The sequence below is a fragment of the Oncorhynchus nerka genome, linkage group LG2 (genome assembly GCF_034236695.1).
Source record: "Oncorhynchus nerka isolate Pitt River linkage group LG2, Oner_Uvic_2.0, whole genome shotgun sequence".
Classification (NCBI taxonomy): Eukaryota; Metazoa; Chordata; class Actinopteri; order Salmoniformes; family Salmonidae; genus Oncorhynchus; species Oncorhynchus nerka.
The window spans coordinates 43,860,757-44,427,619 of NC_088397.1; the positions used below are offsets into that span (position 1 = coordinate 43,860,757).

Genomic DNA, 566,863 nt, shown 5'->3' on the forward strand with positions numbered 1-566,863 from the left:
ATTTATATTGTTTTTTGTTTACTTTACTTTTATTTGTGGTTGATGCAGCTTGTTTGCCATTTGCCAATCAGCATTTCTCAACGAGTTTAAAGCATGTGAATGCACCCAACTTGTATTTATAACTTCACAACTGGTAGTTTCTACCTTCCCACTTGATTATGAATGCAGCAGAAAACCAGGCAAGTGTGAGGGCGGCAAAGCGCCTGCCTTCTGAAAGCATACAGGGTTCAGTTAGCTCCTAGCAGAACTCGGCAAGGTAAAGAAAATGTCTTTGCCTCCCATACACCCTTAAAAGAACTTCGATTGAAAAATAAGAAAAAATCTGCAATATTACTGTTTGTCCCTCTTGTGACACCATAGCAACAACATATTCCTCAAAATGGTCAGAATTAATCAAAGAGGGGGAGGTCTTAGATGCGCAATGTTATATCTAAGATGTTTGGTGCAGAATTTCTTAAGTGAAAAAATGTGCATGAAAACTTGTCATCTTTTGTTGTTTGACAAGAAACACTTCATTGAAGAATCCCGCTCCTACTAGGAGTAGTACTGTTGTCCAGTCACAGACAAATGGGCCTTGACTTCGGCTACCAAACGTTGACTTGCCTCAAGAAAAAGGGTGTGTTTGAGTGGAAAAGCTAAAGCAAACGACTGTAGACGAAAGTTGAGAAGTGAAGTTAGGGGAAGTGTATTAGCGACAGCCAAAAGTCAGACACTAATGTGGTTTTACAACAGCAAGGCTCAGATCAACATGACAGTGTTGCCATTGTTTATAGAAGATTCTCTATAATGTCGAAATAAACATGTCTCCAACACACATATCACACACTCACAAACTGAAATTATATTTACATTTTACAATCAATTAGTGAGAGAGAGCTTCAAATATCACAATTATTTGTATATATTTGCGGTACACATGAATCGAAGCAAATTGGTGTCTTTGGTCAGGTTTGCTTGGGTTAAACAAAAAAAACTAATAATTGGTTGACAATAGAACCTTGCACAATGCAGTCAACTGCAGTCAAAACAACATGACCTTTGATCACATGATTTTTGTAAAGTTCATATAGGCGGAAGTCTGATATTTTTTCCCCCCAGAATGCAACACATCCTGAAAGGCAGGGACTTGGCAAAAGTGATCCGCTCAAACGGATCACAAGCAATTGATAAAAAATGGCTGAAGTGCAAAATTAACAAAAATGTCACAAATGTTAAATGTTGACATAATATATGCGGAAACTGTTTGGATTGGGAAGCATGCCACAGGCTTAATCAGGTCCATCTTTCAAGGTTTTGTCTAGAAGGGATAAAGCTTTTGTCAAAATTTACTTTTTGTAGCAGGTTCAGGAGAACTTATGCAGCAGGTTAGGATAATTAACTTAGGGTAATTAGGTTAAGGTAATTAGGTTAAGGTTAGGAAAGAGCTAGCTAAAATGCTAAATAAAAAATGTATACTTTTGACCTCAATTTGATCAAAGCTGTATCCCATCTACATGACCATCTTACAAGCCCTGAGGTGAACACACCAACAATTCCCGTCTGGATTACTGCAACTCGCTGTTGGCTGGGCTCCCTGCCTGTGCCATTAAACCCCTACAACTCATCCAGAACGCCGCAGCCCGTCTGGTGTTCAACCTTCCCAAGTTCTCTCACGTCACCCCGCTCCTCCGCTCTCTCCACTGGCTTCCAGTTGAAGCTCGCATCCGCTACAAGACCATGGTGCTTGCCTACGGAGCTGTGAGGGGAACGGCACCTCAGTACCTCCAGGCTCTGATCAGGCCCTACACCCAAACAAGGGCACTGCGTTCATCCACCTCTGGCCTGCTCGCCTCCCTACCACTGAGGAAGTACAGTTCCCGCTCAGCCCAGTCAAAACTGTTCGCTGCTCTGGCCCCCCAATGGTGGAACAAACTCCCTCACGACGCCAGGACAGCGGAGTCAATCACCACCTTCCGGAGACACCTGAAACCCCACCTCTTTAAGGAATACCTAGGATAGGATAAAGTAATCCTTCTCAAATGCCTTGCACGATCAAATGCCTTGTGGTTAGATAGATCACAGACTATCAATTATATTGTCCAGATACTCTAGTGGCCACTCTAACAATGAAAATAAATATCTGAAAAAATGGAAGGCATTTGAAGAAGGATCCAGCCCCGACCTCATCTCTCACACCAGTCAACCCTCAGGAAAAGTGGGGGTTTCAAAAGGAGTGGACGTTTTGAAAGGAACCATATAAGGAGGTGTTTTTTAAAAATGGTGTCACTCAAGACATCGTTTGGGTTATCGGACGTTAGTCATGGTCTGTAGAGATGACTGTAAGGAATTTCAGTTATGAAAAAAAGTATATTCACACACTGTGAGCTGTGTCTTTGAACGTTACCTACCGGTAGCCATGTATGTAACATTACGTTTTTCGTAAATGTAAATGCCAGCTAACGTTGACGTTAAAAGGCTCCTTTCAAAATCCCTATTTCTCCTTATATGGTTCCTTTCTAAACGTTAATTTCTTCTTATATGGTTCCTTTCTAAACCTTCACTTCTCCTTATATGGTTCCTTTCTAAACCCCCACGTCTCCTTATATGATTCCTTTCTAAACCCTCACTTCTCCTTAAATGGTTCATTTCTAAACCCCCGCTTCTCTTTATATGGTTCCTTTCTAAAAACCCACTCCTTTCGACTCCCCCACTTTTCCTGAGAGACGCACTGCGAGATGACATATTAGTAGGTAGCAGCATAGAGACCCTGAGGGATGACGGCACAGCTGGACCCGATTGGGCAGTCGGGAGGGAGCAAGTTGAGTTGGAACCATTCTAGCCAATGAGAGGGTAGATATGCGTGTGAACAACTGGTACAATGGTTTCCACATCCACAAAGTCAAAATTGGATATCGTGAAAATTCATGAAAACAACAATTTACTTTTTGGTCTTATTTTAAGGTTAGGGTTAGGCATAAGATTAGTGCCTGTTGGGCACTGTTTTCCCGCAGTTCTGTTGAAGACAGCGAGGGCAGGTGTTCGGCATGCGGGAGCGTAGTCTGCTAGCTTAGTCAGATAGTCCTAAGGAGGACCAGTACTCAGCCGGAAGTGACACCATGTGCTAGCTAGATAACTCGCAAGCACGTGGTGTCGCTAACTACCAAGCTAGCTAGTCGCCCCAGCTGTGCTACTGGCACTGTTTTCCTGCAGTTCTGTTAACGGTGAGTAGGCGGGAGCGAAACACACTGTCTACCGGTGTCCAGTGCTTAATTTTAGTGGTATCCTGCAGGAAGCTAGCTAATGTGAAAACGTGCCTGATATTTTAATAATTGATTCTTGTTGGGCCGGCAGGGTTTGTGCAACAGGCTACAATGTTGTGCAACAGCCTATAGGCTACAATGTTGCACAAACCCTGCCGGCCCAACATGAATCAATTCTTAAAATATAGACCAACGCTTTAGCCATTGCTGTGTTGCGAGAGAGAGAAGCACGCCTGTATCTCTCAGAACTAAAATGAGTTTCACTTTCTATGATCTCTCTACCTCTCTGTGTTGTTATAGACATACGCCTGCAACTCTCATCTCTCCAGCATTGCACTTCATCATTTATTTCCTTATAGAATAATAGCTGCTGGAAGTGTGCTGGAGGTGCTGCAGCTCTCTGCTGCCTGTTCTGAAAGAAATAATTCAGAATACTGAACCAGGAGTAAGCCAATAGTTTAGCCACAGAGGATCAATAGCTAATTTAAAAAAAATAGCCTAGCTGTGGATTGTGTGTAACCAAATCACAAGGCATGCCTCCGGAACGTGTAGCAAATCTGTCAGTAAACAACATGCAGCCAAAACGCAATATTTTGCATGCAATCGTGGGAAAACACAGTCTGGAAAGCAAATGGACCCTGCTGAAAATAAAATTCTAATCTGTCTGTATGTTGCCAAGTTATCAACTTCCAAATAGGCCTATTGAGTGAACAGCATTGTTTTACAAAGTAAAGCAAGAAAGAGATAAGCTTTTGGCAGGTGAGTGAGCTGCGCATCATTGGGTGAGACAGTGAAACTGGAAAACTTTTTCACTATAATTTCCTCCTCATATTGAAAAATATGTTTTCTCCGCACACCTAGGCCTAGCCTAAAGACATCTCAGGTTCTCAGTTTGTCAAAGTCAAAGCAGCCTGACATTTTTATAATTTGTGAGGTATTAAAAGAGATTCTGCGAAAGGCCACATTTTTCGAGGACTCCAGGCTACAAAACAATGTCTCCATGTGTGCAACTTCTGCAAACAGCTCCACACCACTGCTCTATGCCAGTACGCCAAATCGATGATAACACATGCAATGCTTTAATATAAAGGTGATTTTTTTTCTTCTCAAGCATTCCAGTACCTCAGAACACCCTAGGTCACCCTCCCCTTGGGCCCACTTTTGTTCTGAAACCTCACCAATTTACAAATTAAGCACTGCCGGTGTTGCTCCCGCTAGCTAGCAAGGAGAACTCTGCTACACAGTAGGCGGGAGCGACACCATGTGCTAGCTAGCTAACTAACTATCAAGCTAGCTAACACATGGTGTCACTAACTTTCAAGCTAGCTAGTTCACAGTGTCGCCGAAGCCTCCCGCCTCGTGTACGGGACGACCGGTAGACAGGGTCCTTTGCCCCTGTCTGTCGGGCATGGTTGTCTCCAGACACATTAGGTGGGGTGCGGGGGGTAACTAACTAGCAAGCTAGCACACAGTGTCACTGATTAGAAAGCTAGTTAGCTAACACATGGGAGGTGGTGCGACCTGTAAACAGTGTCCTTCGCCCTGCCTGTTGAGCACTGTTTTCCCACAGTTTTGTTAAAAATGGTGAGGGAAGGCGGGAGCGAAGGACTGTCTACTGGTGCCGCTCCCTCTAGCTAGCAAGGATTACTCTAGTAGGCAGGGGCGAAAACTCAGATAGTTTTATTTTCCTTTAAACCCACATTCAAAAGTGTCACACAAGCATGAAGAGGTCTGCTCAGGCAGGGACTTAGCGCTCATTCACGAAGCACAAATATACACTGAGTGTACAAAACACCCCCCTTTCCGTCAGAACAGCCTCAGTTCGTCAGGGCATTGTCATGCCCTGACCTTAGATATCTCTGTTTTCTATATACAGTGGGCAAAAAAGTATTTAGTCAGCCACCAATTGTGCAAGTTCTCCCACTTAAAAAAGATGAGAGGCCTGTAATTTATCATAGGTACACTTCAACTATGATAGACAAAATGAGAAAAGAAATCCAGAAAATCACATTGTAGGATTTTTTATGAATTTATTTGCAAATTATGGTGGAAAATAAGTATTTGTTCAATAACAAAAGTTTATCTCAATACTTTGTTATATACCCTTTGTTGGCAATGACAGAGGTCAAACGTTTTCTGTAAGTCTTCACAAGGTTTTCACACACTGTTGCTGGTATTTTGCCCCATTCCTCCATGCAGATCTCCTCTAGAGCAGTGATGTTTTGGGGCTGTTGCTGGGCAACACGGACTTTCAACTCCCTCCAAAGATTTTCTATGGGGTTGAGATCTGGAGACTGGCTAGGCCACTCCAGGACCTTGAAATGCTTCTTATGAAGCCACTCCTTCGTTGCCCGGGTGGGGTGTTTGGGATCATTGTCATGCTGAAAGACCCAGCCACGTTTAATCTTCAATGCCCTTGCTGATGAAAGGAGATTTTCACTCAAAATCTCACGATACAAGGCCCCATTCATTCTTTCCTTTACATGGATCAGTCGTCCTGGTCCCTTTGCATAAAAACAGCCCCAAAGCATGATGTTTCCACCCCCATGCTTCACAGTAGGTATTGTGTTCTTTGGATGCAACTCAGCATTCTTTGTCCTCCAAACACGACGAGTTGAGTTTTTACCAAAAAGTTCTATTTTGGTTTCATATGACCATATGACATTCTCCCAATCTTCTTCTGGATCATGCAAATGCTCTCTAGCAAACTTCAGACGGGCCTGGACATGTACTGGCTTAAGCAGGGGGACACGTCTGGCACTGCATGATTTGAGTCCCTGGCGGCGTAGTGTGTTACTGATGGTAGGCTTTGTTACTTTGGTCCCAGCTCTCTGCAGGTCATTCACTAGGTCCCCCCGTGTTGTTCTGGGATTTTTGCTCACCGTTCTTGTGATCATTTTGACCCCACAGGGTGAGATCTTACATTTACATTACATTTAAGTCATTTAGCAGACGCTCTTATCCAGAGCGACTTACAAATTGGTGCGTTCACCTTAAGACATCCAGTGGAACAGCCACTTTACAATAGTGCATCTAAATCTTTTAAGGGGGGTGAGAAGGATTACTTTATCCTATCCTAGGTATTCCTGAAAGAGGTGGGGTTTCAGGTGTCTCCGGAAGGTGGTGATTGACTCCGCTGTCCTGGCGTCGTGAGGGAGTTTGTTCCACCATTGGGGGGCCAGAGCAGCGAACAGTTTTGACTGGGCTGCGCGGGAACTGTACTTCCTCAGTGGTAGGGAGGCGAGCAGGCCAGAGGTGGATGAACGCAGTGCCCTTGTTTGGGTGTAGGGCCTGATCAGAGCCTGGAGGTACTGAGGTGCCGTTCCCCTCACAGCTCCGTAGGCAAGCACCATGGTCTTGTAGCGGATGCGAGCTTCAACTGGAAGCCAGTGGAGAGAGCGGAGGAGCGGGGTGACGTGAGAGAACTTGGGAAGGTTGAACACCAGACGGGCTGCGGCGTTCTGGATGAGTTGTAGGGGTTTAATGGCACAGGCAGGGAGCCCAGCCAACAGCCAGTTGCAGTAATCCAGACGGGAGATGACAAGTGCCTGGATTAGGACCTGCGCTGCTTCCTGTGTGAGGCAGGGTCGTACTCTGCGGATGTTGTAGAGCATGAACCTACAAGAACGGGCCACCGCCTTGATGTTAGTTGAGAACGACAGGGTGTTGTCCAGGATCACGCCAAGGTTCTTAGCGCTCTGGGAGGAGGACACAATGGAGTTGTCAACCGTGATGGCGAGATGATGGAATGGGCAGTCCTTCCCCGGGAGGAAGAGCAGCTCCGTCTTGCCGAGGTTCAGCTTGAGGTGGTGATCCGTCATCCACACTGATATGTCTGCCAGACATGCAGAGATGCGATTCGCCACCTCGTCATCAGAAGGGGATCTTGCGTAGCCCCAGATCGAGGGAGATTATCAGTGGTCTTGTATGTCTTCCATTTCCTAATAATTGCTCCCACAGTTGATTTCTTCAAACCAAGCTGCTTACCTATTGCAGATTCAGTCTTCCCAGCCGGGTGCAGGTCTACAATTTTGTTTCTGGTGTCCTTTGACAGCTCTTTGGTCTTGGCCATAGTGGAGTTTGGAGTGTGACTGTTTGAGGTTGTGGACAGGTGTCTTTTATACTGATAGCAAGTTCAAACAGGTGCCATTAATACAGGTAACGAGTGGAGGACAGAGGAGCCTCTTAAAGAAGAAGTTACAGATCTGTGAGAGACAGAAATCTTGCTTGTTTGTAGGTGACCAAATACTTATTTTCCACCATAATTTGCAAATCAATTCATTAAAAATCCTATCATGTGATTTTCTGGATTTTTTTTCTCATTTTGTCTGTCATAGTTGAAGTGTACCTATGATGAAAATTACAGGCCTCTCTCATCTTTTTAAGTAGGAGAACTTGCACAATTGGTGGCTGACTAAATACTTTTTTGCCCCACTGTATTTTGGTTAGGTCAGGGTGTGACGAGGATGGGTACTCTAGTGTTGTATGTCTAGGGTTTTGTATGTCTAGAGTTTTGTATGTCTAGGGTTGTTGTAGGTCTAGGGGTTTTCTATTTGTATGTTGGCCTGATATGGTTCCCAATCAGAGACAGCTGTATGACGTTGTCTCTGATTGGGGATCATATTTAGGCAGCCCTGTTTCCCACTTTCTGTTGTGGGATCTTGTCTATGTGTAGTTGCCTGTCAGCACTCATTTGTATAGCTTCACGGTTCGTTTTGTTAATTTGTTCAGTGTTCATTCTTTTAATAAATAAGTATGTACGCATCCCACGCTGCGCCTTGGTCCGATCCTTATAACGAACGTGACAGAAGATCCCACCATTTAAGGACCAAGCAGCGTGGTCAGGAGGAATGGACCTGGGAGGAGATTTTGGATGGATCAGGACCCTGGACACAGGCTGGGGAGTATCGCCTTCCGAGGGAGGAAATTGAGGCAGCGAAAGTGGAACGGTGACTTTACGAGGAGTTGTACCAACGAAACAAGCACGAGAGGCAGCCCCCAAAAAGTTTTGGGAAGGGGCACACGGAGTGGTCGGTGGAGCCGAGGGCCGAACCAGAGCCAGTCAGGGAGTCGTGTGAGGAGCTTGATGCAAGATTCCGGAGAGAAGTGCTGGCATTGAGAGCATTGTAGAGCGGGCGTGCTGAGGAGCGTGTGACTGGTCAGGGACCGTGTTATGTTGTGATGTGCACAGTGTCTCCAGTTCGCATTCATAGCCCGGTGTGCTCTATTCCAGCTTCCCGCATTGGCCGGGCTAGAATGGGCATCCAGCCAGGATGGATGGTGCCGGCTCAGCGCTCCTGGTTTCCAGTACACCTCCTTGGACCAGGATATCCTGTGCCGGTTCTGTGCACTGTGTCTCCGGTACGTCTGCACAGCCCAGTGCGTCCTGTGCCAGCGCCCCGCATTTGCAGGGCGAAAATAAACATCCAGCCAGGACGGGTTGTGCCAACTCTACGCTCCAGACCTCCAGTGCGTCTCCACAGTCCAGTACGTCCTGTGCCTCCTCCTCGCACTCGCCCTGAGGTGCTGTCATCAGCCTGGTGCCACCTGTACCGGTCCCACGCATCAGTTCTCCAGTGCGCCTCCACAGTCCGGCGGACGGTTCCCAGTCCGGGGTTTTGTATTTCTATGTTGGCCTGATATGGTTCCCAATCAGAGACAGCTGTTTATCGTTGTCTCTGATTGGGGATCATATTTAGGCAGCCCTGTTGCCCACTTTCTGTTGTGGGATCTTGCCTATGTGTAGTTGCCTGTCAGCACTCGTATAGCTTCACGTTTAGTGTATGTTAATTTGTTCAGTGTTCATTCTTTTAATAAATAATAATGTACGCATCCCACACTGCGCCTTGGTCCGATCCTTATAACGAACGTGACAGGCATGGACTCTACAAGGTGTCAAAAGCGTTCCACAGGGATGCTGGCCAATGTAGACTCCAATGCTTCCCTCAGTTGTGTCAAGTTGGCTGGATGTCCTTTGGGTGGTGGACCATTCTTGATACTATTGAGTGGGATAAACCCAGCAGCATTGCAGTTCTTGACCCACTCAAACCGGGTGGCGCCTGGCACCTACTACCATACCCCATTTAAAGGCACTTAAAATATTTGTCTTGCCCATTCACCCTCTGAATGTGACACATACACAATCCATGTCTAGTCAAATGGCTACCCAGACTACCCCCCCCATACCACTGCCACTCTCTTTTGTCATCAATGTATAGTATTTTTACTGCTCCTCTTTAATTACGTGTTACTTTTAACCCTTATTCTTATTTTTTGAAACTGTACTGTCGGTTATGGGCTCGTACGTAAGCATTTCACTGTAAATCTACACCTGTTGTATTCGGTGCATGTGACTAATACAATTTTTTTTATTTTATTTGATGTCCCAAACGTCTCAAGGCTTGAGAATCCTTCTTTAACCTGTTTTATCCCCTTCATATACACTGATTGAAGTGGATTTAACAAGTGACATCAACACGGGATCATAGCCTTCAACTGGATTCACCTGGTCAGTCTATGTCATGGAAAGAGCAGGTGTATTATGGTCTTATGTATGATTGGCAACATGTATATATGTTGCATGCGACAGTTTGGTCAATCCCAATAATTTGTGGCGCACGCAAATCCTAGAATCTCAATTTCCGCAGAATTTAGTAAGACATTTATGCACGGTTGATAAATGAGGACTTAAGCCTAAATATAATGTGCATGTCGAAAACATAGCGATTAATTGTCTATTTAGGTTTTCCAAAATGATCATCTAACATATGTATTGAGGCAGCCGAAGCAATTGTGTCTCACGTGTTTATTGTAAAGCTTCCTGCGCGTGACGATGCGCTGCGTCTGCCACACCGCTTTTGAGTAAAATCCTTATACATATTCAACGTTTGCAGGATTTGGGCATAACTCCAAAACAATTAAACTCAGTGAATGTTAAGTCTGAAATGAAGTGAAGGCTATGTAGCAGGTGGTCGAATCTACGTAGCCTAAATCAAAAAGAATATCAGCACCATTAAGTGCATGGCGCACTCTTTCTCGGCATGTGGTGTAACTGGTGTGCGATTGTTAAATATTTGTGATTTTTATCCCGTTCTCAGCAGCGGCATTGAAACAGAATTGATAACAATGGTTTTACCACAACAATATGTGCATTTTGCTGCTTAGCATTATGATCAAATTAATTCAGTGGGCGCTGAGTGCACTCCATCGATTCGAGGGTGCTGTCTCCATTCCGCGGGCGTGCAATGTTTGCTTCTCAGTCATCTTTATTATTAGGACATGTCAGTATATGTTCTTTGAAGTTAATAAGTGACTGTAGCATAACCGCTACTAAATCCGCTGGTCAATTCGATGTATCGGCAATTAGCAGCAGGCAACGAAAGTTAGGCGAGTCCAGACTTTCAGCTCCACTTTCCACTGGACAGCGCTCGAGCAGTTTTGGAATCGAGACAGCAAACGCATGGATTTCTTTGGGATATTTCAAACGATGTAAGGAGTTTTTTGGAAGTGAGGTGGAGGACATTCTTCAAGTGGCGTAATCTACACCCTATTACCAACAGGAACAACATTTTTGTTTATTCTCACATCAACATGTTCGTGAATTGGATATGGGTCAGTTCACACCGAGAGGATTCTACCAGAGAAGGATAAAGGGGTGAGTAGCCATAAAATGGGTCAACTTTGAAATGCAAAGATAACGTAGATGATAGACAAAGGAATTCATACGAATTGATGTAAATGTACTTATTTATTGTACGCCCACGCTGTGATTGGATTAAATTAACTGAACACAATCATTTCGACAAACGGAAGTATTGTAGCGAGTTTCTGTAATGATTTGTACTATAATGACAAAATTGCTAAATATAGGCACAAATGCACATAAACGTCGAAATATTATTATGTGGTGTATATGTATCCATAGAAGTGCAACGCCTTGAACATTGTAGGCAAACATTGATTGTTTTATGCATAAAGGCGCAGCATGTGTGTGCAGGTCTGTGTCCTCACCCGTAGCCTACCACATGGAAATTATCTAGACTGCAGAGCCAACGATAAAAAAAAAAAACGTTGACGATGTGAAAAAAAATAATTACATTGCTTTATGCATGCCTTTGTGGGATAAAGAATAACAAATCAGTGTATACTTTTGACCCACTATGAAATTCTATGAGCAGCTGACTCTTCTATTCAGCCGAGTTTGAATAGCACAGGAGACTATGTGAGGTGCCTTCTAAAGAGCACTATATCCTGATCAAATGCATCCAGGATTCCGCGGGGACGCAAACAGTGTTTGAATTATTTTTCAGTGTAGATGTTCTACAGCTGTGATGTACGGCATCCTCTTGGCAATACGAAATGTATGTGGACACCCTTTCAAATTTGTGGATTCTGCAATTTCACCCACACCGGTTTCTGACAAGTGTACAAAATCCAGCATACAGCCATGCAATCTCCATACACAAACATTGGAAGTAGAATGTCCTTACAGAATAGCTCAGTGACTTTCAATGTGGCACCGTCATAGGATGCCACCTTTCCAACAAGTCAGTTCATCAAATTTATGCCCTGCTAGAGCTGCCCCGGTCAACTGTAAGTGCTGTTATTGTGAAGTGGAAATGTCTAGGAGCAACAACGAGTCGGCTGCAAAGTGGTAAGTCACACAAGCTCACAGAACTGGACAGCCAAGTACTGAAGCCTGTCCTCGGTTGCAACACTCACTACTGAGTTCCAAACTTCCTCTGGATGCAACGTCAGCACAACAACTGTTTGTTTCTATAGCCGAGCAGCTGCACACAAGCCTAAGATCACCATGCGCAAATTCCAAGCGTCAACTGGAGTGGTGTAAAGCCAGCCCCCATTGGACTCTGGAGCAGTGCAAATATGTTCTCTGGAGTGATAAATTGTGCTTCACCAATAGGCTGTCCGAAGGACGAATCCTGGTTTGGCAGATGCCAGTAGGAACTCTACCTGTCCCAATGCATGGTGCCAGCTGTAAAGTTTGGGGGAGGAGGAATAATGGTCTGGGGCTGTTTTTCATGGTTATGAAAATATTATTTTGGGAGTTAAAACAACACTAATTTGATTAAATATTAAACTCTCAGAGTTGCTTACATTTAACTCCAATTGACAATGTATTTGTTTGTCGTTTTTAATCAACACTGTTGTCATTTTGCACTTTTCTATGTATTTGTTTGTCGTTTTTAATCAACACCGTTGTCATTTTGCACTTTTCTATGTTTTTGAATTAACAATCAACTACAGCAGAGGACATTTCTCTTTCAGTGTACTTCCTTTGAGTTAAAAGGGTGCAAAGACATTTGAATATTTCTTAGTGTCACATTATGGTGGTTTGCAATGTGATATCAAACTTCTGTTGGAAGCTAATTTACAGGATGATATCCAGCACTTTTACATCACTCATATTGTACATTTACATTGCCTGTCAGAGTAGGGAAGAAAATACTGTAGATGAAGATTACCTACACTATTAACAGTGCCTTCGAAAAGTATTCAGACCCCTTGACTTGTTCCACATTTTGTTACGTTACAGCCTTATTCTAAAATGGATAAATAAAAATCCTCAGCAATACACACACAATACCCCATAGTGACAAGGCGAAAACAGGTTTTTGTAAATTTTTTGCATAGTTATTAAAAACACAACACATATAACCTTATTTACGTAAGTATTTAGACCCTTTGCTATGAGACACAAAATTGAGCTCGGGTGCATCATGTTTCCATTGATCATCCTTGAGATGTTTCAACAACTTGATTGGAGTCCACCTGTGGTAAATTCAATTGATTGGACATGATTTGGAAAGGTAGACACCTGTCTATATAAGGTCCCACACTTGACAGTGGATGTCAAAGTAAAAACCAAGCCATGAGGTCAAAGGAATTGTCCGTAGAGCTCTGAGACAGGATTGTGTCAAGGCACAGATTTGGGGAAGGGTACCAAAAGATTTTGGCAGCATTGAAGGTCCCCAAGAACACAGTGGCCTCCATCAGTCTTAAATGGAAGAACTTTGGAACTACTAAGGCTCTTCCTAGAGTTGGCCGCCCAGCCAAACTGAGCAATTGGGGGAGAAAGGCCTTGGTCAAGGGAGGTGACCAAGAACCGAATGATCACTTTGACAGAGCTCTAGAGTTCCTATGAGGAGATTGGAGAACTTTCCAGAAGGACAACCATCTCTGCAGCACTCCACCAATCAGGCCTTTATTGTAGAGTGGCCAGGCAGAAGAGACTCCTCAGTAAAAAAACAGATGACAGCCCGTTTGGAGTTTGCCAAAAGGCACCTAAAGGACTCACAGACCATGATAAACAAGATTATTTGGTTTGATGAAACCAAGATTGAACTCTTTGGCCTGAATGCCAAGCGTCACGTCTGGAGGAAACCAGGCACTGCTCATCACCTGGCCAATACCATCCCTACGGTGAAGCGTGGTGGCAGCATCATGCTGTGAGGATGTTTTTCAGAAAGCTGAACGGAGCAAAGTAAAGAGATCCTTGATGAAAACCTGCTGCAGAGCGCTCAGGACCTCAGACTGGTGCGACGGTTCACTTCCCAAGAGCACAACGACTTTAAGCACACAGCCAAGACCACGCAGGAGTGGCTTCGGGACAAGTCTCTGAATGTCCTTGAGTGTCCCAGCCAGAGCCCGGACTTGAACCCGATCGAACATCTCTGGAGATACTTTATAATAGCTGTGCAGCGACGCTCCCCATCCAACCTGACAGAGCTTGTGAGGATCAACGGAGAAGAATGGGAGAAACTCCCCTAATACAGGTGGGCCAAGCTTGTAAGTGTCATACCCAACAATGATGCTACAAGCAATTACTTGAGGCTGTAATTGCTGCCAAAGGTGCTTCAACAAGTATTGAGTAAAGGGTCTAAATAGTTATGGAAAAAAATGTTGGGTTGCTAAAATGTCTATTGTATGTAGACTGATGAGAGGGATTAAAAAAAAGAAGAAGCATTTTAGAATAAGGCTGTAATGTAAAAAAAAAAGTGGAAAAAGTGAAGGGGTCTGAATATTTTCAGAAAGCACTGTAAACTTGATCAACTATCTCACTAATGGGGTTGATATAAATTAAAACACTTACATATTAGATTTGTTTAGAAAAATGTATGTTCATCTTTTGTAGCATAAAATAAAAAAACAATCATTGCAGATGCGAAAACACAGATATTGAAACAAACAGAATATTCAGGAAAATATGACAGAGGCCCCTCCCACATTTGTGGATCACTCCATACATTTAACTCCCTGGGTGTTTCTCAAAATGTGTACTACTGTGCTCCGAGCATGCAAATTGAAGCACGGGAGGGTTGTAGAATGAGTCCAAATCAAAGGAGCACAGAGGGCACTTCTCAAATGCGTACTCCTTTTGTTCATATTTTGAAGCATGCATCGATGCAAGCTTCAGTGGACAGTATGCAAAGAATTATGACGCAACCACATACAGCGGCTATTATCTTAGCTAAAGCGAGAGAAAATGCACTCCTACTTCGGAATGAAATGTTGCCTATTCCCATCTCATATGTTGCATGACTACAATATTTTAACTGGGTAATAAATACATGCTATGTTAATTTTGCCATGGTTACCTGCCTACAAGGTCGCAAGCCCATAGTAAGTCTATAGAGCTTACTGGCTAGCTAATACTATAGATAGCCACAAAGAATTGACATCTACCTTGGATAACATTGGTTTTTAGGTCATTTTTGCCTTTTATACTATCTGGTTGGCTACATTATTCCGATTCACACATAGCTAGCTGATAGTTATGAAGTAAAATGTTTGCTTTGTATTTAGTCTCCATTGACATTGTCCTGGCAAGATGAAGGAAGGTTCAGTGACTGGGTAAGTCCATTGTCAATAGGGCTAACTGGCTAGCAAACTTGCCACAAAAAATTGTTAGCTGAATTGAAATCTATTGTACCTTGCATAACATTAGTTTTAGGTAATTTTTTCCTGTTTTAACGATTACAACGATTCACATATATGTACCTGATAATTCTGAAGTAAAACGTTTGCTTGGTGTGTATCTTGTTTCGTCTCTATTGGTGAAGTTGTCCTGGCTGGAAGAAGGTTCAGTGAATGGGGAGATGCAGCGTGAGGTAATACAATAGGGGGAGTATGAGTGCTTCTCAAATGTAATGTTTTATGCATTCTCCACACTCTCCTCCTCACAAGAACTCAAGAGAACGTCCTCTGAGAATGCACTTGGAGCATGAGTGTGGAGCACATTAGTATGCATATTGTGCATATTGAGAAACACCCTGTCTCTGGTTACTCTAAATGGAGTTTATTTCATCTTTATTTAACTAGGCAAGTCGGTTAAAATTTCTTCAGGATCGGTGTCCCTTCCACGGGACGGTTGAGCTAACGTAGGCTAATGCGATTAGCGTGAGGTTGTAATTAACAAGAACATTTCCCAGGACATAGACATATCTGATCTTGACAGAAAGCTTAACTTCTTGTTAATCTAACTGCACTGTCCAATTTACAGTAGTTATTACAGTGAAATAATATCATGCTATTGTTTGAGGAGAGTGCACAGTTTTTGTCACGTCCTGACCTTAGTTCCCTTTTTATGTCTCTATTTCAGTTTGGTCAGGGCGTGAGTTGGGGTGGGCATTCTATGTTTTGTATTTCTGGTTTTGGCCTGGTATGGTTCCCAATCAGAGGCAGCTGTCAATCGTGGTCTCTGATTGAGAACCTTACTTAGACAGCCTGTTTTCCCACTATGGGTTGTGGATAGTTATTTTCTGTTTAGTGTGTTTTGCACCTGACGGAGCTGTTTCGGTTGTTTCTTGTGTTCCTTGTTGTATTTAGTGTTCAGTTTATTAAAATAATGATGAACACTTACCACGCTGCATCTTGGTCCTCACCTTCTTCCACCAACGGTCGTTAGTTTTGAACATGAAAAGTAATTAATAAACAAATTAGGCACATTTGGGCAGTCTTGATACAAAAGTTTGAACATAAATGCAATGGTTCATTGGATCAGTCTAAAACTTTGCACACACACTGCTGCCATCTATTGGCCAAATTCTAAATTGCAACTGGGCTGGAATAATACATTATGGCCTCTCTTGTATTTCAAAGATGGCTGGTACAAAAAAAATACAAAATAACATTATTTTTTCCTTTGTATTATCTTTTACAGATCTATTGTGCTATATTCTCCTACATTCCCTTCACATTTACACAAACTTCGAAGTGTTTCCTTTCAAATGGTACCAAGAATATGCATATCCTTGCTTCAGGGCCTGAGTTACAGGCAGTTAGATTTGGGTATGTAATTTTAGGCAAAAATTGAAAAAAGGGGCGGATCCTTATTATTAAGAATAAATTCTTATTTACAATGACAGCCTACCCTGGTCAAACCCTAACCAGGACGACACTGGGCCAATTGTGCGCCGTCCTATGGGACTCGCAATCAGAGCCGGCTCCAGGCATAAGCAGTCACTTAGGACCCGCTTTTTATTTTTATTTTAGGAACTCAGTGGGGCTCAAGTTACTGTTGAGAGTTAGAATAGAGAATACACAAGGTGCACGTTAGAAATTTGGTTGTGTATCAGCAGTTTTCCTCTTGATTTGTCAGTCACTGGCAGTCACTCAATTAGCCATGTCAGTTAACAATTTTTAGATTGGTAAGTTAGTCTAGCCAATTATCTAAACTTGTAGTAATTATGGCCGAATACCGACCTGGTGAAATGTGTAGAATTGAAGGAAATTGTCTCTGCTCCATGGCAAAATTTGTAGAATTGGGGGGCCTCCCAACCAAATCTCACCTAGGACCCACAAAAGGCTAGAGTCAGCCCTGCCAGTTATCACCACTAACTCCAGGAAGAGTACCACTCTCTTGACGGTTTAGATAACTCCCAGTAGAGTCAATTTAACCCAATTTTTTTTTCCAACACTGTGATTTCAACTCCCGTTGTTTTACTGTGTAGTCATAAAAAACACCACCGTCTGCTGCACCATGCAAAAGCATTTAGAAGTTTAGTTATTTTGTTATAGAACATTTTTGCACATTGGTTTTGCACATTAATTTGCTTATCAACATCATCCTATGATAATGCCAATGTTCAGTGGAAATCAGCCTTTTTAAAACCAAGTATTCTTAAAAACAGCTGCAGTGGACCTTTGTCAATATCAAATATTTTCTCTGTAACAACCTTACTTAGACTGTTTTCAATTAAAATAGTCAAAAAGGAACAAATAGATCAAAAAGCAATTTCTCAACCAATAATTTTGCTAGGAATGTCTGGGAGCGGTCTGAGTGAGGGGCCTAATTGGAGGGATATGCAACCTGAAAACTAGCTGTTATTGGCAGAGAGATTCACTTATCCCGCCTTGCGGTCCAAAACCCCTACCATGCTAAATTAGCTGAAATATCAGGTGGTCTTTTCAAACAGCTCTTACACAAAGGATATTATCATAATTTTCACAGTATTATTCTAACCAGTTTATTAGATACGTTCACGAAAATGGTTTGCTCCTACAGACAGTGAGTCACGTGGCCGTGGCCTACTATATAAAGCGGGCAGACAGGCATTCGGTTACTGTTTGATTGAACGTCAAAATGGGCAAAACGGTCTGTGCCAGGCATGACGGTTCCAAAATCTCAAACGGCCAGCCTCCTGGGGTTTTCACGCACGACAGTGTCTAGGGTTATCCCGAGAATGTTGCGAATGGTGCAAAAAACATCCAGTCAGCGGCCGTCCTGTGGGCGAAAACAGCTCGTTTATGAGAGCTGGAAAGAGAATGGCAAGAATGGTGCAAGCTAACAGACGGGCCACAAAAAAGAAAATAACGGTGCAGTACAATAGTGGTGTGCAGAGCAGCGTCTGGGAACTCACAACTCGTCGGTCCCTGCCACGGATGGGCTATTGCAGCAGACGACCACACGAGTTTCACTCCTATTAGCTAAAAACAAGAAAAAGCCGCTCCAGTGGGCACGCAATCACCAACACTGGACAATTGAGGAGTGGAAAAACATTGCCTGGTCCGACAAATCCTTGTTCCTGTTGCTTCATGCTGATGGCAGAGTCAGGATTCGGCCAAAGCAGCATGAATCCATGGCCCCATCCTTCCCGGTGTCAACGGTACAGGCTGGTGGCGTGTTGTAATGGTATAGGGAATGTTTTTCTGGCATGCGTGTTAGGTCCCTTTATACCAATTGAGCAACATTTCCATGCCCCAAATAATTCAAGGTGATCTATAGGCAAAGGGGGGTCTGACTCGGTACCTAAATAAATTGGACAATTGTGTTTTTGGTTGCACTGCCCCTTTAATATTTTTTTTCTAAATAAGATAGTGACAGGCATACACTTGAAAATGAATGGCCATGTCTTAAGGAAGATATGGTAAACGCCACAACACACTGGTTTTTGCAGAGGTGTCGCTGCAGTATGATCTCTGGAGAAATGAACCCTGCCTTAAAAGTCAGAGTACAGTAATGACGTACACACACCATGATATTAATAATGCTGCTTCCATTTGCAGGATATCTATACCCCAGGCCTCCCTCTGTCTAAGGGCATAAGATAAGCTCTGTTGTATCCTCGTCTCAACTTGCCTTCAAACTGAAGAGCTGACACAATGGGATTTTTTCCCCTTTTTGACAATGTACAGCCGAGAAGGAAAAGTACTCTGCATATCACTGGGTTAATTATCTAAAGAGACTTACTAAGCACAAAAAAAAATATTTAGTTTCAATTTCGTCCAGTCTCTGAGGTTCCCATGGATAGATTTTATGTCTGCCATTATTGGGTTATTTCTAATGGCATGTTCTTCTTTGGGATGCAATCCCGTTAACGGGATGATATGACAACAGCCAGTGAAAGTGCAGGGCGCCAAATTCAAAACAGAAATCTCTTAATTAAAATTCCTCAAACATACATGTATCTTATACCGTTTTAAATGTAGTCTTGTTGTTAATCCCACCACAGTGTCCGATTTCAAATAGGCTCTACGGCGAAAGCACCACCAATGATTTTGTTAGGTCAGAGCCAAGTCACAGAAAAACACAGCCATTTTTCCAGCCAAAGAGAGGAGTCACAAAAAGCACAACTATAGATAAAATTAATCACTAACATTTGATGATCTTCATCAGATGACACTCATAGGACTTCATGTTACACAGTACATGTATGTTTTGTTTGATAAAGTTCATATTTATAAAAAATAAATCTGAGTTTACATTGGCGCGTTACATTCACCAGTTCCAAAAACATCCAGTGAATTTTGCAGAGCCACATCGATTCAACAGAAATACTCATCATAAATGTAGATGATAATACAAGTTATACACATGGAATTATAGATATACCTCTCCTTAATGCAACTGCTGTGTAAGATTTAAAAAAAACTTCACGGAAAAAGCAAACCATGCAATTCTCTGAGACAGCGCTCAGAACAATTGTCAAATTAGCCGCCATGTTGGAGTCAACATAAACCATAAATTACATGATAAATGTTCCCTTTGATGATCTTCATCAAAATGCACTCCCAGGAATCGCAGGTCCACAATAAATGTTTGTTTTGTTCGATAATGTCTGTTATTTATGTCCAAATACCTCCTTTTGTTACCGCGTTTGGTATACATATCCAAACGCTCGTTCTGGTCGAGCGTTACTTCGGATGAAAACTTCAAGAAGTTATATTACAGGTCGAAGAAACATTTCAAACTAAGTACAGAATCAATCATTAGGATTTTTAAAAATCATATATCTTCAATAACGTTCCAACCGGAGAATTCCTTTTGTGTCTTCAGGAGAAACGGAAATCATGTGGAATGCGCGTGACCAGAAAATGGCTGACTGCCAGACACCTGTTCATTCTGTTCTTATTCAGTCCCACAACACAGTAGAAGCCTTATTCAAATTTCTATAGACTGTTGACATCTAGTGGAAGCCCTAGGAAGTGCAACTTCATTTAAATCTCAAGGGGATTTCAATGGGAACTGTGTTGAAAACATACCAACCTCAGATTTCTCACTTCCTGTTTGGATTTCTCCTCAGGTTTTTGCCTGCCATATGAGTTCTGTTATACTCACAGACATCATTCAAATAGTTGTAGAAACTTCAGAGTGTTTTCTATCAAATACTAATAATAATATGCATATATTAGTAACTGGGACTGAGGAGCAGGCCGTTTACTCTGGGCACCTTTCATCCAAGCTACTCAATACTGCCCCTGAAGCCATAAGAAGATTTAACGAACACGGCCACTGGTATGGTGCTCGATAGATACAGGGCACGTGGTGTGAGCAGGTCCCAGTAGGAGACAGCTTGTGTAGGCTACTGTATCAAGCAACACGCTGCATGAAAAAGAGGTGCAAGGCTCAATCAAATAGCCTTAGAGATAAGGTACCTCCCTCTGTTGTTTTAACAACACTGTAAAAAAAAAAGTTGTTTCAAATAATTATTATTAAGTAACTAGTTCCACAGCCTTTTTTTCTTTCTTTTCTCAACTTTTGGGTCCAAGTATTACATGCATGTTTACAGTGTGCATGTTTATTTATACAGTAATTACTATTCAACATGTCCTCACCTGGCATTTGCATCTCAAAGTAAATCTCAGCTTGAGGAAAAACTATTTTATTAAAAGAACATTAAAACAGAACCAACATTTTCTGAAATAAATAAATCACATCAAGGATGAGAGAATACTCAGATTAACTGATAATTGACACAGACATGGTGGCGTAGCAGGAAGATTGGAATCCCATGAACCAAGCAGTTGTGAATTCAAATCCCAGGGGAGGACATGTTGAATAATATTTCTGTATAAATGAACATGCCCAATGTAATCATGTATGTCAACGTTTGTCAAATACGTAAGTTGAAAACATTGTATGTTAAAACCACTGTTTGTTTAATCAGTTTCACAGCCTTTTTTAGTTAAGATGCCAAAATAGTAATATATAGTTGAATGAACATAAGTTGAGCAAACACATTTTAAATTGACAAAACTGTTGCCTAAGTTTTTTTTCAAGTTGGAGCTCAGTTTGGGATAACTATTTTTTTTTGGTCATGTAACACTTGGACTGAAAAGTTGGGTAAAAAAAAGGCTGCAGAACCAGTTACGTAAAGGCCCAGTGAAGTCAAAAACTTGATTTCCCTGTGTTTTATATATACTAAACAAAAATATAGTGTTCCCAGGTCCCATGTTTCATGCTGAAATAAAAGATCCCAGAAATGTTCCATATGCACAAAAAGCTTATTTCTCTAAAATGTTGAGCACACATTTGTTTACATCCTTGTTAGTGAGCATTTCTCCTTTGCCAAGATAATCCATCCACCTGACAGGTGTGGCATAACAAGAAGCTGATTTAACAGCATGATCATTACACAGGTACATATTTTGCTGGGGACAATAAAAGGCCATTCTAAAATATCCAGTTTGTTCTCACAACACAATGCCACAGATGTCTCAAGTTTTGAGGGAGCATGCAATTGGCATGCTGATTGCAGGAATGTTCACCAGAACTGTAGCCTGAGAATTGAATGTTCATTTTTCTACCATAAGCCGCCTCATTTTTTTGGCAGTACGTCCAACCTGCCTCACAGCTGCAGAACATGTATAACTACGCCAGCCCAGGATCTGTTTGGCATCGTAACAGACTTCAATGGGTATATGCTCACCTTCGATGGTCACTTGCATGCTGGAGAAGTGTGCTCTTCATGGATGAATCCAGGTGTTAACTGTACCGGGCAGATGGCAGACATGGCGTCGTGTGGACGAGTGGTTTGCTGATGTCAACGTTGGGAACAGAGTGCCTCATGGTGGTGATGGGGTTATGGTATGGGCTGGCATAAGCTACGTACAACAAACACAATTGCGTTTTACCGATGGCAATTTGAATGCACAGAGATGCTGTGATGAGATCCTGAGCCCCATTGCTGCGTCATTCATCCCCCGCCATCACCTCATGTTTCAGCATGGTAATGCACGGCCCCATGTCACAAAGATCTGTACACAATTTCTGAAAGCTGAAAATGTCCCAGTTCTTCCATGGCCTGAATACTCACCAGACATGTCACCCATTGAGCATGTTTGGGTTGCTCTGGATCGATGTGTACGACAGCGTGTTCCAGTTCCCGCCAATATCCAGCAACTCGCACAGCCATTGAAGAGGAGTGGGACACCATTCAACAGGCCACAATCAGCAGCCTGATCAACTGTATGGGAAGGAGATGCGTCGCTCTTCATGAGGTAAATGGTGGTCACACCAGATACTGACTGGTTTTCTTATCCATGCATGCCCCTACCTTTTTTTTTAAAGGTTTCTGACTGTGACCAACAGATGCAAATCTGTATTCCCAGTCAAGTGAAATCTATAAATTAGCACCTAATTCATTTATTTCAATTGACTGATTTCCTTATGTGGCCTGTAACTCAGTCAATCTTTTAAATTGTTGCATGTTGCGTTTATCAGTGTATATTTCCACAAGGTTAGAATAATACTGTGAAATTGTGAAAATGATAATGCCCGTTTATTGTAAGAGCTGTTTGAAAACACCACCTGAAATTTCTGCCTGTTTTAGTGGGATGGAGTTTTGGCCTATGTGGTGACATCACCACGCAGTAAAATCGTTGACAGACCAATAAGAAAGAAAGTTCCAAAACTCTCTGCCAATAACAGCTAGTTTTCAGTTTCCTCCTTTCCACTCAGATCACTCCCAGACAGTCGTAGCAACTGTTTTGATTGAGAAATATATCTTCGCTAAGAAGCTATTGTTTCCTTTTGACCTTTTCATTGAAAACAATCACAGTAAGGTACTTAATTGTTACCCAAAAATGATCTGATATTGAGATTAAAATGGCTGCATTGGACCTATAATAATAATTAGTTGCACACTCAGCAAGAGCCCTCTGGTAAACCCGCTGTTAAGTTCCATTAATATACCATGCGGCAGAGTATAAGCAGCTATGGAGTACTTTTTACCCAGTTAATAATTGCTAAATGCATAACATAGTATACTGGCTCTTAATAGAGGGTGTTATTTCTGTTTGACATTTCAATCTGGTTCGGAGTGGTCATGTGTCGAAAACATCCATTTATTTGAAGTGAGTAAATTGCATTAATCAACATTTACCATATGAATAAAATACCAAGCAAAAACAATGGTAGCGCATTTCTCAACGGATACTCCAGGTTTTCTAGTTGCCTACGCTTTGGATTTTAATAAAAGATACAACAAAATTGTCCTTGTGTTTTCGTGGGGCTCATAGATTTTGCCTAAGCTAGCTTGTGAGGATCTCAAAGAAGAAAAGAATACCATAAACAAATTTGTGGATAAAAAAAAATAAAAAAAACAGGCCCAGGACTTCCCCTGGAGCGACGTTGTTCCGTCCATAAAGAGTTGGGCTGGGAAGGAAGGGGATTTCCATTGCCTATCACGAGCCCAGGTTCCACCTTCACTCTGCTCCCGGCAGATACCATCTGCTCCTTGGAGGCCCAGTCCAAGCAGCTCTGTGGGGAAGGGGGGGGAGGAGAGAGAGCGATGCGTGCAACACTGCACTAGACTGACTCATAAACCTTGTGGTCATATCTGTGGGGTGGACTGGTTTAGGGTCATTAAATATTGTGTGGAAAAAGGGCTGAGGGGTTGAAAAAGAGAAGCAAAACCTTAAACCTATAAATGTATCATTCTTGTGCAATTTATGTGGGCTACATTGATGTTTTTCTTTCATTATTGTAAGGCAATTTGTTATTGGTGCATAAGCCTAAACTTGGTGCATAAACCTCTTAACTGTACGCGTGCCAAATATCCTACACAGCCAAACGCCAAATAATGCTTTTGAGAACTGGCAGAAAAAGTGAACGTCAATCCACGGAGACAAAAAGGACATTGTTGAAGATTAATTCAATAAGACAAAAGCTGCGAAAGGAGAGTTGAAAACAAAGAGAAGGGATGGCCAGAAAAGTAATGTTTGGAAAAGATTTGGTGACGTGGTAAAAGATAATGATAGCAGTGACGGCTATGTTATGTGTGATGATTGTGAGGCACTATACAAATTCGACAGTCACAAGACGGGACTTCAAATAGGCCTATGGCATGTCAAGGCCTACTGTTTAGATCGGTTAAATGGAAACTGAAATCTACACACTTGACTGTAGGTCTATAACCTCTCACATAGCCTTAATAATAACTCCTGCAGAATTAAGCATTTCTTGCAGTAAAAGTAGGCAACATTTTGACTCGGGAACGGGGGTGGAGAAATATGATCTCTTTCTTTCTGCATCTTGAGAGAATGCAATGCTCAGATACCATCTGTAGAGGGGATGTCTTCATCATAAAAGCTGTTAGTATTTCAACCACAAAATATGCATCGAAGCCGAACTGAAATCTTATCAGAAACATGTTGGGTCATTTCACGTTTTCCTTACAACTGACGTTATTTGGACATTTTGCAATTTTTTTGGGGGGTGTTATTGTATTTTCTCCCCATTCCCTAAAAGTCTTTGGTCCACGAAGGATGAGAGAGAACTTTACTGATGTCAACTAGAAGCATTCATTCTATCAATCTATTACATTATTCTGTTGAGCAAGGGTTTATTTAGTCTTCAAAGGCAACATTTTATGACAAAAGAGAAACTCATTATAGACGAGCTGACTAACAAATAGGCTACCAAAATGTCGGAGATTTTAAACAAAAACATACTGCCTTGTTTGACTGTAGCCTTTAGCTCATATTCTATATTAGCAGGTTAGGGTTGGGTGCAGGCCTCATATTTTTACTTTATCACATATAGTCGGGTTGTTGCGGATGGGTTATTGCAGGCTGGTGTAGGTGAACAAACAACTGACCTGCGCACCACTAGTCTGTATGTGTCCCTTGTAAGTTCCGTGACCATACCATTCATTTCAAAGTGAGTTGGAGTTGGTTTTTCTGTGGGCATCTACTACTAAAAACACTTTGACCATTCCATATTGCCACCCAAGTGAGGTTTGTAGAATGCAACCCGCCTAAGTGCAGTCTTGCTCTCTGTCTACACCATCTGTGACGTAGAGTGACTTGCCCCTTCACTATAAACTAGGCAGAATGTCCTGACTCCTGAGAGAGGATTCATTCATACTAACGGTGGCTAAAGAAACAGGTCCTAAAACATCCGCAGGAAGGAATGTTAAAGAGTATTTCCTGAGGCATTGTACATGAAGCATTCTCCTAGGACTGACAGGTGTGAAATGGACTGTGAAACGAGTGCACTTAACGTCCCCTAACTCGCTGGATTATACACATTGCACAAGAATAAGTCATCACCTGGCATCTGACTCTCAACACTTCCCCAAATCCCATTCACCTTTTAATACCATCAAATAAACATTCCCGAGCACGTCGGCGCCAAGCAAAATACATTTCCTTTGATAACCCAGCTCAAACATCTAAATGACGAATGGAGACTTGTATTTGTTTGTTGAATTAACTATAACCACAACATCAGGTCACAACACATTAACACACACACACTGACACCGGTTGGATGTAAAAAAGATAATAATAATAAGATAATATGTATTCATAAGTTGCTCTGGCAATTGAAAAATAGGACTTTCCCGATAACAACAAAGGGTGTCTTCTCAAAGGAACAGACGTCCTGAAATGGAGTAGCTTTATCACAGGAAAAATGATTATGCCAAAGAATAGGAGCTAAAATGAGAGCCTTGGCTAAGGCACTGATCGTATCAGACCAGTTCTGGGTATTCCCTGCGTGTCACACTGTCCTTTATGATTTGTCTATCTCTTCATTGTAACACGGTCTGTGACATGGATTCAAATTGGCTTGTTTCTTCTGCAATGCATGAAGTTCATACTATTGAAAACCTTGTTATTATTCTGTCCTTGCAGTACTGAAAAAACATGCAATAACTCAATAAATAACCCACAGAGGAGTCTTATTCATGGACACTAAGAATAATAACTCAATCTAATATTTTCGGATTATTTTATTTTATTTCTGCTGTCTAAAGAGTAATTAATGAAATTCCAACCCGAGTTAAATGGCAATCCACAGTTAAAACAATAGCAAAGAGGACACCCTGCCACTGTTTCAGTAAACAACTGAGGGATGGGGCTGGTAATTTAACCATCTCAAATGAATAGACTGAGTTATGAATGACAAGACTGACCATCCATGATATCAAAATAAATGTTTTAACCAATTAGTGACTCATAGATAAAATACCTCACGATAAGCTGCAAACCTTTTTATCTACCAAGGGAGTTCTCATCAGTAATTATCACGGCTGTCTTTACATCCCTCCACAAGCCAACACCACTTTGGCACTCAACAAAATGTATGGGGCCATAAACAAACAAGTAACCCAGAGGAAGCATTTCTAGTGTGGAGACTTTTTTTGGTGGGAAGACTTTAATGAGGGAGACTTAAAACGGTTCTACTTCACTTCTACCAACACGTTTCCTGCACCACTAAACCTCTAGACCACTTTTATTCTACTCGCTGAAACGCATCCAAGACCCTCCCTCGCCTATTCTTTGATAAATCAGACCACGAATCCTCCGGCTTCCTGTTTACAAACAAAAGCTTAAACCGTGATGCTCTCAATATGGAAATTGTCAGATGAATTAGACGGGAGGCTACAAGACAGTTTTGCTAGCACAGACTGGGATATGTTCAGTGATTCATCAAAATGGCATTGAGGAGTTTACCACATCAGTCACAGGCTTCATCAATAAGTGCATAGACAACGTCGTTCAAATAGTGACTATAAGAACCTATCCAAACCAAAAACCATGGATTACAGCCAGTATCCGCGCTGGGCTAAAGGCTAGAGCTACCGCTTACAAGGAACGGGACACATACAAGAAGGCCTGCTACATCCTCTGACTAGACATCAAACACGAAAAATATTTTCTGTGAGAAGCCCAGGGACGCAGAACTCCCAAACGAGCTAAATGCCTTTTTATTCTCGCTTTGAGGAAAATAACAGGGTCTTGCATGAAAGCCCCGGTTGTTCCGAATGACTGTGTGATCTCGCTTTCTGAGGACAATGTTTAGTAAACTTTTAAACAGTTTAACAATCTCAAGGCCGCAGACGGATGACCTGGACGCGTTCTCCGAGCATGCGCAGACCAGCTAGCAAATTCTGTTATTTTCAATCTCTTCTTGGACCAGTTTCTAATCCCAACATGTTTCAAGCTGATCACCATTGTCCCTGTTCCCAATCATTCCAAGGTAACCTGCCTAAATGACTATCACCCTGTAGCACTCACATCTGTAATTATGATGTGCTTTGAAAGGCTGGTCACGACACATAGACACCATCATCCCAGACAATCTGGACCCACTCCAATTCGCATACCGCCCCAACAGATCCACAGATGACGCAATCTCTATTGCACTCCACACTGCCCTCTCCCACCTGGATAAGAGAGGAAATAACTGTGAGAATGCTGTTCATAGAGTACAGCTCAGATTTCATCACCCTAGTCCCATCCAAGTGCATCATGAAGCTCAGGACCCTGGACTTAACACCGCCCTCTGCAACTGGATCCTGGATTTTCTGACGGTTCGGCCCCAGATTGTGAGGGTAGGCAACAACATGACAGTCCTTTTTCTTTTTTTTCCCTTTTCTTCTTAATTAAACGGGTAAAATTCAGATGCAAGTGTCATGGGCCATGACAGTCTTCTTCATCATATAATTTTTGCTGAAGGATCCAGAAACACTGATCACTGACCGCGGTGAGACAGCCTACAGGGAGGAGGTCAGAGACTTGACCAGCAGCCTCTCGCTCAACGTCAGTAAGACCAGCAGCCTCTCGCTCAACGTCAGTAAGACCAAGGAGCTGATTGTGGACTACAGGAGAAAGGGGAGAGATCATGCCCCCATCCACATTGACAGGGCTGGATTGGTGTGGGCAGTGTCAAGTTCCTTGGCATCCACATTACCAGGGACTTAACATCGTTCACACACACCCGCACAGTAGTGAAGAAGGTGTGACAGCGCCTCTTCCCCCTCGAGGCTTAAAAGAAATGGCATGGGCCCTCGGATCCTCAAATTTCTACAGCTGCACTATAGAGAGCATCTTGACTGGCTGCATCATCACTTGGTATGGCATATGCACCACCCTCGACCACAAAGCGTTACAGAGGGTGGTGCAGACGGCCCAGTACCTCAGTGGGCCGAGCTCCCTCCCATCCAGGACTTCTATATTAGGTGGTGTTAGAGGATGGCCCGAAAATTGCCAAAGACTTTAGTCCAGCTCTCTGAGCAACAGGCTATTTAGCCATATGACTGCTAAATAATTAATTGATGGTTACCAGATCTGCACTGATACAATCTTAAACTGACTCTTTGCATACTCACAAACACACAAGTTTGTGCAAATGAATTGAAAATAAAATATTCTACATTGTGGAATAATAAAGACTTCAAAACTATGAAATAGCATATTGAATAATGTAGTAACCAAAAATATGTTTCAAAGTAGCCACCATTTGCTTTGATGACAGCTTTGCACACCCTTGGCATTCTCTCAACCAGCTTCACCTGGAATGCTTTTCCAACAGTCTTGAAGGAGTTCCCACATATGCTGAGCACTTGCTGGCTGTATTTCCTTCACTCTGCAGTCCAACTCATCCCAAACCATCTCAACTGAGTTGAGTTCGGGTGATTGTGGAAGCCAGGTCATCTGATGCAGCACTCCATTTCTCTCCATGGTCAAATAGCCCTTACACAGCCTGGTGTGTTTTGGGTCATTGTCCTGTTGAAAAACAAATGGGATGGTGTATCGTTGCAGAATATTGTGGGGGCCATGCTGGTTAAGAGTGCCTTGAATTCTAAATAAATCACTGACCGTGTCACCAGTAAAGCACCCCCATGCCATCACACCTCCTCCATGCTTCATGCTGGTAACCACATATGCAGAGATCAACCGCTCACCTACTCTGCGTCTCACAAAGACACGGCGGTTGGAACCAATTTTTTAAAATTTGGACTCATCAGACCAAATGACAGATTTCCACTGGTCTAATGTCCATTGCTCGTGTTTCTTGGCCCAAGCAAGTCTATTCTTCTTATTGGTGTCCTTTAGTAGTGGTTTCTTTGCCGCAATTTGACCACGAAGGCCTATTTACACAGTCTCCTCTGAACAGTACATGTTGAGATGTGTCTGTTACTTGAACTCCGTGAAGCATTTATTTGGGCTGCAATTTCTGAAGCTGGTAACTCTAATGAACTTATCTTCTGCGGCAGAGGTAACTCTGATTTTCTTTCCTGTGGTCGTCCTCATGAGAGCCAGTTTCATCACATCGCTTTATGGTTTTTGTGACTGCACTTGAAGAAACGTTCAAAGTTATTGAAATTTTCCGTGTTGACTGACCTTCATATCTTAAAGTAATGATAAACTTGTTTTCTTTGCTTGTTTGAGCTGTTCTACTTAATATGAAGTTGCTCTTTTACCAAATACGGCTATCTTCTGTATATCAATCCTACCTTGTCACAACACAACTGATTGGCTCAAACGCATTAAGAAGGAAAGAAATTCCACAAATGAACTTTTAACAAGGCACATATGTTAATTGAAATGAATTCCAGTTGACTACCTCATGAAGCTGGTTGAGAGAATGCCAAGTGTGCAAAGCTGTCATTAAGGCAAAGGGTGGCTACTTTAAAGAATCTCAAATATAATATACAGTTTAAGTCGAAAGTTTACATACACTTAGGTTGCAGTTATTAAAACTAATTTTTCAACCACTCCACAAATGTATTGTAAACAAACTATAGTTTTGGCAAGTCGGTTAGGACATCTACTTTGTGCATGACAATTAATTTTTCCAACAATTGTTTATAAACAGATTATTTAACTTATAATTCACTATCATAATTCCAGTGCGTCAGACGTTTACATTCACTAAGTTGACTGTGCCTTTAAACAGCTTGGAAAATTCCAGAAATTTATGTCATGGCTTAGAAGCTTCTGATAGTCTAATTGACATAATTTAAGTCAATTGGAGGTGTACCTGTGGATGTATTTCAAGGCCTACCTTCAAACCTAGTGCCTCTTTGCTTGGCATCATTGTAGACCTGGTCAATTCTTGGGAGCAATTTCCAAATGCCTGAAGGTACCATGCTCATCTGTACAAACAATAGTACGCAAGTATAAACACCATGGGACCACGCAGCCGTCATACCGCTCTGGAAGGAGACGCGTTCTGTCTCCTAGAGAATAGCGTACTTTGGTGCGAAATGTGAAAATCAATCCCAGAACAACAGCAAAGGACATTGTAAAGATGCTGGATGAAACGGTTACAAAAGTGTCCATATCCACATTAAAATGAGTCCTATGTCGCATAACCTGAAAATCCGCTCAGCAAGGAAGAAGCCACTGCTCCAAAACTGCCACTAGAGTTTTCAACTGCACATGGGGACAAAGATCGTACTTTTTGGAGAAATGTCCTCTGGTCTGATGAAACAAAAATAGAACTGCTTGGTGATTATGACCATCGTTATGTTTGGAGGAAAAGGGGGAGGCTTGCAACCCGAAGAACACCATCCCAACTGTGACGGACGGGGGGTGGCAGCATCATGTTGTGGGGCTGCTTTGCTGCAGGAGGGACTGGTGCACTTCACAAAATAGATGACATCATGAGGTAGGACAATTATGTGGATATATTGAAACAAACATCTCAAAACATCAGTCAGGAAGTTAAAGTTTGGTCGCAAATGGGTCTTCCAAATGGACAATCACCCAAAGCATACTTCCAAAGTTTTCGCAAAATGCCTTAAGGCTAACAAAGTCAAGGTATTAGAGTGGCCATCACAAAGCCCTGACCTCAATCCCATTGAAAATGTGTGGGCAGAACTGAAAAAGCATGTGCGAGCAAGGAGTGCTACAAACCTGACTCACTTACACCAGCTCTGTCAGGAGGAATGGGCCAAAATTCACCCAACTTATTGTGGGAAGCTTGTGGAAGGCTACCTGTAACATTTGACCCAAGTTAAACAATTGAAAGGAAATGCTACCAAATACTAATTGAGTGAGTGTATGTAAACTTCTGACCCACTGGGAATGCGATGAAAAAAAAAAAGCTGAAGTAAATCATTCCCGCTACTATTATTTTGACATTTCACATTCTTAAAATAAAGTGGTAATCCTAACTGACCTAAAACAGGGATTTTTAAAAGGATTCAATGTCAGGAATTGTGAAAAACGGAGTTTAAATGTATTTGGCTAAGGTTTATGTAAACTTCTGACTTTAACTGTATATTTTGATTTGTTTAACACTTTTTTTTGGTTACTACATTGTTCTACATGTGTTATTTAATAGTTTTGATGTATTCACTATTATTCTACAATGTAGAAAATTCAAAAAATAAAGAAAAACCCTTGAATGAGTCGTTGTTTCCAAACTTTTGACTAGTACTGTCAGTATTCACACCCCAGAGTCAATACATGTCAGAATCCCCTTTGGCAGCAATTACAGCAGTCTTTCTGTGTAAGACTCTAAGCTTTGCAAACCTGGATTGTACAATATTTACACATTATTCCTTTTAAAATATTTGAAGCTCTGTCAAGTTGGTTGTTGATCCTTGCTTGACAGCCATTTTCAAGTCTTGCCATAGGCCACTTAGGAAGATTCAATGTCATGTTGGTAAGCAACGCCAGCGTATATTTGGCCTTGCATTTTAGGTTATTGTCCTGCTGAAAGGTGAATTTGTCTCCCAGTGTCTGTTGGAAAGCAACCTGAACCACGGTTTCTTCTATGATATTACCTGTGCTTAGCTATTTTCCGTTTATTTTTATCCTATTTATCCTATCCTATTGTTAGTACTTGCCGATGACAAACATACCCATAACATGATCGCAGCCACCACCATGCTTGAAAATATGAAGTGTTGTTGGACTAACGCTTGCCACATTATTTGCAGTTTTACTTTAGTGTCTTGTTGCAAACACGAAGCGTGTTTTGGATTTAAAAAAAATTCTGTACAGGCTTCCTCCTTTTCACTCTGTCATTTAGCCTACTATTGTGGAGTAACTACTTGTTGATCCATCCTCAGTTTTTGAACAGCTGAAAATCCGGTTACCTTTGTCAAATGGTTGTTATATTTCAGTTTCCTGTGATGTATATGAAGTGTAATATTGGGATACAATCTCAAAATGGAATACCTTTCAACTTTATATCTGACATGGTACAGGTGTCTTCTTTAAAAAAATTTTTTTTTTAAACATAGCCATGTGTGTGAGGTGTAAGCTTTGGATCCAGAGTTCTGTAGATTTGTTTAAAACTACCAAGTACACTGTGTGACCCTGATTTAGCCCACTGCAGTAAAAGGTTCAACACTATTGTTGCGCACAGTGAGTCCATGTAATTTATTATGTGACTTTTTAATGCAAATCTTTACTCCTGAACTTTATTTAGGCTTGCCGTAAGAAAGGGGTTGAGTACTTATTGACACAAGACATTTCGGCTTTTAATATTTAACTGGTTTGTACAAATTTCTAAAAACATCATTCTTCTTTGACATTATGGGCTATTGTGTGTAGGCCAGTGATACAAAATCTCAATTTAATCCATTTTAAATTCAGACTATGTGTAAAAAGTCAAGGGGTTTGAATACTTTCTGAAGGCGATGTATAAGTAATATTCTTCAAGAATCAATGGGGGGGGGTATATTTAATTTAAAATGTCCAAAAATGTATGTAGCAATTGCAGGTTAAGAGTAAAGTAAGTTTAGGTTCTCGTTTAGCAACAGTGTCTGTCACCCAGAATAATTTGACACTCTCGCTCTCTCTCTCCCTCTCTAACAATAATTATTATCTCAGACGTCAGGATTACATTACCTGGGGAGGGGAAAAGATGCTCACGCATGGGCGGGTTATATGATGGTGGTTGGAGACTTTATAACCGCCATGTCTGAGAGGAGTAGCACAGCATAATTGAGGCCAGGGTGAGGTTTAGATTTGTCCGATGCCCTCTGATGATTCATTGAATTATGTGAGCAGCAACTGATTAGATTGTATTGCTCCTTCCCTTTACCGTGGATGACAGCTTCGGAATGAGGCCGTATTCAGATTTGAACTGGGCTTTCTCAGCACACATACAGATGTAGGATCTTAATTTGATCACCCGGTTGCAGGAACACTTGTGGTGTATTTGAGGTTCAAAAAGGCTTCTAAAGTTTGTAATTTCCACTTTGAAATTTCAGATTTGATTTGACAAAAAAATGCATCAACCCCTACAAAAAATGGCCATTAATTATAATCCACATAATGTTTCATATTTCCTGTTGGTGCAGGATTCAGTTGTACAACTGACTAGGTATTTCCCTTTCTCACACACGCATACACGCACACGTCCCTGTCCCCCAGCTACACTGGCCTGTCCATTCCATACAACAGGGGTGTCAAACTCAAATACCCAGTGGGCCAAAATGTAAAACCTGAACAAAGTCACGGGCCAACATTGAACAAATTAACCTTTTAATATGGACCCAAACAAGTTTTGCTTTAACATTGAATATGGAACAAGCATCGCTTATTACCATACAATATATAATTTAATAGTGGAGACATGCAAAATCGAATTTCAAATGAAAAAACACATCAATGGCATTCATTTATTAAATAAATAAAATTTAAATAAAAATTGTATGCCTCTTTTCTATTTGCAGCCTTCTGATTTAAATACCAAAATAAAAATTTTCCACTGGCTAATAATTTTACAAATAAAATGATAATAAATCAATCAACCATTCAAGCCCATGCCTTGTAGCAAGAAAAAGTGCATAAAGAAAACGTTAATTATTGCACACTGGTCTAATCTGATGTGCCCAAGCCAGATACCTGGCATCTCTTCTTGGATGCTAGTTCATCAATGTCTGGGCTCAAGCTCTGAGCTGAAGAAATCCTCAGTATCGAGCGAAGATGTTCATCAGTCAGACGTCTCCTGTGAGTTGTTTTGGTCTTCTTCATCGAGGAGAAAAGTTGCTCGCATAGATAAGTGCTGCCGAACATGGAGAGCATCTGAGCAGCTTGGGTGCGGAGCTGAGGCATTGTGTCAGGGATGAACCGTGGAAACTGTGCGGCGCCCACAGCATCATACTTTGACTTCAGCGTGTCGTTGCACTGGAGTTCAATCAGCTCCATTTGGATGTTGGTTGGTGCATTTTCCACATCAACTGCGAAGGGATTACTAAGCAGTTCAAACTTGCATTTCTGGGCATCGAAGTCGGCAAATCGCCGGCTAAACTCAGCGGCGAGAACACTGAGTTTTTCAGCAAACTGTGCGCATGGGAACACGGCGGTAGAGATCTGCGCTTTTATGGATTGGCAGCAGGGAAAATGGCAAGGGTTTCCTTGCAGCATCTGATTCTCCCACAGGCACAGTTTAGTTTTGAAGGCCTTCACTGCAGCGTACATGTCTGTGATGATGCGCCCCCGCCCCTGAAGCTGCAGGTTCAGCGCATCGAGATGGCTCGAGATGTCACAGAGGAAGGCCAGCTCACACAGGAACTTTTGCTCCCGGAGCTCTGCTGTATCCTTCCCTTTGGTTTCCAGGAATTGACATATTTCCTCACGCAGCTCGAAACATCTGTTCAGTACTTTTCCTCTGCTTAGCCATCTCACCTCTGTGTGATACGGCACGTCTGCGTATTCCGAACCACACTCCTCCAGAAAAGATTTAAACTGGCGGTGATTTAGACCTTTGGCTCTTATAAAGTTAACTACCTGTGTTACTGTGGTCATAACATGTTCCATCTTTAGGGCTTTGGCACACAGTGCTTCCTGATGTATGATGCAGTGGTAAACAGGTTAGCTCACCTGCACAGTTCTCTTCCCGCATCTTCTCCCGAACCATGCCCACCAGTCCACTCTTTTTACCGCACATCGCTGGCGCACCATCTGTCGTTAATCCAACGAGTTTATCCCACGGCAGCTTTATTTCAGTTACACATTTGGAAACCTCCTCAAAGATTTCCTTTCCTGTGGTTGTGCCATGCATTGATTTGAATCCTAATAGCTCCTCCGTAACACACAGATTTGAGTCCACTCCACGGATGAAGACTGACAGCTGAGCAGTATCAGATGCGTCGCAGCTCTCATCCACAGTGAGGGAGAACGCAACAAAATCTTTTCCCTTTTCCATCAGCTGGTCATACAGATTGGTGGCAAGATCACATGTGCGATCAGCTACTGTGTTCCTGCTCAGGCTCACGTTTGAAAATGCTTGTTTTTTCTCTGGGCATACGAGGTCACAAACCTTCATCATGCACTTTTTCATGAACTCTCCCTCATTAACCTCTTCCTCCTACCCTCTACTTTTTCGAACATTCTGTTAAAAATCGCGCAAAATTTCAGCGCCCTGCTACTCATGCCAGGAATATAGTACATGCATATGATTAGTATGTGTGGATAGAAAACACTCAGACGTTTCTAAAACTGGTTAAATCACGACTGTGGCTATAACATAACGTGCGTTTCATCGGAAAGCGCAGGAAAACCTGATCACAGAAAATGGAAATAAATATCCTTGCGCCACTTCCAGCAATTGTTAACAGTGAACCGAATTACATAAGACCGAGGTTTCAACGCCCACAGCTTCCACACGTTGTCTAGAGTCTTGTCTTTTGATTCAGCTTTGATTCTTGGTTGAACCGAATCAAGGGAACCACTTACCTCCAGTCTCCGCCCAGATAATTTGGTAGAACTCTCTCCTGAATTTTTTTTCAAGACGACAGCTAATGATTTTACATCGCCTCCTGATGAATTTTATCGCTTATTAACGTGTACTAATACCTAAAGTTGCATTACAAAAGTATTTCGAAGTGTTTTGTGAAAGTTTATCGTCGACTTTTTGAATTTAAAAAAATGACGTTACGTTATGAAACGCTGTTTTTTTCCGTTGATCACACAGTCTACATATAACGATATCTAGGCTATATATGGACCGATTTAATCGAAAAAAAGACCCAATAGTGATTATGGGACATCGAAGAGTGCCAACAAAGAAGATGGTCAAAGGTAATGAATGTTTTCTATTTTATTGTGCGGTTTGTGTAGCGCCGAATATGCTAATTATTTTGTTTACGTCCCCTGCGGGTCTTTTGTGGTGTTACATGCTATCAGATAATAGCTTCTCATGCTTTCGCCGAAAAGCATTTTAAAAATCTGACTTGTTGCCTGGATTCACAACGAGTGTAGCGTTAATTCAATACCCTGCATGTGTATTTTAATGAACTTTGAGTTTTAACTAATACTATTAGCATTTAGCGTAGCGCATTTGCATTTCCAGAGCTCTAGATGGGACGCAAGCGTCTCAGTAGGAGCAAGAGGTTAAAGGGCCGGGCTGATTTTGCGATCTCTGCTGCCACTATATAACTAGCCTTTACAGCAGCCTCGCTTTGTGATGTGGCTTTTTTAAACATATTCTGTTGTGAAACCAAACTTCTTTTCATCTCCTCTACTTTCTGGCTCCTTTGAGTCATGTCCAGGTCCTTGTATTTGTCATGGTGTTTCGTTTCATAGTGTCGTCTAATGTTGTACTCCTTACTTACAGCCACGTTGACTCCACAAACAAGACAAACAGGTTTGTCTTTTACATATGTAAACAGATATTCTGCCTCCCACTTGTCCAGAAAGCTCCTGTTTTCTGCCTTTCTTTTCGCCATTTTTGGGAAGGGTTAGCTCGCTGACAGTTGTAGCGTCTATGTTGCTATGACTACTGTCACAGAGGAGAGAGCGTTTCTGGGTCCTGTCCTGATTGGCGCGCGAAAACAGCAGAGCATTATGGGATTCGTAGTATTAGTGGTGAATGCGCTGTATAATACCGGCGGGCCAGCTCTAGTAGTAATTTGGTATTGTCTCGCGGGCCAAATATAATTACCCCGCGGGCCAAATTTGGCCCACGGGCCAGAGTTTGACACCCATGCCCAGGACATAAACACTCAACTCAGCCGCAAATACACGGTCGTGCTCACGGTTCTCCTCTGCTGTGATTCACTCAGTCACTAGTCACTGTGTTGCATAACACTCCACAACCAGTGGTCTACTTTACAGTGATATACAGTGCAATATAGACACATATGTTGTTTAAACTGTAGTAGGACTGCATGACTGAACCAACCACACAGCCTTTGCCATCTGTCTATTCAATTGATATAGTTGTGTTGGATGTCAATACATTACTTTTATAGAGGACAGAGTTCTGGAGTTTAATGGTTAATATTGATCAGGACCTTATTTTTGATGATTCTGTTAAATCATTGTCACAGAAATGGTTTAGAAATAATAATTTGAGGATTCCTATGAAATACTATTCAGGAACAGCATGTGTTGTATCCTTTAAGCCGTAGCCTAATACGTGGGTGTCATCATAAGGGGAAATTTATTCAAAGCCTTTAAATTGATCATGTAGATCTTCAGAGAAGGCCTGTACAACCATAGAACATGCACATTAAAGCAAGGCCAATGTTAAAGTTCTGTGAATATCTGTCTCAAACACAGCCACCCACACTCGCACTCTCTCTCTCTCTCTTGCTCACACACACACACGCGCACAAATGCACACACTTAGGGGGGATGGGACTGCGAGAGCGAGAGTAATGTTTGAAAGCTTGGATCCTTCTATCCCACCGTGGGTGTTCTCTGTCTTTTCCCTAAGGGATGTGTCTTGTTTTTGCGGAGGCAGGTTCAGCTCCAGGATTAATGAAAGCTAAATCTTAGTAATAAAAATAGCATTTTCATGATCTATTTAACATCATGCATACCAACAACTCACATTATAGGCACTGTTGATTTATGCTTGCCTACAGCAGTGTTTTCTGATGCATTCAGTGCTACACTACTGATGCATTCAGTGCTACTGACGTGATCTCCTTTGGTCGGATCTATACCCCCCTCCACAGCCCTGTGTCTGGCGTTTCTCTCATTCTCAATTTAAAGAACACAATGGGAAGTCAGAAAAGAGTGTCAGGAAAGCCTTTTCATCATTAGGTTTCAAATTGATTCTGGGGTGTTTATTCGCTTTTTTCTAAATCGCGTACAAGTATTTTTTTGGAAACATGTTTTTTTTTAAAGCAGAGTTCAGAAGACACAGAACTCTGTGGCCTTTTTCAAAACGGTAAATGCATTTTCCAAAATGATATTATACATTAAAAATTGCAAATGGATTCATCAAAAGTACATGACTGCCTACAAAAAGATGAACGCAGCCTTATCTTGAGTCCAGGCAGACAAAACTTAAAGTTACTTGCGTAACCCCGGTTCTCTGATAATGAGTGAGATCCCCAAAACAGTACCCAAGAGGTCAACTCCTCTGTAGGAGAGGGCCCTTCCAGGCCCCTCGGAAGGCTATCACCCTTGCCATTATAAATCAATATAATGGTCCCCATAATCCGTCAGGATATAGTTGAAAAGAGAGGGGCTGGTTGCCCAAAGGACAAAGAGCATGACACCCTTGCCCGAACCAACCTGCAAGTAAAGTAGGTGCGAACCACACGTACTGGACAACGATGGGGTTGCCTTTCTAGGGAAGGCCACAGGCAAAAAGCCATAGGCTCCAAGGTGCGACAATGGAGAAAAAGTCGACCCAAATATGGGGTTACTGTAGGTACATTAACCTGAAAACCCCTGGGCAGACTGTGGGCGTGAACAGTGGCTGTTAGAGCACAGTCCACCCATACACTTAGGTATGATAAGGGCAGTAGTAAAGCAAAAGATGGAGGAATATGACGTTTACACGTGTTTCATCTGTCTTAAAAATAAAATTACAATAGTCACATCCCAGGGTAAGCTAAAAACTTAGTCTGTGCATAAGGGACATGGCCCCCTTAGAGACTACTCCACTGTTGGGGATAAACTGTATCCATGTCGGGACCTTGGCAGGCCGAGAAAGCAACAAAAGGACCTTAACAAGATTAACCTTCTCTCTGTCAAAAACATCCTACAAGGAACATAGGACCGTGGAAAACAGAGTGTAGGGAGGAACAATCTGTATAGTCGCACCACTTCTCCTCGACAGAAACTGTAAGAACAGAGAGTGTGCATAAGAGGCTGGCACTCTTTTCCAAGAGGCCTGTCTCTTTCCCTTGGAACCTTTTTTGTCTATCATTGCTGCATTCATGTGCTAGTCGGAACTAGGGTTAGAATAGTAGAGTACACAAGATGCAAGTTTTGACATTTGCATTAGCAGTTTTTCTCTTGTTATGTCAGTCACTGACAGTCACTCAATTAGCCATGTCATCTAATAACTTTTAGATTGGTAAATTTAGTCTAGCCAGTTATCTAAACTTATACTAATCATGGTCGAATACCGACCGGACATGCAGAACATGTGCCCAAGGGCCCTGACCTCCACGGGGCAGAAATTGATTGTGTTAGTTGCTCTGTCAGATATCATTACCATGGTGAAAAGTAATGGTGAAATGGATAGAATTGCAGGAAATTTGCTTGAAAACTGCAACAAAAATCTCTCTGTCCCATGACAAAATGAGTAGAATTGCATTAAATGCGTAAAATAATTGCAACTTTCTCTCCACGCCATGGCAAAATGTGTAAATCTGCAGGAAATTTACTGAAAACTATACATTTTTCTCTCTACCATCAAAGATGGGGGCCACAAAACATATTGCTTAGGCCCCCCAAAAGGCTGTACACGTGCTGAGGTGCTATTGGAGCCAGCAGCATACCACCCTGCATACCACTGCTGGCTTGTTTTTGAAGCTAAGCAGGTTTGGTCCTGGTCAGTCCCTGGATGGGAGACCAGATGCTGCTGGAAGTGGTGTTGGAGGGCCAGTAGGAGGCACTTTTTCCTCTGGTCTAAAAAAAAAAGTATCCCAATGCCCCAAGGCAGTGATTGACACTGCCCTGTGTAGGGTGCAGTCTTTTGGATGGGACGTTAAACGGGTGTCCTGACTCTCTGTGGTGATTAAAGATCCCATGGCACTTATCGTAAGAGTAGGGGTGTTAACCCTGGTGTCCTGGCTAAAATCATAATCTGGCCCTCAAATCATCACGGTCACCTAATAATCCCCAGTTTACAATTGGCTCATTCATCCCCCTCCTCTCCCCTGTAACTATTCCCCAGGTCGTTGTTGTAACTGAGAAGATGTTCTCAGTCAACTTACCTGGTAAAATAACGGATAGAAATAAATAAAAAATACTTCAGACTAGTAAGTGAATGCGGCATTAGCCCTCAAGGCTAAAGCATCTGGGTGAAGATCTATAATTGCAGCATTTGATATGGTATAAGCCAGGACATGTAACTGCCGACCGGAAAAATCACTGGTCATCGAGGGGCTCAAAGATGATGTGGGAAAGCATACGGCATCACCCACTTCTCCTGGGTGTGTCAGTACTTCCACCCCAAACGGTGTGGACATGGCAGCGTGTTATGCGATGGGGTCTCCCTGGGCCCTATAGGATCGTCGCTTCTACTAGGCTGCAGTAAATTAGTCTAAGCGGGCTCTCTTGGGGCAGAACAGCCAGTGCCATGATGTAAGACGTCAGGCAATATAGCTGAAGGAAGAAGGAAACAACTGCAGCGCCGTATTCCTAATCCAGGGCAGTAGGACAGCTACATAACTGGTATGTCTTGGCCCTGCTCAATGTAGGAGGGTTGTCAAGAGCAAAGATAGTTCCTCAGTTACTCGCTCTGTGAGATGCAGAGCAGGCAGTGGCCTGGTTGCGAGATCCAATAGCAGTAAAAACAGGACGAGGAAAAGCAGAAGCTTTGTGGACTCAGGAGCACAAGATAGCGGTCTGGGGCTCTGACGCCTGTGAGGGAGGGAGCCCTAGAGGGAGAGCCTGAGGGAGGTGTCTCCTCCATTTCTCATGTGAGCACGGTCACGAAAGTGAGCTGCTACACAGAGAATAGGGTTTTGTCTTAACACAGCCCTGCCTTTCCACTGCTACGAAACTCTGGGAGGGGTAAGAGCAACCCAAAGAGAGAAGTTAGGGCAGAGAGCCGGAGACCTTGCGTACTATCCTAATCAGTCGCCAGTGCTGCGCCCTACGTTGGCCGACTTTCTTATCTCCTCTAGGAGGTGCTTTCCTACAAGTTTGGCCTAGCCTGAGTCTTGGCAGACTGCTGCATCACCAGGGACCTCAGTCCCCCAAGGCCAGCTGTGAGGCTGGGGCGAGATACAGGAATCAACGGGCTGTCATAAGGCCTGGGTCTGCAGGACAGGCAGATGTTGAAGGCTTCACCTTCCTTTTTGCACATATCACACTTCTGGCAGAGACAGTGGACCCGAACAACTCCTTGGGTATCCAGGATGTCCACTTTATTTGTCTGGTAAGCTGGTTGAGCTCAGCTAAAGTGCCTTTTCTCCCACCACTGCTAGTCTTATGGTTTGACCACAGCCTTGAATGGCACTAAGGGAGGCACGGAGGCTCAGTTCTGTAATCATACAGATGCCCTCCAAAGCATCTGGGTCTAGGGTCTCTTAGTCAAGTTGTTTTCCCACCTCCTCCAGCAACTCAGCCTGATATGCCAACAATAAAGTACTCACGTTTAGAGTTCTATTCGCTTAGCCTGAGGCATTGTATGTTTTCTGAAAATTGGAGGCAGTACTGTAATCCACCTTCCCAAAAACAAATCAAATCAAATGTTATTGGTTACATACACATGGTTTGCAGATGTTAATGTGAGTGTAGCGAAATGCTTGTGCTTCTAGTTCTGACAGTGCAGTAATATCTAACAAGTAATCTAACAATTCCCCAACAACTACCTAATACACACAAATCAAAGGGGTGAATGAGAATATGTACATGTAAGTATATGTATGAGAGATGGCTGAGCGGCATAGGAAAGTTGCAATAGATGGTATAAAATAGAGTATGTGAAATGAGTAATGTAAGATATGTAAACATGATTAAAGTGGCATTATTTAGAGTGGCATTGTACTAAGTGACTAGTGATCAATTTATTGGTACTAGGGGGCAGTATTTTCATTTTTGGAAAAAAAACGTTCCCGTTTTAAACGTGATATTTTGCCAGGACAAGATGCTAGAATATGCATTGTAATTGAATAGAAAACACTCTAACGTTTCCAAAACTGTAAAGATGTTGTCTGTGAGTATAACAGAACTGATGTTGCAGGCGAAAGCCTGAATCCGGAAGTGCCCCAGGTTTTGAAAGAGCTGCGTTCCAATGACTCCCTATTCAGCTGTGAATGTGCCATCAACGAGCTTACGCTTTCTACATATTCCCCAAGGTGTCTACAGCATTGTGACGTAGTTTTACGCATTTCTGTTGAAGAATAGCTGTAGGCGGACACATTGCGTAAGTGGTCACATGGTGGCTCCGAGAGAGATTCTCACGTAAAATACAGAGGTAGCCATTACTCTAATCGGTCCTACTGAAAAACGAATTGTTCCGACGGCTATATTATCGAATAGATATTAGAAAAACACCTTGAGGATTGATTATAAACAACGTTTGCCATGTTTCTGTCGATATTATGGAGCTAATTTGGCGTTGTGGTGACCGCAATTTCCGGGCGATTTCTCAGCCAAACGTGAAGAACAAACGGAGCTATTTCGCCTACAAAAATAATATTTTGGGAAAAAAAATGAACTTTTGCTATCTACCTGGGAGTCTCGTGAGTGAAAACATCCGAAGTTCATCAAAGGTAAATTATTTAATTTGATTGCTTTTCTGATTTTTGTGACAAGGTTGCCTGCTGCTAGCAAGGCATAATGCTATGATCAACTTACACAAATGCTTGTCTAGCGTTGGCTGTAAAGCATATTTTGAAAATCTGAGATGACAGGGTGATTAACAAAAGGCTAAGCTGTGTTCCAATATATTTCACTTGTGATTTTCATGAATAGGAAGATTTTCTAGGAAGATTTATGTCCGTTGCGTTATGCTAATTAGAGTCAGGCGATGATTACGCTCCCGGATCCGGGTTTGAGAGTCACAAGAAGAGTGGCCAGTGATTGGGTCTCAATGTAGGCAGCAGCCTTTTGTTGACGTTGAGTGAGAGGTTGCTTTCCTGACACCACACTCCGAGTGACCTCACCTCCTCCCTGTAGACTGTCTCGTCGTTGTTGGTAATCAAGCCCACTACTGTTGTCATATGCAGACTTGATGATTGAGTTGGAGGCATGCATGACCGCTCAGTCGTGGGTGAACAGGGAGTACAGGAGAGGGCTGAGCATGCACCCTTATGGGGCCCCAGTGTTGAGGGTCAGCGAAGTGTTTCCAACCTTCACCACCTGGGGGCGGCCAGTCAGAAAGTCCAGGACCCAATTGCACAGGGCGGTGTTGAGACCCAGGGCCTTCAGCTTGATAATGAGCTTGGAGGGTATTATGGTGTTGAATGCTGAGCTGTAGTCAAAGAACAGCATTCTTACATAAGTATTCCTTTTGTCCAGATGGGATAGGGCAGTGTGATGGCGATTGCGTCGTCTGTGGACCTTGCGTCGTCTGTGGACCGTTTAGGCAGTATGCAAACTGAACTGGGTCTAGGGTGGCCGGTAAGGTGGAGGTGATATGATCTTTGACTAGACTCTCAAAGCACTTCATGATGACAGAAGTGAGTGCTACGCGGGGCGGTAGTCATTTAGTTCAGTTATCTTTGCCTTCTTGGGTACAGGAACAGTGTTAGCCATCTTGAAGCATGTGAGGACAACAGACTGGGATAGGGAGTGAATGAATATGTCCATAAACACACCAGCCAGCTCGTCTGTGCATGCTCCGAGTACGCGGCTAGGGATGCCATCTGGGCCAGCAGCCTTGTGAGCAGTAACACGTTTAAATGTTTTTCTCATGTCCGCCACAGAGAAGGAGAGGGGCACAGTCCTTGTTAGCAGGCTGCGACGGTGGCACTGTATTATCCTCAAAGCGGGCAAAGGTGTTTAGTTTGTCTGGAAGCTTGCTGTCGGTGTCCGTGACGTGGCTGGTTTTCTTTTTGTATTGCGAATCCACCTTGTCCCTGTACCGGCATTTCACTTGTTTGATTGCCTTGCGGAGGGAATAACTACACTGTATGTAGTCATATTCCCAGATCTCTTTCCATGGTTAAATGCGGTGGATCATGCTTTCAATTTTGCGTGAATGCCGCCATCCATCCACAGTTTCGGGTTAGGGTAGATTTTAATAGTCACAGTGGATACAACATCTCCATAAACGCACTCACCGAGTCAGCGTATAGGTCAATGTTGTTCTCTGACGCTGACCCGAACATATTCCAGTCCGCGTGATCAAAACAATCTTGAAGCGTGGCTTCCGATTGGTCGGACCAGCGTTGAATGGTTCTCGTCACTGGTACATCATGTTTGAGTTTTCTGCCTATAAGACCGTAGGAGCACGATGGCGTCCCTGGGAGTGAGGTGCTGATGTCTTTAGTAATACAGCGCAAGGGGCTGAGGAGGTGAGCCAGTGACGGCTCCACCGTGAGAGTGTTGCCAAACCCGGATTCCTCCATACCTTGTCTTGTGAGTGTGCATATAGTCAGTGCAAGATAGGGTCAGTACAGATAGTCCAGGTAACCATTTAATTAACTTTTTTAGCAGTCTTATGGCTTGGGGGTAGAAGCTGCCTCTGAGCCTGTTGGTCTGAGAGCCGATGCTCCGGTACCACTTGTCGGACGGTAGCAGAGTGAACTGTCTATGGATTGGGTGGCTGGAGTCTTTAGCAATTTTTCGGGCCTTTCTCCACCTGATATAGAGGGCCTGGATGGCAGAGAGCTTGGCCCCAGTGATGTACTTGGATGTCTGCACCACCCTTTGCGGTTGAGGTGTAAGAGAGAAATGATTTACTTACCTGATTTGTTTGATATTAGTAGTTAGCAATTAACACTTATCAAATGGGAAGACATTTCTGTCCTAATTAGTGTCTGTTTTTATGGTCTCCACTCTAGTTTCCTGCAGCTAATCTGGGCGTATGGTCACGAGATGGTTTGAGCTAACAATGAGTTAAAGATTACATTACATAGACAAGATGTGGTGGGTGTAACTGAGGTACAGAGCCTGGAAGAGTTTAGAACTATCCCTCATTGTCTCAAAATCATCCTTGCATCTGGGAAACTAAGCCATGTTGGGGTTAAGACAACAACCCCGTGCAGATAATGACCGGATGAACACAGAGTAGTTTATGATGCCCCAATCTGCATGGGAGGGGTTGAACCAACAATGACTACGCATTCTGAGTGTCAGCTATATATAGTACTCTGCATTTTTGTAAAGGTTAGGTCACTCTGTCCAACACTCAAGGGTGTGGGGTCGACCAGCCTCATTATTGCAATAATTAATCGATATTGAATAAAGATGATTGTTTGAAGAAATGACAGTCTCTCTCATTTGATTAGAATATTCCACGACAGAGGGCAGTGCATTTGACATACCAAGTGGTGATGCAGCCAGTCGAGATGCTCTTGATGGTGCAGCTGTAGAAGTGTTTGGTGATCTGAGTGCCCATGCCAAATATTTTCAGCCTCCTGAGGGAGAAGAGGTGCTATGGAAACCCTTCAAACCCCGAGCTGACAAGGTACAAATCTGTCGTTCTGCCCCTGAACAGGCAGGTAACCCACTGTTCCTAGGCAGTCATTGAAAATAAGAATTTGTTCTTAACTGACTTTCCTAGTTAAATAAAGGTAAAAAAACTGGAAAAAAAGGTCTTAGTGATGTGGACACCAAGGAACTTGAAGCTCACAACCACTCCACTACAGCTCTGTTGATGTGGATGGTGCTCTCCCCTTTTTCGCCTGTAGTCCAAAATCAGCTCTTTGATCTTACTGATGTTGAGGTTGTTGTCCTGTCACTACACTGTTAAGTCTCTGACCTCCACCTCAGGCCAACCATTGTCGTGTCATCAGCAAATTTAATGATGGTGTTGGAGTCGTGGCCACGCAGTCGTGGCTGAACAAGGAGTACAAGAGGGGACTAAGCACACACCCATGAGGGTCATCCCATGTTGAGGGTCAGCATGGTGGAGGTGTTGTTGCCTATCCTCGCCACCTGGGGCCGGCCCATCAGGAAGTCCAGGATTCAGTTGCAGAGAGAGGTGTTCAGTCCCACGGTCCCCAGCTTGATGATGAGCTTGGAGGGGATTAAGTCATTTAAGCAGGTAAACAGGAATACAGCCGATCTGAGGAGAGCTAATGACACTCCATGAGGCAGAGAAGCAAGAATAACTAGAAGTTAGGAGAGTTTCTCCTTTTATGGAAGTGAGGGTCTCCTCTCATTCGCCAATCTACACGTCTGTCTCCAACAGACACTTTTGAGAGAGTAGGCGGTCCTAGTGAACCTGCACATGATACATTGAAAAGAGTATTTGAAAGAGAACAGAGTTATTTTGTCTTTTAAAAATCCCAGTAGTTCAGTACATCCGTCACTAAATAATGACGATCAAAATTGGAAGGACAACTATACAAAGGTGCAGAATTATGGCCAATTATTATTCTACTTTTCTGAATATTTCCTCAAACAATTTCATACACTTCAAATACAATATTATTCCTTATATATTTTAAATAAGCACATTGTGTTCAGGATTCATTCATCGGCATCATCACAATCCAAGTAGGAAGTAGAGGGGGCTATTAAATATTATAAATGTCTATTGGGGTGGGGGCAGAGTAGATGCCTATTGAGAAGGGGGGGGGTTCAATTGGGGGAGCAGGTACAATGGTTCTTTCTTTAAAAGTTTTGAGCTTATGCCAAGACCGTTAGTGGTAGATGGTGACACTAATTGGACCACACAAGGGGCAGTTAGAACGATGATCTATCGGTAGTCTAAACTGTGGCACAAATTGACAATCTTTTCGTAAATTAATGGATGTGTTTTCAGTCTGAGAGTCTCTTCTCTGGCATTAAAGTCCTGCATCAGGCAACAACAACAAAAAACTGTCAGTGATCCTGGAGTTGAGAGAACGTGGGCAAATACAATGGGGGAATTACACTTGACATGTGAGCTGACTATTTTCGAAAAATAGGCACAGTGGCCTTTTGTTTCTCTCCCTCTAAAAACAAGTTATTTTTTATATAGTTTTCCCTTTATTCAGATTTCAACCACTCACTTTCGGTTATTTGAAAACGAAATAATCTCAAATATCATAATTTTTTAACCAAGCCGTAGAAAGTTGGTTGAAATGTATTTAATCCCCCAGAAAAGACAGAACAAATAATGTGGTTAAACTCAAATATACTAAGTGATTAAAAAAACTATCAATTGGTACCTTTTATCAAGTGGAAGGGGGAAAAAGTAAGGAACTTGTCTGTCGGCCCTGCATTAAAGACCAAAATTGGTTAAATAAAAATATATACGAGTTTCATTTAAGGACCAAAAAACAGCTGTGACAGCTGTGCCATATAGATTGCAAAATAGTTGAAGAGATTTTCGATGTACCGATTCCATGGTCTATGAACAAACACACAAGTTTTTGTTTATTATAACCTACTGCAGGCCTAAAACCTATGGGTAAAACCTTCTGAATTAATGATTATATTGAAGATAGAAGCCACCTCTTAATGAGTTCCTTGAGCTGATCTGTTATCCAGGGATTATTACTATACTGCACTATAATTATATAAAATGCCCTTACAAGGAACATCTAAGGTTTAACATTTCTAAATCAATATCACAGACCAGATTAGCCCTAACGAAAAAATGCCCCTTTGGAGGATTCTAAATTAATATCAATCTTCTAAATTTTATTCGATCTACAGGGACATTTTACTGATCTGCAAGTATTTTCAATTAGAAGCCGCCTCTTAATGAGTTCCGGGAGCCGTGTCATACCAATTATTATTGGATTATTCACCATGGCAACCACGTGTTAGTATAACTTCGGAAAATATGTGCATTATACATTTTTTACCGAATTCAGTAGTGACGGACAGCTGGGGGCAATTTGTTTTTCCAAAGCGTAGCAGGCTGTGAATTCTGCAAACAACGTTTCCATGATGGGCTATCAGCAGGACAATATACTTTTCAAACTTTACAAAAGGATAGTCTAATAGTTTGGCTACTGTAGGTGTGAAAAACTATCCCCCAAACCTGCAATGTATAAAGTTATTTTTTTCTGTTAAATTTTACCCTTTTTCCTCCCCAATTTTGTGGTATCCAATTGTTAGTAGCTACTATCTTGTCTTATCGCTACAACTCCCGTACGGGCTCGGGAGAGACGAAGGTTGAAAGTCATGCGTCCTCCGATACACAACCCACCCAAGCCGCACTGCTTCTTAACACAGAGCACATCCAACCCGGAAGCCAGCCACACCAATGTGTCGGAGGAAACACTGTGCACCTGGCAACCTTAGTTAGCGGCCCTCCACAGGAGACGCTGGTGCGCGATGAGACAAGGATATACATTTACATTTAAGTCATTTAGCAGACGCTCTTATCCAGAGCGACTTACAAATTGGTGCGTTCACCTTAAGACATCCAGTGGAACAGCCACTTTACAATAGTGCATCTAAATCTTTCAACGGGGGGGGGGGGGGTGAGAAGGATTACTTTATCCTATCCTAGGTATTCCTACCGGCCAAACCCTCCCTAACCCGGACGATGCTAACCGGTCGCGGCCGGTTACGACAGAGCCTGGGCGCGAATCCAGAGTCTCTGGTGGCACAGCTGGCGCTGCAGTACAGCACCCTTAAACACTGCGCCACCCGGGAAAAAGTTTTACATTTCTAATTCCAAACCTCATGCAACCACAAAATGTTGGATCAAGCATATACTGTACAGTATTTGTTCATCAACATCTTTATGCTTTCGTTAATAAAATAAGGATAAAATACCTTTTCAAAATGCAGATCTTTATTTCAACTATCCGCAGGACAATAGGGAATAAATATCACTGAATGACAGAGCATGGGGACTGATCTTGATAAATCAATCAGATTTTTTGCTCTTCACTCGCAGTCACTTAGTAGCTTAGGCCTACTTCCGACACGTCCCGTTGTGCAGCGACATATTTTCCTAATGGAAACACTTAGGTCTATATCGGCTAGAGTAAGAAATGCAATTAAGCTACAAAAAGAGATACATTCTCTGAGGGCGAAAGCTGATGCATTGGTCCAGAGCCAGGTGGTATTGGCGGAGAATCACTCGTCATTGGCAGAGAGTCAGTCGGCATTAGCGGGAGTCAGGAGGAGAATGATGCGTTGAGGAGGGTGAAGACCAAGATAGAATCACAATCCATGCCAGGCACACCTGTGAGCTCTGGAACTCCACCTCCTGTTTGTGAACTCTACGAACAATATGTCCTTGATGGGCCAGAAGCCATCCACCCTTGATAGGCTATTAGCAGGACAATAGACTCTTGCCGAGTTTAGGGACTTTACATGTATACTATGAATGGATGTTTGCAAGGCATGTCAATTCTCCCATATCTTTTGCATAGCCCACCAAATGCACTGTTTTCGAACCTTTTGATCTGTATGGATCCATAACAAAATACTATGGGAATAAGTATCACTGAATGACAGAGCATGGGGACTGGTCTTTATAAATCAATCAGATTTTTATGTGGAAATGTAAGGATTATTTTGCTCTTCACTCGCAGTCACTAAGTAGGCTAGACCTACTCCCGACCGGTCACATTGTACAGTGCCATATTTTCCTAATATTAAAAGCAAGTCATACATTCCTGAATTCAATCGCTTTAGCCGACATGTTGAGGTTTATTCATTGTTTAAATATTCAAGGCTCACTTTATTTCATTTTATAAATAAAATGCTTGAATGTATTTAAAGAAATGTATGACTTGTATGCTGTTTGATGACCTGCACAAATGAATTAATTATTGATATACTGTATATTGAAGTAGGCCTGTATACCAATAAGTAAGTTACGCTGAAACAGCTACAGTAAACAGGACTCTACAGCTCCATGACATTTCAAAAACTTAACTTCTCAAAGATGCCCTCTGTTGGTCAGACTAGCATTATTGGCAACAATGGCTGACACTTAAATAACATGCCATAGAATTCTGCGGCACCCCACAAGCTGTGCTGCTGTATGACGCAACTTTTAAAGGGAGAACCACTGTAACTGACTAGTGGTGTCTCTTCAGCACTCTGATGGTCTGGGGGTAGAAGCTATTGGCCATTCTGTTACTTTTAGCCATGATGCTCCTGTACTGCCCGCATATGAGTGATGGAAGTAGGGAGAACAGGCCGTGGCTCGGTTTAGTGCATCATGTCGGGGGATCGCATGGGAGCAAAGGCCCCATGATGATGAACTTCATCCATGGAAATCTAGGAAATCAGCCCCCAAACAAACCCCACCTCTCTGCCACCCCAATCACACACAAAGCCCTTGAAGAAATCTATGGCTTCTCAGGATGTCAGCTAGCATTACCGTAACCCCCTTACGCTTGCGATCAGGGCCCAGCCATGCTGGCAGGCAAATGGGTCCAGAGTGGAGACACTCATTCACAGCGGTGCATAGAGATGGGAGAGGAGAGGAAGGGCAGTCATCTCTGCCACGTTGACCTTTTGAGGGCCTTTTGAAGACTGGAGGAACAGAACTGAGCAGGCAATGAATGGGCAAATATGCTGAGTGACTGTGAAAGTCAGTGGCGATTTTAGCATTTAAATCTTGGTGAGGCAAAAAAAAATGTGGGATGCATGCCAGCAAAGCCACTACACAACACAACACTTAACAATACGTGAATTTCCCTATAACAGTGACAAACGATGCCTACAAACTGTTAGGGCCTACATAAAACTGTCCCAACAGCAGTCCCAACACCTTACCACTTCTACACCTGGCTATCAGTGGAGCCTTGTCTGGCAGCGAAACAGTTCATTCAGCCTCATTTACTGCCTTTTAAAAAAACATAGCAGATATGGCTGACTTGCTTAAACAAATGTGGTTTCTACTGACAATTGAGATGTACAAACTATGGCATGAGGGAACGACTAACAGATTAGAGGCAATGCGTAGTTTAGATTAAGACATTAAAGAGCGAGCTAGGACGGACGTAGTCAATAACTTTGTTAATCACTTTTGAAATGTACAGCAATAGAATTCAGAACATGGGCCGTTCTTAGTGTTCACCCTGTAAACCAAGTCAGAACCGTAGGATAAATAAAGGGGGCGTAAAGCAGACAATGAAAGCTCTTACAATATTCAATGATTACATTTATCAAAAATAGGTTATAGGCTACATGTGCACCATCAAGTCAGAATACTAGGCGAAATTAAGAGGTGAAAATATACCAAATTATTAGGGTGAGGCACATGGGCTACTAACAGCTTACAACACAACATACAATTAGTATTACTTTCTTAGCTACAGTATACATATCTCCCTGGCATATTACATAATTCATGCAGCAGCATACAAGACATTTTTGGACTCACCTTGTTGTGCTATGCTCACTTGAACAGGAAGGTGGCGCGGTGGTCCTTCATCGGCAAATTTTGTCTTCAAATTTTGTCATCAAAGTCTGGCATTTTCTGGATTTATGGTGCTTTCAAGACAACTGGGAACTCGAGAGAAGAAAAACAAGTTTGAATCATGATGACGTCAGTGATCTTCATAGTTCATAGCTCTGGAAAGAGGCCTAGTTCCCGATTTACAATTCTGAGTTGGATGAAAGTTCAAAACGTATTTTCACAGTTTCGTTAGCTCGTTTTTCCTCGAGTTCCCAGTTGTCTTGAACTCAGTTTGCCACTGATTCCTTCCAAACTACTCATTATTGATTGATTTCCAACTTGTGTAATATTTATGGACGATGAGCACCGATACGTTTCATCTATATTTTCTCTTCATTATTTATCTTCATATGGATTAAAAAGGATTTGCCAGTAGATTGTCAACTTGATTCATGATGATGACTGCTAGCTAAGATTTTGAAAGTATGATGTTGACATGATCAGTCCAATTAAAGCTACAATAGATATAACGTGATTTGACGTCATTTTATCTGTGACCAATGACCTTGAGCCTTCTTGGATGGGCACTTCTAATGTGACTCTATGGGGTCTCAACCCTTAGACTTGGCGGTGACGTAGTGTCCCCATGAGTCCCCATGAGTGACAGAACACTGAGCCAATCACAGCGAAACGCTCCGTATTTTTAGCTGGCTTGCCCCACCATCACAGAAAGCACTAAGCTATGCTGAAACACCTGCATTTTGTAGCTCCTTTACTCAAGAAAACAAAAATAGACTATGTTTGTACGTGGCTTTATTAACTCAATGATATATATTTTGTTTACATTGTTTGCAAACTGATTCGTGACACGTATTAATGCCAAAATAACATGCAAAACAGGCAAGAAAGTAATGCCCTGATTCATGTCTGGGCAGAAAACGTAGCATGAGGACTTGCGACCACGGAACCAAACGTTATTCAGGATCCAGACACACATGTCACTCAAAAAATGTTTAAAGGAAGAATGGCTGGAACACCCATTGGTGCTACTGTCTGTGGCTTTCACGTCTGTGCACTTGTCCATCCTTTTCCTGTTCTTTTTCAAGGTCTGGAACAACGTTCATTTAAAAAAAAAGGGCAGAGCTGCAAATTCCAGGTGGCAGCTGAGCAGAGGTCCCCTAAGGCGAACTAAGGGCCTCGACCTGTCACACTCTCACTGTTGCTGACCGGGTGATGATGTACACCTTTCATTAACAGCCTTCACCAGATGGTGTGTGTAATGAGACTATCATCATGTCCTGAATTTCTAAGTCTTTCAGTACAAATGCGGCACAGGCCATGTTTCATGTTAATGTAAGTTTAACACACTCTCAACCTCTGAGGAAATATTCAATGTTGTGGCAGTTACTCGGTACACATGACAGGCTTTCAATATTCATTGGGGATGTCACATCACTCATATTTGGTAAAAAGACAATCGCTCCATAGTAATTTGTATCTACTGTAATCAAATGTCACAGGATGGACTCAGTTTGCTGGAAAAAGCTGATTTGCGTATATTTCTGCCAACCTAATGACGCACAGAGCACAACAAGAGAGGTGGCTGTAGTGCTTTGAGTCAGACGTCACTTGAAATCAATGTGATGAATCAAATAGCCTTTCTCAGTGATAGGCAATGTTAACCATACCTCCACCGTTAACACCTGCTCATAATAATTGGGCTTGGCTTAATCACGATGCCACAGACATCATTAGTCTCCCACAGGAGGATGTGACAGACCAATGGGACACTGAAAACCTCACTAACTAGGTTTCCATCCAATTGGTGAGGGAATGTCATTCGAATATTCAAAAATCTGCATAAAACAAATGTTTGCATTTTCCCACCAGAGATTGATTTGTTGCAGATTAAAGGCTGTGGGCACGTATACCTTACATCAGGGATCATGAACTAGATTCAGCCGTGGGCCAATTTCTTTTATTGAGTGGATGGTCAGGGGCCCGGAACATAATCATTTGTATACTGCAAGAAGCCCAAACAGATATAATATTTGACTAAAACATAATCATTTCAAACCTTGCTTACATTTGTATACGATCACGTGTCTCTTTATTATGAGTCATGACGTTGGCCCGGGGGTAGGTTTATGAGTCATAAATACCTCTCCCCCACTTTTTCCTCTCTCGACCCTACTGATGTGACATTTGGAAATAATATGAGATTCTGGGAACCACAGAAGGTGGGGGGAAATGAACTATATTCTGGTAATCTGACCAATTGAACATGTGCGGTGGTACTTAATGAACATGATGTCAGTTCGGTTGTCATCTGGGACATTCTCATCAATGATAGGATGACAAACTCTACAGTGGAAAGTCTGCACAGTGGAAAGTCTGCACATTGTAGTTATCGGAGTCACATGGAATTGTTGTTCAATTTAAATGTTTGAATATAAAATTATTGGTGAAGAGATTAAATGTAATTTTAGCTTCCAAATGAGAGATTTGGGTTTTCATAAGGTTAGGGCTCAATCAGTGGCCCGCCCCTGTGAAGAGACATGGGTTATAAAACTTTTCAAACACACCCTTCTCGCTCCACAAAAAAAGCCTTGATGAAAATGTAACCTCCTGTTCCAAGTACGTGAGGTCTGCAAGCTCTGCATTAAAAGGACTAACATGTCAACTACAGAACTAAGCCAACCTCAGTGTGAGCTTTGGTTGTGAATGTTATGAACTTTGAAATCTTATTCACTACAGAGGTGATACCTCCTAGCCGTTGAGTTAACAACAGCAGCTGCAAACGCAGGCTAGGAAAGAACAGACAGAGTATCCCATCTACCACACAACGACGGTACTACAACGTATACATTTGACCAACAGAGACATTCTTCAAAGGAATCGGTTTGGCAACACGGCCTTCCATCTACCACCAACCTACCGAAGCGCAGCTCAGAGTAAATATTTATTGCATTTTCCTTTTCCAAATGGGCGGTAATTTAGAATGCATAAGATACTGTATTTACGATAACACAGCTTCTCCCTTTGTTCCTCAGTCTTCCCGCTCTTTCAATCAAACACAGCCCCTTTTCTTTTGTGTAACCAGCTGTCATATCTGTTCCGCCCGCTAGGGACGCTTTCCTTTATGACGTAATTTGTAATCAAGGTATAATTAATTCTGTGTAGATGTAATTCTGTGTGATTAGTTAGGTATTTAGTAAATAAATCATTAAACCCAATTTTGTATTGCTGATTCAACTTGTTTGCCAGGGTTCGTGAAGATAACCAAGAATTTACAACTTTCAGATGAGACTGAATTAAGGTGACGATTAATATTGACTGCTATTGATGTAAAATATTTATATAAAATAATTACTAGGTCTTTAAGAGTTTATTCGGGAAAGATAACAGCTCTATAAATATTATTTTGTGGTGCCCCGACTCTCTAGTTAATTACATCTACATGATTAGCTCAATCAGGTAATATTAATTACGGAGAAAGGATTTTATAGAATAGCATGTCATATCACTTAATCCGGCATAGCCAAAGACACGACATATGCATGTGAATACTTGGAATTGTCTAAAATAAAAATCCCTCGGAGCTGATTTCCTGGTGTTTTTACAGTCTTTTATGCCCAGAAAACATGGGGGCAAATTAAACCACCTGTGGGCTTGCCAGTTGGAGAACCCTGCCTTGCATGATGAGATTATTAACTTTAAAATGCTATTTGGAGAACAGCAAAAACAATCAAAAATTACCCCAGCCATTAACACCTTGGCTGCTGTAGGTTCATTCACTGCAGTCCATCCACAAACACATAGCCTATTAGCTATACAATCATAACATTATACACCTGAAAGAGGGTAAATATAATAAATTATTCACACGGACACATCAGTTTTAATGATGAATTGCATCAAATCCTCAAGTCTTTACATAGATATCTCTTTTCTCAAATTACACAGCTATCACATTTTGTATTCCAAGGCATCACAAACAGATATCAATGGCGCAATGAATGTGATCGTATTATCACATTCACATGAATTATTAGAATATGTCTTAGGATTTTCTAATATAAATAATGTAGTGGTAAGAAAAAGGTGGATAATGGGTAAACTATAAACTCCAGTGGGCGATCGCGATGAGACAAACAGTATTTTGTGCATTTTAATTGCATTTTAATGTAGAGTCGTGGACAAATTGTTTTGAGAATGACACAAATATGAATTTCCACAAAGTTTGCTGCTTCAGTATCTTTAAATATTTTTGTCAGATGTTACTATGGAATACTGAAGTACAATTACAAGCATTTCATAAGTTTCAAAGGCTTTTATTGACAATTACATGAAGTTGATGCAAAGAGTCAATATTTGCAGTGTTGACCCTTCTTTTTCAAGACCTCTGCAATCCACCTTGGCATGCTGTCAATTAACTTCTGGGCAACATCCTGACTGATGGCAGCCCATTCTTGCATACTCAATGCTTGGAGTTTGTCAGAATTTTTTGTTTGTCCACCCGCCTCTTGAGGATTGACCACAAGTTCTCAATGGGATTAAAGTCTGGGGAGTTTCCTGGCCATGGATCCAACATATCGATGTTATGTTCCCCGAGCCACTTAGTTATCACTTTTGCCTGATGGCAAGGTGCTCCATCATGCTGGAAAAGGCATTGTTCGTCACCAAACTGTTCCTGGATGGTTGGGAGAAGTTGCTCTCGGAGGATGTGTTGGTACCATTCTTGGCTGTGTTCTTAGGCAAAATTGTGAGTGAGCCCACTCCCTTGGCTGAGAAGCAACCCCACACATGAATGGTCTCATGATGCTTTACTGTTGGCATGACACAGGACTGATGGTAGCGCTCACCTTGTCTTCTCCGGACAAGCTTTTTTTCCGGATGCCCAAACATTCGGAAAGGGGATTCATCAGAGAAAATGACTTTACCCCAGTCTTTGCCTCACTGTGCATGCAGATGCACTCACACCTGTCTGCTGCCATTCCTGATCAAGCTCTGTACTGTTGGTGCACTGATCCCGCAGCTGAATCAACTTTAGGAGACGGTCCTGGTGCTTGCTGGACTTTCTTGGGCACCCTGAAGCCTTCTTCACAACAATTGAACCACTCTCCTTGATGTTCTTGCTGATCCCATAAGTGCTTGATTTAGGTGCAATCTTACTGGCAGCAATATCCTTTCCTGTAAAGCCCTTTTTGTGTAAAGCAATTAGGACGGCACGTGTTTCCTTGCAGGTAACCATGGTTGACAGAGGAAGAACAATGATTCCAAGCACCACCCTCCTTTTGAAGCTTCCAGTCTGTTATTTGAACTCAATCAGCATGACAGAGTGATCTCCAGCCTTGTCCTCGGCAACACTCACACCTGTGTTAACGAGAGAATCACTGACATGATTTCAGCTGGTCCTTTTGTGGCAGGGCTGAAATGCAGTGGAAATGTTATTTTTTGCGATTCAGTTAATTTGCATGGCAAAGAGGGACTTTGCAATTAATTGCAATTCATCTGATCACTCTTCATAACATTCTATATGTACCGTAATTTCTGGACTATTAAGCGCAGCTGAATATAAACCGCACCCACTGAATATGTATTTTGTACATAAATAAGCCGCACATGTCTAAGCTGCAGGTGCCTACCGGTACATTGAAACAAATGAACTTTACACAGCCTTTAAACGAAACACGGCTTGTAACAAAAATAAATAGGCTTTAACGAAACATGGCTTGTAACAAAAATAAAAAAAATAGCAGTAAACAGTAGCCTACCAAGAAAGTCATTGGTCACTATCTTCCTCCTGTGCACTGAAACCACTGAAGTCATCTCCTTCGGTGTCGGAGTTGAATAGCCTCAGAATTGCTTCATCCGATGTTGGATCGCTGCCCTCTTCAACACGCAGTAGTCCAGCCTTTCGAAACCCGTTGATGATAGTGGATTTTTTGACAATGCTCCACGCTGTCAGCAGCTCTATTTCCTTTTCCAACAGCCAGATCGATCGCCTTCAACTTGAAAGCTGCATCATATGCATTTCTCCGTGTCTTTGCCATGAGGGTGACAAAATGACTACCGTAATCAGAATGATGGGAAGTTTGAGCGCGCTCGATTTACGTCACATTATGTGACGGTGCTCAGTTTTTTGGCGGCATGAATCTTGTGAAAGCGGGAAAAATCAATAAATTAGCCACGTCGTTGTATAAACCGCAAGGTTCAAAGCGTCGGAAAAAAGTGGCGGCTTATAGTCCGGAAATTACGGTATATGCAAATTGCCATCATACAAACTGAGGCAGCAGACTTTGAAAATATCTATAAGCTACTATATACCATTCTCAGAGTCGGTTTTTGTTTGTTCTGCGGATGCCTGTAGACACACCAGGAGTCGCAGGCGGGTTTTAAAATGGCCTTTTGTCTGGCATCTCGCAAACACACTGTCAGCATCGTCTCTAGTTGCCCACTTGAGCCGACTCCAAGCTGGGGTCGTTTTTTCACATCAGGCCCTCAACCGCCCAGCGAGAGGGTTTAGAGGAGCCTTTTGAGAGAGTAGTGAATGTCAAATCAAATCAAAGTTTATTTATCACGTGCACCGAATACAACAGGTAGACCTTACAGTGAAATGCTTATTTACAGGCTCTAACCAAATGCAAAACGTGTTAGGTGAACAATAGGTGAACAATAGGTAAGTAAAGAAATAAAACAACAGTAAAAAGAAAGGCTATATACAGTAGAGGCTATAGAAGTAGCGAGGCTACATACAGACACCGGTTAATCAGGCTGATTGAGGCAGTATGTACATGTAGATATGGTTAAAGTGACTGCATATATGATGAACAGAGAGTAGCAGTAGCGTAAAAGAGGATATTGGTGGGTGGTGGGACACAATGCAGATAGCCTGGTTAGCCAATGTGCGGGAGCACTGGTTGGTCGGCCCAATTGAGGTAGTATGTCCATGAATGTGTAGTTAAAGTGACTATGCATATATGATAAACAGACTAGACTTGGCACTCCGGTACCGCTTGCCATGCGGTAGTAGAGAGAACAGACAATGACTGGGGTAGCTAGGGTCTTTGAACATTTTTAGGGCTTCCTCTGACACCGCCTGGTGTAGAGGTCCTTGATGGCAGGCAGCTTAGCTCCAGTGATGTACTGGGCTGTACGCACTACCCTCTGTAGTGCCTTGCGGGCAGAGGCTGAGTAATTGCCAGGCAACCAGTCAGGATGCTCTCAATGTTTCAGCTGTGGAAACTTTTGAGGATCTCATGACCCATGCCAAATCTTTTTTGTTTCCTGAGTGGGAATAGGCTTTCTTGCCCTCTTTACGTCTGTCTTGGTGTGTTTGGACCATTCTAGTTTGTTGTTGATGTGGACACCAAGGAACTTGAAGCTATCAACCTGCTCCGTTACAGCCCCGTTGATGAGAATGGGGGCGTGCTCGGTCCTCCTTTTCCTGTAGTCCACAATCATCTCCTCAGACTTACGATAAAGGAATAGCTTGTTATTCTGGCACCACCCAGCCAGGTCTCTTACCTCCTCCCTATAGGCTATCTCGTCGTTGTCGGTGATCAGGCCTACCACTGTTGTTGTCTGCAAACTTAATGATGGTGTTGGAGTCGTGCCTGGCCATGCAGTCGTGGGTGAACAGGGAGTACAGGAGGGGACTGAGCATGCACCCCTGTGGAGCTCCAGTGTTGCTACCTACTCTCACCACCTGGGAGCGGCCCGTCAGGAAGTCCAGGATCCAGTTGCAGAGGGGGGTGTTTAGTCGCAGGATCCTTAGCTTAGTGATGAGCTTTGAGGGTTCTATGGTGTTGAACGCTGAGCTGTAGTCAATGAGTAGCATTCTCACATAAGTGTTCATTTTGTCCAGGTGTGAAAGGGCAGTGTGGAGTCCAATAGAGATTGCATCATCTGTGGATCTGTATGGGCCACATAAGACGAGTGTCGGGGACAGTGTAGTATGATTCAATCTTAGCACTGTATTAACGCTTTGCCTGTTTGATGGTTCGTCGTAGCGCATAGCAGGATTTCTTGTAAGCTGCTAAAACGGCAAATCCAGGAGTCAAAACCGGGGAAGGCAACTAACATACAGAATGAACCACTGTTCATGATTCCACTCATTCGCAAAGAGGCAGGCTTGATTAAAACTCAGTCAGATCAAGAATATAAGCACTCTGAGCTTTGATCAATGCTCAGTTTTCATTATCATTGTAAAGCCCCAGTTATTTTGATTCCTTTTAAGGTAAAAAAACATGTCCCTGGCATTTTAAGGTCAACCCTGTTACGAGTATTGAGCTCTCATTTTAATATAATGAAATGATTTTTTTCCCCAATAATATTTTCAAAAGAGACATTGAACATCTAAAAGTCAAATCATAGTATATGCAGGTGAGCTCGTTTTACTCTTTTTGGCCATTTTCTGGTGTTGTGTGATGTGTGGAAACTGAGTGTGTCGAGAAGGGACATTCTCCAGGCAAAAGCGGCATAAGCGGTCGCTTAGGGCTTGGCAAGAGGCAAAATACCTTTTGTGGATAATGGAGAAGAGGCACGTACAGTTGAAGGCAGAAGTTTACATACACCTCAGCCAAATACTTTACATTTAAACTCAGATTTTCACAATTCCTGACATTTAATCCTAATGAAAATTCCCTGTCTTAGGTCAGTTATTCCCCGTTTTATTTTAAGAATGTGAAATGTCTGAATATTAGTAGAGAGAATTATTTATTTCAGCTTTTATTTCTTTCATCACACTCCCAGTGCGTCAGAAGTTGTACATACACTGAATTAGTATTTGGTAGCATTGCCTTTAAATTGTTTAACTTGGGTCAAACATTTCAGGTAGACTTCCAAAAGCTTCTCACAATAAGTTGGGTGAATTTTGGCCCATTCCTCCTGACAGAGCTGATGTAACTGAGTCAGGTCTGTAGGCCTCCTTGCTCGAACATGTTTTTTCAGTTCTGCCCACAAATTTCTATTGGATTGAAGTCAGGGCTTTGTGATGGCTACTCCAATTCCTTGACTTTGTTGTCCTTAAGCCATTTTGCCACAACTTTGAAAGTATGCTTGGAGTCATTGTCCATTCGGAAGACCCATTTGTGACAAGTTTTAACTTCCTGACTGATGTCTTGAGATGTTGCTTCAATATATCCACATAATTTTCCATCCTAATGATATCATCTAGTTTGAAGTGCATCAGTCTCTCCTGCAGCAAAGCATAACATGATGCTTGCCAACCCCGTACTTCACGGTTCGGATGGTGTTCTTCGGTTTGCAAGCCTCCCCCTTTTTCCTCCAAACATAACGATGGTCATTATGGCCAAACAGTTCTGTTTTTGTTTCCTCAGACCAGAGGACATTTCTCCAAAAAGTACGATCTTTGTCCCAATGTGCAGTTGAAAACCGTTGTCTGGCTTTTTTATGGCGGTTTTGGAGCAGTGGCTTCTTCCTTGCTGAGTGGCCTTTCAGGTTATGTTGATATAGGACTCGTTTTACTGTGGATATAGATACTTTTGTACCCGTTTCCTCCCACATCTTCACAAGGTCCTTTGCTGTTGTTCTGGGATTGATTAGCACTTTTTGCGCCAAAGTGTGTTCATCTCTAGGAGACAGAACGCATCTTCTTCCTGAGTGGAATGACGGCTGCGTGGTTCCATGGGGTTTATACTTGCATACTATTGTTTGTACAGATGAACGTGGTACCTTCAGGCATTTGTAAATTACTCCCAAGGATGAACCAGACTTGTGGAGGTCTAACAATTTTTTCTGAGGTATTGGCTGATTTATTTTGATTTTCCCATGTTGTCAAGCAAGGAGACACTGAGTTTGAAGGTAGGCCTTGAAATACATTCACAGGCACACCTCCAATTGACTCAAATTATGTCAATTATCAGAAGCTTCTGAAGCCATGACATAATTTTCTGGAATTTTCCAAGCTGTTTAATCTTGGAACTACCCATCCCGGATCCGGGAGAATTGTCATCAACTGACACTAATTAGCATAACGCAACAGACAAAAATATATATATTACTAGAAAATATTAATATTCATGAAATCACAAGTGAAATATAGTGAAACACGGTTTAGCCTTTTGTTAATCACCATGTCATCTCAGATTTTGAAATTATGCTTTACAGCCAAAGCAAGACAAGCATTTGTGTAAGTTTATCGATAGCGTAGCATACTATGTTCATTTTGTCCATAAAGAATATTTTTATAGCCAAAATTCCTCCGTTTGTTCTTCACGTTTGGTTGAGAAATCCACCAGAATCTGTGGTCACGACAACGCTGAAAAATATTCAAAATTAGATCCATAATATCGACAGAAACATGGCAAATGTTTTTTATAATCAATCCTCAAGGTGTTTTTCAAATATCTATTCGATAATATATCAACCGGGTCAGTTGGCTTCTTAATAGGAGCGAGAGAAACAATGGCCACGTTTGTCTATTACGCACATATCACTCTGAGAGCCAACAGCTGACCACTGACGCAATGTTGTCGCTCACGCTCATTTTTCAAAATAAAAGCCTGAAACTATGTCCTGTGACACTAGACACATTAGGGAAGCCATAGAAAAAGGAATCTGGTTGATAGCCCTTTCACTGCTCAGTAGGGACGCATAGGAACACAGGTTTCTAAATAAGAGTCACTTCCTGATTGGATTTTTTCAGGCTTTCGCCTGCAATATCAGTTCTGTTATACTCACAGACAATATTTTTTACAGTTTTGGAAACTTTAGAGTTCTCTATCATAAGCTGTGAATTATATGCATCTTCTATTATCTGGTCCTGAAAAATAGCCCGTTTACTTTGGGAATGTTATTTTTCCAAAAATGAAAATAGTGCCCCCTAGTTTCAAGGTTAAAGGCACAGTCAACTTAGTGTATGTAAACTTCTGACCCACTGTAATTGTGATACAGTGAATTATAAGTGAAATGATCTGTCTGTAAACAATTGTTGGAAAAATTACTTTGTGTCATGCGCAAAGTAGATGTCCTAACCAACTTGCCAAAACTATAGTTTGTTAACAAGAACTTTGTGGAGTGGTTGAAAAACTAGTTTTAATGACTCCAACCTAAGTGTATGTAAACTTCCGACTTCAACTGTATATTGCATTCAGAAAGTATTCAGACCCCTTTCCTTTTTCCACATTTTGTTACGTTACAGCCTTATTATAAAATGGATTACATTTTTTCCCCCACATCAATCTGCACAAAATACCCCATAATGTCAAAGCGAAAACAGTTTTTTAGGAATTTTTGGAAATGTATTAAAAATAAAAACAGATACCTTATATACATAAGTATTCAGAACCTTTGCTACGAGACTTGAAATTGAGCTCAGGTGCATCCTGTTTTCATTGATCATCCTTGAAATATTTCTATCCACCTTTGGCAAATTTAAATTGATTGGACATGATTTGTCCGTAGAGTCCGTAGAAGTCCGATACATGATTGTGTCAAGGCACAGATCTGGGGAAGGGTACAATAACATTTCTGCAGCATTGAAGGTTTCCAAGAACACAGTGGCTTCCACATTCTTAAATGGAAGACCGTTTGGATCTTCCAAGACTCATTCTAGAGCCCTAGCTTGGCCAAACAGAGCAATCAGAGGAGAAGGGCCTTGGTGACCAAGAACCCGGTGGCACTCTGACAGAGCTCCAGAGTTCCTCTGTGGAGATGGGAAAACCTTCCAAAAGGACAACCATCTCTGCAGCATTCCACCAATCAGGCCTTTATGGTAGAGTGGCCAGATGGAAGCCACTCCTCAATAAAAGGCACATGACAGCCCGAATGGACTTTGCCAAAATGCACCTAAAGGACTCTCGGACCATGAGAAACAAGATTCTCTGATCTGATGAAACCAAGATTGAACTTTTTGGCCTGAATGCCAAGCGTCACGTCTGGAGCAAACCTGGCGCCATCCCTACGGTGAAGCATGGTGGTGGCAGCATCATGCTGTGGGAATGTTTTTCAGTGCCAGGGACTAGGAGACTAGTCAGGATTGTGGGAAAGATTAATGGAGCAAAGTACATAGAGATCCTTGATGTGAACCTGCTCCAGAGCACTCAGGACCTCAGACTGGGGGCACACAGCCAAGACAATGCCGGAGTCTCTCTGAATGTCCTTGAGTGGCCCAGCCAGAGCTCGGACTTGAACCCGATCAAACATCTCTGGAGAGACCTGAAGGTAGCTGTGCCGCTACGCACCCTGTCCAACCTGAAAGAACTTGAGAGGATCTGCAGAGAAGAATGGGAGAAACTCCCCAAATACAGGTGTGACAAGCTTGTAGCTTCATACCCATGAAGACTTGAGGCTGTAATTGCTTCGAAATTAGCTTCAACAAAGTGCTGAGTAAAGGGTCTGAATATTTATGTGATATTTCTAAACTTTTTTTTTTGCTTCGTCATTATGGGGTATTGTGTGTAGATTGATCGGCATTTATTGGAATAATAATGTAACAAAATGTGGAAAATGTCAACCGCTCTGAATATTTTCCGAATGCACTTTACAGTGCCTTGCGAAAGTATTCGGCCCCCTTGAACTTTGACCTTTTGCCACATTTCAGGCTTCAAACATAAAGATATAAAACTGTATTTTTTTGTGAAGAATCAACAACAAGTGGGACACAATCATGAAGTGGAACGACATTTATTGGATATTTCAAACTTTTTTAACAAATCAAAAACTGAAAAATTGGGCGTGCAAAATTATTCAGCCCCCTTAAGTTAATACTTTGTAGTGCCACCTTTTGCTGCGATTACAGCTGTAAGTCGCTTGGGGTATGTCTCTATCAGTTTTGCACATCGAGAGACTGAATTTTTTTCCCATTCCTCCTTGCAAAACAGCTCGAGCTCAGTGAGGTTGGATGGAGAGCATTTGTGAACAGCAGTTTTCAGTTCTTTCCACAGATTCTCGATTGGATTCAGGTCTGGACTTTGACTTGGCCATTCTAACACCTGGATATGTTTATTTTTGAACCATTCCATTGTAGATTTTGCTTTATGTTTTGGATCATTGTCTTGTTGGAAGACAAATCTCCGTCCCAGTCTCAGGTCTTTTGCAGACTCCATCAGGTTTTCTTCCAGAATGGTCCTGTATTTGGCTCCATCCATCTTCCCATCAATTTTAACCATCTTCCCTGTCCCTGCTGAAGAAAAGCAGGCCCAAACCATGATGCTGCCACCACCATGTTTGACAGTGGGGATGGTATGTTCAGGGTGATGAGCTGTGTTGCTTTTACGCCAAACATAACGTTTTGCATTGTTGCCAAAAAGTTCAATTTTGGTTTCATCTGACCAGAGCACCTTCTTCCACATGTTTGGTGTGTCTCCCAGGTGGCTTGTGGCAAACTTTAAACAACACTTTTTATGGATATCTTTAAGAAATGGCTTTCTTCTTGCCACTCTTCCATAAAGGCCAGATTTGTGCTGATTGTTGTCCTATGGACAGTCTCCCACCTCAGCTGTAGATCTCTGCAGTTCATCCAGAGTGATCATGGGCCTATTGGCTGCATCTCTGATCAGTCTTCTCCTTGTATGAGCTGAAAGTTTAGAGGGACGGCCAGGTCTTGGTAGATTTGCAGTGGTCTGATACTCCTTCCATTTCAATATTATCGCTTGCACAGTGCTCCTTGGGATGTTTAAAGCTTGGGAAATCTTTTTGTATCCAAATCTGGCTTTAAACTTCTTCACAACAGTATCTCGGACCTGCCTGGTGTGTTCCTTGTTCTTCATGATGCTCTCTGCGCTTTTAACGGACCTCTGAGACTATCACAGTGCAGGTGCATTTATACGGAGACTTGATTACACACAGGTGGATTGTATTTATCATCATTAGTCATTTAGGTCAACATTGGATCATTCAGAGATCGTCACTGAACTTCTGGAGAGAGTTTGCTGCACTGAAAGTAAAGGTGCTGAATAATTTTGCACGCCCAATTTTTCAGTTTTTGATTTGTTAAAAAAGTTTGAAATAAACAATAAATGTCGTTCCACTTCATGATTGTGTCCCACTTGTTGTTGATTCTTCACAAAAAAATACAGTTTTATACCTTTATGTTTGAAGCATGAAATGTGGCAAAAGGTCGCAAAGTTCAAGGGGGCCGAATACTTTCGCAAGGCACTGTATATGGTCACATTATTAGACAGTAGGATGACACGGGAGAATGATGAGCCACAACAGACAGCGCATCTCAGTATCCAAAGTAAAAAAAATACAGCCAGACTGGCCTGCTGCTGTTAACTTTTTAGACCTTAAAACGGTTGAGAGTAGACCCACAACTGATCCAAATGTAATGAAACATTCAAATCGCAGGGCTTTCGCATTGTTATTCAAATGACATTTTCACTGCAGCCTAGAGTATAATTTTGTACTCACTTGACAACAATAATGCTATTCTTCATGGCATTGTTGTGTTGTAGGCTAGTCTAGTTAGGATAATTGTACTGTCCCCAACCAATATCAATAGGGGAGCTTTTTGAGCTGCGTCTGTCTCATGTCTTCACTGTTCTTTCATGTGCAACTATGCACCTGGCCTCTCTGCTGCCTATCACCAATTCATATTTATTCATATTAAAAATGTATGCAGCTTTGAATGCTTTTACTTGTGGCATGATTTCTACACTAAACAAAAAAAAAATAAACACAACATGTAAAGTGTTGGTCCCATGTGTCATGAGCTGAAATAAATTATGTCTTACATTTTCCTTATGCACCAAAAGCCTATTTCTATAAAATGTTGGTCACAAATGTGTTTACATTAGCATTTCTCCTTTGCCAAGACAATCTATCCACCTGACAGGTGTGGCATATCAAGAAGCTGTTTAAACAGCATCATCATTACACAGTAAACGGCCCCTCTAAAATGTGCAGTTTTGTCACACAACACAATGTCACAGATGTCTCAAGTTTTGAGTGAGCGTGCAATTGGCATACTGACAGCAGGAATGTCCACCAGAGCTGTTGCCAGAGAATGTTAATTTCTCTACCATAAGCCGCCTCTCACATCATTTTAGAAAACTTGGCAGTACTTTAAACCGGTCTTACAACCACAGACCATGTGTAACCACACCAGATCAGGACCTCCACATCCGGCTTCTTCACCTGCAGGATCGTCTGAGACCAGACACCCGGACAGCTGATGAAACTATGGGTTTGCACAACCGAAGAATTTCTGTACAAACTGTCAGAAACCGTCTCAGGGAAGCTCATCTGCATGCTTGTCATCCTCACTAGGGTTTGACCTTACTGCAGTTTGGCATCATAACTGACTTCAGTTGGCAAATGCTCACCTTCCAGTGTGCCAGTGGCCATCGAGAAGTGTGCTTTTCATATCTATATTCCCATTCATGTGAAATCCATAGATTAGGGCCTAATTAATTTCCTTATATGAACTGTAACTCAGTAAAATCTTTAAAATTGCTATATGTTGAGTTTATGGACAAACGATCCACCTACCACTATTGTCATTATGAATGGTGGATAGAGGGCAGGATAGACAGACTTGTAGACTACACTGAGTATACCAAACATTAGGAACACTTTCCTAATATTGATAGTGTCGACAGCGTTCCACAGGGATGCTGGCCCATGTTTACTCCAATGCTTCTCAAAGTTGTGTCAAGTTGTCTGGATTACCTTTTGATGATGGACCAACCTGTTGCGCTTGAAAAACCAAGCAGCTTTAGAGTTCTTGACACAAACCTTAGCACCTGGCACCTACTACCATACCCTGTTCAACAGCACTTCAATATTTTGTCTTGCCTATTCACCCTCTGAATGGCGCACATACAGTACACAATCCATGTCTCAATCGTCTCAAGGCTTAAAACTCCTTCTTTAAGCTTTCTCCTCCATCTACACTGAAGTGGATTCAACAGGTGACATCAATAAGGGATCAAAGCTTTTACCTGGATTCACCTGGTCAGTTTATGTCATGGAAAGAGAGGTAGTCTTAATGTTTTGTATAGTAAAAGTTAGTGCATGGGGGGGAAAAAAAAGTTTTATTTGTAATAATGGCAATTACAACAATACTGAATTAACACTTATTTTAACTTAATATAAAATATCAATAAAATCAATTTAGCCGCAAATAAATAATGAAACATGTTCAATTTGGTTTAAATAATGCAAAAACAAAGTGATATGTGCCATGTAAAAATGTGTGCCATGTAAAATATGTGCCATGTAAAAAAGCTAACGTTTAAGTTCCTTGCTCAGAACATGAGAACATATGAAAGTTGGTGGTTCCTTTTAACACTGAGACTTCAATATTCCAAGGTAAGAGGTTTTAGGTTGTAGTTAATATAGTATTTATAGGACTATTTCTCTCTATACCATTTGTATTTCATATACCTTTGACTATTGGATGTTCTTATAGGCACTATAGTATTGCCAGTGTAACAGTATAGCTTCCGTCCCCCCCCTCGCCCCTACCTGGGCTCGAACCAGGAACACATCGACAACAGCCACACTCGAAACATCGTTACCCATCGCTCCACAAAAGCCGCGGCGCTTGCAGCGCAAGGGGAATATCTACTCCAAATCTAAAAGCGAGTGAAGTTTGAAACAGTATTAGCGCACACCCAGCTAACTAGCTCGCCATTTCACATCGGTTACACCAGCCATTAGGCTGATAGACTTGAAGTCATAAACAGGCCTGTGCTTGCGAAGAGTTGCTGGCAAAACGCACGAAAGTGCTGTTTGAATGAATGATTACGGGCCTGCTGCTGCTCAGTCAGACTGCTCTACCAAATCAGACTTAATTATAACATAACACACAGAAATACGAGCCTTTGGTCATTAATATAATCAAATCCGGAAACTATCATTTCGAAAACAAAACGTTTATTATTTCAGTGAAATACTGAACCGTTTGGTGGCATCCCTTAGTCTAAATATTCTTATTACATTGCACAACCTTCAATGTATGTCATAATTACGTAAAATTCTGGCAAATTAGTACGCAATGAGCCAGGCAGCCCAAACTGTTGCATATACCCTGACTGCGTGCAATGAACGCAAGAGAAATGACACAATTTCACCTGGTTAATATTGCCTGCTAAACTGGATCAATAGTTATAACTAGTGATTATGATTGCTTGTTTTTTTTTTAAAGATAAGTTTAATGCTAGCTCGCAATTTGCGTAACAGGCAGGCTACTCGTGGAGTGCAATGGTTAGAGCGTTGGACTAGTTAACTGTGCGGTTGCAAGATTGGATCCCCTGAGCTGACACGGTGAAAATCTGTCCTTCTGCCCCTGAACAAGGCAGTTAACCCACAGTTCCTAGGCAGTCATTGAAAATAAGAATGTGTTCTTAACTGACTTGCCTAGTTAAATAATAAATATATATATTTTTTTAAATAATCGGAAATCGGCGTTCAATTTACCGATTTCCGATTTGTTTTGAATGCTTGAAATCAGTCATTCCGATTAATCGGTCGACCTCTAGAAGAAATATAGTAAAACCTGCAAAAGATGGAATGTAAAACCAGGGAAAGATCTCACTAACCTCCCCTGTGCCCAATAAAAAAAACACAAAACCCTCCCTAAAGCAAAAAAAAAAAGTTAGACGTAACAAATCAAATCAAATGTATTTATATAGCCCTTCGTACATCAGCTGATATCTCAAAGTGCTGTACAGAAACCCAGCTTAAAACCCCAAACAGCAAGCAATGCAGGTGTAGAAGCACGGTGGCTAGGAAAAACTCCCTAGAAAGGCCAAAACCTAGGAAGAAACCTAGAGAGGAACCAGGCTATGTGGGGTGGTCAGTCCTCTTCTGGCTGTGCCGGGTAGAGATTATAACAGAACATGGCCAAGATGTTCATAAATGACCAGCATGGTCGAATAATAATAAGGCAGAACAGTTGAAACTGGAGCAGCAGCACAGTCAGGTGGACTGGGGACAGCAAGGAGTCATCATGTCAGTTAGGGGCACGGTCCTAGGGCTCAGGTCCTCCGAGAGAGAGAAAGAAAGAGAGAATTAGAGAGAGCATATGTGGGGTGGCCAGTCCTCTTCTGGCTGTGCCGGAAGAGTGGGGTAGCAAGTCCACCCTGTTACTCATAGATAGACACTAGAAATGTTTTAACAATTTATTTATTTTGGTGAAGCTTGCATTTGTATTAATTGCCCCTCCATGTTACACACAACAAGCTTCCATTCACCCTGCCACAAGGTGAATTATAGCTGATTGAAGATGAAATCGTCAACCCTGTTACATTATTTTGCATTTAATAGCCACTTACTATTCATTTTTAAAGTTAACCTCTTGAGATGGGAATGTGCTCATCATGACAGAGAGTTACACTACCCAAAAGAGACACATTTAGTGGAACCCAGATTAATTTACATGGCATTGTTCACAGAGGAGAGACACAGCTCTCATACACACATCCATCCATGCACCAATCATTATAGGTCACTGGGCAGATGGCCACCATCTGACATGTCTACTACTTTCTAGTATCCCCATGACAGCTGCAATCTATGCTCTCCTTTTTGGTCGATACACATATAACACTTCAGAAGTTGAAATACTGTATGCCATTGTATATTTAAAACTTCAGCAGTCCCCTATAGCCATACACACAATTCTCCAGCCATGTTGTGTCAGACTGTTCTTAAGTTGGAGACATTGGATTGGATTTTTCTACATTGCTTGTCTGAAAAGATTGGGAGTGGGGGCAGGTTTACATTAAATTATTATACAGTATGACACTTTATGGTGTATGTAGGCTTCTCCTGCATGGATCTAGCTTGGCTACACTAGGTTCTCAGGTAACTGAGCGGTACATCCCAAATCCTTCCACTGACCATCGAAAGGAAGCAAGAAATGAACAAATAATTGAAGCAATGAAACAATTGTTTGGCAGAACCACCCGTTATATTGGAATTACCATTTGAATACAATTTGAGGTGTTGCCATGAGATCATGAATATTTACAGACAGAGAGCTTACTTGAAGAACATATGATGAATGATGAACATAATCAGCCCAGCGTATGTTATACATTCATCATGAGCAGCTCACTGTTCATGTTCTTCTATTTGTTCAGCTGTTCTTCCCTTCTTCCATTCCTTGAAACGCATAACCTTGAGGTGAGATGGCATGGTGAAGATTTTTCCATTTGTGTCCACATACAACTGGTGGTGCAGGAACAATATATTCATCTTCAGCAGCAACCCTTTCCATCCTTCCCACTGCACATGACTAGCAACAAGCCAAATTTGGACCAAATTGGTTTTTATCTTGCAATTAGGTTTCCTGATTGTGCATGATTCGTTAGTAATAATACACAGATTCCCCTGAATATGGGGAAGGAAAGTAGGCCTTAAATGGGATCCGTGGTGTTTTAATAAGACGCTGATTAAGTGGGAGACAGTGACGTTGGTAACAAGAAGACATGGATGAAGGTGGGGGTTAATGAGGATGTCAACACTATAAGTCAGATGAAGTGAAGTGAGGAGGCTCTCTGTCCATGAACTAACCCCTAGTCCCTACCCCATACACTGGCCCTGTCACGCCTGCTCCCGCTCTCCCTCACTGGTGCTCGAGGGCACCAGGCTGCCCAGAACTACGCACTCCTGCCGCAATCATTACGCACACCTGATCCCCTCATCACGCGCATCAGCGATTTAATTGCACTCACCTGGACTCGGTCACCTGTGTTACTTCCTCCCATATATCTGTCTGTTCCCCAGCTCTGTTCTCCGCAGTAGGCCTACTACCAAATTGTGTGAAGCTAATTGAGATCTTCATAAAGTGACTAGTCGTCTATAGGTTAATTCAGCTAGGCTAGGGGCTAGTAGCTAGGAGAAATGGGCTAGTAGCTAATAGCTAGGAGTTAGTTCAGCTAGGGGGCTAGTAGCTAGGGGCTAGGAATTGTTTCTGGACGAGGCCCTCTTGACTAATGGGATGGGTTTAGTCAAAGCATGTTTACAAATCTTAAATCAGTTTGGTGGTAGTGAGAAGATTAAATCACCCTAAAGCACCTCTTTTGACCCATTCCTATTGTCTGGACTTTCCTCTTAGCTGTGAGAAATTCATCATGATGGTGTGAAATAATCAGCATTATTGGGTTGATTTGTACGCAGTAAGAAGAGTAAGTAAGTCTTAATGAGGTGCTTTGTCATGCCATTTCTTTGAGGAGATGATTGGAGGTCCTCATTAGGAGTCAGGCTTGGTTCTCTGTGTGAAATTGTCAATGCATTACTTCTTTCTGGCCTCCGAAGGCTTGTTATAAAGTGTGAGTGCCGAGCAGCTCACAGTACGTATCAAATCAAAACTCAATGTTTGAGTGATTTCTCACGAAACTAGAACCCAAAATGATCATGCCTTTTTTTGATTTTCACAAAATGTAATCTGTAAAAGGGTCCTTTGGAGGAAGGATTGTTTACATATATTTGACATTTGTATTGTAAAACATAATTAAGAAATAATCAATTGAATATTACCCAGGCCTCCTTTAAGACTCCATAATCTCTAGGTGCTACAAACCAAAAGTCATATGAAGCTTTACCACATGCTCTGTAATATGAGTAGTATTTGTAATTCAATTAAAACATTCTTACATACATTTATGAATATTGAATAATACAAACATGAATATTGAAAGTATTTTTGATTTAGCTAATATTACAATATATTTTTGAACATAATATACTCTACGAGCATTTCAAAGTTTCAGAGTGGGATATCTGCTACCTTTTTAAAGTTCTAATCCAATTTATAAGCATTACCATCAGAGTGAGTCAAAATGGTTGCCCTCTGCTGTTGTTTTGCAGTATGTGCAATGATTACAAGTAAAGAAGGGCTATGATTGGAAGTCGGGTCTAGTCTGTGGATAAATCAATGCCGCCTGACAGGTAGCAGTCCTCACTATTGACTATGTAGCTACCTCCTTCCGTCAAATACCACAGAGTGAAGGCTCCTGTGGTCGATCTTGTATTCAGTATACTAGCTCCAATATGGCAGTAGACTGCAGGCCTACTAAAGGCACTTGTGGTTTGCATGATGAAGAAGTGTGAAAAAGCTCCTTCTGACCCACTATGTTGAGTATGTAAGGGATCATTAGCACCTACCACAACTCCGAGTCAACAGGTGAGAAGAGATGCCTCACCCCATGCCATCCTCTCTGGACCATTACCCAAACCTGCTGAGAGAGCAACCTTAACTGCCCATGACTCGCAGGGATCTGGACATTTTGTAAATTGATATGGCATATTGAATCTTCAGAGTCCAGTTCTATCTGCTATTGCACCTTCTTCACCACACTTTGTGTGGGTGGACCATTTCAGATTGTTGGTGATGTGTACGCCGAGGAACTTGAAGCTTTCCACCTCCACTGCGGTCCCTTCGATGTGGATAGGGGCATGCTCCCTCTGCTGTTTCCTGACATCCACGATCAGCTCCTTTTGTTTTGTTAACGTTGAGAGGTTATTTTCCCTGCACCACTCTCCTACGGCCCTCACCTCCTCCCTGTAGGCTGTCTCGTCATTGTTGGTCGTCAGGCCTACTACTATTGTGTCGCCTTCAAACTTGATGATTAAGTTGGAGGCATGCGTGGCCACACAGTCATGGGTGAACAGGGAGTACAGGAGAGGGCTGAGCACGCACCCTTGTGGGGCCCCTGTGTTGAGGATCAGCGAAGTGGTGGTGTTGTTTCCTAACTTCACCAACAGGGGTGGCCCATCATGAAGTCCATGACCCAGTTTCACAGGGCGGGGTTCAGACCCAAGGCCCCGAGCCTAATGATGAGCTTTGAGGGTACTATGGTGTTGAATGCTAACCTATAGTCAATGAACAGCATTCTTACATAAGTATTCATCTTGTCCAGATGGGATAGGGCACTGTGCAATGAAATGGTGATTGCATCGTCTGTGGATCTATTCAGGTGGTAAGCAAATTGAAGTGGGTCTAGGGTGTCAGGCAAGGTAGAGGGGATATGATCCTTAACTAGCCTCTCAGAGCACTTTATGATGACAGAATTGAGTGCTACAGGGTGATAGTAATTTAGTTCAGTTACCTTTGATTTCTTGGGTACATGATCAATGGTGGACATCTTGAGGCAAATGCGGACAGCAGACTGGGATTCCATTGTCAACTAAGTAAAATACATTTAAACACAGTAGAAAATATCCTGATGAAAAATCAGGTTCTTTCAATCACATCTCTCTACGCCTTTCTGCCTCCCTTTCGATGTGTCTTGACTTGAGTTGTCACTTGTGAAGTGCAACATTGAATCAACTCCGCAGGTTGCATGCTCCCTCAACCACAGGAGCCTGGTGGCACCTTCATTGGGGAGGAGGGCTTGTGGTAATGGCTGGGGTGGAATCAGTTAACTGGTATCAAATACATCACGGTTTGATGCCATTCCATTTGAGCCGTTCCAGCCCTTACTATAAGCCGTCCTCCTCTCAGGAGCCTCCACTGCCATCAACGTGATCAGGACAGAGAAAACAGACACATGGTCATTGCTCACATGGAGGACTCCAAATAAAAGACAATGAAAACATTTACAATACTCCTAAATGATGGTTATGAAATAAACCAAAACTAGTTTCTCACAAGTGGAGCAGGTTGTGAACTCAACCAACAATGTTTAACGTAACCATTTGACGAGGGTTAACGGTACATTTACTAGGCCTACTGGTTGCATTTAGTACCATTCAAAAGTTTGGACACACCTACTCATTCAAGGGTTTTTCTTTATTTTTACTATTGTTCTACATTGTAGAAAAATAGTGAAGACATCAAAACTATAAAATAACACATATGGAATCATGTAGTAACCAAAAAAGTGTTAAGCAAATCAAAATATACACTGCTCAAAAAAATAAAGGGAACACTAAAATAACACATCATAGATCTGAATGAATGAAATATTCTTATTAAATACATTTTTCTTTACATAGTTGAATGTGCTGACAGCAAAATCACACAACAATTATCAATGGAAATCTAATTTATCAACCCATGGAGGTCTGGATTTGGAGTCACACTCAAAATTAAAGTGGAAAACCACACTACAGGCTGATCCAACTTTGATGTAATGTCCTTAAAACAAGTCAAAATGAGGCTCAGTAGTGTGTGTGGCCTCCACGTGCCTGTATGACCTCCCTACAATGCCTGGGCATGCTCCTGATGAGGTGGCGGATGGTCTCCTGAGGGATCTCCTCCCAGACCTGGACTAAAGCATCCGCCAACTCCTGGACAGTCTGTGGTGCAACGTGGCGTTGGTGGATGGAGCGAGACATGATGTGCTCAATTGGATTCAGGTCTGGGGAACAGGCCAGTTCATAGCATCAATGCCTTCCTCTTGCAGGAACTGCTGACACACTCCAGCCACATGAGGTCTAGCATTGTCTTGCATTAGGAGGAACCCAGGGCCAACCGCACCAGCATATGTTCTCACAAGGGGTCTGAGGATCTCATCTCGGTAACTAATGGCAGTCAGGCTACCTCTGGCGAGCACATGGAGGGCTGTGCGGCCCCCCAAAGAAATGCCACCCCACACCATGACTGACCCACCGCCAAACCGGTCAACCTGGAGGATGTTGCAGGCAGCAGAACGTTCTCCACGGCGTCTCCAGACTCTGTCACGTCTGTTACATGTGCTCAGTGTGAACCTGCTTTCTTCTGTGAAGAGCACAGGGCGCCAGTGGCGAATTTGCCAATCTTGGTGTTCTCTGGCAAATGTCAAATGTCCTGCACGGTGTTGGGTTGTAAGCACAACCCCCACCTGTGGACGTCGGGCCCTCATACCACCCTCATGGAGTCTGTTTCTGACCGTTTGAGCAGACACATGCACATTTGTGGCCTGCTGGAGGTCATTTTGCAGGACTCTGGCAGTGCTCCTCCTTGCACAAAGGCGGAGGTAGCGGTGCTGCTGCTGGGTTGTTGCCGTCCTACGGCCTCCTCCACGTCTCCTGATAGCGCCTCCATGCTCTGGACACTACGCTGACAGACACAGCAAACCTTCTTGCCACAGCTCGCATTGATGTGCCATCCTGGATGAGCTGCACTACCTGAGCCACTTGTGTGGGTTGTAGACTCCGTCTCATACTACCACTAGAGTGAAAGCACCGCCAGCATTCAAAAGTGACCAAAACATCAGCCAGGAAGCATAGGAACTGAGAAGTGGTCTGTGGTACCACCTGCAGAACCACTCCTTTATTGGGGGTGTCTTGTTAATTGCCTATAATTTCCACCTGTTGTCTATTCCATTTGCACAACAGCATGTGCAATTTATTGTCAATCAGTGTTGCTTCCTAAGTGGACAGTTTGATTTCACAGAAGTGTGATTGACTTGGAGTTACATTGTGTTGTTTAAGTGTTCCCTTTATTTTTTTGAGCACTGTATAATTTTGAGATTGTTCAAAGTAGCCACCCTTTGTTTTATTGACAGCTTTGCACACTTGGCATTCTCTCAACCAGATTCATGATGTAGTCACCTGGAATGCAATTCAATTAACAGGTGTGCCTTGTTAAAAGTTCTTTTGCAGAATATCTTTCCTTCTTAATGCGTTTGAGTCAGTTGTGTTGTGACAAGGTAGGGGTGGTATACAGAAGATAGCCCTATTTGGTTACAGACCAAGTCCATATTATGACAAGAACAGCACAAATAAGCAAAGAGAAAACGACAGTCCATCAATTTAAGACATGAAGGTCAGTCAATCCGGAACATTTGAAGAACTTTGAAAGTTTCTTCAAGTAGTGTCGCAAAAACCATCAAGCACTATGATGAAACTGGATCTCATGAGGACCACCACAGGAAAGGAAGACCCAGTTACCTCTGCTGCAGAGGATAAGTTCATTAGAGTTACCAGCAGCAGAAATTGCAGCCCAAATAACAGCTTCACAGAGTTCAAGTAACAGACACATCTCAACATCAACTATTCAGAGACTGTGTGATTCAGGCCTTCATGGTTGAATTGCTGCAAAGAAACCACTCCTGAAGGACACCAATAATAAGAAGACTTGCTTGGGCCAAGAGACAACCACTGTGTCTCTGTGAGACACAGAGTAGGTGAGCAGATGATCTCCACATGTGTGGTTCCCACCGTGAAGCATGGAGGAGGAAGTGTGATGGTGTGGGGATGCTTTGCTGGTGAAATTGTCTGTGATTTATTTAGAATTCAAGGCACACTTAGCCAGCATGGCTATCGTAGCATTCTACAGCAATACACCATCTCATCTGGTTTGCACTTAGTCCCACTAGCATTTGTTTTTTCAACAAAAAATTGACCCCACACCTCCAGACTGTGTACGGGCTATTTGACCAAGAAGGAGAGTGATGAAGTGCTGCATCAGATGACCTGGCCTCCACGATTTCCCAACCTCAACCCAATTGAGATGGTTTGGGCTGAGTTGGACTGCAGAGTGAAGGAAAAGCAGCCGACAAGTGCTCAGCATATGTGGGAACTCCTTCAAGACTGTTGGAAAAGCATTCCAGGTGAAGCTGGTTGAGAGACTGCCAAGAGTGTGCAAAGCTGTCAATAAAACAAAGGGTGGCTGCTTTGAAGAATCTAAAGTCTAAAATATATTTTTATTTGTTTTAACACTTTTTTGTTTACTACATGATTCCATATGTGTTTTTTAATAGTTCTGATGTCTTCAATATTATTCTACAATGTAGAAAATAGTAAAAATAAAGAAAAACCCTTGAATGAGTAGGTGTTTCCAAACTTTTGACTGGTACTGTACATGTTATTCAATAATTTCATCCAAACTGCTTGCAAGCGTCTACATAGCTAGGAGCTAAAATAGAACTTGGTTCTATTTTTGACGCATGACACACTGCAAGTCCCATCTCCTCCTTGGTTATTTGGAGCATATACCCACGTGGGTGATTGAAAGGTGAACTGAGGTCCACATTTCAGTCCAGTTGTTTGTCAACCTCCATATAAAGTCCAAAGAAGAAGAAGACGGAAATTGAACGAGGAGAGATTACTAGAAAGTAACGTGGTTGACTTTTTTAAATCCGTTGATTAATTGTGGAGTAGAGGACCGTATGCATTTCAGGTAAATCCGCCACCTCATCCGCCACCTCATCAGGAGCATGCCCAGGCGTTGTAGGGAGGTCATACAGGCACGTGGAGGCCACACACACTACTGAGCCTCATTTTGACTTGTTTTAAGGACATTACATCAAAGTTGGATCAGCCTGTAGTGTGGTTTTCCACTTTAATTTTGAGTGCGACTCCAAATCCAGACCTCCATGGGTTGATAAATTTGATTTCCATTGATCATTTGTGTGATTTTGTTGTCAGCACATTCAACTATGTAAAGAAACAATTATTTAATAAGAATATTTCATTAATTCAGATTTAGGATGTGTTATTTTAGTGTTCCCTTTATTTCTTTTAGCAGTGTAGTTGGTTCAGAGTACGTTTTGATATTTCAACCTGCTTGTCCTGATCGCATCCGATGTGGATGGACAAAATCAACATGCGCGCCAGGTCTAATCAGAATGTTAGGTCTATTGCCACGCACGCGGCCCAAATCGTGGCTTCCCAAATCAGCATAAGCCTATGCACTTGTGATTTGAAACAATCCACAGCTATTTTTTAAAGAAGCTTATGATCCTCAGTGGCTAAATCATGCTCTCTGGTGAAGTATTTTGAATTATCTTATTTAGACAGGTCTAATTTATATAATTTTTGCAAATGACTTTCGGGGAATCCAGCATCTGAACCGTGCACTATGCACCCGCTAACTTTCCTTTCCAAATCGCAAGTGACTTGAACCAGAGATCTATATATAGTAACAAGATGCTCATGTCTCCGAGTCTTTGTCCCAAAAGCGGGATTGCAGGCGACAAGCTTAGATCTGCATATTACGCCCATAAAAACGCATTGGGCTTATTCAGAACAGGTTTTTGTGAGAGTGAGCCCTCTCGTTTCATCTCTTCTGCTTACACTAGCGAGTTAAACAGTGCCCCTCTGTCTTACTATATGTAGGCCATGTACCTGATGCTGTCTGGCCAGAAAGAAATAATGACATGCCAATGACATGGTCCAGACAACATCCGATATATGGTCTACACATACGGAAGGGGCACTGTTTCGCTCGCTCGGATGCTTTATCTTTCTGAGTCTTTCTGTCGCGCGTCTCGGTAAAATAAATGATCAATATTTCAAAATTCTATTTGGACTGGCAAGGAGGAACGGGGCAGCCTATAACACCGGTCCTGATATAGGCTTAGAATGGAGAAAATGTTTCTCATTTCTGAAAGGAAAGACTGCGCAAGAAAAAATTAACTGAAAAAAAAGGATATAAAGGAGGTTTGAAGTGGGATAGTCATGACAGATGGAGCCAGTAATGGGTACTTAGCAAGCTTCCACATTACCACTCTTTTGGGCTATCTATCCTCCTATCATTCCTTTCTCCATCCCTCTCTCTGTGCTTTTATTCCATCCCTCTCTTAATGCAATGTGATGCATCCATTCTACAGCACTCTTAGGGTGAGTGAAGTCTGGGTTAGTTCTCACATTTCAGACCATTTTATCTTCCACCAGACGCCGTTAAATGAATCTATCCCTCCATTACAGGGGAAAGCATTCTGAGAGTAAACAGAACATTTAGAAAGGGCCCTCTTTCAGTCAGTCATTTCCTTTTTCCCACCCTCAATGTCCTCTTTGTAGGATAAGTCTGCACTAAAAACAACCCCATTACATTGTGCGCCATAAATACTTGTTTCAAATTCAGTCGTTTTTAATAGGCTTTCCTGTAATGCATTTGGAGAAAACAATATCTTCCATGTACAGCACATAACTGGAACTCCTCTCTGGTGTGGCTGTCATAAAGTTGTTGTTTTCTGAGACAAATCGTGCCAGTGTTTCCTAAGGGTTTCCCATCAAACGACCACAAGAGTCAGCTGATGCATAATGTCATATCTTCCTGACGTTTAACACATTTTCCAGGCTCTAAATAAATCATAACTGTCACTGGATCTACTGCTCCGCTTGCTGTGTATGTGTGTGCAACGAAGAACAGGGATTTTCTGGGAATGGACAGAAGCTCTACTGAAAAGGCTGTCATTCATTCGCTGTTTGATGCTCGTCTCCGGGTAGAAGTTGCCCTCAGGCACATATCTAGGATCAGCTTACCCTCACCAAATCATGACCTTTACCATTAGAGTGAAAATGTAGAAACTGATCTTAGATCAGTGTCTCTGAAAACCTTTATTTATACTCTGTTTAGGATCACCAACATGCCAACATACATATTGGCCCTTTTACGAAAGCTGATGCCCACTTTACATAGAATTTGTGGTTGTTTGGTTGTACAGTGTATCAGTCATGATGAAAAAATAACTGCGTACGCCCAATGCCTGTATCTAGACGGTGCATATTGCTTCACTGTCATTGGCCAACAATATAATGATGGTTGAGAAACTACTGTGCAATAACAATCAACCCAAATGTTAAAGATGTGTTAAAGGATGTGTCGACATTGTCTGATACAAGCAGTTGCCAAGCAGTGACCTTGTTCACCAAACATTCATCATATTCTGTTGTCAAGACCATATCAAGTTATAAACCATTCACCTATATGCAACCTCTGACCCTCACTCCACATTTCCAACTGTCCACCAAGAAAAAGTCGAAACCAGCCCTGCAGGCTCTTAAACCGATCATATCATCCAGATTGAAAATATCATAGTAGCATGTTACAATCTCTCCAACCCTTCATGTGCAGCCATGCTCTTTCCCTCCATCCATTCACTTCTTCCTTTAGGGCAGCAGTCTCATACCTTCCTATTGATCGGCTGTTGGAGCATCAACATTCTGGAGTGAGTGTCAATTAGACAGCTCCTCCTGCCGTCTGTCTCTGTCTCTGTCCAGAGGAACTACAGCACATCCTAAAGAGGCTCTCACTGGCTGCTTGCTATCCTCATACACCCATTTCCCCCATTTCCCTTCTATAAAAGCTACATGGCTTTTAGAGAAGGGAGAGGGAACTAATACAACAAAAATATAGATTTTTTTTCAAGTGGCTCCCTGTCGCCATTTATGGATTTTCTATACCGCATGCCAAACCGTTTGGACTGGCCTGCTGAAACATCTTCCTTTTGAAGTGTAAGTTGGTATGAAAGTTTTTTTTTTTTCTTGTTTTTTTGAGGGGACGGTCTGAAGTACACGTTCTGTTTGTGAGAAATACAGATACTTCAAAGAAAACACATGCGGGTACTTTGAAGTTTAGTGCATTTTCTAAAGCAGACAGATTGAGAAAAGTGTTGAGGAGGAATGTTTTTTTTTTCCATTCCATGGTCTATACGTCTCTAACCAATTCTATAAGAGGGAAATGTTTTTGTGATTGGATATTTCCTTCTGAAAAATGTAGTCAAGGGGTAAAGGTCCTCCCACGGAGCAACCCCCCTCCCATAATACAGCTGTGGCATTGCATGTCAATATCTAAAGTGGAATTCAAAAACACACCATTATGCCTAGATAATGGTGATCAGCATCACAGGAAGAGTAGCTAATGGGAATCGAAATAAACAAATAAACACTATCCAACAGGCCATTCTTGTCAGCTCAGCCAGGCATGAGGTGTTGAATGCTCAATCACCTTTATTAGTTATGTGGCCGTATGCAATAGCAGACTTGCTACTCTTGCCTAAAGGTTATTTTGTGCCCTTTTCAAATGAATCCAGTCTATATTACAAACATTGCCTCTAAACTTGAGTAAAGGTTATTCTTTTGATATGAATCCCACATAATTCCCACAGCGGTCTGTGACATTTTGTGGCTATGATACATCTGTTGTTTTACTCAATATACTATTTAGCAGAGCATATTTACTGCTCTAACTTCGGGAATCTGCAAATATTGACACATTTTGTTCACCTCAAACAGTCTTCGTCTCAGCCTTCTCAGTGTGGGAGACTGATTCGTCTGAGCATAATACCACCTCATTAGTAAACCAAAACCATACCGGAGATGTACTGTAAACACATGGTAATAACATTCAAAGCATCTTATCTTAATGTTAACATCAGAATATCATAATAACAGCTATTGTATTTACATTTACATTTACATTTAAGTCATTTAGCAGACGCTCTTATCCAGAGCGACTTACAAATTGGTGCGTTCACCTTAAGACATCCAGTGGAACAGCCACTTTACAATAGTGCATCTAAATCTTTTAAGGGGGGGGTGAGAAGGATTACTTTATCCTATCCTAGGTATTCCTGAAAGAGGTGGGGTTTCAGGTGTCTCCGGAAGGTGGTGATTGACTCCGCTGTCCTGGCGTCGTGAGGGAGTTTGTTCCACCATTGGGGGGCCAGAGCAGCGAACAGTTTTGACTGGGCTGCGCGGGAACTGTACTTCCTCAGTGGTAGGGAGGCGAGCAGGCCAGAGGTGGATGAACGCAGTGCCCTTGTTTGGGTGTAGGGCCTGATCAGAGCCTGGAGGTACTGAGGTGCCGTTCCCCTCACAGCTCCGTAGGCAAGCACCATGGTCTTGTAGCGGATGCGAGCTTCAACTGGAAGCCAGTGGAGAGAGCGGAGGAGCGGGGTGACGTGAGAGAACTTGGGAAGGTTGAACACCAGACGGGCTGCGGCGTTCTGGATGAGTTGTAGGGTTTAATGGCACAGGCAGGGAGCCCAGCCAACAGCGAGTTGCAGTAATCCAGACGGGAGATGACAAGTGCCTGGATTAGGACCTGCGCTGCTTCCTGTGTGAGGCAGGGTCGTACTCTGCGGATGTTGTAGAGCATGAACCTACAAGAACGGGACACCGCCTTGATGTTAGTTGAGAACGACAGGGTGTTGTCCAGGATCACGCCAAGGTTCTTAGCGCTCTGGGAGGAGGACACAATGGAGTTGTCAACCGTGATGGCGAGATCATGGAACGGGCAGTCCTTCCCGGGAGGAAGAGCAGCTCCGTCTTGCCGAGGTTCAGCTTGAGGTGGTGATCCGTCATCCACACTGATATGTCTGCCAGACATGCAGAGATGCGATTCGCCACCTGGTCATCAGAAGGGGGAAAGGAGAAGATTAATTGTGTGTCGTCTGCATAGCAATGATAGGAGAGACCATGTGAGGTTATGACAGAGCCAAGTGACTTGGTGTATAGCGAGAATAGGAGAGGGCCTAGAACAGAGCCCTGGGGGACGCCAGTGGTGAGAGCGCGTGGTGAGGAGACAGATTCTCGCCACGCCACCTGGTAGGAGCGACCTGTCAGGTAGGACGCAATCCAAGCGTGGGCCGCGCCGGAGATGCCCAACTCGGAGAGGGTGGAGAGGAGGATCTGATGGTTCACAGTATCGAAGGCAGCCGATAGGTCTAGAAGGATGAGAGCAGAGGAGAGAGAGTTAGCTTTAGCAGTGCGGAGGGCCTCCGTGATACAGAGAAGAGCAGTCTCAGTTGAATGACTAGTCTTGAAACCTGACTGATTTGGATCAAGAAGGTCATTCTGAGAGAGATAGCGGGAGAGCTGGCCAAGGACGGCACGTTCGAGAGTTTTGGAGAGAAAAGAAAGAAGGGATACTGGTCTGTAGTTGTTGACATCGGAGGGATCGAGTGTAGGTTTTTTCAGAAGGGGTGCAACTCTCGCTCTCTTGAAGACAGAAGGGACGTAGCCAGCGGTCAGGGATGAGTTGATGAGCGAGGTGAGGTAAGGGAGAAGGTCTCCGGAAATGGTCTGGAGAAGAGAGGAGGGAATAGGGTCAAGCGGGCAGGTTGTTGGGCGGCCGGCCATCACAAGACGCGAGATTTCATCTGGAGAGAGAGGGGAGAAAGAGGTCAGAGCACAGGGTAGGGCAGTGTGAGCAGAACCAGCGGTGTCGTTTGACTTAGCAATTGTACACAGCTCATACCATTTAAGAATATGGTAATCGTATTAAATATGCCAATTTCTAATATTCTCATTCCAGTTTACCATTGTTTATACGGTTTGATTCAAATTTTTCGTTCCATAATCCCACTGGCCTGTGATTATCCCAATCCCTGACGGATGATTGACATGGGATTTTTCCTGGTCTCTGGCGACCTGTGACGGTGGGTTGATATTAAGAGGGTTCAGAGATACAGACATTCAAGGCCAGGCCAAGTGAAACAGACCTGACTGTCAAAACTGCAGACTGTGAGTGTGGAACACTCTCACCACAATCACATTGGGATTATTACTTGATATGCATCTTAGCCTGGGAGACAACAAAGGGCAATTGTGATGTCGACAATATTGATTGATGCACTCTCGTGTTCCCAAAGCTAATTTTAAACCCAATGCTGTGATTTTGTTGAGTGACTAAACAAGTTAACATCATATGATCTAAAGGTTTTTCAGATGAAGTTGTTATTGAGTGATTGAAATTGTTGCCATATTGCTTTGTCTTTTGCAGGGAAATATGACCATATAAATATGACCACCTCTTAATTTTGCAAATTACAAATGGAGAATATCTGTTATATTTGTACCTCCTTTAGAGACCTGCCCTTTAAAACAATACCAGATACCAGAAGCATTGCTTACCACAATAACATGAATCTTCCTCAGGACCTTCTCTTATTGCTCTCCAAATACTATATCATTTATCTATATTATAGGTAAAAAGCTGTTTGAATTTTTAGAATTCTATTCCGTTATTATCTTTATTTAGTTTTAGTTAGGTGTCCTGTGCTGTGGATGTGTGGTTGGCCTTTGGGGGGAGGTTACAGTCAGTTGGTGGTCGGGCTTCCTGGGCTCTCCCTCCCTTCTCTTTCTGCTGCATTTAAAGGGAATCTGCGGTGAATGAACTCTGCGAAATTACTTCACTCGGTAGCAGATAGTTCAGTGTATTCATAGGACCTTTCCATTATACTCACAGTGAACCTTGGTCCTTGGTGCAGCAGTCCATCGTCTGACTAACACACTCCTTTGGCAAAACCAGCACATTCACCTATATTGTATGCTGGGAGATTGTTCCTTCAGATCCCATTACTGCTCCTGCTGCCAAGACTGAACAGTGTCAGGAACATACAGGACAGCAACCATTTGCAAGTAAGTAAGTAGCATTGAACAAGGCTTCAAGTATACCCCCTGGACAGGACACAAGTCTATCGCAGAGCCTTGCCCCCAATCTATCTCCTTCATGCTAAGTGCCAAACAGAGATGCATTGCGGCACAGTTTTATAGTCTTTGGTATGACTCAGCCAGGGATCAAACTCCCAACCTTCCAAACTCAAGGCAGACACTCTAACCGCAAGGTTAGTTGGTAGCATAGGCTAAAAGCTGGTGAAATAAAAAATCCTATCAAACCTGATGTCAATTTGCAGATGCGTTTTATAATTTAGTTTGTCTCTCTCGATACAAGAACTATCTATTTGAAACAGCACAGTGTTGCATTGTTCAGCAGAGCGTACAGTTGTAGTAATTATCTACAGTGCTTTCGGAAAGTATTCAGACCCCTTGACTTTTTTCCACATTTTGTTACGTTACAGCCTTATTCTAAAATGTATTAAATACATAAAAATCCTCATCAATCTACACACAATATCCCATAATGACGAAGCGGAAAATGTTTTTGTTTGTAAATATAAAAAAAACACCATATTTACATAAGTATTCAGACGTTTTGCTGTGAGACTCGAAATTGAGCTCAGGTGCATACTGTTTCCATTGATCATCCTTGATGTTTCTGCAACTTGATTGGAGTCCACCAGTGGTAAATTCAATTGATCTATATAAGGTCCCACAGTTGACAGTGCATGTCAGAGCAAAAACCAAGACATGATGTCTAAGGAATTGTCCGTTGTGCTCCGAGACAGGATTGTGTCGAGGCACAGATCTGAGGAAGGGTACCAAACTGAGCAATCGGGGGAGAAGGGAGGTGACCAAGAACCCGATGTTCACTCTAACAGAGAGTGACAATCGGGAGAACCTGCCAGAAGAACCTACCAGAAGGACAACCATCTCTGCAGCACTCCACCAATCAGGCCCTTATGGTAGTGGCCAGGCGGAGGTCACTCTCCAGTAAAAGGCACATGACAGCACACTTGGAGATTGCCAAAAGGCACCTAAAGACTCTCAGACCATGAGAAACGAGATTCTCTGATCTGATGAAACCAAGATTGAACTCTTTGGCCTGAATGCCATCGTCACGTCTGGAGGAAACCTGGCACCATCCCCATGGTCAGTGGTGGAAAAAGTACCCAATCCTTGAGTAAAATTATAGATACGTTAATAGAAAGTTACTCAAGAAAAAGTGAAAGTCACCCAGTAAAACACTACTTGAGTAAGTCTAAAATGATTTGGATGTAAGTATCAAAAGTAAATGTAATTGCTAAAATATTCTTCAGTATCAAAAGTGAAAGTATAAATAATTTATTAAGCAAAGCAGAAGGCACCATTTTCCATTTAATAAAAAAAAAATGGATAGTCAGGGGTACAATCCAAGACTAATAATAATTTACATATGATGCATTTACATTTAGTGAATCTGCCAGATCAGAGGTGGTAGGGATGACCACGTGTTCTCTTGATAAGTGGGTGAATTGGACAATATTCCTGTCCTGCTAAGCAACAAATACTTTAGGGTGTCAGGGAAATGTATGGCGTAAAAAGTACATTATTTAGGAATGTAGTGAAGTAAAAGTTGTCAAATATAAATAGTAGAATACACACCCCCAAAAATGACTTAAGTAGTAATTTTAAGTATTTTTACTTTACACCACTGCCTACGTTGAAGCAAGGTGGTGGCAGCATCATAATGTGGGGATGTTTTTCAGCGGCAGGGACTGGGAGACTAGTCAGGATCGAGGCAAAGATGAACGGAGCAAAGTACAGAGAGCTCCATGATGAAAACATGCTCAGGACCTCAGACTGGGGTGAAGGTTCACCTTCCAACAGGACAATGACCCTAAGTACGCAGCCAAGACAACGCAGGAGTGGCTTCGGGACAAGTCTTTGAATGTCCTTGAGTGGCCCAGCCAGAGCCCTGACTTGAACCCAATCGAAACTCTCTGGAGAGACCTGACAATAGCTGTGCAGCAATGCTCCCCATCCAACCTAACAGAGCTTGAGAGGATCTGCAGAGAAGAATGGGAAAAACTCCACAAATACAGGTGTGCCAAGCTTGTAGCGTCATACCCAAGAAGACTCGATGCTGTAATCGCTGCCAAAAGTGCTTCAGCAAAGTACAGAGTGAATGGTCTGAATACTTATGTAAATGTGATATTTCAGTTAGTTTTTTAATAAATTTGCAAAAATTTTACAAACCAGTTTTTGCTTTGTCATTATGGGATATTTTGTGTTGATTGAGGAAGTAAAACAATTTAAGATATTTTAGAATAACGGTGTAACGTAACGAAATGTGGAAAAATAAACGAGGTCTGAATACTTTCTGAATGCACTGTATGCATCTGTTGGTAACAGATACCTTAAAAAAGGTAGAGGCGTGGATCAGAAAACCAGTCAGTATCTGTTTTGACCACCCGTTACCTCATGCAGTGTGACATATCTCCTTCTAATAGAGATGATCAGGCTGTTGATTGTGGCCTGTGGAATGTACAGATCCTTGTGCCGTGCATTATCATGCTGAAACATAAGGTGATGGAGGCAGATGATTGGCTCAACAATTGGCCTCAGGGCCTCGTCACAGTATCTCTATTAAATGCAAAATTGGGTTCATTGTCCATAGCTTATGCTTGTCCATACCATAACCCCACCGCCACCATGGGGCACTCTGTTCACAACGTTGACATCAGCCATATACGTGGTCTGCGCTTGTAAGGCCGGTTGGACATACTGCCAAATTCTCTAAAGTTACGTTGGAGGTGGTTTATGGTAGAGAAATTAACGTAAACTTTTCTGGCAATAGCTCTAGAGGACATGCCTACAGTCAGCATACCTCCCTCAACTTCAGACATCTGTGGCACTGTGTTACAAAACTGCACAGTTTAGTGGCCTTTTATTGTCCCCAGCACAAGATGCACCTGTGTAATGATCATGCTGCCTAATTAGCTTCTTGTCAGGTGGATGGATTATCTTGGCAAAGGATAAATGCTCACTAACAGGGATGTAAACAAATGTGTGCTCACAATTTGAGAGAAATAAGCTATTTGTGGGTATGGAAAATATCTGCGTTCTTTTATTTCAGCTCATGAAACACTTTACATGTTGCGTTTTTATATTTTTGTTCAGTGTAGATGATTGTTGAGTTGTGAATGTCAGTGAAATGTAGAGAGGCAAAACCAGGCATGTCGCAATATCGCCTATGATATTAAAGCTTTTCTTCTACGTATCCTAAGTAATGCCATGGATTCATCGTTTTTTGGGGCCAAAATAGTGAACTTGGAGGCAAAAAAGGGATGCATAATGTAAGATGCAAACCTCATATTTTAAATGAGTATTAGATTTCAAAACCTTTGACTAACCGCTACGCCATGGAGTTTTGATTAACAATGTGGGAGAAACTTCTATATTAGGGATGGGAAACCTTGATGGGGATTAGGGTCACAAAAAATCTGAACTCATCATGACAGGCCGCAGTGGCACTCGGGTCTGCGTACCCCCATCCATACCCACAAATCCAGTCAGAGACAGCTCTAGCCTTTTGGGGGCCCTAAGTGAAATGTTTTAATTGTACCTTGTGTATTCTACTATTTTAACTCCCAACAGTAAGTTGAGACCTCGACTAAGTTCAATATTGGGAAATTGATCCAATTGAGCCGACTACATCCCTGTGCTATATAAACACCAGCCGCTGCTATTTATTACTGACCAGCAGATGCCCTTAATATGCATTGTGCTTAAAGCTCTAAGTAATGAACCGTTACAGGTACTCAAGTCCTTCTGTTCACCTGATTTAGAATTCCTCACAATCAAATGTCGACCGCATTATCTTCCAAGGGAATTCTCTTCGATTAAAATCACAGCCAATATATATTCCCCCCCAAGCAGACACATCGATGGCTCTGAACGAACTTTATTTGACTCTTTGCAAACTGGAATCCATTTATCCGGAGGCTGCATTCATTGTAGCTGGGGATTTTAACAAGGCTAATCTGAAAACAAGACTCCCTAAATTTGATCAACATATCGATTGCGCAACCAGGGCTGGAAAAACCTTGGATCACTGCTATTCTAACTTCCGCGACGCATATAAGGCCCTGCCCCGCCCTCCTTTTGGAAAAGCTGACCACGACTCCATTTTGTTGATCCCTGCCTACAGACAGAAACTAAAACAAGAAGCTCCCGCGCTGAGGTCTGTTCAACGCTGGTCCGACCAATCTGATTCCACACTCCAAGACTGCTTCCATCACGTGGACTGGGATATGTTTCGTATTGCGTCAGACAACAACATTGACGAATACGCTGATTCGGTGAGCGAGTTCATTAGAACGTGCGTTGAAGATGTCGTTCCCATAGCAACGATTAAAACATTCCCAAACCAGAAACCGTGGATTGATGGCAGCATTCGAGTGAAACTGAAAGCCCGAACCACTGCTTTTAATCAGGGCAAGGTGACCGGAAACATGACCGAATATAAACCGTGTAACTATTCCCTCCGCAAGGCAATCAAACAAGCTAAGCGTAAGTATAGAGACAAAGTAGAATCTCAATTCAACGGCTCAGACACGAGGTATGTGGCAGGGTCTACAGTCAATCACGGATTACAAAAAGAAAACAAGCCCAGTCACGGACCAGGATGTCTTTCTCCCAGGCAGACTAAATAACTTTTTTGCCCGCTTTGAGGACAATACAGTGCCACTGACACGGCCCGCAACTAAAACATGCGGACTCTCCTTCACTGCAGCCGACATGAGGAAAACATTTAAACGTGTCAACCCTCGCAAGGCTGTAGGCCCAGACGGCATCCCCAGCCGCACCCTCAGAGCATGCGCAGACCAGCTGGCTGGTGTGTTTACGGACATATTCAATCAATCCCTATCCCAGTCTGTTGTTCCCACATGCTTCAAGAGGGCCACCATTGTTCCTGTTCCCAAGAAAGCTAAGGTAACTGAGCTAAACGACTACCACCCCGTAGCACTCACTTCCGTCATCATGAAGTGCTTTGAGAGACTAGTCAAGGACCATATCACCTCCACCCTACCTGACACCCTAGACCCACTCCAATTTGCTTACCGCCCAAATAGGTCCACAGACGATGCAATCTCAACCACACTGCACACTGCCCTAACCCATCTGGACAAGAGGAATACCTATGTGAGAATGCTGTTCATCGACTACAGCTCGGCATTTAACCCCATAGTGCCCTCTAAGCTCGTCATCAAGCTTGAGACCCTGGGTCTCGAACCCGCCCTGTGCAACTGGGTACTGGACTTCCTGACGGGCCGCCCCCAGGTGGTGAGGGTAGGCAACAACATTTCCACCCCGCTGATCCTCAACACTGGGGCCCCACAAGGGTGCGTTCTGAGCCCTCTCCTGTACTCCCTGTTCACCCACGACTGAGTGGCCATGCACGCCTCCAACTCAATCATCAAGTCATCAAGTTTGCGGACGACACAACAGTGGTATGCTTGATTACCAACAACGACGAGACGGCCTACAGGGAGGAGGTGAGGGCCCTCGGAGTGTGGTGTCAGGAAAATAACCTCACACTCAACATCAACAAAACTAAGGAGATGATTGTGGACTTCAGGAAACAGCAGAGGGAACACCCCCCTATCCACATTGATGGGACAGTAGTGGAGAGGTTAGTAAGTTTTAAGTTCCTTGGCGTACACATCACAGACAAACTGAATTGGTCCACCCACGCAGACAGCATCGTGAAGAAGGCGCAGCAGCGCCTCTTCAACCTCAGGAGGCTGAAGAAATTTGGCTTGTCACCAAAAGCACTCACAAACTTCTACAGATGCACAATCGAGAGCATCCTGTCAGGCTGTATCACCGCCTGGTACGGCAACTGCTCCGCCCACAACCGTAAGGCTCTCCAGAGGGTAGTGAGGTCTGCACAACGCATCACCAGGGGCAAACTACCTGCCCTCCAGGACACCTACACCACCCGATGTCACAGGAAGGCCATAAAGATCATCAAGGACAACAACCACCCGAGCCACTGCCTGTTCACCCCGCTATCATCCAGAAGTCGAGGTCAGTACAGGTGCATCAAAGCTGGGACCGAGAGACTGAAAAACAGCTTCTATCTCCATGCCATCAGGCTGTTAAACAGCCACCACTAACATTGAGTGGCTGCTGCCAACACACTGACTCAACTCCAGCCACTTTAATAATGGGAATTGATGGGAAATGATGTAAAATATATCACTAGCCACTTTAAACAATGCTACCTAATATAATGTTTACATACCCTACATTATTCATCTCATATGTATATGTATATACTGTACTCTATATTATCTACTCCATCTTTATGTAATACATGTATCACTAGCCACTTTAACAATGCCACTTTGTTTACATACTCATCTCATATGTATATACTGCACTCAATACCATCTACTGTATCTTGCCTATGCCGCTCTGTACCATCACTCACTCATATATCTTTATATTCTTATCCCCTTACACTTGTCTATAAGGTAGTAGTTTTGGAATTGTTAGCTAGATTACTTGTTGGTTATTACTGCATTGCCAGAACTAGAAGCACAAGCATTTCGCTACACTCGCATTAACATCTGCTAACCATGTGTATGTGACAAATAAAATGTGATTTGATTTGATTTTTCGACACAATTTGGTGAAAGACCCAGATTCTTCAGAAAGCCTTGTTTTCCCATCAGAAGTTGTTTCACAAGCAGTTCTCCAGAACATCATAATGAAATCATCATCAAGCTTTGATGATTTTAATCAGCTGTGTAGGACTATGCCAGAAAACTAAATGTGCACCCGTTGGGGTCCCCAGAACTGAGTTTGGGAAACGCTGCTCCAGATCAATGAATAGAGGTTATTCTACTTGTCCAATGACACTCTTATTCTACACTGTCCTTCAGTAGGATTTGTGGAATTGAATCCCATCTGGGCTAGCTTGGGACTCTTTCTTCACACAAGTGACTGTGGGCGTGTAGAGTTAAAGAACCATGTCACACTATGGGTTTAACTATGAAACGCTAGTTCTCCTGAGGACATTTCCCCTCTTACCTACTCCTGTATCAAAGCAGCTTTCCTTCTGTAGTAATGTCATCATTACAATTTCACAGTCTCTTCAGAGAAACCATCCCTACGGTTTTATGCCGTCCAAGGCGCAGTCTCAGATATGCCAGCGTTGTGGGTGTAGGGAAGAATGGAGTGGGAAATGGGCTGATGGAAGAATAGAAAAGGAGGAGAATGTGTGATGATTCATCCAATATCTGCCTCCTCTGTGATATGTCATCCAACAGAAGGGATATTGTGTCAATAGCATGGTGAATTTGTATAAAAGACACTCCCAACTTAACATGTTGGTCTGTTTTTGCCTTTTAGTGTCATCTTTGAATACAGGGAAATGTTATAATCAATAGAATTGTATGGATGAGAGAGTCACCAACAAAAAATATCTCATTCAAATCAGCCCTCCAGCTATTTTTGAGCATTTACTGTTGAAAAACAATATCCCAAGTGTAAATACACGCATGTACACTTTAGGGTAAAAAAAACAAAACGCATTGAGCAAAATAGTGTTTTTTGTTGTTGACAAAACTGCAAACTTCAAGGAGTAGGCCATTCAAGGAGTTGGTCTGATGTGATGTAATCGGCCTCCCCTCATTATTGCGGGAACAATAGAGGAGCAATAGATGGAAAAAGAGCTAATCATTGAAGTGAAAGGAGACTGGAGTGCCACTTTAGCGCCCCACTGTAAGTTCCTAGAGAGATCTTGGACATGTAATCAAGACATGAGATAACATTTTGTGTATGATGTGTAGCAACCTAACAATGGTAGGCACATTAGTACAGTAGGCAGCGTTTCTTACTGAGTATGTTGAAAAGAGGAGTTTGGGAGCTGACTTTCATGCCTTTCGACCTTGGGAGTCCATGGCAACCCTTTTAAATTCAATATGGAGAGGTGAGTAGGGAGGGAGAAGAGGGAGGAGGGAGAGAGAGAGCGTGTGAGATTGAGAGAAAAAAAATCATCTCATCATTCCACACATGATTGCAGCAAAAGGAGTTGAGACAGAAAAAGAAAGCAGTGAAAATCTCAAACCAACACGAATCCCTTCTCTCATATCTAGCCCCTCTGTCACTGTGTGGTGTGTCTCATCGCTTCTACTTTGCTTTATCTTGCAGGAATTCACTCAGCAGCCCGGAGACCTGAGCGGCCTGAACCCCCCCTGTGAGGGATCTCCATAGGCAGGGTGGTGAGTTACAGTGTGCCGAGGAGCACAGTGGGCAGAGGAGTGCATACCACGTTGGTCAGACCATGGAGTGAGGAGGAAAGAAGGAGATGCATATGTAAGAAAGGAAGAGGAGATATCCTTTGAAGAGCCATCTAAATGAATGCTCCTATTATAATTGAGTGCTTCTAAGAGCAAAGCAACATGAGAGGACGCCTGTTCTGTGCCCACTGCTTCAAGAGGTATTATTAAGATTAACCCTCTGGATATAGAGTAGACTAGTGTTCTTTGTGATCCTGATTCCGCTGGTTTCTAGAGTGTGTCTTGATTTGTGTCTGGGCTGTGGTCATGGTGTCTCAGCCCCAGGGGTGTGCTCTGCATCGGACTGGCAGGATCTGTCACAGAGGCAGCCTGATCAGGCTCTTACTCCTTCTTTACTGCTCTCTCACGGCCGCCCAAGCCGCTAAACCCAAAGTCCCGAGCGGCACACACCTCAACTCCATCCGCATCGACGGGGATATCTCCCTGGGAGGCCTGTTCCCCGTGCACTCCAGGGGCAACGAAGGCAAGGCCTGCGGGGAGCTGAAGAAGGAGAAGGGGATCCATCGTCTGGAGGCCATGCTGTTCGCCCTGGACCGTATCAACAACGACCATTCCCTGCTTCCCAATATCACGCTGGGGGCGCGCATCCTAGACACGTGTTCCCGGGATACCCACGCCCTGGAGCAGTCACTCACCTTCGTCCAGGCTCTCATCGAGAAGGATGGGACGGACGTCAAGTGTCTCGGCGGGGGGGCACCCATCATCACCAAGCCTGAGAGGGTGGTGGGAGTCATCGGAGCCTCGTCCAGCTCTGTGTCAATCATGGTGGCCAACATACTGCGGCTCTTCAAGGTAAGGACCACACCTTGGTGGTGATTTACTACTTGTGTGTGGTTGTGGTTTGTTTGCAGTGTTAGTGAGTATCTGATGTATGTATACTGTGGTGTTTGTTCTGTGTTAGATCTAGTTGGGAATGTTATCCTCATTCCTGGGAAAACATTCTATTCGAGCACAATTTGGTTCGTTGATATTTGGAAAGAAGAGCATGAATAAATAATGACTGAGACATGTAGCTCAGTTTGCAGATTATGGTGCTTGTAACGCCAGGGTTGTACGTTCGATTCCCACAGGGAACCAGTATGAAAATAGGTATGAAAATATATGCACTCTACTGTAAGTGACTCTGGATAAGAGTGTCTGCTAAATGACAAAAAAAAAAAATATTGAGAAAAAAATCTCTGCCTCCACACCATAGTTCCCATAATCCTAAAGTAATGCCATTGGCCATCTCAATCTGAGGACTGCTAAATTGTCACAATTATTGCCTCTAACCCAAAGAGTTGGATAGATGGCACACATGCAAAGATAGGCGATGCACTCTGGTACATCTCTATGCTCTCAACATACTAAATAACAGGATGCAACATTAGTTCATTTCATTGTCTGCTCATAAATTTCTCTTTCGACCTGGATTCCGTTCTTTGATCGACCCTGTGATAGGAAAAGTCATTTTCATCCACATGCTGTCCTTGTTCATAGCACATACCAATCCCGTGGTTTCACTGATTTATAAGCCCCGTCCACCCAGCCCTAGAAATAACTTCTTAAATGCTGATCTGTTTATGCTGCGTCTTCTGTTGCTCTGGTTTGATCGGTGGTGTTGGCTCATTGAGTCATTTCTTCCTTTTGATAAGAAATGTGTTGCCTTTACTCTCTTGGAAGGCATGCATTCAGGCTGTGTTTTAAGACCAATTGGATATTTTGCTTATCTATTACTAAACATCTCACTAACTCGTTTCAGGAAACTAGGAATATGTTGCGGGGTCACTACTTCACAGGAGAGCCATCTGAATGCAGACTGTTTAAATGAAATCAAAATGTTTTTTTTTCGGAAAATGCGTTTTCCTTGAACATGCAAACTTTAATGTGCCTTAATAACAAACTTGTATGCATCTGTAAATACGATTCAAATTGTTAAATTACGTGCCTAGTTTGTTTAGTTACAGAAAAAGGCCGCCAGTCATGATTGGCTGAGATAATGAGTGTGCTGGACATGCCTAGAGATGAGTTTGGATTGGTCTGCCATATAGCACACTTCTGTCTATTTTAGCTGGTTAGTATGTGTTGGTAATCCTGTCTAACGCATCTTAAAAAAAAAAACTATATCTCCGAGTAGAACTGCTTAAGTATTGCTCTCCAGTTTCTGGAGGACCGAGTTTTGAAATCAGTGGAATTAGAGTATGATAGCTAATGAGATGGGGAAAACACCTGTCTCCAGATTACATCTTCAAACTAAGGGCAACCGTGACAGGGAGAAGCATCCATCCATGATGTATACGGTAAGATAGTCTACACCCTAAAAGTAAAGGTTCCTGGAGTATCCTTTAGGGGTTTTTACAAATTTAAACTGTGGGGGAACCCCTATAAGTCTAAGTTCTTCGAATAACCTCTTTTAATGGATCCTTAAATAACCTTTTGTGGTTAATTTTTTAACTAACCCACCTCCCCTATTATTATTATTATTATTATTATTATTAATAATAACACAATATTTTAGTCCTCAGTATTTATTATGATCTTAATGGCAAAGCAGAATTAAAAATATAAATATAAGGTAAACTCCCATCAGAGCCTCAAGTCCAATGGGTATATCCTGTCCCTTGTTGATGTTCTCCTTATCCATAGCCAGAATGATTTTGCAGGGCATTTGATATGCCTCCTTGTCTGTATACCTGCAGACATAGACACAAAAAGTGAGCAGTTCAGTAATCTGCACCCAATACAGCTAGCCTTCAACATATTCTTAAAGCCTACATATTCTTACCTTATTGTTGATTGATATCCATTGAATTTTGTCCATTTTCTGTTTTAGAAACATTTGCACAAATATGAAAAGAGATGGTATAATCATAGAATAATGTCAATTTATATCATACAAGGGACAAACCTTAACTTAAATTGAGGAGATCCTCACATTCTTTACAAGTGGTTCAGTTGGGCAGCTTGGTTTCTGCATGAACCCTCACCAACTAAGGAGGTTCCTCGATGAACCCCACCTCCTATGGGCTTCTTGGAAGAACCTTTTGGGGGCAATTTTTAGTGCCAAGAAGCCTAAGGTTCTTCTAGGAACCTCCGTAGTTGGTTCTTAGAAGAATCTTAGAACCTTTGCTAAACCCCTCATTTTTAGAGTGTAGAGTTACATTTACAGATATTACACGTTTCTAATTGACAGAAAGTCGTTTTCATGTCAAGTTAAAATGTAAATGCTAGCTAACGTTATGTGTATGGTCTTATTTCATATCTCAGAGCCATTTGCTTTGCTAACATTGAACCTGGTTGGTTAGCTACCTGCAGATTCATGCAAGGTAGTAACATCATGAGTTGGGACTATGGTTCATTGTTTACCTAGCTACCTATGAATGTGCGAGAGCGCTGAATAACTGACAAATTTACGAACGCTCAACACCCGATTGCTATGGCTAGCGTCAGTAAACGTTGGCAAAAAGAGTAAATTGTTGCCAGCAGCACAGTTGCAGTCACCAACACTCTGGATAACATAAAAACAGCCTAACCAGCTCTGCTAGGGCGAGTAAAATGGTCAGTAAGCTGTTCTCTACTTTGTGTCTAGAAGTAGCTAGCAAGCTAGCCAGCTTTAGCCAGTTAGTTTGGGTGCTTGACCCTTTAAGACAGGGGTGTCAAAGTCAAATGGACGGAGGGCCAAATAAAAAAATCAGCTACAAGACGAGGGCCGGACTGTTCGAATGTTCATTGAAAAATTTTTAAATGACGCATATAGTCTAGTGAACCTAATTGAACCTACTGAAAACCTAACAAATATATTACAATATGATCAGATAAATAAAGCAATATTTTCTTATGGCTCTGTCAGTAATCTTTAATTTTCAACAGACACAAAAGACAAATTTCCTTTATATAAATATCCCCATAACATGAACATTAAATGAAAGAAACCGGTATTCAAGGCACCATCAGTAGACTATATTTTCTATTTTAGCAAAAGTGGGCTAAATTTACTTCAAAGAAAAAACAATAATAGCAATTTTCTATCATCCACTCAACTGAAATATTTTTAAAATATAATTGGATTGAAATACAAAAAATAAAGTGCAAAAATCTATTAATCAAAAACAACACTTTGTTTAAGGAGAAGTAACATGCAGTGAAAACAAATATTAAATTTTAACTTTTAAACTTGAACTGAGTAAAAACTCTAAATATGTGATTGCACAGTAATGTTCACTTGTTTGAGGTTGAGGGTGATACTTGGTGGTGTCCCATCTTTTCCACAAGTTCATCAATGTTCGGGGTAAGGCTCTGAGCTGAAGAAATCCTCAGAATTGAGTGGAGGTGTTCAGCAGTAAGTCGACTTCTGTGTGATGTTTTGTTCAGGTTCATCAAAGAAAACAGTTGTTCACACAGGTATGTGCTGCCAAACATAGACAACGTTTGAGCAGCCTGGATGCGCAGCTGGGGCATTGTGCCGGGAGGAAACGGGCGAACTCCGCAGCACCCACTGCCGCATATTTTGCCCTCAGTGCATCATTGCATTGGAGGTCAATCAACTCCATTTGGAGGTTTGGTGGTGAGCTTTCCACGTCAACAGCAAATGGGTTACCGAGCAGTTCCAACCTGCTTTTTGTGCTTCAAAGTCAGCAAATCGGCGTCGAAAGTCAGCGGCAAGCATACCTATTTTATCAGCCAACTGTGTGCTCGGGAACGCACTGGTAGAGAGCTTCTCTTTCATGGTCTGGCAGCTGGGAAAGTGGCTCAAATTTTCTTTCCGCATCTGCGTCTCCCACAGAGTCAGTTTGGTTTTAAATGCCTTCACTGTACTGTACATATCAGAGATGACACGATCCCGACCCTGCAGCTGCAAGTTTATTGCATTCAGATGACTCGTAATGTCACACAGAAAAGCCATTTCACACAGAAACATTTCGTCTCGGAGTTGTGTTGTGTCTTTCCCTTTGCTGTCCAAGAACAGACAAATCTCCTCACGAAGCTCGAAACATCTTTGAAGCACCTTTCCCTGGCTTAGCCATCGCACCTCTGTGTGATAAGGCAAATCACCATGCTCCGTTTCTAACTCCGTCAGAAATGCCTTGAACTGGCGGTGATTCAAACCTTTGGCTCTGATAAAGTTAACTGTGCGCGTGATGATGCTCATTACATGCTCCATTTTCAAGGCTTTACCGCACAACGCTTCCTGGTGTATGATACAATGATAAGCTGTCAGCTCACCTGTCGCGTTTTCCTCTTGCAACTTTTCCCGTATCTTCGCCACCAGTCCGCTCCTGTGTCCACACATCGCAGGTGCTCCGTCGGTTGTCAAACCCACGAGTTTTTCCCAAGGCAGCTCCATCTCATTTACACATCTTGACACCTCTTCATACAAATCATGCCCCGTAGTTGTGCCATGCATAGGACGTAAAGCCAAAAACTCCTCTGTCACGCTTAGGTTGGAGTCCACTCCGCGGATGAAAATTGACAACTGGGCAATGTCAGAAATGTCGGTGCTCTCATCCTCAACAGCCAAGGAATATGCAATAAAATCTTTTCCCTTTTTCACAAGCTGCTCTTTTAGATTGATGGACAACTGGTCTACTCTCTCGGCAATGGTGTTTCTGCTCAGACTCACATTTAAAAAGAGTTGCCTTTTTTCTGGGCAAACTTCGTCACAAACTTTAATCATGCAGTTTTTGATGAAATCCCCCTCCGTAAATGGCCGGGCTGATTTAGCGATCTCTTCTGCCAAAATAAAACTGGCCTTGACAGCAGCCTGGCCTTGTGATTTGGCTTTTTTGAACAGAGCCTGTCGAGATTTGAGGCCTCGTTTTAATTCCTCTGCCTTTTGTAGCCTTTGTTCCATGTCCATATTCTTGTTTTTGTCCGCGTGTTTCGTTTCATAATGTCGTCTCAGATTATACTCTTTCAGTACCGCCACACTTTCTCCACACAGAAGACACACAGGTTTTCCAGCTACCTTCGTGAACATATACTCCGACTCCCACCTTGTTTGAAACCCCCGGTTCTCAGTATCCACCTTCCGTTTTGCCATTTTTGATGGGTATCTGAAAGTTAATTTTACTGTGATGCTGACGACTGCTGTGCCAATAAATATTGAAATGAAGCAGCCTACTGCTCGGTGCGTCACCTTTGCATTGTGGGAAATGTAGTATTGGTGCGTGTAAAAGATCTGCGGGCTGCCGGCTTGCTGCGGGCCGGTTCTAATAATAAATCAAGATCATCCCAGGGGCCGTAAAAAACCTTCTTGCGGGCCGGATGTGGCCCGCGGGCCTTGACTCTGACATATGTGCTTTAAGAGATGGGTGTGAACGATGCTGAATGGGTGTAGACAAAGAAGAGCTCTCCAATAGGGACCAAAACATTCAAAGGCCCTTTTCTCAAAAGAGAGGTTACAAGTTTGTCAACTTTCAAAGCAGAATTACTTTTCCATCTTACCTCAAATGCAGTGTATGATATACCATTTTGTAGCTTTCTGTCTCTGATTTGATCCAATGTAAAAAACACAATTTCAAATTTTGCAACATAAGACCGAATCAAGGCGGTCGGTCACAATTGTGATCATTGTATTACATAAACTCTCCTCGCTCTCCATTTGGCAAATGAGCTGCCCAGTGACGTGAGTTTACCAGATGAGCTAAATGCCTTCGGTTCTCACTTTCGAGGCAAGCAACACTGAAACATGCTTGAGAGCACCAGCTTTTCCAGTCGACTGTGTGATTACGCTCTCCGTAGCCATTGTAAGACCTTTAAACAGGTTAACATTCACAAGGCCGCAGGGCCAGACGGATTACCAGGACTTGTACTCAGAGCATGCGCTGATCAGCTGGCAAGTGTCTTCAGATTTTCAACTTCTCCCTAACCCAGTCTGCAATACCTACATGTTTCAAGAAGACCACCATAGTCCCTGTGCCCAAGAACACCAATGTAACCTGCCTAAATGACTACTGCCCCATAGCATCCAAATCTTTATCCATTAAATGCTTTGAATGGCAGGTCATGGCTCACATCAACACCATCATCCCAGAAACCCTGGACCCACACCAATTTGCATACCGCTCAAACAGATCCACAGATGATGCAATATCTATTGCACTCCACACTACCCTTTCACACCTGTACTCCGTTCACCCACGACTGCGTGGCCACGTAGGACTCCAACACCATTATTAGGTTTGCCGACAACATGAAGGTGGTATGCCTGATCATCAATGACCATGAGACAGCCTATAGGGAGGATGTCAGAGACCTGGCGGTGTGGTGCCAGGACAACGACCTCTCCCTCAACGCGAGCAAGACAAGGGAGCTGATCGTGGACTACAGGAAAAGGAGGGGAGAGCACGCCTCCATTTACATCGACGGGGCTGTAGTGGAGCGGGTCGAGACCTTCAAGTTCCTTGGTGTCCACATCACTAAGGACCTTTAATGGTCCAAAAACACCAACACAGTAAAGAGGAGGTCATAACAATGCCCATTCCCCCTCAGGAGGCTGAAAAGATTTGGCATGGGAGCACACATCCTCAAAACATTGTACAGCTGCACCATTGAGAGCATCCTGACTGGCTGCATCACCTCTTGCTATGGCAACTGCTCAACATCCAACCTCAAGGCACTACAGAGGGTAGTGCTTATGACCCAGTACAAGTCTGGGACCAAAGGTCTCCTTAACAGCTTCTACGCTTAAGCCATAAGACTGCTGAACATTTGATCAAATGGCTACCTGGACTATTTGCATTGACACCCTTATTTTATTTGTATATATATATATATATATATATATATATATATAGAATTGCACCAACTCTGTTACCCAGGCTAACTGGATTCTAACCACAGATTCACACGTACTACACTGACAGTCCAACACACACACACACTACACACACACAAACACACACATTAACATTCCCTCCCACTCTTCATATATGTTGGATGCTACTCTTTGTTATTATCTATGCCTAATCACTTTACCCCTACCTACATGTTACCTCAATTACCTCAACTACCCTGTACCCCTGCATGTTGACTCAGTACCGGTACCCCTTGTATATAGCCTTGTTATTGCTATTTTATTGTTACTATTTTTCCCTTTCCCTTTAGGTTAGCAAAAAATAAACTTAAGGGCTGTTAAACATTTATTTAGTAAGGTTTACATTTAGTAAGGTTTACTACACCTGTTGTATTTGGTGCATATGGCAAATAATAATTTATGAAAAATAAGATAAGACAGCCACTTCCAACAATATCTCAGATCCCTCCCTAAACTGTAGTTGCATGTATCACCATGAAGACTGGTGGCTCAGTTACGAATGGGTATTTACACAAACAAAGTGGCAGAGGGCTGTGATCAAAGCAAGCTCCTGTGGATGTGGCAGGGAGCATGAGGGGACGTGGCTGTGACTGTCCTGGGGCTTATGTGCTGCCATAGGCAGTACCAACCAGGAAGGGTGTATACTCCATTCTCCATCCTCCTCAGCCTGGCTGCAAGCATAGACCTGAGTGAGCCAAGCATGATGGGATACACACACACACACACACACACACACACACACACACACTTCTTACACGTAATGTGCAGCAATGAACATCTCCAACAGCAGTCTCTGATCCCATTCGCACAGGGAAGCCTTTTGGAAGTCCTGCATCATTAACACTCTTCCACTGTTCATTACCGTATATAGGAGGTAGCTCTACATATTTAATTTGTCTCACTCTGATCTCTTCTCCCCTTACCCCCCTTTATAGGAGGTAGCCCTACATATTTAATTTGTCTCACTCTGATCTCTTCTCCCTCTACCCCCTTTACTCTCCTACATGACCCCCATCAACCTAACCGCATAATCAAACAGTCGTGTGATGTAGGTACAGTGATGTAGGTACAGTGTTGAGGGACCTGAAGTTGGCCACATGTTGAGTCAACACTCTCCTCATTCATAGGGATGACTACAGTACAGTGCCTGCTTTCTTACGTCCGCATGCTTACCAGCCGAAACAATTCCGTAGAGTTCGTGCATATATTATGATGACGTTTTGATTTCTGTTTGTTTTTTTTGGGCTGTTCAGGCACACAATTATTTTCTGGAGGCAAGCCGAAGTTCAGAGCCAAAGTCTGTTGCTTAGTCGGTGATTGGTCAACAGTAGGGATTCTTCAATAAAGTCTTTGTTGTCATTCTTTGAGAGACGACTCGTTTTCATGCACATTTTGTCATTGAGAAATACTGCACAAAACATATACAATTGTGCTAACCTGCTTATTGAAATGCTTACTGACTGTACACTGTAAAGTTACCGCATGATTATAGTGTGTTTACTAACGCGTTAGTCAACATAGCTAAAATAACTATGATGTTACTGTAAGGCGTGCGTACTGGCGGTGGAGAAGTCAGGCGCAGGAGAGCAAAGACAGTTACAACGGCTCAGTTTTAATGATAAAAATCACATTGAACAAAAACAATATATACAATGGGACAAAAACAAACAGACATAACGTGCACAAGCACTTACAATACCAGACAAGTACATGTGGGGAACCGAGGGTTAAGTAAACACCATGTAATTGATGGAATTGAAACCAGGTGTGTTGGAAGAATAGACAAAACAAATGGAAAATGAAAGGTGGATCGGCGATGGCTAGAAGACCGGTGACGTCGACCGCCGAACGTTGCCCGAACAAGGAGAGCGACCGACTTCGGAGGAAGTCGTAACAGTTACTTTAGCTAATGGTGACAACGATTTAGGCTGTGTCTAGCAGTTATGATATGGTTTGTCTTGGAGAGGTTTTTCGCCTGGTCACATACAGCTGATGTATTGTGCATTGAAGTCCACAAGCGAGAGGGGAAAAGGTGAGGGGGACGAGAGCAAATAGATGCGAGAAGGAATACAACATGGCTGCTATGAAAGTGAACTGTGTTTAGGAGCGATCGGGGGTGTATTCATTCCACTATTTCTATTGTAAAAAAACAGAAGCAAATGCAACGAAACGGGAATAAATATACCTGGATTTGTCCAATAGAAACTAGAGGTCGACCGATTAATCGGAATGGCCAATTAATTAGGGCCGATTTCAAGTTTTCATAACAATCGCAAAACTGTATTTTTTTGGGCGCCGATTTAAATAAAATACAACTTTTAAATTTTTTTTTTTACACACCTTTTATTTAATCTTTATTTAACTTGGCAAGTCAGTTAAGAACACATTCTTATTTTCAATAAGGGCCTAGAAACGGTGGGTTAACTGCCTTGTTCAGCGGCAGAACAACAGATTTTTACCTCGTCAGCTCGGGGATTCATCTTGCAACTTTTCGGTTACTAGTCCAACGCTCTAACCTCTAGGCTACCTGCCACCCCACATAACAGCAGCATGGGGCGAGCTGCAGCTCAAGAACATCTCTATGTAGCCTGTTCCTCATTACTACGGAGCTACTGTGACAGGCAGCTGAGCAAAGGAGAATTCATGTTGAGAGACCAGCCATGCTGTGTGATTTCATAATTTATTTGCAAAGCAGATGCCCTCACCCAGGCGACACGCGTCACCTACACATTTCACAACCAGGCGGTTGCCGCGGTGGCATGTTTATCAGAGTACACAGCAGTAAAAGCATCATGGGAGATAAGGTATAGTACCAACCGAACATGCCTTGGTCAACAAAGCCGAGATAGGCTAAGTAGAGAATCGTCATCACATTTGGTTGTGTGGAAAGTTACGTTCTCTGGCATGATGTTATACACAAGCCGTAAACTTTCTCAACATGCTTTATGTAATATTGATACCCCCACTGTGGCGTGCCATCACCGTGCATAGTGTTCATTGCTTGTTCTTCTTTCTCCGAGTTTTTTTCCAAACAGATAGTAAAAGGGATCTTTTCTGGCATGCTCTCAGGAGTAATTTTATGCATGAGGCCATAATAAATCCTACTATTTACATTCTGGCATTAGTATGAATAATGCAACGCTGTTAGGGATAATAAAAAGTTCAAAGAAAATTAGCATTTAGGAATAAACTACAGGATTGTTCAACTCCTGCTGCTATGTACATTTTTTTGGATTCATTTAAATGAACTCAAGCGCCTGAGTTGCTGACTGACAGGCATGCGTTGAATGTGGCTAAGCTTCTTAGCCTTTTTTTACAAGTTTTGTTGACCCATTGTGTTTTGGCTGGAGAGGCGTGTTGTGACAGGAGTACAGCTATATTGGGGTTAAAGGAAATGTGTTTGTGATGGTCCGCTTCAGTCTGCTTCCTGCCAGTGAATGTCTCCCATTTACAGGTCAATCAATAGAGAGACGGAGGAAAAAAGGGAACCGGGACACAAGTATGCTATCCCATAGGTGTTTGACAGCCCTAAAGGGGACGGCTCGGTTGCTCACCTCTCAAGCCTCTGTTCCAATCTAGCATACGCCATAGGTCTAGACCAGGGGTGTCAAACCAATTATTGCCCCGGGGGGCTGCATTCAGTCTTCAACGAGGGCCGGAGGGCTGCATTCAGTCGTCAACGAGGTCCAGGGGGCTGCAGTGAAAATATGTAATATTTCCTCGGGAAAGTATCTCTGATGGCAGGACTTGAAAGACAACAGGTCGGTTGGTTAAATTCTGTTTCTTCTATTGTAAATAAACTGCCAACTTCAAACACCCAATTCCTTATCTTTAGATGTTACGACAGAGACGTGATATTGCTACACTCATTTACTTTCCTCCTGGCATGTCTTGATCCACAAAAAATGCATTTCCACCGTTATCTGTGAAATTACAATTAAAGTAGGAAGTAAGTAAACATTGAAGAAAACATTGTGCAAAACACGATGGAAAAGTTCCTTTGTGACCAGGAGCAATGAGATCTATTATAAAACTTTTTTAAACAGAAGGAAATTTCTTAATGGACTTGCTAGTCAGCAATCAAGTTTTCAAGATATGGAACTTTCAAAATACATAAATCATCCCTGTATGATGTCTAATATGATTGTGTTTTACATCATAACAAAAACCTAATTGCTGACAAGGAAAACATTGAGACGATGTCAAGAATGGACTATTGAAACAAATTCCAAAATACTGTTTTTGGGTGGAGTTTTCCGTCAAAGTGGCAATCCTCGGGAAAGTTTGTGAGCAACCGAGCCGTTGAAACAATAACAAAGCATACTCTCCGCCACTGTTTAGATGATAAAGTGAGTAATGGGGCTGGAGAAATGTAACCACTCTCAAATTCATAGACAGAGCTATGGATGCAAGGACTGACCATCATATGATATTACAACTATAGTTTTAACATGATTTTAGGCTATACAGTGTTTGATTACATTTACTTTGTTTGCAAATATCGGAGTAAAACAAGCTTATATTTTGGGGTTCTGATGGGGTACGAGAGTTGAACTAAGATCACGAAGCATTAATAAAAGTTATATTCTTCAAGAATCAATTGGTACATCTTAATTTATAAGTCCCAAAAATGGATGTAGCAACTGCTGATTGCCCCCTTTAACAGCAGCGCTCCAGGCGTCATGTCTTGCTGTTTGCTTTTCTTTTTCCACACTTGGCTCTGAGCCAGTGGGACAGTGTTCAACTGAAATGAAACTGTTATTGCAGTAGTCTCTCCCTGCAAGTCCATTAGGGATGTTTTGTTAAATCGCCAAGTTATCCTTCTACTTAAAAAAAGGGACCGCAGTGTAAGCATGGCAGGCTTGGTTGAGTTCATTTACTTTTTGAATCTCTACGGCAGAGTGAACAAGACTCACGAAACAAACCCTAATAATGGTGATAGGGATTACAGTGATGGACCTTAATAAAAACGTTTGTAAAAACGTGTGTAATTTGCCTAGTTCAAAAGGTAACTCCAGCATGAGTATTCTTTAGTTCACTATCCTTTACCTGTGTTTTCTCTTAATTTGATTGAATTGGCACCTTGGTCTCAGTCATAGCTAGCACCGTTATTCAGGTACTCTAGCAGAGCCATGCTGAGGCCTTGTCTCCCATTATATTTCTTGTCTCCCATTATATTAAATATGACACACACATATCACATGACCACAGTAGCTGATTGCCCAAACAGCTGTAAGACTGGATTCTGATATATTCCAATCCAAATGTATTTTACTCTGAACTGAAATGACCTTGGACCAAATTCAATAAAAGGTTCTGTAACACACCTTAGGCTTAGTTTATGCAGTTTTTCATGAATACCTATCTGCATGATCAAATAAACAGTGTTGATTAGCTGAATCAGGGTTCTTAGTGCTGGGCTGCAATAAAACATGTGTACCTGACTCCAATGGGTTCCCAGGTCCAAGATCCGGGGGGGGGTTCTAAGTAGTCTGTTTGTAACCCTGTCAACACACTGCAGGGTGAAACACTGACATCTGAAGTGGTCTCAGGAAATGTCAGCATCCACACCTTCCCTTCCGGCTCCTTGCGTTTATGCTCCTTTTCTATTCCCCTGTAAACCTGCGAGTGACACCATGGGATGAGGACCCATGTCTGAATTGATTTAACACTTCATTTATGAGATGACAGCTGAATCAAGATGAACAGCGCTGCTCAATATCAGCCTGTCACGGCTCCTACCCAATGCATTCATTCCAGGGTGATAGACCAAACAGGCCTGTGTAGCTCTTTACACCTAAATACATTCTCTTCATGGCAAGTTTCTTTTCTCACTCGTTAACATATTTTTGGTAAGACTGGGCAATGACATTTTTCTTACCGTCCAAACGGTTTGGCCTACTAACTAATATGACCCCTCAATGAAAAGATATGACTCTTACAAACACGGTGTTATTTTCCTACGACCTGCAGATGCCCCAAGATCCTCGTCTGAAGGTAACCTGGTATCGGTAAAAAAATATAGTACAAAAATACAGGTATGGAGGTAGTTTTGTGCCAAGAAAATGGGTTAAATATGTGTACATTTTATATATATATACATACATACAGTGGGGCAAAAAAGTATCTAGTCAGCCACCAATTGTGCAAGTTCTCCCACTTAAAAAGATGAGAGGCCTGCAATTTTCATCATAGGAACACTTTTTTTCTCTAGAAAATCACATTGTAGGATTTTTAATGAATTTATTTGCAAATTATGGTGGAAAATAAGTATTTGGTCACCTACAAACAAGTAAGAATTCTGGCTCTCACAGACCTGTAACTTATTTTTAAGAGGCTCCTCTGTCCTCCACTCATTACCTGTATTAATGGCACCTGTTTGAACTTGTTATCAGTATAAAACACACCTGTCCACAACCTCAAACAGTCACACTCCAAACTCCACTATGACCAAGACCAAAGAGCTGTCAAAGGACACCGGAAACAAAATTGTAGACCTGCACCAGGCTGGGAAGACTGAATCTGCAATAGGTAAGCAGCTTGGTTTGAAGAAATCAACTGTGGGAGCAATTATTAGGAAATGCAAGACATACAAGACCACTGATAATCTCCCTCGATCTGGGGCTCCACGCAAGATCTCACCCCGTGGGGTCAAAATGATCACAAGAACGGTGAGCAAAAATCCCAGAACCACACGGGGGGACCTAGTGAATGACCTGCATAGAGCTGGGACCAAAGTAACAAAGCCTACCATCGGTAACACACTACGCCGCCAGGGACTCAAATCCTGCAGTGCCAGACGTGCCCCTCTGCTTAAGCTAAGACATGTCCAGGCCCGTCTGAAGTTTGCTAGAGAGCACATGGATGATCCAGAAGAAGATTGAGATAATGTCATATGTTCAGATGAAACCAAAATAGAACTTTTTGGTAAAAACTCAACTCGTCGTGTTTGGAGGACAAAGAATGCAGAGTTGCATCCAAAGAACACCATACCTACTGTGAATCATGGGGGTGGAAACATCATGCTTTGGGGCTGTTTTTCTGCAAAGGGACCAGGACGACTGATCCGTGTAAAGGAAAGAATGAATGGGGCCATGTATTGTGAGATTTTGAGTGAAAACCTCCTTCCATCAGCAAGGGCATTGAAGATGAAACGTGGCTGGGTCTTTCAGCATGACAATGATCCCAAACACACCGCCCGGGCAATGAAGGAGTGGCTTCGTAAGAAGCATTTCAAGGTCCTGTAGTGGCCTAGCCAGTCTCCAGATCTCAACCCCATAGAAAATCTTTGGAGGGAGTTGAAAGTCCGTGTTGCCCAGGAACAGCCCCAAAACATCACTGTTCTAGAGGAGATCTGCAGGGAGGAATGGGCCAAAATACCAGCAACAGTGTGTGAAAACCTTGTGAAGACCTACAGAAAATGTTTGACCTCTGTCATTGCCAAAAAAGGGTATATAACAAAGTATTGAGAAACTTTTGTAATTGACCAAATACTTATTTTCCACCATAATTTGCAAATAAATCCTACAAAATCCTACAATGTGATTTTCTGGATTTGGTTTTCTCATTTTGTCTGTCATAGTTGAAGTGTACCTATGATGAAAATTACAGGCCTCTCTCATATTTTTAAGTGGGAGAACTTGCACAATTGGTGGCTGACTAAATACTTTTTTGCCCCACTGTGTGTGTATGTATATATGTAACACAGCGAGAAAAAAAAATCACACGGTTTTGAAGTCTGTCCCGATATCTAGGAGATCTAAGAAAGCTCAGTATATATGTGTGTATATATATATATATATCCTGAGCTTTCTTAGATCTCCTAGATATCGGGACAGACTTCAAAACCGTGTGATTTTTTTTTCTCGCTGTGTTTTGCCACTTGAGTGTTATTCAAAGGGCTTCTATTGGCTATTAAAAATGTAATATTTGATCAGATTAGTTTTGTAAAAATGTTTTTTTTTAAATATACCGACAGAGGTCCTCAAATTCAAATTGCTAAATGATCCATTGTATGACGATCTTAAAACAATTCCGTATTTTAGCTTAGTAGAACCCATTCAGGGATTTCACCATGAGGCCAATGGGGACTTTCTAACACTTAGAGTTTAATGGTTGGATAGGAGAGAACTGAGGATGGATCAACATTGTAGTTAGTCCACAGTACTAACCTAATTGACAAAGTGAAAAGTCTGTACAGAAAAAAAAATATTCCAAAACATGCATCCTATTTGCAACGAGGCACTAAAGTAATTCTACAAACAAATGTGGCAAAGCAATTCACTTTTTGTCCTGAATACAAAGTGTTATTTTTGGGGCCAATCCAATACAACACATTACTGAGAACCACTCTCCATATTTTCAAGCATAGCTATGCTTGCAATCGGTAAGGACAGGGGTTTTTCTGGATAAAAAAAAACAAAAACAGAATCGAGATAAGCAGAGGAAAATCCTAGAGGAAAACCTGGTTCAGCATTCCACATTTCAGCTGGACAATAACCTAAAAACAAGGAAAATCTACACTGAAGTAGCTTACCAAGAAAACAGTGAATGTTTGTGAGTGACAGTCATAGTTTTGGCTTCAATAGGCTTGAAAATGGTTATCTAGCAATGATCGACAACCAATTGTACAGAACTTAAAGAATTTTGAAAAGAATAATGTGCAAGTATTGCACAATACAAGTGTGGAAAACTCTTAGAAACTTACCCAGAAAGACACACAGCTCCAATCACTGCCAAAAGTGTTTCTAATGTATTGACTCAGGGGGTTCAATACTTATGTAATTAATATGTCAGATTTAGGTATTTTATTTGACAAATGTTAGAACTTTTGTTCCACTTTGACATTTGAGAATTTAGCTCAGATCATTGACACAAAAATTACAGTAGAATTGAATCCCACTTTATAGGTAAATGTTAATTGCCTAGGCAACAGGATAGATCATAGACAGTAGCAGCAGCATGTGTGAATGTGTGCGTGCGTGTGTGTGTGTGTGTATGCATGTGTGCGCAAGCTAGCTTATGTGTGGGCGTATGTAATGTTTGTGTGTGTTGGGGTGTAAGTGTGTGGGTAGGGTCAGCTCAAAAAATGATCAATGCAGGTAGTTCGGGTAGCCATTTGATTAGCTACACTATATAGATACACAAAAGTATTTGGAGACCCCTTCAAATTAGTGGATTTGGCTATTTTAGCCATTCCCATTGCTGGCAGGTGTATAAAATTGAGCACATAGCCTTACAATCTCCATAGACAAACATTGGCAGTAGAATGGCCTTACCGAAGAGCTCAGTGACTAGGATGCCACCTTTCCAACAAGTCAGTTCGTCAAATTTATTCCTTGCTAGGGCTTCCCCGGGAGGCTGTGTGTGCTGTTTTTAAATGTACCGTAATTGCTGGACTATTAAGCGCACCTGAATATAAACCGCACCAACTGATAAAATGTTTTTAAAAGTATTTTGTACATAAATAAGCTGTGTGCAGTGCCTACCGGTACATAAGCCGCAGGTGCCTACCGGTACATTGAAACAAATTACCTTTACACAGCCTTTAAACGAAACACGGCTTGTAACAAAAATAAATATGCTTTAACGAAATACGGCTTGTAACAAAAATAAATAGGCTTTAACGAAACACGGCTTGTAACAAAAGTTAAACAGTAGCCTACCAGTAAAGTCATTGGTCACTATCTTCCTCCTCCTGTGCACTGAAACCACTGAAGTCATCTCCTTCGGTGTCGGAGTTGAATAGCCTCAGAATTGCTTCATCCGATGTTGGATCGTTTTCATTTCACTTTCATCCGGAGGCAAATTCCCCACTGAACTGCCCTCAACAACACGCAGCAGTCCAGCCTTTCGAAACCCGTTGATGATAGTGGATTTTTTGACAATGCTCCACGCTGTCAGGACCCACTGGCAGACTTGACCATAAGTGGCTCTTCGCATGCGGCCCGTTTTAGTGAAGGATTTCTCCCCACTTGTCATCCAAGCCTCCCACTGAACACAGAGCGCCACCTTAAATGCACGATTTACACTGATGTCCAGTGGCTGCAAATACTTTGTTGTGCCCCCAGGAATCACAGCTGGAATTGAGTTTGTCCTCTTGATGGCTTCTTTCACAGAATCTTTTATGATGGCCCTCATGCTGTCCAACACGAGCAATGCCTTGTTCTTGTGAAAGAATCCTCCCGGTCGCTTGCCGTAACACTCCGTATGCCATTCATGCATTAGGCCTTCCGTCATCCATCCTTTCTTGTTGACTTTCATAACAATTCCTCTCTGGAATTTTTCTTTAGGCATCGTCATGCGTTTAAAAATCAACATCGGTGGAAGCTTTTCTCCCGATTGCCGTGCAGCTCAGAACACAGGTGAAGTGCGTTTTTTCATGCCCAGTTGTTTTCAGTGTGACGGATGATTCGCCTTTCCTGTTGACAGTCCGAGTGAGAGGCAGGTCAAACGTCAGAGGAACCTCATCCATATTTATGATGTCGTGCGGGCCGATGGAATGCTCCTCTATCTTTGCATCAGTGAATTTGCGGAAGTTTAAAACTTTTTCCTCGTAGTCGGGAGGGAGCTGCGGACACAGACTCGTCCGTACCCTGATGGACAGGCCCTTACGTCTCATAAATCTTAGACACCACGATGGTCCACCTCTAAAATCCTCAAACTTCATTGCGGTGGCGATTGTTTTGGCTTTCAGTCGGATCTGCACAGTTGAAACACCTCGGCCGTCTGCTCTCTGTGTGTTGACCCAGTCTTCAAGCTCATTTTCTAGTTTGGGCCATCTGCTTTTCTTCCCTCTGAAAGCTTTTGTTGTCTTTTTGCACTGAGTCAGTTCCTCACGCTGCTGTTTCCAACGTCTTATCATTGACTCATTAAGGCCAAGCTCCCGTGCAACAGCTCTATTCCCTTTTCCAACAGCCAGATCGATCGCCTTCAACTTGAAAGCTGCATCATATGCATTTCTCCGTGTCTTTGCCATGATGAGGGTGACAAAATTACTACCATAATCAGAATGATGGGAAGTTTGAGTGCGCTCGATTTACGTCACATTATGTGACGGTGCTCAGTTTTTTGGCGGCATGAATCTTGTGAAAGCGGGAAAAATCCATAAATTAGCCGCGTCATTGTATAAACCGCGAGGTTCAAAGTGTGGGAAAAAAGTAGCGGCTTATAGTCCAGCAATTACGGTATGTAGTATGAATGTAGTAAAGCTTGGCGGCAAGCTTTACACCACTCCAGCTGACGCTTGGCATTGAGCATGGTGATCTTAGGCTTGTGTGGGGCTGCTCGGCCATTGATATCCATTTTATGAAGCTCATGTCGAGCAGTTCTTGTGCTGACGTTGCTTCCAGAAGCAGTTTGGAACTCGGTTGTGAGTGTTCCAACCGAGGACAGACCATTTTTACTCGCTTACAGTACTCGGCGGTCCTGTTCTGTGATCTTGTGTGGCCTACCACTTCGTGGCTGAGCCGTTTGTAGTTCCTAGATGTTTCCACTTCACAATAATAGCACTTCCAGTTGACCGGGGCAGAAATTTTATGAACGGACTTGTTGGAAAGGTGTCATCCTATCAGGGTGCCACATTGAAATTCACTTAGCTCATTCTACTGCCAATGTTTGTTTATGGAGATTACATGGCTGTGGGCTCGATTTTATACACCGGTTAGCAACAGGTGTGGCTGAAATAGCCGAATCCACTCATTTGAGGGGGTGTCCACATACTTTTGTACATATAGTGTACTTTATGATCAGTCACTGTAAAATTACCAAACTATTTTTATTTTTTAAAGTGTTTGCATTGTTTCTATGAAATAGCTTGCCAGACAAATGTTGTTGAATTTGCATGAATTATTGTAAAACTCAATCTGTAATGGAAGTGATGGAAGAAAATACTTTGTCATTATTTTAACTTCTTGCGTCAAGCCATCCCGGATCCGGTATCGTGACTACAGCCTCAAGCTCATTACCATAACGCAACGTTAACTATTCATGAAAATCGCAAATGAAATGAAATTAATCTATTTGCTCTCAAGCTTAGCCTTTTGTTAACAACACTGTCATCTCAGATTTTCAAAATATGCTTCTCAACCATTGCAAAACAAGCATTTGTGTAACAGTATTGATAGCTAACGTAGCATTTAGCGTAGCATTTAGCATTAGCATTCAGCAGGCAACATTTTCCACAAAAAACAGAAAAAGCATTCAAATAAAATCATTTACTTTTGAAGAACTTCGGATGTTTTCAATGAGGAGACTCTCAGATAGCAAATGTTCAGTTTTTCCTGAAAGATGATTTGTTTAGGACAAATCGCTCCGTTTTCTGCGTCACGTTTAGCTACGAAAAAAAACCTGTATCCAAGATTGTGTAAATCTATCCGCAAGCTCATTAGCATAACACAACGTTAACTATTCATGAAAATCGCAAATTAAATGAAATTAATCTATTTGCTCTCAAGCTTAGCCTTTTGTTAACAACACTGTCATCTCAGATTTTCAAAATATGCTTTTGAACCATAGCTAAACAAGCATTTGTGTAAGAGTATTGATAGCCTAGCATTGCATTAAGCCTAGCATTCAGCATGCAACATTTTCCACAAAAAACAGAAAATAATTCAAATAAAATAATTTACCTTTGAAGAACTTCAGATGTTTTCAATGAGGAGACTCTGTTAGATAGCAAATGTTCCGTTTTATTTTAAATATTATTTGTGTCGACTAATCGCTCCATTTTGTTCATCACATTGGGGAGGGGAAAAAAAAATATATTAAGTCATTAAAACGCGAACTTTTTTCCAAATTAACTCTATAATATCGACAGAAACATGGCAAACCGATGTTTAGAATCAATCCTCAAGGTGTTTTTCACATATCTATCGACGATAAAATCCATCGTGGCAGTTTACTTTCTCTTCTGAAGAAATGGAACGCGCATGGACCTACAGATTACGCACACAGGACACCGGGCGGGACAGCAGGTAAATGTAGTCTCTTATGGTCAATCTTCCAATGATATGCCTACAAACACGTCACAATGCTGCAGACACCTCGGGGAATAGACAGAAACCGCAGGCTCATTCCTGGCGCATTCACAGCCATATAAGGAGACATTGGAACACAGCGCCTTCAGAATCTGGGGAATTTCCTGTATGAAACTTCATCTTGGTTTCGCCTGTTGCATTAGTTCTGGGGCACGCACAGATAATATCTTTGCAGTTTTGGAGACGTCAGAGTTTTGTCTTTCCAAGGCTGTCAATTCCATGCATAGTCGAGCATCTTTTCGTCACAAAATATCGCGCTTAAAACGGGCACTTCTTTTTATCCAATAATGACATAGCGCACCCATAGATTGAAGAGGTTAATTTCTTGTCATTAAAAATAAATAAAAAATCCTTCACCCCTTGTGATTTTCATTATTTACCAAGGACTTTCCCCTTTCATTCAATTTTCATTTCCTTTGTGCCTATTCAACTGCTGTCAACTTCAATGGCTGTTTTTCTGTTGAGTGACATTCTCTCACACAGTTCATGCAGTGCCTCTAACATTTTGTAACGTCCACGTCTTTGATGATGCAAATCAGAGACACGATATCTACCAGTTTTTAGGAGCCTGCATCCCAGAATCCTTGTACCATCTGTTCCTTACAGGTAATCATAGTACAATATGTCAAAAACCATATGTTTTCATTAAAATGATCAAAACAAACCTGAAATAAAACGTTCTGTATCCACCCCCTTCATATGTCACAACATACTATGAACAAAAATCCACTTTTAATTGCTTTGGTTTGGGCAGCCCCAATTCAACATATCACGACAATAGCTCTATCGGAGAGGACTAGACGTTGGTTAATCATGTCTTCCCATTACAATTTGGCATATCTTCTCAAACAGCAACAACAATACACACATTCACACATGAAGTCTACTCTAGATTTGGGCTTGGGATGGAACAATTGTGGTACAACGGAGCTTGTGGTCATGTATGTGTGTGTGTGGGGGGGGAGGGGGGGGTTGAGATGTGTGTGTGTGTGTGTTTGTGCGCATGCATCGCACATTGTTGCTATGGGGTAATGAAGTTAGGGATAGTATTATTCTACAATTAAGAAAATAGTACAAATAAAGAAAAATCCTTGAACGTTTCACCGGTAGTGTATGTATATTTGAATAACTATATACAGTACAATCGAGGCGAATGCATTAGAAATGCCGTTGGCTGCTAATCTAGTTATGTTCTGTAGGTGGCACTGTGTGCTCCTTTAAAAGGATGGGTCCCAATCTCTCAAAGGTCCTAGGATCCATGTCCCATACTGAAGAGCTCAGTGACTTTCAACGTGGCACCGTCACAGGAAGCCACCATTCCTACAAGTCAGTTCATCAAATTTCTGCCCTGCTGGAGCTGCCCCGGTCAATTGTAAGTGCTATTATTGTGAAGTGGAAACGTCTAGGAGCAACAGCGTCTCAGTCGCGATGTGGTAGGCCACACAAGCTCACAGAATGGGCTACAAGTGCTGAAGCGCATAACAATGGACTGTCGCAACCCTCACTACCAAGTTCCAAACTACCTCAAAGTAAGGTCAGTACAAAAACTGTTCGTCGGTAGCTTCATGAAATGGATTACCATGGTTGAGCAGTCGCCCACAAGCCAGAGTGGTGGAAAACGGTGGAAAGCTGGGAAGCGTTCTCTGGAGTGATGAATCACGCTTCCCAATCTGGCAGTCCGACAGACAAATCTGGGTTTGATGGAAGCTAGGAGAACGCTACCTGCCCCAATGTGTTTGGTGGAGGAAGAATAATGGTCTCGGGCTGTTTTTCATGCTACAGCATACAAAAACATTCCAGACGATTCTGGCAACAGTTTGGGGAAGGCCTTTTCCTGTTTCAGCATAACAATGCCCCCATGCACAAAGCATGGTCCATACAGAATGGTTTGTCGAGATTGGTGTGAAAGAACTTGACTGGTCTACACAGAGCCCTGATCTCAACCCCATCAAACACCTTTGGGATGAATTGGAACGCCAACTGCGAGCCAGGCCTAATCGCCCAGCATCAGTGCTCGACCTCACTAATGCTCGTGGCTGAATGGAAGCAAGTCCCTGCAGCAATGTTCCAACATCTAGTGGAAAGCCTTCCCAGAAGAGTGGAGGTTGTTATTGCAGCAAAAAGGGGGGACCAACTCCATATTAATGCCCATGATTTTGGAATGAGATGTTCGACGAGCAGATGTCCACATACTTTTATTCATGTAGTGTATCATTAATGATCAATAAAACACAAGTGGAAAAACACTTCAAGTAATTTCAACACCAACTCCAAGTATAAAATGTATATTATATCTTGTCATTCTTATCTATTCATAACATAAAGCCAAAAATGTAATTTTTACAGGCTAGTGTATATTGTGCACACATACTACTGGCATTTCAAATCACATTACCAGTTTTAATGAAGCCATTTCATACCACATCAAGCTGTTTGAGACCTATATTGAATGCATTTCACACATTATCTTGTGCCCCTAATTTTAATTGCTTGAGGAATGTCAATGGATGGCATGACTTCATACAATTGCATGACTTCATTCTGAACTGCTACAGACATATCTATCCTACCCTGCCTTTCTAAGGTCTTCGAAAGCCAAGTCAACCAACAGATTACCGACCATTTCGAATCCCACCATACCTTCTCCGCTATGAAATCTGGTTTCAGATTGCAGTCTAGGAGGAGGAACTCCTATTTGGGAGCTCTATTTCCTAGCTCTATTTGGGTTATAACTCTGAGTTGTAACTCCTAAAAAGGAGCACAAGATGCGGTCAGACCATATGTCGCCTGTAATGGACACTGATGGTCGGCTCTGAAGCTTTTCTGTGATAGTGTCCTTTACCTTCCCAACCAACACTGGGATGTGTTTCTTGTTTATGGTACTTCTTCCAATGGGGGTGTATTTGTTGTCCAACACTTTTAGAGGGTGCTTGAAGTGGTCATTTTCCACGATCGATAATGGCAGAGTGCAGCCAGTTATTAAATCGTTAATGATGGTCAGGTGAATTTCTTGTTGTCTTGGAGAATTTGGATTGTAACAGCTGCCACACTTGTTCAGTATCTGGTGCCTGCTGTCCTGCCTTGTACTCCCTGAATCAGAAAGAAAGAAAATCAATCTTCTATAAGATCCCTGGTAATATTAACATAAAATCTATGAACTTAAACTAATCAAAGTGGCAGCACCAATTTAATCCAACAAATATTGCAACTGTGTTGCATTTGTTGCAATAAACTGTTAAAATCACATTATGATTAACACAGGGTTGGGGAAACTGTAATCCGTTATGTTCCCAGCAAAACATATTGTAATCACATTACCGATACTTTAGAAAAAGGAGATCATTGCTTCTAGGTTTACTTTCAAATTTAGAGGGGATGTTTGCAGAACTAAAGAAATGTCCATGAAACAATGTTTTTTTTAAAATACCTTTCATATTAACGTCAGTCATTAACCAAAGAGGTGCAGAGAGCTGGTTTCAAGCGCATGGCGCAGCAGGTGTTTATTTGTAAAGGACCACAGGAGGAGGCCGGTATCTGGGTCCAGGGGCAGAAGGTCATACACAAGTGGTCCAAAAAGAGCAACAGTACAGACAGGGAGAAGGCTAATAATGTAGTCCGGGAGATCAGGCAAGATGTTGATGACAGGAAAACCGATAGGCAAAAGTACAGGCAGGGAATAGGCAAAATGCCAAAACTACGGTACACAGGCGGACTAATACAGGAAACCCCAGAGCTCAGAATAGAGGTGTGTATCAAAACAAATATCCCAAATACCTCACAATGATGGGGTGCAAAGAACTTAAGTAAATAGTGTGTGTAAATGACATACATGTGTGTGAACAGGTGATCAGAATTCAGGTGATTGGGATCTAGAGAGTGAGCTGTGTTCAGGGGATCTACGCGTTTGAGAGTGTGAGTTGGAAGCACCTTATGCCGCCACGGTGGCTGCCCATGCCGCCCATACCTAAATCCACCACTGAGTGAGTGCATACATGTTCGTACTTTTATATACTGGATAAGTGTTTAGCACCATCCATGTTACAGTGTTAGTTAAGCCCTTACTTATACCTTGTTTTAACATGTATTATTTGTCCTGCACATTGTGTTTGTGCCCACATTTTTAGACAGGTGTACACGATGAAAAGACGCATTGTGGTCACTGATGACTGATCAGATCTTATCGGTGTAAATGGACTAGATCAGGATGAAGAACGCATGTCAGATGCAGGTTTACAGGACTTAAATACATTGTCACAATATTTTGTGATGTGTTCTAATGTGGCTCTGCTTAGTGGCTCAAACGTCCTGCAATAAATGTTGTTAAATTTGTAATAATCTTTTACGGGTGAAGTAATCCAAAAGTAACTGACAGTAATCCGATTACGTTACTGAAGTTTATGTAATCGAAAAGTTATGTTACTGATTACAATTTTAGACAGTTAACTAGTAACTAACAGATTACATTTAAAAAGTAACCTACCTGACCCTGTTAACACATTCCACGAGAAGCAACGTCATAAGTTTTATTTTAAAAAATGCACATCTCTGGGTCTGAGGCAGAGATGGCAGAATAATTTTTATTTTGTTGATTGACTTAGATGTTTATACTTATTTCCAACTTTTTGGTAGGCTATTTGTTAGTCAACTTGTCTATGATTTGATACATGCAGCTTCTCTTGTCATTACTTTTTGCCCCAGGAGACTAAATAAACCCTTGCTCACCGGAATGTCATAAATCGATAGAATTAATGCTTCAATCTAGTTGACAAAGGCAAAGTTCTCTTTTACCTCTATTGTTCCCAAATGCTTGTTGGCTTTCTGCCAAAATGTATTCGCTTTTGGCAGGTGTTTTGGCAGGTGCCATCTATTAGCTAGCTAGTCATATTTTCTCTAACAGTAGTTAGCTAGGTAACATTACCACAAATTACGATGGCCAACTAACTAAGTACATCTTTGCGTGTACTGTCTACTGCAGAATCCATCATAGATAGCAGTGGCTGGTGCTAACATAAGCTAACCGGCACACTAGTTTAGACTATTTTATGCTAGCTAGTAGCTAGCTACTAGTAGTTACCTAACTAGCTTCTAAACTTACCTCTCCATGTGTTTCCTCTCCACATGACGGGAAAAGTTCGAATTGGTCCCAGCCGTCTCGGTGGTTGAAGTTGTGCAATATTTGCACGCACAATTGTTTATGGTTGTCATAGGCGAAACGGATGATTTCACTGACATGAGATCGAGCTCAGAAGAATGAATTGAGTGCACATTACTTATTGGCGGGTATTTTACCCCCAAATTGAGCCACAGTCAATGGCTGCTAATGCCAGGGCAAGAACAGGAGCAGAGTGTAATTGAGCAGATTAAAAATAAAAATTGGCCTTCTCTCCAGCTCCTATTTTGCTCTGGTACTGCTCAGCCACAAGCTTTGGCCATGCTCTAACTGGAATATTTTGTTTCCATGATCACTATTATTTTAATTAGGCCTATTCAGTTGTAATTATTTTGCCTACCCCACCTACATCTAGTGTATATTCTACTTTCTAACATCAGGATATGTACTTTCTATTTTGAAGGACTACAAATGCATTAGGCAAATGTACATTGCATTTTTGTTTTTCTTGGAATAGAAACACCATATCATAAATAAAGGCCAGTGTCAGATTATTTTCATAAATTAAAGGTAGTGCTGGAAAATGTACCCAAGTGTCGTACTTGAGTGAAAGTAAAGATACCTTAATTGAAAATGACTCAAGTAAAAGTCACCCAGTAAAATACTACTTGAGTAAAAGTATCAAGGCACAAGGCGAGACCCACATGCAGACACAGAGGAGGCAGATGGTTGGGGTCTTACAATGTTTATTCATCCAAAGGGGTAGGCAAGAGAATGGTTGTGGACAGACAAAAAGGTCAAAAAACAGATTAGAGTCCAGGAGGTAGAGTGGCAGACAGGCTCGTGGTCAAGGCAGGCAGAAAGGTCAATCAGGCGGGTACAAAGTCCAGAAACAGGCAAGGGTCAAAACCGAGAGGACTAGAAAAAGGAGAATGCAAAAAGTAGGAGAAACAGGAAAACTGCTGGTTGACTTGGAAGCTTACAAGACAAACTGGCACAGAGAGACAGGAAACACAGGGATAAATACACTGAGGAAAATAAGTGACACCTGGACAGGGTGGAGACAATCAGAAGGACAGGTGAAACAGATCAGGGCATGACAAAATGCACTGAACAAAAATGTAAACACAACAATTTCAACCATTTTACTGAGTTACACTTCATACAAGAAAATCAGTCAATTTAAATAAATTAATTAGGCCCAAATGTGTGGAGTTCACATGCCTGGGAATACAGACATGCACCTGTTGGTCACAGATACCTTAAAAAAGGTATGGGTGTGGATCAGAAAACCAGTCAGTGTCTGGTGTGACCACCATTTGCCTCATGACACATCTCCTTCACATAGAGTTGATCAGGCTGTTGATTGTGGCCTGTGGAATGTTGTCCCACTACTCTTCAAATGCTGTGCAAAGTTGCTAGATATTGGCGGGAACTGGAACATGCCGTTGTACACATCGATCCAGAGCATCCCAAACGTGCTCGATGGGTTACATGTCTGAGTATGCAGGCCATAGAAAAGCTAGGACATTTTCAGATTCCAAAAATGATATACAGACTCTTTCAACATGGGGCCGTAGATTATTATGCTAAAACATGAGGTGATGGCAGAGGATGAATGACACGACAATGGATCTCAGGATCTCATCACTGTGCATTCAAATTGCCATCGATAAAATGCAATTGTGTTCATTGTCTATAGATTATGCCTGCCCATACCATAATCACACCACCACCATGGGGCACTCTGTTCACAACACTGACATCAGTAAACTGCTTGCCCAACCGATAGCCTCATACGCTGTCTGCCATCTGCCCGGTATTCATCCATAAAGAGCACACTTCTCCAGCGTGCCAGTGGCCATCGAAGTCAGTTACGACGCCGAACTGCAGTCAGGTCAAGACCCTGGTGAGGACGACGGGCATGCAGATGAGCTTCCCTGAGACGGTTTCTGACAGTTTATGCAGAAACTCTTGGGTTGTGCAAACCCACAGTTTCATCAGCTGTCCGGGTGGCTGGTCTCGGACATTCCAACTAGCATGGTTACACATGGTCTGCAGTTGTGAGGCCAGTTGGAAGTAGTGCCAAATTCTCTAAAATGATGTTGGAGGTGTCTTGTGGCAGAGAAATTAACATTAAATTATCTGGCAACAGCTCTGGTGGACATTCCTGATGACAGCATGCCAATTGCATGCTCCCTCAAACCTGAGACGTGTGACAAAACTGCACATTTTAGAATGGCCTTTTATTGTCCCCAGGACAATTTGCACCTGTGTAATAATCATGGTGTTAAATCAGCTTCTTGATATGCCACAACTGTCAGGTGGATGGATTGTCTTGGTAAAAGAAAAATGCTCACTAACAGGGATGTAAACAAATTTGTGCACAAAATTTGAGAGAAATAAGCTTTTTGTTTGTTTGGACATTTTCTGGGATCTTTTGTTTCAGCTTATGAAACATGGGACCAACACTTTACATGTTGCGTTTATATTTTTCATCTGTATATATGACTGTTGAGTTGCAAATGTCAGTGAAATGTAGAGAGGCCCAGCCAGGCATATCGCAATATTTCAAAATACTTTCACGAGAAAAAACAGAGTGTGGAAAGCAAATGGCTATTGCTGTAAAGAGAACACAATGAAAATACTCTAATCTGTCTTTTAGTTTTCAGAATTGTCAACTTAATTGAGCGAACAACTGTAGGCATATAGCCTATCTTATTGTCACCAGTGGAGAGCATCAGCCATATCCCCGGTGAGTTCTCGCAAATAATTTCATAGCTAAGTTCGAGCTTATTTATTCCCTTTTATGTATGAATATAAGTTGATGCTGGCCTTTATTATTTAAGATTTATTTAAGATAATTTGGCTTAATTAAATCGATTTATATTGCGTTATTATTTCAAGAAAAACAAGTGTATTGCCTATCTAAAGCATCCCTTTAATACATTTTAAGTTTTTCAAAATAGAATCTACATATCCTAATGTTATAAATTAGAATGTAAACTAGATATAGGCTACTGTGGGTGGGGTAGGCTAAATAATGACAACTGAACGGGCATAATTAAAAGTTATAGTTATAATGGAAACAAAATATTCTAGGCAGAGCATGCCCAAAGCTTGTGGCTGAGCAGTACCAGAGCGAAGTTGGAGTTGGAGAGAAGGCCGACAACAGTTTTATGGCTGCAATCCCGGGAGTGAAATGACAACAGCCAGTCAAAGTGTAGGGCGCCATTTTCAAAACATCAACATTTTCATAATGAACAATCCTCAAACAATCATGTATCTCATACCATTGTAAAGCTATTCTTTACATTTTTATTTATTTAATATTTCTTTTTACCCCTTTTTCTCCCCAATTTCGTGGTATCCAATTGTTAGTAGCTACTATCTTGTCTCATCGCTACAACTCCCGTACAGGCTCGGGAGAGACAAAGGTTGAAAGTCATGCGTCCTCCGATACACAACCTAACTAAGCCGCACTGCTTCTTAACACAGCGCGCATCCAACCCGGAAGCCAACCGCACCAATGAGTTGGAGCCGTGCACCTGGCACCTGGCAACCTTGGTTAGCGTGCACTGCGCCCGGCCCGCCACAGAAGTCGCTGGTGCGCGATGAGAGAAGGATATCCCTACCGGCCAAACCCTCCCTAACCCGGACGACACAAGGCCAATTGTGCGTTGCCCCACGGACCTCCCGGTCGCGGCCGGTTACGACAGAGCCTGGGCGCGAACCCAGAGTCTCTGGTGGCACAGCTGGCGCTGCAGTACAGCGAGTACAGGAGGGGGCTAAGCACACACCCCTGAGGGGCTCCATTGTTGAGGATCAGCATAGTAGACGTGTTGTTGCCTACCCTTACCACCTGGGGAAACCCATCAGGAAGTCCAGGATCCAATTGCAGAGGGAGGTGTTTAGTCCCAGGGTCCTTAGCTTAGTGATGAACTATGGTGTTGAACGCTGAGCTGTAGTCAAAGAATAGCATTCTCACATAGGTGTTCCTTTTGTCCTGGTGGGAAAGGGCAGTGTGGAGTGCGATTGAGATTTGTGTCATCTTTGGATCTGTTTGGAAGGTATGCAAATTGGAGTGGGTCTAGGGTATCTGTTGATGTGATCCATGACCAGCCTTTCAAAGCACTTCATATGACTACCGACATGAGTGCTACGTGGTGGTAATAATTTAGGCAGGTTACCTTTGCTTCCTTGGGCACAGGGACTATGGTGGTCTGCTTGAAACATGTAGGTATTACAGACTCGGTCAGGGGGAGGTTGAAAATGTCAGTGAAGACACTTGCCAGTTGGTCCGCGCAGGCTTTGAGCAGCCTTTGAGTACACATCCTGGTAATCCGTCTGACCCTGCGGCTTTGTGAATGTTGACCTGTTTAAAGGTCTTGCTCACATCGGCTACCGAGAGCATTATCACACAGTCGTCCAGAACAGCTGGTGCTCTCATGCATGCTTCAGTGTGCTTGCCTCGAAGCGAGCATTAAAGGCATTTAGCTTGTCTGGTAGGCTTGCGTCACTGGGCAGCTCATGGCTGGGTTTCCCATTGTAGTACGTAATAGTTTTCATGCCCTGCCACATTCTACGAGCTTCAGAGCCGGTGTAGTGGGATTCAATCTTAATCCTGCATTGACACTTGGATTGTATGATGGTTCATCTGCGAGCATAGCGGGATTTCTTATAAGCGTCCAGATTAGTGTCCCACTTCTTGAATGTGGCTCGATGCGAATGTTGCCTGTAATACATGGCTTCTGGTTGGGATATATACGTACGGTCACTGTGAGGATGATGTTGTTGATGCACTTATTGATGAAGACGATGACTGAGGTCATATACTCCTCAGTGCCATTTTATGAATACCGGAACATATTCCAGTCTGTGCTAGCAAAACAGTCCTGTAACTTAGCATTCACATCATCGGACCATGTCCGTATTGAGCAGGAATCGTGAGGAAAGAATTATGGTCAGATTTGCCAATTGGAGGGCGGGGGAGAACTTTGTGTTTCTTCGTGTTTTTCCCCCCTCTGGTTGCAGATGTGACATGCTCATAGAAATTAGGTAAAACGGATTTGAGTTTGCATGCATTAAAGTCTCCGGGCAATAGAGGCACAGCTTCTGGATGAGTATTTTCTTGTTTGCTTATGGCCTTATACAGCTGGTTGATTGTGGTCTTAGTGCCAGCATCGATTTGTGGTGGTAAATCGACAGCTACGAATAATATAGATTGGAACTCTCTTGGTAGATAGCGTGTTCTACAGTTTATCATAAGGTACTCGGACCATCAATACCTCGAGACTTCTTTAATATTAGACATTACACACCAGCTGTTATTGACAAATAGACACACTCCCCCGCCCCTCGTCTTACCAGATGTAGTTTCTCTGTCCTGCTGGTGCATGGAAAATCCCTCCAGCTCTATATTATCCATGTCGTCGTCCAGCCACGACTCTGTTAAACATAAGATATTCCCGTTTTCAATGTCCTGTTGGTAGCATAATCTTGGTCGTAGGTCATCCATTTTATTTTCCAATGATTGCACATTGGCCAATAGAATGTATGGCAGTGGGAGTTTACTCACTCGCCTACAAATTCTCAGAAGGCAGCCCAACCTCCACCCCCTTTTTCTCCGTATTTTCTTCATGCAAATGACAGGGATTTGGTCCCGTTCCGAGAAATCAGTATATCCATCACGTCGGACTCATTAAAGAAATAATATTCCTCCAGTTCGAGGTGGGTAATCGTTGTTCTGATGTCCGGAAGTTATTTTCATCGTAAGAAACAGTAGCAGCAACATTATGTACAAAATAAGTTAAAAAAAAAAAAGTTACAAACAACGTGAAAAAACTAATAAAATAGCACAGTTGTTTAGGAGTTGGTTAGCATGTAAAACGTCAGCCATCCCCTCTGGCACCATTCTAACATCTGCATTCTATCTTAGCTTCTGGGCCTGAGTAACAGGCAGTTTACTATGGGCACGCTTTTCATCTGGACGTCAAAATACTGCCCCCTAGCCTTATGAAGTTAAAGCAGATGTACCCCCTAAAAAAACACACACGCAAAAAAACACTGATCTACACAAACACTGGTCACTTTAGTTCGGGGCTTCTCTCTACTGTTAGTAATAGGTTCATTGCTGTGGTGAGGATACTGACATTTAGAAAAGTGGCGATCCCTCAAGTGACGTTATAGGAGAGACTGGGCAATGAACCGTTAAGAATGGCCAGAGACAATTCGATCCTGAGGTAAAGGAAAATCTCTCAGCTGTAGTTACTTGAGCAAGTAAACAACCCTATATGATACCACATTGATAAATGAATGCTGCAAATGGACATATTTAGAATATGTCAACATCCTGCCTGTAGCTAGTAAAATGTTCTCTAGTCTGGCTTGTGCTAATGTCCCTGTGAGAATGCATTACACGGGTGAACATAGATTCCATATCGAGTCAGTCATGGCTGATTAACTGTTGTAATGCTTATGTGTTTGGACCAGTGAGCTGTTTAATTGTATGGTGATGATGGCTGCCTAACATGAAGACAAACATTTACGTTTCTGTGCTGTACATAGATATATCCTGGAAGACGTTAGATGGATCAAATGTATTTGGTCTCCTTTGTGTGTGTATAAAACTTCAATGTAATTTCTAAATTGGATTCAAAGGTTGAGATTGTTAGACATTTTCTGTTGAAGGGATGGCTCTCTACTCTATTTCCCACTATCAGCTGACAGATACGAGGTCATTGTGCTATTATTATTGAACAAGATGCTATATTGATCCCTGATGGACAATGTTATCTATGGTGGGTTAGGTATGCTGTGTACGGGTGATTACTACCATATCTGCTATGGTCACTGTGCTATAGTCTGTAGAGGAAAGAATAGACCTCAGACTGGCTTGAACAATGTAATCATCTGTCTTAAAGGAGTCTGAAAACTTCTTAGCCAGCGTAGTGGAGGAACACATCAATTGTCCAGATGGATGCAGTTATGTTAAAGTGGCAAGAGTGGAATATAGGTTGGAGCATATTACAGTACATTGACTAGTGGTGGCATCTGCCTTCCTGTGAAACTAGACCCATTGTAACCATTCTAAAGATGAAACGTACACCCGGATAGTATACTTTCCCATATGATGAGAGATGAGCAGTGGTGAATGATTAATCATTAACCAGGTGTATTTTACAGCTACTTTGGACAGATTTAGACGCCTTTGGACATGGCCAACTACTCTGTTGGGCTGAGTGGGACAAGAACTCTATCACTGGACTGTGGAACAGTATAACCTTTCCAAGCCAGACAGAGACAAATGTCAAATACAAAATACAGTTTGGAAATGTGTGTGTGTGCGTGTGTGTTTGTGTGAGTGGGGCGCAGGTCAGCTTTTTGTTCACCTGCACCTACAACTGCTAATAACCGATCCGCAACTGCCCAACTAGATGTGATTAAGTGAAATTCTGAGGCCCGCACATGACCCTATCACTCAAATATCGAAAAAGTACTGTAGGCTACATTCAGAAACGGTGTAACAATTTTTTGACAGGGGGTGGAGGATTTGTTGGGGGGGCCTAATTTAAATATAATTTCCGACATTTTGGTAGGCTATTTGTTAGTCAACTTGTCTATAATTAGATAGATGCAACTTCTGTTCTGTCATTATTTGTTGCCCCTATAAGAGTAAATAAACCCTTGCTCATCAGAATAATGTCATAAATCGATATAATGAATGCTTCAATCTGTAAAAATGTCTCTGTCATCTCGGCTTCTTTTGGGACCTGGGAGAAAATGCTGTAACCCAACCCCCCAAAAATTGGAAAGATTTTCTGTGCTAAATTTCCTAAGAAAATCCATTTGACCGGTTGTAAGAAAATAGGATTATGTAAAAATGTCCCAACATGATAAGATTTCAGTTCGGCTTGGATGCATATTTTATGTGGTTGAAATACTATCAGCTTCTATGATGCTGATAAAGATAGCACTTCTATAGATGCTAAAAGAAAGAAATCACATTTCTCCACTCCTGTTCCCATGTCAAAATGTACATTTGGTGTATCATTTTACTGCAAGAATTGGTTAACTCTGCAGGAGTTAATATTAAGCCTATGTGAGAGGTTATAGACCTACAGTCATTGTCCAGGTTTCAGTTTCCATTTAATCTATCTGAACACTAGGCAACAGTTCCCTTCACGTGCCAAAGGCCTATTTGAAGTCCCTGTCTTGTGACTGAAATTTGTATAGCGGCTCACAATAATCACACATACCATAAGCACTGTCATCCTCTTTTACCACTTCACCAAATGTTTCCCAAACATGACTTTTCTTTCCCGCCATTCGGTTTGTTTTCAACTCTCCATTTCACAGCTTTTCTCTTATTGAACTAAACTCAGACATTGTCCTTTTTGACTCAGTGAATCAAAGTTATTAACTTCCCAAAAGTATTTGACGATTGGCCATGCGTACAGTTAGGCCCTAAAGCTTCGGTTGTTGCACTAATGCCAGATGGCCTAAAAATAATGGAAGAAAAACTTCAATGTAGCCTATACAGCGAGTACAGAATGTATTAACACCCCATGATTTTTTTCACATTTTGCTGTGATACAGCCTGAATTTAAAATGGATTAAATGTAGATTTTGTGTGACTGGCCTACACACAATACCCCAAAATTTCAAAGTGGAATTATGAAAAGCTAAAATGTCTTGAGTCAATAAGTATTCAACCCCTCTGTTAGGGCAAGCCAAAATGAGTTCAGGAGTAAACATTTGCTTACTCAAGGCACATAATAAGTTGCATGGACTCACTCTTTGTGCGATAATACTGTGTAACATGCTTTTTAATGACTACTTCACTCTGTACCCACACATACAATTTTCTGTAAGATCCCTCAGTTGAGCAGTGCATTTCAAACACAGATTCAACCACAATGACCACAGAAGTTTCCAATACCTCGCAAACAACTGAACCTGTTGGTAGATTAGGTAAAATATAAAAAAGCAGACATTGAATATCCATTTGAGCATGGTGAAGTTATTAATTACACGTTGGATGGCGTATCAATACACCCAGTCACTACAAAGATACAGGCATCCTTCCTAACTCAGTTTTCGGAGAGGAAGGAAACCACTCAGGGATTTCACCATGAAGGCCAATGGTGACTTTAAAACAGTTACATAGTTTAATGGCCATGATAGGAGAAAACTGAGGATGGATCAACAACATTTGAGTTATTGGGGAATACTAAACTAAATGACAGAATGAAAAGGAAGCTTGTACAGAATAACAATATTCCAAAACATACATCCTGTTTGCAATAAGGCACTAAAGTAAAACTCCCCCAAAAATGGCAAAGAAATGAACTATATCCTGAATACAAAGTAATATGTTTGCTGCAAATCCAATACAACACATCACTGAGTACCACTCTTCATATTTTCAAGCACGGTGGTGGCTGAATCATGTTATGGGTATGCTTGTCATCGGCAAGGACTAGTCAGTTTTTTAGGATACAAATATATTGAATAGAGCTAAGCACAGGCAAAATCCTATAGGAAAACATGGTTTCAAAAACCTGGTTCAGGTTGCTTTCCAACAGACACTGGGAGACAAATTAAACTTTCAGCAGGACAATCATCTAAAACACAAGGACAAATATGAACTGGAGTTTCTTAACAAGACAACATCGAATGTTCCTGGGTGGCCTTGTTACAGTCAAAACAGACTTCAGTCTATGGCAAGACTTGAAAATGACTGTCTGGCAATCATCAACAACCAACTTGACAGAGCTTGAATAATTAAATAATGGGGAAATATTGCGCAATCCAGGTGTACAAAGCTCTTAGAGACTTACCCAGAACGACTCACAGCTGTAATAGCTGCCAAAGGTGATTCTAACATGGATTGACTCATGGGGTTGAATACTTCTGTAATCAAGATATATTTGTGTTTTATTTTTTGTATGTTTTTAAAAAAAAAATTTTTTTTTACAAATGTTAGAAATGTTCTTCCACTTTCGATATTGCAGAGTATTTTGTGTAGGTCATTGACCAAAAATGATTATTAAATCAATTTTTAGTCCAACCGTGTAACAAAAGTTTTTGGGGAAATAGTCAAGGGGTGTGAATGCTTTCTGAAGGCACTGTAAATATAAATTGCACAAGAATGATACATTTATGGATTTTTTAAGCATATTGTTTTTGATTTATTAAACCTGACCACCAACCACCCGCCCTTTTATCCACACAATATTACATGACCCTAAACCCGCCGCCCTACGGATATTGCCGTGGAGACTGCAGGTTATGAGTCAACCTAGTGTGTGTGTCTGTGTCTGTGCCAGTGTGATTGCGTGTGGGGTAAAAGGCCACCAATCCTACTGGGAAACTCTGTACTCTGTTTGTTTGTCATCCCTATTAAGGCGCTGTGTGTGCAATTCTGTGTGTAGTTCTCCCTGGGCTGGAGCCTGGGCACTGAGGCATGGCAGGGACCATTACATACATGCTTGGCACTCTGTGCCTGAATGATAACGAGATCTCAGATGGTGCATCTCCTCTCAGCCCATCCTTTCATCCTCACAGCCCCTGGCTAAAATAAAATGTCTAGTTGATACAGGCCAAAACCCAGCCCTGCCATGTTCTGTAGACATAACAAACACTCTGTCTCATCAGTATTGATTGGGTGACTTTGAAGTTTGGATTACACCCTCAGCTAGGTCCGAGGAGCTTCCAAAACTCGTCAACTTTGCAGAAATCATAATCATTGCACTAGATGTCCCTGTTTGATCTACCAATTTTGATCTACCCACCTGTTCATATGTTGACAGTTCCTCTTCTACTCCTAATAATTAAGATCACTAGTCAGGAAGGATTAGATAATGCACTGGGGAACTCATTTTACCCCTTTGTCTTCAGCCTAACCCAACCATGTAAACAAAACATGATAATCAGAGTCTGATACTGACACGTGGAAATTAGACGCAACAACTTGAAAGTGTCAATCTTTGGAGTATCGGTGTGTGCCAAACCTGCAAGTCCTGAGATATCCCCTTTTCTTACCAATTTTCTCACCATATTGTTCAAGTTCATATCTTCTTGAACCTAACAAGACAGCTCACTCAACTGAGACCGCTCTCCTCTGCGTCACAGAGGCTTTCCACTCTCCAAAGCTGACTCTCTCTCCTCTGTTCTTATCCTCTCCCTCCTCTGTTCTTATCCTCTCCACCAATCTCAAGGCTGGGCATCTCAGGCTCTGCATACTCCTGGATTGCATTCTACCTGGCAGGTTGCTCCTACCAGGTGACATGGAGAGGATCTGTGTCTGCACAATGTGCTCTCACTACTGGTGTCCCCCAGGGCTTGGTTCTAGGCCCTCTCCTATTTTCTCTATACACCAAGTCACTTAGCTCCGTCATATCCTCACAATCAACTACTTTTCTCCTTCCCCCTTCTGAGACCCAGGTGGTGACATGCATCTTTGCGTGCCTGGCAGACAGACATCTCAGCTTGGATGTTGGCCCACCAGCTCAACCTCGGAGCAGCTCTTCCCCTTGGAAAAGACCAAGACCTTTCCATCACTGTTGACAACTCCAGTGTCCACCTTCCAGAGTGAAAAAAACCTTGGCATGACCGGGGACAACAGCCTGTCGTCCACTCCAAACCTCAAAGCAGTGACATGCTCCTGCTCAGCCCAGTCAAATCTCTTCTCTGTCCTGGCACTGCAATGGTGAAACGAGCTTCCCACTGATGCTAGTACAACAGAGTCCCTTCCCATCTTCCGAAAATGTCTGTAACCCTATCTCTTCAAAGAGTATCTTAAATAAGACATAACAAAAAAAACATATTTTCCTACTACCACTGACTTTGCTGATTACTTCTTTATTGAGGAAGGGGACATGGATCCCCCCATGTTGATCGGCTCCGTGCAGATGCATGCCCCACTAAATCACATCTGAGTGAGATGTTGTGGTGAGGAAGAATATTTATTCTAGTCCCTTCTTGGACTGGCAACTTTTCCCCATCAGTGTCAATGATCCGGTGTGGGAATAATATCTTTCCCTACCACCTCTCAAGGCCTGTATAGACTATAAAGTACTCAGTCAGTTTTACTACTGGTTTAAGTCAAAATGAACTCTCTCTCCCAGATTTCTGATGGTTAAGCTCCTTTAAGTAATCAATTTCTATAATGAATTATATCTGACCTCTTAATGTTTACATTCTCTGGCCATTGGATATATTATGTTGTTAAAAGTGATTATGACTTCATGTGTCTGATGATAATGAATATGTCAGGGAAGAATTGTAATAAGTGTTTTTGACATGTCTTTTGTAAAAAAAAAAAAAAATGAGCTCAGAGGCGAGTACAAGATGAGATTAATGTTCCGTCTAAACTTTTATGTATTTGTTCAAGTAAGAAAACTGTAGCTAAGGATTCGATTTCCGGTAGGCTATAGAGCAGGAAAAATAGATTTAATTCCTGAAATTATGATCTTTGTCTTCAGCTCTCTTTGTTCTGTTTCAGCTGATGTTTTTGCATCATCACTCCTTGTTGGAAATAGTTTAATTGAAATGCTATTCCCAGAGCACTTTCACTCGTTCTCTCTGTTTACTGCTATTTTCCCGCCCTATTGTGGATACACTGCAGTGTCTTAATGAGATCTCCCACTAGCTGTCTCTCTGCCAGTCTCCTTATCCCCTTTCTGTCCTCTGACTGTGTCCCTTACAACACGTGTTTTAATGGGGGGCAGAAGGCTGCAGGAGACCACCACATGTCGCAGATGGATAGCCTATGGTGAACTACTGCTTTTCCTTTGGAATAAAAAGTCGCCCACATAGTCTTTAAACAAACTACAACTTAGAAGGTGAGGCAGTTGCTTAGAAATGATTTGTGAAGCATTCCTTATGAAGGGCTTATGAAGGCTTAATTAAGCCTCCATTGGTTATACACTACATGACTAAAAATATGTGGACACCTGCTCATCGAACATCTCATTCCAAAATCATGGGCATTATTATGGAGTTGGTCCCCCTTTGCTGCTATAACAGCCTCCACTCTTCTGGGAAGGTGTTCCACTAGATGTTGGAACATTGCTGCAGGAACTTTCTTTCATTCAGCCACAAGAACATTAGTGTTGTCGCGCAATGATGTTGGTCAATGAGACCTGGCTCGCAGTCGGCATATAAATTCATCCCAAATGTGTTTGATGGGGTTGAGGGCAGGGCTCTGTGTAGGCCAGTCAAGTTCTTCCACACCGATCTCAACAAATTATTTCTGTATGGACCTCACTTTGTACACGGGGACATTGTCATGCTGAAACAGGAAAGGGCCTTCCCCAAACAGTTGCCACAAAGTTGGAAGCACAAAATCATCTACAATGTCATTGTATGCTGTAGCGTTAAGATTTCCATTAACTGTAAACAAAGGGCCGAGTCCGAACCATGAATAACGGCCCCAGAACATTATTCCTCCACCACCAAACTTTACAGTTTGGACTATGCATCGGGGCAGGTAGCGTTCTGGCATCCTCCAAACCCAGATTTGTTATTCAGACTACCAGATGGTGAAGTGTGATTAACCACTCCAGAGAACGAATTTCCACTACTCCAGAGTCCAATGGCGGCGAGCTTTACATTACTCCAGCTGACGCTTGGCATTGTGCATGGTGATCTTAGGCTTGTGTGTTGACGTTGCTTCCAGAGGCAGTTTGGAACTCTGTAGTGACTGTTCCAACCGAGGACCAACGATTTTTGCGCGCTACCAGCTTCAGCACTCGGCAGTCCCATTCATTGATCTTGTATGGCCTAACACTTCGCGGCTGAGCTGTTGTTGCTCCTAGAATTTTCCACTTCACAGCAACAGTTGACTGGGGCTGCTCAAGTAGGGCAGCCATCTGACGTACTGATTTGTTGGAAAGGTGGCATCCTATGACGTTGCCACGTTGAAAGTCACTGAGCTCTTCATTAAGGCCATTCTACTGCCATTGTTTGTCTATGGAGACTGCATGGCTGTGTGCTCGATTTTAAACACCTGTCATCAGTGGGATTGGTTGAAATTGCCGAATCCACAAATTTGAAGCGGTGTCCACATACACTACGTTCAAACGTTTTGGAACACCTACTAATTCAAGGGTTTTTCTTTATTTTTACAATTTTCTACATTGTAGAATAATAATGAAACTAAACTATGAAATAACACATGATATCAGGTATTAACCAAAAACGTGTTATACAAATCAAAATATATTTTATACTTTAGATTTTTCAAATAGCCACCCTTTGCATTGTAGATAGCTTTGCACACTCTTGGCATTCTCTTAACCAACTTCATGAGGTAGTCACCTGGAATGCATTTCAATTAACAGATGTCACAACACATTAACTTTTAAGAATGCACAAGGTAGGTGGGGTATACAGAAGATAGCCCTATTTGGTAAAAGACCAAGTCCATATTATTATCCAAATAAAGATAAGACCCAGATGCAGACCCTGTCGAAGTAACAATGTTTATTACAGCAACAGGGGCAAATGTAGAGGACGGCAGGCAGGCTCAGGGCCAGGTCAGGCAGATGTCAGTAATCCAGAGGTGGGGCAAAGGTGCAGGCAGGGTCAGGTGCAGGCAGAGTGGTCAGGCAGGCGGGCTCAAGGCCAGGACAGGCAAGGGTCAAAACCAGGAGAACGAGAAAAGAGAGACTGGGGAAAAGCTGGAGGTCATACAAAAAACTCTGGTTGACTTGACAAACAAGACGAACTGGCAACAGACAAACAGAGAACACAGGTACAAATACACAGGGGATAATAGGGAGAATGGGAGACACCTGGAGGTGTTGCACAAACACAGGTGAAACAGTTCATGGTGTGACAATTATGGCAAGAACAGCTGAAATAAGCAAAGAGAAATGACAGGCCATTACTTTTTGACATGAAGGTCAGTCAATATGGAACATTTCAGAAACTTTGAAAGTTTCTTCAAGTGCATTCGCAAAAACCATCAAGTGCTATTATGAAACTGGCTCTCATGAGGACAGCCACAGGAATGGAAGACCCAGAGTTACCTCTGCTGCAGAAGATAAGTTCATCAGAGTTACCAGCCTCAGAAATTGCAGCCCAAATAAATTCTTCAGAGTTCAAGTAACAGACACATCTCAACATCAACTGATCTGAGGAGACTGTGAATCAGGCCTTCATGGTCGAATTGCTGCAAAGAAACCACTACTAAAGGAGACCGATAAGAAGAAGAGAGTTGCTTGGGCCAAGAAACACGAGCAATGGACACTAGACAGGTGGAAATGTGTCCTTTGGTCTGGAGTCCAAATTGTAGATATTTGGTTCCAACCGCCATGTCTTTGTGAGACGCAGAGTAGGTGAACGGATGAACTCTGCATGTGTATTTCCCACCGTAAAGCATGGAGGAGGTGGTGTTATGGTGTGGGGGTACTTTGCTGGTGACACTGTGATTTATTTCGAATTCAGGGCACACTTAACCAGCATTGCTACCACAGCATTCTGCAGCGATACGCCATCTGGTTTGGGTTTAGTGGGTTCTACCATTTGTTTTTCAACAAGACAATGACCCAAACACCTCCAGGCTGTGTAAGGAGAGTGATGGAGTGCTGTATCAGATGACCTGGCCTCCACAATCACCCAACCTCAACCAAATTGAGATGGTTTGGGATGAGTCGGATCTGCAGAGTGAGGGAAAAGCAGCCAACAAGTGTGGGAACTCCTTCAAGACTGTTGGGAAAGCATTCCAGGTGTAGCTGGTTGATAGAATGCCAAGAGTGTGCAAAGTTGTCACCAAGGCAAAATGTGGCTATTTGAAGAATATCAAATATAAAACATATTTTGATTTGTGGAACAGTGTTTTGGTTACTACATGTGTTCTAAAACTTTTGACATGTAGTTTACTTTAAGATATTTATGCATTTAAATGTTCAATAAGTGCTGGACTGGGGAGGTGTGAATGTATGTTGTTCTTTTAATTCATATGGCCTTCTTTTAAATGTTTTTCCTCTTCTGTCATGCCTATTCTTCTCACATCACCTTTTTCAGGGGGCAGTGCCATTTTCTATTTGATCCTCTGTAGCTCAGTTAGTAGAGCATGGTGCTTGCAACACCAGGATAGTGGGTTAGATTCCCGGGACCATCCATATGTAAAATGTATGCATGCATGACTGTAAGTCACCTTGTATAAAAGCATCTGCTGAATGGCATATACAGTGCCTTCAGAAAGTGTTCACGCCCTTTGACATGTTCCACATGTTGTTGTATTACAGCCTGAATTTAAAATGGTTTAAATTGAGATTTTGTGTCACTGGCCTACACACCATACCCCATAATGTCAAAGTGGATTTTTTTAACAAATTAATAAAAAAATTAAAAGAAGTATTGAGTCAATAAGTATTCAACACCTTTGTTATGGCAAGCCTTCAGGAGTGAAAATGTGCTTAAATAGTCCCATAATTAGTTGCACGGACTCACTCTGTGTGCAATAATGGGGTTTAACGTGATTTTTTAATGACTACCTCATCTCTGTACCCCACACATACAATATCTGTAAGGACCCTCATTTGTGAAGTGAATTTCTAACACAGATTCAACCACACAGACCAAGAAGGTTTTCCAATGACTCGCAAAGAAGGGCACCTATTGATAGATGGATTTTTTTTAAAGCAGACATTGAATATCTGGTTGACAACCAGTGTCATAACACGGTATAATATGTCATAACCTGCATTAACATAGTCATAACACCCATATATTTACATCTGACATGTATTGCATTATTTTATGACTGGTTATGAAACCTACATAAGAGTGACAAAACCCTCATTTATTACAATCATTTTATTTCCTGCCAAGAAGTTTCCTTTCGTTTTAAAGTTTGTTTCTTTAATCCCTTTTGTTGTTGTTGTTGTTGTACTTAATTAATTATTTACAGCAGCGGTCACCAACCTTTGGATCGACTGGTCGATCTTCTAGGCCTTCCTTGTTAATATTTCTGTAATTCTATAATAATAATTCTATAATTCTATAATTTTTTAATGGTTAAAAATTTGAACACTTTGTGTGCCGGGTAGGCAAAGTATTCTCATTTTTAACCATTGCATTTGTCTGAAGGGACAAACTCCGCCTACCCGGTGGAGCAGGGGAGCTGTGGCTTATTCAAGTGTGCCTACTGCACTCTTCGATCAGATACCTCGAATCACCGTGCACGAGTACAGGTTCCACGACACCACAGCCAAGTTTGATATTAGCCACGTGAGATGTTATAACTTTTAAAACCAGAGAGAAACGGTCAAAGAACGCAGCTGACGAGCTGCTGTTTTTATGAGTGAGTTCATGTTTAAGTTCTTCTTTTACAAAACCTAAAACGCGCTTCTCCCTACTTCTCGTTCTGCTGCTGCAATGAGTTAGTAGTGTATAGATGGCATACATTTTTATTGTTAGCAGTTCCTCCTGTCTATTTTAATATCAAGTAATATTTCATTTTCTCTGGTCATAGCTACAACATGAATTTGTGCATGAGGCAGAAATAATGCAGTGCGACGCAAGTTTCACCATCAGTGGGAGAAGGTGGACCCTCTCTCTGGTCAGTGTCACCGGAGGAAAGGAGAAAGCAGGGACCTTGAGAGGCAGACCCTCTGCTGCTCTCTCCTTTCCTCCGGTGACACTGACACTCCAATGCAGGTGCCATCAGTCCAGTAAAATAAAAAAGTGAAAGTGATCTCGACTCAGAGGTAGGTGACCACATCTTGACAGTAATGGTTTTTTCATCATATTTGAAATAACTTATGACAGTGACATGGAGTGTTATGGCTCATCCTGTGTCACTTCACTTGGACTAAGAAAGTACACTTTATGACACTGTCAAGAAACATTATGACCGTCATAATCATGTAAGCCAGATAGGCATATCACATATACATGCCCTTATATTAAGTCATCAGTCAAAAAGAGTCTTCTTGTCCTTCTCTGGAAATCTGCTCCTGCATTCTCCCCAGTTATCTGCAACAGAGCAGTGGTAGGTGCATGTCTGACATCAATGTGTGCGCAATTACAATGATAATTTAATATAGTAAATTGTTTAAGAAAAATCTATAACATAAGCATACTGTTAACACGTAGGCTATGGTGCAATGGAATGTTTTGCCTTGTGTGGTAGGTTTTGTGAGTTTTGCCACTTTTATGTAGGTGTCATAACCAACCATAAAATAATGCAATATAAGTCACAACAGATCTAAATATATGTCATGTCAGCTGTTATGACATAATTATGACATGGTTATGACACTGGGTGTCAAGTAAAATGTTACCGAATATCCATTTGAGCATGGTGAAGTTATTAATTACACTTTGGATGATGTATCAGTACACCCAGTCACTACAAAGATTCAGGCGTCCTTCCTAACTTAGTTGCCGGAGAGGAAGAAAACCACTCAGGTATTCAGAGGCCAATGGTGACTTTAAAACAGTTACAGAGTTTAATGGCTGTGGTAGGAGAAAACTGAGGCTGGATCAACAATATTGTAGTTACTCCACAACACTATCGTTAATGGCAGAGTGAAAATTAGGAAGCCTGTACTATCACAACTCAGGATATGACCCAGATGCAGACACAGGAGGCGGATAGTACAGATCTCAGATGATTTATTGTAAACACGGGGCAGGCAAAGGGCAGGTCGAGGACAGGCAGGGGTCCGTGATCAGGTCTGAGTCAGGCAGGTACAGGACGCCAGGCAGGTTCGGGGTCAGGGCAGGCAGAGGTTTGTAATTTGATCAGAGTCAGGCAGGCAGGTTGGGGGTCAGGGCAGGCAGAAGTCAGAACTGGGAAAACTAGGAAACAGAACTTGAGATAAAGGAAGATGGGAAAGCACGCTGGGACAGTGCTTTGCAAAAGTATTCTTCCCCCTATTTTGTTGCATTACAACCTGTTATTTAGATGGATTTTTATTTGGATTTCATGTAATGAATATACACAAAATAGTCCAAAGTGTTGAAGTGAAATACAAAAATAAAAAAATAAAAACAACAGAAAAGTGGTGCGTGCATACAGTTGAAGTCGTAAGTTTACATACACTCGTTTTTCAACCACTCCACAAATTTCTTGTTAACAAACTATAGTTTTGGCATGTCGGTTAGGACATCTACTTTGTGCATGACACAATAAATTTTTCCAACAATTGTTTACAGATTATTTATCTTATAATTCACTGTATCACAATTCCAGTGGGTCAGAAGTTTACATACAATACACTAAATTGACTGTGCCTTTAAACAGCTTTGAAAATTCCAGAAAATTGTCATGGCTTAGAAGCTTCTGATAGGCTAATTGACATCATTTGAGACAATTGGAGGCGTACCTGTGGATGTATTTCAAGGCCTACCTTCAAACTTGCTTGACATCATGACATCATGCTTGACATCATGGGAAAGTCGTTGAATGTCATTGAGACAACAGAGGTGTTCGAATTTTTTCCCCCAGGGGTCTCTCTTCTCTGGCACTAGACTGGCAGGTAGGCCCGGAATTGATTGAGAACTTAGGTAAATACACTGGCTTAATTATACTAGACATGTGGACTGACGATTTAAAAAAAAATAGGCATGGTGGGCTTTTAGTTTCTCTCCTTCTAAAAACAGACAGAAATCATTCTAAATAACAAACTGGCTTTATTTACCACAGTGTGAAAGAGTGATAGCCACTCTATATAAAGTGAGTTTTTATTTGCTGATGTGAAGAAGAAACTGAATGAAAGAGAGTCCAGCGAGGATAGGGAGGGGAAAAACGTTGCCCATATTTTCAAGACCTGAGCTACTTCATTCATTTATGAAAGGTACTAGTTTATTTCGGCAATTTAATACATTTGTTTAGGCTTGGCCTGTTTAGTAGGCTATGTCACAGCATAAAGCTATATTTGTCACCATAAAGCTCAGCAACTCACTCATTTGTGGCTTTGGATGAAAATAAAGAAGTACCAACATTCTTTCTGATAGTCTTTAATAAAGTATGCTTTAATTAATTCAACACCTGTGATTACTGTATGCCTCGCTGTATGTCTCTCTCAAATGTCAATATGCCTTGTATACTGTTGCTCAGGTTAGTTATCATTGTTTTAGTTCACAATGGAGCCCCTAGTCCCACTCCTCATACCCCTGATACCTCCTTTGTCCCACCTCCCACATATGCGGTGACCTCACCCATTACAACCAGCATGTCCAGAGATAAAACCTCTCTCATCATCACCCAGTGCCTGGGCTTACCTCCGCCGTACCCGCACCCCACCATACCCCTGTCTGTGCATTATGCCCTGAATATATTCTACCATGCCCAGAAACCTGCTCCTCTTATTCTCTGTCCCCAACGCTCTAGGCGACCAGTTTTGATAGCCCTTAGCCTTACCCTCATACTACTCCTTCTCTGTTCCGCGGGTGATGTGGAGGTAAACCCAGGCCCTGCATGTCCCCAGGCACCCTCATTTGTTGACTTCTGTGATCGAAAAAGCCTTGGTTTCATGCATGTCAACATCAGAAGCCTCCCCCCTAAGTTTGTTTTACTCACTGCTTTAGCACACTCTGCTAACCCTGATGTCCTTGCCGTGTCTGAATCCTGGCTCAGGAAGGCCACCAAAAATTCTGAGATTTCCATACCCAACTATAACATTTTCCGTCAAGATAGAACTGCCAAAGGGGGAGGAGTCGCAGTCTACTGCAGAGATAGCCTGCAAAGTAATGTCATACTTTCCAGTTCCAGGTCCATACCCAAACAGTTCGAACTACTAATTCTGAAAATTACTCTCTCCAGAAATAAGTCTCTCACTGTTGCCGCCTGCTACCGACCCCCCTCAGCTCCCAGCTGTGCCCTGGACACCATTTGTGAATTGATTGCCCCCCATCTAGCTTCAGAGTTTGTTCTGTTAGGTGACCTAAACTGGGATATGCTTAACACCCCGGCAGTCCTACAATCTAAGCTAGATGCCCTCAATCTCACACAAATCATCAAGGAACCCACCAGGTACAACCCTAACTCTGTAAGCAAGGGCACCCTCATAGACGTCATCCTGACCAACTGGCCCTCCAAATACACCTCCGCTGTCTTCAACCAGGATCTCAGCGACCACTGCCTCATTGCCTGTATCCGCTACGGTGCCGCAGTCAAACGACCACCCCTCATCACTGTCAAACGTTCCCTAAAACACTTCTGTGAGCAGGCCTTTATAATCGACCTGGCCCGGGTATCCTGGAAGGACATTGACCTCATCCCGTCAGTTGAGGATGCCTGGTCATTCTTTAAGAGTAACTTCCTCACCATTTTAGATAAGCATGCTCCGTTCAAAAAATGCAGAACTAAGAACAGATACAGCCCTTGGTTCACTCCAGACCTGACTGCCCTCGACCAGCACAAAAACATCCTGTGGCGGACTGCAATAACATCGAACAGTCCCCGCGATATGCAACTGTTCAGGGAAGTCAGGAACCAATACACGCAGTCAGTCAGGAAAGCTAAGGCCAGCTTCTTCAGGCAGAAGTTTGCATCCTGTAGCTCCAACTCCAAAAAGTTCTGGGACACTGTGAAGTCCATGGAGAACAAGAGCACCTCCTCCCAGCTGCCCACTGCACTGAGGCTAGGGAACACAAATCCATGATTATCGAAAACTTCAACAAGCATTTCTCAACGGCTAGCCAGGCCTTCGGCCTGGCTACTCCTTCCTCGGCCAACAGCTCCGGCCCCCCCGCAGCTCCTCGCCCAAGCCTCTCCAGGTTCTCCTTTACCCAAATCCAGATAGCCCTGCCTATCTAAGGTCTTCGAAAGCCAAGTCAACAAACAGGTCACTGACCATCTCGAATCCCACCGTACCTTCTCCGCTATGCAATCTGGTTTCCGAGCCGGTCACGGGTGCACCTCAGCCACACTCAAGGTACTAAACGACATCATAACCGCCATCGATAAAAGACAGTACTGTGCAGCCGTCTTCATCGACCTTGCCAAGGCTTTCGACTCTGTCAATCACCATATTCTTATCGGCAGACTCAGTAGCCTCGGTTTTTCGGATGACTGCCTTGCCTGGTTCACCAATTACTTTGCAGACAGAGTTCAGTGTGTCAAATCGGAGGGCATGTTGTCCGGTCCTCTGGCAGTCTCTATGGGAATGCCACAGGGTTCAATTCTCGGGCCGACTCTTTTCTCTGTATATATCAATGATGTTGCTCTTGCTGCGGGCGATTCCCTGATCCACCTCTACGCAGACGACACCATTCTATACACTTTCGGCCCGTCATTGGACACTGTGCTATCTAACCTCCAATCGAGCTTCAATGCCATACAACACTCCTTCCGTGGCCTCCAACTGCTCTTAAACGCTAGTAAAACCAAATGCATGCTTTTCAACCGATCGCTGCCTGCACCCGCATGCCCGACTAGCATCACCACACTGGATGGTTCCGACCTTGAATATGTGGACACCTATAAGTACCTAGGTGTCTGGCTAGACTGCAAACTCTCCTTCCAGACTCATATCAAACATCTCCAATCGAAAATCAAATCAAGAGTCGGCTTTCTATTCCGCAACAAAGCCTCCTTCACTCACGCTGCCAAGCTTACCCTAGTAAAACTGACTATCCTACCGATCCTCGACTTCGGCGATGTCATCTACAAAATTGCTTCCAACACTCTTCTCAGCAAACTGGATGCAGTTTATCACAGTGCCATCCGTTTTGTCACTAAAGCACCTTATACTACCCACCACTGCGACTTGTATGCTCTAGTCGGCTGGCCCTCGCTACATATTCGTCGCCAGACCCACTGGCTCCAGGTCATCTACAAGGCCATGCTAGGCAAAGCTCCGCCTTATCTCAGCTCACTGGTCACGATGGCAACACCCATCCGTAGCACGCGCTCCAGCAGGTGTATCTCATTGATCATCCCTAAAGCCAACACCTCATTCGGCCGCCTTTCGTTCCAGTACTCTGCTGCCTGTGACTGGAACGAATTGCAAAAATCACTGAAGTTGGAGAATTTTATCTCCCTCACCAACTTTAAACATCAGCTATCTGAGCAGCTAACCAATCGCTGCAGCTGTACATAATCTATTGGTAAATAGCCCACCCATTTTCACCTACCTCATCCCCACAGTTTTTATTTATTTACTTTTCTGCTCTTTTGCACACCAATATCTCTACCTGTACATGATCATCTGATCATTTATCACTCCAGTGTTAATCTGCAATATTGTAATTATTCGCCTACCTCCTCATGCCTTTTGCACACATTGTATATAGACTCCCCTTTTTTTCTCTACTGTGTTATTGACTTGTTAATTGTTTACTCCATGTGTAACTCTGTGTTGTCTGTTCACACTGCTATGCTTTATCTTGGCCAGGTCGCAGTTGCAAATGAGAACCTGTTCTCAACTAGCCTACCTGGTTAAATAAAGGTGAAATAAAAAAATAAAAAAAATAAATGTTTTGACCAAGTTAATCTGCTCATATGTGTTTTTAATTATTTGTGACATGGTGGTTACAATGAAGAATGTAAACTAAATAAATCTAAAAAAAATTAGACAATACAAAACATACACATACAAATGACAACTACAGAAGACCTGCCCAGACCCACCTGCTCACACCCCCATCTCCAGCGCCCGCATCACTCTCCTCAAACTTCACCATTTTGTCTCTATCCATCGCCCACATGCACTTTCAACATTTGGATAATAAAGCATTTAAAGGCTGACATTGGTTGATTTTTCAGTTTCTAAGTGTTTCTAAGTTTTTTCAAGATTGACGAGAAAAGTATCGTACAATTTATCTCACTGCACCCTTATATGCCATGTCTTGAAATGTGCAGACAGACAGATTAAAAGTACATTTCCAATGTAATACTTCTGAAAGCCAAATATCTAACTCCACCAATAACTTTTGGACTTTATAACACCCCGAGGAAGGCACAGTGATGCCGAAACATTGGTAAATACCCATGAAATTGCTGGGAGATTATACATGGAGTGTGCGACTTTCTTTTCTTTTTGATAGTTTATTCGCCATTCGTCAACACCTCCACACAAACTATTATTCTGGGTGTGCGCCAGCTCGTTTAAAAAATAAATAATGTATTTACAGACTTTATGACATGGCTTGGATTATTACAACCTAGTGAAAAATGAACCTGGTAACCTAATTTAATTTCCTGCAGGCCTAAGACCTATGGGTTTAACTTTCTGAAGATAGAACCCACCTCTTAATGAGTTCCGAGAGCCAATCCGTTACCCAACAAAATAATGTCCATTTATTTAGCCTAATTGTTTTTATGACTACAGAGAGTAGGCTATTATTGTCACACCCTGACCTTAGAGAGCCTTGTCTATTCTCTATTTGGTTAGGTCAGGGTGTAACTTGGATGGGCAAATCTATGTTTCTATTTCTTTGTTGTTCTATTTCTCTATTTCTTTGTTCCTTTTTTTCCCACCTTAGATTGTGGGATCTTGTTGGTGTGTAGTTGCTTTCTGCACTGCATGTAGCTTTTATGTTCGTTTTTGTATTTTGTTGGTTTTTCGGTGTCATTTTAAATAAAAGCGAAATGTACGCCTACCACGCTGCACCTTGGTCCGCTCATTTCGACGAGTGTTACAATTATTGTTATTTTCCTGCATTAATTAATTTGTCTGCATGTCTATTCAACATTTGGCTAAAAAGAAACCATGCCATGAGTTAAGAACATATATTTATTTTTCCACAATGCAATGTGGCACATTGACAACTCCAATCGTTTTAAAGAGCCAACAAATAAATATATTAAAACAATAACTTCAAAAACAGTCCATTCATAACTGGCTTTCTTCAAATTGCAAGAAAAGAATGTGCAGCTAGCTTCTTTCTGAAACCTCGCATCCCATCTGAAGGTAACGCTTTATCCTTTGGTACCACACAATTACCAGGGGGACAAGGGGCCTTTTGAAGGAAAATAGGAAATCAACTAAATCCACAAGTATTCTTTCACAAAAGCTGGCCTTATGTTATCTGCAGTTTTGAGCTCCACTGTCCCACTCCATGGTGGATAACATCCACTCTCCGTTTATGTAATGGACTGTAAGGCACAAGTATCATATTTTTCAAAAATTGTCAGTCCACATGTCAAGTGTAATTGTGCCATTTTATTTACCCAAGTTCTCTCAACTCCAGGCATCAGAATTTTTGTTGTTGTTGCTTGATGCAGGACTCTAGTGCGATAGGAGAGAGACTGGCGAACATTCACACTTCCATTATTTTAGAAAAGGATAGTCTAATAGCTCACCTAGGTGTGAAAAATCTCCCAATTTGTGCCACAGTTCAGACTACCGACAGATGCTGTGGTCAGTCAGAGTTGAGTCTTATTGTAAAGTGTAGCCTAATGGCTAAAAAAGGGCAAACTTGCAATATATTTGATGCTTGAGTACTCAAGTTTTAAATTTCTAGCTCAATGTCACAGACCAGATTTACCCTAACAAAAAAACGAATCAACCCCTACAAATACATACATTTATTATAATCCACATAATAATTCAAATGAAATCTGATGTAGCAAAATGGAGATTGCATGCTAAAGACAATCAGAAAGAATGTGTCTTTAACCCTGCATTATATTTAAGTTATTTTGAACGAAACCAAAGAATGAGTGAGTCACTCAGCCCTATGCTGTTTCTGCTTCTGTTGCCTATTTGAGTGTTTGTTTAATATCCTACTATCACTAAGCCTCATGCAATCGCAAAATGTTGGAAAAGCAATTTAGAATATAAAATATTTCAATTTTTTTTAGACTTTTTTTCGTTACTATATGATTCCGTGTGTTATTTCATAGTTTTGATATCTTCACTATTATTCTACAATCTAGAAAATAGTAAAAATAAAGAAAAACCCTTGAATGAGTAAGTGTTATTAAACTTTTGACCTGTAGTGTATATCCACTAGGCTAATACATAATCACATTTTCCTTTTGATTAGTTAATTTACCAATATCATGTTATATCAAGTTGTCCCTTTAGAGCACATGCAAAGTGATTTGGAGTTGTTGAACGGGAGTGACAAAATGTATTACAATTGAATTTGAATGAACTGAATGATGAGGAAGAAGAAGAGAGTGACTGAATTTAGAACAAAAGTGTAAGAATTGCTCTTCCTCTTTCCCGTGCTCACACACACAAAAAAAATTGTTTCTACTTTGTCAGAAGATGCTGTAAATGGACCGTAACTTATTACTTACTAAAACTGTTCTTACACTAAGGTTTTTATTCTAAGAAAACAAAATTGGTATGTTATATTCCATTATATTCTTAAAATATATGTGTTGACAATATACGCAAATGATGTCTGCTAAATGATCAAATTGAAGGCGAAGCCTTAAAGCCTCCGCTAGCTAATAAGCACAAAAAAGGTTCCACATATTTGAAAGGCCTGAGCTATTTAATGTAGGTGTTTTACGTATTACATTTACTTGTGGAATGTTACCAAATAGATGACAACAATAGACATAATAATCTGATGGCATTGGTAGAGAGTCAGGCGGAGAATGGAGTGAAAGTGCACTGTACTGTAAGTAGGCAACAATGCTGTGGGCCAGGTGTAAATAGTTTAGCAGCCTTTCCAAGGAATTGGAATACAAAGGAAGCCATCCACCCTTGATGGGCTATCAGCAGGACAATAGACTCTTGCAAACATACATGAATACATTTAAAGCCCCTAAACTCTGCAAGGCATGTCACTTCACCCATCTCTTTGCATAGCCCACCACATACACTGTTTTCTAAAGCAGCAAATGGGGAACCAACTCCAAATTAATTCCCATGATTTCGGAATGAGATGTTTGACAAGCAGATGTCCACATATACTGTACTTTTGGTCATGTAGTGTCTCTGTTCACTCGCGTCATATTACCTGAAGACACCCACATGATCGCCTCTCCTCACACCTTTTCAGTTATCACAAGCAACTACTGTAGTTTAAACACTAACCACAAGCAGACAACTACTGACCACAACCACACAACTACTGAACCACACAACTACTGAACCACACAACTATTGAACCACACAACTATTGAACCACAACTACATAATTAATGATCACACAACTACTGACCACAACACAACTACAGACCATAACTACTGACCACAACTAGAAAACACAACTCCTGACCACAACCACACATCTGCAGACAACAACCAATCAACTACTGACCACAACTATAACAGTTTGTAGGTCAAATCGTTCACTACAGACGTTCGCTACAAACCGCTACAGACGTTTTTGTTTTTGTGAGAAGACATATTTTCTGTATGTCTCATGGTCTTACAAACATCGCTCTAGCTCAACCTCACACCGCAGAAGTGCGACACTGGCGGTTGTTTTGTACTGTATTGAGATGCAACCTATGCAAATAAACAGATATCTAGCTTAAACTGACAGATTTGGATGGGGATTTTTTTATTATGTAACTTAGATTGACGCACTGGTGTGTCAATCGACTCTAGGGGGTTAAAGAAGGATATTTAAGCCTTGGGACAATTGAGATATGGATTGAGTATGTGTGCCATTCAGAGGGTGAATGGGCAAGACATATACAGTGCATTCAGAAAATATTCAGACCCTTTGACTTTTTCCACAATTGATACATTTTAGAATAAGGCTGAAATGTATTAAATATGGTAGAGCGGCCGGACAGAAGCCAGTCCTCAGTAAAAGGCACATGACAGCCTGCTTGGAGTTTGCCAAAAGGCACCTATAGAATTTCACACCATGAGAAACATGATTCTCTGGTCTGATGAAACCAAGATTGAACTATTTGGCCTGAATGCCAAGCATCACGTCTGGAGGAAACCTGGCACTATCCCTATGGTGAAGCATGGTGGTGGCAGCAATCATGCTGTGGGGCTATTTTTCAGCAGCAGGTACTGGGAGACCAGTCAAGATCAAGGGAAAGATGAATGGAGCAAAGTACAGAGAGATCCTTGATGAAAACCTGCTCCAGAGCGTGCAGGATCTCAGAATGGGGTGAAGGTTCACCTATAAACAGGACAACAACCCCTAAGCACACAGCCAAGACAACACAGAAGTGGCTTCGGGACAAATCTCTGAATGTCCTTGAGTGGCCCAGCCAGAGCCCCGACTTCAACCCGATCTAATATCTCTGGAGATACCATCCAACCTGAAAGAGCTTGAGAGGATCTGCAGAGAAGAGAAACCCCCCGTGCCAAGCATGTAGAGTCACACCCAAGAAGACTTGAGGCTGTAAACGCTGCCAAATATGCTTCAACAAAGTACTGAATAATGGGTCTGAATACTAATATAAATGTGATATTTTAGTTTTTTTAAATGATTAATGAATTTGCAAAAATGCCAAAAAAAAACAGTTTTTGCATGGTCATTATGGGTTATTGTGTGTAGATTAATAAGGGAAAAAACGATGTAATCAATTTTAGAAGAAGTCTGTAACGTAACAAAATGTGGAAAAAGTCCAGGGGTCTGAACAATTTTCAAATGGACTGACCTGCATGCACAATAGCAGTATTTGCAAAACAGAAGACCACCCGATTTTATAGAAATTATTATTATGATATATACAGTACCAGTCAAAAGCTTAGACACAGCTACTCAATTCAAGGGTTTTACTTATTTAAAAAAAAAAAAATTCTGCAATGTAGAATAATAGTGAAGACATCAACACTATGAAATAACATGTAGTAACCAAAAAGTGTTAAACAAATCAAAATGTATTTTAGATTTTAGATTCCTCCCTTTGCCTTGATGACAGCTTTACACACTCTTGGCATTCTCTCAACACGCTTCATGAGGAACACTTTTCTAACAGGAGTTCCCACGTATGCTCAGCACTTGTTGGCTGCTTTTCCTTCACTCTGCATTCCAACTCATCCCAAACCATCTCAATTGGGTTGAGGCCGGCTGATTGTGGAGGCCAGGTCATCTGATGCAGCACTCCATCACTCTCCTTGGTCATATAGCCCTTACATTGCCTAGGGGTGTGTTTTGGGTCATTGTCCCGTAAAAAAAAAAGATAGTCGCTCAAAACAGATGGGATGGCGTATCGCTGCAGAATGCTGTGGTAGCCATGCTGGTTAAGTGTGCGTTGAATTCTAAATAAACAACCAACAGTGTCACCAGCAAAGCACCCCCACACCATCACACTTCCTCCTCCATGCTTCACGGTGGCAACCACACATGCGAAGATAATCCGCTCACCTACTCTGCGTCTCACAATGACACAGCGGTTGGAACCAAAAATCTACAATTTGGACCCATTAGACCAAATGACACCGGTCTAATGTCCATTTCTCGTGTTTCTTGGCCCAAGCAAGTTTCTTCTTCTTATTGGTCTCCTTTAGTTGTGGTTTCTTCGCAGTAATTCGTAATGATGGACTGTCATTTCTCTTTGCTGTGAGCGGACCAAGTAATTTGGTGTTACTCTAAAGCGGAAAGGTTGAATAAACAAGTCAGGAGTAGGTTTTCTTAATTGAACAAAGTTCTCTATTGAGGGATTTCTTTCAACTGAAACACTCCAACACAATCAATGATGATCTCCCAAGGAAAACATAAATCTTCTTCTTTACACGAAAAAGTAACTCAAGACGAGTATCTTTAAACTATAACATAAATTACGGATCTGTCACCGTCTTAATGGTTCGTTCGGGGATAGCTCCCCTCTCTTGGTGGCCATGCCACAGAGGTAGTTCGTCTTCTTCTTCTTCTTTTTGCCTTCCGAAAGGTATGTCTTCTACTTTGGAGGAGAAAACACTCTATTCTTTCTTTTCCCCCTATCACTGCCGTTTCCCTCCTAGGTCATTAGTACCGTCAGCTGTGCTTAATTGCCTCTGATCACCTTGACTCACATTTCTGGCTGAGAGCCCAGCCTGCCCTCTGGTGGTGCTTCCATATTGCTTATTTGTGCTGTTCTTGCCATAATATATATTTTTTTTACCAAATAGGGCTTCTGTATATCACCACTACCATGTCACAACACAACTGAAGAAGGAAATCATTTCCAAAAATTTACTTTTCACAAGGCACACCTGTTAATTGACTGTGACTGCCTCATGAAGCTGGTTGAGAGAAGGCCAAGAGTGTGCAAAGCTGTCATCAAGGCAAAGGGTGACTACTTTGAAGAATCTAAAATATACACCACCGTTCAAAAGTTTGGAAGAAAATAAGTGTTTTTTTGTCTATTAAAATAACATCAAATTGTTCAGAAATACAGTGTAGACATTGTTAATGTTGTAAATTACTATTGTAGCTGGAAACGGCTGGTGTTTAATGGAATATCTACATAGGCATACAGAGGTCCATTATCAGCAACCATCACTCCTGTGTTTCAATGGCAAGTTGTGTTAGCTAATCCAAGTTTAGTTTTTTAAAAGGCTAATTGATCATTAGAAAACACTTTTGCAAGCATGTTATCACAGCTGAAAACTGTTGTTCTGATTAAAGAAGCAATACAACTGTCCTTCTTTAGTTGAGTTGAGTATCTGGAGCATCAGCATTTGTGGGTTCGATTACAGGCTCAAAATGGCCAGAAACAAGACCTTTCTTCTGAAACTCATCGGTCTATTCTTGTTCTGAGAAATGAAGGCTATTCCATGTGAGAAATTGCCACGAAAGATCTCGTACAATGCTGTGTACTACTCCCTTCACAGAACAGTGCAAACTGTTTCTCACCAGAATAGAAAGAGGAGTGGGAGGCCCCAGTGCACAACTGAGCAGGTGGACAAGCACATTAGAGTGTCTTGTTTGAGAAACAGATGCCTCACAAGTCCTCAACTGGCAGCTTCATTAAATAGTACCTGCAATACACCAGTCGTCAACAGGGAAGAGGTGAAGATTAAGATGGGCGAAAGAACACAGACACTGGACAAAGAAACTCTGCCTATAAGGTCAGCATCCCGGAGTCACCTCTTTACTGTTGATGTTGAGAACGGTGTTTTGCGGGTACTATTTGATCAATTAGTCTTTTTAAAATGATAAACCTGGATTTGCTAACACAACGTGCCATCGGAACACAGGAGTGATGGTTGCTGATAATGGGCCTCTGTACGTCTATGTAGATATTCCATAAAAATTACACTGGATTTCTGATCAATTTGATGTTATTTTAATGGACAAAAAATGTGTTTTTCTTCAAAAAACAAGGACATTTCAATGTGACCCCAAACTTTGAACAGTAGGGTATTTTGTTTAATTTAACACTTTTTTTTGGTTTCTCCATGATTCCATATGTGTTATTTCAATGTTTGGATGTCTTCACTATCATTCTACAATGTAGAAAATAGTAAAAATAAAGAAAAACCCTTGAATGAGTAGGTGTGTCCAAACCTTTGACTGGTACTGTTATTTTGCCAGGTAAGCCTACTTTGCAGTTAAGATATAATTTGGAAAGTTTTATGAGAAAGCCTTTACAAATGACTGTTTCTGCATCGCTAACTGGCTACACAAAGTGGTAGACACAGGCATTCCCATGGCGTTGCCCCTTCAGAAAGTTGCAAGAAATACAAATCACTGATGCCGTTCTTTAATATTCTTTACACGTAGGCTTTGGATTGAATTAATCTGCTCTCGCTTTTTTTCCTCTACAGCCTATTATTACAATTATTATCTGTGTACAACAATTATTATCTGTGTACAACAATTATTATCTGTGTACAACAATTATTATCTGTGCGATTTTTTTTTTCTTCCCCCCCTGGTTACACGGGTGTTTCCAAGATACAATGTCAGTTTGCACAGCAAAATACTGTATCTATGAGCATATTCAACCAAAACAGTCACACTTTATAGCCCCTGGTGGTAATCATTTAGACTTGCTATGTCCTCTCATGTCTTCAAACATAAAAATCTCCTCTTGAACAGATTCAATAATACACATAGATTTCTCTGCTAATAATCAAGGGCTTCTGTCAAATCAAATAGTTGTATAATGCATACATTATTTTCAGACCTTGATTATGTAACATGGGAGATATATTCTATGTAGCGGAGGCTGGCTTCTCTCCATCGCTTAGATTCGTTTTAGTTTTTTGTAACACTGTGCAAGAATCAGCAAATGATCCACGTTTAGATACATTCAGTGTACCAGTACATGTGTACCTGGTGTGACAGACTGGTGAGCTGTGGCTAGTGTGGTAATTCAATCATCCAGAGGAGTGCTTTCATTTATCTCATTCAACCTCCTTTATTAACCTATAATTACTATGCAGTCGCTCGCGTCGTTAAGCTTGACCTTTAGCGCTTGACCCCTGACATTGGCTATTCAAGACGAGCGTCTGTAATGAAAGTTGACCATGTGTGTCTGACGAGTAATAAATTGATTCCCATGACATTCCTGTTGTCAGTGTGTGTGTGTGTGTGTGTGTGTGTGTTATTACTGTGACGACACTGCATGTTGGACTGATAAGGATAGGGCAGAGCGGTTGCATACATGAAAGACAGAACGACAGGTAACTAACAGCTCTGTGTAAGTCATCTGTTTCTATCCAACACTGATAGTCATGGTCTGTTTTAACCAGCCAAGCCCTACCGAACTGATAACATGTTTGGCCCCAGAATGACACCAGAGGAAATGGGGAAAGGGAGGAGATTTGGGGCTGGAGAGATATTCTCCCAGTCTGGTTTTATCAAAGCATGTACATTTATTTCCTCAGCATTTTTATGATATCAGTTAGGAAATGTTGATGCTTGTGAGTTGACCAGGAAAAAAACATGGGGAATAGTCACCTCATAGTCAGCTATCAATCCCTCCAATCCAGTCTTGACTTCAACCCAGACCTCAATGCCACATTATGGCATGATGTGGTAGATCCATAAGGTTTATGTGTAAAACCCTGGTAGAGACTGATGCTCAGGGTGCGGAAATATATTCTTCCCCTACAGTTCTCAATTTTATCCTTTGTAATTCAAATCAAACTAATCACTCTTGGAACCTATTTGTCTGGTGCTGCTACCCTTTTCCATTTATCTCATGTCCAAAGCGGCCCAGATAATGAAATTTGAGATGTCCCACTTGTGACTCATGCCTTTGCCATGAAAGCATTAGAAGGTCACATTAGATGGGAATTTCAGGCCATCTACCCTGCTGCTATTCACAATACGGCGATCCACCCTTCTATTTATCTCTTACGTAGAATGTCAGAATGGTACATACCTGCTAGAGCCCTCTTGCAAATTCAATATAGACCTCATGATAGAGAATGCAGTGACGGCCCATTGGGCAGAGACGTCAGTTCATCTTCTAGATTTGATTTATATTTGGTTCAGTTGTCAACTAATGTGAATTCAACATGAAATCAACAAAAATCAACAAAACAAAATTCGATTTAGGTTAAACGGTTGGGAGAAAACAATACGAAATTCCCTTACGTTTCTAACTTTTTTCCAAGTTGACTCAACGTCATCACATTACATTTTTTGGTTGAAATGACGTGGAAACCACGTTTTCATCCAGTGGGGCGAAACGACTGCTTCATGACGACTGATTGTGCTTGGTAAGTGTTGCACCTAAAACTGTTATATGGGACAGGTGAAAGCGTCTAATTGAAACAGGAACCTGAGAAAGCAATCAATGACTTACACTGGTGCTGAGAGCCCTGCATGCCTCGCAAGGTTCCTATTATTCAATTTCATATAATCTGATAACCCTGATTCATCTTATCCATTTCAAATGTTCAGGCTTGGATCAATAGCTCTGCCTCCCACACATCGCTGTGGAAACTGGGGAGGGAGATCACAGCCACTGACATTCCCCTTCCATCAACACATGCCCAGTCTTGTAATGTACTGAATTATCTAACATGACTAAAACACTTACTGCAAGACTAGCAGCGACACAAAATGTCTGTTTTCGCCAATGCTTGTGAGTGCTGTTCTTCTTTGGTTTTCCTGGCAGTTACCTTCAAAAATACCATCCTTCCTCTCTGGTGCGAGTGACAGTGTGTCATAATTTAGGGTGACTTTAAAAGACATGGAATCAACTGTATTGATTTCACCTTTAACCTCTTCAGTCGACCCTCTACTTTTTTGAACATTTTGTTAAAAATCGCGCAACATTTCAGTGCCCTGCTACTCATGCCAGGAATATAGTACGTTCATATGGTTAGAATGTGTGTATAGGAAACCCTCTGACGTTTTTAAAACTGGTTAAATCACGACTGTGGCTATTACATAACGTGCGTTACATCGGAAAGCGCAGGAAAACCTGATCACAGAAAATGGAAATAAATATCCTTGCGCCACTACCGCAATTGTTAACAGTGAGCCGAATTAGATAAGACCGAGCATTCAACTCCCACAGCATCCCCATGTTGTCGAGTATCTTGTGAATTTAATCATCTTTGATTCTTGGTTGAACCGAAAGAGGGGCACCGCTTACCTCCGGTCTCCGCCCAGATCATTCCGGAAGAGCTCTCTCCTGAAATGTTTTCCAAGACGACAGCTAATGATATCTACATCGCCTACGGATGATTTTTATCGCTTATTAACGTTTACTAATACCTAAAGTAGCATTACAAACGTATTTCGAAGTGTTTTGTGAAAGTTTATCGTCTACTAATTGAATTTTAAAAAATGACGTTACGTTGTGAAATCGCTGTTTTTTTCGTTTATCACACAGTCTACATATAACGATATCTTGGCTTTATATGGCCCGATTTAATCGAAATAAAGACCCAATAGTGTTTATGGGACATCTAGGAGTGCCAACAAAGAAGATGGTGAAAGGTAATGACTGTTTTCTATTTTATTGTGTGGTTTGTGTAACGCCGAAATGCTAATTATTTTGTTTACGTCCCCTGCTGTGCTTTTCTGTTGTAGTGTATTGGTGCATGCTATCAGATAATAGCTTCTCATGCTGTCGCCGAAAAGCATTTTAAAAATCTGACTTGTTGCCTGGATTCACAACGAGTGTAGCTTTAATTTGATACCCTGCATGTGTATTTTAATGAACTTTTGAGTTTTAACTAATACTATTAGCATTTAGCGTAGCGCATTTGCATTTCCAGAGCTCTAGTTGGGACGCAAGCGTCCCAGGTAGAGGTAAGAGGTTAATTGTGTCAAAATGGCCCAGAAGGATTGTGGTATAGTAGTCATATGATCCAACCTACTCTGCAGTATTGTTGTGAAGGAAGGGGAATGTAAAGTGGAGCTAGAGAAGTTAATAAACAGGGCAAAGTGGATGTAGCTATGAACCAAAAGCTGGGGTGCTATTCAGTAATGAGACCCCCAAAAAATCAAGGCAACAACATTGTAGAAACAAGGAAAGTGAAAAATCATAATTTAGCCCCTTTCAAATCAAATCAAATGGTATTGGTTACATACACATATTTAGCAGGTGTTATGGAGGGTCTAGCGAAAATCTTGTGTTCCTAGCTCCAACAGTGCAGTAGTCTCTAACAACTCACAATAATACACACAAATCTAAAGTAAAAGAATGGAATCTAAGGTACATGGTTGAGTAAACGTGTGGTAGCCAGCTAGGGATGGCTATTTAACAGTCTGATGGCCTTGAGATAGAAGCTGTTTTTCAGTCTCTTGGCCCCAACTTTGATGCACCTGTACTGAAATCGCCATCTGATAACGGGGTGAACAGGCCGTGGTTCGGGTGGTTGATGTCCTTGATGATCTTTTTGTCATTCCTGTGAATTAAGGGGCTGTAGGAACAGGAGGGGACTAAGCACGCACCCCTGAGTGGACCCGTGTTGAGAATCAGCGTGGCGGATGATTTGCTGCCTACCCTGACCACGTGGGGGCGGCCCGTCAGGAAGTCCAGGATCCAGTTGCAGAGGGAGGTGTTTAATCCCAGGGTCCTTAGCTTAGTGATGAGCTTTGAGGGCACTATGGTGTTGAACGCTGAGCTGTAGTCAATTAACAGCATTCTCAAGAATTCCTAATGCCCAGGGCATTGCTGAGTGCAATAGAGATGGCATCATCTGTGGATCTGTTGGGGGGGCCTGCAAATTTGAGTGGGTCTCGGGTTTCTGGGATGATGGTGTTGATGTGGTCCATGACCATCCTTTCAAATCACTTCATGTGAGTGCTACGGATCTGTAGTCATTTAGGCAGGTTACCTTGGTGTTCTTGGTCACATGAACTTTGGTGGTCTGCTTGAAACGTGTAGGTATTACAGACTCAGATAGGGACAGGTTGAAAATGTCAGTGAAGTCACTTTCCAGTTCGTCAGCGCATGCTTGGAATACACATATAGGTAATGTTGGCCTGTTTAAAGGTCTTACTCACATCGGCTATGGCGAGCGTGATTACACAGTCATACCCATCTCTGTGTGTGTAGTAAAGGTGGTTTGGAGTTGTATTCCCTCTTGTTGCACATGTAACATGCTAGTAGAAATGAGGTAAAACGGATGTAAGGTTCCCTGCATTAAAGTCCCCAGCCACTAGGAGTGCTGTCTCTGGATGAGCATGCCAGAGAGTGCCAGCATCGGTTTGTGGTGGTAAATGGTGGTGGTAAATGGTGGTGGTAAAAAAAAAACACTCTTGGTAAATAGTATAGTCTACAGCTTATCATGAGATACTCTACCTCAGGCGAGCAAAACCTCAAGACTTCATTAATATTTGATTTTGTGCACTAGCTGTTATTTACAAACAGACATAGACCGCCACCCCTTGTCTTACTGGAGGCAGCAGTTCTGTCATGCCGATGCACAGAAAAACCAGCCAACTGTATATTATCCATGTCATCGTTCAGCCACGAAACATAAGATATTACAGTTTTTAATGTCCTGTTGGTAGTTTATTCTCCAATGATTTCTACTTGTCCTATAAGACGGATGGTAGAGGCGGGTTACCCACTCGCCAACAAATTCTTGCAAGGCACCCGGAACTTTGTTCCCTGTATCGGCATCTTCTCATGAACAAGTACATGCCGGTTGTATGGCACCCACAAGCCTCAATAGACAAAAAATGTATGGAAGTGAATAGGGCATTTCTGCGTCAAAGGTCATTACATCGCAATTCTAAAAAAATATAATAATCCTGAGCGTTCTTATATCTGTCAGATGTAGGACAGACACTTCAAAACATATTTCCTTTTGATACATTTGTTTTACTATCTGTTTTATCATACAGTATATGAATGTGTTTGTTATTAAATGTGTTTATATGGGCTAATAGTCAAATTCAATGATTTATAAACATTTACATTTACATTTAAGTCATTTAGCAGACGCTCTTATCCAGAGCGACTTACAAATTGGTGCGTTCACCTTATGACATCCAGTGGAACAGCCACTTTACAATAGTGCATCTAAATCTTTTAAGGGGGGTGAGAAGGATTACTTTATCCTATCCTAGGTATTCCTTAAAGAGGTGGGGTTTCAGGTGTCTCCGGAAGGTGGTGATTGACTCCGCTGTCCTGGCGTCGTGAGGGAGTTTGTTCCACCATTGGGGGGCCAGAGCAGCGAACAGTTTTGACTGGGCTGAGCGGGAACTGTACTTCCTCAGTGGTAGGGAGGCGAGCAGGCCAGAGGTGGATGAACGCAGTGCCCTTGTTTGGGTGTAGGGCCTGATCAGAGCCTGGAGGTACTGAGGTGCCGTTCCCCTCACAGCTCCGTAGGCAAGCACCATGGTCTTGTAGCGGATGTGAGCTTCAACTGGAAGCCAGTGGAGAGAGCGGAGGAGCGGGGTGACGTGAGAGTACTTGGGAAGGTTGAACACCAGACGGGCTGCGGCGTTCTGGATGAGTTGTAGGGTTTAATGGCACAGGCAGGGAGCCCAGCCAACAGCGAGTTGCAGTAATCCAGACGGGAGATGACAAGTGCCTGGATTAGGACCTGCGCCGCTTCCTGTGTGAGGCAGGGTCGTACTCTGCGGATGTTGTAGAGCATGAACCTACAGGAACGGGCCACCGCCTTGATGTTAGTTGAGAACGACAGGGTGTTGTCCAGGATCACGCCAAGGTTCTTAGCGCTCTGGGAGGAGGACACAATGGAGTTGTCAACCGTGATGGCGAGATCATGGAACGGGCAGTCCTTCCCGGGAGGAAGAGCAGCTCCGTCTTGCCGAGGTTCAGCTTGAGGTGGTGATCCGTCATCCACACTGATATGTCTGCCAGACATGCAGAGATGCGATTCGCCACCTGGTCATCAGAAGGGGAAAGGAGAAGATTAATTGTGTGTCGTCTGCATAGCAATGATAGGAGAGACCATGTGAGGTTATGACAGAGCCAAGTGACTTGGTGTATAGCGAGAATAGGAGAGGGCCTAGAACAGAGCCCTGGGGGACGCCAGTGGTGAGAGCGCGTGGTGAGGAGACAGATTCTCGCCACGCCACCTGGTAGGAGCGACCTGTCAGGTAGGACGCAATCCAAGCGTGGGCCGCGCCGGAGATGCCCAACTCGGAGAGGGTGGAGAGGAGGATCTGATGGTTCACAGTATTGAAGGCAGCCGATAGGTCTAGAAGGATGAGAGCAGAGGAGAGAGAGTTAGCTTTAGCAGTGCGGAGCGCCTCCGTGATACAGAGAAGAGCAGTCATAAAGAGCATAAAGATGTTTTTACGTACCTACAGGGGTCCCAAAATTCTAAATAAAATAGCTAAATGATCCGTTGTATGACCACCTTAAAACAATTCTATATGTTAGCTTAGTGGAACCCCCACTGTCCCCTCCCATTATATTTTATTTAATTGAAGTAGCACACAAGCGAAGATTCCATGATGTTGACAAAGATTTAAGTCAACAAGTCATCATTTTAGTCAAAGTATGATCTATTTGGGCTTGAAGTGGGAAAATCGAAAGTGGGAATTTTGTGAAATCTCCGTATCATGCCGTGTGTTTTCCCGATAAAATGATGTGTAAGTTAAATCTTGACAAAGTGTCAGTTACTAGGGATGGCTTTAGTTAACTTGGAAGCTCCTACAAAAATGCTACACGTGTGGGCTCCTTACATCCTATTTACCACCTGTTGCTACTGTGGCTTACTGCTGTCTGCAATGCACTTTGACCTGTTGGATGGGCTGAGGGTGAAACGGTGAGGTAAAAAAATATCTTTCTGACAAGTGGATGAAGTGGATAGGTGAAATATCAACACAGCGGCACTTCAGTAGCAGCAATAGTGTGGTAGCAGTTGCTCGCTTACTATAGAAGTTTGGCTAGCCAGCTAAAGCATAGCAAACTGTGCGGTGAAGTAAATCCATTGGAAGTAAGTTAATATATAGCTCAGTGAGTAAATCACTGTGTTACCAGTACTAATGCTACCACACCACCTTTTGTTACCAATTGCAAAGCTGTCTCTAATAAACCTCGCTGCCAAAGGAAATGTGCTTGCTGACCAGTGTGATGTAAAATGCTGCAAAGTAATATAGAAACGTGCAAACTACAGTTCAGTAAAAGTTGTAAGAAGTTGCAATTCTGTGTATAGCAGAGTATCATTCTGTCTCCAGGCACCAAATGTGAGAAGTAATATTGTTGTTGATGTACACAGACTGGGTAACGACCCGACAACTGAGAACAGCAAAATGGTAATGTGGTGGACTGAATACGTGATAGACATAACGACAAATTTAACAACCTACACCGGGGCAAAAAGTATTTAGTCAGCCACCAATTGTGCAAGTTCTCCCACTTAAAAAGATGAGAGGCCTGTAATTTTCATCATAGGTACACTTCAACTATGACAGACAAAATGAGGGAAAAAAATCCAGAAAATCACATTGTAGGATTTTTAATGAATTTATTTGCAAATTATGGTGGAAAATAAGTATTTGGTCAATAACAAAAGTTTATCTCAATCCTTGTGATTATTATATTTGTACAATGTTTATAGATGTATTTGATAGAGAATATGAATTATGAATTTACCAAGTGACAGCCTTATTCTAAGGGCATTTGCCCATCACAACAGTGTGCAAGACGTTGGCCTATTGTATTGGCCTATTGCTAAATGTATAGTACCACATTCTAGCTAGTGTCCATCACTGACACAGGCAAGAGTTGTTTTCCTTGGCTCCCAACAAAAAGCTTTCGGGCCAACTGTTATATTGGTTGTCTAGTCGCCAGCTAGTGGGGATACTTGTAAACAAAACAGCTAGGTCGTTAGAGCTACCGTATGAAAAAAATTGCAGTCAGAGTACAGCATAACGGAAGTACAGTGTAGTATAACTGTAGTTAGATTGCAGTATAACTGCAGTTATTCTGCAATTACTGTGTCCAAAATATCACAGTCGACTGCAGTTACTGCACTTTTACGGCAGTCTTTTTTTGTAAGTGCTGTTGTGTTGTTACGTTAGCTAGCCAGGTAGCAAAAAAGGTAGCAACATTTTGAGTACGGTAGCTAGTTAGCTAGCTACTAACTTCCTAACTTTTACTGTTCAGATAATGAGGTTATCAGAAAACAGCTGAATTGTAGATAACATAGTTAAAACTGTGCTTGAAACAACTTCGGAACCAAATATCCACAGTTGCTAACAGTTATGGTAGCTACCTGGCTAGCTATCTTTATTGGTCCAGGGGGATACTTGTAAACAAAACAGCTAGGTCGTTAGAGCTCCCTTATGAGAAAAATTGCATAACAGTAGTACACTGTAGTATAACTGTAGTTAGATAGGCTCCAGCTTTGCCGGTAAAACTCCAGTATTACCGCTAAACTCAGTATTAATGCTTGATCATTCAATTCTATTGCGGAAGAGGGAGGAGGAAAGTGGATGATCCTCCGCCGTGTCATAACTGGCTGTGCTATGCTCCGTAACAATTAGCAAAGCTACCCTGACTGACTGTTGCCGAAGTGCTCAGGTCCGGTGCTCATAGTTTGTTTACAACTAGCTGAGTGTGGGGTGTGTCAGAGACTGTTTAGGCTGTGCACATGAAGGAAGGAGGAGATATGCACGCCCAATTTATCAATTGTCACACTGAGCTATACGTCAGTGTTTGGAGGGTGGAACTAAACAAGCATTATTGATTAACATATTTCTTGTTGAAGCTGACATCCCTCGATGTCGGCTCTTCCTATCATTGTGAAGCAGAATTCACCAAGCGTTGGATTGTTCACCCACTAATAGGGAACGTGAGCTGGTGTTAGACCGTCGTGAGACAAGTTAGTTTTACCCTACTGATGATGTGTTGTTGCAATAGTGAACCTATATGATCACGAATGACCTGATGGAAATCCAAAGTTCCAGACAGGAATTGCTTTCAATACTTATTTATCGTAACCAGAGCGGAGTTATGATTTGAAATGAAATGTGCAGATACATACCCACTTCACGTTTTCAGTAAAAAAAAAAAGTGTAATGGCTAAGATAACTGCCATAGCGAGGCTATTCAATCTCTCTCCTCTCGCTGTCCCTCTCTCTCTGTCACACTCTCTCTCTTTTCACTCTCACTCTCTTTCTCTCTCGCTCTTTCTGGCATGGTAATCATCTAAATACAACTTGTTTTTTAATTGGGGCTATGTTAGTCTATTACAAATCAGTCTGACAGTACTTTTGACAGTAATTCAGTCAAGTATGTTAACCAAAATGCATCAGAAAGTCATTGGGAAGTTCGGAAGATCATCAGGCAATACTGTTGTAGGATCTTCTATATAGAAAAGAGCATTATCATTGATAATAATTTTTCCTCCAGTCTGATTGAATGTCTTATCATGTCCCCTCTGATCTAATGAGTCATGTGCAGCTTGTGGGCATTGTAGAGAGAAACAGAAGACACATCCCTGGGCACTAGGGTTGAATGGCGGGAACCCGGTTACTGATATTTACCCGAAACCACTTCCCTTTCCCAGGATAAATAACTGTGAGAAACAGGTCAATTATAATAAATTATTTATATGAACAGCATAGTGTGAAATGTAACTGTTAAATTATATGCAATATCTAAATCCTAAATCTGTCTTCGCTATGGCCTTTGCACGATGAATCATCAAGCTCACAGTGTGGACAGATAGCCCATCTCAGTATGGAGCGCAGTTCAAAATTAAAGTAGACCTATTATCTCATCATGGTATTTATTTTTTAAATGTGACAGCTAGGCCTGCATTTGCTGCAGCATAGTATAGTTGATTTGTTAAGATCATTGCCTCTTCGCTGACCCAGTCAATCAGTAAACAAAACCAAGACATTCTAAGGCAGGTCCATTAAACCTCCTTGTCATTCAGAGGAGGTGGGACACAGCTAGCAAAGTAGATCTGGACCGGTTGAGAGTTGGGGTACTTGGCTGAGAGTCAGATTCTGCTGACGTCATGTGGCCTAAATCTGGGCCGACTTCGGCAGTATTACTTATGGCTAGGATGCAGGGATTAAGCGCTGGCCGATTCCGGTGTGAATTATCTGGCCCAAATGTATTACTTGGGGCTCGGGGCGATGGGGGCTATTCTCTGGCAGATGATTACACAGCCTGCTTTATATAATTAACATTACATGTTTTATTTTTCCATATTTTCTAATTGTTTCTATGATCAAAAAATACAATTAACATTTAAATTAAATTCTTTAAGATTCCTGTTTACGTAGTATTTTGGTATTGCGATACTTTGTGCAAGGCAATTGATAAGCATAAAATACTTTGTGGATGGAGCCTCCCGTGTGGTGCAGTGGTCTAAGACACTGCATCGCAGTGAAAATTGCGTTGTTACAGATGTTGCCTCGATACCCATGCCGGCCGTGGCCGGGAGACCCATGAGGCGACGCACAATTGGCCCAGCGTCGTCCGAGTTAGGGGAGGGTTTGGCCGGCCAGGATGGCCTTGTCCCAACGCGCTGTAGCGACTCCGGTGGCGGGCCAGGCAGATGCACACTGATACAGTCACCAGGTGTACGGTGTTTCCTCCGACACAATTTTCTTTTGTGGATGGGTATAATTTGGGTGTTTAAAATGTATAATAGTAATATTTAAAATGACAAAATTTGATAATTTGATATACATTTATTTAAATTTGCATTTGGAGGATTCTGGGGGGATTCTGGTAAGATGCCGGCAAAGTCAGCTGAATTCTGGTAGACAGAAACGGCCTGATGTACTTGGGCCGATTCTGGGCAGTCATTCATTTTGATTCTGGGCAGAGTCCGACATCTGATTCAGGGCCGATTCAACCAGTTCCGGCCCCCCGGAAGAGGGTCGCTTCTGGGACGTTTCCTCGTTGCTAGCTGGGGACTAAAAATCCAAATTTGGCGGGATGCGGGAGAGATGTAAAGGGATGCTGAATAGAGTGCCATGATACAAAGCCTGCAGAACAAAGACACAACAAAAATATAAATAATGTGACTTACCCGAAATCCGCAGAGTTTACTGGAGAACGGGAGAGACTTTGTGTAATTCTATTCTCATTCTTCGGTCGGTGCTTTAAGTGGAGCGAGAGACCATCAAAGTTTTGCTGGGGCACAGAGATTGGCTAGCTTGCTAATGGCACTAGGGCTGGAGAGACTTCAACTACAGAGGCGAGTTATTAGCAGCATGGGATCAGAACCAGCAAAGTCGAAGATCGGGACACTGAATAGCGCGAGAAGTTACAGTTCGAGGAAAGCGGTAGTTGAACATCAGAAAAGGGAAGTAAAAACTTTCACTATTGAATTTAGGCTCAACGTCATTCATAGAACGGGATAGTAGCAGTGTGAACGAACAGTGATGGTGTGAAATTGGCAAGAATAATGATTAGCCACAGTAGCAGACAGTTCAGCTAACGCAAATACAGCTATTCTGGAAACTCATGAGCTGGAGCATATCACTAGCTCTGACTATAGAAGCAGATTATTTCTGTACAGCACTTTGAGATATCAGCTGATGTACGAAGGGCTATATAAATAAATTTGATTTGATTTGATTACTAACTCGTTCTAGGTTCAGATCATTCATTTGGTAACTGATATGAGAGAAGCAGACTTGTGATTTCACAGTGACTGTAAGAAAAATAACATTATTCTATCATGGTAGAAATGAGTTCCATGAAGGGAGCTGAATGGACATTACCATTGAAGACAGTTTAGCTCTTGAGTTGCTGGTTTATTTAGTTAAACGGGACTTAGTTGAAACAAAATCAACTTTATTATTTTATTTTAGTGACATTTTTAATTGTGACTTACTTTCATGTTATCTGATAATCAAGTTAATAATAAATCAACTTTATAATAATCAACTTTCAGGTTATCTGATAATCAATCACGTTTTTCTGGACTCACCGCGTGGATTGATTGATAGAGACCATACTATTGCACTCTTACATATGCACCTGTGCTCCGCTGGCCTCTCTCCTTAAAAAATGCTCCTTAGCTCTTGGAGTCCCATGCAGGAAAAGCTAGAATAGAATAGCTTGCTGGACATTTTTGTTTTGTTTTTTTGCCTGAATTTTAAACACACCTGCCAATAGAACTCACAGGTAGTTTGAAAGAAGAGTGACGCGTGATGGTGGGAGGCTATAGCAGTTATTTATTCAGACCCATAACCATTCAATATTCGTGAAGAGAGCCTTCTGCATCTAATTCTAGTCCTATGTTATTCAAAGATGTCATTAGAATGATGAAGATAAGGACAACAAAACTTTTTTAATTTAACTGTTGAAAGCAAGGAAGGAATGAAGTAACAATATGGACGCAATTCCAGTCCATATAAACCCGTAAAATACAATACTGTTCAGTAATACAGTTCACATTTAAAATAATGTGCCTACTTGAACTAGTTTCATTTATTTACCCAAGAGAGCATATAGCTAGCTAGATCTATGGGTTTTTATGTTTTTCTGTCATTCATAATGTGCAGAAGCCTATATGATATATGTGTTGGATAACGGCACAATCATTTGTTTTTTGGAGGGGTTTGCCTCATTAAATGTCTTTCATTTAGGGCTCATAAAATGTATTGAATGTATGGCTCATCAGGTTCAGGTAGCATCAGGCTTTAATGTTCGATCAAAGCTCTATTCAAATCCAGACATAGGCCTATTGATATGCTTTATAATGCTTTTGAAAGACACTTAAGGTTTTGATTGGAAATGCTGGGTTACCGGGGAGAAAAGTGATTTATTCTCGGGATGGAATATTCTTCAAATACAGTGAAAATATACAACCCTACTGGGTACACCACACCACGTCATTTCAACATTAAAATGTGGTTAATATTTGGTTGAGACGTTGATCAATAAGACTTCAACCTTTTATTCACTCACTCAAAAAGACAGCCAGAAGTTTGTTCAATTTCCAATGTGTTATCACTATGCTTTCAACCATCTAAAAGCACAACCAAATTCCAATGTAAAAACAATGTCATATTTTGTTTAGTTGTCAGCTAACCCTAGTCATAACCTTACGTTTTGACCACATCGAATTGAGGGTAATTACACATCCTTTTTACCTCAGATTAGTGATTTTAGTATAAAAGTTAGTAATACAATGACACAATCTAGTGCTTAAAACAGATCAATATCATTGGTTTTACCTTTGATTTTGTCATACATGCTGGCGGTCTTAGGGCTTCTACTATCATTTTCAAACTCAAATGACAGGGAAAATTTGGGTCACTCTCTGTATAAAAGCTGCTGGCCTTTATACCAATACACAGTGTTGGAGAAAGTACCCAGTTGTCATACTTGAGTAAAAGTAAAGATACCTTAATCGAAAATGACTCAAGTAAAAGAGAAAGTCATCCAGTAAAATACTACTTAAGTAAAAGTCTAAACGTATTTGGTTTTAAATATACTTAAGTATCAAAAGTAAATGTAATTGCCAAAATATACTTAAATATCAAAAGTGAAAGTATAAATCATTTCACATTCCTCATATTAAGCAAAACAGACGGCACGGTTTTCTTGTATTTTTATTTATGGATAGCCAGGGGCACACTCCAACACTCAAAAATAATTTACAAACTAAGCATTTGTGTTTAGGGAGTCCGCCAGATCAGAGGTAGTAGGGATGACCAGGGATGTTCTCTTGATAAGTGTGTGAATTGGACAATTTTCCTGGCCTGCCAAGCATTCAAAATGTGACCAGTACTTTTGGGTGTCAGGGAAAATGTATGGAGTAAAAAGTAGATTATTTTCTTTAGGAATGTAGTGGAGTAAAAGTAAAAGTAGTCAAACATTAAATAGTAAAGTCAAGTACAGATTCCCCAGAAAAACGACTTAAGCAGTACTTTAAAGTATTTTTACACCACTGCCTATAAATGGATTTGAGAGTCAACTATCACTCACATAACAGCCAACCCTTGTCACTGTTGATATGCTATAGCGGGTCGTGATTCGTTGAAGTTAAATAACAAAGCAACTGATTTGTTTCCTTCCCCATTTCAGCAGCCTCAAAACATTATTTTTAGATGACTGTCTGCAGCAAATGATCTTCTAACCAGTGATAAGAAAATTAGTGTCAGATTCAGTTTGGCCTTTGAATAGTGATATTTAAACAGTGCACACACCCCAAATGTTTGCACCGACTCTATTGATTTCAAATTTATGTCAATATAAGTGATTAACAGAATAGTGTTGTGTTTACCTTTCCACGTTGACAACCCACAAAATGCAACAATCCAAAATGGCTGTCTTCTACTTCAACTTGTTCTCTAACCAGTGTTATACAGTGCCATCGGAAAGTATTCAGACTTTTTCCACATTGTCACATTACAGCCATGTTCTAAAATGGATGCTAAAAATAAAATCCTCAGCAATCTACACATAATACCCCATAATGACGAAGCCCAAAACAGTTTTTTAGAAATCTTTGCACCTTATCTTTGCACCTTATTTACATAAATATTCAGACCCTTTGCTATGAAACTCAAAATTGAGATCAGGTGCATCCTGTTTCCAATGACCATTCTTCAGATGTTTCTAGAACTTGATTAGGGTGCACCTGTGGTAAATTAAATTGATAGGACATGATTTGGAAAGGCGCAAAAACTAAGCCATGAGGTCGAAGGAGTTGTTCGTAGAGCTCCAAGATAGGATTGTGTCGAGGCACAGATCTGGGGAAGGGTACCAGAAAACGTCTGCAGCATTGAAGGTATCCAAGTACACAGTGACTGACCTCCATCATTCTTAAATGGAAGAAGTTTGGAACCACCAAGACTCTTCTTAGAGCTGGCCACCCGGCCAAAGAGAGCAATCGGGATAGAAGGGCCTTGCTCAGGGAGGTGACCAAGAACCCGAATGTCACTCTGACAGAGCTCTATAGTTCCTCTGTGGAGATGGGAGAACCTTCCAGAAGAACAACCCTCTCTGCAGCATTCCACCTATCAGGCCTTTATGGTATACTTATGTAAATGTGATATTACATTTTTTATTTATTTATTTATTAGCAAACATTTCTAAAAAACAGTTTTGGCCTTGTCATATTATGCGGTATTGCGTGTAGATTGATGAAAAAAACAACAACAATTGACAACATTTTAGAATAACCCTGTAACCTAACAAAATGTGGGAAAAGCTAGGGGGTCTGAATACTTTCCGAAGGCACTGTACATTATTATTCCCAGATTCCATCTGTTTTCTTAGTTAGTTTGAACAGGACATGCTACCCGACTCCCCCATCTCGTTCTATTGATTTCAGCATGATAGCAATATGAGTGATTGACAAATAAGTGTTGGTTTTCTCTTTCCTGTTTTGGCGACAAATCAAAATGCATCACTCCAAAATGTAGCTGGTTGTCTTCATCAGTCTTCTAACAAGTGAATATTTCCAGTTTGAGTTGTGTTATTTTCAAGAGCACAACCTGATTTCCCCACTAATCAATATGAGTGATTAATTGCCAATTGTCAAAACAACAACAACCAGTTTTTTGTTGTTGTTGTGCATATTCAGCTTAAAAGGTGCTTGTTTAAAACAAAAAATTATAATATGATCACTTTTGTGGCACATGTGCACTACTGTTCAAAAGTTTGGAGTCACTTAGAAATATCCTTATTTTTGAACGAAAAGCACACTTTTTGTCCATTAAAATAACATCAAATTGATCAGAAATACAGTGTAGACATTGTTAATGTTGTAAATGACTATTGTAGCTGGAAACAGCAGATTTATTTATGGAATATCTACAAAAGCATGGAGGCCCATTATCAGCAACCATCACTCCTGTGTTCCAATGGCACGTTGTGTTAGCTAATCCAAGTTTATAATTTTAAAAGGCTAATTGATCATTAGAAAACCTTTTTGCAAGTATGTTAGCACAGCTGAAAACTGTTGTTTTGATTAAAACAAGTCAAAATGAGGCTCAGTAGTGTGTGTGGCCTCCACGTGCCTGTATGACCTCCCTACAATGCCTGGGCATGCTCCTGATGAGGTGGCGGATGGTCTCCTGAGGGATCTCCTCCCAGACCTGGACTAAAGCATCCGCCAACTCCTGGACAGTCTGTGGTGCAACGTGGCGTTGGTGGATGGAGCGAGACATGATGTCCCAGATGTGCTCAATTGGATTCAGGTCTGGGGAACGGGCGGGCCAGTCCATAGCATCAATAGCTTCTTCTTGCAGGAACTGCTGACACACTCCAGCCACATGAGGTCTAGCATTGTCTTGCATTAGGAGGAACCCAGGGCCAACCGCACCAGCATATGGTCTCACAAGGGGTCTGAGGATCTCATCTCGGTACCTAATGGCAGTCAGGCTACCTCTGACGAGCACATGGAGGGCTGTGCGGCCCCCCAAAGAAATGCCACCCCACACCATGACTGACCCTTCGCCAAACCGGTCATGCTGGAGGATGTTGCAGGCAGCAGAACGTTCCCCACGGCGTCTCCAGACTCTGTCACGTCTGTCACATGTGCTCAGTGTGAACCTGCTTTCGTCTGTGAAGAGCACAGGGCGCCAGTGGCGAATTTGCCAATCTTCTCTGGCAAATGCCAAATGTCCTGCACGGTGTTGGGCTGTGGACCTGTGGACGTTGTGCCCTCATACCACCCGCATGGAGTCTGTTTCTGACCGTTTGAGCAGACACATGCACATTTATGGCCTGCTGGAGGTCATTTTGCAGGGCTCTGGCAGTGCTCCTCCTTGCACAAAGGCGGAGGTAGCGGTCCTGCTGCTGGGTTGTTGCCCTCCTACGGCCTCCTCCACGTCTCCTGATGTACTGGCCTGTCTCCTGGTAGCGCCTCCATGCTCTGGACACTACGCTGACAGACACAGCAAACCTTCTTGCCACAGCTCGCATTGATGTGCCATCCTGGATGAGCTGCACTACCTGAGCCACTTGTGTGGGTTGTAGACTCCGTCTCATACTACCACTAGAGTGAAAGCACCGCCAGCATTCAAAAGTGACCAAAACATCAGCCAGGAAGCATAGAAACTGAGAAGTGGTCTGTGGTACCACCTGCAGAACCACTCCTTTATTGGGGTGTCTTGTTAATTGCCTATAATTTCCACCTGTTGTCTATTCCATTTGCACAACAGCATGTGAAATTTATTGTCAATCAGTGTTGCTTCCTAAGTGGACAGTTTGATTTCACAGAAGTGTGATTGACTTGGAGTTACATTGTGTTGTTTATGTGTTCCCTTTATTTTTTTGAGCAGTGTAGTTTGGGTGGCCATTTGATTAGATATTCAGGAGTCTACACTGGAATGAGTGGATGTTGAATTGTGTTTGGTTGTCAACGCAACTAAATACATGCATTTGAAAGAGATGTATATTCTGCTTGGATAGTTCCATCTGTGCCACTGACTTAGTCTGGATTTAATTCCAGTTTGTCAACAAATTAATAGGGCCGGGAAAACGGTATCGCAACATTTCTTCCACGTCAAAAATTAAAACACCAAGCAGACCAAACCTTTAAAAACCTGCTGTATGTAAAATAATGTGTGCTATAGCTTGGAAAATAAATGTGACTCTGGATGACAACATAATGATGCTCGTTTCCAACATTAGGGCTGTTTTCCTCAAGAAGTGAAATCCGATTCGTATTTTGTTTCCTTGTCACGTCTACATCTCAACTCAAAAATGTTTGTTAAAGAATAGGACTAAATCAAATCAAACTTCAAATGCATTTTAAATCAAGTTTGATTTGATTTAGTTCTACTCAACTTTGAATCTTTGTTGAGCTGGAGACGTGAATCCAACAAATCAATTATTGATTTGGAGACAAACTGGAATTAAAGCCAGACTAAGTCAGTGACACAAAATATACATCTCCTTCAAATATTGACATTTGGTTGCATTGTCAACCAAACTCAATTCAATAATACTTGTCAAAGACTCCAGCCACCCTAGTCATAGACTATTCTCTCTGCTACCGCACGACAAGCAGTAGGCAAGCATCCCGGAGTCGCCTCTTCACTGTTGACGTTGAGACTGGTGTTTTGCGGGTACTATTTAATGAAGCTGCCAGTTGAGGATTTGTGTTTGAGAAACAGACGCCTTACTCTAATGTACTTGTCCTCTTGCTCAGTTGTGCACTGGGGCCTCCCACTCTTCTTTCTATTCTGGTGAGAGACAGTTTGCACTGTTCTGTGAAGGGAGTAGTACACAGCGTTGTACCAGATCTTCAGTTTCTTGGCAATTTGTCACATGGAATAGCCTTCATTTCTCAGAACAAGAATAGACTGACGAGTTTCAGAAGAAAGGTCTTTGTTTCTGGCCATTTTGAGCCTGTAATCAAACCCACAAATGCTGATCCTCCAGATACTCAACTAGTCTAAAGAAGGCCAGTTTTATTTCTTCTTTAAGGACATTACATCAAAGTTGGATCAGCCTGTAGTGTGGTTTTCCACTTTAATTTTGAGTGTGACTCCAAATCCAGACCTCCATGGGTTGATACATTTGATTTCCATTGATCATTTTTGTGTGATTTTGTTGTCAGCACATTCAACTATGTAAAGAAAAAAGTATTTAAAAAGAATATTTAATTAATTCAGATCTAGGATGTGTTATTTTAGTGTTCCCTTTATTTTTTTGAGCAGTGTATTTGCATTGCTCTTTAATTACTTGCTATTTTTTTAAACTGCGTTGTTGGTTTGGGCTCATAACTAAGCATTTCACTGTTGTGTTTGGCTCATGTGATTAATACAATTTGATTTGAGTTTGACTATGACTTAATAATTTATATGTTGGATTCAGGTATCCATCTCAATAAAACATTTACTTTAAATAATAGGACTAAATCGAATGTAATGCACATTTAAATGCACTTTGCATAAACTTTGACTTTGTCCTATTCTTTCACTTAGATTTTCGGTTGAGATGGAAATGTGATTACCTTGAAGATTAGATTTGAAGCCTAGGCCTATCTGTATTCTCTATTTTTAGTTGAATGCTGGGTTGAATTAAAACAATAGGTGTTGATGATAAATGACTTATAAAGTATGATTACATTACACCTGTTAAACCTTCGCTAGCAACAGTGAATATATTTAGTTATTAAGAGATCTGTCAATAATTCTTACGATAGCACAGTGGTAGGAGTCAGTGACAAATATCAAAGCTGGGCTTGGTTAAAACCCTGGATAGGAGACCAAATGAATAGCTCTAGACAGAGAACTCTCCAGAAGAAGGTGCTGCCCTGCCTATTGTTTCTTTTTCTGATAGTGATAGCCATATATAGCCATATAATGTTGAAGATCTGACGTTGTTTCAAAGGTACAAATATGTCAACATATTTGATTTATTTTCATACATTTTCTATGTTGAAAATGGGTTACATTGATGACATAGTCCATAAAGCACATAATCCTATGGTTGAAATTTCACTCTCAAAACAACAGTTTACGTTGTCTACTTTTTTCAAAACCAATATATTTTCCACATAGATTCCACATCACAATATGTTGACAAATGAAGTTGAAATGTTTGTGACTAGTGGGATATGTGTTCAATATTTTGTATCTTAAACCATTCAAAAGATAGGCACAGTTGTAGTCATAAAACAGAAACCGCTCTGTTTATTGCATCTATGGACTACCGGAGGTTACTGATGTTCTATTTCAGAGTTTCTCTCGCGACCCCATTTTCAAATCAGGGGACCCCACATGGGAAACGCTGCATTATTGCTTTCCCAAAGCAATCACAGGGAAGGTATGACCGCTACGTTTGAAAGATTAGGATACATTTATTCTCTGGGAAATATATACTTTTGCTATAACCTACTGGTTTTGTCTGCATGAGGAAGTCATTTCCATGGTTTCCCAATGCAATCTACAGTTGCTATGCCCTTTAGCAACTATTTTGTCATCGTAGTTAATGGACTAGAATAGGCCATGTGAATTATAGCGATTTCTGGATTTGACTGATTCCACTGCAACACGTCAGATTCAATATTCATTCCACTGTAGTGATCATGAATAGATGACATTCTAACTCCCTTTCGACTGCCTGTCATAACCGATTATCCCCAGTGTATCTCTTTGATTTGATCTGGTGGTTTTCAGGAGCAGAGCAGCCCCGCAGCAGTTGGTGACAAAGTGTTTAAAGCTGCCCTGTCGGCCTGTTTAAGCTGAGGCACTCAACCCCCCAAGGCAAGTTATGGACTGTTACTCCCCCTTATTCGGCAAGATGCCCCGTATAAAAGATACACCACCACATTTCACAGTACGTGTGGTGTTATTTTCTGCCCATGCATTCTCATTTCAACACCACTGGTGTGCGTGGCAAAAGAGCTCTATTTTCATGTAATTTGACCAAAGCACCGGTTTCAAATCAAAGTGCCAATGCCATTTAGTAAATTCCAGGCATTTACATTTAAAGGATTACGTGAAAATAGAGCTCTTTGGCCACGCACACCAGTGGTGAAATGAGAATGCATGGGCAGAAAATAACACCACACCTACTGTGAAATGTGGTGATGTATCGTTGGGGCTACAGTATCTTGCTTTCACTGGTCCTGGGGCCGTTCTTAAGGTCAACGTCATCATGAACTTTAACCAGTACATTTTTAGCCAAGACACCTGGTTGCTTCTGCCAGGAGTTTGAATCTTGCCCGCAAGTGGATCTTCCAGAAAGACAATAACCATAAGCACACGTCAAAATCCACAAAGAAATAGTTAATTGGCCACAAAATCAACATTTTTTCAATGGCCATCTCAGTCTCCTGACTTCAAACCCACATGTGGTTTGAATTGAAGAGGGCAGTGTACTGTATAAGCACAGACGAGGGATATCGAGGATCTGTAAGGATTCTGTATGGAGGAATGGTCTATGATCCCTCTCAATGGACTAAGATCCCCCTGTGTTCTCAAAAACATTTTTAGAAAAAGATCAGTGGCATTACACTCGCAAGGTAAGGTATTGAAAACCGGTATGAATAAGACTTGTTTTATTACTTGTTAAACGTAATATTTTTATCTGCATAATTGTATTAGTTTTCTTTAGCATACAATATAGTATTTTAATTAATTATTTCATAGAGTCATTTTTGCTCATCTTTATGAAGGCTGTCAACAATTTCGAACCCCACTGTATATTTAGGAAATATGAAAAAATGCCAGGACATCATATGCCAACGCCAGAGACCTGTGATAATAATTACATTGTGAATCTTGACAGACTTTTGATAGTGACAAAACGCCTTCATTAGGGAGGGAGGTACCGCATTTCCTTGACAGGGAAAGGAACATGTCATGCAGGAAGCTCTGCTGAAAGAACCTCCATTTCCAAGGACCACATTTACATGCACACCAATATCCCAATATTATTAAGGATACTCAAGAATTCTGTTTATGATTTGACACATATGGACATCTTAACCCGCTTACAATTACCACGGAAAAGATTGTATCTCAGTCACGAGGATAAGATGCCTGGGATAGGCTGATCTAAGATGAGACACTGTGGCATGTAAACATTGTATCCCGTTTACTGTTGTTTTTGCGGTATCAAATCAAATGTTATTAGTCACATGCGCCGAATACAACAGGTATTCGACCTTACAGTGAAATGCTTACTTTACGAGGCCCTAACCAACAGTGCAGTTTCAAAAACTAAGGATTAGAATAAGAGATAAAAGTAACAAGAAATGAAAGAGCAGCAGTAAAAAATAACAATATATAAGGGGGGTGCCATTACAGAGTCAATGTGCGGTGGTGCACCGGTTAGTTGAAGTAGTTTGTACATGTAGGTAGAGTTAAGTGACTATGCATAGATGACAACAGAGAGTGGCGGTGGTGGGGGGGGGGCAATGCAAATAGTCTGGGTAACCATTTGATGTTCAAGTTGTTTAGAAGCCTCTTGGACCTAGACTTGGCGCTCTGGTACTGCTTGCCATGTGGTAGCAGAGAGAACAGTATATGACTAGGATGACTGGAGTCTTTGACAATTTTTAGGGCCTTCCCCTGACACCGCCTGGTATAGAGGTCCTGGATGGCAGGAAGCTTGGCCCCAGTGATGTACTGGGCCATTCGCACTACGCTCTGTAGTGCCTTGTGGTCGGAGACCGAGCAGTTGCCATACCAGGCAGTGATGCAACCACATGCTCTCGATGGTGCAGCTGTAGAACCTTTTGAGGATCTGAGGACCCATGCCAAATCTTTTCAGTCTCCTGAGGGGGAATAGGCTTTGTCATGCCAGCTTCACGACCATCATGGTGTGCTTGGACCATGTTTGTTAGTTTGGTGATGTGGACACCAAGGAACTTGAAGCTCTCAACCTGCTTCAATGCAGCTCCGTCAATGAGAATGGGGGCATGCTCAGTCCTCTTTTTCCTGTAGTCCACAATTGTCTCCTTTGTCTTGATCATGTTGAGGGAGAGGTTGTTGTCGTGGCACCACACTGCCAGGTCTCTAACCTCCTCCCTATAGTCTGTCTCGTTGTTGTCGGTGATCAGGCCTACCGCTGTTGTGTCATCTGCAAATTTAATGATGGTTTTGCAGTCGTGCCTGACCGTGCAGTCATGGGTCCTTAGCTTATTGATTAGCTTTGAGGGCACTATGGTGTTGTACGCTGGGCTGTAATCAATGAATAGCATTCCCACATAGGTGTTCCTTTTGTCCAGGTGGGAAAGGGCAGTGTGGAGTGAATCTGTTGAGGTGGTATGCAAATTGGAGTGGGTCTAGAGTTTCTGGGATGATGGTGTTGATGTGAGCCATGACCAGCCTTTCAAAGCACTTCATGGCTACAAACATGAGTGCAACGGTTCGGTAGTCATTTAGGCAGGTTACCTTATTGTTCTTTGGCGCAGGCACTATTGTGGTCTGCTTAAAACATGTAGGTATTACAGACTCGGGCAGGGAGGGATTGAACATGTCAGTGAAGACACTTGCTAGTTGGTCAGCGCATGCTCACAGTACTCATCCTGGTAATCCGTCTGGCCCTGCGGCTCTGCGGCTTTGTACACAGTATTCCGGTAGAGCTGGTGCTCTCATGCATGTTTCAGTGTTATTTGCCTCGAAGCGAGCATAGAAGTAGTTTAGCTTGTCCGGTAGGCTTGTGGTACTGGGCAGCTCTCAGCTGTGCTTCCCTTTGTAGTCTGTAATGGTTTGCAGGCCATGCCACATCCAATGAGCATCAGAGCCGGTTTAGTACAACTCGTATTAACGCTTTGCATGTTTGATGGTTCATCGGAGGGCATAGCGGGATTTTTTACAAGCTTCCGGGTTAAAGTCAAGCTCCTTGAAAGTGGCAGCTCTAGCCTTTAGCTCAGTGCGGATGCTGCCTGTAATCCATGGCTTCTAGTTGGGGTATGTACGTACGGTCACTGTGGGGAAGACATCATCGGTGTACTTATTGTGTACTCCTCAATTCCATTGGAGGAATCCCGGAATATATTCCAGTTTGTGCTAGCAAAACAGTCCTGTAGCTTAGCATCTGCTTCATCTGACCACTTATTTATTGGTCTGGTGATTAAACCAAAATATAACTTTTTGGTAAAAACTCAACTCGTCGTGTTTGGAGGACAAAAAATGCTGAGTTGCATCAAAAGAACACCATACCTACTGTGAAGCATGGGGGTGGAAACATCATGCTCTGGGGCTGTTTTTCTGCAAAGGGACCAGGACGACTGATCCGTGTAAAGGAAAGAATGAATGGGGCCATGTATCGTGAGATTTTGAGTGAAAACCTCCTTCCATCAGCAAGGGCATTGAAGATGAAACGTGGCTGGGTCTTTCAGCATGACAATGATCCCAAACACACCGCCCGGGCAACGAAGGAGTGGCTTCATAAGAAGCATTTCAAGGTCCTAGAGTGGCCTAGCCAGTCTCCAGATCTCAACCCCATAGGAAATCTTTGGAGGGAGTTGAAAGTCTGTGTTGCCCAGCAACAGCTCCAAAATATCACTGCTCTAGAGGAGATCTGCATGAAGGAATGGCCAAAATACCAGCAACAGTGTGTGAAAACCTTGTGAAGACTCACAGAAAATATGTGACCTCTGTCATTGTCAACAAAGGGTATATAACAAAGTATTGAGATAAACTTTTGTTATTGACCAAATACTTATTTTCCACCAACATTTGCAAATACATTCATTAAATAGCCTACAATGTGATTTTCTGGATTTTTTTTCTCATTTTGTCTGTCATAGTTGAAGTGTACCTATGATGAAAATTACAGGCCTCTCTCATCCTTTTAAGTGGGAGAACTTGCACAATTGGTGGCTGACTAAATACTTTTTTGCCCCACTGTAGATGAAAACTCTCTTGGTAGGTAATGTGGTCTGCAGCTTATCATGAAAAACTCTACATCAGGCGAGCAATAGCTCGAATCTTCCTTAGATATCGTGCACCAGCTGTTGTTTACAAAAATACATAGACCGCCGCCCCTTGTCTTACCAGACACCACTGTTCTATCCTGCCAGTACATCGTATTACCAGCCAGCTGTATGTTGATCTTGTCGTCATTCAGCCACAACTCCGTGAAGCATAAGATTTGACAGTTTTTAATGTCTTGTTGGTAGTTTAATCTATCCAATAACTCGTCCATTTTATTGTCCAAAGATTGCAAGTTTGCTAGCAGAATTGAGGGAAGTGGGGGTTTATTCGATATCCTACGACTTCTTAGCAGGCAACCCGCTCTCTTTCGCCGCCTCCTCTCCACGCAGATCACGGGGCTCGGGGCCTGTTCCCGAGGGAGCCGTATATTCTTAGTCTCGGGCTTGTAAGAGTCGTGAAAGAAGAAAAAGGATTCTGCTAGTCCGTGGTGAGTAATCGCAATCCTGATGTCTAGAAGTTATTTTCAGTCATAAGAGATGGTAGCGGCAACATTATGTATAAAAAGAGTAAAATAAGAAGTTAAAAACAACACAGATAATTGGACAAAAAAAACACAATCAGTTGAGAGCACGTAAAATGGCTGCCTTCTGCTCCGACGCCATCTTACGTTATCATGCGTATTATATGTTATATTTTCATCTGATTGTCAAACAAATGACTTAGAAAAGTAGGCTACCTGCTCAGTTCGAGCCATCATAATATTTCCATAATAATTTAGCCTCTAATGAATGTACTATAATTTACTTTTGGCGACTTTCAAACACTAATTTAGACAGGTTTCTGTTTATAATTTCCAATATTTAGTAGGTCATTTGTCAACAATAGTTTGATTCATGCAGCTTCTTTGTCATAACTTGTTGCCCCATAAATAAAGTAGCGCTCACCAGAATGTCTTACATCGATAGAATGAATGCATTAGTAATCTAGTTATCACCAGTAAAGTTATCTGTTTTGTTTGGGGACGGGGTACAAAACGCAATAACTCCAAAAACAGTGGAAAGATTGGTCCTGTGCAAAATGTCCAAATGTCATCAGTTTTTCCGGTTTTAATGAAATGAAAGGCTGAGAAAACGACATAACACATTTCTGATAAGAGTTGAGTTCATCTTGGCCTCATATTTTATGTGGTGGAAATACTGTCTGCTTGCATAACAGTGTCAAAGATAACACATTACACACACATTCACTTTTTCTCAAGAGGTGCTGAAGGAAATAAATCAAATTTCTCCTCCCCTGTTCCCGACACAAAATTAACATTTGTTGTATAATTTCACTGCAAGAAATGCATAATTCTACAGGAGTTAATATTATATTACTCAACATGTGAGAGGTTATAGGTCTACAGTCATTTAACCCATATACTTACGTTTGGAATATTCTGTTTATTCTTGTGTATAGGGATACTCATGAGCGGGATATCAAAGGTGCATCTCGAATAAGACCTTAAGTGGGACATAGGCTATTATCTGGAATACTGTGCACATGTAAACATTCATGACTTGCTGTGACCAAGCACATTTTCTCCAGCTGTTGCTGTGCTTGGGCTCATTCATTGGGACTGGGAAGACTATTTACTCACTTGCCGATGAAATGTCTGCTGCCGTCAATTGGTTTCACTTTATCTACCCTAAACAAGCCTGACTTCATGGCTCTTCCTTTATGTTTTCATTGCAGTTTAAGATGGCTTCTCTTCTTTCATTAAAATGTAGACATGAATTAGTGAAAATGCACGGTCAAGAGTTTTTAGCAAAATCACACCAGAAGGGGAGGTCATCTTGTAACAGTAAAACCTAATATATCCTACCTTCTTGAATAGAAACGTAGAAAATACGTTTCATGGCAGTTATCTGTGATAAGATTTGGTTTATTCATCGACCATCTATTTGTTTGAGGATGAAAACATACCTTGTACAGTTTCAGATTGGACTCTAACCTTGTTCAAGATCTTGATGAATTCCAAAATATTCTATGACATGACATGAAAGCACACCGACGGTGTGTTTACTTGTGTGATAGAGAAGGTCCAAAGATGCCACATCTCTCCCAAGGCAGAGATGAGGGTAGAAATGTGTAATTCAGATCATTTTCTGAGCTTGTCGCAATCTTGCGTTGCACCTCCACAAACAATTAAAAAAAATATAGATGACTGAACCCCACTTGGAGAATTGGTCTGAAAGAGACCAATTGAAAGCTCATGTTACAGAGGCTAAAGCAATCAAAGGACTGTGTTTCAACTCAAAGAGGGTCATGCCAAATTGCACTGTACACAGCCTGATAAATCCAAGACCCTCAAATCGCTCCTTGGCTCCTTCCAAGGTGTTTAAGTGTTGTTTTTGTGTGTCCTGGGTTGATTTTTCAGCCTCTGCAAATGAAAGATTGAGTTTTTTTCTGCTTGGGCAGTGGGGCCCGATGTGTCATAAGAGAGTAAACATGCATTGTTGCCTTGGTGGCACCCCAATCTAATTACCTGTCAAATCTGCTAGAGCCTGATGCAGCCTGATGCATACTGTAATGCAGTTTGGTGACAAAAATCGAATAACCTGAAAATACAGACCCTAGCTTCCGGCCAACAAACTGTGGGACTAAAAGTATTTAAGGCATTTATTCTGACTCGGTTTACATTTGGGATGAAATGTGGTCACAGTGTCATAAAAAGGAGATGTTCAAAAATATTAATAGAAAATGTTTAAAAGTTCTGAGGGGCAACAGAATATCACATACCGATATTTGTTTACTTGTTTACTTAGAATCCAGGAAGAAGAGAGATTGTGTGGGCTGAACTGAGAAATATATACGGTGCATTCGGAAAGTATTCAGACCCCTTTGTTGTTATGTTACAAACTTATTCTAAAATTGGTAAAATTGTTTTTTCCCTCATCAAACTATACACAATATGCCATAATGACAAAGCAAAAACGGGTTTTTAGAAATTGTTGCAAACTTTTACATAAGTACCATTTACCCAGTACTTTGTTACATAAATACAATTTACCCAGTACTTTGTTGAAACACTTTTGGCAGAAATTACAGCCTGAAGTCTTCTTGGGTATGACGCTACAACCTTTATTTGGGGAGTTTCTCCCATTCTTCTCTGCAGATACTGTCAATGCCGCACAGCTATTTTCAGGTCTCTACAGAGATGTTCAATCGGGTTCAAGTCCGAGCTCTGGCTAGGCCACTCAAGGACATTCCTGCGTTGTCTTGGCTGTGTGCTTAGGGTCATTGTCCTGTTGGAAGGTGAACCATCGACCCAGTCTGAGGTCCTGAGCGCTCTGGAGCAGGTTTTCATCAAGGATCTCTCTGTTCTTTGCTCTGTTCATCTTTAACCTTGTCTGGCCACTCTACAATAAAGGCCTGATTGGTGGAGTGCTGCAGAGATGGTTGTCCTTCTGGAAGGTTTTCCCATCTCCACCGAGGAACTCTGGAGCTCTGTCAGAGTGACGATCGGGTTCTTGGTCGTCTCCCTGACCAAGGCCCTTCTACCTCGATTGCTCAGCTTTGCCGGGCAGCTAGCTCTAGGAAGAGTCTTTGTGGTTGCAAACTTCTTCCGTTTAAGAAGATGGAGGCCACTGTGTTCTTGGGGACCTTCAATGCTGCAGAATTTACTTGGTACCCTTCCCCAGATCTGTGCCTTGACACAATCCTGTCTCGGAGCTATACGGACAATTACTTCAACCTAATTGCTTGGTTTTTGCTCTGACATGCACTGACATGCACTGACATGCACCTTATATAGACAGATGTATGTATTACCAAATCATGTCCAATCAATTGAATTTACCACAGATGGACTCCAATCAAGTTGTATAAACATCTCAAGGATGAAAAATGGAAACAGGATGCACCTAAACTCAATTTCAAGTCTCATCGCATAGGGTCCTGAATTATTATATAAATAAGGTATTTCTGTTTTTTAATAAACGTGCAAAAATGTCTATAAACCTGTTTTCACGTTGTCATTATGTGGTATTGTGTGTAGATTGATGATCAAAAACATGTTTTAAACATGTTTCAGCTAAATGGCTGAAACGTAAATCTAAGCCAAATTTGACATATGTTTCTACCAGACAGTTCTGGGACATTAACTGTTCTAGAATTAAACCGTCATTCATATATTCAAGTCACTGCATAGCCATGATTCTGTGTGGTGAGATGCGTTTTCTCCTCTCACACCTTTTCTCTGGCTCAAAACAGATCTGCAGCTATTGATTCTCTCCCATTAAGGACTTCAGGTCCTCTGACATCACAAACTGGGAGGGGAGGTAAATCAGTAGGTGCCCATGTGACGTGGTAAGGTTGGACCCAGGTGCAGAGACGAGACCAGATGAGGAATCAGTGGTTAAGGAAAAACATGATACTTTATTGAGATACGGTAGCCGCGGGATTACAGTACACTTGAAAAACCAACAAACACTAAACACAATTCAAGCTTCTGCAAAGGACCACAGAAAACACACCTATTTTAACAAGGATACAGTTATGAAGTAATAAGACACACCTGAGTCCAATTAAAGTCTCTAGGGCGCCCACTGGTGCCAAGAGGAACCACGACAGCCCAATTATAATCACCACAATTAAGGAGGAGGTCTTCTTTTCTGACGATACATCACCCACATTATCTAAAGCACAGCTTTCAACCACAGGCACATTTGAATAATTAATGGTCCTGGGGATCATCAATAATGTAGTCGTTTATTAATTGAACAACAGAGGGCGAGCAACAGGGGAAATGTCATTGAAGAAGCCTCTTTCCAAGTTTGTTCCAAGGAATAATGGGAAAACAGGATGGTCTTTGTGAATGGATTTACCAAGGAGAAAGGGACAGTTCATATTGATGTCAATGTGTAACTTCCTGTGCGCTACTTACAGTTTCCTTAGGGACAGATCAAAATGTATTGGGGGGGAGGGGCTGGTCCAACTCAAGGTGTTATTTAAAAAAATGCGCCCCCCCCCCCCCCCTCCAATGTTACACATGTTTTCCCATTACCTTCCCCTTGTACTGTAAAATACATTGAACACCGTCCTCTCATAGCATGAACTCAAAATAATATTTACGACCACACATAGAGGTAGCTGTAGAGACCCTGTTTATAAACGTGGATATTGACTTTGCCATGTCAGCATGCAGGGCTATGGTCCAGAAGGTTGAGGGTTAGCCGACCACCACAGACGAGCTCACTACTCTCCCAGCCTGGTTCATTACAGTACGATCAGAGCCGGCTGCAGACAATGATCAGCAAGGGGAAATCAGATTTTCAACATTTTGATGCCATATTTATAATTATATCAAATCCATGCAGTACATTTTCCACCAACAGGTTTCTGTCCCAATGCACCACACAACTTTCCTAAAACAATAGTTGTCCACCTCACGGTTCAACTGTCAGAGATTTGATCACTAAATGTACAGTATCAGGGCATTGCATGCATAGGCCTATAGGCTTAGGTGTCCACTGTATGGTATTAATATTTTAATAAATATATATATATATATATATATATATTTATAGTGTATATACAGTGCATTCAGGAAAGTATTCAGACCCCTCGACTTTTTCCCCATTTTGTTACGCTACAGCCTTATTCTAAAATGGATGAAATTGTTTCCCCCCTCATCAATCTACACACAATACCCTATAATGACAAAACAAAAACAGCTGTTTAGAAATGTTTGCAAATGTATAATTAAATCCAATGGCATTGAGGAGTATACCATACCACCTCTGTCACCGGCTTCATCAATAAGTGCATCGATGACCTTGTCCCCACATTGACCGTATGTACATATCCCAACCAGAAGCCATGGATTACAGGCAACATCCGCACTGAGCTAAAGGCTAGAGCTGCCGCTTTCAAGGAGCGGGACACTAATCCGGACACTTATAAGAAATACCACTATGCCCTCAGACGAACCATCAAACATGCAAAGCATCAATACAGGACTAAGATTGAATCCTAATACACCAGCTCTGACACTCGTTGGGTGTGGCAGGGCTTGCAAACTATCACAGTATACAAAGGGAAAGCCGCGAGCTGCCCAGTGAAGCGAGCCTACCAGACAGGCTAAATGTCTTTTATGCTCGCTTCGAGGCAAGCAGCACTGAAGCATGCATGAAAGCACCAGCTGTTCCGGACGACCGTGTGATCATGCTCTCCGCAGCTGATGTGAGCAAGATCTTTACACAGGTCAACATTCACAAGGCTACTGGGCCAGACGGATTACCAGGACATGTACTCAGAGCATTTCCAGACCAACTGGCAAGTGTCTTCACTGACATTTTCAACCTCTATCTGACCAAGTCTGTAATACCTATGTGTTTCAAGCAGACCACCAAAATTCCTGTGCCCAAGAAATTGAAGGTAAACCTGCCGAAATGACTACTGCCCCATAGCACTCACGTCGGTAGCCATGAAGTGCTTTGAAAGGCTGGTCATGGCTCACATCAACAGCATCCTCACGGATACCCGAGACCCACTCCAATTCACTGCCCCAACAGATCCACAGATGATGCAATCTCAATTGCACTCCACACTGCCCTTTGCTACCTGGACAAAAGGAACATCTATGTGAGAATGCTATTCATTGACTACAGCTCAGCATTCAACACCATAGTGCCCACAAAGCTCATCACTAAGCTAAGGACCCTGGGACTAAACACCTCCCTCTGCAACTGGATCCTGGACTTTCTGACGGGCACCCCCAGGTGGTAATGGTAGGCAACCATACATCTGCCACGCTGATCCTCAACCCTCAGGGGTGCGTGCTCAGTCCCCTCCTTTACTCCCTGTTCACCCACGACTGCATGGCCAAGCACGACTCCAACACCATCATTAAGTTTGCTGACGACACAACTTTGGTAGGCCTGATCACTGACAACAATGAGACAGCCTGTAGGGAGGAAATGAGATGCCTGCCTGTGAGGTGCCAGGATAACAATTTCTCCCTCAATGTGAGCAAGACCAAGGAGATTATTGTGGACTACAGGAAAAGGAGGACTGTAAACGCCCCCCTTCACATCGACCGGACTGTAGTGGAGCCTGTTGAGAGTTTGAAGATCCTTGGTGTCCACATCACCAACAACCTATCGTGGTCCAAACACACCAAGAAAGCTGCGAAGAGGGCATGACAATGCCCTTTCCCCCTCAGGAGACTGAAAATATTTGGTATGGGTCCCCAGATCCTCAAAAAGTTATACAGCTGCACCATCGAGAGCATCCTGACTGGTTGCATCATCGCCTGGTATGGCAACTGGTCGGTATCTGACCATAAGGCTCTACAGAGGGTAATGCGTACAGCCCAGTACATCACTGGGGCCAAGCTTCCTGCTATCCAGGACCTATATACCAGGCGGTGTCAGAGGAAGGCCCAACATTTTTGGAAAGATTCCAGTCACCCAAGTCGTGGACTGTTCTCTCTGCTACCACACGGCAAGCTTTACCGGAGCACCAAGTCTAGGTCCAAAAGGCTCCTTAACAGCTCATAGCTCCAAACAATAAGACTGCTGAACAATTAATCAAAATGCCACCCAGGCTATTTACAATATCCCCGCCCATTATCTCGGTACCCCCTGTATATAGCATCATTATGTCACGTCCTGACCTTAGTTCCTTTTGTATGTTTCTATTTTAGGTTGGTCAGGGCGTGAGTTGGGGTAGGCATTCTATGTTTTTGTTCTATGATTGGTATTTCTATGTGTTTGGCCTGGTATGGTTCCCAATCAGAGGCAGCTGTCAATCGTTGTCTCTGATTGAGAACCATACTTAGGTAGCCTGTTTATCCACTCTTGTTTGTGGGTGGTTGTTTTCTGTTTAGTGTATGTCACCTTGCAGAACTGTTTCGTTTCTTCCATTCACTTCGTTATTTTGTTTTTGTGTGTTCAGTTAATAAATTAACATGGACACTTACTACGCTGCGTATTGGTCCAATAATTCATACTCGGCGTCAGACGACGAAGAGATCCGTTACACATTATTTTATTCTGTTTCTATTTTATTTTCTTCTCCATATATTGTAATTTTTTATTGTTACTTTTTTGATTACATTTTTTATTTTTTATTCTTCTTATTTTTTAAACTTTAGTTTATTTAGTATATGTTTTCTTAAAATTGCATTGTTGGTTAAGGGCTTGTAAGTAAGCATTTCACGGTAAGGTCTATTCGACTCAAGTAACAAATAAAATGTTATTTGATTTGAACTATGGTAGCCCTAAAACATTCTTCCTCACCTCAAGTTCAACTGTCAGAGTCAGTTGCAGCACTGTGGCGCACTGCATTCATATCATAAGCCTGCAGGAGCTTAATAATAGCCACACCATACCAAACCTTCACAATAGTTTCTAAACTTTATTAGGGTAATATCAAAAGTAAGTCCAGCCATTGTTTATAGTGACAATACAAGCAGAAGAGAGAATGTAAACCAGGGAAAAAACTACCCTCCCCTGTGCCCAATAAAAAAAACACACAACCCTCCCTAAAGTGAAACAAATAAGTTTGACAACTCTCCCCTATTTAGGACGACCCCTCCCCGCTATTACATTTCGATGAATAATCTACATTAAGATGGATGTCAGAAATTAAATATGCTCAATCAGCAATTCAAATTGGATTCTTCATTAGTAGTAGGTGAGTTATCATATAAGGAATGAAGATGCTATTAGCTCCAAATTAGGCAGCAGATTAAACCCAAACGTCGCTTGACATTAAAATACAAGAGCTTGTCATCCTTATTAGTTCATTTCAATAAAGGAACATTGTTAGCACAGGCAAATGTTCATGATCAAATGAACCTTAGTTATAGAAGATGCTTAATATTTCAAGTTGGAAAAAGTGACATTTTGGTGTCCCCTGTTCTTTCCAAACAATACTATAATCCTGCATAGTGCCAAACCATTGCCTATTCCCATGCAGGAATTGGGAATTATTGAGTCACTTGAGGTTTTAAAGACATTCATAACACCTCATAACCATGGCAAAGGGGCCACAAAATGCACACATTTCCATACTCTAGTCATGTATAGTGAAGTTATAAAATCAGAGACAACCCCCTAAGATACACCAAAGCCTTTGTTACGGACAGCCCATTAGTGTGTTTAGTATGTCTTTCGGAGCATATTCTTAGGCCTAGCCATCTCCATGGGGATGTCGTTAAACAAAGAGGAATCTGCTGCCATCAGCACTCTGGGTTATTGTAAAAGGCTCTGAGGCCAAGGTTGGGATCAATTAAAAAAATACTTTATAAACAGCTATGGCCTTTAAACGGAGAGGGTGTAACTTGTTTTATTTTTTATTTAACCTTTATTTAACCAGGAAAGGCCTTTTTTTCAAGGGAGACCTGCCCAAGAAGGCAGCAACAATCAATACATTACATCATTAAAACATACAACAATACAACAACATGATCCAGTCTTAAAAAAAAGCATATACACTCCTCTGTAACAGAGTCTCCCATCAATATTTGAAATTCATTTCAGTGGCACTAACACATCTAGATGTAGCATGGATTATAGATTATTCTATGCGTCTGGTGCACAAGGAGAGAAGGCAGTCTTGCCTAATACTGTGAATGTCCTGGGGACTTTAAGTAGCAACCCCCTAGCAGACTGGGTATGGTAACTGCTGGTGGTGAAGGAGACCAGACTACAGAGGTAAAGAGGGTGTTTACCCAAAAGGGCTTTGTAGATGAACACATACAAATGTATCTTTCTGCACATATAAAGTGAGGTCCAACCTACCATTTGGCACAATGTGCAATGGTGGGGGAGCGACTTGGTATTTGTAATAAAGTGCAAGGATGCATGATAAACAGAGTCCAGTCTCTGTAAGATGGAGGAGGTTGCATGCATATACAACAAGTCACCATAATCAATTACAGAGAGAAAAGTGGCCTGAAAAAGCTTATACCTAATGCCTTTACCTTTACACCCAATTACAACTTCAGACCTTCATGAGGAGCCTTATTTCAGGTTTATTGCGGCTTTACTACGTTCAAATATAGTCTTCCCCGTTCCCTAAATGATGTGCAAATCCAATTGGACACCCCATCCGCCTAGAGAAAGGTACTGAGTGAAACACTGCAACAATGACGTAAAGCGCACAGGGAGGGTGGGAGTGTCTCTTCTCATTCATTCCAGACGACCACATCAAGCGATCACGTTCACTAGACCAGTGTCAGACTGTGAGCTTGCAAACAGCAGGTATGAGAAAAAAACAAAATGAATACCTGGGACAGATTCCATTGGTTGGAAACAAGCAGGATAACACAGCCACTACAGGGAGATCTCAGCGTGACTAATAGCTGAGATGATTTATGCCTGTATCCCACATCCCAAAGCAACACATAGCTAATGGACACATTAGCTATGTGTTGATGTGGGATACAGTGCTCCCTACCAGACATTCTATTGGCCTTCAACATGGGTCCTGTCCAGGGGGTGTACTTGTACATCAAGCTGCCTCACGCTACAGAAACAGGATGCCGCTATGGGCCATTCTGGCCCGGACAAGGGTCACAAACACGGTAGACCCTGATGAGCCATCAACTCCGGTCGTGACCCCACTCTCCCCGAGGGTGTCTCAGGGGGGAGTTGGGATATGCAAAAAACACATGCAGCTAATACACACTTGTACATGTGTGAAATAGGAACCATCTAATTATTATTATAATAATTAATGTTTCTCCCATTGTAATATTCACGTTTAAGATCATCAGTTTTTCCTGACTCTGGGCCCCTATCCTTCACCATGACAGATCTCTGGAGAGAAGTGTCATTATACAGATTCAGTCCAGTTCACAAAGATTGAGACAGTTTTACTACAGTTATTTACTGCAGCTGAGGGAGCCCATGCTAGTTGTTACTTGAAATTATCTGCATTATTGGACCATAGTGTGATGTCAGTCTCTTTGGGAGCTGAAGGGATGGGCTAGACGTTATTGGCACTGCCATTTGTCTCAATGCAATGGAGTGCCAAAACTTTGAAGGTCAAATTTGAGAGATGGAAATATTATGAAAAGGTCTAATGCACGGTTTGAGAATGTATTATCAGTTTCAAACTTGCCAGACAGTGGTGCAATGAATGTCTCAATCTGAATTGTAAAATAAATAGTAGTAAAACTTTTACTCTCAAACTCGAAATCTCTATTCTATCTCTAATTTGACATTGATGCTGATAGCTGTACTCCACCTGAGCTATGGCAACTGTAGCAAAAAAAAACAAAAAAACGTAATCTTCTCTGTTTTATTTCAATTTGACTATGATACTTTTATAGCGGCACTTCGTCGGTGCCGTGACATCTGAATGATGCATCAAAGTGACGAGAGTTTGTCATTTAAAAAAATAATTAACAAGATGTCACCTCAATCCATCATATGTCATCAAATGATGCGAAGTGGGGATACACCTCTCCGTCTCTGTCACAGATCCACTCGGTTGGTATATGCTCCTTCCGTGAGCGGTGGCAATTTGTTTTGCTCTGTCATTATGCAGACCCTTTGTTTTCCTATTCCTCAGGCTCAGCCATTTGCTGCTCCACTTAGGCTGTGAGTAACAAAGTGAAACTTTCATCCTGTCTTAGTGTCAACACCAGCTGATACCAATTGACGGGATGCATTGGATACAGAACTGGGGCAGTTCACGCAAATTAGTTTACTGGCTGAAAACTTTGAGAACTTCTAGTTACTAGATAGAAAACAATCTGTTTCGGATCTTAAAGGTGAGACAAATTCAATTATTCGGTAAATATTTACTTTGACTACATATTCATAACGCATTCATTACACATCTACCAGCATTTAAGGCCCCAACCACATTATTAAGGGTTAATTAAATAAATCCATAGCATATCTGTAGTGCATTCATGTCATGCTATGCAAGAGCTCATATTTAGGTATCTTAATAAATGTATCATTAAACTACAGCATAGTGTCATAATTATGGCTGTTCTCGAAAGTGTGCTTCTGCCATACCAGTATTGGTGAATATGCCAAAAGGCCAGTATAGGCCAGGTACTTATCTTCTTCTTCTCACTGAGATCAATGGTGCATGAAGATCCCCACATTGTAGACTCATAGCTAGGAATAACTATTTTAGTGAGTAAAACATACTAACACAGGGTGGTAAAGCAAGCTACTGTTTGGAGAGCCTTTACGCACAAAATACTGTATATTGAAAGCTGTCATATTCAAGTTCAATCCGTGAAATATTGGAAGGTAGAAGAAAAGGTCTAATTGGGGTTAATTACACAATAATCCTATAAATCTACTCTAGTTCTCACTAATCATTGAACTGTTTGACAACAGTCCAGTCGTCGGGAACCGTGTGCCAAGCTCCTGATTTGGTCTGAGTTCCATAATGATTCAAATATGGCTACATGTCTCAAATTATTGCACAACGTTAGCCTAATTATGATCCAGTAATGCTAGCGACCGTCCGGAACAATTTACAAAGACGTGACAGAGAAAAGAAAGGTAAACGGAATGGAATGACGCAAAAAAAAATGCAAGTATGTTAGTATTACTGATGGTGGCTCCTGATAGTGGATAATATTTAACATGATACAAATTGTAAAATAAAACGGAGAAAATCCCAGGCATATAATCAATACATTCTAAAGCGCATCCCATCAACTCGTCAGGTTCAGCCCGACAGAAGCCTATAGCTTGGGTTTTTATAAATTTCACCCACACAAATTATGAGGGCACACAATTAGAATTCTGAATAACGGCAACAGCTATTTATATCCTACTTCACTGTGGAAAAGGGGCCGCAATACATGCCATGTAGATATCATTTTCACTTTGCTTCCATATGGCTGGTTTCACATTCGTCCCCAGGGATCATCTAGAAAAATAATCACAAACAATTGTTATGTGTACAGTATTTACAATCCCTATCTCCAAACGGGTGACTCATTTGCTTACCTACAAAAAACATTCAAAAAACGAACAAATTAAACATTTAGTTAACCTTTTTGTAAACTATTTAATGACTGAATGTACATGTTTGTGCATTTAAATGAACATAAATAGCTAATAAGAAGCCAGAAGTACGCTGGGTTTGTAATGAACACGAGGGGAGCACTGCTCTTCGAGACCGTACCCCTCCCAGTCGACCAGGTACTCAAGAGACCCCCCACGACGCTGTGAGTCCAACAGACTGCGGACAGAGTACGCCGGGGCCCCCTCGATGTCCAAGGGAGGGGGGGGGGGTGCGTTGTGGGGAGAGATGCATGAAATGCCTGAAGAGAGATGCATGAAATGAGGGTGAGATACAGTAGTTGACGGGGAGCTGTAATCTGTACGCCACCTCATTGACTCTCCTCAGGACTTTGAATGGCCCCACAAACCGCGGGCTCAGCTTCCGGCAGGGCTGGGGCAGGTCCTTCGTAGAAAGCCAGACCCTGTCACCGGGGTGAAAGACCTGAGGCTTCTGGAGACGGGTGTGCCCTGCATTCCATACCTCCTCGGCAGGGCTGGAACCAATCGTCCACCGCAGGAGCTCTGTCTCCTGTGTCAGGGTGCCAGGGCCGGCTGATAGCCTAGAACACACTGAAAGGGTGTGAGGTTAGTGGAGGAGTGACGGAGGGAGTTTTGTGCGTATTCTGCCCAAGGCAGAAATTCAGCCCACTCCCACGGCCGGTCCTGACAGTAACTACGGAGGTACATACCCAGTTCTAGATTGACCCTTTCCACCTGCCCATTAAATTGGGAACGGTACCTGGAGGTGAGGCTGACCATGACCCCCAGTCGTTCCATGAAGGCCTTCCAGACACGGGAGGTGAACTGAGGACCACGGTCAGACACGATGTCCTCCGGGATCCCGTTGTGCCGGAAGACGTGAGAGAAGAGAGCCTCCATGGTCTGCATGGCCGTAGGGAGGTCAGGCAGAGGAATCAAACGACCAGCTTTGGAAAACCGGTCCACAACGACCAGGATGGTGGTGTGCCCCTCCAAGGGGCAAAGGTCTGTGACAAAGTCCACAGAGAAATGGGACCAGGGATGTTTTGTAACCGGGAGCGGGTGGAGTTTGCCATAGGGGAGGAGTCTCGGTCTCTTGCTCTGTGCTCAGGTATAGCAGGAAGAAACATAAACCCGGGCATTCTGGGCCAAGGTGGGCCACCAGTACTTAGTCAATAGTAAGGGCTATACCTGGGGGCTCTGACACAGGTGTTGTGTGTGCCCAGGTGAGGAAACGGTCCCCCATATCAGAGGGCATGTAGGTACACCCCTCGGGACTGTGGGCCGGTGAGGGCTCCCGTGGCAGGGCTCAATGGATGTCAGCGTTCACATTCTACACGACAGGAGCCACAATACGGGACAGGGGAATAATTGGTGTCACTTTCTCCCTCCGATCCACTGTGTCGTGCACCCGGGACAACTCATTGGCCTTGACGTTCTTAGATAGGAGAGGGTAACGTCAAACTTGGTGAGGAATAGGGCCCACCTGACCTGATGCGGGTTCAGCCTCTTCGCTGCTCGAATTTACTCTAGGTTCCGGTGGTCTGTCAAAACAGCCCCTACTCCAACCTAGGAGGTGACCACCGCCACGATGAAGGGCATAGACGGGTGATGAGGCAGAACAGGTGCATTTGTAAAACATTCCTTGAGCGCACGGAAGGCTTTGTTGGCCTCAGTCAAACACAGCTGTCTAGGACCTCCCTTCAGGAGGTAGGTGAGAGGGCCCACCCCTGTGCTGAAACCCCTAATGAAGCACCTGAAATAGTTGGCAAAACCTAGGAAGCGCTGCACCGACTTTATTTTGGATGGAACCGGCCACAACTGTACTGCACTGACCCTCTGCTCTTCCATCTCCACTCCCACAGTGGATATCCGATGGAGACCGTCTGCTGGAAGAAAAGGCACTTCTCCGCCCTGGCGTAGAGGTGATGCCCTATCAGCCTCTCCAAAACTAACCTGACATGAGACATGTTTCTCGCCTGTAGTGCAGTACACCGAGATGTCGTCTATGTACACCACTACACAGTGACTCAACATGTGTCTAAACATCTCGTTAATGAAGGGTTGAAAAACGAAGGGTGCATTTGTAAAGCCGTAGGGCATTACCCTGTATTCGCAGTGCTGGTGCCGAAGGCAGTATTCCATTAATCCCCCTCTCTGATGCGCACCAGGTTGTAGGCATTGCGTAAATCCAATTTGGTAAAGTACTGAGCAACGTGCATCTGTTCGATCACAGTGGGTATGAGAGGCAGGGATAACTGCATTTAACAGTTGCCTTATTCAGTGTCTGGTAGTCAATACAGGGGCGGAGACATCAGTCCTTCTTCATGAAAAATAATTTGAAGGAGGTGGACGGGCGGAGGAATCCTTGGGCCAGCGCCTCCTGGACGTAGACCTCCATGGTTTGGTCGCTGCATGCGAGAGAGGATAGAACCAGGCAGTTGGTTGATAGTGCAGTCCCATGGGCGATGAGGGGACAGGGACGTGGCACGAGTCTTCGAAAAACCCACCTGTAGGTCCCCGTATTCCTCCGGGTTAGGAATGTGGTGTGACAGGAAGAAAGGAAGAGGCGTGGTGAGAGGATTTCCTCCGCCCAAAATCTGTCCGTGTGTGATAAGCCCTTTTTTGTATGGAAGTCTATGAAAGAGTTTTAAATTATGCTTATTTGGTTGTATAGAAGTTTCATAATGTTTAGACTGTTACAAAAGTACTGATATAAGTCGATGCACATTGCATTATGGCAACTTTGAGGAAAAACTACTTACTTGTGCCTTTTGTTAAAATAAATATCTGCCTTCTCATTGGCTACAATGGTCCCACCTGAACTCACTTGCCTTCATTCATTGAGGAGATGTATTTCCATTGTTAATGCGGTCATTTTGTCAATATAATAAATCTTTGTCTGAGGTCAAAATGAACTCAACTGGTTTCTGTCGGCCTCTTAATTTGTCCTTTATTAAAAAGGTTTGCGATGTGCAAAAGTACAATGCAAATAATAAAATAGCTGCCGTTGTTAACTAAATGTTTAATGAGTTTTATCACAACTTTGGTGGTAAAACATATTGACCCTGTGCCATGGGTTTAGCTAACTTAGCTAACTAAAGTTACATTAGTGAATAAGGGGAAATGCTAGCAAGCTTTACCAGCCTGTGTTAGTACGTTTTACTCATTATAATAATTATTGCTAGCTGTGAGTCTAAAATGGGGAATTTAATTGGAATCTTCTAACCAATGGTCCAAACCTCATGTCTCCATCATAATCCATTCAAAAGTTATTGTAGTTTTTACCCTTGTAGGATGGCCAGAATTCAAATACAATTTTATTAGTCACATGCTTCGTAAACAACAGGTGTAGACTAAAGGTGAAATGCTTACTTACGGGCCCTTCTCAACAATGCAGAGAGAAAGAAAGTAGAGAAATAATAGAAAAGTACAACACAAAATAATGAAGTAATAATAAATACACAATGAATAATGATAACTTGGCTATATACATGGGGTACCAGTATAGAGTCGATGTGCAGACGTTCGAGGTATTTGAGTTAGATATGTACATTAGAGGTATTCAATTCCGAGATCCGACCTGGGACCCGAGCGGGTCCTCAATTCTGACATTTCTCGGATCTGGGTCTGATATAATTGCCACGGGTCTCGGGTATGTGCAATTTAAAATGAACCGACTGAACCCGATCGGACCAATCCTCTGTTGATTTTTAATGTGTGAGGTGATGAGAACAGCGCAAAGTCATCTGTGTAAGGCAATTGTGACTCAATTAAATGTATAGCTTATGTCCAGCTGAAACTGGTTCCGGCTGCTCACCTCACACGCGCCTGCTGCTGAGGAGAGCGAGAGAGCGAGTGAAAGGAGCCTTGGCCTAGGCTACTGTTGAATGCAAAGATGATATTTTTCATTTAAGTCAAATGAAAGCTAGAGTAGAAAGAGCATAGTGAAAAGACGCCGGCAAGGGGAATGTCTGTGTTTTAATATTCTGGTGGACAAAGATGAGAAGGTTGGCACGGACAAATGTACTGTGTGCAACTCGCTATTCAGGTTTGATACAACTTTCTAACTTATTTTCAATTATTTTCTGAAGGCATACAGAAGGAGGCTAAGTCGTTCTCAATCATAATATTTTTATAAAGATAAGCATAATATTGTTCGATTAAAAGAGTACTGTAACTCTGATAGGCCTAAAACATTCTTCCTTGCCGATATAGCCTGAATTTAAAATTGATGACATTTAAAAAATTGGTTACTGGCCTACACACAATTACCCATAATGTCAAAATGGAATTATGTTTTTATTTTTTTACTAATTAAAAGTGAAAAGCTGAAATGTCTTGAGTCAGTAAGGATTCATCCCCTTCGTTATAGCAAGCCTAAATGAGTTCAGGAGTGAAAATATGCTTAAGAAATCACATAGTAAGTTGCATGGACTTATTGTAAACAAATATAGTGTTTACCATGATTTTTTAATGCCTACCTCATCTCTGTACCCCACACATACAATGCATTATATATAATGTCCCTTAGTCAAGCAGTGAATTTCAAACACAGATTCAACCACAAAGACCAGGAAGGTTTTCCAATCCATGCAAAGAAGAGCACCCATTGGTAGAATGAACACCATCATGTTCGCGAGAGTCTCATCTTTCCATAGAGGGGTCATAATAGTTTCTAGACCAAACTGTTCGGACGCTACGGATGATTTTGTGAGAAGACCGATTTTCGCGATGTCTCATGGTCTGACAAACAGCACTACAGCTCTGTCACCTTTCACTGCAGATGCAGAAGTGCGACAGAGATGGATGCGGTGGATTGAGAAGTATCCAATGCAAAAAATATATATATCTCTAGCTAAAATGTCAGGATTTTGTATTATGCTAATTAGATTTCAGCGGGGGCGTGGACATTGAACTTAGTTAATGAGTTAATGGGCTCCCGAGTGGCGGTCTAAGGCACTGCATCTCAGTGTAAGAGGCATCACTACAGTCCATGGTTCGAATCCAGGCAGTATCACATCCGGATGTGATTGAGAGTCCCAAAGGGCTGCACACTATTAGCCCAGCGTCGTCAGGGTTTGGCGAAGGCCGTCATTGTAAATAAGAATTGGATCTAACTGACCTGCCCAGTTAAATAAATGTTAAATAAAATAAAAAAGGTCAAATGTACCATGAGGATTCAACCCTGTGGGAATCTTCATGTATCATTAACAAGGTGAGAAGAAAAATAAAGTAGGTCATGGGTCTATAACTGCCAGTGGGGGAAATGGAGCTGGTACAGGCTATGTATCAGCATAATTTTCTAAATGTGGTTTGGCCTTTCGGCATTCTTCACTAACACTGGTATGGCAGAAGCAACTTCCGGCGCCGACAGAGATGGCCGCCTCGCTTCGCGTTCCTAGGAAACTATGCAGTTTTTAGTTTTTTTACGTGTTATTTCTTACATTAGTACCCCAGGTCATCTTAGGTTTCATTACATACAGTCGAGAAGAACTACTGAATATAAGATCAGCGTCAACTCACCATCAGTACGACCAAGAATATGTTTTCCGCGACGCGGATCCTGTGTTCTGCCTTACAAACAGGACAACGGAATGGATCGCATGCAGCGACCCAAGAAAACGACTCCGAAAAAGAGGGAAACGTAGCGGTCTTCTGGTCAGACTCCGGACAAGGGCACATCGCGCACCACTCCCCAGCATTCTTCTTGCCAATGTCCAGTCTCTTGACAACAAGGTTGATGAAATCCGAGCAAGGGTAGCATTCCAGAGGGACATCAGAGACTGCAATGTTCTCTGCTTCACGGAAACATGGCTTACTGGGAAGACGCTATCCGATGCGGTGCAGCCAACGGGTTTCTCCACGCATCGCGCCGACAGAAACAAACATCTTTCTGGTAAGAAGAGCGGCGGGGGCGTATGCCTCATGACTAACGAGACATGGTGTGATAAAGGAAACATACAGGAACTCAAATCCTTCTGTTCACCTGATTTAGAATTCCTCACAATCAAATGTAGACCGCATTATCTTCCAAGAGAATTCTCTTCGATTATAATCACAGCCGTATATATCCCCCCCCAAGCAGACACATCGATGGCTCTGAACGAACTTTATTTAACTCTTTGCAAACTGGAAACCATTTATCCGGAGGCTGCATTCATTGTAGCTGGTGATTTTAACAAAGCTAATCTGAAAACAAGACTCCCTAAATTTTATCAGCATATCGATTGCGCAACCAGGGGTGGTAAAACCTTGGATCATTGTTACTCTAACTTCCATGACGCATATAAGGCCCTGCCCCGCCCCCTTTCGGAAAAGCTGACCACGACTCCATTTTGTTGATCCCTGCCTACAGGCAGAAACTTAAACAAGAGGCTCCCACGCTGAGGTCTGTCCAACGCTGGTCAGACCAAGCTGACTCCACACTCCAAGACTGCTTCCATCACGTGGACTGGGACATGTTTCGTATTGCGTCAGATGAAAATATTGACGAATACGCTGATTCGGTGTGCGAGTTCATTTGAACGTGCGTCGAAGATGTCGTTCCCATAGCAACGATAAAAACATTCCCAAACCAGAAACCGTGGATTGATGGCAGCATTCGCGTGAAACTGAAAGCGCGAACCACTGCTTTTAATCAGGGCAAGGTGTCTGGTAACATGTCCGAATATAAACAATGCAGCTATTCCCTCCGCAAGGCTATTAAACAAGCTAAGCGTCAGTACAGAGACAAAGTGGAATCTCAATTCAATGGCTCAGACACAAGAGGCATGTGGCAGGGTCTACAGTCAATCACGGACTACAAGAAGAAACCCAGCCCAGTCACGGACCAGGATGTCTTGCTCCCAGGCAGACTAAATAACTTTTTTGCCCGCTTTGAGGACAATACAGTGCCACTGACACGGCCTGCAACGAAAACATGCGGTCTCTCCTTCACTGCAGCCGAGGTGAGTAAGACATTTAAACGTGTTAACCCTCGCAAGGCTGCAGGCCCAGACGGCATCCCCAGCCGCGCCCTCAGAGCATGCGCAGACCAGCTGGCCGGTGTGTTTACGGACATATTCAATCAATCCCTATACCAGTCTGCTGTTCCCACATGCTTCAAGAGGGCCACCATTGTTCCTGTTCCCAAGAAAGCTAAGGTAACTGAGCTAAACGACTACCGCCCCGTAGCACTCACTTCCGTCATCATGAAGTGCTTTGAGAGACTAGTCAAGGACCATATCACCTCCACCCTACCTGACACCCTAGACCCACTCCAATTTGCTTACCGCCCAAATAGGTCCACAGACGATGCAATCTCAACCACACTGCACACTGCCCTAACCCACCTGGACAAGAGGAATACCTATGTGAGAATGCTGTTCATCGACTACAGCTCGGCATTCAACACCATAGTACCCTCCAAGCTCGTCATCAAGCTCGAGACCCTGGGTCTCGACCCCACCCTGTGCAACTGGGTACTGGACTTCCTGACGGGCCGCCCCCAGGTGGTGAGGGTAGGCAACAACATCTCCTCCCCGCTGATCCTCAACACGGGGCCCCACAAGGGTGCGTTCTGAGCCCTCTCCTGTACTCCCTGTTCACCCACGACTGCGTGGCCACGCACGCCTCCAACTCAATCATCAAGTTTGCGGACGACACAACAGTGGTAGGCTTGATTACCAACAACGACGAGACGGCCTACAGGGAGGAGGTGAGGGCCCTCGGAGTGTGGTGTCAGGAAAATAACCTCACACTCAACGTCAACAAAACTAAGGAGATGATTGTGGACTTCAGGAAACAGCAGAGGAACACCCCCTATCCACATCGATGGAACAGTAGCGGAGAGGGTAGCAAGTTTTAAGTTCCTCGGCATACACATCACAGACAAACTGAAATGGTCCACTCACACTGACAGCGTCGTGAAGAAGGCGCAGCAGCGCCTCTTCAACCTCAGGAGGCTGAAGAAATTCGGCTTGTCACCAAAAGCACTCACAAACTTCTACAGATGCACAATCGAGAGCATCCTGGCGGGCTGTATCACCGCCTGGTACGGCAACTGCTCCGCCCTCAACCGTAAGGCTCTCCAGAGGGTAGTGAGGTCTGCACAACGCATCACCGGGGGCAAACTACCTGCCCTCCAGGACACCTACACCACCCGATGTTACAGGAAGGCCATAAAGATCATCAAGGACATCAACCACCCGAACCACTGCCTGTTCACCCCGCTATCATCCAGAAGGCGAGGTCAGTACAGGTGCATCAAAGCTGGGACTGAGAGACTGAAAAACAGCTTCTATCTCAAGGCTATCAGACTGTTAAACAGCCACCATTGAGTGGCTGCTGCCAACACACTGTCATTGACACTGACCCAACTCCAGCCACTTTAATAATGGGAATTGATGGGAAATGATGTAAATATATCACTAGCCACTTTAAACAATGCTACCTTATATAATGTTACTTACCCTACATTATTCATCTCATATGCATACGTATATACTGTACTCTACATCATCGACTGCATCCTTATGTAATACATGTATCACTAGCCACTTTAACTATGCCACTTTGTTTACTTTGTCCACATACTCATCTCATATGTATATACTGTACTCGATACCATCTACTGTATGCTGCTCTGTACCATCACTCACTCATATATCCTTATGTACATATTCTTTATCCCCTTACACTGTGTATAAGACAGTAGTTTTAGAATTGTTAGTTAGATTACTTGTTGGTTATCACTGCATTGTCGGAACTAGAAGCACAAGCATTTCGCTACACTCGCATTAACATCTGCTAACCATGTGTATGTGACAAATAAAATTGGATTTGATTTGATTTGATTTGAGCATACTTTTGAGAACAGCCATAATGAAGCCACTACACTGTCATTGTAATGATGCAACTACTAAGATACCTAAATATGAGGTCTTGCATAGCATTACATGAATGCGTAATAGATATGCTATGGATATGTTTCATTAACGTAATGGGGTTAGGACCTGTTATAACACGTTCATGAAATGCTTAAAGATGTGTAGTAATTGTGCTATGGATATGTAGTCAAAGTTACCAATGAGTCTACTGCATTGGGATGAATACTGTGGATCTATATTATAAAATTAACATTTAGAATTCTGGACACGTGATATAGATGCATAAAAACATATAACAATGTAATATTGCTTGTGACTTACATTGTTGTATGTATTTATGCACTCTATGTGGTCATGTTGTGCTGTTGAGTTTGAGATGCAAGACACAATTCCCAAAAGGGACACAATAAAGAAAAATATATATTATATGTATTATAATTATTTATATATATATACAGTACCAGTCAAAAGTTTGGACACACCAACTCATTCAAGTGTTTTTCTTTATTTTTACTATTTTCTACAATGTAGAATAATAGTGAAGACATCAAACCTATGAAATAACATATATGGAATCATGTAGTAACCAAAAAAGTGTTAAACGTATCAAAATATATTTTATATTCTTCAAACTCGATAACAGCTTTGGACAATCTTGCCATTTTCTCAACCAGCTTCACCTGGAATGCTGTTCCAACGGCCTTGAAGGAGTTCCCAAATATGCTGATTGGTTGGCTACTTTGAATTTATTTTTATTTAACACTTCTTTTTCACGTGTTATTTCATTGTTTTGATGTCTTCACTATTATTTGGATAAAGTAATCCTTCTCACCCCCCCCCCCTTAAAAGATTTAGATGCACTATTGTAAAGTGGCTGCTCCACTGGATGTCATAAGGTGAATGCACCAATTTGTAAGTCGCTCTGGATAAGAGCGTCTGCTAAATGACTTAAATGTAAATGTAAATGTATTTTACAATGTGGAAAATACAAATAATAAAGTAAAAAAACTGAATATAAACTCAGCAAAAAAAGAAACTTACATTTTTCAGGACCCTGCCTTTCAAAGACAATTTGTAAGAATCCAAAAACTGAACATATCTTTATTCTAAAGAGTTTCAACACTGTTTCCCATGCCTGTTCAATGAACCATAAACAATTAATGAACATGCACCTGTGGAACGGTCGTTAAGACACTAACAGCTTTACAGACGGTTGGCAATTTAGGTCACTGTTATGAAAACGTAGGACACTAAGGAGGCCTTTCTATTGACTCTGAAAAACACCAAAAGAAAGATGCCCAGGGTCCCTGCTCATCTGCGTGAATGTGCCTTAGTCATGCTGCAAGGAGGCATGAGGACTGCGATGTGGCCAGGGCAAAAAATTGCAATGTCCATACTGTGAGACGCCTAAGACGGCGATACAGGGAGACAGGACAAACAGCTGATCGTCCTCGCAGTGGCAGACCACGGGTAACACCTGCACAGGATCGGTACATCCGAACATCACACCTGCGGGACAGGTACAGGATGGCAACAACAACTGCCTGACTTACCCCAGGAATGCACAATCCCTCCATCTGTGCTCAGACTGTCCGCAATAGGCTGAGAGAGGCTGGACTGAGGGCTTGTAGGCCTGTTGTAAGGCAGGTCCTCACCAGACATCATCGGCAACAAGTTTGCCTATGTGCACAAACCCACCATCGATGGACCAGACAGGACCAGAAAGAAGTGCTCTTCACTGACGAGTCGTGGTTTTGTCTCACCAGGGGTGATGGTTGGACTCGCGTTTATCGTCAAAGGAATGAGCGTTACACCGAGGCCTGTACTCTGGAGCGGGATCGATTTGGAGGTGTAGGGTCCGTCATGGTCTGGGGCGGTGTGTCACAGCATCATCGGACTGAGCTTGTTGTCATTGCAGGCAATCTCAACGTTGTGCGTTACAGGGAAGACATCCTCCTCCCTCATGTGCTACCCTACCTGCAGGCTAATCCTGACATGACCCTCCAGCATGACAATGCCCCCAGCCTCACTGCTCGTTCTGTGTGTGTTTTCCTGCAAGACAGAAATGTCAGTGTTCTGGCATGGCCAGCGAAGAGCCCGGATCTCAATCCAATTGAGCACGTCTGGGACCTGTTGGATCAGAGGGTGAGGGCTAGGGCCATCCCCCCCAGAAATGTCCGGGAACTTGCAGGTGCCTTGCTGGAAGAGTGGGATAACAACTCACAGCAAGAACGGGCAAATCTGTTGCAGTCCATGAGGAGGAGATGCACTGCAGTACTTAATGCAGCTGGTGGCCACACCAGATACTAACTGTTACTTTGATTTTACCCCCTCCCTTTGTTCAGAGACACATTATTCAATTTCTGTTCGTCACATGTCTGTGGAACTTGTTCAGTTTGTCTCAGTTGTTGAATCTTATGTTCATACAAATATTTAAACATGTTAAGTTTGCTGACAAAAACGCAGTTGACAGTGAGAGGACGTTTCTTTTTTTGCTGACTTTATGTATATGTTTGATGGGGTTGAAGTCAGCGCTTTGTGCAGGCAAGTCAAGTTCTTCCATACTGATTTTGAGAAATCATTTCTGTATGGACCTCACTTTGTGCACAGGGGTATTGTCATGCAGAAGCCGGAAAGAGCCTTCTCCAAACTGTTGCCACAAAGTTGGAAGCACAGAATCATCTAATATGTCATTGTATGCTGTAGCTTTAAGTTGCATTAAGCACTATGCATTGGGGCAGGTAGCATTCTCCTGGCATCCACCAAACCCAGATTCTTCTGTCGGACTGCCAGATTGTGAGGCGTGATTCATTCCTCCAGACAACGTGGTTCCAATGCTCCAAAGTCCAGTGGTGGCAAACTTTACACTACTCCAACCGATGCTTGGCATTGAGTATGGTGATCTTAGGGTTATGTGTGGCTGCTTGGCCATGTAAACCCATTTCACGAAGCTCCTGACGAACAGTTAATGTGCTGATGTTGCTTCCAGAGGCAGTTTGGAACTCGGTAGTGAGTGTTGCAATCAAGGACAGGCGATTTTTATGTGCTTCAGCACTCGGCGGTCCCGTTTTGTGAGCTTGTGTGGCCTACCACTTCGAGTCTGAGCTGTTGTTGCTCCTAGGCGTTTCCACTTTACAATAACAGCACTCACAGTCCACATACTTTTAGCCATGTGGTGTTTATATATACAGTGGGGCAAAAAAGTATTTAGTCAGCCACCAATTGTGCAAGTTCTCCCACTTAAAAATATGAGAGGGCCTGTAATTTTCATCATAGGTACATCATTATTCATCATTATGACAGACGAAATGAGAAAAAAAATCCAGAAAATCACATTGTAGGATTTGTAATTTATTTATTTGTGTAACGGCTTTCTAATGGTGAAGGAGAGTCGGACCAAACTGCAGCGTTTCGATTGCGATTCATGTTTATTAAACAAACGTAAAACACGACTAAACACGAACACTACAAAACAATAAACGAAACGGAAACCGAAAACAGCCTATACATGTGTCAACTAACATCTAACAAGGACATCAAGACACTCAGGACAATCACCCACAATACAACCAAAGAATATGGCTGCCTAAATATGGTTCCCAATCAGAGACAACGATAAACACCTGCCTCTGATTGAGAACCACTTCAGACAGCCATAGACTTTCCTAGAACACCCCACTAAGCTACAATCCCACTAACATACACACCAAAACCCCAAGACAAAACACACCACAATACAAAAACTCCATGCCACACCATGGCCTGACCCAATACATGAAGAAAAACACAAAATACTTAGACCAGGGCGTGACAATTTGCAAATTATGGTGGAAAATAAGTATTTGGTCACTTACAAACAAGCAAGATTTCTGGCTCTCACAGACTTCTTCTTTAAGAGGCTCCTCTGTCCTCCACTCGTTACCTGTATTAATGGCACGCGTTTGAACTTATCAGTATAAAAGACACCTGTCCACAACCTCAAACAGTCACACTCCAAACTCCACTATGGCCAAGACCAAAGAGCTGTCAAAGGACACCAGAAACAAAATTGTAGACCTGCACCTGGCTGGGAAGACTGAATCTGCAATAGGTAAGCAGCTTGGTTTGAAGAAATCAACTGTGGGAGCAATTATTAGGAAATGGAAGACATACAAGACCACTGATAATCTCCCTCGATCTGGGGCTCCACGCAAGATCTCACCCCGTGGGGTCAAACTGATCACAAGAACGGTGAGCAAAAATCCCAGAACCACACGGGGGGACCTAGTGAATGACCTGCAGAGAGCTGGGACCAAAGTAACAAAGCCTCTACCATCAGTAACACACTACGCCACCAGGGACTCAAATCCTGCAGTGCCAGTACATGTCCAGGCCCGTCTGAAGTTTGCTAGAGAGCATTTGGATGATCCAGAAGAAGATTGGGAGAATGTCATATGGTCAGATGAAAGCAAAATATAACTTTTTGGTAAAAACTCAACTCGTCGTGTTTGGAGGACAAAGAATGCTGAGTTGCATCCAAAGAATACCATACCTACTGTGAAGCATGGTGGTGAAAACATCATGCTTTGGGGCTGCTTTACACGACTGATCCGTGTAAAGGAAATAATGAATGGGGCCATGTATCGTGAGATTTTGAGTGAAAACCTCCTTCCATCTGCAAGGGCATTGAAGATGAAACGTGACTGGGTCTTTCAGCATGACAATGATCCCAAACACACCGTCCGGGCAATGAAGGAGTGGCTTCATAAGAAGCATTTCAAGGTCCTGGAGTGGCCTAGCCAGTCTCCAGATCTCAACCCCATAGAAAATCTTTGGAGGGAGTTGAAAGTCCGTGTTGCCCAGCAACAGCCCCAAAACATCACTGCTCTAGAGGAGATCTACATGGAGGAATGGGCCAAAATACCAGCAACAGTATGTGAAAACCTTGTGAAGACTTACAGAAAACGTTTGACCTCTGTCATTGCCAACAAAGGGTATATAACAAACTATTGAGATAAACTTTTGTTATTGACCAAATACTTATTTTCCACCATAATTTGCAAATAAATTCATAAAAAATCCTACAATGGGATTTTCTGGATTTTTATTTCTCATTTTGTCTGTCATAGTTGAAGTGTACCTATGATGAAAATTACAGGCCTCATCTTTTTAAGTGGGAGAACTTGCACAATTGGTGGCTGACTAAATACTTTTTTGCCCCACTGTATACTCACCACAACCCAATGAATCTGTTAAAGTACTAATGTAATATTTCTCTATTCTATGATGGAAATAGAAAAGTAACAATAGAATGTTTTTTTTTTTGTCAAGTGGTGTTACTGTATATTTCCCCTCTGTTGTCTGTCTCTCACAACTGTACGTAGTATATAGGCTAGCTAGAGTGTAACCTCTACAGCCAAAACGCTATGCATCCTAAATTAAATCAACATGAAACTGGAGTGAAAAACTACAGACTTTACATTGCTATACTAGAATGCTAGTGGAATGCAGGCTTTGCTTGACAACAGTCAGCAGGGTAGCAGTTGTGGAAGGGTTTACAGTTGTGGAGGAAGGTAATATGATTTACAGTATTTTGCCTGTAAAAGTAATTTGGCAATGTTTATATGACATTCTTACAAACAGACCACATTATTTCCTGCATACGCTTTTTATACCGGTATGGAGATGTGGGTTGGCGTCTATTTTTTATAAATATACACCATAAAAAAAGTAATCCATCATTAATTTGTTTAGGCAGGTACTAAGAAACATTATAAGACTAATAAAATGTATTTTCTAAATAGAATAGAATAGCATATTTTGAGTTTAATTAGGCCTTAAGATACTGCTCTGTGCAGCCATGGCTGCGCCATTCAAATTAAATCAATAGTTTGTCATTTTGTTCATTACACAGACAAGACACACCTCCCAATCACAGTCAACGGACATATATTTTAATGTAAGAATATAATGGAATATAAAATAAACCATATTTCTCCTACACAACTTGTCACAGGAACGTGTGGAACCAATATCATAAAAAATTGTTATTTCGAAACAGAGCCCAAGCCCATGTTTTTTTTATCCACGTTTCATCCCTTTCCTACCCTCACTCCACTTTGTTAGGGAGCAGGCATAGGGTCTCATCTGCAACATGATACCAATAGAAAATAATAGCAATCCTATCTTCAAAAGCATGTGAGTCAATATTTCACAACCTCCGCAGGCTTTTGGAGTTGCCTATACGCGAACGCCAAAACACTACGTCTACTTTTGATTTAGCCTACATTCTTGCATGCTAGATGTTTCAGTGATAGATGACCAAACACATAGATTAGCTCTGCCACCTCCAGTTATTTGTACAACTAGAAACCAATCAAACAAATAGCTTATAGCCTACAGACAGAGATTCAGTGAAACAAAATCACATTGATTGATTATCAGAGTCAGTGAAGTAACAGGCTTTTGGTCGGGAGTAGGCCTAAGCTACTGACTGCGAGTGAAGAGCATAATAATCCACTTGTTAAACTACATAACATGGCAAAATGTTCAAATAAGTGAGCCAACTAGGCAAGATGATCATGAGCAACACTCACCTCAACTTAGCTAACATTTCCCCAGCCTAATTCTAAATACTGAACTGTATCGTATGCTCATACAAATGAGGCAATTACTGTGATGTGACTTAATGTGAAGACTGCTATTTATTGAATAATTATCGACTATGTTTAATTATTACTCTATTATTAGAATTAATCATGTAACATTTAACTCATTAGAAATTTGGGGCACCACGGTAACAGTTGTTTACCGAGTTACTATCTCCCGACTTAAACTCTAAAGATGACCTAAATATCTCTTACATGAATGACAGTCAATTATTAATTAACTCATCGGTCTCTTTTTGAACGCCTCATAATCCTTGGATATACGCAAGAACCCTAACCTAAGTGATGAATTTGACGATACACAAATTGGCTTAATTAATAATTTACTAACTAACTAAATCATCACACAGAATACGTAAACACACACAGCATAGGTTATTGATTACATACAAAATACAATGAAAACCGGTCCCTAGTGGACTAACCTTTTGGTTAAGCAATGGAAAGGGGAGGAGTATGTAAGGAGAAGGAGAGACAAAGAGTCAACTTCTCGTACATACATTTGGGAGCTACGCTCACGGGAATATGAATACTTTGCACATGAACGACCGCTCATTCGGAAAATAAATGCAATATATATTTACATGTAGATGTCTGTCTCTGTCGTCTTTCTGGTGAAACCACTCGATACTTCTATGGGAAGTGGTTTGATGTAAGTCTCTGGTTGTCCACCAGAGGTCACAATGTCCTTCTTAGTTGTAGGCTTCTTTTGTTCTGGAGTGTCCGTTAGCATAGATACATCTGGTGTACCACACTGTGTTCAGAGGGATCTGTCTTCCCTCTCATCTTTGGTCAAACGTTCTAGACTACTTTACACGCACAGCTGCAGATGGTGCATGTTTTGGTCTGGTTTACAAAGTTTCTCACCATTTCAACGTGCGGACCACGGCCTCACGTTCTCTGGTCTCATTGGTTGATTATTCAGGGTACAGCTAGGACCACTGTACACACCAGCAGCAACCTGGCATGTTTTGGTCATGTAAATTTTGTTAATAAGTCCTTTTGAACACTCTGGTATTAGGGGCATTCCAACACGCCGACACAATGTCTGTGCTCGTGTGGGCATGGTTACTGACTGGAATGTGTACACCCTCAGAAATACAGTTATTTAGTTAAGCCATCCTTAATGATATCACAAAATAATAATCACTTGACAGGATTGTTCTTTAAATCCCCACCGACCATTTCCCATTTTGGACGTTGGAGTTTTGGCGGCAAAGTCTCTCTGTGTAACAAAGTATTTTCACCTCTCGGCTGTCCAGTCATAAAACCAGCCCAACTCCCCCCTCTGGGGGGAGAGAGGGTGTTCTGGCTATCTGTCAGCCATGTGCCGAGCTGATCTGGCACCTTTGATCCTCACCTAGGAGAGAGAGTCATGTATATTATATTGTATTACTTTATTATTGATACAATTGCTCAGAGAAAACTTTTGTTTTATTAACAAGTCATCTTTTTTCTCTCAAAAAGGTAGAGGTCAAAATGATTGACATTCCTGTTTTCAATACCTCACCTCGTGAGGAAAATGGCACTGATTATTTTTTCTAAAATATTTTATGAGATTGGAGAACACATTGGAGGGATCTTAGACCATATGTCCATACAGAATCTTCCCAGATCCTTGGCATCCTTCATCTGCGCTGTACTCTTCAATTCAAACCATAGGTTTCCGATGGTGTTCAAGTCCGGAGACTGAGATAGCCATTGCAAAAATTTTGATTTTGTGGCCAAATAACAAATTCTTTGTGAATTTTGATGTGCTCTTGGGGTTATTGTTTTGCTGGAAGATCCACTTGCGGCCAAGTTTCATCTTCCTGGCAGAGACAACCAGGTTTTTGGCCAAAATGTCCGGGTACTGGGTAAAGTTCATGATGTCGTTGACCTTAACAAGGGCCCAAGGGCCAGTGGAAGCAAAATAGCCCCAAAACATCAAATATCCACCACCATATGGGGCTATTTTCTGAATATGCATCTTTCTTTTGACGCAAAACCCACAACTGGTGTGTGTGGCCAAAGAGCTCTATTTTCATGTCATCTGACCATAGCACCGGTTCCAATCCATGTGCCCTTTAGCAAACTCCAGGCGTTTAAATTTGTTGTATGACATGATAGTAGAGCTCTTTGGCCATGCACACCAGTGGTGGGATTGGCATCGAACTGAGAATGCATAACCAGAAAATAACACCATACCTACTGTGATGGGGGAGGGTGGGTGAAATCGATACAGTTACATATCGCAATATTATTTTTGGACACTGTTATAGCAAAGTATCGGCTGTACCTGTGCCAAAACTCTGGTATTTTTCATCCTATATCTTGTTCTTCATTTTCTTTTGAACCTCTTGAAGCTAGGGGGCACTATTTTTATGTTTGGAAAAATAACGTTCCCAAAGTAAACAGCCTATTTCTCAGGACCAGATGCTAGAATATGCATATAATTGACGTATTAGGATAGAAAACACTCTAAAGTTTCCAAAACTGTCAAAATATTGTCTGAGTATAACAGAACTGATATTGCAGGCGAAACCCTGTGAAAAATCAAACCAGGAAGTGGCTTCTATTTTGAAAACTCCATGTTCCATAGCCTCCCATTGCTCCATTTTAAGGGATATCAACCATATTCCTTTTCCTATCGCTTCCTCAAGGTGTCACCAGTCTTCAGACATAGTTTCAGGCTTTTATTTTGAAAAATGAGCCAGAAAGATAACATTACGTCAGGTGGTCACACGAGTTTTGCTCACGCAACATAATTTGGATAGCTATTGTTTTTCCCTCCTACTGATAAAGACATTTGCGGTTGATATATTATCGATTATATATTTTAAAAACAACCTGAGGATTGATTATAAAAAAGTTTGACATGTTTCTGTGGACATTTCGGATATTATTTGGAATTTGTCTGCGTTGTTGTGACCGCTCTTTCCTGTAGATTTCTGAACATAATGTGCCAAACAAACGGAGGTGTTTTGGATATAAAAATAATCTTTATGGAACAAAAGGAACATTTGTTGTGTAACTGGGAGTCTCGTGAGTGAAAACATCCAAAGATCATCAAAGGTAAACGATTAATTTGATTGCTTCTCTGATTTGTGACCAAGCTACCTGATGCTAAGTGTACTTAATGTTTTGTCATGCGATCGGTACATTTACACAAACGCTTGGATTGCTTTCGCTGTGAAGCATAATTTCAAAATCTGAGACAACAGAAACCTCTGGGGGCAGTATTTCATTTTTGGATGAAAAACGTTCCCGTTTTAAAGTAGATATTTTGTCACGAAAAGATGCTCGAGTATGCATATAATTGACAGCTTTGGAAAGAAAACACTCTGATGTTTCCAAAACTGCAAAGATATTGTCTGTGAGTGCCACAGAACTAATGCTACAGGCGAAACCAAGATGACATTTCATACAGGAAGCGCTGTGTTCCAATGTCTCCTTATATGGCTGTGAATGCGCAAGGAATGAGCCTACACTTTCTGTCGTTTCCCCAAGTTGTTTGCAGCATTGTGATATATTTGTAGGCATATCATTGGAAAATTGACCATAAGAGACTACATTTACCAGGTGTCCGCTCGGTGTCCTCCGTCGAAACTATTGCGTAATCTCCAGGTGCGTGCATTTTTCCATTTTGAACAGAGGAGAAACCAAACTGCAACGAGTGATTTATCATCGAATAGATATGTGAAAAACACCTTGAGGATTGATTCTAAACAACGTTTGCCATGTTTCTGTCGATATTATGGAGTTAATTTGGAAAAAAGTTCACGCTGTAATGACTGAATTTCCGGGTTTTTTTCTTAGCCAAACGTGATGAACAAAATGGAGCGATTTCTCCTACACAAATAATATTTTGGAAAAACTGAACATTTGCTATCTAACTGAGAGTCTCCTCATTGAAAACATCCGATGTTCTTCAAAGTTATTTTATTTGAATGCTTTTCTTGTTTTTGTGAAAATGTTGCCTGCTGAATGCTAGGCTTAATGCTATGCTAGCTATCAATACTCTTACACAAATGCTTGTGTAGCTATGGTTGAAAAGCATTTTTTGAAAATCTGAGATGACAGTGTTGTTAAAATGGTGGATAATACTTGTATGTTTGAGGAATTTTAACTATGGGATTTCAGTTGTTTTGAATTTGGCGCCCTGCAATTTCACTGGCTGTTGTCGATGTGGGACGCTAGCGCACTCCCAGGAATCCCAGTTCCACAATTAATGTTTGTTTTGTTCGATAAAGTCCATCATTTAAATGCAAATACCTCCTTTTTGCTCGCACGTTTAGCCCAGTAATCCAAATGCACAATGTGCAAGCAATTAGTTCAGATGAAAAGTAAAAAAAGTTATATTACAGTTTGTAGAAACATGTCAAACGAGGTATAGAATCAATCTTTAGGATGTTTTTATCATAAATCTTTAATAATGTTTCAACTTGACAATTCCTTTGTCTTTAGAAATGAAAAGGAATGCAGCTTGCTTTCATGGCCACGTGCCTGTCTTAGCTCATGACATTCTGCCAGACCTCTTAGTCAAACAGCTCTTATTCTCTCCCACTTCATAGTAGAAGCCTGAAACAAGGTTCTAAAGACTGTTGACATCTAGTGAAAGCCTTAGGAAGTGCAATATGTCCCCATAGACACTGTATATTGGATAGGCAAAAACTTGAAAACCTACAAACCTCAGATTTCCCACTTCCTGGTTGGATTTTTTTCTCAGGTTTTTGCCTGCCATATACGTTCTGTTATACACACAGACATCATTCAAACAGTTTTAGAGTTTCAGAGTGTTTTCTATCCACATCTACTAATTATATGCATATTATTGCTTTTGGGCCTGAGTAGCAGGCAGTTTACTCTGGGCACCTTATTCATCCAAAGTACTCAATACTGCCCCCGTTCCCAAAGAAGTTTTAAGTATCATGATAATATTGTATCGTGATGTCCCTGGCAATTCCCTGCTCTAATACCTACTGTAAAATGTGGTGGATATTTGATGTTTTGGAGCTATTTTGCTTCCACTGGTCCTGGGGCCCTTGTTAATTAAGGTCAATGGCATTATTAACTTTACCCAGTACCAAGACATTTTAAGTACCAAGATGTAATGTCATGTGCACAAGTACAGTGAATGCCTTTCTTGCAAGCTCTAAACCCAGCAATGCAGTAATCAATAACAATACAAATCAACAAATAACATAAGGTAGAACAAAAACACACAAATAAAAATAGGTCACATAAGCATGGGCTCCCTCTGTGTGCAATAATAATGTTTATGTCATGTGGACTGGAACAGGTGAACCCAAGAGCAGACTCAGACGAGGAGACAGGGATGAGGTAACCAAGGTATTTATTGAAACACAGGGGGAAGATTGAGTGCAGGCCAGGGGAAGCTCAGGCGGGTTGCAGAAAACCAGGTGCGGAGGTTGAGGCTGGACCGAGTGGTGTTAGGACAGGGTGAGCAAGTCCGGAGGGGAATCCTAGGGAGCTGTAGAGTGGGGGATCCAGGACAGATTAGCAGGACTGACGAGATGTAGGACTGGAGACAGGGACCAGAGTCAGAGCGGGCAGAACTGTAGCGGAGAGGAAAACAGCATCAGGCCCAACAGGAACCAAACAGGAACAAATTGCTAGAAGCATAGACTGACTGAGTAGATATTTTGATCTGGCAGTGTGGAAGTGGCAGGACTGAGTATTTGTAGAGGTCTTGATTATAGAGCAGGTTGCAGCTGGTGGGGATCTGTTCTGACTCCAGCACATCTGTCTCCTTTCACACAGTCACACACACACAGAGGGAGGGGGAGAGAGCACTAGAGGAGTGGTGGCAGGTCAAGGAGACACAGGATGAGCACTAGAGGGCGTGGCAGGAGCAGATGTGACATCCCATACCTGGGATATAAACTGGGGTCCTCTGTCAGAAACGATGTCAGTGGCAATGCCATGCAGCCGATATACATGGGATACCAGCAAATCAGCAGTCTCCCTGGCGAATGGAAGCTTGGAGAGGGGAATGAAGTGAGCCGCTTTGGAAAATCTGTCAATTATGGTGAGAATGACTGAGTTACCGTTGGATGGGCGAAGGCCAGTGACGAAGTCCAGAGCTATGTGTGACCAGGGGCGACTGGGTATGCGAATAGGGAGAAGCAGACCGGAAGTGGGTTTGGTGGAGGTTTTGTTCCAGGCACAGACCGAGCAGGCTGAGACGAACTCCTGGACGTCTCTCTCTATGGTCGGCCACCAAAAGCGCTGACGCAGGATGGCTGTCTGGTTCAGGCCAGGGTGACAGGTGAGGGGAGTAGAATGGGCCCACTGAAGAACCTCAGAGTGAACTGAATCTGGAACAAACAGGGCCTTTCTTGGCCCGTTGCCTGGGTCAGGCTGGTTCTGCTGAGCCTGGCGAATACGGGACTCGATCCAGGTTGAGGCTGGAGTGAGAGGTGTTGGGACAGGGTGTGCAAGTTCGGAGAGGAATCCAAGGGAGCCGTCCGTAGAGTGGGAGATCCAGGACAGAATAGCAGGACGAGAAATAGGATTGGAGTAAGGGACCAGAGTCAGAGCGGGCAGAACTGTAGCGGAGAGGAAAATAGCATCAGGCAAAGGAAAACAGACACAACAGGACAACAGTCTCCAAAAACGAAAAAGCTGCTAGAAGCATAGACAGACTGAGCAGAGATTACGATCTGGCAGCATGGAAGTGGCAGGACTGAGTATTTGTAGAGGTCTTGATTATGGAACAGGTTGCAGCTGGCGGGGTCTGCTCTGACTCCAGCACACCTGTCTCTGCCCCCCCCCCCCACACACACACACAGAGAGAGAGAGACAGAGAGCACTGGGGGAGTGGCGACAGGTCAAGGAGACACAGGATGAGCACTAGAGGGAGTGGCAGGAGTAGATGTGAGTTTAACATGACCTTTGAATGACTACCTCATCTCTGTATCCCACACATACAATTATCTGTAAGATCCCTCAGTCGAGCAATGAATTTCAAACAGAGATTTAACCATAAAGACCACAGAGTTTTTGCAATGCCTCACAAAGAAGGGCCCCATTGGTAGATGGTTAAATAAAAAAAGCAGACATTGAATATCTCTTTGAGCATGGTGAAGTTATTAAATATACTTTGGATGGTGTATCAATACACCCAGTCTCTACAAAGATACAGGCATTTTTCCTAATTATGGGCCTAATTAATTTCATTAAATTGACTGATTTCCATATGTAAAATCTTTGAAATTGTTGCATGTTGCGTTTATATTTTTGTTCAGCTGTTCAGGAGGCTGTTGGTGTTAGACTTGATGTACCCATGCCGCAGAGAGAAGAATCTATGGCATGAGTGGCTGAAGTCTAACGATTTTCCGGGCTTTCCTTTCACACCGCCTGATTTAGAGGTCCTGGATGACAGATGGTGATGTTGAGGTAGAGGTTGGTGTTACGGCACTACACTGCCAGGTCACGGACCTCCTCTCTGTAAGCTGTCTCATCGTCGCCGGTGATCAGGCCTACCACCGTCGTGTCGTCAGCAAATTTGATGTGTGGACAGGGAGTACAAGAGTGGACTAAGCACATACCCCTGCAGTTCCCCCATGGGGTCGGCCCGTCAGGGAGTCAAGGATCCAGTTACAGAGGGAGATGTTCAGTCCCAGGCTCCTAAGCTTGGTGACAAGCTTGGAAGGGACGATGGTGTTGAACGCTGAGCTGTAGTCAAGGACATGCATTCTTACATAGGTATTCCTCTCATTTTAGCCAAAAACCTGGTTGCTTCTGACAGGAGTCTGAAACTTGATGGCAAGTGGATCTTCCATCAAGACAATAACCCCAAGCAAACATCAAAATCCACAAAGAAATGGTTAATTGGCCATCTGTCTATTTGTATTAGCTGCCCCTCACCTCCACTGGATGCCAGATGAAAGGGTATTTTCAGACCAATGGGTAAATGTGAAAGCATCACAAGTAGAATGATGCTGCACAATAAGTGCATGCCTTGCTTAAGGTTTGGATGACTCTGGATGTAATATAAGGACATTTACACATTTTATAATTAAATGTCTTCATTTCATAGGGCAATATTTGAATTGTAAATTAGACATTTGAGAATCAATTTGATAACCAGAGAAGGTCCCGATGGAATAGCTAAAGCCCTCTCCCCAAATATGTGCTTTCGTCTGTAGTCTAATCTATATTAGTGTAGCTAAAATAATTGGTGAGACAATTAATTCTAATTAAGTGTCAAGATTGCCTTGTAATTTCAGTGTAATTCAGCAAAACCAAAGCACAGGGGAGAGGCTTTGCAAGGTAATTGCTCTTTGTGTTTGCTAATAAACATTAGTGTTAAAACAAGTTATTCAGGATCATTATTGGGAGAGTGATTTACTAGTCATTAATTGACAAAGTGAGTTTCATCTCAGCTGATGAGCAGTTCTCTAACATATGTAGTGCAACAGGAGGGATAGGAAATAATCACTCGGCAAACACATTGCACAGATTCTCCAATAACAGCATGTGATGAATACTGTTTATTTAAAGAACCTAATTCACACTGGTATTTTGATGCATGGCTATTTGTGTCCCATAAATGGTAATGTTTTCAGTAACAGATTAACAGGGCTGAAATTCTTCTTCTTACAGAGATCCTGCTATTTCTGGAGGTGTTATTTAGTAGCTGTACAGTCACAGTAATAATAACGCTTGGAAGTAAATACGTATCAGCCTTGCATATGTTTGCTTTCACACTTTGTGTGTGAAGTGACGTCATAGCGCTTAGCCAGGTTGATAAAAACAGAGCAAAAAAAACACATGATGGTTTAGTCACTCAATAACTGTCTTTCAGCTTTAACTAAGTGTGATCACTTTTTCCCCAACCTCATTATTATTTCAAAAAGTGCTTGATAAAATGCAGACCTGTGAATTTCAAGTTCTTGACATGCTAATTGTGCTTACAGTTCTTAACTCCTTATCTCAAGTATTCAATTGCAATTTGGATTCTACCAACATAACAGACAGTCTAATGGAGGGTTCTCCAACTGGCGGCCGCGAGCCAGCAATATTATTTGGCCCCCCAAATTAATTATATCAACATATATCTAATAATAAAAAATCTCAGACCCGAGATGCAAAAACTCCAAAATGCAATTTCCCAAGAAGGAAGTTACCCTTACCTAAATAATGCAGAAGTTACATTTTAACTTCATTCATGAGGAGAGAGAATGCAGGAGACAAATAAAGCAGGCAGCGGACCATTTTGTGGTGCTGAGACGTAAAGCTTCAACCGCAGCGCAATCAATAGGAGGTGAACAGCGCCTGGTGCTGAAAATATATCTAACCTGTTATGCAAGTTGCACAGCAACATATGGAGAAAACCTACCCCCAGTTGAGTAATTCATTCAACAGTTATTCATTTTAATTTGACTTTACAAATAATGAGAGAGCTTAAATGAGTCTTTCTTCTGAGCCTAAGCCTATATAAAATAAAATAACTGGCTGAGGTAGGCTACGAGGCTTAACAGCATCTTTCACAATAAAAAAATATATGTCTTAATATGAGTGATTTTTTTTATTAGGCCTGTTTACAATTACAACTGGCCAAAACTGTAGCATCCTAATTTAAAGAAAAAATGGCAATGTCTGTATCTGAATGTCTGTATCGGGATAGCCTGCTCCTGTAACGACAGAACAAACAGAAAATATTGTCAGCTTAAGACCTACATATCCCTAGATAAGCACTCACAATAATATTAGTATTGAATAAATACAGTCGTATAGGCTACTAAGTTACTTACTCAATGGGAAAAGTTGCATTTCCCCTCGGACACAGTCTTGATGATGTCCGGTGAGGTGGATGTGATTTTGATGCACAGGTAGTCCTCGATTGACTTATGTGAAAACCAGTTCCTGTCGTGAAGCTATACTGCGTTCGTAGAGGAAAATGAGGACTCTATCCGTTCATTGTTAGCACCTAAAATGCAAGTTTGTTCATTGTGCTTTATTCCTCACATAAGGACTTGGCACTCCTGAGTGCATCCCTGAGAAGGCTCGATGTCTGGAATTCAATCAACTCAGTTTGAATTGCGGCCTCGTCCAGCGAGGGTATTGTTTTCTTAGCAAGGGAGGAGAATCTTCCATCTGGGCGGACTGTGAGAGGGTCACGTACTAACGCAACGATATCCTTGGGCATGCTGTAGTCTTCCAATCTTGTGGAGAAGTTGTCTGGTTCCTCTGCCTGTCGTTCTTCAGTGTACTGAATTGCAGTAGCCTTCCAGATGACAAGTCCAAATTGAACAACTCAAGCTTCCTAGTCAGGGCCTCAAGTTTCTCCACCATGTCCACAATAGTTTTTCCTCTTCCTTGTAACTGCATATTTAACTCGTTTAAGTGACAGAATTTGTCAGCCTGAAAAGCTGTGTGTGTGTTTAACACTTCAATGTTTCTGCGTCGGGCATCTGTCTGTGGCGGGAAAGTCATTTTGAAAGTTCCATGCTTAGGTTCACAATGAAGTCTGAGATTGAATTATTTGCAAACTGCGACATTTTCATTGCAAATAAGACCCACTGGCTTGGCATTGGGAAAATAAGGTAATATGAACACATCTCTCTCTGTACATTCTTCCCCGAAACTTCGATTTTCATTTATCCACCTTTGTTTTGATATTTTTTGAGAGTGACATTTTCTCTTGCTATCAAGCTAATTATTCTGAATGAATGTTGATGTTAAAAACAATAGTGTAGCCTCCAGTAGGCTACATAGAACTGTTTTTCCCCACCAATCAATGCACAGAGAAATGGACAAAAATAATAATTGAATAGAGACACGTTGATTTTATGAGCATAATCAGATCGAAATGATTGTACTAATCAGAGAGTGTTAAACGTTTTGTTTAATTTGTTGTGTAGGCCAATTCATTGTGCTAATATTATATACTAATTATGTTCTGGCTCACCAACTATTAGCTCAGAAAAAAATGGACCCAAGGCCAAACCTACTGTAGTTGACGAACCCCGGTCTAATGCTTCAGAGTGTGAGAATTTCGCAGGAATGGCACCCAAAGGAAAATATTGTCATGTATTGTCATATTATGTCTTGTTCCTGTTCTTTCTCTTCACTCCGTCTCCCCCTGCTGGTCGTATTAGGTTACCTTCTCTTCCTTTCCTTCCCCCAGCTGTTCCTCATCTTCTCTAACTACCTCGTTCACCCTTTTCCCACCTGTTCCCTTTTTCCCTCTGATTAGGTCTCTATTTCTCTCTCTGTTCCTGCTTCTGTCTTTGTCAGATTCTCGTTTGAGTTTCTCATGCCAGAACCAAACTATCGTCTCGTTTGCTTCACCCTTGTCTCGTCCTGTCGGAATCTGCCTGTTCATCTGATGCTACGTGTGATCAGGTACCCCTGTCCTCTACAACCCGCGCCTACCCAGAGAGACCAGCAGTCTGTCGCCGCTAACCCTGCTATTCTCCTCTGCTACTAAGAAGGGGACTCTTCTGTAAATATCAGAAGGACTTTATGATTTATTTGTCGCCCTCTCTGCGGGTTGTCTATTTTGCCATTCTATACATCTGAAGAGGATCTATGTCTTCCCTGTGTTAAACCGCTTTTGGGTCCTCACTCACCTGCATAACAGAAGAATCTGACCAAGAATGGACCCAGCGACTTCGGATCCTCTCCACTCAGCCGTCGAGATCCAGGGAGCGATGCAAGGCAGACACGAGCAGGAATTGTCTGCTGCTCGACATGCCGTTGAGACCCTGGCCGGCCAAGTCTCCGACCTCACAAAACAGATTCACCATCTCCGCCTCGATCCACCGGCCACTTCCAGGGCTTCCGAATCTCCAGAGCCCAGAATCAATAACCCGCCGTGTTACTCTGGGGAGCCCACTGAATGCCGCTCGTTCATCACCCAGTGTGATATTGTGTTTTCTCTCCAGCCCAACACTTACTCCAGGAGCACAGCTCGTATCGCCTACGTCATATCTCTCCTTACTGGACGGGCTCGTGAGTGGGGCACGGCAATCTGGGAGGCGAGGGCTCAGTGTACTAACCAGTATCAGGACTTTAAGGAGGAGATGATATGGGTTTTTGATCGTTCTGTTTTTGGGGAGGAAGCTTCCAGGGTCCTGTCTTCCCTATGTCAAGGTAATCGATCCATAACAGATTACTCTATTGAGTTTCGCACTCTTGCTGCCTCCAGTGACTGGAACGAGCCGGCTTTGCTCGCTCGTTTTCTGGAGGGTCTCCGCGCGGAGGTAAAGGATGAGATTCTCTCCCGGGAGGTGCCTTCCAGCGTGGATTACTTGATTGAACTCGCTATTCGCATAGAGCGACGGGTTGATCTTCGTCACCAAGCTCGTGGAAAGGAGCTCGCGTTCTCCGTTGCCCCCCTCTCCGCATCACTACTATCTTCCTCCGCCGGCTCGGGTGCTGAGCCTATGCAGCTGGGGGGTATCCGCATCTCGACTAAGGAGAGGGAACGGAGAATCACCAACCGCCTCTGTCTCTATTGCGGTTCCGCTGGTAATTTTGTCACTTCATGTCCAGTAAAAGCCAGAGCTCATCAGTAAGCGGAGGGCTACTGGTGAGCGCTACTACTCTGGTCTCTCCTTCAAGATCCTGCACTACCTTGTCGGTCCATCTACGCTGGACCGGTTCGTCAGCTTCCTGCAATGCCTTGATAGACTCTGGGGCGGAGGGCTGTTTTATGGACGAGACCTGGGCTCGGGAACATGACATTCCTCTCAGACAGTTAGGGGAGCCCACGGCCTTGTTCGCTTTGGATGGTAGTCCTCTCCCCAGGATTCAGCGTGAAACGCTACCTTTAACCCTCACTGTCTCTGGTAATCATAGCGAAACCATTTCTTTTTTAATTTTTCGTTCACCTTTTACACCTGTTGTTTTGGGCCATCCCTGGCTAGTTTGTCATAATCCTTCTATTAATTGGTCTAGTAATTCTATCCTCTCCTGGAACGTCTCTTGTCATGTGAAATGATTAATGTCTGCTATCCCTCCTGTTTCCTGTCTCTTCTTCACAGGAGGAGCCTGGTGATTTGACGGGGGTGCCGGAGGAATATCACGATCTGCGCACGGTGTTCAGTCGGTCCAGGGCCACCTCTCTTCCTCCGCACCGGTCATATGATTGTAGTATTGATCTCCTTCCGGGAACCACTCCCCCCCGGGGTAGACTATACTCTCTGTCGGCTCCTGAACGTAAGGCTCTCGAAGATTTTTTGTCTGTAGCTCTCGACGCTGGTACCATAGTCCCCTCCTCCTCTCCCGCCGGAGCGGGGTTTTTTTTTGTTAAGAAGAAGGACGGGTCCCTGCGCCCCTGCATAGATTATCGAGGGCTGAATGACATAACAGTTAAGAATCGTTATCCGCTTCCTCTTATGTCTTCAGCCTTCGAGATCCTGCAGGGAGCCAGGTTTTTCACTAAGTTGGACCTTCTTAACGCTTACCATCTCGTGCGCATCAGGGAGGGGGACGAGTGGAAAACGGTGTTTAACACTCCGTTAGGGCACTTTGAATACCGGGTTCTTCCTTTCGGCCTCGCTAACGCTCCAGCTGTCTTTCAGGCATTAGTGAATGACGTCCTGAGAGACATGCTGAACATCTTTGTTTTCGTTTACCTTGACGATATCCTGATTTTTTTCACCGTCACTCCAGATTCATGTTCAGCACGTTCGACGTGTCCTCCAGCGCCTTTTAGAGAATTGTCTTTATGTAAAGGCTGAGAAGTGCTCTTTTCATGCCTCCTCCGTCACATTTCTCGGTTCTGTTATTTCCGCTGAAGGCATTAAGATGGATCCCGCTAAGGTCCAAGCTGTCATCGATTGGCCCGCCCCTAAGTCACGCGTCGAGCTGCAGCGCTTTCTCGGCTTCGCAAATTTCTATCGTCGTTTCATCCGTAATTTCGGTCAGGTGGCAGCTCCTCTCACAGCCCTTACTTCTGTCAAGACGTGCTTTAAGTGGTCCGTTTCCGCCCAGGGAGCTTTTGATCTCCTCAAGAATCGTTTTACATCCGTACCTATCCTTGTTACACCTGACGTCTCTAGACAGTTCGTTGTCGAGGTTGACGCGTCAGAGGTGGGCGTGGGAGCCATTCTTTCTCAGCGCTCCCTTTCTGACGACAAGGTCCACCCTTGCGCGTATTTTTCTCATCGCCTGTCGCCGTCAGAACGTAACTATGATGTGGGAAACCGCGAACTGCTCGCCATCCGCTTAGCCTTAGGCGAATGGCGACAGTGGTTGGAGGGGGCGACCGTTCCTTTTGTCGTTTGGACTGACCATAGGAACCTTGAGTACATCCGTTCTGCCAAATGACTTAATGCGCGTCAGGCTCGTTGGGCTCTGTTTTTCGCTCGTTTCGAGTTCGTAATTTCTTATCGTCCGGGCTCTAAGAACACCAAGCCTGATGCTTTATCTCGTCTCTTCAGTTCTTCAGTAGCCTCCACCGACCCCGAGGGGATTCTCCCTGAGGGGCGTGTTGTCGGGTTGACTGTCTGGGGAATTGAGAGGCAGGTAAAGCAAGCACTCACTCACACTCCGTCGCCGCGCGCTTGTCCTAGGAACCTTCTTTTCGTTCCCGTTCCTACTCGTCTGGCCGTTCTTCAGTGGGCTCACTCTGCCAAGTTAGCCGGCCACCCCTGCGTTCGGGGTACGCTTGCTTCCATTCGCCAGCGTTTTTGGTGGCCCACTCGGGAGCGTGACACGCGTCGTTTCGTGGCTGCTTGTTCGGTCTGCGCGCAGACTAAGTCCGGTAACTCCCCTCCTGCCGGCCGTCTCAGACCGCTTCCCATTCCCTCTCGACCGTGGTCTCACATCGCCTTAGACTTTATCACCGGACTGCCTTCGTCAGCGGGGAAGACTGTTATTCTTACGGTTGTCGATAGGTTCTCTAAGGCAGCTCATTTTATTCCCCTCGCTAAGCTTCCTTCTGCTAAAGAAACGGCACAAATCATCATCGAGAATGTTTTCAGAATTCATGGCCTTCCGTCAGACGTCGTTTCGGACAGGGGTCCGCAATTCACGTCTCAATTTTGGAGGGAGTTTTGCCGTTTGATTGGGGCTTCTGTCAGTCTCTCTTCCGGCTTTCACCCCCAGTCTAACGGTCAAGCAGAACGGGCCAATCAGACTATTGGTCGCATCTTACGCAGTCTTTCTTTTCGTAACCCTGCGTCTTGGTCAGAACAGCTCCCCTGGGCAGAATACGCCCACAACTCGCTTCCTTCATCTGCGACCGGGCTATCTCCTTTTCAGAGTAGCCTCGGGTACCAGCCTTCGCTGTTCTCGTCTCAGCTCGCCGAGTCCAGCGTCCCCTCCGCTCAGGCTTTTGTCCAACGTTGTGAGCACACCTGGAAGAGGGTCAGGTCTGCACTTTGCCGTTATAGGGCGCAGACTGTGAGAGCCGCTAATAAGCGTAGAACTAAGAGTCCTAGATATTGTCGCGGTCAGAGAGTATGGCTCTCCACTCAAAACCTTCCCCTTAAGACAGCTTCTCGCAAGTTGACCCCGCGGTTCATTGGTCCGTTCCGTATTTCTCAGATCATTAATCTTGTCGCAGTGCGACTTCTTCTCCCGCGATATCTTCGTCGCGTCCACCCGGTCTTCCATGTCTCCTGTGTTAAGCCCGTTCTTCGCGCCCCGCTCGTCCCCCCCATCCTTGTCGAGGGCGCACCTATCTACAGGGTCCGTAAGATTTTGGACATGCGTCCTCGGGGCCGTGGTCATCAGTACCTAGTGGATTGGGAGGGGTACGGTCCTGAGGAAAGGAGTTGGGTTCCCTCTCGGGACGTGCTGGACCGTTCGCTGATCGATGATTTCCTCCGTTGCCGCCAGGTTTCCTCCTCGAGTGCGCCAGGAGGCGCTCGGTGAGTGGGGGGGTACTGTCATGTATTGTCATATTATGTCTTGTTTCTGTTCTTTCTCTTCACTCCGTCTCCCCCTGCTGGTCGTATTAGGTTACCTTCCTTTCCTTCCCCCAGCTGTTCCTCATCTTCTCTAACTACCTCGTTCACCCTTTTCCCACCTGTTCCCTTTTTCCCTCTGATTAGGTCTCTATTTCTCTCTCTGTTCCTGCTTCTGTCTTTGTCAGATTCTCGTTTGAGTTTCTCATGCCAGAACCAAACTATCGTCTCGTTTGCTTCACCCTTGTCTCGTCCTGTCGGAATCTGCCTGTTCATCTGATGCTACGTGTGATCAGGTACCTCTGTCCTCTACAACCCGCGCCTACCCAGAGAGACCAGCAGTCTGTCGCCGCTAACCCTGCTATTCTCCTCTGCTACTAAGAAGGGGACTCTTCTGTAAATATCAGAAGGACTTTATGATTTATTTATCGCCCTCTCTGCGGGTTGTCTATTTTGCCATTCTATACATCTGAAGAGGATCTATGTCTTCCCTGTGTTTTGACATTAAAGGACTCTGTTTTTGTTAAACCGCTTTTGGGTCCTCACTCACCTGCATAACAAATATGGTTAACAATTGTAATACACAATAATCACCCTTTCAAATCTGTTTCCAGTTTTAACACCGAAGACCCCATCAGCTCAATACCTACATGGCCTATACAGACACATCTTGGCTTATTTGGGAGGGATTACAACACTTTCAAATGTTTTGAGCATCTCAAATGAGATATTCCTGACTATAGAATTTGAAGTAGCTAAGTGCTTTTAATGGTTCCATTTAAACGGTCAATGCTATCCCTATGTCCTCTTTTGTTGACCTAGTCCTGTTAAATCGCTTTAGAATGTATATTGTCCAATCACAGTCCCTGCAAGGCAATCTCACTGCCATTAACAGACATTTTAAGTGTATTAAACCTGCTGTGCCTTAATTTTGTAGGTGCACTCTATAACAATTACATGTGAATTCTATGGATACAAATGCATTTCTTAAGAGAGAGATTTCTTAGAACATGAATTACTCTCATCTAATTTCGCTGGTTTAATCATTTGTGACCATTAGCTTTCTTGCTTTACTATACTGTATGTTGGTAAGACATAATAGAAAGTAACAAAACAGTAGGCTTGTGCTGCCGATCAGGACATTGGCTTCCTCTGGTCTGGGCAAGAAAAGCTGTTTCATTCACTAATTAGCTGTCCTCCTTTAATTACAACAACATCACAGGCAGTCAACCCCCTAGCGCGAGGTTAATAGCATCCAACAAAGCATTAGAGGCATTTAAAATGGATCCCTGTTCTTGGGCCTGGAACTAACTCTACTCGGCACCCTACAGACGCCATGAAATTCAGCTGAGAATACTGCTGGCACCCTAAGTAGCAATTCTGTATTTGCTCCTACAATTAGTATGTACTGGGTAAAGGCATAATTCAACTATCTAGTGTGAAACATTTCCCTTTCCCTTGTTTTTTTGGTGAACCCTTTATTGATGCTAACTACTACAGTAGCAGTGAAGTGTTTCAACTATCAACTCTACTTCCTGACTCTACCCATATCCAGCACAGTACTGTGGGCAACACAGGTGTATTATTGTGTACTTCATTTCAAGGCCACTACTACAACAGAGAAATAGGGCCAACGCATCTTTTGGTTCGTGCTGGAGCACTTCAGGGACTCTGCCCTCTACATCGGTCTCTTTGGATACTTTTCAAACAGGACTGGTTGTGGTGTGTGATGGCCAACACCATCGACCTACTGTAGCTACTACACTACAGGCTAGCAAACGGGCAAATAAAGAGAGAGAGGGGAAAAAAGAGGAGTATGTTTTCTTCACTGCACTGTGCAGTAGCTTTTTGCCCACCCGTATCTTACTTTATCTGAGCATAGATTTAAAGGGTTATCCAAATGCTGAAATGTATTTGTGCGTGTTCCTGTGCTGCTGCATACAGATCAAGAACAGTAACATCCACTGACCAGGACCATCGCTAAATTACAGCAATGCGTTGTCTGGGGCACAGATTGCACATGTCAGGCTTTCAAAGGGTGAAATTAGTGCTGAACTGGTGTCATAACAAATTGTCTCATTGTTTTTTTTATAAAGTGTGGTAGGAAAATGTGTGTCAAAAAAAAAATCATGATTGAAATGAAAAGTTGTTATTTATAGAACTCTAATAACAGTGATTTGATGAAAATCACCGGTAATTGTGTTTCCAGAATGGCCCATAGGGCAGGAGCCCATCTCCTGTTTCTGTAGCGCGTGAGGAATGTACCCAGGACTTTTTAGAGTCTTTGGTATGACTCGACTGGGGATCGAAACCCCAAACCTTCTAATCTCAGGACGGACACTAACGACAAGGCCACTGCACTAACAATGCTAGTCATCTTCGAATTCATCTTCCACTCAACATTGGTAAAACATGATGGATCCAGAAAGGACGTGGTGCCAACAGATAGGGAGACACAATACTGAGTCGGGGACTCCGTAGTCCAATGGCTGCCCAGATAGGTTTGGTATGGGTCTGTGGTGGGTGTTAACTTGGCAGAAGGATGGCAATGGGTCAGATTGAGTGTGCCTCTGAGCTTGCTGCCCATCATAATGAACCACCTAGCTGTGGATCCAGCGGGAAATCAGAGCTGTTTTTAGTATCAGGGTTCCCTTCCCGTAGTGTCACAACCACAAAAATAGGACGATAAGTCATCAATCACTGCAACCACTTTATCACACCCAGGAAAACAGCTCTGCCAGTTGCACTGCGTGCTATATCAATATAGGACACATTGAGATATTTTCATGAGCACATTTGAGATATATCTGAAACTCATAGGATATCTTACAGTCAGCTGTAAATAAACAGTGTATTCTGCCCTTGAGTTGCGTTCCCATGCAAAACTAGACAGATAGCTAACAACTAAGTCTTCAATAAAACTCCCAAGGCGTGACTTTTCTTGAATGAATATATTGAAAACGTTTATGTTGTGAAACTGCAAAATACAGAAAAGAATATACTTTAGTGTTTTTTCACACCGACATACTGTAGCTATACATTAAGTACAAGTTGCATAAATAAAAAAAACACGCGCTAAGGTACCATGCATCTGGCATGATGCCAAACCATATAGCTAATTGTTAACCATATGGTAATTGCTCCTTTCATTACTCTAATAATGTATAACCATCTATGTAGAATAACAAAGCATATTACACTAGAAACAGTAACAAAACTACAGTATTGTATATTTTACAATTCGTTTGCATGACGCATGAGCAAAGTAATACAGCTAACGACATACATTAAAGGCGTTGCAATTTGTGAGTAAATGCAACCAACATTGATATGTAAGAAACTCTATCAATAACAAGATTATCATCATTAGCTAAATGCTTGAATCGAACTTACAAACAAATATTTTTCCAAGGCTGAAGCGTGACAAGAAATAACTACATTGAAAGACCTGCACCGTAGCGTTGTTTGTAGCTGCTTCTATGCATGCAAAACAAATTCTGAACTTCCCGTTTGCGTTGTCTTTCTAAGTACCAGAAAGCGCCACTAGGGGGCAAATAACACCATTGAACACAATGAAAATCCAATTTAACCATTGTAATACCTTCTAACAGGATGGCAGCACACAGTGTAAACAAAGTACTACAAAATGATAGATGAATGAATAAATGAATGAATATGACTACTCAGGACCTGAAAATCTGCACAGAATGAATGAGCATGTATATGAAAAGCCTCTCAAACAGTGTTATTGCCCTTGGCTTCATCCCCCTGCTTGTGTGTTGGTTGCCGATCCCCGTGCAGAAGCCTGACACGCTCATCTTCTCACTGAGTAATCACCCCCCCCCCCCCCAGTTGTCTGAAGGAGACCACCTGTGGTCTAAAGGAGACCCCATGTGGTGAACGGTATGAGCCAGCCATAGCTGGCAGGATGGAATAATTTTTCATTTCCCCTGAGACTTAGAGACTGATTGCTGATCCGCTCTCCCTCTGTCCCCACCCCCTTCCTGCTATGACTTCTTTGCCTCTTCTCCATCTTAACTCATCCCTTCTTCCCTCTCTCCTCAGATCCCCCAGGTGAGTTATGCCTCCACGGCACCGGAGCTGAGCGACAACACACGTTACGACTTTTTCTCGCGCGTGGTGCCCCCGGACACCTACCAGGCACAGGCCATGGTGGATATCGTCAAGGCCATGCGCTGGAACTTTGTCTCCACCGTGGCGTCCGAGGGGAACTATGGAGAGAGCGGTGTGGATGCCTTCATACATAAGTCTCGAGAGGACGGTGAGTGGGTTCTCTGTGGTTTCGTTCTGTTCATTCATCATTCCTCTTGCCATATGATCTGAAGATGACTCAATAGAAGATGGCCCTGAGTGGTACAACTGGCCTATTTCCCTGGGTTTGTCTTCTGTATGTATAAAATCCATATAAATTCCACCCAAAACAACAACTTGCACAAATACATTAACAGATAAAGGATAATACAGTAGTGTTTCTCAAAAACATTTGTGTGAATCTAACTTCAGATATGGAATATACGCTATATACAGTTGAAGTCAGAAGTTAACATACACTTAGGTAACTTGTTTTTCAACCACTCCACAAATTTCTTGTTAACAAACTATAGTTTTGGCAAGTCGGTTAGGACATCTACTTTGTGCATGACACAAGTCATTTTTCCAACAATTGTTTACAGACAGATTATTTCACTTATAATTCACTGTATCACAATTCCAGTGGGTCAGAAGTTCACATATACTAAGTTGACTGTGCCTTTAAACAGCTTGGAAAATTCCAGAAAATTATGTCATGGCTTTAGAAGCTTCTGATAGATGACATCATTTGAGTCAATTGGAGGTGTACCTGTGGATGTATTTCAAGGCATACCATCAAACTCAGTGCCTCTTTGCTTGACATCATGGGAAAATCAAAAGAAATCAGCCAAGACCTCAGAAAAATATTGCAGACCTCCACAAGTCCGGTTCATCCTTTGGAGCAATTTCCAAATGCCTGAAGATACCACGTTCATCTGTATAAACAATAGTACACAAGTATAAACACCATTGGACCACGCAGCTGTCATACCGGTCAGGAAGTAGACATGTTCTGTCTCCTAGAGATGAACATACTTTGGTGCGAAAAGTGGAAATCAATCCCAGAACAATAGCAAAGGACCTTGTGAAGATGCTGGAGGAAACAGGTACAAAAGTATCTATAGCCACAGTAAAAATGAGTCCTATATTGACATAACCTGAAAGGGCGTCCTGCAAGAAGCCACTGCGCCAGAACCGCCATAAAAAAGCCAGACTACGGTTTGCAACTGCACATGGGGACAAAGATCGTACTTTTTGGAGAAATGTCCTCTGGTCTGATGAAACAAAAATAGAACTGTTTGGCCATAATGACCATCGTTATGTTTGGAGGTAAAAGGAGGAGGCTTGCAAGCCGAAGAACACCATCCCAATTGTGAAGCTTGGGGGTGGCAGCATCATGTTGTGAGGGTGCTTTGTTGCAGGAGGGACAGGTGCACTTCACAAAATAGATGGCATCATGAGGAGAGGAAAATTATGTGGATATATTGAAGCAACATCTCAAGACATCAGTCAGGAAGTTAAAGCTTGGTCGCAAATGGATCTTCCACATGGACAATGACCCCAAGCATACTTCCAAAGTTGTGGCAAAATGGCTTAAGGGCAACAAAGTCAAGGTATTGGAGTGGCCATCACAAAGCCCCGACTTCAATCCTATAGAAAATTTGTTGGCAGAACTGAAATAGCGTGTGTGAGCAAGGAGGCCTTCAAACCTGACTCAGTTACACCAGCTGTCAGGAGGAATGGGCCACAATTCATCAAATTTATTGTGGGAAGCTTTTGGAAGGCTAACTGAAACGTTTGACCCAAGTTAAACAATTTAAAGGCAATGCTACCAAATACTATGTATGTATGTAAAGTTAGTAGTTCCAAGGAATACCTAGGATAGGATAAAGTAATCCTCCCCCTCCCTCCCCCCTTAAAAGACCTAGATGCACTATTGTAAAGTGGCTGTTCCACTGGATGTCATAAGGTGAAAGCACCAATTTGTAAGTCGCTCTGGATAAGAGCGTCTGCTAAATGACGTAAATGTAAATGTAAAAACTTCTGACCCACTGGGAGTGTGATGGAAGAAATTAAAGCTGAAATAAAATATTCTCTCTAATATTATTCTGACATTTCACATTCTTAAAATAAAATATTGATCCTAACTGGCCTAAGATAGGGAATTTTTTACAAGGATTAAATGTCAGGAATTGTGAAACTGAGTTTAAATGTATTTGGCTAAGGTGTATGTAAACTTCCGACTTAAACTTCCAACTTCCGATCTGTATACACAACAGAATATGGACACCATTTCAAATTTGTGGATTCAGGTATTTTCAGCCACACCTGTTGCGGACAGATGTATAAAATCAAGCACACAGCCATGCAATCTCCATGGACAAAACATTGGCAGTAGAATGGTCTTAATGAAGAGCTCAGTGACATTCAACGTGACACCGTCATAGGATGCCACCTTTCCAACAAGTCAGTTCATCAAATTTCTGCCCAGATAGAGCTGCCCTGGTCAACTGTAAGTGTTGCTATTGTGAAGTGGAAACGTCTAGGAGCAACAACAGCTCAGCCGCGAAGTGGTAGGCCACACAATCTCACAGAATGGGACAGCCGAGTTCTGAAACGCATAGTGCCTAAAAATCGTCTGTCCTTGGTTGAAACACACACTACCGAGTTCCAGATTGCATCTGGAAGCAACGTCAGCACAGTAACTGTTTGTCAAGAAAATCATGAAAAGAGTTTCAAGGCCAGGCAGCCACACACAAGCCTAAGATCACCATGCGCAATGCCAAGCGTCAGCTGGAGTGGTGCAAAGCTCGCCGCCATTGGACTCTGGAGCAGTGGAAATGCATTCTCTGGAGTTACCATCTGTCAGTCTGACAAACTAATCTGGGTTTGGCGGATGCCAGGAGAATGCTACCTGCAATGCATAGTTCCAATTAAGGGAAATATTAATGCTACAGCATACAATGACATTCTAGATGATTCTGTGCTTCCAACTTTGTGGAAACAGTTTGGGGAAGGCCCTTTACTATTTCAGCATGACAAGGCCCCCATGCACAAAGCAAGGTCCATACAGAAATGGTTTGCCGAGATCGGTGTGGAAGAACTTGACTGGCCTGCACAGAGCCCTGACCTCAATCCCATCACACACCTTTGGGATGAATTGGAATGAGCCAGGCCTAATTGCCCAACATCAGTGCCCGACCTCAGTAATGCTCTTGTGGGTGAATGGAAGCAAGTCCCCACATAAATGTTCCAACATCTAGTAGAAAGCCTTCCCAAAAGAGTGGGGGCTGTTATAGCAGCAAAGAGGGTACCGACTCAATATTAATGCCCTTGATTTTGGAATGAGATGTTCGACGATCAGGTGTCCCCATACTTTTGGGCATGTAGTATATCATAACTTTAATCCTAACTTGAGATATGCATTATGGCTCCTTTTACATTTCAATTTCCTTCTGCATTTAAATTCCCCTTAGGTGATGGAAATATGAGTGTTTCGCTGAATTCAATTCTTGATGTTTGACATGGTACGTACAGGGCCGTCAGAAAGTATTCATAACCCCTTGACTTATTCCACATTTTTTTTGTTACAGCCTGAATTCTAATAGGATTAATAATAAATAAATAAATAAAAGATCAACCAATCTACACACAATATGCCATAATGATGAAGTGGAAACATGTTTTTAGAAATTGTTGCAAATCTATTGAGAATGAAATAGAGAAATATCTTATTACATAAGTATTCACACCCATGAGTCAATACATGTTAGAATCGCTTTTGGCAGCATTTCTGGGTAAGTCTTTAAGAGCTTTATACACCTGGATTGTACAATATTTGCAGATTATTCTTTAAAAAATGATTCAAGTTCTGTCAAGTTGGTGGCTGGTCATTGCTAGACCGGCATTCTGCGCAATCCACAATGGCACGAAAGCCAAAACACACAGCACAGGTACTCACAAGCACCAACGGACATAGTAACAATAATGGACTCCCCCCCCGATGCGCTGCTTGAGACGCCGGCCTCGAGGACGATCATAGGAACGCAGTGCGGGTCGATCAGGACCCGATGCAGCTGCCGAAGTTGCGTCGTTGTCGGACAGGCCAGTTGCCGCTGCCAAAGTTGCGGCGGCGTCGGACTGACCAGTGGTGGCGGTGTTGGTCGGGCCAGTTGTAGCTGCTGAAGTTGCGTCGTCGGACGGACCCGTTGTGGCAACATCGGACGACACAGATGCAGCTGCTGAAGATGCGGCGGCGCCGGACGGACCAGTCTCAGCGTCGTCGGACGGGCCATTCCCACTGTCTCCCTTAATGGACCATTATTCTATCACGCTGGTATAAGTGATTCGGGAGACAGGCGCAGGAATGCTTATTAGTTTTTTTTACTAAGTCCAAATTACAGAGTGTTTTGTAAAGGCACGGGGACGAAGACCAGACAAACACGTAATAAAACGCAGGGTAGAAACCCAAAACAAAGGAGCGAAGAGTACCTCGAATAAATAACACAAGCGTACAATGATTAAGCCTTTAAGAGCTTTATACACATAGATTGCACATTATTATAAAAAATACAAAAAGAAAGTTCTGTTGATCGTTGCTAGACCGCCATTTTCAAGTCTTGCCATATATTTTCAAGTCAAAACTGTAACTAGACCACTCAGGAACATTCATTGTCGTCTTAGTAAACAACTCCAGTGTATATTTGGCCTTGTGTTTTAGGTTATTGTCCTGCTCAAACGTGAATTTGTCTCCCAGTTTATGTTGGAAAGCAGACTGAACCAGGTTTTCCTCGAGGATTTTGCCTGTGCTTAGCTCTATTCCGTTTTTTTTTATACAAAAGAAATCTATACTCCTTGCCGATGAAAAGCATACCATGATGCAACCACCACCATGTTAAAAAATATGAAGAACGGTGCTCAGTGATGTGTTATATTGGATTTGCCCCAAACATAACGTTTTGTATTCAGGACATAAAGTTCAGTTCTTTGCCACATTTTTAGCAGTTTCACTTTAGTGCCTTATTGCAAACATGAAGCATGTTTTAGAATATTTTTTATTCTGCACAGGCTTCCTTGTTTTCACTCTGTCATCTCCTATCACAGCCATTTAATGTCACCATTTGCCTCATGGTGAAATCCCTGAGTGTTTTCCTTCGTCTCTGGCAACTGAGTTAGGTAGGACCGTATCTGTCTAGTGAGTGGGTATATTGATACACCATCCAACGTGTAATTAATAACTTCACCATGCTCAAAGGGATATTCAATGTCTGCTTTAAAAAAAAATGTCCCATCTTCTAATAGGTGCCCTTCTTTGCGAGGCATTGGAAAACCTCCTTTGTCTTTTTGGTTGAATCTGTGTTTGAAATTTACTGCTCGACTGAGGGATCTTACAGATAATTGTATATGTGGGGTACAGAGATGACATAGTCATTAAAAAATCATATTAAACACAATTATTGCACACAGACTGAGTCCATACGACTTACCATGTGACTTGTTAAGCAAATTCTTACTCCTGAACTTATTTAGGCTTGCCATAACAAATGGGTTGAATACTTATTGACTCAGCTTTTCATTTTTAATTAAGTTGTACAAATTTCTATAGACATGATTCCACTTTGACATTAAGGTGTATTGTGTGTAGGCCAGTGATACAAAATCTCAATTTCATCCATTTTAAATTCAGGCTGGAACACAACACGTGGACAAATATCAAGGGGTGTGAATACTTTCTGAAGGCAATGTATATCTTCGGCTACCAGGGGATTTGCAGGGAAGTGCACAATAAAACTGTCCAGTGAGATAAATCAGTTGCATCGTAGGAATGTGGACTCAATATAGAAATTAATACTATAAGTCGGTAATAATTGATGGTCCATTTATAGCCTCAAGTGGGTTTTGAATCATTTGTGACCACAATGAGCTCTAAAGTTGGTTTGTCATGTTTATTAGTAGGGACGAGGCTAAAGGGTATTTTGAGAATCCCTTCCTTGTACTCAGAAATTCTGAGCAAGAGCACGACGCTGTCTGTTTCACTACTCTTTTATAACTCCATCTTTTTTTGTTCGAGGAGCTTAGTGTGTCAAGTGCCCTGTCTCCTCCATCTTACACAACTGCCAAACAGCAGCTTCCTGTTTTTTCCTCTTGTTTTTATCAATATGTGACTGAAAAAGCACAAATATGTTGTTTTGGTGTTAAAGTCAATCACATCAGCCTCAGTGTATGATGAACTACTCCACACCTGTAATTCCATTGGTACTAAAAACTCCCATCAGATCTTTGTCTACCGTCAACACCGTCAGTCAGAGTGCTGAAAGATCTGAGAATGGTCCTGTCTCATTGGGGATTTTCAAATGAACCATTTTCCATATTTTACAAATGTTTGTTTCAAACTTATTTTTAGAGGGCAAAAATATATCTGTTTTGAGTATCTGTTGTCAAATCAATCAGTGGTTTGACAACTCCGTCAGTAGCTAGGTTTCCATCCAATTAGGACAGATTTTCATGTGAATATGTGAATATAAAAATCAACATAAAAACTATTATGCGCATTTTCCCCACCAGAGATGTGTTTCCATCAAATTGACTTGGTGCAGATACAATTCTGTGCACGATGACATAGTACACATAAAAATAAGTTTTGTGGTTAAATTCCCAAGTACCGAATAACAAATACAAGTTAAATGGGTTTCGATCGCATACTGATGGTATTCTCACCAAAAAATAGTGTGTAATATACGGTAGCGAGTGTGCCCACTCCAGTATTCGCATGTGCACTCTAGCCAACAGCGAGAAGATACTGTATCTATGCGCTGTTGGCTAAAGAGTACATGTAGCGTACATGAGATTATTTTTATTTGTCAAACGGTAGTCAAGCATCGATTATCATGTCATCAGAATAAGACCCTCAATTTCTATTGGAATGGAGCATATAGCTCATCACCTTGCACATTCACCACCTTGTGAAGTTCATCATAGTTTATTTCATCTGTAGCCTAAAAAAACTTTATGCTTTCCCGAAGAGTCATAGTGTTAGGACCACACAATATGCCATCGTGTGACTCCATGTTTACTTCGATATGATGGTTATGATATTAATATTTGCATATAAAAGTGTGTCTGCTGTCATTTCTCACATAATTCATTTTACCGAACACAAAAAGCTCCCACCTTGTGTAACGTGTTTTGTTTTGTTGATATTTGGAAAGTTTACCAGGCCTGTCATTTCATTTTTCTTTATACGACATGTACTTTGCTCACCTAAAAAGGTTGGCTGGAAACCTGGTTACTGATGGAGTACATTTTTTTGTCAATATTCCAAAAATATATTTTAATTCTAATTTAATACTATTCTGTATGGATGCTTAAACAATTGAGGTATTTGCGGTGCTAGACTTAAGGGATAATGTTTGCTTTATAAATGTTGGATTATGTTTTAAATCTAGAAAAACATGCCAACTTCCTAACGAAATTAGCCCTGGAGCATTTACTAGTGCTATAAAACAATACAAAAAGAAGTTTGGAGATTATTCAAAAATATAATCTAATCTTAGAATTTAACACTCAATGCCATTAAACACAATAATTATGAAAATCAAATGCCTGTTATGGTAAAATAGCATGAGATTAGCTATAATACTGAAAGGTTATTCTCTGCTCTATGAAAAAATAATACATATTATTGTTAGGGGGTGAGGCTTGATCTAAATTTGCACCTAAACCCACTTTACATTTGGTCATAGTTCTTCCCTCACAGTCATCAAGGAATTCAGATTTAGTGGTGTGCTTATTGACAAACATTGTAATGTAATTACACAATCTGTCATTATACAATGGGTGGGTTTAATCCTGGATGCTGATTTGATTAAAACCGCATTCCAGCCGGTGTCTATTCCACAAGTTACCACCAGCTAAAGCTATGACGTTGAAATGCCTATTTATCTGTTCCATCTCACTGTGCAATCCACTGTCTCATCAGCCCAACCAGACAATTTATAAACTTGATCACCACTATAAAAAGCAGCTAGACATTATCTCACATTTCTTTTAGAGTAACATTTGTTTTTCAACAGAGGAGATTTGTATAAACCTTGCTGTCTGTCTCTCCAACATTTGTAACATTGTTTCAATATTGAAATTCGATCTCAACCTGTCCCATAGTAACGAACGTGTCGGGACGAGACAGACAGGCAGACAGCTTTTCTTAGCCAGTCTAAATCATAAATCAGCTGGCATAATTTGTATGGATATATTCAAAGAAATGTCAATAGTAAACAGGTATAACAAAACGAAATGCAGCTAGTTTGCAGTCTTTTCAGCTTCAGTTTGAAGTGATTGTGTTAGCGCTAGCTCCTCTGAACAACAGTGCCCTGACGAGAGAGCACATTTTCCATGTCAGGCGAAATCGCACATCATTAGATCATTGTTATGGATGTATCCAAATAAATGTCACTAGAAAACAGCTTAAATAAATACAAATGCAGCTACTTTGCTGTTATTCTGGCTGCACTGTTTGATGTGACTGTAAGTTAGCCGTAGTTGGCTAGCTAGCAAGCAAGGGATAAGAAAATTGCCAGCCAGTATGGCAATGGATAATTTAGAAGTAATGACTGGATCACGTCCATAGATACAGAACAATCGGCTTGGGTAGCAACCCTAGATTTGTGACGGGACCATATCTCGTGGAAGGATGAAATAGTATGAATAAATTCATCAAAATATATATTTTTAATGAAAATCTGTAAATCATTATTTGCAATATATCCTACAAACTCTCTAAAACCCAAAACATAACGCTCTCTCTTTAGGCTTTTTTCCCAGGCATGTGGGTGTTTCTGCATTCAGGTAGGCGGTAACAAAACTGGCAACATTGCACACGGCTGCCTGTTTACAAATGCTACCTGTCAGTCTGTCCAACGTTCATTTAGCAATATGTCACTAGTGCATAGCGACAACACATATCGAGGTACGACATTTTATATTGACCTTTCAACTGCTACAAGCTCTGTAAATTCTACAAGCTGCATTGTTTCCTGACCATCCATTGTAACATCTGAATATCTCTGTATGACAGTGCAGTGAATTAGAAACTGCGGGAGTTAGAATCCATAAACTAGGTTTAATTTGTGGAGAGGGAACAAGGGAGCAGGAAATCAGTAAAATATCAATTGGTGTGTCCTAACACATTAGGCGTTTCAGTACACCACAACCAGGTGCTTAACCAACAGCAGATGTGATTATAAGAGTAAGGTAAATTATGCCAAAAGGTATATTATGTTATTATATTATCATATTTAGGTAATAATAAATCATAATACATTACATATGCATGTACAACGTGCTTTTCTAAAATCCAAAGTAGAGGTTTTACAATATTGCAGCAATAAGGTAATGGGTTTTACGTACTGTAGGTTCATCATGTTCCTGTGATGCTGGCATAAATGATTTGGGAGACAGGTGCAGGAATGCGTAATAGAGGCTAATATTTAGCCCAAATTACGGAGTGCCATGTAAAGGCACGGGGACGAAGACCAAACAAACACGTAACAAAACAGAGGGTAGAAAACAAAAGAGCGAGGAGTACCTCAAATAAATAACACAAGCGCACAATGATTAACACACGGGACGAGACCCATAATCATCTGCGTAATACACAATGGCAATAAGCCAAAACACACAGCACAGGTACTCACATGCACCAACGGACATAGTAACATTAATAGACAGCCCAATGGAAACCAACGGGCACACTTATACAAGTACTAATCAGTGGGAATAGGGGACAGGTGTGCGTAATGAAAGTTCACCCCCCCACCCCCCTGATGCACTGTACCAGCAGCGCAACGACACTGGCCTCGAGGACGATCACAGGAATGCAGTGCGGGTCGATCAGGACCTGATGTAGCTGCCGAAGTTGCGTCGTCGTTGGACGGGCCAGTTGCCGCTGCCAAAGTTGCGGCGGCGTCGGACGGACCACTAGCAGTGGTGTCAGATGACCGGTTGTGGCGTCGTCGGACGGGCCAGTTGTAGCTGCTGAAGTTGCGTCATTGGACAGGCCTGTTGTGGCGACGTCGGACGACCCAGTTGCAGCTGCCGAAGTTGCAGCAGCGCTGGACTGAGCAGTCGCACTGTCGACGGACAGGCCTTTCCCGCTGTCTCCCTTAAGTCCATTATTCTGTCACGCTGACAAAAAGGATTCGGGAGACAGGTGCAGGAATGCGTAATAGTTTTATAAATTAAGCCTAAGTAATGGCGTGCTGTGTAAAGGCACGGGGACGAAGGCCAAACAAACACGTAACAAAACACAGGGTAGAAACCCAAAACAAAAGAGCGAGGAATACCTTGAATAAATAACACAAGCGCACAATCATTAACACACGGGACGAGACCCATAATCATCTGCGCAATCCACAATGGTACAGGTACTCACACGCACAATAATGGACAGCAATGGAAACCAACTGGCACACTTATACAAGTACTAATCAGTGGGAATAGGGGACAGGTGTGCGTAATGAAAGTTCCGGAGGTATCCGTGACAATTCCAGATGATTTTACAGTAACAATACATTTCACTATGACTAGCTGTCACACTAGAATGGTACCATTTTCAAATCAAATCAAATGTTATTTGTCACATACACGTGTTTAGCAGATGTTATTGCGGGTGTAGGGAAATGATGTGCCACAGAATGCTGCAGCAGCATGCAGGGTGTGCCGCTGCATGACAGCCACATGGCAAAATAAAATGAGTTCCAGACTATGTTTGGAATATTTATTTCTCGCACAGAATAGGTCGACTTTTGTACTATGGGAGACAGTAGATTGATATAGACTAGTGCTTTTGCTGTTTGTTAGGCCTACTCATCTTGTTGGTTGATGAAAAGTTAATGTGGACAGTTCTTCCAATATGCACCTCGTAATTGGATAAGGACGCGTGCAGTTGCGTCCCCGAAGTGTCTGTTTTCATTTGTAGCCTGTGAGAAAGACCCGATCAAGTGACCAGAGAGCCATGTGAGTGAAAGGGCTTCTGATTGTGCAGCTCACACAGGGAGAAGGACACAACGCAGCACTGCCGGCCACAAATGGCATGGATTCTTTTAGGGTGCATTACGGCCACAAAGGGGATGCCGCGGTGAAATTCGAGGCATTATCAAGTGCTTGTCAAATTGTGAATGAGACTATTGGAGTGTGTACTGTACAGCCTATGCAACAAAAACAGGCTGCATCGTCACCTTGTACGGCAACTGCACCATCCTCAACCGCATGGCTCTTCAGAGGGAAGATCATTAAGGACCTCAGCCACCTGGGCCACTGACTTTTCATTCTGCTACTGACGGTACAAGTGCATTAGATCTGTAACCAAGTGGTTTGGAAACAGCTTCTATCACCAGGCCATCAGACTGTTGAACAGCCATCACTAGTCGTCTCCCTGCCCGGTGCTCTGTCCTGCAACCTAGAGACTTTTTGCACACATACTCCCACACACTCACATGCTCACACACACACATGCTCACACACACACCTCATACACACGCAAATTCCTGCACTCACATTTACACGCACACCATGTGTAACCACACAATCACACGTACATACGCAAACACTCACACAGCCAATGCTGCTATCCCATGTTTATAAAGACATTTAACATGGGATACTTTCTATTTCTTGAACAAAAATATAAATGCAACATGTAAGGTGTTGGTCCCATGTTTCATGAGCTGAAATAAAATAACCTTGAAATTTTCCATACGCACAAAAACATTTTGTCTCAAATTTGGTGCACAAATTTGTTACATCCCTGTTAGTGATAATTTCTCCTTTGCCAAGAGAATCCATCCACCTGACAGGTGTGGAATATCAATAAGCTGATTAAACAGCATGATCATTACACAGGTGCACCTTGGGCTGGGGACAATAAAAGACCACTCTATAATGTGCTCTTTTGTTACACAACTCAATGCCACAGATGTTTAAATTTTTGATGGAGCATGCAATTCGACATGATGACTGCAGGAATGTCCACCAGAGCGTTTGTCAGAGAATATCATGTTAATTTCTCTACCATAAGCCACCTCTAACCTCATTTTAGAGAATTTGGCAGTACGTCCAAACGGCCTCACAACCGCAGACCATGTATAACCACACCAGCCCAGGACATCCACATCCAGCATCTTCACCTGCGGGATCATCTGAGACCAGTCACCCGGACAGCTGATGAAACCAAGTAGTATTTCTGTCTTTAATATAGCCCCTTTGTGAGGAAAAACAAATTCTGATTGGCTGGGCCTGGCTCCCCAGTGGGTGGTCCTATGCCCACGCATCTCCCAGTCCCTGCCATTGAAGAAAAACAAAAACACAGCATGATGCTGCCACCGCCATGCTTCACTGTAGGGATTGTGCCAGGTTTCCTCCAGATGTGACGCTTGGCATTCAGGCCAAAGAGTTCAATCTTGGTTTCATGAGACCAAAGAATCTTGTTTCTCATGGTCTGAGTCCTTTAGGTGCCGAATGGAAAACTCCAAGCGGGCTGTCATGTGCCTTTTACTGAGGAGTGGCTTCCGTCTGGCCACTCTACCATAAAGGCCTGTTGGTGGAGTTCTGCAAAGATGGTTGTCCTTCTGGAAAGTTCTCCCGTCTCCACATAGGAACTCTGGAACTCTGTCAGAGTGACCAACGGGTTTTCGGTCACCTCCGTGACTAATGCCCTTCTCCCCCGATTGCTCAGTTTGATCGGGCAGCCAGCTCTAGGTAGATTCTTGGTGGTTCCAAACTTCTTACATCTAAGAATGATGGAGGACACCATTTTATTGGGGACCTTCAATGCTGCAGGAATGTTTTGGTACCCTTCACCAGATTTGTGCCTCGACACAATTCTGTCTCGGAGCTCTACGGACAATTCCTTCAACCGCATGCCTTGTTTTTTAAAAATCTGACATGCACTGTCAACTGCGGGACCTTAGACGGGTGTGTGCCTTTCCAAACCATGTTCAATCAATTAAATTTACCACAGGTGGACTCTAATCAAGTTGCAGAAACATCACAACTACCTTATATACTTGTGTTTAAGGTAGTTGTTGTGAAATTGTTAGATTACTTGTTAGATATTACTGCACAGTCGGAGCTAGAAGCACAAGCATTTCACTACACTCGCATTAACATCTGCTAACCATGTGTATGTGACCAATAAAATGTGATTTGATTTGATGATCAATGGAAACCGGATGCACCTGAGCTAAATTTTGGTATTTCAGTTTTTTAAATTTGTAATAAATGTGCAAAAATGTTTGAAAACCTGTTGGTTCTTTGTCATTATGGGGTTTTGTGTGTAGATTGATGAGGATTTTATTTTATTTTATCCATTTTAGAATAAGGCTGTAACGTAACAAAGTCAAGGGGTCTGAATACTTTCCTAATGCAGTGTATCTACTACTGTATATTGCGTTTTTATTACACTGTTTATACACAACGCATATTTATATACTGGATTCTTGACATAGCTCACTCTGATGTAGTGTTAATTGGGTTGTTAATTGGATTCATTCTGACATTTCTTGATTTCTTGTTAGCGATTATTTCTGTACTTGTTTGACATTTTACTGCACTGTTAGGTGCTACAGAAGTAACACAAGCATTTTGTTGCACCCGCAATAACATCTGCTTAACTGAGTACATGTGTAATAGCCATCATATGCTGATGGGGTAAAAGTTGTAGTAGGACAGGAGCAATGCTAAGAGTTATCGCTGGGGTTTGGTGCAGGGATATGGATGACAATCTGTTACTTTAGTTGCTGATTCATGTGTAGTTGGGACTTTAAGCAGACATCTCTGTTCAGATACAGTACATTATAACATAATGATCTCATATTTTAGATACCTCTCACTCTGCACAACGTCTCGTTCTTTTCAATTAAACATTAACCTTTACAACGGTTAGCCAGAGGTTATTCTAATACACTTCCCAGAGAGTGAGCAGAACAAGCTAATCATCGGAGTCAGCTACCACAGCAGCCACCTGCTTGGACCAAAACTACTTTTACCCCTGAAGGAAGACAGAAAATTACTTTGGAGCTGAATACATTCTAAAGATAGCAGATGAGAAGTAAGTACGCATGGCAGGTAGGTGATTGTTGTCGATGTGGCCTGGGTGTACCCCCAGTAAACAGTCTGGTGAAGGATTTTTAGTGTCCCTCAGCCTCCCCTTGTTTGGCAAAGGCCAGTCTGGGTGAGCAGCTGCTCGTCACCCACACACATTGACCCTGGACTTGACTTCACATACTGGGAAAGGGGGTGGGCATAGGAGGAAAGAGATTGAGGGACATCAAACATTCAGATATCAATAAATATTATCAGTTCAGGATTTAAGGATTCATACCCAGTTTGGATTCCTTTGATAAACCTCACGTTGCAATTTAGATGATATTTGAGAATTTATGACATGAGCTAATGTAATTCCGTTTTCACCGTCTGAGCTGAATCTGTGTGAAATGGTTTCTGGGAAACTGAAAGACATGGTTGGGTAATAACGTAAGTCTGGAAGTAACAGCAAATAGCAATAGAAAGTGTAGTATAGATACTGGTACACAACCTCATGAGCCCTCCACTGTGGGACCTGCAAAAATGTGTGTTTGCACCTGCATGTGCCTGGGTGGCAGTGAGCGTTGCTTTTGAGAAAGGGTTCTTAAATAAATGTATAAAATACTGGCAAGTTGGAACACAGGCAGGGCACAGCAGTGGTAGTAAAGTGTAGGCTATTAGGGCCAAACCTCTGGAGAGTCATCTTTGACTGCAGACATGACACCCCTCTTTGGTGCAGAGCTCTTGATTACTGTTGAACCATGCCTTAAGAGATATAATCGATCAAGTTAATGAAACACAATGTCAATAAAGGCCCTAACGAGATTCGAGCTAGCCAATAGGCTGTCTGACATCAACATGAGAAACTCTCCTAACATTGTCACTGTCTACGTGTTTGCAGAATCACTCATGTTGCGCACAGGGCTGTTTCAGAACATGTTCAGACTCTAAATGGGAACAGAAATAAGCAACTGAAGCTATGATGGAGGTCATTATATGATAGAGGTCAGGCTTCTCTAAGGCACAGTGAATGACTGTGTCTTGACAGATTATATGCAAGTAGAGACAAGCCAAGTACAGAAAGCTCCAAAAGTATCGGGACAGTGACATATATTGGCTCTGTACTACAACACTTTAAATTATACAATGACTATGAGGTTAAAGTGCAGACTGTCAGCTTTAATTTGAGCGTATTTTCATCCATATCGGGTGAACCGTTTAGAAGTTACAGCATTTTTTTGACAAAGTCCTGCCATTTTAGGGTACCAAAAACATTGGGACAAATTCACTTATATGTATAGTCAAATTTTTATATGAGTAGTCAAATGTTTAGTATTTGGTCCCTTATTTCTGGCGTCAAGCGTGTGACTCTACAAACTTGTTCGATGAATTTGCTGTTTGTTTTGGTTGTGTTTCAGATTATTTTGTGCCCAAAAGAAATTAACAGTAAATAATTATATTTGTGCATCTGTAACTTTTTCACTCATTATTCACAATTCAATCAGGATTATCTGTACAACAAAAGTGACTCTAAAATGACAAAATACATTATTTACCATTAATTTCTACTTGGCACAAAATAATCTGAAACCGAAACAAAACAACAAATGTATCCAACAAGGGTACCCAAGGAGGCAGTACAAACTGACCACAAAAGACGCTGTGAATTGCTATAGATAGGGTAATCATTAGCCAGGGCCGTGCATATACCTTTCAGATATATGGTTAGCTGGCTAGTGGCTTGTGTGGATATTTTAGTATATGGTGGCTAGCAAGAGAATAAACTACCTTTGTTCCTGCCGCAGAATGAGAAAAGGATGGAGTTGGGTTGGAACGAGGGTCGTTGATGCAGGTGCTCCTCTCTGTCTTTCCGCCTCTCTCTGCTGCACGTCTCAGCCAACCAGGCTGAATATTGATGATGTCAATCAAGTGTTAATCAGATGTTATGCTGCTGTGACAGTACTGTAGATATTTAAACTATGTAGCTAGCTACACACAATCACCGACCTGTGACCACATCTCAAGCCATGCATGTTTGGATACCGGGCGTGTGCAATCTCTGTACAGGGCAGACTGGGGGGGGGGGGGGGGGAGGCAAAAACCTGGGTGTGTGAGCTCTGTACAGGGCAGACCAAAAGGCGTAACTTGACAACGGCATGACAATTTGCGGGCAATGGGTTCAGAACAACAACAACAAAACTTTAAACCCAAAATGTATAATACCAACACCCAAAAGGGCGTTTGGCCATTAGGAGGGCAAAAGGACATGCACTTGGCACAGTTTGCCTCCTATTTGTGCACATCTCTGGCGTCAGTTAACCTAATATATGACTAGAATTGTTGGCTGGCTGTGGAAGAGATCCACAGTAAGTGGGCCCCCAATCACTCGGCTGCTTCGTCATGTGCCCAGGAATGCAGTTTCGATTCGACTTGTGGGTATTAAATTGCAATTACCAACAGGAGAGACAATCAATTTGGAGGGGAAGAAAAAGCCAAAGAGCAGAAAATGAAACATATTAGTGTTGAAAATTCAGCGACAATTGGACAATCCAAACATGGAATGGTGATACGACTCTGAACGTCCTGACCACTGGGACAATGATAATGTAAACAAGACTTGGTGTAGCGTGTGTGCATTTGTACAATATGCATGCATGGATACGCGTGTGTGTGTGCTGGTTTTATATTTTAAAAAATCCAGGCACACTTGTGTGGGTGGCTTGTAGGCAGAAGTTTTTTTTTTAATCTCTCCATTGCAATAAAAATGTATTAAGGAAAGGAAAGGGTTTTTGTGAAACAGAATCAGAAGATTATGGAAATTGACCAGCTCATGCAACTAATCTGGATTACAATTCCACTGTTACCAACTCATCATTAGAACACATTGATAGCGCTTTTGTAAAGGGGATCTGATATAGAGCTTACACTAATCATGTTTGAATGTCTTTATATTGTTAATTAAGCAGGACAGTTCTGATATTATTATACTGAACAGAAATTTTAACTCAACATACAACATTTTCAAAGATTTTACTGAGTTACAATTCATCTAAGGAAAATCATTACATTTAAATACATTCATTAGGCCCTGATCTATGGATTTCACTGGGAATACAGATATGCATCACAGATACCTTAAAAAAAAATAGGGGGGTAAATCAAAAAAACTGTCAATATCTGGTGTGACTGCCATTTGCCTCATGCAGTGCGACATCTCCTTCGCATAGAGTAGATCGGGCTGTATTGTGGCCTATGGAATGTTGTCCCACTCCTCTGCAATGGCTTTGCAAAGTTGCTGGTTATTGGCAGGAACTGGAACACACTGTCGTACACGGCGATCCAGAGCATACCAAGCATGCTCAATGGGTAACATGTCTGGTGATTATACAGGCCATGGAAGAACTGGGACATTTGCAGCTTCCAGGAATTATGTACAGATCCTTGCAACATGGGGCTGTGCATTATCATGCTGAAGCACGAGGTGATGGCGGCGGATAAATGGCACCAGAATGGCCATCTCATCACGGTATCACTGTGCATTCAAATTGCCGTTGATAAGATGCAATTGTGTTTGTTGTCCGTAGCTTTTGCCTTCCCATACCATAACCCCACCGCCACCATGGGGCACTTAGTTAACAACGCTGACATCAGCAAACCGCTCACCCACACCACATCATACACGGTCTGCCATCTGCCCGGTACAGTTGAAACCGGGATTCATCCATAAAAGAGCACACTTTTCCAGTGTGCCAGTGGCCATCAAAAGGTAAGCATTTGCCCATCTGAAGTCAGTTGCGAAGCCAAACTGCAGTCAGGTGAAGACCCTGGTGTGGGCGATGAGCACGCAGATGAGCTTCCCTGAGAGGGTTTCTGACAGTTTATGCAAAAATTATTCAGTTGTGCAAACCAACAGTTTCATCAGCTGTCCGAGTGGCTGGACCATGACTATCCCACAGTTGAAATAGCCGGATGTGGAGGTCCTAGGCTGGTGTGGTTACACGTGGTCTGCGGTTCTGAGGCCGGTTGGACATACTGCCAAATTCTGTAAAATGACGTTGAAGGCGGCTTATGGTAGAGAAATGAATGTAAACAAATTTGTGCACAGAATTTGAGAGAAATACAATTTGTGTACGAATGGTACATTTCTGGGATGTTTTATTTCAGCTATGAAACATGGGAGCAACACTCTATAACAACATACACTCTTCTGGGAAGGATTTCCACTAGATGTTGGAACATTGCTGTGGGGATTCGCTTCCATTTAGCCACAAGAGCATTAGTGAGGTTGGGCACTGATGTTGGGTGTTTAGGCCTGGCTCACAAACAGCGTTCCAATTTGTCCCAAATGTGTTTGAAGGAGTTGAGGTCAGGGCTCTGTACAGGCCAGTCAAGTTCTTCCATACAGATCTCGACAAACCATTTCTGTATGGACTTCACTTTGTGCTCAGGTGCATTGTCATGCTGAAACAGGAAAGGACCTTCCCCAAACTCTTTCCATAAAGTTGGAAGCATCTAGAATGTCACTGTATGCTATAGCGTTAAGATTTACCTTCACTGGAACTAAGGGGCTTAGCCCGAACCATGAAAAACAGCCCCAGACCATTATTCCCCATCCACCAAACTTTACCAAACTTTCTTAGAGTGGTCCGAGGAGAAGGAGGAGGGTTGCAGCTTGTTGATGAGGGCACACTGGGGGAAAAACGCCCGATAGGTGACCGACTCTCCATTGAAGGGGGATTCCCGGGGAAGTGGCGCTGCTAACAGCCAGGTTACTGAGAGGCTGGGAGGTTACCGTCGTAGGCTGCCTAACAGACAACACGCGGAATTGCTCCAGCAATGTGTTCTACGCTCAGTCATGTTGTTCGGTCAAGGTCGGGAACCCTTCCACGAGACCACAAAGCAACTCCTCGTACCTTCCGATGGTGGCTCCTTGGGAGGGGATGGCATTGCGGAGCTGGTTAGATGGTTCCAGCGTGGGAATGAAAGCAGTGTAGACAGACGGTTACTTGGAGAGAATAACCGGGTGGTCATTCTTGAATTGACCGTCTTAGATTACAGATACAGCTACTCAACCATAGCATTGATTGTTAAGAGGTTAATCTGTCTTCTTCAACCTCGTGTTGCATTTTTGGGTCACGACTAGTCGTGCTCCTCAACCACAGCTCGCGGTCAACTTAGTCTGTATGTAAATTCTTAACTCACATGTTTTATACCCCAGAGTAGAAATGGCGTGTCAGTCTTTATGACAAGTTCTCTGGGGCGTATCTAGTTATGAGGCATCAGGAATTTTACTTTGATCCAGTTTAGACAACTAAATTCATAGTTCATCTTTACAGAAAAAAATTTGATCTGGACATTTTCACACAACGCACAGTACGCAAACATCATGTACAAATTATGAAAACTCCTCAAGTTATCGTTATAACGTCGTCATTTGTTTATTGTTTATTGTTTACTCCATGTGTAACTTTGTTGTTGTCTGTTCACACTGCTATGCTTTATCTTGGCCAGGTCACAGTTGTAAATGAGAACTTGTTCTCAACTAGCCTACCTGGTTAAATAAAGGTGAAATAAATCAAAAATAAACTATGAATAAAATAACAAAAACAACATTCATTTTAATATTCCATCTATCGTTGTTACCACCATTTTGGGTGATGAAATATATTGTCCCAAAGTCCATTTGTTGCATGTTTCTGTTCTGAGGTATTCTCCACAGGGCCCATACAAACATTCCAATCCTCCACACTGAGAGGACAAAGGATTTTGTCTGCTGCCTTAAGATTTACAATGGGCGTGAGGTGTCATAAACCCCTCCATCAATCCTCTATTCCTCTCCCCCTCTGGCAGGAGTAACAGATGTCTCTGCGGGACTATGATCCACGGTAAACCTGACCCGAACAGGCCAGTCATGACTGAACAGAACGGCAAGCAGTCTCAGGTCAGGGCAGGCAGAGGTCAATAATCCAGTGTGGCGTGACAAGGTACAGAACGGCCGGCAGGCTTAGGGCAGGCAGAATGGTCAAAACCGGGAATACTAGAAAATCGCTTTGATCGCTTGACGGAAACAGACAAACAGAGAACACAGATATAAATACACTGGGGATAATGAGGAGGATGGGCGACACCTGGAGGAGGGTTGAGACAAGCACAAAGACAGGTGAAACAGATCAGGGTGCGACACTTTGGTGGCATGCTTTTTAGGGTATGTATGGGTATACGAGCTGTGTGCTAGTAGTTCTCAACAGACACATCGGTGCATTCAGCCTGTCAACACTTCTTACAAAAACAAGTAGTGATGAAGTCAATCTCTCCTCCACTTTGAGTCATGAGAGATGTACATGCATATTATTAATATTAGCTCTCCATCTACATTTTAGGGCCAGCCGTGCTGCCCTGTTCTGCGCCAATTGTAATTTTACGAGGTCCTTCTTTGTAGCACCTGACCACATGACTGAACAGTAGTCCAGGTGTGACAAAACTAAGGCCTGTAGGACCTGCCTTGTTGATAGTGCTGTTAAGAAGGCAGAGCACCACTTTATTATGGACAGACTTCTCCCCATCTTAGCTACTGTTGTATCAACATGTTTTGACCATGACTGTTTACAATACAGGGTTACTCCAAGCAGTTTAGTCACCTCAACTTGCTCAATTTCCACATGATTTATTACAACATTTAGTTGAGGTGTATGGTTTAGTGAAGGATTTGTCCCAAATACAATGCTTTTAGTTTACTAACTTATTCCTTGCCACCCATTCTGAAACAAACTGCAGCTCTTTGTTAAGAGTTGCAGTGATTTCACTTGCTGTAGAAACTGTCTGTTAGACAGGTGTCTCTTTATCCACAATATAGCAGGGTTTGTAAAGCCATTACAAGCCATTACAAGTGTTTCCATCAGCAGACTATGATCAATAATGTCAAAATCCACACTGAAGTCAAACAATACAGCTACCACAATCTTTTTATCATCAATTTCTCTCAGCCCATCATCAGTCATTTGTGTAAGTGATGTGCTTGTTGAATGTCCTTCCATATGAGCATGCTGAAAGTCTGTTGACAATTTGTTTACGGTAAAATAGCATTGTATCTAGTCATTCACAATTTTTTCAAAACGTTTACTCGAGGTTGGTAACAGGCTGATTGGTCGGCTATTTGAGCCAGTAAAGACGGCTTTACTATTTTTGGGTAGCGGAATGACTTTTGCTTCCCTCCAGGCCTGAGGGCACACACTCTCTAGTAGGCTTAGATTGAATATATGATTGAATATATGGCAAATAGGAGTGGCAATATCATCTGCTATTATCCTCAGTCATTTTCTATTCAAGTTGTCAGACCCCGGTGGCTTGTCATTTTTGATAGACAACATTTTTTTCACACAAGTTGTCCCAACAGCAGAGCTTTCTTTACAGCACCATTGAGTGAATCCTTACCACCGCTACACCTGGCTATCAGCGGAGACTTGTCTGGCAGCAAAACAGTTCATTCAGCCTTATTTACTGCCTTTGTAAAACGCATAGCTGAAATGGCTGACTTGCTAAAACCAATGTGGTTTCTACTGACAATTGAGCTGTACTAAGCGCAAACCAGATTGGATGGCACATCGCTGCAGAATGCTATGGTAGCCATGCTGGTTAAGTGTGCCTAAATAAATCACAGACAGTGTCACCAGCAAATCACCCCCACACCATCACGGTGGAACTTCACGGTGGAACCATGCTTCACGGAACTACACATGCAGAGATCATCCGTTCACCTGCTCGGGGTCTCACAAAGACACGGTGGTTGGAACCAAAAATCGCACATTTGGACTTATCAGACCAAAGGACAGATTTCCACCGGGCTAATGTCCATTGTTCGTGTTTCTTGGCCGAAGCAAGTCTGTTTCTTTTATTGGTGTCCTTTAGTAGTGGTTTCTTTGCAGAAATTCGACCATGAAGGCCTGATTCACCTTGTCTCCTCTAAACAGTTGATTTTGAGATGTGTCTGTTACTTGAACTCTGTGAAGCATTTCTTTGGGCTGCAATCTGCAATTCTGCAGAAGAGGTAACTCTGGGTCTTCCTTTCCTGTGGCAGTCCTAATGAGAGACAGTTTCATCATAGTGCTTGATGGTTTTTGTGACTGCACTTGAAAAAACGTTCAAGTTTCTTGAAATTATCTGTATTGACTGACATTCATGTCTTAAAGTAATGATGGATTGTCATTTCTCTTTGCTTATTTGAGCTGTTCTTGCCATAATATGGACTTGGTCTTTTACCAAATAGGGCTATCTTCTGTATACCAGCCCTACCTTGTCACACACAACTGATCGGCTCAAACGCATTAAGAAGGAAAGGTAACTTTTTAAATAGGCATACCTGTTAATTGAAATGCTTTCCAGGTGACTACCTCATGATGCTGGTTGAGAGAATGACGAGTGTGCAAAGCTGTCAAGGAGGCAAAGGGTGGCTACTTTGAAGAAACTCAAATATAAAATATACTTTGATTTGTTTACTACCTGATTCCATGTGTTATTTCATAGTTTTGATGTCTTCACTATTATTCCATAATGTAGAAAATGCAAAAATTCAAGAAAAACCCTCAAATGTTTAGCTGTGTCCACACTTTTGACTAGTACTGTATATGCCAGGCGCACCGTTTTGAGTGTGTCAAGAACTGCAACACTGCTGGGTTTTTCACGCTCAACAATTGCACTGCTTACTGTATGTAGCCTATGCTATTTAATAAACTGTAGTATCAATCCAAAATAGACTAGGACGAGAATATTCCGTGCCCCCAGATTAATTGAGTTGATGACAACGCAAAGACCATCAATAACTTTCCGAACTTAGGACAAACGCATGCCGTATTAAGCCATGGAACCCCTTGATTGGCCAGTGAGTGGCCAAGCCCTCCTCACACCTACAACATGTCTTTCGCACCACAGTCAGCTATTGCGCTCATCATAATGTCTACGAAAATAGCAAAAGTATTTCTGACATATCCCTGGACCTATAGCGGCACTGTGTCACACCCTGGCCATAGAGAGGCTTTTATTCTCTATTTTGGTAAGGCCAGGGTGTGACTAGGGTGGGCATTCTAGTTTCTTTATTTCTATGTTTTGGCCGGGTATGGTTCTCAATCAGGGGACAGCTGTCTATCGTTGTCTCTGATTGGAAATCATACTTAGGCAGCCTTTTTCCCACCTGTGTTTTGTGGGTAGTTATTTTATGTTTAGCTGTTTAGTTGCCTGACAGAACTGTGCGCTTTCGTTTTTCTACTTTGTTAATTTGTTGCGGTGTTCAGTTTAATAAATATCATGAACGCCTACCACGCTGCACCTTGGTCTCCTTCAACCCACGAGAGTTGTGACACACTGCCAGCGTATAGATTTACCGTTGTGTTGAGTTTGTTAAAATAGAACCCTTAAAGTTAATATTTAATAGTTCATTACAATAACTCTGTTTCCGTTGGGTTGTTTAAAATGGTCATTCAACATTTTCAAATCAGTACAGAAACTACTTGACCAGTTTCCTCAAGGCTGGGATCCTAGTGGTCAGGTTACTGGTAGCATCCAGCTGTCCATAAGTATAATATAATACATCCCTGTAGGTCTGTCAACTCCAGACTGTGACCATTTAGTTGCATTTTGCGACCATTTTACTTGGCTGTGCAAGTTCCATTTTAATTGGTCACACTGGTGCGAACTGCACATTCTACCTGGTCACCTCAATCAAAACGTCCTATTTTGGGGGAAAATAAAACCATGCATTTGTTAAACAGTAAAGTGCATTATCCTAGGATTCCTGTAATATGTGCCTGCCCTGCCGCTGTACCTGCCTTTTTTGGTGGCGCTGGCTACTGTAATAAGCAGGCCTCTCACACTCTCTCTCCCCCATCTTTTGCCCCTTGTGATTGTATAACATTTCAAAATGCAGTTGCGGGAAGAAAAAAGCCTCTGTTTTACTATCAATATATCTGGTGTCTCACTGGGCACAAACGGTTTGAATCAATGTTGTTTCCAAATAATTTGAATGAAATTACGTTGAACCAATATGGAATAGACATTGAATTGACATTTGTGCCCAGTGGGATGGCTTTGAAATTAGGAGTGTATGAAAATGTGCATCGGCCATCGTCATTGCAACGATTTTTTTAGCACATTACATTTACTGTTTGATTAATACATGGCTACTAGCAGTAGGTGTTAAGTTTAGAGTTGGCGTATGTTTGAGTTTCCATTTCCTCAGCTGGTGAACTAACACCAATTGAATTAGGCCTACATACTATACATACTATATTAGTGCACATAAAGAAACAAAGGCAAATTCATATATTGAAAAGTATATAGAATCTGGAGGCCTATTTTGACAGTAAAATATAACAAAAATTGCCTAAATGTAAACAAAACATTTTTTTCATTTTTTTTTTTACAAATTAATCAAATCTGAAATGTCTTGAGTCAATAAGTATTCGACCTCTGTGTTATGGCAAGCCTAAATAAATTCAGGAGTAAACAATGTGCTTAACAAGTCACATAATAAGTTGCGTGGTCTCACTCTGTGCAATAATAGTGTTTAACATACTTTTTTGAATGACTTGCGCATCTCTGTACTCTACACATAAAATGATCTGTAAGGTTCTTCAGTCGATCAGTGAATTTCAAACACAAGTTCTATAATGGCACCAGGTGAGACCCAAATGCAGGCACAGGAGGCAGATGGTTGATATTTATTATAACAAAAGGCAGGTCAGGTACAGGCGAGAGTACATAAACCAGGTCAGAGTCCAAACAGTACCATGCGATAGGCAGGCTCGAGCGGCGTCAGGACAGGCAGGGGTTCGGGAACCAGGTCAGAGTCCAAATGGTACAAGACGATAGGCAGGCACGAGGTCAGGCAGGCGCGCTCAGAGTCAGGACAGGTAAGGGTCAAAACCAGGAGGGCGGGAAAAGAGATACTGGGAAAAGCAGGCGCTGAGACAAAAACGCTGGTTGACTTGACCAACAAGACGAAATGGCACAGAGAGACAGGAAACACAGGGATAAATACACTGGGGATAATAAGAGACACCTGGAAGGTGTGGAGACAAGCACAAAGACAGGTGAAACAGATCAGGGCATTGCAGATTCAACCACACAGAACAGGGAGGTTTTCCAATGCTTCACAAAGAAGGGCACTTGTTGGTAGATGGGTAAAAACAAAAACAGCAGACATTGAAAATCCCTTTGAGCATGGTGAAGTTGTTAATTACACTTTGGATGGCATATCAATACATGCTGTCACTATAAAGATACAGGCATTGTTCCTAACTCAGTTGCTGGAGAGGAAGGAACCCGCTCAGGGATATCAACATCAGGCCAATGGTGACTTTAAAACAGTTACAGAATTTAATGGCTGCGATAGGAGAAAACTGAGGATGGATCAAAAACATTGTAGTTACTCCACAATACTAACTTAATTGACAGAGTGAAAAGATAGAAGCCTGTACAGAATACAAATATTCAAAAATATGCATCAAGGCAATAAAGTAATACTACAAAACATGTGGCAAAATTGTTATGTTTGGGGCAATTCCAATACAACACGTTACCACTCTCCATGTTTTCATTTGTAGTGGTGGCTGCATCATGTTATGGCTATGCTTGTAATCAATAAGGATTGGAGAGTTTTTCAGAATTAAAAAAAAATGTAATGGAGCTAAGCACAGGCAAAATCCTAGAGAAAAACTTGGTTCGGCCTGCTTTCCACCAGACACCGGGGAGATGAATTCACTTTTCAGCAGGACAATAACCTAAAACTCAAAGCCAAATCTACACTGGAGCTGCTTACCAAGAAGACAGTGAATGTTTTTGAGGGCCTAGTTACAATTTGGACTTAATTCTGCTCGAAAACCTATGGAAAATTATTGTCTAGCAATGATCAACAACCAATTTGACAGAGCTTGAAGAATTTTGAAAAGACTAATGGGCAAATATTGTACAATCCAGAAGTGCAAAGCTCTTAAGAGACTTACCCATAAAGACTCACATATATAATTGTATTATATGCATGTGACTCAGTAGTTTGAACACTTACAGTTGAAGTCGGAAGTTTACATGCACCTTAGCCAAATACATTTAAACTTTTCACAATTCCTGACATTTAATCCTAGTATAAATTCCCTGTCATAGGTCAGTTAGGATCACCACTTTATTTTAAGAATGTGGCATGTCAGAATAATAACAGAGAGATGTAATGCCCGGGGTGTAGTGGAGGAAGAAGTCAGGCGCAGGAAGCAGAGAGTTCAGGGTAGTGATACTTTTAATACACCACACTGGTGAAAACGACGCCAACCCAAACAAATGCCCCAAACACGGGGAACTAAAAAGTTCAGCAAAACACACAAACACGGATAACCGTGACTTACAGCCATGTACAACCATACACTGAAAATAATCTCGCACAACCAGCAGGCGGGCCGGCTGGTAAATAAAGCCCAACCAATTAACCTAACTAAACACAGGTGCAGCTAATAAACAGACAAGGGGGGGAAAAGGATCAGTGGCAGTTAGTAGGCCGGTGACGACTAACCGAACAGGAAGGGGAGCCACCTTCGGTAGGAGTTGTGACAGTACCCCCCTGACGCGCGGCTCCCGCAGCGCGCCGACACCGCCCTCAACATTGACGGATCCAAGATGTCCCCCACCGGTACCCAGCACCTCTCCTCCGGACCGTACCTCTCCCAGTCCTCGAGGTACTGCAGACCCCTCACCCGGAGTCTCGAGTCCAGAATGGCCCATATCGTGTACGCCGGGGACCCCTCGATGTCCAGATGGGGAGGAGGGACCTCCGGCACCTCACCGTCCTGCAGGGGACCAGCTACCACCGGCCTGAGGAGAGACACATGAAACGAGGGGTTAATACGTTAATAGGAAGGGAGTTGTAATCGATAACACACCTCGTTTATCCTCCTCAGGACTTTGAAGGGCCCCACACACTGCGGCCCCATCTTCCGGCAGGGCAGGCGGAGGGGGCGGTTTTGGGTCGAGAGCCAGACCCTGTCCCTCAGTACAAACACAGGGGCCTCACTGCGGTGGCGGTCAGCACTCCTCTTCTGCTGTCCACTGGCTTGTTTGAGGGATTCCTGGACGGCCCTCCAGGTCACCTTGGAGCGCTGCACCCACTCCTCCACCGCAGGAGCCTCTGTCTGACTCGGATGCCAAGGTGCCAGGACCGGCTGGTAGCCCAACACAAACTGGAACGGAGATAGGTTTGTCTAGAAGTGAAGGAGTGAGTTTGGGCCAACTCCACCCATGGGACGTGCCTAGACCACTCCCTGGGCTGGTCCTGGAAATACGACCGCAGAAACCTACCCACCTCCTGGATCACTCTCTCCACCTGCCCATTACTCTCAGGGTGATAACAGGAGGTCAGGCTGACCGAGACCCCCAGACGCTCCATGAATGCCCTCCATACCGGGACGTGAACTGGGGACCCTGATCAGAGACGATGTCCTCCGGCACCCCGTAGTGCCGGAAGACGTGGGTGAATAACGCCTCCGCAGTCTGTAGGGATATATAGGGAGACCGGGCAACGGGAGGAGACGGCAGGACTTAGAAAACCGATCCACAACCACCAAAACCGTAGTGTTCCCCTGAGACGGGGGGAGATCCGTCAGGAAATCCACTGATAAGTGAGACCATGGCCGTTGTGGAAAGGGGAGGGGTTGTAACTTCCCTCTGGGAAGGTGCCTAGGAGCCTTACTCTGGGCGCACACCGAACAGGAAGAGACATAAACCCTAACCTCCCTAGCCAAGGTGGGCCACACCCTCCCCTCCCCAGGATGACCCGAGGAGGGTAGGGTGTGAGCCCACCGAATCAGTTGGTCCCGAACATCAAGCGGAACGTACTTACGCCCATCCGGACACTGAGGTGGCACAGGCTCTGCCCGTATCGCCCGCTCGATGTCTGAGTCCACCTCCCATACCACTGGTGCCATCAGCCCGATGCTGGAAGGATGGGAGTAGGCTCGGTGGACCGATCCTCCGTATCATAAAGACGGGGCAGCGCGTCGGGGAGCCTGGTCTATAAGACAGACTAAACATGAATCTGGTGAAGAACATGGCCCACATTGCCTGACGTGGATTCAGTCTCCTAGCTGGCCGAATATACTCCAGATTCTGGTGGTTGGTCCAGATGAGAAAGGAGTGCTTAGCCCCCTCAAGCCAATGTCTCCACACCCTCAGGGCCTTGACCACCGCAAACAACTCCCGGTCCCCCACATCATAGTTACGCTCCGCCGGACTGAGCTTCCTCGAAAAGAAAGCGCAGGGGCGGAGTTTTGGTGGTGTACCCGAGCACTGTGATAGCACGTCACCCACCCCAGCCTCAGCCGCATCCACCTCCACTATGAATGCTAGAGAGGGGTCCGGGTGCGCCAACACGGGTGCATCCGTGAACAGTGCCTTCAATCTATTGAAGGCTCTGTCCGCCTCTGCCGACCACCGCAAACGCACCGCCCCCCCCCTTCGGCAGTGAGGTAATGGGGGCCGCTACCTGGCCAAAACCCCGGATAAAGCTCCGGTAGTAATTGGCAAACCCCAAAAACTGCTGCACCTCCTTCACTGTGGTAGGAGTCGGCCAATTACGCACATCCTTAATCAAATCAAATCAAATGTATTTACATAGCCCTTCGTACATCAGCTGATATCTCAAAGTGCTGTACAGAAACCCAGCCTAAAACCACAAACAGCAAGCAATGCAGGTGTAGAAGCACGGTGGCTAGGAAAAACTCCCTAGAAATGCCAAAACCTAGGAAGAAACCTAGAGAGGAACCAGGCTATGTGGGGTGGCCAGTCCTCTTCTGGCTGTGCCGGGTGGAGATTATAACAGAACATGACCAAGATGTTCAAATGTTCATAAATGACCAGCATGGTCCAATAATAATAAGACAGAACAGTTGAAACTGGAGCAGCAGCACGGCCAGGTGGACTGGGGACAGCAAGGAGTCATCATGTCAGGTAGTCCTGAGGCATGGTCCTAGGGCTCAGGTCCTACGAGAGAGAGAAAGAAAGAATTAGAGAGAGCACACTTAAATTCACACATAGGACACCGAATAGGACAGGAGAAGTACTCCAGATATAACAAACTGACCCTAGCCCCCCGACACATAAACTACTGCAGCATAAATACTGGAGGCTTAATGCGGTCACACTCCATCACCACCCCCGAGGTGGAAATGCGATAACCCAGGAAGGAGACGGCTTGTTTGGAGAACACACACTTCTCAGCCTTGACGTATAGGTCATGCTCCAGCAGTCTACCAAGCACCTTGCGTACCAGAGACACATGCGCGGGTGGCGGAACAGATCACAATATCATCGATATAAACGACCACGCCCTGCCTGTGCAGGTCCCTGAGAATCTCATCTACAAAGGATTGAAAGATGGCTGGAGCATTCTTTAACTCATACAGCATGACGAGGTACTCATAGTGGCCCGATGTGGTACTAAACGCGTTTTTCCACTCGTCTCCATCCGAATACGCACTAGACTATACGCGCTCCTGAGATCCAGTTTTGTGAAAAACTGTGCTCCGTGAAATGATTCCACCGCCGTAGCGATGAGATGTAGTGGGTAACTAAACCCCACTGTGATGGCATTTAGACATCTATAATCAATGCACGGACGCAGACCTCCCTCCTTTTTCTTCACAAAAAAGAAACTTGAGGAGACGGGTGAGATGGCTGAATGTACTCCTGTCCCAGAGATTCCGTGACATATGTCTCCATAGCCAACGTCACCTCCTGGGACAATGGGTACACATGACTCTTGGGAAGCGCAGTGTTTACCTGGAGATTTATCGCACAACCCCCCCCCCCCCCCCCCTCGGTCAATGAGGTGGTAATTTAGTCGCTCTCTTCTTACTGAAAGCTATTGCCAAGGGCATATTCGGAGGGGATGCGCACCGTGGAACCCTGGTCTGGACTCTCCACCGACGTGGCACCGATGGAAACTTCCAGACATATTCCAGAACACTCCTCTGACCACCCCTGGAGAACCCCGCGTCTCCACAAAATCTTAGGATTGTGACTAGCCAGCCAGGGAATCCCCAGCACCACTGGAAACGCAGGCAAATCGATAATGAAGAAACTAATACGCTCCCTATGATTCCCCTGCGTCACCATGTCCAGTGGAACCGTGGCCTCCCTGACCAACCCTGACCCTAATTGCCGGCTATCTAGGGAGTGCACGGGGATCGGAGAATCTATCGGTACAAGCGGTACACCCAGCTTGATGGCGAGTCCGCGATCCATAAAGTTCCCAGCTGCACCTGAATCGACTAGCGCCTTATGCTGGGAAGAGGGTGGGGGGGGAATCAAGACAAACGTGTGACCAACAGGGGGTTCTGGGTGAGTTTGGTTCTGACTCACCTGGGGTGACCGAGAAGCGTTCCGCCTGCCATCTCGATTCCCAGGCGGGCCCCCCCCCAGCACCGATCGGCCATGTGTCTTCTCCGACCACAGCTGGGTCAGGGGGAGCCTCCTCCTCCGGTACCCCTCGGCACGACTCCCCCCAACTCCATAGGAATGGGAGCGGGGGCGTTGGGTGGTGGAACGAACAGGACCCTCTCCGAACGCCCGCAGGCAGCCAGCAGATTGTCCAGTCAGATAGACATGTCGATAAATTAAACAAGGGAGAGTTCGGTGTCCCAACACGCTAGCTCCCTGCAGACGTCCTCCCGGAGACTACACCGGTAGTGGTCTATCAGGGCCACTACCCAGACCCAGCGGCCAAGGTCCGGAACTCCAAGACGTAATCCTGGGCGCTCTTCTTCGCCGAGCCTGGGCCATTCCAGACCGCGTTTGCCCACTCCAGAGCACGAGGGAGTGGGCCTCACGGTCGCCAGGTACAGTTCCAGTTGGAGCAAGAACCCCTGACACCCCGCCGCCGCTCTATCATAGTCCCTCGGGAGCACAAGATGGAGAGCGCTGGAGCCGGGGGATGGGGAGAGAGGAGAAGGGGGATCCAGAGCTGGGGGAACCGAAGGTGGAGAGAGGAGACCACTCCTCTCCCATCGGTCCATTTTCTCCATCATCTGGTCCATCGTGGATCCGATCCGATGGAGGACAGTGGTGTGGTGGAGGACATGTTCCTCCATTGATGGGAGGGGTTTGGCAGTTGCTCCTGCTGACTCCATTCTTAGATGTGCGAGATTCTGTAATGCCTGGGGTGTAGTGGAGGAAGAAGTCAGGCGCAGGAAGCAGAGAGTTCAGGGTAGCGATACTTTTAATACACCACACCGGCGAAAACGACGGCAACCCAAACAAATGCCCCAAACACGGGGAACTAAACAAACTAAACACACACACGGATAACCGTGACTGAAAATAATCCTGCACAACCAGCAGGCCGTCGGTTGGTAAATAAAGCCCAACCAATTAACCTAACAAGGGGGAAAAAAAGGATCAGTGGCAGCTACTAGGCCGTTGACGACGACCGCCGAGCACCACCCGAACAGGAAGGGGAGACACCTTCAGTAGGAGTCGTGACAAGAGAATGATTTATTTCAGCTATTATTTATTTAATCACATTCCCAGTTTGTCTGAAGTTTACATACACTCAATTAGCATTGCCTTTAAATTGTTTAACTTGGGTCAAACGTTTCGGGTAGCCTTCCACAAGCTTCCCACAATAAGTTGTGTGAATTTTGGCCCATTCGTCCTGACAGAGCTGGTGTAACTGACTCAGGTTTGTAGGCTTCCTTGCTCGCACACGCTTTTTCAGTTCTGCCAACAAATTTTGTTTGAGGTCAGGGCTTTGGATTGAGGTCAGGGCTTTGTGATGGCCACTCAAATACCTTGACTTTGTTGTCCTTAAGCCATTCTTCCACAACTTTAGAAGTATGTTTGGGGTCATTGTCCATTTGGAAGAACCATTTGCAACCAAGCTTTAACTTCCTGACTGATGTACGTTCCAAAGTACGTTCATCTCTTCATCTCCTTCCAGAGCAGTATGACGGCTGCTTGGTCCCATGAAGTTTATACTTGCAGATGAACATGTTACCTTCAGGCGTTTGGAAATTGCTCGCAAGGATGAACTTGTAGAGATCACATTTTTTTCAGAGGCTGATTTCTTTTGATTTTCCTATGATGTCAAGCAAAGAGGCGCTGAGTTTGAAGGTAGGCCTTGAAATACATCCTTCGGCAAACCTCCAATTGACTCAAATTATGTCAATTAGCCTACCAGAAGCTTCTAACGCCATTGATATACTTTTCTGGAATTTTCCAAGCTGTTTAAAGGCACAGTCAACTTAGTGTATGGAAACCAACTGGAATTGTGATACAGTGAATTATAGGTGAAATAATCTGTCTTTAAAGAATTGTTGGAAAAATTACTTGTGTCATGCACAAAGTAGATGTCGTAACCGACTTGCCAAAACTATAGTTTGTTAACCTGTTGCTTCTACTCGGGACGCTTGCGTCCCAACTAGAGCTCTGGAAATGCAAATGCGCTACGCTAAATGCTAATAGTATTAGTTAAAACTCAAAAGTTCATTAAAATACACATGCAGGGTATCGAATTAAAGCTACACTCGTTGTGAATCCAGGCAACAAGTCAGATTTTTAAAATGCTTTTCGGCGAAAGCATGAGAAGCTATTATCTGATAGCATGCAACACCCCAAAAGACCCACAGGGGACGTAAACAAAATAATTAGCATTTCGGCGTTACACAAACCGCACAATAAAATAGAAAACATTCATTACCTTTCACCATCTTCTTTGTTGGCACTCCTAGATGTCCCATAAACACTATTTGGGTCTTTATTTCGATTAAATCGGTCCATATAAAGCCTAGATATCGTTATATGTAGACTGTGTGATAAACGAAAAAAACATAGTTTCAAAACGTAACGTCATTTTTTAAAATTCAAAAAGTCGACGATAAACTTTCACAAAACACTTCGAAATACGTTTGTAATGCAACTTTAGCTATTAGTAAACGTTAATAAGCGATAAAATTCATCAGGAGGCGATGTAAAGATCATTAGCTGTCCGTCTGGAAAAATGTCCGGCTAGAAACTCAAGGAAAATATCCGGTCCTAGACCGGATTTAGATACGGTGTCCTGCATGTGTTTGACCAAGAAAAAACTCGAAGGGAAATGACAAGACTCTAGACACCGTGTGGAAGCTGTAGGTACTGCAACCTCAGTCAATTAATTGTGGTTCACCTTTATCAATGGGTTCAAGTAGCGCATGGATATATTTTCCCATTTTCAGTGATCAGTTTTTCCTGTGCTTTTCGATGTAAATGCCGTTCTGGTAAAGCCACAGCAGTGATTTAACCAGTTTTTTAAACGTCTGAGTGTTTTCTATCCACACAGACTAAGCAAATGCATATACTATATTCCTGGCATGAGTAGCAGGGCGCTGAAATGTTGCGCGATTTTTAACAGAATGTTCAAAAAAGTAGAGGGTCGACTGAAGAGGTTAACAAGAAATTTGTGGAGTGGTTGAAAAACAAGTTTAAAGGACTCCAACCTAAGTGTATGTAAACTTCGACTTCAACTGTATGTCAATTACATATTTAATTTTCAATACTTTAGCAAACATTTCTTTGTTATCAACATATTTTCATTAATTAAACGTTTTATTTTTATTAATTTATTCATAATATTTCATTATTTCACGAGATATAGTCTATTGGTTACATTGCCAGAGACGCAACCCAATCGTGAAGTATTTTCTTTCAAATCCACGTGTTTAGCAGATGCTTGTGTTTCTAGGTCTAACAGTAATATCTAAAAGTAATATTTAACAATTCCACAACAATACACACAAATCTCAAGTAAAGGATTGGAATTAGCAATATTGGTCGAGCAATGTCAGTGCGGCATAAACTTCTGTATCTGTCGTTTGTTCTAAATGTTCCATTGCCACCTTAGCTGGCAACGTTCTTATCCCTTGCTTGCTAGCTAGCCAACTACGGCTAACACAGTCACATCAAACAGCAAAGTAGCTGTTTTTTAGTGACATTTATTTGGATAAATCCAATAACAACGAGCTATTGATGCGCTATTTCGCCTGGCATAGAACATGTGCTCTCTCGTCAGGACACTGTTCAGACAAAAGAAAGACAATCCATAACCTTCATTTTAACTGATTTTAATAAATGAAACCATCCATTCTCTTTGTTGTATACCACAGCTGAGTTAGCTAGCTACTTTTTGTATGTTACATTTATTTGCATATCCCCCTGAGTGGTGCATTGGATTAAATATATGTGGGGGTCTGTGCTACTACCAGTACTGCTGCTTTGCTTCAGCCTTTTGGGTGTTGATGATGCTGTGGTGCTCTCTTTATTTTTGGCGAGGATGTTGCTCCAGCGTTTTTTGTCTGCCAGTGAAGGACGCCAGTAAGTCTGGAGCGAACTTTTCCACTGATGCCCACTCACTGACAATCTCCCTCGCTTATAAACCAGCATTGGCCAGTTTCTGGATTGTAGTGTTCCTGATGTTGTGATTTGTGTATTTAGTTGTTCCCACTGCCCTACAGATCTTGGGTAGCAGTGCTGCCAGATAGTTCCACGCCAATCGGTTCTGACGTGTACCAGAGACCCGATACACTCTCCTCTCCTTGGATGGAGATGAAACGCAGGGGCATTCTCTGGGCATTTCGATAGATATTTCTCCAGTCATTCTGCCAACAAAGATCAAGAGAAATGTTCCACTCATCCATTTTTCGTTTTCGCAACAAAGTATCGATGTAGCCAGTCAACTGAAAGTTTTTTGTATGTTGCAATGACAACCAGGTCAACTTTCTGTCTGTCTCGCTCGGACACATCATTCACTTTCTATGGGCCAGTGGAGATCGCAATTCAATTTTGAAACCATATGCAAAGTTTGGAGAGACAGAAAGCAAGGTTTATAAACCTCCGCTGTTGCTAGTCTAAAAGCAAATGGAGATAATAGTAAATAGGCATTTCAACATAATAGCCTTAGTCAGTGGTAACTTGTGGAATAGATACCGGCTGGAACGCGGCTTCGTCCCATCCGTTGTATAATTATTATTGGAAACGGGGAGGTTAGAGCCTTAAATGCTGATTGTCTGAAAGCTGTGGTATATCAGACCGTACAGTATACCAAGTGTATGAAAAACACTTATTTATACTGCTCTAATAACATTAGTAACCAGTTTATTATAACAATAAGGCACCTCGGGCATAAGAACAGCCCTTAGCCATGGTACATTGGACATACACCACACCTCCTAGGGCCATATTGCTTAAATAAAGTATTCTGAATAACTTTGATTACTTTTTTGGGGGTGTCGACCAAATCATGGGCTGGTGCTAGAGTTAGTGGTACCAGTGCCACCAGGGGGAAATGTTAGTCTGGAACCCTGCTGGCACGTGTTCAGTAGCAACATGTTCTCTATGCTGAGGTTGAAGAGGAGCCTAAGGATATACACATCCTCTCTTGCTTTCCCTTCGGGTACGGGCTAAGAGCCTCCCACAGAATTGCCATACATTACCTTGGAACAAAGACTCTTAGTCGACACAACAAGGTCTTATTGAAGACAAATGGCACTTTCCCATTCATGAAATTAATGTCAATGCATCTCCTGAATGGAATGAACTGAAATGCGATTGACCCTAACCCTGCTACATAAATCCCTACATGGCGAAAGTACATTCCGCATCTTCTACTTCCACACACATTGTGTGAAAAAACCTCCACTATGTTGTGAATGGGCATTGAAGGTCTGAGAGGGGTGCATTGGATTATAAAAACATGTCACACAAATGTCTAGAATGGGATCCTAAGTGCTTCTGCCATGCCCGTAACCATACGTTCCCAATCTCCTTTTATCAAGTATGGGTTTAAGTGGAGAAGAATAAGTGAAAAGATCAGGACCTCGTTGTGCAGCAACACAAATGGAATGAATGTGAGCACCTGAAGCCCACTGTGGTTGAGCACATGAATCAGTGTTCCCAGTAGACTATCTGGAGGGAAATGCTCACGCCTCCACTAAGAGACCTTGTTGCAGGTACTTGGCCCTTTGCGTCAATGGAAACCCGACCTTTCGGCTAATTTACAAAATCATTACATTATTCTGCAGTGTTCAACACTGTCAGACAGTTTCAACTATTTTAAGCCCCCCCACCATGCTTCTTGTAGTGGACGAACATTTAATTCTGTTTCGGCACGATGACCTTGAAGAGTCCATTTTAAAATGGCATGGAAGATGGGCTGTTCCCCTATTAGAGGCAGGGGAGACAGGCTGATGTCACATGTGACACACGGGACAGATTTTAGCCTGATGCCACGAAAAAACATCACCAAACATGACTTGGGGAATGAGCAATCTTCCAGTACAGCCATCGGAAATCACTCAAACTACAGAAACTGGATTCAAATGGGAAAAACACGTTCACATTAAATGCAGAAAAATGAATACGATTTCCATGAGGTAATATGTTGAACACTGAGATACAAATAGGATTGTAATAGGCCTTTTAGTGCGGATGACATTGGTCTGAAATTTGGACTGATGGCTCAACTGTGAGGATTGATTGAACGGGGTGTAGAAAAATAAACAATTTTTGTTTAGCACCGTCTGTGAGGGTTCCCCCTTTCACCTTCATTGGAAGAACCCTGACTACATGGAACTCTCTGCCACCCCAGGTAACTCAAGCTAGCAATGAAACCAGTTTAAAAAAAACAGATAAAAGATCACCTTACTGCCTACAGTGGGGAGAACAAGTATTTGATAACTTGCAAAATCGGCAGTGTTTCCTACTTACAAAGCATGTAGAGGTCTGTAATTTTTATCATAGGTACACTTCAACTGCGAGAGACGGAATCTAAAACAAAAATCCATAAAATTACAGTGATTTTTAAGTAATTAATTAAAATTGTATTGCATGACATAAGTATTTGAACACCTTCCAACCAGTAAGAATTCCGGCTCTCACAGATCTGTTAGCTTTTCTTTAAGAACCCTCCTGTTCTCCAGTCATTACCTGTATTAACTGCACCTGTTTGAACTCGTTACCTGTATAAAAGACACCTGTCCACACACTCAATCAAACAGACTCCAACCTCTCCACAATGGCCAAGACCAGAGAGCTGTGTAAGGACATCAGGGATAAAATTGTAGACCTGCACAAGGCTGGGATGGGCCAATAGGCAAGCAGCTTGATGAGAAGGCAACAATTGTTGGCGCAATTATTAGAAAATGGAAGAAGTTCAAGATGACGGTCAATCACCCTCGGTCTGGGGCTCCATGCAAGATCTCACCTCGTGGGGCATCAATGATCATGAGGAAGGTGAGGGATCAGCCAAGAACTACACGGCAGGACCTGGTCAATGACCTGAAGAGAGCTGGGACCACAGTCTCAAAGAAAACCATTAGTAACACACTACGCCATCATTGATTAAAATCCTGCAGCGCACGCAAGGTCCCCCTGCTCAAGCCAGCGCATGTCCAGGCCCGTCTGAAGTTTGCCAATGACCATCTGGATGATCCAGAGGAGGAATGGGAGAAGGTCATGTGGTCTGATGAGACAAAAATAGAGCTTTTTGGTTTAAACTCCACTCGCCGTGTTTGGAGGAAGAAGCAGGATGAGTACAACCCCAAGAATACATTCCCAACCGTGAAGCATGGTGGGGATGCTTTTCTGCAAAGGGGACAGGACGACTGCACCGTATTGAGGGGAGGATGGATGGGGCCATGTATCACGAGATCTTGGCCAACAACCTCATTCCCTCAGTAAGAGCATTGAAGATGGGCCGTGGCTGGGTCTTCCAGCATGACGACGACCCGAAACACACAGCCAGGGCAACTAAGGAGTGGCTCCGTAAGAAGCATCTCAAGGTCCTGGAGGGGCCTAGCCAGTCTCCAGACCTGAACCCAATAGAAAATCTTTGGAGGGAGCTGAAAGTCCGTATTGCCCAGCGACAGCCCCGAAACCTGAAGGATCTGGAGAAGGTATGTGTGTGCAAACCTGGTCAAGAACTACAGGAAACGTATGGTCTCTGTAATTGCAAACAAAGGTTTCTGTACCAAATATTAAGTTCTGATTTTCTGATGTATCAAATGCCTATGTCATGCAATAAAATGCAAATGAATGACTTAAAAATCATACAATGTGATTTTCTGGATTTTTGTTTTAGATTCCGTCTCTCACAGTTGAAGTGTACCAATGATAAATATTACAGATTTCTACGTGCTTTGTAAGTAGGAAAACCTGAAAAATCGTCAGTGTATCAAATACTTGTTCTCCCCACTGTATATATCTTCTATTGTAATTTGCACTGTACTATGTATTAGACCTAGATATGTGTGTATGTACTGATATGTAGGCTGTGACTAATAAAATACTATGTATTTTATCATGTTTCATGTGGACTCAGGAAGAGTAGCTGATGCTTATGCAGTGGCTAATGGGGATCCTAATAAATACAAAATACCCTGCACTAAAATTCCAAACAATTCTTTCGATTTTATGAAAATTATGAATCTGAAAGAAAAGACCAATTATTCTTACTTATGCAATATTCTATTCACGGTTGACGGGTTAGGAGTTGATGGATTTCAGCGTCACAACAAAAGCAGTCAAGGTAGATCGTTCCTCTTTTGATGAAAAAGTAAACAAATAAGATACTTAAGTCAACAGCGTTGAATTGAGCATCTTGTTGATGGAATTCTTTTCCGTTCCTTTTCTACAGTAGCAATCATCGTCCTTATGTTAGACTAGCTGTGTGGAGTTGCAGCCAACTTGACACCCACGCATTTCTGATAGTTCCTCTTTGGCTTTACACATCACAGTTTCATTTATTCAGCTACAACAGATACACATAAACAGTGGACCTCTCACTGTTTCATGGGAATGTTTTGCTATCTATCAGCTTCCTAGACAAGCAGCGGGAGGCTGAGCCAGTATAGTGAGGCACAGCTATTTCAGTGGCAACCTTTCATTTGTTTGTTGCTGTTTAAAAGTTTAGCATAATCCTCCTGTTCTCTTTGACCGAATTGAAACTCAGTCAAAGCAATAGCAAGCAGCTAAAGAGGTTTCTGCAAAACTAATCTGAATGTCTGGCTTGGGGTCTATATAAGTGTTATTGGAGACATTATGCTGGAGTCTTCTAGAGTTATGGAGGCTTTGCAAGAGTTCCAATTTGATTTTGAATGAGGTACACAGCAAAAGTGATTGAGTCTGACAGGAATCACAGGATACAATTTTGACATAATGTCACTTTCACTCAGGGCGTGTCATATCCATTCCAAATGACAATGTGCCAAACAGAACCTGCTAAAAAGGAGAGGGAGATGGGTGGGAAGTTAGAGAGAAAGAGAGAGTCATTGCAAGTAGGGCTGTGAAGGTCATAGAGTTTTGGATGACAGTTATTTCTCAGCCAAATGACCACAGTCACCGCTATAACCATTTGAATATCATTTAAATAGATACAAATATATAATGTCACATCTTCTCCCGCTTCTTCCCTCCAGCGTTTGACGTTGCCCGTTTACTGACCACCGGTCCTGGCAACCATCATTAAGCACACCTGGCATCAATCATTACGCACACCTGCACTTCATCATGGGGCAGCAGGGTAGCCTAGTGGTTAGAGTGTTGGACTAGTAATCGAAAGGTTGCTAGTTCGACTCCCTGAGCTGACAAGGTACAAATCTGTTGTTCTGCCCCTGAACAAGGCAGCTAACCCACTGTTCCTAGGTCGTCATTGAAAATAAGAATTTGTTCTTAATAACTGACCTGCCTAGGTAAATAAAGGTAAAGTCATGAGGCCCACCTGGACTTCATTACCTCCCCTTTATCTGGCACTCCTTAGGTTCATTCCTCAGGCAGTATTGTTTCAAGGCAAGACTCTACTCCTATGTTGTATCGTTCCATGTTCTTTGTTATATTAAACTTCGGCTCCCAGCTACATATGTGGGCACTCCTTCAAGATTATTGGAGAAGCATTCCAGGTGAAGCTGGTTGAGAGGATGCCAAAAGTGTGCAAAGCTGTCAAGGTGGCTACTTTGAAGAATCTCATATCAAATATATTTAGATTAACACTTTTTGGTTACTACATGATTCCATGTGTGTTATGTCATAGTTTTGATGTATTCACTATTATTCTACAATGTAGAAAATAATAAAAAGGAAGAAACATCCTTGAATAAGTAGGTGTGTCCAAACTTTTGACTGGTACTTTACCTGTTGAAGGAAATTGATAAAACTACCAGTATTCTAGCTAGTTTGAGATAGTGTAAATGAGACAGGACAGCTCTCTGTAGTAGTCTACCAATTAATGTAAATCAGTAAACAAAAAATAAACATGCTAGATTCCATTTTTAAAATATAGATTGGAAATTGTAATTTGATGGCAGTTGTAGCTAGGCATGCCAACATAGAAGAAAAATAGCAATGTCAGGGTACAGAAACAATTAGCTAGATTGCATTGCCCAAAGAGTTTATTACTACTAAATAACCTAACCTGTTTTTGGCAAGCTGTGTTGTATGTAAACATGTCATTCCTTTAACATTATCACTGCAATTATAAAACAAACAATTACAATAAAATGTTTCTCAACTATTATTATTATTACCTTTCTGTCAAGCATGGAACTGATAAATAAAATATTTGCCTGGACCCACGGGCCAATGCCATGTGCGATTCTAGCCAAAGTAACTAGCTAAATAGTTAGTTGGACAACAAGCTAAAATCATAGCTTTCATCCAACTGTCTAGATCAATGTTTAAAACAATTGTACCTAACAAAATAAGTTAGCGTATGACAACCTACTTATCAAATCAACTTTGACTAGCTATCTAAATACTTTAAAACAATCTTACCAAATTCTTTGTGGACTGTTTGGCGGTGAATTCCTATCTGGTATCTGAAAAGTAATTGACTCAGTATAACAATGACTACCATCCTCAACAAATACAGCTCACCTAGTACATTCAAGTTCAAACATAAAACATGACATAGCTAACTAGCACTACCTTCAAGATTAATTTCACTGTTTTCATCATTTGAATTTAAGCTAGCTAACATGGCTAAAACTATGTATCCCCTGCCATCAATGCTTGGAAATGTTTAGCTGGATATCAAGTAGCTAGCCCACCAACTAGCTGACTTGCTGCCAGAGCTAGTTTGCTAACCAAGTAATTGATGGGATAAACTTACATGGCCCAAGCTGAAACTAGAACACAATTTGACTGGTTTCAAATTGAGCTGTCTGGCTGTCTAAGAACGGGTGTGATAAACATGTTCCGCCATCATAAATGTTGTCTAGCTACCAAAAGAGGTCTGGCTAACATCATTAGGGAGCTAGCTAACGTTGGCTAGCATAGTTAAAAAAATAACACATGCCCGATCACTAGCTACAACTGCTAGTTGGTGTCTTCAGCCTAGCCTACTCAACCAAACATAAACGAGTAAATCACAATAACCTAGCAAGGCATCGCATTATACAAATATGCTTATGTAAAAATGCAAAGACATTCCACATTTGAATCGAAGCTTCACCTTTCACATCAAACTTTCTCAGGGGGGAAAAAAGATGGCATCGTCTCAACACTGACATTTTCTGAAACTGGCGACGTCATATCTTGTGCATTCGAGTAGCAACTATACCACGCAATGTTGAAAGCACTGTGATTCAAGCAACACTTCATTTATTTACCATTGTCAATTTCAATCCCATTGCTTTAAATATCACTAGAATCAACACAAGCAGATAACACACACAACATTATTTACAGTGCATTCAGAATGTATTCAGATGACTTTTCCCAAATTTTGTTATGTTACAGCCTTATTCTAAAATTAATTAAATCAATTCCTCATCAATCTACACACGATACCCATAATGACAATGCATAAAACTGTTTTAAAAAATGTTTGCAAATGTAATAAAAAGAAAAAACAGATACCTTATTTACATAAGTATTCAGACCCTTTGTTATGAGACTCGAAATTGAGCTCAGGTTCATCCTGTTTCCATAACTTGATTGGATTCCAACAGTGGTAAATTCAATTGATTGGAAATTATTTGGAAAGGCATGGTGTGTACCTGTTTATATAAGGTCCCACAGTTGACAGTGCATGTCAGAGCAAAATGGAAGAAGTTTGGGACCACCAAGGCTTCCAAAAACTGTCCGCCTGGCCAAACTGAGAAAACGTGGGAGAAGGGCCATGGTCAGGTAGGTGACCAAGAACCCGACGGTCACTCTGACCGAGCTGCAGAGTTCCTCTGTGAAGATGGGAGAACCTTCCTTGAAGGACAACCATCTCTGCAGGCGAACGTTACCAGCTGTGCCAAGCTGATTACTTCACACAATGGCTACCATGGCTATTTGGATAAGTGAACATCATTAGCTCATCACAAAGCTTGAATAGCTCTTCATTTTATCGTGAGCCCAACAGCCCCTGGTTGAAGTTCATTGGAGACAGCAGTAAGCCAGTAGCAACAGGAAGTCCACATGGGACATTTTTCAGGTGGTTCCCACATTAACAAAACCCAGCCCGAAAAGAAACATAGTCGGGGAAACACACAGTATTGAAAAGGAAAAAAGTTTCCACTTCGAATTTCCTACTTCAAGCCTAAATGTATCATATTTTGTGGTCATCATCCACCACCACCATCCAGAGATGGCAGACTTCATTATGCTGGACAGAGTTGTGTAACAGGTCTATACTGTTTCACTCTCTTCGGAATAAAAAAGGCAAGGCTAAATGTTTTTCTGTTGTTTGAGGAAGCTCTGCTTAGTTTATCTCCTCCTCATTGACTTTTCAGTGCTTTTCACTAACCAATTAGAGTTGAAGGACCTTGGCTTGGCCCGATGATACCTTATCTGGTTCAGGGATTATCCCTACTTTACTAGGGCTCTGCCAGCTACTCCACTCCCGACCAACAGACATGTAGAAGGGGCAGTCCTGCTTGACACGTCCTGTTCTACAGGGTCTGGAGCTTGAGCGTAGATTACTGTGTTTGGGTTGGCTGTGTCGAGGAGTGAGGAGTCAGGACATGACTGGTATAACAAAGAGCTCTGACTGATCCCTTCCCTATAACTTCTCTGTTTCCTTTACTTTCAGAGCGCTATATAGTATACACAAAGAGGCCTTAGTTTGGCACTACCTGACAAGACTTTCAGTTTGGTATAATGTGTAAAGTGTTTTTGTTATTCCTTCTGCTGGTACGGTATCAATTGGTGTCTCTGCATTGCCTCTTTTACTCGTGGCATATATTTTTGAAGAGTTTAAGTCTGACGCAGCACCCAAAGTAACATAGCTAATTTCTCTATAGAGAAATAGAGCACAGCCTCTAAAAAGTCATTTAGCCCAAGCCAAACATGTCATACAGTCCTTTGTTATCCATTGTATGGTTGGCCTGGACTCCCCTGTCAAGTGCTCATTTATTTTGGAAGTGTGAGCTGAACAATGTGCGCACTCTTCTATGAAATCTCTTCTGGGGCCTAATTTATATAAAACTTTAGATAAAGCTGGCACTGAACAGTGCCATTGTCACGTGTGCTCCCTCTCTGGCCTCTAGGTCACCAGGCTGCTCGTTATGGCACACCTGTCACCATCATTACGCGCACCTGCATGTCATCAGACTCACTTGGAGTCCATCACTTCCCTGATTACCTTCCCTATATATGTCAATCCCTTTGGTTCCTTCCCCGGGCGTTGTTTCTGTGCGTTGTTCGTGTTTCTTACTTTGTATTATGTTGTGTTTATTTATTAAAACCCTCACTCCCTGAACTTGCTTCCCGACTCTCAGCGCACATCGTTACAGCCATCTTCCAAGTTTCTTTTATAACTGTAAAAGTAAAATAACATTACCCTCCTACATTATGGAAAATATTACATGGGAATCTTATGTATCCTATTTGTTGATTTAAGGCACCCAAATTATGAAAATATAGTCATTTCCCTTTGCGAGTAGTCTCCGGGTATGCAGCTAAGCTGACATATGAACTTGTTTAAACATGGTCATACTATGGATCATTTCATTTAGAAGGACCCCTTTTTTAGATGTAAACAATTATTTGATAAAATATATATTTTGGCTTTTGTATTTGCATTTATTATGTATCCCCATTACCTGCTACCAAGGCACTCTTCCTGGCGTCCAACAATGTTAAGGCAGTTATACAATTTGAAAAACATTATAATACATTCATAACACATTAAGTGTGTGCCCTCAGGCCCTACCACATACAACACAAAATCAATGTGTGTGTATAGTGTGTATGTTATCATGTGTTTGTATGCATGTGTCTGAGCCTGTGTTTGTGTTGCTTCACAGTCCCTGATGTTTTTACTGCTTACAGGGTAGCCTAGTGGTTAGAGTGTTGGACTAGTAACCGAAAGGTTTCCCCGAGCTGACAAGGTACAAATCTGCCGTTCTGCCCCTGAACAGGCAGTTAACCCACTGTTCCTAGGCCGTCATTGAAAATAAGAATTTGTTCTTAACTGACTTGCCTAGTTAAATAAAGGTAAAATAAAAAAATAAAATAAAAAATACTTGATGTGGAATAGAGTTCCATGTAGTCATTGCTCTATGCAGTACTGTGCACCTCCCATAGGCTGTTCTGGACTTGGGGACTGTCAAAAAGACCCGGTGGTATGCATGGGTGTCTGAGCTGTGTGGCAGTAGTTCAAACAGACAACTCGGTATGTTGAACATGTCAATACCTCTCACAAATACAAGTAGTGATGAAGTCAATCTCTCCTCCACTTTGAGCCAGGCGAGATTTACATGCATATAATTCATGTTAGCTCTCTGTGTTATCTAAGGGCCAGCCTTGCTTCCCTCTTCTGAGCCAATTGCAATTTTCCTAAGTCCCTCTTTCTGGCACATGACAACACGACTGAACAGTAGTCCAGGTGTGACAAAACTCAGACTTGCCTTATTGATAGTGTTGGTAAGAAGGCAGAACATTGCTTTATTATGGATTTACTTCTCCCCATCTTAGGTTCTATTGTATCAATATGTTTTGACCATGACAGTTTACGATCCAGGGTTACTCCAAGCAGTTTAGTCACCTCAACTTTCTCAATTTCCACATTATTCATTACAATATTTAGTTGAGGTTTAGGGTTTAGTGAATGATTTGTCCCAAATAGAATGCTTTTAGTTTATGAAACCATTTAGGACAAACTTATTCCTTGCCATCCATTCCGGAACTGCAGCTCGTTGTGTTGCAGTCGTTTCAGTCACTGTAGTAGCTAACGTGTACAGTGCTGAGTCATCCACTTACATGGACACTGGCTTTACTCAAGCCCAGTGGAATGTCATTACTGAAGATTTGAAAAATGTGAGAGGCCTAGACAGAGTTTCAAAGAAAAACCCATATCTCTGGCCAATAAAAATAAAAGATTAAGATGGACAAAAGAACACAGACACTGGACAGAGGAACTCTGCCTAGAAGGCCAACATACCTGAGTCACCTCATTACCGTTCACTTTGAGACTGGTGTTTTGTGGGTACTATTTAATGAAGCTGCCAGTTGAGGACTTGTGAGGCGTCTGTTTCTCAAACTAGACACTCTAATGTACTTGTCCTCTTGCCCAGTTGTAGACCGGGGCCTCCCACTACTCTCTCGTTTCTGGTTAGAGCCATTTTGCACTGTTCTGTGAAGGGAGTAGTACACAGTGTTGTAAGAGATATTCAGTTTCTTGGCAATTTCTCACATGGAATAGCCTTCATTTCTCAGAACAAGAATAGACAGATGAGTTTCAGAAGAAAGGCCTTTTCTGGCCATTTTGAGCCTGTAATCGAACCCACAAATGCTGATGCTCCAGATTCTCAACTAGTCTAAAGAAGGCCAGATGTATTGCTTCTTTTATAAGCACAACAGTTCTCAGCTGTGCTAACATAATTGCAAAAGGGTTTTCTAATGATTAATTAGCCAACACAACGTGCCATTAGAACACAGGAGTGATGGTTGCTGATAATGGGCCCCTGTATGCGTATCTAAGTATTCCATTAAAAAAATCTGCCGTTTCCAGCTACAATAGTCATTTACAACATTAACAATGTTTACACTGTATTTCTGATCAATTTTATGTTATTTTAATGGCCAAAAAATTTGCCTTTCTTCCAATAACAAGTAAAATTCTAAGTGACCCCAAACCTTTGAACGGTAGTGTAACTCTTTATCCACAATTTAGCAGGTGGTGTAAAGCCATAATATATACGCTTTTCCAGCAGCAGTCTGATCGATAATGTCAAAAGCCACACTGAAGTCTAACAAAAAAATCCCCCACGATATTTCTATCATCAATTTATCTCAGCCAATCATCAGTCCTTTGCGTAAGTGCTGTGCTTGTTGAATGTCCTTCCCTATAAGCATGCTGAAAGTCTGTTGTCAATTTTTTTTGCTGTAAATATTGTATCTGGTCAAACACTATTCTTTTCAAAAGTTTACTAAGGGTTGGTAACAGGCAGATTGGTCAGCTATTTGAGACTGTAAAGGGTGCTTTACGATTCTAGCAAAGAGAGAGCACACCCCTATCACATCGACGGGACGGCAGTGGAGAAGGTGGAAAGTTTTAAGTTCCTCTGGCGAACACATCACGGACAAACTGAAATGGTCCACCCACACAGACAGTGTGGTGAAGGCGTAACAGCGCCTCTTCAACCTCAGGAGTCTGAAGAAATGTGGCTTATCTCTTAAAACCCACAAACTTTTACAGATGCACAATGGAGAGAATCCTGTCGGGCTGTATCGCCGCCTGGTACGGCAACTGCACCGCCCACAACCACAGGGCTCTTCAGAGGGTGGTGCTGTCTGCACAGTGCATCACCGGGGGCAAACTACCTGCCCTCCAGGACACCTACAGCACCTGTTGTCACAGGAAGACCAAAAGATCATCAAGGACAACAACTACCCGAGCCTCGGCCTGTTCACCCCGCTACCATCCAGAAGGCAAGGTCAGTACAGGTGCATCAAAGCTGGGACCGAGAGACAGAAGCTATTTTTCTCTCTCAAGGCCATCAGACTGTTCAACAGCCATCAATAACACAGAGAGGCTGCAGCCTACATACAGACTTGAAATCATTGGCCACTTTAACAATAAATGGATCACTAGTCACTTTAATAATGTTTACATATCTTGCATTAGTCATCCCATATGTATATACTGTATTTTTATACCATCTATTGCATCTTGCCTATGCCGCTCGGTCATATCTCATCCATATATTTATATATTCTTATTCCATCCCTTTATTTAGATTTGTGTGGAATTTTAGATTACTTGTTAGATATTTCTGCACTGTCGGAAGTAGAAGCACAATGTAACATTGTACGCTGAGAGTCGGAAAGCAAGTTCAGGGAGTGAAAATCTATAATAAATAAATGAACAAAACAAGAAACACGAACAGTGCATCGACATGGAACAGGAACAATGACGACTGGGGAAGAAACTAAAGGTAGTGGCATATAGGGGAGGTAATCAAGCAGGTGATGGAGTCCAGGTGAGTGTCATACAAAGATACGCGCAACGCTGGTGTCAGGTGCGCAATAATGTGCAGCCTGGTGACCTAGAGTTCGGAACACTCGCAATAACATCTGCTAACCATGTGTATGTGATAAATACAATTTTATTTGATTTAAACTAAAACTAAATACTGGAGAAATGTAAATGTCTTTGTTTAACAACTAACGCAAAAGGGTATATAAACTATGGCTTCCAGTACACAGTAAAGTCATAATTGATTTTTGTATACGTGGCATCATCAGTCAGCCATCATTATTATCTCTTCTCCAGACCATTTCCGGAGACCTTCTCCCTTACCTCACCTCGCTCATCAACTCATCCCTGACCGCTGACTACGTCCCTTCTGTCTTCAAGAGAGCGAGAGTTGCACCACTTCTGAAAAAACCTACACTCGATCCCTCCGATGTCAACAACTACAGACCAGTATCCCTTCTTTCTTTTCTCTCCAAAACTCTTGAACGTGCCGTCCTTGGCCAGCTCTCCCGCTATCTCTCTCAGAATGACCTTCTTGATCCAAATCAGTCAGGTTTCAAGACTAGTCATTCAACTGAGACTGCTCTTCTCTGTATCACGGAGGCCCTCCGCACTGCTAAAGCTAACTCTCTCTCTCCTCTGCTCTCATCCTTCTAGACCTATCGGCTGCCTTCGATACTGTGAACCATCAGATCCTCCTCTCCACCCTCTCCGAGTTGGGCATCTCCGGCGCGGCCCACGCTTGGATTGCGTCCTACCTGACAGGTCGCTCCTACCAGGTGGCGTGGCGAGAATCTGTCTCCTCACCACGCGCTCTCACCACTGGCGTCTCCCAGGGCTCTGTTCTAGGCCCTCTCCTATTCTCGCTATACACCAAGTCACTTGGCTCTGTCATAACCTCACATGGTCTCTCCTATCATTGCTATGCAGACGACACACAATTAATCTTCTCCTTTCCCCCTTCTGATGACCAGGTGGCGAATCGCATCTCTGCATGTCTGGCAGACATATCAGTGTGGATGACGGATCACCACCTCAAGCTGAACCTCGGCAAGACGGAGCTGCTCTTCCTCCCGGGGAAGGACTGCCCGTTCCATGATCTCACCATCACGGTTGACAACTCCATTGTGTCCTCCTCCCAGAGCGCTAAGAACCTTGGCGTGATCCTGGACAACACCCTGTCGTTCTCAACTAACATCAAGGCGGTGGCCCGTTCTTGTAGGTTCATGCTCTACAACATCCGCAGAGTACGACCCTGCCTCACACAGGAAGCAGCGCAGGTCCTAATCCAGGCACTTGTCATCTCCCGTCTGGATTACTGCAACTCGCTGTTGGCTGGGCTCCCTGCCTGTGCCATTAAACCCTACAACTCATCCAGAACGCCGCAGCCCGTCTGGTGTTCAACCTTCCCAAGTTCTCTCACGTCACCCCGCTCCTCCGCTCTCTCCACTGGCTTCCAGTTGAAGCTCGCATCCGCTACAAGACCATGGTGCTTGCCTACGGAGCTGTGAGGGGAACGGCACCTCAGTACCTCCAGGCTCTGATCAGGCCCTACACCCAAACAAGGGCACTGCGTTCATCCACCTCTGGCCTGCTCGCCTCCCTACCACTGAGGAAGTACAGTTCCCGCGCAGCCCAGTCAAAACTGTTCGCTGCTCTGGCCCCCCAATGGTGGAACAAACTCCCTCACGACGCCAGGACAGCGGAGTCAATCACCACCTTCCGGAGACACCTGAAACCCCACCTCTTTCAGGAATACCTAGGATAGGATAAAGTAATCCTTCTCACCCCCCTTAAAAGATTTAGATGCACTATTGTAAAGTGGCTGTTCCACTGGATGTCTTAAGGTGAACGCACCAATTTGTAAGTCGCTCTGGATAAGAGCGTCTGCTAAATGACTTAAATGTAAATGTAAATTAGCATGGCACGGAACCCAAACCGGCTGCGCGCGTGCGCCGTCCCGTACACCAAACACGATCATGACACGTAGGTTAAAATATCAAAACAAACTCTGAACCAATGACATTCATTTGGGGACAGGTCCAAAAGCATTAAACATGTATGGCAATTTAGCTAGTTAGCTTACACTTGCTAGCTAATTTGTCCTATTTAGCTAGCTTGCTGTTGCTAGCTAATTTGTCCTGGAATATAAATATTGAGTTGTTATTTTACCTAAAATGCACAAGGTCCTCTACTCAATTAATCCACACATAAAACGGCCAACCGAATCGTTTCTAGTCATCTCTCCTCCTTCCAGGCTTTTTCATCTTTGAACTTATATGGTGATTGGCATCTACACTTTTACCACGACAACCGGCAAAACATTTTATCTTTCAATCACCCACGTGGGTATAACCAATGAGGAGATGGCAGGTGGATACCTGCTTCTATAAACCAATGAGGAGATGGGAGAGGCAGGAATTTCAGCGCGATCTGTGTCAGAAATAGAAAGGAGTTCTATTTTAGCCCTTGGCATCGCAGACGCCTGTTGGCGCGCGCGAGCAGTGTGGGTGCAATAATTGAATAACATGGATTTCTAAATTTATTTTGAGACGCTCGCGCACGCGACGTGTCCGGTCTGGTCAGCATGTTAGATAGATAAACAATGGAATTGCACTTTCTGATTGCAGTACACTTATGACAAGTATAGCTGTGTGAAATACACACAGCTTTTTGTAAAAAGCGCACAGAGGCTCCAAGACTTGTACCCAGCACTTAATTTCAAGACATTCAAATGAAATAAGCATTAAGAGGACCCAGCCAGAGTAATGTTTTCTTCTAACCACATACCAGTAAATGCATCCCCCCCAAAAAGTCCAAACTAAGACCAACACATCCATAAAGAAAACATTGCTCTATTATATTCCAGCATAAAACTATTTATGTATGACTTCAGTCGTCAGGTGCCCCAATTGTTCCATTCCAGCTCTTTTCACAGTGTTTTTATGCAAATCTCTTCTGTTTGATTAGAACTTGTACCACTCTGAGTAATAAATGGCTAGACTGTTGTGGGCCTATTTGTTGTGGGCCTATTTGTTGTGGGCCTATTCAGCCCATATCTGTGCATTGGTGATTTCAGTTTTCTGGGGGACCTGGCAACTTAAGGGCTTGTATTTTCCTCTTCTGAAGCCACTCTGCTTCCCGAGCAACGGGTCTCCCTAATATTGAGAAATTCTGCTTGTGGCATGTCAGTTATAAGGGGTAAAGAGTCTGGAATAAATTTGCGATTCATACAGTAGCTGGGGGTACAGCATTTTCTTCGGTTAACATGTTCTCCGTTGCAACTGCATTTTCCTTCCTGCTCAACTGAAAGCCTTCTCATTAGAAGTCCATGAACAGTAATAATTGTGAATTGTTAAACAAACATGAGGGACAGTTAGGTTGTGTAACATGTACGCTGGGAGTTGGGAAGCAAGTACAGGGAGTGAATAACTGAATAAAGAAATGGAACATGATCCAAAACAAGAAACAGGAAAGTACAGACATGAAACCGAAACAGAGTCAATAACGCCTAGGGAAAGAACCAAAGGGAGTGAGAGATGTAGGGAAGGTAATCAGGAAGTTGACTCTGATGAGGCGCTGGTGCGCGTAACGATGGTGACAGGTATGCGTATGCGTAATAAGCAGACTGGCGAACTCGAGTGCCGGAGAATACATGACCTAATTGACCCCAGATAATTTGAATAATGACTAATAACTTTCCCTGCATCAAACAAGCTGTCTGCTATCAACCTTATTCCAAACCTGAATCATAACAAATTACACTTTACAGATTTTTTTCTAGATACTGTGTCTAGAGAGAAAACAGTAAATAGAGATAAATAGAACAAACAGCTGAATTATATAACTAGAGTCGATTTCCGTGTCCCCCATAAAAATCTGTCAGTTTAAGCTATAGATATTTTTTGCTTTGGATGCATCTCAATCCACCACAACCGCCGATGTTGCACTTCCGTATCTGCGATGGAAGGTGACAGAGCTAGAGCTGAAAGGTGACAGAGCTAGATCGGTGATTGTCAGACCATGAGACATCCCGAAAATCGGTCTTCTCAGAAAATGTTCTATAGCATCAGAACGGTTTGGCCTAAAATCTATTATGACCCCTCTATGGAAATATAAGACTCCCACAAACACGATGGTGTTCTTCAATTTGAGACTTGTCTGAAGTCGGTACAGTCGATCTGCCATCTTCTGTCTGTTGTGCCCAGACAGTTTGGGATACACACTGTGAAAAGGTAAGTTGGTTGTTTTGCTCTAGGACGCCCACAGGCCTCAAAAAGCTCGTCTGAACGTCCCCCGGTACCAGCTGAATCTTTTTTATTGAAGTAATGTATATAGGGTGATTGTTTAGTGCCCAAAATTAGGGGTTAAATACATGTCACATTTTTTTATGTTTCAGATATAGAACAGACCAGTCGTAACAAACTGCTTTCTCTATATATATATTTTTTAACCTTTATTTAACTAGGCAAGTCAGTTAAGAACAAATTCTTATTTTCAATGACAGCCTAGGAACATAAAGATTTTTACTTTGTCATTTCAGGGATTTGATCTTCCAACCTTTCGGTTACAAGTCCAACACTCTAACCACTAGGCTATCTTGGGGGGCAACTCTATGTTGTTCCATGTAGTGAATCTTTTATTCAATGCATTTATATGGGCTACATTTTTCATCAAATAATTTTGATTATTTATTACAATTTAAAATCAAATAGCTGAATTATCCTTCTTTAAAACAATTCCATATAGCTCAATATAACCTCTATTTAGCCTGTGCAGCTTCACAGAGGGGATTAAACATTCTAAATTCTCACCTTTTGGGTGGGTGGACTGGTACATTTGATCAAGTAGTTTTTCCTGGTTGTTGCCTTTTTGGTTGTGTGGTCATTCATAGCATTTTGTCTACTTGATCCTCTTGAGTCACTTTAGAACCGGACCATGCATCATGCCATTTCTCCCCTCAAGCAATGTTTAGCTCACTCCACAAGTCGTCATTAAGTCAGTGTGTGTGTGTTGATAGCACACACTCCAGTAACTCAACCTCAACGCTCTGACTGAATAAATGTTTTTCCTGTACAATACAGTATTTACCATAATTGTTTTGACACAGTAGTAAATGAATGTGCTTAATTTCACACAAAAAAATCACAAAAAATGATTAGCAAAATATATGTCTGTTCATTTCATGTAAACAATTACACCCCCCCTAATAACCAGTTAACTATATTTTTTGGACATAGCGGCAGATGCGCTTGATTTCCCTCCCTTTTATTTTACATAGTCATTAGCATAATATCATAGCAATAGATATATGCTGCGTGTCATGGTGGTTTAAAAATGCTTGGGATCTGCATTGGATTAGGTGCACCACTAACTGCCAATTGAACCACTTGCACTCCTATATTGATGTTGTATCAAAATATAGATATGTGTGATTAAGAGCATATTATTTGTATTTGTATTTATTATGGATCCTCATTAGCAGCAGCTAGTCTTCCTGGGTACCAGCAAAATTAAGGCAGTTAATACAATTTTACAATTTCAATGCGACATTACAATACATTCACAGATTATTGTGGCCTCGAGTAAGCTTATGATGTTACTTTACACACTAGGGTAGCGTACTGTGTATCACATAGACAACTGTAGGTTACTCTGAACCATAAATTAAACTGACCAGAGCCTTTGAACTCTGTGCACACCACTAGAGGAGTGGCCCAAACCTGACAGACTGAGAAAATCTCCTGCATAAAGGGACCAAGCTGAGTTGGGTGGCAGAGGTTTCAAGCAAAACAGTTGACTTCCTCCTGACCTCAATCAAACTTCAACAAGGCAGAGCTGCCTTGGCAGACTGCCTGTCCCCTGTGCAGTATTATGCAATATATGTGCACAACAAGCCTTTAGAATGGGAGAGCTGGGAATTCTTCAAATCTTTTGTTGTTTGATTATATTTGTTGCCGTATTAGTACACTTTCAGAAAATAGGGTTCCAAAATGATTCTTCGGCTGTACCCATACGACAACCCTTTTTGGTTCCATGTAGAACTGTCTGTGGAAAGGATTATACCTGGAACCCAAAAGGGTTATCCTATGGGGACGGCGAAAGTACCCTTTTAGGTTCCAGATAGCACCCTTTTTTTAACAGTGTAAAGTACATAGACAATGTCTGCCATATTTTGAGTAATTTACAGACAAGCCGATTTGTAAATCAGCCATTTTCTTCAGTCTCACATCAGGCTTGATATAAAACTAAGGTAGTAGAAAACTAGCTGCATGTTTAGAGCAAAACACAACTCACATATAACTGCCTATGTATCAAGCACAGCTCCCTTTGACTACCTTCTCTCTAGCAAGCTGATAGGGTCACGGACCATGTGGAAACCGAGGTCATTGATGCATCGCAATACAATGTTTGCTTGTTGAGCTCAAGTCAAGTTATTTTTTTTGTGCGTAAACATGTCTCAGGAACTGCCATTCCTGACATTTAGTCCTAGTAAAAATTCCTTGTCTTAGGTCAGTTGGGATCACCACTTCATTTTAAGAATGTGAAATGTCAGAATAGTAGTAGAGAGAATAATTTTTCATCACATTCCCAGTGGGTCAGAAGTTTGCATACTAAATTAGTATTTGTAAGCATTGCCTTTAAATTGTTTAACTTGAGTCAAACATTTCGGGTGGCCTTCCACAAGTTTCCCACAATAAGTTGGGTGAATTTTGACCCATTCTTCCTGACAGAGCTGGTGTAACTGAGTCAGGTTTGTAGGCCTCCTTGCTCGCACACGTTTTTTTCAGTTCTGCCCACACATTTTCTATAGGATTGAGGTCAGGGCTTTGTGATGGCCACTCCAATACCTTGGAAGACCCAATTAGACCAAGCTTTAACTTCCTGACTGATGTCTTGAGATGTTGATTCAATATATCCATATATTTTCCACCCTCATGATGCCATCTATTTTGTAAAGTGCACCAGTCCCTCCTGCAGCAAAGCACCCAAAGCACCCCCACAACATGATGCTACCACCCCTGTGCTTCACGGTTGGGATGGTGTTCTTCGGGTTGCAAGCTTCCCCCTTTTCCCTCCAAACATAACAATGGTCATTATGACCAAACAGTTCTATTTTTCTTTCATCAGACCAGAGGACATTTCTCCAAAAAGAATGATCTTTGTTCCCATGTGCAGTTGCAAACCGTAGTCTGGCTTTTTTATGGTGGTTTTGGAGCAATGGCTTCTTCCTTGCTGAGCGGCCTTTCAGGGCGATATAATACTCTTTTTTACTGTGAATATAGATACTTTTGTACCTGTTTCCTTCAGCATCTTCACCAAGGTCCTTTGCTGTTTTTCTGGGATTGATTTGCACTTTTCGCACCAAAGTACGTTCATCTCTAGGAGACAGAATGCTTCTCCTTCCTGAGCGGTATGATGGCTGTGTGGTCCCGCGGTGTTTATACTTCCTATTGTTTGTACAGATGAACATGGTACCTTCAGGCGTTTGGAAATTGCTCCCAAGGATGAACCAGACTTGTGGAGGTCTACACATTTTTTTCTGAGGTCTTGGCTGTTGTCTTTTGATTTTCCCATGATGTCAAGGAAAGAGGCATTGAGTTTGAAAGTAGGCCTTGAAATATATTCACAGGTACACCTCCAATTGACTCAAATTATGTCAATTAGCCTATTAGAAGCTTCTGAAGCTATAACATCACTTGCTGGAATTTTCTAAGCTGTTTAAAGACACAGTCAACTTAGTGTATGTAAACTTCTTACCCACTGGAATTGTGATACAGTGAATTATAAGTGAAATAATCTGTCTGTAAACAATTGTTGGAAACATCAATTGTGTCATGCACAAAGTAGATGTCCTAAATGACTTGCCAAAACTATAGTTTGTAAACAAGAAATTTGTGGAGTGGTTGAAAAAGAAGTTTTAATGACTCCAACCTAAGTGTATGTAAACTTCCCACTTCAACTGTACTTTACACAGTCTGCACTTGGGTCTTACTTGATACCTGATAATTATGTGTGTGAATAGGACAACCCATGCCAGTTAATAAATCTGGACAGCCTATGTTTGACCTGTCCTTACAGAAAAAGGGACCGTCATTTCTTTCTACTGGTGTTATTTAAAAGGCAGGGGAGACTGCCTGACAGCGGGATCCTAGAAATCTGGTAAGTCACTCCTCTGCCTTCGTATGTCACTGTGGATACGGGGTCATCCAGAATGATAAGGTGTCTGCAAGTAGTCAGGAAGTACTGGGCCTTGCTGTGCCAATGAAACGTTTGGTCAGAACCAAAATAATACAAAAAACATGTTCTTCTTCTACCTTTGGACGGCGTGTGCTTTTAGTTTTCCTATTGTATAATATTGTAGTAACATTTCAAAGGAAGTCATTTTTTTATTAATCCTCTACAGGATCAGTGGGTCCCCCGCGGGACGATTGAGCTAACGTAAGCTAATGCAATCAGCATGAGGTTGTCAGTAACAAGAACATTTCCCAGAACATAGACATATCTGATATTGGCAGAAAGCTTAAATTATTGTTAATCTAACTGCACTGTCCAATTTACAGTAGCTATTACGGTGAAAGAATACCATGCTATTGTTTGAGGAGAGTGCACAGTTCTGAACTTGAAAATGCTTTAATAAACCAATTAGGCACATTTGGGCAGTACAACATTTTGAACTGAAATGCAATGGTTCATTGGATCAGTCTAAAACGTTGCACATACACTGCTGCCATCTAGTGGGCAAAATCTAAGTTGCGCCTGGGATGGAATAATACATTATGGCCTTTCTCTTGCATTTCAAAGATGATGGTACAATGCTTTTTACCAAAAACGCATGTTTTTTTCTTTGCATTATCTTTTACCAGGTCTAATGTGTTTTATTCTCCTACATTCATTTCACATTTCCACAAAGTTTCCCTTCAAATGGTATCAGTAATATGCACATCCTTGCTTCAGGTCGTGAGCTACAGGCAGTTAGATTTGAGTATGTCATTTTAGGTGAAAATTTAAAAAAGGGGCACATAAAAATATCAGAGAAAATGTCAGCTGCCCCTTTAAGGGCAGGAGTTTATCATGGTTTACCAATGGGGCCACTCGAGTCCAGTCACTTGTGTGTGAGATTTGAGATCTGACTAGGGTGTCTCTTTGCTATCAGTTGAAGCAGCAGACTCAAACTAACGTTGAAAAACAACCGAGCTTGTGAACTGAACAAGGTAAATAGCCAAGAAACATGAGGACAAAGTCTCACTTTGTAGACTTTAGAGTATGTCTTTTTATGTCTGTGCGCAGCGCCTCCAAAAATGTATCTATCAGCACATCACTCAATGAGCTCAGCTCCTCTGCCAGGCAGTGTCGCGGGATATAGGATTAGTATTTATTTGTGCAATTAACAGCTTTGAAACAAAACAGGAGAAATACTTTGAAAACAGCAACTGCAGCATTTTTCTAACTCTAATGTGTTATACTTGACTTTTGACTATTTTTATTTGCGAATGTAATGCTCGCACTGTAGAGCTCTGTAAATTGACCACCCACCAACATGGCTAGTGAAGAAGATATTCTTACCCACCAAGGTTGGTGGCACCTTAATTGGGGAGGACGGGCTCGTGTCAATGGCTGGAGCAGAATGAGTGGAATGGTATCAAATACTGTACATCAAACATGTGTTTGATGTCATTTCATTTGCTCCGTTCTAGCCATTATAATGAGCCGTCCTCCCCTCAGCAGTCTCTTATTTCAAACAGTCTCTGTTCTCCTCGCAGTTTAAGTGTCTGGATGAAAGTTATCCTTGGTAAGGACATGTTCAAAATGAACGTGGTTCAAGTGATGTCCACTGCATTAGGTTTTGTGTCTACCCCCCACTGGGAAGTTACATAAGAGTCGCAGCAGGTGAATTTAAAGGTAATTATTAAAGGGGTAAACTGCAGTTCAAAGAACCCCAAAGAGCACCCCACCACTGTTTTTGTAAACAACTGAGGGATGGGGCTGGTGAAATATAACCACTCTCAAATGTATAGACAGAGCAATGTATGGAAGGACTGATCATTCATGAGATCAAAATGATAGTTTTAACCATCTTTTGATTCCAATCTCTTTCAAAAATCAGGTGGAAAAGGTAACTCAATTTTTTTTAAATCAAACTAGCTAATTTCTGATACAGAATTGTTTGACTACAGAGGCAGCAAAAGAGCTTCCCATGTCTGGAACAACAGATTTCTACCTTGTCAGCTCAGGGATTCGATCCTGCAGCCTTTTGGTTACTGGCCCAATGCTTTAACCACTAGGCTACCTGCCACCCCCATGTTGTTCTGTGTTTGCTTATTGTCTGCATTGTCATTTTCTGAGTTTTTAATAACCTGCCCAGTTGACTGCAGTCGAAGATTTGTTGGCTGGCTAAATCCTGCACTTTTACTGAAATGTTTATTAATGTGCACTGTCCTTGTCAAAATAGACTTAAAGGCTATACAGTGTTTGGATTATATTTTCTTGCTTCTGATGGGTTTTAGATATTTGAACTAAGCTCATGAGGCATTTAAAAGTTATTTTCTTTAAGAAGTAATGGCTATATGTCATTAATTTAAAAGTCCATGGATGTTGCAAATGCAGATTGCCCCCTTAAGAGTGAAGCCAAAGGATTCATGCTCAGTCACAAACCTCAGAGCAGAATGTTGTTGAGAGCTCTGCTCTTATTGGTGATCTACTGATAGCTCAAGTTGAGCATCTGTAAAATGTGAAAACCTGGACTTAAACTGCCACTCAACTACTGTGTGTTTCCTCTGTCTTTGTTGTAGGAGGTGTGTGTATCTCTCAGTCGGTCAAGATTCCCCGGGAGCCAAAGCCTGGAGAGTTTGGAAAGGTCATCCGCCGACTAAGAGAAAACCCAAACGCAAGGGTGGTCATCATTTTCGCCAATGAGGATGATATTAGGTAAGGGTATTATCATAGCATTGACATGCTGAATATGAAATATACTAAAATAATAATCTTAAGAAACATGCATGGAAGATTATTAATTAAAGGGAGAAGAGTCAATCGGCAGAAATAAAAAGCTTGACATTTAAATTATGCACTGTAGAATACTTTAAAATGTTATTGGTCAAGCGCTATCATAATTATCCCTTTTAGACTCGATTGGTAACTCATGTTAATATGTGACTTCCCACCTGGATTCGGTCTTATGTAGCAAAATAAGATTTTTTTTTTTTGCATTGGATAAAAGTAGAGACTCAGAGCTACAAAATGGTATACCATACACCACATTTTTGAGGAACAATGGGAAAATGTCAACTCACTTTTGAAAAAAGGGCCTTTGAATGTTCTGGTATCGACTAGAGCTCTCCTTTGTCTACACCCATTCAGCATTGTTCACACCCTCTTAATTAAGCCAGCCCCACCCATATCTTTAATGATTCACCTGAGGTGATGTGCTAAAGACTACAAGTGGCAGTAGCCTACAATAAGGAAATATTCCAGGTAAACAGAAAGTGTCCAGATAATTTTATAGAAACAAGATGCAACACCGACCAATCCAAACTCATCTCTCGGCATGTCCAGCCCCCTCATTATCTCAGCCAATCATGGCTAGCGGGAGGTTGATGACTTTTTCTTTGTCTAAACCAACTAGGCTCGTAATTTAAGAATTTTATTTATATTTACAGATGACATACAAATTTGATATTACTGCACATGAAAGTTCACATGTTCGAGAAGGCATTTCTGCCAAAAAACGTATTTTGATGAAGAAATATTTGTATGTGAAGTCGTGACTTGCGACATACGCCTAATTTCCCGAATCGGGTCACATATGCTTCCTTACTTTATCTTAGTGACACTGGATACATTTGGAAATAATCTTATTCATTTAGCCCTCTGTTGTCCTGACATTAGTGAATGTTACCTGCCGCTGTGCAATCATTTTGCTTTAGCAAACTAAGGTGACAAACTAAAAACCCGGAGAAATATTTGCTATTGATCTATTGTTAACATTAGTTCGTAAAAAATGTGGATGATTTCACTGGGTATACAACACACCAGACCATACACATCACTTTGTTTATAGTGTAGGCCAGCCAGACCAATACAATGGAATCCAAATGAGTTTGTACCTTCAAGTTGAATCATGAACACTGTGTACTACAGTATATCAGTGACTATTGTGTAGTTATTTTGCAGTACTGCTCAAACAGATTGCTCATAGAAAGTGTTACCAAAATATCAAATACATTATTCGTAGCTAAATGTGTTTATCCACTTGTGCCAGGCGGCTACTCCAAGCAGCCAAGAAGGCCAACCAGACTGGCCATTTCATCTGGGTGGGCTCAGACAGCTGGGGCTCAAAGATATCTCCAGTGTTACACCAAGAGGAGATGGCAGAGGGAGCTGTCACCATCCTGCCCAAACGCCAGTCCATCAGAGGTGAGGGTGAACAGAGACATGTTCTAGGTTGCTGTGATCAACTTTGTAATTGGCTAATTGATTGATTGATTGCTCAATGTACAAGGATAAAGTGATTGAGATTAGTCATGCCATTGTAGATTATATTACAGAATATTGGAAAACATTACATTTAGTTTACAAACTTAGACATGGATCAGTAGTGCGTTATTGTGTCAGCAGCTATTCCCCTTCACATAGAGATATCTCTGGTAGAGCTAGAATCCTTAACTGAAACAATAACAAAGCAACTGTTTCGCTAAAAAGCTGAGGAATGGGGCTGGAGAAATGTAACCACTCTCAAATTCATAGCCAGAGCTATGGATGCAAGGAATGACCATCCATGATATCAAATGTATAGTTGAACCATGTTTTGAGGCTATAGCGGGATTGTTTAGATTTGAATTGTTTAGAAACATTGGATTAAAACAAGCTTACATTTTGGGTTCTGATGGGGTACAACAGTTGAATTGAGCTCATAACGCATTTATAAGTTATCTTTTTTAAGAATCAATGGGTGTGTTTATAAATTTATAAGTCAAGAAATTGGTAGTGTACTGTAGCAACTAAGTACTCCTGCTTTAAATATCAAGAGATCCTGTTCCTGTTAACACAGAACACTTCTAAGTCCTGATAAGCTATTGTAAAAGATAAGGCATTTACTGTCCCGCACTCTTAGAAAAAAGGGATATTCGGGTGTCCCCATAGGATAACCCTTTTTGGTTCCAGGTAGAACCCTTTTGGGTTCCATGTAGAACCCTCTGTAGAAATGGTTCTACATGGAACCCAAACGAGTTTTACCTGGAACCAATAAGGGTTCTCCTATGGGGACGGCCGAATAACTCTTTAAGGTTCTAGATAGCACTTTTTTTTTTCTAAAAGTGTGTGTCATTACCCACTCAGTCTGCCAGCCAAGCCAAAACTCTGGTCTATAACATAATCAGCCATTATCAATACATTCACTGTTAAAGCAATGCTCACCCTGTCAGAAAATGTAGTTTAAGAGTTACCCAAAAGCATAATTACAGAGCATGTCACTACATTCCCCCACATGTCAATACCCATGTTAGCACTGACACTGTTGCCAGAGCCAGTGCACTTCAATGACAATCTGATCAATCTCTTCCAGGGTTTGATCGTTACTTCATCAGCCGCACACTGGAGAACAACAGGAGAAATATCTGGTTTGCTGAATTCTGGGAGAACAACTTCGCCTGCAAGCTGAGCCGACACGCTTTGAAGAAAGGTTCCGGGCTGAAGAAATGCACAAGTAAGACAATTCTCCTTTCCTTTCACACCATTGCAGCTTTACTGATCTTAACTACCATTGGAAAAGTGTTATGTTTCACAGGTAAGGACAGTGAAAGCCTGTCCTTATCTTAGAACATAACAGCTTTGGCACATGGCTAAAGTGTGTACACCAGCTAAAGCTAGAGAGGTACAACATTAGCTGGATTCAAAATGTATCTCCATGTGATGAGGTATTACGAGAGCCATGTGTTTCTGCTGAGTAGACTGTTCGACTGTCCTCCCAGATGGCAACAGAACGATGTAATAGCAGGTCTGCATGGTTAAACATCTCCACCTCCAGGCTCACTGCCATATGCTATCCAGCTGTGTCCCGGAGTGTTCTGTCTTCGTGTGCTGGAGATTGTTTGATCATCACAAATTCACTCGAGCCTTTCAATCTGGACTTGGAGCTAAAGACCTCTCTAGCTGTTCTAAGAATCTATCTGTACATGAGAGAAGACGTGCAGGCCAGTAGTATATTGATGGTTTGAAACAGTTCATTTCACAGTGAAAATATTGTCTCGTTAATTACCTATTGGTTTAAAATGAAATGAAGCCTGTTGCTATTGCAGTTGTCAAATTGTTTGATTTTCTTATGTGGGAAACTTGCCATCATGGTGGTGCAATAATAGCTATCACTGTGTCAAAGTGTGGAAAGAACAATTAGAAAATACGGAACACCAAAAATCATATAATAGGCATTCACTTGCATTCAAAATGCATGTAGCAAATGGAAATCCTCAGAATTCATGAAGCAAGCATAATTCATAGTCATGTTGGAATTGGCTTTCAATAAAAGCCAATAATGGTAATACTTTGTAAGTGTGTTTGTTTAACCACACTGCTCCATAGAATTGCAACTAAGTTCTCATAATATACTACAAAACTGGCGAACGCTGCACTAATAGCAGAATTTCATCCCTTTGTTCTCTGTTGTGTGGGTTTTAGGTCCTTTAGGGTAGTACTGCTGTCTTAATGGGAGTGCAGCAAGGCATTCAACTGAAAACTATAAGTTGATTAGAGGCCATCTCTCTTCACCCACACCAGTAATAAAAAAATCCACAATTAAAAATAGACATGTCAAGATTTAAACAGATTAATGTTGTCCGTCTATACAGAAGACTAATGCCAGTCACATCCTTTCAGTGCAGCTGTCTACTGCACCACTCTTTCATGGATTAACTAGCTCTGTGTGAATGACCAATCTGGGAGAAGAAAAAACACTGTCAGGATATATGTCTATAGCTACCCACAAAATAATTGACTCATATGATGACAAGTTAGCAATGAGCTGAATGATCTGAGTAAAGGTTGGAGAAATGGGACCTGGAGGAGGAAGTGTTGGGGGACTGAGACATCATCAGCTCATTGACTCATCAACTCAACCATGCATGATCGTTACACACTGAGATAGATTGGTTTCAATGCATTCTGACACAGCTGCTCTGGACTAATGTGGCAACAACTCAAAAGATGTTTGTGTGAGGAGGTGAATCATATGTGCCTGAATGTTATTTTTTGGGCACTTCTTGACATCCATATTGCTCTTTGTGGCTGAAGCCTTCGCCAATCTAAAAGCTTGAACTCACATGGGGTACAAAACAAGACATTTGGAAGCCTGCCCGGACTTTTCTTTAAAATGGAACAATACGCTTGGAAATGGGAGATGACATGCAATGTGAAAAAGTAATCATTGTTGGAGACACTGTCATGTTTGCTAGCAAACAGATTTTCTGAATTTAACGTTAAATAATTAAATCATTTTGCCTCACAGTTAGTGCAACATGATTATCCAGCTAGCTAAAATTGCTTACAGTTAGTTAGCGATCGCTTGTCTGCCTCACTATTCTGCTAGATACAGTAGCACTACCTTGTAATAATGTCCTGTGTTGCTCAGTTGGTAGAGAATTGGTATTGATCCTTGCAATGCCAGTGTTGTGGGTTCAATTCTCACAGGGGACCAGTATGCAAAAATGTATGCAGTCATTACTGTATGTTGCATGGAAAAGAGCATCTGCTAAATAAAAAAAAATGTATACTGAACAAAAATATTAATGCAATCATTTTACTGAGTAACAGTTCATAAAAGGAAATCAGTCAATTAAAATAAATGTATTACGCTCTAATCTATGGATTTCACATGACTGGGAGGGCAAAGGCCTTGCGAAAGTATTCACCCCCCTTGGCATTTTTCTTATTTTGTTGCCTTACAACCTGGAATTAAAATGTATTTTTTGGGGGGTTGTATCATTTGATTTACACAACATACCTACCACTTTGAATATGTAAAACAAACAAGAAATACGACAAACAATTCACCCCCCCCCAAAGTCAATACTTTGTAGAGCCACCTTTTGCAGCAATTACAGCTGCAAGTCTCTTGGGGTGTGTCTCTATTAGCTTGACACATCACGCTACTGGGATTTATGCCCATTCTTCAAGGCAAAACTGCTCCAGCTCCTTCAAGTTGGATGGGTTCTGCTTGTGTACATCAATCTTTAACCTGTTAGTACTATAGGGGCAGTATTTCATTTTTGGATAAAAAGACGTGCCCGTTTTAAGCGCAATATTTTGTCACGAAAAGATGCTCGAATATGCTTGGAATTGATAGTTTTGGAAAGAAGACACTCTTACGTTTCCAGAACTGCAAAGATTTTCACTGTGAGTCCCCTAGAACAAATGCTTCGGGCAAAACCAAGATGTTTGACCGACCAGGAAATGAACAGGATTTCTGAGGCTACGTTTTCCATGATCGCCTTATATGGCTGTGAATGCGACAGGAATGAACGGACACTTTATCTTGTTTCCCCAAGGTCTCTGCAGCATTGTGACGTATTTGTAGGCATATCATTGGAAGATTGACCATAAGAGACTACAATTGCCAAGTGTCCCGCTTGGTGTCTGCGTGGCAATTGGTGCGCAAAAGTCAGGTCCCAGTATTTTTCCATTCGAATCAGAGAACAAAGCTTGCTTCAAGGACTGGGCTTTCAATGGAGAGATATATGCCAAACCACCTTCAGGATTGATTCAAACAACGTTTTCCATGTTTCAGTCGATATTATGGAGTTATTTCGGAAAAAAGTTCGACGTGTAGGTGACTGAATTTTCGGTTAGTTTCGGTAGCCAAATGCATAGTAACAAAAGAGGAACGATGTGTCCTACACAAGAATCTTTCAGGAAAAACTGGACATCTGCTATGTAACTGAGAGTCTCCTCATTGAAACATCTGAAGTTCTTCAAAGGTAAATTATTTTATTTGATTCCTTGGCTGGTTTTTGTGAATATGTTGCGTGATAAATGCTAACGCTAATTGCTAAGCTAGCTATCACCACTCTTACACAAATTATTGATTTTCTCTGGTTCAAAAGCATATTTTGAAAATCTGAGACGACAGGATTGTTAAGAAAAGGATAAGCTTGAGAGCAGGCATATTTATTTCATTTCATTTGCGATTTTTAGAAATCGCTAACGTTGCGTTATGGTAATGAGCTTGAGGCTGTAGTAACGATACCGCATGCGGGATGGGGCGGACTATGAGGTGTCATACTACAGATTCTCAATTGGATTGAGGTCTGGGCTTTGACTAGGCCATTCCAAGACATTTAAATGTTTCCCCTTAAACCACTCGAGAGTTGCTTTAGCAGTTTTCTTAGGGTCCTTGTACTGCTGGAAGGTGAACCCTCGTCCCAGACTCAAATCTCTGGAAGACTGAAACAAGTTTCCCTCAAGAATTTCCCTGTATTTAGCACCATCCACCAGTACCTGCCAATCAAAAACATCCCCACAGCATAATGCTGCCACCACCATGCTTCACTGTAGGGATGGTGTTCTCGGGGTGATGAGAGGTGTTGGGTTTGTGCCAGACATAGCGTTTTCCTTGATGGCCAAAAAGCTCAATTTTAGTGTCATCTGACCAGAGTACCTTCTTCCATATGCCTTTTGGCGAACACCAAAGATGTTTGGCCGGCCCTCTCTTGGCAGGTTTGTTGTGGTGCCATATTCTTTCCATTTTTTAATAATGGATTTAATGGGATTAAAATTTTCGGATATTTTTTAATAACCCAACCCTGATCTGTACTGGGTCTGAAGACGTGGGGGGGGGTTTATGGCCCCACACCCCTTGTAAATCTCAGGCCACAGACAAATTCCTTTGTCCTGTCACTATGGAGAACCAACATCAGAACATTAAACATGAAATAAAGGGACTTTGGAACAATGGTTTCCGTCAGCCACAATGGTGGTCATGATGATAGGTGGACTATGAAAATGTATGTCATCGAGCCTTGCCTCATTAACTTGGTACGCCCAGAGAATTGCCCTAAAGGCGGTTACGTCCACTTCTGACCCAAGGGTATAAAACCTGTGAGTATAGAATTTACGACAAGACTACGTGACCCCAGCTGCAGCAGGGTCTGAAAAGTCAAACAACCCAGAACACAACGCAAGTTTGAGGACAAAGAAATCCTTTTCTACCCAAGCTACGGATGAGTAGCTGTGTCTAAGCGGGTGAATTCAAGTCAAACCACCTAGCCTCCATCTCCCATTGAATCGTGGTATCTAAAGGGTTTCATTCCTATGCTGTGAGCTCTGAGCTACAGAGTTGTCTGTCCTCAGAAGACCCCTTCCAGAGAAAGGGGTGAGGTAACAGACTCCTAAGCCACAAAGGACACGGACACAGGGAGGACGAGCAACGAGGTGCGCAGGAGAAGTGCGTCATCGAACAACGGAACGGTCCACCCAGAGAATCCCCGGAGATCACCTCCCACGTAATTACATCATTATATATTCGGACTCATAAGGGCGGCAGTTTGAGGCAAGGCTAGGGTTTGAATAGCATAGCTGACAAATTCACTCAAATGTATATTTCTCGTGTACTTTTTCTCTCTCTTCTGAAATTCCCATTGTGTGTTGGCCTGTTATACTAAGTTCTAATCAATAGCATATAATGTGTTTTGTCTATGTGTATCTTTTATCATCATTTTAGCTTTTTAGTAAATAAATATTCAATTAAGATTGGTGTGGTACAGACTCAAGGGCTATACACGACGATCAGATTATGAGACTGATAGATGCAACTGGTTAATTAGCGGCTGTTGTAAAATCGATATTCTGATATTCTTTGAGTTAATTTGGGAAATTGAAACTCAATAAAAACTAGTTTTCCCATGGTGCCCCAGGTTAATGAGTTAATAATTGCTTGATTCAGTTAATCACTTAATTAAAACCTGTTATTATTCTATGAGCAACAGTCGTCACATTAACCAATACAACGTCACGTCATATATATATAAATACACACAGTGCCTTCGGAATGTAGTCAGCCCTTAGACTTTTTTCACATTTTGTTACGTTATTCTAAAACGTATTAAATAAATAAAAATAAAAATCCTCAGCAAAACACACAATACCCCACAATGACAAAGTGAAAACAGGTTTAGACATTTTTACAAATCTATTCGAAATAAAAACAGAAATACCTTACTTACGTAAGTATTCAAACCCTTTGATACGAGACTCGAAGTTTTGCTCAGGTGCATCCTGTTTCCATTGATTATCCTTGAGGTGATTGGAGTCCACTAATCATAAATCCAATTGATTGGACATGATTTGGAAAGGCACAAACCTGTCTAAATAAGGTCCCACAGTTGACAGTGCATGTCAGAGCAAAATCCAATCCATGAGGTCGAAGGAATTGTCCATAGAGCTCCGAGACAGGATTGTGTCAAGGCACAGATCTGGGGAAGGGTACCAACACATTTCTGCAGCATTTAAGGTCCCCAATAACACAGTGGCCCCCATCATTTTTAAATTGAAGAAGTTTGGAACCACCAAGATTCTTCCCGGACTTGGCTGCCTGGCCAAACTGACCAGTCGGGTGAGAAGGCACTTGGTCAGGTAGGTGCTGTCACTCTGACAGAGCTCCAGAGATCCTCTGTAGAGATGGCAGAACCTTCCAGAAGAACCATTTTTGCATCACTCCACCAATCAGGCCTTTATGGTAGAGTGGCCAGACGGAAGCCAATCCCCAGTAAAAGGCACATGACAGCCCGCTTGGAGTTTGCCAAAAGGCACCTAAAGACTCTCAGACCATGAACAACAAGATTCTCTGGTCTGATGAAACCACGATTTAACTCTTTGGCCTGAATGCCAAGCGTCACATCTGGAGGAAACCTGGCACCTACGTTGAAGCATGATGGTGACAGCATCATGCCGTGGCGATGTTTTTCACCGGCAGGCACTGGGAAACTAGTCAGGATCCAGTGGAAAGTTGAATGGAGCTAAGTACAGAGATATCCTTGATAAAAACCTGCTCCAGAGTGCTCAGGACCCCTGGCTGGGGCAAAGGTTCACCTTCCAACAGGATGATGTCCCTAATCACACAGCTAATACAACGCAAGAGTGGCTTCGGGACAAGTCACTGAATGTCCTTGAGTGGCCAAGCCAGAGCCCAGACTTGAACCAGATTGAACATCTCTGGAGAGACCTGAAAATAGTTGTGCAGCGACGCTCCCCATTCAACCTGACAGAGCTTGAGAGGATCTGCCAAGCTTGTAGTGTCATACCCAAGAAGAATTGATGCTGTAATCGCTGCCAAAGGTGCATCAACAAAGCACAGAGTAAAGGGTCTGAATACTTATGTACATGTGATTTCCGGTGGGATTTTTATACATTTGCAAAAATGTACAAAAAAATAGTTATTCATTATGGGATATTGTGTGTAGTTTGATGAGGTAATTTTTTTAAATACAATTCTGAATAAGGCTGTAAAAATTGAAAAAGTTCAAGGGGTCTGAATACTTTCCGAATGTACTGTATATATAATTTATAAGTCCAGAAATGGATATAGCAACTACAGATTGCCCCTTTAAGTCTATTCCAAGTGTGCGAGTTTGAGCATGTGTCCATTAGGCCTATGTGGGTTTTTTAAAATTTTTATCAGCATGAATTAGATTGAGCAATAAAAGCCCCACTTTTATTCCATAAACTGGGATCCGCAATATGCAGTTGCTGCAAGAGCGCATTTTTCACTGGCTGTCAATTGGTTTCAAAAACAATTATTGATAGGCAGCTTAAACTTCTTGAATTCAACCATGATTGGGTTCAATGGTGAACAGCCATCCACAACAACCACAAAGGCGCAAGTAGCGAAATGAGAGAGCAGCAGTGTAGATATCAATAATAAGTGATATCTGTATCGCTGTAGACTACACCACTGTTGTCATCCTTACCTCCCAAGCGTTTACTCAAGTTGGATAATCTTTTGGAAGACATAGCTTTGACTCTATCCTACAAAAGCCTTTTCCTGCTCTTTTCCCACGAACCATCTAACATGTTTGGTGTGTCATCATAGTGGTCTCTGACTTGTGGTCAGACTTTTTTTATATACATTTTGTATTTTTTTTTTTTTTCAGATTTATTTAACCAGGTTGGCCAATTGAGAACAAGATCTAATTTACAACTGCGACCTGGCCAAGATAAAGCAAAGCAGTGTGACAAAAACAACAACACAGAGTTACACATAAACAACCATACAGTCAATAACACAATAGAACAATCTATGTACAGTGTGTGCAAATGTAGAAGAGTAGGGAGGTAAGGCAATAAATAGACCATAGAGGCAAAATAATTCAAATTTAGCATTAACACTGGAGTGATAGATGTGCAGATGATGATGTGCAAGTAGAGATACTGGGGTGAAAAAGAGCAAGAGGATAAGTAACAATATGGGGATGAGGTAGTTGGGTGTGCTATTTACAGATTGGCTGTGTACAGGTACAGTGATCGGTAAACTGCTCTGACAGCAGATGTTTAAAGAGAGGGAGATATAAGATTCCAGCTTCAGTGATTTCTGCTATTCGTTCCAGTCATTGGCAGCAGAGAACGGTAAGGAAAGGCGGCCAAAGTAAGTGTTGGCTTTGGGGATGACCAGTGAAGTATACCTGGTGGAGCACAGTGAGGGCCAGCCAATGAGAGCATACAGGTCGCAGTGATGGGTAGTATATGAGGCTTTGGTGACAAAACGGATGGCACTGTGGTAGACTACATCCAGTTTGCTGAGTAGAGTGTTGGAGGCATCGCCAAAGTCAAGGATAGTCAGTTTTACGAGGGTATGTTTGGCCATATGAGTAAAGGATGCTTTGTTGTGAAATAGGAAGCTGATTCTAGATTTATTTTTGGATTGGTGATGCTTAATGTGAGTCTGGAAGGAGAGTTTACAGTCTAACCAGACACCTAGGTATTTGGAGTTATCCACATATTCTAAGTCAGAACCGTCCAGAGTAGTGATGCTAGTCGGGCGGGAGGGTGCTGGCAGCAATCGGTTGAGGACCATGCACTTAGTTTTACTAGCATTTAAAAGCACTTGGAGGCCACGGAAGGAGTGTTGTAAGGCATTGAAGCTCATTTGGAGGTTTGTTAGCACAGTGCAAACATCTCCAATCCAAAGTCAAATCTAAAATTGGCTTCCTATTTCGCAACAAAGCATCCTTCACTCATGCTGCCAAACATACCCTTGTAAAACTGACCATCCTATCGATCCTCGACTTCGGCGATGTCATTTACAAAATAGCCTCCAATACCCTACTCAATAAATTGGATGCAGTCTATCACAGTGCCCAAAGCCCCATATACTACCCACCACTGCAACCATATACTGCAACCATATACTACCCACCACTGCAACCTGTACGCTCTCATTGGCTGGCCCTCGCTTCATACTCGTCGCCAAACCCACTGGCTCCATGTCATCTACAAGACCCTGCTAGGTAAAGTCCCCCCTTATCTCAGCTTGCTGGTCACCATAGCAACACCCACCTTTAGCAAGCGCTCCAGCAGGTATATCTCTCTGGTCACCCCCAAAACCAAATCTTCCGTTGGCCGCCTCTCCTTCCAGTTCTCTGCTGCCAATGACTGGAACGAACAACAAAAATCTCTGCAACTGGAAACACTGAAATCTCCCTCACTAGCTTTAAAAACCAGCTGTCAGAGCAGCTCACAGATTACTGCATCTGTACATAGCCCATCTATAATTTAGCCCAAACAACTACCTCTCCCCCTACTGTATTTATTTATTTATTTTGCTCCTTTGCACCCCATTATTTCTATCTCTACCTTGCTCAATCTTCCACTGCAAATCTACCATTCTAGTGTTTTACTTGCTATATTGTATTTACTTCGCCACCATGGCCTTTTTTTGCCTTTACCTCTCTTATCTCACCTCATTTTTCTACTGTATTATTGACTGTATGTTTGTTTTACTCCATGTGTAACTTTGTGTTGTTGTATGTGTCGAACTGCTTTGCTTTATCTTGGTCAGGTCGCAATTCTAAATGAGAACTTGTTCTCAACTTGCCTACCTGGTTAAATAAAGGTGAAATTAAAAAAAAATTGGTTCCTGAATTGGTTCCTGACTAATTCGAATGTCATTGAGAAAACTAAGACGTGTCAAAACATTTTTTTTCATAACATTTACATTTACATTTAAGTCATTTAGCAGACGCTCTTATCCAGAGCGACTTACAAATTGGTGCATTCACCTTATGACATCCAGTGGAACAGTAGTGCATCTAAATCTTTTAAGGGGATTACATTTTTGTGGGCATTCATAACATCTGAATGCCCACAAAAGACCGCCTTTGAATATAAAAGTAATCCTCGATGTAACATCTAGTTTCTCAAAAGTACCTGTAATCTGATTACAATATTTTTTTCTGGTAATATAATGGATTACAGTTAATGTTTTTCGTTGTTGTAATCTGTTACTCCCCAACCATGTTAGTCACAGATAGAAAAAAATAAAAGTAGGGGCGTTGATCAGAAAACCAGTCCGTATCTGGTGTGACCACCAATAGCCTCACACTGTGCAACACATCTCCTTCGCATAGAGTTGATTGTGGCCTGTGGAATGTTGTCCCACTCCTCTTATATGCTGTGCGAAGTTGCTGGATATTGATATTGAACTGGAACACGCTGTCGTACACCTCGATCCAAAGCCTCCCAAACATGCTCAATGGTTGACATGTCTGGTGAGTATGCAGGCCATGGAAGAACTGGGAAATTTTCGGTTACCAGGAATTGTGTACAGATCCTTGCGACACGGGGTCGTGCATTGTCATGCTGAAACATGAGGTGATGGAAGCTGATGAATGCCACAACAACTGGCCTCGATCTCATCACAGCGTCTCTGTGCATTCAAATTGCCATCGATAAAATGTTATTTTGTCAAGAAATTTGTGCACAACATTTGAGAGAAATAAGCTTTATGTGGGTACGGAACATTTCCGGGATCTTTCATTTCAGCTCATGAAACATGGGACCAACATGATACATGTTGCATTCATAATTTAGCTCAGAATACATTTCTGAAGGACCTATCAACATTCCACTCCCTCCTCTCTAACCTATATTCTTCTGTATCCACAGTTAAAGCCACCTTCTTGCCTTTGCCTCCAACGCTGGGAAACTCTTTGCCACCTTCTACTCCCTCCGTAATCCTCCACATCCTCTCCCTCCCTCCTCCCTCTAGAGGACAACTTTGTCAACCACTTTGAAAAGATGGTTGATGACATTCGGTCCTCATTCACTCAGCCTTTTGAGTCCAGTCGTCCCACTGACACAGAACTACTCCAGGCTTTGACCTCTTTCTCTGGAGACCATCTCTCACTTCCCTCATCAACTCATCCCTGACCACTGGCTGCATTCCCTCTGACTTCAAGATGGACAGTCTCTTCCTTCCTCAAGAAACCAACAAGCGACCCCTCAGACGTCAAAAACGTCAGACCGGTATCCCTTCTTTTCATTCCAAAACACTTGAGCACGCTCTCTCTGACTAACTCTCTCATGATCTCTCTCAGAACAATCCTCTTGACCCTAACCAGTCTGGCTTCAAGACGGGTCATTCAACCGAGATCTCCCTGTGTCATGGAGCCCCCATGATTTCCAAAGCTGACTGTCAGCCTCCTAGATATATCCGCTGCCTTCAACACAATGAGACCCTCAGATCCTCCTCTCCACCCACTCAGGTCTGAGCATCTTAGGCTCTGCACACTCCTGGATTGCATCCTACCTGGCAGATTACTCCTACCAGGTTGCGTGGAGGTCTGTGTCTGCACCACGTGATCTCACTACTGGTGTCCCCCAGGCATTTGTGATTTTTGCTTGTAAATCTTAGTGGGGCAAAAAAAAATTGGGATGCATGCCAGCAAAGCTACTACACAACACAATACTAAACAATACATTAATTGCACTATAACGGTGACGAACGGTGCCCACAAAATGTTAGGGCCTACATAAAGGAGTCCCAACAGCAGTCCCAACACCTTACCACTGCTACACCTGGCTTTCAGCGAAGCCCTGTCTAGCAGCGAAACAGTTAGTTCAGCCTCATTTACTGCCTTATAAAAAAAACATAGCTAATATGGATGACTTGCTTAACCAAATGTGGTTTCTACTGACAATTGAGATGTACAAAGTATGGCATAAGGGGACGACAAGCGGATAAGCCTCAATCCGTAATTTTGATTAAGACATTAATGAGCGAGCGACTACAGACATCGTCAATTTCTATTTGTTCAGCACTTTTGAAATGTACAGCGACAGAATTCAGAACATGGGCCAGTCAGAACTGTAGGATAAATAAAGAGGGCATATAAACAGACAATGAAAGTTCTTACAATATTCGATGATTACGTTTCTCTAAAACAGGCTATAGGCTACATGTGCACCATGAAGTTATAATAGTAGGCGAAATGAAGAGGTGAAATTAGATTAATTATTAGGGCGAGGCTTATTGAACGCCGTTTGAGTCTTTGCATGTCAAAAAAAGATACACGTCATATAACACTACTTGACAAGTTCAATAAGCTTTTAATTTGACACGTCAAAAAACACAATTATACTAGGGAATGTTGTGTGTGCTGAATTTGCACGTGCAAGCCGAGCGTCACCACTGACAGGGTGATTCTCACCCATCTTTAAAAAGACTTGCATCAACAAATGTCCTTTTTAGGCATTAATAACAAGGTCTGAAGTGTTTGTGAGCATTAATTTAAAAACACCTTTTTTAAACATATTTTACAAAACATGCCTTTAAAAATCTCATTAACTGCAATCGTCTGAAATCGTCAAGCCCGTTAGGAAAGCTAACACATTTTCACATTTTAAAAATGTATTATTAACAGTCATGCACAGTTCCTTGAAACTCTGAAATAATATATTTTTTTAATTACATTTTTTATTTGATTTTGACTGATTTCTCTCATTACCGCAACACCTTCCGTATTCTACAACCTAATACTTTTGATATTTCATTGAAACCTGACATATTTTCAAAATTATGTAGAAATCCTGCATTTAAAAGCAAACTACTATTTTTCCTTTCATTAAATTGAAATAAAATGAACGCCTGTTGCGGTAATGATACATAGCTTTCAGAAATGATAATAAGTGTACTAAGACTGCGGTATGGTTTAAAACATAACATTTAATGTAGAAAATAAATGAGATAATGTTGGCACAATCATGGATTCAAGTTTAATCAGTATAATTTTGCAGTGCTTCAAAAGTACATAACATACATAGGCTAAAAACAGAGAACACATTAAAAAATATATATATATACAAAAACAGAACAGCACATGTCATCGTCACTACACATACTGGCCTGTACAGTGTCCCTTGGGGATGATGTTTCTATGACCCCAAGCTGGTGCAGCTTCTTTTGTCTTCAAGCCAAAGTTTTCATGCGTTTTGAAAGCACATGTTTCTCTGTCTGTGACTCTTCGCTGGCCAATCCAAAATGACTTGAATTTAAAGAATTGAGCCTTGGAAAGGTTGTGCCTTGGATTCTCAGACATACATTTTATATGAAGATTTGCCATAGTGTCTGTTAAGGCTCCCTTACAGAATATCTGTCCCTTTTCCGAATTTCTCTGGATTTCCCATTTCTTACAGTGGAGAATTCATCTTGATGAACGAAGCGGCTAACAAGTTTGCACATTGGTCTTCTCTGGCTGTTATTGAGTAATATTCTCTGATGACCTCTCTTTGTAGCCTTCCATGTTGACAATTACCTGCTTCCTCTTTGCCACCATCTCAGGTCTTTTCAGTCTTTTCTTTAGGTTGACCATCTCTTTGGTCCTCTCCAGCAGCTTCTCTTCTGTGTAGCGTAACTTTGACCTCCATTTTTGATGGTGTTTTCTTTCTTCTGTTCCTCTTTTTGGGTGATTCCTTAAGGGTAGATGTCTTCATTGGCCCTGGTGTCTGTAGAGATGTCTCTCTTCTTTTTTGGAGTTGAGTTGATGGCAGGGACATTTACCCGCTGAGGTGAGAAAGTCTGTTCTCCTGGGGAGGCTGTGTCTTCTTGAAGATTTTAAGGACTTCTTTCTTTTGCTTCTTGAACATGTTGAAGTGTATCATCTTCCTCGCCTGATGGTGTCATGTCCAAAACAGCTTTTAGCTGTTTCTTTCATTCGTAATAACTTTTTGAGTTTTCCCGCCACTGTTTTTTCTTCTTTCATGTTGCTTCTTTGTCAGATCTTGATTTTATAATTTTGCCTTCGTTTATGATATCTGGAAATGGAAAGGAAGCATGACATGAAATGAGCATGTCTCAAAACATGGGAAAAATCGTACTGTTATGGACACGTCATCCTTTAGCAGAGACTGAATGGCTTACTGACCATTTGTGTGTGTATCCTATAGAAGGGACTGAAAGGCTTACATACTGTGTGTTTGTGTGTGTCTGTCTGTCTACACATCCTATAGTAGGGACTGAATGGCTTACACATCCTATAGTATAAACTAAATGGCTTACTGAGTGTGTGTGGTGGATGTGTTAGCGTGCATGTGTAAACTTCCTAACACTGTAGGGTATTGACTTCCTATAGAAACTGTGTGAGGGCATATGCGTGCGTCCGTCCGTCCTTCCGTCCGTCCGTCCGTCCGTCAGTCCGTCAGTCCGCCAGTCCGTCAATCTGTCTACATCCTATAGTAGGGACTGAATGGCTTACACTTAGACTGTGTGTGGATATCCTATAGTATAAACTAAATGGCTTACTGAGTGTGTGTGGTGGATGTGTTAGCGTAAATGTGTAGACTTCCTAACACTGTAAGGTATTAACTTCCTATAGAAACTGTGTGAGGGCATAGGCTTCCTATAGACTATATATATGCTAATTACGCTTGCTGTAACCTCTCCAACCCCTAACCTCTCTCCGTCCTTCCTTCTGTACTCTTCCAGCAGTTCTGGGTTGGTGTAAACCTTTTCTCCAAATTTTGTCAGCCTTCGCTAAAGCTTTCTATTTGTCAGTTGCTGACTGTCTGTAATTAAACAGGACATAAAGCAAAATATCAACAGTTAGTAAATGATATGTTAATTAATAGTTCATTATATTTAAAAAATGTAGTTTGTATGATTAAATTCTCATTATCGAAACAGAAGTTCTCTCTACCGCAACTGGCCTTAAATTGCAGCGGTAAGTGAGAATGGTGTTGCGAAGGATGAGCATGTTTCGCTAACAATGGAGAAGACATGATGACTAAGCAAATTTTTACTCAATGTACATAATTAGACATTAATGAAGTATATTTTCATATACATTTTTTAAATCTAATGTTTTTCTATATGTGTATCGGTAATGATAATCAATACCGTTGTTCATGCAGTCTGACAAGAGAATGTTTAACTTTTAACTGGAGAAATATAAATAGATCTGCTCACCTGGTAGCCATCTTGAAGGTACTGGCAGATGTGTGGCTTCATTCAAAATCAAACTTTATTTAGAATTCTCTGTGTGAGTGTAAACAGTCCTTCAAAAATGTTGCGGAGGATGAGAACATCAGTCATGGACACTTCATTTTTCCAATATTTTTTCCTTATTATATTACATGAATATTCAGTTCATATTTTTTCTGTCATTTGAAAACATCTAGTATAAAAACAGAGCTGGACGTGTTGCGGTAATGAGAATTTCAGCAGCACAAAAATAATGAATTCCTATGTTGAAATGACTCTTTGTGCAAGGTAGAGAACACTTATCATTATTATGATATATTACTAAATTACATGTTTTATATTTAAAATCATTACTGCCATGGTATTTTAATGGTTTCATGAGAATGACCCAATATCAGTAGCACTGTCAAAGCTGTACAAACAAAGTTGGCAAACAAGCACACACCGGCCTCGAATAAAGTATTGACAATACCACGTTGGTGAAAATAGACCTAATTATTAGGGTGAGGCACATGAGCTACTAACATCTTACTACACAACATACACTTAGTATTACTTTCTTAGCTACAGTATACATACCTCCCTTGCATATTACATCATTTATGCAGCAGCATACAAGACATTTTTGGACTCACCTTGTGAAGGTGGCGTGGTGGTCCTCTGTGGGCCTTCTCTGGATTTATGGTGGGAACTCAGAAAAAAACACACAGCCACTCCATTGAACAGCAGGCTAACGTTAGTGGTTGTTTTGCAATGCTTTCAGTTAGCTTCTGATTCCTTCCAAACGACTCATCGTTGAATTTGCGATTTCCAACTTGCTGTGTTATCTTTATGGCCGATGAGCACCGATACCGTTTTATCTATAATTTATCTTCATTATTTCTCTTCATATGACAAGGATTAAAAAGGATTTGCCAGTAGATTGTCGAATTGATTCATGATGATGCTAGCTACGAATTTGAAAGCAAGATGTTGATCAGTCCAATCAAAGCTACTGTACATACAGCGGGGCAAAAAAAAGTATTTAGTCAGCCACCAGTTGTGCAAGTTCTCCCACTTAAAAAGATGAGAGAGGCCTGTAAACTTTCATCACAGGTACACTTCCAAATGAGAAAAAAAATCCAGAACATCACATTGTAGGATTTTTAATGAATATATTTGCAAATTATGGTGGAAAATAAGTATTTGGTCAAAAACAAAAGTTTATCTCAATACTTTGTTATATACCCTTTGTTGGCAGTGACAGAGGTCAAAAGTTTTCTGTAAGTCTTCACAAGGTTTTCACACACTGTTGCTGGTATTTTGGCCCATTCCTCCATGCAGATCTCCTCTAGAGCAGTGATGTGTTTTGGGATCATTGTCACGCTGAAAGACCCAGCCACGTTTCATCTTCAATGCCCTTGCTGATGGAAGGAGGTTTTCACTCAAAATCTCACAATACATGGCCCCATTCATTCTTTCCTTTACACGGATCAGTCGTCCTGGTCCCTTTGCAAAAAAACAGCCCCAAAGCATGATGTTTCCACCCCCATGCTTCACAGTAGGTATGGTGTTCTTTGGACGCAACTCAGCATTCTTTGTCCTCCAAACACGACGAGTTGAGTTTTTACCAAAAAGTTATATTTTTGTTTAATCTGACCATATGACATTCTCCCAATCTTCTTCTGGATCATCCAAATGCTTTCTAGCAAACTTCAGACGGGCCTGGACATGTACTGGCTTAAGCAGGGGGACACGTCTGGCACTGCAGGATTTGAGTCGTAGTGTGTGTTACTGATGATAGGCTTTGTTACTTTGGTCCCAGCTCTCTGCAGGTCATTCACTAGGTCCCCCCGTGTGGTTCTGGGATTTTTTTTGTGATCATTTTGACCCCACGGGGTGAGATCTTGCGTGGAGCCCCAGATCGAGGGAGATTATCAGTGGTCTTGTATGTCTTCCATTTCCTAATAATTGCTCCCACAGTTGATTTCTTCAAACCAAGCTGCTTACCTATTGCAGATTCAGTCTTCCCGGCCTGGTGCAGGTCTACAATTTTGTTTCTGGTGTCCTTTGACAGCTCTTTGGTCTTGGCCATAGTGGAGTTTGGAGTGTGACTGTTTGAGGTTGTGGACAGGTGTCTTTTATACTGATAACAAGTTCAAACAGGTGCCATTAATACAGGTAACGAGTGGAGGACAGAGGAGACTCTTAAAGAAGAGTTTCTGAGAGCCAGAAATCTTGCTTGTTTGTAGGTGACCAAATACTTATTTTCCACCATAATTTGCAAATAAATTAATTAAAAATCCTACAATGTGATTTTCTGGATTTTCTTTTCTCATTTTGTCTGTCATAGTTGAAGTGTACCTATGATGAAAATTACAGGCCTCTCTCAACTTTTTAAGTGGGAGAACTTGCACAATTGGTGGCTGACTAAATACTTTTTTGCCCCACTGTATAACGTTATTTGACGTCATTTTATCTGTGGACAATGACATTTATGGCAGGACCAAAGGGATACAATTTTGGATGTCTAACCTTACTAAGGACTTAAACTTGGCAATGACGTACAGTCCCCATGAGTGACAGAACACTGAGCCAATCACAGCGCAATGCTCCTATTTTCTGCTGGCTCGCCCCACCATTGAAGAAAGCATTGAGCTAGGATGAAACACCTGCATTTTGGAGCTGCCCTACTCAAGACAACAGAAAGAGAACATGTGTGTATGCAGATTTATTAACTGAATGATATACAGTTGGGTCAGAAGTTTACATTCACTCAATTAGTATTTGGTAGCATTGCCTTTCAGGTAGCCTTTCACAAGCTTCCCACAAAAGGTTGGGTGAATTTTGGCCCATTCCTCTTGACAGAGCTACTGTAACTGAGTCAGGTTTGTTGGCCTCCTTGCTCGCACACGCTTTTTCAGTTCTGCCCACAAATGTTCTATAGGATTGAGGTCAGGGCTTTTTGATGGCCACTCCAATTCTTTTACTTTGTTGTGCTTAAGCCATTTTGCCACAACTTTGAAAGTAGGTTTGGGGTCATTGTCCATTTGGAAGACCCTTTTGCAACCAAGCGTTAACTTCTTGACTGATGTCTTGAGATGTTGCTTCAATATGTCCACACAATTTTCCTCCCTCATGCTGCCATCTATTTTGTGAAGTGCACCAGTCCCTCCTGCAGCAAAGCATCCCCACAACATGATGCTGCAACCCCCATGCTCACGGTTGGGATGGTGTTCTTCGGCTTGCAAGCCTCCCTCTTTTCCCTTCAAACATAACAATGATCATTATGGATAAACCATTTTTGTTATCCATAATGATTTTTTTGTATTTTTGTTTCATCAGACCAGAGGACATTTCTCCAAAAAGTACGAAATTTGTCCCTATGTGCAGTTGCAAACCTTAGTCTGGCTTTTTATGGTGGTTTTGGAGCAGTGGCTTCTTCCTTGCTGATTATGTTGATATAGGATCTCGTTTTACTCTGGATATAGATACCTTGGTACCTGTTTCCTCCAGCATCTTCACAAGGTCCTTTGCTGTTGTTCTGGGATTGATTTGCATTTTTTGCACCAAAGTACGTTCATCTCTGCGTGGTCCTATGTTATTTACACTTGCGTACTATTGTTTGTACAGATGAACGTGGTACCTTCAGGCATTTGGAAATTGCTCCCAAGGTTGAACCAGACTTGTGGACGTCTACACTTTTTTTCTAAAGTCTTGGCTGATTTATTTTCATTTTCCCATGATGTCAAGCAAAGAGGCATTGAGTTTGAAGGTAGGCCTTGAAATACATCCACAGGTACACCTCCAATTCACTCAAATTATGTAAATTAGCCTATCAGAAGCTTCTAAAGCCATGACATCATTTTCTGGAATTTTCCAAGCTGTTTAAACGCTCAGTCAATTTAGTGTATGTAAACGTCTGACCCACTGGAATTGTGATACAGTGAATTATAAGTGAAATAATCTGTCCGTAAACAATTGTTGGAAAAATTACTTGTGTCATGCACAAAGTAGATATCCTAACTGACTTGCCAAAACTGTAGTTTGTTAACAAGAGGTAGGATGAAGAGTGGTTAAAAAACGAGTTTTAACGACTCCGACCCAAGTGTATGTGAACTTCCGACTTCACCTGTATATATATTTTTACATTGTTTGCAAATTAATATGTGACACGTATTAATGCAAAAAAAATAACATTCAAAACAGGCAAGCCCACATTTGTTAGTTTATATATATCATTATTATTATATATATATATTTTTTTTGCTAGAAATGTCGGTCTCAAGAGTCCCACCTGCCCTGAATGACGGGTCGCCACTGCCCCAAGGGCTCGGTTCTAGGCCGTCTCCTCTTACTTCTCTACACCAAGTCACTCTGCTCCTTCATATCCTCACATGGTCTCTCTTATCATTGCTATGCGGATTACATTGAGCTACTTTTTCAATTTTCCCCTTCTGACACACCCAGGTGGCAACACACATCTCTGCGTGCCTGGCAGACATCTCAGCTCGGTTGTCGGCCCACCACCTCAAGCTAGACTTTGACAAGACTTAACTGCTCTTCCTCTCAGGGAAGGGCTGCCCGCTCCAAGACCTCCATTCCGGTCAACAACTCAACTGTGTCCTCCTCCCAGAGTGCAAATAAACTTTGCGTGACCCTGAACAACATCCTGTCATTCTCTGCAAACATCAAAGCAGTGACTCGCTCCTGCAAGTTCATGCTCTACAACATCCGTAGAGTACAACCTCTCCTCACACAGGAATCGGTGCAGGCCCTAATCCAGGCATTTGTCATCTCCCATCTGGACTACGGTACTTCAACTCTCTGTTGGCTGGGTTCCCCGCTTGTGCTGTCAAACCTCTGCAACTTATCCAGAATACTGCATCCCACCTGGTGTTCAACCTTCCCAAGTTCTCCCATGTCATCCTGATCCTCCGCACACATGGTGCACACATGGTGCTTGCCTACGAGCCAGCAAGGGGAACTGCCCCTCCTTACGTTTAGGCTATGCTTTTGGCGACAGGTAGCCTAGTGGTTAGAGCGTTGGGCCAGTAACTGAAAGGATGCTAGGTTGAATCCCCAAGCTGACAAGGTCGTTCTGCCCCTGAACAAGGCAGTTAACCCACTGTTCCTTGGCCGTCATCGTAAATAAGACGTTTTTCTTAACTGACTTGCCTAGTTAAATGAGGTAAATATATTTATATATGCTAGAGCCATATACCCCAACCCAAGCACTCCATTCTGTCGCATCCGGACACTTGGCCGTCCCACCCCTACTGAAGGTCGGTTCCTGCTCAGCCTAGTCAAAGCTCTTCTCTGTCCTGGCACCCCAGTGATGGACCCAGATTCCCCCTGCCCATCTTCCCGAAAACTTCTGAAACCTTACACGCCCCCCACACACACAAAAAATGTAATAAATAAATTGCACTTGTGTTTACCTACTACCATTAACTTTTCTGATAACTTCTTTATTGGGGAAAACATTTACTTACTACGACTGTGATATGTGGTTGTCTCACCTAGTTAAAAGCGTCTGTTAAATGACTAAAATGTAAACGATAGAATGATCTTTGTACCTATTGCTTGGGGAGTGGGATGCTAAAATTGCAAAATGTGCAAAGGAGAATGCTGTTCAGACAAAGATGAAGCTCTGATGAAGGGCTTTGACATGTGAAGAGGCTGTGGAGTATTTATTTGAGTGACAGTGTGAGTTGAATACAAGGTCACAGCTCTGTTTGCTGAAAATATGGTGCAGTGTTGTTTTTCTAAGGCTGTGTGGAAGTTTGTTGACGTAGCAGAAAGTTATTTTGGCTTTGCAATCCACTCTCCCTTTTGTCTAAGGGAAGGATGCCACTCAGGAAGCACGTTTCAGGGCCACATGCAATTCTCCAGAGTCCCCTAGTGGTGCTGGTGAAGGCTTTGTACCTCCCTTCAAGCAGACCACATGAGGTATGGGTGAGGAATAATCAATGTCCTGAGAGGGCTCTGTGTGTTCACAGTGATCAAAGAGAGAGCGAGTGTGCGAGTGAGTTGGAGACAGAGCGAGACTAGTCTTGTATCTGTGAATGACTGAGACACACAGCTGATATTGATTAAGGTGGAGATGAGCAGGAAGGTAGAATGGGGGCCCAGCTCCTTCTCCTGGGGTTTGGTGATTCCAGCTAATTTATACAGGGGAGAACAGCATGCAGCAGAGCAACACAGACACAATGGCTGAATCTTTTCTCCATGATCATGTCTATTACCATAATGAAAAGAGTTATGGATTTAATGTACCAAACTGATGATATCATAGGAGAGCAAGAATAATCTCATGTGTGTCTAGTGAACAGTTTGAAAAATGTTTTGATCATCCTGTTTCATCCATTTTTTTCAGCTTGGCGATTTTGAGTTGGAAAAGTCAGGACATTATAAATTGGGAATGTTCCATGATGGGGCGTCAACCGAAATGTGCTACATATTCCCTAAGGCACACATAAGGAGATGTTCTCATATGAAGGAATTGATGAAGACAGGCTATGGATGAAGCCCAAGTTCTCTGAACGATGAAGGGAAACATGGTCTGTGGCCAAACCCAAACATGCAGAGTTTAACAGGGTTAGAGCCAACCCAATCTGTTACAAACTCCCTTCTGTGGCACCCTGGTAAAGGGAGACACCCTCGCTGTGCTGCTACTCCTAATCTGAATGGATTTCTCTGAAGCCAGAGAGCCAGCCTCGGGTGTGCGTGGGCGTGCTCTGACTCCCAATGAGATGAGAGAGGCTTTGCTGGGAAAGAGAGGCAATACCAAGTTTGTGTGTGTGGGCCGCCATGCCTCAGCCTCAGAGAGATATATCACTCCCTCTCTCGCTCCCGGGCTGCCCTACAGCCCAACCGTGTCAGCCAAACCGCAACAAATTTTGTCTGTCCAATATGGGTGCCTGTGGCGCTCAATTACCACAGTCGTAACCTGTCTTTTTAATTCATGCATTTCAAAGTTGCATGGACTAATCAGAGATGTTAAATTGCCTTTAGTTTAGGCTGTAGCAGAGATACACTACCATTCAAAGTTTGGGGTCACTTAGAAATGTCCTTGTTTTTGAAAGAAAAGCACATTTTCTGTCTATTAAAATAACATAAAATTGATCAGAAATACAGTGTAGACATTGTTAATGTCGTAAATGACTATTGTAGCTGGAAACAGCAGTCTTTTAAGATGGAATATCTACATAGGTGTACAGAGGCCCATTATCAGCAGCCATCACTCCTGTGTTCCAATGGCACGTTGTGTCAGCTAATACAAGTTTAGCTTTTTAAAAGGGTAATTGATCATTAAAAAAACTTTTGCAATTATGTTAGCACAGCTGAAAACTGTTGTTCTGATTAAATAAGCAATACAACTGGCCTTCTTTAGACTAGTTAAGCATCTGGAGTTTCAGCATTTGTGGGTTCGATTACAGGCTCAAAATGGTGAGAAACAAATAACTTATGAAACGCGTCTATTCTTGTTCTGAGCAATGAAGGCTATTCCATGTGAGAAATTGCCAAGAAACTGAAGATCTCGTACAACGCTGTGTACTACTCCCTTCACTGAACAGCGCAAACTGGCTCTAACCAGAATAGAAAGAGTAGTGGGAAGCACCTGAGCACAACTGAGCAAGAGGACAAGTACATTAGAGTGTCTAGTTTGAATGCAAAACAATTTATAACATTTTTGACATTCGTTTTTCTGGATTTTTTTGTTGTTATTCTATCTCACTGTTCAAATAAATCTACAATTAAAATTATAGATTGATCATTTCTTTGTCAGTGGGCAAACATACAAAATCAGCATGGGATCAAATACTTTTTTCCCCCTCACTGTAACTATTCACCCCCCCAAAGTCAAAACTTTGTAGAGCCACCTTTTTCAGCATCTACAGCTGCAAGTCTCTTGGGGTGTGTCTCTATAATCTTGGCACATCTATCCACTGGGGTTTTTGCCCATTCTTCAAGGCAAAACTGCTCCAGCTCCTTCAAGTTTGATGGGTTCCGCTGGTGGACAGCAATCTTTATGTCATACTACAGATTCTCAATTTGATTGAGGTCTGGGCATTGAATAGGCCATTCTAAGACATTTAAATGTTTCCCCTTAATCCAGTCGATGGTTGCTTTAGCAGTATGCTTAGGGTCATTGTCCTGCTGGAAGGTGAACCTCCGTCCCAGTCTCAAATCTCTGGAAGACTGAAACAGGTTTCCCTCAAGAATTTCCCTGTATTTAGCGCCATCCGTCATTCCTTCAATTCTGACCATCCCTGCCAATGAAAAAGATCCCAGCAGGATGATGCTTCCCCCACCATGCTTCACTGTTGGGATGGTGTTCTTGGGGTGTTGGGTTTGTGCCAGACATAGCATTTTCCTTGATGGCCAAAAAGCTCAATTTTAGTCTAATCTGACCAGAGTACCTTCTTCCATATGTTTGGGGAGTCGACCCACATGCCTTTTGGCGAACACCAAACGTGTTTGCTTATTTTTTTCTTTAAACAACATATTTGTCTGGCCACTCTTCTATAAAGCCCAGCTCTGTGGAGTGTACAGCTTAAAGTGGTCCTATGGACAGATACTCTAATCTCTGCTGCGGAGCTTTGCAACTCCTTCAGGCTTATCTTTGGGTGTGCGGCCCTCTCTTGGCAGGTTTGTTGTGGTGCCATATTCTTTCCATTTTTAAAAATATTGGATTTAATGGTTCTCCGTGGGATGTTCAAAGTTTCTGATCTTTTTTTATAACCCAACCTTGATATGTACTTCTCCACAACTTTGTCGCTATTCTGTTTGGAGAGCTCCTTGGTCTTCATTGTGCTGCTTGCTTGGGGGTGCCCCTTGCTTAGTGGTGTTGCAGACTATGGGGCCTTTCAAAACTGGTGTATATATATACTGAGATCATGTGACACTTAGATTGCACACAGGTGGACTTTATTTAACTAATTATGCGACTTCTGAAGGTAATTGGTTGAACCAGATCTTATTTAGGGGCTTCATAGCAAAGGGGGTGAAAACATATGCACGCACCACTTTTCTGTTTAAAAAAAATATATATAATATATATGACTTCACCAATTTGGACTATTTTGTGTATGTCCATTACATGATATCCAAATAAAAATATATTTCAATTACATGTTGTAATGCAACAAAATAGGAAAAACGCCAATGGGGGTGAATACTTTTGCAAGGCACTGTAGAACAAATGTTCCTTATGCAGCATTTACGTACATTATATGCCGCTTATGCAAAGCATTACTTGTTTCTTAAACAGCATATTACTTATACTTCGCTTATGAGAAATAAGACTTATATGTTGTATATTTGACAACTTATTTATGATTCATATATAACATATATATCAACCAACATATCACTGGACATCAACGTCACTGGACATCGACAAACAGAACGTTTTAGTAAAAATGGTTTCAGTTTACTAATGTGATTTCTCTGAGAAGAAGACCTTACACTCCTCATATTGGAATCGTTTGGCTCCTCTGCAGTGGTCTAACTAAACATTTATCTTCTAGCTAATTGTGAGAGGCAGTCAGTGCATGAAGGCCTAGACGCTAAACTAATGGAGAGTAATGCATTTTGCTCGATGCCTTCTGGCCCTCTGCCACGACTTCCATTAAAAGGTCTTACTCTTTTTAAGTGGGTCAAACAGAACTGGCTTAGCTGCGTACTGTACTTTGCTGACTTACTTTACACTGAGTTCGTAACATTTCAGATTGACAAGGAACTGGTATTGTGACTGTGGACCTGGCATTGTGAGAGTATACAGTGTCCAGTTGGTGGTGATTAAATAGACATGGGTTGTGTCCCAAATAGCACCCTAATCCCTATGTAGTGCTTTACATTTAACCAGGGCTCTGGTAAAACTTAATGCACTATATAGGGAATAGGGTGCCATTTGAGAAATAGGCATAGAGTAACTTCCAAACATTACCTTCTTTCTATTCTTCTCATCAGCTCTCTTCATATCGGAGTAACCATAGGTCATACAGCTCACAAAACCAATGACAGTCTTAAGTATCGGGGTCCCGAGTGGCTCAGCGGTCTAATGCAATGCATATCAGTCCCTTAGAATATGTTCATAAAAACCTCTTAGGGATCCCCTACTGCTAGAATCCCGTTAACGGGATCGATTTGACAACATCCGGTAAATTGCAGAGCGCGAAATTCAAAAATACTACATTCGTAATATTAAACATTCATGACGATACAAGTGTCTTACATCATTTAAAAGATAAACCTCTTGTTAATCCAGCCTCTTTGTCAGATTTCAAAAAGGCTTTACGGCGAAAGTATACCATGCGATTATCTGAGGACAGCGCCCCGCATACAAAAGCATGTAAAACATTTTCCAACCTAACAGAAGCATCACGAAAGTCAGAAATAGCGATAAAATAAATTGCTTACCTTTGAAGATCTTCATCTTTTTGCAATCCCAAAGGTCTCTGTTACACAATGAATGGTCGTTCTGTTCGATAACGTCCTTCTTCATATCCCAAAAATGTATGTTTATTTGGCGCGTTTGATTCCAACTCACCCAACATGCCTACAAAGGATCTAATAAGTTACCTCTAAACTTGGTCCAAACATTTCAAACAATGTTTCTAATCCAACCTCAGGTACCCTAAAATGTAAATAATCTATCAAATTTAAGATGGAATAAACTGTTTCCAATACCGGAGAAAAACAACGAGGAGCGCGCTCTCATTCACGTGCACCAAAAGACTAGAGTCCACCTGAGTGACACTTAGAAAGAATACGACTACTTCTTAATAAAAAAAAAATTAAAAAACATTGAACAATTTCTAAAGACTGTTGACATCTAGCGGAAGCCATTAGGAACTGCAAATCAGTTCGCCTCCCAAATCAGTTCTGTTATACTCACAGACATATGCATATGCATATCCTAGCTTCTGGGCCTGAGTACCAGGCAGTTTACTTTGGGCACCTCAGTCGTCCAAACTTCAGAATACTCCCCCCTAGCCTTAAGAAGTTTTTAACCGACTTGCCTGGTAAAATAAAAAGTAGATAATTGTAAGACTTTTCCCCCACAAACTAAGGTTCCACCCCTTTTTTTAAATGTTTGCCTAAAATGACATACACAAATCTAACTACCTTTAGCTCAGAACCTGAAGCAAGGATATGCATATTCTTAATACCATTTGAAAGGAAACACTTTGAGGTTTGTGGAAATGTGAAAGGAATGTAGGAGAATATAACACATTAGATCTGGTAAAAGATAACAACAAAAAAAATGTTTTTTTTGTACCATCATCTTTGAAATGCAAGAGAAAGGCCATAATGAATTTATCTAGCCCAGGCAGAATTTAGACTTTGGCGTCTAGATTGCAGCACTGTAGGTGCAAAGTTTTAGAGTGATCCAATGAACTATTGCACATCTGTTCAAAATGTTGTATCAAGACTGCCCAAATGTGCCTAATTTGTTGATTCATACATTTTCAATTGTGTACTCTACTCAAACAATAGCATGGTATTCTTCCACTGTTATAGCTACTGTAAATTGGACAGTGCAGTTAGATTAACAAGAACGTAAGCTTTATGCCCATGTCAGATATGTCTATGTCCTGGTATTTTTTTTTGTTTATTACAACCTCATGCTAATCACATTAGCCTACGTTATCTCAACCGATAGGACACCGATCCTGAAGAAGTTTTTAAAGTGGACTCTTATGTTTGATATGGCACCGCAGCTGATGGAGTAAGAATCTGAAATTATTTAGTGCCAGATTGATGAGCATTGCAAATACACATTTTAAAGATCAAATTCAATATGGGTGCAATGATTGCCTCGTAGCAGTCACACTAGTGTGGCCTTGAATTAACACTTGCTTGACAAGGCTATCAATGGAGAAATTGAGTACCAGCAAAAGGATGTTATTTCCTTTCTTGATTTGTAACTCCAAAAATCATCACAGCATGGAGGCTAATCGCTACCTGCGTGTAATAATCACCCACTGTTAGGATCAACACAATAGAAATTCGATACACACATACAATGTAATTTGACATAATATTCAAAGACATGTAGGTCTGTCTACCTGATACTGCATTGCTGTATTATTTCTCATTTTATTTTTTTGAACATAATGTGAACTATCACATGTAATACTCTTCATATGATTCGGATCCACTTTTCTATGAAGCAAAAGATGATACTGGGGTTGGTAACCAATGCTATAACGTATTGCATTTCTCAGATACCTAACTTGGTTCTCTCTCTCTGCTCTACAGATCAGGAGCGGATAGGGAAGGACTCCAACTACGAACAAGAGGGGAAGGTGCAGTTTGTGATCGATGCAGTCTATTCCATGGCCCACGCGCTGCACAACATGCACAGGGAGCTCTGTCCAGGGAAGGTGGGCCTTTGCTCTAGGATGGATCCCATCAACGGCACTCTGCTGCTCAAACACATCCGGATGCTTAACTTTGCAGGTCAGTCACTTTCTTGGTGCACACACCCACATCCACAGGCTCGTATGTACTGTATGTACACACACGCAAATAGGACATCCAGACATTTTTATTTATTTTATTTCGCCTTTATTTAACCAGGTAGGCAAGTTGAGAAGTTCTCATTTACAATTGCGACCTGGCCAAGATAAAGCAAAGCAGTTCGACACATACAACAACACATGGAGTAAAACAAGCATACAGTCAATAATACAGTAGAAAAATAAGTTTATATACAATGTGAGCAAGTGAGGTGAGATAAGGAAGTAAATAAAAATATAAGTAAAACAAGTAAGTAAAACGAACCGGAAGGAATCCTCAACTTTGGCGATGTCATTTACAAAATAGCCTCCAATACCCTACTCAACAAATTGGATGCAGTCTATCACAGTGCAATCCGTTTTGTCACCAAAGCCCCATATACTACCCACCATTGCAACCTGTACGCTCTCGTTGGCTGGCCCTCGCTTCATACTCGTCGCTAAACCCACTGGCTCCATATCATCTACAAGACCCTGCTAGGTAAAGTCCCCCCTTATCTCAGCTCACTGGTCACCATAGCATCTCCCACCTGTAGCACACGCTCCAGCAGGTATATCTCTCTAGTCACCCCCAAAACCAATTCTTTCTTTGGCCGCCTCTCCTTCCAGTTCTCTGCCGCCAATGACTGGAACAAACTACAAAAATCTCTGGAACTGGAAACACTTATCTCCCTCACTAGCTTTAAGCATCAACTGTCAAAGCAGCTCACAGATTACTGCACCTGTACATAGCCCACCTATAATTTAGCCAAAACAACTACCTTTTTCCCTACTGTATTTAATTTATTTATTTATTTTGCTCCTTTGCACCCCATTATTTTTATTTCTACTTTGCACATTCTTCCATTGCAAATCTACCATTCCAGTGTTTTACTTGCTATATTGTATTTCCTTTGCCACCATGGCCTTTTTTTTGCCTTTACCTCCCTTCTCACCTCATTTGCTCACATCGTATATAGACTTGTTTATACTGTATTATTGACTGTATGTTTGTTTTACTCCATTGTGTAACTCTGTGTCGTTGTATCTGTCGAACTGCTTTGCTTTATCTTGGCCAGGTCGCAATTGTAAATGAGAACTTGTTCTCAACTTGCCTACCTGGTTAAATAAAGGTGAAATAAATAAAAAAATAAGGGTGCCTGTGTTTACAGCTTTGGGGTGGTACCTGGTAGGTTCATTGATAATTTGTGTGAGATTGAGGGCATCAAGCTTAGATTGTAGGGTGGCTGGGGTGTTAAGCATGTTCCAGTTTAGGTTGCCTAGTAGCACAAGCTCTGAAGATAGATGGGGGGCAATCAGTTTACATATGGTGTCCAGAGCACAGCTGGGGGCGGAAGGCGGTCTATAGCGGGCGGAAACGGTGAGAGACTTGTTATTAGAGAGGTTGATTTTTAAAAGTAGAAGTTCAAATTGTTTGGGTACAGACCTGGATAGTAAGCCTGCAGAGGTATGTCCATCTTTGCAGTAGATTGCAACACTGCCCCCTTTGGCCATTCTATCTTGTCTGAAAATGTTGTAGTTAGGGATGAAAATTTCAGAATTGTTGGTAATCTTCCTAAACCAGGATTCAGACACGGCTAGAACATCCGGGTTGGCAGAGTGTGCTAAAGCAGTGCATAAAACAAACTTAGGGAGGAGGCTTCTAATGTTAACATGCATGAAACCAAGGCTATTACGGTTACAGAAGTCATTAAAAGAGAGCGCCTGGGGAATAGGAGGGGATTCACCTCTACATCACCAGAGGAACAGAGGAGGAGTGGGATAAGAGTACGGATAAAAGCTATGAGAATTGGTCATCTAGAAAGTCTGGAACCGAGAGTAAAAGGTGTTTTCTGGGGGCGATTAAAATAGCTTCAAGGTATAATGTACAGACAAAGGTATGGTAGGATGTGAATACAGTGGAGGTAAACCTAGGTATTGAGTGATGGTGAGAGAGATATTGTCTCTAGAAACATCATTGAAACCAGGTGATGTCATCGCATGTGTGGGTGGTGGAACTGAAAGGTTGGATAAGGTATAGTGAGCAGGGCTCTACAGTGAAATAAGCCAATAAACACTAACCAGAACAGCAATGGACAAGGCATATTGACATTAAGGAGAGACATGCTTAGTCGAGTGAACATAAGGGTCCAGTGAGTAGTGAGGTTGGTTGGGGTTACGGCAATTCAGACAGCTAGCCGGGCCATCGGTAGCAAGCTAGCATAGGATGGAGGTCTGTTTTTAGCCACCTCGTGCGTTTCCATCGGTAGATTAGTGGGGTTCCGTGTGGTAGAGGGGATCAATTCAATTGGCAAAATAGATATAGTTATAGTGACCCAAGAACAATTGGACATGTATGCACAAACACAAGCATACACTATGTAAAGCAATAATTTCCTCACTATTTCATCAGATTGTGGTATTTTTCTATGATTATTTCATAAAGTGAGATTATTTACATGATGTGAAATATTTACCCTAGGTTGAAGACATATATCTAAACAGAGAGGAGGCGAGGAAGAGACTAAAAACCTCACATAAAAACACTGTTTTCTGATTCCTTCCAAGTAACAAAATGTCAAGAGAGGGCCTCTTGAACAAATAGAGGAAATATCTTTCTAGGTATTACAGAGATTAGTTTCAAATCGATTAAATGGAGAGAAGAAAATGCTGCTCTCTGGAGAGCACAGAAAAGCCCTTGAAGGGGGGCAGCCCCTTGAAATACATAATCCTAGTGAAACGTATTTAATAAATGTTTGGCAAAAAACACTTATGGGGGCTGTTTATTACATTTATTACAAAAGACCCCATTGTACTGTATATGTGAGAAGCATGTATCACCTAAGGGGAGATAAATCAAAACAGCAACTGCATGTGTTTGCTAGACTTATTTGAAGACACCATCTAGGGAAACGACACTAACTACACTAACAACTAGACCAATCTGGATGTAGATGCTGTGCCACCAAGTGGGTTGCTTCTGGGTTACACGCAACGTCATCATCTTGCATCATCAGCAGCACACATCAGTATGTTTAACATGGCCTCGTACAACCAACAACCTGGGCGATGGGGATTGCACACTGGGGGGCAATTTCAAAAACCAATATTTATCTTCTTCTCATCAGATAAGTATTTACAACCAAAACACACAACAACAAAAAAACATTTTGTCTGTTTGTTGACTTTGTGTTCGGTTTTCGGTGGGTTTCCGTTGAAATGTAATTATTACCCAGTCTGAGTTTTAACCGTAGAGCTTTCATACAGGGTGTAATGTGTCACTCCTTTTAAACAATGTCATGTTTTAAGCATCCAGGATCAAGTACAAATGACAAAAAGGTCAATCGACAACAGCCTCCCAAGCAAAGCATTGTGGTAATGTAATTACTCATAGTGTGGCGGCCATATCTCTGGCGGGCCGACAATCATCAACAATCTTATCTTGGAATATCGGTGGACTTCCACTCTGGACTATCTATATACAGTTCAAGTCGGAAGTTTACATACACCTTAGACAAATACATTTAAACTCAGTTTTTAACAATTCCTGACATTTAATCCTAATAAATACTCCCTGTTTTAGGTCAGTTAGGATTGCCACTTTATTTTAAGAATGTGAAATGTCAGAATAATAGCAGAGAGAATGATTTATTTCAGATTTTATTTCTTTCATCACATTCCCAGTGGGTCAGAAGTTTGCATGAACTCAATTAGTATTTGGTAGCATTGCCTTTCAATTGTTTAACTTGGGTCAAACGTTTCAGGTAGCCTTCCACAAGCTTCCCACAATAAGTTGGGTGAATTTTGGCCCATTCCTCCTGACAGAGCTGGTGTAACTGAGTCAGGTTTGTAGGCCTCCTTGCTCGCACACGCTTTTTCAGTTCTGCGCACACATTTTCTATGGGATTTTGGTCAGGGCTTTGTGATGGCCACTCCAATACCTTGACTTTGTTGTCCTTAAGCCATTTTGCCACAACTTTGGAAGTATGCTTGGGGTCATTGTCCATTTGGAAGACCCATTTGCGACCAAGCATTAACTTCCTGACTGATGTCTTGAGATGTTGCTTCAATATAACCACATCATTTTCATCCCTCATACTGCCATCTATTTTGTGAAGTTACTAGTCCAACATTCTAACTACTAGGGTAACTGCCGCCTGTCAATTAGCCTATCAGAAGCTTCTAAAGCCATGACATACTTTTCTGGAATTTTCCAAGCTGTTTAAAGGCACATTCAACTTAGTGTATGCACATTTCTGACCCACTGGAATTGTGATACAGTGAATTATAAGTGAAATAATCTGTCTGTAAACAATTGTTGGAATAATTACTTGTGTCATGCACGAAGTAGATGTCCTAACCGACTTGCCAAAATTATAGTTTGTTTAACAATACATTTGTGGAGTGGTTGGAAAACGAGTTTTAATGACTCCAACCTATGTGTTTGTAAACTTACGACTTCAACTGTATCTCAACACACACAGTAGGAGAGAGAACTCCTCTTTTTTTCAAGTGTGAGGATGCTTATCCTTCTGTCATTTCAATAAGTATGTACTAAGTAGGTTCTTTGATGTCTTGCTGTTATTATCTTTCTAGAAACACCACTTATCAAATGTCTCATTTTGGCTCACTCAGCAGCCAAGGCAGAGGAATCATAGTTTCCAACCTCACTCTAGCCCCTGGTCCCAACCCCTCCTAGCACCTCCTCCCATCTTGTGCCTATCTCTCCCTTTTCATGCTCTAAAGACTAGCTTGACATTTCAATGGGCTGCGATTGAATGAAGATTTCTATCACTGTTCTGCATCTGAGAAACATTTGTTGTATGTTTTTTATTTATTATTTGTACCTCTTATTTGTACCTGCAGACAGAATGCAGTGGCCTTTTCGACTGTCAGTCTCCACAGACACTGCAGTAATGACTATGGAACAATGACAAAGCACTGTGTGCTTCTTTTTCCATCTTCTCAGTGAAGTGCACAAAAACATATTAGGTTGTTTGTTTTACCCATTTGCTGGGTCACTTCGTTGGGTTGTTTCTTTAAAAACTGCTGGGTTATTGGTGCTGGGTTATTGAGATCAGAGGACTGGAGGCATAGTAGGGTGCAGCTTTCAGACAGTTGTTTTTAGCCACCCATGAGAGTAAATGCCATTCCTGTTCATCTGTTCTGTTATCACATGTTAAGGTTGAACATTTTTGTATCTTCAATAACACTTACAAAAGTGTATTAGTTCCATAAAAGACCATGTAAATCTCATTGTTGGGATGGTGGTATACCTTATTATAATAAATAAACAATGCTATATAAGTTGCATTTGCAGTATACAAACTTAACATCATGGACAGCAATGGCATTTGTGCTCATGGGTGGCCAATAAGATCTAGCTGAAAGACATGCCCCTACGAAGCCAGACCTCTTGAAAATAACCTAAGTATTATATTAAAAAAGACCCAGGTTCTAAATCAACCGAGCATTAGATTAAGAAATACCCAACTGATGGTTAAATTAGCCCATGTTTGGGTAATCCCAACAACCCAATGTGTTATTCACACAACCCAAATGGCTGGGTCAAAATAACCCAACGTGTTCTGTCCATTATTTAACCAGGTTTTTGTTTTTTCTTTTGACTTAAGACAAGAGGTGTGGGGAGTTCATTACTAATTAGTGATCTTAATTCATCAATCAAATACAAAAGGAGGAGTGAAAACCCACTTCCACTCGGTCCTCTGTGGAATGAGTTTGACAAACTTAGAACCAATGCCAATATGGGGCACTTTCCTCTTTAGATTTTATGTTAAATTAATTACTAAACTTCTTTTTAAGCCCATGTTTCATCATTATTAATTAAAAAGATCTGTCAGCGGTATTTTGCGGAGTAAGCACACTGACTGGATCAGGCTCCTATGTCCCTAGTAAGTTGTCCCTTCAAAGGTGCACCACAGAGCAAAGATATGCAAGGCAGGACCTGCAAATAGTACCACCAGTGGAGAACGAGTGTGTCGAGTGACGCACACAGCATTTGATTTGATTTGAGCTTCCAGTGATGGGCAGGACTCACATGAGGTATGTTTGTGAATTAATTTGATCAAGCTTTGTAGCCGATGAGTCCTTTTTCTCTGTAATAATTGCCACCTAGCAATTTATGAAGTTGGCTTTAGCTAACCATCTCTCAACCTCATAACTAGCTCCAAAGCCATTTAAGGCTATCAATCAAGTTAGAGTTCCTTGTCTAACTATCATAGCTGGCATGCCTGCTGGCAAGGTTTCTAGACTTTAGGAGCCAACTCAAATTGATTGCTCTAATACTTATGATACTTTATACCACAGCATTGTTGAATACTCGTTTCTGATTGGCTAGAAGACACAGTCAGTGTTGTTGAGTGTCCTGATGAGAAGACAAACTAATATAGCTATGCCAGGCAAAATTATACATAAATCAGGTCATTGTTATGGATGTATTCATATGAATGTCAATAGAAAATTGCTACTTGCTGTTATTTTGGCTGCAGAGGTTTTGACTGTTAGCCTCAGCTATCTGGCTAGCTAGCAAGCAAGGGATAAGAACGATGCCAGCGAGCATGGCAACGGAACATAAAGAACGAATGAGTCCATGAATATCAAACTAATCGAATGAGTGAGTTTAAATACATTTTTACAGGGACAGTGCACATTAATCCATGTTGCAGCAAGTGCCGGTTTTAGAGCCGGTTTCAACCGCATCAATGGGCAGGTTAATAAAAACAACTAAAATAACAATACAGACCAAGAATGATCAGTCAGCACATGCAGAGCAACATAGGACAAGCAACACGTAGCACACAGACGGAGCAATAGCACAAAAAGCAACCTAACAAAATACATAAAAGCAACAAACAGAATTTCCACACCTCAAACTGCAGACAATGGATAACATGGAAAGTGGCAATACACATCTATGGATTATTTTCACAAGTCTGATTGTCCTTTTTCAATGTCTATATGTTTTTTGTGAAGGTGTGATAGCTGGTGCAGTTGTGCATGTCTGATGGCAGTGTGTTCCAGACATGGGAAGCTCTCACAGAGAAAGCAGATTGACTAGAGGTGTTTTTCCTTAAGGCAGAATCACCTCTCATGGCAGACCTTGTGGATCTGCTGCTATTGGTTTGGGTTTTCTGTTTGACAAAAGTACTAAGTGGAGGGTAAGATAGGCCATTTAGGATCTTAAATACAAGATATGCGTCGGTCTATTGCATAAGATTCTCCCAACGCAGGAGCTCATGCTTGAGGATGTAACAGTGATGAGGGCTATTGGGCCCAAGCACATAGAGAGCCTGTTTGTAGACATACTGAATGGGTTTTAATGGTATACAGCAAGCTTGGGACCAACTAGTCAAGCAGTATGTTGTGGGTGAGTATCATAGCATTTAAGTACAGTTTTGCTGTCTGTGTTGTCAAACAGTTCAGAATGTTTTGGAAATGAGCTAGTGTCACGAACCGGCTCGAAGACCGTAACAAAAAAAGAAGACAACGTAGAGATCAAGGAATAGCAAAAAATATTTATTAACTGAAGTAACCTGAATACAATTAACAATGGTGTCAGTAGTCAGTAGTGTAAGTGAGTAGTTGCATGCATAGATGTGATAATGGGGGGGGGGGGGGGGGTGTTGAATGGTGCTAAAGCAAACAAACAAAACGGCCACAAAATGCCACAACCAAAATCCAACAGTGTGTCTGCATGGAGAGAATCTCCATGAAATGGGGGAAAGGTGTATTTATCCCGGGACACACCCGGGCCCAGGTGTGTCCCATTTCGCTGACAACCCTCCCTGCTCCGCCCAACAACATCCTATTAAGGAAAACAAGAGCAAAGAGAAAGAATTTGGCAGACAGAGTAGGTTGTCACATTAGGTTGAATTTGATTATTTTATAGGTACCTTTTTCACCTGCTTTTTAAAAAGAGAGGTTGGAATCAAGTCTGATGCCAAGGAACTTAAAAACGGATACAACTGGAGCGATTGGGTTGTACGGACCATCAGCGTTTATCCCTTACATGTGGCAGTTCTACTAAACTAAGGCATAAAAGTGCATCATTAATTAAAATGACAATGGAACATGTTAAGAGGAATGCTTAGATTATAATGGATCTAGATTGCAATAAAAATCTGTTTCAGGTGATTTAAAAGTGATACATTTCCTAGGGCGGCCAGCCCCGATCCGGACCCGGCCTCTCTCCCCTGTCCAGCCTCACGTATTTTGTATCCTTACGCATTTTGTACCCTCTCGAAAATAATAGGTGTGACACCCCTTCAGAAGTCAGATTTGCTAGTTTTTCACAAGAACTTGAAGATCTAGCCTTCACGTCAGCCAATGACTTTACACTAAAAGTGTGATGATATTCAGTTCCCTAGTTTGGTTTCATGGAGCGTTTGTGAGAATTTTACAAAATAAGTTCTCCTTTCACAACACCTGAAAATAACTGTTCCAAAATGCAATTTGCGATACGCACATTCTACATGACGTTAGCAAGCTAGCTTGTTTACAACGGGCTAAAGTTTCCATGCGACTGTCGCTGCTGCATTACAATACCTAGTACTCTGGTCCTAAAATGTATATCCGCTACTCACACAGGTCTAGGATTCAATTCAGCCAGGGTTAATTTGCGTAGAGCTCCAAGACAGGATTGTGTCAAGGCACAGATCTGGCGAAGGGTTCGAACACATTTCTGCAGCATTGAAGGTCCCCAAGAACACAGTTGCCTCCATCATTCTTAAATTAAAGAACTTTTGAACCACAAAGACTCTTCCTAGAGCTGCTCGTCAGAGAGGTGACCAAAAACCCGATGGTCAATCTGACAGAGCTCTAGAGCTCATCTGTGGAGATGGGAAAACCTGTCATGTATTGTCATGTTATGTCTTGTTCCTGTTCTTTCTCTTCACTTCGTTTCCCCCTGCTGGTCGTATTTGGTTACCTTCTCCCCTTTCCTTCCCCCAGCTGTTCCTCATCTCCTCTAACTACCTCGTTTACTCTCTCCCACCTGTTCCCTTTTTTCCCTCTGATTAGGTTTCTATTTCTCTCTCTGTTTCTGCTTCTGTCTTTGTCAGATTCTCGTTTGCTTCACCCTTGTCCCGTCCTGTCGTAATCTGCCTCTTCATCAGATGCTACGTGTGATCAGGTACCTCTGTCCTCTACAACCCGCGCCTACCCGGAGAGACCAGCAGTCTGTTGCCGCTAACCCTGCTATTCTCCTCTGCTGCTAGAAGGGGACTCTCCTGTAAAGATCAGAGGACTTTATGATTTATTTGTCGCCCTCTCTGCGGGTTGTCTATTTTGTCAACCAATACATCTGAAGAGGATTTATGTCTTCCCTGTGTTTGGACATTAAAAGACTCTGTTTCTGTTAAACCGCTTTTGGGTCCTCACTCACCTGCATAACAAAACCTTCCAGAAGGACAACCATCTCTGCAACACCACCAATCAGGCCTTTATGGTAGAGTGGCCAGACTGAGGCCACTCCACAGTAAAAGGCACATGACAGCCTGCTTGGCGTTTGCCAAAAGGCACCTAAGGACTCTCAGACCAGGAGAAACAAAATTCTCTGGCCTGAAGAAACCAATATTGAATGCCAAATATCACGTCTGGAGGACGTGAACCTGAAGCAAGGTGGTGACAGCATCATGCTGTGGAGATGTTTTTCCTCTGCAGGGACTGGGAGACTAATCAGGTCAAAGCAAAGATGAACGGAGTAAAGTACAGAGAGCTCCCTGATGATAACCTGCTCCAGGACCTCAGACTGAGGCGAAGGTTCACCATCCAACAGGACAACGACTAAGCACACAGCCAAATCAATGCAGGAGTGGCTTCGGGACAAGTCACTGAATGTCCTTGAGTAGCCCAGCCAGAGCCCGAACTTGAACCCGATCGAACATCTAACTAGCTGTGCAGCGTTGCTCCCCATCCAACCTAACAAAGCTTGAGGAACTGCAGAGAAGAATGAGAGGAATGCCCCAAATACAGGTGTGCCTAGCATTTAGCGTCATACTGAAGAAGACTTGAGGGTGTAATTGCTGCCAAAGGTCCTTCAACAAAGTACAGAGTAAAGGGTCTGAATAGTTACAGTATGTAAATGTGACATTGCAGTTTTTAAATTTGAATATATTTGCAAACATGTCTAAACCTGTTTTTGCTTTGTCATAATGATGTAGAGTGAAGAACATTTTAGTCAATATTAGAATGAGGCTGTAAAATCATTTTTTGGGGAAAAAGTAAAGGGTCTGAATAGGCACTGTATACCCCTGTATAGTTATTCTGCATTTTGTTGTGTCACAGCTTCAATTCAACATGTATTCAATGTATTTATTTTTTCTCACCCATCTACACACAATACCCATAATGACAAGCACTGTAAATTGTATATTTTTTCAAATGTAATCTCAAGTAGTTCCTACTTCACATTGTTTCTTAATTACGTGTACACATACAGGATAGCAAATTACAGTAAATAGTGTATCATAAATTCATTAGTACAAAACATTTAGATGGTAAAAGGTGTACTCTGAGGCCATTAACCAAGGTCCTCTTCTCATGAGTCTGGTCGCTGCGTATTACAACCCAGCTGGAGAGCACTTGTACAAGTTTAATTTACTGAAATGGAGTAATCATGCAGACAGAATGAAGGTGAGAGCGAGAGAGAGAGAGAAGGAGAGTGAGAGAGAGCGTATGCGAGAGTGCTTGCGAGAGAGCAGGAGAGCACAGTGTAGTGGAGGATATGTGTGTATTTCTTTCTGCACATGGGCCTCATGATGTACATTTCATTAGGTATTAATGACTAGTGTGTTGTGGCGAGCTGCGCTGCCTTCTATCCACCAAGGTGTCGCACCTGCAAGGTCATGCAAAACAAGCACCTGTTGGATTAATGATCATAACTCTAACCATAATCATCACCTTAAACTAGAAACAGTAGTCAGTGGACCGAATAGACCCGAGTTACAGCTTACTGCATGATCACTCCATCTCTCTAGTGTAGCCTTCTGTGTGCTTGTCTGTATGTGCACCAGCGGAGGTCGCTAAGGGCCTCGTTAGGTGCCATGGTCACAGATGTGATGATTCATAGAATTACTTAATCAGAGAATTAATAATGAGTTTGAAAATGTGGAAAATAGAGAGTGAATGGAAAAGTACTGTAATTTAACACGGAGCACACATGAGCACATGGCAGTGCTGATGTGAAACACTAAGGAAAGAGAGACAGGGATAGGACACAATGTTTTGTTCTTTGAATTCCAATGTTTAGTTTGTAAACAAACAGAATCCCCCATTGAAATATTTTCTTAACCTTTGCACGGAATACCATTGGGGCATTGTGAACATTACAATCACACAAGACTCACATACCTCTATCAAGTTGAATCAGGTTATCGTGTCTATCGAACCTGACATTTAACTCATGATTGTTGGTATATAGCCTACTGTATATTGTTTCTGCTCTCCAGAGAGACTCAACTGTAGTATTCAGACAAGTGACATACTATTCATGTACAGATTAATGAGAGGTTGAATCACGAGGGCCAAAGCAACTATAAAATAGCAGGAAAAATACCCTGATTAATGATTGCTGAAATTCTCTGCAGCTAATATCACAAATGGAATGTGAGTGAGTCCACAGGCTAAGTATGTGGAAGTATGCTGCAAGGAGGCATGAGGACTGCAGATGTGGCCAGGGCAATAAATTGCAATGTCTGTACTGTGAGACGCCTATGACAGCGCTACAGGGAGAAAGGACGGACAGCTAATCGTGGCAGACAACGTGAAACAACACCTGCACAGGATCGGTACATCCGAACATCACACCTGTGGGACAGGTACAGGATGGCAACAACAACTGCCCGAGTTACACCAGGAACGCACAGTCCCTCCATCAGTGCTCAGACTGTCTGCAATAGGCTGACAGAGGCTGGCCTGAGGGCTTGTAGGCCTGTTGTAAGGCAGGTCCTCCAGACATCACCGGCAACAACGTCGCCTATGGGCACAAACCCACCGTCACTGGACCAGACAGGATTGGCTAAAAGTGCTCTTCACTGACGAGTCGTGGTTTTGTCTCACCAGGCAGGGGTGACGGTCGGATTCGCGTTTATCGTCGAAAGAATGAGTGTTACACCGAGGCCTGTACTCTGGAGCGGGATCGTTTTGGAGGTGGAGGATCCGTCATGGTCTTGGGCGGTGTGTCACAGCATCATCGGACTGAGCTTGTTGTCATTGCAGGCAATCAACGCTGTGCGTTACAGGGAAGACATCCTCCTCCCTCATGTGGTACCCTTCCTGCAGGCTCATCCTGACATGACCCTCCAGCATGACAATGCCACCAGCCATACTGCTTGTTCTGTGCGTGATTTCCTGCAAGACAGGAATGTCAGTGTTCTGCCATGGCCAGCGAAGAGTTGTTCAATCTTGTTATGTTCATACAATTATTTACACATCAAATCAAAGTTTATTTGTCACTTGCGCCGAATACAACAAGTGTAGACCTTACAGTGAAATGCTTACTTACAGGCTCTAACCAATAGTGCAGAGAGAAAAAAAAGTGTGTGTGTGTGTGTGGGTAGGTAAGTAAAGAAATAAAACAGCAGTAAAAAGAAAATAAGAGAAGCAAGGTTATGTACAGACACCGGTTAGTCAGGCTTATTGAGGTAGTATGTACATGTGGGTATGGTTAAAGTGACTATGTACGGTATATATGATGAACAGAGAGTAACAGTAGCGTAAAAAAAAGGGGTTGGCGGGTGGTGGGACACAATGTAGATAACCATGGTAGCCAATGTGCGGAAGCACTGGTTAGTTGGGCCAAATGATCTAGTATGTACATGAATGTATAGTTAAAGTGACTATGCATATATGATAAACAGAGAGTAGCAGCAGCGTAAAAGAGGGGTTGGGTGGGGCACACAATGCAAATAGTCCGGGTAACCATTTGGCTACCTGTTCATGAGTCTTACGGCTTGGGGGTAAAAACTGTTGAGAATACTTTTTGTCCTAGACTTGGCACTCCGGTAACGATTGCCATGCGGTAGTAGAGAGAACAGTCTATGACTAGGGTGGCTGGGGCCTTCCTCTGACACCGCCTGGTGTAGAGATCCTGAATGGCAGGCAGCTTTGCCCCAGTGATGTACTGGGCCGTACGCACTACCCTCTGAAGTGCCTTGCGGTCGGAGGCAGAGCAATTGCCATACCAGGAAGTGATGCAACCGGTCAGGATGCTCACAATGTTGCAACTGTAGAACCTTTTGAGGATCTTAGGACCCATGCCACATCTTTTTAGTTTCCTGAGGGGGAACAGGCTTTGTCGTGCCCTCTTCACAACTGTCTTGATGTGTTTGGACCATTCTAGTTTGTTGTTGATGTGGACACCAAGGAATTTGAAGCTCTCAATCTGCTCCACTACAGCTCCGTCGATGAGAATGGGGACGTGCTCGGTGCTCCTTTTCCTGTAGTCCACAATCATCTCCTTAGTCTTGGTTAAGTTGAGGGATAGGTTGTTATTCTGGCACCACCTGGCCAGGTCTCTGACCTCCTCCCTATAGACTGTCTTTTCGTTGTCGGTGATCAGGCCTACCACTGTTGTGTCGTCGGCAAACTTAATGATGGTGTTGGAGTCGTGCCTGGCCATGCAGTTGTGGGTGAACAGGGAGTACAGGAGGGGACTGAGCACGCACCCCTGGGGAGCTCCAGTGTTGAGGATCAGCGTGGCAGATGTGTTGCTACCTACCCTCTCCACCTGGGGGCGGCCCGTCAAGAAGTCCAGGATCCAGTTGCAGAGGGAGATATTTATTCCCGGGTTCCTTAGCTTAGTGATGAGCTTTGAGGGTACCATGGTGTTGAACGCTGAGCTGTAGTCAATGAATACCATTCTCACATAGGAGTTTCTTTGGTCCAGGTGGGAAAGGGCAGTGTGGAGTGCAATAGAGATTGCATCATCTGTGGATCTGTTGGGGCGGTATGCAAATTGAAGTGGGTCTAGGGTTTCTGGGATAATGGTGTTGATGTGAGCCATTACCAGCCTTTCAAAGCACAACATGGCTATGGACGTGAGTGCCATGGGTCTATAGTCATTTAGGCAAGTTGCCTTTGTGTTCTTGGGTACAGGGACTATGGTGGTCTGCTTGAAACATGTTGGTATGACAGACTCAATCAGGGACATGTTGAAAATGTTAGTGAAGACACCTGCCAGTTGGTCAGCACATGCCCGGAGCACACGTCCTGGTAATCCATCTGGCCCAGCAGCCTTGTGAATGTTGACCTGTTTAAAGGTCTTACTCACGTCGGCTACGGAGAGCGTGATCACACAGTCGTCCGGAACAGCTGATGCTCTCATATGCATGCCTCAGTATTGCTTGCCTCGAAGCGAGCATAGAAGTGATTTAGCTCGTCTGGTAGGCTCGTGTCACTGGGCAGCTCTCGGCTGTGCTTCCCTTTGTAGGGAAGTTTGCAAGCTCTGCCACATCCGACGAGCGTCGGAGCCGGTGTAGTATGATTCAATCTTAGCCCTGTATTGACGCTTTGCCTGTTTGATGGTTCGTCGCAGGGCATAGCGGGATTTCTTGTAAGCTTCTGGGTTAGAGTCCCGCACCTTGAAAGCGGCAGCTCTACCCTTTAGCTCAGTGCGTATGTTGACTGTAATCCATGGCTTCTGGTTGGGGTATGTACGCACAGTAACTGTGGGGACGACGTCCTCAATGCACTTATTGATAAAGCCAGTGACTGATGTGGTGTGTTCCTCAATGTCATCGGAAGATTCCCGGAACATGTTCCAGTCTGTGATAGTAAAGCAGTCGTGTAGTTTAGCATCTGCTTCATCTGACCATTTCTTTATTGACCGAGTCACTGGTGCTTCCTGCTTAAATTTTTGCTTGTGAACAGGAATCAGGAGGATAGAGTTGTGGTCGGATTTACCAAATGGAGGGCGAGGGATAGCTCTGTATGCATCTCTGTGTGTGGAGTACAGGTGATTTAGAATTGTTTTCCCTCTGGTTGCACATTTAACATGTTGATAGAGATTTGGTAGAACTGATTTAAGTTTCCCTGCATTAAAGTCTCCGGCCACTAGGAGCGCTGTCTCTGGGTGAGTGGTTTCCTGTTTGCTTATACAGCTGGCTGAGTGTGGTCTTAGTGCCGGCATCTGTCTGTGGTGGTAAATAAACAGCCACAAAAATTATAGCTGAGAAACCTCTAGGCAAGTAGTGTGGCCTGCAATTTATCATAATATACTCTACTTCAGGCGAGCAAAATCTAGAGACTTCCTTAGATTTCGTGAACCAGCTGTTATTTTCAAATATGCACAGACCGCCCCCCCTGGTCTTACCAGAGTGTGCTGTTCTATCCTGCTGGTGCAGCATGGCCGATGTAGTCAACTTTTTCTGGTCCATGACGTTGTGTGTGAATGTTTATCCTTTTAAGGTTGGAAAAGAGACCCTTTCAGACAGATTTTTTAAATCCTTAATCCCAGACTTGGAACACATACCTGTCCACCGAATAGCAGGCAGGGGAAGCAAAAATAGTGTTTAGCCACGGATTCCTATAAAAAAACTCTGTACTTTAGCTGGCTGCCCCTCCACCACAGAAAGAGCTGAGCTAGGCTGAAGCACCTTCATTTTGGAGCAACCTTACTTAACAGAGTATGCTGCTTCATTAACTCAAGGATAACTATTTTTTTTTTACATTGTATGCAAACTGATATGTGACACGAATGAATGCCAAAATGAAATGCAAAACATGTGGTGCTCAAAAAACCCTCTGCCCCACCTGAACCTGAATGACGGGTCACCACTGACCTGTCCCCTAAATCGGCATGAGCTTTAGCCAGCTTCTCTGACTATTGTTGTCATACCATGTATGACAAGATTGCATGACAACAACATGCCTGCATGACAACGCTAGTCAGAGGAGTTGGCTAAAGCTCATACAGATATGAGGCCATGCATACTAGAAGGCATACAATGAACATTACAGTCCGTTTTGAGAACAGCTTGGCTAAGAGATGACAATAAGCTTTGGGCCAACCTCAGAATGGAGCACTAAAAGACTATAAACTGTTAAATGTAATTACATCTGCAATGGCAGACTGTGGTGCTGCATTAGTGTCTGAAAGGACCAATGGGGAGGTCAAGTTCCATTTTCCTCTCACAGTGACAGCATGGGACCTAGTGGCATGGCATGGGCTACGGCCTCAAAGCCTTAACAAGCCCCTTAATACACAGTTCCATCTAGGGCTATATGCCTTAGTTATCATTTTTTTACGGACAAATACTATGATTGAACTACTGGATACAAATGCAGATCAACACTTCAGTTGTGGAGAGCGCTTGTATAAACATATCTCGTTCAAACATAAAATCTGTTCTAATCCCTCTCATCTGTTCCTATAACTGTGAGATGTGGGCTGCATTGTCACTGAGGCACGGCTGAGTACACAATAGTGCCTTAATCCAGAGCGGCTGACTCATCGAGATGTGGATTAGGCTGCTGTATACGTTTTCCACCCTACGCTAAAAGAAAAAAAAAACAGTCATCAGCAGAAACCCAAACCGCCGCGATCATCCACGCTTTTCCCCTTGTTCGTAAAATGGAACGCCGATTGTGCTTGGGGAGACGTAATGATAAGCTTGGGCATGACAAGAGAAATGCCAGCGCCTTATGCCTTTTATCAGTAGATGGCGGATTGCTGCTGCGTGTTCATACTTGAGTTTTGGAGGGGAAGTTACTCCTCTGTATTCTCAGCAGAGAGCAGTGATGCTATACTTAATATATTCAAGGGGCATCTTAGGGAAATAAATGTTGTGTAGTTTTATTATCATAAAGGAGTATCTCAGGAACAGAAATGTGGTTGTGTGGTTTCAATGTTTAATATTTAAAATGTCATATTTTGTCTAATGATGTTCTGTGTTATGTCATTCTGTATTATGTTTCATGTTTTGTGTGGAACACAGGAAGAGTAGCTGCTGCTTTTCAACAACAAATAGAGATCCTAATTAAATAACAAATATATTTATAATATCATAAAAAGGCTATCTAATATATACGTGTCCTATATCGGCTGAAAGCTTAAATTCTTGTTCATATAACTGCACTGTTCAATTTACAGTAGCTATTACTGCGATAAAATGCCATGCTATTGTTTGAGGAGAGCTCCTAACAACAAAATATTTTTTTCACCATGATATGTTTGATAAATTCACCTCTGAAGGTGAAATGTGTACTTACATTCTGCAATCGTGATGTGACTTATCAAAGAAAGGGTCGCAGAGATAACATGAAGTAACATGAAGTTTTGTTAGATAAAATCCATTTTCATATCCTAAAAAGTTCCATATAGCATGCACGATCGAATTTGTATTTCCATGCGTTCAATTTGCTAAGAAAGGAATCTGTGAAAATCTAACCCTAAACGTTGTTTCAACCAGTCAAATCACATGTGTATGTATTCCTCAGAAATCCTAGAATGTAACCAGACTTCACTATATCATTAGGGGTGTAGCATATCCTATGGGACACCAAATTTGGTCATAGAGCGACGCCTTCATGGCACGCCGATGACTGGGGCAGTCTTCACTTGATCAACTCTAACTTTGTCAAAATAAGCACCAATCGGGGTCAAACAAAGCTAGCTAGATAGCCAATGAGCTGGGCTTTATGGGAGTATCTGGAAACCCTGTATCTGTCGCAGAATGTAGCTGCTAACCTTTTGCGACAGCATTCCTTTTCCCTTTGGACAAAAATTATAAGAATATTAAATTATGAAGTTATGAAAACTGGTTATTTTGCAAATGTTTAACTTATAATATGGCTACTAATACTGGAAAAGCTAAATCAAAGTCCAAGTTTACAGATTTGATGATATTCTTGCAGAAAAAATGGAATATGAATGCAAATGTCTCCACAATTTGTCCAAATGTGCCTGGGTGACTTCACACTAAATGTCATGTAGATTGCTCATACTTCAACTTTTCCGTCTTTGCACATTTGCACATATACTGCTGCCATCTTGTGTACACCATCGGAATTACAAACAGATTGATGGCTGGAAGTGTGACATTTCTGTTGCATTTCAAAGATGATGGTGTTTTTTCTTTGTATTTTCTTCTGCCAGATATCTTGTGTTATATTCTCCTACATTCAATTCACATTTCCACAGACGTCAAATTGTTTCCTTTCAAATGGTACCAAGAATATGCATATCCTTGCTTCAACGCCTGAGCTACAGGCAGTTACATTTCGGTATTTACTTTTAGGCGAAAATTGAAAAAAAGGGGGCTATCCCTAACATATACCAAAGGGTATATACAGTGGGGCAAAAAAGTATTTAGTCAGCCACCAATTGTGCAAGTTCTCCCACTTAAAAAGATGAGAGAGTCCTGTATAATTTTCATGACAGGTACACTTCAACTATGGCAGACAAAATGAGAAAAAAAATCCAGAAAATCACATTGTAGGATTTTTAATGAATTTATTTGCAAATTAGGGTGGAAAATAAGTATTTGGTCAATAACAAAAGTTTATCTCAATACTTTGTTATATACCCTTTGTTGGCAATGACAGAGGTCAAACGTTTTCTGTAAGCCTTCACAAGGTTTTCACACACTGTTGCTGATATTTTGGCCCATTCTTCCATGAAGATCTCCTCTAGAGCAGTGATGTTTTGTGGCTGTTGCTGGGCAACACGGACTTTCAACTCCCTCCAAAGATTTTCTATGCGTTTGAGATCTGGAGACTGGCTAGGCCACTCCAGGACCTTGAAATGCTTCTTACGAAGCCACTCCTTCGTTGCCCGGGCGGTGTGTTTGGGATCATTGTCATGCTGAAAGACCCAGCCACGTTTCATCTTCAATGCCCTTGCTGATGGAAGGAGGTTTTCACTCAAAATCTCACGATACATGGCCCCATTCATTCTTTCCTTTACACGGATCAGTCGTCCTGGTCCCTTTGCAGAAAAACAGCCCCAAAGCATGATGTTTCCAACCCCATGCTTCACAGTATGGTGTGGTGTTCTTTGGATGCAACTCAGCATTCTTTGTCCTCCAAACACGACGAGTTGAGTTTTTACCAAAAAGTTATATTTTGGTTTCATCTGACCATATGACATTCTCCCAATCTTCTTCTGGATCATCCAAATGCTCTCTAGCAAACTTCAGACCAGCCTGGACATGTACTGGCTTAAGCAGGGGGACACGTCTGGCACTGCAGGATTTGAGTCCCTGGCGGTGTAGTGTGTTACTGATGGTAGGCTTTGTTACTTTGGTCCCAGCTCTCTGCAGGTCATTCACTAGGTCCCCCCATGTGGTTCAGGGATTTTTGCTCACCGTTCTTGTGATCAGTTTGACCCCACAGGGTGAGATCTTGCGTGGAGCCCCAGATCGAGGGAGATTATCAGTGGTCTTGTATGTCTTCCATTTCCTAATAATTGCTCCCACAGTTGATTTCTTCAAACCAAGCTGCTTACCTATTGCAGTCTTCCCAGCCTGGTGCATGTCTACAATTTTGTTTCTGGTGTCCTTTGACAACTCTTTGGTCTTGGCCATAGTGGAGTTTGGAGTGTGACTGTTTGAGGTGGTGGACAGGTGTCCTTTATACTGATAACAAGTTCAAACAGGTACCATTAATACAGGTGTAACGAGTGGAGGACAGAGGAGCCTCTTAAAGAAGAAGTTACAGGTCTGTGAGAGACAGAAATCTTGCTTGTTTGTAGGTGACCAAATACTTATTTTCCACCATAATTTGCAAATAAATTCATAAAAAATCCTACAACGTGATTTTCTGGATTTTTTTTCTCATTTTGTCTGTCATAGTTGAAGTGTACCTATGATGAAAATTACCGGCCTCTCTCATCTTTTTAAGTGGGAGAACTTGCACAATTGGTGGCTGACTAAATACTTTTTTGCCCCACTGTATATATAAATTACCACGGATAAATTATTCGATTCTATTAGTGATTTAAGAACCTGGATGGCTCACAACTTCCTCCAGCTAAATCAAGACAAGACTGAGGTTCTTATTGTTGCAGCAAAAGCACAGAGAGAGAATTTGAATTTAATTGCAATAAAGATAAAACACCAGGTAAAAAACTGAGGTGTTATTTTAGATTCTGAACTCAATTTTTAATCACACATTAGGAATGTGACCAAAATAGCCTTTTACCACCTGAGGAACATTTCCAAGGTGCGTCCATTTCTCTCTCAGGCTGACACAGAGAGTCTCATCAATCCTTTTATTACAATCAGGCTTGACTACTGTAATGCTCTCCTGTCTGGTCTACCCAAGAAAGCCATTGGTCAACTGCAAAACATACAGAATTCTGCAGCCCAGTTACTGACCAAGACCAAATGGAGAGCACACATTACACTGGTTTTACCGTCGCTGCACTAGCTGCTTGTGAGTTTTAGAATTAATTTTAAGATTCTTCTATTGGTTTTTAAATCTATCCACGATTGTGCAACACAATACATGTCCGACTGCTTTTAAGTTATGTACCCAATAGGTCCCTCAGGTCCTCTGGCACTGGCTTTTTAACTGTCCCAAAGCCTAGGACCAAGAGGCATGGAGAGGCAGCCTTCAGTTACCATGCACCCCCAGCCTTTGGAATAGCCTGCCAGAGAACCTGAGGGGGGCCTAAACTGTGGACATTTTTTTTTAAACACGCCTTTTTAGCTTTGATTTCCTTAGGGTGCTTTTTAGTCGTTCAGTTTTTTATTTATTTTTATCCTCTTATATTTGGTGTGTAGTAAATATATATATATATTTCTTTTTTGCCTGTGAAGAACATTGTGTTGCATTCCATGTCTGAAATGTGCTGTACAAATGAAGTGTTTGATTTGATAGTTTGTTTTGTAGGGGGGCTCCTTTTGGCTGCTAAGTCATATGACATATGATTACTATATCTCTCATGCCAAAACATATTGGAACAATATCTTGTCTTGTTGCTTTTTGTACTATGTTGCTCTGTCTTTATGCTACGTCTTGCTTGTCCTATGTTGCTCTGCGTGTACTCACTGCTCATTGATTGTCTGTATTGTAATTGTTTCTAATAACCTGCCCAGGGACTGCAGTTGAAAATGAGCTGGCTGGCTAACACCAGCAATTTTACTGAAACGTTGATTAATGTGCACTGTCCCTGTAAAAATTAAATAAACTCAAACTCAACACCACCAAAAAATTGCAGGGTGCGATAACACCAGACAGTAACACAGTGCAGTTAACGTCAGTCGAAACATAATCCCCACACACAAAGTTCTCACTTAGAATAGAGTATGGAAGGACAATTTGAAATAAATGGAGTGACTGCAAATGTGATTTGACTAAGGCAGATGCCTCTAGACAGAACAGAGCAGAGAGAGAATTTAAAATCAGCCACTTATTCTCTCCTCACCCCACAAGCTAAATTTCACACTTTCTTGAATTGAGAAATTGCATTTCAACACAGTTTCTTTTGGTCAGCCGCAAACATTTGCACATTCCACACACTGATCCTATGACAATTACAATACAAATTAAGCAAGAAAACACATGTTTTTTTTGTTGAATAATTAATTGACTCTCCTTTGTCCCTCAGGTATTGCTGGCAACCCAGTGCTTTTCAATGGGAATGGAGACGCCCCTGGTCGCTATGAGATTTACCAGTACCAGATCAGAAACCAAACAGCTGAGTACAAAATCATCGGGCACTGGACTGACCAGCTCTATCTGAATGTAAGCACTTGTTTTTTTATAGTTCATACAGCAGCGGCAGATGCTGTACTTTAGATATATTATCAGACTCGTCCCCTCCACATTACCTTCATGGGTTTCACCATGTGTGTCAGTGGCTCTCCTCCTGACACAGCTATGATTGGCTGTTGTCATCTGTTGGTTCTACTGCAGCGCTTCCTTGGCTCAGTAATTCCTCTTGATCCATTTGCTACTGGCTTTGTGCACACATCTTAAAAGTTGAAAACATCCAGAGGGTGCTTTAGTGATTAACAACAAAGACTGAAATGAAAAGAAAGCAGTAAGAGCTTAAAAACCGATACATTGGTATAGTGACTTCAGACACCACCCACTGTCTTAGGGAAACAATAGTGTGCAATTGTGGACACATAGGGGTAACAAAGCTATAACAATGAATTACATGAAGCCGGCCCCGCAAATTATGCTTAAATGGAATAAGAAGAGATGGCCTTGGGCTAAGAAAGATAGAAATAAAAAAATAAGCAGGTTTCTATGGAGTTGACCTGGTTTCTATGGAGTTGACCTAGTTTCTATGGAGTTGACATGGTTTCTATGGAGTTGATCTGGGTCTGTACCTCTTTCAATGCTGTGAACACAGAATGAATGGAATGGTGTTGTATATTCTAGTCCTGGGCACCTACTGTAGTGTGGACCAATTCTCTTTCCTAAGGATATTTTAGTCAATTAGGATTCGTATATCTGTTAATGAAATACACATTTGGGGATGAGTTTGCCGCCTATGAATTTAACAACCAACATCGATGGCAAAAAAGTGAATAACATGACACTAAATATACTGTTTTAAAAAGGCAAATAGAGTTTGGGAGAGGAGAATCCCCAAAACGAACCGCATGCCAGTGGCAATTTTCATTAAACAAGAAGAGACTGTGTATGGGTTATAGTGTAAGTTATTTGAGAAGTGTTTGACTGTACCCCTCCTCTCCATCTCAATCAGATCCGAGCAATGCACTGGCCAGGTGGAGGTCGTCAGATCCCTTACTCCATCTGCAGCCACCCCTGCCAGGCCGGAGAGCGCAAGAAAATAGTGAAGGGCATCCCTTGCTGCTGGCACTGCGAGCGCTGCGACGGCTACCAGTACCAGGCAGACACCTACAGCTGCAAGATGTGCCGCTTTGACCTGCGTCCCAACGAGAACCACACGGCCTGTCGTCCCATCCCCATTTTCAAGCTGGAATGGAGTTCCCCCTGGGCCGTCATACCTGTCCTCATCTCCGTGGTGGGCATCATGGCCACTCTGTTTGTGGTGGTCACCTTTATCCGCTACAATGACACGCCCATCGTCAAGGCGTCAGGCCGCGAGCTCAGCTACGTTCTACTGACGGGTATCTTCATGTGCTACGCCACCACTTTTCTCATGATATCTGCCCCTGACGTGGGCATCTGCTCCCTCAGACGGATCTTCCTGGGTCTGGGGATGAGTATCAGCTACGCAGCCCTGCTCACCAAGACTAACCGCATCTACCGCATCTTCGAGCAGGGATCCATGTCGGTGAGCGCCCCCAGGTTCATCTCCCCAGCCTCCCAGCTGGTCATCACCTTCAGCCTGACTTCGGTGCAGCTACTGGGGGTGTGTATCTGGTTTGGCGTGGACCCGTCTCAGGCCATCATCGACTACGAGGACCAGCGCATGGCCAATCCGGACATGGCCCGTGGCGTGCTCAAATGTGACATCTCTGACCTTTCTCTGATTTGCCTGCTCGGCTACAGCATGCTGCTAATGGTCACCTGCACAGTGTACGCCATCAAGACTCGAGGCGTGCCGGAGGCCTTCAACGAGGCCAAGCCCATCGGCTTCACCATGTACACCACCTGTATCATCTGGCTGGCCTTCATCCCCATCTTCTTTGGTACCTCCCAGTCCACAGAGAAGGTAAGCTCAGAGGTGTGTTTTTTTCTGGTCTGTTTGTTTTTGCACTTGTTGATATCCAAAAGGATGGCATAAGCACAAAGAGGATTATACAGACTGGGTCCCTCTCTCTCTCTGTGTCTCTCTCTCACACACTCTCTCTGTCTTTTGTCTTGGTTGAAATAAAATGCTTTTTTATAATGTTTTGTTTATAGAGAGGCCTTTACACCATTGTTCGTTTATGGAAGGAGTGTGCTGGGGAGTCAGTGTAGGTAGGTGGACATGACTGGATGAAAAAAGCATTATGCTATGGTATGCATGAGTCTTTTCTGGCAGAGCTTCTCTCTAGAGTCGAACATGCTGACCACACTGACTAGGTATCTCCCTTTTCCCTTTCCTGCATTTAAAAAAAAAACAAGTCAGTTAAGGACAAATTCTTATTTACAATGACGGCCTACACCCGGGCCAGTTGTGCGCTGCCCTAACGGACAATCACGGCCGGTTGTGATACAGCCTGGAATCAAACCAGGATGTCTGTGGTGACGCCTCTAGCACTGAGATGCAGTGCCTTAGACCACTGCGCCACTCGAGCATGCATTGTGTACACGAGCGTTGCAAAATACATTTACACATACGGTTGAAGTCGGAAGTTTACATACACTTAGGTTGGAGTCATTAAAACTAGTTTTTCAACCAGTCCACATATGTATTGTTAGGAAACTATAGTTTTGTCATGTCATTTAGGACATCTACTTTGTGCATGACACAAGTCATTTTTCCAACAATTGTTTACAGGCAGATTATTTCACTTATGTATCAGGAAACTATATATGTATTTTACATGTATTTATCTCCTTATTTTTGGTCTTAAACTAATTCCATTTACAGCACCAGTCAAGTTTGAACACACCTACTTTATTTGTACTATTTTCTACACTGTAGAATAATAGTGAAGGCAACAAAACTATGAAATAGCACATATAGAATCATGTAGTTACCCAAAAAGTGTTAAACAAATCAAAATATATTTTATATTTGAGATTCTTCAAAGTAGCCACCCTTTGCCTTGATGACAGCTTTGCACACTCTTGGCATTCTCTCAACCAGCTTCATTAGGTAGTCACCTGGAATGCATTTCAATTAACAGGTGTGCCTTGTTAAAAGTTAACTTGTAGAATGTATTTCCTTCTTAATGAGTTTGAGACATTCAGTTGTGTTGTGACAAGGCTGGGGTGGTATACAGAAGATAGCCCTATTTGGTAAAAGACCAAGTTATGGCAAGAACAGCTCAAATAAGCAAAGAGAAATGACATACTTTAAGACATGAAGATCAGTCAATACGGAACATTTCAAGAACCTTGATATTTTCTTAAAGTGCAGTCGTAAAAAGCATCAAGCGCTGTGACGAAACTGGCCCTTATGAGGACCGCCACAGGAATGGAAGACCCAGAGTTCCCTCTGCTGCAGAAGATAAGTTCATTAGAGTTAACAGCCTCAGAAATTGCAGCCCAAATAAATGCTTCACAGAGTTCAAGTAACAGCCATATCTCAACATCAACTGTTCAGAGGAGACTGTGTGAATCAGACTGTCATTCTGCAGCAATACACCATCCCATGTGGTTTGGGCTTAGTGAGACTATCATTTGTTTGGGATGAGTTGGACCGCAGAGTGAAGGAAAAGCAGCCAACAAGTGCTTAGCATGTGTGGGAACTCCTTCAAGACAAGCATTTCAGGTGAAGCTGGTTGAGACAATGCCAAGAGCGTGCAAAGCTGTCATCAAGGCAAATGGTGGCTATTTGAAGAATCTCAAATATAAAATATGTTTTGATTTGTTTAACACTTTTTTGGTTACTACATGATTCCATATATATTTGATTTCATAGTTTTGATGTCTTCACATTTATTAAAAAATTTAAAAAATAGTAAAAAATAATGAAAAAACCCTTGAATGAGTAGTTGTTCTAAAATTTGGACCGGTAGTGTAAGGAATTTGAAATGATTTTTTACTTTTGATACTTAATTATATTTTAGCAATTACATTTACTTTTGATACTTAAGTATATTTATAACCAAATACTTTTAGACTTTTACTCAAGTAGTATTTTACTGGGTGACTTTCACTTTTACTTGAGTCATTATCTGTTAAGGTATCTTTACTTTTACTCAAGTATGACAATTGGGTACTTTTCCCACCACTGCCTTTCACCGCAGATGCAGAAGGGTGATATCGCTTGATGCAGTGGATTGAGATGCAGCCCATGCAAAACAGATATATTTGGCTTAAACAGACAGATTGACAGATTGTTTCCATTATGTTAATTCGATTTCTGCGGGGGTGCGGAAACTGTAGGCTAAGGGATGGTGAATTTTTCTGTTATACTCTGTGTCAGAGCACCGATTTTCATTTTGTAATCATTAAGTTTTAATCTCCCCTGCAGTCTTGGTTTGATGAAGACTAGAATTACAAGCAGTGGATTGTATAATTCTGTGATTACAGTATATCTGAGATATAATTACATTGGGGAGGTTAGTATCAATATAAAACTGCTAAGCCATTAATTACTTAAATATTAGAAGTTTTGATCTGAAGAAATGTCCTATTCTTCATGCACAGGATTTGAAGATAATTCCTATAAACTCTGCAGGCCCTTTGCATACAGTAGCCTGCTTGTTATTCCGTGACTCATGCGTATGTGACAGCCACGTGCCACAGTGTATTAGTGACCGTTGAGCTGTTTACACAAGCACAGAGCTCACACTCGTGTCATTGTGTCAAATCAATGATTCTGGCCTGGTGAACGGCAAATCCACTGAACACTGGGATTCACACCTAGTGGAAATTGTATTGGTTTTCATTCAAAAAATTTCAAGCATTCGATTAAGCCTGCCTGGAATGGAGTGTCAGATGGGCGGGGTTTGCACTTTTTTGGACCATTCCATTGGTTCTGTTGTGACAACCAAGCTGAATCAAGTGCAGCATAAGAATTAGAAAGAAACCAAATACTGTTTGAACCCCAGGTCTGCTGGGATGTAGAGGTCAGATGGGGACACTGGGAGAAATGGATGCACTGTAAACCCCAATGTGCTGTCATTAATTAAAACTTTTGAGGAAACCTGTTGCAGTTAATATATCTGAGTATAGTTATTGTGATTTTGTAGTCATTACTCAAACTGATGGAGTCACTGTGACCCTGTAGAGCAGGGGTAGGCAACCCTGGTCCTTGAGTACCGAAGGCACTTCATGTTTTTGATTTAACCGACCTGGAAGACCAGGTGTGTTGAATGTAATACAGTGGCCTGAAGCTCATGGTTTACAAGGCCTGCAAATAGGCTTGCAAAATTCCGTTAACTTTCCCAAAATTCCCAGATTTTCAAAAAAAATCCTGTTAGAAGAATTTCCAGGAATCTTCCACCCGGGATTTCTGGGAAACCTTGGAAATGTACCAGAAGGTTGCAAACTTACATTGCAAGTCACATTATGCTGGTTTACAGAGTGACGTGGAAATCCTATTACAATCCCGCCAGAGTTAAGCTATCTAACAGCTTAAGTGTTTTATTCACCCGCAACCTGCATTCAAAATGACTGCCAGGATTAGGAACAGTGTGAGGAGACTACCTAAGCCATTTAAACTGGAACAACCATTTTCGTAACGGGTGCCAAAAAATCTAACAAAATGACTGGATTAGTTTACAAAAATGCATGTTATGTATCTTTGTGTCGCATAAGATTAATCAATCAATCACTCAATGTAAACGCAAAAACACAGATATTAAAAACAATCATATAAAATAAAAAAAGTACATTTGTTATCATAACTTTTTTTTAAATGTAGTTGATGTGACTTCTCATTTAGTTTTGATTCAGTACCACATAAAAATGTTAAGTAATAGGCCTAATCACTTTTCATTGACTTTCAACTAACCAGAAGTATTTGAGTTAAAAATGCCTTGGGGTTTACAGTGTGGATGTTGAGTTTTTAGCACATAACCATAGCTGCAGTACAGTGTACTATTGGGCTCCACAGCCTTGGGATAAAAACAACGGTTAAAATGAGTAGGTGGAAGCAGATCTTTTTGGCAGATAGACAAAGCATGGGGCCTCAGTAGCTGTCACGAGCACTGGGTATTTACTCAGGAGCGAGAGGCTAGTGAATGCCTTGCACTGGCAGGGATGACACCATCGGTGGTGCTGGAGTAAAACAACAGAAAGGGGGGGGGGGGGTCTAAAGAGCTATACTATAATGTCATCATCATCACCGTCTTCCCACTAGACTGCAAAGAAAAAAACTGAGTACATTCTGCTGGGATCTCTACTCAGCTTTGTACATGGCTAAAATGTATATCTTGTAAGACTGACTATCACTTATGAACTGCATTCAACATGTGTGTATTCTTCCGCAGTGCATTACCGTGTACTGCATAGGACCATTGCGAGTTAGATGCACTCAGTCACTGTGCTAAATGTCCATTGTGTGCTAACGTAATGAAGCCCTTACTGAGCTAGATTGACTGTGTGTATCAGTCAACTTCCTTTATCAGTATGACCTGTTGTGGTGTTAACACAATGCATACTCACCTGAAGAACAGAAACATAAGTGCAGGGATCAAAAGGGAAAACCACTTTTTACAAGAAGATTATGCCGTTTGTTCTTAAGCGCTTCTAAATCCTGTCTGCTACCGTCACATTGTGTTAATAATGGTGCATAAATATTGGCATATGGATCCGCCTTTAAAGGATCGTTCATCACTAAATTAATAAGAACAAGGTAAACTAACACAAACTGCAAAACGCTCCATATGTACTGAATAACAGGTATTGACCTGAACATTGCTTATCTCCTGTAATCAGTAGCAAACCGCAATGGATATCAATAACTACTGTCTTCCAGCTGTCCATCTTCTGCCTTGAAAGATAAAAGAGAATCGTGAAGTAGACTTAGCGTACGCTTTTCCTAGATGAGGTAATCCATTAGCTAGTGTGGCTTTGAATCACAAAACAGGAGGTGCCCTACTTTTTGTTTCTCCTCACAATCCTGCAGAAACCCAGCTCTTCTAATTCAATTTGAAATCCTGGAACAAGTTCTCTTATAGAGGCTTAAGATAAGAGGTGGCTTTTCTTCTCCCAATTCACATTAAACATTCATTCATTCGTTTTTTTCCCCTTGGAAAGGGGCAGACACAATTGTGGCGAGAACTTTGAATTCTTCGGGAGGAGGAGGGCCACCACTGCCAGGAGGCTAGAGCTCTGTTACTGTAGGTGAGAGAGAGAATACAGTGGCGTGACTGAGCTAAGACTTCCCTTATACTGCTCTCTCTGCTTTCTCTATCGTCTTAACGTGCACGACAGTAGCTTGTCATATTAAATACATGCACACATAGGGAACTTTGAATGTAGCGTAAAATATGCCTCGGCGGTATGATGAGAAGACATGAGATTTAGTGTTGAATTACTGTGCTATTTGTTCTTAAAGATTCTCTTTTTCGAGCTAAAATATTCAGGATAATGCCGTCCACAATCAACAATACTGGGCTGCAGTACACGCAAACTTCTTGATTTTCCAATCAATTAGAATAAGTCTGTGATAGATCATCTGTGCTGTTATGTAAACAATGTTCCTTTATGAGAAATTAACATGCAAAAACAAAAGCACCTCGTAATCATCCAAAGTGACAAGCCCAACAAAGCCTTGCAGCTGGAAATGACATGTCTTTTAGAGCAAATTAAATGCTTGAGTGGCTCTGGGTCTTGATTTAGCTTATCTGTCCGCCTATGTGCTCATCACCAGTTTACTGCATGCCTCCCTCGCCTGGCACTCCAATTACACTAATTTATTTGTCATCCTATGTCAGGAGAAATGTAACAAATGCCATATAGGAGGCCTTTTCTATCAGTCAAATCTGGTCTATCTATAGTGTGTGATCACAGAGCATGATGCTGGATGCTGGAAATCGATGTGGCACTGCCTCACCTGGAGAGGTGCAGTAAATCAGAGGATGTCTGTCAGGTAAGGGTGAGTGGGAGGAGTGGTAGGAACACTTCACAATGGAATCCAAGGACAAGGTTTCTCTCCTCACAATGGACACAATTCCAACACAATCGGCCGCCTTAGAAAGAGCTGCCATTATGGTGCTCGAACACCTGACGGCTAGTGAGTGGTTTTGTCCATCTCTTTTATGATATCAAGTTTTCATTATGCTGTTTACAGTGTTCTTGTCGTTGCCTCTCGGCTGTTAAAAAAGTAGGTTAGTTCAACAGCCTTAGATTACATGCTGTGATGTGTCCATTCACTGTAATGCTAGGTCAGAAACAGTCCTCACGCCGTCAGCTGCCTAAACAGAGAGACAGACAGACCAATGACCCCACTCTGCTTTGGTAGTTGTTCGTTTTTCTACTTTCTATACCGTCGCTAAATTACACAAACAAGTGTCTCCTCCTCCAGGTAGACACATTGTAGCAGCAATCGACTCTGTGACATCCAACATTTCTACATTTGTGGATTACCACATTAAACCGATGTTTGAGAATCTCCCATCTTTTGTCAAAGACACTAGTCACAGGATCTCATTGATAGAGGGCTTAGGAAGGATACCAGAGGGCACCCTGCTGACCACTAACATCCCACACACTGGAGGCTTGCAGGCGCTGCAACACGTCCTTCAGCAGAGAGACTCGACCCTTGCTCCATCCAATGACTGCATCTTACAACTTACTGAACTGGTATTATCCAATAACTACTTAGTCTTTGAGTCAGACTTTTTCCTTCAAATTCGGGGTGTAGCCATGGGCTCCCCCTTTTCCCCCAACTACGCAAACCTGTATGTGGGACAATTTGAGGAAGCACTCCTTAATGAAACAGAGACACACCCCTTACTTTCTAAAATCCTACTATGGTAGAGATACATAGATGATGTCTTTGTGCTCTGGGAAGGAAGTCAGCAGAAACAAAATTAATTCCAAACTCTACCAAACGAGAGCTCTGGATACCTCAAATTCACCATGCAGACTGACGAGAGAGAAATAAACTCCCTGGACTTATGGATCGTCAAAGAGAATGATGCATTACACACAGACTTATACACAAAGCCCACAGATCGCAATACCCTGCTACGTGCGAATAGTATGCATCCCCTTCCCCCCAAGAATGGTCTACCATATAGCCAGTTATGCAGGGTTAAACGAATGTGGCCCTTCGACAGATTTTGACAGCAATGCTAAAAAAAAAAAATGACAGATGCATTCAAAATGAGAGACTACAAGGACTCTTGATGCTGCAATGATGAAATTATCTCAAAAATCAAGAGAGGAATTACTAAAAACTCTATTCTGCAATCAGACAACAAAAATAAAATCGCACACCTCTTCAAGGAAACCCCACAGGTGGTCTATAAGCGTGGTCGCAATTTTGGAGATAGCTTGGTGAGATCTGACATGCCCTCTGAGCCCACTCAGACACTCTTGACACCTATCCCAAATGGGAACTACAAATGTGGCTCATGCGCACAGTGCAATGGCACTATAAAAACATCCTTCAGACAGCCACATACAGGTTGAAAAATCCCTGTTAGGGGTATCATCTCATGCTAGAGTAATCATCACCTGTTCATGTGGAAACTAAAAGACAATTAAAATAACGCATAGCTGAACACCGCAGCTCAATCAGGTGTAAGAACATTGACTATCCGGTAGCAGCTCACTTTGTTGAAGCTAACCATCCACTACACAGGCATTGAGCATGCTCTACCAAGGAGAGGAGGTAACATCGAGATCATACTACTACAAATTGAGGCTTAGTGGTCTGAATATTGACTTTGATCTCAGGCCCTTCTTATGAACAATTATTTATTTTCTGAAGTCTTATAAATGGATATATTCTTTGTACAGTTTATTAGTGTACACAGAATATGTTCCCCCTGCTGATGATGCTCATTATGCATTAAGGTTGAACCAAAAGATTACATGTAACAAATATGAAATGAAATACGAAACAATTAAATATGTGAAATTGAATTAAACAATAATGCATGTTGATGCTATTATGATGTACAATATTCAATTATGTTTCTATATGATAACAATAGCCTAATATTTTTTTAAACATTTTTTTTATTTCACTTTTATTTAACCAGGTAGGCAAGTTGAGAACAAGTTCTCATTTACAATTGCGACCTGGCCAAGATAAAGCAAAGCAGTTCGACACATACAATGACACAGAGTTACACATGGAGTAAAACAAACATACAGTCAATAATACAGTATAAACAAGTCTATATACGATGTGAGTAAATGAGGTGAGATAAGGGAGGTAAAGGCAAAAAAGGCCATGGTGGCAAAGTAAATACAATATAGCAAGTAAAACACTGGAATGGTAGATTTGCAGTGGAAGAATGTGCAAAGTAGAAATACAAATAATGGGGTGCAAAGGAGCAAAATAAATAAAATAAATACAGTAGGGAAAGAGGTAGTTGTTTGGGCTAAATTATAGGTGGGCTATGTACAGGTGCAGTAATCTGTGAGCTGCTCTGACAGTTGGTGCTTAAAGCTAGTGAGGGAGATAAGTGTTTCCAGTTTCAGAGATTTTTGTAGTTCGTTCCAGTCAATTGGCAGCAGAGAACTGGAAGGAGAGGCGGCCAAAGAAAGAATTGGTTTTGGGGGTGACCAGAGAGATATACCTGCTGGAGCGCGTGCTACAGGTGGGTGATGCTATGGTGACCAGCGAGCTGAGATAAGGGGGGACTTTACCTAGCAGGGTCTTGTAGATGACATGGAGCCAGTGGGTTTGGCGGCGAGTATGAAGCGAGGGCCAGCCAACGAGAGCGTACAGGTCGCAATATGGGGCTTTGGTGACAAAACGGATTGCACTGTGATAGACTGCATCCAATTTGTTGAGTAGGGTATTGGAGGCTATTTTGTAAATGACATCGCCGAAGTCGAGGATTGGTAGGATGGTCAGTTTTACAAGGGTATGTTTGGCAGCATGAGTGAAGGATGCTTTGTTGCGAAATAGGAAGCCAATTCTAGATTTAACTTTGGATTGGAGATGTTTGATATGGGTCTGGAAGGAGAGTTTACAGTCTAACCAGCGATCGGTTGAAGAGCATGCAATTAGTTTTACTTGTATTTAAGAGCAATTGGAGGCCACGGAAGGAGAGTTGTATGGCATTGAAGCTTGCCTGGAGGGTTGTTAAACCTCTTGCGACGAGCAAACCCGTATCCGGGAGCGTAATCATAGCCTCAAGCGCTTTAGCATAACGCAACTTTTCCTATTCATGAAAATCGCAAATGAAATGAAATAAATATATTCAAACACAAGCTTAGCCTTTTGTTAACAACACTGTCATCTCAGATTTTCAAAATATGCATTACAGCCAACGCTAGACAAGCATTTGTGTAAGTTTATCATGGCATAATTCTATGCTAGGCTCTGCTGGCAGCAGGCAACATTTTCACGAAAATAAGAAAAGCAACCAAAGTAAATCATTTACCTTTGAAGAACTTCGGACTCCCAGTTAGATAGCAAATGTTCATTTTTTCCAAAAAGATTATTTTTGTAGGTGAAAAAGCTCCCGTTTCTTCACCATGCTTGGCTGAGAAATTGACCGAAAAATACTTCAACTATAACGCCAAACTTTTTTTCAAAATTAGCTACATAATATCGACAGAAACACGGCAAACGTTGTTTAGGATCCATCCTCAGTGTTTTTAACAAATATATTTGATAATATATCCGTCTAGGCAGTTGGTTTCTCATAAGAAGCGATTGGAAAAATGGCTACCTCAGTATTTTACGCTAGGTTTTCTGCCGGAGACACCATGTGACCACATGCCATATATGGTCCCTTACAGCCATTCTTCAATGGAAATGCCTAGAAAGACGTCACAATGCTGTAGACACCTTGGGGAAAACGTGGAAAACGTAAGCTCATTCGTAGCTCATTCAGAGCCATATAAGGAGTCATTGGCATGAGGCGGTTTCAAAAAATGCGGCACTTCCTGGTTGGATTGATGTATACAGAGAAGAGAGTCGGTCCAAGAATTGAACCCTGTGGCACCCCCATAGAGACTGCCAGAGGTCCGGCCAGCAGACCCTCCGATTTGACACACTGAACTCCATCAGAGAAGTAGTTGGTGAACCAGGCAAGGCAATCATTTGAGAAACCAAGGTTGTCGAGTCTGCAGATGAGGATGTGGTGATTGACAGAATCGAAAGCCTTGGCCAGATCAATGAATACGGCTGCACAGTAATGTTTCTTATCGATGGCGGTTAATATATCATTTAGGACCTTGAGCGTGGCTGAGGTGCACCCATGACCAGCTCTGAAACCAGATTGCATAGCAGAGAAGGTATGGTGAGATTCAAAATGGTCGGTAATCTGTTTGTTGACTTGGCTTTCGAAGACCTTAGAAAGGCAGGGTAGGATAGATGTAGGTCTGTAGCAGTTTGGGTCAAGAGTGTCCCCCCCTTTGAAGAGGGGGATGACCGCAGCTGCTTTCCAATCTTTGGGATTCTCAGACGACACGAAAGAGAGGTTGAACAGGCTAGTAATAGGGGTGGCAACAATTTTGGCAGATAATTTTAAAAAGAAATGGTCCAGATTGTCTAGCCCGGCTGATTTGTAGGGGTCCAGATTTTGCAGCAGTTTCAGAACATCAGCTGACTGGATTTGGGAGAAGGAGAAATGGGGAAGGCTTGGGCGAGTTGCTGTGGGGGGTGCAGTGCTGTTGACCGGGGTAGGAGTAGCCAGGTGGAAAGCATGGCCAGCCGTAGAAAAATGCTTATTGAAATTCTCAATTATAGTGGATTTATCAGTGGTGACAGTGTTTCCTATCTTCAGTGCAGTGGGCAGCTGGGAGGAGGTGTTCTTATTCGCCATGGACTTTACAGTGTCCCAGAACTTTTTTGAGTTAGTGTTGCAGGAAGCAAATTTCTGCTTGAAAAAGCTAGCCTTGGCTTTTCTAACTGCATGTGTATAATGGTTTCTAGCTTCCCTGGACAGCTGCATATCACGGGGGCTGTTTGATGCTAATGCAGAACGCCATAGGATGTTTTTGTGTTGGTTAAGGGCAGTCAGGTCTGGGGAGAACCAAGGGCTATATCTGTTCCTGGTTCTAAATTTCTTGAATGGGGCATGCTTATTTAAGATGGTTAGGAAGGCATTTTAAAAAAAAATAACCAGGCATCCTCTACTGACGGGATGAGATCAATATCCTTCCGGCCAGGTCGATTAGAAAGGCCTGCTCACTGAAGTGTTTCAGGGAGCGTTTGACAGTGATGATTGGAGGTCGTTTGACCGCTGACCCATTACGGATGCTGGCAATGAGGCAGTGATCGCTGAGATCTTGGTTGAAGACAGCAGAGGTGTATTTAGAGGGCAAGTTGGTTAGGATGATATCTATGAGGGTGCCCGTGTTTAAGGCTTTGGGGAGGTACCTGGTAGGTTCATTGATAATTTGTGTGAGATTGAGGGCATCAAGCTTAGATTGTAGGATGGCTGGGGTGTTCCAGTTTAGGTCGCCTAGCAGCACGAGCTCTGAAGATAGATGGGGGGCAATCAGTTCACATATGGTGTCCAGTGCACAGCTGGGGGCAGAGGGTGGTCTATAGCAGGCGGCAACGGTGAGAGACTTGTTTTTAGAGAGGTGGATTTTTAAAAGTAGAAGTTCAAATTGTTTGGGTACAGACCTGGATAGTAGGACAGAACTCTGCAGGCTATCTTTGCAGTAGATTGAAACACCGCCCCCTTTGGCCGTTCTATCTTGTCTGAAAATGTTGTAGTTTGGGATGAAAATTTCAGAATTTTTGGTGGTCTTCCTAAGCCAGGATTCAGACACAGCTAGAACATCCGGGTTGGCAGAGTGTGCTAAAGCAGTAAATAAAACAAACTTAGGGAGGAGGCTTCTAATGTTAACATGCATGAAACCAAGGCTATTACGGTTACAGAAGTCATCAAAAGAGAGCGCCTGGGGAATAGGATTGGAGCTAGGCACTGCAGGGCCTGGATTCACCTCCACATTGCCAGAGGAACAGAGGAGTAGTAGGATAAGGGTACGGCTAAAAGCAATAAGAATTGGTTGTCTAGAACGTCTGGAACAGAGAGTAAAAGGTGTTTTCTGGGGGCGATTAAAATAGCTTCAAGGTATAATGTACAGACAAAGGTATGGTAGGATGTGAATACAGTGGAGGTAAACCTAGGTATTGAGTGATGATGAGAGAGATGTTTTCTCTAGAAACATCATTGAAACCAAGAGATGTCATCGCATGTGTGTGTGGTGGAACTAATAGGTTGGATAAGGTATAGTGAGCAGGACAAGAGGCTCTACAGTGAAATAAGCCAATAAACACTAACCAGAACAGCAATGGACAAGGCATATTGACATTAAGGAGAGGCATGCTTAGTCGAGTGATCAAAAGGGTCTAGTGAGTAGTGAGGTTGGTTGGGGTCACGGCGATTTAGATAGCTAGCCGGGATATCGGGAGCAAGCTAGCATAGGATGGAGGTCTGTTATTAGCCACCTCGTGCGTTTCAGTCGGTAGGATTAGTGGGGTTCCGTGTGGTAGAGGGGATGAATCCAATTCGCAAAAAAAACCACAAAAAACAGACAATAGATATAGTTATAGAGGCACAAGAAAAAAATATATAAATTGTCCGATAGGTCTATTCAGATAGCAGCCGATAAGACAGCTAACGGTTAGCGGACCGCAGATGGGCGTTCAGGTAACGTCGCGACGGAGGAGCCAGCCGGATAACCTCTTGCTTCTACTCGGGATGCTTGCGTCCCAACTAGAGCTCTGGAAATGCAAATGCGCTACGCTAAATGCTAATAGTATTAGTTAAAACTCAAACGTTCATTAAAATACACATGCAGGGTATCGAATTAAAGCTACACTCGTTGTGAATCCAGGCAACAAGTCAGATTTTTAAAATGCTTTTCGGCGAAAGCATGAGAAGCTATTATCTGATAGCATGTAACACCCCAAAAGACCCGCAGGGGACGTAAACAAAATAATTAGCATTTCGGCGTTACACAAACCGCACAATAAAATAGAAAACATTCATTACCTTTCACCATCTTCTTTGTTGGCACTCCTAGATGTCCCATAAACACTATTGGGTCTTTATTTCGGTTAAATCGGTTTATTTCGATTAAATCGGTCCATATAAAGCCTAGATATCGTTATATGTAGACTGTGTGATAAACGAAAAAAACATCGATTCAAAACGTAACGTCATTTTTTAAAATTCAAAAAGTCGATGATAAACTTTCACAAAACACTTCGAAATACGTTTGTAATGCAACTTTAGGTATTAGTAAACGTTAATAAGCGATAAAATTCATCAGGAGGCGATGTAAAGATCATTAGCTGTCCGTCTGGAAAAATGTCCGGCTAGAAACTCAACGAAAATATCCGGTCCTAGACCTGAGGAAATACGGTGCCCTGCATGTGTTTGACCAAGAAAAAACTTGAAGGGAAATGACAAGACTCTAGACACCATGTGGAAGCTGTAGGTACTGCAACCTCAGTCAATTAATTGTGGTTCACCTTTATCAATGGGTTCAAGTAGCGCATGGATATATTTTCCCATTTTCAGTGATCAGTTTTTCCTGTGCTTTTCGATGTAAATGCCGTTCTGGTAAAGCCACAGCAGTGATTTAACCAGTTTTATAAACGTCTGAGTGTTTTCTATCCACACAGACTAAGCAAATGCATATACTATATTCCTGGCATGAGTAGCAGGGCGCTGAAATGTTGCGCGATTTTTAACAGAATGTTCAAAAAAGTACAGGGTAGAAGCAACAGGTTAACTCCCTCGGATAGATAACGTCGGTAGTCCAGTTGTGAAGGCCCGGTGGGGCTCCGCGTTGGCAGTAAAACGGGTCCGGATAGGTGATTGTAGCCCAGGAGTGACTGATGGAACTCTTCAGTTGGCTAGCTCCGGAATAAGTTATGTTTGCTCCGGAATCGACGAAAGCCGATAGTCACACGGATAGCAGCTAGCTAGCTGCGAGATCCAGGTATAAATGTCCAGAGTTAGCGGTTGAAATCCGGGGACATGGAGAGAAAAATAGGTCCGGTATGTTCCGGTCCGAGCCGCGCCGTACAAAACTGGCGATAGATTTCCGAGCTAAAGGATAGCTGATGACCACAAACAGTGGTTAGCTGAATACTAACGATTAGCCAATAAAGAATATATTTAATATGCCATAAATTATTGTTTTTTTAACAGTTTCACAAATTGTCATTGGTTGCACTAATTGCACTGTTTGTCTTCTTGTATTCAAGTATTCATGACATTAACCTGAGGAAGGCACAGTGATGCCAAAACGTTGGTAAATACCCAATAAATTACTGGGAGTTTATATATGGAGTGTGCAACTTTCTTTATTTTTATGTTTTTTCATATGTAAACAACATTATTCATTGTACAGCTGTCCCAGAGGCCTAATAGAACACAATGAGGAACAATGGGACAGAGCACAGAGGCCTGGATAAGATCTAGGATTTCATACTGGTTGCGTCGGCTACATGACACAAGCGTGAAGTTGTTGTCCTGTGCTTTCCTAGAGGGAGAGGAGGGGATTGGACAAGAAGCTAATCAAGGCCAAAACATTGTATTCACTTTGTAAATCACGTTCTCCAGCAACACCACATTTGAGTCCCTGGGGGAAAAATCTTTATTGGTTTAATTAGCCTATTACCACAGAAACCATTGTGCGGCTGTGAAATTGAAATGAATATTGTAATGATTCATAGCCTGTTGTTTGAATATGCCATACTGAACTATGAGTAAAACCTAGAAGCGTTTCCCAGGAAGAATGTTAGTCAATAACGGAAATTGAAAGTGCTTTTTATTCATCAGTCTTAAGATGGAACATATCAAATCAAATCAAATCGAATTGTATTTCTCACATACACATGGTTAGCAGATGTTAATGCGAGTGTAGCGAAATGCTTGTGCTTCTAGTTCCGACAATGCAGTAATAACCAACGAGTAATCTAACCTAACATGTTATGCAGCTCGCACATTGGCGTTTTATTAGGATGAAACTTATCCTGGAGGCAGTGCTAAGCGTTTTTCACTAGATGGGCCAGCCGCAAAGTCAAAATTGGCTATACCATAAAAATGTATGAAAACTAAAAATTTGCTTTTTTTGTCTTAAGGTGAGGCATAAGGTCAGCAGTGGTGGGAAGGTTGGTGTTAAAGGGGAGCTGAACTTCCTGATTTGACCTTGTTTTTCAGTGGTCATGATTGAAGCCTGAGTCATCCCAATAAATCCCCATCTACATCCAGCTCACTAAAGTAATGCAGGTTCATATAAATCATGTTCTATATGTGCAGGTCTGCCAATAGCACTCCTCCAATATGCACTGCTCTGAATGTGCTGAGGAAGAGGCAGATTAGGGGAGAAGTACAGGCGAATGATCCAGCCAGTTTACTGTCTTAGTCACAGTCTGAAAATGGGTTTGCTCTGATAAACACTCAGCCCTATGGTGGACGGTTAATTTTAGGCTTATTCAACAGAACTGCAATGCCAAACAGTAATTCAAATGTTCAGATTGTACAGTGAATGAATTCTAATGGTCAACACTGCATAACAGACGATATGCTTTGTATTTATATTTATTATGTATCCCCATTTGGCTGTTGGCAAGGCAGCAGCTACTCTTCCTGGGGTCCTGCAAAATGAAGGCAGCTACAGTGGGGAGAACAAGTATTTGATACACTGCTGATTTTGCAGGTTTTCCTACTTACAAAGCATGTAGAGGTCTGTACTTTTTATCATAGGTACACTTCAACTATGAGAGACGGAATCTAAAACAAAAATCCAGAAAATCACATTGTATAATTTTCAAGTAATTAATTTGCATTTTATTGCATGACATAAGTATTTGATACATCAGAAAAGCAGAACTTAATATTTGGTACAGAAACCTTTGTTTGCAATTACAGAGATAATACGTTCCCTGTAGTTCTTGATCAGGTTTGCACACACTGCAGCAGGGATTTTGGCCCTCTCCTCCATACAGACCTTCTCCAGATCCTTCAGGTTTCTGGGCTGTCGCCTGGCAATACGGACTTTCAGCTCTTTCCAAAGATTTTCTATTGGGTTCAGGTCTGGAGACTGGCTAGGCCACTCCAGGACCTTGAGATGCTTCTTACGGAGCCACTCCTTAGTTTCCCTGGCTGTGTGTTTCGGGTCGTTGTCATGCTGGAAGACCCAGCCACGACCCATCTTCAATGCTCTTACTGAGGGAAGAAGGTTGTTGGCCAAGATCTCGCGATACATGGCCCCATCCATCCTCCCCTCAATACGGTGCAGTCGTCCTGTCCCCTTTGCAGAAAAGCATCCACAAAGAATGATGTTTCCACCTCCATGCTTCACGGTTGGGATGGTGTTCTTGGGGTTGAACTCATCCTTCTTCTTCCTCCAAACACGACAAGTGGAGTTTAGACCAAAAAGCTCTATTTTTCTCTCATCAGACCACATGACCTTCTCCCATTCCTCCTCTGGATCATCCAGGTGGTCATTGGCAAACTTGGACGGGCCTGGACATGCGCTGGCTTGAGCAGGGGGATCTTGCGTGCGCTGCAGGATTTTAATCCATGACGGCGTAGTGTGTTTTCTTTGAGACTGTGGTCCCAGCTCTCTTCAGGTCATTTACCAGGTCCTGCCGTGTAGTTCTTGGCTGATCCCTCACCTTCCTCATGATCATTGATGCCCCACGAGGTGAGATCTTGCATGGAGCCTCAGACTGAGGGTGATTGACCGTCATCTTGAACTTCTTCCATTTTCTAATAATTGCCCCAACAGTTGTTGCCTTCTCACCAAGCTTCTTGCCTATTGTCCTATAGCCCATCCCAGCCTTGTGCAGGTCTACAATTTTATCCCTGATGTCCTTACCAGCTCTCTGGTCTTGGCCATTGAGGAAAGGTTGGAGTCTGTTTAATTTTTTTGTGAATTTTACCCCTTTTTCTCCCCAATTGTTGTAGTAGCTACTATCTTCTCTCATCACTACAACTCCCGTACGGGCTCGGGAGAGACGAAGGTTGAAAGTCATGCTTCCTCCGATACACAACCCAACCTAGCCGCACTGATTCTTAACACAACGCGCATCCAACCCGGAAGCCAGCGGAGGAAACATGGTCCTTCTGTTCACCTGATTTAGAATTCCTCACAATCAAATGTTGACCGCATTATCTACCAAGGAAATTCTCTTCGATTATAATCACAGCCGTATATATTCCCCCCCAAGCAGACACATCGATGGCTCTGAACGAACTTTATTTGACTCTTTGCAAACGAATCCATACACCCTGAGGCTGTATTCATTGTAGCTGGGGATTTTAACAAGGCTAATCTGAAAACAAGACTCCCTAAATTGTATCAGCATATCGATTGCGCAACCAGGGCTGGCAAAACCTTGGATCATTGCTATTCTAACTTCCGCAACGCATATAAGGCCCTGCTCCGCCCTCCTTTCGGAAAAGCTTACCACGACTCCATTTTGTTGATCCCTGCCTACAGACAGAAACTAAAACAAGAAGCTCCCACACTGAGGTCTGTCCAACGCTGGTCCGACCAATCTGATTCCACACTCCAAGACTGCTTCCATCACGTGGACTGGAATATGTTTCGTATTGCGTCAGACAACAACATTGATGAATACGCTGAATTGTTGTGCCAGTTCATTACAACGTGCGTTGAAAATGTCGTTCCCATAGCAACGATTAAAACATTCCCAAACCAGAAACCGTGGATTGATGGCAGCATTCGCGTGAAACTGAAAGTGCGAACCACTGCTTTTAATCAGGGCAAGGTGACCGGAAACATGACCGAATACAAACAGTGTAGCTATTCCCTCCGCAAGGCAATCAAACAAGCTAAGCGTCAGTATAGAGACAAAGTAGAATCTCAAGACGAGACGGCCTACAGGGAGGAGGTGAGGGCCCTCGGAGTGTGGTGTCAGGAAAATAACCTCACACTCAACGTCAACAAAACTAAGGAGATGATTGTGGACTTCAGGAAACAGCAGAGGGAACACCCCCCTATCCACATCGATGGAACAGTAGTGGAGAGGGTAGCAAGTTTTAAGTTCCTCGGCATACACATCACAGACAAACTGAATTGGTCCACCCACACAGACAGCATCATGAAGAAGAAGCAGCAGCGCCTCTTCAACCTCAGGAGGCTGAAGAAATTCGGCTTGTCACCAAAAGCACTCACAAACTTCTACAGATGCACAATCGAGAGCATCCTGGCGGGCTGTATCACCGCCTGGTACGGCAACTGCTCCGCCCACAACCGTAAGGCTCTCCAGAGGTTAGTGAGGTCTGCACAACGCATCACCGGGGGCAAACTACCTGCCCTCCAGGACACCTACACCACCCGATGTTACAGGAAGGCCATAAAAATCATCAAGGACAACAACCACCCGAGCCAGTGCTTGTTCACCCCGCTATCATCCAGAAGGCGAGGTCAGTACAGGTGCATCAAAGCTGGGACCGAGAGACTGAAAAACAGCTTCTATCTCAAGGCCATCAGACTGTTAAACAGCCACCACTAACATTGAGTGGCTGCTGCCAACACACTGACTCAACTCCAGCCACTTTAATAATGGGAATTGATGGGAAATTATGTAAAATATATCACTAACCACTTTAAACAATGCTACCTAATATAATGTTTACATACCCTACATTATTCATCTCATATGTATACGTATATACTGTACTCTATATCATCTACTGCATCTTTATGTAATACATGTATCACTAGCCACTTTAACTATGCCACTTTGTTTACATACTCATCTCATATGTATATACTGTACTCGATACCATCTACTGTATCTTGCCTATGCCGCTCTGTACCATCACTCATTCATATATCTTTATGTACATATTCTTTATCCCCCTACACTTGTGTGTATAAGACAGTAGTTTTGGAATTGTTAGTTAGATTACTTGTTGGTTATTACTGCATTGTCGGAACTAGAAGCACAAGCATTTCGCTACACTCGCATTAACATCTGCTAACCATGTGTATGTGACAAATAAAATTTGATTTGATTTGATTTAACATGGCTACAGTACCGAGTCGATGTGCAGGCGTACATGGTAATTGAGGTAGATATGTACATGCAGGTAGAGGAACTAGGCAACAACATAGATAATAAGCAGTAGCAGCAGCATATGTGATGAGTCAAAAGAGTTAGTGCAAAGGGGGTCAATACAGATAGTGCGGGTAGCTATTTAGTTAACTATGTAGCAGTCTTATGGCTTAGGGGTAGAAGCTGTTCAGGGTCCTGTTGGTTCCAGGCTTGGTGCATCGGTACCGCTTAATAACCCATAATGACAAAGCGAGAAAACATTTGTTTTTTTTTGCAAATGTATTAAAAATAAAAAACAGAAATACCTTATTTACATAAGTATTCAGACTCTTTGCCATAAAGACTTGGAATTTAGCTCAGGCGCATCCTGTTTCCATTGATCATCCTTGATGTTTCTACAACTTGTCCACCTGTGTTAAATTGAATTGATTGGACATGATTTAGAAAGTCACACACCTGTCTATGTAAGGTCCCACAGTTGACAGTGCATGTCAGAGCGAAAACCAAGCCATGAGGTTGAAGGAATTGTCCGTAGAGTTCTGAGACAGGACTGTGTCGAGGCACAGATCTGGGGAAGGTTACCAAAGCAATTCTGCAGAATTGAAGATCCCCCAAGAACACAGTGGCGTCCATCATTCTTCAATGGAATAAGTTTGGAACCACCAATACTCTTCCTTGAGCTGGCCATCTAGCCAAACTGAGCAATCGGGGGAGAAAGGCTTTGGTCAGGGAGGTGAACAAGAACCCGATGGTCACTCTGACAGAGCTCCAGAGTCCCTCTGTGGAGATGGGAGAACCTTCCAGAAGGACAACCATCTCTGCAGCACTCCACCAATCAGGCCTTTATGGTAGAGTGAGCAGATGGAAGCCACTCTTCATTAAAAGGCACATGACAGCCTGCTTGAAGTTTGCCAAAAGGCACCTAAAGGACTCTGACCATGAGAAACAAGATTCTCTGGTCTGACAAAACCAAGATTGAACTGTTTGGACTGAATGCCAAGGGTCACGTCTGGAGGAAACCCGGCACTATCACTACGGTGAAGAATGGTGGTGGCAGCATCATGCTGTGGGGAAGCTTTTCAGCGGCAGAGACTGGGAGACTAGTCAGGAGAGAAACTAGTCAGGAGAGAAAGATGAACGTAAAAAAGTACAGAGAGATCCTTGATGAAAACCTGCTCTGGACTGCTCAGAACCTCAGACTGGGGCGACGGTTCACCTTCCATCAGCACAACGACCCAAGCACACTGCCAAGACACGGCAGGAGTGGCTTCGGAACAAGACTCTGAATGTCCTTGAGTGGCCCAGCCAGAGTCCGGACTTGAACCCGATCAGAAATCTCTGGAGAGATCTGAAAATAGCAGTGCAGCGACGCTCCCATTCCAACCTGACAGAGCTTGAGAGGACCTGCAGAGAAGAATGGGGAAAACTCCCCAAATACAGGTGTGCCAAGCTTGTAGCATCATACCCAAGAAGAATCGAGGCTGTAATCACTCCCAAAGGTGTTTCAAGAGAGTACTTAGTAAAGTGTCTGAATACTTATGTAAATGTAATATTTAATTTGTTTAATACATTTGATAAAATGTATAACTACCTGTTTCTGCTTTTTCGTTATGGGGTATTGCGGGTAGATTGATGAAGGGCATTACAAATTCAGAGCTTATCTAAGTTCTTGCATTGCATATATCAAGTATTATACCATTTGAAGACTTTGCATCCCATTGGCAGATTATTATATGCACAGATGATTATAATTTTTTTTTACCTTTATTTAACTAGGCAAGTCAGTTAAGAACAAATTCTTATTTTGAATGACGGCCTAGGAACAGTGGGTTAACTGCCTGTTCAGGGGCAGAATGACATATTTTACCTTGTCAGCTCGGGGATTTGAACTTGCAAACTTCCGGTTACTAGTCCAACGCTCTAACCACTAGGCTACCCTACCTTATTACAGTCATACATGGTATAGAAAAGTACAATCTTAGGCTCGCTAAAGAAATGCAGGTCCGTAGAAAAACATATGTTCTATATGTGCAGGTCTGCCAATAGCACTCCTCTAATATGCACTGCTCTGAATGTGCTGAGGAAGAGGCAGATTAGGGGAGAAGTACAGGCGAATGATCCAGCCAGTCTACTGTCTTAGTCACAGTCTGAAAAAGGGTTTGCTCTGATATACACACACAGCCCCATGGTGGACGGTTAATTTTAGGCTTATTCAACAGAACTGCAATGCCAAACAGTAATTCAAATGTTCAGATTGTACAGTGAATGAATTCTAATGGTCAACTCTGCATTAACCTCTTAAGTCGACCCTCTACTTTTTTGAACATTCTGTTAAAAATCGCGCAACATTTCAGCGCCCTGCTACTCATGCCAGGAATATAGTATATGCATTTGCTTAGTCTGTGTGGATAGAAAACACTCAGACGTTTAAAAAACTGGTTAAATCACTGCTGTGGCTTTACCAGAACGGCATTTACATCGAAAAGCACAGGAAAAACTGATCACTGAAAATGGGAAAATATATCCATGCGCTACTTGAACCCATTGATAAAGGTGAACCACAATTAATTGACTGAGGTTGCAGTACCTACAGCTTCCACACGATGTCTAGAGTCTTGTCATTTCCCTTCGAGTTTTTTCTTGGTCAAACACATGCAGGGCACCGTATCTCCTTAGGTCTAGGACCGGATATTTTCGTTGAGTTTCTAGCCGGACATTTTTCCAGACGGACAGCTAATGATCTTTACATCGCCTCCTGATGAATTTTATCGCTTATTAACGTTTACTAATACCTAAAGTTGCATTACAAACGTATTTCGAAGTGTTTTGTGAAAGTTTATCGTCGACTTTTTGAATTTTAAAAATGACGTTACGTTTTGAAACGATGTTTTTTCGTTTATCACACAGTCTACATATAACGATATCTAGGCTTTATATGGACCGATTTAATCGAAATAAAGACCCAAATAGTGTTTATGGGACATCTAGGAGTGCCAACAAAGAAGATGGTGAAAGGTAATGAATGTTTTCTATTTTATTGTGCGGTTTGTGTAACGCCGAAATGCTAATTATTTTGTTTACGTCCCCTGTGGGTCTTTTGGGGTGTTACATGCTATCAGATAATAGCTTCTCATGCTTTCGCCGAAAAGCATTTTAAAAATCTGACTTGTTGCCTGGATTCACAACGAGTGTAGCTTTAATTCGATACCCTGCATGTGTATTTTAATGAACTTTTGAGTTTTAACTAATACTATTAGCATTTAGCGTAGCGCATTTGCATTTCCAGAGCTCTAGTTGGGACGCAAGCGTCCCGAGTAGAAGCAACAGGTTAAAGGATGACATGCTTTGTATTTGTATTTGTATTTATTATGTATCCCCATTAGCTGTTGTCAAGGCAGCAGCTACTCTTCCTGGGGTCCTGCAACACGAAGGCAGCTATATACAGTCATGGCCAAAAGTTTTGAGAATGACACAAATATTAATTTTCACAAAGTTTGCTTCTTCAGTGTCTTTAGATATTTTTGTCAGATGTTACTATGGAATACTGAAGTATAATTACAAGCATTTCATAAGTGTCAAAGGCTTTTATTGACAATTACATGAAGTTGATGCAAAGAGTCAATATTTGCAGTGCTGACCCTTCTTTTTCAAGACCTCTGCAATCCGCCCTGGCATTCTGTCAATTAACTTCTGGGCCACATCCTGACTGATGGCAGCCCGTTCTTGCATAATCAATGCTTGGAGTTTGTCAGAATATGTGGGTTTTTGTTTGTCCACCCGCCTCTTGAGGATTGACCACAAGTTCTCAATGGGATTAAGGTCTAGGGAGTTTCCTGGCCATGGACCCAAAATATCGATGTTTTGTTCCCCGAGCCACTTTTGCCTTATGGCAAGGTCCTCTGTCATGCTGGAAAAGGCATTGTTAGTCACCAAACTGTTCCTGGATGGTTGGGAGAAGTTGCTCTCAGAGGATGTGTTGGTACAATTCTTTATTCATGGCTGTGTTATTAGGTAAAATTGTGAGTGAGCCCACTCCCTTGGCTGAGAAGCAACCCCACACATTAATGGTCTCAGGATGCTTCACTGTTGGCATGACACCGGACTGATGGTAGCGCTCACCTTGTCTTCTCCAGACAAGCTTTTTTCCAGATGCCCCAAACAATTGGAAAGGGGATTCATCAGAGAAAATTACATTACCCCAGTTCTCAGCAGTCAAGATGCACTCACACCTGCCTGGTGCCATTCCTGAGCAAGCTCTGTACTGGTGGTGCCCCGATCCCCCAGCTGAATCAACTTTAGGAGATGGTCTTGGCGCTTGCTGGACTTTCTTGTATGCCCTGAAGCCTTCTTCACAACAATTTAACCACTCTCCTTGAAGTTCTTGATGATCCAATTAATGGTTGATTTAGGTGTAATCTTACTAGCAGCAATATCCTTGCCTGTGAAGCCCTTTTTGTGCAAAGCAATGATGCGGTTCCTTGCAGGTAACCACGATTGACAGAGGAAGAACAATGATTCCAAGCACCACCCTCCTTTTGAAGCTTCCAGTCTGTTATTCAAACTCAATCAGCATGACAGAGTGATCTCCAGCCTTGTCCTCGTCAATGCTCACACCTGTGTTAATGAGAGAATCACTGACATGATGTCAGCTGGTCCTTTTGTGACAGGGCTGAAATGTAGTGGAAATGTAGTGGGGATTCATTTCATTTGCATGGCAAAGAGGGACTTTACAATTAATTGCAATTCATCTGATCACCCTTCATAACATTCTGGAGTATATGCAAATTTCTGTCATACAAACTGAGGCAGCAGACTTTGAAAATTAATATTTTTGTCATTCTCAAAACCTTTGGCCACGACTGTACAAAGATGCATATAGAAGTATTCCTACCTTCAATGTCTCTGACAGTCTGACATACTGACACTGGAGTCAAAATGACCATAAAGGAATTGAATTTATAAAAAGTCCATATTGATACCGAAACACTAAACAAGTTCACTGACAAAGTCGTGAAAAATGTGAAGAATTGAATAAACCGCCTTTAGACTATGATATGGTCAAAATAACCCCAGTCGGTGGTATGAGGGTTTAGAAGTTAACATCCCATCATGCTTAATTGCCCAGTTGTCCATTATTTTGGCTAGAAGAAAAGTGACTTTGAAAGACGGGTCTCAAAGTAGCATAGTGGGTTTAAAGTGTGTGTGTGTGTGTGTGTGTGTGTGTGTGTGTGTGTGTGTGTGTGTGTGTGTGTGTGTGTGTGTTTCACCAGATCCCATCCAATTGAACACTTACAGGAGATTCTGGAGTGGCGCCCGAGACAGCGTTTTCCACCACCATCAACAAAACACCAAATTATGGAATTTCTCGTGAAAGAATGGTGTCACATCCATCCAGACACTTGTAGAATCTATGCCAAGGCGCATTGAAGCTGTTTTGGCAGCTTGTGGTGGTCCCAAGCCCTATTAAAACACTTAATGTGGTTACCTGTGACACAGGATGGTCATAATGCTTCTTGACAGTGTCATTAAAGTGTATTTTTAAGTTATTTAAAATATGATGAAAAAAACATGATTGCAAAAAATTCATTACAACAACAAAGGACTTATGAAACAAACTTTCAAACTAAAGGAAACTTCTTGGCATGGAAACGTTTTGATTCTCTGCCATAATATAACGCAATATATATATGTCACAACAAGTGTAAATCTATGGGTCGTGGCAGTGTTATGACCACATTATGACAGGTTATGACATGTCATGTCAGCTGTTATGACATGGTTATGACCGTGTCATAACGTAATATGGCGGTGGGTGTCAAGTAAAGTTGAACCATTAGTACAATACAGCAGCAGATAACATAAACCAAATAATCGATCAAATAATTTCCCACTACAACTTGTCCTGATTGTCCCCGTTTATTTATTTGTTCTTAAATGAATCCATGGATAACATCTTGGGTCCTGAATCCCCCCATAAGACTGCAGAGCCAAACACAGCCCAAAGCAGAGCACTAGTGGACTGTGTCTCCACAGGTGTGAGAGGCTCTACCACCGCTGGCATCTGCTCCTCTAACGTCCCATCCACTATTCTCGATGGTGCTGCCCTTCACCTAGGTGGTAAGCAAAGCAATCTGGAGAGAAAGCGGAGCGTCTTAGAGGGATAGACGTAACAAAAACAAACAAAGACACACTAGCAGAAGTCAAGTCTGGGGATGCTACACTATGTTGATGAAACAGCAGGAGGGAATTTCTTGCTGCATTAAGATAGCTAGCTACGAAGGTCTAGTCAAACCGAACAGATTAGAATTATAATGGTCTCTCAGTCAAATACCTTACAGGTTAACACATTATTGGTATTTATTGATTTCATTACATGTTAAACGAGATGTGTCAGTGTAGATTATGTTTGTTTTAGGTTGGGTCATACAGTGTCATGGTATAAAATAATTTGGGTCTATACCATCTTATATTAGCCCAACCTTTTAATTGCTTTTCCCTCATCAAGTTAGGTGATCAGTATTTGTAACAATGTACTGTATACATTACAATTCATACGAGCCTGTCCCTCCCATTTAATGTTCTCAATAAGATGGCCTAATTCACACAGTTCTGCTTTGCAAACACTTAAAATGGAGTGAGGGAGACTGCTGATCAGCAAGGCCCTCCCCTGTGATTCACAATGTTCAGCCGTGGATAAAAAATTCATGAGGTTATTTCGTTTTTTTATGGGGCAGCTTGTAGTGAATCAGAATAGGGCAGATAGGCTGGTGTTATGACATTCCGTTTTAAAGGTTGACGTGATGGCCATGTTAAAACAAGCACTGCCGAAAATCAACAAACAAGAGAGTCTTGGTTGCATGCACCGCGGTGGTGGTGGTGGTTGTGTGTGTGTGTGTGTGTGTGTGTGTGTGTGTGTGTGTGTGTGTGTGTGTGTGTGTGTGTGATGGGGGGGGGTTATGAAGAGAGGATCAAGCCATCCTACCAACAGATACCTTTATTAATAATTGACTTCTGTCATGTGAAATGTAATGAATAATAGTGATACACCACAAACATGTCTCATATGCTTTAGGCTTACAGTGTATACTCTATTACACATACTCGTTACACAGGCACAAGAACTTTGGTGAAGAGTAAAGCTTTGTCATGGATTGTACGGTGTATGTTGTGTTTTTCACAAATCATTTCCGTCTCTTCATGAAGGACATACAGCAAGGACAAATGGACAGAAGTGTTTAACCGCAGATAAGGACATGAGCATTAACATCTAGAGTAAACCACCAGGGATGTGGTGGAGCAGTAACTGTCGATTCTTAGTGCTCTTTATTAACTTCAGGCAGGGAATATAGCCCAGCAGATTGTGTATGGTTCCCGACACCGGTTACATTAACCCTAATCTTAACCCTACACTTAACCAATTTCGATCCGTAGGTCTAACAGAGTCTCCATGACATTACTTTACAGATGTACATCCAGACAACCACGCTGACCATCTCTGTGAGCCTGAGTGCATCTGTCTCTCTGGGGATGCTGTACATGCCCAAGGTCTACGTGATCCTCAGGCACCCGGAGCAGAACGTTCCCAAACGCACACGCAGCCTCAAGGCTGTGGTCACAGCTGCCACCATGTCCAACAAGTTCAACCCCAAGGCGAGCCTACGTCCCAACGGAGAAGCCAAGTCCGAGTTGTGTGAGAGCCTGGAAACACAAGGTGAGTTATAAGGTGAAGATTAATATATGCTATATATACTGAACAAAAATAGAAATGCAACGTGCAATAATTTCAACGATTTTACTGAGTTACAGTTCATATGAGGAAATCAGTCAATTTAAATAAATTCATTCGGCACTATTCTATGGATTTCACATGACTGGGAATACAGATATGCCTTTGTTGGTTACAGATACCTTATTAAAAGAAATGGGCCTCTCAATGGGCCTCAGGATCTCGTCAAGATATTTCTGTACATTCAAATTGCCATAGATAAAATGGAATTGTGTTCGTTGTCCGTAGCTTGTGCCTGCCCATACCATAACCCCAATGCCACCATTGGGCACTCTTTTCACAACGTTGACATCAGCACACTGCTCACCCACAATTCTCTAAAACAATGCTGGAGGTGGCTTATGGTAGAGAAATTAATTTCTTATTCTCTGGCAACATTCCTGCAGTCAGCATGCCACTTGCACACTCCCTCAAAACTTGAGACATCTGTGTGTGGCATTGTTGTGTGACAAAACTACACATTTTAGAGTGGCATTTTATTGTCCCCAGCATAAGGTGCACCTGTGTAATGAGCATGCTGTTTAATCAGCTTCTTGATATGCTTCACCTTATTTCAGGTTATGAAATATGGGACCAACACTTTACATGTTGTGTTTATATTGTTGTTCAGTGTACATGTCAGCCTTGGCTGAGAGCACCCTTGTGTGTCTTTAAATGTTACATGTATTTTACCCTTCAGGCACTGTAAATTATGTGAATGAATTGGTTTAAGAGGTGGAAAGCAAAGTCTCCAAATCATTATTTACTGGCCACCTTGCGTCATTGTTATTTTACACTTCGATTGATGTAGGAAATGAGCTGCCATTTTTTATTTTAAGTCAGTTTGTGAGTTGAGGGAGGCATTAAAACATTCCATGATAGGCTCAAAATCTCCACTGTGTGTGGATATCACTAAGGAGGGCATTAATACCAGGAGTGGTGTACTGTATAGTTCTACTTCACCAGATACCTCAACGCCATACACAATTAACCTATGGTATTGTATTGAATGTATGAGATCCATTTCAATGCTTGTTATACACCATATATAATAACAACCATGTTTTATTTTAGAATTTCAACGCATTCGGTTGACTATCACAGAAAGACACTGTTTAATATGCTGAACAGGTATATTTTCAGCAGTTTGGCTCAGATTTGTGGCTTTGTGTTCAAAGCCCGGTGTAATTAATTGAGAGGTAAATGAGTTTCCTTTCTGAACCAGCTGAACCTCTCTCTGCTTGAGTCCATCTCCCTCTAATTTCAATAGCAATAAAAATGCTTGGTGGTTTCTGGGACACTCTGGCTTTATACAACTGTGGTAAATAATGATTTCAACCATTGACTCAGCAGAAAATGTCTCAGGTGATGGCCAAAACACTCACCCACACGGCTGGCTCGCTTCCCTCAGAAAAGAAAAGAGGGGTCTAAGTCGGTAATGTCTGTCAATAGAGATAGACTCCCTGTTTGTTGGTAAATCTGAATGACGGATGCATATCGTGATGATTCACGGTTCCCCGAGAGCTAGTCTACAGTATTTTGGGGATTATTTAGCCCCTGCAAATTTTATTCCACTGATAACAAAAGTACAGAGATGTTCCCCAAAAATACATGGTAGACAATTTACTGTAGTTGTTTATATTGAATGCAACATTGCAAATATTTGATGGCAAAAGGACGAGGATGCTGAGCATGGTGTGGCGTTACATAACATCTACACATAGGCCTTTATCTTAAAAACATGTATTTAGTTTAACGACGACAGTGACGATGTAACAATAAGTGAGGGGAGGGAGATTTGATAGCAAGCACAAATTCCTCGCCTATCTGTTTACAAGGGGCATACAGTGCATAGGTATTTGAATAAGCACCATTTGTCATTGCCATTACGGACACATTGCATGATGGTGCGGCAAGTAGCCTAGTGGTTAGTGCATTGGGCCAGTAACCAAAAGGTTGCAGGATCAAATCCCTGAGCTGATAAGGTAAAAGTCTGTTATTCTGCCCTTGAACAAGGCAATAAACCCACTGTTCCCTGGTAGGCTGTCATTGTAAATAAGAATTTGTGCTTAACTGACTTGCCTAGTTAAATGTAAAAATTATTATTTTTTAAATACCTGTCTCGCCGTCTCTCTGACTGGCTGACATTGGTAGCAGGGATGGTAAAATTTATCCGCTCCGGCTCAGTAGATCAGATAAGACGGTCAGGACAGAACTGGAGAGTTGAGGCTTGATTACCCAGTAGACAGGGTAGGAAGAGGTGGAGGTCTGGGAGGGGATTGAGAGCCCCCCCACTGTACAAATACGACAGGGACAATTTACTGTGTGTGTGTGTGTCTATATATATATATATATATGTACACACACACTACTCTTCAAAACTTTGGGGTCAGTTAGAAATGTCCTTGTTTTTGAAAGAAAAACAAATTTTTTGTCCATTAAAATAACATCAAACTGATCATATATACAGTGTAGACATGGTTGATGTTGTAAAAGACTATTGTAGCTGGAAATGGCAGATTTTTTTTATGGAATATCTACGTAGCAACCCTCACTCCTGTGTTCCAATGGAACGTTGTGTTAGCTAATCCAAGTTTATCATTTTAAAAGGCTAATTGATCATTAGAAAACCCTTTTGCAATTATGTTAGCACAGCTGAAAACTGTTGTTCTGATTAAAGAAGCAATTAAACTGGCCTTCTTTAGACTAGTTGAGTATCTGGAGCATCAGCATTTATGAGTTCAATTACAGGTTCAAAATGGCCAGAAACAAAGACGTTCTTCTGAAACTTGTCAGTCTATTCTTGTTCTGAGAAATGAAGGCTATTCCATGCGAGAAATTGCCAAGAAACTGAAGATCTCGTACAACGCTGGGTACTACTCCCTTCACAGAACAGCGCAAACTGTCTCTATTCAGAATAGAAAAAAGAGTGGGAGGCCCCGGTGCACAAATGTCTTTTTTAACCACAATCCGTTCATTTTTGGACAATGATTGAACTGCATCCCTCTCTGTCTTGGAATGATTACATCGTGTTCTCCACATCAAAATTTACCTTTGTGGCAAATGTATTTAGTGTGGCAATCTGGACGATGGGACAAAAGGTGGACTTGGGCTTAAAAGGTGTTTGATGGCACAGAAACTGCCTGACCTGTCTGTAGTTGGAGAGATGTGTTGCTTGTACCAGGCCTTCAGATGTAGATTCCTGTAGAAACAAAATAGGTCAATCTTTGTATTGAATTAATTTGTTGAGTATGTGGGGGCAAAGGACAGTCCTTTAGACAAAACCTTACACAATCATCAGAAAGGGGTTCTCCAGAAAAGTTTATCACAGCCTTGTTCTGGTCCTGCTCCGTGTGGTTGGATAGTCTTGATTTCTTCCTCCCCCTCCGTGTTGGCCTCTTCCGCATCCTCTCCCTCTTGGAAGGAGCTGGCCTCGGAGTGTCAGGGGTGATCCTCATCATCACTGCTCGTTAAGTTGAAAGAAACAGCTTCCTCCTCTAAGGATGTGTTGGTTTTCTCCAGGCAAAGAGAAACAGTTAAACCAAAGGGAAAGTTTTGGGATTTACAAACGACAGGCCACTAAGTACCCTGGTTTAAATGAAGATACGGATTTACAAACTACAGGCCACTAAGTACCCTGGTTTAAATGAAGATACGGATTTACAAACTACAGGCCACTAAGTACCCTGGTTTAAATGAAGATACGGATTTACAAACTACAGGCCACTAAGTACCCTGGCTTAAATGAAGATACGGATTTACCAACTACAGGCCACTAAGTACCCTGGTTTAAATGAAGATACGGATTTACAAACTACAGGCCACTAAGTACCCTGGCTTAAATGAAGATATGGATTTACAAACTACAGGCCACTAAGTACCCTGGTTTTAATGAAGATATGGATTTACAAACTACAGGCCACTAAGCACCCTGGTTTAAATGAAGATATGGATTTCTCACCTTTTCTGTAGGGTCGTGATTGGTCCATTTGCTGTCATCTAGTGGACATTTTTCTCTATTGCACTCAGCTATGTTTAGACTGTTGTTGTTCATGTTTGCTGTGTTCTAGTGTACTGTGTAATATATTGCTTTCTTATTCTTGACACTTCTCCCAGTCATATTTAAGGTTAGAACTACCTTTCTATGCGTTCTGATACTTCTAGCTTGGGGTTGAATTTTTTGACAACGTAGCTACAGTATTTCACTTTTTAATGTATAGTATTGCTAACTAGGTGTGTCCAATCAATTTTGTAACCACTCCCTCTTCCAATTAGGGCTAATTGGAAAAGCTGTTCAAAAGAGGACATTGTATTAGTCATGCAGCTGAAACGCGTCAGATTTCTTAAAACTTTGTTTCTATTGAACATGCCATACAATTAAAGGCAGTTTAATTAATTATATGGAAAGTGCCTTGGTTCTTCTTTATTTTTTAGTCTAAAGGCCGGTTTTATTGCTTCTTTAATCAGAACAACAGTTTTCAGCTGTGCTAACATAATTGCAAAAGTGTTTTCTAATCATCAATCAGCCTTTTAAAATGATAAACTTGGATTAGCCAACACAACTTGCCATTGGAACACAGGACTGGTGGTTGCTGATAATGGGCCTCTGTTCACCTATGTAGATATTCCATAAAAAAATCTGCCATTTCCAGCTACAAAAGTAATTTACAATATGAACAATGGACTTTATTGACCACTGTATTTTTGACCAATTTGATGTTATTTTAATGTACAAACACACTACTGTTCAAACACATACACTGAGTATTCCATACATTAAGAACACCTTCCTAATATTGATTCCTCCCTCCTTCAGAACATCCTCAATTTTTCAGTGCATGGACTCTACAAGCTGTCAAAAGCGTTCCAAGGGGATGCTGGCTCATGTTGACTCAAATGCTTCCCACATTTGTGTCAAGTTGGCTGGGTATCCTTTGGGTGGTGGACATTTATTGATACAAACGGGAAACTGTTGATTGTGAAGAACCCAGCAGCGTTTCAGTTCTTGATACAAACTTGTGCACCAGGCACCAACTGCCATACCCCGTTCAAAGGCACTTCAATTTTTTGTCTTGCTCATTCACCCTCTGAATTGCACACATAAGTACATAATCCATGTCTCAATTGTCTCAAGGCTTAAAAATCCTTCTTTAACCCGTCTCATCCCCTTCATCTACACTGATAGAAGTGGATTTAACAAGTGACATCAGTAAGGGATCATTGCTTTCACCTGAATTCACCTGGTCAGTCTATGTCATGGAAAGAGCAGGTGTTCATAATGTTTTGTATACTCAGTGTACCTACAGATACATCTATATATGAAACTTGGTCCAACCTGTAGCTGAAACGACATGGTATTTACTCTTAGGTGGATATAACATAATTTATGTTTCTGGATATGTCATCATTGATATCCACCTGTCAATGTACTAAGCACAAAGTAGAAATTCTGCACCACTACTTACAAACCACAGTGTATACAGTATAGCAATAACTTTGATGTCGCGCTGACCTTGCCTCTGCGTTGATCTCATCTCCTTCTTTCTCTTCTCTTTCAGCTTTCACCACAAAACAAACATACATCAGCTACAGCAACCATGCAATCTAGGAGAGGAAGGCCATCATCATTGCTCAGGATGGTCACCTCGTGGGACATTTTCTTATGCAGTGTAAATGGGGGGAAAAATAGAGCAAGAAAATGGACATGGGACATGTGAGGATCACTAAAGAATTTCATAGGGAGTAGCCATTGTTAAGGACGGAGAAAAGACAAACAGAGATGCAGGAAGGGACCCTCAGGGGACCCCAACAGAACAAATACAGTATAATTGTGATGTTCCATCTTGTGTTGGCCATGGCAGACAAGACAAACACTTCCCTCCTGGCCAGAGTCCAGAGTACAGAGAGGATTCATGCAGGATGGGGCTTCTAATCCCTTCTTGTTGTTTACATTTCTGCGTTACCTTCTCTTTCACTATGACTTCCCATCTCAAGCTGACAATTGAAAGAATCTGTTTAGGTGTGTGCAATTCGCCATGTTGTAGTCTGCCAGTGTTGTCATCAGTAAGTGACATTGCTCTCAGTGCTTCGGGAAGTTGCAGAAACACCAGTTTAAGAGTGATCCATCCTTAAATGTCTAGGAAGACTTTAAATCATGTAATTGTTAAAAGATATACTTCTAAAAGTATTCCAGTTTTTTTTTAAATACTGGATGGAAAAAATTATTCCAACAATGCAGGATACTTGTACTCCATCATAAAAAATATATAATGATGTTGACAACAAAGAATATGGTCATTATTGATTTTAAGCATGCCAGTTTGAACATCCTGTGTTGTGTTGTTAAAAAAATATATATTTAGAATGCGTTCAAACTATGTTGCAGTGTCGTTCCCATTGTTTGGGCCTCAGCCTATTGTACGTATTCTCCAAACTGGTCTAGTGATTGATCTTTGTTTATTTGTGCTAAAGTGAGGCCCCTAAAGTGAGGCCCTACAGTGAAATACCATAGCTGACCCCAATCCATTTCCACCAGCTATACTCCTGGTCACACATAGAGGTTTTCATTGATTGATATGATTTATTTAAGCTCCATACACCTACCAGTGCCCAGTCCACATGGGATAACACAACACTACTAAATACAATTGTCCTTTTACTCAAGGTACAGCTAAGTTGTACAGATCTAAATCCATTAAAATGGAGATAAAGTATGCACTGGCGAGTTGCCACAAAGTATTCATTCACCCAAGATGATATCCATCAAGAGACTAATTCATCACACCAAAAAAATGTCATCTCTGAGGACTGTCATGTTCTGTAAAATGCTTCAGGGATATGTTCGTATACTTTATGACTGATGCCTCAAGCTGCAGAAAATAACCTACTCAAGACAAAATGCAAAAGGATCCAGTACTCATTTCAGTTGCCTACCGCTCTCTGAATAAATACAATATATGACCAAAAGTATATGGACACCTGATCGTCGAACATCTCGTTCCAAAATCATGGTCATTAATATGGGGTTGGTCCCCCCTTTGCTCCTGTAACAGCCTATGCTGTTCTGGGACGGCTTTCCACTAGATGTTGGAACATTGCTTCGAGGACTTGCTTCAATTCAGCCACAAGAGCATGAGTGAGGTAGGGTACTGATGTTGGGCGATTAGGCCTGGCGGGTTGAGGTCAGGGCTCTGTGCAGGCTAGTCAAGGTCTTCCATACTGGTTTCAACAAACCATTTGTCAGGCTGAAACAGGAAAGGGCCTTCCCCAAACTGTTGCCACAAAATTGGAAGCACAGAATAATCTAGTAAGTCATTGTGTGCTGTAGCGTTAAGATTTCCCATCACTGGAACTAAGGGGTCTAGCCCGAACCATGAAAAATAGCCCCAGACTGTTATTCCTCCTCCACCAATCTTTGAATTTGACACTATGCATCCAGGCAGGTAGCGTTCTCCTGGCAACCGCCAAACCCAGATTTGTCCGTTGGACTGCCAGATGGTGAAGCAAGATTCATCACTCCAGAGAACTCTTTTCCACTGCTCCAGTCCTATGGCAGCAAGCTTTACACCACTCCAGCCGACACTTGGCATTGCGCATGGTGATCTTAGGCTTGTGTGTCACTGCTTGGCCATGGAAACCCATTTCACGAACAGTACTTGTGCTGACGTTGCTTCCAGAGGCAGTTTGGAACTTGGTAGTGCTTCAGCACTCAGCGGTCACGTTCTGTGAGCTTGTGTGGCCTACCACTTCGAGGCTGAGCCGTTGTTACTCCTAGACGTTTCCACTTCACAATAACAGAACTTACAGTTGACTGGGGCCGCTCTAGCAGGGCAGAAATTTTACAGATGCCTTTTTGGAAAGGTGGCATCCTATGATGGTGCCACATTGAAAGTCACTGGGCTCTTCAGTATGTTCATTCTACTGCTAATGTTTGTCTGTGGTGATTGCATGGCTGTGCGCGCAATTGTATACACCTGTCAGCAACGGGTGGGGCTGAAATAGCCAAATCCACTCATTTCAAGGGTTGTCCACATTCTTTTGTATATATAGTTTATATCAGAGGTGGGTTCTGTAAATCTGAGCAGCCCTTTAGTTTTTCTAGGGAAAAATTGTGAGGTCACTTGTGATGTGAATCCAATGCTTCTTTTCCATCTATCCCTCTGTATTACTTTGAACACCAGTTGTGTTGCAGAAATAAAATAATTTGAGTGCTGACGAAATTAGTTAATGTATGTTATTAAATAGATTGATGATGTCTGCTTTTATGTCCCGACAAAACTGAAAAGGGAAAAATGTGAACAAAAAATAAACAGTGCCTGACTATCTGACTATGTATTTGTAAAACCTATTGAAAACTAATGAAGTGTGTGGAGCATGTCCAGTTATTTTTATACAAAATCACATTTCTAATTAAAATGTTTTTAAAATTCCAAGCCTCTCTTCTTTTTCTCTCAGTATTGCATTTGTATTGCATTTTTATGACCGAAAGAGTCTGTTGTTCAGAATGGGAAACAGTAAAGTAATAATTGACTGTAAAAGTGCAACATTTGCCTGTTCCGTATGAGAGGAGGCCTCACTCCCCTGGTCTGGAGAAGTAGTCAGACATGTCAGATAGAGAGGGAGAGAGAGAGTGATAAAGTGATGTTATTAATTTAGATGCAGAAGTACGGGAAGATTCAGGCTATGACCAGATCATGTTATGTAGATAAGCCAAGGAAAGATGTATTTTTAAAAAGAAGTAAAAACATATATTTTTTAAATAAATAAATAAATGCAGGGTATAACTGCAGAATGTTCTGTCTTTTCCATTGACAAGGCAAAGTAAAGACAGTACAGTATGAAGATAGGTAGAAACTGCTTCTCCAATAGAAATCCCCGATCACGCTTCTAGGCAATGTCATGGGCAGAAACATGTCATCAGGTCTAACCGTCTTCTCACGCCAAACAATGAATGTGCAGGTCATCAAATCAAAGGCACTCCTTTGATATAAAGTTGTTTTTGAGAAAAAAGGACATTTGAAAATGTGTCAGTTTGTCACTTTCTGTCACGACTTCCACCGAAGTCGGCTCCTCTCCTTGTTCGGGCGGCGTTGAGCGATCGACGTTACCGTCTTTCTAGCCATCGCCACTCCATTTCTCATTTTCCATTGGTTTTGTCTCGTCCCATTACACACCTGGTTTTCATTCCATAATTACTGCATGTATTTAGTCCTCTGTTTCCCCTCCATGTCTTTGTGTGTAATTGTTTGTTTGTGATGTGGATTATTGTCGGGCGCTTTACTTTTGCCATGTTCCTTGTTTTTGGCACGTTATTGTTTTTATGTGCTGTATATTGTGGAACGGAATTCAAGTGCGCCTGTTCACGACACTCTGCTCTCCTGCACCTAATAAGATGTTCAACTACTTAAGACTCAAATCTAGGTTGTGCCTTTAGATTTCGAGAAACAACTAAGGCAGAATGGGAAGTCAATGAAAGAAGTGAAACAAACCCCGGGTTGGTCTGCTTCGCAAGCGTTCCTGGAAGTCTCACGATGTTGCACCTCTGGGTTTAGAAAGTCTGTGCTCTTACATTAACTTAACTGGTGAAATAATATCACTATTTGGCAAAAACCAAACCAACAATCACACAAACTTGTTAACACTTTATAATTACTCCACGTAATAAAGCATTTATAATGGATTAGTAAATAGTTTATTCATCATTTCTTAATCATCACTCCCACATTTGCAAATGTTAGTAACCTAGTTGTTCACACATTTATAAGCAACTTTTAAAGTATTTAATAATGATTCATGAGATCATTAGCCTCTAGTGACACCCCATCCCGTGAACGGGACCCTTGTCATCATCTGACACTAATTAGCATAACGCAACGGACATAAATCTTCCTAGAAAATCTTCCTATTCATGAAAATCACAAGTGAAATATATTGGAACACAGCTTAGCCTTATGTTAATCACCCTGTCATCTCAGGTTTTCAAAATATGCTTTACAGCCAAAGCTAGACAAGCATTTGTGTAAGTTTATCGATAGCCTAGCATAGCATTATGCCTTGCTAGCAGCAGGCAACCTTGTCACGAAACTCAGAAAAGCAATCAAATTAAATCGTTTACCTTTGATGAACTTCGGATGTTTTCACTCACGAGACTCCCAGGTAGATAGCCAAAGTTCATTTTTCCCAAAATATTATTTTTGTAGGCGAAATAGCTCCTTTTGTTCTTCACATTTGGCTGAGAAATCGCCCGGAAATTGCGGTCACGACAACACCGAAAAATATTCCAAATTAGCTCCATAATATCGACAGAAACATGCCAAACGTTGTTTAGAATCAATCCTCAAGGTGTTTTTCAAATATCTATTCGATAATATATCCACCGGGACAATTGGTTTCTCAGTAGAAGCGATTGGAATAATGGCTACCTCTGTACTTTACGCAAGATTTTCTCCGGTAGCATCATGTGACCACTTGCGCAATGTAGCCCCCTACGGGTATTCTTCAACATCAATGCGTAAAACTACGTCACAATGCTGTAGACACCTTGGGGAATAAGTAGAACGTGTAAGCTGGTTCATAGCACATTCACAGCTCAATGGGGACTCATTGGCACGCAGCGCTTTCAAAATATGGGGCACTTCCGGATTGGATTTTTCTCAGGCTTTCGCCTGCAACATCAGTTCTGTTATACTCACAGACAATATCTTTACAGTTTTGGAAACATTAGAGTGTTTTCTATCCAAAACTCAATTATATGCATATTCTAGCATCTTGTCCTGACAAAATATCCCATCTGAAACGGGAACGTTTTTTTCCCAAAAATGAAAATACTGCCCCTAGAGTCGCAACAGGTTAATGAAGTATTTTTGTCTGGTGTGGGCTACTAAATTATATGAATACTTTGAGTGACCAATGTAATTTCTATCAGCAGTGCATGATTCTCCTTATGGTCTCAAAGTGGCCCCTAGAATATATCAATGGTTAATAAATATTTTATCTTAGGGCTAGGTGTTCCGTCAGCGGGACACCTGCCGACAACATCCGGTGAAATTGGAAGGCGGCAATTCAAAATAATATTCGTAAAATTAAACATTCATGACAAAACAAGTGTCTTATATTATTTAAAATCTTAACTTCTTGTTAATCTAACTGCGTTGTCAGATTTCAAAAGGGCTTTACAGCAAAAGCATACCATGCAATTGTCTGTTGACAGTGCCCCACATCAACATATTTTTCAACCAGCACCGGCTTCACAAAATTACAAATAGCGATTAAATAAATCACTTACCTTTGAAGATCGTCCTCTGTTTGCAATTCAAAGGGTCCCGCTACAACATGACTGGTCATTTGTTCTATAAAATCCTTCTTTATATCCCAAGAAGTCTGTTTAGTTGGCACCATTGATTTCAGTAATCCACTCGTTCAACATGCAGACAAAGGAGTCCAAAAGACTACCAAACTAAACTTTGTCCAAACAAGTCAAACAACATTTCTATTTAATCCTCAGGTACTCTAGAATGTAAATAAACTATAGTATTTCACACGGAAAGTAGTATGTTCAATAGGGAATGAAAATTGTGCGCACCCTCTCCCTCGCGCGCCGATTTGCTTCAGGTGGTCCACTAACAAAAACTCCAAATACTTGTTCGTTTTTCAAAAAACAAGCCTGAAACCTTAAACAAAGACTGTTGACATCTAGTGGAAGCCATAGGAATTGCAATCTGGGTAACAGAGTTACATAGAAACAATAGGTTTCCATAATAAGAGAAGTGCGATTTTTGTTTGCCATATCAATTCTGTTATAGTCTCAGACATTATTTTAACAGTTTTCGAAACTTCAGAGTGATTTCTATCCAATGCAACCCATTATGTGCATATCCTGGATTCTGGGCCTGAGTATCAGGCAGTTTACTTTGGGCACGTCTTACAGGTGTAAATTCAGGAAACTAGACCCTAGCCCTAATAATTAAATATTAATGAGGTAAGGAAACTAATATCTGAATACATTATTTTGCTTAACTATGCCAGTACATTTAAAGAGTTACTACCTTTAAATGCCCAGTAAAGGTGCAGCCAAACAAAGCCATGTGTGAAAATAGTCTGCAGTTAAAAGGCTGAAGCACTGGAAGCGTTTAAATGTTATACATGTAAAATGTCTACCTGCAAATCATACATGTAACATTTCTACCTCCAATCCCAGGCAGGTAACCTAGTGGTTAGAGTGTTGGGCCACTAACTGAAAGGTTGTGAGTGTAACGGCTCTCTTCTATCGCCTCCTCTGATGAAGAGGTAGAACAAGGATCGGACCAAAATTCAGCGTGATGATGATTCATGATATTTTAATGAAGGAAAAACTGTACAACAGAAACTACAAAAATAACGAAATGAAATAACGAAAACCGAAACAGCCCTATCTGGTGCAAACACAAAGACAGGAACAATCACCCATGAAACACTCACAGAATATGGCTGCCTAAATATGGTTCCCAATCAGAGACAACGATAATCACCTGACTCTGATTGAGAACCGCCTCAGGCAGCCATAGACTACGCAGACACCCCACAAAACCCCAAGACGAAAACACACCACAATAACCCATGTCACACCCTGGCCTGACCAAATAAAGAAAGAAAACACAAAATACTAAGACCAAGGTGTGACAGAACCCCCCCCCCTCCCCCTAAGGTGCGGACTCCCGGACGCACATCAAAACCATAGGGAGGGTCCGGGTGGGCGTCTGTCCATGGTGGCGGCTCCGGCTCGGGACGTGGACCCCACTCCATAAATGTCTCAGTTCCTCCCCCTCGCGTCCTGGGATAGTCCACCCTCGCCGCCGACCATTGCCTAGTAGTCCTCACCCAGAACCCCACTGGACTGAGGGGCAGCTCGTGACTGAGGCAGCTCGGGACTGAGGGGTAGCTCGGGACTGAGGGGAAGCTCGGGACTGAGGGGAAGCTCGGGACTGAGGGGCAGCTCGGTACTGAGGGGCAGCTCGGGACTGAGGGGCAGCTCAGCACTGAGGGGAAGCCCAGCACTGAGGGAAAGCCCAGCACTGAGGGGAAGCCCAGCACTGAGAGGAAGCTCAGCACTGAGAGAAAGCTCAGCACTGTGAGGAAGCTCAGGCAGGTAGTTGGCTCCGGCAGAACCTGGCTGGCTGGCGGATCTGGAAGAGTCTGGTTGACTGGCAGATCTGGAAGAGTCTGGTTGACTGGCAGATCTGGAAGAGTCTGGCTGACTGGCAGATCTGGAAGAGTCTGGTTGACTGGCAGATCTGGAAGAGTCTGGCTGACTGGCAGATCTAGCTGCTCTGGCTGCTCCATGCAGACTGGCAGCTCTGGCTGCTCCATGCAGACTGGCAGCTCTGGCTGCTCCATGCAGACTGACAGCTCTGGCTGCTCTATGCAGACTGGCAGCTCTATGCAGACTGGCAGCTCTGGCTGCTCTATGCAGACTGGCAGCTCTATGCAGACTGGCAGCTCTGGCTGCTCCATGCAACCTGGCAGCTCTGGCTGCTCCATGCAGACTGGCAGCTCTATGCAGACTGGCAGCTCTGGCTGCTCCTTGCAAACTGGCAGCTCTGGCTGCTCCATGCAGGCTGACAGCTCTGGCTGCTCCATGCAGGCTGACAGCTCTGGCTGCTCCATGCAGACTGGCAGCTCAGGCTGCTCCATGCAGGCTGACAGCTCTGGTTGCGCCGAACAGGCAGGAGACTCCAGCAGCGCTGTAGAGGAGGAAGGCTCTGGCAGCGCTGAACAGGCGGGAGACTCCAGCAGCGCTGTAGAGGAGGAAGGCTCTGGCTGTGCTGAACAGGCGGGAGACTCCGGCAGCGCAAGTGAGGAGAAAGGCTCTGGCAGCGCTAAACAGGCGGGACGCACTGAAGGCCTGGTGCGTGGTGCTGGAACTGGTGGTACTGGACCGAGGACACGCACAGGAAGCCTGGTGCGGGGAGCTGCCACCGGAGGACTGGTGTGTGGAGGTGGCTCTGGATAGACCGGACCGTGCAGGCGCACTGGAGCTCTTGAGCACCAAGCCTGCCCAACCTTACCTGGCTCGATGCCCACTCTAGCCCGGCCAATACGAAGAGCTGGTATGTATCGCACCGGGCTATGCACCCACACTGGAGACACCGTGCGCTCCATAGCATAACACGGTGCCTGCCCGGTCTCTCTAGCCCACCGGTAAGCACAGGGAGTTTGCGCAGGTCTCCTACCTGGCATAGCCATACTCCCTGTGAGCCCCCCCAACATTTTTTGGGGGGGCTGACTCTCAGGCTCCCATCCGCGTCGCCGTGCTGCCTCCTCATACCAGCGCCTCTCCGCTTTCGCCGCCTCCAGTTCTTTCTTGGGGTGGCGATATTCTCCAGGCTGAGCCCAAGGTCCTTCACCGTCCAGTTCGTCCTCCCATGTCCAGTCCCTCTCTCGCTGCACCTTGGTGCGGCTACACTCCCCTGGTTTAGCCCAGGGTCCTCTCCCGTCGAGGATTTCCTCCCAAGTCCAGAAATTCTTGTCGCGCTGCTTCTGCTGCTGTTGTTGCCTGTTACCACGCCACTTGGTCCGGGTGTGGTGGGTGATTCTGTAACGGCTCTCTTCTATCTCCTCCTCTGACGAAGAGGTAGAACAAGGATCGGACCAAAATGCAGCGTGATGATGATTCATGATATTTTAATGAAGGAAAAACTATACAACAGAAACTACAAAAATAACTAAATGAAATAACGAAAACCGAAACAGCCCTATCTGGTGCAAACACAAAGACAGGAACAATCACCCACGAAACACTCACAGAATATGGCTGCCTAAATATGGTTCCCAATCAGAGACAACGATAATCACCTGACTCTGATTGAGAACCGCCTTAGGCAGCCATAGACTACGTAGACACCCCACAAAACCCCAAGACGAAAACACACCACAATAACCCATGTCACACCCTGGCCTGACCAAATAAAGAAAGAAAACACAAAATACTAAGACCAAGGCGTGACAGTGAGATTGAATCCCCGAGCTGACAAGATCAAATATGTTGTTATGTCCCTGAACAAGGCAGTTAACTGTTCCTAGGCTGTCATTGTAAATAATAATTTGTTCTTATTAACTGACTTACCTGGTTAAATTTAAAAATATATACCAGCACTAATGAGGGAATAAACATCTAGAGAGAAAAATGGTCCAGTCCGGCCAGCTGTTGTCTGTCGGCTACATCTCCCTGTTTTATGATTAGATCGCGTTTGCGAGGTTGACAACATTAGCAAAACATTCACATTACAACTCTTCCTCAAGTCCACTACAGTTTTTTTCAATATATTTCCTTTAACATCCTGTGTTGTATGCTTATTACTTTACCATTGATATGTTCTATTTTGAGATCTGAAGGAGCATCAGGTAGTTACTGGAATGACTACCAATGTCCATCTTTTTTTAAATAAAAGCCCACACTTTAGATGATGCCATGCAAAAGGACCTAACAAATGTTTGGTAAAACGTTTATTTAAGTGATAATTGCCAGAGAAGACGGTGTTTGGCGGATATATTGGCACAGGTGTTGTTACGACCGAGATGAAGCCGAGGGCCGGCGAACCCTGCCAATATATCCTCCAAACACCGGCCTCTCAGGCATTGTCACTTTTATTCAATGGGTCACCAACATATTAAAATAATGATTTACATATTGTCATTTTTTAAATACATTTATTCATACTATTTCATCCTTACACAAGGTATAGTCCTGACACAAATCTAGAGTTGCTACCCAAGCCAGCTGGTCGTTCATTCTATCAGTTTGGTTGCCAGAAGCACGTCCCAGTATTTTTGTTCTATATCTACAGCTCATTCGGAAAGTATTCATACCCTTTGACTTTTTCCACATTTTGTTATGTTACAGCCTAATTCTAAAATTGATTCAATAGTTCCCCCCCCCCCCTCTTTAATCTACACACAATACCCCATAATGACAAAGCAAAACCGTTTTTTAAATAAATTTTTACAAAATGTATTGAAATTAAAAAACATTTACATAAGTATTCAGACCATTTACTCAGTACCTTGTTGAAGCACCTTTGGCAGCAATTACAGCCTCGAGTCTTCTTGGGTATGGCACCACATGCTAGGCACACCTGTATTTGGGGAATTTCTCCCATTCTTCTCTGAAGATCCTCTCAAGCTCTGTCACGTTGGATGGGGAGTATCGCTGCACAGCTATTTTCAGTTCTCTCCAGAGATGTTCGATCGGAAATTCCGAGACTCCTGTTGTCTTGGCTGTGTGCTTAGGGTTGTTATCCTGTTGGAAGGTAAACTTTTACCCCAGCCAGAGGTCTGGAGTAGGTTTTCATCAAGGATCAATCTGTACTTAGCTCCATTCATCTTTCCCTCGATTCTGACTGGTGTCCCAGTCCCTGCCGCTGAAAAACATCACCACAGCATGATGCTACCACCACCATGCATCACCTTAGGGATGGTGCCAGGTTTCCTCTAGATGTGACGCTTGTCATTCAGACCAAAGGGTTTAATCTTTTTTTCTTCAGAATAGAATATAGAATCTTGTTTCTCATGGTCTCAGAGTCCTTTTGGCAAACTCCAATTGGGCTGTCATGTGCCTTTTACTGAGGAGAGGCTTCCGTCTGGCTACTCTACCATAAAGGTCTGATTGGTGGAGTGCTGCAGAGATGGTTGTCCTTCTGGAAGGTTCTCCCATCTCCACAGAGGTACTCATTGTTGTCAGTGATCAGGCCTACCACTGTTGTGTCATCAGCAAACTTAATGATGGTGTTGGAGTCGTGTTTCGCCACGCAGTCGTGCGTGAACAGGGAATACTGGAGGGGACTAAGTACACACCGCTGAGGGGCCCCAGTTTTAAGGATCAGCGTGGCAGACGTGTTGTTGTCTACTCTTACCACCTGGGGGCGGCCCGTCAGGAAGTCCAGGATCCAGTTGCAGAGGGAGGTGTTTAGTCCCAGGGTCCTTAGCTCAGTGATGAGCTTCGTGGGAACTATGGTGTTGAACGCTGAGCTATAGTCGATTAACAACATTCTCACATAGGTGTTTATTTTGTCCAGGTGAGAAAGGGCAGTGTGGAGTGTGATTGAGATTGCATAATCTGTGGATCTGTTGGGGCGGTATGCGAATTGGAGTGGGTCTAGGGTGTCCGGGTGGATGCTGTTGATGTGAGCCAAGACCAGCCTTTCAAAGCACTTCATGGCTACCGCCGTGAGTGCCACGGGGAGGTAATCATTTAGGCAGGTTACCTTCGCTTCCTTGGGCACAGGCACTATGGTGGTCTGCTTGAAACATGTGGGTATTACAGACACGGTCAGGGAGAGGTTGAAAATGTCAGTGAAGACACCTGACAGTTGGTCCACGCATGTTTTGAGTACACGTCCTGGTAATCCATCTGGCCCAGCAGCTTTGTGAATGTTGACCTGTTTAAAGGTTTTGTTCACATTGGCTACCGAGAGCGTTATCACACAGTCATCCAGAACAGCTGGTGCTCTCGTGCATGCTTCAGTGTTGCTTGCCTCGAAGCGAGCATAAAAGGCATTTAGCTCCTTTGGTAGGCGCGCGTCACTGGGAAGCTCGCGTCTGGGTTTCCCTTTGTAGTCCGTAATGGATTTCAAGCCCTGCCACATCCGACAAGCGTCAGAGCCGGTGTAGTAGGATTCAATCTTAATCCTGTATTGACGCTTTGCTTGTTTGATGGTTCGTCTGAGGGAACAGCGGGATTTCTTATAAGCGTCCGGATTAGTCTCTCACTGCTTGAAAGCAGCAACTCTATCCTTTAGCTCTATGCGGATGTTGCCTGCAATCCATGACTTCTGGTTGGGATATGTACGTACAGTCACTGTGGTGACGACTTCATTGATGCACTTATTGATGAAGCCGATGACTGAGGTGGTGTATTCCTCAATGCCATTGTGTGAATCCCGGAACATATTCCAGTCTGTGCTAGCTGTACTCTACCTCAGGCGAGCAATACCTTGAGACTTCTTTAATATTAGACATCGTGCACCAGCTGTTATTGACAAAAAGACACACACCCCCACCCCTCGTCTTACCAGAGGTAGCGTCTCTGAAAATCCCGCCCGCTCTACATTGTCCGTTTCTTCGTTCAGCCACGTCTCGGTGAAACATAAGGTATAACAGTTTTAATGTCCCGTTGGTAGGATAATCTTAATAGTAGGTCATCAATTTTATTTTCTAACGATTGCACGTTAGCAAGGATCACAGATTTCCGGCGTCTTTTCTTCACGCAAAGTCTGCGGTGGCTAATCGCTTTTCTGATGTCCAGAAGTTATTTTCCGTCATAAGAGACAGAAACAGCAACATTATGTACACAATAAGTTAAAAAAAGAAGTTACACAAAACACACAAAATAATCACAAAATTGGTTGGGAGAATGTTAAACGTCAGTTGTGTTCTACGACGCCATCTTTATTTTTATAGTGGAAATCAAGTTTTTAAATTGCCTGGCTGGCTGACAAGACAGTGGTTTGCGCAGTCAGATGGAACGGAGTAAACGGGCATTTTGAAGTCATAGATTTAGCTGGTAGTAACTTGTGGAATGGACATCGGCTGGAATGCGGTTTTAACCAATCAGCACTCAGATTAGAACCACCCATTGTATAAAAGGGACCTATATTATACATATTAGGAATAGAGTAATGATTTATTACTTGGAGTTATTATGAAGTGCTATCACAAATTATAACAGTTCATTATAATTTTTATAAAGAATCTATAAACTAAATACAGTTAATAAACCTGTAAACTCCTTTAGAAGTCATTTTTAGATATGCCTCCATGTTACCTTCATGTTACCGAAAAAGGATCTGTTGACAATATTATATATAACAATAAAGTTTAGTTACAGAGGGACAACAAATCCTGCCAGTTAGTTTGTTCAATTTCCTGTCATTACTTGTGAGAGAGGTTGTTGCATAGATAAATACAAAATAACGTTTCCTAGCCAGAAGTGATCTAAAGTAATACCACTTTCACGCGCAACCGCTTCCATCTCGGTAATAATAATAATAATAAAATAGTACATTTTATTTTAAGTGCTTTTCATGACACCCAAAGTCACTTTACATACACAAATCAGCATGATAAAAAGCAATAAAATCACATATTAAAAAATGTATGGACATAAAAGTACACAAAACATGAGGACAGACTAACCATGGAGAACACAACATAATGACAGGCTAACCAAGAAAGTGAACTAGACATAGGATAAAAGCTAACTGTCACGCCTTGGTCATAATGTTTTGTGTTTTCGTAATATATTTTGGTCAGGCCAGGGTGTGACATGGGTTATGTGTTGTGTTAGTATTGGGGTTTTATAGCATTGGGATTGTGTATGATTAGGGGTGTGTCTAGTTAGGCTTGGCTGCCTGAGGCGGTTCTCAATCAGAGTCAGGTGATTCTCGTTGTCTCGGATTGGGAACCGTATTTAGGTAGCCTGAGTTTCACTTTGTAATTTGTGGGTGATTGTTCCTGTCTCTGTGTAGTGTTCAACAGATAGGCTGTATTAGGTTTCACGTTCCATTTGTTGTTTTCGTCTTTAATAGTTATTTCATGTATCGTTCCGTTTTCCTTCATTAAAGATCATGAGTAACCACCACGCTGCATTTCGGTCCTCTCTTTCAACAACAGACGAACGCCGTTACACTAACACAACAATGTCTTTGGGCTCCCAGGTGGAGCAGCAGTCTAAGGCACTGCATCTTAGTGTTAGAGGTGTCACTACAGGCCCTGGTTAGATTCCAGGCTGTATCACAACCGGCCCTCATTGGGAGGGCGGCGCACCATTGGCCCAATGTCATTAGGTTTTGGCCGGGGTAGGCCGTCACTGTAAATAAGAATTTGTTCATAACTGACTTGCCTAGTTAAATATTATGGTACTTTTTATTTAAATCTGGGTAAGCCCTTGTAAAGAGGTGTGTCTTTAGTGTGGACTTGAATATGTGTATGGATTTATTTAATTTTTTATTTAACTAGGCAAGTCAGTTTCTTATTTACACTGATGGCCTAGGAACAGTGGGTTAAAGCCAGTGTCAGAGGAGCACAGTGAAAAGGTGGGAGTGTAGGTGTCAGTAAGGTATGTGGGCACCAGTGCTTTGTAGGTGAGGATGAGTAATTTGAAGATGATCCTGTATTGGATTGGGAGCCAGTGGAGCTTGATTGGGATTGTTGCAGTTGTTGGTATAGAGCTTCCACTTTGAGACAGGGGTTTTCCAATGGGCGGAGAAATTTGTTGATGGTTGAGAAGAGCACTCTTGGGTTTCCTTGTTCATTCCTTATAATGTTGAAGAAATAGGTAGATTTCAAGTTTAAATGTTTAATGTCACATGCACAAGTACAGTGAAATGCCTTTCTTGCAAGCGCTAAAGCCAACAATGCAGTGATCAATATCAATGTAGTACTAAAAAATAATATACAGTAGAACAATAACACACAAGAAAAAAAAAAAGAATAACACAAGCAAGTAAGAAGCATAGGGACAGTACAGTTCGCCGCCTCCTGTCTCAGCCTCTAGTATTTATGCTGCAATGGTTTATGTGTCTTGGGGGCTAGGGTCAGTCTGTTATATCTGGAGTATTTCTCCTGTCTTATCCAGTGGCCTGTGTGAATTTAAGTATACTCCCTCTAATTCTGTCTCTTTCCCTCTCCCTTTCCCTCCCGTAGGACTTGAGCCCTGGGACCATGCCTCAGGACTACCTGGCCTGATGACTCCTTGCTGTTCCCAGTCAATCTAGTCGTGCTGCTGCTCCAGTTTCAACTGTTCTGCCTGCAGCTATGGAACCCTAACCTGTTCACCGGATGTGCTACCTTGTCCCGGACCTGCTGTTTTCAACTCTCTCTACCGCACCTGCTGTCTCTAACTCTGAATGATCGGCTATGAAAAGCCAATTGATATTTATTCCTGAGGTGCTGACCTGTTGCACCCTCGACAATCACTGTGATTATTATTATTTGATCCTGCTGGTCATCTATGAACGTTTGAACATCTTGGCCATTTACTGTTATAATCTCCACCCGGCACAGCCAGAAGTGGACTGGTCACCCCTCAGAGCCTAGTTCCTCTCTAGGTTTCTTCTTAGGTTCCTGACTTTCTAGAGAGTTTTTTTTGCCTAGCCACCGTGCTTCCACATCTGCATTGCTTGCTGTTTGGCGTTTTAGGCTGGGTTTCCGTATAGCACTTTGTGACATCTGATGATGTAAAAAGGGCTTTCTAAAAACATTTCATTGATTGATTGATACTCTATAAGGCAATCAGTCAATAATTGAAATACATTAATTAGGCCCGAATCTATGGATTTCACATGACTGGAATACAGATATGCATCTGTTGGTCACAAATACCTATAAAAAGTGGGCGTGGACCAGAAACCAGTCAGTATCTGTGTGACTACCATTTGCCTCATGCAGCGCAACACATCTCCTTCGCATAGAGTTGATCAGGCTGTTGACTGTGGCCTGTGGAATGTTATCCCTCTCCTCTTCAATGGCTGTGTGATGTTGCTGGATAGAGTATCCCAAACATGCTCAATGGGTGACATGTCTGGTGAGTTTGCAGGCCATGGAAAAACTAGGCCATTTTCAGCAGGAATTGTGTGCAGATCCTTGTAACATGGGGCCATGCATTATCATGCTGAAACATGAGGTGATGGTGTTGAATGGCATGACGATGGGCCTCAGGAGGTCGTCACGGTATCTCTGTGCATTCAAATTGCCATTTATAAAATGCAATTGTGTTCCTTGTCCTTAGCTTATACCTGCCCATACCATAACCCCACTGCCACCATGGGGCAATCTGTTCAGAGTTGACATCAGCAAACAGCTCACCCACACAACACCATAAAAGCTGTCTGCCATTTGCTCGATACAGTTGAAACTGGATTCCTACATGAAGAGCACATTTCTCCATCATGCCAGTGGTTATCGAAGGTAAGCATTTGCCCACTGAAGTTGGTTACGACGTCGAACTACAGTCGGATCAAGATCCTGGTGAGGAAGATGAGCAGGCAGATGAGCTTCCCTGAGATGATTTTTGACAGTTTGTTTAGCTATTCTTTCGTTGTGCAAACCCACAGTTTCATCAGCTGTCCAGGTGGCTGGTCTCAGATGATCCTGCAGGTGAAGAAGCCGGATGTGGAGGTCCTGGGCTGGTGTGGTTACACGTGTTCTACGGTTGTGAGGCTGGTTGGATGTACTGCTAAATTAACATAGAGAAATGAACATTCAATTGCCTAGCAACAGCTCTGGTGGATATTCCTGCAGTTAGCATGTGTGGAAGGACCACCAGAGGACAGGCTGGGCTCACGGATAGTAGCCCAACAAGGCATGGGAGACGATGTAACCAGAGGCAATTAAGCACAGCTGACGGTACTAATGACATATTCTCCTTCCCCTATAAGAGAGAGTATGGAACCAGCAGAGAGAGGGGGGAAACTATCTCTGGAAGATGGCCACCGAGACAGAGGAGCTATCCATGAAGAACCACTAAAACGGTGACAATCCCGGGACTTTTGGGATAATCCTATTGTGTTTCTGTTTCATCTGGAAAAGAAGATGTATGTTTTTCCTTGGGAGATTTTCATTCATTATGTTGGAGTGTTTGTGTTGACCAAACGCCCTCAATAGAGAACTGTGTTCAATCAAGAAAACCTACTCCTGACTCGTTTATTCCACCTTCCCACTTTAGAGTGACGCCCAATTAGTTGGTCCGCTCACATTGGTGGAGAATGCAGGCATTGAATTGCTCTATGGCAGACCCTGTCGAGGGATCCTCGACTTAGCCAAGGAGAGCTGGGAGACCCAATCATGCCCCTTTCGATCCACAATAGAACACGTTACCCTGATGAGAGACCGCCTGTCAGCAGTGTGGCCCATAGTCAAGGAGCATATGGAGAAGGCACAAAGGACCCAAGGCCGGGCCTTTGATAAGTCCGCGACCCCCCGTAAGTGCACCGTGGGAGAGAAAGTGATGGTGCTCGTGCCCACGGCCGAACATCACTTGCTGGCGCAGTGGAGGGGGCCCTACGAGGTAATGAAAAGGGTCTCACCGGTCAATTACCTCATCAAGCAACCTGACAGAAGGAAGAAGGTCCAACTCTATCACATAAACCTGTTGAAGACGTACCATGGACAAGAGGAGGAGGTGGCTTTGAGGGCCCTGGAGGGCAAAGGAAATGAGGAGGCTCTACCACAGGTGCGCCGTGGCCAAACTCTCCTGCCGGAGCAGTCAAAGACAGTTAGACAAGCTAATTATGAACTTCGGTCGAATATTCTCTCCATTCCCAGGACAAACGGAAGTCCTGTTCCACCATATCCACACTGAACCCGGCAAGAAGGTGCATATCCGCCCTTACAGGATTCCTGAGGCTCGCCGAGTCATCGCTAAGAACAAGGTAAGGGAGATGTTGAGGATGGGCGTGATCGAGCCATCGACGAGTGAGTGGTCCAGTCCCATAGTCCTGGTCCCCAAATCTGATGGTAGTATGAGACTCTGAAACGACTTTAGGGGCGTGAATGCCATCTCTACATTCGATGCATATCCCATGCCCCGCGTGGATGAACTCTTGGAGCGCTTAGGAAAGGCCAAGTTCATCACCACCCTGGATTTGACGAAGGGATATTGGCAATTGCCGGTGGCTCCGGAGGATCGCCCAAAGACTGCCTTCGCCACCCCAGAGGGGCTTTTCCAGTATGTGAGGATGCCCTTCGGACTGCATGGTGCCGCTGCAATTTTCCAACGCCTCATGGATGCCATTCTACGGCCCCATCAAGAGTATGCAGCGGCGTACATAGACGATGTGGTCATCCACAGCGAGGACTGGGATAGTCACCTCCTGCGATTACGGGTGGTGCTCGTGAGTTTGGAAGCCACAGGGTTGAAGGGCCAATCCCAATAAATGGTGCCTGGGCCTGTCCGAAGCGGAATACCTGGGGTACACCGTGGGGAATGGGAAAAAAAGCCCACGGGCAGAGAAGACCAGGGCAATTCGGGACTGGCCTCGACCCCGGACCAAGCGAGACGTTCGGTCCTTCTTAGGGATAACGGGATATTATTGCCGTTTTATCCCGGGATATGTAACCATTGCCAACCCCCTCACAAACCTCATCAAGAAAAACCTGCCAAACCAGGTAGAGTGGAAAGACGAAACGGAAGAGGCCTTTCAATTGCTAAAAGATGGCCTGTGTTCTGATCCCATTCTACAGGCTCCGGACTTCTCACAAGAGTTCATTGTGCAGGTCGACGCCTCGGATACGGGGCTCGGGGCCGTACTAGCTCAGGGTAAAGGCGAAGCAGAGAAGCCGATTCTTTTCATAAGTAGGAAGCTCAGCAATCGGGAACAGAGGTATGCTACCGTAGAGAAATAGGACTTAGCCATTAAGTGGACCCTCGACTATCTCCGTTACTACCTACGGGGTCGGAGGTTTGCATTAGTTACTGACCATGCGCCCCTCAGGTGGATGGCTGGTAAGAGAAACAATAACAACAGAATAGCAAGATGGTTTTTGTCTTTACAACCGTTCTCTTTCCATGTCATCCACAGGGCCGAATCGAGGAACGGGAATGCAGACGCGCTGTCCCGACACGACCAAGACGGTGCTTCTGGCGCCCGACCCTCTGGTTCGGTCCTGAGGGGGAAGGTATGTGGAAGGACCACCAGAGGGCAGGCTGGACTCACGGATAGTAGTCCAACAATGCATGGGAGACAAGGTAACCAGAGGCAATTAAGCACAGCTGACGGTACTAATGACATTCTCCTTCCCCTATAAGAGAGAGTATGGAACCAGCAGAGAGAGGGGGAAAACTATCTCTGGAAGATGGCCACCGAGACAGAGGAGCTAGCCATGAAGAACCACTAAAACGGTGACAATCCCGGGACTTTTGGGATAATCCTATTGTGTTTCTGTTTCATCTGGAAAAGAAGATGTATGTTTTTCCTTGGGAGATTTTCATTGATTATGTTGGAGTGTTTGTGTTGACCAAACGCCCTCAATAGAGAACTGTGTTCAATCAAGAAAACCTACTCCTGACTCGTTTATTCCACCTTCCCGCTTTAGAGTGATGCCCAATTAGTTGGTCCGCTCACACATGCCAATTGCATCTCCCTATAAACTTGAGACATCTGCAGCTTTGTGTTGTGTGGCAAAACTGCACATTTTAGAGTGACCTTTTATTGTCCCCAGCACAAGTTGCGCCAGTGTAATAATCATGATGTTAATCAGCTTCTTGATATACAACACCTGTCAGGTGGAAGGATTATCTTGGCAAAACATAAATGCTCACTAACAGGGATGCAAACAAAATTTGAGAGACCTAAGCTTTTTGTGAATATGGAACATTTCTGGGATCTTTTTTTTCAGCTCATGAAACATGGAACCAACACTTTACATGTTTCATTTATATGTTTGTTCAGTGTAAATACAAGGTTCAACTCAGATAGTCCGTGTAGCCATTTTGCTAGCTATTTAGCAGTTTCATGGCTTGGGGATGGAAGCTGCTCAGAAACCTGTTGGTGGCATATTTGATGGGCTTTCCTTTCACACCACCTGATATAAAGGTCCTGGATGGCAGGGAGCTCGGCCCCAGTGATTTACCACTCTCAAAAGAGCCATTCGATCGAGGGCGGTGCTGTTGCCATACCAAGCAGTATATAAGCCAGTCAAGATGCTCTCAATGGTGTAGCTGTATAACCTTTTGAGGATTTGAGGGGCCCATGCCAAACTTTTTCAACCTCCTGAGCGGGAAGAGACGCTATCGTACCTTCTTCATGACTGTGCACGTGTGTGTGGACCATTTTAGGTACTTAGTGATTTGGACTCCGAGGAACTTGAAGTTCGTGTGCTCTCCCCCTTGTTTCCTGTAGTCCACGATCAGCTCCTTGGTCTTGCTGACATTGAGGGAGAGGTTGTTGTCATGGCACCACATTGCCAGGTCTTTGACCTCCTCCCTATCGCCTGTCCCATCGTCGCCGTTGATCAGGCCTACCGCCGTCATGTCGTCAGAAAAATTGATGATGGTTTTGGAGTCGTGTGGCCACGCAGTCATGAGTGAACAGGGTGTACAGAAGGAAACTAAGCACATAATTCTGCGGGGCCCCCGTGTTGAGGGTCAGCATGACATAGGTCTATGATCGAGTTGCAGAGGGAAGTGTTCAATCCTAGTGTCCTAAGCTTGGTGACAAGCTTGGAGGGGACGATGCTTAGCTGTAGTCAATAAACAGCATTCTCACATATGTTTTCCTCTTATCTAGGTGGGTGACGGCAGTGGGGTTTGCAATTGAGATTGTGTCGTCTATGGATCTGTTGGGGTGGTATGCAATTTGATTGGGTCTAGGGTGTGGCAAGTGTGTCCTTGTAGTTGTGAAGGTGCTTATAAACCCTTGTGTAGTCTTAACGTTCTGTTTACTCCCTTGTCTTAAGGGAAAAAAATTACCCACCATCAATAAACCCCTAAAAAAAAGGATCTTAACTGAATTTTAAACCCCAAATATTTTTTTGCATGAAGAAGCAATCTGTCATTCATCACACACTTTGTGAATATCTGGGTTTTCCCTCTTCACAATGTCGAAAGACTGCATTTAATCAGTGGACACCACTCGTTTTTTTATCAACACACCTGTCATAATTGTTTTCTTTACTAAAGTGGAGGTTTATTATTATTATTGCTAAAGGGACTGCATATGTGTTAACATGAATTATTTTAGCAAGATATGCACTTGTATAGCCTAAGAAGGTAGCAGAAATGTGCAGAATGTAGTTTTGCATGCATTTTATTGAAGGGAAACAATGTCTTTATATTTTCTTATATACTGTACAATGAGGAAATCAACCACAAAATACTAATCTTCTCCCATTTTTTGAACCTTTGCCCCCACCCACAAGGTGTATAAACAACAACAATAAATAAGACTAAAATAAGATAATAGATAAAACAAAAATGTGAAGAACATATATCAATCAACTCTAATTAGCTCATGTAGAACAGTATGCAAGTGAGTGTGCATGGACTTTACAGATGTATTTCTCACATGTGCAGCACATAGTATTTGTTTTACACTTCTTCTTTGGGGGCAGAATTGGCATCTCCTCCTCTTTCCTGCCCCACCTGCAGCCTCAGGTGGATCAGGACAAGATTCAGCCCCCTGAGCAGAACTTGTTACCCCACACATTCAAAGAAAGAATGTGTGGGCTTACAAGTGCCTTTCCCAGCTGCACCAGGAACAATGATGTTATGGAAGGTGACCAGGGGCCAGCGGGCAGTCATCCTCTTGCAGCTGTAAGTTCCAATCACCTTGTCCAGGTTGTCCACGCCTCCTTTGTTGTGGTTGTAGTCCAGGATGATGGCTGGCTTCCTGTCCTCGTGATCACTGATCTCAACCGTTTTGTGCAGTGTGCTCAAGAGAACCACATTCTTGTTCCTCTTTGAGAGGTAAGAAACTAGAGGTGTGGTGGGGGTGAAGGCAAGCTTTGTTGAGAAGGCGTCTCTCCCCATTGTTGCGAGGAGTGCAGGGGGGAGCTCAGGCTTGTTCTTTCTAACTGTGCTAACCATGGTGATTTTCCTCTTCGGGAGCTGATGGCTGAGTTCAATAGGTAGCACACATAATCTACATTTCTCATTGTGTGTGTCTTTGTGGTTTCTGTGGTGTGTAAATTATTTTGCAACTGCTGGGTCAAAAATAACCAGAAGACAATCTTTGTACCCTGGTCGTGTACAGCTTTCATAGAAATATGATTTTTCTTTCTCACTTTTCCTAATGTTGGGGTTACTCTAGGAAAAGTAATCAAATTTCAAGTTGAAAAAATATAATTTAGGGGGTTTTCTCTGCTGTTAAACACAAGGGTTAATAATGAGCCCTGTCCATTTGTAGAGCAGTTCTAATCCTGTCCTGTGGCTTTCATGGCACGCTGCTCAGAAGTGTACCAGTGGATGTTGAAAGGGACCACCCTTGTTAAAACGGGAGCCAGAACATCCAGGTAGGAGGAGAGCTCACTAATTGTAATGAAGCACCAGCTTCATCACTGAGGATACATGAGGGCCAGGGGTGTCATGTGATTGCAGGATATCCATTAGGTCAGCAGTGTTAATCCTTTTTAGATTTCTGTAGGTAATGATGAGCTTGTTGGTGGGCTTGGGCATGAGGGCAGGCTCACTAAACAGAATGGCCTTGTGGTCAGAGATGGTTATGTCCAGACCTGAGAGGTTGAAGGGAGCTGTGTTATAGCACACAAGGCCAAGCACATGGCCTCTGTCATGGGTGGGGAAGTAGACATGCTGTGTGAAGTTGAAGCAATCCAATAAGGCTATGATGTGTAATGATGCATGATAAATGTTTGTTTGTGTGCGTTTAAACATGTGTGTGTGTGTGTGTGTGTGTGTGTGTGTGTGTGTGTGTGTGTGTGTGTGTGTGTGTGTGTGTGTGTGTGTGTGTGTGTGTGTGTGTGTGTGTGTGTGTGTGTGTGTGTGTGGCTATGACAAAGGATGAGCAAACAGAGGAAAGAAAAGTGGATGAACACCAAATTAATAACATAGCAGTAAGAAATAGGATCGTCAACTTTACAAGTGGTAACATAATTTCTGGTGGAAAACAAGCAATTATTTCAAATGAATGGTTAGTAGGCCATATTTTTATACTTCAATCCATGGTCCCTGCAGTGGTAATGTCCAGTCATGGGCATCTCAGAATGATTGCCCCTCAATAGGCCAACAAAATGCAGAAAAATAACACAGTCTCATACTGCGAAATACATGTTATTTGTGCACTGCAATATAGCTGAAAAGTTTTGCAAAAGCATAAGGTGCAATCTAAATGCCATCCTTCTCAAATGCTTTGTGGGAGTAGAAGGCCTGTCTCTTCTACCTCTTAGTATTTAGAACATAATAAAAAACACTTTCGAATAAACTCAATGAAACATATTGCTCATTTAATCAATTTTAATTGATTCAATAGACTGAAAGTGTTCAAGTTTTAATTAACATATAAATAGACGACTAACAGAATGTTAAAGGCTACATGTTTTCATACAAACACACATGTTTTCAACATAAACACATGTAAACACACATTGTCAAGATGAGTGCATCAAGGTCAGAGCAAAACTATACTGACAAACTACTCAAGATCACTAAAATCAGGACTTCCCTCCTTGCCGTAGGGAACAATTGTGTAAAAATAGATTAATATCTGACAGCATTTTTACTTGAGCATCTGGCCCGTTATTTGCTTCAATAAGTCTCAATCTGAAAGCCAAACATTTTCAATAAATCAAGTGTATTTAGGACAAGTTCATCCGCTGTTATGCAAACTAATAGTGATTCACAAAGATAATGGAATGTATAAGCTGTCAACAAAAATGACAGTCCGACCATTCAACTGAGAAAAGTATCGAGGAGTTCAATGCAATCCTCTGAACGGTGTAATTTCAGCTTGAGCGATACACTTGTTTTGATTGAAGTTGAGACATTTATCTGCCCAAGCCAGTGAATCCTATAAGCACTGATGCGTCTGTAATGGACAGCCATATAGTTTATTTAAAGACCGGTAAGTGAAAGTACCAGGGGACACACTGTTCCAAACAGCAGTTGACAGACAATCTTTCAGATCCACAGATAGAAAATACAAAACATGTGGCATGATTCCCAACCCTGTCAATGTCACTCCACAGTAGAGGGGTGAACATCCAGAACGCCGCAGCCCGTCTGGTGTTCAACCTTCCCAAGTTCTCTCACGTCACCCCGCTCCTCCGCTCTCTCCACTGGCTTCCAGTTGAAGCTCGCATCCGCTACAAGACCATGGTGCTTGCCTACGGAGCTGTGAGGGGAACGGCACCTCAGTACCTCCAGGCTCTGATCAGGCCCTACACCCAAACAAGGGCACTGCGTTCATCCACCTCTGGCCTGCTCGCCTCCCTACCACTGAGGAAGTACAGTTCCCGCTCAGCCCAGTCAAAACTGTTCGCTGCTCTGGCCCCCCAATGGTGGAACAAACTCCCTCACGACGCCAGGACAGCGGAGTCAATCACCACCTTCCGGAGACACCTGAAACCCCACCTCTTTAAGGAATACCTAGGATAGGATAAAGTAATCCTTCTCACCCCCTCCCCTTAAAAGACCTAGATGCACTATTGTAAAGTGGCTGTTCCACTGGATGTCATAAGGTGTAAGCACCAATTTGTAAGTCGCTCTGGATAAGAGCGTCTGCTAAATGACTTAAATGTAAATGTAAATGAACTCAGTGAACAATCACTGAAGATAGTTTTTTTGCCAGATTATTCCCAAATCACGTATACATTTCCAAGAATCATCCATGCATCACATACACATCCATCAGTAAAAATTAACATTGGGCATAATCCATTCCATAGCTAACTTGAACATAATGGCCAATATGTGGGATACTTGAACATTTCCAACAGAGACTCCCATGCCTTGGAACTGACAATACAGTAGGTGATGTAAATAGGTGAAGGGAATTTCTTATTTACAATGTACTTTTTCTTCAGTTCACTGTCTGCCAGCACACAATACAGCCGCCTCACATGACAGAATGAGTCCACCCAATAGACATAGCTATAGGAAACATATTTTACTTGCATTTAGCAAGAAGGTACAGAGACCCGGCATTGCAGCATTGTTTGTCTCCTCTCATGACTCCTCTTGAGCCCACTGAGCTCAATCCTGAAGTCCCTTAGGACTCTCCTGAACTCCCTCTGCTGTGGTGCACTGTACTGTCTCCATAGCCTCAAACCAATGGCTCTGTTCTGCTCCGCTCCGCTGTAAAAAAGAAACAGGCCTTGCTTTTCAAGAGGAGAGCCACACATGCTCTTTCATGAGCTGAACAACATACAGCTAACAATGATGAGACTTCACATAATCCTTCCATGGCCTCTCTCATTACAAAGGAGGCTTGCAGAAACCTCAAATAAAATACCTTCAATTCAGCGACTCACTCCATCTATATTTCCCCAAACTATATAATAGTTCTAGACAAATTATGAACAACTGTACTGACTGCATTGCTTTGGGTTTGAGGGAGGGATGGAGGAAATGGGATACATCTTTCAAACTTTATGTTGCTAAGAAACACAGAGCTGGCATCATGAATACCCAGAATTTGACACCGTGATCGCAGAAATCAAAGCTGTACTGTCTTCACAGTTCACTGATTGGTTAAAAGCCCTGTTTTGAGGCCAATGTCGTACATAACCAGCTATAAAGATGTTGAATGCATACTAATTACTTCACATATGCAAGCTGTTAAAACGCAGAAAACACATCCCACTCAATCTTTACAAAATGGCATATCATCATGCCACAATTAGGGAAAAGGAAACTGATGTATAGGCATGCATGATCTGTTGATGATGATAAATCAAATTGCAATTCTGGTTTATTTGAATTTATGCTAATTCATTCAACTCTATTGTACTTGTTTCCCTTTCATCGTGTGTACCCAGGTAACAACATTACATTCCAGGATGTGACCACAAAGTTATTTTAGTCCCCACGTAATTCATGATAACGTTATTGTGAAACGTGCCTTCTATGTAGCTGTGGTGTCCGCTAACAAAACTCACGTCCCAAGACTTTTCAGGACGTAGAAATGTGGAGGATTTTAAACAGCTAAATAACATTATTCGGTAAGGTTATAAGAGATGGCCTTGAATCTTCCCTGAACGTGGACACTGTTATGTGCCGTACTGGTACTGCAGGTAACCACTGACGAAAGTTACGTTCCCAGTGGTTACCAGAAACTGCCTTTTGTGGGTCTGTCAATGTACTTTCTGACCTTTAGCAACATTATGAGGTTGACCTAAAAAATAATGTTTTCATGAAACGTCTCCTACAGTACATGTACCTGTGGCGTCAGCTGACAAAAGTATTTTTAGGACGTTGAAATGTGTGGGGGGGGGTCTTATTAAACAGCTGAATCACGTTATTTAGTGACGTTATAAGAGATGTCCTTGAATCTTTCCTGAACGCGCACACTTACGTGTCTTGTTGGTGCTGTAGGTAAACACTGACCAAGTTAAGTTCGCAGTGGCTACCAGAAATTGCATTTTGTGGGGCTCTCATTGTACTTTCTGACGTATAGCAACGTTATGAAGTCGCCATAAAAATAATGTTTTCATGAAACGTCTCCCAGATGTTTTCTACTGTGGTGTCAGTTGACAAAAGTTACTTCCCAAGTCACTTCAGGACGTTGAAATGAGGGGGCCCCTGAATATCTAATGACATTATAAGACACGTCATTTAATCTACCCTGAACATCAACACAGTATCTTGTCGGTAGGTGTCCATTGACGAAATATCCAAAATTCCAGAATATATATATATTTTTTAACTTAAACAATAGAATAGATACTTAAACAATAGATTTGGGGGGGAAAAAATCACAGCTATAAGCTCACAAATAACAAGTCAGTAAAAACATGAACACTGCACTCCAATCAAGGACTGTAAAACTGCTTCAAGCTAAAAGTTAAGAACTATGTTATGTTTATTCAGGTGCTGCTGCTCCATCCTCATCCACTGTCGCCTGCTCAACCCGCTCCTGGATGTCACAATAACACAAATTGGTCATTATTTTCAGTAAACAAATGATCAAAACGCCGGTTTTAACGTCGACTCCCTACTACATTCCTTTTGTACTAGCACAATAATTTAGCTATACTGACCGACTGGATTGAAGTGAAGTAAAAAAAAATGTATATAAAAAAATAAAGTGTTAATCATACCTTTCGCTTACACTTGAGCCAAGCTGGTGCATGTTTGAGGGCGTCTGCTATTTGGTCATTTACCTCTTACTAGGTAGCCTTAGGAGCATCCCTGAAAGCACATCACATGTTGTGATTTTTTTAAAAAATGGTACGTTCCTTGTCATATCACTACTTTTCCACCTATGCTGGCTGAGACAGAAGTTGGGTATTGTCCCTCTCTTCCCTCATAGGCAGTTTTGGCCATGAGACCTCTCTCCTTCACCTTTCCTTTGTCCTCTCTCTACAAACTTAACAGGTGATAGGATTTAACATTTAGTTTGTAACTGCCTTGTTACTGATTTAATTCATTTGAAATTTTAATAAATACACATTTGACTTACCATCAATTGACCAATAATGCTATCTACTTAATTAATAATAGTAAATAACGATCTAAACGTGTGCATTTACTTCCTTGTGACATCATAGATTGATCGCTCATTAAAGGCCCTCTTCCCCTTCCTGCCCTTCAAGGAGCAGCCTGTCCACAGCTCCCCTGTTCCAGTTTTTCTCATCATTCGTCTGATTCCTGAGCCCAGGTCCTGGCCACAGCAGAGAGTCAGGTATCGGATACCACTCATTTGTGTGTTCCTCAGCTGGCCATACTTAATGATAGTAATGAGAAATCATTTTTGGAGTGTATCACGTAATCATGGGCTAAAACTCATGTTTGTAAACAGGCAAAGGGCTGATTGTTTCTTCTTAAGATAAGTTAATGTTAAGTGTTAATTGTGAAATCAATCCAAACACTAAATAGGCATATATGACACCAGCCTTTCATTGACATTAAGATATTTGGATTAAATAATATTGCAGGTTGAAATCTTCTCTCTAATCTGGTCACATTCAAGTGGCTTTTGATAAACAGCTAACTTTTTACACCAGGGTTACTACTCTTACAATAAGTGCCATGGGATCTTTAATGACCTCAGAGAGTCAGGACACCCATTTAACATCCCATCCGAAAGACTGCACCCTACACAGGGCATTGTCCCCAATCACTGCCTTGGGGCATTGGGATATTTGTTTTTAGACCAGAGGAAAGAGTGCCACCTACTGGCCCTCCAACACCACTTCCAGCAGCATCTGGTCTCCCATCCAGGAACTGACCAGGACCAACGCTGCTTAGCTTCAGAAGCAAGCCAGCAGTGGTATGCAGGGTTGTATGCTGCTGGCCAGCATAGGTTGGAGTAGCTTGGATGAATAAGATGCCCAGAGTAAACTGCCTGCTACTCTGTCCCAGATGCTAATATATGGATATAGTAATATTGGATAGAAAACACTCGGAAGTTTCTAAAACTGTTTGAATGATGTCTGTGAGTATAACAGAACTCATATGGCAGGTGAAAATCTGAGAAAAATCCAACCAGGAAGTGAGAAATCTGAGGCTTGTCGTTTTTTAAAAACTCAGCCCCTATTGTAGATACAGTGGGATATTGGTTATGTTGTACTTCCTAAGGCTTCCACTGGATGTCAACAGCCTTTAGAATGTTGTTTCAGGCTTCGACTGTGAAGTGGGACCGAATGAGAGAGGAATGAGTCAGGTGTCTGGCAGATTGCCACAGGCTCTGAGGTGCGGTCACGAGAGAGTTAGCTCTCATTCCATTGCTTTTCTACAGACATGGGAATTCTCCGGTTGGAACATTATTGAAGATTTATGATAAAAACATCCTAAAGACTGATTCTATACTTAGTTTGACAAATTTCGACGGGCTGTAAAGGAACTGTTTGAACTTTTCATCCGACGTTCGGCTGGACCTGAACGCGCTTTTCGATTTGTTTATCAAACGCCCTAACAAAAGAAGCTATTTGGACATAAATGAAGGGCATTATCAAACAAAAAAAACATTTATTGTGGAACTGCGATTCCTGGGAGTGCATTCTGATGAAGATCATCAATGGTAAGTGAATATTTCTAATGTTATTTTTTACTAATGTTGACTGCGCAACATGGCAGATATTTATTTTGGCTAGTTTGGGCTCTGAGCGCCGTACTCAGATGATGCTTTTTCCATAAAGTTATTTTGAAATCTGACACAGTGGTTGCATTAAGGAGAAGTGTATCTAAAGTTCCATGCATAACATTTGAATTTTCATCAACATTTATAATGAGTATTTCTGTGAATTCATGTGGCTCTCTGCACAATCACCCCATGTTTTTGGCTGTGTTTTTCCGTGAGTTGGTGGTGACCAACATAATCGTTTGTGGTGCTTTCGCTGTGAAGCATTTTTGAAATCAGACACTGTGGCTGGATTAAAGAATTATATCTTTAAAATGGTGTAAAATACTTGTATGCTTGAGGAATTTTAATTATGAGATTTTTGTTGTTTTGAATTTGGCGCCTGCACTTTCACTGGCTGTTTGCGAGGTGGGACGCTACCATCTCACATATCCCAGAGAGGTTTTAAGTGTTTCACAGATATACCTTCAGTTCCTCATTTGTTACTGCAGGGTTTTGAAGCATTTCAAGTTGCTCCAAGGATTCTGACTCCTTTGGCTGCCGGGCCTCTACGACCTCCATAACTTGGTTCAGAGCAGTCCTGAACTCTTTTTCGGATCATCTCCAGTTTCACCATTGTCCTCATCTCCACTGCTTGAAGATTTGAAAAATAATAAAGACTCAACAGTTTAGCTGTAAGCAGCGTGACAATACAAGTCATAAGTACCAGGCAGGACATGCATGAAGGCCATGTGAAATACCTCGATCAAAATATTGACTCTTCATATGCATCAGTAGTATTGATAACCATATAGCTGCTGACAGCTCAGTGGGAAGGTTAATAAATCTGAACAAAAATAAATCCTAGGCATACTTTTGTGTTTTAAATAATACTTTTAGTTTGATGGCAAATACATCCAGATATTTACAAACATGGCATCACACTTGTGTTTTACCCCAGAAGAGTGTGGTGATTTCACCACAGTTGTCAGTACCAGTTTCACCTATACACAGCACCTCAAGTATTTGGAAAGTTCATTATGCACAAATAGTAATACGACTTTAAACAACCTAATATGCAAAAATGAAATGGTAAATTGAAAGGTTTGTAAAGTTATAATACTAATACATACAATTCAATTGTTTACCCTAACAAATTACAACCAGACACTTTCTGTTGCTCTGGCTTGAGGTGACAAGTTGCATCTGCATCTTCAGAGAATATCACAGATGTCACAACGTTAGCACATTTACAGTACACGGGAAAAGCTATAACAGTGCGTTCTTGCACTCTTTTAGAGTGCACAGGTTTGTGCACTTGTTTGTGCAATTTTGTGCAAGTTTGTACAATTTGCACAAGTGGACCATCATAGTTGTTGCAAGTAGTTCTCAAACTTGAATGCACTACAGTTGTCAAGGCAGCCGTGTTCTTCAGCATCAGCAGTGAGGCGTAGGAGGGAGAACACACAAAATATGTCTCCATACAAACCCTTCCCTGCTCCACAAAGAAGTTCAGTAAAGCATGAGCATAGGCACTGTGGTTTGAAGAAAATTGAGGAGAAACCAAAATACACATGGCAACGCTGAAGACCATGAAGTGTGTGTACTGTTCTTTAGACAAGATTCTTCTCAGGACTACATTCCCAGTATAGAGTAACTGTCTGAATTCTGTGGCATTCCAACTGTCAAGGTCATCCAATCCCCGTGGTTTGCGAGCAAAGCATTATGGAATTGAATCCTTTAGTCGGTTTAGTCGTTGACTGACCTCCTTGACTTGTACCAATGACAACCTGGCCCCAGTCTTTCCCATAGTCCACATCATCAAGAGCTTCCGGGTTACTCCGAGGCAATAAAGGTGCATATATTGTCAATCGGGAATGACTTCACCATATCAATGGGTAGGATGCAAAAAGGAGAGGGTTTCCCTTCATGGGGATGTTCTGGCTGTACCAATTCCCTAAAGGATTTGTCAGTTCTGATGCACAGGTTTTTTTTAACCTGTGGGTACGTCATCCTCCCACCATCCCTGCCTTTTTGTTGTGTACCAATCACAGCCATAGTAGCTAGAATACATCTTTATGCATTTTACCATGGCTTTTGCAGGTGAATCACATGTAATAGAACAAACTTTCACTGGCAGTGTTTTGTCTCCCCACTTCAAGCCGGTCTGCATCAACTCTTTCAGCTCCAGCAAAGTGTCATTGAGGAATTCCAGGGAGCTTGGTTTCGATGATGCCAATGCAAGTGACAGATGACACTGTCACAAAAGTAGCCTTAACGACATATTGGCACTTTTGAACAAAGGGAGACCCTCCAGAATAGGGATATTTCTAAGACATACAAATCTCCAACTACAGAAAGAGGATAGAGGTTTTACGAACTCCACCTTCACTTTAAACCTCTTAAAACGGACAAACTCCACATCAGGCTTGACTTCAACACAAACATTGGTCTTTTCTAGGAGAGTTGTAGCAGTGGAAGGCAAATCTGGGTCACCATTAGACTGCAGCATCTTCAGAAGTGCATCAACAGCATTGTGTTTTACTTGGAAACCCCTTATCCAGGTTGTCAGGTCCTATCTGAAGGTAGAATATATGTCAACATTGTCAGAGTCAGTTGTCTCCTGAATTGCACAACCAGTATTAGCTTCAGTCTCTGAATTTATGTCACTGTGTGATGGCAGTCTTGGAGGAGTACCACCTACTGCCGCAAGTTCACCATCTGACTCTTCCTCAGCGTGTGTTGGCAGTCTTGGAGGAGTACCACCTACTGCCGCAAGTTCACCATCTGACTCTTCCTCAGCGTGTGTTGGAAGTCTTGGAGGAGTACCACCTACTGCCTCAACTTCACTATCTGACTCAATTTTACTCTCAGATTCAGCAGGACTGGTATCTTCACTCTTCGTGTCAGACCGGGTTGATGAGAATAGATCCACTTTCATTGTCTTCCATCTCTACCCTTTTTTTCTTACGGGTGGTTTCCTCTTGACAATTTCATCCAGATTCTATTGTATTCTCTCTTTCTTGAAGTACTTGACATCTTGAGTTAACGGTCTGAAAACGATTAAACAATGATATGACAATGGCTCTACACATACAGTACAATATGAAATTGAATAACCAGTTAGACAACACATTGGTTTACCTTTTTTGAAGACATTTTCAATCTTCAGAACACTAAGCAAAGACATGGAAAGAACATTAATATCTACTACCCAAGACATTATCCATAATATCCGTCTTGAATCATAACTTAAATGAGGAAAGAGGGGAGTAGAGCTTCTCAGGATATCACGATACTGCAAAGCATTTGAATAATGTTGGTGTTATAGAACGGATACATTTATCGAGGCACAAGGCAAGACCCCAGATGCAGACACAGGCGGCAGATGGTTGGAGTCTTACAATGTTTATTAGTCCATAGGGGTAGGCAAGAGAATGGTCAAAGACAGATCAGAGTCCAGGAGGTACAGAGTGGCAGACAGTCACGTGTTCAAGGCAGGCAGAATGGTCAGGCACAAAGTCCAGAAACAGGCAAGGGTCAAAACTGGGAGGACTAGAAAAAGGAGACCGCAAAAAGCAGGAGAATGGGAAAACCGGGACAGGTGAAACTGATCAAGGTGTGACAAAATTGTGCTTTTCATAATCTGGATTGTGCAAATTTAGACAGCCCATCAGTAAAAATGTATGTATCAGGCCTGCATTGTAGTTGTTTACGTGCTTATGCTAGTAATAGACCAAGAACACCTGTCAATGTTGTCTTCATTAGAACCTAAGTACCCAATTACTGAACCCTGTAACACAGGCTGTGATTATGCAGTTTAACAAAGCTGTGCAAGACCCATCTTACTCACAATAGCTTTTCTTATTTTACACCATCGGTCACCTTCCCAAAACACAAGCCAACAAAGCCCACACGGACTGAGTAAAAATCAGCAAATTGATTTCCAATATCTATTTGATCATGTCTAGCACACAAAGTAACCACAGCAACAACAAAAAAGTGCACCAAGTTAAATGACTACATCATATCTTATCAAAGCCCTCGTGAGTGAATAAATTGCGCAAACATCAACAACCATCAGGTTGAAGTCAGGTTTTTAGGTTTTCCCCCTTCTGATGACCAGGTGGCAAATCGCATCTCTGCATGTCTGGCAGACATATCAGTGTGGATGACGGATCACCACCTCAAGCTGAACCTCGGCAAGACGGAGCTGCTCTTCCTCCCGGGGAAGGACTGCCCGTTCCATGATCTCGCCATCACGGTTGACAACTCCATTGTGTCCTCCTCCCAGAGCGCTAAGAACCTTGGCGTGATCCTGGACAACACCCTGTCGTTCTCAACTAACATCAAGGCGGTGGCCCGTTCCTGTAGGTTCATGCTCTACAACATCCGCAGAGTACGACCCTGCCTCACACAGGAAGCGGCGCAGGTCCTAATCCAGGCACTTGTCATCTCCCATCTGGATTACAACAACTCGCAGTTGGCTGGGCTCCCTGCCTGTGCCATTAAACCCCTACAACTCTTCCAGAACGCCGCAGCCCGTCTGGTGTTCAACCTTCCCAAGTTCTCTCACGTCACCCCGCTCCTCCGCTCTCTCCACTGGCTTCCAGTTGAAGCTCGCATCCGCTACAAGACCATGGTGCTTGCCTACGGAGCTGTGAGGGGAACGGCACCTCAGTACCTCCAGGCTCTGATCAGGCCCTACACCCAAACAAGGGCACTGCGTTCATCCACCTCTGGCCTGCTCGCCTCCCTACCACTGAGGAAGTACAGTTCCCGCGCAGCCCAGTCAAAACTGTTCGCTGCTCTGGCCCCCCAATGGTGGAACAAACTCCCTCACGACGCCAGGACAGCGGAGTCAATCACCACCTTCCGGAGACACCTGAAACCCCACCTCTTTCAGGAATACCTAGGATAGGATAAAGTCATCCTTCTCACCCCCCCTTAAAAGATTTAGATGCACTATTGTAAAGTGGCTGTTCCACTGGATGTCTTAAGGTGAACGCACCAATTTGTAAGTCGCTCTGGATAAGAGCGTCTGCTAAATGACTTAAATGTAAATGTAAATGTTTATAACAAGTACAGTATATAGAGCATTCTGGAATGGAACAGAAGTATATATGATTCACCAGAGAAAAGGGTGCCAGTCTTATAGTTCACAAATCAAAGGAACAGATGGAACAGCATATTTACATAGAGAACAAAGTGATCGGACAGACTGTTTACATGACAGGGGATTGGTGTAATTCAGTGATATGCCCTGGTTACTGTCCGGGGGAGTCAGATTTACTGATGCCTTGTCAATTCGTGCTCAAGCCTGTTCTCGTTTGCATCCGTTTCCTTCTTATCATAAACCAGTTGTTCTTAATCAAGACAGTTTACCCAAAGGCAGAGGCAGAGTTATGAATAAATAAAAGTGAGTCATTAAATAGATCAGGAAATCGCTTTCTAAAAAAGACAAATGTATTTCCTCAAAAGAAATTGTACCACAACAGGTAACGTCACCTCTGACAACACATTACACAAACTCACATATTAACGTCATATCATCTATCCATATACCAGCTCTTAATAGGGCGGTCTATTGAAACACTGGGAACACACACACACAACAATGCTGCGACAATGTGCCACACTATTGTGCTATTGCTTTGCTGCTACCTCCACCACCCCAGCCTCCACCTTTTGGTTCTTATACTGTCTGGGGGATTGATGCATAGGCAGCTCTCTGTCATTGCTTTTACCATTTAAAGCATAGACAATCTGAGCTAAGAGCTTTTGTGATGCAGAACCATACCGTCAAAAAATAATGCATATTTATTCATTACTGATTAAATAAATTCACCAATGTTAAAATGAATGCAGGAGTATGCTGACTCAACTGGATAACACTAGTCCACTAGCTGAGGCTCGGCTTAGTCTGTGTCAATGTAGGCCTACACTGGACAGGTAGACCTTCAAAGACTTCAGAATGTAAAAGTAGATCTGGTCAGTAGGCTGGGCACCACTGCCCTAGACCAAGTAATTGCTGATACTTAACATCCACCTGCGACATAGCCATACAGCTACGAGAGCTGGGAGTACACTAACTTACCTGTACAGTTTAAGGGGTTCACAGACCGTTAGCGTTCCACAACGAAAACATCCGGTGAAATTGCAGAGCGCCAAATTCAAAATACAAAAATTGTAATATTAAACATTCATGAAAATACAAGTGTCTTGCATCATTCTTTAGCTTAGAATCTTGGTAATCGAACTGCGTTGTCCGATTTCCAATAGGCTTTACGGCGAAAGCATAGCATTCAACTCTCTGAAGACAGCGCCCCACAACAACATATTTTTTCAAACCAGCACAGGCATCACAAAATCACAAACGCAAATTATGTAAGCATACAAACATTAATGCATGGAGATGATGGGTACACAGTCCACGGTGGTGAGTCCAAGTATCTCTGATCTGTATAGACATTGATGTAACATGGCTGATGAGGGCACTTGGATCAGAATGATGATTTCAGCATGGGTTACATCATGGAGCCGAGAGCGTTTTGTGTCAAGAAAGCTAGGTCCTGTGTGCAAGGAAAATGACATCGAGGGCACATCATTCAACAACACAGCATACAGGGTGATCAAAACAGACCAAATTGGTTACACACAGGGAAACAGGCTTGGTTACCAATTGATTAAACAGTTCTGGTATTCTGCTTCAAAGGCACAAAAGGCATTCCTTCACAATATACTTGCTGGTCGATGCAGATTCTTGGACATGCCGCCAACCCACTCCCACAGGCTTTGGGTTGCATCTCAAGATGTGCTTCAGCAAACGTAATCTGGAGCATAGCAGGCATGCTAGAGACTCCAACTGAACAGGTTGGATAGGCTGTGTTGAACCTCACAAATTTCCTGGATATGGGACTTGATGCACTGTGGCCCCACTCCCATGAGACTTTCCTCTCAACTGTCTGCTTCTACCAGGCTCCTTGCTTCTTCATACCCACTATTTGACATATCTTATCTCCCTCCCCTGCTGCTCTTACTTTATCCTACACTAAAGGCCCTCTATCCATTGGCAGTCATATTTGGGGTTAGGTTCCAAGACCAGCTCTCCCCAGAGTCACTGCTTCCACAAGACTACTGTGGAGCAGTCAGTTATTTATCCTCGCTTGGCCGCAAGTTTTTTCACACACGGGATTACTGCGTTATACAAGGAACAACTTCACATGGATCCACAACCACAAGCAGTGCTATCCAGGGCTCCATGCAGGCTGTCGTCCATGGCCATTAGCAATATGGTCCCTGACATGAAAGCATAGCTGCATTGTGCCACATTCAAGTTAATGTTGAGACTTAAGTTCTTGACTTTTCCACCATGTCTTCTTTAGAGAATAGAGGAAGGACAGCCCTTGCAACATTTTCTTTATATGCTTCTTTGATTTTAGCAATGTTTTAATATATGTATTATGATACACACTGTATTTACTTCAAGTGTATATATTCCAGAATGTCTATTTATTACTCTAAATGTTTATTTAGTAACGCAACTGCAACGTTGATTGTAGACACATCACAACTCTCAAATAAACATTCCAAAATGTGCTTTGGATATTCACAAAGTAGTCTGACATTCTGTACACTCGAGGATTCTGTACATGTGAACATTACAAATACTACTACAATGTCACCAAAGTGCCCAGACATTCAGAACCTCCAAAGTACTTACTGAAAACATAACTAATATCCATATGTCGTCAAATATATACCACCACTTGACATACTGACAATGTTCCATGATGTCTATGTATAATTCTCATTGCAACTTTAGATGTAACTATGCATTACTCTATACCAAACGTTCTGAATTCTTCTATCCCAACATTTACCTGACACCTGTCACCTGTCACCAAAATCATCATATTGTGAAGTAGTTTTAGAACTTGCCTAGACTTTAGAAATAACGTTTCTAATATCCCCTTATGCTCAGATAGTGATCTATATGTCACATTTTCTAAGGGACATACTGTACAATACATCTTTTTCTAAGACTTTGAGTAACACAACTGTTGTTTGTAGACATGCCAGGGCTCTCAAAGGAATATTCCTAAATGTTCTTTGGATATCCCAAAAGTGATCTGACAAGTACACCACCACTTGACTTACTGACAATGATCCATAATGTCTATTTATAATTGTCATTGCAACGTTAGTTAACGGCTCTTTAGCAAACATTCTGAAATTCAACATGTATAAAAAACATTATTTTTAGGTCAACCTCCAAACGTTGCTAAAAGTCAAAAAGTACATTGAGAGCCCCACAAAATGCAGTTTCTGGGATTCTTCAGATGGCATTGAGGAAGCCAGCCATTGAGGAAGGCCCTAAAAAATTATCAAAGACTCCAGCCACCCTAGTCAAAGACTGTTCCTTTGCTACCGCACAGCAAATGGTACCGGAGCGCCAAGTCTAGGTCCAAGAGGCTTCTAAACAGCATCTACCCCCAAGCCTTAAGACTCCTGAACATCTAATCAAATGGCTACCCAGTCTATTTGCATTGCCCTCCCCCCTTTTACACTGCTGCTACTCTCTGTTATCTATGCATAGTCACTTTAATAACTCTACCTACATGTACATATAACTACCTCGTCACTGACCCCTTTTTCATTTTCTGTTTGTTTAGTCTTATTAGTTGCACCTGTTCCTTTTGTGTTTCTTGATTTCTGGTCTATTTAAGCCTGTTAGGCCCACCTAGGTTTGTACGGGATTATTTTGTGTTTTCTGTCGATTGTGGATGTGTTTTTGTTCTTTGGATCGTTTGTCCTGTGTTTTGGGTTGGTCAGTGTGTATACACCCCGGGTTTGGCGTGACCGTTTTCTCCGGATAATTAAATTATTAAGAATCATTGAACCCTCTGTTCTCTGCGCCTGACTCCTACCTTCCACTCCTAGTAAACCGTGACAGTATGTGGAGCATGGAATGTGTGAGCTCACTCTTTGTGGAGTTGCCCGGTCTTCCAGGTGACTCTACAGCAAAGCACAGCTTTCAACCCCCCTATCCAAATAGCCTACAGGTGTTCGTTTGGCTAATTTGATAACTAAAAGATATTTGGAGCGCCATCCCACTTCTTGTCTCTTACAGCTCAAAAGTAGTTCACATTTCCTTCCTCTGACATACATGTTTCGACAATATTATAAGTTAACAGAGGGAAGTCAAATGCAGCAAGATTACAACACAGACTGTTCATTTTATTCTGAGCATGTGTGACTATAAACTATTGCTCACATGGGGTTAATTTTCACTGTTTTCCAGGCAGTGCATGCTTCCACAGTAATAATGTACAATCAGGAGAACATTTGTGACCCACCACCTCAATTCGGTCTTATGTAGCAACATTTCAAATTGTTGTTTTTTTACATTGGATAAAAGTACAGACTAAGAGCTACAAAATTATATATCACACACTGCAGTTGAGGAACAAAGGAATAGTAATTCTGCTTTGAAAGTTCATAAACTTGAAACCCCACTTTTGAGAAAATGGCCCTTGAATAATTTGTTACACTTACTGGAAACCTCTGCAAAGATTTCAAAAGTAAAAGTAATGAAAGTAGTAGTAAAAATACACTTTATCTAGACAGTTGGCACTATGCATTACAGTGGGCACTATGCATTACAGTGGGCACTATGCATTCAGGCAGGTAGCACCCACATTTGACCCTCTGACTGATTCCTCACTACAGAGAACGTGTTTCCACTGCTCCAGAGTCCAATGGCGGCAAACTTTACACCACTGCATCCAAAGCATGGCATTGCGCTTACAGTTGACCGGGACAGCTCTAGCAGGGCAGAAATTTGACAAACTGACTTATTGGAAAGGTGGCATCCTATGTCGATGCCACATTGAAAGTCACTGAGCTCTTCAGTAGGGCCATTCTACTGCCAATATTTGTCTATGGAGATTGCATGTCTGTGTGCTCGATTTATACACCTGTCAGCAACGGGTGTGGCTGAAATAGCCAAATCCACTAATTTGAAGGGGTGTCCACATACATTTGTATATATAGTGTAGAAACCCCAAGCTTAGACAGGGCTTAGACTAGCAGACAGTTTCAAGCCTGCTTGACATAGCCGCTAACCGTAGCTATCTAAACTGCTAGCCATCAAGCTATTGAAGATAGCTGAGAAGATTTTCACTATCACTATGTCTTCACATTTATAGGAAGAGGCAAACGCTTCCTGCTATGTAGGAGTTGTAGGAGAGCATCACCTCCCTGTCACCACTCTTTTACTGACTGGCCAATGCTTCACAGGGATCTCTTGCCAAGGATATCTCTCCCGGCTGTGGAAAATGGAACAGGACCGACACTGTCTCCAATCGCACTTTTCAGCAATGGAATTGCGTCACCCACCGTAAGCCTAATGGAAGGCAGGGGTCAATGGTGAACAGTGCTTCCTTGGCTTTGGGAAGCCCAATCCAGACATCAAACTACTTTGCCACCTGGCCTCGGAGGTTGCTGCGCCATCGTCCTCTACCCTGTTTCTAACCCAGGGGGATTCTACCTCGTGTTCAGCTCTTCTGAGTCCCTCCTCATCGGACCATGAGACTCCAGGCCCTGTATCAGCCATGATGGATTCGACGGCTGGCTTGCGTTCAACAGGCCCCACCTCCCATCGATCCTCGAGGGGTCTTCTAAACATCTTGAGGAAAAAGAACGCCCGGACCTCCTCAGCCATCATCAGCAGCTCTATGGTGAGAAACATCTCGGTTCCCGGGGCAAAAACCTGTGCTATCCTGGAACATGAGTACAGGACATTACAAGACTGCTTCCTACTGTTCTATGACAGCTGCCGGGGGCTGACGCTGTCGTAGTCCATGTGGGGTCAAACAACATTAGGAGGGATAGTTCGGGACTGCTGAAAATTTATTTTAAAGAACTGATTCAGGCCGGTACAATCGCTCAGACGCGGTTGTGAAAAATTGAGCAGGTTACTGGCATTAAACACCTGGCTAAAAGACTAGTGTAGCTCGGTTGACATAACTTCTATAGATAACGTTGACACCTTTTAGAAACAGAAGATGCTCTACAGGAATGACGAGTCCATCCAAATAATCTTGGCTCCTGGACCCTGCCCGCGTATTTCAAGGCTGCGTTGAGACAATGACTTCAGTTACCCAATCCCTGCTCAGATAATCCTTAGCATTGTGTCGCGTGTCATAGTACTGCTGCAAATGTACATTGTCCCAGGGCTATTCAAATAAAATAAAATGTTTTTGGTCATATACACATATTTAGCAGATGTTATTGCGGGTGTTGGTGAAATGCTTGAAAAAAAATGACTGGTGGAAGTCAATGTAAGTAACCTAATTTTTGCCCCTCTAACTCCCCTGAATGCCTCTATCAATCCTACAGTATGCAGTATGCAGTAATCATGCTCCTTAGAACTTGAGGTCGACCAATTAATTAGGGCCAATTTCAAGTTTTCATAACAATTGGTAATCTGCATTTTTGGACACCGATTAGGGCCAATTACATTGCACTCCATAAGGAGACTGCGTGGCAGGCTCACTACCTGTTATGCGAGTGCAGCAAGGAGCCAAGGTAAGGTGCTAGCTAGCATTAAATGTATCTTATAAAAAACAATCAATCTTAACATAATCACTAGTTAACTACACATGGTTGATGATATTACTAGTTTATCTAGATTGTCCTGCGTTGCATATAATCAATGCGGTGCCTGTTAATCTATCATTGAATCACAGCCTACTTTGCCAAACGGGTGATTTAACAAGCGCATTCGCGAAAAAAGCACTGTCGTTGCACCAATGTGTACCTGACCATAAACATCAATGCCTTTCTTAAAATCAATACACAAGAATATATTTTTAAACCTGTATATTTAGTTAATATTGCCTGCTAACATTAATTTATTTTACCTAGGGAAATTGTGTCACTTCTCTTGCGTTCTGTGCAAGCAGAGTCAGGGTATATGTTACGATTTCTTCTGGTGAAAGAGAGGCGGACCAAAACACAGCGTGATTATCGTTATACATCTTTAATGCAAGATGAAAATAGAACGATATACAAAACAAGAAACGTGAAAAACCGAACCAGCCCTATCTGGTGCAACAAAGACAGGAAACAATCACCCACAAAATACTCAAAGAATATGGCTGCCTAAATATGGTTCCCAATCAGAGACAACGATAAACACCTGCTTCTGATTGAGAACCACTCTAGGCAACCATAGACTTACCTAGAATACTATACTAAACACAATCCCATAAACTGCAAAACCCCTAAACAAAACAAATCATATAAATCACCCATGTCACACCCTGGCCTAACCAAAATAATAAAGAGAACACAGAATATTAAGACCAGGGCGTGACAGTATATGCAGCAGTTTGGGCCGCTTGGCTCGTTGCGAACTGTGTGAAGACCATTTCTTCCTAACAAAGACCGTAATTAATTTTACATCATTATGACATAACATTGAAGGTTGTGCAATGTAACAGCAATATTTAGACTTATAGATGCCACCCGTTAGATAAAATAATTAACGGTTCCGTATTGCACTGAAAGAATAAACGTTTTGTTTTTGAAATGATAGTTTCTGGATTTGACCACATTAATGACCTAAGGCTCACATTTTTGTGTGCTATTTTATTATTATTAAGTATATGATTTGAAAGAGCAGTCTGACTGAGCGGTTGTAGGCAGCAGCAGGCTCATAAGCATTCATTCAAACAGCACTTTCCTGCTGCCAGCAGCTCCTCGCTGTGCTTCAAGCTTTGCACTGTTTATGACAATCAACTCTTGAGATTAGGCTGGCAATACTAAAGTACCTATTAGAACATCCAATAGTCAAAGGTATATGAAATACAAATGGTAATGAGAGATATAGTCCTATAATAACTACAACCTAAAACTTCTTACCTGTGTATATTGAAGACTCATGTTATAAGGAGCCACCAGCTTTCATGTTCTGTGCAAGGAACTTAAATGTTAGATTTTTTACATGGCACATAATGCACTTTTACTTTCTTCTCCAACACTTTCTTTTTGCATTATTTGAACCAAATTCATTATTTATTTGATACTAAATTGAGAGATTACATTGATTTGATTGATGTATTATATTTAGCTGAAATAATTGTTAATTCAGTATTGTTGTAATTGTCATTATTACAAATATATAAGAATCGGGCAATTAATCGGTATCTGCTTTGTTTGGTCCTCCAATAATCGGTATCGGCGTTGAAAAATAATAATCGGTCAACCTCTACTAAGAACCTGAGTTATACTCTTAGCACTGAGTAGGTTTTCCCAATTAGGAAGTCCTGTGTATTGCTGACCCTGCAGTATCAGCTCAAACATAAATATCACTGTCATGTCTGCCTTTTGATAAGACCTTTGATAAGACTCCTGAGTGGTGCAGCGGTCTAAGGCACTGCTTCTCAGTGCTAGAGGCGTCACTACAGACCCTGGTTCGATTCCAAGCTGTATCTCAACCGGCCGTGACCGGGAGTCCCATAGGGCAGCGCACAATTGGCCCAGCGTCGTCCGGGTTAGGGTTTTGCCAGGGTAGGCCGTCATTGTAAATATGAATTGTAAAATAACTTCACAAGTTAAATTAAATTTATACAGAAAAGTGCTAAAACTTGCCAACATATACAGTACCAGTCAAACATTTGGGCACACCTATTCATTCAAGAGTTATTATTTATTTTTACTGTTTTCTACATTGTAGAATAATATTGAAGCATACAACACATATGGAATCATGTCATAACCAAAAAAGTGTAAAACAAATCAAAATATATTTTATATTTTAGAATTCTTCAACATAGCCACCCTTTGCCTTGATGACAGCTTTGCACACTCTTGGCATTCTCTCAAACAGCTTCCCTTGAAATGCCTTTCCAACAGTCTTGAAGAAGTTCCCACATATGCTGAGCACTTGTTGGTTGCTTTTCCAACTCATCCGAAACTATCTCAATTGGGTTGAGGTAGGGCGATTGTGGATGCCAGGCCATCTAATGCAGAACTCCATCACTCTCCTTCTTGCTCAAATAGCCCTTACACAGGCTGGAGTTGTGTTGGGTCATAGTCTCACTAACCGCAAACCAGATGGGATGGTGTATCGCTGCAGAATTCTGTGGTAGCCATGCTGGTTAAGTGTGCCTTGAATTCTAAATAACTTCACGACAGTGTCACCAGCAAAGCACACCCACACCATCACACCTCTTCCTCCATGCTTCAAGGTGGGAACCACACATGCAGAGATCATCCATTCACCTACTCTGCGTCTCACAAAGACAAAAAATATCTAGAAAAGGACAGATTTCCACTGGTCCACTGCTTGTATTTCTAGGCCCAAGCAAGTCTCTTCTTCTTATTGGTGTCCTTTAGTAACGGTTTCTTTGCAGCAATTCGACCATGGCCTGATTCACGCAGTTTCCCCTGAACAGTTGATGTTGAGATGTGTCAGTTAACTTGAACTCTGTAAAGGATTTATTCGGGCTGAAATCTGTGGTGCAACTCTAATTATTATCTGCTGCAGAGGTAACCCTGGATCTTCCTTTCCTTTGGTGGTTCTCATGAGAGCCAGCTTCATCATAGCATTTGACGGTTTTTGTGACTGCACTTGAAGAAACTTTCAAAGTTCATGACATTTTCCGCATTGACTGACCTTCATGTCTTAAAGTAATGATAGACTGTCATTTCTCTTTGCTTATTTGAGCTGTTCTTGCCATAATATGAATTTGATTTTTTTCCATATAGGGCTATCTTCTGTTTATCACCCCTACATTGTAACAACTCAAACTGACTGGCTCAAATGCATTAAGAAGAAAATAAATAACACAAATTAAGTTAACAAGGCACACCTGTTAATTGAAGTGTGTCATGTTCTTTCAAAATCGAACCCAGAAGCAGACCAGGACAAGGAGAGTAGAAAGAAGGTGAGTATTTATTTACAAGTGAATGTGAATGGGTAGATATATCCAGGTGGCGTAGCGGGCAGCGGTGGTGAGTTGATGGGAGTAAATAGGTGGATCCAATGGGGTAGCGGAATCCTCCGACGACCAGGCGGGAATGGGGTAAATGATCCGGGTGAGTAACTGAAGACAGAGCAAACGGAGGTAAGTTTAAGGCAAGCAATACGTAAAAAACAACAAAACAAATTCTATCCAACTTGAGGCTGATACTATGGCACAACATATTGTTCATGGCTAACGATCTGGCAGGGAATGGATGTCAGGTCAGAGCTTTTGAAGGGGAGAGGTGATGATCAGGACAGGTGTGCAGATTACTGATGGGATACAGGTGCGGGTGAACATCGATCTCCCAACAAGCTAATTCGCCCGGCAACCAGACAGGGTGCGTTCCAGGACACCGGAAACACACTCCAGTACAGAAACACAGGCAAACACAGACTCAGGAAGCGGGATTCGTGACAGGTGAAAAATCATTCCGTTATATATCATGTGTAAAATACCTTTTTCAAAGTTGATTATGATGTGCTAATGCTAAGATTTGTGTGGCGCCATGTTTGTTGACATCATACAATGCATTCTGGATGTCACGTAAGCGTCTTGCCAGACCAAAGATGTAATAACAAAACGAGGTGAAGGGATAGTTCACTTTACTGACTTATGGTGATTTCAAGACAACTGGAAACTTGAGGTCAAATCATGGCATCTGATCTTCAAGTCGGAAAGTCGGAGCTCCAGAAAGAGGCCCGAGTTCCCAAGTTGGAATTTCGACTTGATTGACAGTTCACAGTCTGAGCTCTTTTTTCCCAGTTGTTTTGAACTCATGAAGTCAAAGATTTGTGTTCTCAGTTATTTTGAACACAGCATTTTGATTTGTTAGTGTAGGCATACTGTCTTTATAAGCATCTCAATATGATATTTACAGCAGAAAATGGTTGGTCTTTAACACATCCATCGATTTTTTTGTTGAAGCATCTATACTCAAGCTGGAGATGTCTGTGCAATGTCCACATGTACAGTTGAAGTCGGAAGTTTACATACACCTTAGCCAAATACATTTTAACTCAGTTTTCACAATTCCTGACATTTAATCCTAGTAAAAAATGCCCTATCTTAGGTCAGTTAGGATCACCACTTTATTTTAAGAATGTGAAATGTCAGAATAATAGAAGAGAGAATGATTTATTTCTGCTTTAATTTCTTTCATCACATTCCCTGTGGGTCATAAGTTTACATACACTCAATTAGTATTTGGTAGCAATGCCTTTAAACGTTTAACTCTGGTCTGTCATGCCCTGACCATAGAGAGCCCTTGTTTCTCTATGGTGTAGTAGGTCAGGGCGTTACTGGGGGTATTCTAGTTTATTATTTCTATGTGGTGTTCTAGTTTATTTTTCTAATTTGGTGATTTGTATGATTCCCAATTAGAGGCAGTTGGTAATCGTTGTGTCTAATTGGGGATCATATTTAGGTAGCATTTTTCCCACCTGTGTTTGTGGGATATTATTTTGTGTTTTGTGCATGTGCACCACGTAGTCACGTTTCGTTGTTAGTTTATTGATTTATTTGTTTTGTTCTTGCTAAGTTTCACTTTTTAATAAATATGTGGAACTCAACATCCGCGGCACCTTGTTCCGTCTCTCCTCACATACGTGACATGATCAAATGTTTCAGGTAGCCTTCCACAAGCTTCCCACAATAAATTGGGTGAATTTTGGCCCATTCCTCCTGACAGTGCTGGTGTAACTGAGTCAGGTTTGTAAGGCCTCCTGGCTCGCACACACTTTTTCAGTTCCACCCACAAACTTTCTATAGGTTCGGGGTCAGGGATTTGTGATGGCCACTCCAATACCTTGACCTTGTTGTCTTAAAGCCATTTTACCACAACTTTGGAAGTATGCTTGGGGTCATTGTCCATTTGGAAGACCCATTTGCGACCAAGCTTTAACCTTTTACGACTAGGGGGCAGTATTTTAATTTTTGGATAAAAAACGTTCCCATATTTTGTCACGAAAAGATGCTCGGCTATGCATATAATTGACCGCTTTGGAAAGAAAACACTCTGACGTTTCCAAAACTGCAAAGATATTGGCTGTGAGTGCAACAGAACTGATGTTACATGCGAAACCCAGATAAAAATACAATCAGGAAGTGCCGCATTTTTTAAAACCGCCTCATGCCAATGACTCCTTATATGGCTGTGAATGAGCTACGAATGAGCTTACGTTTTCTACGTATTCCCCAAGGTATCTACAGCATTGTGACGTCTTTTTACGCATTTATGTAGAAGAATAGCCGTAAGAGACCACATTTAGCAAGTCGTCACATGATGTCTCCCGCAGAAAATCTTGCGTAAAATACTGAGGTAGCCATTTTTCCAATCGCTTCTTGTGAGAAACCAATTGTCTCGACGGATATATTATCGAATAGATATGTTAAAAACACCTTGAGGATTGATTCTAAACAACGTTTGCCATGTTTCTGTCGATATTATGGAGCTAATTTGGAGAAAATAATTTGGCGTTGTAGTGACCGCATTTTCCGGTCGATTTCTCAGCCAAACGTGAATAACAAACGGGAGCTATTTCGCCTACAAAAATAATATTTTGGGAAAAAAGGAACATTTGCTATCTAACTGGGAGTCTCCTGAGTGAAAACATCCGAAGTTCTTCAAAGGTAAATTATTTAATTTGATTGCTTTTCTTATTTTCGTGAAAATGTTGCCTGCTGCCAGCAGAGCCTAGCATAGCATTATGCCATGATAAATTACACAAATGTTTGTCTAGCGTTGGCTGTAAAGCATATTTTGAAAATCAAAGATGACAGTGTGATTAACAAAAGGCTAAGCTCTGTCTCAATATATTTCATTTGTGATTTTCAAGAATAGGAACATTTTCTAGGGGTATTTATGTCCGCTGCGTTATGCTAATTCGTTTGAGGCTATGATTACGCTCCCGGATCCGGGTTTGAGAGTCACAAGAAGTTTAAACTTCCCGACTGGTGTCTTGAGATGTTGCTTCAATATATCCACATAATTTTCCTTCTCATGATGCCATCTATTTTGTGAAGTACACCAGTCCATAAAAAAGCCATACTACATTTTGCAACTGCACATGGGGACAAAGATCATCCTTCCTGCAGCAAAGCACCCCCACAACATGATGCTGCCACCCCCGTGCTTCACGGTTGGGATGGTGTTCTTCGGCTTGCAAGGTCCCCCTTTTTCCTCCAAACATAACGATGGTCATTATGGCCAAACCGTGCTATTTTTGTTCCATCAGACCAGAGGAAATTTCTCCAAAAAGTACGATCTTTCTCCACATGTGGATTTGCTAAACGTAGTCTTGCTGTTTTATGGCGGTTTTGGAGCAGTGGCTTCTTCCTTGCTGAGCGGCCTTTCAGGTTGTGTCGATATAGGACTCGTTTTACTGTGGATACAGATCATTTTGTACCTGTTTCCTCCAGCATCTTCCCAAAGTCCTTTGCTGTTGTTCTGGGATTGTTCATCTCTAGGAGACAGAACGTGTCTCCTTCCTGGTATGATGGCTGTGTGGTCCCATGGTGTTTATTATTGCGTACTATTGTTTGTACACATGAATGTGGTACCGTCAAGTGTTTGGAAATTGCTCCCACGGATGAACCAGACTTGTGGAGGTCTACAATTTATTTTCTGAACCCTGTCTGATTTCTTTTGATTTTCCCATGATGTCAAGCAAAGAAGCACTGAGTTTATAGGTAGGCCTTGAAATACATCCACAGGTACACCTCCAATTGACTCAAATTGACGTCAATTAGCCTATCAGAAGGTACTAAAGCCTTGACATAATTTTCTGGAATTTTCAATGCTGTTTAAAGCCACAGTCAATTTAGTGCATGTAAACTTCTGACCCACTGGAATTGCGATACAGTGAATTATAAGTGAAATAATATGTTTGTAAACAATTGTTGGAAAAATGTATTGTGTCATGCACAAAGTAGATGTCCTAACCAAATGGCCAAAACTATAGTTTGTTGACAATACATTTGTGGAGTGGTTGAAATATGAGTTTTAATGACTCCAACCTAAGTGTATGTAAACTTCCGACTTCAACTGTAGACTACACTTGTAGTGATATTAGTTCTGGGATTTGTCTCCCGGCAAAGATCTAACAGCAGACATAAGGATAGATAAAACTAGTTATTTATAGAATGTTGTAGGACAGCTGAGCTGACTGAAGACAGGCATTCAACTAGCAGTAGTTGATATTGTTTTCACAGTACTGTCGTAGCAATGCATTTTAGAACATGTTTTTTTATGAAACAGATTCCAGACCCTGGCTCTTGCTAGCTTACCATAACTGATCATCTTAAGATAGCTAGGTGGGACAACCACATATCACAAGCATAGTAAATTCACTTTTCCTCAACATATAGCTATCAGTAAAGTCAAAGATATAACAAACATACTCTTTGAAGAGGTAGGGTTCCAGGTGCTTTCGGAAGATTGGGACGGACTCTGCAGCCTTAGCTTCAAGGGGTGCCACCATTGGGGTGCCAGGACAGATAAGAACTTGGACTGGGCTGAGCAGGAGCTGACTTCCTGTAGAGGTGGGAGGGACAAGAGACCAGAGGTGGCAGAACAAAGTGCTCGGATTGGGGTGTAGTGTTTGAGCATAGCCTGAAGGTAGGGAGGGGCAGTTCCACTTGCTGCTCAATTGGCAAGCACCTTGGTCTTTTAGTTGATGCGAGCTTCGACTGGAAGCCAGTTTAGTGTGAGTAGGAGCTGGGTAACATGAGAGAATTTAGGAAGGTTGGAAAACAAGAGAGCTGCAGTGTCCTGGATAAATTGCAGGGATCTTATGACAAGCGGGCAGCACAGCCAACAGTGAGTTGCAGTAGTCTAGACAGGAGATAACAAGGGCCTGGATTAGGACCTGTGTCGTTTCCTGTGCGAGGTAGGATTGTATTGTTCGGATGTTGTAGAGCGGGAACAAGTCACTGCTTTGATGTTTGCAGAGAACAGGGTGTTGTCCAGGGTCACGCTGAAGTGCTTTGTACTCGGAATGGCGACACTGGAGTTGTCAACCGTGATGAGAGGTCTTTGAGTGGGAGGCCTTCCCTGGGAGTAGAGCAGCTCAATCTTGTTGAGCTTGAGGTTGTGGGCCAAACATACAACATACAATCTCAGATATCTGCCAGGTACGCAGAGATGCATGTTGCCACCTGTGTCTCAGAAGTGGGGGAAAGAGAAAAGTAGTCGAGTGTCATCCGCATAGCAATGAAAGGAGACCATGTGAAGATATGACATAGCTGAGTGACTTGGTGTATAGAGGGAAGTGGAGAGGGCCTAGATCCAAGCCCTGGGGGACACCAGTAGTGAGAGTAAGTAGTGCAGACAGATCGTCTCCACGTCCCATAGGGCGGCGCACAATTGGCACAGTGTCGTTAGGATTTGGCCAGGGTATGCCGTCATTGTAAATACAAATTTGTTCTCAACTGGCTTGCTTAGTTAATTTTTTTTTTTTTTTAAGTCACCTGGTAGGAGCTACCGGACAGGTAGGATGCAATCCAAGAGTGTGCAGAGCCAGAGACGCTCAGCCTTGAGGTTGGAGAGGAGGATTTGATGGTTCAGTGGTGAAGGCAGTGGATAGATCTAGGAGAATGAGAACAGAGGAGATAGTCAGCTTTGGTAGTGGGTCAAGAAGATCGTTCTGAGAGAGTTGATCAGAACCAGCACACTCAGTTGTTTTGTAAGGTAAAGAAAGGGAAACAGGTCCATAGTTTGACATCCAGTGAGTTGTTGGTTTCTTGAAGGGAGCAACTAAGGAAAGTGGCTTTAGCAGCAGATACAGAGGAAGAAAAGGTAGAGAGGAGGGAGTGAAAGGAAGATACCCCTGTTCTGTAAGCTTGTAATGAGTCACTCTGCAAGAGGGGAGGGCCGAGCCGGCCAGCAGGAAAGGGGACAGTGCGAGTCATGGGATGTGGGAAGGGAGGAGTAGGGTCGAAGCGGCAGAATCAGGAGGGAGAAGGATTTAGCAGAAAGGAGAGAGCATGGACTTCTAGTAAAGATGCATATTGCCTGCTTTGAGAGTTGGAAAGGATTGGGAAAGGGTGAGGTCAAAAGAGGCAGGGGGAGAGTAGGAACGAAGTGGTCAGCGATCATCAGGAAATTAGCTTATCAAGGTGTCAAACTCATGAGAAACTCTCCAAGGGCACCTCGTGGGCGATAAGATGACAACAATGTTAAGCTTGAGTGGACAGGTGACAGTATCAGCATGGAATTCAGATGAGGAGAAAGACACGTGAGAGGTGGGAAAGAGAAAAGCTCTTGTTAGGAGAAATTAATATGGGGTGTTCAGGGCCAAAAAGCCAAGAGACTGAAGGGCTGCATAAACTGAGATGAACTCTGCATTGTTGATCGCAGATTGGCAGTTCCAAATGCTGCCAGAGACCTGGAATTCCACATGGGTGGGAACGCAGGGTACACAAAATGATTAGTGTTGCAGCCAAGGGGTGGGGAGCGTCTGTAAAGCCTACAGGGAGAGGAGTGAACAGGTATAGAAAACACAGTTGCAAAAGCTACAAAAGAGCAAAATGAGATCATCAGAATATAACTTGGCAAGATACTCAAATAAGAGAGTGGTGTGGAGCATTTCTCAAAGAACAACTCGGCAGAACTGTCTTAGCTTTGCCGATGAGCCCTCAACTGACACAACCACCACTTACAGTTGTTGCTGAGAAACACCTCCCTGTACTAATTGCTGATTGCCTAGGAGAGGAGAAACCACTCCCCCTCCAATACAGCACTGATTACCAAAACAAGTCACAAATTGCCTTGCCCCTTAATTCTGGTTGATATGTCAACAATCATCCGTTCAAAGCCACTTAAATCTTGTGTCTTGCCCATTCACCCTTAGAATAGCCCACATACACAATCCATGTCTCAAGGCTTAAAAATCCTTCTTTAACCAGTCTCCTTTATATACACTGATTGAAGTGGATTTAAGTGACATCAATAAGAGATTATAGCTTTCCGATGAATTCACCCGGTCAGACGGTCATGGGAATAGGTGTTTCTAATGTTTTGTACAATCAGTATATATTAAACATGGGGAAATCACGTTTTTGACTGCAGTGGCCCTTTAAACGATTTCAGAAAATTCCGGAGAGAGCAATCTATAAACCACGTCATTGCAATGTGCTAAATACCTTTTTCGCTGTATTGCGGTTTGACTTTGTGCTGTAATATACTGAGAGAAGTACAGCATAGCAGAAACAGGATGAATGATTGTTATGATGGGATGTGATGGATTGCACACACACATTTAGTTTTCACTCCATATTGCCTTGTCCAAGGTCGGAAACCGCCCAGGCAGCAGCAAAAACATTATATGAGTACACAATCTCATTCCAAACAAGCCTTAAAATGAACAAGCATTTTTTTTCCCACACATTGCTTCCAAAACTACAATTCATCTCTAAAACTGGCAATCCGTCATCTTTTAGGAGCTGGCAAGTGCCTGTGAAACACCAACTTACCTGGTAAAATAAGGGTAAAATAAAATAAATAAATAAACAGCCCACCCATGATCAAGACAAAGGCAATACAGACACTGGAACAAACCTTCAAAGTTTTAGGGATTTACTTTCCACAAAATGTGTAATAATGTTTTGAGAGGATTTGGACAGAAGATTTCAAACAGACTTTCAATTTGTTTCCTACTGTAGACTTTGAGAGAAACATACAACTTATAAATGGGAATTTCAAGTCTAATATTATTCTGTAATAGGGGGGGGGCATATGGAATTGTTTGAAAATGGTCATACCATGGATCATTTATCTATTTGATTACATCTTCAAACTAAGGGCAAATGTGTCATCCATGACAGAGAGGGAGAAGCGTCCATCCATGTAAGATAGTCTAGCTAGCTACATTTTCAGATATTTTCAGATATTATTTTGTCAGAATTTCATTTTCATTTAAAGTTAAATGGTACTGTTAGCTAGCTAGGTAACGTTAGCTGGCTGGCTCGCTAGCTAATGTTACATGTGTGATCTGTGTAGTAATATTACTCATATCTCAGAGCCATTTGCATTGCCATTTGCATAACGTTGAACCTGGTTGGTTAGCTACTGTCACGCCCTGACCATAGAGAGTTGTTTATTCTCTATGTTAGTTGGGTCAGGGTGTGATTTATGGTTGGTTATCTAGGGGAATTATATTTCTATGGTGGCCTGATATGGTTCCCAATATGGCAGCTGTTTATTGTTGTCTCTGATTGGGGATTATATTTAGGTAGCTATTTTCCCATTGTGCTTTGTGGGATCTTGTCTAGATATAGTTGTCAGTGAGCATTATTATTAGCTTCATGTTTCGGTTGTTCGTTTTGTTGTTTACATTTCCAAAATAAAGGATGGAAACATACCACGCTGCATCTTGGTCTACTCCTTATGACGAACGTGACAGCCAACTGTAGATTCATGCAGGGTAGTAACGTTATGAGTTGGGATTATTGTTCATTATTTAGCTAGCCAGCTACATGTCTAAACAAAATACTCCACTAAGTAACCATTTCAATAGAATGTTCATGATGTCACTGCGACACCTGTCGATAGAAGTAGCTGGTAAATTTGCACTGGCTACCTACTCCGATTTCAGAGCACTCTTGTCTGAGCGTGCCAGAGTGCAGAATAACTGACAAATTTACGAATGCTCAACACCCGTTGAATATGGCCGGTGTGAGTAAACGTTGGTCAAAAAGAGTAATTAAATAGTTGCCAGCAGCACAATTGCAGTACCCAACATTCTGGATAACATAAAAACAGCCTAATCAGATCTGCTAGGGCGAGTATAATGGTCAAAGTAAGCTGTTCTCTCATTTGTGTCTGGAAGTAACTAGCAAGCTAGCCAACATTAGCCAGTTAGCTTGGATGTTCGACTATTGGGGTAGCCTAGTGGTTAGAGGGTAGCCTCGTGGTTAGAGCGTTGGACTAGTAACGGTTGCAAGTTCAACCGTTGCAAGTTCATACTGTATCCCCGGGCTGACAAGGTACAAATCTGTCGTTCTGCCCCTGAACAGGCAGTTAACCCACTGTTCCTAGGCCGTCATTGAAAATAAGAATTTGTTCTTAACTGACTTGCCTAGTTAAATAAAGGTCAAATAAAATAAAACTGTTGTTAGGGCAGAACGCTTCGATCAACCCTACTCTTCGGCCAGAGCGTCCAGTGTGCGCTCTGAGAGCGAAACACTCTAAATTTACGAACGGACATTCTGACAACACTCTTGAGTTTACGAACACCCAGAGCACACTCTGGCTCTCCAGATTATAGCTATGAGTCTCTATTTTTATCTAATGTAAAATACATAATTTCATATTTTGCTACATAAGAACGAATCGAGCCGGTCAGTCGCATATATTAATTCTACACAACAAAATACAAATCCCCCTAGATACAGGCACGTCTCATAGTCAAGTCATCAGGTTTGTAAATTAAAGAAGAATATAATAATATGAATTGAATGGAGTTTCCTGTAAGAACCGACGCTGGAGATGAGAAGCAGGTACGGAGAGCGAACATTTAAAATACCACAGACATGGAACAGGACAGGAACTGCGTCAGAACAGGGTAGCAGAACAACATACGACAATCAATGCTGAAGCGGGGAACAGAACTGGGGAACAGACAGATATAGGGGAGAAAATAACACAGGTGATTGAGTTCAGGTGAGTGCAATGAATCGCTGATGTGCGTGACGAGGGAAGCAGGTGTGCGTAATGATGGTGGCAGGAGTGCGTAATGCAGGGCAGTCTGGCGCCATCGAGTGCCAGGGAGGGAGAGCGAGAGCAGGCATGACAGTTTCCCATCTTCCCATTTAGAGTTTCTGGCACAGAACGTAAATGCTCTTATCCAGATGATGTGACAAAGGCATTTGCGATCAGACCTGCAAACTTTCTTTGTTGTTACTTTTAAGGTTGGAACAAACATACAGTACCTCCAGCAGGAAGAGAGGCAATAACCCTTCATCCACCAGCTCAGCTACACTATTCACAGTGTAATGGTCAATGTAATTGCATTGCTGACTTTTTTTAACTTGATGTATTTTATTGTTGAATTCTTTTTTAACAAATAAAAGGAAATGTATGGTTTAAATATGTCTTTCATGTTTATTTGTTTTAGCTGTTAGTAATAATTCCCTAAGTGTTAATACCTTTGTGTTTACATCATTAAGCCTTTATGGGTAACGATGTGTGCTGAGAGTCGGGAAGTAAGTTCAGGGAGTGAGTGTTTTAATAAATAAACGCAACAAAATACAAAACAAGAAACACGAACAACGCACAGACATGAAACTGAAACAATAACGCCTGGGGAAGGAACTAAAGGGAGTGACAGATATAGGGAAGGTAATCAGGGAAGTGACGGAGTCCAGCTGAGGCTGATGATGTGCAGCTGTGTGTAACGATTGTGACAGGTGTGCGGACCGGACACCTCTGCAGAGGCAGGGGAACCTGTCTATCCGGTTGAGACGCAGGAGCATGTAGCGGCTCCTGGACCCGACGTCATTCCACCTGACTCAATTTTTTAAAATAACACTCCCCAATGCTTCCCTTAGGCGTGAAGGGAAGAATCCTGGAGTCGCATCTTCACTGTTGACATTGAGATTGGTGTTTTGCAGGTACTATTTAATGAAGCTGCCAGTTGAGGACTTGTGAGGCGTCTGTTTCTCAAACTAGAGACACGTATGTACTTGTCCTCTTGCTCAGTTGTGCACCAGGGCCTCCTACTCCTCTTTCTATTCTGGTTAGGGCTAGTTTGTACTGTTCTGTAAAGGAAGCAGTACACAGCATTGTACGAGATCTTCAGTTTCTTGGCAATTTCTCGCATGGAATAGCCTTCATTTCTCAGAACAAGTCTAAACTGACAAGTTTCAGAAGAAAGTACTTTGTTTCATTTTGAGCGTGTAATCAAACCCACAAATGCTGACGCTTCAGATACTCAACTAGTCTTTAGAAGGCCCGTTTTATTGCTTATTTAATCAGAACAACAGTTTTCAGCTGTGCTAACATAATTGCAAAAGGCTTTTCTAATGATCAATTAGCCTTTAAAAAGTATAAACCTGGATAAGCTAACACAACGTGCCATTTGAACACAGGAGTGATGGTTACTGATAATGGGCCTCCGTATGCCTATGTAGATATTCCATAAAACATCTGCCGTTTCCAGCTACAATAGTCATTTACAACATCACAATGTCTACAGTGTATTTCTGATCAATTTTATGTTATTTTAATGGACAGAAAATGTGCTTTTCTTTCAAAAATAAGGAATGTCTAAGTGACCCCAGACATTTGAACTTTATTTTGCGTATTTATATATATATATATATTTTTTTTTTACACATATTTAACACTTTATATTTTGTTGCCACAAATTACCTCCATAAATCCATTTATTTGAATGGGTTACCTTCAGACGAGTCCTGTGACACTTCGTGAGAGTCTCATCTTTCCATAGAGTGGTCATATTAGTTTGTTCAGATGCTACAGGCGTTTTCATTAGAAGACAGTTATCCGGGATGTCTAATGGTCTGACAAACATTGCATTAGCTCGGCCACCTTCCACCGCAGATGCGGAAGGCCGACATACGCGGATGCGATGTATCGACATATCTCCAGCTTAAACTGACGGATGTTGATAGAGATTTATTTTTATATTACTTAGATTGACGCAATGGATTCTTAAGGACAACTCGGAGAACATTCACAAGGAAAAACACTCAGACAAATCATCATACTTTCATTCAATATCAAAATATATTTTCAAGTGTTTCACTCTACAGTACATAATGTCTTAATGGGCTGTGCATCATATCATACACACTCCTGCATTATACAATAGGGCAGTATGCATTGAATCCTGAAGCATTTATTTTGTGATAATGGCTACAGACCACAGAAAAGGCAGGGACAATGCAGGAAACCCTCCTACTGTATTTCCAAAGGCCTTTGGACACCACTATACCACTACCCTCCTACTATTGCTTTGTTCGGGCTGAAAATGAGAGCCTTTTATTTCCAGCAGTACTCTTATCTGCACCATGAGATCCATGGCTCCTCCATCACTGCTTACACGTTTGACTTATGGACTTGACAAACATCAAAAGATCCTTCCCCATCCACATTCCTATTGCCCTTTTATTCATGCTGATCCAAGCCACTGCCAGAGAACAGGAGGATCTCAAGAGGCCATTACCGTGTGGTATATCAGACAGCTCATCAGCCTGCACTGGATGGATGGCATTCTGTGAAGCTCAAGCAACGCCTAAGATGGGCACTTAAGCATGTTAGCCTAAAGAATGACAATCATTTCCTTCAGTCAAAGGGTAAGGTCTCTCAATATGGCTGGAGCTAAGTGACGGTCATAAAGCCAAAAGTATGGTCATAAAGTCATTATAAAAAGAAAATGATTTACTGAGGCCTGGGATCCCAAATTTCATTTACATCTTTATCAAATTGTTTCTGAAGATAAGAGGAAGAAATATGTTCAATGGGCAGGGGGGCAGGGCGTGATAAGCAGCCAAGACCTTGCAAGGAACTGGGACTAGCTATCTCTTCAGGAACAGCAGACAATAGTAGTGGCTGGGATAGTTTCACTGTTTTGAAAGGTTGTGGTTATATGGGAAGGTTTTTGAAAAGTGGTCACACATTGTTTTAGGCCTCTTTGGCGAGAGGACCAAAAAGTTACTTCCAGGCCATACCATAGTGAAGTACTGTATGCGTTCCTCTAGTGAATTAATTGCATTGTGGGGATGGAGTGCTTCTGGATGCCAACTCATTCACAGCTGATATTAGATTCTATGAACCTCAACTTTCTTAGGCACAGGTGAGGTTGCTCATGATTTGGGGTCTCTCCTCGGAGTGTTAGCAATGACGAAGGAGGCAACGAGAAACACTGAGATAGTGTGGCCACCAAGTAGGGTTTTTTCCCCCCACATTTTCAAAAATATAAATTTTTATTGGAGAAAATAACCGAAAAGTGTTTTCAAACTTAATTGAGATGGAGAAAAAAAAAAAAAAAAATCATAACTCAACTCACAAGAAAGGGGATGACACAGAGAATATATATGTAGTGACCAGTTCCATTCAACATGAAGGCGATTCTGCAAAACATCCATCTGCAATTAAAGACTATAATGATATAAAGATTTAACATAATGATCAGATTTTAAATACAACCTTTATTTTAGCATTAGCAGTACATAACATCAATAGAGAATGGTACTTTGCCATTTTAATATCGTCCCTGGAAACAGAGTTCGCCTGCGTTGACCAGAGAGGTGGCATTTCCCATGGACCTCCTTTACCAGAACACAGCTGGCTTACCTGCTTCAGACATGGTGCCGGTAACTGCTGAGACAAGGAGGTAAACAGATGTCACGCCCTGACCTTAGAGATCCTTACTATTCTCTATGTTTGGTTAGGTCAGGGTGTGACTCGGGTGGGAAATTCTATGTCTTCTGTTTCTTTGTTTTTGGCCGAGTGTGGTTGCCAATCAGAGGCTCTGATACTTAGGCAGACCTTTTTCCCACCATTAGGTTGTGGGATCTTGTTTTCTGTTTAGTGTCTTAGCCTGACAGAACTGTACACTTTCGTTTTTGCTTTTGTTATTTTGTTTGAGTGTTTTTTGAATAAATAAAAACACTTTCCACACTGCACTTTGGTCTACTCTTCCTACCACCAATGAGAGCCGTTACAAAAGATCCCACCAAAAACAGACCAAGCAGCGTGGCCAGGAGGAGTGGACATGGGAGGACATCCTGAATGGAGAAGGACCCTGGATGCGGGCCGGAGAGTATCGCCGTCCAAGGGAGCAGATGGAGGCAGCGAGAGCGGAACGGAGACGATGCGAGGAGTTAGGTCAACAACGGAAGCCCGAGAGGCAGCTCCCCCCAAAACACACAGGGAGATTGGTGGAGTCAGGGTTTAGACCTGAGCCAACTCCCCGTGCTAACTGTGGGGAGCGTTTGCCCGGTCAGGCACCGTGTCATGCGGTTTCAGCCAGGACGGATTGTGCCAGCTCAGCACTCCTGGTCTCCGGTGCGTCTCTTCGGCCCAGGATATCCTGGGCCGGCTCTGCGCACTGTGTCTCCGGTGCGCTTGCACAACCCAGTGCGGCCTGTGCCAGGTCCCCGCACTTGTCGTGCTACAGGGGGTATTCAGCCAGGATGCGTTGTGCCAGCTCTACGCTCCAGACCTACAGTGCGCCTCCACGGCCCAGTATATCCTGCGCCGGTTCTACGCACTATGCCTCCAGTGCGCCTTCATAGCCCAGTGCGTCTTGTGGCAGTTCTCCACACTCACCAAGCTAAAGTGGGTATCCAGCCAGGACGCGTTGTGGCAGCTCCAAGCACCAGGCTTCCAGTACGTCTCCTCAGTCCTGTGAGACCTGTTCCGGCTCCATGTACGAAGCCTCCAGTGATGATCCACGGCACAAAGCCTCCAGTGATGATCCATGGCACGAAGCCTCCAGCTTCCACGCTGTGCTTTGGTCTACTCTTCCTATCACCAACGAGAGCCGTTACAACAGAAGACATTATATAGCTAGAATATTGATTGTGTATTTGAGAATAATAATGGTTAAATAATAATAAAGTTGGATGATAGAGTTAAATTATACCCGTGCACTCAACATAAAGAAACAAAGTTGACATGATTTGTAATCATGAATTCCTGCAATTGTAACGGTTTCTTCCTCTTCTGAGGAGGAGTATGAAGAATCAGACCAATGCGCAGCGTGGTAAGTGTTCATGTTATTTATTGGAACAGAAACACTAAACAAAATAACAAAGAGAGTGAAACGAAAACCAAACAGTCCTGTAAGGTGCAGCAACACAAAACAGAAAACAACTACCCACAACCCATAGAGGGAAAACAGGCTGCCTAAGTATGGTTCTCAATCAGAGACAATGATTGACAGCTGCCTCTGATTGGGAACCATTCCAGGCCAAAACCAGAAATACAAAACATAGAACAAAAACATAGAATGCCCACCCCAACTCACACCCTGACCAAACTAAAATAGAGACATAAAAAAGGAACTAAGGTCAGGACGTGACAGCAATAGTGTTATGCATGGGATATAATTAACACAAGCTATGTGTTGCGTCGTCATTTATATATTATGTGTATCACCATGAGTATAATGCAAAGTGAGTGTTAATAATGTGCATTCAATTTAAATGACATTTGTTTGGCCAGGGTTGTTATTAAATACTTGTTATTAAAGATGCGTTTTATTAAGAATGCATTTCTACAAGAGGGTCTAATCCATCATGACTTCTATGGTACCGTTATTATTAGAGTAAAGTTTCCGTTCGCGTCTGTGGTAACAGTGCACCACTCAGACTGGCAGAGCTATTGGGCCAAAGACAGGAAGATATATAACAGCCCAGACAGCTCATGATGAATTACTGCTTTGGCTGAGTTTATTCGCTGGTACTTAGGGTTGCCAGTGATATACACCAAATAGCCGCAGTTTGATTGGGAGGTCACTTGAGTCAGTCTGTCAAGAGAGCAGGCTATCAGACAGTCTGTCCTAGGTAGACAGCGAGAGAGGAGGGTGGTGTGAAAGACAATCCCAGAAGGTGGCCTTTGATGAAGTTACTTTTTCTGCCATTGTCCAAAACGATTGCAGTCCTCTCCTCACCAGACATGATTTAAATATGGCACATAATAGTATTAGCACAACAGTAATTGTATCCACAGGCAGTCACCCTGCGTCACATATGGGGCGGCAGGGTAGCCTAGTGGTTAGAGTGTTGGACTTGTAACCGGAAGGTTGCAAGTTCAAACCCCTGAGCTGTAAAGATACAAATCTGTCATTTTGCCCCTGAACAGGCAGTTAACCCACTGTTCCTAGGCTGTCATTGAAAATAATAATTTGTTCTTAACGGACTTGCCTAGTTAAATAAAGGTACAATAAAATATCCTAAAACATGTTCATAGCATGATAGTTTTTTCTTCAGTCTCATATCAGGGCCAAAGTGACAAAGCAATTAAAATGTGACACTATCCTTCATATTTCATGTCCTAGCTGGTTTAAAAAGCATGGTGCAGAAAAAACACAGCAAGGCGAATCCAGAAAGTCTGTGATTATGAAGAAGTTTCTTTCGGGGACAAAGAAACCCTCCAATAATGTTTTCAGTTAGAAAAACTTTAAACAGCTAGGGAGTACTAATGTCTTTTCATCTACACAAAATAATTTCAAGCTTCTCAAGGTCAGTTCTAGTTTTACATTACTGAAGTATACAAAAGAAATGAGGAACTCCAAAATAACCCTCCCGCTTCACCAGAAATTGAATGTTTTCAGTTAATATTTCATCAGGGTATCCGGCTCAGATTTTCCTGAAGAGAGAATTGGCCGACCTGACTATTTGTCTGCATATCCACTTGGCAAATAAAGATAGCAGCAAAGTTAACGTCAAGGCTGTTTTCATTAGTAGGGAACACAATCTGGTGTATGTGACAATAAAAACATAGATTTTTTTAAATCAATAGATCAATACCATTTTTATGAATAGTCGTGGTAAGGGTTTTCCCTTTTATCAATACAAATGTGCAGTACCCAAGACCCCAAGTCCAGCTCTTCAGTGTCACGCCCTGACCTTAGAGATTCTGTTTATGTCTCTATTTTGGTTTGGTCAGGGTGTGATTTGGGGTGGGTATTCTATACTCTATTATTTGTATTTCTATGTTTTGGCCGGGTAGGGGTCTCAATCAGGGACAGCTGTCTATCGTTGTCTCTGATTGAGAACCATACCTTTGTTTTGTTCGCCGCATTTTCCAAACAAAGAGAAAATGTACACTCAAATTCCCAAATACTTAATAAAATGTGTTTCCATCTTAATTTCAACTCTACTGATGGTTTTTTCACCAAAAAAAAGCATTATATAGCTAATGTTCAAAATCTGGTCTTGGTATGTGTGCTTTACCCAACATTATTACGGGTGAGTGAGAATATTTTGATTTGTCAAACGGCAGTCAAGCATCTATCATCATGTCACCAGAATAAGACCCTGGATATTTATTGGAAAGGTGTATCAAGCTCATCACCATTCACCCTGTGAAGTTCATCCTAACTTATTTTATTTGTAGCCTAATAAACTGCATGGTTAAACGCGCATAAAGCCGTTTCCACCGCCATTTCAAACAAACAATTTATCTGTTGGTTTTTCCATCATTTTCTCTCATGATTTTTTTTTTTTTTTATACGGAATTACATTTGTGTTGTAAAGTGATTGCTGCTCTTCCTCCGTGTTGTTTTAAGTGCAATAGCCTACTCTTTTCAAAGTGCACTCTAGGGTACTCAACTACTATTTGAGAAGGTCTGGATGTATATGGTAATTTATCAGGGTAGTAACAAACGCCCCCACCTCACGACTCAAGCAACCCCAAACTGTTCAATCTGTTCACACCTCTCTTTTTGGCAGAGAATTACCTGCAATTATACACATTTTGCCAAGGGGAGGAGAGAAAATGTTGATGTTTTAAAGCAAATTTCTTACAATTGTACACAGCTTGCTACAGCTTGGTATCATATTATGATAGCAAAGTCATCTAACTATATCAAATGTGGGCCTGCTGGGTGTCGAGGCCCTTGGGGTCGAGGCCCATGTGCACGTAATATGGCCATAATAACTACAAGATTTAGGCCGAGATTCATTCAGTTCCAGAGTTAATCCAAGATAAACGACAACTTCATAGCATATTTCTATTATTTAGGCAACATCAGTGATATAACTGTGTTGGAGCTGTCCCCTTTCTCTGTCTTAGCTAGCCACTGACTACATTTTAGCTAGCTGGTTAGCAGAGCAGTAGCTAAACAAATATGTTTGTATTATTTAGCCTAGATAATTGTTTGTACAGTATGTCGACTTTTTATGTCTGTTTCAGACGTTATTGCATTTTTGTAAGGATGAGCATAAGATTATTAAAAGGGGAGAAGACCACTAATTCTGGCCATGTGGAGAAGTGCAGCTATAGTGAGGGGCAATTTACCGGCTTGGTCAGAGCAAGCATGAGGAATAAAGATTATCCTGTGTCTGTGAGTGTAGCTATTAAGTTAAGTTTGAGAAATACAATGTGTTTTATACAACTGTCAACATTCTACAAGGAAAGAGCCACTTAATCAATGTTATAATCATTAACCAGATTATCCTGGATACCAGACTTAGATGAGTGCTATAACTCTAGTTCTAATTGATGAGAATGAATCAAAAAATATATTGACATTCAGAATTGTCTTTGTTTAGACATCCAGTCTGTATTGTAGTTGCATGACCAGAGACAAATCTTCAAAGGCACAGTATTTATTTTTTCATAGTGGTACATGGATTCAAAGGTCTCGATTTATAGAATCCTTCCCACTGTATGATTGATATGTCAACTGTATGATTTTGATATTATCAAAAAATGTAAATTACAGTTAATTGAATTTTCTACAGCTGTAATGCCATCAATCAAATCAAACTTTAATTACAGTGGCAAGAAAAAGTATGTGAACCCTTTGGAATTACCAGGATTTCTGCATAAATTGGTCACACAATTTGATCTGATCTTCATCTAGGTCACAACAATAGACAAACACAGGCTGCTTAAACTATTAACACACAAACCATTAAATATTTTCATGTCTTTATTGAACACACCATGTAAACATTCACAGTGCATGGTGGAAAAAGTATGTGAACCCTTGGATTTAATAACTGGTTGACCCTTCTTGGCAGCAATAACCTCAACCAAACATTTTCTGTTGCTGCGGACCAGACCTGCACAATGGTCAGGAGGAAATTTGGACCATTCCTCTTTACAAAACTGTTTCAGTTCAACAATATTCTTGGGATGTCTGGTGTGAACTACTCTCTTGAGGTCATGCCACAACATCTCAATCAGGTTGAGGTCAGGACTCCGACTGGGCCACTCCAGAAGGAGTATTTTCTTCTGTTGAAGCCATTCTGTTGTTGATTTACTTCTGTGTTCTGGGTTGTCGTCCAGTTATATCACCCAACTTCTGTTGAGCTTCAATTGGCGGACAGATAGCCTAACATTATCCTGCAAAATGTCTCGATCAACATGGGCATTCATTTTTCTGTTGATGATAACAAGCAGTCTAGGCCCTGAGGCAGCAAAGCAGCCCCAAACCATGATGCTCCCTCCACCATACTTTACAGCTGGGATGAGGTTTTGATGTCGGTGTGCTGTGCCTATTTTTGTCAACACATAGTGTTGTGTGTTCCTTCCAAACAACTCAATTGTAGTTTCATCTGTCCACAGAATATTTTGCCAGTAGCGCTGTGTAACATCCAGGTGCACTTTTGCAAACTTCAGACATGCAGTAATGTTTTTTTTGGACAGCAGTGGCTTCTTCCGTGGTGTTCTACCATGAACACCATTCTTGTTTAGTGTTTTACATATCGTAGACTCATCATGTTAGCATGTTCCAGAGATTTCTGTAAGTCTTTAGCTGAGACTCCAGGATTCTTCTTAACTTCACTGAGCATTCTGTGCTGTGCTCTTGCAGTCATCTTTGCAGAACGGCCACTGCTATGGAGAGTAGCAACAGTGCTGTACTTTCTCCATTTATAGGCAATTTGTCTTACTGTGGACTGATGAACATCAAGGCTTTTAGAGATACTTTTATAACCTTTTCCAGCTTTATGCAAGTCAACAATCGTTAATCTTAGGTCTTCTGTGATCTCTTTTGTTCAAGGCATGGTTCACATCGGGCAATACATCTTGTGAATAGTGTTTTTTATAGGGCAAGGCAGCTCTAACCAACATCTCCAATCTCGTCTCATTGATTGGACTCCAGGTTAGCTGAGTCCTGACTCAAATGAGCTTTTGTAGAAGTCATTAGCCTAGGGGTTCACATACTTTTTATAACCTACACTGTGAATGTTTAAATGATGTATTCAATATAGATAAGAAAAATACAACAATTTGTGTGTTATTAGTTTGAACACACTATGTTTGTCTATTGTTGTGACTTAGATGAAGATCAGATCAAATTTGATGACCAATTGTGCAGAAATCCAGGTAACACATACTTTTTCTTAACCATTGTGGACGGACCACTAGAGGGCAGGCTGGGCTCATGGATAGTTGCCCAACAGAGCCTGGGAGACAAGGTAACCAGAGTCAATTAAGCACAGCTGACGGTACTAATGAGATACTCTCCTTCCCCTATAAAAGAGAGAATGGAACCAGAAGAGAGAGGGGAAACTATCTCTGGAAGATGGCCACCGAGAGAGAGAAGCTGTGCTGAAAGAACCACTAAGACTGTGACAAAACCGTGATTTATGTTTGTTGTAGTTTAAAGATTATCCTATTGTGTTCTTGTTTCATCTGGAGAAGAAGATGTGTGTTTTTCCTTGGAAGATTTTTCATTGATTATGTTTGAATGTTTTTGTTGACAAAATACTCTCAATAGAGAACCGTGTTCAATCAGAAAAACCTTTTTCCTGACTCGTTTATTCCACCTTCCCGCTTTAGAGTGACGCCTAATTACTTGGTACGCTCACATTGGTGGAGGATGCAGGCATTAGGTGGACGAGTGACACAAGGATAAGTGAGTAAATCAAGATTCTTCCAGTAGACCCGGAGGAACCATTCAAGAACAATGGATAACGCCCTACTACAACAATTGATCACGGCACAGCGGACAACCATAGAACTCCTGCAACAACAGCTGAACCGACTAGAAGAACCTAGAGTTAAGCCAAGAGCGGCTGCTCACGCCATCTTACCTCGTCTCTCCAAGGAGGATGATATTGAGGCCTTCCTCATGACCTTCGAAAGGACGGCCACCTTGGAAGAGTGGCCGCCCACAGAATGGGCGAGCGCATTAGCCCCTCTTTTGACCGGGGTGGCTCAGGAAGCCTATTTTGACCTGGATTCCCACGAAGCTGCGGACTATGGGCGACTAAAAACCGAGATCCTGTCCCGGTACCAGCTGACTGCCAGAGATAGGGCTGTAAAGTTCCATCAATGGACCTATACAGCTGATCAACCCGTCCGTGCCCAGATTTTCGCCTTAATACGACTGACGAAACAGTGGCTAGAACCTGGAAAGGGAGTAGGACATGTGATAGAGACTCTCGTAGTGGACAAGATATTGAGAGAATTACCCAGTGACTTAAAAAGGGTTGTGGGGCAAGCCAACCCGTTGTCAGCCGACGACATAGCCCAGGCGGTGGAAACATATCGATCTACAGGGGAGTTGTTAAAAAGTGACAAGGAGGAACGGAAGGAGTCTTGCAATCCCGTACCACGACTCACCCCGGCGCGCTCGCCACCGAAACGTCCAAGCCACTCCCGGAGGGGGGAGAAGTCAGCCACCACACAGCAGGGTCGGTGTTATAAATGTCAGTCTCCCAACCATTATGCCCCACAATGTCCTAGCAAGGATGAGCCCATGGTCACGGAGTCATCACTGCCTACCCCCACACATCCCGTTTTGAGGGGGCAGGATCAACACTGTTGGTTAGCAGAGATAGCCCCAGCCTCAGAGATTCCGGTGCAAGTCGAAGGACAAGATGTGGTAGCTATTCTCGACTCGGGAAGTATGGTTACGTTAGTAGAGGAGCGGATGGTGACCTCCGCAACACTGCTACCAGACAAAGTAGCCGTATCCTGTATCCATGGAGACACCCACTATTACCCCACTGTGAATCTGCCTATTCTCACTCCAAAAGGAAGGTGTACAGTCAGGGCCGGGAAAGTGCCGCAGCTGAAGGTGCCATTATTGATCGGGAGAGACTGTCCCTTATATAAGGAGCTTCGGCAGATGACGTTATGCACGGGAAGAAGGGGGACAGGAAAGAAGAGAAAATCCAAGCCCGATGTAGTAGTCCTACAAGGAGACGTAGCCGCGTCCTCGTCCTCTGCAGCAGAGGAAGAAATAGCGACCCAACGTTTACGACAGATATTCCAAGAAACCACCGATGAAGACACATGTGAAGGGCTATACACAACGCAGGAAGGAAGGAGCAACCAGGCGTTAAGGGATATATTTGAAGCTCCATCCGAGGAGGGAACCTGGAAGGGATTCTCCTCGGTCACCCCTGATGGGGATGTGGAACAACCTCCACATCCCTCTACCGAGGTCGACCTGCCCCAGGAATTAAAGGGACAGTTCGGCACCTCGCAGCATAGAGACCCAGACTTAAGGGAGGCCATGAGGAAGGTGAAGGTGATCGACGGGAGGAACGTCGACGGATCAGGTGAGCCCCCTCTTCCTTACTATGCAATCAGGCGAGGTCTCTTATACTGGGTCGTACGACGAAGGGGGGAAAACCAGGAATTACTAATGGTGCCTAGGCCATACAGAGATACAGTTCTACAGTTAGCCCATTCCCACGTCCTAGGAGGACACCTGGCACGAGACAAGACTATTGACAGAATCATGCAGAGATTCTATTGGCCCCGGGTCACCCGGGATGTGGCCAGGTATTGTAGGACGTGTGATCAATGTCAACGTACAGCCCCACGGCCACACCTACGTAACCCTTTGATTCCTCTCCCCATCATAGAGACTCCCTTTGAACGCATAGCTATGGACCTCGTAGGACCCCTCCCAAAATCCGCCAGAGGACACGAGTACATCCTAGTGGTTATAGATTACGCTACCAAGTTCCCGGAGGCCATACCCCTGCGTAACATGTCGTCAAAGGGAATTGCCAAGGAGTTATTCCTGATGTTCTCTCGTGTGGGCCTCCCAAGACTATCTTGACTGATCAAGGAACCCCGTTCATGTCCCGGTTGATGAAGGACTTGTGTCGGTTATATCAGGTTCAACAGATACGTACAAGCATATTCCACCCTCAAACAGACGGGTTGTGTGAACGCTTGAACAAAACGATAAAAAGCATGTTGAGAAGGGTGGTGTCCCGAGATGGGAAAAACTGGGACATGCTTCTCCCACACTTAATGTTTGCCCTGCGAGAAGTACCCCAGGCATCCACTGGATTCTCTCCGTTTGAATTGCTCTATGGCAGACCCTGTCGAGGAATCCTCGACTTAGCCAAGGAGACCTGGGAGACCCAACCATGCCCCTTTCGATCCACAATAGAACACGTTACCCTGATGAGAGACCGCCTGTCAGCAGTGTGGCCCATAGTCAAGGAGCATATGGAGAAGGCCCAAAGGACCCAAGGCCGGGCCTATGATAAGTCTGCGACCCCCCGTGAGTTCACCGTGGGAGAGAAAGTGATGGTGCTTGTGCCCACGGCCGAACATCGCTTGCTGGCGCAATGGAGGGGGCCCTACGAGGTAATGAAAAGGGTCTCACCGGTCAATTACCTCATCAAGCAACCTGACAGGAGGAAGAAGGTCCAAATCTATCACATAAACCTGCTGAAGACATACCATGGACGAGAGGAGGAGGTGGCTTTGATGGCCCTGGAGGGCAAAGGAAAAGAGGAGGCTCTACCACAGGTGCGCCGTGGCCAAACTCTCCTACCGGAGCAGTCAAGACAGCTAGACAAGCTGATTATGAACTTCGGTCGAATATTCTCTCCATTCCCAGGACAAACAGATGTCCTGTTCCACCATATCCACACTGAACCCGGCAAGAAGGTGCATATCCGCCCTTACAGGATTCCTGAGGCTCGCAGAGTCATCGCTAAGAAAGAGGTGAGGGAGATGTTGAGGATGGGCGTGATCGAGCCCTCGACGAGTGAGTGGTCCAGTCCCATAGTCCTGGTCCCCAAATCCGATGGTAGTATGAGACTCTGCAACGACTTTAGGGGCGTGAATGCCATCTCTACATTCGATGCGTATCCCATGCCCCGCGTGGATGAACTCTTGGAGCGCTTAGGAAAGGCCAAGTTCATCACTACCCTGGATTTGACGAAGGGATATTGGCAAGTGCCGGTGGCTCCGGAGGATCGCCCAAAGACTGCCTTCGCCACTCCAGAGGGGCTTTTCCAGTATGTGAGGATGCCCTTCGGACTGCACGGTGCCGCTGCAACCTTCCAACGCCTCATGGATGCCATTCTACGGCCCCATCAAGAGTATGCAGCGGCGTACATAGACGATGTGGTCATCCACAGCGAGGACTGGGATAGTCACCTCCTGCGATTACGGGCGGTGCTCGTGAGTTTGGAAGCCACAGGGTTGACAGCCAATCCAAATAAATGCTGCCTGGGTTTGTCCGAAGCGGAATACCTGGGGTACACCGTGGGGAATGGGAAAATACGCCCACAGGCAGAGAAGACCAGGGCAATTCGTGACTGGCCTCGACCCTGGACCAAGCGAGACGTTCGGGCCTTCTTAGGGATAACAGGATATTATCGCCGTTTTATCCCGGGATATGCAACCATTGCCAACCCCCTCACAAACCTCATCAGGAAAAACCTGCCAAACCAGGTAGAGTGGAAAGACGAGACGGAAGAGGCCTTTCAATTGTTAAAAGATGGCCTATGTTCTGATCCCGTTCTACAGGCTCCGGACTTCTCACAAGAGTTCATTGTGCAGGTCGACGCCTCGGATACAGGGCTCGGGGCCGTACTAGCTCAGGGTAAAGGTGAAGCAGAGAAGCCGATTCTCTTCATTAGTAGGAAACTCCGCGATCGGGAACAGAGGTATGCGACCGTAGAGAAAGAGGCCTTAGCCATCAAGTGGGCCCTCGATTATCTCCGGTACTACCTACTGGGTCGGAGGTTTGCATTAGTTACTGACCATGCGCCCCTCACGTGGATGGCTGGTAAGAGAAACAATAACAACAGAATAGCCAGATGGTTTTTGTGCTTTACAACCATTCTCTTTCCATGTCATCCACAGGGCCGGATCGAGGAACGGGAATGCAGACGCTGTCCCGACGCGACCAAGACGGTGCGTCTGGCGCCCGACCCTCCGGTTCGGTCCTGGGGGGGAAGGTATGTGGACGGACCACTAGAGGGCAGGCTGGGCTCATGGATAGTTGCCCAACAGAGCCTGGGAGACAAGGTAACCAGAGTCAATTAAGCACAGCTGACGGTACTAATGAGATACTCTCCTTCCCCTATAAAAGAGAGAATGGAACCAGAAGAGAGAGGGGAAACTATCTCTGGAAGATGGCCACCGAGAGAGAGAAGCTGTGCTGAAAGAACCACTAAGACTGTGACAAAACCGTGATTTATGTTTGTTGTAGTTTAAAGATTATCCTATTGTGTTCTTGTTTCATCTGGAGAAGAAGATGTGTGTTTTTCCTTGGAAGATTTTTCATTGATTATGTTTGAATGTTTTTGTTGACAAAATACTCTCAATAGAGAACCGTGTTCAATCAGAAAAACCTTTTTCCTGACTCGTTTATTCCACCTTCCCGCTTTAGAGTGACGCCTAATTACTTGGTACGCTCACACCATTGTAAATCCCGTGTAACATAATGGCGCCAGAGGGGATGGCTGCCGTTTTATGGGCTCCTACTCAACTCTCCCATTTTTTTCCCCACATTGTTTGTTTTTTCTTTAATGAGTCCAACACGAAGGTTATACTGCTTTCCCGGGACCAGGCCCAAATCCCCGTCATTCTTGGGAAGAAAATACGGAAATACAGGGGGTGGCTATCGGGGTGCCTTGTGAGAATTTGTCGGCGAGTGGTTAACCAGCCTCTACCATCTGTTCTATTGGCTAACGTGCAATCATTGGAAAATATCCTACAAATGAGACATTAAAAACTGTAATATATTATGTTTCATCGAGTCGTGGCTGAACGACGACTCAGATATATAGAGGTGGCTGGGTTTCCGTGCATCAGCAGGACAGACAGATATGTCTGTTAAGATGACGGGTGGGGGTGTGTGTCTATTTGTCAACAACATCTGGGACGCAATGTCTCAATTTAAAGAAGTCTCGAGGTATGGCTCGCCTGAGGTAGAGTACATCATAATAAGTTGTAGACAACACTATCTACAAAGAGAGTTTTCGTCTACATTACTTGTAGCTGTCTCTTTACCACCACAAACCAATGCTGGCACTAAGACCGCACTCAACGAGCTGTAAAAGGCCATAAGCAAACAAGGCAAAATGAAATCTGTTTTACCTAATTTCTACCAGCATGTCACATGTGCAACCAGAGGGGAAAAAAACTCTAAACCACCTTTCCTCCACACACAGAGATGCATACAAAGCTCTCCCTCACCCTCCAATTGGCAAATCTGACTATAATACTATCCTCCTTATTCCTGCTTACAAGCAAAAGATAAACCACAAAGTACCAGTGACTGCCTCAATACAAAAGTGGTCAGATAACGTAGATGCTACGGTACAGGACTGATTTGCTAGCACAGACTGGAATATGTTCCGGGATTCATCCGGGGGAGCAGCAGGAGGCTACAGTATATGGCAGTCAACAGTTGGACAGCGCACCAACCCCAACTGGCACACCATGAGGAGAGGGTGGTTGATGTACAGCAATTTTGGAGCAGTGGTTAGGGCCAAGTGCGTTACTTTGTCACTGCTAAAAAGGGTCCTCAGATCACAGTCATTGTATGGGGTGTTCTCTGTAAAGTTGGGCACAGAAAACAAAGAGGAGGGCATCAAGGCATTCAAAATAGTGGGGTCTGGTTTCCTGGGTGCCTCACTGGATGGTCTGGTGGGCACCAAAGCGGTGGTGGAGGTCAAGTATCTGTATTGTGCAGGGACCTTACCATTGAAGAAGGATTTCGATATCTAGGAAGACTTACCGCCTCCGTGAAGATTCTCTTAACTGTCACTAGGTCCAAGGGAAGCTCCACATCACTTGAAGAGACACTTGCATCTTCATTGTTTGGACCACCAAATGCTCCATCACCATCCCCATCCAGTATGACAACCTCTGGCAGATTCATATTGCTAGACTAGAGAAGTTTTTCAAGGACCACATGCTCCCAAAGATGGCACTGCAACAGCGAACCTGTGTAAAGTTCTTGTAAATAGTTTCTGCACACAAATCAGCGTTCTTGTCATGCCTCCTGTCAGTACCTGTTTTCAGTTACTGAAATATTCCACATACAGTTGAAGATGGAAGTTTACATACACCTTAGCCAAAAACAGTTTTTCACAATTCCTGACATTTAATCCCAGTAAAGATTCCCTGCCTTAGGTCAGTTACGATCACCACTTTATTTTAAGAATGTGAATTGTCAGAATAAAAGTAGAGAGAAGGATTTATTTAAGCTTTTATTTCTTTCATCACCTTCCCAGTGGGACAGAAGTTTACATACACTCAAATAGTATTTGGTAGCATTGCCTTTCAATTGCTTAACTTGAGTCAAATGTAGCCTTCCACAAGCTTCCCACAATAAGTTGGGTGAATTTTGGCCCATTCCTCCTGACAGAGCTGGTGTAATGGGCTCAGGTTTGTAGGCCTCATTGCTCGCACATGCTTTTTCAGTTCTGCCCACAAATGTTCTTTAAGATTGAGGTCCGGGCTTTGTGATGGCCACTCCAATACCTTGACTTTGTTGTCCTTAATCCATTTTGCCTCAGCTTTGGAAGTATGCTTGGGGTCATTGTCCATTTGGAAGACCCATTTGCGACCATGCTTTAACTTCCTGACTGATGTCTTGAGATGTTGCTTCAATATATCCACGTAATTTTCCTTCTCATGATGCCTTCTATTTTGTGAAGTGCACCAGTCCCTCCTGCATTAAAACACCCCCACAATATGATGCTGCTACCCCCGTGCTTCACGGTTGGGATGGTGTTCTTCAGGCTTGCAAGCCTCCCCTTTTTTCTTAAACATAACGATGGTCATCGTGGCCAAACAGTTCTATTTTTGTTTCATCAGACCACAGGACATTTCTCCAAAAAGTACAATCTTTGTCCCCATGTGCATTTGCAAACCGTAGTCTGGCTTTTTTATGGCGGTTTTGGAGCAGTGTCTTCTTCCTTGCTGAGCGGCCTACCAGGTTATGTCAATAAAGGACTCGTTTTACTGTGGATATAGATACTTTTGTACCTGTTTCCCTCCAGCATCTTCACAAGGTTGATTTGCACTTTTCGCACCACAGACAGAACGTGTCTCCTTCCTGAGCAGTATGACGGCTTCGTTGTCCCATGGTGTTTATTATTGCGTACTATTGTTTGTGCAGATGTACGTGGTATCTTCAGGTGTTTGAAAATTGCTCCCAGGGATGAACCAGACTTGTGGATCTCTACAATTTTTTTTCTGAAGTCTTGGCTGATTTCTTTTGATTTTCCCATGATGTCAAGCAAAGAGGCACTGAGTTTGAAGGTAGGCCTTGAAATGCATCCACAGGTACACCTCCAATTGACTCAGAAGCTTCAAAAGCCATGACATCAAGGCACAGTCAAGTTAGTGTATGTAAACATCTGAACTTCTGGAATTGTGATACAGTGAATTATAAGTGAAATAATCTGTCTGTAAACAATTGTTGGAAAAATGACTTGTGTCATGCACAAAGTAGATGTCCTAATCGACTTGCCAAAACTATAGTTTGTTAACAAGAAATTTGTGGACTGGTTGAAAAACGAGTTTTAATGACTCCAACCTAAGTGTATGTAAACTTCCGACTTCAACTGTAGTTCATACACACACACTAGGTTACCAGAATTTATTATATTACATACGAGTTTTGCTCAAAACAGTGAGCTAAAGTAATGTGGTTAATGTATGTTCAATCAAAAGGCTGGTTTGTGCATCTCCTCGCAGTTTCATTCAGTAGTATAACACAATTCACGTTAGATTTTATCATGGGCACAGTGGGAATTTACATCTGTGATGTTTAAATTATTTCCTACCCCCTTCGTTGTGTGGAGCTTCCTTTGCTGGTAAATGGCAGGTGTCTGAGCATTTGCAATAATGCAATGATTAAAGTAGCACGCAGATGTTTTCCGTTTAGCTCATTTTGCTGTCATTTACAAATATAACAGCACAGCATCATGTCACTCCTCCTCAAATGATCAATTAGACAGGTGAATTTGCAGAGATATCTGCACAGTGTTTGTTTGTCAACTAACTAGTCAGACAATTGAAATGGAATGATTAACAGACCATATTTAAATTTAACTGACATTATTTCAAATGAACTGCCAACGTCAAAGCAACATCAAAACAAAGGGCTACCTGCTATCCCGACATCTGGCATCATCCCTCGTGTCTGGACCTTCAATGTTGCAATTGAGAGAGAGCGAGAGATGGGAGAGCACATCTAATTCTAAGGATGGGAGAGACATCACTTCCAGCAGATCTCCTTGCTAAAGGTAGCATTGATCACTATTTCTCGTGGGGTGAGACATGTTCTGCATGTCACGCCTCATGTCTAAACCATGGGGAAAAGGAGACATAAAGTCTACATGTTGATGCATCTAGAAATTCAATGTTTTACACAATACTGTATCATATTTGATGAGTTACTGACCTATTCGCCCACAGACTCGATGTGCTCAACCGGATCACACTGGCACAGGATGTCCATGCATCGGATGGTCTGAGGGATGCCTGGGGCGGCAGGGTAGCCTAGTGGTTAGAGCGTTGGACTAGTAACCGAAAGGTTGCAAGTTCGAACCCCCGAGCTGACAAGGTACAAATCTGTCGTTCTGCCCCTGAACAGGCAGTTAACCCACTGTTCCTAGGCCGTCATTGAAAATAAGAATTTGTTCTTAACTGACTTGCCTAGTAAAATAAAGGTAAAATTAAAATTTAAATGTTGGACTGAAAAACAAAGAGACATTTGGTCAGTGGTGGGTCTTTTTTCAATGCTGTATGAATATATTTATCTGGACAGAAAATCCATTGTTTATCTTAACACAAACCCACATTGGAAAATGTGACAAGTGGTTTTCATTGTTTGTTCTTCTATCCCAATCCACAGTCTGGCTCTTCCTCTTTTACCATTGTGGATGAGTTACATTTTATGGTAAATACAGGGCCATTTCACTTTCCCACCGAAAAAATGGCAGCTGCAGACCCAAGTGCTGTCACTGGGTTTCTGGTCTGCCCATCAGAAAGTTTTAAAAAAGTTACTTTTACTAGCTAGCTAAGTTGATTACGAAATTTTTAATAAGTATTAAAATACCATAACCCAGATTTGACTATAGTAACGGTAAAATAGACTGGGCTTTGGTCTATCTGCACATCCTAAAATCCTCCCATGTGGATGGAACATTTCTGCTGGGACGGAGGAATTATCTGGAATGCTCAACTAGATGATCAGGACAGTCTAGGGTACTATTTGCCTGAAGAGGTAAGGTATTGCGATGAACTATACTACTGTACTTCTGACACAATTGATGTTTTCTCATGGGAAAACCCACAAGTCCTTTCTGACCTAGCTAGCCAACTAGTTAATGTTAGCTCACCGTTCGTACAGTCATACCTTTCCATGTGGTGACATGCTAGCTAATGTAAGCCTACCAGGGCAAGGATATTTAGCAAACTTTTAGCTAGGTAGTTACGTTAGCTCATTATTTGTGTAGTCAGACTTTTTCCCTGACCCCACGGGTGGTAACATCCCTGCCCCTAGTCCACCAGGGCAGTTGTTCAATGTTAGCTAGTTAGCGCTAATTGCTTTTGTTAGGCATATTCGTTAGCATGCACCGCCTGTCGGTAAAGTCCAACAACAACACGTGAGATTATCGTGCAATGTTAGCTAGCTAATATTAGCTAATGTAGCCAACTAGCCAACCAAGGTGCCAACCTAGCTAACCCACCAGTACATTTTTAGCTAGCAAAATCCCAACCCTGGTGGGATAACATTAACTAGCATGTCACCACGTAAAATAGGATGACTACACAAACCATGAACTAATGTTAACTAGCTGGCTAGCTCACAAAGGACTTGTCAAAATGAAAAGGTCGCAACAGTCATTATGCTAGCCTATACTGTTTTTGTTTTACTTGTAAGGAAGGTAATGTGCATTGTACACGTAACTACAGTCCGTGGTTATCCAGTAAATTTAAAAAAACAAAAGCATTCAAAAGCATCTAGTGATCTAAGATTAGCTAGTTAGCTACAAAGGCCAGGGTAATTTAAAAAATGGCAAGGTAGCTAGCTATGTCATTTGAAAAATGCTAAACAAGAACACACACGAAAAAAACACAATATCAATTATTTACACAATAAACTAAGAAGGCTAGGTTACTTGCTACTTGTCGATGAGAGTTTGCTTGAAGAAATGTGGAGGTTTTTCCCACCCTGGGGCTTGATTACGTCAAAGCTTGCGACAGGATGTGTAGATCTATATGATAGCCACATTAGTGGCTAATTATCATTACATTTGTGGGGGTCATTACAGGCGATATATTGATAAAAGTTACCTTGTCCGAGAGAGATTTACACATATATCAAAATGTCACTCCAGAGTAAGCCTACATGAAACATAGACCTCATTTGAAGTAGTTTTAAAATCCCATTCAGAAAAATGAATGGTGGAAAAATGATCGGATCCCTTTCCGGGTTTTTATGACTCATACTGTGGTACTCGCCTGAGTGTATTGATACACCATCCAAAGTCTAATTAATTAATAACTGTACAATGCACAAAGGGATATTCAGTGTCTGCTTTTAATACGTTTACCCATCTACTAATCAGTGCTCTTATTTGGAAGCATTGGAAAAGCCCCCTTGTCCTTTTGGTTCTACATCTGCATTGCTTGCTGTTTGGGGTGTTAGGCTGGGTTTCTGTATAGCACTTGTAAAGAGGACTTTATAAATACATTTGATTGATTGGTTGAATCTGTGCTTGAAATCCACTGCTCGACTGAGGGACCTTACAGATAATTGTGTGTTGGGTATAGTGGGTCGTCATTCAAAAATAACTGCTATTGTTGCACAATGCAACTTGTTTTGTGATTTGTTGAAAAAATGTTTACTCCTTATTTAGGCTTGCCTTAAGTAAGGTGGTGAATAATTATTCCTTTTTTTTTTTTACAAGTTTTGTTAATGTTTAAAGATGTTTTTTTCACATAGACATTATGTAGAATTTCATTTAGATCAGTGACCAGAAAGATCACAATTAGATCCATTTCAATCCCAGTTTGCAACGCAGCCAAATGTTGGAAAAGAAACAAGGGGAATGAATACTTATTATAGGCACTGTGTATATATAGTTATATATACAGTATATACAGTGACATGATGCTGTGCTGTTATATTTGCAAATGACAGCACAATGAGCTAAACGGAAACATCTGCATGCTACTTTAATCACTGCATTATTGCAAATGCTCAGACACGGGCCCTTTATCAGAAAAGGAAGCTCGATACAGCGTCAGAAGTATACATACACTAAGTTGACTGTGCCTTGAAACAGCTTGGAAAATTCTAGAAAATTTTGTCATGGCTTTTGAAGCTTCTGAAAGGATAACTGAGTCAATTGGAGGTGTACCTGTGGATGTATTTCAAGGCCCACCTTCAAACTCAGTGCCTCTTTGCTTGACTTCATGGGAAAATCAAAATAAATCAGCCCAAAAATTGTAGACCTCTACAAGTCTGTTTCATTCTTGGGAGCAATTTCCAAATGCTTGAAAGTACAACTTTCATCTGTACAAACAATAGCACGCAACTATAAACACCATGGGACCACGCAGCCGTCATACTGCTCAGGAAGGAGACGTGTTCTGTCTCCTAGAGATGATCGTACTTTGGTGCGAAAAGTGCAAATCAACCTTGTGAAGATGATGGAGGAAACAGTTACAAAAGTATCTATATCCACAGTAAAACAAGTCCTATATCAACATAACCTGAAAGGCCGCTCAGCAAGAAAGAAGCCACTTCTCCAAAACCGCCATAAAAAAGCCAGACTACGGTTTGCAACTGCACATGGGGACAAAGATCATACTTTTTGGAGAAATGTCCTCTGGTCTGATGAAACAAAAATAGAACTGTTTGGCCATAATGACCATCATTATGTTTGGAGGAAAAAGGGGGAGGCTTGCAAGTCGAAGAACAACATCCCAACCGTGAAGCACGGGGGTGGCAGCATCATGTTGTGGGGGTGCTTTGCTGCAGGAGGGACTGGTGCACTTCACAAAATAGATGGCTGCATGAGGAAGGAACATTATGTGGATATATTGAAGCAACATCTCAAGACATCAGTCAGGAAGTTAAAGCTTGGTCGCAAATGGATCTTCCAAAGGGACAATGACCCCAAGCACACTTCCAAAGTTGTGGCAAAATGGCTTAAGGACAGCAAAGTCAAAGTATTGGAGTGGCCATCACAAAGCCCTGACCTCATTCCTATGGAACATTTGTGGGCTGAACTGAAAAATGGTTTTCGAGCAAGGAGGCCTACAAACCTGATTCAGTTACACCAACTCTGTCAGGAGGAATGGGCCAAAATTCACCCAACTTATTGTGGGAAGCTTGTGGAAGGCTACCCGAAACGTTTGACCCAAGTTAAACAAATTAAAGGCAATGCTACCAAATACTAATTGAGTGTATGTACATTTCTGACTCACTGGGAAGGTGATAAAAGAAATAAAAGCTGAAATAAATCCTTCTCTCTACTGTTATTCTGACAATTCACATTCTTAAAATAAAGTGGTGATCCTAACTGACCTAAGACATGGATTTTTTACTAGGATTAAATGTCAGGAATTGTGATAAACCGAGTATAAATGTATTTGGCTAAGGTGTATGTAAACTTCCGACTTCAACTGTATACATACATATACTTGTCACGCCCTGATCTGTTTCACCTGTCCTTGTGATTCAAATAAATCATTTTTTTTATAAAGCCCTTCTGACATCAGCTGATATCTCAAAGTGCTGTACATGAACCCAGCCTAAAACCCCAAATAGCAAGCAACGCAGGTGTAGAAGCACGGTGGCTTGGAAAAACTCCCTAGAAAGGCCAGTACCAGTGAAGAAACCTAGAGAGGAACCAGGCTATGAGAGTTGGCCAGTCCTCTTCTGGCTGTGCCGGGTCCAGATTATAACAGAACATGGCCAAGATGTTCAAATGCTCATGGATGACCAGCAGGGTCAAATAATAATAATCACAGGTGTTGTCTAGGGTGCTACACGTCAGCACCTCAGGAGTAAATGTCAGTTGGCTTTTCATAGCCGATCATTCAGAGTATCTCTACCGCTCCTGCTCTCTCTAGCGAGTTGAAAACAGGTAGCAAGTCCAGTGAACAGGTCAGGGTTCCATAGCCGCAAGCAGAGCAGTTGAAACTGGAGCAGCAGCACGGCCAGATGGACTGGGGACAGCAAGGAGTCACCAGGCCAGGTAGTCCTGAGGCATGGTCATAGGGCTCACAAGAGAGAGAAAGGAAAAAAAGAAAAAGAGAGAAAGAAAGCATACTTAAATTCACACAGGACACTGGATAATACAGAAGAAATCCTCCAGATATAACAGACTGATTGTCTCCACCCCCTCCAGGTGTTGTTTATTCTCCCCAGTTTATTCCTGTCTTTCCTTTCTCTCTGTGCCAGTTCGTCTTGTATGTTAGTCAAGTGGACCAGTGTGTTTTTCCCGTACTTCTTTTGCTATTCTCTTTTGATAGTCTTCCTGGTTTCGACCCCTGCCTGACTCTAGACTACTTTCCCATCCTGCCTGCGCTGACTTTGATTCTGCCTGTCCTTTGGTACCTTTTGGACTCTGAACTGGTTTTGACCCTTTTACCTGTCCATGACCATTCTCTTGCCTTACCCTATTGGACTAATAAATATAGGCCATCTGCCTCCTGTGTCTGCATCTAGGTCTCGCCTTGTGTCATGATAATACTACCGTTCAAAAGTTTGGGGTCACTTAGAAATATCCTTGTTTTTGAAAGAAAAGCAAAAGATTTTGCCTATTAAAATAACATAAAAAATACAGTTTAGATATTGTTAATGTTGTAAATGACTATTGTAGCTTTAAACGGCAGATTTTTTATTGGAATATCTACATAGGTGTACAGCCCCCCATTATCAGCAACCATCACTCGTTTTCCAATGACCCATTGTGTTAGGGGTGGCAGGTAGCCTAGTGGTTTGTACATTGGACCAGTAATCAAAAGGTTGCTCAGATCAAATCCCTGAGCTGTCAAATTAATAAGCTGTTGTTCTTCCCCTGACCAAGGCAGTTAATCCACTGTTCCTAGGCCATCATTATAAATAAGAATTTGTTCATAACTGACTTGCCTAGTTAAATTTAAAAAAAAATCTGTTAGCTTATCCACGTTTCTAATTTTAGAAGGCTAATTGATCATTAGAAAACCCTTTAAAATTATTTTAGCACAGCTGAAAACTGTTGTGCTGATTATAGAAGCGATAAAACTGGCCTTCTTTAGACTAGTTGAGTAACTGGAGCGTCAGCATTTGTGGGTTCGATTTACAAGCTCAAAATGGCCAGAAACAAAGCACTTTCTTCTGAAACTCGTCAGTCTATTCTTGTTCAGAGAAATGAACGCTATTCCATGCGAGAAGTTGCCAAGAAACCGAAGATCTCGTACAATGCTATGTACTACTCCCTTCACAGAACAGTGCAAACTTGTTCTAACCAGAATAGAAAGAGGAGTGGGAGGCCCCGGTGCACAACTGAGCAAGAGAACAAGTATATTAGAGTGTCTAGTTTGAGAAACAGACTCCTCACAAGTCCTCAACTGGCAGCTTCATTAAATGGTATCTGCAAAACCCCAGTCTCAACATCAACAGTGATGCTGGGATGCAGGCCTTCTAGGGAGATTTCCTCTGTCCAGTGTCTGTGTTCTTTTGCCCAACTTAATATTTTATTTTTATTGGCCAGTCTGAGATATGGCTTTTTCTTTGCAACTCTGCCTAGAAGGCCAGCATTCCAATAGTAATTTATAACATTAACAATATCTACACTGTAGTTCTGATTCATTTGATGTTATTATAATAACAAAAAAATGTGCTTTTCTTTCAAAAACAAGGGCATTTCTAAGTGATCCCAAACTTTTGAACGGTAGTTACAGGTAACTGCCAAAAGAAAATAAACACTTGAGTAAATGAGGGACAAAAGTACATTGCAATTAGGTGACTTCACACAGGTTTGGTTCATACAAGCATTTCGCTACACACAATAACATCTACTAAATATGTATATGTGGCCAATAAAATGTGATTTTAACTTCTTACGGCTAGGGGTTCCGGTAACATTCTGCTGTAAAGGTAGAGCGCGAAATTCAAAAATATTTTTGGGAAATATGTAACTTTCATAAATTCACAAGCCCAATACTCCAAATTAATGCTTAACTTCTTGTTAATCTACCCATCGTGTCCTATTTCAAAAAGGCTCTAGAGCGAAAGCACACAATATGATTATGTTAGGTCAGAGCCTTGTCACAAAAACACATACAGCCATTTTCCAGCCAAAGAAAGGAGTCACAAAAAGCAGAAATAGAGAGAAAATGAATCACTAACCTTTGATGATCTTCATCAGAAGGCACTCATACGACTTCATGTTACACAATACATGTATGTTTTGTTCGATAAAGTTCATATTTATATCCATAATTCTCAGTTTACATTGGCACTTCATGGTCAGTAATGTTGTGCCTCGAAAACATCCGGCGAATTTTCAGAGAGCCGCATAAATTTACACAAATACTCATAATAAACATTGATAAAAGATACAAGTATTATGCACAGAATTATAGATATACTTCTGCTTAATGCAACCGTTGTGTCAGGTTTCAAAAAAGCTTTACGGAAAAAGCAAACCATGCAATAATCTGAGTACGGCACTCAGACACAAAAACAAGCCATGCAGATACCCGCCATGTTGTGGAGTCAGTAAAAGTCAGAAATAGCGTTATAAATATTCACTTTCCTTTGATGATCTTCATCAGAATGCACTCACAGGAAACCCAGTTCCACAATAAATGTTTGTATTGTTCGATAAAGTCCATTTTTGTCCAAATACCTTTTGTTAGCGCGTTATAGTAAACAAATCCAAACTTGCGAGGCGCGGGCAAGTCCATGCGAAAGTTCAGACGAAAAGTTCAAAAAGTTATATTACAGTTCGTAGAAACATGTCAAACGATGTATAGAATCAATCTTTAGGATGTTTTTAACATAAATCTTCAATAATGTTCCAACCTGAGAATTACTTTGTCTTTAGAAATGCAATGGAACGCAGGTCACTCTCACGGGTGCGCGCGGGATCAGCTCATGCCACTCTGGCAGACTTCTGGTTGAATCAGCTCTCATTCGCCCCCACCTCACAGTAGAAACCTAAAACAATGTTCTAAAGACTGTTGACATCTAGTGGAAGCCTTAGAAAGTGCTGTGTGACCCCATAGACACTGTATATTTGATAGGCAATGAGTTGAAAAACTACAAACCTCAGATTTCCCACTTCCTGGTTGTATTTATCTCAGGTTTTTGCCGCCTGCCATATGAGTTCTGTTATACTCACAGACATCATTCAAACAGTTTAAAAACTTCAGAGTGTTGCCTATCCAATATTACTAATAATATGCATATATTAGCTTATGGGCCTGAGTAGCAGGAAGTTTACTCTGGGCACGCTTTTCATCCGAACGTGAAAATGCTGTCCCCTATCCCAAACAGGTTTAAGTTAATTAATTAAGCAATTAACATCCCATCAAGCTTAGGGTCATGTAAAAAATGCCCAGTGGCCCATTCATTTGGCTACAATGGCTAAACAATGAACTCTCAGTGACTTTGAAAGAGGGTTCTCAAAGGAGCGTAGGGGATTTAAAGAGTGTTTGTGTGCGCATGTGTCTGTTTGTGTGTGTGTGCGTTTTGTGTCTTGTGTGTGTGTCTGAACCGAGTTGAACACTTATGGTAGATTGTGCATTAAATTGAGCTGTTTTGTCACTGGCTTAAACACAATACCCCATAATGTCAGAGTGGAATTATGTTTTTCTAATGTTTACAAATTAATAGAAAATGAAAAGTTGAAATGTCTTGATTGAGTTTGATTTCAACTCCTTTGGTATGGCAACCCAAAATAAGTTCTGGAGTAAAACTTTTCTTAAAAAAGTTGCATGGACTCACTCGTTGTGCAATAATAGTGTTAAGTATTCATTTTGAATGACTACCTCATCTGTAACGCGGGACTAGGTGGGTGCAGGAATCAGACGCAGAGAGAGCTCCACTGAGGTTAAGTGCTTTACTCAGGCACAACAACATAATAAGCCCACAACAAAATACAGGGCGCGGGACACACAACGAGACAACCCAAAAACCACAGGGTGCCAAGTTAAAGAAAAGAAAATCCACCACTACCTAAAATGCACACACGTAACATAAAGACAATCGCAAACAAAACAAGGGCAGGTCTACCTACTAAATATAGGGGAGCTAATTAAACCAAACAACAGAAACACAGATGAAACTAATAAGACAAATCAAACGAAAAAGGGATCGGTGGCGGCTAGTAGAACGGTGACGACGACCGCAGAGCACCGCCCGAACAGGCAGGGGAGCCAACTTTGGCAGAAATCGTGACATCATCTCTGTACCTCAAACATACAATTCTCTGTAAGGTCAGTCAAGCAGTGTATTTCAAACACAGATTCTTCCAGAAAGACCGAGGAGACTTTCCAATGCTTCGCAAAGAAGGACATCTATTAGTAGATGGGTAAAAAATGTAAGCCGACATTTGATATCCCTTTGAGCATGGAGAAGACATGAATTATACTTTGGACGGTGTATCAATATATACAGTCACTAAAGATACAGGCATCCTTGCCGGAAAGCAAGGAAACCGCTCAGGGATTTCATCATGAGGACAATGGTGACATTAAAACAGTTACAGAGTTTAATGGTTGTGATAGGAGAAAACTGAGGATGGATCAACAACATTGTAGTTACTCCACAGTACTAACCTAATTGACAAAGTGAAAAGTCTGTACAGATTACAAATCAAGTCAAATATTATTTGTCACATACACATGGTTAGCAGATGTTAATGCGAGCGTAGTGAAATGCTTGTGTTTCTAGTTCCAATCATGCAGTAATATCTAACAAGTAACCTAACAATTTCACAACAACTACCTTATACACACACAAGTGTAAAGGAATGAATAATAATATGTACATACAAATATTATGGATGAGCGATGGCCGAATGGCATAGGCAGGATGCAGTAGATGGTATACAGTACAGTATATACATGTGAGATGAGTAATGTAGGGTATGTAAACATTATATAAAGTAGCATGGTTTAAAGTGACTAGTGATACATTTATTACATCCAATTTTTTATTATGATTGTCCTTGATGATCTATTTGGCCTTCCTGTGACATCGGGTGGTGTAGGTGTCCTGGAGGGCAGGTCGTTTGTCCCCGGTGATGCGTGGTGCAGGCCTCACTACCCTCTGGAGAGCCTTACGGTTGTGGGCGGAGCAGTTGACGTACCAGGCGGTGATACAGCCCGACAGGATACTCTCGATTGTGCATCTGTAAAAGTTTGAGTGTTTTTGGTGACAAGTCAAATTTCTTCAGCCTCCTGAGGTTGAAGAGGCGCTGCTGCGCCTTCTTCACCACGCTGTCTGTGTGGGTGGACCATTTCAGTTTGTCCATGATGTGTACGCCGAGGAACTTAAAACTTTCCACCTTCTCCACTACTGTCCTGTCGATGTGGATAGGGGGGTGCTACCTCTGCTGTTTCAAGAAGTCCATGATCATCTCCTTTGTTTTGTTGACATTGAGTGTGAGGTTATCTTCCTAACACTACACTCCGAGGGCCCTCACCTCCTCCCTGTAGGCCGTCTCGTCATTGTTGGTAATGTCATCTGCAAACTTGATGATTGAGTTGGAGGCGTGCATGGCCACACAGTCATGGGTGAACAGGGAGTACAGGAGAGGGCTGAGAATGCACCCTTGTGGGGCCTCAGTGTTGAGGATCAGCGGGGTGAAGATTTTGTTTCCTTCAACACCTGGGGGCGGCCCGTCAGGAAGTCCAGCACCCAGTTGCACAGGGCGGGGTCGAGACCCAAGGTCTCAAGCTTAATGACGAGTTTGGAGGTTACTATGGTGTTAAATACTGAGCTGTAGTCGATGAACAGCATTCTTGCATAGGTATTCCTCTTGTCCAGATGGGTTAGGGCAGTGTGCAATGTGATTGTGATTGTGTCGTCTGTGGATCTATTGGAGCGGTAAGCAAATTGGAGTGGGTCTAGGGTATCAGGTAAGGTGGAGTTGATATTATCCTTGACTAGTCTCTCAAAGCACTTCATGATGACGGAGGTGAGTGTTATGGGGCGATAGTAATTTAGCTCAGTTACCTTAGCTTTCTTGGGAACTGGAACAATGGTGGCCCTTTTGAAGCATGTGGGAACAGCAGACTGGGATAAGGATTGATTGAATATGTCCGTAAACACAACAGCCAGCAGGTCTGCGCATGCTCTGAGGACGTGGCTAGGGATGCCATCTGGGCCGGCAGCCTTGCGAGGTTTAACATGTTTAAATGCTTTACTCACGTTGGCTACGGTGAAGGAGAGACCACATGTTTTGGTAGTGGGCCATGTCGTTGGCACTGTATTGTCCTCAAAGCGAGCAAAGACGTTGTTTTAATTTGTCTGGGACAAGACGTCGAAGTCCGCGACAGGGCTGGTTTTCTTTTTGTAGTCCGTGATTGACTTTAGACCCTGACACATACCTCTCATGTCTGAGCTGTTGAATTGCGACTCTACTTTGTCTCTATACTGACGCTTAGCTTGTTTGATTGCCCTGCGGAGGGAATAGCTACACTGTTTGTATTCGGTCATGTTTCCGGTCGCCTTGCCCTGATTAAAAGCAATGGTTTGCGCTTTCAGTTTTGCACGAATGCTGCCATCAATCCACGGTTTCTGGTTGGGGAAGGTTTTAATAATTGCCGTGGGTACAACATCACCGATGCACTTGCTAATAAACTCGCTCACAGAATCAGCGTATTCATCAATGTTATTGTCCAATGCTATGCGGAACATATCCCAGTCCACGTGATCGAAGCAATCTTGAAGCGTGGAATCAGATTGGTCAGACCAGCATTGAACAGACCTGAGCACGTGCATTTCCTGTTTTAGTTTCTGTCTATAGGCTGGGAGCAACAAAATGGAGTCGTGGTCAGATTTTCTGAAAGGAGGGTAGGGCAGGGCTTTGTATGCGTCACGGAAGTTAGAGTAACAATGGTCCAGGATTTTTTCCGCTCGGGGAGCTCATTCGATATGCTGATAAAATTGCATATAAACATGCATCCTGTTTCCAACAAGGCATTAAATTAATTTAGCAAAAGATGTAGCAAAGAAATTAACATTTTGTCCTGAATACAAAGTGTTATGTTTGGGGCAAGTCCAATGCAACACATTACTGAGTATCACGCTCCATATTTTCAAGAATAGTGGTGGCTTTATCATGTTATTGGTATGCTTGTTATCGTTAAGAACTGGGGAGTTTTTAATGGAATGGAGCTTTTAATGGAAAAAAATTAATGGAATGGAGCTAAACACAGGCAAAATCCTGGAAGAAAACTGGGTCAGTCTGCTTTCCACCAGACACTTGAAGATGAATTCACCTTTAAGCATACAAATAACCTAAAACACAAGGCTAAATCTACGCTGTATTTGCTTACCAAGAAGACAGTGAATGTTCCTGAGTGTCTGAGTAACAGTTTTGACTTAAATCTACTTAAATCTATGGCAAGACCTTAACATTTTAGGGATACTTTTACTTTTAGATTTGTGTGTATTGTTGTAAAATCGTTTTTAGATACCAATGAACTGTTAGATACTACTGCACTGTTAGAGCTAGGAACACAAGCATTTCGCTACACCTCCAATCACATTTGCTAAATATGTGTTTGTGACCAATAGACTTTGATTTGATCCACTTTAAAAGTGCTTTTACTCTTGCTACTATTTTATCCATATTTAATACATTTTAAAATGGTTGTCCAGTAATGATAAACAACCAATTTTACAGAGCTTGAAGAATTTAGAAAATAATAATGAGTAAAATCCAGGTGTGGAAAGCTCTTAGAGACTTACCGAGAAAGACATACAGCTGTATTTGCTGCCAAAGGTGCTACTACAAAGTATTGACAGCGAGGTTGATTTTTTTTCTTTAACTTCTTCGAGATAGGGGGTGCTCTTTTAATTTTTGGATAAAAAACGTTCCCGTTTTAAACAAGATATTTTGCCACGAAAAGATGCTCGACTATACATGTAATTGACAGCTTTGGAAAGAAAAAACTCTGACGTTTCCAAAACTGCAAAGATATTATCTGTGAGTGCCCCAGAACTAATGCTACAGGCGAAACCAAGATGAAGTTTCATACAGGAAATGCCCCAGATTCTGAAGGCGCTGTGTTCCAATGTCTCCTTATATGGCTGTGAATGCGCCAGGAATGAGCCTGCCCTTTGTGTCGTTTCTCCAAGGTGTCTGCAGCATTGTGACGTATTTGTAGGCATATCATTGGAAGATTGACCATAAGAGACTACATTTACCAGGTGTCCGCCCGGTGTCCTGTGTCGAAATTATTGCGTAATCTTTAGGTCCATGCGCCGTTCCATTTCTTCAGAAGAGAAAGTCAACTGCCACGATGGATTTATCGTCGATAGATATGTGAAAAACACCTTGAGGATTGATTCTAAACATCGGTTTGCCATGTTTCTGTCGATATTATGGAGTTAATTTGGAAAAAAGTTCGCGTTTTAATGACTTAATTTTCGTTTTTTTTCTTACCCAAACGTGATGAAGTAAACAGAGCGATTTGTCAACACAAATAATATTTTTGTAAAAACTGAACATTTGCTATCTAACTGAGTCTCCTCATTGAAAACATCTGAAGTTCTTCAAAGGTAAATGATTTTATTTGAATGTTTTTCTGGTTTTTGTGAAAATGTTGCATGCTGAATGTCAGACATAATCCTATGCTAGGCTATCAATACTGTTACACAAATGCTTGTTTTGCTATGGTTGAGAAGCATATTTTTGAAAATCTGAGATGACAGTGTTGTTAACAAAAGGCTAAGCTTGAGAGCAAATAGATTTATTTCATTTCATTTGCGATTTTCATGAATAGTTAATAGTAGTTATGCTAATGAGCTTGCTGATAGATTTACACAATCCTGGATACAGGTTTTTTTCGTAGCTAAACGTGACGCAGAAAACGGAGCGATTTGTCCTAAACAAATAATCTTTCAGGAAAAACTGAACATTTGCTATCTAAACATATAAAAAAAAATGAAATTGAGAGTCAGATATAATCTACTAAAAGGAAGGATGTCTTTATTCATAAATCAAGCCAGAAATGCATAATTTAGACAACCTGTAAAAAATTAAACATGGTGTAAAAATTGACTGTTCAACTTAAAAAACGCACCCGATATAATTCCTATTTTCACTGAACCAATGTTGGTTTGATTAGATTGCTCGTTCTTTTAGAAACCGTCGTGGCTTAATTCCATAAAGCAAATAAAGGGCGTTATTGTCACTATAATAAGTGAATGGAGTGCTTTTTCCATGCAGAGTTTTAATGCTAGTTCACCCTTTGCACAGTTTCTACAATGTGTCTGAAAACATGCGTATATATGGCGTGTACCTTTAAGAAAATGTGTACTCAGAAATGTAGTGTGAAATATACACAACGGTTATAAATTAGGCCCCTGGTGCTGGACAGGCAGAATTTCCAGTGCCTCTGTGTGCAACTGCCATGGGCAGCACTTTGAGGGACTTCGGAGAGAAAATGCTTTGCAGAGGATTGTCTGAAGCAGGACGGCACCCAGGAGATGGATACAGAAGGTTGTGGTTCTCCTCCAGCAGCTCTCTCATGAGGTTCTCTCTGTACTTTTGGTAGGTAATCACCTCACCTATGGGGTGAAGGAGAGGGAGTTAGAAGGATGATGAGGGAGTGGGTAGGTTGGTGAGATTTTGTCAACATAATAGCATCATGGAACTGTATGTGATTTGTGTGTCCAATTGTATGTCCAATTACAGAAAACTTTGTTATGTAATCATCTCACTTGTAAGCTGGCGGTGAACTATGGTGGCCATTGACAGCAGTGCCGATCAAATGAGAAAAATATCTTCTTATACCATGGGGTTGTTTTCTGAGCGCATGTCACAAAGCTGTGTATTATATTTGCCTTATCCACTGCCCTCTTTTTGCTATTATTGTCAAGCACAAAGTCTGGTTTGATCTTTCTCTCTCCCATCAGGTAGTCAGCCTTCCCTGTGGCTCTCTCTTCTCCTGTAGCTCCAAGGCACAGCGATTGGTCTCCTCCACTATGTCTCCCACCAGCTCCTCTGTCAGAAACTGCTTGAAGCACTCTGCCTCATAGGGAGATGGCAAGGGGCTTTTCACTCCAGTGTGGGGCTCATGAAAGCAAACAGCAGGGTCAGGAGGGGTGAAATAGCTGGCGGCCTTCCAGCTACCGCAGACTCCATGTACTTCACCCACTGTTGGTCTGGCTCCATTCAGCATCTTCAGAGGGACTTGGGACTTCGTCGGTGGGAAAGGGGTCCTCAAATTCAATGTTCTCAATAGCCAAAAGATTGGGGGGCAGCTCCTCAATGTCACTGTCAGAATCTGATTGCTCACTTTCATTTTCAGACTCATTGTCCGACTTTACAAAAATCTAATTGGTGAGTTGTCTCCTTTTGAAATAAATGTCTAATGCTACAGCTTAGCCCACTAGCTACATACATAAACAACAACACATAGTGAGTGTCAGGGGTGACGTGATTGGCTGCCGGCACCAACACTTGTATTAATAAATCACTATCAGAAAAATGGTTTGTGTGGTTATACATTCTTTTATTTACTGTTTTATTCACGTTTTCAAGTACTGGTGACAAATCATGCATTCCGATTCTTGTATACATTGTAATGGACTCATATGACTTGTGTACAACACTTTTTTGAAGGTTGTACATATTATGATGAACTAATGCTAAGCTAATTGACGTCTGTGTGACGCCATGTTTGTTGTTATTGTCATAATTCAAATCAAAATTTTTTTTGTCACATACACATGGTTAGCAGATGTTAATGCGAGTGTAGCGAAATGCTTGTGCTTCTAGTTCCGACAATGCAGTGATAACCAACAAGTAATCTAACTAACAATTCCAAAACTACTGTCTTATACACAGTGTAAGGGGATAAGGAATATGTACATAAGGATATATGAATGAGTGATGGTACAGAGCAGCATACAGTAGATGGTATCGAGTACAGTATATACATATGAGATGAGTATGTAGACAAAGTAAACAAAGTGGCATAGTTAAAGTGGCTAGTGACATAAGAATGCAGTCGATGATCTAGAGTACAGTATATACATATGCATATGAGATGAATAATGTAGGGTAAGTAACATTATATAAGGTAGCATTGTTTAAAGTGGCTAGTGATATATTTACATCATTTCCCATTATTAAAGTGGCTGGAGTTGGGTCAGTGTCAATGACAGTGTGTTGGCAGCAGCCACTCAATGTTAGTGGTGGCTGTTTAACAGTCTGATGGCCTTGAGATAGAAGCTGTTTTTCAGTCTCTCGGTCCCAGCTTTGATGCACCTGTACTGACCTCGCCTTCTGGATGATAGCGGGGTGAACAGGCAGTGGTTCGGGTGGTTGATGTCCTTGATGATCTTTATGGCCTTCCTGTAACATCGGGTGGTGTAGGTGTCCTGGAGGGCAGGTAGTTTGCCCCGGTGATGCGTTGTGCAGACCTCACTACCCTCTGGAGAGCCTTACGGTTGAGGGCGGAGCAGTTGCCGTACCAGGCGGTGATACAGCCCGCCAGGATGCTCTCGATTGTGCATCTGTAGAAGTTTGTGAGTGCTTTTGGTGACAAGCCGAATTTCTTCAGCCTCCTGAGGTTGAAGAGGCGCTGCTGCGCCTTCTTCACGACGCTGTCAGTGTGAGTGGACCAATTCAGTTTGTCTGTGATGTGTATGCCGAGGAACTTAAAACTTGCTACCCTCTCCACTACTGATCCATCGATGTGGATAGGGGTGTTCCCTCTGCTGTTTCCTGAAGTCCACAATCATCTCCTTAGTTTTGTTGACGTTGAGTGTGAGGTTATTTTCCTGACACCACACTCCGAGGGCCCTCACCTCCTCCCTGTAGGCCGTCTCGTCGTTGTTGGTAATCAAGCCTACCACTGTTGTGTCGTCCGCAAACTTGATGATTGAGTTGGAGGCGTGCATGGCCACGCAGTCGTGGGTGAACAGGGAGTACAGGAGAGGGCTCAGAACGCACCCTGTGGGGCCCCGTGTTGAGGATCAGCGGGGAGGAGATGTTGTTGCCTACCCTCACCACCTGGGGGCGGCCCGTCAGGAAGTCCAGAACCCAGTTGCACAGGGCGGGCCGAGACCCAGGGTCTCGAGCTTGATGACGAGCTTGGAGGGTACTATGGTGTTGAATGCCGAGCTGTAGTCGATGAACAGCATTCTCACATAGGTATTCCTCTTGTCCAGGTGGGTTAGGGCAGTGTGCAGTGTGGTTGAGATTGCTTCGTCTGTGGACCTATTTGGGCGGTAAGCAAATTGGAGTGGGTCTAGGGTGTCAGGTAGGGTGGAGGTGATATGGTCCTTGACTAGTCTCTCAAAGCACTTCATGATGACGGAAGTGAGTGCTACGGGGCGGTAGTCGTTTAGCTCAGTTACCTTAGCTTTCTTGGGAACAGGAACAATGGTGGCCCTCTTGAAGCATGTGGGAACAGCAGACTGGTATAGGGATTGATTGAATATGTCCGTAAACACACCGGCCAGCTGGTCTGCACATGCTCTGAGGGCGCGGCTGGGGATGCCGTCTGGGCCTGCAGCCTTGCGAGGGTTAACACCTTTAAATGTCTTATTCACCTCGGCTGCAGTGAAGGAGAGACCGCATGTTTTCGTTGCATGTTTTCGTTGCAGGCCGTGTCAGTGGCAATGTATTGTCCTCAAAGCGGGCAAAAAAGTTATTTAGTCTGCCTGGGAGCAAGACATCCTGGTCCGTGACTGGGCTGGGTTTCTTCTTGTAGTCCGTGATTGACTGTAGACCCTGCCACATGCCTCTTGTGTCTGAGCCATTGAATTGAGATTCCACTTTGTCTCTGTACTGACGCTTAGCTTGTTTAATAGCCTTGCGGAGGGAATAGCTGCATTGTTTATATTCGGACATATTACCAGACACCTTGCCCTGATTAAAAGCAGTGGTTCGCGCTTTCAGTTTCACGCGAATGCTGCCATCAATCCACGGTTTCTGGTTTGGGAATGTTTTTATCGTTGCTATGGGAACGACATCTTCGACGCACGTTCTAATGAACTCGCACACCGAATCAGCGTATTCGTCAATATTTCCATCTGACGCAATACGAAACATGTCCCAGTCCACGTGATGGAAGCAGTCTTGGAGTGTGGAGTCAGCTTGGTCTTCGATGCATTCTGGGTGTCACGTAAACATTTGTCAGACCAAATATGTTATAACAAAACGATGTGAAAGGAATGGTTCACTTGTCTTTTGGGTAAACCTCCAGATGTGAATGATGGGAAGTGAATGATGGGAGTGACCTATCTTGTCCTATGCAACTCCCCACATGACAGACCCCCTTCAACATCTATATTGTAAACAGACACAACTTTTCTTGTCACCTTGACTTACCTTTGGTTGACATGGAAAAACAAACATGGCGGCGCACACAAACTCTAGCCACCGTCGGGTTACTTTAGTCTTTTAGAAAGTGTCTTACTCAATTATTTCAATCACTGGTGAGCTCACCGGTGATGTGATGAATTGTAAATAGTAATTGCTATTAGCTTATTCATATGATGGTTTCTGTTAGCCAAGAGTTAGCTAAGTATGACCGCTTGTGTTAGCTCACTCTTTCCCCAGTCATCGTTAGGACTAACGTAGACTACATTTTCTCTGTTTATCAGAGAACTGTGTTATGTTGTTGCTACAGCATTTCTGTGAATTACTGAACATCTGCATCTGAAAATAAACTGCTCACATTGAGCACATACAGTTGTAAAGACTGTGCTTGTGCACAATGTTTCCGTGAAAAAGCAGTGAGGCCAGCTCTAATGCTGACTGTTGCATCAATCGTAACTAGACTTTCTAATGAGGTGCTCTAATCACACCAGTTTGAGCATACATGTCACGAACCACTGTAGAATTATCACATTTGTTTGATTGTGCGCGCCAAAAGGTACCTAGACTTTCTTTATGTTGGTATTTCTTTAATTTTGGCAGTTACCTGCATATATACGGTGTATATCATTTTTTAGTTCGGACCTGCGGTCTGTATTGACCCCATTCTGGGTCCATATCCAGACCGCAGTCCACCAGTTGAGAATAGATGGTGTACTCTTTTCAAAGCTAGTTGAGTGCTTTGGTACAGTGTATCCTTTGTCCTCTTCCAGAAGCATGGCATTACTTTATTGTTCTCCTCTTCATGATAAAAACAGATTCCAACAATCCTTCAATTTATAGGTAGAAAAGATTGATGCATTGGATCAGTGGATATATATTTATCATAAACACATACACTGAGTATACCAAACATTAGGACCCCCCCCTTTCCCTCAGAACATTCTCAATTCATCAGCAGATGGACTCTACAAGGGAAGCTGGCCCATGTTCACTCCAATGCTTTCTACAGTTTTGTCAAGTTGGCTGGGTGTCCTTTGGGTGGTCGACCATTCTTGATACACATGGAAAAATGTTGCTTGTGAGAAACCCAGCAGCGTTGCAGTTCTTGACACAAACCGGTGTGCCTGGCATCTATTACCATACCCCGATCAAAGGCACTTAAATCTTTTGTATTGCCCATCCACCCTCTGAATGGCACATACACAATTCACATCACAAATGTCTCAAGGCTTAGAAAACCTTCTTTAACCTTTCTTCTCCCCATCTACATTGATTGAAGTGGATTTAAGAAGTGACATCAACAAGGGATCATAGTGTTCACCTGGATAGTCCATGTCATGGAAAGAGCAGGTATTCATAATGTTTTGTACACTCAGTGTATGTATCTTCAGTGTGTGAGGCCCCACACATTTTGTACTCAAGGAAATGTCAAAGTTATTTTCATTTAATCTGATTGATCTTGGGTTAGAGGAGGAAGAATCATCTCCACAATGCACTGTGTTATGTGACTTCACAATGTGGAAATACAGTTTTAAGGCCAACCTAATTTAGTTTTCTGAGCTAAATGGTTCTGTAAAAAAAGGATTGCCATATAAAAGCCTATTCCAGCTCAAGTCAGTCCCGGGAAAATAAATCAAATGTATTATTATACTAACATTATTATTGTGCATTCTCTATTGCTTAATACTTCACAGTAAATATTATTCTCAAACCAAGATGAATGAGATGGACAGCCTGTGTTGAACTGATACAGTACCTCATATACAGAAAACCTAAAGCATAACAATGCCACCTAGTGGAATTCATTTAGATTTGATAAATTAGGAAAGAATACAATAATAGCTAAACTGGAATGTTCACCTCCAACATTTTCAACTACAGATGCAAAGACTGGCTGTATTCAACCAAACTAGGACAGCATTTCAAACACTGAATGATTTCATACGACGGACACAGAGATTATTGACGTTGTCGTCCAATATCAGCCCTCTGCAGAAACCTGACCCAGGTGATTTTCAATTATGCTCAGCACTGATGATCAGTTTCACTGAGCCTATTTTAAACTGAAAGCAGACACACACATGGAAACGCCTGGTCCATGCCTGGAGACTCAATCAGTAAGGCTGGTCTGAATGCTTGTTTAACTTCATCCAGTAAGCATAACATAATTCACATTGTTTCCTATTCTACAGGCGCAGTGGGAATGAATACAAATGTATCATCATAAGCATAGCATTGAGTTTCTTCTCCTCTTTACTTTAAGCCATGTTCAGAATGACATTCAACTATTTACCTTATAGCCTATAAGCACAGCACAATAATGCCAGCCTGGTATCTACATGGATCAACAAAGGTGTTGCTTATGTGAATACATTGAATTAAATATGGGGGGGGGGATTAGCCTCACACTAGGGATGCCTGGAGAAAGTCATCACTGACATGATGCTTAAGTGCATTGCATTGAATGGGGGGGGGGGGGGTATGCATCTAAGTCAATACATTACATTAAACTGCTACTGACCAAAGGGGTTGGGTCAATTCTGAGTTGAAAATGTGTTTTAAATTTAAATTAAATTCTTCAATTTAAATTGAATTTGAATTGCCAACACTCCACAGGAAGCAGCATTTAATTTAATTAAATGCATTGAAATTCAAATGGTTAATTTATTCCATAGATCGTTGTGCTCATGTTTATTTTTGAAATAAAATATGATTACCAATAATATGTTTAACATGTTCTTGAAAATTCCTCCTAAAAAAGTAGTAAATAATTACAGTGGTCTGGAAATACTGTAAGAAAATGTTATAGTTTGTCAGTAATAATTAATAAATCACTTACATGTTATTAAATATTAGGGAAGAAATACATTTCTCTGAATGCATTAGATCAAAATGCTGTTTGACATCTTGTAATTATAATGAAGCTAATATGTGATGGCCCAATGTGAACTTTTGTTTATGCCCATTCAGCATTGTTCACACCCCCTTAAGCCATAGACCCACCCAACTGTTAAAGAATTCACATGTTAATACATGTCCAACCGTCAGCATTGTCAACCCCTCCATTATCTCAGCCAATCATGGCTAGCCAGGTAGGATCCTGTCTTTCTCCCTATATATACAGTGGGGAGAACAAGTATTTGATACACTGCCGATTGTGCAGGTTGTCCTACTTACAAAGCATGTAGAGGTCTGTAATTGTTATCATAGGTACACTTCAACTGTGAGAGACGGAATCTAAAACAAAAATCCAGAAAATCACATTGTATGATTTTTAAATAATTAATTAGCATTTGCTCAGGGAAAAACTGCAAGAAAAGACTGACAACTGTCATTTCATTATAAATATGCATAATCCATATTTCAAAATTCATGTGGTGATTGAAGAACAAAAACTAAATTCCCAAAATATGATAAATAAAAAAGTATACCAGTTAAATATCAGGACCAAAAAATTGACAGCTGTGCCATACAGGTTGCAAAATAGTTGGGAAGATGTACCAATTCCATGACACATGGGTTATAAACTGATACTCAAAATGACACCGGATTCAACATTTAAAATTGGTCTATTTAAATTATTATACAAAATTATTGCCACCAATATAATTGTATATATACAGTTGAAGTCGGAAGTTTACATACACCTTAGCCAAATACATTTAAACTCAGTTTTTCACAATTCCTGACATTCAACCCTAGTAAAAGCTCCCTGTCTTAGGTCAATTTAAGATCACCATTTTATTTTAAGAATGTGAAATGTCAGAATAATAGTAGAGAGAACGATTTATTTGAGCTTTTATTTATTTCATCACATTCCCAGTGGGTGAGAAGTTTACATACACTCAATTAGTATTTGGTAGCATTGCCTTTAAATTGTTAACTTGGGTCAAATGTTTCAGCTAGCCTTCCACATGCTTCCCACAATAAGTTGGGTGAATTTTGGCCCATTCCTCCTGACAAAGCTGGTGTAACTGAGTCAGGTTTGTAGGCCTCCTTGCTCGCACACGCTTTTTCAGTTCTGCCAACAAGTTTTCCATAGGATTGAGGTCAAGGCTTTGTGATGGCCACTCCAATACCTTGACTTTGTTGTCCTTAAGTTATTTTGCCCCAACTTTGGAAGTATGCTTGGGGTATTTGTCCATTTGGAAGACTCATTTGCGACCAAGCTTTAACTTCCTGACTGATGTCTTGAGATTTTGCTTCAATATATCCGTCCTCATGATGCTATCTATTTTGTGAAGTTACTAGTCCAACGCTCAAACCACTATGCTACCTGCTGCCTGTCGCCTGTCAATTAGCAGAAGCTTCTAAAGAAGCTTCTAAAGCCATGACATAATTTTCTGGAATTTTCCAAGCGGTTTAAAGGCACAGTCAACTTAGGGTATGTAAACTTCTGACCCACTGGAATTGTGATATAGTGAATTATAAGTGAAATAATATGTCTGTAAACAATTGTTGTAAACATGACTTGTGTCATGCACAAAGTAGATGTCATAACCGACTTGCCAAAACTATAGTTTGTTAACAACAAATTTGAGGAGTGGTTGAAAAATGAGTTTTAATGACTCCAACCGAAGTGTATGCAAACTTCTGACTTCAACTGTATCATCCCAGAGATTAAATGGGACAGACAGAAGCGACAATTGCTGGCTGAAGGCATGTTTACTCTTTCAGTAATGACTGGGGCCATGGCAAACAAACATAATGGGTGTTTCTCAATATGCATACTACCGTGCTCCATATTCCAATGCTCCGAGGGCATTCTTCGAGGGCTTTCTCTTGAGTACGACCTTATTAGGACGCGAGTCTGGAGAATGAATACATTTTACATTGAGAAGCACTGCACACTCTTCCTTGAGCTGGATAGCAAAGAATTGAAATAACAGAAAATATTACATGTTCAGACATTAGACCTATTGTAAAAACTCCCTTTGGTTCTTTATAAAAATATTTTGCCTACGTTGTTGAGTCTATCAAAGTCTTCTCATTGAAATCAAGTCACAGCTTGTGGAGAGGCTTAACATTTTTTTAAAGGCTGCTCTCTAAAAATCTCAACGTCAACGCATTCTGACATAGGTATTCCTCTTATCCAGATGGGATAGGGCAGTGCTGTGTGATGGCGATTGCATCGTCAGTGGACATATTGGGGCGGTAAGCAAATTGGAGTGGGTCTAGTGTATCAGGTAGGGTGGAGGTGATATGCTCCTTGACTAGTATCTCAAAGCACTTCATGATGACAGAAGTGAGTGCAACGGGGCGATAGTCATTTAGTTCAGTTACCTTAGCTTTCTTGGGAATAGGACAATGGTGGCCATTTTGAAGCATGTGTGGACAACAGACTGGGATAGGGAGCGATTGAATATGTCCGTAAACACACCAGCCAGCTGGTCTGTGTATGCTCTGAGGACACAGCAAGGGATGCCTTCTGGCCCGGCAGCCTTGTTCTACTCACGTTGGCCACGGAGAAAGAGAACCCACAGGCTTTGGTAGCAGGTGTCTCAGAGGCACTATATTGTCCTCAAAGCGAACAAAGAAGTTGTTTAAATTTGTCTGGGAGCAAGACATCGATGTCCGCGACAGGGCTGGTTTTCTTTATGTAATCTGTGATTGACTGTAGACCCTGCCACATACGTCTCGTGTTTGAGCCATTGTCTCTATAATGACACTTTGCTTGTTTGATTGCCTTGCGGAGGGAATAGCTGCATTCGGTCATGTTTCCAGTCGCCTTGCCATGATTAAAAGCTGTGGTTCGCACTTTCAGTTTTACGCGACTACTGCCATCAATCCATGGTTTCTGGTTAGGAGATGTTTTAATAGTCACAGTGGGTACGACATTTCCGATGTTCTTGCAAATAAAGTCGCTCACCGAGTCAGTGTTGTTGTCTGAGGCTATTCGGAACATATCCCAGTCCACTTGATCGAAGCAATACTGAAGTGTGGAATCCGATTGATCAAACCAGCGTTGGACAGACCTGAGCACGGGCATTTCCTGTTTTAGTTTCTGTTTATAGGCTGGGAGCAACAAAACGGAGTCATGGTCAGATTTGCAGAAGGGTGGTGAGGGCTTTGTTTGCATCGTGGAAGTTAGAGTAGTAATGATCCAGAATGCTAGCAGCCCGTGTCGCACATTCGATATGCTGATAGAATTTATGAAGTCTCGTTCTCAAGTTAGCTTTGTTAAAATCCCTGGCTACAATAAATGTAGCATCAGCATGTATGGTTTCAGGTTTTCATAGAGTCTAGTGAAGTTCTTTCAAGGTCGACGAGGTATCTGCTTGGGGGGGAGATATACACAGCTAATCAAAGAGGATTCTCTTGGAGATAATGCGGCCGGCATTTGATTGAACAGGGAGTACAGGAGGGGACTAAGTACACACCCCTGAGGGGCCCCAGTGTTGGAGATCTGCATGGCAGACGTGTTGTTGCCTTCCCTTACCACCTGGGGGCGGCCCGTCAGGAAGTCCAGGATCCAGTTGCAGTGGGAGGTGTTTAGTCCCAGGGTCCTTAGCTTAGTGATGAGCTTTGAGGGCACTATGGTGTTAAATGCTGAGCTGTAGTCAATGAACAGCAGTCTCAGATAGGTGTTCCTTTTGTCTAGTTGGGAAAGGGAAGTGTGGAGTGCGATTTAGATTGAGTCATCTGTAGATCTGTTGGGGCGGTATGTGAATTGGAGTGGGTCTTGAGTATCCTGGAGGATACTGTTGATTTTAGCCATGACCAGGATTTCAAAGCACTTCATTGCAATCATCATTTAGGCAGGTTAAATTCACTTCCTAAAGGCACAGGGACTATGTTGGTCTGCTTGAAACATGTAGGTATTACAGACTCAGTCAGGGAGAGGTTGAAAATGTCAGTGAAGACACTTGCCAGTTGGTCTGCGTGTGCTTTGAGTACACATCCTGGTAATCCGTCTGTTTAAAGGTTTTGCTCACATCGGCTACCGAGAGCATTATCATACAGTTGTCCAGAACAGCTGGTGCTCTAGTGCATGCTTCAGTGTTGCTTGCCTCAAATCGAGCATAAAAGGAATTTAGCTCATCTGGTAGGCATGTGTCACTGGACCGCATGCGTCACTGGACAGCTTGCGTCCGGGTTTCCCTTTGTAGTCCGTAATAGCAAGCCCTGCCACATCCGTCGAGTGTCAGAGCCGGTGTAGTAGGATTCAATCTTAATCCTGTATTGACGCTTTGCTTGTTTGATGGTTCGTCTGAGGGCATACCATAGGATTTCTTATAAGCATCCGGATTAGTTTCCCGCTCCTTGAAAGCGGCACTCTAGCCTTTAGCTCGATGTGGATGCCTGTAATCCATGGCTTCTGGTTGGGATATGTACGTACGGTCACCGTGGGACGACATTGTTTTTGCACTTATTGATGAAGCCGATGACTGAGGTGGTATACTCCTCAATGCCATTGGATGAATCCCGGAACATATTCCAGTCTGTGCTAGCAAAACAGTCCAGTAGGGTAGTATCCGCGTCATCTGACCACTTCCGTATTGAGCGGGTCACTGGTACTTCCTGCTTTAGTTTTTGTTAGTCAGCAGGAATCAGGAGGATATAATTATGTTCAGATTTTCCAAATGGAGGACGGGGGAGAGCTTTGTATGCATCTCTGTGTGTGGAGTAAAGGTGGTCTAGAGTTTTTTCCCCTCTGGTTACTCATGTGACATGCTGGGGGAAATGATGTAAAACGGATTTAAGTTTGCCTGCATTAAAGTCCCCGGCCACTAGAAGTGCCGCTTGTGGATGAGCATATATTGCTACGGCACTGTTACTATGCCGTCTCTGTAATAATATAGGAGGTCCAAGAAAGCAGAACTTCAGACAGAAAGGAAGAGAGGGGAGCAGACAGGACAGAGCGAGAACACAGGAGAACGTAGAGAGAGGGGAGGCCCACACAAGACAAACATGGCATATTCCTCTCAAGCCAGAGGAAGTAGTCCTTGCTGAACATTATCTCTCAAAAAAAGAAAGATGCCACTTCTGACATGTCCTGTGTGTAAATTGTTAGACCCTAATATGTTCCCATCACTGAAGGCAATCTTACAGGCCGCGCTAGCCATCCCAGTTAGCAGCTGTGAGAGATATTTCAGTGCATTAAGACGTCTATATACCTGGTTTAAGAGCCCAATGACCCAAGATAGAATTCATCATGACAATTGACAAAGATATACATACTAACACGCTTGGGAAAGTGTGAAGTCATAGACAGGTTTGCACCTACAGTTTAATTTAGTTTAATTTATCATCTTTATTGTTGGACTAACATCCTAGTACTGTATAATATAACTCCCAAACATTGTGACTATTTAGTTGCAGAAAAGATTGTATGCTTGTATGTATGTAGATGTGTGTAAAATTGGGAAGTGTTGTTACTACAGGGGTGTTTTGTGTAATTCAGTAGGTAGAAATATTGTCCTGTAGCTAACTGACCTTGGAATCTGGGATTTATTACCACAAATATTATAAAATCACGATTTTCAAGAGTGTTTGGTGCCTGCATTTGTACATATTATCTGCAAAGTTTGTATATGTTATAATACATGCCTACTGCTAATGTGAGTTTATGCTGTTCCAACATAATCCAAAGGATGGCAGTTTAAAATCCCCTAGTTTTCTTCCATGCAAAACATTAATTTGTGGTTTAGACTGCCACCATTAGGATTATTTTGGAACTGTACAGTGCGCGCAGCATAACTAGTTCACGTTAGTTAGCAGTACTGTGACCAATATCAACATGAGGCTTTTTTTATTGTCAATCAAATATTGGACATGGTTTATGAAAACATTGCAACAAAATGATAAATACTTTTCCCAACAATTTTTCTTCATGGAAAATTACGATATAGTTAAGCACTTGTAACTTTTACTTGCTAATGTATATATTTTTTACATTATTGACACCATATTCCGTGGGGGTACTGACCAAAATCCAATGAATTAATATTAAGAAGTGTTAATTATTTGGTGTCAGGAGAGCACAGAGCATGAAAGAAAGCAGTGAGACATGCAACATAGCATTATGTTACTGCAAAATGTTCACTGCAAGCGTGTGAGGCTGAGCTCTTCATTTTGGTTGTGCAGGGATCAAATCTCCCCCGGGAGTCAGCCCCAGGTCTTCATGGCTGAGCCCCAGATGTTCTGAATGTCTAGTGACGTCCCTGGTCGGCGGCTTCGTATGGAGGGTGTGACTCAATTACGGAGCCTCCTGGGGCATGCATTGGCCAAATTAAGCTCCGTTCCGCATTAGCGTGCGCCTCCCAAATTTTGTAAAAATGCGAAGGGCTGGTTGAAGGTAGGTGGGGGAGGTACCTCCTTTATAACCACACTCACTTTCTTGACAACTTCCTTCTCAACAGCTCTCCTCTGCTAAGTGCAAGAAGAATGAAAACCCTGACGTATGCGGAGGATGCATGGCAGTAAACGCTGTATTTCCACTTCAGATGTCAGATTGACCATGTAGAGCCTTTTAAGCTACTGTGCGCCTCTGGTAGTAAAATCGATGCCACAGCCAAATGCTTTACTGAGTCTTAAATATCACAAGTAGGACTGCTTGAAATTGGCACATTAGTGGATGTTAATAAGGACACACCTTAAATACTGATTCAAAGCTTGGGCATTACAGTAAGATGATCTTTATCATGCCATGTCAATTTAGTTGCTAGGTAAAGCTCCGCCTTATCTCAGTTCACTGGTCACAATGGCAACACCCATCCGTAGCACGCGCTCCAGCAGGTGTATCTCACTGATCATCCCTAAAGCCAACACCTCATTTGGCCGCCTTTCGTTCCAGTACTCTGCTGCCTGTGACTGGAACGAACTGCAAAAATAGCTGAAGTTGGAGACTTTTATCTCCCTCACCAACTTCAAAAATCAGCTATCTGAGCAGCTAACCGATCGCTGCAGCTGTACATAGTCTATTGGTAAATAGCCCACCCATTTTCACCTACCTCATTCCCATACTGTTTTTATACTGTTTTTTTATTTATTTACTTTTCTGCTCTTTTGCACACCAATATCTCTACCTGTACATGACCATCTGATCATTTATCACTCCAGTGTTAATCTGCAAAATTGTAATTATTCGCCTACCTCCTCATGCCTTTTGCACACATTGTATATAGACTGCCTCTTTTTTTCTACTGTGTTATTGACTTGTTAATTGTTTACTCCATGTGTAACTCTGTGTTGTCTGTTCACACTGCACAAGCGAGCCAGACTTGCCTTGTGTCGTTCTTCAAAAAACATGGCTGACAAAACATTATAGTGGAACCAGATGTAAGTTGTTATAACGTCATAATGAGTCAAGCAAATAATTCACAATTAAGAAGAATATGTGTCGTTCTAACGTAGAGACAAACGTTTGTGCATTGTTTTTGTCATAAAGTTCATTTACAAAAATCGCCACTTTAACTTTAGCCAGCTAGCTAGTGTTAGGAGAATTAATTTGTCATTCGTGTTGTTTAATGTTTTAGGGACTCCTGAGAAAACTAGCAAACCAGGCTGTCTTGTGAAACATTGGATGTAAGGAATCTAGCTAGCTAAAGCATTTACTGCAAATTGAATGTACAATTGTGTAAGCTTGCCTTGCAATGCAGCTGAAGTAACATAGCGAGCTAACTATTTACTTGCTTGTGGAGGATAAAAATAACTGTATGCCTATGGATGTGTAGCTAGCTACAGAATGTAGCCGATCTGTGTTTGGATCCTAAAACGTTAGGTTCTGAACTAATATTCATACCAATCTAGGAACCTCAACTGACATAGTTGTTGTATCAATTAATGAAGCTTATGGATAGAGTAGAATATAATAACTTTATTGTGCCACGGATGCAAGTCATATACACATGTACTGTAGTTATTACAACTCATCAGATTCCCACATTGTAGCCTGTAGATTGAATATACTCACGGAACATCGACTCTTCCTTGGCAAATACAGTGGGGAAAAAAAGTATTTAGTCAGCCACCAATTGTGCAAGTTCTCCCACTTAAAAAGATGAGAGAGGCCTGTAATTTTCATCATAGGTACACTTCAACTATGACAGACAAAATTAGAAAAGAAATCCAGAAAATCACATTGTAGGATTTTTAATGAATTTGTTTGCATATTATGGTGGAAAATAAGTATTTGTCAATAGCAAAAGTTTATCTCAATACTTTGTTATATACCCTTTGTTGGCAATGACAGAGGTCAAACGTTTTCTGTAAGTCTTCACAAGGTTTTCACACACTGTTGCTGGTATTTTGGCCCATTCCTCCATGTAGATCTCCTCTAGAGCAGTGATGTTTTGGGGCTGTTGCTGGGCAACACAGACTTTCAACTCCCTCCAAACATTTTCTATGCAGTTGAGATCTGGAGACTGGCTAGGCCACTCCAGGACCTTGAAATGCTTCTTAGGGAGCCACTCCTTCGCTGCCCGGCGGTGTGTTTGGGATTATTCTCATGCTGAAAGACCCAGCCACGTTTCATCTTCAATGCCCTTGCTGACGCAAGGAGGTTTTCACTCAAAATCTCATGATACATGGCCCCATTCATTCGTTCCTTTATACGGATCAGTCGTCCTGGTCCCTTTGCAGAAAAACAGCCCCAAAGCATGATGTTTCCACCCCCATGCTTCACAGTAGGTATGGTGTTCTTTGGATGCAACTCAGCATTCTTTGTCCCACAAACACGACGAGTTGAGTTTGTACCAAAAAGTTATATTTTGGTTTCATCTGACCATATGACATTCTCCCAATCTTCTTCTGGATCATCCAAATGCTCTCTAGCAAACTTCAGACGGGCCTGGACATGTACTGGCTTAAGCAGGGGGACATGTCTGGCACTGCAGGATTTGAATCCCTGGCGGCATAGTGTGTTACTGATGGTAGGATTTGTTACTTTGGTCCCAGCTCTCTGCAGGTCATTCACTAGGTCCCCCCTTGTGGTTCTGGGATTTTTGCTCACCGTTCTTGTGATCATTTTAACCCCACGGGGTGAGATCTTGCGTGGAGCCCCAGATCAAGGGAGATTATCAGTGGTCTTGTATGTCTTCCATTTCCTAATAATTGCTCCCACAGTTGATTTCTTCAAACCAAGCTGCTTACCTATTGCAGATTCAGTCTTCCCAGCCTGGTGCAGGTCTACAATTTTGTATCTGGGGTCCTTTGACAGCTCGTTGGTCTTGGCCATAGTGGAGTTTGGAGTGTGACTGTTTGAGGTTGTGGACAGGTGTCTTTTATACTGATAGCAAGTTCAAACAGGTGCCATTAATACAGGTAACGAGTGGAGGACAGAGGAGCCTCTTAAAGAAGAAGTTACAGGTCTGTGAGAGCCAGAAATCTTGCTTGTTTGTAGGTGACCAAATACTTATTTTCCACCATAATTTGCAAAATGTGATTTTCTGGATTTTTTTTCCTCATTTTGTCTGTCATAGTTGAAGTGTACCTATGATGAACATTACAGGCCTCTCTCATCTTTTTAAGTGGGAGATCTTGCACAATTGGTGGCTGACTAAATACTTTTTTGCCCCACTATAAATGTGAGGTTCAGGTATGGATCTCTAAGACATTCTTTTTCAGTCATATCAACTCCCATTATTTGAATGATGCTGTGTCTGCATGTATGTATTTCAATAATACACTTCAACAGTGTTTAGCACTCCTGATCCTGGGACATCAATGATTACACATTGTAACTATGCAATAGACTAGAAACATGATTGATTTGTAATTTATATATACAGAAGAAGAAAAAAACGATGCATATCAAACTCCCTTCGTCTGCATTAATCTGAGGACACAGGATAGTATTTCAATGAGATACTTCATTTCAACCAGTGGAGAATGTGAAACGCTTTATTGAAAGAAATTCATTATCCAGGTGTTATAAATACATGCATTATAAATAAGACAATTGTAATGTTAGAAATATAAATTCAATCTGTACTTCAATACACAAATGATGTGCATTATAAAACGAGGAAGAAAGGTGAGGTGGCGAGAGAGGTGTAGAACACAAAACGGGAAAGAGTTCATGAATTACAGTGCTAACCTAACATTCTCTCAGTTCATCACAAATGCAGTGTCTCCTAACCAGTCTTGGGCCCCCAGTTGGCCTGAAGGTTATCTTAGGAGTGGGTGAGGTGGCGATGACAGGACTGGCTTCCTCTCTCACATCAAAACATAACTGCAAATGAGACACAGATGGGAAGAGAGAGAGCATGATTAAGCCTTGTTTTTTTATTCTAACACGGTCAGTCATCTTAAATCAGGAGGTGAAATGCAAATCCGACCATGGATCATTAACTCAGGGACTACTACATCTCTGTCTGTATTTCAATGTGAAGCATCTCTTTAATAATACTTCCTGTTGACCAGACCAAGTGACATCTCACTTATGATCATGCCGTGCCCTCTGTGTCAGCCAGTTCAGATGCGGGAGGGGTTCACCAAAACAGCTAATATAACCTAGAGGATTTAGGGAGAAGGGGGAGAGGGATGAAGTGAAGAACAGAGACTGTTGTGTGTGTATGGTCTCACCTGGTGGTTAAGTGGCTACAGAGTACTTCATGCTGAAAAACAGACACATTGAGGACAAACAATAGAAGATAATATCAATAGAAAATACTGTATGTGACGCAGACACCTATCGGAGTGTACCTGAAGCATTTAAATATAGAGGGCTATGTGTCTCACCACTTGGTTATTGCAAGGCTAACCCCCAGGGAAATCATGACTTGGCAGCAACAGATTGTCCAGTGAAAATGGCTGTGTTTATGTGGTGTAAATCTGAAAATTAGCATTTGACATCTTAAGGGTTTTTAAATGAATGCAATGGTTATTACTGCATTGTCGGAACTAGAAGCACAAGCATTTTGCTACACTCGCATTAACATCTGCTAACCATGTGTATGTGACAAATAACATTTGATTTGATTTGATTTGATTTGACAGGTTCCATGTACAACAAGACAGGCAGAGATGGAGAAAAATCACACAGAACACTTTAAATACCTCTGGTTGTGGACACTTTGCCAGCAATAAAGCTTCCACGGCCTGTTCCTCGGACATTGACCATCTGGCAATGTCTACATTTTCGACCCCATGGTCAGCTCGCTCTCTGAAAGAAAAGAAAACAGCTTATTTTTTATAGATAGGAAAACAATAACTGAGATATGACTGTAGCAGCAGATGTCATTTTTAGGATACGTCAATACAGCCCAGTGCTGCTTCCCTGAGGGGCCGTCTTCGTAGGTGTCCGCTTTGATTAACTTCCTTTGTCTGAAAAAAGTTGCTTTCAGAACAATTATTTTTGATTGAAAATAAAAAAGGTTTTATACTTGACAAAACGACACAAATGTACCTCCTTAGCATATAAAAATGTGCCTGTGAATAATCACACCTTCACACAAACCTGCTAATGCATGCAAAATTCTTGCCGCACGACCGAAGATGCTGCCATATCCTGCCAGCACACAAGCAAGCCACTCAGGAGCAGAATGATGGCGTGTGGAAGAAGGGGAGGAAAGTGCTGGGAACAGCAATTTGTTTCAAGTTGGGGAGGAGGGCTAATAGCTGAACAATAGACTATTCAACCTTTACTAAAGAATAGTCTAATAGCCGAGCTAGGTGTGCAAAAACACCCTCCTATCACAGACCAGATTTGCCCTAACGACCAAGGGTTAGCTTGCTACTCAGTGTAATAAAGTAATGACTTTTCAAATAAGTTACCTTACAGGTTATGTTGGCTGACAATTTGTTAGCTATGCTGTCCTTACGTACCACATAGCACATCATTACAGCAGTATGTACTGCAGTTAGCTAGCTACCTAACGTTAGTAGTTATACATCAAACTTCCAAGTATATTAACTATAGGCTATCTAGTTTATTGACTTGATTATTCTCATCATTCTTAGCTTAGCTAAATGGTATAGTCGTTGTGCTTTCTCAATGGACATTCGGGTACGTTCGTACATTCGGGTACTTTCGTAAATTCGCTCTGGCTATCGCTCTGGACAATAGAACAATTTAAAATTCACCCAAGGCTGAAAAACGGCTTAAGAACGTTAGCTAAACTGGAACACAAATTAATGGAAATTAATGTAATCGAACATTCGCAGAGCCTGTTTTGACTGGACTGATGCTTAGAATTCCATTAAAAATGTATATTTTTATTTTACCACTAAAATCTATTTGTCGGCCAGAACTGAAAAAATAAGTAAGCATTCGCACCTCGATGGTGTCAACTGTGCTTATGTCTGCGTAATGAAAAAGTAGGGAAAAAATAAAAAATTCGGACTATTTCTGGTCTAGAGATCGATGACAAACGAGCTCGCTGCTCAGACTTGCATAATTACCAATAGGAGAATCTCCTGATTAAAATGGTACCCATGTAACAGTTTTGCTTCTTTCCCTCTCCTTGCCCCTACCTGGGCTCGAACCAGGGACCCTCTGCACACACAGTCAAAGCTGCCCTCAAAGCATGATTACCCATGGCTCCACAAAATCCACAGCCCTTGCAGAGCAAGGGGAACAACTACTTCAATGTCTCAGAGCAAGTGACATCATCGATTGAAATGCTATTAGCGTGCACCCTGCTAACACGCTAGCCATTTCACACTGGTTACACCTGACAGACATGCCTATATTTCCCCCATAGGAAACAATGGGAAGACCGCAGAGTTCCAATATTATTTTTGTTGTTTACATTTTGTTTACATTTTAACTATGAAACAACATGAGCAGGTCTCATTGCCAACAATAGGGAAGCAGGCATTGTGACGTTGAACAATAAACTGGGAATAGAACATTCAGTGAAATAAAAGATCACAGAAATGTTCCATATGCACAAAAAGGTTATTTCTCTAAAATGTTGTGCACATATTTGTTTACATCCCTGTTAGTGAGCATTTCTCATTTGCCAACATAATCCATCCACTTGACAAGTGTGGTATATCAAGAAACTGATTCAAGAGCTTGATCATTACACAGGTGCACCTTGTGCTGGGGACAATAAAAGACCACTAAAATGTGCAGTTTTGTCACACAAAACAATGCCACAAATGTCTCAAGTTTGAAGGAGAGTGCAATTGGCATGCTGACTCCCGGAATGTCCACCAGAGCTGTTGCTAGAAAACCAAATGTTAATTTATCTACCATAAGCCGCCTCCAATGTAGTTTTAGAGAATTTGTTAGTACATCCAACCAGCCCTAACACAGCAGACCATGTGTACGGTCTGGGAGAGCGGTTTGCTGATTGTGATCAGAGTGCCCCATGACGGCGGTGTGGTTATGGTATGGGCAGGCATAAACTATGAACAACGAACACAATTTAATTTTATCCATTGACAATTTGAGGCCTATTGTGAGGAAAAACATTGGCTTAAGGTATCTGTAACCGACAGATGCATATTGCGTTCCCAGTTATGTGAAATCCATGTATTAGAGACTAATGAATGTATTTTGATTGTTTGACTTCCTCATATGAATGTAACTCAGTGAAATTGTTAATTGTTCCGTGTCATGTTTATATTTCAGTATATAAAATTGTTGCATGCAGGGGAAACAGTTGTTCAAATTAATATACAGTTGAAGTCAGATGTTTTACATACACCACAGCCAAATACGTTTATACATTTAAGTCATTTAGCAGACGCTCTTATCCAGAGCGACTTACAAATTGGTGCGTTCACCTTAAGACATCCAGTGGAACAGCCACTTTACAATAGTGCATCTAAATCTTTTAAGGGGGGTGAGAAGGATTACTTTATCCTATCCTAGGTATTCCTGAAAGAGGTGGGGTTTCAGGTGTCTCCGGAAGGTGGTGATTGACTCCGCTGTCCTGGCGTCGTGAGGGAGTTTGTTCCACCATTGGGGGGCCAGAGCAGCGAACAGTTTTGACTGGGCTGCGCGGGAACTGTACTTCCTCAGTGGTAGGGAGGCGAGCAGGCCAGAGGTGGATGAACGCAGTGCCCTTGTTTGGGTGTAGGGCCTGATCAGAGCCTGGAGGTACTGAGGTGCCGTTCCCCTCACAGCTCCGTAGGCAAGCACCATGGTCTTGTAGCGGATGCGAGCTTCAACTGGAAGCCAGTGGAGAGAGCGGAAGAGCGGGGTGACGTGAGAGAACTTGGGAAGGTCGAACACCAGACGGGCTGCGGCGTTCTGGATGAGTTGTAGGGGTTTAATGGCACAGGCAGGGAGCCCAGCCAACAGCGAGTTGCAGTAATCCAGACGGGAGATGACAAGTGCCTGGATTAGGACCTGCGCTGCTTCCTGTGTGAGGCAGGGTCGTACTCTGCGGATGTTGTAGAGCATGAACCTACAAGAACGGGCCACCGCCTTGATGTTAGTTGAGAACGACAGGGTGTTGTCCAGGATCACGCCAAGGTTCTTAGCGCTCTGGGAGGAGGACACAATGGAGTTGTCAACCGTGATGGCGAGATCATGGAACGGGCAGTCCTTCCCCGGGAGGAAGAGCAGCTCCGTCTTGCCGAGGTTCAGCTTGAGGTGGTGATCCGTCATCCACACTGATATGTCTGCCAGACATGCAGAGATGCGATTCGCCACCTGGTCATCAGAAGGGGGAAAGGAGAAGATTAATTGTGTGTCGTCTGCATAGCAATGATAGGAGAGACCATGTGAGGTTATGACAGAGCTAAGTGACTTGGTGTATAGAGAGAATAGGAGAGGGCCTAGAACAGAGCCCTGGGGGACGCCAGTGGTGAGAGCGCGTGGTGAGGAGACAGATTCTCGCCACGCCACCTGGTAGGAGCGACCTGTCAGGTAGGACGCAATCCAAGCGTGGGCCGCGCCGGAGATGCCCAACTCGGAGAGGGTGGAGAGGAGGATCTGATGGTTCACAGTATCGAAGGCAGCCGATAGGTCTAGAAGGATGAGAGCAGAGGAGAGAGAGTTAGCTTTAGCAGTGCGGAGGGCCTCATTATACTCGGTTTCTCCACAATTCCTGACATTTAATCCCAGTAAAAATTCCCTGTTTTAGTTCAGTTAGGATCACCACTTTATTTTTAGAATGTGAAATGTCAGAATAAGAGAAGAGAGAATGATTTATTTCAGCTTTTATTTATTTCATCACATTCTCAGTGGGTCAGATGTTTACATACTGTACACACAATAAGTATTTGGTAGCATTGCCTTTAAATTGTTTAACTTGGGTCAAGTGTTACGGGTAACCTTGCATAAGCCTTTCACAATAAGTTAGATGAATTTTGGCCCATTCCTCCTGACAGAGCTGGTGTAACTGAGTCAGGTTTGTAGGCCTCCTTGATCGCTCACACTTTTTCAGTTCTGCTACAAATGTTCCATAGGATTAAGGTCACGGCTTTGTGACTCCAGTACCTTGACTTTGTTGTCCTTAACCTCTTGAACCTCTGGGGGCAGTATTTCATTTTTGGATGAAAAACATTCCCGTTTTAAACAAGATATTTTGTCACGAAAAGATGCCCGACTATGCATATAATTGACAGCTTTGGAAAGAAAAGACTCTGACGTTTCCAAAACTGCAAAGATATTGTATGTGAGTGCCACAGAACTAATGCTACAGGCAAAACCAAGATGAAATTTCATACAGGAAGTGAGCCAGATTTTGGAGGTGCTGTGTTCCAATGTCTCCTTATATGGCTGTGAATGCGCAAGGAATGAGCCTACACTTTCTGTCGTTTCCCCAAGGTGTTTGCAGCATTGAGACGTATTTGTAGGCATATCATTGGAAAATTGACCATAAGAGACTACATTTACCAAGTGTCCGCTCGGTGTCCTCCGTTGAAACTATTGCGTAATCTCCAGGTGCGTGCATTTTTCCATTTTGAACAGAGGAGAAACCAAACTGCAACGAGTGATTTATCATCGAATAGATATGTGAAAAACACCTTGAGGATTGATTCTAAACAACGTTTGCCATGTTTCTGTCGATATTCTGGAGTTCATTTGGAAAAAAGTTTGCGTTGTAATGACTGAATTTTTGTTTTTTTTTCTTAGCCAAACGTGATGAACAAAACGGAGCGATTTCTCCTACACAAATAATCTTTTTGGAAAAACTGAACATTTGCTATCTAACTGAGAGTCTCCTCATTGAAAACATCCGAAGTTCTTCAAAGGTAAATGATTTTATTTGAATGCTTTTCTGGTTTTTGTGAAAATGTTGCCTGCTGAATGCTAGGCTTAATGCTATGCTAGCTATCAATACTCTTACACAAATGCTTGTGTAGCTATGGTTGAAAAGCATTTTTTGAAAATCTGAGATGACAGTGTTGTTAACAAAAGGCTAAGCTTGTGAGCCAATATATTTATTTCATTTAATTTGCGATTTCATGAATAGTTAACGTTGCGTTATGGTAATGAGCTTGAGGCTATAATTACGCTCCCGGATACGGGATTGCTCGTCGCAACAGGTTAAGCCATTTTACCACAACTTTGGAAGTGTGCTTGGGATCATTGTCCATTTGGAAGAACCATTTGCGACCAAGCTTTAACTTCCTGACTGATGTCTTGAGATGTTGCTTCAATATATCCACATAATGTTCCGTCCTTATGCAGCCATCTATTTGATCTTGCCACACCCATGCTTCACGGTTGGGATGGTGTTCTTCAGCTTGCAAGCCTCACCCTTTTTCCTCCAAACATAACAATGGTCATTATGGCCAAACAGTTCTATTTTTGTTTCATCAGAACACAGAACATTTCTCCATGTGCAATTGCAAACCGTAGTCTGGCTTTTTTATGGCGGTGTTGGAGCAGTGGCTTCTTCCTTGCTGAGCGGCCTTTCAGGTTATGTCAATGAAGGACTCAATTTACTGTGGATATAGATACTTTTGTACCTGTTTCCTCCAGCATCTTCACAAAGTCCTTTGCTGTTGTTCAGGGATTGATTTGCACTTTTTGCACCAAAGCACGTTCATCTCTAGGAGACAGAACGCATCTCCTTCCTGAGTGGTATGACTGCTGCGTGGTCTCATGGTGTTTATACTTGCGTACTATTGGTACCTTCGGGCGTTTGGAAATTGCTCCCAAAGATGAACCAGACTTGTGGAGGACTCCAATCTTGGCTGATTTCTTTGGATTTTCCCATGATGTCAAGCAAAGAGGCACTGAGTTTGAAGGTAGGCCATGAAATACATCCACAGGTACACCTCCAAATCAAATCAAATCAAATTGTATTTGTCACATACACATGGTTAGCAGATGTTAATGCGAGTGTAGCGAAATGCTTGTGCTTCTAGTTCCGACAATGCAGTAATAACCAACAAGTAATCTAGCTAACAATTCCAAAACTACTACCTTATAGACACAAGTGTAAGGGGATAAAGATTATGTACATAAAGATATTCAAATGAGTGATGGTACAGAGCGGCATAGGCAAGATACAGTAGATGGTATTGAGTACAGTATATACATATGAGATGAGTATGTAAACAAAGTGGCATAGTTCAAGTGGCTAGTGATATATGTATTACATAAAGATGCAGTAGATGATAGAGTACAGTATATACATATACATATGAGATGATAATGTAGGGTATGTAAACATTATATTAGGTAGCATTGTTTAAAGTGGCTAGTGATATATTTTACATAATTTCCCATCAATTCCCATTATTAAAGTGGCTGGAGTTGAGTCAGTGTGTTGGCAGCAGCCACTCAATGTTAGTGGTGGCTGTTTAACAGTCTGATGGCCTTGAGATAGAAGCTGTTTTTCAATCTCTCGGTCCCAGCTTTGATGCACCTGTACTGACCTCGCCTTCTGGATGATGGCTGGGTGAACAGGCAGTGGCTCGGGTGGTTGTTGTCCTTGATGATCTTTATGGCCTTCCTGTGACATCGGGTGGTGTAGGTGTCCTGGAGGGCAGGTAGTTTGCCCCCGGTGATGCGTTGTGCAGACCTCACTACCCTCTGGAGAGCCTTACGGTTGTGGGCGGAGCAGTTGCCGTACCAGGCGGTGATACAGCCCGACAGGATGCTCACGATTGTGCATCTGTAGAAGTTTGTGAGTGCTTTTGGTGACAAGCCGAATTTCTTCAGCCTCCTGAGGTTGAAGAAGCGCTGTTGCGCCTTCTTCACGATGCTGTCTGTGTGGGTGGACCAATTCAGTTTGTCTGTGATGTGTACGCCGAGGAACTTAAAACTTACTACCCTCTCCACTACTGTTCCATCGATGTGGATAGGGGGGTGTTCCCTCTGCTGTTTCCTGAAGTCCACAATCATCTCCTTAGTTTTGTTGACGTTGAGTGTGAGGTTATTTTCCTGACACCACACTCCGAGGGCCCTCACCTCCTCCCTGTAGGCCGTCTCGTCGTTGTTGGTAATCAAGCCTACCACTGTTGTGTCGTCCGCAAACTTGATGATTGAGTTGGAGGCGTGCATGGCCACGTAGTCGTGGGTGAACAGGGAGTACAGGAGAGGGCTCAGAACGCACCCTTAGGGCAGTGTGCAGTGTGGTTGAGATTGCATCGTCTGTGGACCTATTTGGGTGGTAAGCAAATTGGAGTGGGTCTAGGGTGTCAGGTAGGGTGGAGGTGATATGGTCCTTGACTAGTCTCTCAAAGCACTTCATGATGACGGAAGTGAGTGCTACGGGGCGGTAGTCGTTTAGCTCAGTTACCTTAGCTTTCTTGGGAACAGGAACAATGGTGGCCCTCTTGAAGCATGTGGGAACAACAGACTGGGATAGGGATTGTTTGAATATGTCCGTAAACACACCAGCCAGCTGGTCTGCGCATGCTCTGAGGGCGCGGCTGGGGATGTCGTCTGGGCCTGCAGCCTTGCGAGGGTTGACACGTTTAAATGTTTTCCTCACGTCGGCTGCAGTGAAGGAGAGTCTGCATGTTTTGGTTGCGGGCCGTGTCCGTGGCACTGCAAAAAAGTTATTTAGTCTACCTGGGAGCAAGACATCCTGGTCCGTGACGGGGCTGGTTTTCTTTTTGTAATCTGTGATCGACTGTAGACCCTGCCACATACCTCTTGCGTCTGAGCCGTTGAATTGAGATTCTACTTTGTCTCTATACTGACGCTTAGCTTGTTTGATTGCCTTGCGGAGGGAATAGCTACACTGTTTGTATTCGGTCATGTTTCCGGTCAATTGAACTCGCTCACCGAATCAGCGTATTCGTCAATGTTGATGTTTGATGCAATACGAAACATATCCCAGTCCACGTGATGGAAGCAGTCATGGAGTGTGAAATCAGCTTGGTTGGACCAGCGTTGAACAGTCCTCAGCGCGGGAGCTTCTTGTTTTAGTTTCTGTCTGTAGGCAGGGATCAACAAAATGGAGTCGTGGTCAGCTTTTCCGAAAGGAGAGCGGGGCAGGGCCTTATATGCGTCGCGGAAGTTAGAATAGCAATGGTACAAGGTTTTTCCAGCCCTGGTTGCGCAATCGATACGCGAAGCGAGGCGGACATCTCTGTCGGCGCCGGAAGTACAATGACTCAAATTACGTCAATTAGCCTATCAGAAGCGTTTAAAGCCATGACATAATTTCCTGGAATTTTCCAAGCTGTTTAAAGGCACAGTCAACTTAGTGTATGTAAACTTCTGACCCACTGGAATTGTGATACAGTGAATTATAACTGAAATAATCTGTCTGTAAACAATTGTTGGAAAAATTACTTGTGTCATGCACAAAGTAGATGTCGTAACCTACTTGCCAAAACTATAGTTTGTTTACAAGATATTTGTGGAGTGGTTGAAAACAAGTTTTAATGACTCCAACCTAAATGTATGTAAACTTCCGACTTCAACTGTATTGCTATAAGAACATATTGGTGGTACTGTACCCTCACAGTGTGCTATATTAAATTACACATTGATTAAAATGGAATGCCCCCTGATTAAAATGTTTTTCTTATAAACGGGAATAGGCCCCTTGTCACCAGGCACTCCCTCTCATGAGCTGCCAGCAAGATGGATGGCATCCTGGAGTGAAACGTTTGACGCCTCGACAACCCAAACCCCCCTGTAAGCATTAACAGAGGTTTCTTTTGACATTGGATATGCAAGCGCCTTGTCACACGCACAGCAACCCTCCTCCATTTTTCTTTGTTTTGAGACCTCTCGAAGGGACTCGCAGTCCTTCACTACCAAGTTAAAGTTAAGTTACTGTAAATAAAATGTTGTTTTTCTCCACCTCCCATGATGATCTCTTTCTCAGTGATGATCTGCTCCAGGATTCTTTGCACAGTTTGTGGGAGCGGATGGATGCCACTCTGAGAAAATCAGGGGTCAGGTGGTGTTTGTATAGAGCTAGGTCATGCAGTACTTTTCAATGGTAAGGAATACGAGGAAATGCAATTACGATAATAAAAGCTTAAGTGAATCTACTGCATGGTAATCATACTGCATGGTAATCATACTGCATGGTAATCATACTGCATAATATCATTCTACAGAATGTACCACGTTGTCCTTTTCCAATACATGCATATACCAATCCTTAAATTACAGTTACCCTGATGTAACCCATATTTTGAGATTTGAATGCCATACGCTAAGTCTTGTCCTCCTCTACTATATAATTAACATTTTTGAGGCTGTTTCCATGACTACAGGAACCTAGGAGGACATTGAAATGATCAATGGATTTTCCCTAATCAATGTTTAATTCTCTATTTTAAATGCTGCATATTCTTCTATCCTCATTTTTTGGGGGAAGAGATGGTCCTTGTTCTTGTCCCCATTACATATTCTGCATACATGTTTTAGTACTGCATCAGGGTATTTGATGGTAATGTCAAGTGGCTCATCAAGTACTTCTTGTTGTATGCATGGAATGTGATAGTTCACCACTACATACGAATAGTTTAATAATTTCAAATAATCTGGAAAGCATGCATGACGACGGGATTCATTCAGTCAATTTCAGCACTTTTTATTTGTTTGACTGGCAAACATCCATTTTCACCTTCAATATTTTTTATACGAATGTATTTGCGTTAGAACACAAGGGCTGCGTACAGTATATCCAATACTAAAATGGCCGGTCTGAAATGTTGGTTTAACTGAACAGGACAAATGGTTTTGAACTTGAAGTTATGACTGACAATGTGTAAGATAAAGTCTGGGTCAATAAGACTTGCAATCAGAGACATTGACCTCTGGCTCTATTCACATCACTGGATTATCACCTTCTTATTGAGAGACAAGATCTTCACGCAGAACTACATAAACGCAGAGACTCGTCAAGGAACAGGATTCAGTGGTTTTTGTTTCAAAAAGTACAGGCTTAACTGAATGAACAACAAAGACGGAATGTTTGCTGAAAAACAACAAGTGAGAGAACAAGGTGTCACGTCCTGACCTTAGTTCCTTTTGTATGTTTCTATTTTAGGTTGGTCAGGGCGTGAGTTGGGGTGGGCATTCAATGTTTTTGTTCTATGTTTGGTATTTCTATGTGTTTGGCCTGGTATGGTTCCCAATCAGAGGCAGATGTCAATCGTTGTCTCTGATTGAGAACCATACTTAGGTAGCCTGTTTTCCCACTCTTGTTTGTGGGTGGTTGTTTTCTGTTTAGTGTAAAACACCTTGCAGAACTGTTTCGTTACTTCCATTCACTTCGTTATTTTGTTTTGTGTGTTCAGTTAATAAATTAACATGGACACTTACTATGCTGCGCATCGGTCCTATATTTCATACTCTACACAAGGGAAAGTTGACATATAAATACATCCCAAGATTTACGCCCATTGCTTGAGAGAGAAAGGTCACAATTGCAAAGAGTGAGCCCATGCGTTAAACAGCAAACACGAGGAATGTGCATTATCAATATGTTTCCATCTGGTACGAATTTGCTCAAATATACATCTCAAGATGCTTACACGGAACCCAAACCGGCTGCACGCGTGCGCCATCGTGCATAAATGTATTTTGTCCCCCCAAACCAAACACGAATCATGACACGCAGGTTAAAAAATCAAAACAAACTCTCAACCAATTATATTAATTTGGGGACAGGTCGAAAAACATGAAAAATGTATGGCAATTTAGCTAGCTAGCTTGCACTTGCTAGCTAATTTATCCTATTTAGCTAGCTTGCTGTTTCTAGCTAATTTGTCCTGGGAAATTGAGTTCTTCAAAGGGTTCTCCTATGGGGACAGCCAAATACCTCTTGTGTAGGTAAATACAAGTATTCAATTGGGGCAGATTAGTGTCACGGTATGGATGCCTAGAGAAAGGCATCACAGATATGATTCCTAAGTGAATTCTTTGCATTCAATAGGGGGGAGATAAGCATCGAGCTATGGACACCTAGAGAAAGACATCACGGACATGAGGCTTTTATGAATACATTGCATTTAATGGGGGGGATATACTGTAAGCTTCACACTATGGATGCCTAGAGAAAGGCAGACAGACAGACATACAGACATGTAAATTAACAAACAGACAGACATGTATGCATGTCTGTAGATTTTTATAGCTGTTCTCTCTCTCTATTCTCTAATCCGCCCTCTCCCAATCTATCTTCTCTCCCTCTCTACCTCCCTCTGTATCTCTCTACCTTTTCCTTTTCCCATCTTCCTTCTCTTCTCTCTTCCTCCCCCTTCTTTCAACACCTCCCCCCTCTCCCCTCTCTCTTTGGTCCCCCTTCTCTCTCCCCTCCCTTCTTAACCCTCTCTCTCCCCTCTCTCTCTCACTCCCTTACTCTCCCCTTCACCCCTCCATTCTCTCCCCTCCTTCTTTCCCTCCCTCTCTCCCCCTCTTCTCATCTCTCTCCCTCCTCTCCCGCCTCTACCTCCCTCTCCTGTCTCCCACCTCTGCAAACAGGAGATTGACACATAGGTCAATACATTACCAAAAAGGTGGTGATAAGCTGCAATGGGGTACATTGGTGAAAGACTCAGACAAACAGGCAGTTTCAAGTCAATCTAAAAAACATGTGACTGATATCCTCTTCAGAATTCATTCTAAAAAGGATCTTAGTTTCTTGAACTGCAAGACCATTGTATTCAATGGAGTTCAAAAATGCTTTTGGGCCGATTGATGTCAAATTTCATAGAAACAACATTTTTAAACCTTCAAAACTGCCCATATGACCCCAAATTAAGTAACTTCCTGCAATTGCAGGAACTTAAAGCCTCCTGTAGACACTCTTTAACACTGCCCTGAGTTTCAAGGCTTTATGATGAATTGACTACAGAGGATGGAATACATTGTTTTTGTGTAACTTCAGGGAGAGAATGAAGGACCATGTTGAGGATGAATTATTCCACTTTCTGATGCCACATGAAGCTGAGAATCAACACAAGGCCTCTCTATAAGTCTATGACGAGTTACGTAGAAGGACAGTTAGCTATCCCAATCGGTTATGTAAGTATTATAGGTAAAGCTTTTCTAAGGAAGAAAGACCTTATTCACTGTAGAACAACATTTTTACTGTGAATAGTTATTTTCACATGGTCAGGTGTACCGTTTTGCCAATGTCACTCAAATGCACAATAACTCTAGGTAAGGATTCAAGTGGGCCTACTTTCTGCCATCTAGTGGGGGAAAGGTGAATTAATGAATTGTTAATTGGATTACGGTTAGAATTATGTGTAGGGTTAACCCTTTGAGATGTATGAGCACACGAGTGTGATCATTCTACAGTTGTCCCTGCAGCGTACGCTCAAATCGGTGTGATTATAACACTTAATTGGAACGTCTAGTTATGATTGACAAAACAGTCAGTGTTTGAGCTGGCAACACTTTTTTTCACAGAAACATTTTACACAAACACTGTCTTTATGTCCTCAATGTGAGCAGTTCATTTTCAGACGTAGAGTTGAAGTCGGAAGTTTACATACATTTAGGTTGGAGTCATTAAAACTTGTTTTTCAACCACTCCACAAATTTCTTGTTAACAAACTATAGTTTTGTAGTTTTGGCAAGTCGGTTATGACATCTACTTTGTGCATACTTTGTGCATGACACAAGTAATTTTTCCAACAATTGTTTACAGACAGATTATTTCAGTTATAAATCACTGTATCACAATTCCAGTGGATCAGAAGTTTACATACATGAAGTTAACTGTGCCTTTAAACAGTTTGGAAAATTGCAGAAAAGAATGTCATGCTTTAGAAGATACTGATAGGCTAATTGACATAATTTTAGTCAATTGGAGGTGTAAATGTGGATGTATTTCAAGGCCTACCTTCAAACTCAGTGCCTCTTTGCTTGACATCGTGGGAAAATCCAAAGAAATCAGCCAAGACCTCAGAAAGAAAATTGGAGTCCTCCACAAGTCTGGTTCATCCTTGGGAGCAATTTCCAAACGCCCAAAGGTACCAAGTTCATCTGTACAACCAATAGTATGCAAGTATAAGCACAATGGGAACATGCAGCTGTCATACCGCTCAGGAAGGAGATGCGTTCTGTCTCCTAGAGATGAACGTACTTTGGTGCGAAAAGTGCAAATCAACCTTGTGAAGATGCTGGTGGAAACAGGTACAATAGTATCTATATCCACAGTAAAATGAGTTTTATGTCGACATAACCTTATAGGCTGTGCAGCAAGGAAGAAGTCACTTCTCCAAAACCGCCATAAAAAATCCAGACTACGGTTTGCAACTGCACATGGGGACAAAGATTGTAGTTTTTGGAGAAATGTGCTCTGGTCTGATGAAACAAAAATAAGTTAAAGTTTGGTCGCAAATGGGTCTTCCAAATGGACAATGACCCCAAGCATACTTCCAAAGTTGTGGCAAAATGGCTTAAGAGCAACAAAGTGAAAGTTATTGGAGTGGCCATCACAAATTTGTGTGCAGAACTGAAAAAGCGTGTGCGAGCCAGGAGGCCTTTAAACCTGGCTCAGTTACACCAGCTCTGTCAGGAGGAATGGGCCAAAATTCACCCAACTTATTGTGGGAAGCGTGTGAAAGGCTACCCAAAACGGTTGACCCAAATTAAACAATTGAAAGGCAATGCTACCAAATAATCAAATCAAATGTATTTATATAGCCCTTCGTACATCAGCTGATATCTCAAAGTGCTGTACAGAAACCCAGCCTAAAACCCCAAACAGCAAGCAATGCAGGTGTAGAAGCACGGTGGCTAGGAAAAACTCCCTAGAAAGGCCAAAACCTAGGAAGAAACCTAGAGAGGAACCAGGCTATGTGGGGTGGCCAGTCCTCTTCTGGCTGTGCCGGGTGGAGATTATAACAGAACATGGCCAAGATGTTCAAATGTTCATAAATGACCAGCATGGTCCAATAATAATAAGGCAGAACAGTTGAAACTGGAGCAGCAGCACGGCCAGGTGGACTGGGGACAGCAAGGAGTCATCATATCAGGTAGTCCTGAGGCATGGTCCTAGGGCTCAGGTCCTCCGAGAGAGAGAAAGAAAGAGAGAAAGAGAGAATTAGAGAGAGCACACTTAAATTCACACAGGACACCGAATAGGACAGGAGAAGTACTCCAGATATAACAAACTGACCCTAGCCCCCCGACACATAAACTACTGCAGCATAAATACTGGAGGCTGAGACAGGAGGGGTCAGGAGACACTGTGGCCCCATCCTAGGACACCCCCGGACAGGGCCAAACAAGAAGGATATAACCCCACCCACTTTGCCAAAGCACAGCCCCCACACCACTAGAGGGATATCTTCAACCACCAACTTACCATCCTGAGACAAGGCCGAGTATAGCCCACAAAGATCTCCGCCACGGCACAAACCAAGGGGGGGCGCCAAATACTAATTGAGTGTATGCAAACTTCTGACCCACTGGGAATGTGATGAAAGAAATTACAATCTGAAATAAATGACTCTCTACTCTTATTCAGACATTTCACATTCTTAAAAAAAGAGGTGATCCTAACTGACCCAAGACAGTGTATTTTTTCTAGGATAGCATGTCAGGAATTGTGAAAAACTAAGTTTTAAATGTATTTGGCTGTGGTGTATGTAAACTTCCGACTTCAACTGTATATCCGCTATAAAGCAGTAACTGTCACTGTATTGCATCTAGTAGAGGGTCGATGTCACACAGATCATGTTCACACACCTGTAGCAAAACTGGTAATATTGACTGATACAGAACAATCATCTTGACGCTTACAGTACTTAGTTATCAAGGACAAATCATAGTGGCCATGAGGCCTATAAATAATGCCGTACTCTTCTGGATATTGATTTTTAAAAAGTACCCAGATTCATGAGAAATGAACAGATGATTTATGAAGCATCTACAAGCATCTTCATGCTAACCGCTTTTCTGTCATTTATGAAATGTATAATTTCGTGTTCCCATGTATTTCTCATTTGTCATTATTCATTTTACTCTGTGGGTCCCCAGGTGGCAAGCTAGGTTTTATTTTGAATGTTTCACAAATCTTAATCATGTTTATCACGTGCCCCCTCAGACTGTTACACAATGCCTTTATGAGGTGGACACATTAAACTCAAAGGGATTTTGTTGTGGTTTGATTCATAGAGCCTTAAAATGATTGACAAGACGATCCACAATGCAATCATATAGTCCTTAACTCAACTAACATGATAGTGGGGGAATAAATAGCAGTGCTGCTGTTTGTTTGATTGACAATGAACTGTTGCACATAAGGATCTGACCTTAATTTTCAATTTTCACCTAAAATGATATACCCAAATCTGTAGCTCAGGCATTGAAGCACTATGCAGTCGGGCAGGTAGCATTCTCCTGGCAGCGAAACCCAGATTTGTCTGTCTGACTGCTAGATGAGGAAGTGTAATTTGTTTCTCCAGAGAACTTCACAATAACAGCACTTACAGTTGGTAGCTCTAGCAGGGCAGGAATTTTGCAAACGGACTAGTTGGAAAGGTAGCATCCTATGACAGTACCACATTGAAAGTCACTGAGATCTTCAGTAAGGAAAGCAACCTTAACCATAAAGAAAGAGATCAACCAAATATACCTGGGTTCATATACTATTTAGGGTATTTCAATGACTTTTAAAGACATTTCAAAGTAAGTATTTGGATATGTTATTGTTGAATATGGAAATGTGTTTGGAAATGCACTTAAAGTATTGGCATGTATTTGAAAATAATCATATACACTGACAAGTGTATTTTCAAAAACAAATATTGAAATAGTATCATACATTTGAACCCAGGTCTGTTTGGTCCAAGCGTTTTTGAGATAATGTATTTTGAAATAAGTATTTGAAAATAGTTGTGGTTATTTTTAGGAAGTTATTTGAAAATACTTTCAAGTACTTCCATTAGAAGTAACAGATTTGGCCTAATAAAAAAAAAACACAGAACAAGTATTTAAATAGCTAAGAATTAATTCAATTACCAAAGGACATGGAACAGTAAAGGACAGTTTCTGGACATGAAAACACAACAACATTAATTCTGACACGGGGAACCAACGGAGGAACATACAGATATAGATGGGGCAATCAGCAAAGTGAAGGAGTCCAAGTGAGTCCATTGAGTGCTGAGGACTACCTGGAATGATGACTCCTTGCTGTCCCCAGTCCACCTGGCCGTGCTGCTGCTCCAGTTTCAACTGTTCTGCCTGCGGCTATGGAATCCTGACCTGTTCACCGGATGTGCTACCTGTCCCAGACCTGCTGTTTTCAACTCTCTAGAGACAGCAGTAGTGGTAGAGATACTCTTAATGATTGGCTATGAAAAGCCAACTGACATTTACTCCTGAGGTGCTGACTTGCTGCACCCTCGACAACTACTGTGATTATTATTATTTGACCATGCTGGTCATTTATGAACATTTGAACATCTTGGCCATATTCTGTTATAATCTCCACCCGGCACAGCCAGAAGAGGACTGGCCACCCCTCATAGCCTGGTTCCTCTCTAGGTTTCTTCCTAGGTTTTGGCCTTCCTAGGGAGTTTTTTGTAGCCACCGTGCTTCTACACATGCATTGCTTGCTATTTGGGGTTTTAGACTGGGTTTCTGTACAGCACTTTGAGATATCAGCTGATGTACGAAGGGCTATATAAATAGATTGATTTGAGTTGATGCGTAATGATGGTGACAGGTGTGCGTAATGAAGGGCAGCATGGCACCCATGATCGCCAGAGAGGGAGAGCAGGAGCAGGCATGACAGTACCCCCCCTCTAGGGGCGCCACCCAGCGTCCCACCTGGGCGAGCCTGACAAGCCGGGCGAGGCATGGGCGCTGGTCAAGCTGGCTCAGGCGTAGATGCCCCACGAGCCGGCAAAGGTGTGGGAGCCGGCTGAGGCGTGGGAGCTTGACGATCCGGCTGGGGTGTGAAGCCTGGCGATCCAGCTGAGGTGTGGGAGCTTGACGAACCAGCTGAGGCATGACGTGGGGTGGGTGCCTGCCGAGCCATCCGAGGCAAGAAGACCTCTCAATTCAGAGAAGGCGTGGAAGCCCAAAGAGCTAGCTGAGGCACCTCCGGTTCCATCGGCGACGGCACTCAGACCCAACCTCACCAACCAAAACAAAAAACAAAAACTCCTTGATGCATCCTTTAGTTTTGTCAGCATTCTGTAAGGATCAACGCTGGTAGACGAGAAGCAAGTACATGGGGTGAACATTTAATTAACGGACATGGAACAGTGTCTGGACATGAAAACATAACAACATTATTAATGCTGACACAGGGAACCAACAGAGGAACAGACAGATATAGATGGAGCAATCAACAAGTGAAGGAGTCCAGGTGACTCTAATGTGTGCTGATGCACGTAATGATGGTGACAGGTGTGTGTAATGAAGGGCACCAGAGATGGAGAGGAGGAGCAGCCGTGACACTATCGATGATAGTGTTAATTATTATCAAACTGAGGTTCCAAACTCAGATTTTGACAAGACTGACTTTATGACCAAAATGATCATATTTATACCTTGCAGTCAAATTATAATACATGTTTCCTTCTTATTACAATGCCACATAGGCTTTTTTCAAAAGGCTTTTTTTTAGGGGCAGTCGCTCTTTAACCATAACATTCTAGGTCCAATCAGATCCAATCCCCCACTGAACTTTTGAAAAAAGTTGTCTATTCTTGTCACGCCCTGACCGTAGAGAGCGTTTTATGTCTCTATTTTGGTTTGGTCAGGGTGTGATTTGGGTGGGCAGTCTATGTTCTATGATTTTCTATTTCTATGTGTTTGGCCGGGTGTGGTTTTCAATCAGAGGCAGCTGTCTATCGTTATCTCTGATTGAGAACCATACTTAGGTACCCTTTTTCCCTCACCTGTTTTGTGGGAAGTCTAACTTTGTCTTTGTTCAGGGCACATATAGCCCAAAGCTTCACGGTTTGGTTTTTGTTCTTCGTTTTGTCGGTGTCATTTTTGAATAAAGAGAAAATGTACACTTACCATGCTGCACTTTGGTCTAGTCCTTCAGCCAGCCGTGAGAATGCTAAGTTCATATGCAACTTATTTTAACAAACAATTAAATGGAACATAGACATGATTGTAGCAACAGAATGTGGGATGGGATGGAAAAATGTGTCGGCCGGGGAAGGTGGAAAGCCATATTGTGTGTTTTTCTTTGAGAATGTCAGATTTCATACTGTCGTTATTACGTTCTCTCTTGTCAACAATCACGAAAGCCCTCAGCATGACCCAGATCGTCATAGTGAGACAACCCACCCATTGAGCTTACCGACAATGGCTATCCCCATCTCTGGGCCCCCCGTAACACTGCTCGCTGACAGATGAATACGTGTGCATGTATCCTTTTTAGAGAGTTGATGCAAGAACAAGGGAATCTCTTTTTATAATCTTTTTCAAATCAAATCAAATGTTATTGGTCACATACACATGGTTAGCAGATGTTAATGTGAGTGAAGCGAAATGCTTGTGCTTCTAGTTCCAACCATGCAAGCATTTCGCTACACTCACACTAACATCTGCTAACCATGTGTATGTGACAAATACAATTTGATTTGATTTGATTTAATATGTAACAAGTAATCGAACAATTTCACAACAACTACCTTATACACACCAGTGTAAAGGAATGAATAAGAATATGTACATATAAATATATGGGTGAGCGATGGCCGAATGGCATATGCAATATGAGACGAGGAATGTAGGGTATGTAAACATTATATAAAGTGGCATTGTTTAAGTGAGTAGTGATACATTTATTCCAATTTTGTATTATTATGTGGCTAGAGATTGAGTCAGTATGTTGGCAGCAGCCACTCAATGTTAGTGATGGCTGTTTATCAGTCTGATGGCCTTGAGATAGAAGCTGTTTTTCAATCTCTCGGTCCCAGCTTTGATGCACCTGTACTGACCTCACCCTCTGGATGATAAGCGGGATGAACAGGCAGTGACTCGGGTGGTTGTTGTCCTTGATTATCTTTTTGGTCTTCCTGTGACATCGGGTGGTGTAGGTGTCCTGGAGGGCAGGTAGTTTGCCCCCGGTCATGTGGTGTGCAGACCTCACTACCCTCTGGAGAGCCTTACGGTTGTGGGGGGAACAGTTTCCATACCAGGCGTTGATACAGCCCGACAGGATGCTCTCGATTGTGCATCTGTAAAAGTTTGTGAGTGTTTTTGGTGACAAGCCAAATTTCTTCAGCCTCCTGAGGTTGAAGAAGCGCTGTTGCGCCTTCTTCACCACGCTGTCTGTGTGGGTGGACCATTTCAGTTTTTCCGTGATGTATACGCAGAGGAACTTAAAACTTTCCACTTTTCCTCTCCCTCTGCCGTTTCCTGAAGTCCACGATCATGTCCTTTGTTTTGTTGACGTTGAGTCTGAGGTTATTTTCCTGACACCACACTCCGAGGGCCCTCACCTCCTCCCTGTAGGCCGTGTCGTCGTTGTTGGTAATCAAGCCTACCACAGTAGTGTCGTCTGCAAACTTGATGATTGAGTTGGAGGCGTGCATGGCCACCCAGTCATGAGTGAACAGGGAGTATAGGAGAGGGCTAAGAATGCACCCTTGTGGGGCTCCAGTGTTGAGGATCAGGGGGTGGAGATGTTGTTTCCTACCCTCAACACACAGGGGTGGACCGTCAGAATGTTCAGGACCCAGTTGAACAGGCCAGGGTCGAGACCCAGGGTCTCGAGCTTAATGACTTGCAATAACAGTGACAGACCATGTGCGAGGCATCAGTGTTCGAGTATAGAGTTCAAGGGTAGGAATCAGGTCATCCCCACCAGTGATAACTACCAACTGTTCTGATTGCTGGTGGGAAACACATTTAGTCCTGGCTTCTGTTGGGGAAATAGAGCTGTGAGCTGGAGCTGGAGGCTCAAGGGAGTCTGAGAGTGACACTCGTCCATTCATCATGATACTATGTTGATCCCTCGTAGTAGCAGCCAAGTCATGACCCTGCTATCTTTAATAACCTTGTTGGGATAGGGGGCAGCATTTTCACTTCTGAATGAATTAGCGTGCCCAGAGTGAACTGCCTCCTAATCTGTCCCAGATGCTAATATATGCATATTATTATTAGTATTCGATAGAAAACCCTCTGAAGTTTCTAAAACTGTTTGAATGATGTCTGTGAGTATAACATAACTCATATGGCAGGCGAAAACCTGAGAAGAATCCAACCAGGAAGTGGGACATCTGAGGTTTGTAGTTTTTCAAAGCTTGGCCTAGACATTGAGAAATGGATGAGGTTGCACATCCTAGGGCTTCCACTAGATGTCCAACGTCTTTTGAAACTTGAATGAGGATTCTACTATAAAGGAGGGGCTCATGAGACCTCTTTGAGTCAGTGGTCTGGCAGATAGCCTTGGTCTTATGACGCGCGCTCCTGAAAGAGTTACCTCTCGTTCCAGTGCTTCTCTGAAGACAAAGGAATTCTCCGGTTGGAATATTATTGATGTTTTATGTTAAAACATCCTCACGATTGATTCCATATATCTTTTGACATGTTTCTAAAGGACTGTAATGGAACTTTTCGAGTTTTTGTCTGGATGAAGTGCCTGCGCCTCATGAAGATGGATTACTGGGCTGAACACGCTAACAACAAGTGGCTATTTGGACATAAATGATGGAACTTTATGGAACAAATCAGTCATGTATTGTCGAACTGCGATTCCTGGGAGTGCCTTCTGATGAAGATCATCAAAGGTAAGTGAATATTTATGGTATTGTTTCTAACTTTGTTGATTCCAAAATGGCGGATATGCCTCTGGCTGTTTTGGGCTCTGAGCGCCGTTCTCAGATTATGCTTTTTCCTACATAATTATTGCACGTTACTGCACATTACTGCACGTCAGGCGCCAATGTAAACTGCGATTTTTGGATATAAATATGCACATTATCGAACAAAACATACATGTATTGTGTAATATGATTTCCTATGAGTGTCATCTGATGAAGATCATCAAAGGTTAGTGTTATGAGATTTTGATGAATAATGACTAAATTAGGTATACATTATTTAGCTTAAAACTACAACTAAACAGAATACTACTATGTTACTGTATGAATCTTATTATAATCGTAGTACTGAATATAATGTGTGTAATTATAATCAAGGATTAGAACAAAGACTGTCTGTTCACTGTTAGAAACTAATGAAGTTATCGTCAGACTGGCTGGAATGCTGTGTTCCTTACGGGACAGGGAGAGGAGAGACCTTGGGCTAGTAGTAAATTATTTAACAGGTGGTGGACGATGTGGGAAGGCTTGTGAACTATACTGTCATTGTATTGGAGTGGAGGAGGGACAGTTTAAATCCTATGACGTCATTTTTAGTTTATAACCTGTTGTAAATTGCACCATGATCAGTACTCTCGAGAATAAACGCTATTGATTGATTTTGACACTGGTCTCTGTCTATTTTATGCAAATAAGTATCTTACAAATCCTTAGAAATGGGCAGAGTGTTTAAATTGATTGATAAACATATATGAATCAAATTCCTTTAACCTCTAGCGACGAGCAATCCCGTATCCGGGAGCGTAATCATAGCCTCAAGCGCATTACCACAATGCAACGTTTCCTATTCATGAAAATCGCAAATGAAATAAATATATTCAAACACAAGCTTAGCCTTTTGTTAACCTGTTGCTTCTACTCGGGACGCTTGCGTCCCAACTAGAGCTCTGGAAATGCAAATGCGCTACGCTAAATGCTAATAGTATTAGTTAAAACTCAAAAGTTCATTAAAATACACATGCAGGGTATCGAATTAAAGCTACACTCGTTGTGAATCCAGGCAACAAGTCAGATTTTTAAAATGCTTTTCGGCGAAAGCATGAGAAGCTATTATCTGATAGCATGTAACACCCCAAAAGACCCACAGGGGAAGTAAACAAAATAATTAGCATTTCGGCGTTACACAAACCGCACAATAAAATAGAAAACAGTCATTACCTTTCACCATCTCCTTTGTTGGCACTCCTAGATGTCCCATAAACACTATTTGGGTCTTTATTTCGATTAAATCGGTCCATATAAAGCCTAGATATCGTTATATGTAGACTGTGTGATAAACGAAAAAAACATTGTTTCAAAACGTAACGTCATTTTTTAAAATTCAAAAAGTCGACGATAAACTTTCACAAAACACTTCGAAATACGTTTGTAATGCAACTTTAGGTATTAGTAAACGTTAATAAGCAATAAAATTCATCAGGAGGCGATGTAAAGATCATTAGCTGTCCGTCTGGAAAAATGTCCGGCTAGAAACTCAACGAAAATATCCGGTCCTAGACCAAAGGAGATACGGTGCCCTGCATGTGTTTGACCAAGAAAAAACTTGAAGGGAAATGACAAGACTCTAGACACCGTGTGGAAGCTGTAGGTACTGCAACCTCAGTCAATTAATTGTGGTTCACCTTTATCAATGGGTTCAAGTAGCGCATGGATATATTTTCCCATTTTCAGTGATCAGTTTTTCCTGTGCATTTCGATGTAAATGCCGTTCTGGTAAAGCCACAGCAGTGATTTAACCAGTTTTATAAACGTCTGAGTGTTTTCTATCCACACAGACTAAGCAAATGCATATACTATATTCCTGGCATGAGTAGCAGGGCGCTGAAATGTTGCGCGATTTTTAACAGAATGTTCAAAAAAGTAGAGGGTCGACTTAAGAGGTTAACAACACTGTCATCTCAGATTTTCAAAATATGCGTTACAGCCAAGGTGTTTTTCACATATCTATTCGATAATATATCAGTCGGGACAGTTGGTTTCTCATCAGAAGCAAACGGAAATATACTGCAGCTGGAGATTACGCAATAATTGCAACGGAGGACACCAAGCGACCACCTGGTAGATGTAGTCTCTTATGGTCAATCTTCCGATGATATGCCTACAAATACGTCACAATGCTGTCGACACCTTGGGGAAGCGACAGAAAGCCTAAGCTCATTCGTGGCCCATTCACAGCCATATAAGGAGTCATTGGCATGAGGCGGTTTCAAAAAATGCGGCACTTCCTGATTGGATTTTTATCTGGGTTTTGCCTGTAACATCAGTTCTGTGGCACTCACAGACAATATCTTTGCAGTTTTGGAAACGTCAGAGTGTTTACTTTCCAAAGCTGTCAATTATATGCATAGTCGAGCATCTTTTCGTGGCAAAATATCCTGTTTAAAACGGGAACGTTTTTCATCCAAAAATTTAAATAGCGCCCCCTATATCCAAGAAGTTAACAGTTAGTGATTCATTTTATCTATATTTTAGTTTTTTTGACTCCTATCTTTGGCTGGAAAAATGGCTGTGTTTTTTCGACTTGACGGTGATCTAACATAATCATATGTTGTGCGTTAGCTGTAAAGCATTTTTGAAATTGGACACAATGGGTAGATTAACAAGATGTTTATCTTTCATTTGCTGTATTGGAGTTGTTAATGTGTGAAAGTTACATATTTCTAAAACATATTTTTTGAATTTCGCGTGCTGCCTTTTCAGCGGAATATTGTCTAGGGGTTCGCTAGAAAGGTTAACCTTTTCCAAATATATGTTCTTGTATTAGTACTGGATTGAGTGCCATTAATTGGACATGCCACCAATAAATAGATATTAGAGAAGTCAAGTCAACTGGGGAGTGCCGTGTTAGCAGTTTTCCAACTAAAGCATCCCGGCATTCACAAGTTGTCCCTTTATGAGTGCACTGAGAGCTATATCACAGGGACAGACTCAGGGCTTATCACTCTTGTCAGGGGAAGAGAGGGTGAGGGGAACAGGGATTTAATGTCAGGGAATGAGCCACTATATGTGTAGGTAATAGTGAGAAGCGAAGAGCATTGAGGGGAAAAAAACACAATCGCACCCAGATGGGGACTATTAGGTATTGCCTTCACTTATTGCAGGATGACGACTAAAAATGGCTGGAAATGAGAGATCTCAGTTATCCCCTGCACTCCATCCACACCCTGACCACATGATGCAGATAAAATACCAGGGAGACCACCTCCCCTGACTAAACCAAAGGCTTCTGTTCTGCTCATGATTCCAGCTGGGGAGAGGACCCCTAAGGTTCTAGACTCAATCATGGTTCAAGAGCATGAGGCTTGCTATAAACGGATCTGTAACTAAATCAGTAATATTATCATGTTTCAGGTAAGACCCAGATGCAGACTGTCGAAGTAACAATGTTTATTATAACAGGGGCAGGCAAACGACAGGTCAAGGCAGGCAGCGGTCAATAATCCAGAGAGGGTGTAAGGCACCGTAACAGCAGGTGGGCTTAGGGTCAGGTCAGGCAGAGGTCGGTGATCCAGAGTATTGGGGCCAAGGTACAGGATGACAGGCAGGCTCAGGGTCAGGGTAGGCAGAACGGTCAGACTGGGAAACTAAAAAACAGGAACAATCAAGAGGCAGGAACAGAGGGAAAACTGCTGGTAGGCTTGACGAAACAAAACGAACTGCCAACAGACAAACAAAGAACACAGGTATAAATACACAAGGAATAATGGGGAAGATGGGCAACACCTGGAGGGGGGTGGAGAAAGCACAAAGACAGGTGAAACAGATCAGGGCGTGGCAAATATAGCCTCTGACTCTTCCACAAAACACGTGATCCACAGCCTCAATGCTCCGTGCTGTGCTTAGCAGTGCTTTATGTTTCCATCTCATTAATACACAGAAACACGAGGATCATTCAACATGAAAACACCATGTATAGGGCAGAAAAAGTTACACTAGTACGTTTTAAAAACAGTTTGATAAATGATAGAATAACACATTAACAATGTAGTGTATACATCACAGAATGATCGAGAGGAAATATTTCTGCTTGCACTTTGAGGCACATAGTTTTTTATATATTGTAATTTTGGCCCATTGTTCAGTGTATGGATCTTTATTAGAAAAAATTATACATTCACCTTTGATCACAATTTGAAGCATATAATTATCCCAAGTATTGAATTATGGATTTTCTCTCTCTAGTACTGGATTTGAAAACTAGGTCAAAAGCTGTGTTCAACCTCTTTCAGCATCTTGTGCAATAATAAGTGCTTGACATCAACTCCCACAGATGGTGGCAGACTGCCAAACAGTGGAACATTTTGCGCTAAATTCTTAATGAATATGTTTGTAGTTGGTATTATCCCACTCCCTCTGCTTCTACATGACAGAGCGAGATACTGCATGAGTATTTATAGACATGAGCGACACCTTAAAATCCACATCTTCTTATTTGGAATTGAATATACTGCATCTGTATAGTTTGTGACTTGAACAGTATTTGGTGCAAACAACTCAAAACACCACAATCACCTCTCAGTGGATGGTTGGTCTTACCAAATGGTCTAACAGCTAACAGTAACACTAAGGCTACTTTGAAGAATTTCAAATATCCGATATATTTTGTTTATTTGTTTAACACTTTTTTGGTTACTACATGATTCCATATGTGTTATTTCATAGTTTTGATGTCTTCACTATTATTCTACAATGTATAAAATATTACAAATAAAGAAAAACCCTTGAATGAGTAGGTGTGTTCAAAATTTTGACTGGTACTGTATTTGTATGTTTAGTGTTAGAGAAAATGTGCATGTTTTGTAAAGTTCTCTCTTGATCAAAACCACTGTGAATGTCACACACAGCTCTAGCTTGGCTTCCTGAACTGGTTAGGAACTCGCCTTTCGTCTCATATGAACATGACAGACAGAAAGTGTTATTGTGTTTAAATTCTATTCATTATTTTAGATTACTATGATAAAGTAAGGCTTTAAATCGATCTCCGAATGTGTTACAGCAGCGAAACCACTCTCTTCTGCAGCGCGACGATGTAGGGATGTGCTTTGTCAGTGGCTGCAACGTAGGGTTCAGCCAGGAGTTGATGGACAGTTGGAATAACAAATTAAAAATGGTAGGAGGGACATCCCAGCTTGTTAGATTCCACATCCTCCGTCACACAGGTGGAAATTGGCACTGTAAGGTTGGAAGCCTGAGCTAGATCCCCCCCCCAGCAGATTTTTCATGATGAGTCTTAACTTCAGAATATATACAACCTCTGATACTGTTAAAAGAGGAAGGGTGGGGTATAAAAATAATGACAGACACAGAGGGCAAACAAAGTGACAGGGTGCCGACATGGATCCAGAATGTAATATTCGTGTTGTGGAGAATATCACAAGGCAGGAGACAGGAGGACAGATTAGTGTGTCCATTAGTAAAACATCTCGTGCCATAACAACTTAGTACCATAGTGCGCATGTGCACTGTCTAGTAGGTGTCATAATGTAACACTGCCATAATGCATTACTACTTGGTAACAGCATAGTAACTAATATAAACAGATGTAGATCGCAGATACTACACAGAAGAGGGGGAGTGTGCATTATGAGGCAGAGCATTAGCAACAGAAGCAGTTATAAGAAGCCAGTTGTGGGAAATGTGGTTATGGAATTTGAGGAAAACCTGAGACATCATTGTCTGTGCCTGAGAGATCTAATAAGACTGTGGAAACAAAACGGTTAAGAAAACAGAAGTGTCTTTCCACTACGTGAAAGTCGTCAGGGAACCAAACGCAAAACAGAAACTTCAAGAGCATCTTACAGGTCAAGGTAAAGGTCGATGGACTCTGAATATTCCAAGATGATGATGATGGGGATACTCTCATGAAATTCTTGATAAAGACATGCTGTATTTTGGCCCTGAATCCAGAATCAAACATAAGACCTGCTTATGCCTAATGATCAATTGTTTTGGAGTACATTAGCAAAACAAATGTCTCAAGAGGTAAGACAGCTGTTTCTCACATTGAGTATACTATACATTTTTCCCCTCTGCATTGCAAACACAATCAACCTTTGAGCCAGTTAGGGAATTCTGTGGAATTACTTTTTGATTTCACTTTATTAAAAAAGTTGATTTTTTTTTTTACAAAGAAATGTCATAATAATTGCTTTTTGGTTCCTTCCAGATTGCTTGGCGTTCATTAAAACAATTTGGAGCATGTAGTCAGGGTTGGGGAGTACCTTATTACAAAAAAAACTGCAACTGTAATCAATTATATTACCAGCAACAATATTGAAATCGGATTACTGACACTTTTGAAAAATGTAATTATTACCTTTCGGATTACTTTTCAATTCTGGAAGGATGTTTGCGGGAAGAAAAATACATTATGACACCTTTCCATTTTCTCAATGACGTTCAATTCAGCGTTTAAAAATGTTTGTTTGCTCCACCCGATTGAGTTTGACCACATGCCAGAGACTGCTATAAAGACACGCTAAATGTGTTGAATGGATCCTTTTTGTCTTTTTCTTCTATCAAATCAAATCACATTTTATTTGTCATATACAGCTAATACAACGGGTGTAGACCTTACAGTGAAATGCTTACTTACAAGTCCTTAACCAACAATGAGGTTTTAAGAAAATCCCCCCCCCCAAAAAAAAAGAGACAAGAATAACAAATAATTAAATAGCAGCAGTAAATAACAATAGCTGGGCTATTTATAGGGGGTACCGGTACAGATTACATTTGGAAAGTAACCTACCCAAACCTGCAGGTAGTAACCAATTGAATAACCAAAGAGTAATTATTGTTACCACACACTTACCTAATTACCTGAAATATATTCAGCCGTATATTTTCAGGAGACAAAACAAAGTTTCCCAGGGGAAAACATTTTTTTGTGTCAATGTAACAGATCACTTGAAACGAACATCTCAGTCGAGGAAACGAGCGTGGGCATTTTCAAGGTCTGCTCCTCGGGGTATCATTTTGCTCTGCAATGGCATGATCTGATCCGACTCTATTGCTAAGTGTGTTGGTAGGTTTCAGCAATGGTCAGAAAATACACTATAAAATAGAAATACACCATAAAATCTCAAAACACCATGATTGTGTAATGAAACCATGAAAGGTTTCTGAGATCTGGCCTTGGGAGGGTGTTTGATTGTAAACCCAAATGTAAGTGTTTTAATACACAGAATGTGTTTTAAAAACAAAAATGTAGTACGTCAACCTGAATATTGGTGTTTTTAACAGTGAGTTGTGAAAACAATTGTTGGGGTTTCAGTGCATTGTAAACACAAAAACTGTGTTTTTCGTACAATCAATGGTTTACAAATGCAAATGGTTTATAGCCTAAATATTGATTGATGATAAGGGCTTATGGGGGATATTTTGTGTGGAATTTCACCTTTTATTTTTTAAGGCTTTATTTTGACAGATTATAAACAGGAAGGGACAGTAAGATGGAACATTACCCACTCAACCACACAGCCACACTGCAATAAATTATTCTGGGGTGAATAGAAATAAGAAAAATAACACATACTTAATCAAAATGAATCCAAGTCGTGCAGAGCCAATGGTCTAGCGGTAACGCACCTGATTTAGACAGGTCACCAATATCGCCACTGAAGACCTGAGTTAGTTTCCCAACTCCAACCCTTCAATCTGTTTTTCCCACCTATCTGTATCCCCTTTGTGATTTCATAAATGTCTCAAAGTGTCCAAATATCCTAAATATATATATTAAACATTTATTCAAGTCGTTTCAAAGATGTATTAATTTAATTTAATCAAAATAGTACTTTTTTGAGCTACATTAAATTCAAAGTATCTTTCACGACAGTAACCAATTAGAGAGACAATAGAGTAACTTTTTAGATGATTGTGGGTAACTAAAACATATTTGGACTTCATGATTCTTTCACACAATGTTGTATACATGTTTGAAGAAAGCAAAGTATATTTTTGAAATTAGTATTAAGCTTGCTGTGCCATGGATCATGATGAACGGATATGAAAACTGTCAGTCACATTTACGTTCATTGAGGACAGCACCCATTCCCGAATCTAAAACTGTCAATGGAAGAAACAAGTGCTGAAACTTCAGTTCTAGCTGTTCACTATCCCGTTACTGCTGGTGGTTTGAACACTGTGTTTGACAATGCCTTCAAAAACAGTATGTAATGTCAAATTATTAAATACATAAAACAAAACTATGGTGAAGTTGAGGTTGTCTTCTTCAACTTGATGGCAGCTCAGTTGCCACTAGTTTAGGTGTTAAAAGCGCTTTGTTTTAACAGTGTATGGGGTTATTTAATATTTACAGCCAATGTGCTAGGTGCTTTTCTCTGCAAGGAGACAGTTATCAATCCAAACTCACAAGTCCAGGACATTAGACAGTGCTACCAACCATTATGGGGCAAGACTTTGAATTTGACCATACAGTCATTTACAGTACATTCGGAAAGTATTCAGACCCCTTCCCCTTGTCCACATGTTGTTACGTTACAGCCTTTTTTCTAAAATTGATTAAATAAAAATCTTCATCAAGTTACACACAATACTCCATAATGACAAAGCAAAACAATGTTGTCAAGAAATGTTTGTATATGTATGTAAAAAAAAGCAACGACTGGTCAATCACATTTACATAAGTATTCGAAACCCTTACTCAGTACTTTGTTAAAGCACCTTTGGTAGCGTTTACAGTCTTGAGTCTTCTTGGGTATGATGCTACAAGCTTGGCACACAAGCTTGGCACACCTGTATTTGGGGAGTTTCTCCCATTCTTCTCTGCAGATCCTCTTAAGCTCTGTTAGGTTGAATGGGGAGCATCGCTGCATAGATATTTTCAGGTTTCTCCTGCGTTGTCTTGGTGCTTAGGGTCATTGTTCTGTTGGAAGGTGAACCTTCCCCCTAGTCTGAGGTCCCGATCTCTCTGTACTTTTCTCAGTTCATCTTTTCCTCGATGCTGACGGATGCTGCCACCACCATGCTTCACCGTAGGGATGGTGCCAGGTTTCCTCCAGATGTGAGGCTTGGCATTCAGGCCAAAGAGTTCAATCTTGGTTTCATCAGATCAGAGAATCTTGTTTCTCATGGTCTGATAGTTTTTTAGGTGCCTTTTGGCAATCCCCAATATTTTATTGATACATTTTCAAGGTCATAATGGTGCACTCTCCTCAAACAGTAACATGGTATTCTTTCACTGTAGTAGCTACTGTAAATTAGACAATGCAGTTAGACTAACAAGAATTGAAGCTTTCTGCCCATATAAGATATGGCTATGTCCTGGGATTTGTTTTTGTTGCTTACAACCTCATGCTAATCACATTAGCCTATGTTAGCTCAACTGTCCCGCGGGGGGGGGGGGGAATTAGTGGAATTGGTATCGAATACATATTTGATGCCATTCCATTCGCTCCCTTCCAGAAATGATGTGCAGAAAGACTAATTCAACTCCATCTTTCATCAAATCAGATGGGTTATTCTTCACAAAACCATTTGATGTTGCCAATTCTTTTAATGATTACTTCGTTGGCAAAGTAGGCAAACTTAGGTAGGAAATGCCAACAACAAACAGTGAGCCATCGTATTCATGCATAAAAAAAAATCTGATAATGAAAGAAAAGCATTGCAAGTTTGAATTTTGTTAAGTTAGTCCAGGACAGGTGGAAAAATAATTGTCGTTGATCAATAATGGACAAACCTTATGGCATTGGCAATCTAAATGGAAAACTACTGAGGATGGTAGCTGGCTCTATAGCCACTCCTATCTGACAAATATTTCATCTGAGCCTAGAGGAAAGTCTTTGTCCTCAGGCCTGGAGGGAAGCCAAAGTCATTCCACTACCCAAGAGTGGAAAAGCGGCCTTTACTGGTTCTAACAATAAACCTACCAGCTTGCTGCCAGCTCTTAGCAAACTGTTGGGGGGGAAGAAGTTTGACCAAATACAATGCTATTTCTCTGTAAACAAACTAACAACAGACTTTCAGTAATTCTTATAGAGAAGGGCACTCAACGTGTACTGCACTGACACAAATGACTGATGATTGGTTGAACGAAATTGATAATAAGGAGATTGTGGGGGCTGTAGTGTCAGATCTCAATGCAGCCTTTGACATTATTGACAATAACCTGTTGTTGAGAAAAAATACGTGTTATGGCTTTTCAACCTCTGCCATATTGTGGATTCAGAGATATCTATCGAATAGAATTCAGAAAGTTTTCTTTAATGTTTTCTCTAATGTAAAAAAATTAAAGTGTGGTGTACCACATCTACTATATTCTATTTTTACCAATGACCTGCCACTGGCATTCAACAAAGCATGTGTGTCCATGTATGCTGATGATTCAACCATATATGCATCAGCATCCACAGCTAAAGTGTTGTCGTCTGTTTTGGAATGGGTGGCCAGTAATAAACTGGTCCTGAGCAACTTTAAAACGAAGAGCTTTGTATTTGATACAAATCATTCCCTAAGTTTTAGACTTAAGCTGAATCTGGTAATGAATGGTGTGGCCGTTGAACAAGTTAAGGACACTCAATTATTTGGTGTTACCTTAGATTGTAAACTGTCATGGTAAAAACATATAGATTCAATGGTTGTAAAAAATGTGGAGAGGTCTGTCTGTAATAAAGAGATGGTCTGCGCTTTTGACACCACACTCCAAGTCCTGCAGGGTCTAGTTTTGTCTAATCTTGATTATTGTCCAGTCATGTGGTTGAGTGCTGAAAGGAAAGACCCACTGTAGTTAAGCTGCAGCTGGCCCAGATCAGAGCAGTGTGTCTTGCTCTTCGTTGTAATCAGAGGGCTAAAATACATACTATGCATGCCAGTCTCTCTTGGCTAAGAGTTGAGGAGAGACTGACGGCATCACGTCTTCTTTTTATAAGAAACATTAACTTGTTAAATTCCAAATGGTTTGCATAGTCAACTTACACACCAATCTGACACACACACTTATCCCACCAGGCACGCCACCAGCAGTCTTTTCACAGTCCCCAAATCCAGAACAAATTCAAGAAAGCATACAGTATTATATAGAGCCATTATTGCATGGAACTCCATTCCATCTCAAATTGCTCAAATTAACAGCAAACCTGGTTTCAAAAAACAGATAAAGCAACACCTTGCGGCACAGTACCTCGACCCTATTCGACCTAGATAGTTTGTGTGTATGTATAGATATGTAGGCTACGTGTGCATTATTTTAAACTTATGTAGTTCTGTCCTTGAGCTGTTCTTGTCTATAAATGTTCTGTATTTTGTCATGTTCTGTGTTGACCCCAGGGAGAGTATCTGCTGCTTTCGCAATAGCTAATGGGGATCCTAATAAAAGACCAAATACCAAAGCTGAGCTTTTGTCGATGAACAGCATTCTCACATAGGTATTCTTCTTGTCCAGGTGGGATAGGGCAGTGTGTAGTGCAGTGTTGGAATGGTAGGCAAATTGCAAGGGTCTAGGGTGTCGGGTAAGGTAGAGGTGATATGGTCCTTGACTCTCAAAGCACTTCAGGTAACAACAAATATCTACCCTATTAACATAAACTACTCACAGTTGGCACGGCTATCAGCAATATGCCAAATGTCCACCAGCACCAAAATAAATTGTACTGTAAAACTAAACACTTTTGACACCAATATGTTCCTTATACCGTATACCCGTTATACAGTATGCACATACTGTCACGAATTACTAAGGTGGGTGGAATCAGGCGCAGAGAGCAGGTTTCAGTTAGAGACAGTTTATTCTCCTGCGCACAAAACGACGGTCAACCCAACACACAGGGTGAATAAATATTCTAGCCCAAACACAGGACCAAAATAGTCTGGAGAATAAAACACATGAACACCACCAAATAACAGGAATACAAAAAACAATCCCGCACAAAACAAGGGCGGGACAACCTACTAAATATAAGGACGCTCATTAAACTAAAATACACACAGGTGAAACTAATAAGACAAAACCAACAGACAAACGAAAAAGGGATCGGTAGTGGCTAGTAGGACTGTGACGACAACCGCCGAACACCGCCCGAACAGGCAGGGGAGCCAACTTCGGCGGAAGTCGTGACAGTACCACCCCCCCGACGCACGGCCCCCGCAGCGCGCCGCCACCGGCCTCGAGGACGACCGGGAGGACGAGGTGCCGGGCGATCCGGGTGGAGGTGGTGGAAATCTCTCAGGAGAGAAGGGTCCAAAATGTCCCCCACCGGAACCCAGCATCTCTCCTCCGGACCGGACCCCTCGATGTCCAGAGGGGCGGAGGGACCTCAGGCACCACACCTTCTTGCAGGGGACCAGCCACCACCGGCCTGAGGAGAGACACATGAAACGAGGGGTTAATACGGTAATACCTAGGAAGTTGTAACCTGTAACACACGTCGTTTATTCTCCTCAGGACTTTGAACGGCCCCACACACTGCGGCCCCAGCTTCCGACAGGGCAGGCGGAGGGGCAGGTTTCGGGTCGAGAGCCAGACCCTGTCCGCCTCACTGCGGTGCTGGTCACCGCTCCTCTTCTGCCGTTCTCCCGCTAACCGTAGTGAGTCCTGAACGGCTTTCCAGGTGTCCTTGGAGCGCTGTACCCATTCCTCCACCGCAGGAGCCTCAGTCTGGCTCTGTTGCCATGGGGCCAGGACTGGCTGGTAACCTAACACACACTCAAAAGGGGACAAGTTATTTGAGGAGTGGCGTAGGGAGTTCTGAGCTAGTTCAGCCCAGGGAACATACCTTGCCCACTCACCAGGCCGGTCCCGGCAATAGGACCGCAGAAACCTGCCCACATCCTGGTTTATGCGCTCCACCTGCCCATTACTCTCGGGGTGAAAACCTGAGGTTAAGCTGACCGAGACCCCCAGTCTCTCCATAGACGCCCTCCACACTCTGGACGTGAATTGGGGACCCCGATCAGAAACGATGTCCTCAGGCACCCCATAGTGCCGGAAGACATGGGTAAACAAGGCTTCCGCAGTCTGCAGGGCCGTAGGGAGACCGGGCAACGGGATGAGACGACAGGACTTAGAAAACCGATCCACAACGACCAGGATCGTAGTACTTCCCTGGGACGGGGGAAGGTCGGTAAGAAAGTCCACCAATAAGTGTGTCCACGGCCGTTGTGGAACGGGGAGGGGTTGTAATTTCCCTCTAGGCAGGTGCCGAGGAACCTTGCTCTGAGCACGCACTGAGCAGGAGGAGACATAAAATCTCATGTCTTTAGCCAGCATGGGCCACCAGTATCTCCCTCTCAGACTCTGCACTGTCCTCTCGATGCCAGGATGACCCGAGGAGGGGAGAGTATGAGCCCACCGGATCAGCTTGTCCCGGACCCCCCTCGGCACGTACTGAGTCCCCACTGGACAGTTAGGGGGGACCGGCTCTGACCGTGAGGCCTCCTCTATCTCCGCGTCCACCTCCCATACCACCGGTGCCACTAGACATGACGGTGGAATGATGGGAGTTGGCTCAACGGACCGCTCCTCGGTATCATAGAGGCGGGACAGCGCGTCGGCTTTGGTGGTTTGGGAGCCTGGCCGGTATGAGATGGTAAACCGAAACCTGGTAAAAAACATGGCCCATCTAGCCTGACGTGGATTTAGTCTCCTCGCTGCCCGGATATACTCGAGATTACGATGGTCAGTCCAGATGAGAAAAGGGTGTTTAGCCCCTTCAAGCCAATGTCTCCACTCCTTCAGAGCCTTGACTACAGCTAACAACTCCCGGTCCCCCACGTCATAGTTTCGCTCCACTGGGCTGAGCTTGCTCGAAAAGAAAGCACACGGGCGGAACTTGGGTGGCACGCCCGAGCGCTGGGACAGCACGGCTCCGACCCCAGCCTCGGACGCATCCACCTCCACTATGAACGCTAAAGAGGGGTCCGGATGCGCCAACACGGGCGCATTGGTAAACAGCTCTTTCAAACGACTGAAAGCTCTGCCCGCCTCTGCTGACCAACGCAAGCGCACCGGTCCTCCCTTCAGCAGTGAGGTTATGGGAGCAGCCACCTGACCAAAACCCCGGATAAACCTCCGGTAGTAATTGGCAAACCCTAAAAACCGCTGCACCTCTTTCACCGTGGTCGGAGTCGGCCAATTACGCACGGCTGTAACGCGGTCATCCTCCATCACCACCCCGGAGGTGGAAATACGATACCCCAGGAAGGAAACGGACTGTTTGAAAAACTCACATTTCTCCGCCTTGCAATACAGGTCATGCTCCAGCAGTCGCCCAAGTACCTTACGTACCAGAGACACATGCGCCGCGCGTGTGGCAGAATAGATCAAGATGTCATCGATGTACACTACCACTCCCTGCCCGAGCAGGTCTCGGAGAATCCCATCTACGAAGGATTGGAAGACGGCTGGAGCATTCTTCAACCCGTATGGCATGACGCGGTACTCAGAATGACCAGATGTAGTACTAAATGCGGTTTTACGCGCTCCTCTGGTCCAGTTTTGTGAAGAAGCGCGCCCCGTGAAATGATTCCACCGCCGTAGCGATGAGAGGTAGTGGGTAACTAAACCCCACTGTGATGGAATTTAGACCTCTATAATCAATGCACGGACGCAGACCTCCATCCTTCTTCTTCACAAAAAATAAGCTTGAGGAGACGGGTGATGCGGAGGGCCGAATGTACCCCTGTCCCAGCGATTCAGCAACATATGTTTCCATCGCTACTGTCTCCTCCTGGGACAATGGATACACGTGACTCCTAGGAAGTGCAGCGTTCTCCAGAAGGTTTATCACGCAGTCCTCTCGACGATGGGGTGGTAATTGGGTCGCCCTCTTTTTACTGAAGGCGATAGCCAAATCGGCATATTCAGAGGGAATGTGCACGGTGGAAACTTGGTCTGGACTCTCCACCGTAGTCGCACCAACGGCAACTCCTATACACCTACCCGAACACTCCTCTGACCACCCCTTAAGAGCCCCCTGTCGCCAGTAAATCACCGGCTTGTGTTGAGCTAACCAGGGAACCCCCAACACCACTGGAAATGCAGGTGAATCTATAAGGAACAGATTAATCTGCTCCGTATGATCCCCCTGCGTTACCATGTCCAGCGGCACCGTAGCCTCCCTAATTACCTCTGACCCTAATGGTCGGCTATCTAAGGAGTGCACGGGGAAAGGTAGGTCTAACGATACCAGGGGAATCCCTAGCCTTAACGCAAGCCCACGATCCATGAAATTCCCAGCTGCGCCTGAATCGACTAGCGGCTTATGCTGTAGAGAGGGAAAAAACCCAGGGAAAGAAGTCAACACATACACATGACCGACAGGAAGCTCTGGGTGAGTCTGGTGCTTACTCACCTGGGGTGATCGAGCAGTGCTCAGCCTGCCCTCCCGATTCCCAGACGAGTTCCTCCAGCACCGGTCGGACGTGTGCCCTCGTCGACCACAACTGGTGCAGGAGGACACTCCTCCTCCGGTCCCCCTCGAAGCCGCCCCTCCTAATTCCATAGGGATAGGGGCAGGAGGGCTGGGAAGTGGAAACGACAGGGCCTGATCCGAAAGCCCGCGGGCAGCCAGCAGGTTGTAGAGACGGATAGCCAAGTCAATGAGTTCATCCAGTGTGAATGTGGTATCCCGACATGCCAGCTCCCTGCGTACGTCCTCCCTGAGACTGCATCTGAAATGATCGATCAAGGCCCTGTCGTTCCACCCTGCTCCTGCGGCCAAGGTCCTGAACTCCAGAGCAAAGTCCTGTACGCTCCTCGTCTCCTGACGCAGGTGGAACAGCCGTTCACCCGCCGCCCGACCCTCTGGTGGATGGTCAAACACAGCTCGGAATCGGCGGGTGAACTCTGGGTAATTATCCGAGTCCGGACCATTCCACACTGCGTTGACCCACTCGAGGGCTCGCCCAGTCAAGCAGGAGACGAGGGCGCTCATGCTCTCCTCTCCGGAGGGAGCAGGACGCACGGTAGACAGGTATAGTTCCAGTTGAAGAAGGAAACCCTGGCACCCAGCCGCCGTTCCGTCATACTCCCGTGGGAGCGTCAGCCGAAGAGCCCCGGAGCCAGATGTGGTCGCAGGAACAGGAGGTGCTGAACACGAGGCCACTCCTCTCCCATCGATCCATCCTCTCCATCATCTGGTCCATGGCCGAACCAATCCGGTGAAGCTCGCTGGTGTGATGGAGGACCCTCTCTTCCATCGATGGGAGAGGAGACACGGCTGCTCCTGCTGATTCCATTGCGGGGTGCGAGATTCTGTCACAAATTACTAAGGTGGGTGGAATCAGGCGCAGAGAGCAGGTTTCAGTTATAGACAGTTTATTCTCCGGTGCACAAAACGACGGTCAACCCAACACACAGGGTGAATAAATATTCTAGGCCAAATAAAACACATGAACACCACCAAATAACAGGAATACAAAAAACAATCCCGCACAAAACAAGGGCGAGACAACCTACTAAATATAAGGACGCTCATTAACCTCTTGCTCCTACCTGACACGCAGGCGTCCCATCTAGACATCTGGAAATGCAAAAATGCGCTACGCTAAATGCTAATAGTACTAGTTAAAACTCAAACGTTCATTAAAATACACATGCAGGGTAGTGAATTAAAGCTACACTCGTTGTGAATCCAGGCAACAAGTCAGATTTTTAAAATGCTTTTCGGCGAAAGCATGAGAAGCTATTATCTGATAGCATGCACCAATACGGCGGAAGTCGTGACGCATACCTACATTTAACTTTACTCATAAGATAATATTGCTGTAAATAATTGTAACAACTGCATTTAACATTCTACCTCGGAATGATATATCACTGTGACATAAAATGGAAGGCAAGTTTACTGAGGCTTACAGTACTGTAAATCTAAAATACCTGTCTAGCTATAATTGCACCACGAGCATGTAGAGTAAATGAACATATTTTACTAAGAAACTGTTAGAATACCCTTCTCAAGCTACATATTTTTTTGCAAATTAGCCAATTCTTGACATATATATATGTGTAATGAGTGATGGTCAAAATTATACCATAATCCATGTTAGTACCTTCAATATTTTTGTGTCTTAATCCCAGGATTGTGAGCTGTAACTAAGAATGTAAATAAAGTTTAGGCATTCTATGGTGTCGCTATTTGTGACATGTTAATGTGAAATATTGCAACACATTGCTTCATCTTTAAAATGATGAAACATCAAACACCGGATTTAAAACAAGTATAATTGTGTTGACTGCTTTATTGAAATCAACAATTTAGATCTTACTACAATTTATTCACACACAAAACATTACATTTATTAGCCAAATCTATTGAAATACACACAGATATTCTTAATTCTAGTAAAAATAACCACTATAGATCCAGACAGACCTACAGTGTTATGGTCACTGTATATACATCATTAGCACATATCACCATATTATTTGTAATCTATCTTTAATGATTTTAAGTGAAGGTGTGGTTGTGGGAATGAGTTATCAAGCATTATGAGGGTACCACTCTAAAGGAAGTGTTAATTAGACCCTCTTTCTACTGACCCATCCTCAGTGCAGTGGAGTACCACAGTTTTCGCTGGGCCTCCCGCAAGATCTGAGCAAGCTAACGTCCTACAATTCTACACATTTTGCTATGCGATTATTTTTTGTGAAAACAGCTATCTGCCAACAATTCTACACATTTTGGCATTGGGCAAAGATAAAAATGTGCAGTTTTATAGCTAATCTCATGCTTTTCTATACATTTTGCCATGAGGCTGAGAGAAAATGTTGCTGTTTTACAGCTAATTTCCTGTAATTCAATTTTTTTGTCGTTGCTCTAGAGCCTGTGGGCCCCCACACCTCTCGGGGCTGTGGTAGTGTGTGGTAAGCCAGTGCCTAATGGGTGCCCCCTCTTCACTGTCCACCCAACCAAATGTCTACCTAGAACAACTTGGAGTAGGCACTCAAATATCAGAGTAGTCACATTGCTGCTTGAAAGGAGCATAGCTGAGAGCACTGAGGACTTTGAGCAGTTAGGTCGTTATTACCTCCTCTCTGGCAGAATATTACTACTAAAGTAGAAGTGTTTAGTGTTTAAAACTTCTTCGGGATCAGTTATTACAGTGAAAGAATGCCATGCTATTGTTTGAGTAGGGCGCACAATGTTGAACATGAAAAGTTAAACACATTGGGCAGTATTGGTCCAACTTTTTGAACAGAAATGCAATGGTGCATTGGATCAGTCTAAAATGTTTCACATACGCTGCCATCTAGTAGCCAAAATCTAAATTGCACCTCTGCTGGAATAATACATTATGGCCTTTCTCTTGTATTTCAAAGATGATGGTACCAAAAAAATACAAAAGAACGTTTTTTTTTCTTCTTTGTATTATCTTTTACCAGATATATTGTGTTATATTCTCTTACATTCCTTTCACAGTTCCACAAACCTCAGTGTTGCCTTTCAAATGGTACCAAGAATATGCATATCCTTGCTTCAGGGCCTGAGCTAGAGGCAGTTAGATTTGGGTATGACATTTTAGGCAAAAATTGAAAAAAAGGGATGGATCCTTAAGAGTTTAAATGGTTCTGGAAAATATAGTGATTATGCTATTCTGAATATGAGTTTGTAAGGTCTTGTTATGCAGGTGAGTGAGGACCCAAAAGCGGTTTAACAAAAACAGAGTCCTTTAATGTCAAAACACAGGGAAGACATAGATCCTCTTAAGATGTATAGAATGGCAAAATAGACAACCCGCAGAGAGGGCGACAAATAAATCATAAAGTCCTCTGATAATTACAGAAGAGTCCCCTTCTTAGCAGCAGAGGAGAATAGCAGGGTTAGCGGCGACAGACTGCTGGTCTCTCTGGGTAGGCGCGGGTTGTAGAGGACAGAGGTACCTGATCACACGTAGCATCAGATGAACAGGCAGATTCCGACAGGACGGGACAAGGGTGAAGCAAACGAGACGATAGTTTGGTTCTGGCATGAGAAACTCAAACGAGAATCTGACAAAGACAGAAGCAGGAACAGAGAGAGAAATAGAGACCTAATCAGAGGGAAAAAAGGAACAGGTGGGAAAAGGGTGAACGAGGTAGTTAGAGAAGATGAGGAACAGCTGGGGGAAGGAAAGGAAGAGAAGGTAACCTAATACGACCAGCAGAGGGAGACGGAGTGAAGAGAAAGAACAGGAACAAGACATAATGACAATACATGACAGGTGTAGGGTACTAAATATTGCAACTAATTGCTTTGTGGTTTTACATTTTGTAATGCCCTCTAATGTCAATTACTCAAGTAACTGAATACCTCATTAAGTTTGCTATGGACTTGCACTTACTTTCTTATGTGTCTGACACTGTACTGTACATTTTAATGGGATTCCATATGAAGAGGCACAGCTGATTTTGGTGATGGTGCACAAAATAGTTTTAGTTGGGCATGTGTGTTCTGCAGTTTGAATGTACAGTTCTGGAATCTGTGGTGCTGGATCATAGTCGTGAGGTCATAGCAGTGAGGTTGCAGAGTTACAGCTAATTCTAGATGGAGGAGTCACATAAAAATGCAGCCTAAGGTATAAGAGATGCCATGGCGGGCATTGACTGGTTTTAAAGGCAAATAGCAAAAAGCAATTATGTATTCAGTACAGTTTAGACAATAAATATATGTACACTGCCTTGCAAAAGTATTCATCCCCTTTGGTGTTTTTCCTATTTTGTTGCATTACAAACTGTAATTTAAATGGATTTTTATTTAATGTAATGGACAAACACAAAATAATTGGTGAAGTGAAATTTAAAAAATGACTTGTTTCAAAAAATGCAACCACTTTGCTATGAAGCATCGAATAGCCCCCGTGATATGCAACTTTTCAGGGAAGTTAGGAACAGATCTACACAGGCAGTTAGAAAAGCTAAGGCTAGCTTTTTCAAACAGAAATGTGCATCCTGTAGTACTAACTCAAAAAAGTTCTGGGACACTGTAAAGTCCATGGAGAATAAGAGCACCTCCTCCCAGCTGCCCACTGCTCTGAGGCTAGGAAACATTGTCACCACCGATAAATCCGCTATAATTGAGAATTTCAATAAGCATTTCTCTACGGCCTGCCATGCTTTCGACATGGCTACCCCTACCCCGGTTAACTGCCTGGCACCCTCCACAGCAACCCACCAAAGCCCCCACCATTTCTCCTTTACCCAAATCCAGATAGCCGATGTTCTGAAAGAGCTGCAAAATCTGGACCCCTACAAATCAGCCGGGCTAGACAATCTGGACCCTCTCTTTCTAAAATGATCTGCCAAAATTGTTGCAACCCCTATTACTAGCCTGTTCAACCTCTCTTTCGTATCGTCTGAGATTCCCAAAGATTGGAAAGCCACCGCGGTCATCCCCCTCTTCAAAGGGGGTGACACTCTAGACCCAAACTGCTACAGACCTATATCTATCCTACCCTGTCTTTCTAAGGACTTCGAAAGCCTAGTTAACAAACAGATTACTGACCATTTCGAATCCCACCATACCTTCTCCGCTATGCAATCTGGTTTCAGAGCTGGTCATGGGTGCACCTCAGCCACGCTCAAGGTTCTAAACGACATCATAACCGCCATCGATAAGAGACATTACTGTGCAGCCGTATTCATTGACCCGGCCAAGGCTTTCGACTCTGTCAATCACAGCATTCTTATTGGCAGACTCGACAGCCTTGGTTTCTCAAATGATTGCCTCGCCTGGTTTACCAACTACATCTCTGATAGAGTTCAGTGTTTCAAATCGGAGGGCCTGTTGTCTGAACCTCTGACAGTATCTATGGGTGTGCCACAGGGTTCAGGCCGACTCTCTTTTCTGTATACATCAATGATGTTGCTCTTGCTGCTGGTGATTCTCTGATGCACCTCTACGCAGACGACACCATCCTGTATACTTCTGGCCCCTCCTTGGACACTGTGTTAACTAACCTCCAGACGAGCTTCAATACCATACAACTCTCCTTCCGTGGCCTCCAACTGCTCTTAAACGCATGCTTTTCAATCGATCGCTGCCCACACCTTCTCGCCCGTCCAGCATCACTACTCTGGACGGCTCTGACTTTGAATACGTGGAGAACTACAAATACCTGGGTGTCTGTCTGGTTAGACTGTAAACTCTCCTTCCTCACATTAAGCATCTCCAATCCAAAATTAAATCTATAATCGGCTTCCTATATCACAACAATGCATCCAAACTTTTAGTTTTCTTTTGTTCTACTGTATGTTTTGTTTATTCCATGTGTAACTCTGTGTTGTTGTATGTGTCGAATTGCTACGCTTTATCTTGGCCAGGTCGCAGTTGCTAATGAGAAAATTTTCTCAACTAGCCTACCTGGTTAAATAAAGGTGAAATAAAAATACAAAATAAATAAAAAGCCCATAAATAAGATCTGGTGCAACCAGCTACCTTCATAAGTCACATAATTAGTTAAATAAAGTCCATCTGTGTAATCTAAGTGTCACATGATCTGTCACATGATCTCAGTATATAATGCACCTGTTCTGAAAGGCCCCAGATTCTGCAACACCACTACGCAACGGGCACAACCAAGCTATCGGCACCATAAAGACAAAGAAGCTCTCCAAACAGGTCAGGGACAAAGTTGTGGAGAAGTACAGATCAAAGTTTTTGATATTTTTTTATAACCCATCCCTGAACATCCCACGGAACACCATTAAATCCATAATTCAAAAATGTAAAGAAAATGGCACCACAACAAACCTGCCAAGAGAGAGTCGCCAACCAAAACTCACAGACCATGCAAGGAGGTCATTAATCAGAGAGACAACAAAGAGACAAAGAGACCAAAGACAACCTTGAAGGAGCTGCAAAGCTCCACAGCGGAGATTGGAGTATCTGTCCATAAGACCACTTTAAGCTGTACACTCCACAGAGCTGGGCTTTACAAAAGAGTGTCCAGAAAAAATCCATTGCTTAAAGAGGAAAATAAGAAAGCACGTTTGGTGTTCACCAAAACATATGGAAGAAGGTACTCTGGTCAGATGAGACTAAAATTGCGCTTTTTGGCCATCAAGGAAAATACTATGTCTGGCGCTAACCCAACACCTCTCATCACCCCGAGAACCCTATCCCCACAGTTAAGCATGGTGGTGGCAGCATGAAGGTGTGGGGATGTTTCTCATCAGCAGGTACTGGGAAACTGGTCAGAATTGAAGGAATGATGGATGGCGCTAAATACAGGGAAATCCTTGAGGGAAACCTGTTTCAGTCTTCCAGAGATTTGAGACTGGGATGGAGGTTCACCTTCCAGCAGGACAATGACCCTAGGCATACTGCTAAAGCAGCACTCGAGTGGTTTAATGGGAAACATTTAAATGTCTTGGAAAGGCCTAGTCAAAGCTCAGAACTCAATCCAATTGAGAATATGTGGTATGACAAAGAATGCTGTACACCAGCGGAACCCATCCAACTTGGGGGAGCTTGAGAAGTATTGCTTGAAGAATGGGCAAAAATCCCAGTGGCTAGATGTGCCAAGATTGTAGAGACATACTCCAAGAGACTTGCAGTTGTAATTGCTGTGATGAATAGTTATGCACGCCCAAGTTTTCACTTTTGTTGGTCTTATTTCTTGTTTGTTTCACAATAAAAAAGATGTTGCATCTTCAAAGCATGTTGTGTAAATCAAATGATACAAACCTCCAAAAAAATCAATTTTAATTCCAGGTTGTAAGGCAATAAAATAGGAAAAATGCCAAGGGGGGTGAATACTTTCACATGCCACTGTATATTTGCATGTATATAAAATGTGTGTGTGTGTTCCAAAATTAAACTCTTTCTATGGAAGACAAACTGTTAAGAAAATAACAATGACTTGTGTTGTCTATGTTATTTAATAGAAACAGAAATAAAAGGCAAGATAAATGATTGTACTGGTGTTTGGATACAATGCAGTGTAACAAAAGGAACATAATACACTGTCAAAATGCCATATTTCTTATATTGGTGAAGCTTGTGCCAAATGTACCTTCTGTTGTGTAATTTATGCATGAACTTGGCAGTCCTCCACTTGGCAGTTCAAATACTATACTTAGAGATAGATCAACATTTACATAATGGGTACCTGGAGGAAAATGGGGGAGGGTCATGCTTTTTCAATTTCATTTAAAACTTCTTCAGGCTAGGGTCCTTTTTTCTCAATTTCCGCCTGCCTGACGTGCCCAAAGCAAACTGTCTGTTGCTCAGGCCATGAAGCCAGGGTATGCATATAATTTAAATGTTAAAGTAAAGTAGGATACTATTACACAATAGATATGTTAGGAGAAAATTAAAAGAAAAGCCAACTGGAATTATTTATTTTTTGAGAGCCCTTGCTCTTACCATGGAATGTATAGGGAAATAATTAAATCTAGCTCCCAGCATGCAATTCCTATGGCTTCCACTGGATGTCAGTAGTATTTGTTCAAGGTTTCAGGCTTGTTTCTTTCCAAATGAGTAAGAATTATGAGTTTTAGTGCAAAGACATCTGCTTGGAAATTCATGTGTGCGCGCGCCATGAAGACAATGCTTACCTGCTAATATTGATTTCCTATTAACCTGTTGCTTCTACTCGGGACGCTTGCGTCCCAACTAGAGCTCTGGAAATGCAAATGCAGTACGCTAAATGCTAATAGTATTAGTTAAAACTCAAAAGTTCATTAAAATACACATGCAGGGTATCGAATTAAAGCTACACTCGTTGTGAAAGCATGAGAAGCTATTATCTGATAGCATGCAACACCCCAAAAGACCCACAGGGGACGTAAACAAAATAATTAGCATTTCGGCGTTACACAAACCGCACAATAAAATAGAAAACATTCATTACCTTTCACCATCTTCTTTGTTGGCACTCCTAGATGTCCCATAAACACTATTTGGGTCTTTATTTCGATTAAATCGGTCCATATAAAGCCTAGATATCGTTATATGTAGACTGTGTGAAAAAACATTGTTTCAAAACGTAACGTCATTTTTTAAAATTCAAAAAGTCGACGATAAACTTTCACAAAACACTTCGAAATACGTTTGTAATGCCACTTTAGGTATTAGTAAACGTTAATAAGCGATAAAATTCATCAGGAGGCGATGTAAAGATCATTAGCTGTCCGTCTGGAAAAATGTCCAGCTAGAAACTCAACTAAAATATCCGGTCCTAGACCTAAGGAAATACGGTGCCCTGCATGTGTTTGACCAAGAAAAAACTCGAAGGGAAATGACAAGACTCTAGACACCGTGTGGAAGCTGTAGGTACTGCAACCTCAGTCAATTAATTGTGGTTCACCTTTATCAATGGGTTCAAGTAGCGCATGGATATATTTTCCCATTTTCAGTGATCAGTTTTTCCTGTGCTTTTCGATGTAAATGCCGTTCTGGTAAAGCCACAGCAGTGATTTAACCAGTTTTTTAAACGTCTGAGTGTTTTCTATCCACACAGACTAAGCAAATGCATATACTATATTCCTGGCATGAGTAGCAGGGCGCTGAAATGTTGCGCGATTTTTAACAGAATGTTCAAAAAAGTAGAGGGTCGACTTAAGAGGTTAAACATACATCTTTCCGTATAAAATATTATAGTTAGATAAAATTGTTATTTAGCCCAAAAGTCTGTTTAATTAAGGGGGAGGGATTAGTGCTTTTTAAAATCTAGTCCAGGGGAGGGTCATGTCATTTTTAATTGATGAAATGTCAATATTTCTCAGTGTTTTAGAATGAGTTGCTTATTAGGCTATATATCGATGTGTGCCTGATGCCGCCCCTCATCTCTGATTCTCGGCTGGGCGCGCAATATCAAATGCGCCTATAGTCTATTTAGTGTAGTCTCAATCAAATGATCCATAGCCTATAGGCTATGAAGTGCATGTTCGGAGAAGAACAGAACAAAGCTACATTTCTAAGATAGCTGCTGGGATGGTGTAAATTAATCTAGGCTGCATTACACACTGCAATGGATATTCCAACCCCTCACTAGAAAATAGTTGAATTCTGGATGCACTGTTTGACGTGACTGCAAACTTGCCGTAGTTGGCTAGCTAGCAAGCAATGTATGGCAATAGAACATTTAGAACAAACAACTGGATCGCATCCATAGACAAAGAACAAAAATACTTAATAACAGGGTCTCTGGCAACCGGACCGATAGAACGAACGACCAGCCGGCTTGGGTAGCAACTCCAGATTTGTGTCGGGACTACATCTTGCGAAAGGATGAAATATTATGAATCAATTATCAAAATAACGTTATTTTTTATTTTTTTATTTTACCCCTTTTTCCCCCAACTTCGTGGTATCCAATTGTTAGTAATTACTATCTTGTCTCATTGCTACCACTCCCGTACATGCTTGGGAGAGACGAAGGTCGAAAGCCATACGTCCTCCGAAACACAACCCAACCAAGCCGCACTGCTTCTTAACACAGCTCGCATCCAACCCGGAAGCCAGCCACACCAATGTGTCGGTGGAAACACCGTGCACCTGGCGACCTTGGTTAGTGCGCACTGAGCCCGGCCCACCACAGGAGTCGCTGGTGAGCGATGAGACAAGGATATCTCTACCGGCCAAATCCCCCCTAACCCGGACGACGCTAGGCCAATTGTGCGTCGCCCCACGGACCTCCCGGTCGCGGCCGGCTGCGACAGAGCCTGGGCGCAAACCCAGAGTCTCTAGTGGCACAGCTAGCGCTGCGATGCAGTGCCCTAGACCACTGTGCCACCCGGGAGGCCCAAAATAACGTTAAAAAAAAAATGAAAACACGTATATATTGTTTGAATATGTGGTAACCCATTGTATAAAAGTTATAATGCCCTCGAAGTCGGTGTTTGGAGGATATATCGGCACAGTTTTACCGGCCCCCAACTGTCTCTGGCATAATAACAACCGTGCAAATATATCCTTCAATGCTCTAATGCTTCTCGGGCATTATCACATAAGAAAACCAGAGATCTTTGTCAATCTTCCCTCTGAGGTGAAATATACACGTTTACATGCACACTATTACAATACTTTGCTGTGTTAGGACAGTGTGTGAATATTTCCTACCAAATGGATAAGTTAAACATTAAATCAAAATCACAGAAAGCAAGGGGTACTTAATATCACATTTAGCAGTGAACAGGACATGTTAAATGTAGTCATGAAAGTCAGTTGAATACACTCTGTCATACTTTGATACAGCCTAGTATCCCATATATGACACATTTCCAATTCACACATATGCGTAATAATACATACTTGTGTGAAGTAGGACAAATATGAGCACCCACCAAATTATTATTCTACTTTATTTAAAGTGTTGTTTATTCATGACTGCATGTCGGTTGTCCGGGCAGGGCTGCAGCTGCCCATAGTAAGTGTTGCAGACTGGTGGCTCTTGAGAAGAGCATGTACTGGCTTTGTTTGGTGAGAGCACATGGCTAAAATTGAGTTATTATGATTGTTGCTTGATGATTGTGTCCCTTCTTGTGCCCCTTTTTTGTTTGGTTTGTGTTGGTTTGTTATATTAAATAGCATGGTTTTTAAAGCTCAAAGTATATGGACCCGAGATAGGACAATCGGGCTGACCTACTCCTGGCCTACTCTCCGTAGGGTAGAGTAGACCATGAGGCTATAAACAAATACCTTAACTTCTTATATTGAACTTAAACTCTACAAAATAACCGATAGCGGAGCCGCAAAAGCACTTCTGTGCAAGCTTGTTTATTTACCAAAAGCACTACAGAAATATTATTCAATTCAATTATTGGGCCAACTAGCTAGTGGTGCCCATCAAAGTATCAATGGAAAGTCAGCCCTTGAACTGATAGAGGCTCATTTTGTAGGGGAAGCCCCTACCATCAGAACATTCCAAACTCATGTTAATTAACCAAACTATTACACACATTACAGCATACATTTTCCACTCAGATAATCATGTCATGAATTATCCATGACTTAATATAACACATTTACATAACACCACGTGTCTTCCAACACATCCATTGACATGAACACAATTCGGGACAGGCTCGGGTCCTTATTCCAGCATACCTGGTAGCTACAGAGATAGAGAGAGAAGAACAGAAATGAACAAATAGAGCGCATAATGAATATTAATTCGGAGGGCAGAAATTATTAAATATTAAAGCATTAGACCTCTCACTAAAGGGTTCAGTCATACAAAAGTTATACTTAAATCTGAACTGGTTCTCTAGCAGATTAGGAGGAATGTATCACCCCTTGTTTAACCTCTAGTGACAAGCAATCTCGTATCCGGGAGCGTAATCATAGCCTCAAACGCATTACCATAACGCAACGTTTCCTATTCATGAAAATCGCAAATGAAATGAAATAAATATATTCAAACACAAGCTTAGCCTTTTGTTAACAACACTGTCATCTCAGATTTTCAAAATATGCTTTTCAACCAAAGCTACACAAGCATTTGTGTAAGAGTATTGATAGCCTAGCATAGCATTAAGCCTAGCATTCAGCAGGCAACATTTTCACAAAAACAAGAAAAGCATTCAAATAAAATCATTTACCTTTGAAGAACTTCGGATGATTTCAATGACGAGATTCTCAGTTAGATAGCAAATGTTCATTTTTTCCCAAAATATTATTTGTGTTGGCAAAATAGCTCCGTTTTGTTCATCACGTTTGGCTAAGAAAAAGACCGGAAAATGCAGTCACTACAACGCCAAACTCTTTTCCAAATTAGATCCATAATATCGACAGAAACATGGCAAACGTTGTTTAGAATCAATCCTCAAGGTGTTTTTCACATATCTATTCGATAATATATCAGTCGTGACAGTTGGTTTCTCATCAGAAGCGAACAGACAAATACTGCAGCTGGAGATTACGCAATAATTGCAACGGAGGACACCAAGCGACCACCTGGTAGATGTAGTCTCTTATGGTCAATCTTCCAATGATATGCCTACAAATACGTCACAATGCTGTTGACACCTTGGGGAAGCGACAGAAAGCCTAAGCTCATTCGTGGCCCATTCACAGCCATATAAGGAGTCATTGGCATGAGGCGGTTTTAAAAAATGCGGCACTTCCTGATTGGATTTTTATCTGGGTTTCGCCTGTAACATCAGTTCTGTAGCACTCACAGACAATATCTTTGCAGTTTTGGAACGTCAGAGTGTTTTCTTTCCAAAGCTGTCAATTATATGCATAGTCGAGCATCTTTTCGTGACAAAATATCTTGTTTAAAACGGGAACGTTTTTCATCCAAAAATTAAAATAGCGCCCCCTATATACAAGAAGTTAAGAATGCCATTTTAACCTTTTTTCAGATTACAAACTCTCACTTTTGGTTATTTGAAAATGAAATCATCTCTAAAATAAAGACAGAACGTTGGTTGCAATTTCAGTTTAATCCACCAGAAAGGAAAGAACAAATAATACAACACATTATGGTTAAACTCAAATATACTAATTGATTACAAAATAAAATAAAAGTAGCATCTTTCTAAATTATATCATAAATAGTACTGGTGGAATTGTGTTACACATGCAGCAAAACAAAAATATATGGAAATGTCTGCTCTATGTCGTGGTAATTTCCTGTATTACTGAACATTGAGAGAGCAAACCACAAGTCAAGAGTCCTTAATTATAATTATAATCTTTAATTATATGAGCTTCACCATAGCCCTGTGACTCTCAGATCAATTCAATGTCTATAAATGAATTCTCTGAGGGTACTTACAAAACAGTTCTTAGTATCATTTATAGCCAAGACACACCCATCTCAACTCACATGACGAAACACAGATCTCAGGAGCATTACAAAGGAAGACTTTACTTGAAAGAGGAGTATCCCATAGCTAGATAGCATTAACTATAAATTATCGTTCAGTTTGCTCTCTTAGACGAGATTCTAATTTTGTTCTTGGTACCACTTAGGACCAAAACATTTCCTCATCCAATGGCATATATCAATTGTCAATTCTAGATACTCCCATCTCAAATACATTCCTTCCTGGACAAACTCACCGAGACAGTGAGCCTCTTAGGTCATATACTAGATCAAGATAAGGGCAACCTCAGAGGGGACATACAATAGTTACAGATACATTGACATATGAAGACAAGCCTGACCTCTCTGGGCCCCTAGTGACTAAGCCCTAGCAGAGAAGAGATAACTGCAAACTGCCAACAGTATTATCCAAAAGAAGACATTCTAATGACATATCTCACATAAGCAGTATTATGTAAATAAAACATCTGTTACCTAACTAATTCTGATTCATCCCCAACATCTATCCAAAAATACAACCAACTGTTTCCAGCATTACCGCAAAAATGGAAGAGGCAAGAGGCAGGGGGGGAGAGTAAGGAACTTGTCTGCATTAAAGACAACAATTGCTTAAAGAAAATGGTGATAAAAAAGTATACCAGTTTAATTTAAGGACCAAAAAATGGAAACCTGTGCCATGTAGATTGCAAAATAGTTGGGAAGAGATTTTCACTTTACCGATTCCATGGCACATGATTTATGAGCTGATACACAAAATAATGCCGTAGTCAAAACTTTCTCCAAAGGAAATTATTATACAAAATTCTGGCAAACAATAGGATGCTATATACAGTCCATTCGGGAAAGTATTCAGGGCCCTTGACCTTTTTCACATTTTGTTACGTTAATCTTATTCTAAAATCAATCTACACACAATACCCCATAACGACTAAGCAAAAAACGGTTTATACAATTATTATAACACATTTATATAAGTATTCAGACCCTTTACTCAGTACTTTGTTGAAGCACCTTTGGCAGCGATTATAGCCTCGAGTCTTCTTGGGTATGACGCTACAAGCTTGGCACACCTGTATTTGGGGAGTTTCTCCCATCCCATTTTCAGGTCTCTCCAGAGATGTTTGATCAGGTTCAAGTCGGGGCTCTGGCTGGGCCACTCAATGACATTTAGAAATTTGTCCAGAAGCCACTCCTGCGTTGTCTTGGCTGTGTGCTTAGGGTCGTTGTCCTGTTGGATTGCTCAGGGTGGCCAGCTCTAAGAAGAGTTTTGGTGGTTACAGACCTCTTCCATTTAAGAATGTTGGACGCCACTGTCAAATGTCAAATGTCAAATATATTTTGATGTGTGTGAGAACTGTTTTAGTTACTACATGATTCCATATGTGTAATTTGATTGTTTTGATGTCTTTACTGATGTCCACCCTCGAAGACGGCTTTTCAAAACATGGGCGTTACTAGTTTTCTACAGATTCACAGGAGCTATGTTACCGTGCACTGTCTGTCTGAGATGGCTAAATAACTGCAATGCCTCCTTCTAATGATTCCTCTTTCCAAGAAGAGCTGGATGACTTTTACTTTTACATAGGGACATACAACCCTATTAATATGAGCCAGAATACACTGAAGAAGAGTTGAGACAGCAAGAACAACAATTGCGAGAACAACAATTGCGAGACCAGCAAGCAGTGGCCACTGCAGCCGCCCTCCTAATCCTGGGGATCCACGGTCAGACTCTGACTGGTGGTGACTATGCAGGTGCTGTCCAGCCATGCCGACAGAAGAGGAATGTCTGTGCTGCAACAGATTTGATTGCTGACAGTTCTTACTGGAGAGGGTCACTGAGGTTCCATGTATTGTGTGTGCGTGACAGACCAAAGTTCCGATGCACCTATGGATACAAGGGGGCTGGGGATGTTCTTCAGAACCTCCAAGATCAACTGGTAGCGGCAGCCTGGAGATCAGCTGGACCAGGAGAGCAAATTACAAAAAGTTATTTTGCTGTCGGTAGCTATCACTATAAGCTCTCTTTTTACACGAGGCAGTGTTGTTCAGTACAGTATAATTTGATCATCATAACAAGAAACTTGTACTACCACCACTAATACTGTTTTGTCATTCTCTCACAGACAATACCGCTTGCTGGCATGCATATTCTTTTTGGAGTTTCTTCTACGTGGGGAGAAGCTAGGCAGAGGATGCAGAATCCCCCTTGCCTGGGTGTGTTGGGCACATTAGAGCAATTTCTCTCTCACACGATCAACAATGTGTTGGATACAAAGAAAATTGATGACTCTCGAGTGGCACAGCGGTCTAAGGCACTGTATCTCAGTGCTAGAGGTGTCACTACAGACCCTGTTTCAATCATTTAGTCACTTGTCAGTACCCTTATAAAAATATAATATAAAACACCACTACATACATATGTACAAGAGCTACCAATATCTATACCACAATGCAGTTGTGAGCAATGTTCCCTCCCCCAAAAATTCAGCCCTGAAAAAATGTCAGGTGCAAACTTGAATGTTGTGAAAATTCTTTGTAACTTCTGCCACATTTACTGTGAACACTGAGGCTGTACCCGCTTTAAGTTAGTTATAAAAGTGGCCAAGGAGGCTACTGTGGCTGTTTGATCATAATGTAGGCCTACCAGAGTGGCCTACCATCAAAACAAATGGAGAAAATGCATCCCATAACATCCCATAAGATTTTAACATGTATATAGCTGCTCTATCATCAGCCTACAGTAGCAGCCAATGTGTGGTGTTCAATGCAGGCCTACATTCTGTGAAACTTTAAAAATATATATATGCAGGGCTGATTGGAGATAGAAATATACAACATGCCATAAAAAGGCATGGGGACGAAGCCAAAATTAAACCTGCATCCAAAAACACAGGTGTAACCCAAACAAAAGAAAGGTAAATACACGGGACGAGACCCGGAATATACTACACGGGATCCATAATAACGAGTACGCAATACACGCAGCACGAAAGCCGAAACAACAATGGTACTCACATGTACTCACAAGACCAATGGATATGGGAACAATAACTGACCAAGACAATGGTGAACAGAGAGCACATATATACAATCAGGGGAACTTGGAATCAGGTGTGAATAATGAGACAGTTCAGTGACGCCTAGAGGCCGGTGAACTGCTGCACTGAATGAGCAAGAGGACACGCTGAATGACACCGGCCTCAAGGACGACAGGGTCCCGGTGCATGTCAGTCAGGGCACCGATGGTGAAAATCCCTGGTCAGCGAATGGTCCAGGATGTCCACCGCAGGAACTGCACTGCTCCTCTGGGCCGTACCGATCCCCTGACGCGCTTCACCAGCAGCCTCGAGGACGACCACAGGAATGCGGTGTGGGTTGGGCAAGGCCAGTTGCAGCTGCCGAAGTTGCTAGGACAGACCAGTTGCAGCAGCGTCAGACGGTCCAGTTGTAGCTCCGAAGTTGCGGAGGCATTAGACTGGCCAGTTGCAGCTGTCGAAATTGCGGTGTCATCAGACAGGCCATTCCCGCTGTCTCCATTTAGGGTCAGGCCATTCCCGCTGTCTCCATTTAGGGTTGGTTATTCTGTCACGTTGCGTAAATGATTGGAGACAGGCGCAGGAATTTGTAAAATAGGGGGGGGGGGGTTTAATACTCCACCCAAATACTCCCAAAACGAAGCCCAAAACAAACACCTATACAAAAACACAGGGATGTAACCCAAACAAAACCCGTAATAACAAGTGCACAACAATGCACAGGACGAGACCCATAATAACCAGTACACAATACACGCAGCATGAATGCCGAAACAACAAAGCACAGGTACTCACAAGACCAACGGACATGGTAACAATAATCGACAAGACAATGGTGAACAGAGGGCACATATATACAATTGCTAATCAGGGGAATTGGAATCAGGTGTGCGTAATAAGACACTTCAGTGAGGCCTAGTGGCGGTGACGTAGACCTCTGGAACTGGCAGGAGTACGGGGGAATCTGTGACAAGGGCTTCACATGAACCTGTTTATCCACTTGTCCTTCAGACAAGGAGGTGGCTGAAAATATGAAACCACTTTCCATTATTCCCATACCATTATTACAGAGAATCAGACAAATTATGCTACCCTCTGCCTATTGGCTACAACACAAAAAACAACACTGCCCCTGTAAGGTAGAAAAAAATGCTCTTTACCTGACTCGCCTTTCAAAGATGAAATGCAAACGTATTGTGCTCTTTTAGGAAGCAACCACTCCCCCACTGCTGACTAGAAAAGAGCTATAACTGGGCTAATAACCCACTTACTAGCAAAGAATATGAACAAATGTGCACGGTGTCTACATGCAGCTCTCACTTTGATCTCATAACAAGCGCATCTACTCCCTACCACTCATGCTGTAAACACAGTCTGATTGGTTATGGTCTGTAGAGTAGGGACTGAGTCATGCCTGTCAATGCAATTAGAATCCTACTCCATTGCGTTCTGCCTACAAGAAAATATCTTGCATATCTGGTTTAGCATTCTAAGTCTTCCATTGTTCATTTTGTTTCGGTATGTTGCATTGAAAGTGGCTAATATTGGTTGGCAATTGCCACAATAGAGGGAAACGCCGACAGCGTTAACTAAAGGAGAAAACTAGAAAGTTGAGTGAAGTTCAATCTCGTGATATTTCTTCTGTGTGGCAGTCCTGGGGGACCTGCACTTGCACAGTTTAGATGCACAGCTTAGAGGGAACATTGGTTGTGAATATACTAGGCATTCTATATTCTACTACAACATCCGTTTAACTGAATATGGATCTTGTGTTGGCTGAATGTTCCAGGCAGGGTCCTGGATATTCTTCAGCTGGTGAACCTCATCTTGTGTTGGGCAATGGCAGCTGGTTTAGCAGGCATTGGCACTGTAGCGATGTTGGCAGGGATGTTGGGTTTGGGAAGCTGTGCTCCACAGCCAGATGGACAAGCCTCTCCCTAAAGCGGTCGGTTCTAGGCTGGTACACTTTCTTCACCACCCACTGCTTTGACCTCATGCAGAAGATTTGTTTGTACCTCAAGTCTCCTGGAAAGACATGAAGACTGATCATGAGGATGTGTAACCATACAAGAAACGATATAAATCTGTAAACAAAAAAAAGGGTACTGTAAACTGTTATGTGTTTTGCTACGCTCTTAGTCAATAATGTGGCATTAAGATGGGCTGTTAGCAAATGTGTGAAAAGTTTAAGGGGCGCTTGACTTGTGGACAGTCTAGTCGTGTATTGTTTTGTATGAGCACTGACAGCGCTGTTGAGTAGACCAGCACTGCCAACAACAGAGTGACTAGGCTAGAAGAGCATATTAACAGCCCCTCTCCCCATTCGTGAGAGATCCGTTGTCAAGCATTTGTCCAACACATTTGCCCAGGGGTCTAGAAACACAACTGAGTCCATGGACAGCCACTTCTTCTTGACAAGGTCATCATCCGATAGGTCAGGGTGTTGACAGTGGACTTCCTCCCCCTCCTCTTTCCAGCTGTGTGCGTCACAGATGTGCATGAAAGTTACAGAGGCATAAATATTATACCCCCCCATAAAAAAAAATCCTAACCTCCCTTGTTATTGTAGTGGTGATAAGTTAACATGCCTTGCTTCACTTGTCAACATTCAACGACCAGGCAATCTCATCAGTTGACACTTCAGATCCGTTTAGAAATCGTCTGGATGAAAGTGCTCGCTACAAACACGGACATTTGGATATTTCTCATCTTAGGCAGTATTCGTTATTGTTGCCAGCCACTGTTGGCCTTGAGGAATATCTCCGGCAGGTAACCGATGAAATGTTACCTCAGCCTGCTTGTAGTTCACACATCCATGTACTGAACACCACACCATGACTAATCTTTACAGTTGTTGTCGAAGAAAAATGAAACAGTTATTTGTTATCTGATGTTCTATGAACGAGTGGCTGGTCCAGTGAGTGATGTTAGCTATCTGTTGACCCCTATTCTCAACTGGATCCACCTCGACAGGGGTGGTACGACATCCCGAAATCGCTTTGAATTAGCTTACTAAAACGTGCCAGTGCATCTTCATCACATTCACTCTGTAATACAATACCGTTATGAGTTCATGTGAAACACCACGTGGAAACACCATTTGGAATATCTGCAAGATGGAGGAGCTACAAGACAAAACTGCGTCACTGATCCAATAAACACTTTTTAATATAATTTAATATAATAAGTTATCAAGTAAGCACTTGTGTGACTATTATATAACATAGTACAAAACAAACACCACATGAATAATACTGTAAGTATACACAGAAAAATAGACATAAATTATCAGGAAATTGGTATAATGACAAAGAGGAGTCTTTTTTTCCATCAACAGTAGCAGCACATTTCAAAACAGCCTGCGTCCATTATGCAATGGTGGTAAACTACTTATGCTTCCAGTGGTGGCAGTTGGCCCACGTACTGGTGGGCTATAATTTTGTTATAAAGCATGGTTCCTATTTCTCACTGAAACAGAAATTGTTCCTTTTATAAATATATGCAGCCTTATCAGAGAAACAGGTGAAGATTAGTGGGAGAGCACACAGCATGGCATAGCCTGGATCTATTGACAATTACTTTGCTCTGCAGAAGGTTGCATATACTAATATTAATACGCATGTGTAACCAATGTGAAATGGCTAGCTAGTTAGCCGGGTACGCACTAATAGCGTTTCAAGCGGTGACGTCACTTGGTCTTAGACCTTGAAGTAGTTGTTCAGGCCTTTGTGGAGCGATGGGTAATGATGCTTCAAGGGTGGCTGTTGTCAATGTGTGCAGTGTCCCTGGTTTGAGCCCAGGTAGGGGCAAGGAGAGAGAAGAAAGCTATACTGTTACACATGTGTAAATTGGAAATGTGTTTTTTGCATTCCCCAACTCTCCCTTAAACACCCTAGGAGAGTTTTTATTTTTTATTTTTTATCTTTATTTAACTAGGCAAGTCAGTTAAGAACAGATTCTTATTTTCAATGATGGCCTTGGAACAGTGGGTTAACTGCCTTGTTCAGGGGCAGAACGACAGATTTTGTACCTTGTCAGCTCGGATTCAATCTTGCAACCGTTCGGTTACTAGTCCAACGCTCTAACCACTAGTGCCCCCCCAGAGTGGGGTCACAGCCAGGGTCTGCCATTATCAACCGCGACCCTGGGTTGAACTCTCCCTTTAATCCTGTAGACTCTTGTTGACAAGTTATAAATATAATCAGCAGAGAGCTTGATCTTATTTAGGTATGCACCCCATAAACCATCTACAAATACCTCGATATCTACAGTATAGTGCCCCCTGTGCCTCTGTTGCTACCCACCCCCTCACAATATCCTCCCACGGTTTGGTTCAGTAGAGGGCTCAATCAAAACATGTCAGCATCGTATTCCTGGGATAGACATCCATCCAGGCCAACAGATAGACACGTGTTGCATGCTGCCTCTTACTGACTGGGTAGAATAACGGCACCATGGAATGAAGGTTTCTCCTCCCGTTGTTAGCCACTGCTTGGTACTGTATTATCTGAGAGGGGCAGGAATGTACCTGATGATGAAATCTTAGACAACCTTAAATGTTTTACTATTTTTATATGAGATTAGAAATAGTGTAAACTAACACTAAACCCAAGTTTCCAGTGTCACCTGCTGGTCATTTGCTGAAGAGGAGAGAATGTCAAATCACATTTTTATTGTTAAAATACAATTAAATTTTATATAACTTTACCTTGAAATGCTAGCTTATGTGCCCTTACCAACGATGCAGAATTAAAAAATAATAATACAAATAAAATAATAACACAAGAATAGAGCTATATACAAGGAGTACCAGATCAATGTGCAGAGGTACGAGGTAGATACAGTGCCCTCCGGAATAGATTTTTTTAATATAAAAAATATATATATATTTAATATTTATTTAACTAGGCAAGTCAGTTAAGAACACATTGTGTAGTGGCTTTGCCGGCATGCATCTAAAAAAAATGGGGGGAGTTTTCCCCACCAACATTTACATGCTAAAATTGCCACTGGTGGGAGGACAGATTGGGCCCTTCATGACCAGGGTTTTAGATTATGGGCTTCCAAAAATGTTCCTTATAAACTATTTTTTCTGATGATTACTCAGTGTTTTGAATGATTTATATTCAGTTACAGTTGTCAAGTTATATGTAGAAATATGGATTGATACAATATAAAATTTAAAAAAGTTGGTGTCAGATTGACTAAGCATCTGCAGGGAAACTAAGTTTGCAGTGGTTATAATGAAGAAGAGGTAACCAATAAAGCTGAAATCCGCTAAGGGGGAAACAGTGCCACTGTTCGCCCGAGCACCTTTGTTATTGTTTTTGTTTTGTTGCTGAAATGGAGGAGAGGAGCATCCAGCAGTGTGGTAAAAAAAAGTTGCAGTACATATTCTGTTGTTCTATCACGTGTGCAATGATGTCTGAGGGACAAAAAAACTATGTTCATTGTTTGTTGATATCATATTCCAAACGGACTTGTTAGTTTCACCAATTACAGATTTCAGCTCAATAATGGAAGAACTTACAGTAACATAAATGTTTAGAGATTGATGATACATTGGTTTAAAGTGATAATAATGATAATGTCATTGTTACGATTAATGAGTGAAGAGGTGTGGAGTCAGGCGCAGAGAGCAAAAGGATGTGGGAAAAACACACTTTAATGTCCAGGAAAAATAACATGAACAAAAGTAGGAAACAAATGATCAGAAATAATAACGGACAGCGCGAAACCCGAAAATGCAAACAAAATCACTCTAACACAAAACAGACGAACAAGCCCGCACGAAACAGAAGCGGGCTGAACAAACTTATATAACCCAACCCTAACAACCAAACAAGAAACAGCCAATCAGACAAAACCAAACGAACACAGAACAAAGGATCGGTGATAGCTAGTAGACCGGTGACGACGACCGCCGGGCGCCACCCGAACAAGAAGGGGAGTCACCTTCGGTAATATTCGTGACAGTCATGTTGTTTGCTTAAAGTTGCTCTGAAAATAACACATGTAAGCTTTACATACACTATAGGTGCGATCTGTTGGTAGATCTGGCATGCGATTTAGGGCTGTATTCTGACCTGATAGACATACTGGTGTATCAGCCATTGCTTTAACAAGACCTTCCTGGGATTAGTGAAGTTCTACTACAACTACTTCTACACTAATATTGAGTCTGAATATGGCCTTCAATCACTTACATTGGAAATGTACAATATTGAATGATATTGATGGATGTAATAATAATTGTATCCTGCTTGTATCATTATGCTACACTTGGTCAACCACTAATGTACATCTCAAGTGTTTTGAGCAGTGAGTGATACCAATTTTATCAAATAATTTCACCATTTTCTAATTATATATTTTTTTGTGTGTGATTAGGAATTCAGATCGACAGTCCCTGGGGTTATGATCACACAGTATGTGGAGGAAATACCAGAGGGAAAGAGCCACCCAGACTCCCTCTAGCCATTGTTTTGACTATTCAGGTGGGTAAGAAACATTTTATCATGTAGAGCACTGTTTTCCAATTATTTCTGCTAGAATGAATATTGTGTTCAACTATTGCCTTTTAAAGAAAGACATACAAATGGACTGTAAAGTTTAGAGCATGTACCACAGGCTTCTGACCATGACATGTAACAGTGGTCATGAGACATGCGATGCATGGTGAAGGTTACGAAATGCAATCCTTACAGATTACAGGCTTATATCACCTTCCACATTTGCCATAGAAATGAAATGTAGACGGTACAACATGTATGATAACTTTCGATGCCCTACACATACCAAATACATATTTCACCTGGGGGAAAAAAGTACTTTCAGTTAAAGGGAAGAAAACATGCACACAAACTGGGGACACACTCTTTACTGGAGGCAGAAACCCTACCTGTTCAAAGACTATCTTAAATAAAGACATCTCAGTCGAACCCCTGATAATGTCTTCATTGAGGAAAAATGTTCTTTCTAACGACTGTGATACAGTGCCTTCAGAAGGTATTCACACCCCTTGACTTTTTCCATGTTTTCTTGTGTTACAGCCTACATTTTAAATGGATTCAATTATGATTTTCTGTCAATGGCCTGCACAAAATACCCCATGTCACAGTGGAATTATGTTTTTATTTTTTTTTACAAATTCTGAAAAATGAAAAGCTGAAATGTCTTGAGTCATTAAGTATAGAACCATTTTGTATTGGAAAGACTAAAAAAGTTCACCAGTAAAACTGTGCTTAACAAATCATTTAATAAGTTGCATGGACTCAGGGAGGTTTTCTAATGCCTCGCAAAGAAGGGCACCTATCAGTAGAATATCATTGAATATCCCTTTGAGCATGGTGAAGTTATTAATTACACTTTGGATGGCGTATCAATACACCCAGTTGCTATAAATATACAGGTTGTCACGTTCTGACCATCGTTTGTGTGTGTTTTCCTTGTTTTAGTGTTGGTCAGGACGTGAGCTGGGTGGGCATTCTATGTTGTGTCTCTGGTTTGTCTATTTCTATGTTTGGCCTGATATGGTTCTCAATCAGAGGCAGGTGTTAGTCATTGTCTCTGATTGGGAACCATATTTAGGTAGCCTGTTTTGTGTTGGGTTTTGTGGGTGATTGTTCCTGTCTTTGTGTTTGCACCAGATGGGACTGTTTTAGGTTTTCTCACGTTTGTTGTTTTTGTTAGTTATCTCATGTGTAGTTTCTTTATAAATTAAAGAACATGAATAACCACCACGCTGCATTTTGGTCCGCCTCTCTTTCCCCAGAAGAAAACCATTACACAGGTGTCCTTCCTAACTCAGTTGCTGGAGAGGAAAGATCCCACTCAGTGATTTCATCATGAGGTCAATGGTAACTTTAAAACAGTTAGAGTTTAATGACTGTGATAAGAGAAATCTGAGGATGGATCAACAACATTGTAGTTACTCCATAATAGTAACCTAATTGACCGAGTGAAGAGAAGGAAGCCTGTACAGAATACAAATATTACAAAGCATGTGTCGTGTTTGCCAGCGGCGGTTGTAGCTTGTATGGCTCCCTTGGCGAACCCCCCTTCAGCCCCCACGTCGTCTGGTCGTCCAGACTGGAAGATCTGCCCAGTAACTTAGGCAGATGTTAACAACGCACACACCACACACTTACGAAATATATAATTACATTTCTTCCCAAATGAGCGGCGTTGTGGCACTAAGTGATGGTTGTATGGTTAATTAACCTCTTGAAACTACCCCTCACAACTGCAGACCACCGACCTCCACATCTGGTTTCTTCACCTGCAGGAATTTATGAGACCAGTCACGTGGACAGCTGTGGGTTTGCGAAACTGAAGAATATGTTCACAAACATGAAAGCTCACATGTTCAGAATGCATTTTTAGATAATATATCTATGTTTTTTACTTTCAAATGCCTCTCTTGTGAAGGAGTGACATGCGACATATGCCTAGCTTCTTGGAATGGGTCACATCAAAGCTGGGACCCGAGAGACCAAAAAAGAGCTTCTATCTCAAGGCCATCAGACTGTTAAATAGCCATCACTAGCACGTTAGATGCTGCTGCCTTAATACATAGACTTGAAATCACTGGCCACTAAAAGGAACACTAGTCACTTTAATCATGTTTACATATTTTGCATTGGTCATCTCACATGTATATACTGTATTCTATTCTGTTCTACTCTATCTTAGTCTATGCCGCTCTGACATTGCTCGTCAATATATTTGTATTTTCTTAATTCCATACCTTTAATTAAATGTGTATTTATTAAGTCTGTTGTATAACTATTAGATATTACTAGTTAAATATTACTACACTGTTGGAAACACAAGCATTTCGCTACACCCGCAATAACATCACCAATACAATCTGATTTGACATCTACAGCGATACCTTTCACGAACTCTACTGTCATTATCATTAACCGTTATACCATTAATACTTATATCAACAGTCAGCAAAGTTTTTTCTCAGATGATTGTTTCTCTCGGAGTCAGATGGTAACAGTTAGAATTGGAATTAATCATGAATCTCTCAGGCTGTGGCCACACCTCACCAAGATCTGATCCCGTGAGTCTATTAGTCAGTCTCCCTACTTATAGTGTCATGAAGGCGGCCCGGTCACTGCATTGAGTTTATCATATTAGAGCAAGGGTTACCTTCCAGCGAGACATCAGAGATTTTAACGTTCTCTGTTTCACGGAAACATGGCTCTCTCGGGATATGTTGTCAGAGTCAGTACAACCACCGGAATACTTCATGCGTAACAACGACAGAAATAAACATCTCTCTGGAAAAAGAACGGCGGGGGTGTATGCTTCATGATTAACGACTCATGTTGTATTCGTAACAACATACAGGAACTCAAGTCTTTTTGTTCACCTGACCTAGAATTCCTTACAATCAAATGCCGACCATATTATCTCCAAGAGAATTCTAGTCGGTTATTGTCACAGCCATGTACAGTGGGGCAAAAATGATTTAGTCAGCCACCAATTGTGCAAGTTCTCCCACTTAAAAAGATGAGGGAGGCCTGTCATTTTAATCATAGGTACACTTCAACTATAACAGACAAACAGACAAAATGAGAAAAAAATTACAGAAAATCACATTGTAGGATTTTTAATGAATTTATTTGCAAATTATGGTGGAAAATAGGTATTTGGTCACCTACAAACAAGCAAGATTTCTGGCTCTCACAGATCTGTAACTTCTTCTTTAAGAGGCTCCTCTGTCCTCCACTCGTTACCTGTATTAATGGCACCTGTTTGAACTTGTTATCAGTATAAAAGACCACAACCTCAAACAGTCACACTCCAAACTCCACTATGGCCAAGACCAAAGAGCTGTCAAAGGACACCAGAAACAAAATTGTAGACCTGCACCAGGCTGGGAAGACTGAATCTGCAATAGGTAAGCAGCTTGGTTTGAAGAAATCAACTGTGGTAGCAATTATTAGGAAATGGAAGACATACAAGACCACTGATAATCTCCCTCGATCTGGGGCTCCATGCAAGATCTCACCCTGTGGGGTCAAAATGATCACAAGAACGGTGAGCAAAAATCCCAGAACCACACGGTGGGACCTAGTGAATGACCTGCAGAGAGCTGGGACCAAAGTAACAAAGCCTACCATCAGTAACACACTACGCCGCCAGGGACTCAAATCCTGCAGTGCCAGACGTGTCCCCCTGCTTAAGCCAGTACATGTCCAGGCCCATCTGAAGTTTGCTAGAGAGCATTTGGAGGATCCAGAAGAAGATTGGGAGAATATCATATGGTCAGATGAAACCAAAATATAACTTTTTGGTACAAACTCAACTCGTCGTGTTTGGAGGACAAAGAATGCTGAGTTGCATCCAAAGAACACCATACCTACTGTGAAGCATGGGGGTGGAAACATCATGCTTTGGGGCTGTTTTTCTGCAAAGCGACCAGGACGACTGATCCGGAAAGAATGAATGGGGCCATGTATCGTGCGATTTTGAGTGAAAACCTTCTTCCATCAGCAAGGGCATTGAAGATGAAACATGGCTGGGTCTTTCAGCATGACAATGATCCCAAACACACCGCCCGGGCAACGAAGGAGTGGCTTCGTAAGAAGCATTTCAAGGTCCTGGAGTGGCCTAGCCAGTCTCCAGATCTCAACCACATAGAAAATCTTTGGAGGGAGTTGAAAGTCCGTGTTGCCCAGCAACAGCCCCAAAACATCACTGCTCTAGAGGAGTACTGCATGGAGGAATGGGCCAAAATACCAGCAACAGTGTGTGAAAACCTTGTGAAGACTTACAGAAAACGTTTTACCTCTGTCATTGCCAATGAAGGGTATATAACAAAGTATTGAGAAAAACTTTTGTTATTGACCAAATACTTATTTTCCACTATAATTTGCAAATAAATTCATTAAAAATCATACAATGTGATTTTCTGGATAATTTTTTCTAATTTTGTCTGTCATAGTTGAAGTGTACCTATGATAAATTACAGGCCTCTCTGATCTTTTTAAGTGGGAGAACTTGCACAATTGGTGGCTGACTAAATACTTTTTTGCCCCATTGTATATTATAAGATACTAGCTCCCTGGTATACAGAAAATACCTGAGCCCTGAAGCAAGCTTCCAGAAAATTGGAACGGAAAAGTCTTCTGATTAGCTCCAAACGACAGCACCGTGCAGTATCGAAGAGCCCTCACTGCTGCTCGATCATCCTATTTTTCCAACTTAATTGAGGATAATAAGAACAATCCAAAATGTAGTTTTGATACTGTCGCAAAGCTAAATAAAAAGCAGCATTCCCCAAGGGAGGATGGCTTTCACTTCAGCAGTGATAAATTCATGAACTTCTTTGACGAAAAGATCATGATCATTAGAAAGCAAATTACGGACTCCTCTTTAAATCTGCGTATTTCTCCAAAGCTCAGTTGTCCTGAGTCTGCACAACAATTCCAGGACCTATGATCAAGGGAGATACTCAAGTTTTTAAATATCATATCTCTAGTCATGGCCTCTAAACCTTCAAGCTGCATACTGGACCCTATTCCAACTAAACTACTGAAAGAGCTACTTCCTGTGCTTGGCCCTCCTAAATTGAACATCATAAAAGTGACAGTAATAAAGCCTCTCTTGAAAAAGCCATACCTTGACCCCAAAAATATTTTAAAAACTATCGGCCTATATCGAATCTCCGATTCCTCTCAATTAAAAAAAATGCTGTTGCACAGCAACTCCCTGCCTTCCTGAAGATAAACAATGTATACAAAATTACTAAGTCTGCTTTTAGACCCCATCATAGCACTGAGACTGCAGTCGGGAAAGTTGTAAATTACCTTTTAATGGCATCAGACCAAGGCTCTGCATCTGTCCTCGCGCTCCTAGACCTTAAAAAAATATTGAAATTTGCTATTGTAAATGTTAGCAACACCTTTGCCTTTGCAGGATGTGAGAGGGATATGGTCACTAGTGTAACCAGGAGGAGAGGCCTCATTTATTAACACAGTCAATTCTACAGGCTTAAGCCATGTTTCAGTCAGGCCAATCACATCAAGATTATAATCAGTGATTAGTTCATTGACTATAACTGCCTTGGAAGTGAGAGATCTAACATTAAGTAGCCCTATTTTGAGATGTGAGATATCGCAATCTCTTTCAATAATGACAGGAATGAGGGAGGTCTTTATTCCAGTGAGATTGTTAAAGCAAACACCGTCATGTTGAGTTTTGTCCAACCTAGATCGAGGCTCAGACACGGTCTGAATGGGGATAACTGAGCTGACAACACTGACTGTGCCAGTGGCAGACTCCACTAAGCTGGCAGGCTGGCTAACAGCCTGCTGCCTGGCCTGTACCCTATCGCATTGTGGAGCTAGAGGAGTTAGAGCCTTGTCTATGTTCATAGATAAGATGCGAGCACCCCTCCAGCTAGGATGGAGTCCGTCACTCCTCAGCAGGCCAGGCTTGGTCCTGTTTGTGGGTCCCAGAAAAAGGTCCAATTATCTACAAATTCTTTATTTTGGGAGTGGCAGAAAATGGAGTTGTGAGACTGCTGTAGAGCTCATCACTCCCACTAATTGGGAGGGGGCCAGAGACAATTACTCGATGCTGGCGCATCTTTCTAGCTAATTTTCACACTGAAGCTATGTTGCGTTTGGTGACCTCTGACTGTTTCATCCTAACATCGTTGGTGTCAACATAGATAACAATATCTCTATACTCTCTACACCCACCAGCTTTAGCCTTAGCCAGCATGTCGGTAGCCCTGCCCCCTGGTAAACAGTGTATGATAGCTGGATGATACTTTTTAAGTCTAATACTGAGGGTAATGGAGTCGCCAATGACCAGGGTTTTCAAATTGTCAGAGCTAATAGTGGGAGGCTTCGGCGTCTCAGACCCCGTAACGGGTGGAGGAGAAACCAGAGAAGACTCGGCCTCTGACTCAGACTCATTACTTAATGGGGAAAACTGTTTGAACGGTTTCTGTCTGCTGAATGAGCGATACCGGTTCAACATTCCTACAGCATTTCCTTCCAGAAGCCATGAGAAAATTGTCCGGCTGAGGGTACTGCGAGGGGATTTATACTATCTCTGTACTTATTGGTGGCACAGACGCTGTTTCATACTTTCCTACACTTAAATTACCCTTGCCTAATGATTGCGTCTGAAGTTGGGCTTGCAGCACAGCTATCCTCACCATAAGGCGATCGTTCTCCTGCATATTATGAGTACAGTGACTGCAATTAGAAGGAATTAGAAGGAGATACACAAACTGAGATACCTGTTTTTGTGTGTTCATTACGTAATTTCTGTTATTCTTAAGCCTCGAGGGCTTTATTTTCTGCTGCTGCCTTCCATAATTTTATTGTTAGATGAATTGTTCATTGTTATTTTCGTAATCATGTTATGGCTATTTTTGTTACCAGAATTGTGGTTGCTTTTATGCTTCTTATAAAACATTGTAAAAAAAATCATTGAAGACAACAGCATCCACTTACAGTAAGAAACTTCATCCAGGTACAGTGGGGTCCACAGTTATTGACACCCTTGATGAAGATGAGCTACACTGACTGTTTAAAATAAATAATTCAAATATTGAGCAACAGTTGTCGGAAGTTTAAGTTTAAGTTTACATACACTTAGGTTGGAGTCATTAAAACTCATTTGTCAACTACTCCACAAATTTCTTGTTAATAAACTATAGTTTTGGCAAGTCCGTTTGAACATCTACTTTGTGCATGACACAAATACTTTTTCCAACAATTGTTTACAGACAAAATATTTAACTTATAATTCACTGTATCACTGGGTCAGAAGTTTACCTACATTAAGTTGACTGTGCCTTTAAACAGCTTTGAGAATTCCAGAAAATGGTGGCATTGCTTTAGAAGTTTCTGAATGGACAAATGGACAATGACCCCAAATGGACAATGACCCCAAGCAAACTTCCAAAGTTGTGGAAAAATGCCTTAAAGACAACAAAGTCAAGGTATTGGAGTGGCCATCAAAAAGCCCTGACCTCAATCCTGAAGAACATTTGTGGGCAGAACTGAAAAAGTGTGTGCGAGCATGGATGCCTTTAAACCTGACTCAGTTACACCAGCTCTGTCAGGAGGAATGGGCCAAAATTCGCCAAATTCACTGTGGCAAGCTTGTGGAAGGCTACGCAAAATGTTTGACGCAAGTTAAACAATTTTAGGGCAATGCTACCAAATACTAATTGAGTGTATGTAAACTTCTGACCCACTGGGAATGTGATGAAATAAATTTAAGCTGAAATAAATCATTCTCTGTCATGGTCGTCATAATGAGGAGACCAAGGCGCAGCGTGAAAGCGTACTTAACTCTATTAATGAAAAGAACGAACACTGAACAAAACTGAACAAAACTATACAAAACAAAACGACCCATGAAGCTATATGACTAGTGCAAACAGGCAACTAAACATAGAATAACAACCCACAAAATAACCAAGGCATATGGCTACTTAAATATGGTTCCCCATCAGAGACAACGATAAACAGCTGCCTCTGATTGAGAACCAATCCAGGCAACCATTGACATATAAACACCTAGACTAGAAAACCCCTAGACATACAAAAACTAAACAAACCACCCTTGTCACACCCTGACCTAACCAAATAATAAAGAAAACAAACTAAGGTCATTGCGTGACAGTACCTCCTCCCCAACGGTGCGGACTCCCGGCGCAAACCTAAACCTACATGAGAGGGTCTGAGTGGGCATCTAACCATGGTGGCAGCTTTGGTTCTGGACGCCGCCCCCCTTCTTTAATCCAAGTCCGCTTTGTATCACTGACCCATGGATCATCGTCGGAGGTTCTGTACTGCGGATCCTCGCCATAGGCCCCAGGCTGGGGACCCTCGCTGGGCCTGACCAGTAACACGCTCCCCACAGTAAATACGAGGAGTAGGCTCACGCCTCTGACCTGACTCATGTAATCTCCTAGTGTGACCCCCCCCCAAAGAAATTAAATGGGGGTGGCTCTCGGGCTTCCGTGCTAGCCGTGTACCCTCATATCGTCGCCGTTCCTCCCGTGCTATCTCCACCTGCCTCCATGGTAGGCGATCCTCTCCTGCCAGTATCCTCCCACGTCCAGGATCCTTTACCGTCCAGTATTTTGTCCCATGTCCATGCTGTCTGCTCCATCAAACGCTGCTCCTCCTTTTCACGCTGCTTGGTCCTTTTATGGTGGATTGTTCTGTCACAGTCGTCATAATGAGGAGACCAAGGTGCAGCGTGATATGCATACATAACTCTTTTAATGAAAAGAACGAACAAGACTATACAAAACAACCAAATGACCCGTGAAGCTATATGACTAGTGCAAACAGGCAACTAAACATAGAATAACAACCCACAAAATAACCAAGGAATATGGCTACCTAAATAAGGTTCCCAATCAGATACAACGATAAACAGCTGCCTCTGATTGAGAACCAATCCAGGCAATCATAGACATATAAACACCTATATGTGTTACTGCAAGTTATTGCTAGTTTGACCACCAGAGGGCATCTTCGAAAAGCATTTGACAGTATTCCTTATTGGCATTACCAGAGAATTTAAAACCCTTTTTTTGTAATAACATAGTATAGATTAATAGTATGGTGTTCTTATTCAGAGAAAAACGAAACCCTCAGGGATGGAATGGAAAATGTGGTGCTGTACAAGTCATAAATTCAGAGCATTTTCAGATTGTCAGTTATTAAATTCAGACCGTTTCACTATTGGAGTGCACACTGGATGTTCAGGCCGAGGAGTAAAGTTGATTTGAGCGTTCTGGCCTTATAAAGGCAGTCAAGCACCCAATGTTGGCCAGATTTCTAGCAACTTTCAGACACAAATGAGACCACTCTGACCATTTTACTCGCCCTAGCAGAGCTGGTTAGGCAGTTTTCGTGTTAACCAGAGCGTTGGTGACTGTGCTGCTGGAAACAATTTAAATACGATTTTCTTTGCCGACATTTACTGCCACAGGCCTTATTCAACCGGTGTTGAGCGCTCGTAAATTCATTATTCTGCACTTTGGTACACTCAGACGAGAGGGCTCTGAAATCGGTGTAGATTTTCGAAAGCACCCGAATGTCCATTGAGAACACACAATGATTATACCATTTAGCTAAGCTAAGAATGACGGGAATAATCAAGTCAATAAATGTTGGGTAGTTAGATAGCCTATAGTTAATATACTGGCAAGTTTGATGTATAACTACTAACGTTAGGTAGCTAGCTAACACACCGGTACATACTGCTGTAATGATATGCTATGGGATCGTAAGGAAATTGTCAGTCAACATAACGTGTAAGGTAAACTTATTTGAAAAGTCATTATTTTATTACATTGAGTAGCAAGCTACCCCTTGGTCGTTAGGGCAAATATGGTTTGCGATAGGAGGGGAGGGGGAGGGGGGGGTCACACCTAGCTCGGCTATTAGACTATTCTTTAGTAAAGGTTGAATAGTTCAGCTATTAGCCCCCCTCCCGAAGTTGTTGTTGTTCCAATCTCGTTCCTTTCCCTCTTCCACGAGCCATCATTCTGCGCCTGAGTGGCTCGCTTGTGGGCGTGCTGGCAGGATAAGGCAGCATCTTCGGTTGTGCATCAAGAATTAGGTAGGTGTGTTTGTATGAAGGTGTGGTTATTCACAGGCAAATTGTTACATGCTATGACGGTACATTTATGTCTTTTTGTCAAGAGCAATTTTTTTTACATTTTCAATCAAAAATAATTGTTCTGAAAGCACCTTTTTTCCGACACAAAGGAAGTCATAGCAGACACCTACGAAGATGGACTGTGTGATGATGGCATCTCAGGTAAGCAACACTGTGTAACGGTCGTCTGATGAAGAAGGATCGGACCAAAGCGCAGCGTTGTAAGCGTTCGTTATTTTTTATTTAGTGCGGGGACCCTCGCTGCGGGCCCTGGACTGGGGACCCTCGCTGCGGGCCCCGGACTGGGCACCCTCGCTGCGGACCATGGACTGGGCACCCTCGCTGCGGACCATGGACTGGGCACCCTCGCTGCAGGCCCCGGACTGGGCACTATCGCTGCGGGTCCCGGACTGGGCACCCTTGTTGGAGGCTCTGGACTGGAGGGCGACTGGAGGCTCCGGACTGGAGGGCGTCGCTGGAGGCTCCGGACTGGTGGGCGTCGCTGGAGGCTACGGACTGGAGGGCGTCGCTGGAGGCTCCTGACTGGACGACTGGACACTGTCACTGGAGGGACAGCCTGGTGCATGGGGCTGCCACAAGGCTGGGGAGACCTACACGAAGCCTGGTCCTTAGAGGCACAGGATGAACCGGGCTGTGGGGGAGCACTGGAGATCTGAACAGTCCCACTGGTGACACAGGATACCCAGGATACCCTGGGCCGAAATAGCGCACCGGAGACCAAGCGCGCTGAGCTGCCACAATCTGCCCTGGCTGGATGCCCACTCTCACATGGCACTTGCGGAGGGCTGGCATATAGCGCACCGGGCTATGAGCGCGCACTTGAGACACTGCGCTTCACCGTATAACACGGTGCCTGACCAGTACCACGCTGTTTCCGGTAATCACGGGGAGTTGGCTCAGGTCTATAGCCTGACTCCGCCAATCTCCCCGTGTGTCCCCCCTAAAAATGTTTTTGGGGGGCTGCCTCTCGTCCATGCTTCGCTGACTTGCCTCATATCGCCGCCTCTCTGCTTTAGCTGCCTCCAGTTCCTCTTTTGGATGGCGATATTCCCCAGCCTGGCTCCAGGGTCCCTTTCCGTCCACTATCTCCTCCCATGTCCAGGAGTCCTGAACTATCTGCTCCTCCATACCATGCTGCTTGGTCCGTTTGTGGTGGGTAGTTCTGTAACGGTCGTCTGATGAAGAAGGATCGGACCAAAGCGCAGCGTGGTAAGCATTCATGATTTTTATTAACACTGAACACTAGAACAAAATAACAAAGTGAGAAACGAAACTGAAACAGTCCTGTCAGGTGCTGAACACTAAACAGAAAACTACCCACAAAACACAGGTGGGAAAAGGCTACTTAAGTATGGTTTCCAATCAGAGACAACGATAGACAGCTGTCCCTGATTGAGAACCATACCCGGCCAAAACAAAGAAATACCAAATCATAGAAAACTGAACATAGAATGCCCACCCAAATCACACCCTGACCAAACCAAAATAGAGACATAAAAAGCTCTCTAAGGTCAGTGCGTGACACACTGGGCGTTCTTCCGTCCAACTGTTACATGCTGTGTTGACGTATCCTGAAAATGACATCTGCTGCTTTAGATTGAGTGGTCACATCTCAGTTATTGTTTTCGTATCTACAAAAAATAAGCTATTTTTTTACTTTCAGAGAGCGAGCTGATCAAGGGGTCGAAAATGTAGATATTGCCAGATGTTCACTGTCTGAGGAACAGGCTGTGCAAGCTTTATTGCTGGCAAAGGTGTCCATAACCAGAGGTAATTAAACTGTTCTGTGTTATTTTTCTCTCTTCATCTCTGCCTGTCTTGCTGTACATAGAACCTGTCTCACATGGATTAATAAAAAATAACTTAAGATGTCAGCTGCTAATTTTCAGATTTACACCACATAAACACAGCCATTTTCACTGGACCATCTGTTGCTCTCTGTTGCTGCCAAGTCATAGCCTTGCAATAACCAAGTGGTGAGACACATAGCCCTCTATATTTTAATGTTTCAGGTACACTCCGATAGGTGTCTGCGTTACATACAGTATCTTCTATTTACATTATCTTCTATTGTTTGTCCTCGTGTCTGTTTTTCTGCATAAATTACTTTGTAGCCACAGTGAGACCACACACACACACACAATAGTCTCTCTTCTTCACTTCTTCCCTCCCCCCTTCTCCCTAAATCCTCTAGGTTATATCAGCTGTTTTGGTGAACCAAACCCGCATCTGAACTGGCTGACACAGAGGGCACAGCATGATCATAGGTGCGATGTCACTTGGTCGGGTCAACAGGAAGCATTATTAAAGAGATGCTTTACATTGAAATACAGACAGATATGTAGTAGTCCCAGAGTTAATAATCCGAGGTCAGTTTTGCATTTCACCTCCTGATGATTATGATGACTGAATGTGTTAGAATAAAAAAAACAAGGCTTAATCATGCTCTCTCTCTACCCATCTGCGTCTCATCTGCAGGTATGTTTTGATGTGAGAGAGGAAGCCAGTCCCGTCATCGCCACCTCACCCGCTCTTAAGGTAAACTTCGGGCCAACTGGGGGCCCAAGGCTGGTTAGGAGACACCACAATTGTGATAAACTGAGAGAATATTAGGGTAGCACTGTAATTCATTAATCATATGCTTTCTTCCGCTGTTCTTACCGCTTTCAGTTTCTGTGTTCTACACCTATCTCCCCACCTCGTCTTTCTTCCTCGATTTCTAATACACACCATATGTGCATTGAAGTACAGATTGTATTTATAATATAATTATATACTTATCATGCATGTATTATGTATTTATAACACCTGGATAATGAGCTTCTTTCAATAAAGTGTTTCACATTCTCCACTGGTTCAAATTAAGTATCTCATTGAAATACTAAACTGTGTCCTCAGATTAATGCAGATGTAGGGAGTTAGATATGCATAGTTTTGTTTTCTGTATATATAAAATACAAATCAGCCTTTACTTTAAACATGTTTTTTTTTCTATTGCATAGTTACTATGTGTAATCATTGATGTCCCGAGAGCAGGAGTGGTAAACACTGTTGAAGTGTATAATTGTAATACATACATGCACACACAGCCTCATTCAATCAATGGAGTTTGAAATGACTGAAAAATAATGTCTCAGAGATTCATACCTGAACCACACCTTTATTTGCCAAGGAAGAATACATGATCAGTGAATATATTCAATGTACAGTCTACAATGTGGGAATCTCATGCGTGGTAATAACTACAGTACATGAATATAGGACTTGCATCCTTTGCACAATAAAGTTATTATACTCTACTCTATCCATAGGCTTCATTAATGCCATTCAGACTTACAGTTGTTACAACAAATATGATAGCTGAGGTTCATAGATTGGTATGAATATTAGTTCAGAACCTAATGTTTAAGGGTCCATGCACAGATCGGCTACATACTGTAGCTAGCTACACATCTATAGGCATACAGTTTTTTTATCCTCCACTACACAATAAGCAAATAAATAGTTAGCTAGCTAATTCGTTTGGTCATATAAAAACCTTGAGACCCAAATGCTTAATGAGTGCTCTAACTCCCACTTGTGGTTGTCTGGAGCAATGAATCCGTGATGCTGTGTACATCTTAAGTCCCACGGTGCAAGCTCACAACTTTTAAAGGAGGAACCACTGTACCTGTGTCCAAACGGGTTACCATCATCAATGCTGAAGGGGGATCCCAACTTTCGATCTTCATATTTGCATACGGGATGCCGCCCGAAAAAACGGCACCCCCGTTCTGTAAGATCATTACAGAATATCTCTCCTTTGAGCCACGACCACGGAGCGAGTGACAACAGATACTATCCCCTCTGTAAGAAAGGCAAAAGCGCAAGTCCAGACAAGGCCAGCAGCCCAGAACAGCTAAAAGAACATCTGTCAATCCATCCTAATGGAGCTTTCTGAAGGTGAGTTAGTGAAAATAATATATTAGATTTGAAGGCGTTAGGTATTGTATGGATATTATTGTAATATTAAACAGGAGTTATATGTTTTTTTAAACCGGGGACACCGATTTTTTTTTAGGTAATATGTCAAATTCACGTATTCTTATAATTTAAAATGTATATATATATCGGATAAATATATGTTTACATTATCTAATAAATTAATAATCTAATAAATGATTTAGAACAGCCTTCGTTAGATGGGGATTCTGCGGAGCAAAATGCATGCAGCCAGTCCCCATCACACTATTGTCGACGTAAGTCCAATAATAAAATCCATAAGGATATTTATACATTAAAAACAAAAAGTGTGCACCCTATATTAACCTGCTGAGTGTAGGGGGCAGTATTTTGATGTTAGGATGAAAAACATACCCAAATGAAACTGCCTATTTCTCAGGCCCAGAATCTAGAATATGCATATAATTGTCAGATTAGGATAGAAAACACTCTACAGTTTCCAAAAATGTCAAAATATTGTCTGTGAGTATAACAGAACTGATATTGCAGGTGAAAACCTGAGAAAAATCCAACAAGGAAGTGCCTAAGAGAAACAAATCTCCCTGTTCCACTGCATGCCTTCCCTCCATTTAAAGGGATATCAACCAGATTCCTTTCCCTATGGCTTCCACATGTGTGAACAGTCTTTAGACATAGTTTCAGGCTTTTATTCTGAAAAATGAGCGAGAACGATCACATCGCGTCAGTGGATGGCTGGGTGCCAGCAGTTTTGCATAATAGCCGGGTAACCCATTACCCACTTGAGCAACATAGTGTGAGACATAGCAGTTAGGGTCGAGATGTTGGTTGTGGTCCATAACCCTTTTAATTGATTTGTATTATGTTTATAAAAATATATAATACTAATAATATATATGTAGAGAGGTTTTGGTGGGTCTAAAGTGGAGTTTTACAATCGTTTTACCATAAGTAAATTCAATGTTTTCGTTCTGATCCGTTTTAATCTCAACCAGAATGGTTTTCAATATATTTCTTGCTTACAGGTACGTAGTGTGGCTTGTCGTAGTTAACAGTGACCATATTGCCATCCTTTCCATCTATGTGAACTGTTCTCAGGAGGGGCACACAACTGTCTCCTACCCTTTGATAGGATATGATGTCGGTCTACACAAATATTTTGTAAAATCATGCATGTATATCCGCAGGGAATGGGAATAATTTATCTTTCACATACGTCCATTTATTGGGACCCATCCCCAACATGTAGGCTAAATTACCGCTGGTCTTTATACCCCCATCAGCATCCCCTGAGATTTGTACACATCTATGTATAGGGTTGTAGATCAAGAGTATTTCCATATTCTTCAGGGTTAGGAGTTCATTCAACTCTGAGACGATCCTGTCGACAGTTCTATAGAACCCTTTTTTGAGCTTAATAAGTTTTGCAGGTTAAGATATCCTTTTGCAATAAAAATCACGGTCCTTATCCTTGATATTATACCAACTATGGGGGTATGTAATCTCGCTGAGACCTACTTCCCAGGCCTCTGATAACTCTATAGGCTTTCGAAAATTGGTTGTATAATTCGAACTCTGATTATTACGATATATATGTGCAGACGCATTACTGGGGAGAGTCAGGTAGAAGCCGCTGTGTTCCATGATGCACTCCTGTGTACACGCGAATGATGTTGTATTTATCATGCATGAGGGTTTAAATTAACCCCCGATGCCTCCAACACATCGTGCTCTAATACCCAACTGTTGAACTTTTGGGGCCAGTTTTTCCAGCGAACCAGCATCCATTTTTTACCCTTCTCTCTCTTTTGATCTAGAATCTCCCCCACGTGAAAGACTTTATCTTTACCCAACTGTACCTTCTGTAATTCCTTCTCATAAAAAGATCCCTCTATAAGCTCCCCGTCATAATCTTTTAACTTGTAGACAGGGGGTATGCGCGGTAGACATTCGGTAACGGTGAACACCTCATCGCTGTAACCTTGCTCATATTTTTTGTCGAAAACACCCTTCAACTTGGATATACGTACCAAGTCCCCCACTATGAATTTAAAATATATTTTTTCTTACGGCGAAGGGGGAATAAATTATACAGATTTTTAAAGACTTGAAAAGAGTTTTCAGAAGAGACCTTGGAGGGCTTGTCCGTATACTCTTATGGTAGCTGTTGTTGTACCCATTTACTAAATCTTGAACTATATCCATATATCTATGCGTGTTGTGAGCTGTAAAATATCACTACACCCGCTCCTTCAGAGTTCTGTTAAAAAGTGTTCAACAACTGAAGCTTTCAAATCCGAGCCTGTAGCAAAATGTACTATATTGTGCTTCTTCATGAGTTTCTGAAAAGTATTATTAAAAAAATGATCTTCCGCCATCAGTCTTCACTTTCTTGGAAGCTCATCCGTCCTTCAAGATAGAGTCAAAGGCCTGGGCCACCTCTGCCCCGCTCTTATTTTTTAAGACCCTTACAAATGCTATTTTAGAGAAAATATCTATAACCGTTAGCATGTAGCGATTTCCATCATTTTTATCTGCAAGAGCCTGTATGTCACATAGATCCACCTGAAATTGGGACAAGGGATGAGTAGAAAAAAACTATTTATTGGAAATTGTTTTCGTACAGGTTTATGTAGAGTATAAGCATCCTGCTCTGCTAACCACTCATTCAATAGAGCAGCACTTAACCGGCTACCTATTTTTTTCGGCTATAGCTCTCTGTAAACGTTCCTTACCCCCATAAGACCCAGGGTTAGAGGGGGTATAATAAATGTTTTTCAACATCTGCTCCACCATCCTTCTTGCCTCTCTGAGGTACAATAACGTTAATGAGCCACTTTCAAATAACGACAAAATTTCATTTAGAATTTAGAATTTTTATTTTTGCAAACATCAAGTATTACGTATACAGACAATTCAGGATTCGTTGCAGGATACTTGTCCCCGTTTTCTCAAGGATCCAAGCATGCAACACCTTGTATATTTGGTTTAAATTTACAGGCTTGTTTCGCTGAATTTTTAAAACACACACATCCGCTATGTAAGTATATAAACAACAAATATGATACATGTTACAATTAAACGGTGTTTCAAACAAATAAAGTAAAATCTTAGACAAAGTTGTTCCTAGTTCTTCAGAATCATCCACAAGATGGGATGCCAGTTGTGTCCATTGTAGACTTTCGCCCGTATGTCGTACATAATTCATGATTTGCTCCACATTAGCCCAGGTTTGTGTGTTGCGTAGAACAATACATTGTTCACTTTTTTTTCAATAATTTGATGCATAACATTTGTAAGTTCTCTCAAAATAAATGTTTTATTTATTCTCTAACATCGTATGCATATAGTTACCCATTGCTTTACATCTAAATAACAAATATGTATTGTCACTCGGTCTCTTGGGGTTTATTGAGCCAGAAAGTCATCACATCAGCCACCACAGCTTCCCTGTATTTGTTGTCGTCCACCAGGGTGTGTCGGATTTCTTTGAGTTCCTCGTGGATGTAGATCGCCTCCTTTAGTTCATGTAGGAAAGCCTCGGTTACCTCGTAAACTCTGGGAATAGACGGCACAAGACCCATAGACTCCAGTGCTCTGACCAGCGAAGGTATAAACCTGCAGGACCACAGTCTTTTCACCAGCTCCTTCACCAGCTCCTGGCGCATCGTATATTGTTGCTTTATACTTGGCCCTTTCTCTATGTTTTAGCCGCGGTCCTGCTTCCGTTGTTAGGGTCATCACTGCATTGTGGTCAGCAGTGTTTATTTTTTAAATCTTATTTAGTGTTCTGGGGCCGCATGTGTTGTTCTGGGTCTTATTTAAAATGCATCTGCCACCAAAACAATCCCCCCCCCCCCCCCGGACATTCCTGCTTCATAGACAACAGCCCTAAGGGCAATAAACTAGGTGTGGTGTGGGGCGATCCTCTTTGAAATGTTCTACCCCCCCCCAGTTCAACCAGGTCCCTACACATCAATCATCATGACAACTTAAAAGGAATAGATGCAATATAGATATAAAATAACACACCCTCTAACACGTGGGGAGGGAATGCACCTATATGGCCATAACCACGTGACACCTTCCCGCAAGGATGTCCTGGCCGGATGCCCATGTACGCGTCATCCGGACATAGGGTCATAAAATCAGACGTTTGACGCTCGCCGTCTATTTTATTCTCTCTACAGTTTGCTGCTCACAAAGGTGATCTTTTATAACACTTTTAACATTATGCCATTGTATCATGTTAAAGCTTTATCAAAGATACTTTTTTGGGACCAGCAAATGGTGAGCAGACATTTACATTTTCTACTGCTATAATTTCTGTCCAGCCTGTGTGCCAAATTCAGATGTGTGAAATTTCTAATCTTTAATAAAGTACACGTCGTCTCTGTATTTGTGTTTTCAGAAAAGTTTGTGCTGGAAATGCCAGTCTAAGACCTGCAACCTAGACCTCCCACGTTTCTTGTCCCTTTGAAAATGCACACCACTCCACAAGGTTATGAGTGCTACATGAGCTGTGCCGTGAGAGGGGACCCAGCACCCCATGTCACATGGTTCCGCAATAATATCAGTTTCAACACCAACACCAACGACCTCATCTCCAACACCTATGGTGTTTGCTCCATGCTCATACTGAGGGTTGGAGCCAAGGACTCTGGAGTGTAAAACATCATTGCAGAGTGGCAGGGCAGGGCAGAGTGCTCCACTAAGCGAAATGTCAATGGTATATAAAAAGAAAACTGTTTTGCTCTACTACATTGAAATGCTAATCTGAGAGACAACTCATTTCTTCTAGTGTTTTAAGAGCCAATAATGCATTTGAAATGGAAACCAATACATTTAACACAATGTGAATTATTAACAGTCCCTTACTGTGTTCTTGTTTTTCAGAGTAGATCAGCATGAAAAAGATGACAACCATGCCTTTGTTTTTTTTCAAATAGCTCAACACAAATCCTGTTGTTTTCTGTTCAGTTTTGTAGTTCTGTGCAGAAATTACGTATTCGTATATTTTCAAGTTAAGTGTTCCCTGTATCACATTTAATTTGATAATATTCTACATTCTGGGTGCTGCATATGTTCGGAAACTCAGTAAAACACAATGCATCACTCTATGGATTAAGGAGAGACAATTAAGGAATGTAACACCATGGTCTTCAATAATCAAAAGCAGCCTGAAAGCATGTCAAGAACAGTGTTGTGTTTGTAGTTATTTTTCACATCAAAGTGCAATACTGGTATTGGAAAGCGTTATGATTGGTAATTTAAATTATGCATGTGCAAGGCTGTTCTTGTTTACAGTGGCTTTTGAGTACATTTGAACTAGAAAAAAAACTGTATAAACAAGCAGAGTGAGAGATCACAGTTTAATCCTTTGCATGGTTTACTGGCATAAACATTCATATGAGAACTACAAATGTGTGGCCGTGGTTCATTAACTTCAAAGGTACTTAGTAAATTGTATATTTAAATATCCTGCTCAATGAAGAGAGTCTTTCAAGTAGATTTTCATTAGTGACAAACTCCAATAGAGTGATACTACATCCTCAAACAAGGGAAATCAGATTAATGATAATTGGTCATCATTACATGCTTACTCTTTCCTTGGCATGCAGTTTAGCTTCCAAAGTTATCTTAAGTAGCATACTAACCAGTCTAGGTCCATCAACAGGAGTGGAATCTTACCTTTAAAATGCAGGATGTAGAGATGCCCGGACAGTGTTCAATGTTTGCTACTGTGAAAGTTAATCTCATGTTTGTCACATCTATAACTTCTTTTTAAAAGTGTACTCTGTAAGAATGAGCCCGGTCCAATGTCAAGCAGGTACCTTCGTTTTGAGGGAGGAGTTAGCTATCCATCAACTCTTGGTTGACTTTGGTACCTCCTTTTCAAGACCTGCAGCACTTGTGCCAAATAAGTACTGTGTGTGTGAGTAAGCCTATCCCCAGCAGTCACGGTGGAGAAGTAGGGGCAGGCCAGCAAAGGGTGTATTGCCTCTCAAAAAGAAGAACCACACATGTATTAGAAGGACTGTGGCTTGAAGGAAAGAGAGGAGGACTCTGAGAGAGATCAAGTAAGTCCATTCCCTGGTCACAGGGCGAGGGGCTAAAAGGCAACATCTGGGTATCATAATGCATTACATATTGACATCATTATTGATAACATCTGCCCATGCCATGTGTACGTATAGTCACATGCAGTATGTGTACTGTTAGGTGACTCTGCACATCCCTACTTGATCATAAGTCAATTGTAAAATTATCCTAAGCTGTTATACAAGCTAATGGTATGTCATGTGTCCACTAAAGAATTTGATTTAAGGATGTTAAGATGATGCAAAGTCATTAGAGGATGCAAGGGAGGGCATAAGTACATACATGTATGTGAATGTTGATGGTATGGGAGGCACAACATCCAATTCCCAAATTAAACATCCATTACCTAGTGATGAAAAACACTGATCAAGATTGAATATCTAAATTAAGTACATTTCAAGATCCATGTTTTGCTTAACTAATGGTATAACAGTGATTATGTAGGAAAATTGCATGCATGCATAAATTAGAAAATTATATGCTTACATGGTGTTTATCCTCTTGAGGCTAGGGGGCAGTATTTTGATGTTTGGAATAAAAACGTGCCCAAAGTAAACTGCCTATTTCTCAGGCCCAGAAGTTAGAATATGCATATAATTGGCAGACTAGGATAGAAAACACTCTTAAAGTTTCCAAAAACTGTAAATATATTGTCTGTGAGTATAACGGAACTGATATTGCAGGCGAAAACCTGAGGAAAATCCATCCAGGAAGTGCTGTTTATCTGAAACTACTCCTTTCCATTGCAAGCCTATCCTCCATTTAAAGGGATATCAACCAGATTCCTTTCCCCATGGCTTCCACAAAGTGTGAACAGTCTTTAGACATAGTTTCAGGCTTTTATTCTGAAAAATGAGCGAGAATGATCACATCGCATCAGTGGATAGCCAGATGTCCTCAGATTTGTGCATGCGCGCATGCCTGGAGCGAGACCTTTTCTTTCTCTCTTCTATTAAAAAGGCTACCGTCCGGTTGAAATATTATAAATTATTTATTGTAAAAACAACCTGATGATTGATTACAATTTTTTTGACATGTTTCTACGAACTTTACGCATACTATTTGGAATGACCGCACGGGCCTGTGGATTTCTGAACAAAACACGCCAACCAAATGGAGGTTTTTGGATTTAAAGATAATCTTTATTGAACAAAACAAACATTTATTGTGTAACTGGGAGTCTCATGGGTGCAAACAGAAGAAGATCAAAGGTAAGCACTTAATTTGATTGCTTTTCTGACTTTCGTGACCAATCTACTTTGCTGCTAGCTGTTTGTAATCTTTTGTCTGCTGAGAGCTGTCCTCACATAATCGCATGGTTTGCTTTCAACATAAAGCCTTTTTGAAATCTGACACACCAGGTGGACTAACAACAAGTTAAGCTGTGTTTTGGTATATTGCACTTGTGATTTCATGAAAATTAAATCTTTTTAGTAATTTAATTTGGTGCTCTGCAATTCACCGGATGTTGACGAAAATGATCCCGCTAAAGGGATCCGTGCGCCTTATATTATCTGGAAAAAATTCACCCTTGCAACCTCAGACAACATTTTCACGGGAAGCCCATTTCTCCATTCAACCACTGGCGAACTCCCCTCATCTCAAACTGTGTTTCTAATACACAATTAAATGAAACACAGACTATGCCTTGCTAATCAAAAACAATAACTAGCTAACATACAGTTGACGTCAGAAGTTAACATACACCTTAGCCAAACAAAGTTAAACTTAGTTTCTCAATTACTGACATTTAATCCTTGTAAAAATTCCCTGTCTTAGGTCAGTTAGGATCACCACTTTATTTTAATGTGAAATGTCAGAATAACAGTAGAGATTATTATTTATTTCAGCTTTTACTTCTTTCATCACATTCCCATTTGGTCAGAAGTTTACATACACTCAATTTGTTTTTGGTAGCATTACCTTTAAATTGTTTAACCTCTAGCGTCGAGCAATCCCGTATCCGGGAGTGTAATCATAGCCTCAAGCTCATTACCATAACGCAACGTTTCCTATTCATGAAAATCGCAAATGAAATTAAATAAATATATTGAAACACAAGCTTAGCCTTTTGTTAACAACACTGTCATCTCAGATTTTCAAAATATGCTTTTCAAACAAAGCTACACAAGCATTTGTGTAAGAGTATTGATAGCCTAGCATATCATTAAGCCTAGCATTCAGCAGGCAACATTTTCACAAAAACAAGAAAAGCATTCAAATAAAATAATTTACCTTTGAAGGACTTCGGATGTTTTCAATGACGAGACTCTTAGTTAGATAGCAAATGTTCATTTTTTCCCAAAATATTATTTGTGTAGACGAAATAGCTCCGTTTTGTTCATCACTTTTGGCTAAGAAAAATACTGGAAAATGCAGTCACTTACAACACCGAACTTTTTTCCAAATTAGCTCCATAATATCGACAGAAACATGGCAAACGTTGTTTAGAATCAATCCTCAAGGTGTTTTTCACATATCTATTCGATAATATATCAGTGGTGGCAGTTGGCTTGTCATCAGAAGCAAACGGAAAAATACTGCAGCTGGAGGTTGCGCAAGTCTCTTATGGTCAATCTTCCAATGATATGCCTACAAATACGTCGCAATGCTGTAGACACCTTGGGGAAAACGTGGAAAACGTAAGCTGACTCCAGGCTCCTTCACAGCCATATAAGGAGTCATTGGAATGAGGCGGTTTCAAAACATGCGGCACTTCCTGATTGGATTTTTATCTGGGTTTCGCCTGTAACATCGGTTCTGTGGCACTCACAGAGAATATCTTTGCAGTTTTGGAAATGTCAGAGTGTTTTCTTTCCAAAGCTGTCAATTATATGCATAGTCGAGCATCTTTTCGTGACAAAATATCTTGTTTAAAACGGGAACGTTTTTCATCCAAAAATTAAAAGAGCGCCCCCTATATCGAAGAAGTTAACTTGGGTCAATCGTTTCAGGTAGCCTTCCACAAGCATCCCACAATAAGTTGAATTTTGGCCCATTCCTCCTGACAGAGCTGGTGTAACTGAGCCAGATATGTAGGCCTCCTTGCTCGCACACACTTTTTCAGTTCTGCCCACAAATGTTCTATAGGATTAAAGTCAGGGCTTTGTGATGGTCACTCCAATACCCTGACTTTGTTGTCCTTCAGCCATTTTGCCACAATTTTGGAAGTATGCTTGGGGTCATTGTCCATTTGGAAGACCCATTTGTGACCAGGCTTTAACTTCCTGACTGATGTCTTGAGATGTTACTTCAATATATCCACATAATTATATATCCACCTCCACTGGAGGTCATAAGGTGAATGCACCAATTTGTAAGTCGCTCTGGATAAGAGCGTCTGCTAAATGACTTAAATGTAAATGTAATTATCCTTCCTCATGACGCCATCTATTTTGTGAAGTGCACCAGTCCCTCCTGCAGGAAAGCACCCCCACAACATGATACTTCACGGTTGGGATGGTGTTCTTCGGCTTACAAGCCTCACCCTCCAAACATAACGATGGTCATTTTTGTTTCATCAGACCAGAGGACATTTCTCCAAAACGTACAATCTTTGTCCCCATGTGCAGTTGCAAACCGTAGTCTGGCTATTTTTATGGAGGTTTTGGAGCAGTAGCTTCTTCCTTGCTGAGCGGCCTTTCAGGTTATGTCGATATAGGACTTGTTTTAATATGGATATAGATACTTTTGTACCGGTTTCCTCCAGCATCTTCACAACGTTGTTCTGGGATTGATTTGGACTTTTCGTAACCAAGGTATGTTAATCTCTAGGAGACAGAACACGTCTCCTGCCTGAGCATTAAGATGCCTGCGTGGTCCCATGGTATTTATACTTGCGTACTATTGTTTGTACAGATGAACGTGGTACCTTCAGGTGTTTGGAAATTGCTCCGAAGGATGAACCAGACTTGTAGCGGTCTCCAATATTTTGTCTGAGGTCTTGGCTGATTTCTTTTGATTTTCCCATAAGCAAAGAGGCCCTGAGTTTGAAGGTAGGTCTTGAAATATTTGGACTTTGTGGTTGTGATAAACCAAGAGACTGAGAGCTAGCTAACCAGCTGAGTTAGCAAACAGTGTATAATTTTGATTTAAAAAAAATAGTCTATCAACAGGCTCTGCGTTTCAGGAATCACAGTAGCAAGTACTCCTTGGTGCACTGTTCAATTATTTAGCTATTTAAAAATATATATAGGATGTATCTCTGTGTGAAATCTCAGTTGTGTTTAGTTATTTTTCATCCCATACAAATATCGAAGTACAGCACAGAGTAGAAGAAAGACGTTATACTTGCACAACATGCTAACAAAAATCCACCTTCTGGATTACATTACTTTGGTTGTCTCCATAACAATCCAAAAGCAATAAAAAGTTATTGAAATAATTCCTAAAATAGGTGCATTTGAACTTTTAAAACTGTAAAACCGTTCAGCTAGAGAAAGAAGAGTAAATTATATGTCTCTTATCAGGTCTCTTAGCAATCATGAAAAAGTGAAGTACAGCTTATGTGAAAAAAATGTAATTCCTCTGCTAACCTCGTAGAAATGAGAAAAAAAACACAATTCAGAATTTGATGGGACCAGAGTAAGGAAGAGGTGAACAAGTTTGTATCAACGTGGTGAGCAGTGAGAGAAGGTTCTTACTTAGTTAATTGCACCCCCTGGGTTTAGCCTTTATCAATGTAACATAGCCAGGAGAATGGGCCATGTCTCGTAGCTACTAACAATCATTTACAAATATTGAATACGTAAGGGATAATCAACGAGGGGCTATGCATTCTCTGGGGAAAAGAATCATGACATGGAAGGTAAATTCCACATGGCTATAATTTAATTTATTTTCCACTAGAAATGTGTTAATTTGACTGTAGAAGTGTGACAACATCCACTGAAGTAGCTAATAAGTTTACTAGCTGGCTAGAAAGCTACTGTAGTTGTCTTGGTAACCAAACAAACAGACTTGCTAGCTTGGCTAACCAAACTATCATCCAAGGTTGCTATTATGAAAATCCCAATATTATCAACAATGCCAATGTTTTCAATTCAACTTTAAAATAATACATGTAACAATAAACTTCATAGCCATTGAATTATGCCATGCATTATAGGGAAATAATGCATGCTCTAGAATATCCTTCAAGCAAATCAGAAATTAGTATTCAACAATGCCATGGTATAAATATTTATATTAATTTCACGTAAACATTTGCATTAATTGAGCATAATTTCAATCTCCAGTGCATTCTGTCAAAGTGGACAAACCCAAGACATATATCGGCTCATGACCTGATCTTTCTGAGAATGACCTTTTGCTGCTATTGACTGAAAATGGAATATATTTTACTAAAATGAAATGAGGGATGTAGTCTACAAGTAGCCTGTTCCATTTTCAGCGAGTGATGTGCGTCACATCTTGGTCTATGAGCTATGTGACCTATTGCATGCAAAATGAGGCAGGTCACTTACCACAGCCTACTTAGGTCATGCTAAGTACTCTGTGATTACAGGAATTATTTCCATTACTGTCCATCTTCAGTTACCACCTCTTGCAGCATATCATGATCCAATCACCAGCTTCTAGTAAATGCTACAGTAAAAGATGAGATAAAAAAGAAAAGTACACTGACTGCACCGTCAAGTGGCTGCAGTGTCTTTCAAATAAGAAATTCAGATCATTAAGATTTCTGTGCAATATTTAAAAACTATGCAAGTTGCTGCATACACACAAAAATGATTGAAACAAATGCTTTTCTCTTTATTTTGATCAAATATAGCATAAACAATGTGGGTTTGTGTATTAGTTAAGAGTTTTATTGGATATTGAAATGTAAACATTTGCACTAGGAATTCAAGTAGAGAACCGAGGATGCCAGTATGACTGCGTTCAACCCCAATAAAATAATGGGCTGCCAAGACTTTCCCAGCATTGCTTTTCCAGTGTCCTGTTTGATAAAATGTTAAAAACAGCGACATCAATTCCGCATCCTACAATCAATCTCCCTCCCGTTGCCCTTTTTAATAGAGACCTCACCAAGAGCAACGTTTACTCAAAATGAGTCAGCATCAGATTCCTAGGACAGACATATTGCCTAAATCCAACGGTTAGAGCAATGGGTAACTGACAACCGGTGCTGACTCGGTGGAACTATCTGTGGGGAAATGAGTTGTGTGGGAGACAGACGGTCCTTACTGTTACTAATAGCTGTCCTGTGCCGCCTGCCATACCACATGCCTAGCTCATACTGATGACATGTGCAGCAGTCTTCCTTCGTGGCCCTCAGTGATGCCTGCTCTCCATTTTCTGTAATGAACCACAGATGCACCGCCATGCCAACCATGCAATCATGTAGGGTAAAGAGAAGCCTACCTATTGTCACACCGCCATTTTTTTTCCATCCATTCCTCTGGTAAGAGACTTGATTGACACCGACACCTATTATTGTGGCACAGTAAGGCCCAATCATAAGAACTCCCCCAAGCTCCAGAGAGGTCAGAGTATGAAATGGTCTGCAGATAATGTAATGGCATGTCGCTGGAGGGTCAAAAGAGATGTGTATTTTCTGTCCACAAACAGCTCAGGAAGGACATCGTCAAACTTCTTCAAGAGTTTGTAATGGATTACAACAAGAAAAAGGGCGGGGTTAACCATCTTGACCAATCTAGGAGCTATTGCAAAATTGGACACACAGGCAGAACATTATGGAATTTTGAGTTGTGTGTGTGTGTGGGACGGTGCAAAGGTCCCCTTCCCAGAAACAGCAGATGCTGTCCCTGAAGGCATTCAAAATGCAGTTTGTGCATTCACTTTGTAATGGCTACAGTGGCAGGAAGCGAGGAGCCAAAAGTGTGGCATCAGGGGGTGTGGACTGAGTTGTTACTCATACTTTGAAAGCAGGCCACTCCCTGGTGAAGTTTGAAGGGCGCAAGAGAGGGTTTGTGGTGTGCATCCGAAGTGGAGTGGGAGATGTGTTCTCTTCCACTTTGCAGGATGGGGCTGTGCTTCCAGAAGTTCCATGACATGTTGTCAGCTAAATGTAAACACTAAAGTGAATGTGTGAAATATGAATTTGTCCTACAAATCTTACAGGGAAATGGTGTACTTTTTAATGGTCTCTGAACAGTTGTGTTTTGTACCTTCTCTCTGTCTAATACTTTGTATATTTTGAGTTTCTCTATCTAATACTTGTGCCATCCATTGAATTGTTGCCAAAGAAGGCTACTAATTCTACATTTTTTGTCAGGCCTGATTTGTACTAAATCTTACCGAGAGAGGTTATCTACATTTTGAGATAGTCTCTGAATAGTTGTTTGCTATTTTTACATTGTTACAGTAATAATGGTTGTCAATCAAATAGCCTACTTTGTGTTTGTTTTGAAATACTTTCTGAATGTTGTCCTCTGGTCACATTTTGGATTATTTTTGTAATATTTATATGTAAATAATATTGATACGTATAAGATATTGTACTTTAGTTTTTTTTTGATAGTGAGTGCCTTTACAGAATGAATGACAAAATGTGTGTTATTCCTATTAACAAAACAAGAAACACGAACAGCGCACCTACATGAAACAGGAACAATGACGACTGGGGAAGAAACCAAAAGGAGTGACATTTATAGGGCAGATAATCAAGGAGGTGATGGATTCCAGGTGAGTGTCATTATGCGTGTAACGCTGGTGACAGGTGTGCGCCATAACGAGCAGCCTGGTGACCTACAGGCCGGAGAGGGAGCACATGTGACAGTACCGGCTCCAGCCGCAGGACGCCGACCAAGATGACTATCCCGGGGATCAGGACCGGACCTGTCACCTCTGCTAAGGCGCCAGAACCTGTCGATCCGGCTGAGGTCCGGGAGCATGACGACCTAGAGCACCGGAGAGAGAGCATACGTGACAGTACCCCCTCATCGGTGTGCTCAGCTCCAGCTGCAGGACACCAAACCAAGGGACGATCCCGGGGATCCGGAGTGGACCAGTCGCCTCCGCTGAGGTGCTGAGCCGGCTGAGATCTCCCCGATTTCCTCGGTCGAGGCACGGGAGCCCGTCGAGCCAGCTGAGGCATGGGAGCCCATCGAGCCAGCTGAGGCATGGGAACCCGACAAACCGGCCGAGGCCTCCCAGCTAGCTCCAGTTCGGACACCCAGACCCCACATCAACCCCAACACGCACACACAAAAAAACACAGCCTGATGCTTCCCTTTGTTGAGTCGTCAAAACGATGTATGCTGAGAGTTGGGAAGCAAGTAAAGGGAGTGAATGCATTTAATTAATAAATGAACTAAGCAAGAACAGCGCACCAACATGAAACAGGAACAATGACGACTGGGGAAGAAACCAAAGGGAGTGACATACAGTGGGGCAAAAAAGTATTTAGTCAGCCACCAATTGTGCAAGTTCTCCCACTTAAAAAGATGAGAGGCCTGTAATTTTCATCATAGGTACACTTCAACTATGACAGACAAAATGAGAAAAATAAATCCATAAAATCACATTGTAGGATTTTTAATGAATTTATTTGCAAATTATGGTGGAAAATAAGTATTTGGTCAATAACAAAAGTTTCTCAATACTTTGTTATATACCCTTTGTTGGCAATGACAGAGGTCAAACGTTTTCTGTAAGTCTTCACAAGGTTTTCACACACTGTTGCTGGTATTTTGGCCCATTCCTCCATGCAGATCTCCTCTAGAGCAATGATGTTTTGTGGCTGTTGCTGGGCAACACGGACTTTCAACTCCCTCCAAAGATTTTCTATGTGGTTGAGATCTGGAGACTGGCTAGGCCACTCCAGGACCTTGAAATGCTTCTTACGAAGCCACTCCTTCGTTGCCTGGGCGGTGTGTTTGGGATCATTGTCATGCTGAAAGACCCAGCCACGTTTCATCTTCAATGCTCTTGCTGATGGAAGAAGGTTTTCACTCAAAATCTCACGATACATGGCCCCATTCATTCTTTCCTTTACACGGATCAGTCGTCCTGGTCCATTTGCAGAAAAACAACCCCAAATCATGATGTTTCCACCCCCATACTTCACAGTAGGTATGGTGTTCTTTGGATGCAACTCGGCATTCTTCGTCCTCCAAACACAACGAGTTGAGTTTTTACCAAAAAGTTATATTTTGGTTTCATCTGACCATATGACATTCTCCCAATCTTCTTCTGGATCATCCAAATGCTCTCTAGCAAACTTCAGACGGGCCTGGACATGTACTGGCTTAAGCAGGGGGACACGTCTGGCACTGCAGGATTTGAGTCCCTGGCGGCGTAGTGTGTTACTGATGGTAGGCTTTGTTACTTTGGTCCCAGCTCTCTGCAGGTCATTCACTAGGTCCCCCCGTGTGGTTCTGGGATTTTTGCTCACCGTTCTTGTGATCATTTTGACCCCACGGGATGATCTTGCGTGGAGCCCCAGATCGAGGGAGATTATCAGTGGTCTTGTATGTCTTGCATTTCCTAATAATTGCTCCCACAGTTGATTTCTTCAAACCAAGCTGCTTACCTATTGCAGATTCAGTCTTCCCAGCCTGGTGCAGGTCTACAATTTTGTTTCTGGTGTCCTTTGACAGCTCTTTGGTCTTGGCCATAGTGGAGTTTGGAGTGTGACTGTTTGAGGTTGTGGACAGGTGTCTTTTATACTGATAACAAGTTCAAACAGGTACCATTAATACAGGTAACGAGTGGACGACAGAGGAGCCTCTTAAAGAAGAAGTTACAGGTTTGTGAGAGCCAGAAATCTTGCTTGTTTGTAGGTGACCAAATACTTATTTGCAAATAAATTCATAAAAAATCCTACAATGTGATTTTCTGGATTCTTTTTCTTCTCATTTTGTCTGTCATAGTTGAAGTGTACCAATGATGAACATTACAGGCCTCTCATCTTTTTAAGTGGGAGAACGTGCACAATTGGTGGCTGACTAAATACTTTTTTGCCCCACTGTATACAGTGGGGAGAACAAGTATTTGATCACCTGCAAAATCGGCAGTGTTTCCTACTTATAAAGCATGTAGAGGTCTGTAATTCTTTTATCATAGGTACACTTCAACTGTGAGAGACGGAATCTAAAACAAAAATCCAGATAATCACATTGTATGATTTTTAAGTAATTGATTTGCATTTTATTGCATGACATAAGTATTTGATACATCAGAAAAGCAGAACTTAATATTTGGTACAGAAACATTTGTTTGGAATTACAAAGATCATACGCTTCCTGTAGTATTTGACCAAATTTGCATGCACTGCAGTAGTGATTTTGTCCCACTCCTCCATACAGACCTTCTCCAGATCCTTCAGGTTTCAGGGCTATCGGTGGGCAATACGGACTTTCAGCTCCCTCCAAAGATTTTCTATTGGGTTCAGGTCTGGAGACTGGCTAGGCCATTCCAGGACCTTGAGATGCTTCTTACGGAGCCACTCCTTAGTTGCCCTGGCTGTGTGTTTCGGGTCGTTGTCATGCTGGAAGACCCAGCCACGACCCATCTTCAATGCTCTTACTGAGGGAAAGAGGTTTCTGGCCAAGATCTCGCGATACATGGCCCCATCCATCCTCCCCTCAATATGGTGCAGTCCCCTTTGCAAAAAAGCATCCCCAAAGAATGATGTTTCCACCTCCATGCTTCACGGTTGGGATGGTGATCTTGGGGTTGTAGAGTTTAGACCAAAAAGCTATATTTTTCTCTCATCAGACCACATGACCTTCTCCCAATCCTCATCTGAATCATCCAGATGGTCATTGGTAAACTTCAGATGGGCCTGGACATGCGCTGGCTAGAGCAGGGGTACCTTGCGTGCACTGCAGGATTTTAATCTATGATGGCGTAGTGTGTTACTAATGGTTTTCTTTGAGGCTGTGGTCCCAGCTCTCTTCAGGTCATTGACCAGGTCCCGCCGTGTAGTTCTGGGCTGATCCCTCACCTTCCTCATGATCATTGATGCCCCACAAGGTGAGATCTTGCATGGAGCCCCAGACCGAGGGTGATTGACCGTCATCTTGAACTTCTTCCATTTTCTAATGATTGCGCCAACAGTTGTTGGCTTCTCACCAAGCTGCTTGCCTATTGTCCTGTAGCCCATCCCAGCCTTGTGCAGGTCTACAATTTTATCCCTGATGTCCTTACACATCCCTCTGGTCTTGGCCATTGTGGAGAGGTTGGAGTCTGTTTGATTGAGTGTGTGGACAGGTGTCTTTTATACAGGTAACGAGTTCAAACAGGTGCAGTTAATACATGTAATGAGTGGAGAACAGGCGGTCTTCTTAAAGAAAAACTAACAGGTCTGTGAGAGACGGAATTCTTACTGGTTGGTAGGTGATCAAATACTTATGTCATGCAATAAAATGCAAATGAATGACTCACAATTGACTCACAATTGACTCACAATTGAAGTGTACCTATGATAAAAATTACAGACCTCTACATGCTTTATAAGTAGGAAACACTGCCGATTTTGCAGGTTATCAAATACTTGTTCTCCCCACTGTATAGGGCAGGTAATCAAGGAGGTGAAGGAGTCCAGGTGAGTGTCATTATGCGCGTAACGCTGGTGACAGGTGTGCCATAACGAGCAGCCTGGTGACCTAGAGAACAGGGAGGGAGCACACGTGACAAGTTGCATAGCAACAGCATCAACTTCCAGGAGACAGGCGAAGCGCTAGTTCTCTCAACTGAAAGGATACCATTCATTTAAAATATACTTAATTAACTAATTACTAATACTAATTAATTATGTAGTATACATTATGTTAGTATGGGTAATCCAAACACAGCTCAAGTGGTTTGTACACTCAGTGTATATCCTTGTTTATTTTTTTTGTCAAACTGCATTACAGCATATTCATTTTCTCACCATGAATGAGGACCATAACTTTCACAGAGTATGTCATATTGTTTTCTCTCATTCATTGTCTTTACATGTGTAAAAGTTACCTTGTCTCTAGAACAAAATCTTACGTTATTTTTTCAAGCAATAAGGCACAAGAGGCAGTGCTGAATCATGAATACAGTCACAGATAAATGGCATTGTTCGGCTAGTCAACCCATTTACCAGTGACTGTATTCATTATACAGCACTGCCTCATGCGTCTTTAAACTCTTACCAACATATTAAAATAACAATGAATTACTTATTTTAATTTAAACACTATTTTGGTAATTCATACAATTCCATTCTTCCACCAGAAGATTTAGTCCTTTGCTATATGGTACGACATAGATCAAAATTCAAAAGTGAAACATTATTTCTGAGGTTAAATGATGATTTTCACTGCAAATGGGATCGAGTACACAGACGATTCGGCTTGACACCCTTCTTCATCGTGTCGGTGCAGTTTCCTTTTAATACAGCATTTGTAAATAACAACCGATGAGCAGCAGGTGCTACTAATCAGGGTTGCCACTCATCTACCAATCAGGGATGTGGCTTTTCTGGTATGCTTGTATACAAATGAGTCACAAAGAAATACAGAATTATAGGGTATGGGAGCTGGCACGAAGGGCAACTCACAAATCATCCGCCCCAGGTGTCCGCTCACCTCATATCAATTCATGAGACTCCCCAACACAAAGGACATCAGGCACAGCCGTTCAGAAATATGTGGGGACAACTCATAAACAATGTGCAAAATCTAATATGGACAGTGTCCTTGTATAACAGTGCAAATTTGGCTTATAGGAAGGAGGTGAAATGCAATTCTTTGTTTAAACTGTGTGGAGATACAGCCTTTAACGTATATATCCACATGGTGAATATAAATATAGCAACCTGTTTGGTGTGATTAGGCTGCAGTTTTTCTGATTAATCATGTGGAGTGGTATTGCTGTTACCGATATATCACTTTTCAATTGGTCTGAGCAAAGACATTAGGTAGAGAGATATGACAAGCTATCATTTTTCAGGGCAGAAATATAATTGATGTTACTGTCACATGTAATGTTATGCTCATATCCCATCTCTGTAAAGTGAAGATAGTGATTATTTTTCCATAAGGTATGTGTATAGTATGTGTACTGTATTTGTATATGCTGAAGGCAGAAGTTGTTCTTAGTCAGGCATTGGCAACTGACCCATTAGGGGAGCAGTAAGCAAAGGAAGTAGGGATCATGAGCCCCAGCCAAAATACTTCCTGTTGTTGTCATCATTCCCTCCTGCCCCCTTCTCTCCAGCAGCCAAATAATCCCTGTGAGGCTAAAGGATACTGCTCATTTGCAGTTTGTAGTCTACTGTACGGTACTGAGAGGACCTCTGCTGGCCACTGTGTGACATCATGTTTTATAAATATACACATTAAATATGTCGT

The 566,863-nt window shown here is 42.3% G+C and overlaps 1 protein-coding gene and 1 pseudogene across 1 annotated transcript; one reads left to right on the forward strand and one right to left on the reverse strand.

Moving 5' to 3' along the window:
* Positions 1-92,792: 92,792 nt before the first annotated feature.
* LOC115135693 (metabotropic glutamate receptor 4-like) lies at positions 92,793-371,218 on the forward strand. Its single transcript, XM_029670652.2, has 10 exons — positions 92,793-93,689; positions 223,797-224,013; positions 282,159-282,294; positions 283,628-283,782; positions 284,930-285,070; positions 312,077-312,277; positions 333,887-334,023; positions 334,997-335,932; positions 362,486-362,732; positions 368,345-371,218. Exons 1-10 carry the CDS (start codon positions 93,144-93,146, stop codon positions 368,392-368,394), a joined length of 2,766 nt encoding a protein of 921 aa, XP_029526512.2. The 5' UTR covers positions 92,793-93,143; the 3' UTR covers positions 368,395-371,218.
* Positions 97,020-99,246, reverse strand: LOC135574724 (general transcription factor II-I repeat domain-containing protein 2-like; annotated as a pseudogene).
* Positions 371,219-566,863: the final 195,645 nt, after the last annotated feature.

What these genes read in the sequence shown, in the direction of transcription:
- LOC115135693 (XM_029670652.2), top strand. Translation starts at nt 93,144, where the DNA reads ATGGTGTCTCAGCCCCAGGGGTGTGCTCTGCATCGGACTGGCAGGATC. An exon ending in CTGACCAGCTCTATCTGAAT is followed by an intron (nt 334,024 to 334,996) that starts GTAAGCACTTGT and finishes CATCTCAATCAG; the next exon opens with ATCCGAGCAATGCACTGGCC. An exon ending in CCTCCCAGTCCACAGAGAAG is followed by an intron (nt 335,933 to 362,485) that starts GTAAGCTCAGAG and finishes ATTACTTTACAG; the next exon opens with ATGTACATCCAGACAACCAC.